At 50.8% G+C, this 517,740-nt stretch overlaps 2 protein-coding genes and 1 long non-coding RNA gene across 20 annotated transcripts; 2 read left to right on the top strand and 1 right to left on the bottom strand.

Moving 5' to 3' along the window:
- Positions 1-38,682: 38,682 nt before the first annotated feature.
- Positions 38,683-288,533, top strand: TTLL11 (tubulin tyrosine ligase like 11). Of its 5 annotated transcripts, none has more exons than XM_078061723.1 (9): positions 38,684-39,286; positions 86,765-86,861; positions 93,413-93,546; positions 131,277-131,852; positions 143,513-143,608; positions 144,593-144,708; positions 229,443-229,694; positions 237,551-237,657; positions 288,244-288,533. In XM_078061723.1, exons 1-9 carry the CDS (start codon positions 38,852-38,854, stop codon positions 288,516-288,518), a joined length of 2,088 nt encoding a protein of 695 aa, XP_077917849.1. In that variant the 5' UTR covers positions 38,684-38,851; the 3' UTR covers positions 288,519-288,533. The 5 variants fall into 5 exon arrangements, with proteins under 5 accessions (XP_035963704.2, XP_077917849.1, XP_035963703.2 ...); XM_036107810.2 differs by lacking the exon at positions 288,244-288,533 and adding an exon at positions 267,898-274,062 and having other exon boundaries at positions 38,687-39,286; XM_078061724.1 differs by lacking the exons at positions 93,413-93,546; positions 288,244-288,533 and adding an exon at positions 267,898-274,062 and having other exon boundaries at positions 39,244-39,286.
- Positions 288,534-292,731: 4,198 nt separating this feature from the next.
- DAB2IP (DAB2 interacting protein) lies at positions 292,732-480,385 on the bottom strand. 14 transcript variants are annotated; one of them, XM_036107801.2, is made up of 17 exons: positions 416,026-416,253; positions 393,369-393,472; positions 375,311-375,456; positions 319,697-319,850; positions 317,935-318,033; positions 316,582-317,136; positions 313,265-313,409; positions 313,034-313,178; positions 310,624-310,860; positions 308,772-308,973; positions 306,914-307,092; positions 304,214-305,102; positions 303,356-303,508; positions 301,017-301,210; positions 296,694-296,781; positions 295,804-295,874; positions 292,732-294,745 (listed from the first exon to the last, which is right to left on the bottom strand). In XM_036107801.2, exons 1-17 carry the CDS (start codon positions 416,147-416,149, stop codon positions 294,736-294,738), a joined length of 3,495 nt encoding a protein of 1,164 aa, XP_035963694.1. In that variant the 5' UTR covers positions 416,150-416,253; the 3' UTR covers positions 292,732-294,735. The 14 variants fall into 14 exon arrangements, with proteins under 14 accessions (XP_035963694.1, XP_035963693.1, XP_077917844.1 ...); XM_036107800.2 differs by lacking the exon at positions 416,026-416,253 and adding an exon at positions 480,183-480,385 and having other exon boundaries at positions 292,732-295,874; XM_078061718.1 differs by lacking the exon at positions 416,026-416,253 and adding an exon at positions 459,357-459,525 and having other exon boundaries at positions 292,732-295,874.
- Positions 480,386-480,433: 48 nt separating this feature from the next.
- LOC118545500 (uncharacterized) lies at positions 480,434-483,509 on the top strand. Its single transcript, XR_004922129.2, has 3 exons — positions 480,434-480,560; positions 480,847-480,912; positions 483,159-483,509. It is a non-coding gene; the product is annotated as an uncharacterized LOC118545500 (long non-coding RNA).
- The last annotated feature ends 34,231 nt before the right edge of the window (positions 483,510-517,740 follow it).

The following is a 517,740-nucleotide window of genomic DNA, read 5'->3' as shown; positions in this document are numbered from 1 at the left end:
TATCCTGCTGCAGTGTCTAGCACCAGGTCCTCCCTGATTGTTAATTCACCTTTTTAGAATCAGAGCAACAAGTCCTGAGCTGTTAATGGCTGCAAATTCAATTGTAGGATGTTTTAACTTTTGCCCAAGTTGGACAGAAGTTCTTGCCTTTCTCCCTCCCCACCTTGCTTTGAATTCCTTGAACAAAGAAACTAACGTTTGGCTTTCCTGTATTCTTGATGGAATAACACCACATCATAGCCTTCTAGGACCAAAGAGTCTTAAGTAAAGATAGAATCCCCCAGTCTCTCAGAACAAACGTGTCTCTCAATTTCAGTAGGTAAAAGGTCCCAGAACAACTTGAAAGCAGTTAGTGTGAAAGATCTCTGAGCAGGGCTTCAAATAATAAGAAAATCTTCCTGCTGGTTCGGCTAGAGAATAATGAGACTAATTCCTCCCATTTCCAAAGGAAGTTTATCTGCCTCTTTTCCTCTGCCCAGCCTGTTCCTGTCATCCCTATCTGAGTGAATGGTGTCTCCATCCTTCCAGAGTCAAACATGAGATGCACCTTTTGACTCCTGCTCACTCCTCTCCATGTTCCTGTCCAACACCCAGCCCTGTTGAGTTCCTTCCATAATCTCTTATATTTGTTACTTCCACTTCTATCTCACTGTCACTGTCCTAGCTTGTTTTTGTTCCCCTTGCCTGGATGGTCGACACTACTTCCAAATGGGTCTCCTACCCCCCCTCGCCCTCCAGTCCATCCTCTGACTTGCTGCATGTACCTCTGCTGCTCCAAAACCTTCAGTGGCTCCCGAGTGGCTGTTGACTAGAACCCGAATCCTTACTGGCATTCTGACACTCCATGATCTGGCCTTAGCCTAGCCCATCTCCCCACGATTATCTTCTCCTTATCATGTGCCCTACAGTCTCCCAAATGCCATTCCTCAGGAGTGTTCTCTGGTTTCCAAATCATCACTGATGCTGCCATCCACTTGCTGGGAAACAACCCTCCCCCCATCTCTGCCTCTTGAAAGTCTACCCATCTCTCAAGGCAAACACGGATGCTATTTTCCCCAGGAAGTGTCCCCTTCCTACACCCTGAAGTGGTCTTTCCTGCCCCTTTGTTCCCATGACACAATATAACATGCAGGTTGAGCACAAGGGATCTAGAGTTGGGCTGTCTGGATCTGAATCCAGGCTCTCTCTCCCCAGAGTCTGACCGAGATACCTCCAGCTTCCTCCCCCACCGCTGTTCCCCCCAACTCGATCCATACTGGACTCTGCTCTCTGCCATTTCAGACACCTGCGCCCTTCCTCATGTGCGCCCCCTGCTCCAAAGTTCTCCCTCACCTCTTCTTGGTGAGCCCTTCCCTCAAGATGCAACTCGAATTTGTCTCCTTTGTGAAGACATCCCTCAACTACCCCCAGAGTGAACCACACCTTCCCTTCCTCCATGTTCAAGAGCATCTTGACCATTACAGCTGTTGTACTCCTTGTGAGCAAGAATTGCATCCTATTTTCCAAGGCACATACTTCGTGTCATGGTGGCTGGTGGATAGTCAGTGCTTGGTAACTATTTGTTGGATGAATGTTATTCAGCCATTGGCCTCTCCAAAAGGGAGTAGCTTAGTAACCCATAAATGTGTATCCCTTTGTGTAGAATAAACATGAGAGTGTTTTCTGTTCAAAGAGAGGCGCTGGTTTCTACTGTAATGATTTAGCACCATTGGAGAAAGAAGGAAACCCTCAGGATTTTGGCCTTTTTTTTTTTTTTTTTTTTTTTTTTTCAAAAAGAGCACAGAAATCTCTGTCACAGTCTCAGTAAAAATGCTGTCTGTGAACTGAAGGGAGAATGCATAAAAGGTCAGATTAGGCTATGGTAATAAGAAATATAATTGCATGCTGGTATTCCTTTAATTTGAGGGTTGAATGCAAATTAAGCAGGCATGCCCTTTCTGGAAGCCTTGTTTTAATCAATTCTGCTGCTCTGGTGGAAGAGTTGAAGCTAAAATGGATGATAATAATGTTTCTTTCATTTGCCATCTGAAACTACAGTATTAGGTGATGTGACAGTAGTTTGATGTACAGGCTTTATTCATTCATCCATCCATTCATTCATTCATTCATTCTGATTGTCTGTTGACCATGCAGCACCACTGTGTTGCTGGGTTCCAAGCATCTGAGATTCCCAGTGGTGAAGTCAGCCCCATGAACTTTCAAGTAAAGTCTTTGGCATCTTTTCTTCTCTATCAGTGTGATAGGCAGAGGGCACAGTTGCGGGTGGTGAGGGGGTCCTGTTCCCAGTTCCATCTCCTACCTTGTTGTGTGGCTTTGGCAAAACACTTTTCCCTCTGAGTCAGTTTCTTTAGCTGTAAAGTGAAGTATTGGACTAAGATGGTATCCAGGCTCTTTTCCATGCCAAGAGTTATATGAAACGTTCTCTGCTAGCCAACTTGTTGGGGGAGATGGTGGAGTTTTATTGATTAGATCTAATCGCCTGAGCAGCATTCTGGAAATTTCACTAAAATGAGAAGGGCGTTTCAGGCTTTGTTTTAAATAAATCACCCACAGTGGCATTTAAATGACATGATGTGGAAGAGATTAAGGGAGTTTATCATCTATTTAGAAATTGTTTTCTTTAACTTTCTTGTTATTTGAGGCTGAGTTTGTTCAGAGGATTATTATGAAGGCTTTGCACTTAAGAGTTAAAGGAGGAACCTTTGGAGACCATCCCCTATTTGGACTGCCTTCTGATTGCCAAGTCCAGTCTGAAGCACTCTGCCCTTGTGGGTTTGGACTGGCTGACACTGGAGGCTGGGGCAGCGTGGAGGGCGGGAGTGGGGAGGGTCACCTGGGGGAGCAGGCAGCAGCACCCGGAATATGAGAGGGGACTGGACATTGGAAGCCAAAAGGCCAGCAGTGGGATAAACTGAGACAGAACCAAGGCAGTGTGGTTGGGAGGCAAACATCCTAACAGAGTCACCTACAAAAGCTATGGGCAGGCAGTATGCAGAAGAGAACATCAGAATGGCCAGTAAACTTAGGAAAAGATGATTAACCTCAGGAGTAGTCAGAACAATGCAGATTAAAGCCATAGTGAGATGCCATTTTATTAGTTCAGCCAAACCCTGAAAAGTTGGTAACATCCAGTATTGACCCAGATGCGTGTGGGTGGGGGGGGTGGCTGTTCTCCTAGCCTGGGGGCAGGAGCATAAATGGATTCATTAATACGTTATGTTGGGAGGACAATTTGCTGCATCTGCCAAAATACAAAGTATGTGTAGCATTCCACATCTGTAAAAATGTATATGACAGAAGTGCTGATTCAAGTGTTTTAAGATATGTACAGGGATGTTCATCGCAGCATTATTTGTAAAAATGGACACAGAGAGAGAGAAACAACCTAAATGTCGGGCAGTGGGGGCAAAGCAGTTGCGTGACTTGCAACAGAACCATACCGTGCAATCGTGGGCAGCCGGGCAAAGACCTCAGGTGGTTCTCTGCGTTGCCATGGGGAGATTTCTAGGAAATCCGACTCCCTTATGTGTCAGATTACATGGTGATGCTCTGCCTACTGGTCTACCTCCCTTTCTTGACTTGAGCTTCCCCAAACCAGAAACCATGTGTATTTTCTCTCTGGCAGAAGCAAAATTGAAACCCTGATTAGCTCCAAAACCTGGGGTCATTGCTCTGCATGGAGCTGTGAGTTAGGAGTTGGGGAGTGACTAGAAATGGAGGTAGGAGGAGGGAGAGGAGAGGAGAGGGGGAGGGAGGTGACTTGCCCAAGACCACAGAGCCCTAGGCTTCCTTGGCAAACAGGGTCCAAGAGGCTGCTCTGGCTGGTGACTAATGAAGTGCTTCCCGCCTCTGCGGGACTGGAGAAACACACCTCATGTCTTTGAGGTTTAGCGTCCTCCCCTGAGAAATGAGGACAACCACAGTGCTTCCCTTCCAGGCTGGTTTTGCTGATTCAGTAACAAGATGAGTGTACATCGTCTGTACCACGTAGGTGTACAATGAACGTGACCCTCTTAAGGTGACAGGTGCACCCGCAGTGGGGTTGTGAGGCAAGCTGGACCGGCAGTGGAGCCTAGGTTTTCTAAAGAAGTAGGACACGATACCCGCCTGAATGACGGCCCCCAGCACTGTGTTCCCTGTGAGTCAGCTTTGGGCTAATTGGTGGACAATGGCGCTAATGAAAAGGCCATGTTCCTCGACAAAAGTACCCACCCAGCTCCCAAGCCTGGAGACAGCTTGAACCAGTTGAGTGGCTCTCAGCTTTCGGGGAGGGTTGCAGCCTGCTGGTGGACTGGGGGTGCAGACACCCTCTCGCGCCAGGTTTGGCCTCCCTCTCCTTGCCAAGTCCAGTGCCAGGAATCGAGTTGGGAACCGGTCTATCTCATGGAGCATGAGAACTGGCAGGACCTTAGGCACCAATAAATTCCCTTTACTTTACAAATAGGGAAACTGAGGCCCACAGATGGGAAGGGCTCCGATAATCGCAAAATTAGAACCGAGTCTAGACTTCTGACTTGCCCACCCTGAGCTACTTGTGGGGCTGCAGCCAGATGGGAGAAGGTTGTGCAGAGCTGGATGTGTGGGCGGGGGGTGGGGGGGAAGGGTTTGCAGATAGGGGACTGTGTGAGCAAAGGTATGGGGGGGGCTGCGGAGGCCTGTTGTGGAAACAGCTGTCACAACAGCTAGCATTTATTGGGTGCCCGCTCTTTGTCAGGCACTGCGCCGAATATTTTACATTTATTGGCCCATTCTTCATAAGGATGCCATCAAATAGGCCTTCTTGTTTTTCCTGTTTTGCTTTATTTTAGAAGAAACTGAAGCTCAGAGAGGCCATGTCACTGTCCCAGGTCACACAGCTCCTAAATGTCAGCACTAGGATTTAAACCCGATTTTGTCTGACTCTCCAACTGTCAGTCTTTACCAGTCTTAAGCCACCATACACATTCCACGTGCGTGTGGAAATGCTCGGCACGTAGTAGGCTTGAAAAACGTGAGTTGACAATTTCCATGATTCAGAGTCCAAGTCACATTTTTCAAGTGCCTACGACGTGCTCAGCATCTCCTCCCATGCCCCCCGTGTGTGGTGTGCTGGCTACTACCGTTGTTACTACATCCTCTGGTCGATGTGTGGGTTCTGCTGGGTAAGGATACGCTCCCCAAGTTTCTGATGGGAGCCGAGGCCCAGGGAAGTCAGGTGGCCTGCCCGCAGAAACCCGGCCGGCTGGGGACAGAGTGAGACAACAGACTCAAAGAGATAAGCGTAAGGGACAGCCTGGCCAGGTCTCAGGAGGTGGGGAGGGATGGGGCAGGCCCAGGCCCAGGGCAGCAGCCCCTTCCTGGCTTCCTGACAGCACTATTGTTTGAAGCCGGTTCTTGGACATCCAGGAAATGGGCGACATCACTCCCAACCAAGGAGAGGAAGCTGCTTGAATGTTTCAGCTCCGCCTCACGCGCTGGCCCTGCGGCTGGAGACGGGATCCGGGCCAAGGCTGCCTGACCCCCCTCCCCTGCTCAGCCGGGCCACCCAACCCCCACCCTGGTGTCTGGCCTGCTCCTGCGCCTCTCTGCCAGTCCACACCAAGCCCTGGCAGTCCAGACCGGCAGACCTGCCTGCCCTCGGAGGCATCTCCAGAGCGCTCCTGAAGCCCCTCTTTCTGAGGTCCGCAGCCCCTTGCGTCCTATGGGTTGGGACTCGCCTCCCACCATGCCCCATGCAGGATGGGAAGCTGCACCTTTAATTCTCCAGCACAGGCTCTGCCTTATAGGGCCTCAGGTTCCTTACCTGTATGGAGGCAGAACTGGTGAGCTAGGGCCTGTCTGGGTCAACTCAAAGGGCACTTTCACCTCTGATGCTCTGGAATTCTCAGTCTAAGCATCCTTCTGCCTGGATGAGGGGAAGGGGTGCCGTGGGTGGCACCTGGGGCCTCAGAACGAGGAGGGAGAGGAGTTCAGGGGACAGAGCTCTCACTGAGGGTGGAACAAGGCGACCGGGCAAAGCAGAAATCAAGGATGGTTCTTTCCCTTGGGCTCTGGAATCAGCCTGGGTTCCAATACCACTTCTGCCCCTTCCTGGCTGTGTGATCTTGAGCAAGTCACTCCACCTCTCTGAGCCTTTGCTTTCACACTGTGAGATGCACCCAGGAAGACATCGTTTGCAGAGTGGTTGTGGCAGTTAAACAGGGTCACAGGCACAACACAGGGGCATCAGGCACATGGCAAGCATGTGGGGCCTCTCCCCTCACTTGGGGGACTTTTCTGGCAGCAACTGGACTGAAGTGGAGAAACAGACACTGTAGTGTCCGAGTTCAGCAATCAAAGCTCTGGGGGAGCTGGGAGAACAAAGGCGCTGTTCTGTTTCCTGACTCCCCAAGAGAGTGGGGAGCCAGGCCCAGCTGTTGGTGGCGGAGGTCTGTACCTGGCATTTGGCAAACTCGCAGGTCCCTGTTGCCCAGGGTTGTGTGTACCATGAGCTGGTCTGGACACAGAATGGAAACACAGCCTGTATGAGTGGCATGTGCCCTTGGGGTCACCTGCTGCACCTGCTAGTTCAGTGAAGCCACGAGATTCATGGCACATGATTCCTCTCCTGAGGTCACAGCACCAGTCAGGACTGGAACCCGGGCCTCCTGCCTCCCAATCCGAGGCTCTTTGTACTTGAGGAGGGCCCTGGGATCGGAGAATCCCCGCTTTACTCCTCAGCTCCAGCCCAGGAGATGAGAGTCAGACTCTTGTCAGGGAATAGAAGGGAGGCAGAGTTGCCTGTTTTTACGCCAGCAGAGAAGAGATGGACCCAAGCCCTATCCCTCCCAGAGAGCTTTTCTCCTGGGCTCCCCAGCATTCCTGACCTGCCCCAGCCAGCAGGGGCCAGAGATTTTGAGCCTTCTCTCCACCTCTTGGACCTCAGGCTCCTCTTCTGTTAAACTGACATTAAATATTCTTCTCAAGGGCTGCTGTGAAGCAACAGATAGGAAGCCCTCTGAAGCCCTGTAAAGGTGAGGGGTTGTTGTAGACCTTTCATTTTGATAATAGCATTAGTTGAGCACCTAATTTGTGCCACATCATTGCCCCAGACCCCACAGCAACCTGTAAGGAAGGCATCTCACAGGTAAGGAAACAGGTGCAGAGAAAGGAAGGATCTATCCAAGGCCACATAAGGTATCAGTGGCTTATAAGAGACCAGAACTCCAGTCCCCGGTTCCAGTCCAAGAGGGCCCTCTCCCAAATACTCTGCTGTCCCGGCCTGGCAGGCCTGCCATGCTATGCTGGGGGCAGGGAGGGGAGGACGAAGAGAGGAGGGGGAGGGTTAGGAGCCCCCCCAGCCCCCCACCATGGGGAACAAATCTCCAGGAAGCCCAGCGGGTGGCCGGGTCCCAGCGCTGATTGCAGATGGCACCAGGGCCAGGCGGTTGCCATGGCGACTTCCTGACTGCAGCGCTGTTCCCGCTGAGGCTTTGGGAAGGGAAGACATACCTGGGCAGCCCCTGCACTGGTTCGGCCTCTCTGAGGGGGAGGACACGCGGGTGTGTGGCAGGCGGGCTCACACGGAATCCACACGCACGTGAGTGAGCTATGGCAGCAGCAAGCGTGTAGCTGGAGCATACACACGGGCCTATGATGCAGAGATCCGCTTGGGACTGGGTGCAAACCTTCCTGACAGTGAGCAGATCTTCTAGGGATGGGGACCAGTGAGAGAACAGGAGTCTTGGCAGAGGGAACATCAGGGAGGCGCTTGAGAGCAGTCAGGGTGCGGCTGGGCAGGACGAAGTGGGGTGGGGTCAGATCACCTGGGGCTCTGCATGCCAGGCTGAGGAGCATGGACCTTCAGCTGGAGGCACTGGGGAGCCAGAGTGGGCTTGGAGGCAGGGAGGCAGCATGGTAGGACCTGAGATCCCACCAGCAGCCCATGCAGGATTAGTCAAAGGCAGGAGAATGAAGGCAGGGGGACCAGGGTGGAGGCCGAGCTTCCTTACTTAATGGCTCTATTTTTTAAAATTAGCATTTATACTTTCTAACACATACCACTTATTTATAATATTTATTACTTGTTATCTGTCTTCCCGACTAGGAGCAGAGGGATTTGTCTGCTTTGTTCACTGATGTATATCAAGCACCAAAATGAGTGTCTGGTACATGGTTTTCAGTAAATACTTGCCGGATGGATGGATGGATGGATGGATGAATGAATGAGTCCTGGGTAAGAGTGGCAGAAGGGATGGAGAGAGGTGTAGGGCCTGAGAGACATGTACAAGGTAAAGTGCTTGGTTGGATGAAGGTTGAGTTGGTCAGTTGGTGGACATGTGCCTGAGGCCCCCTCTCAGTTGGTGGGTGTGGCCCCATACAGGTGCTTTCTAGCCCATGAATGAGGCTGTGGGGTGATTCCAGGTGGCCTACAGGATGCTGGGACCATGAAGGACTGGAGGGTCAGATGGGGAAACTGAGGTACCCCACGAGCCGTGCAGTGGGCCTGAGTGCACTGGGGCGGGGGGGGAGGTGCCTTAGGGTCACCATAGCTGTATGTCCAGGGTCTTCCCCTGACTCCTCTGGGGCTGGGGTCTGTGGCATCTTCTAGACCACTGCTTTGCAATAGAAACATAACATAGGCCACAGATGCAAGCCACCTACATCATTTTAAACATTCTAGTAACACAAAAGTAAAAAGTAAAAAGAGGCAGGTGAAGCTAGTTTAAGAGCACAGTTTATGGGCGCCTGGGTGGCTCAGTCGTTAAGCGTCTGCCTTTGGCTCAGGTCATGATCCCGGGTCCTAGGATCAAGCCCCGCATCGGGCTCCTTGCTCAGCGGGAAACCTGCTTCTCCCTCTTCCACTCCCCCTGCTTCTGTTCCCTCTCTCGCTGTGTCTCTGTCAATAAATAAAATCTTTAAAAAAAAAAAAAAAGCAGTTTACTTCTCCCGTTGTGGTGACAATGCCATCACTTCAACAGGTTATCAATTTAAAAATGATGCCTGAGATATTTGACATTCTTTTTCTGGTCCAGAGTCTGAAAACGAGTGCGTATTCCACGCTTACAGCATACCTCAGTAGCCACGTGTCAGGGCTCAGAAGCCACATGTGGCCCGTGGCTACTGGGTTGGACGGCATAGCTATCTGGGCTGTGGAGCTCACCCCCTGCTAATGAGGTCCTGGGTGGGGCTGAGTCCGGAGAGGCACCTCAGGAATACCAGTGGGTTGGGGTGGGGGTGGGGGAAGGGAACACCTGGGTCAGCCCCAGCCCTTTTCTGCTGCTTTCTTTGGGTTCAGCCCTGTCACTTGCTAAGTCATGTGACAGCCTTTGGTTGGGCACTTACTATGTGTAAGGCACTGTGGTAGGTTCTAGGGCCAGAATAAGGCAATTATACGAATATTTCCCCCTCTCCTAGATGGGGAAGCTGATGCTCGGAGAAGCAGAGGGCCTTTCTGGAGGTCACTCAGCTGCTTACCCTCTGAGCCCTTCCCCCTGCCCCATGTTGCACGGGTCACCTAGAAGTAAGTGAAGCTCCCAGGAGGGAGGAGTGGGGTACAGGAGGCGTCTACAGAGGGCCTTCCTCAAGGAAACCCCTGCCTCTGGACTTTACACCTCCCTGGGGACAAGGTTCCTCCCCTCCTCCTCAACCTCCTTTCCCCCAGCTGCCTGAGCTATGACCCCAGGGCCTTGAAACCAGCAGTTCCTGATGCACCTGGATTTAGGGCACCTTCTTCCTGAATCACATTCAGTCCAGTGACCCTGCAGAAGGGACAGTGATTGGTGACCAGTGCGGACCTGGCAGCTCCAGAGGCTGGACTGGGGCCAGTCTGGGTGTCCCCAACCGGAAGGCAGCAGAGGGCTGGGAGCAGGGATGGCACAAGCACTGTTCTTGGTGCTCGAAGACATGGGATCAAGTCCCGACAACTTTTTTTTTTACCAGCTGGTGACCTTGGGGAAGAGACTTTGACCCTCCAGGCTTTGGGTTCTGCTTCCATAAATGAGTAGGTAGCCGACCACCCAGGCTGAGGCCACCTGGTGGCCCCAAAACACATTGTTCATAAGAAGGGTCACACAGGGCTTAGAAAGGGACCATTTTTCACGAAAGACGAACTCGTGTGACTTTGGCTTTGAAACCCTGATCCGGTTGAGCTGGGAGCCTGGCAGCATTTCCTCACGAGTGTGAGCTCCAAACGGTATCTGGGGTCTGGGCTCCAGGACTAAGTCTGGCCCAAGGGGTCTCTTCCTTTGAGCTTTCTGTCCTCCTAGACTTTACTAAGCACCAAGTGCCAAGTGGGTGCTGAGGAAGTTAAACAGCCCTTCTTTACAGATGAGGAAACTGAGGCACAGGAAGGTCTGGCCAGTTGCTTGAGGTTGCCCAGCCAGGAGGTAGCAGAGCTGGGCTTTACACCTTGGCCTCCTCGTCCAAAGCCATTACCTCTGGCCTCTGCCCAGCATGCTGAGGTGCCACGGCTGTCCTCCAGGAGTCGCTCAGGGCAGCTGCCTCATGGGCAGCCTGGGTCCCTTGTGGGCCGGGGCCAGCCATGCAGCAAGACACGCAGGAGCAGGGAGGCCTCCGGGCCAGGCACGGCCGGATTCACAGGTTGAAGACTGTTCCTCCGGCCTTCCGGACTCCGTGCCTTCCCCTGCAGCCCCTTCCCCGGCCACCTCCCTTCCTGGCCTGGTGCTGGGGGTGACCAGCGGGTGGGGTGGCATCCGGGCTGGGTCTAGAGCTGTGAAGAGGGTGTCTGGGCAGAGACTGATGGCCTGTCAGTTGGCTGCCGGCACATCCTCAAATTCTTTGTCTCTGTGCAGAGCAGGGATTGTATAGGGGGTGGGGGTGGGGCACTGCAGAAGAGGAGGAGGAGGGGGTGGGGGTGCTAAGTGGGAGGGAGTGGGACAGCTCCACTCTTGGCCAGCCCTGAGGCTTGGTCTGGGAGGTGTGGGTGTGCATGTGTGTGTAGGCACGTGTGTGTGTGTATTTGTGTTTGTGTCTGAAGAAGTCAGGACCCTGTCCCCTGCTTTGGGGTCAGACACTTCAAATCCTGGCTCTGCTCCCAACTTGCTGGGGGGCCCGAGGGAAGTCTTCTTTCCTGTTTAGTGTCCCAGACCTCTGTTTCCCCATCAATACAATGGGCCTGTCCAGCCCTAACATGGTATTTATGTAAAGCTGAGCTGATTAGAACATTTGGATCTGAAATTCTGGAGGCCTTGGGGTTCTCCTGATGGAGCAGGCAGCAGGGGCTGAGTCTCAGAACTGTCTGAGGGAAGCATTGGAGGGGGCTGGGTAGGTGACCCGCCCCCCTCCCCCCCAACTGCACAGAGCCTGCCAGTAGAGCAAAAGCTACTCCTCTCCTCAGCCTGGGCATCCTGGCTGACTCTGCAGGGAGTGGGGCTGATGGAGGGGTGGCCAGGGAGGAAGTGGGGAGAACAGAAGCTGTCATCTGTCCTGAAAGAAACAGCTCCCCAGTGCTTGGGCCACCCAAATACATGGTCTAGCCCCACATCCAGAGACAGACAGACAGAATCACCCCCCCCCCACACACACACAGTCACATAGCCCTGCTCACACAGCCTTCCCTCACTCAGTACCTGTCATCTAGCCATCACCCGGCAGCCACACTCTGCATTGTGGTCTCGTGGGGAGCCAAGAAACCGCACACACAATCACAACCCACCACACTCACACAGGCGTATCTACAGATGGACTCGTACACGCGTACACACACGGCGTCACAGGACACACACAAACACAGGCACAAAGCCCTTCTAGAGTCACACGCTGATGCAGAATCCTAGGTGCCCCGGGCAAGCCCTGCTGCCAGCAAGCACGCAAGTTCACGCATGCATGCATGTCCCTTTTTGGGTGAGCCCAGGGCTGTGCCCGCTCTTTGGAGAACCTCATAGACACACCTGGTGGTGTCACAGAGCCCATTCTGGTTGGGGTCGGGGCAACGAGGAGACTTCTGTGGGGGGCCCATGCCCCCTTTAATAAAAGAAACTAGATGGGCGCCTCCCTAGCACCCTCTCCGTGCTCCAGCACCCCCAGCTCCCCCCAGCCCCAGCATCCTAAGCACTAGGCATCCTTTCTGCTGATGCCCCTCTAGTGGTGCAGGGTGAGTGCACTTAGCGCATCTCCCAGAGGGCAAACAGAGGGTGGGGAGGAGGAGGGGGGATTGCCCAAGGACGGAGCCAGAAGACGTCAGAGGCGAGATTCGAACCTGGAGCGCTGGGCCCCCCCCAACTCGCACTCTCTCCCGCCGCGCACTCCCCATCTTCCGCGGCCCGGGGACCCCCGCAGCGTGCTCCCGCGCCCCTCCATCCCAGCACCCCACGGCCTCCGGGCACAAAGCCACTTGGCGGCGCTCGAGGGGGCGCGCGTGGGAGCGCGCGCGGGGGCCCGCGCCTCCGGCCAAGATGTTCCCTCTCGGCGTGATTGACAGGCTCGAGTGCCGAGAAACAAAATTGTTTATGCGCTAATGAATAAGGCCCTGATTGCAAGATCCTGTTTGGAAAATTATAGTGCGGCGGCGGCGGCGGCGGCCGCGGCGGCCCAATTACAGCCCGCGCTGCATATTCATTTCGTCTCTCCTTTGCATCGAGATGAACGGGCGGCCCCGCGCCCTGCAAAGGCAACGCCAAATTTAGTCCCAGGTTCCGCACTCCTCCGCGCCATTGTCTGCCCCGGACCACCTGCCTCCTGCCGGCCTGATTGCCGGCCACGGGGTCCGCCCTGCCCCCTCCTCGCGCCGCTTCCCTGCGTCCTCTACCTCCTTGCTCAGGCTCCCGGGGTCGGTCTCCCCGCCTCGGCCCCCCCGCCCGTGTCTCTCTCCCTCTTCCCTCTCTTCTTTCTCCGAGTGTCGCACACACTTTCTGACTCTCTCTAGGTCTCTTATTCCGGGTGTGAGGCTCTCCGTCCAGAGCATGAAACACACCGGACGCCCTTCCCCTCTCCCCGCTCCTGCTGTAGAAATTCTCTGGGTTCCCGGGTCCTTGGGGACAATAGGGACCGTAATGGGGACCCGTCTGTCCTGTGGAGGCCATGGAGATGTGAGGTGGATCCCACTCAGGTGTTGGCTTTGAAGATGGGGTGGCTTGACCAGTCCCCCAAACCAGCCTGCTTTGTGAGGAAGGTTCCTTGGTGTCAGTGCATCTCCGGCCTCTGGGAGCCATCACCCGCCCACATCCTAGAGTCCTGGCACCTAGCCTGGCGGAGCTGTGCTCCCTCACACGCGAGTGCCTTTGCCCGTGCTGCTCTTTGGCTGGCACCCCCTCCTGTCCTCCAAGACCCTTCCGAAGCCTGTCCTAAGATGCCTTCCGTTCTCAACACCCCAGGGAAGAGGACAGCTCCCCTCCCCTGAGCACCCTCATTCCCAGGCATGTCCTTCTGTTGTAGCAGTGAGCAGGGGTACATGCACACCCTTCTCCAGGGCCCCGAACCATGAAGCCTGGGGACTGGGGCTGAGTTATCCGGTTGCCCTGCGGTCCAGTTCATGGCTGGCCAAATTAACACACCTCCTCTGTGATACGGGGTTTTATTCACCCCATCCTGTTGTAGAGTGTTGGTGGGCAGGAACGGATGTGAGGCTGGGAAGGAGGGCCTGGGGGGCTCCCAGCCCATATGGGCCCCAAAGGTCAGGATGGCCTGTGTCTCTAGGCCCTAGTTCTCCAGCCAGCAGCAAGCACGGCTGCCCCTTCTCACTGGGGTCATTGCCCTCCCTACTCGACAGGTGCCTGAGGCCCACGTGTGGTCACTGAGGTTTGTGGTGATGGTGGTGGTGGCGGGAGCTTTTTAGAGGGTGAGGATCATGCACAGAGTGAGGCTGTGCTCCTTGTCCTTCCCTGGGACCCTTGGAGTGATGAAGACACTCCCTCCGGGGTAGGAATTGGGGGACCCAGATGTGCACAAAAATGGACAACCACATACACTGACTGGCCTAGTCAAATACCTCCACCCAAAGACACACAAAGTAATATACTCACACAGTCGTTATACACAACAACGCACACACACGGATTCAATCTGAAAGATCCACACAGTCTGAGACACAAAGACAGTGCTGTCCCAAGGGCCGTGCATGGGACAGCACTGCCCTCTGGTGGCTATTCTGGCAATCTCTCCATCTGGCCCAGACTAGCTTCCTAGAGCCCCAGCTGAGCCATAATGGGGGGCACCAGATCCAGGGAACTGGGACTCCCAGGGAGGAAAAGGCAGTTAAGTGTCCCTGAGGATGAAGGTGTCTCAAGTTCCAGCTCCCTGCTCCCATCCCCATGTACTCCAGGAGCCCAATTTGCTAACAGTAGGGCCTGACCAGGGATGGTGAGAGGGAGGGAACTCCCCATCATGGGAGGTGTACAAGTTGATCAGGAACCATCTTCAGGCTGGTGGCCTTAAGTGTCAGGTTGGACAAACTTGGAAGTCATCGCCAGCTTGGGATGATATATCTAGCCTTATCCTACCCCCATCCAGCCAGAGCACCCTCCTGTTCAGTTTATTCATCAGCCATCAAACTTTGAGACCCTCGCCGTACTTGGAGCATCAGTGTGAGATCATGGGTGGTGGGAAATGAGGTCGCAGAGGGTGGGAACTTTCAAGGCCAGTCTTCGGAGTAAGGACTGTATTTGGGGATAACAAGGATCTGGGGACAGGCTCAAACAGGGAAGCAACATGGTCAGATGGGCATGTGAGAGCCAGCAATGAGAAGAGGATGGGGACAGGAGGGCCAGCCAGGAGACACAGCAGTGGCCAGGACCAGGGTAAGGCAGGAGTGGGGTGGTGAGAAGGAGGTGGATTCCAGAGCTACTAAGGAGATTGGCTCAGCAGGTTTGGTGAAGGACTAGCTGTGGTGGGAGGGAGCCGGAGGAGGTGAGCATAATGATGAAGTTATCCAGGGGAACATCAGTGCTGGATGAGAGGGCCAGACAAGAGATGACAAGTGTGATTTTGATCTGTTGAGCCTGAGAGCCAGGGGGACACTGGTGGAAGGTTTCCAGGGGGCAGTTGAAATCAGGTCTGGTGACATGCACGTGGGAGTTGGGAGGTTATGGACAGGTAGTTAAAAGCAATGAGCAGATAAGATCACCCAGGCAGGGCCCTTAGAAGCCCTGAGCACTGAAAAGATGGTGGTGCCCGCCCTACATCTGTCGGTGTAAAGGAAGGATACTAAATTGTCAAACATAACACTTAGGTGTCTTACAAAAATTTTATCATCACCAAATGGATGGGTTCATAAAAACTAACATTTTCCTACTGGTCTCCCTTTTTTGGCATCCCTGGTCTGCTGGTGCCCTGAGGCTGCCTGTCTACCTGCTTGCCTGCTAGGTGATCCAGCCCCACATCCAGGCAAGAGCAGCGATGTCAGGCGCCCAGGGAACATCACCATTCAGGGGCAGAAGGGAGCAAGATGTCCACAAAGGAGAGGGAATAGTCAGGGAAGTAGGAGGAAAACCAGGAGTGTGTCTCTTCAGCGGGGCCAAGGAAGTCGAGAATTTCAAGAAAATTATGTAGAAAACCAGAGCTGGTAAGGAGGTGAGGACTGAAGATGTTACTCCAGATGTGTCCGTGGGGCTGCCGGGGGCGGGGGGTTGTGCCAACCACTCACTCAGCATCACGGAGCTTGTTGCCTCTCCAGGTGTCCTGCTCTGGGGTGGGGAAACTCGGGTGCCCCTTGACCTTAAGGCTCCTCCAAACTGAGCAACAGGAAGGGGATGGGACCCCTGGGCAGGGGTGGAGGGGAGCTGGGCTGGGAAGGAGAAAGGTAGACGATGGATCTGGGGATCTGCCGCGGGGGATCCGCTGGGCAGCGGGAGGCAGTCCTTCCTCCAGCCACAAGGGGGCAGCATAAGAACAGGTCATGCCTTGGCCCAGCATTCGGCATTTTAGGTCTGTAGGTCCAGATCCTTTGGTGTGTCCTTGAACTACCTGGGTCTCAGTTTCTTTTCCTGCGAAGTGGGTCAGTTGGACACCATAATTTCTTGGGACCCTGAGGAGATTCCCTTCATGTCATATTGTCCCATCCATCACCCACCTGGACCTCCGGCTTGGTCTCAGGGGACAAGTGTGGACAGCCTCCCAGCTGTCGGCACACGCGTGTGTCAAGTGGTCGGGTACAGACACGGAATGTGGGCGGGGACACAGAATGCTGGCCTGAATGAAGCCCACAGGCATATGCGAGGTGGGTAGAATGGAGACTACATGATCCCGCAGACGGGGGTTAAACCTGTCTTAACAGCAGTCTCTGAAGGTTGTGCTGCTTCCTCTTCTCTACCCCTTCTGTCTGCGCTATAGACAGAGTCCAGCTGGGAGGCCAGAGCCTGGGCTCCTTGTCATGCCCACCGCTGACCCCCTGCGCGACCTTGTCCACATGCTGCCCATTCCAGGCCTCGGGGCCCTGTGGACCGTGGTGGGAAGGAGGCACGCGACCCTCCTCCGCATCTCACCAGCCTCACCATGCCTCTGAGGCAGGCCTGCCCTATCCTTGGACACCCGGGTGCCTCCCCAGGGGGCCGTGGCAGTCTTGAGGGTCGGGACAGCCGGTTCCCGGCCCTGGTGCTGCGGTCTGATCTTCAGAGAAGCCGGCATGAGGGGTCGGGCCTGAGGCCTCGCTGCCGTATCTGAGTGTGGCCTTAGTTGACCGCTTCTGGAGGGGTGGCAGGCTGACCAGAGCTGGTCATGAGCAGGCGTGTCTGCCCAGGGAGACAGGGCCTGTCCGGAGGGGCCCCTTCCCCACAGGGGGTGAGGCGACCCAGGGCAGCCTGTGGAGAGCGGCACGGGAGAGCACCCAGGGGCCAGCTGGACGGCGCCAGCTCTCCTGCTGTGTGACCTCGAGCGAGCGGCTAATCCTCTCTGGGCTTTGGCAGGGGGACTTACGCAGGATTCTAGACAGTATCTTGTAGGCCCAGAGTAGCCCTAGGATCTGGGCCAGCCCCCTGTCCCTGGGAAGGTGGCCTCATGGAGCCCACTGGGGCTTTAGAAAAATTGGGGATCTGACTTGCTTAGACCCTGGTACCTAATTTGGCCTGGGGGATTGGGAAAGGGTAATCAAGAGACTCTGCAGTCACATGGGCTTGGCCACTGCCTGGACAGGCGACCCTGGGCAAGTCCCCTCCCATCTTGGACCTGCCATTGCCTTGTCTTTCTGAGTTCTGCTCAGAGCAGGACCTTCAGAGTTCCCAACTCCCACTGGGCGCACGGCCTCCCAGGTGGTGGGCCGAGTTGGTTCTTGAGGCCCTCTCGTCCCCAGGTGGGCCCCATGACTGTCTAGGACCGGCAGTGCCAGACGCTTGGGGGGCGCACAGGGGCTGGTGGTGGGGGCCTGGGCCTCCCTGTGGACCCCCTGGCAGCACTTAGCTGGGCCCCAGGGACCTGTGCCGAGGCAGCTAGTCAGGCCTGGGCCAGTGGGATGGGAAGCGGTGGTCTGGCCCCCACCCACCCAGCTCACCTGCCCATTAGCCACTCTCACCTGTGCCTCAGCCTCCCACATCTGCAGGAGCTGAGGATCTGGGGCCATGGCCTGGGGGCCCCCAAGGAGGGGAGAGAGGGAGGTGCTGACAGGCTCCAGCGGTGTGGTGGGGGAGGGGAAGGTGAGCTAGAGACTCTGCAGACAGGAAGTACCTCCTCATCCCTATTCTGATGGCTAGCGCAACTGTATTTGCACACCCGCAGGGTCCGTCTTGGGGACCTTGGGGAGCTGGAGCCAGCGGCTTGTCGGGGCCCTCCGGGATCTGGGGTCCCGGGAGCTCAGGCGTGGTGCTGGTGCCGCTCCTGTTGGTGATGGTGAGGCTGGAGTTGGCCGGCCGTGGCGGGTCACTGGCCCAGTCTGCCCTGTGCCGCGGGTGCTGGCGGCTGAGCTCACGGTAAACCTCGAGGCCAGGCCCCGGTCCTCACTGCTGCGCTGTGGGTTCTGCACACACAGAGCAGCCGTGTGGGCACAGATGTGGGGGTGGGGACACATAAGCACAGCCCCTCGGGATCAGGCGGGCGTGAACAGCTTGGCCACAGAAGGGCAGACACAGCCCCAGTAGAGTCATCTGCTCAGCCACGCGTGTAGACACATGTACGTGCCCGGAGAGGTGACCGCGAGTGCGTGGACACCCACCAGGAGGCCTGTGAAGGCCCGAGTGTGCACAGTCATGCGCGCGGGCACGGGGACAAGCGTGGGCCTACAGGTGTGCACAGGCCCTCTGTCCCCAGCATGCATATGCAGGTACGTACACGTACACGCACACTGGGTGCCCACGAATGCATGCTTGCGGGTGTGCTCGCGGGAACGTGCCAGTCCTCGGGGGGGTGTGCCTTACCCTGAGCACACATCCCCCTCCAGGCCCTTCCTCCAGGCCTCCCAGGTGTCCAGAGCAGGCCCTGGCTTGGAGCAGATGAGACGTATGCCCCGCTCCTCAGCAGGTGGAGAAGGGCTTGGGGAGAGAACTTCACCTTTTTCTTGGACTGGAAGACATGGCGATGGAAGGCGTCTTGGGTATCATTTTGGGTGATATAGCCAAACACCTTCAGGCCTAGGGCATCGTGGCATAGAAGATTCTGGAGGAGAAGGAGGTACAGGGCATGACCGACACCCTGCAGCCTCCAGGCCCCGAGGGAGCTGGGCCTGAGCAGGTTGGGTACCCGGGGGCTGAGGCTGAGCCGAGGAGCCTCCAGACTTGCGGACGGGTCGTGCGTACTAGGACTGAGCTCTCATCCCCTGACAGCTCTAGCCCCTGAGGAGAGACAGTGATGAGAAAGGCCAGGCCCTGCCTGGGGTAAGGGTTATGGGGTCTCAGCCTCGTAGGCAGGAAACCAATAGACACAGGCCAGGCACAGCAGGGTGGGAGCAATTAGGGGATTCCTGAGTTCTCCTGTGGGGCGGGGGTCTCCTCAGGACACCAGGGCAGCGGTAACCAGTAAGGAAGCCGCCCCTACCCCTGCAGATAGCCCTTGACCAGAGCCAGACTGGCGGGGGCCTTGGCCTCTGGATACAAGGGCTCGCTCCAGATCCTGGCCACAGAAGGCGCTGGGAGGGAAGGAACCCAGGCTGAAGGTCAGGGAGCCCCTCCAGTTCCAAGCAAGGGGCCAAGCCAGGTATGGCCGGGTGCTGGGCACGCACCTTCTCTGGGCGCCCACTGTGGACCTGGTGCTTTGGCGCCCATTTCTCAGTTGATCGTCATCAAACGCCAGGCCAGGTGGGCCCTGACACTTCCATTTCAGAATTTTAAAAATTGACATATAATTCACTTACCATAAAATTCGCGATTTTAAAGTGCACGACTCAGCGGCTTTTAGTATACTCACCAGGTTGTGCAACCCTCACGACTACCTAGTTCCAGACCATTTTCATCACTCTAAAAGCAATCCTATTAGTAGCAGTCACTTCCCATCCCCCAGCCCTTGGCAATCGCTGATCTACCTGTCTCTGCGGATTTGTCTCCTTGCGACGCTTCACACAATGGAACCCTAGAGTATGTGGCCTCCTGTGTCTGGCTCCTTTCAGGTTTTAAAGTACTGTGCTTCCATCTTATAAATGGCAACCCTGGGCCAGATGCATGGAGTGATGGTCCAAAGTCACACGGCAACCAGGACTCGGGCCCCCAGTGCTGCCCTTTTAAGGACCTCCGCTTGGGGTCTGTGCTTGGGGGTGGGCTGGGGACAACAGAAGAGCTCACAGCCCTCCAGACTGACGGCCATTCTCAGCTCCGACTGGGGTTTGCCACTGGGGGAGGGAGAATGGAGGGTCAGCGTTGCCTGATACTAATACTAGTAAATAATGATAGAAATAACAGTAGTTGATATTTTGACTGCTTCTTTTGTGTTTAGTGCTGTGCTAAAGAAGTGTTTTGTGGGCACTTTCTCATTTAATTTTCATGACAAACCTGAAGCAAGTACTATTAGTATCATCCCCATTATACAGATGACGACACCAGAGCACAGAGAGGTTGAGTAGCTCAGCCAAGGACACACAGCAAGTTAGTGGCAGAGCTGGAATTGGAACCCACGTGGTCTGACTTCGGACTTCCTGCTCTTATCCACCTATTCAAGTGTTCTACCTCTTCCAAAATTGCAGAGGGAAGCAGCAATACAGAAGCTCATAATTTTAAATGTTCCTAATGTTGGCAACTAATCACAATTGTGTGCAACACTTTACAGGCTGCAGGCCCCAATCCTGGAAAGTGTGGTCTAAACAAAGGGAGGGGACACCCACCCTGGGTTTCTTCCTCAGCATCAATGCCAGTTGGTCCACTTCCTTCCTCATAGTTCTGGCAGAGGCAGGGGGAACCTGTCACCACCTGGGTACCCACGTGAGTCCCACCGAGGGCCATGCAACAGCAGGTCACCGCCTGGCCCAGCGGTGGAGTGACAGTGGACAAGGCCCTTCCCCTTTCTGAGTCTCCATCTCCCCTCTGCAACCGGGGGAGAGAACTTTCTTTCTTTTTTTTAAAGATTTTTATTTATTTATTTAACAGAGATAGAGAGAGAGCACAAGTAGGCAGAGCGGCAGGCAGAGGGAGAAGCAGGCTCTCCACTGAGCTGGGAGCCCAATGGGGGGCTCGATCTCAGGACCTTGGGATCATGACCTGAGCCGAAGGCAGCCGCTTAACCGACTGAGCCACCCAGGCCCCACGGGAGAGAACTTTCTTGTGGGATTAAGTGCAATAACCCTGGCATAGAGTAGTGGCTCAATCACTGTTCGCTGACTCAGAATCAATAGGAGAGACAACAGACCGGCATTTGGGTTGGAGAGGCTCATCGAGGCCAATCACAGCATTTAGTGAGCACTGGGACAATTCCAGACACACTATCCACACATTGCCTCAGTCAGTTCTGACATCACCTTGTTGGTTACGGGCCTGGGGTTTCAGGCCAGGCAGCCTTGCTTGAATCTGCCGCTTCTTAGCTGTGGGACCTCGGGGAGTTACTCAGCTTCTGAATGTCTCTGTTTCCTTCCCTGTAGGATGGGGAGAATAACGCCTATCCTTAGGTCTGTGGTGAGGTTTCAGTGAATTAACCCTAAAATGTGTAAAGCACTTAGAATATTGCCTCACATTCACCAAGCATTTACTGCAAGTGAGCTTTCCCCCTTATCCCTATTAATTGTCATTTTACTGGTGGGAAAACTGAGGACAAAGAAAACTGAGTGACTTGTCTAAGGCAGTGGTTCTCAATTGGGGGGGGAATCTTACTTCCAGGGGACATTTGTCAATGTTTGGAGGCATTTGTGGTTGTCACATCTCAGGGGCTGCTCACAAACACCCTGTGATACGCAGGACAGCCACCACAACACAGAATTCTCCAGCCCGGGATGCCAGTGTGCTAAGGTCCAGAAGCCCCTAGTCCAGGCTAACACCAGTGGAAAGAGACAGAATTGGGGTCTGAGCCCAAGCCGGGGACCCCAGGTGGCCATAACTACTGTGCTGCCTGCCCCTTAGGGTGTCCTCAAGGTGAGTGTCCAGTGAGAACCTCACTGCCCAGACTGCCCACTAGCTTCTGGAAAGCCAAGAGGGGAAGGGAGTAAAGTCACGTATCTGCAAAAGCCCCTCACCCACACCTTGCTCCTCCACCTCACAGGGACTTTGGTGAAGCAGAACATGGGCATTGAGGGTTGATGTTAACCACAGCACAGATCTGGGGGGGGGGGGTCCTTATTTCACAGCCCAGCACATCTGAGCTGTGAGGGTCAGAGAGAACATTGGTCCTAGCCCTCATGGGACAATGGAGAAACAGGGCTCTGAAAGGAGGTCACACAGCCCAAGGCTGGGAGCAGAGCCAGGACTGGATGCCAGCTTTGGGGCCTCCCCACCCCAGCCTTTCCCCTCTGTGATGGCCAGCAGCCAGGCAGCCCGCCAAGGAGCAGAGGCTCACGTGATGCACGCGTGTACCCCCCTCTCAGTAAACCCAGTCATTTAGATGGATATGCTTTGCACAAGAGTTGCGCTCTTCCTCCAGGCTCATTGATCCCGGGGCTTCTGCAGGGCCCCTGGGGTGGCTCTCAAGAGGCTGGGATTGCTGCTGGCCAAGTAGCCGCCCTGGGGCCCTGGCTGGGTGGCTGGCTGCCAGGAAGGCGATGTCTTCGTCCCTCGGGGAACCGGCACGAAGCCTCCATCCGGGGCTGGCTGGCAAGAGGGGCTGCAGATAGCCCCCCACAGGGTCTGGGGCTCATCTGCTCAGGCAGCCCCAGAAACCAGTTGCTCAAGGGACATAGACCAGGAAACAAGCCAGAGGGCTGAGGGTTAGGCGGAGGGAGGGCCAGGTTTGGGGAGCTGAGAGGGACCCACGTTTTGCTGAGGGAAAGCCACTGGAGCTGGGTTTGGAGGGGCTAGAAGTGCCGGGAAGGTGGGACTGTCAGTTGGAAGGAAGAGAAGATGCCCACAAGAGCCGGGAGAGGGGAGAGCACGTGGGGGCAGGGTGGACGCCTACGTGGCCGCAGAGAGGGTGGGCAGCTGGGGAGGCAGGCCCTGCAGCAGGGGGCCGGTGCTGGTGAGCTGGGCTGGGCTTATCCTGAAGGAGATGGGGCTGCAGCAGGTCCTGGAGCAGGGACAGGCCGGTTGGAAGGCCACTGTGCCATGGAGGGAGGGAGGGGAGGTTAGGCAGGTGGGAGGCACCGAGGCCCGCAGCACAGTGAGGAGGTTAGCGGGAGGATGAGGCCTGACCCAGGGCAAGGGCAGGAAGAGGGGACCTGAATTCAAGTTCATAGGACGTCCTAGGCCAGTGCCGCTGTGAGGGAGGATGCCTCTGTCAGGCCCGTGGCAGCAGGCAGGGAATGAGCCCTTCCAGAAGGGCAGGCCCTCTGTTCTTACCAAAGCCAGGTCGGCACGGCAGAGGGTTAGTCAGAGGCACCTCGGGGCCAGGACGGGGGTGTGCAGGGGGCGGGGGGGGGGCGCTGGGCATTATGGGGAAAGGCCTGGTTTCCCCATTCTTAGACTCAGGCAGCCTCTGTTCTCAGGAAGAGAAGGTAACAGAAATAAAAGGGGAAGAATGACAGAGAAATGGAGTCTGAGGCAGAAAGCACAGCAGACAGATGCGCAGACACACGGTGTGAGTAGAAAGAAGGGCTGAAAAGCCCAGGGAGACAGACACACGGACACAGAGAGACGTGTGGGGGACACACAGCAGCAGGGAGGGACCGAGATGGAAGCGAGGAGTGAAGTGCAGCCACCACAGAGAGGGGCCCGGGGAGCTCCCCACGCAGGGACAAAGGACAAGTTCAAGAGCCTTCCTGGGGTCTGGAGGCCCGCGAGGGGGGCTGCTCGCTCCTCCCTGTGCGGTGCTGAGCCAACCCCTGCCTCTCTAGCCCTCTTCCCCTTCAGGTCTTGGCTCCAGGACAAGGAGTTCTCCAAGCCTCCTGCGTCGCACACTCACTGAGCACCTACTGAGCACTGCCTGCCTCCTAAAACCCTCCCGACAACCTTACCAGGAGGCTCAGAGAGGCTAGGCTGCTGGCCCGAGGTCACACAGTAAGTATGCCCTGAGATAAAATTCAAGCTCAGGTCTGTCTGATGAGCCAAGAATTTTTTTTTTTTTCTGTTGCCGCGCTCACCCTCCCACTCCATGGATTTAAATGCCTCTGTCTCAGAAGGTGCTTCAGTTCGTCTCAGTATTTTTAGGAATGTCCCCCCTCCCCCATCTCCCAGGTTTGGTTGGAAAAGGAGGGACCATGGAGGGGGCAGAGGTAGGTGTCAGAGGGGACTCCTCTGCCTCCCAAATCGCGTCTGGATCCTTCAACGGAAGCCTGGCAGCTTCTCTGGGCACACCTCCCTCCCTCCCTCCCTCCCTGCAATCCCCTGGTCTCTTAAGAAGCTGGAGGAACAATTGCTAATCAGCTTCTGAGAGAGTCTGGGGAATGAATGGAGAAGCCAACAACGCGCCTCAATTGCTAGCAGCTGGTCCCCTCCCCAAGCCGCAGCCCCAGCACTGGCTCCTCTCTCCCTTCTCCATTCCAGCTTTTCCTCCTTCTGCCCTATTTTTCTCGGGCCTCTTCAGGTTTCTCCCTTGACCTGATGCAGCCACAGGCTCTGAGAGACCCCCTTCCCGAACACATCCCCTTCACTCACCTCCCATGTGCCGCCCCCGGAATGCTAAGCATGCTTTCATCTCTGAGCCCTTACACACCCTAGTCCTTCTGCATGGCCAGCCCTACTCCAGCCGGCAGACTCCTATGCATCCTCTGATGGCCAGCTTCCACGCCTCCCCCTCGGTGAAGCCCGCCTAGACCTCTCCCACTCCTCCAGGGCAGACCCCCTCCCCTGGGCTCCCATAGCGGTACCCACACTGGGATATTCGTGGCACAGCCCCTCTTTCTCGTGCCTAGGACAGGGCCTGGCCATACGGGCAGTCAGTATGGCAGCACGGCGTGGTGGGAAGGTCACTGGACCTGGAGTCCCGTGGGTCCAGTCATGGCTCTGACTTGTGGTTGGGCTGACCTGCCTTTACCTGGCTGCCTCCCACCCTCCTTGTCCAGGTCTCAGCTTCTCTGTCCTTCCTTGGGTAGCCTTCTCTGACCCCTGCCCGCTTCTCCCTCCAAGGGGGCTCCATTTCTGCCCCCGGTCCCACTAGGAACGACTCACTCAGCATCCCTGGGCTCGTCCAGAGCAGCGGTCCCGACTGCATGGCCACCACTGCAACCCCAGCACTTGGGGAATGATGAATGAATGAATGAATGAATGAATGAAGAGAACCTTGAGTTTCTCATCTGTAAAATGGGGATAGTAGTAATTCTGCCCTCCCGGGGCCACTGTGAGCCTTGGCAAAGGTCCATGTTTGCTTTTTTGCCAATTCTCACTATGATTGTAAGTGTTTATTGAAGGGAACCCAATTCCCCCAGGGCTGTTCTAAGGGATTCCTGCAAGCAGAGCACCTGGAGGGCTCCTCGGAGGAGTAGCCTGCCTGCTAACGGGAGCGGGGAAGGATGTGGAGCGGCTAAAGGGTTTGTAGAGTCAGGCTGGAGGCACAGCCCCTGAGAGCCAGACTGGCCGGCCTGGGGCATCTGTCCCCCCTACACCCCAAAACTCCAGACGTGGCCCCAAATTACAGCTGCTGAGGAAACAAGATGCCAGGAGCACCTGGCCAGTGTGGGCTCTGGCCCCCTGGGCCGGGGGGAGGCTGGATTGGGGCCCATCCACACTGCAAGGGCGCCCAGTGCTTCCACGGTCATAGCCCAGCCCCCCGCCAGTGTTCTCCGGCTCCTCCACTAGCCTGGGAGCCCCACGAGTGCGGGGCTGGGGGCTCTCTGCGTGTGTCCTTGTCTTGAGGTGAGAGAGTGTGCCGGGGCGGGGGCGGGGGGGAAGCTGGGGCCTGCAGCAAGGGCTGGAGCAGAGAGCTAGGATGGCAGCGTGGGGGCGTGCGGACCTCCCCAGGGTGTTCCTGGGGGCTGGAGATATGGTCAGTTGAGCTGGGAGGCCTCAAATCCCCATCCTTGCTCAGAAGACTCAAATCGGGTGGCAGCTTCAGGGCGGGGGCAGCTGGGCATGGATGGGTGGGGCTGCAGGCTGGTCCAGCCGCCTGGGCCACCAATGGGTCCTGGATGCGACCCCCAGACCCATCCGTTGAGGGCCCCAGCTCAGAGGAAGGCCAGTTCATGCCCTGCCCCGGGGAGGGAGGCCCACAGCTGGCCAGAGCCCTTCTGAAAATGGAGCCCGAAGCTTGGAATAGCAGGTGGGGCTGAGCTGGCGTCAGTACCGAGGGCTGCGGGCAGATGGCCCTGGGCTGAGCTGGAACAGCCGGCCTCCTTATTTTTGGATGGGGAGGCGGGTGAGGTCCCTGCTTTGGTGTCACATGGGCCTGTATTCAGGTCCCAGCTGCGCCTGTGACTGACCAGGAGACGCTGTCAAGTACACAGCTTAGCTTCCCTCCGGGGGGCTCAGTGCCACCCACCTCACAGGGCCCGAGTGAAGATTCCGGGAGGGAGAGAGCACGTCCTGCTCTAAGCACAGCACCTGGCATGTGCGAGGGGCTCACAGCTCGTCACCTGTTGCTCTGACTCTCACAGGGGTCTGCTGTCTCGAGCTGGTGGCCTCTCTGGGGCAGGCTGCCCCGCCATGGAGAAGCCTGAGATCGGAGGCAGAAGACGGGAGGTGGGCGCTCAGAGCCGGGGAGCATCATTCTGACTTAGGTGGATGTGGGGAGAGAGGGGAGGTGCAGTCAGGGCAGGCTTTCTGGAGGTAGCGGCCTTTAAGCCCAGCCTTGAAGGATGGGTGGGATTCCCGTGGGCAGACACTGGTAGAGGCACCCCAGAGACCTGAACTGTGATCTTGGGGGGCCAGTGTGAGCGAGAGGATTTGTCCGGGTCCTGAGCCATCCAGCAGGCCTCCCCCACCCCCGGGGAGGAAAGAAAGGTGCAGGGGGCCACTGAGGGGCGGAGTGGGGTGACAGCACAGCCCGGGCCAGTGGATGTCGGCAAGGTAGGGTGGTGCAGAGTTGATGGGGGTGTGCTGTGGGCAGCCACTCTCTGCGGGTGGGGGGGGGGGAGAAGGGGCCTTTCTCCACCCTTCCTGGCCTTCTCCCTGACCCTGGCTCCCTCTCCCTTCCCTCCCAGCCTGGGGCTGGATAGGCTTCCCCGAAGCCTCGTTTCTTGGGCCTTAACTCTGCTTTTGGGGTCTCACAAGCTAGTGAAAGCAAATGCATAGGTCACTTAGTGAGTGCCTGTTATGGTTCTGGCCTCTTGATAAGAACTTTACCTGGATTATCTAGTTTCTCGGTCCCATTTTACAGAGAGAAAACCGAGGCACCTGTGCCCCCGCCCCTTGGCAGGCATCTCTCTGGAGGTCAGCAGACAGTATTGAAGTCCCCCCTCCTCTCTCCAGACTCCTCGGCTTCCCTTCTCCTCCCATCCTGTCTCCTCTGTACAAATTCCCATGGGTTTCCCCAGCCCCCCCCCAGCACCCTGGGACCCCCTGCCATCCCCTTTCTCACACCCACCACCGAAGGGCTCCATCGGGAGAAGAAACGCAGAGCACGAGAACCCCCAAGGGCCAGGCTTTTTGCCCCCATCGCATAAATGGAGGACTTAGGCTGGACACGTCCCTGCTAGCTCCACAGACATCTCAAACCCAATGTGTCCAACACTGACCTCACTGTTGTCCCCCAAACCTGACTCTCTTTCTGGTCCCATTTAGGGAATGACACCTCCATCCCTCAGTCGGGCAGCCTGGGGACAGCCTGGGGTCGCCTCAGACGTTCCGTCTCACTTGCCTTCCGGGGTCCTCCCCAACATCTTGAGGCCCCCACCCTTCTAACTGTGCCCGGCACGTAGTAGGTGTTCAGTGAAAGTGTCCTGAGTGATGGAAGGAATGGGTCAGGCTCTCAGCAGCTGCCTCCAGACTCCTTTCCTCCAACCCATCCTCCACTTGGTAGTCAGAGTGATGTGCTGGGAAATGTCAGTCTAACCCGGGCTGCTGTGGTTGCAAAGCCTCCGTGAGCTCAGGATGGTGTTCGCGCTCCCTCTCCTTGCAAGACCCTGAATAACTTGGCCCTGTCCGCCTCCCCAGCCTCCTCTCCCCACACTCTGCTATATATAGCGATGTTCCAGCCATAACACGGCGCTTGTAGGCGGCCAACTGCACCAGGCTGTTCACACTCTGTCTTTGTGCATGCTTGTCCCTCTGGCTGGCAGTCCTCCCCCCTCTGCCCCAATCTGCCTGGTGAACTGTCTGCTTCAGGAGTCAATTTAAAGGTCATGCTGGCAAAGAGGCCCCACCTGACTACCTTGCCTGCCCTCGGATAGCACTTAAGCTCTGCTGTTGTTTATGGATGCGACTGTCCTCTGGATGGATAGGGGGCATCCCCGGCCCAGGGGCTTTGTCATATTCATCTCTGTGTGGAAAGAAGGAGGGGTGTCACTTAAATCTGAGGCACAAAGGCAACCCTCCCCTGTACTTGAGCGATATGCATCCTGTGCATTTATTTGACCAGAAGAAGGTCACTCTGTCAGCTACTTATTGATGCATAATGAAGGGCCCTAAAATGGAATTGCTTAAAATAGTGGCAATTTATTATTTTTCCTGGTTCTGAGGGTTGACCAGGCTCTGCTGGGAAGTTCTTCTGCTCCACGCACTACAGCTGAGGTCACCCTGTGGCCGCACTCAGCTGGGAGTGCAGCTGGGGCTGGAGCCTCTCATCCCAAGGGGTCTCCCCAGGGGACGCTTATCATTCTGCCGTCCTGCCATGGCACTGGCTTCCATCAGAGAACATTCCGGGACAGCAAGACCTAGTGCCGAAGACCTTCTTAGACCTTTGCTTCTATCATACTTGCTGACGTTCCATTGGCCAGAGCAAGTCACATGGCCAAGACTGGGGCTGGGCTGTGGCGCACTGGGGTCATCGGTGTAACTGCCTGCCGTGGTTATGTTTCCTTCTTTAGAAATGGCTCTCAGTACAACTGAGAGTACTTTCCACCTATCATGTCAAGGCAAACTGAGTTAGTCAAAGGCAGTTCGAAGTCACCTCTGATCTCCTTGCTTTGAACCTAATGCACAGCCAAAGGTGGGGTCTATTCCATTCATCAAGGCTGGGTCTGCAGGTGGGGCCATCAGGGAGTCACCCAGCCCCAACTTCTGTGTCATACATCAGCCTTACCCCTGGGAGGCTGGGTCTTTGAGGACAGTCCTCTCCGTGGGACACCTGTCACTTTAGGTGGTAGGATAGGGAGTGACACTCTGCTTTCTACCACGCAGAGAACAGCAGGGGATTCTGCTGAGTGCTTGGGCTTTGTTGCTTGGAGGGGGCAGGTAAGGAGGATCATTTCCCCCATCTCCCCACTCCCCATCTGTCCCCTCCTTATTTCCCTTTCTTTTTTCCCATTTCTGATTCAGGAGCTTGGGCTAAGTGACCTTTAATATCCCAGTTTTATTCTTCTGTCATCGTCCTTTTGGGGCCAGGCAAGGCTGGATTTATTGGGTGCCTAGCATGTGACAGGCGCTTCTCCTGCCCTCACCCTAGAAGCCCCCGGAGGCCACTAAGCTCCCTGGGTGCCACGCCGCTGCCCTTTGCAGTTTGGTTCCGGGGCCTGGGGCCATGTGGGGCCCACTGCCCTGGTCCCTCTCTGAGGTGCACCATGCTTGCCAAGACAGAGTTCACTAAACATTTCTGGCTCTCCTCCTCCATCGCATGGGGGGACTGCTATCTTCTCTAACTCTGAAGTTACACTTGCTCTGGTCAATGCTATCTAACCAGAGCCGGCATGCATCACTTCTGAGTGAAGCTTTAAGAACCAGGGTGTAACTCACCACGTCCCCTTTCTTCCCACCCATGGTGGCCATAGACGCATGTGTTGTCTATCAGTCTTATGACCTTGCATGATAACTATGTGCAGGGCCCCTGTTCTGTATACATAGTGTGGGTGAGAAATAGATTTTTCTGTTAAGTTGCTGAGACTTGGGGGACATTTGTCACTGCAGCATAACATAGCCTATCCTGACTGATGCACACACTTGAGTTCAAGAGGCTACAGGGCTGTTGGAGCCCCCTGTGTGGTCCTCATGCCCGGCAAGACATCCTTCAAGCTGGCTCAAAGTCCCTTTGGTAGTGTCCAAGAGAAGCCAGTGTGGGACTCAGTGGCTAATTGGTTGTGGAGTGGTGCGGGAAATGGAGGAGTCAGAGATCCAAAAATAGAAGGAAATCCTCAGCACTGGACACGCGGAAACTTGAACTCCAGCTCTGTCACTTACTCGCTGCATGACTTTGGATAAGAGCCTCCCTCTGTCTCAGCTTCTGAACAGAATAATCATCAACATCGATAGATCCTCTATGTGTAGGCACTTTACGTATTTCAGCTCACTTAATTTTTCCAACACTCTGATATAGGTACTATTATTATCACTCTGCTTTTCAGATGAGGACGGTAGAGAACAGAGAAGTTATCAAACTTGCCTGAGGTCACAAAAAAGAGCAAAAATTCCAACCCGGTCTGACTACTCTATTTTATATCGGAAGTCAGCAAATTATGGCTGGTGGGAAGAATCCGGCCCACTATTTTTTTTTAACAGTTCTATTGCAATATGACATATACTGTATAATTCATATTTTTAAAGTGTATGATTCACTAGTTTTTGTTTTATTCCGCTTTGTGTATTCACCACCACTATCAATTTTCATCATCCTAAAAAAAACCCAAAAACCCTGCATCTCTTAGCCCTCAGCCTCCATGTCTCCTGAACCTCCCAGCCCTCAGAAATCACAATTTCTCTTAGATTTGCCTATTCTGGACATTTCATATGAACAGAAACATACAACATGCATCTGGCTTCTCTCATTTAGCATAATGTTTTCAAGGTTCATGGGTCAGTGCTTCATTCCTTTTTTTTTTTTAATTTTCATTTTTGCTACAAATCTTTGTGAATCTTATGTCTTCCTCTTTCTTGTTTTACGCCCTCATTTTGGCAGAGCACCTTCTCCGTAGTTCCTGGAGATTAATGTTATTATATACTGAGAAATTTCTTATGTTTTGTATTTCTTCGTTCTTTTTTATTGCCAAATAGTGTTCCGTTGAATGGATGATGCCACGTTTTATTTATCCATTTATCGGTTGATGGACATTTGGGTTGTTTCCACTTGGGGACTCTTCTGGATCGTGGTGCTGTCCACACTCTTGTACAGGTTTTCGTGTGGATATGCCTTCATTTCTCCCGGGGACGTACCTGGGAGTGGAATTGCTGGGTCACATGGTACCTCTGCGTTTATCACCCTTGGAGGACCTGCCCCACCAGTTTCCAAAGCAGCCAGGCTGGCTTATATTGAACTCTGTGTGTACGAAGGTTCTAGTTTCTCTACATCCTCACCAACCTTACCTGTCTTTTTTTTTTTTTTTTAAAGATTTTATTTATTTATTTGACAGAGAGAGAGGTAGAGAAATGGAACACAAGCAGGAGGAGTGGGAGAGGGAGAAGCAGGCTTCCTGCCGAGCAGGGAGCCCGATGTGGGGCTCGATCCCAGGACCTTGGGATCATGACCTGAGCCGAAGGCAGACGCTTAATGACTGAGCCACCCAGGCGCCCCCTTACCTGTCTTTTTTTTTTTTTTTTTTTTAAAGATTTTATTTATTTGACAGACCGAGATACACAGCGAGAGAGAGAACACAGCCGGGGGAGTGGGAGAGGGAGAAGCAGGCCTCCTGCAGAGCAGGAAGCCCGATGCGGGGCTCGATCCCAGGACCCTAGGATCATGACCTGAGCCGAAGGCAGACGCTTAACGACTGAGCCACCCAGGCGCCACCCTTACCTGTCTTTTTTATTATAGCCATCCTAGTGGGTCCGAAATAGTATCTAATTGTGATTTTGGTTTGCATTTCCCTGATGGCCAATGATGTTGAGCATCTTTTCTGCCTGTTTTTGTAAATAAAGTTTTATTGGCGCACAGCCCTGCTAGCCCACTCATTTGCATACTGTCTAGGGCTGTTCCCTCACCACAAGGGCAGAGTGGCAATGGAAGCCTGCAAAGCCTAGACTGTTTACCACATGGCCCTTTACAGAAGTTTGCTGACTCTTGCTCTGGACTATAGAACCCTATGATCTTTACCATGAAGGTTTGTACCAGTATTGGAACTGCTGAGCAAACATTAGTTTCCTTCCTGCCTCCGTCTCTCCCTCCTTCCTTCCTTCTTTTATTGGGGCAGACAAGACCAGGCCTCCTTCTGCAGCTTTATTTTCTCCCTGGAGCCATCTTCTTCCCTCCGGGTGGTCTGTCCACCAGGGGCAGCTGCCCACCTGGCACCTGGCAGCCTTTCCCAAGAGCTTTCCCAGGACAGGGGCTCTGTGGGAGGGCACTGCTATTCTAGAGGACTCCTAGTGGCCACTCACCCACCGAGATGAGGGGAGGCAGGTGTAGGGGTTGAAGGCAGGGGAGAGGGATGCCTGGAGGAAGAGGCCTAGAAGGGAAGGAGGCTGGAGACAGCTGGGATCAGCCCTGCCCAACCTTGGCATGATAACTAGAGGGGGCCAGGGCCCTCACAGCTCCCAGAGACCCTCCCACAGAGGATCAGGATTCCCAGTGTGGAGACCCGAGCTGTGGGGCCCTGGACTCACTGCCCTCTCCTCAGTGTCTTCCTTGGATGAGTTTAAGTATTAAGAGGATGAGTCTTTGGGGATGAGTCTTTGGAGACGCAAGATCTGCAGCTGGGGATGGTGAGGGAGGAGAAGGCTGGGGGTCTCCAGGAACCCCAGAGTGAGGCTGGTGAGAGGGAGCCCAGGCCAAATGTTGGGGCCCAGGGAAAGGGAGCCTGCTGTGGCCTGAACAGCAGGAAGATCTCCTGTCCCCTCACACCTCTTCCCAGGGTCCCCAGCTTGTCACCCCTGGCTACTTAACTGCATCGAGGGCTGGTCTCTCCACTTCCGGTCCTGCCCCCACCCCTCTCCTAAGGCAGAGTCAGGTTAAGGGTCAGGCTCTGAGCCGCAGTTGGCTCTGCCCCTTTCAGCTGTGTGAGTTTGGGCACTAGCTCCCTCTTGGGCTGACTGCTGACATGTAAATGGGGGATACTAACGCTACCTACCTCCTTGGTTGCTGTGAGCACTGGACTAGATAACCCACGTCAAGGGCTTAGAGCAGTGTCTAGCTCAGTATATGCTAGTTAATTCTGTTTCTTAATGCTCAGAGTGTTCTTTCTGAAATAGAAATCTGACCATGTCAGTCCTCCGCTCAGAAGCCTCCCAGGGATCCCCATGATTATGGGAAGAAGCTTGTTTTGACACTGACCTGCCAACCTCCCCATGTCTTTACCACCCCCACCAGCACCCCATTGCTCCCTTGCATTCTGAGGTCTCCACTCTGGGTCTTTCCTCCAGCTATGCTCTCTGCCAGGCTACCCTCCTTATGTCCTCTGGAAGCACCGCCCCCGGCCCCAACTCCTGCTCACAGCCTGTACATGAAGTGAGCTAGGGGTGGGAAGGGGTGCTCATCTGATCAACATCACATGAAGTTTTCAAAGCCCTGCCATGAAGCGGAGTCCCAGTGCCTGTAGACTTCACCCACGGTGGGCCCCACTGTCCCTTATGTTTGAAGACCATTCCGCATTCTGATCCACTCTGCACCCAGTGGATCATGTATGGCTTGAATTCATTAAAAACTTGAAGTCAGCTAAAAGTTATTATATTTTAAACAAATCTGATCTATCTCCTTAGAAGTCAGGAAAGTGGTTACCCTGGGGTGGGGGGGGGGTTGGTGATTGAAGGATACATATGGGGGCTTCCAGGGTTCTGAGGATGTTCTGGTCCTTGCTTTGGTTGTTGGTTGCATGCATGTGCTCAGTTCATGAAACTCCAAAGAACTTTCTGTATTACTGTATACATGCATAGAAAGAGAGCCAATAGGTTATGGAGAACTGGCTCAGGTGATTATGGAGACTAACAAGACGAAAGATCTGCAGCTGGCAGACCAGGGCCCCAAGAGAGCTGATGGTGGAGGTTCTAGTCCAAGAGCAGGAAAAGACTGATGTCCCTGCTCATACACGTGTGCACAGTGAACAATGACTAGTATTGTTATTCAAAAAGAAACCACTTATTTGAGAAAGTTAACCCTAAATTGCACATGAAGCCTTCTGCTCACTCATTAAGATTGGTCATACGCTATTCCGGGAACCCTGGTGCTCCTGGACACTCCACCACTTTGTCTAAGAGGAGGAGGAGATTTTGGATCTGGGCCTTAAGGATAAACAGCTCACTGACCAGACAGGGGGTCATTGGGGTGTAGAGGAGGATGCACCAGGCAGAGACAGCAACACTTGCAAAAGCCACGAGGTGCAAAAGTGCGTTTGCAAATAGAGCCAGGCAGGAGCTCTTCAGTTTTACTCAGATGCTGGTTGCTGTAGACCTTCCCTACACCTCATCTGGCTTCAGCCTCTGCAAAAAAAAAACCTGGACCTCATGCGCCACCTGGTGGTGGTCTTGGATACTAACAGGACAGAAACAACTGGAGTCCAAGCTGCTCACATCCCTCTCCCTTGAACCGTTCCTTCCTATGTCTTTCCCCAGAAATGGACTTGCTGTAAAAGTGATAGAACAATCAGAGGACATATTTTTAATTTTAAAATTCTATTTTTTCCAGTTATCAAAACAATGCATGTTAATTGCAGAAAATTTGGAAAATAAAGAAAAGAATAGGGGCACCTGGGTGGCTCAGTGGGTTAAGCAGCCAACTCTTGATCTCAGCTCAAGTCTTGATCTCAGGGTTGTGAGTTCAAGCCCTGCGTCTGGGCTCCACACCGGGCATAGAGTATACTTAAAAAAAAGAAAAGAAAATATAGAAAAGATTAAAGAAGAAAATCAGTCATCCTAATTCCACTACCCAGAATAACCACTATTAATATATTGGTATATTTGCTTCCAGTGTTCTTCTCTGCATATAATTTTCACATAGCTCAGGATTAGTGTGTATATATATTTACGTATAAATACATAGACATACATATGGGCTCAGTTATGTATAAACATATGTTGAGTATGTTTTTAGCTTTTATTTTTAAAATTTTTTTAGTTTTTGGTTTTACAATTTTTTTAAAGTTTAATTCCAGTATAATTAACATACAGTCTTATATTAGTTTCAGGTGTACAATACAGTGATTCAGCAGTTCCTTACATTACTCAGTGCTCATCATGATCAGTGTTCTCTTCATCCCCTTCACCTACTTCACCACCACCCCCCAACCTCCCCTCTGGTAACCATCTGTTTGTTCTCTATAGTTAAGACTCTGTTTTTTGGTTCATCTCTCTCTTTTTTCCCTTCTTTTCCATATGTTGAGTATTTTTGTGCACAAAGTCCTGGTGTGGGGGTGAGTGTGGGTGTTGGGAGCTGGGTGCTAATGTCACGCCATGCTGAGTTGGAACCCTTTCCTGGCCGTGTGACTTGGGCAAGTGACTTCTCGGGGTAACAATTTCTCTCTGTGTCTGTAAAATGTGATTCGTAACAGGACTTATCCCAGGGCTGTTGTGAAGATTACAGGATGCGGTGTATGTAAAATGCTTAGGTTAGAGCCTGGGGCTGAGAGGTTTGCTCCTGGTAATACATCACCGTGGAAAGCTGCCTTTCTGATTCATGGCATAAGTCTCTAGAAATGGGATGGGTTTCTGGGTCTAAGGATATGAAGAGCCCCAAGGTTAATACAGTGTACCCAAATTGCGAGGCAAATTTCAGCCAAGATCCACAGCTGTTCTCCTTTGTCTCTGTGTTCTTCCAGGCCCTGTTTATGCAGAACAGTGTCTCAGCATTGTCATTGCAATGCTTGCCCCCGTTTGCTTAATGTTACATCATCAACAGTTTCCTAAGCGGCTAGAGTTGTCATTGACAGCATTTGCCACCGTTTGCTTAATTACTTCCTTATTGTTGAATATCTGAGTTTTCTTTTCCATTCATTCATTCATTCATTCATTCAAGAAACAGTTCTGCCAGGCACCGAACTAGGCCTTGGGATCGAGTGGTCAGCAAGAACAGCACGCTCCTTACTTCTGGCACTTGGATTCTGGCCAGCAAGACAGACCACTGCAAATAAACAGACAGGCGAGACTCCCACTCTAAGCTGTGGTGAGTGCTGTGAAGGAAAAGGAGAGAACTATGGGAGGGATCCACTTTTTGACACATTTTCCTATTTTCGAGAAGTCGTCCCAGGCCCTCATTCTAACCTGCTGTTTGCTCCTCAGCCGGCTTCTCTTTGAGGAGTCCCATTTGGGGTTGGATTTTCCACTAACACAGTTCCCTGAGGAGTCAGAGCTCACGGAGGTGTTCAAAGATCTGACAATGAAATCAAATGGGCCTTCTTTTCTGTTCTCCCTCCCCTAAGGCTAGTGTTTCAACCAGTGTGGTCCCAAAGAGACTTACGATTATCCACTTCTTAAATCTACTTGCACTGTGCCTTTTCCTCACCTCTCTCTCATTGTAGGACCTCCACTAGCCCCAGGAGCCTATGAACCAATTGGCAAAGGTGCCCCCTTCCAGTGGACAAAGCCTCAATGGCTGAGGCTTGGTGGGCAGAGCACAAGTTGGATTTCAGCCCTTTTGAGGCCCCTTAGGTCACGTGCATGACTGCACATGGCAGCCCTGCCCACAGCCTCTGGAATGACCACCCCAGCTACTTTCTATCTATCTGATTGTCACTCTATCTTGAAGACTTAGTTTATATTCCATCTCTTATAGGAAGTCTTATCTAGCTTTCTAATTCACAGTAAATTCTCCATTCCTTGAACTCCTACCTAAGTAGTTTTTTTTTACTCCTTGCCTTATTTGGCACTTAATTGTACCCTGCCTTGTGATTCCTCCTGTTTTTCTCTCTTGCATCGCTATTTCATCCGAAGAGGGCTGATTTAGATTGAGAAATTGGAGATATCTCTGTAGATGTATCATCTACACTAAATGCTGAAGGAGAGGTAGGCAGAGTTCTAGAGAAAGAGTGTTCTAGGCAGAGGAAGGGCATGTGCAAAGGCCCTGAGGCAGGTTTTTGAGATACAAGGCCAAATGAATATGACTATATCTGCATGGAATGGTCTTTCCAGATTTGGCAAATGAAGTGGAAAGCAACTATTAAAGTATGCATTCACACTACTTTCTGAGGACCTCTTTGTTCTGGCCCCTGGAAATGACATATAGAGATAAATCAGACCAGACATGTTCCTTCTCAGACTACTGGAGGGGGCTAAGATGATTTCTATACAGTGTGACAGACATGGTAGAAGGTTATCACGTATGTCAGTAGAAGGGTAGAGAGAGTTAACTATTTGCTTGTGGGCACTGAGGAAAGCTTATCCAAGATGGAGACATCTGAGTGAGGTCCAATGTAGGGCAACCCATGAGGAGGCTGGTGCAATGGTCCAGGCTGACGGCTGAATTGGGACAATGATAATAAGGATGGACAAGAGAGGGAAGATGAGAGAGACATTTCAGTGAAAAATGTATACGACTTGGAGATGGACTGATTTTAGGAGGCCGGGGAGAGGAATAAGTTAAGGTGCTGCAACTTTCAAGCATGGATGACTGAATAAAGGCAGTACCCCTCGATGAGACCAGGGATGGAGGAGGAGAGACAGGATTTGGTGGGGTGAGTAGGGTGGTGTAAAGAGATTGGGGGGTGGTGAGGGCTTCTCTTTGGTACCACGGACAGCTCCACGGATCTCCAAAGGCCTTGACATAGATTAGATCAATGGTTCTTGACACTGGGTGCCTTCGAATCAGCAGAGGAGCTAATTTAACATACAGACCCCCAGTCCCACCCAAATATTCTGCATCAAAATCTCTGGGGTTGGGGTTCAGGAACCTGCATTCTAAAAAAGCACCCAGATAACTCAGGTACAGGCAGTCACATGAGTATACTTAAACCCTGAAATAAACCACGGTGGCCTCCAGAGAAAGAGATGAGAGCGCCCTCTGCTGCTAAAAGGACGTTTGGACCTCTTGAGTTTATGACTGGTGCATTTCAAGGCAGTTTATTTACGCAGGGAATCCCAGGGCCAAAACAAAGAAACAAGAGACCAGGGGAGATGAGTGAGAAAGAGGGGCCACCGGTGTGCAGTTACGGTTACTGTCTTCAGTCTGGGGTGCTGTTACACCTTCCCAACTGCATTCCCTAAAAAAAACCCCAAACAAACAAAAACAAACAAATGTGGCTCCCTAAGGTGAGAGGGGAGAACCCTCTCCTTGGATTGGCTTTAAAGATATATTGCAACCCAAAAGAAATTAAAGCAGGGACTTGAAAAGGTATCTGTGCACCCATGCTCCTCGCAGCATTATTCTCAATAGCCAACAGGTGGAAGCAATCCAAATGTCTACTGACAGATGAATGGGTACAGACAATGTGGTAGATTCATGCAGCAAAACATTATCCAGTCTTAGAAAGGAATGACATTCTGAGATATGCTACAACATGGATGAACCGTGAAGGCATTATGCTGAGTGAAATTCGCTAGACACAGAGGGACAAATATTGTATGATTCCACTTGTATGTAATGAGGTCCCTGGAGGAGTCAAATTCATAGAGAGAAAGTAGAAGCGTGGTTGCCAGGAGCTGGGGGAGGGAGGCTGGGGAGTTATGGTTTAATGAGTACAGAGTTTCACTTTGAGAAGATGGAAGTTCCAGAAATGGATGTTGGTGATGGTTTTTACAAAATAATGCGAATGCACTTAATGCCTTTGAACTGCACACCTAAAAAAAGTTACAATGGTAACTTTTATGTTTATTTTACCACAATAAAAAAAAAATGACATAATAAGAAAAGCGGTGTTAATGCCCTCAACTTGACTGGGAATGTGTAGGGCTTCTCCATCCCATGGGGCGTTCTCTGAGAGCAGGGAAAGATGTCTCCCTTCTCCGTCTGGGGCTCTCCCGGGACCAGCAGGTGTTTCTTTCAGCGGATAGCTGCTCCCCCAGGGCCTGGACTGGGCCTGTTCCTCATCAGACTGAGGTGCTTCCCGATGGTGGAGTTCCCTCCGCGGGGCGAGGTTCTGTCTCCTCCTTCCGAGGGAGTTATTCTAGCAACTGTGTATGGGAGGTGGGGGAAAGTGGGCCTCTTGTTTGAGGTTTTCGTCCGTCCTCCGCAGCCCCCGGGCTCAGGAGCCCCACCAGCGCCCAACACCTTCGTAACCTCCATCTCATCTTCTGCCTCTTCAAGTTCTGCGCCCTCAGAAGGCTAGTGCTGTCTTCCCGGGCGGGCGGGCCCAGGCGGCTTTCCGCCCTCTTCCAAGATGGCCGCCACCGCCTCTGTGACAGGCCTGATCACGTGGGCGCCGTCGCCAATGAGGTCGCCGCGGCTCCGGCGGCGATTGTCCCTTCCCGGGCCCCGTCCCGAGGAGGCGACTGCCCTTGTCAACCGAAGCCTGAGCGATCATGGCAACGGGCTCAGGCGGGGAGCGCGTGGCAGCGGCGGCAGTTTGGTCGCGGGCCGGGGCGGCGGAACGGCGGCGGCGGCGGTGGCACTGGCGCTGGCACCGGCCCTGAGCGCCATGCAGCGGGGCAGCTCCGAGAGGGAGCTGGCGGCCGGGTGGGAGGCGGAGGCGGTGGCGGTGGCCGAAGCGCCGGCGGCGGCGGCGGAGCAGGGCGGCGTGGACTCGGGCGCGGCCGGGGAGCCGGAGCGCAAGGCGCCGGAGGAGCAGCCCAGGGAGGGGGCCCCGGCGCAGCCCCGCGCGGCCGAGGAGGGGGACGCCCGCGTCGTCCCGCGGCCGCTGCCCACGCTGCCCCTGGCCAAGCCGCAGCCGGCGCGGGAGCGGGGCCTCTGTCCGCACCGGAAGCCCCGGAGCAAGGGCCGGGGCTGCCGGCGGAGCTCGGGCCGCTCGGCGGACGAGTACTGCTCCCAGCGGCCGGTCACCGTGGACAGCTCCAAGGCCAGGACCTCCCTGGACGCCCTGAAGATCAGCATCCGCCAGCTCAAGTGGAAGGAGGTGAGGCCCGGCCCGGCCGCGTGGGCACGGCGGGAGGGTGGACAGTTCGACCTCAGAGGACCCGGCGGCCCAGGCCAGGGCTGAGGGCTGAGCTCCTGCCGAGCGCCACGCTCCAGGTGCTCATCCTTCAAGGCCTAGCCCCCAGTCACTTCCTCCAGAAGGCTTTCAGCCCGCTCCTGGGCAGGTTAGCCAACTCCTTCCCCGGGCTCCCCTGCACTACGGCGCTGGCTTCTAGCCCTCAGCGCTCCCCTGCTGTAGATGCCCGCGCTCCCCTGCGTTGTAGATCTTAGCTTTTAGGTCTGTCTCCTCCCCCAGCTTTGGGTCCTCGGGGCCCGGGACCCTCTCTTTCACTTCTGCATTTAAGTTCTCTTCGTTCAGCACTTACTGTGTGGCAGTTGAACAGTTGGTACTTTGGAGGCAGACAGACTTAGGGTCTCACCACACCCTGCCACTTAGCTGTGTGACTTTGAGCAAGTTGCTTCACCTCTTCAGCCTGTTTCCTTTCTGTGAAGTGAAGCTAATAATACCCGTCTCGTATTAGTATTAGAAGACTCACTGCTTATTGTGGCACAGCACAAGTGTGCAATAAATGGTAACTCATCCTACCACCCTCACGTCTCTCTCCTCCTCCATCACTGTCACCACCACCATCATCATCATCAGGGCAGGAACTGTATTTTACATTCTAGGACTTGGCATGTGGTGCGTAAGTGGTGAATGCAAGGGCGAGTGAAGGAATGGGTTATTCATCCCCGAACCCATTTTAGACCTGGCGGGGGCAGGGATGCAGCACTGGTGACACAGAGGGGAGCCTGTTGCAGTTGGCTGACTGGATAAAGCCATTTGACTTTCTTTTCAGCTTCTAAGGCTACTTAACAGGGTTCCAGGAGTGGTGGGGTTGTGATTTAGGGGAGTCAGGTCTGGAGACTTAGACTCAGATGGTCTGCTGATGGAACAGGAGTCCACAACAGGCAACATGAAGATTCAGGTACTTAGCTCTGTCTTTGGCTATGGCAGACATTCAGGAATGGTTTTATGAAGTTGGAACGCACAGAGAGATGGCCACAGAAAGAATTGATGAGGTCAGAAGGTTGATGACCCAACAGGAAGGAGTCATGTAGTTTGGAGGGAAGTCAAGAATCAAGCAGGGCAGACTTCCAGGTAGGTAGGGGTTAGCCATTGGGGAAGTCTCACTCCCCATTCCCCACTCCCTGGGTGTCAGGGTCCCCAGGCGTGGGGCTTGGGATTCAGAGGAGGACTTCTATGCCTAGGATACCTGGAAGGAGGGCTCCCAGTTCTGGGCAGGATCCCAGGTCTGGGCCAGAGATATGAGGGCCAGAACATCATAGAATTGGAGAACTTGTCAGTGCCATGGTCCTAATGAGAATCCAGGGACTGAAACCAGGCCCAGAACCAGGCAAGGATGACTGGCCCAAGGAGGGCCTGTGCTTAGCTTAGCCCCGTGGGAGAGAGAGACACAAAACTGACTAGATCTTGAGAGATGGAGTCAGAAGGACTCAGAAACCAGCAGGCATGCATGCCGGGTTCATGCACTCAGTCTGTGAGCGTTTGCTGTGGATGCTGGACCCTGGGGATCAAAGATGCTTAAGATGTAATCTCTGCCCTCAAGGACCTTATAGTTCAGTAGGGAAAAAACACAAGTAAAAAAAAAAAATCATTGCAGTGATTATAGGATCTTTACTGCTGCTTCCTGAAATGCTCTTTTCCCAGTTATTTGCATGGCTCACTCTGTCACTTTTGCTCTTTGAGCAAATGCCACCTCCTCAGAGAAGCCTTCCCCTGTGATCCCTCCTCCAACCCTTGCTCTTCTTTATTATCTTTTTTATAGCACTAAACTCTACTCGACACTATATTATGTATTGTTTGTTTATTACCTGTTTCCCTCATTAGAATGTAAGCTCCACGAGGGCAAGGGCTTTGTTTTATTTACTGCTGTATCCTCAGGTGCTTGGCACATAGAAGGTGTTCAATAAATACTTGTTAAATGGATGAACACATTATGTGATGTGTGTCTCCCTGTCCCTATGTAAAGGTGTAAGTGCTGGGGGAGAAGAGAAAGGCCATCTCAAGAAGAGTTTCCTGGAGGAGAGAGGTATAAGCTGAGTTCTGAGTGTTGAAGAGGAGTGGGAGTTATTTAGGGGCTGTCGACTTTGGATCTCTGGTAGAGGGCGTAGTATGGGCATAGAGGTACCTTCGGGGCTTTGCATGTAGTTCAGTATGGCTGGATATGAGTGGGCAGCAGGATGGTGGTGAGGGGAGGCTGGAGAAATGAGCAGGGGTCAGATGGGGGATGTGGACTTGTTTTTGGGAGGCTGAGTGAGCCACTAAAAGAGTTTAAGGTTCTTCCATGTATCAACTCTGCTCGTTTGGCAAATGAGTTAAACTCTTTAGGCTTCTTCGTCTGCCTGTCTATCAAATGGGGCTAGATTGGGCTAGCTAGTTTAATGGTTCTCCCGTGGCAGCCACATAATGGTAATGTTAGTCTACACGAGGCCCTTGCACTGGTGAACCAAGTGTAGGGGGCAGTTTCCAGGCATTACCTGTAACTGCCCCCTCCACCCCAGTCCTGCCTTTTACTTCTCGGTAAGAAAGCATATTGGCATGCAAGTGGAGTTGCTCCTTCCGGTATATTTTAAAACAAATTCACTCACCTCATTAGGACTTTACTATTAGATGTGTGATTATTCACTTAATGTCACTCTTCCCTATGAGTCTATGAGGTCCTGGTCCTCCTGTGAGGGCGGGAGTGGTGTTTGACTTGGGGCACATATTCACCAAATGATGATACTTGCCACAGAGCTCACACTTCATCTTGATACCCTAGAATGTGGAGTTTCAAAAGTACTGGAGTGGGTAAACTTTAAGTTCCTTCCAGCTTTAAGCTATGATTATGGTATTTTTAGTACCTACTCTAAAGTTGATTGCATGACAAGTAACTTATAAAGCAGGTACCAACAAAGTGCAGACACTACCTCTGCAGGCCTCAGTTTCCCTATCTGTTACAGGGGTGACGTTGGACAAGATCATCTGTAACGTTCAGCACTGATGTTCTAGGAGCAGGCATATCTCCACTGGGAGCTGGGACACAAGGGATCGAGAGGTGTCCCTTGTACGCCATGCTGTGCTGTTGCCGCAGGATTTGGGAGTACCGGCTGGCTTTGGCAGGGGTGGGTGGGTAGCCCAGGTAGGAAATAAGGTCATGAACACCAACCAGGGTAAAAGTCTTTCCTCTGTGAGTGCATAGTGAGGGGCCACACCACAGGGTCCATTGAGCAGGGCAGCATGTAGCCAGCGTGTGAATTTAACATTTGCTCGGTTACAGGTCACGGTCTCTCTTCCTCCTTCACTTTTCTTTATTACACATACATTTAACAGCAGTGATTGTGAATGTCAGCAGCTGTGATGAACGCTTACATAACTCTTACCCCGTGTAGGTAGCTGCAGTGATTTGATTTTCCCAACAGCCCAGTAAAGTGCCTCATTGTCTCCATTTTACGGAAGAGGAAATTGAAGTACACAGAGGTTAACTTCTCCAAGGTCATGCGGCTGGGAAATGGCGGAGCTAGCATTTGAAACAGACTGTTTGAAAGCAGCCTTCAGTTCTGGGCTCTTACTGTTTCTTACTGGATCTCTGTCTGCAGACCCTGGGGTGGAGTTACAGATCTGGATGTGAATGGGATTCACTCCCTGCCCTCCAGCAGCTCCCAGTGTGAGGGACAGACGTGCACACAATGGCAGTCCAATCTGGGCGCTGAATGGGTGAAGGCCATTCCACACAGAATAGGAAGAAAGGCAAGGAGCATGGATCAGCTTTTGTATGCAGAATGGGACGATGGCAGCATAGGGAGCATGTGGGAGAGCAGGAGAGATGAAGAAGGAGCCAGATCACGGAGGATGTTGGAGGCCACGCCGAGAAGCTTGCGCTTCTGTCTGAATATGACAGGATCTTGCCATATATAGACTCTGCTTCTCTTGCCCACTCTCTCAGCCCCAGGTGAACCACGCCAACTCTCTGATGATTCTCTTTTCAGTTCTCTCCACGCTGGTCAGGTCTAATCCACTCTTGTCTACAAAGTTAAATTTGCCTCTCAAAGGAAAATTCACAAATGTTAGCTCTGTGAACTTAATAGATAAGGCGAAAGTTTATTTTAGAATAGCCAAATCAGGCTTATGGAGTCACTATTGAAGTTGCCACATGAAAGAGAGGGATGGTTCCTGGCTCCTAGTAGATACTCAGTAAATATTTGTGGACTTGTATGGTCCTCTTTCAACTGTGTAAGTCCTGTATATTCTTTTGCAGTTTTGACACCAGCAGTAAAGAAACCTTAGGGAAAAGACACCAAGGAGAATAGATGCCACTATTGTTATGAGCTGCCCTCCTTGGAGATGTAGGTTCTGTATACATGCTCAGTGGTGCTGTGGACACCAGCTAGCTGACGTGAACGAGGGCACTGAGAGATTCCATAGAAGGACCTTTGTTGATAATAGCTTGCATAAGCCCCTGCCCCAAGATCTATTACAGTGAGAGCTCTTTGTTTCAGAGACTCCAAATCATGGGTTGTTTTCTGAACTTTATCCAGCCTTCTTTAGAATATGTATACACTTATTATATTGTCCTATTTATAACTTATATAATATTAGTTACTGCTTATTACATATCTGCTTTGTGCCAGGCATTGTACTTAGTGTTTTATGCTTATTAAAAATTATATCAGACATTTACTATGGATTGTTTTATGTAATCCTCACAGCAAGCCCCCAAAGTAGATGCTATTATCATTTCCAAATTACAGATGAGGAAACTGAGGCTTAGGGAGAGGTTGGTGCAGGGCTAGCCCAAGGCCACAGGTAACAAGTGGCAAAACCATCCAGGGCCTGTGCCTGGAACCAGCGTATAGTCCTACACTGTCTTCTTTGCTAATCCTTTGCTAGAATCCACCCTGCCAGGAGTTACTCTATTATTCTTAGTCCCAGATAATGCTTGAAGACACTGAGGTGGGCACAGCAAGTAAGAGGCAGAGGCAGGGTTCACACAGTGGTCTGTCTTGTTCCAAAGCACACTTGCTGGTGTGTTTTATAATTCTCCACTCGTTAACCCTCCCGTTTGTCTGACTCATAACTCTCAAATGACAGTGGAGCCGCTCAGAACCAGGAGAGCGGTATTGCAAATAGGACTTAAAATAAAACACATTGAAATATATCCTGCCTGGCAGGGGGAGCATTTGGTGACTGTACCTTCCAAATCCTATTTTGTTGCTGCCCACAGAGAAGTAATTTGGGTGCCATTTGACTAGCTGAGTTGCCTTGCTCCTCTGTGGAATGTGGTCCTGCTCTATGAATCGCTGTATCTCATTCCTTCTGGAAGAAGGTGGGAGTATAAAATGAAAAACTGGATAGTTTAATCTTACCTCCCTTTCTCGTCCCAATGATAGTCATTGCAGTTTACGTTCCGTTTTTTGAAAACAACATTATATGTAAGAATGGTTTATATCCTACTCCATCAAATGCTCTCCTTTCAACAGACATGCTATTTTAATGCTAGTCCACCAGAATTTTTCCTTTGCCAGTTGAGCTTGTCTGGCCATAAAAATCACAATTCACTACCGCTATTGTTTGAACAATATGGTATGTGCAATAGCTTCACGAATCCACACTAATGTCTCAAACAGTCCTTTAAAGAATAAGTTCCAGGGGCTCATATTCAAGTTCAGGGGCTAGTACAAATTAAAATTTTGTTTTTTTAGCCCATAATTCCTAGAGCTGTTTCCCGTGTTATGTAAACATACCCTCTATTGTAAAGAGCCTCAATTTTGGTAGCATTCTGGATTCTGGGTTTGTATCAGCAGAAGTCGAACGCAAAAATTCAATCATACAATTTCTTTTTCTTTCAAATCTGTTCTTTGAAAAGGACGTATTATAATAGTAACTGCCCACTCCTTAAGTGCCTTCTCTAGAGGGGAAGTGTTGTGTCTGGAGCTAGCATGGGCTTTGGATTCAGGCAGTTGAGTTAAAATCCTTGCTACTAATGACTTGTGTGACCCAACCGATCGTGTACTAAATATAGCATCTGAGCCTCAATTTCTTGATCTGTAACAAGTCAATGACACCTACCTTGCAGAATTTTTGTGAGATTAAATAAGGGAATGTGTGTAAATTGCCTTAACCCCATGCTTGACCCTGTGAGTAGTTAGTAAATGTTAGCCATTTTTCTTCCTTTGAGCAATCACAGACTTTGGTTATTTATTATTTATTTATTTGGTTACTTTTTTTAAAAACTAGAAAAAAAACGATTATAGAATTTAGTCTGCATATATAGGTTACTGGTTAACCAGAACATCTATGACCAGCTCATTGGAATCATTTCATAAATATTTTGAGCCCTACTCTGTGCCAGACTATATTTGGGCTCTTGGAATACATCAGATAGCAAAACCCGCGAAGCTCTCCGTGGATAAGGGACAATTACATTTTAAATGAATGTCAACGTGATATAGTCTAGGTTTAAAATTTTTAAAATAACACGGACTTAAACTTTTTGAACCAATCATACTTTTTTTTTTTTTTTAAAGATTTTATTTATTTATTTATTTGACAGACAGAGACACAGCGAGAGAGGGAACACAAGCAGGGGGAGTGGGAGAGGGAGAAGCAGGCCTCCTGCAGAGCAGGGAGCCCAATGTGGGGCTCGATCCCAGGACCCTGAGATCACGACCTGAGCCAAAGGCAGACGCTTAACGGCTGAGCCACCCAGGCGCCCCTGAACCAATCATACTTTTAAGGTTTTGTGAGTTTAATTGAAAAATTCAAAGCCGCTATTTTGAACCTGGTGCCTTCCTCACACTTTGGTGTATTAATTATCGAATACATCACCGTGGGAAGCTTATTGTAGCTATTTGAGTTCACAGGGAGGACTGAGGTTGTGCCTGGGAACATACCCGTTAGCTGTGTGGACGAGATGTGGATTTCCTGAGCTGGTTTCTTTACTCTTTACTGTCATCCCTACAGTCCTCCCACTGACTCTGGAAACACCATTGCCAGACATGGGTTTAAATCTTGGCTCTGTGACCCTGGGCAACTGCTCTCCCTCTCTGAGCCGAAGGTGTCTCATCTCTAGGAATGAGCATCACATACTTGGTAGGGTTGATAGGAGGGTTCAATCAGAAAATCTTTAAAGTGCCTGTGTTTCCAGTAGGAATACCTGTTTGGCTTTCCCTCCAGTGAATTTCTGTGACATCTTCCTTAAGTTTTATAACAGAAACGTGGAGGTGTGAACAGGCAAATAACCTTGCTTGTCCTTTCATTAGTTTTGAACTCCTCCCTTCCTGTGGCTTCTCCCCTGCAGCCACGTTATGTCCCTGAGATTCCTCTGCAAAGGTTGGTGTTTTGCTGGAGAGAGCAGTAACCCTGGTTCTCTGTTCCACATGGACTAATATCTCTCCTTTCACGTCACGTCCAGTCGTGCCTGTAACAGCTGCCTCGGCTGCCATTTGTGTGCGTGTTTGTTTCCCTGGGTGTGTTTGAACCATTATCTAGTGATTTTTATAAATGCCTTTGTAAGTCCTAGCAGGCAGTTCTGACGACTCTTTCTGTAGCCCCATCTGCTTCTCTTGTCATCTGAATAAAACTTCCTTATCCTTCATGGAGCTGGAAGAATAGGGCAGTTTTTCTCCTGCGCCCATCATCCCAATTCGGTAGAATGTTACTTTTCCAAAAAGTCCTTCTGTCCATCTGCCTAGAACTCATGAAGGACAGTTTTCCTATTTTGTTTTTTATGCTCATAGGGAGATTTTATTTCTAGTTGTGTCTCAGAACTGTGGTTTATTGGAATCTAAAAAAGCAACAATGGTAAATTTTCTGGACATCTTAGATTATTTATAAATAAATTTGTTCAATATCCAAAAACAATATGTGCTTATAAAAAATGTATGCAGTTCCCAAGTATATAAAATAACCCCCAAGCCCACGTTCCTCATCCCATCCCCTTCCCTTCTAACTCTTCTCCTTAAGAGGCAACACCACTGTTACAGTTTGGTATGTATCCTTCCAGAATTTTTTCTTACTCCTGCATGTGTCAGGATAACTAAATTGTGCTCTAGTAACAAGCAACCACAATATATCAGTGGCTTAATAACAACAGAAATTTATTTCTTGCTCATGCTCAGGAATTCAGTGCAGGTTGATGGGGGGAGGAGGGATGGGGGCTGTCAGCATTTTGGTTATTCAGAGACCCATGCTTCCAGCTCAACACCTGCTTCACTGAGTCACTGAGGGGAAGGGAATGTGCACATTGTGCACTGACTTTTAAGACTTCTACCCAGAAGTGACTGTGCTCACATTTCATTCACCAAAGCGTTACATGGCATGGCTAACCTCACAGGGCTTGGGGATGTGCGGTCCTACCATGAAGGTATAAAGAGGATAATCAGAATATCCGGTGAACGGTGCTAATGACCACCGCAATATGAATCATATGTAGAGATGCAAGAGATACATATAGAGTATATAAATTTAAACATACATGATTTTAAATACTGCAGTTAAACAATATGTATAATGTTTGGCAACTGCTTTTTTAGTATGGACATCTTTCTCTGTTAGTAAGTATGGGTTCATATCATGTTAATAACAATCTAATAGTCCATTTTATGGATATACCATCATAAAATTTATTGATGGATATTGTTTCCACGCCTTTCCCTTGCAATGACAAAGAAAGGCACAGTGGACATCGTTGTTCAGACAATAAGTGTTTATTTTATTTTTTTTTACTTTTTAAAAAGATTTTATTTATTTATTTGACACAGAGAGACACAGAGAGGAGGGAACACAAGCAGGGGGAGTGGGAGAGGGAGAAGCAGGCTTCCCACTGAGCAGGGAGCCTGATGCGGGGCTCGATCCCGGGACCCTGGGACCATGACCAGAGCCGAAGGCAGACGTTTAACGACTAAGCCATCCAGGCACCCCAATAAGTGTTTATTTGTATAAATACTTCTGTAGGATAAATTCCTAGGAATTGTTGGGTCAGAAGGTATATGCACTTTGTGTTTTGATGGTCACCATCAAATGCCACCAGCAATGTTGAGAGTGCCTATCTTCTCATCTTCTCTGCAATCCATCTCCTATTAATCTTCTAAATCTTAGCCCAATCGATAGGTAAAAATGTGTTCTTTTGATTTACACTTCTCTGCTTGTCAGTGAGGTTGGGCTTTCAGTATGCTTACTAGTCCTTTGTACTATTTCTTCTGTGGAATGCCTAAATGTATTCTTTGTTCATTTATCTTTCAGGTTGTTTATGTTTCTATTTTGCTTATGTTGATGTTTTTCTTTTTTTTTTTTTAAGATTTATTTATTTATTTGAGAGAGCGAGAATGAGAGAGAGTACATGAGAGGGGGGAGGGTCAGAGGGAGAAGCAGGCTCCTCGCCGAGCAGGGAGCCCGATGCGGGACTCGATCCCGGGACTCCAGGATCACGACCTGAGCCGAAGGCAGTCGCTTAACCAACTGAGCCACCCAGGCGCCCCTGTTGATGTTTTTCTTATTGGTTTATAAATATTGTGGATAATTACTTTTTGTCTCATATGCATTGTAAGCCGTTCCCCTGTTGATTATTTAAACATCTAATAGATAGTCATTTGCCTTGCATAATCTATCTTATTCTAATTAAAAATTTTTTCATTCCTATTCACTAAAAGCAGTCCTTACTTATTGTTGACTTGTTGGCTCAAGAGGGTAGAAAACACACACAGTTCTATCTTCAGATGCTGTTAAACTTCTAATGGATTAACAGGCTGTGTTGAGAACCTTAGGGTCTTATATTTCTATGGAGCTAGATGGGTTTTTCTTTTTTTTAGAGAGGGAAGGGGGAAGTGGCAGAGGGAGAGAGAGACTCTTAAGCAGACTCCATGCCCAGTGCAGAGCCCGACACGGGGATCGATCTCAGGACCCTGAGATCATGACCTGAGACCAAACCAACTGAGCTTAACCAACTGAGCCACCCAGGCACCCCAGAGCTAGATGTTTTATGTGGAACTTTTACATACATTTATCTAATTGACTTGAACTTTGTGCAGTGAGTATGGTAGACTTCATTATTTCTGTTTCATAGTTGTCATTATGGTATGGAGTTAGATTTGGGTTCGGACCCCCACCACTTATTAGTTCTGACATGGGGGGCATCATACTTGTCTCATAGGGTGGTTGTCCCATTTTAATAACATATGTTTAATAACATATATAACCTGCATGCCAAAGCCACTACATAGTAAGTCTTGGTTCCATTTCAACTCTCCCACCCTTCAGAGTTGTTAGGCGACATACAGCTTAGAACTAGACGCTGGGTCTCCTGGCTCTCAGGCTGGGTCTTGTTCCAGTGACCACATTGCCCGTCTAAATTGAGTATGATTTCCTGGCCCCCTAGAAATAAATAAGACCATTGGAAATTACTTAATTACCTAAGTCATCAGTACAGGACTGGGCTTTGAGCCTGGCTGTTAGTTTCATTTAAAAAGCACATTGTTTAAAATACTAAAATTTTGGAAAAAAAATTGAAAAAATTTATAATCCTACTACAGAGATGCAATGACTCTTTTCTTTTTGAAGCATTTCGTTTCAGCATTTCTTCAGCATAAATTTCAGCTGATGTGATTAATGTCATTGTTTTACAAAGCTGATATAGTGTTATTATGTTAACACTAATGCCCACATTATAATTTAGACATTTTCCTATGCTATAAAAACTTTCAGAAATGTCATCTTAATTGTTAAAAAAGATCTCATTCAGTGAAATTTATTTATTTATTTTCATGTTAGTAAATGTTTAGATTGATTCCTCTGTGAAAAAATTTTCTGGAGTCCTTTTCCCCTACATTTTAAATTATTTTCTTAAAATAAACTTTGCAGAAATGAACTATTTGGGTGAAAGGACATGTATATTTTCAGGCTTCTGGAACGTATCACTAATTTGCTTTCCAAGAATTGTAGCAGTTTCTTTCTTTCTTTCTTTCTTTCTTTGTTCTTTCTTTCTTTCTGTCTTTTTCTTTCTTTCTTTCTTTCTTTCTTTCTTTCTTTCTTTCTTTCTTTCTTTCTTTCCTTCTTTCTTTCCTTTTTTCTTTCTCTTTCTTTCTTTCTTTCTTTCTTTCTTTCTTTCTTTCTTTTTTGAATTGTAGCAGTTTCTACTTAACAGTATATGGGAGTTCCTACAAGTACCTGCTTTTGAAAGATGTAATGACAAATATTGGAGAAGAGAGTGAACTAGGTGAATCTCTTCCCTGTCTTTGCCAAATCTAGTTCTGAGAATTATTCCTAGTTCAAAGCAGGGCATTTTGATAGGACTATTTTTGTGTAGCTATTATGTCTAAATTGAAATAGCCACATCAGAATATAAAGCCACTTTTAAATTTTCAAATAATTTACTCAGTGGACGTGCTTGATTTTCTCTCTACCCTTGACCCTTTCCCCACATCTGGCTCCTGGATCTTCTTCCCATAGGCTGAGGTTTAAGCATTTCGCATACAGTTGGGTAATGAAACTGTGGGAAGTTTCAATAGGTTATTTCTTTGTCTCTTAGGTTTTGTCAAAATATCTCTGGTGTGAAAAAAAAGGACACATTAAAGGTTGTATTAAAATGTCACATACCATCATTAGCCATTAGGGGAATGAAAATCAAAACCACGATGAAATGCTACTTTGTCCCTACTAGGATGTCTAAAAAAGCAAATCATAAGTGTTGGTGAGGATGTGGAGAAATTGGAGCCCTCATATGCTCTTGGTGGGAATGTAAAATGGTGCAGCCATTTGAAAAATGGTTTGGCAGGTCCTCAAAATGTTAAACATGGAATTTCTACATCCCAGTAGTTTACTCCTAGGTATATACCTGAGAGAAATGAACATGGATGTTCACTAAAAAACACTATGCTAATGTTCATAGTAGCATTATTCACAATAGGTGAAAAGCGGAAACAACCAAATGTCCATGAGCTGATGGGTAAACAAAACATGGTCTATCCATGTGGTGGAATATTATCTGGCCATAAAAAGGAATGCGCTGATAAATGCCACAACATGGATGAGCCTTGAAAACCTCTTACGTGAAAGAAGCCAGCCACAGGGACTGCCCATGATGTGATTCCATTTATACAAAACGCTCAGAATAGAGAAATCTGTATAGAGGAAGTAGGTCCGTGGTTGCCTAGGGGTGGGGGAGGCTTTTGGTGGGGAAGTTGGGCGCGACTGCTAGTACAGGATTTCTCTTTGGGGTGATGAAAATGTCTTAATATCGGTTGTGGTGATGGTTGCACGGCTCCATGACTGTGCTGAAAACTGTTGAGCTGTACACTCGACATGGATGACTTGTGTGGTATGTGAATTGTATTTCAATAAAGATGTCGGAAAAAGTGCCATGTGCTTATCCAGTTCTCGTCATTGCACAGTACTTGCCTCCCAGGTAGTAATTGTAAACATGCCTCAGGAACTCACGTCAGCCCCGTGCGTCCTGTTGTCATTCTGCGTTGCAATATTGCCCGTTACTGGTACGTCGACTTTTTGGACACCTGTATGAAAGGGACTCTGTCCTGGTGGCAGCTGTGACACCATTCCAGACTTTCACTGTAAGAGTGAGTTTTGGTTTTTGTGGGGTAGATTTGAATATTTGCCTCAAGGATAAAGCTCAGGCTCCTTACAAAAGGTCCACGTGAAGACTTCCATGACCTGAGATGCAGTGGAGCAGGGACTTTGGAACCACACAGATATGGGTTTGGAATAACTCACTATGTAACCGTAGGGAAGTTTTGCTCTGAACCTCAGTTTCTTTACTTATAGAATGGGTGTAATACAATTGTACCTCATGGAGTTGCTTGTTGCCAGCATTAAAAAATATAATCATGTATTTAGCCTATGATACCAGGAATACAGTAAAGACTCAGTTGAATATTTTTTATTAATATCTGGGCCCTAAGCTTCTCCATACTTCACGTATTTCAGGCCTTGAACTTCATCTACTACTAATACCGCCCTGTGAGTGGCTCTCCTGAGCCTTCACGCTGTACCAGTCCCCTTTGCCTTGGTCATATTTTCCCTCTTCCTTAGAATGTTCCCTTCCTTTCTTCGGCTAACTCTTGCACATCCTTCGAGGATCAGCTCATGCCTCCTCTTTTCCATAAGTCTTTCTGACCCCCTCCACTCCCACACACCCCAGGCTAGGCTAGGTATCCTTGCTTAGTCAGTTATGGTACTTTATATGGATCTCAATTTGATTAGTTTTTCTAAAGAAGCAACTTTTGGTTTATTGATCATCTCCATTCTGTTTTTGTTTTCTATTTCATGGCTCTCTGCTCTTTATGATTTCCTTTCTTCTACTTTTGAGGCTTATTATGTTGTTCTATTTCTGACATTAAGTTGAATGCTAAGCCTATCTCTTTTCTAATAAAACATTCAAGACTACAGACTTGGGACACCTAGCTGGCTCAGTCAGTAGAGCATCAGACTCTTGATCTTGGGGGCATGAATTCAAGCCCCATGTTGGGCATAGAGTTTACTTTAAAAAAAAAAATACAAGCTTGCCTCTAAGTACCACTTTGGCTGCACCCACAGTTTTGCTATGTGGCATTTTTAAAAATTCACCTTTTAGTTCTATGTATTTCGCATTTTCATGAAGCTTTTTTCTTTGGCCTGTGAGTTATTTAGCTTTGTGGGTTTTTTAAGGGTTTCTAAACATATGAGATTATTTCTGCTTATCTTTTTATTGTTAATTTCTATCTTAATAGCATTGTGGTTAAAAGATATTCTTTCTTTCCTCTCTTTCTCTTGCCCGCTCTCCTTGCTTTTTTCTGTTTTCCAGTTTTTGGCTTTATAGCCTAATAAATGGAGATGTTCTATTTGTTGCGGAAAGGAATGTGTATCCTCTAGTTATTGAATGCAGTATTTTACATTTGTATACCAGATTAGCTTGTGGATTGCATTATACAAATTTTATAGCCCTGATATTTTTGTCTGACGATTGAAGAGTTATATTAGTGTTTTTCCCTCTGTGATTATGGATTTCATATGTTTTTAAATTGACTTTTCCTTTTCCCATTCCCCCCTGTACTAGTCTGGAAGTTTTACATCCTATTTTTATTCTTCTAGTGGTTACCCTAGAAAATTTAATATGTGTATAACTAACTTCACAAAGTCTAAAGTTAGTATCTTTACTTTCCTCTTAACAACACCAAGGATCTTAGGATATTTTGTTTTGGTTGCATCCCTCCTGACTTATATGCTTTTGTTGTCCAATATATTAGTTCTCTCTTACTTTATCCTTTTTTTGAACTTTACAAATTAGACATTATTATTCCTTTTTACAAAGCTTTGGTGTATTTTAGATTTGCCCACATTTACCATTTGCTTTGTTTATTATTCCACTTTACAACTCAGACCTTCCTTCTGGGATCATTTTCTTTCTTCCTTCCTTCCTTCCTTTCTTTCTTTCTTTCTTTTAATTTAATTTAATTTATTTTATTTTTTTATTATTATTATTTTTATTTTATTATTTTTTAGGGGATCATTTTCTTTCTCCTGGAAGTAATCTCTTAGAAGTTCCTTTGGTGAGGGGCTATTTGTAATAAATGCTATCAGTTTCTGTTTGTCCAAAATTACCTTCCTTTCACCTTCGTTCTTAAAAGATAGTGTTGCTGCACATACAGTGCCAAGTTGCTATTATGTGATCTCAGCACTTTGAGAATATGCCACTGTTTACTCTTCTATTTTTGCTACTGAGAGGTCAGTTCTCAGTTGACTTTTTTCTTTTGCTGGTGAAGTGTCTTTTTCCTTCTGGCTGCTTTTAAAATCTTCTCTTTGTCTTTGATGTTGTCTGTGTCATTATGACTTCCTGAAGGTGAGGATTTCTTTCTATTTATTCTGCTTGAGATTTGTCGGGACTCTTGTCTCCGAGGTTTGCTATCTTTTATCAGCTCTGAAAAATTCTCATCTGTTTTCTCTTTCAATATTGCCTCTTACCCATTGTTTTGCTTCTCTTTTTCTGGGATTCTCACTTAGACATTTCTAGACCTTTCTTTTTTGACAGTGAGCTCATGTTCCTTGGAACTTTAATCTCTGTTAATTCTCTGAGACCTGAGTTTAAAGTGAGGATTTTCATCTTGTGCCAGTAGCTCAGAGGGCTCTACTAACCTAGAATACTGGAAACTAAATTTTTGGTCTTAGGCTTTTAAGATAATAGCCATAGTTCAGAGTCTGACTCCAGAATTGTATGTGTTATGGTTAGGCATTCCAAGGGGAGGCTCTTTTCCCCTTCCCTGAGCTAACACCCAAGACAAGGCAGGTTTTCTTCTGGTTTGCCCACTGAGGATGTGGCCTCACAGAGGGCCTGGCTTGATATGGGAGCTTCTAATCCGATGTTTGCCTTGCCAGGGGCACTCAGGGGCCAGACCATTCCCTGTGTGCAGGGGAAAGATGATTTACACCTGCCTTTTGAAAAATATCCCTCTGGAGAATGGATTGGAGCCCCAGAGTGGAGGCAGAAGCAAGTTAGGATGCTGTCTTATACCTCAGGAGAGATGATGCTACCTGGGACAAGATGGGGCTGGGTGGGCAAGGCTATTGATTGAGATGGTCTGTCTCTTCCCCTGGACTGTAGGATATCCAGTAGCAGGGAGCTTGTCTTACTCATCTTTGAGTTCTTCAATGCCTGGCGCAGAGAAGGCATTCAGCAAATGCTAATTGAATTGAACTGTGTAATCGGTAATGGTTCTAGTGCTGTGTTTTTGGACTACCTTCAAAGTGACTATTTTCTTTAAAGGGAAATGACATAAAGGGATTCCAGGCAGTGAACTCATCGCATCTCTGGCATTGCAAAGCTCAAGCCAGAAATAGAGAACCAGCTGTTTGTAAGCCCCTGCAAGTCTTCGGTTTTGGCTGGGTTTACTTTCCATGATAACATAGCTTTCTTTAGCCTGCGCACTTGTTCCTTTCTTAAGGAACCTCAGCTCTATTTGAAACTACTTACACAAAGCCTTGCCATCTTACTGGATTTTATGACACTTTCTCAGAAATTACTAAACTTTATGACTGTCTAGGCAGGTTGCAAAGATGTTCCTTTAATGGTATGTGATAGCTGTGAAAACTTCTTACTCTTAAGACTTCTCAGAAAAAGTACTCTGTGTCTAGGGAACAAAGGGAAAGGAGAATGGTCCCTGCTGGGTGACAGTTTAATAAGCTTCAGCTGGTCACTAAGGAGGGTTGTTCAAGAGTTTATGCAGTACTGTTCCATTAGAATGTGCAGGAGTATTTCTAGGGAGTACAGTGAAATAGAGCATACATATATGATTTTAAATCCTGAGGCCTTGAAGTTCTCCATTATTCATTCAACACATACATGTTGTACGTCCACTGTGCCCCAAGGCCTGTTCAAGGCAATGGCAGCAGAGACACAATTAGGGGCGCCTGGGTGGTTTAGTCAGTTAAGTGTCTGACTCTTGAGCTCAGCTCAGGTCTTGATCTCCGCATCGTGAGTTCAAGCCCTGTGTTGGGCTCCATGCTGGGTGTGGAGCCTACTTAAAAAATAGGGGGGCGCCTGTGGCTTAATCGGTCAAGCATCAGACTCTTGATTTCGGCTCAGGTCATGATCTCTGGGTTGTGAGATCGGGTCCGCATCGGGCTCCTAACTCGGCACGGAATCTGCTTAAGATTCTCTTTCTCTCCCTCTGCCCCTTGCCCCCCTCCCCTGCTCGCACTCTTTCACGCTCTAAAAAAAAAAAAAAAGACACAAGTAGACACCATCCCTGCCCTTGAACCAGGGCCACTACTGGTCTATACCATCCTTTTGTGTGAATGAGAACAAGGTGCCCCCTCCTCAAGGAAAAAAAATATAAAATTAGTCAATAAATTATTTACATCTCAATAATGAATTTGTTGCAGCAAATGGATTATTGATGATAAATGAATATTAGTTATTAGATAATATTTACATGGCATTATAATGAAATACTTGTTGATTTAAACTTAAAATTCAGAAATATTCTGGCACAAGCAGCAAACATCAGCTAAATTGAACTGCAATATGGTTTAACTAGTGCATTAATACTAATGAGGAATTTTTCAAAAAAATGAAAAGTACTCATCAATTATACATCAGATGTAAAAGCAGATCTGATTTAGAAACACAGTCTATTTTAGATATTATTAGATCGACAGTTTTTTGGGACACTTGGGTGGCTCAGTCAGTTAAGCGTCTGCTTTTGGCTCAGGTCATGATCCCAGGGTCCTGGAATCGAGTCCTGCATTGGGCTCCCTGCTCAGCGGAAGCCTGCTTCTTCCTCTCCCTCTGCGGCTCCCCCTGCTTATACTCTCTCTCTGTCAAATGAAAGAAAGAAAGAAAGAAAAGAAAAGAAAGAAAGAAAGGAAGGAAGGAAGGAAGGAAGGAAGGAAGGAAAGAAAGAAAGAAAGAAAGAAAGAAAGAAAGAAAGAAAGAAAGAAAGAAAGAAAAGATCAACAGTCTTTTGATAATCTGATTTGTCAAAGGGGAACAGTACATATTTTCTTGTTAAAACAAGACACTTGAGTACCATTGGTCAGAAGATTCTTGTCATCAGTATAAAATTGCCCAGCTAAAATCATCTGATGTTTGTTTACTGAACCAGAATATTTTTGAATTCCCAGTTTAAATCAACAAGTCCTTTTCCTATGATAATATATAAATATTATATAGTAACTAATATTTGTATGAATAATTCATGTTATAGAATAAAAAATATAAATATATAAATTATAAATATATGAAAGTGTTCAGAATATGAAAGGTGCCTGTGTGTGACCAGCATCATGGCACCCTTGTGCATGACCTAAAAAAAAAGCCTCACATGGTGGCCTTGGGGGCCTCAGTCTCAGGGGAGCAGGTGTAGTTGATGAGTCCAGTGTGGGATGCTAAGGGTTCTATTAGTTATGAAGTTGTGAAGTTATGAAGTTATGAAGGAAGTGTGCTGGAGGCAGAGGGAGGGGAAATGAGGTCAACCTGCAGGTTTTGGCAAAGGCTCGTGTGTGTCAGAGGCACTCAGGGAAATAAGAGTCAGTCTTTTTGACAGATTTTGGCTGTTAAGTAGCCTCTAGTCCTTCCTTCTGGGTTCCCACTACTTTCTGGATAAGAGAGATAGCGGAGTTCCAGATTGGTGAGGTGTTGCTATTTTCCATAGTCTGTGTTGATCTTCTCTCCTCCCGCCTATGTCCGTCCTCCTCTGTCTTCAGGTCTTTTCTGTCGTAGTACAGATCAGCATCATTGTCATGGCTTGTTTAATTTTCTCTTTTTCCCACCAGATTTTAAGTTCAACTAGTGCAAGGACTACATAGGTCTTGGTTATTATTGTTTATTAGCAGATCGTCACGCTCCAGTGCACAAAGCCTGGCACACTGTAGAGTAGTAGGCTCTTCATAGCTATTGGCGGAAATGAGTTTTTCATTCATTCCTCAGACATGTCCTGAGCCCTTATTTTGCACCATGGACTCCATTGAGCACTAGGCAAACAAAGAAATGACCCCCTGTGGGTCCCTCCCTGCAGGGAGCTCACTCTCTAGTTATTACAACTCTGTGCAGGAGGAAGAGCAATGGTAAAGGACTCAGATGCAGGGCTCAGTGAAGCATCCTAAGGAGGGGACCTCTGAGCTGAGTCTGAAAGGAAGAGAGGGCTGAGCAAGGGTTCCAGTGTTCAGACTCGGCTCGGCAAGCCCAGCAACAGGGTGGCAAGCTGGAACACAGGGAACTTGAGGGGACTGCCAGCCTTGTAGTGCAGCTGGGACACAGAATTTGAGGGAGGGATAGTGAGGGATGATGCTACCCACCTAAGAGGTGGGCAGAGGACAGGTCCCAACTGCAAACTGAGAGCTCTGCGGAACCCCTGGGTAGTTGTAAACAGGTGTGTGTGTATGTGTGTGTATGTGTGACAGAAATCACCTCTGTATGTTGGAAAGACCCCTCTGGCTGTGGTGTGCAAGGTGTATCGAGGGCTTGGGGGGTGAACTGGAAGTAGGGAAAGCCTCCTTGAGGGCAGGGAGAGTGGCTTCCTGGTCAGTTTCTGGCATGTGCCAAGTGCTTGGGGATGGTACTTTGTGACCGAGTCAACCTGCAGAAACCAGCAGGGCATGATCACAGGCCCTCCTTGCAGAAGGGTGGCAGAGTTACTGCTATCACTTTATGGAGCTGCCCGGCCCCCCTCTGAGGCAAGGAGGCGATATACCTTCGCTCTCCTTTACAGATGAGGTAACTGAGGCCGGGCTGGCCAAAGGACTCAAACCCAGGTCTTTGTCAATGCCAAGTCAAGTGCACTGCCCTCCATCTGTCCCGTGGTGGGGTGGGTGCCGTGCCAGGGGAGAATTGGCTCGCTGGTGTCTCTTCTCCCCAGGGACCACTGTCTTCCTTTCTGGTGAGGGAGCGGCCTCCACCTTCCAGCTACTGGAGCCCCCCAGGCAGTTGTGCCCCCTTCCCTGAGTCTCCTTCCAGGCAGAAGGAGATGGTGGCCCAGGGGGCGGCTGAAAGCTGTCTTCACTGAAGCAGTGGGGAGAGATTTGTGGGCCCCTGGCACTCTCATCACATGGGTATCACGCTGCTATTTAATAAAGGCCTCAGTGCTTGAAGGGCCATTAAGTAACCAATGATATATTTCAACCTCATTGAGGAGGAAGCCGCAGAGTTAAATCAAATTCAGACCATGTGGAAATAAAAGAATAAGGAGGCTCTTCACATGCATGGGCCTCCTCCTGAGGGGAAAAGGAAGGGAACAAACGGGCATTGGGCATCGAGGGTCCGCTCTGAGCCAGACTCTGGTTAGGAGCTTGGGCACGGGCATCACGGACCAGGAGAGACGGTGCTGTGCATTTGGGAGGAAGGAAATGGAAAGTATGGGACTGGGACACCAGCCACGGAGGGGTGGAACCAGAATCTCAACGCTGGGCCTGACCTCATGCTGCCTGCTCCTTCCCCTGCACCAAGCCCCCTCCCCTGCGCAGTGTTTGCCCTCCACCAGACACGCAGGGATTGATTTTTGTGCAAAGGACGAATGGCACGGAGGTCAGTGCCCTGTGTGAGTTCCTACCCTACACTCCCCTCGGGCAGGAGCCTGTCTGTCGGTCTGCCCCTCCACTGGGCTCCGTGCTGTCGCCTGCCTTTCTCCCACCCTCCAGCTACCTCCCCTTCCATCTATCCTGTCTTCTCTCCCCTGCCCCTCAGAGACACTTGTCTGGCTCTCCTTGAAGATGCTTTTGACTCCGTCCTGAGATCTTTGCTGGTTAGTAATGAGCAAGCTGATGGCAAATTAATTGTGATTCCTCCTCGGGTGCCACATGTAAGAGGAGAGTTTGGAAGACAGCTTCAGCTGCAAGAGCCAAAGGGATGAGGCCCCTCTGGTGGCGACAGGCTGTGGGGTGGATGTTCTCACACTCAAAATCCCTGCTCACATCCTGGCAAAGCATTTAAGGCCCTTAAAATCTCCCCCTGCTGGCCCATCAGCCTCACCCCTGCCAGGCTTCCTTCCCACTTTCCCACGCCAGCTGTCTACCCTAACAGCCCAGGTTAGGCAGGTGCCGCCAGCCTTGCTCCCACTGACCTCTTGGGCTGGAATAGCTTTCGCTCCCCCCATCCCCTGCCCACTGAACTTGGAGCCCCACTTCAATATCCAGCCAATTGTGAGCTCCGCCATGAGCCACCCCCCTCCCTGCAGGAGCAGCTGCTTCTTCCTCTGTGTCTTCTTAGCACCTGGTAGGTAACTCTCTATATATTGCTTTTCGTGGGGATAATGATTTGTTTATGGACACTAAACTCTGAGCACTTTGAGGACAGAGGTAGTGTTTGTGCGTGTGTGTGTGTGTGCGTGTGTGTGTGTGTGTGTCTAGTGTCTGGCCTATAGCGGGTGTCCAGGGAGGGCTTGTGACCTGGAAGAATGGGACAGTGTGTGCCAGCGCCAGCCTCAGCTGCAGAGGGGCAGAGAGATGCATTAGTGAGGGAGTGAGTCCAGCCCCCGCTAGCTCTCCTCTGTCTGTCCTCCTGTCTCTTGCCAGGAAAGGATGCTTTTGCCTGGGGGTTACGCTGCTGGGGCTTCTCTGGGGCCGTCCAGCAGGGGGCTCTCGCCTACCTTCACCTGGGAGAGTGACCAACCCCTCCTCTCGTCCTTCCTCCGCCCTGCTCCCCATCCCCAGCCTGACCTGTTACCTGTACTGCCGCATAGCTGGCCTTTTGTTTTGCTTTTGCTTTGCAATGTCTCTGACCTCACCTGAGGAGATAGGGCTCAAGTACTGGGGAAGTCTCCCCACTGCACAGGTAGGGACTATCTTAGTCATCACTGTATTGCCAGGCCTGAAGACAACGCCTGATTCATAGCAGGTGCTCCGTGACTCACACCTGACTCTCCTCGAAGGAAACCAGAGCTGGGCAGTAGTGGTAAAAACAGATTTTATTCAGGAACTCTTGTAATAGAGGCAAAGAGGCCTGGGCTGCCTTCTGTATACCACTAGGACAAGTGGGCATGTATAGCCAAGGAGCGGGATGGGGGTGAAGGGATGGAAAATTACTAAGAAGAAACACTGGGGGCAGGGGGGCCGCTGGCTAAACCAGTTGGACAGGATTCTTACTGAAGCAGGCGGGGGGCATCAGATACCAAAGGTGGACGATGAGGAATTTGATGAGATACTGAGGGGGATCAGATACTGGGTGGGGAATTCCTGCTAAACTGCTAGGACCGGGCCATGCAGAGACCGACACAGAAGGCCAAAGGTGGAGGCCTCGTTGGGAGGAGCGTTCAGAGGAGCCCGACTAAAGTTTGGTCACAGACAGGCTTCACGGCAAGGGACCCTGGGAATGTAGACTAGCGTTGTGTCCAGAAAGAAGAGGAAATGCATTTTGGAGAACAGCCTGCAGTCTCTGCCCCAATGCAGTATAAAGAAGGATTTGGAGTCTGTCAACACTGGGTTCCAATCCATATTTTGCTCCTTGCTAGCTGTGTGGACTAGAAGGAGTTATTGAATTTGTCCAAACTTTGAGCCTCAGTTTCCTCAGCTGAATAATAGGGATAATAACCCCCACCTCAGAGGATAGTTGAGAAAGAAGCCCCAGGGGTGCATAATCCAACACACTGTGAATATTATCACTCTAGTCATTAGTGTCTTCATTATTACCATATATCTCAATTTCATTGATTGACTTAAAACTTAATAACATGCACATGATAAAAAAATCAACCTAGTATAAAAGTGTAAACTCTGAAAAATATGTCTCTTATCCCACCTTCAGTTCCTTTCCTCAAAGGCAACTACCATGGGCAGTTTCTTGGTAGGTTTCCAGAGATATGCATGCACAAGCATCCGTGTATAAATAGTTCTTTGTCTTTACCTAATGCTTTCATATGATGTGCTCTACTCTGCACCTTTTATTTCATTAAACAATAGAACTTAGCTATTGTTTTACGTCAGCACGAATTGATTTACCGCAACCTTTTCTTTATGGCTGCATGACATCCCGCAGGGCGGGTGTCCCATCACTTCCTTAACCAGTGCCCCATCGACACACATTTGACCGTCTACAGGGTTTTGCCCCTCTATAAAGCTGCGCCCACCATCCCCTCGTATATATGTCTTTGTGTGCTTGTGTGAGACTATCTGTAGGACAAACAAAATCTAGCATTCATGAAAATGGGGAATGTTTTCATTCTGGTAACCATTGTGGGGAGAAAGGATTAGGAATTAGGGATTCGGCTTGTCATGAGAAAGTGAGAGATAAAGTACATCGTTTCTTTATTTTTAAAGCCTTTGCTAATACAGACCCTTGTTTCCTCTTCCCATGATGCCTTGGATTCCAGATTCCCCAGCAGGGATATTTGGCAGATTTATAAACCAGTGCAAATCGGCTTTTAGCTTGAGAGTTTATTTTCCCACATAAACACATTGTCAACCAACTTTCTGAATGCCCTACTCATCGAAGAAGTTGGATTGACTATAATAGAAACAAAGTCGTTTTGTTTGGTTGGTTGGTTTTGAGAGGCAGAGAAGCAAACACTGCGAGTGCTTTCTCTGTGTTAGGTATTTTTCACAGATTATCTTTTGATCCTTGTAAACCTTTGAGGTGAAAAACGTTATCCCTGATTTCCAGACAAAGAAAGGGATGGGTTCACAGAGGTTAAGTAACTTGCCGAAGGTCATGCAGAATCGAGATTTGAACTCAAGTCTTGATGACCGTATCACTCTGTGGGCCTCTTTTGTTCTTTTTTAGGGGACTCTGTAGAACTTTCCTGAATGTCCAATAAGTTTTACCTATTGCACAAACATCTGATGATTAGCAGCGCCTCTTGATGATTTTGTGGCCTTTCTGGGTTTAGTAGAGACAGAGGGCCTGTTATGGCCCCAAGCTCAGTGTCTGGTATGCTTCAGTCCTTAGGTCATTAATCCAGTCACTCTCAGGGGACTAGTCCAGTCGACACTGTCGGCTCTGCTCGTTTCTGCGTTTGGGTGGTCTCTGCTCCTCGGCTCTAAGGCAAGATTTCTCTCTCCGTGACCCTGGACTCTGGCTCCGTGTCCTTCCCTGGTGTCCTCCCCACAGCCTTTATCAAACTTCTCTGGTGTTTTCTGTCTCTTAGTAAAGGAAAGTCATGTAAAGCACCTTCTAAGTGGTATGGCCTTATTATGATGAATGACCCCCCCACCCCCACCCCACTTTTTGTTCCCCTAGTTCTCCAGCCCCTGAGCTGATGTCACTTCAGCTTCAAGTCTGCTCTCTTTTCTGAAACCTGCGTTCAGTTCTGCCCAGCTCCCAGGAAATCTGTTGCCTATGAACAAAAATTAGCACATTAAAGCTCCCTCCCACACCCACGCTTTAAAACATTATATCCCAGAGAACCACATTATAATTCAATCCGCCATATCCTGGGAAGGGCCTGTTTTTTGAGAACGCACCTTAGAATCAGTGCTTTGTGCCTGCAAATCTCTTTTTTATTAATTTAATTTATCTTTATTAACTCTTGGTTCCATATTAGCACAGTTCTCTTGTTGGGCTATAAATTCACTCTTGTTTTATTATTTATTAACAAACATTTGTTAAGGGCCTGATGATGTCAGGCTACCACCTCCATTATCTTACATATTCCTCCGAAATCACTCTGTGGAAGGGGGTATTAATAACCCCCTTTGCAGTTGGGGAAAATGAGGCTCAAAGAGGTTCATTAACTCGTCTGTGTTTCATCTAGTAGGTGGTAGGTCTGGGGTTTGAACCTTGGTGTTTGGATTCTAAATCCATAACCTCTCCCAGATGAAAGCCAAGGCTTATAGTTTCTTATTATCTTGCTGCTCCGGTTACTCTACTCAACTCCTTAATTAGTGGTGACTCCAAATCAGTAGCATGTTACTGAGCCTTCTGGTACGGGAATGGGTTTTGTTTTGACAGGAGTCGCATAATCCATACTGAGAAGACATTACTTAAGCCCGAATGAGAGACCGTCAAAATCCACAGGAAAGCTGGAAGAAAGGAAGGGGAAACATTTTTATTTGACCGGCTGGCTGATTGATCTCTAGAGAGTTTTTCTTTCTTTTTCTATCCCCATTCCTTTTCTTCTTGGAAGGCTAAAAGCCTTGAAAGGCTTCAAGGTGCTCCACCCAGTTCTTAAAAATGTCCAGGAGGTGGCGGTGAAGTAAGCTCCTAGCGTTTTGGGTTTTAGGTTTTCTGAAGCCTTAACTCAGCATATCCCAAACTTGTCTGATCTGAAAAATCACCTGCGGCATTCGTTAAAGTTTGATTTCCCAGTAGGGGTGGGACCTGGGGAATCTTTATATATATATATTTTTAACAAGCCCCCCTTAGGCAATTCTTATGATCAGACTAGCCTGGGAAACACTGAGTATCATCGCTGGGAATTGGGTCTTTTTTGTCTGCTGTCCTCTGTAGATTTGAAGCACAGCTGGTCACATTGCATTGCAGTAGAGAGGACATGAATTCTGGAGAATTCTGGAGTCAGAAAGCACAGGATTCAAAAGCCCAATGTGACCGCTTGTAAATTTTGTTATTTCGGGTATGTAACTGAACATTCTCATCTTGAGAACTCTCCTGCCATTTTCTCTGCCGGGAAACAAGAAATTGTTTTCCTTTCTCTCCCTCTTCCCATCTCCTTTGTCTTCCTCTTCTTCAGCTCTCAGGGATGCATTCCCTGATTCCACCCAGGCTGGGTCACTCATAATTATTTTTGTAAGAATTTTTTAAGTGTCTATCATTTCCACTAGACCCTAAGCCCCTTGAAAGGAAGAACCATGTGTCTTGGGTTTATTATTTATGACTCTAATGTTTATAATTTTTTTTTATTATTATGACTCTCATGTTTATTATTGCATGCCCAACACACCTAGCACAGTGCAATGTGAATGACCTTGGAGCTTTGTTTTTCTCAACTGTAAAAATGGATGAACACGATCAATCCACAGGGGTGTTGGGAGATTAAATGAAAGAGTGAGTGTTAGAACTGGCATACAGTAGGCATCTAATAAATGTTAGTTCTTCCTTTCTGTTAAAAAACAAAATCCAGCTGAATTAATTCAAAGACCTCTTTGGCTTTATTCAACAATTCGTGATTCAGGTTGCATTCCATGCAGCAAATAGAAAGTAGCTCCAAGGAGCTGTACAAAATGAGAGGTTTTTATAGGCAGAAGGGGGCAGAAAAAAGAAATTTCTAACAAAAAGTGGATTGTTTCGGGCAAGATCACCTTCCTTTAGGGAAAGGCAGGGTTTTGTCGGGCAGATTACTTTATTAGCATGGATCAGGTAATTCCAGATGGACTGGTTAGAGATTACATTCCTGGAGAGCCTGGAAATCCATTTGGAGCCTGTTGTTTCTTTTTTTAACACTTTCTTTGGAGGACCCACTTATGATTATTAGTGCTGAATGGAACAGATTAATAGGCTTTAAGGCTGTTTGCTCAACACACTATTCTAAAAGGTTTCTAATATTCTTAAAGGTTTAGTTAGAATTCAGTCTACCTTTCTCCCCACACTGCCCCCCCCCCCCCACAAGTCCAAAGATTGTCTTCTGCGGTCTTTTAATTTTATTCTGGTGACACACTTCGAAATCTCTAATAATTTGTACCTGACTGCCTGTGGATAGCATATCTTTACGTTTTCTTTATTCAGTTCGGTGCTGAGAATCAAAACGATATCACTGTAGACCGAACTTCATATTTTTAAAAGATCATGGGTGGTAAGGTGGGTTTCAAAGGTAGCTTTACAGACTCTCTTTTCCTGGAATTCTTTAGAAGGAGAATGCGAACATTGTCTTGTGAAGATTTCTTCTAATCTTTTGCGAAATCCAGGCTGGTGTTAGTAGGTGAAGCAAATTCAGAATTTTATTTTGTTTCCCTCCCAGTTGGGACCCACTTGGGGATGTGACTGCCATTCAGACTTGAAGTGTAGGAGAAGGACTTACCATTAATGGCTCTTCTTCGGACACAGTGGCAGATGGAAGGTGCCCCAGTGCCCGGGCGACCAACTATCCCAGTTTGACCAGGACGGAGGCAGTGCCCCGGGGCACTAGTCTTTCAGTTTTAAAACCAGTTAAAAACTGTGAAAACTGGGGTGAATTGGCCGGCCATCCATGGAGTAGCTTGCTGAAGGAATTAAAGTAACATCGAAGCAATCATTAGCATGCCTTCCTGTTGTTTTAAGGGACACAGGAACCAAGGAACCAAGAAGTTTTTTTTTGTTTTTTTTTTTTTTTTAAAGATTTTATTTATTTATTCATGAGAGACAGAGAGAGAGAGAGAGAGGCAGAGGGAGAAGCAGGCTCCCAAGGAGCAGGGAGCCCGATGCGGGACTCGATCCCAGGACTCTGGGATCATGACCTGAGCCGAAGGCAGACGCTTAACCATCTGAGCCACCCAGGTGCCCCCAAGGAACCAAGAAGTTAAAACTGCTTTGTAAAAAAACTTTGTGAAAGTTTTTGAAAATTAATTTTCCTTCTAAAGCACCAAACTAAATATAGGAGGTCTCATATAAATGCAATTGCTTTTGCACCATTTGGAAACTCAATGACAGTCACTTGGAAATGAATGGCATTGTGTTGCAAAACCCAATCCTGTCTTTTCTGCACCTGAATGGCTACAGCTAGCCAATTTATGTGACCCATTTTCTAGCGTTAATCATTTTCACTGATATGTTGTGAATAGTTCATCTTTGAAATATTTTTTTCTAGTTAAACAACAGTAGAACTGTTATTATCATTGATGAGTTTTGAAAATAGGTCAGTTTTGAAAGGAGGGCCTTATCTCAGCATAAATTGTGTATTATCGCTTACATCTTGCAAGGTAAAATATAAGCTTATTTTAATATGTATTTATGCCTATCTTATTCCCCAAAAGTATGTAAAGTGGCTTTCAAAAATACATAGATTATTATAAGTTTTTTTTTTTTTTTTTTTAAGTTTAAGTTAAGAAGTCAGGGCAAAGGAACAATAAAAATGGTGTAATAAGATGAAATCCGAGAAGAGTTAGTATCCAGAAATGTGAGATCTTGGGGCGCCTGGGTGGCTCTCAGTCCTTAAAAGTCTGCCTTCCGTACAGGTCATGATCCCAGGGTCCTGGGATCCAGCCCCGCGTTGGGCTCCCTGCTCAGCGGGAAGCCTGCTTCTCCCTCTCCCACTCCCCCTGCTTGTGTTCCCTCTCTCGCTGTCTCTCTCTGTCAAATAAATAAATAAAATCTTAAAAAAAAAAAAAAAAAAGAAATGTGAGATGTAAAGATTTCGCACAGTCTTTATGATGAGACACAGATTTGGTTCTGGGCTTTCTGGTTACCAAGGAAAAACAGAAACATGCCAAGCTGTGAAGTCATGGTGCCGGCAGATAAAATAAAAGATATTGCTTAAGAGAAATGCACTGAAAGCTGGGAGAAATCTCCCCCGAGGGCCTTCATAAAGGAGCCCCTGAGTGATTGGCATTGCTCTATCAACACCCCTGATTCAATGCAGTTTCAAGGTTTTGTATGAGATGGTGCCCTCAGTGCACTCTGAGAGCATAACAACCGAGTGCCAGTAAGACCCATGACTACATTTCATGCAGTGGTCCTTCCCTGGGGCTGTGCTTCAGCCTCCTGGCAAGTGTTTTAGCCTTTAGATTTCTAGCTCCCAGCCCACCTCTACTAAATCAGCATCTCTGTACTTTTGAAAAGCTCCTGGATAATCTTGATAGAGAATCACTTATTTAGAGGTTTTTTTTAAGCTATTGAAAGAGGAAAGTCAAATGTCCAATAAACATTTGAAAAAAAAAAATTCAATCTCACTAGTATTATCATGAGTATGCAAATTAAAATAACGATAAGCTACCATTTCACATTGATTCGATTGGCAAAAATATGTAGCAGTAGCCAGCAGAGTTGAAAGTGTGTATACTCTGTGACACAAACAATTCCACTTCTAGAGAACAGTTCTTATCCATGTGCACAAAGAGATACAATGAGGATGTTTATTGCAGTGTTCTTTGTAATGAGGAAGAATTGGAAAGCACCTATAGTCCATCAATGGTGGGATGCATACGTCCATTTATGATGTGGGTTGAATTGTGTCCCCCCTGAAGGATAGGTCCAAGTCTTGACCAGTATCTGTGAAAGGGACCTTATTTGGAAATACAATCTTTGCAGATGTAATTAAGTTAGGGATCTTGAGATGAGATGATCCTGGATTAAGGTTGGGACCTAAATCCAATGAGTGTCCTGACAAGAAACAGAAAAGGAGAAGACATTGAGACACACAGTGGTGAAGGCCATGTGAAGACAGAGGCAGGAGTGGTTGAAATTGGAGTGATGCATCTCAAACCAAGGAACGCCTGGGATTGCCAGCATCCACCAGAAGCAAGAGAGAGGCATGGAATGGGTTCTCTCTCAGATCGCTCAGTAGGGAACAGCCCTGTCAATGCCTTGGTTTCAGATTTCTGACTTCCAGAACTGTGAGAGAATACATTTTTGTTGTTTTAAGCCACCCAATTTGTGATAATTGGTTATGGTAGCTGTAGGAATCTAATAAAATGGAAACCTTCCCCCAAACTACAGGGATACCTGGAAGAGGGTTATGAGGTTCTCCTTCAACCGAGAGAGTGGAAGCGTGGAGCTAATAATCTTCCATAGTGCAATTGAAGCCGTTTTTTCCTCATTTGAGGCTAAAAAAAGCCCTTGGAGACCATGTGGTCCGACTGCCCCAGTTTTAAAGATGAGGATGCCCAGAGAAGGGAAGTGACTTGCCCAAGACCCTATTGCTAATAAGGGGCAAGCTTGGATTTGAACCCAGATCTGTTTGACTCCAGAGTCTGTGTTCTTTTCACTTCATTTGTGGCACTGGCACCAGAAGGTATCTGGTCCTCTCAGATCAAATGGCAGCATGGGCTGTAGGGGGGCGCTCGGGTGCTGGAATCAGAAGACTTGAGTTAAAGTCTTTGCTCTCGCAGTGTAGCAAGCCAAAGGTTATTAACTTCACTAACCCTTAGATTCTTTTTCCTGACAGTGAGGCTAACCTTCGCTCCCAGAGCACCTCAATCTCTGCATTGTAAGGTTCCAGTGAGATGATATATGTGGAAAGGCCTTTATTAAACTGTAAATCACTATATATGTGGTATTACCATCATCATCTAATCTAGCCTCAGACCAGGAATGGAAAAACTCAGAAAGTGTGGTAAGCAGAATTCTAAGATGACCCCTAGGGGCCTTCACCCATGTATAATCCTCTCCGTTTGAGTGAGGGTGGGACCTGTGGATATGATAAGCTATCATTCCCATGATTTTGTGACATCATATGGCAAAAGAAAGATTTTCCTGGGTGGGCCTGACCTAATCAGGTGAGCCCTTTCAAAGCATTTTTCTCTGGCTGGGCTGCAGGAGAAGAAGTCAGACAGATGTGTTTTAGCTAGTCTGGAAGAAAGCCAACATCCACTTTTGTGAACTGCCCTTGGGGCTCACTATGGCAAGGAACTGTGAGCAGTCTCGAGTTGCTGAGTATGGTCCCCGGTTGGCAGCTCTAAGGAAAATGAGGACCTCGGTCCTACAGCGGCAAGGAGATGAATGCTTCCATACAGTGAACTGGAAGATGACCCTGAGCCCAGACTGGAGTTGCAACCCGAGCGACACCTGCCCTTCAGCCTTGTGGTGATCTAAGCAGAGCACCCAGCCATACCATGGTGGACTTCTGACCTAAAGAACTGTGAGTCCATAAATGGGTGTCGTCTGAAGCCACTAGGTTTGTGTTCTTTTGCCGGGGGGGGGGGGCAGCAATAGAAAACGAATACAGAGAGATTAAAAGCTTTTCCTTGGGTGATAGAACCATTAAGGCACATAGCTGTATAAGCCTCCAAGAAACTGAGCTTCTCTAAGGCTGGAGCTTCGTCTTACTGATCTCTGGAGTCAGACTGGCTGGGTTTGTGCCCTGGCTTTGCCACTTAGGAAGTTAAAAATGGAGGCAACCGGGGTGCCTGGGTGTCTCAGGCGGTTAAGTGGCTGACTGTTGCTTTTGGCTCAGGTTGTGAGATCGAGCCCTGCGTCGGCTCTGTGCTGAGTGTGGAGGCTGCTTAAGATTCTCTCTCTCCCTCCGCCCCTCCCCCCACCTCCCCACCCCTGCTCTCATGTGCACGGGCTCGTGTGCTCTCTCTTTCTAAAACAAACAGACAAACAAACAAACTGGGGCAAGTTACTTTACTTCTCTGTGTGTCCATTCCTCCTCTGTAAGATGGAGATGATAATGTTGGCAGCACTGAGTGATCTTAGACATGGGAAGTGCTTACAACTGTGCCGGGCACAGAGTAAAAACTCAGCAGATTGTTCTATCTCAGCCTTTAGCCCAGAGCTAGCACATACTAGGCACTCATGAATGTTTGTTGAGTGGATGAATTAATTAATCTGGACTAGAATCTTGGTCCCCTGATTCTTAATCCTAGAGTATTTCTACTAATCATCATTTGGAATACAATACAGATTTTTTTCCAAAGCTAACTTTACTGGCCCAGTTTCTTCAGGATGCTCCAGAAAAGCACCAGATTTATAACACCACAAAAATACAGTGGTGTTTAAACTCGTCCCAGAGTGCTTCAAAACCTGGACTCGGTGGAAACCAACTGAAAGCTGTGAGTGGGCTGGCTTTGTCTTAATAGGCCATGTCAGCGGAGCAGGGTGACATACACTTAATGCAATTGCCTCATTGTCTGGTCATCAGGGAAATACCAACTGTCATTGGCAACTGAGCTAGGCCATCAATCAGTTTGTTCTGTGTTCACAAGATAAATTAAAAGGTGTTGCTTAAATACTTAGTAGAGGAATAACAGCTCTCATCGCAAGGAGCTAGTGAAGCAGTGGGTTTTGCTACCGCTCTTGGCTGTGCTGAGCTGTGAATAATGAGAAGATTTGTAACTTGACAGTATAGTTCAACATTAGAAACAAAAGGAGACCCCAACATTTGATAAGGAGGCCCATACGCTCTCACCTCCGCTCCCATCACATTTGGATTGTTTTTTGCTGATAATTCCTTTCAAAATCCGCAACAGTGAGGTGGGTTCTAGGCTGAGCACTAGACCATTGCTCTCGAACTGGCCCACGTTGAGGGGGTACATTTCCTTTCCCACAGCTGCCTTGTTCCCCTGCAAGAGTTGTTGTCGGAGCCTGGGCTGGAGAGATGGATGGCCAACGCCCGCACGCGTCTGCTGTACACCTGAGCAGTTTCACATCAGGATTTGTTTTGAGGCTTAGAGCTTCTGCTTCCACTCAGTTCCTCTTCTGTTGCAAGACCCCATCTCATGCCTTATTCCCTCCACACTGAACCGCATGCCACTCATTCCTCCAGCATCTGCAACTTGCCCCTCCCTCCCAGACACTGGGTGGAGGCACCTGGAATACAGAAATAACTGAGATGCTTTTCCTGCCCCGAAGAGACTTCTAATCATGCTCCCTCACGCGTCCGTGCCTTTGTGCATGGGGCTCCTCCAGCCTAGACAACCTTCATGCCTTCTGGGCTTGGCAAATGCCAGCTCATCTTTCAAGTTTCTGGCGAACCATGTGTCTCCTCCCAGAAGATGAACTCACACCCTGCTCCATGCTCCCATAGCCCTTTGGCTCTCATCTGCTAGAGTGTTTGCCACGTTGCATGAGTGATTTATTTACAAGTTCACATCCTAAAGACAGGCACTGTACCTTCTTCTCTGAATCCCCAGTGCTTGATGCACGTCATGTTTACTTGAATAAAGACTAACTTGGTAAAAGAGTATAATTATTCCTCTGTAAGGTGTGTAGAGGTGGGGATGGAGCCAGAGAATAGATGTGATTTTCTAATACCTCTTTTACCAGCAGGGGGAGAGATGTGTTTATAAATATCCTGTCATGGAAGCCTTTAGGTTCTATGGTCTGAAAGGCCAAAGGGAGGCTCAGGGTCTTTCTCAAGTTTATAAGGAGCCATTTTACTTGAAGTAAGAGTGAATGTGACCTTGATTAACTTGAATCATGTCACCTATGGCAGGCTAATTTCTATTTTTTTTTCCCTTGTGTACTGTCATTTCTTATTCTTTTTTGGGGGAGGTTGAGGAGTGGTGATGGTTATTTTTTCACAGGTTCAAAGCTACAGAAACTAAATTCTGTGCTCTCTGAACACCTTTCAGTGCAATATTGGAGTTGGAGAGTTTGCTTATTTGTTCCTGGTACCCACTGTCTAGGACTGCTAAGGCCCTCTGACCCTGGCCCTTTGCTTTTCTTTCTCAGTAAGCACTCCAAAAACACACTCACCCTTTCTTCAGTTCTCTCCTCCGTGACTCCCAAATTTTCACCTCTTGCTTTGACTTTTCTCCACTCCATTCCTGTATTTCTAATCGGTTGTGGGATAGTTCCAATTAGACGTCTTGTTGTCCCCTCAAGCTCAGTACTTATAAAAGTTAACTGTTTCTCTCCCAGATGTACTCCATGTAAAATTCACTCTAATCTGTTAGTGGCTCCAGTGGGCACTGAAGTCAGGAGGCGAGGGTTAGGACGGACAGAGGCACCCCAGCAGATGTCAGTGCTCTGAGTCAGAGTACTTGGGCAGAGGCAGTTCAGCACTCTGGAGAGCTCCCAGGTGGGGGCAACTCCCCTACTCTGGGCCCTCCCCTACCCCTTCCCACACACACCAGCCTTGGTATGGTGTGCGTCACTGGAATTCTATGGTTGTTAAACGAACCTCATTCATTTCTCCTAGGCTTAGTTCTCTGGGGACTGAGGACTTAATGGGCCTGGATTCTGTTCCTTGCTCTACTACTTACTGGATACACTACTAAAGACTAAGTTATCTAATTGCTCTGAACCTGTTTCTTCATCTGTGAAATGGAATGGCAATATCTCTACCTACTTGATAGTGTTGTTGTGAGGGTGAATTGAGGTAGCGTATGTAAAGTACACAGCACATAATATGGACACAATAAATTGACTCAATAAATCATAGTCACAATCTTATTATTATAGATGTTATTGGTACAATAGTATTAATTCTTCTTAACAGTATGTGGTGGACTGGCTTGAGGCTGTCATGGCAGTGGGATGTCTCTGGGAGGTTACAGGTGGTTTCAGGGGTCAGAGGAGCAAATGAATTCAGGGTGGTAGAGCTTGTCCTTCTTTATCTAGTAAATCCCTTGGTTTTATTATTAAGACAGCACTGGGTGCTTTAGGGTCAACACAAATCATAATCAGTTGTTGGGAAAGAAGAGCAGACCCTCATAGATTTGCAGAATCGGAAGTACCTTGCATGTGGCAAATGGGGAAACAGGCCCCAAAGAGATCCAATAATGCCCAAGGCAGGTCAGAGAGTTCATGGCCACAGACAGAGGAGGACTGGTCTCCAGTCTCTTGCTTGGCCTTTTTACATGCTTTTGCTTCCTCCCAGGCGACCCCTTTCCCTCTGTAGCCTTGGCAATCTCTCTCTCTTTCAAGAGTCAGCTCAAATGTCACCTACCCCTCTGAGCCTTGGTTGCCTCTTCTGCGAAATGGGAGTATGACGGCTATTCATAAGCTGTGTGGAGATTAAACGTTACCATGTGGGTAAAGGGCTCAGCTCGGGGGCAGGCATATAGTAGATGCTTGGTAGGATGGTGACTACAGGCATCCAGTGATCTGTTTGTGTGTCTAACTCGGCTGCTATGCTATGAGCTCTCTGAAGGTAAAGACTCTTTCATTCATCCTCCAGTTTTTACCTCTCCAGCTTTTGTCTCCCATCACTGACACTTTGACCCACACGTGGAACCTCTCAGCATTCCCTAAGCATACCGTCTGGCTCAAAGGCACGACGTGCTTACGTGCTGAGCTAATGCATTGATGTTCCAGCTAAACCATGGTGCCTTTAGAGCAGCTTTCTGGTGGAGTTGCCACGTGGGCAGGCCTGAAAGGGCCTGGGTATCTGGTTAACTGGGGATGAGCTGCTATAAGAGGTCTGGGCTTGACTTTGGCAAAGTCGCTTGGTAATCCTAGCTGGGACGGAAGTGCTGCTGGAATGGAAACCTGATTTGCCTTGTTTCCATTTCAGTTAATAAACACACTTCAAGTTTTGGTGTGGAAGTCTTTGAGGTAATTTGGGGACTAATGGTGAATTGATATCATTTACCCACGGTGATGGAGTAGAGAGCTGTTGATAGTATAGGGAAGAAAAAATAAATTTCTCTCTACCCTTGTGGGTCATTGGCTGAGACACCCCCCGTACAAGGGAGAGATTAACAGGGGAAAACAAATTTGCATTGATTTTGTACATACAGGGGCCCCAAAGATATGAGACCCAAAGAAGTAACCAAACAGATAACTTTTATACTTTTTTGACAATAAACAATAAATTTGTGAGGAATTGACAAGACAAAGAAATTTGAGCTTGAGGTAGTAAATTAGAGAGGAAGTAACAAGGTTTGATTACATAGTCTTCAGGGTTCCAAATTCTCTCTTGCTGGTGGTAAGAATTTCTCCTTTCCTCTTGGTATAAAGAGGGCACCTTTCACATGGGAGATTTATTTTCTGCTCTCAGGGAGACAAAGGACGGTCAGAGCATCCTTCCTGCATCGACTGTTTCTTATGTAACTTTAATTCAAAATAATATGCCAGAGTGGCATATTTTGGGGCAGCCTGCCCTAAACCCCATCAATAATTTTGCAGAACATCATAGAGTTAATTTATAATTGATACTGGAACTCTTTTCCGTAGACGAATTACAACGGAATGGAGTACGAGTCACTTAATGTGGGTATCTTGTTGTTTGTGTCACCCTTATGAATTGGAAAGTGGGAAAAAAGAACATAGTGCTAAATTGGTATCTAATCTTTTCAGAGCAATTTGCCAAATAAACTGGAATTTTAATTAAAACTGCAAGCCAAGAGGTAAATCACTTTAGAAGTTTGTGAAGTTTTTCTTTTTCTCTTGGTTGGTATAATTACTACTAATAAAGATCATTTAAGAGTGGGAAATTAGACACCAGGATAAATAACTGGAGGAGATTGCTATGGGGCTTTGAAATTATGAGAGGGGCAAGGTTCTCTTCCCCTCCTGCTAACATGGGCTTTTTTTCTATAGTTCAATTGTTTGGTAACAATTCTGATCTCATTAGAAGTGTTATGATCAGAAGCAGAAGCAAGGTGGATGCAGGCCTCGCTGCAGCTCTTCCAGCTCTAATTCATATGAGTCAATTATAATGAATGGATTTAATAAAAAAAAATACAACGTACTTTGGTGATTAACTCAGTGAACGACAATGGTGCGCTTATCCAGAATATCATATTTGCAATAACGAAGAAGTGAACAGGAAAAGGAAACTTCATAGATCACAAGAATTGCTACTTTCCAGCAAAAGGTTGTTAATTACTTATCCTTTTCCTATATTTAGTGGCTTTATTAGAGGATGAGTAATTATTGCCTTCCTGGGGAACCCATTGGAGCCAGAAGGCGACTTTATTAAATTGGAAGGCTCCTTAGAGTGCTAGTTATCCGTGTGGGATCCTCTCCATTCAGAGTCTCCAACAACTAGGAATCTGGAGGAGGTGAGAGAGGACTGTCAGCCCATGGGCATGAATGAAGGGGCTTCTTTAAAGTGCATTGGCTGTCAGAGCAGTTCTTACCCATGAAACTGGCGATGTGCTCTTCCACCTCTGTGCCTTCCCTCACCCCTACTCGCAATGCACTCTTTCTCTACTTGCCCCATGGCCACTCCACCCTGTCCCCTCTCTCCTAGCCTTGGCCAGATTCCTCATGGGTCTGGCTGCCCTCAGTCTCTCTCTACCTCCCCTCCATTCTCCATTCTAGCCAGATCTGGCATAGCCCTGCTGGAGCACTTCCCTTGGCTCTCCTCTACCTGCAGAAACAAGTTCAAGCTTGTCAGCTTGCCCTGTGAGCCCTTCATGACCTGTCTGGGTCATGGAGACCTCTCCAGCTTTATCTCCCTACTTACCCTAGGCTCTAGGTACGTGGAACTTCTCATGCTTTCCAGAATCCCTGCCTTGCATGCACTCCGCCCTCCACCTGATTTCCCTTTCTCCTCATCTCTGCCTGGCAAACACCTATTTCACACCCAGCTCAAATGGCCCCTCCTCGGTTCAACGTACCTCCTCTAGAGCAGAAACAACTGCTCCTGCTGGACTCTCACACAGATAATGCATCTGCCTCAACCCCAGGCTGGTTCCTGAATCCCTGGAGCTATGTTTGATTCACTACTGTTTTTGAAGAGGTGGATTTGTTGAGGGCCAGCCTCTGCTTTCTCTACCAGGGGAGATGTCTGGGGACTTTTCCTCTCTGCCTCTCTCACCATGGGACTTAATTAGGTGAAGAACAATCCAGGATGCTCACTGTCAATATTCTATAATAGGACTAACCTAGCTCCTTCTGTGTGCCAGGCTAGTCACAAACATTCTTTCACTTATGTAGTTGTTTTTAATCTTCCCGACACCTTCTGTGATGGAGGCTTTGCTAGTCCTCTTTTTCAGATGTTAAAACCAAAAGCCTTAGAAGTTGGCAGGGTTGAGATTTGAACCCAGGTTCTGGAAGTCAAGTCAAGGAGCTTTTGTGTGAGTACAGGCTTTCCCCAGAGGTCAGGTGCATACCCAAGAAGACTTACATGTCTTCAAATACTTTGAATATACCTTGTGCACTTTTAACCTTAGACTGGCCCTGGAAAACACCCCTGTCCACCATCTTCTTTGTGTACTGTCTTACCAGCCAATAGGTATGGGGTGAAGGGTGATGGGAAAGCATGGAGGAGAAGAAAGAAATCAGCATTTTTTGAACACCTACTGTATAATTGGCACTGTGTGCAAGGCACAGTGCTAGGTGGCTCAGATGCATTATTAATCCATCTAGTAACCCAAATCGCATTGTCATTATTGTTCTTGCTGAGGAAACAGGCTTGGAGTTGCCCCGTGTGTAGTCTTTCCCCCCAGCCCCATCCAGAGATGCTGTGGTCAGGAAGCTGGCCAGTCCCTCCCCAGCATGGGGAGGTCTCGTTAGCCGATTTTCCATAGGTAGGTGGGAGCCTGGAATCTCCCTGTGGCCCCTCAGTTGGGTGGTTGGTGCTTCTCATCTGTCTGGGAGGATAGTGATGCCATTAGCTGAGATGTGAACAAGAGAAGAGTGCGCTAGCCTCCCTCTCTCAGGCTTAAAAGGGGGCTCACCTTCTTTTGATATGCTCAGATTTGGCAGATGGAGCCATGTTCCATCTGGGTCACACCCTTCAGCATTTGATGGATCTCTGCCAGTATTTTCTTTGTCTGCTTGCTTTCCTGATTGAAGAAAAGAGTGCTAAGTTTTCAGTCTATCCTTGAAGGGCAATTGCTCAGTCCTTTCCTTGTCTTAACTTGTCTTCTCTGGACTTTTTCTGCCCTATGATCTTCCTTGAAGTATTAACGACAGCTCTTTTTTTTGCAGAGATATACGTGCTCATTTTTTTTTCATAGATTAATCCATCTATCCATCCATTCAGCTTAGTGGAGCCAAAAGAGCACAGTCTTTGGAGACAGACCAGCATGACTTCAAATTCTGGGTTTGCCACTTACCAGCAACAGAACTGTATTTTTTTTTTCAAGTGCAAAATGGGGGCATATATGTAAGACATCCAGCACACAATTAAGTGCTTAATAAATAATAATTATTAAATTTCTTTTTTTTTTTTAAAGATTTTATTTATTTATTTGACAGAGACACAGCGAGAGAGAGAACACAAGCAGGGGGAGTGGGAGAGGGAGAAGCAGGCTTCCTACAGAGCAGGGAGCCCGAAGTGGGGCTCGATCCCAGGACCCTGGGATCATGACCTGAGCCGAAGGCAGACGCTTAACGACTGAGCCACCCAGGTGCCCCATTATTAAATTTCTTATAAGGATATATTCATCTTAAATTCCTTCATTCTCAGAATGCTTTCATTCTCTAAGGCACTGTTATAAACCTGGCATAGTGTAGTCATTATCTACTACTGTGTAACAGATTTCTCCAAAGCTTAGCAGCTGAAATCATCACACATTTATTACTCACACACTTCCTGAGGATGAGGAATCGGGGAGTGGCTTAGCTGGGGTTCCGGCTCAGTGTCTCTCGCGGGGCCACAGCCTCTGAAGACTCGACTGGGGCAGAAGGACCCACTTCCAAGCTCATTCCCATGGCTGTTGGCGGGAGGCTTTGATTTCTTCCCTCTCCCTATGCTTCTCCAAAGTGATGTGATGATGATGAGAGAGAGATGGGAGCTAGCCACACACACACACACACACACACACACACACACACACACACACGGTGTGCCCAAGACAGAAGCCACAGTCTCGACATCCCATCACTTCTTCTGCCGTAGCTATTGGTTCCACAGACCAAGCCTGTGCCAGCTGTGGGAGAAGCCTATACAGGGGTCCGAATTCCAGGAGGCAGGGATAATCGGAGACTATCTTAGAGGCTGCCTACCACAGACGGTAGACCAGGGAGAGGGCAGAAAGACTAGAGTATGTCTACCCTGAAGCACTCTGTCTGATGGAGGCAGTCACGTAAGCATAAATGCCCTGCAAGTCAGTGGCTGTACCACAAGCATCGACACGAGTGCAGAGGGGGCGCTGGGGAGAATCCATTAACTCTGCCTGGGGCGTCATCGAGGGTTTCCCAAGAGCAGGTACACTGTGGCGTTCTTATTCAAGAGCTGTCCTAATGGTGCTTGATACTTGGTTGGCATCTTTTTTAATTGAAGTTACTCGTTGAGGCGATTTCCTTGGGCATTAAAAATAATAGGCTACTCTATAAAACACAATTTGCTTTTTACAAAGTGCTTTCCCAAGCACTCCCTCAGTCCGCATGACAGCCCTGGGAGGTGGGCAGGTTTTATTGCTATTGTTTTCCTCCCCTGTAGGTGAGCTGGGGAGGGGAAGGTCAACGTGTCTCAGTCTCTGGGTGGGGTGTGGTGGGTCAAGGCTGGAGCCAGGGTCTTCCTAGCCCAAGTATACTGCTCTGGCTGCTACCCCTTCCTTGGATTTCCTCACAGTGGATTGGGCCTCTCATTTTAAAGCAGTAATTTGGGTCATTTCCTCCTGTGGATGCATTACATACACGCTTGCCCATATCAAAGCTTATTTGCCACTTTTATGCCCAATCACTTGAAAGATTTTCTTTCATGAAGAAGCTTTATGAAGAAAATCATTCACAAAGTGCAGAAATGTGAATTGTGCTTTCATCAGCATTCACTGTGAAATTTCATTTTGTGAAATCCCTTGGGGGGTTTGAACTTGCTCTTTGGGCTATTTATTAGAAGAGGGACCCGAATATGAATTCCTTAAGCACAAATATGCTCAAAGGACACTTAATGGTTTCAGTTCTTGCTAGAGCTTGGTTGTTTTGCAAGTTTGTTTTAGTCCTTCTAGGTAAGAGGGAAAAGGATTTTGGGTCCACACAGGTGTATACGCTGAGGAGAATCTTCCTTTGTGGCAGACATGGTAGCATGTGTGGGGGGGTATGCTAGTGACTATAGTTCATGTGTGACTAATAAATGCCACCTCATCCGGGTGGGAGATGAGGCCTCAAAGTAAGGCATTGGCACTGGGGACTAAGGAAGGGGAGGAAATATAAATATAAATTAGGAGGTAGACTAGAAGACTTGATGACCAGGTGGATATTGGGGAGGGAAGGGAGTTATGGGTGATTCTCAGGATTATGACTTCTAATTTTCCTGTGGGCCTAGGACCAATTGGACACCTGGTTAATCATTCTCGGAGACCTGAGACAAGTATGTCAAATTGTTCCAGGTCCTAGAAATCCCTGGTGTTCTGAGGGAGATAAGGGTTACACATGAAGTACTCAACAATGCAGACCATGATAAGCATAGTAAGTGCTGAAGGGACCAAGAAGATGATCCCTGTGAGCTGATGTGCTCCTGAAGCAATCCATGTCATCATATCTAGTGGGCAGCTGATAGTTTCCATCCTACTTGACCTGTCAGCCACGTCCACACTATTCACCATTCTCTTTGTCTTGAAACACTTCCCCCCGCTGTCCTTTTATGGCTCATGCTCTCTGTCTCTCTGGTCCATCTTAGTCTGCTCTCCACATGACCTACTGTTTCTGCTATCCGGCTGGGCAGCAGCCCTACCCAATCTGCCTCTGTCTAGGTCTTCAGCTAATCTCACATTACTTTCTGCTGGTCCTCTGTACCCCAGCCACCTTGACCTGCCTTCAGGCTTTCCAGTGGGCCATGGTCAGTCTGACCTCTGGGCTTTTATATATTTGTTCGCTGCCTAGAATACTCTTCCTTCCTCATCTGCCTGTTCTTCTTTCCAATCTCAGCTCAGATAGCCTTTTCTCAGGAGTAGGGTGGCCACCAATTTGCTGTTCAAACTGGGATACATTTGGAAGTGAAAAAAAAAAACCCCTCTATTAATATTAACACCAGGACAACAGGTGTAAACTGGAACTGTCCTGGGCTAATGAACACATGGTCACCCTACTTGGAGTGGCCTTCTCTGACTTCCCAGATGTGATGGGGTCTCCCTGTGCCCTCATTGTTCTCTGGACCTCATTTCCCCACCCTTACCCTGGTTTGCAGTGATATGTTGGAGTGACTGTTTGAGTCAACTCTTTCTCCCCAATGGACTGTATGCTCCATGAAAGCAGGCATGTTCCCATGTGTCCTTGCCACCTGAGACACATTGTGCCACGCAATAGGTTCTTAACACTTAATGAGTAAATAAGGCAATGATCGACTCAGATTTGTATTGTTGTGTGGAATGTACAAAGCATTTTCATTTCCATTATCTTGTTTGGTTCCTATTGCACCTTGACATGTTTTCTCATCTCAATCGACGGAGGACACAAAGGTTTTGGTTGCTTAAGATCTCATAGTAAGCGACAGAAATAAGTCTAGAACTCTCAGGTCTTCTGACCCCAAATCCAGTCCTTTCTCCAAAAGAGTTTGAAGAAGAGAAAAGGAAAGATGACTCCCAAATTTAGAATCTAGGTAACTGGGAAGATGGTGCTGACCTTAGAAAAATGGGGAGTGGGGGAGTCTGAGAAACATTGTCAATTTTCAGCTGCCCCGTGAAAAGCCATGTAGCATTCCCGGCTACAGAGAGCTCAGAGTAGAGCCACGAATGGCCCCTTACCCTCAGGGGGCATAAGCAGACAGTTTTTTTATTGTTGTTTTATTGTGGTGAAATATATGTAACAAAATTTATCACCTTAACTGTTGTTAAGTGTACAGTTCAGTAGCAATAAATACATTTACCTTGTGAATGTTGTGCAACTATCAGCATCATCCGTCTCCAGAACATTTTTCATCTCCCCAAACTGAAATTCTGTACCCATTAAACAACACCCCATTTTCCCCTCCTCCCAGCCCCTGGAAACCATTGTTCTACTTCCTGTCTCTATGAATTTGACTACTCTAGCTGCCTCACAGAAGTGGAACCGTACAATATTCTGTGTCTGATTTCTTTCGCTTGGCATAATGTCTTCAGGGTTTCATCTATGTTGTACCAGGCTGAGTAATTTTACAGTGTATGGATATACCACATTTTGTTTGTTGTTGATGGACAGTTGATGGACACTTGGACTGCTTCCACCTTTGGCTGTTGTGAATAGTGCTGAACATTTGTATATCAGTATCTGTTCAAGTCACCGATTTCAGTTCTTTTGGGTAAATACTCAGAAGTAGAATTGCTGGATCATGTGACAATTCTATTTTCCACAGCAGCTTTTTACATTCCCAGGGCCTAAGGGTTCCAATTTCTCTACATCCTCATCAACATTTATTTCCTTTTTATTATTTTTTATGCTAGCCATCCTAATGAGTGTGACGTTGTATCTCATTGTGGTTTTGATTTGCATTTTCCTAATGATTAGTGATGTTGAGCATCTTTTCATGTGCTTATTAGCCATCTGTATGTCTTCTTTGGAGAAATGTCTATTCAAGTCCTTTCTTTGTCCATTTTTAAATTGTTTTTCTTGTTCTTGAGTTGTAAAAGCTTTAAAATATATTCTAAATATTAATCCCTTATCAGATACACGATGTTCAAATATTTTGTCCTGTTCCATGGGCTTCCCTTTCATTCTGTTGACAAGTGTCCTTTGATGCAAAAAAGTTTTAATTTCAATGAAGTTCAATTTATTTATTTTTCTTTTGTTACCTGTGCTTTGGTGTCATATCCAAGAAATCATTGCCAAATTAAATATCATAAAGCTTGTTCCCTATATTTTCTTCTAAAAGCTTTATAGTTTTAGCCCTTATGATTAGGTCTTTGACTCATTTTGAGTTAATATTTGTATATGGTGTAAGGTAAGGGTCCAACTTCATTCTTTCTGCATGTGGATATCCAGTTTTCCTAGCAGCAGTTGTTGAACGGAATGTCCTTTTCCCATCAAATAGTCTTGTCATCCTTGTCAAAAATAACTTGACCATATATGTCGGGGTTTGATTCTGGGTTCTGTATCCTATCCGCTTAGTCTGTTTGTATTTATGCCAGTACCATACTGGTTTTTATTAATTTATTATTATTTTTTTATTTAGAGCTATTTTTGGTTCACTACAAAATTGAGCAGAAGGAACAGAGATTTCACATATGCTCACTGACCCTACATATGCATAGCCTCCCCAGCTATCAGAATCGCATGCCAGAATGGTACATTTGTTGCAATCGATGAACATATATTGACACATTGTATGTTGACACCCAAAGTCCATGATTTTATATTAAAGCTTACTCTTGGTAGTGTACATTCTGTGGGCTTAGACAAATGAATAATGATATGTATCCACTGTTATGGTATTATATAGAGTAGTGTCACTACCCTAAAAATCCTCTGTGCTTCCCCTATTCATCCCTCCCCTCACTCCTAATCTATGGTAATCACTGATCTTTTTACTGGCTCTGTAGTTTTGCCTTTTCCAGAATGTCATATAGTTGGAATCACACAGTATGTAGCCTTTTCAAATGGGCTTCATTCACTTAGAAATATACATTTAAGATCTTTCCATGTCTTTTTTTGGCTTAATAGCTCATTTCTTTTTAGCACTGAGTAATATTCCATTATCTGGATGCATCACAGTTTATCCATTTACCTACTGAAAGACATCTTGGTTGCTTCCAAGTTTTGGCAATTATTAATAAAACTGCTATAAACATTCATGTGTAGATTTTTTTTCTGGGCATAAGTTTTCAACTCATTTGGGTAAATACCAAGGAGCACAATTACTGGATCATATGGTAAGAGTATGTTTCCTTTTTTAAGAACTGTCTTCCAAAATAGGTGTACCACTTTGCATTTCCATCAGCAGTGAGTAAGAGTTCCTGTTCCTCCATATCCTTGCCAGGATTTGGTGTTGTTAGTATTTTGGATTTGGGCCATTCTAACAGTTGTATAGTGGTATCTCATTGTATCTCATTGTTGTTTTCTGCACTGTTTCTATATCTTTGTTGTAAGTTTTGGCATTAGGAAGCGTGATACCTCCAACACTATTCTTCCTTCTCAAGATTGTTTTGGTTATTTGGGGTCCCTTGAGATTCCACGTGAATTTTATGATAGGTTTTTATATTTCTGTAAGGAAAAAAAAGTCATTTGGATTTTGGTAGGGATTTCATTGAATCTGTACATTGCTTTGTGTAGTATTGACATCTTAACAATATAAAGTCTCCAAATCCATGAACATGGGATGTCTTTCTACTTATGTGTGTCTTCTTTAATTTCTTTCAGCAACATTTTGTAGTTTTTGGTGTACAGTCTTTTGCCTCCTTGGTTAAGTAAATTCCTAAGTATTTTATTCTTTTTGATGCTATTATAAATGTAATTGTTTTCTTAATTTCCTTTTTGGATCATTCATGGATAGTATATAGAAAAACTGATTTTTGTGTATTGATTTTGTATCCTATTATTTTTCTGAATTCATTTATTATTTCTAACTGTGTGTGTATATGTGTGTGTAATCTTTATGGTTTTCTACATATAAGATCATGTCATCTGCAAACAGAGAATTTTACTTCTTCCTTTCCAATTTGGATGCTTCATTTCATTTTCTTGCCTTTTGCTCTGGCTAGAACTTACAATACTATGTTGAATAAAAGTGGCAAAAGTGGGCATCCTTATCTCATTCCTGATCTTAGAGGAAAAGCTTTCAGTCTTTCACCGTTGAGTATGATGTTAGCTGTTTAAGCAGTTTTTTTTTTTAAATTTTTTTATTGTTATGTTAATCCCCATACATTACATCATTAGTTTTAGATATAGTGTTCCATGATTCATTGTTTGTGCATAACACCCAGTGCTCCATGCAGAACGTGCCCTCCTCAATACCCATCACCAGGCTAACCCATCCTCCCAACCCCCTCCCCTCTAGAACCCTCAGTTTGTTTTTCAGAGTCCATCGTCTCTCATGGTTCTTCTCCCCCTCCGATTTCCCCCCCTTCATTCTTCCCCTCCTGCTACATTCTTCTTCTTCTTTTTTTCTTTCTTAACATATATTGCATTATTTGTTTCAGAGGTCCAGATCTGAGATTCAACAGTCTTGCACAATTCACAGCGCTTACCAGAACACATACCCTCCCCAGTGTCCATCACCCAGTCACCCCATCCCTCCCACCCCACCCCCCACTCCAGCAACCCTCAGTTTGTTTCCTGAGATTAAGAATTCCTCATATCAGTGAGGTCATATGATACATGTCTTTCTCTGTTTGACTTATTTCGCTCAGCATAATACCCTCCAGTTCCATCCACGTCATTGCAAATGGCAAGATCTTATTCCTTTTGATGGCTGCATAATATTCCATTGTATATATATACCACATCTTCTTTATCCATTCATCTGTTGATGGACATCTTGGCTCTTTCCACAGTTTGGCTATTGTGGACATTGCTGCTATAAACATCGGGGTGCACGTAGCCTTTCGGGTCCCTACTTTTGTATCTTTGGGGTAAATACCCAGTAGTGCAATTGCTGGATCATACGGTAGCTCTATTTTCAACTTTTTGAGGAACCTCCATACTGTTTTCCAGAGTGGCTGCACCAGCTTGTGTTTAAGCAGTTTTTAAAAGGATCTTTAAAAGAGGTGGGATTTTGAAGTCCCGGGACCTATTTAAAATTGTGTTTCTCTGTGTCCTCAGCACTAGCACAGTGTCTGGCACATAGCAGTTATTGAATGAATGGCTTAAAAAAACGACAGTTTCACAAAACTGAATGAGCTAAAGACACTGCTGAATGAAGTGTTAATTTGGGACTCATGAGGTTGGCAAGGATTGAAGGGTAACGGTAAAGGTGATAAGGAGTCATTGGTTGTCTGCTGACCTGGAGCAGGTGTTGGTCCCACACTGCAGGCAGCATGGCCACTTGGATCTTAGTAAATTTTGCTTGGATAGTCTGCTTTTAGAGAAACTTCCCTGGTTAAGTTATTTTCCCCTTCCCTCTGTTAGCACGTAGCAGCTGGAAGAAAATAACATATGTTGTATCTCTTTGTATTTATGACTACTGAATTAATAACTTCAGTCCATTGGATGCAAAGAAAACAAGTGAAATGCTATAAATTATAGATGAAAATTGTTCATGCTAATAGAGTGTGTAACATATGCCTCACTTTGGCACAGCTTTGAAATAATGTGAATGATTTAAAGGGCTTGAGTCTGTTTGCCTTCATTTTAATTTGGAATAGTTGGAAAGTATCGAGTCACCACCATTTCATTAGTAATGCTATGCTCTTCCATTGGAACTTAAGCTCTCTCAACTTGGAGCAGACAAAAATCCTGATTAGCTGTAGTCTTAGGATGGGAAAGTCAAGTGATTGCATTCAATGTGTTAGCATCTCTCTTCATCTGGACTTCTAACAAGCAAGTTCTAAATATGAACTGACACGTCCTCACTTTTTTCCTTTAACAAGGGTCCTCTGAGTTACAGATTTAAAAAATGAATTCTGTAAATGTAGAACTTGCTGATAACTTTGAGAGGCAGCAGGATGTGGTGGAAAGAGCAGGTCTTTTTGTCTCACTGAGGGATTTTTCTGGCTGCTAATAAGAAAACCCTATAGTATGTGCAAAGAGGGGATATATTCTAAGAATATAAGGCTATCTTACAGGATCCAAGGACAGGAGGGACAGCAAGGCTCAGGAGGGTATGGACCTAGGGTCTAGAAGCCCTAGGAACTAAAGTCACTCAGTCTGTCACCAGGGCCCCCTGGTCTCACCTTCACTTTCCTCTCTGCACCTATTCCTTCCCTCTCTTACCAGCCGGGCTGCCTTTGCTTCTTTGTGCTCATAGCTAAGCACATCTGCCCAGCTCTGGTTTTTTATCACTTCCAGTTCAAGGGCTAGCACAGGCTGCCTGGCATCTCAGATTTCCAAATTCCTGGAAGAGAGAATCTGGTTATCTCACCTTGAGTCAGATGACTATTCCCGGTTTGTTCATTTATTCATCCACAAAGTCTTTATCGAATGCCAGGAGGCACTGGGGGATGCATCCTCCCTTCATGGACCATGTGTGTTTGGGGGAGCGGGGAAGAGAGAACGAGAGAGCATGAGTGAGAGAGCGTAAGCTCATTTTTGGGGGGACTGACTTGAGAATTGCAATTTTCAGAGAAAGAGAAGTATGGCTTGGGATTCAGATAGACCTGGATTCAAATCCTGATTCCTCTCCTTACCAGCACTGTATTATTTTGTGTTACCTTTTTCAGCCCCAATTTTCTCCCCAGTAAAATGGGAATAATTCTTTCTAGGGTAGTTAGGGGGATTAGAATGAAGGGGTGCGTGTGAAGGCCTGAGTATAGTGCCTGCCACACAGAGTCAGAACTCCACTCCTCACTGGTTGTGACCTTGAGCAAGTTCCTTAACCTGCCTGAAACGGTTTCTTCACCTATGAAATGGGAAAGGATATCATCTACCTCGTGTGCTTATTATGAGGATTACATCACGTGACACGCACCAAATCGCGGGGACTGTGTATGTAATAGACACCCAGGATGGTAGCTCCTCCTCTAGGTCTTGTTAATAGTCACAGTTTTTTTCCCTCTGTCTTCTAGTTCCCATTCGGCCGACGCTTGCCTTGTGACATCTACTGGCATGGAGTTTCATTTCACGACAATGACATATTCTCCGGCCAAGTGAACAAGTTTCCAGGTATCTGCTGTTATTGTTGGCATCGAAAAATGTTTCTAGGCTGAGTGTCAGGGCTCTTCTGCAAGCAGCGTTTTGAGCTCGGACTCAAGGACTCTTAATTGGGACTTGCCGCCCGCAGCACCGCGGCACCCTGACCTTGGGAGGGAAGCTAACGCAGAGGTCATCAGGATTTGACCCACCAGTGGGTTAAAGACTGGAGGTTCAAAAATAAAAAGACAGGCTTTCCTGGACTAATTTCACCAGTGGAAGAACACGATCTTCACTTTCTGAGTTATAATATGAAGGTGTAATGAGGAGACGATGTTCTCAAAATGAAAAAAAAAAAAATAGGCCACTTCACATAAATTATTTGCAAGAAACAAAAGTACTAAAATTCTAGGAATATGCCACAAAAATGGGGTTAGCAGCTTCTGCTTTCTTTAAGTATCATCATTGGAAGTACCATTTTTACAACCAAATATACCAGTCTGTGTGGTGAACGACAGGCTGAGACAGTGCCTACCTTTTACCTCGGGACCTTGTCCCAGTGAGGCTTTCCTGTAAGGGGGACTAGTGCCAAGAAAGTGTCAGAGCCAACACTTTAAGACACCTCCTCACTCCATTCCCAGCCTCCCCATATGCCTTTCCATTTTATTTTTAATCTCTGCCTCCCTCTTCTGCTATGGATTGCTATTCATTATTTTTAATGGCTCAGTGAGGAGGGTGGTTAAGGTGAGTGGGTGTGCTCAGAGAGGAAGGAACATTTGGTCAAGAGGGGGGGGCGATCGCAGCCAAAGGGTCTTTCTCTTATATTCAGAAATTTTAACATAATATGTACAAACCATATTATAATACGATAGTAAATCATTTGTTTAAAAAGAGCATCACCCTGAATCCCATCCCTCGTTTAACAAAACAACAATGTGAATATTTCTAGATTTCCTCCCAAACCTTAACCACATATTTGTATCATTTTTACATGGTTGCAGTCAGAGTGTGTTTGCCTGAATACGAGGTGTTTTCTTCTAGCGTGATATCATTTATGCTTATTTTTAAAAGGCGACTGCATTTTCCCTTTTTCTGGGGTGCCTGTTGGCTGTTGATCTCAGGGTCAGGAGTTTGAGCCCCATGGTGTGTGTAGAGTTTACTTAAAAAAAAATTTACTCTTTGGCACTCTATGCCATGTCTTTAAGAAAATACGTCTCGGAAAAACCAGTAGCCATACATGATACACTGGTGAGTTATGCCATGTCCACTAGGGGGGTTCAGTTAAGCTTTCAGACTACCATGGGCCTCACCTGGCTCAGATTCACTTAAAAAGATATAGGGCAGGAAACACGGCCTGCCAGCCGGTCAATGTTGGGCATTTCTCTCCAGCGGTGTCTTTGTGAGGGTGCCGAAGGCTAGTCTAACCCCTCAAGTGAGATCAGCTCAGGTGTAAGGAGACAAGACCTACATTGGTGGACGTGGGTCTGTCTTGGCTTAGATATGCCTCAAGAGCCTTAGCTCACGTCGCTCCTCCAAAGCATAGCTTCCAGGGTCCCCAGCAGGGTCGTGCTGAGTTAGGAGAATCATTACATCAGGAAAGCCTGGGGCTATGGCTTCCTACCAGGTATTTATGCAATTTGCCAATCAGGGATCATTTCAACCATATGATTTGTCGTCTAGGAACACAGCTAACTTTCTACCTTTATTGGTTTCCGGAGGAACGGAGCTAGAAAATTAACCCACAGTTAGAGATGAGGGAGGGTTCTGTTGGAGAACAAGAAGGATTCTGGTAGCCTGGGTTCTTGCATACAGTTCAATGGGATAACTATTCTTTTCTATCTTGCTGCTCATAAAAGATGACTTTTTGATGTCACTCAAAGGACTTACTGGGATACTGGGAGAAGGTAATTTGGAAGAGAACAGTTCTTTGAATGAGGACAGAGTTCCTAAGACATGAATCCTCAAATGAGGCTTCACTTATGTTTTCCCCTGTTTGTGCCTCATCTCATGGCTGAGAGTAAGAAAGAAGTCGTAGCTATATAGCTCTCCTTTTGGAACACAGATTAGAGAAAAACACCCTCAAAGGACTAGTTTCATTAAAGGTGATATAAGAATATTCATTCCAAAGAAACAAGTTTGCTCTATCCCATATTCCATGTGCCAGTGACTGGAACATGTAATTTTCCACTTTACCAACAGCAATTAATTAGTTCTAATGACAAAGCAGGCTCTCGAATCTCTAGGCAGAGACGCAGTGTGGCTACACCCTCTCCCTATGGAAGACAGCAGCTCTTAACTATGACGTGATTCCAGAAGGGTCTGTCCTTTGGCTCTAGTTTGGGTCCAGGCTTATCTTCTGTCTCTCCGGTATCCCGTTATTCTAGCGGTGCATCTCGTATGCACTGTATATGATATAGAGTAAGTTCTACTGGATGTGGCAGGCAACTGTAAATGCATCACGTGCTGAATAAACTGAAAACTTTTGGAGATGCATATGGAAGCTATTTATTTTGTTTGTGTCAGCACATTAGATTTTAGCCACTTTTCTATGACGAGGTCCTCCAAGATGTGTTATTATGTCTTAACATGATGAATTAAGACTTTCTATAAAAATAATCTGATTTGGATATGTCTTTGCTTTAGGAAAGTCCCAAACTGTCAATTCTCAGCTCACAAGCGACAGTTTTTTGCTGACTTTCAGGGTCTGAGATGTATGACAGCACATGGCAGGGGTGGGGAGGGGATGTTCTGGCAGAGAGGGAAAGGGCCCCGGCCAGGAAGGTCCTGGGCTGCTTGCGGTCAAGCACTCGGCTGTGTCAGAGAAGATAGAGAGATAAGGAGAAAGGTGTGTAGGGAGAGAAGTCAAATACAAAATAAGTGCCAGACAGAGGAAATCTGGGGTGCCCGGGTGGTTTGGAACGAGGGCACATGACCTAATCTAGATCTGCTCGGGGGGCAGACAGGGCGAGAGACCCAGGAGAACATGTGAACTGAGGCTCCAGGGCTGGACGGGCCTGACCTCCCTGCAAAATGTGGGAATAGAGTTGGTGCAAAGACCTAGGATGTTTAGAGCAGGTTGCTCATTCAGTGAAGGGCAAGTGGCCCATGATGGTCAGAAAGGGTCAGGTGTGAGAGGGGCCGTGGATGGGTGATAAGCAGGGACCGAAGGATAGCATCCTTATAGTCTGAAGGTCATGGGAGCCACTGAGAAATTGTTAGGCCAGAGAGCGACATGGGCCAGCTTGCATTTTCAGAAGGCCCCCCAGAGGGATGCATTGGAGGTGGGTGGAAGGGCAGAAGCAGGAGACAGAGGTAGAGCTAAGAGGCCGCTGCAGGAGCCAGCAAATAATGAACTCATCAGCGGCACTGGGAACAGAGAAGAGGGTGGATCTGGAAGAAGTTATTTGTCATTGGGTGGCTGGAATGTGTTTTGCCAAGAATTATATTGTTGTCAGTGATATTTGGATTGAACAGTACTCCCGAAATAGCTCAGATTTTGTTTTGTTTTTGTTTTTGTTTTAAATTGGGTTAAATAGGTAGGTCTGTGTGGGCAAGCCTAAGGATCAGACTGTTACCCTCTTGCGTAGCTTCACGGGGGTTGAGACCTACCAGGCCTTGAGACTCCAGTGTAGCAGAGAGAAGAACCAGGCCCAGGAGTGACAGGAGGCAAGTTCCTGGTGTGGGAAGCTCCAATCTGAGTTAGAGCATTTTCCCAGTTGGGAGGGGACCTGCCACCATAGGGACATCTGGAGAAAGACCTGCTGGGAACCCCAGGTAGGCAGTGAGCCTCAAAAGAACCTCTAAGTAGGCAGCAGGAGGGCAGGCACAGGGCTCAGGTCCCAAGCAGGAGGATCCAGCCCTTGCTGGGTAGTCTTGGGTGGAACAGAGGAGGAACACTGGCAGGAACAAAGCAAAGGCATTGCTAAGGCAGCTACTCAGGCACCAGGAGCAAAAGACAGGTTACCAAAACCTAGGGACAAAGCAACCAGAAAGCCTTAGAAAGACCGTTGAAATCCTCCTTATCTAACTGGAGTACAAAGTCAGGGTCAAAGATTGCCTTATTCTCAATCTCGAGGGGCTGGGAGCTGATGGTTAGACCTAGAGCTTCCAGCTCAGGTCAGAGTGTGTCCCAGAGCCTAGGGCAAGGGTCCCAGGGAGGGTCAGGTGCTGCAGTTCCTTGGAGAAGGGAGGTAGAGTCTAGAGCCAGCAGAGCCTGGCAGTGACCTCTCTTTTCCCCTATTTGCTCGGGAACATGTGTTCTGGCTCAGCTAGAAACCCAGCTACTCCCGTGAGAGCCGATGGCACTCCCCACATCTGTCTCTGAGCCACCACCAGAAGCCCAGACGCCAGCAGCTTCCACGTGGGGTGGAGGGAGGGGTCGGAGATATGGTGGAGGAACAAAGGTTTTGGTGGTGAGTGGATTGAAGGAGGTAGACACTGGTGCCTCCTGGAGACAGGCATTTAGGCAGAGGAGGGGCGAGTCGTCCAGAGCCTGTGGGTCAGAACTGTCTGGGGAAAGTAGCTGTTGGATTGTAGGGTGCTTCCGAAGCTGGCTGTTTTCAGTAGAGAACTACCTGGAGACTGGCACAAAAGCAGACTTGGGAGCAGATCTGTCAGCTGGTGGGGGGACTTAGGATCCACATTACAGTGGGAGCAGTCGCAGGTTTCAAATGAAGATATACTCAATTTGCTGGAAATTGATTTGTGTCTTTTCTTTTTTTTTAGAGAGGGAGAGAGAGTGCAGGGGAGGGGCAGAGGGAGAGAGAAAATCTCAAGCGGGCTCCACGCCCAGTGTGGAGCCCGACGCAGGGCTGCATCTCATGACCCTGAGATCATGACCTGAGACAAAATCAAGAGTCAGACGCTTAACTGACTGAGCCCCCCAGGCACCCCTGGACATTGGTTTTCACAAGACTTCTCTGGAGCATTCAAACCACACTTCTGTACTCATAGCACTTCTGTCTGTGTTGTGTGAGTCTGTCCGACCTGCTGAGGGGTTTCTGAAAGAGAAACTTCCCCCGTCACAAGGCCATTAAAAGTGTAGAAAGTACCACAACAGTCAGGAGGTTTCATCTACTTGGTTAAGGTGCTGTATTATAGTTAGTTATGAAGGGTTTTAGTCTAGTATGATAACAAACTGTTGTCAAAGAAAAGGAAAAACCTTCAAAAACAGTTGAAGTTTTTGTTTTGTGTATTTGGTGTTCGGCTCCAGTGTTTATAACTCAAAAATTCTAATTTTGGAGGGGACTAAAAGGAAACAGCTAGAATTTTCTGGGCTCATACTTATTTCTTAGGAAGCTCAGAACAATGTCCTCAGTGAGTTTTCTTTAATATTGAAGAGTTCACATCAGAGCACAGTTTATTAGTGCTTTTCAAGCTCCTTTATTTCTTATTTAATCCTTTTCTCTATCCTAAACAAGAACCAAGAAGCTGGGCATTGACATCTTGAATCTGCGATCTTCGGATTTATTGCGCTTTTTAATATGCTGAAGGAAGCAAGAAATAGGTTATTAAAACCTTCATTCTCAAAATGTTCACCCTTCACTTCCTGAACATGGGAATTTCGAGAAATCTCATTCGTTCTGATTGTGCCCATTTGGAATGTGTGATAATTCGGACATGCCAAGCTGACACAAAACTTTGTACTTTCTGTAAAAAATAACTTCGCCGAGCCAGTTCCTAGTGTCAGGGATGGAACTGTTGCCTGTCTCAGGGTGAAGGCCATTTCTAGTCTCCATTTTCAGTGGTGATATTTGCCCTAAGAGATAAGCATGCTAAAACTTAGAAGAATTTTTACCTATTTGCTGAAAATTTGCTAAGGTATAGACAGTTTCCTCTCTTGTCAGAGTTCCTAAAGATGCTACAAGAAAAAAAAATCCACCATTCTTTTAAAATATTTTATAAGTGAGTCATTTTAATACCCTCTGGGCAAATTAATGAGGTCTGATCAATGTTAGTGTCAGTACTTATAACTGAAGAACTCCTACAGATTTCATTTTCTCCCCCTAAACTATAAATTATGCTATGATATCCTTTCTACTTTCTGTCCTTATTTCAAGGAGACAGATTTTATGCTGAAAGCTGTATATTTTTCTATTTTATACCTTGAATACTCATGGAAGATTAAAGTAAAGCAACTTAATTAAGCTTCTCGTAATGTAAGCAGAGTCCACTAGATGATATTCTCGAGGGTATAAGATGGAAGCAGTCCCAGAATTATGGATGGTGGCCCCAAATTAAGGAGGATATTAAGTTTTAAGTGCAAGATGTAAATGCTTCTCTTTATCCATTATCGAGGAGACTGACAAAGAATGGATTAATAAACTAGGTGGAAACCCATTCCTTCCAATTGATGCTTCATTTTTATAAGGGGAAAAAACTATCCATCTATTACCTCAAGTTTTTCATTAATTTGGTAGGTCTTTCCAAACCATGAGTCACTGCTGTGGGGAACAGCTACCTTTTTTTATCCTGTCTGCAAAAGCAAATATGTCGGGTGGGTGGTTTTAAAAGTCCCCGATCATGGCTGTTTTATAGCTAGCAGCCCACTGCTGTTCAAATCTCACAGCTTCTCTTCTCCCCAGGCATGACGGAGATGGTGCGTAAAATTACTCTGAGCAGAGCCGTGAGAATCATGCAGAATCTCTTTCCTGAGGAGTACAACTTCTATCCTCGCTCATGGATTCTGCCTGACGAGTTCCAGCTCTTTGTTGCTCAGGTAGATGGCACTCCGTCCCCGTGACCCTTGAATTACGTTATGGTTGCGACTGTGTCCTGGGAGCTGGGTCCTGGGTCCTGTGTGCTGGGAACTGGGGTGGGGGGATCCCCAGGAAGCTGCGGCTAGCCAAGGGAGTGTCTCAACAGTACCCAGTGAGTGTTGGCAGTGACCAAGGAGCTTGCAGTTGAATAGGCAGGGTGACAGGTAGGTGAACTAAGAAGTGCGTCTGGCCTGAGGCTGATATTGGGAGTGGGGTCACGGAGCTGATGTTTGGAAAGCGAGGGAGATAGGGCTGGAGCAGGTGGTTGAGCCCTTCAGCAGATTGGGACTGTTTGGGTGAATCTAGGATGTGGTCTCCCCAGCATCCTGTGGTATGAAATGTGGGCGGTCGGGCTCCGTTTTAAGGCTAGGGAGGAGGTCTGACACACTGTGGAGGTGGGGTGGGGGCACCTTTTAAGTGTTCTGCTTTAAATCGGTTCCAGAATCAATTTTCAAATCGCCCATTCCCTATCAAAGCAAAGTGTTTGAGCATGAAATACTTTGGAGCCTTGACCACTGATTGTGAAACAGTACCAGTAGGGAAACTGAATTGAGGATTGCCATTTTTCATTTGGGACCCCTTCAAAGCCTTTGCCAGTGGGTTCCATGGTCCATACGTACCTCTGAGGGTAACTGTACAACAAATGCCCATCTTACTGTGATGTGATAGGATTAATACCATTTATTGGTCCTACTGTGTTCCAGGCATTGTGCCAGAAGCTTAACGTTATTTCTTTCAATCCTCACAGCAATCTTGTCAAGTTGATTTTATTATTAATCCCATTTTGTGGATGAGGAAACAGACTTTGATAAGCAAGGTGACTTGCTGGAGAAGTGGAATTTAAACCTAGAGCTGATTTCAAGACCTATGGATTTTTTTTAAAGATTTTATTTATTTATTTGAGAGAGAGACACAGAGAGAGAGAGAGAGAGAGAGAGAGAAAATACGAACGGGGGGAGAGGAAAAGGGAGAAGAAGGAGACTCCCTGCTGAGCAGGGAACCCGATCCGGGGCTGGATCCCAGGACCCTGAGATCATGACCTGAGCTGAAGGCAGACACTTAACCCACTGAGCCACCCAGGCACCCCAAGGCCTATGCTTTTTATAAGCTGTCTTATTGCCTGCATGTTGTTTTGGTTTTAATATTAAATGATAAAACTTGTAATAAAATGATGATTTAGTAAGCACAAAAAAAGCTTGAAGTGGTAATTTTTAAAAGGAAGTTCTCGGGCGCCTGGGTGGCTCAGTTGGTTAAGCGACTGCCTTCGGCTCAGGTCATGATCCTCGACTCCGGGGATCGAGTCCCACATCGGGGCTCCCTGCTCAGCAGGGGGTCTGCTTCTCCCTCTGACCCTCTTCCCTCTTGTGCTTTCTGTCTCTCATTCTCTCTCTCAAATAAATTAAAAAAAAAAAAAAGGAAGCTCTCTATGGGATGGTGGTCACATGAGTTTGTACATTTCTTAAAATTCATCCAATTATTAACCTAAAATGGATGCATTTTATTCATGCAAATTATGCTTCAATAAAGTTAATTTTAAAAAATAAGCTCTCAGCGGCTCCCCATACTCACCCCTCAATTTCTCACTTCTGTGGCTCTGCTCATGTCCTTGTCCCTTTGTGGAATATCTTTATGTCCCATTTCCACAACTCTATATCTAACTATCCTGTGAATTTAAATGAGATACCTACCAACTGTGCCTTCAAAATCAGATATGTGAGAACTTTTCCATCAACCCCCAAGTTCCTCTGTCCTCCTTGCAGTCCATTCCCTCAACACCCCCAGCCCAGGCAACCGCTGGTCTGTATTCTCATTGGAGATTTGTTTTGTCTGTTCGAGGAATTCATGTAAACGGAATCATATTCATATATATGTATACATACACACACACACACACATACACACTTGAGTCTTTGTTTTTCTTTCAGAATCATATTTTTGAGATTCATCCATATTTGTTGTATATATTAGCCATTTGTATTTTTATTGGTGAGTGATATTCCATTGTATGAATTTGCTTATCCATTTCCCACTTGATGGGCATTTGGGCCATCCCCAGTTTGGGGATTTTATAAATAAAACTGCCATGACTGATCACATGCAAGTCATTATGTAGTTACATGTTTTCATTTCTCTTGGGTAGTACCTACGAGTGGAATTTTTGGATCATATGGTGTATGTATGTTTAACTTACAAGAACTTGCCGAACTTGTTTTCCAGCGTGGTTGTACGCCCTCACCAGCAGTGTGTGAGTTCTCTTTGCTCCACATCATCACCAAGCCTTGGTATTGTTAGTTTTTTGAATTTTAGACATTCTGGGAGATGTGTAGTTGTATCTCTCTGTGGTTTTAATTTACATCTCCCCTACGACCAGATGTTGAGCATCTTTTCATCTGCCTTTTGACCATTTGAATATCTTCTTTTGTTATGTGTACAGTCAAACTTTTGCTCATTTCTCTGGGCATTCTATTTTTAAGTTGTAGTTTCCTTATATATTCTGTGTACAAGTCTTTTGTATGTGTATTGTGAATATTTTCTCCCTCTTAACTTTTCATGTTTTAACTCTGCCTTTTGAGGAACAAAAGTTTTTAATTTTGGTGAAGTTGCACTTACCATTTTTTCCTTTTATAGTTTGTGCTTTTGTGTGATACCTACAGCATCTTTGCCCAATTAAAGGTGGTGAAGATTTTGTACTGTTTTTTTCTAGGGATTTGTTAGTTTTAGTGTCTACATTTAGGTTTATGATTCATTTCAACTTAGTTTCTGTGTATGGCATGAGATCAGTGTTGAAGTTTACTTTGTTCCATAGGGATATTCAGTTGTTCAGTGCCTTTTGTTGTAAGGATGATTGTTTCCCTCATTGAATTAATTACCTTGGCAACCTCGTTGAAAACCAGTTGACTGGATGTGTTTGGTCTGTTTCTGGAGTCTGTTTTGTTCCATTCATCTATATGTTTACTCTTATGCTAATACCGCATTTTATCTTGGTTACTATGAGTCAGGGTCAGTCTGGAAATCACGTAGTACAAGTCTTCCCACTTTGTTTATCATCATAATTGTTTTGGTTATTATAGGGCTATTGCATTTCCATATCAGTTTTTTAACCATTTTGCCCATTTCTACAAAGAAGCCCACTGGGACTTTGATTGGGATTGCTTTGAATCTATCTACAGATCAGTTTGGAGACAGTGGACATCTTAACGGCGTCAACTCATCTAATCCATAACTTTTATCTCCATTTATTTATATCTTCCTTAATTTATCTCAGTAATGTTTTATAGCTTTCAGAGTACAAGACATCCCTAAGAAGTTTTGTTTTTTATGCTATCGTAAATGATATTTTTTGAATTTCATTTTCCTGTTGTTTGTTGCTAGTATATAGACATCCAGCTGACTTTTTGCTTTGAACTTATATCATATGACCTTGCTCAATTCCCTTATTAGTTCTACAAGTTCTTTTTTTGTAGATTTGTTAGGATTTTCTATGTATACAATTAATTCACTTGTGAATTAATATATTTTGTTTCTTCCTTTCTAATCTTACATGCCTTTTATTTATTTTAATTTTTCTTATTAAACTGCACTGGGCTAGGATCTCCAATACGACATTGAATTAGAAGTAATTAGAGTGGATATCTTTGCCTTGTTCTCAATGTTAGGGGGAAAGCATACAGCTTATCATGTTATGTGTGATGTTCGGTTGTTCATAGATGCCCTTTATCAGGTTGAGGAAGGTGTCTTCTGTAGTTTGGAGGAGTTTTTCATCATGAATGGGTGCTCAATCTTTTTTTTTTTTTTTTTAAAGATTTTATTTATTTATTTGAGAGAGAGAATGAGAGAGAGAGAGAGAGCATGAGAGGGGGAGGGTCAGAGGGAGAAGCAGACTCCCTGCTGAGCAGGGAGCCCGATGTGGGACTCGATCCCGGGACTCCAGGATCATGACCTGAGCCGAAGGCAGTCGCTTAACCAACTGAGCCACCCAGGCGCCCCATGGGTGCTCAATCTTGTCAAATGCTTTTCAGCATCTATTTAGATGGTATGATTTTTCTCTTTATTTTGATAATATGATGAACCACCAATTCATATTTTAAATATTAAGCTAACTTTGCATTCCTGTTATAAATCTTATATGGTTATGATGTATTATCCTTTTTAAATGCTGCTAAACTGTATTTGCTGATACTTAGGAATTTTTGTGTCGTTGTTCATGAGAGATATTGGTGTGTGATGTCTTTGGTCTTTGTATCAGGCAATCCTTATTAAATGAGTTAGCAAATATTTCTTTACTGTTTTGAAAATTTTGTATAAGATTGGTATTTATTTCTTAAATGCTTGATAGAATACACTATTGAAGGTATTCGGGCATGGAGCTTTCTTTCTGGGAACATTTTAAATTACGAATTAATTTTTTAATACATATAGGTAATTTGTTTCTTTCAAGGAATTAATCCATTTTATCTGAGTTGTCCAATTTACTGATGAAAGTTTTGAAAAACAGTATTTCCTTATTTTTTAATGTCTATGAGATATGTAGTGATCTCCCCATTTCATTGCTGATATTGGTAATTTGTGTTTTCTTTTTCTTTCCTTTTTTTTTCTTTCTTTGTCTGCCTTTCTTCCTTCCTTCCTTCCTTGCTTCTTTCCTTCCTTCTCTCTCTCTCTCTCTTTCTTTTCATATCAACTTAGCTTCAGGTTTATTAGTTTTGTTGATCTTTTCAAAGAGCCAACTTGTGATTTTGTTGTTTTTCTGTATTGTTTGGGCATTTTCTATATCATTGATTTCTACTTCTTTTGGGTTTAATTTTCTCATCTTTCTCGAACTTTTTAAGGAGGAACTTAATTCAGTTGATTGATTTTTAAACATTAAAGCATCTCAGAAATTTTTGTATATTACATTTTCATTACCACCTAACTAAAAATGTTGTCTAATTTCCCTTGAGATTTCTTTGACCCATAGGTTATTTAGAAATGAGTTGTTTAGTTTATTAATAATTTTGGAACTGTCCCAAATATTCTTTGTTACTGATTTATAATTTAATTTTGTTGACATCAGAGAATATATTCAGTATTATCTTAGTCCCTTTAAATTTGTTGAAAGTCATCTTATGGCCCATATATTGTTTATATTTTTTTAAAAAAGGATTTACTTAGAGAGAGAGAGAGAGAGCGCACAAGTGGGAAAAGCAGAGGGAGAGGGAGAGAGAATCCCAAGCAGACTCTGCACTGAGCATGGAGCCCAATGCAGGGCTTGATCTCATAACCATGCAATCACGACCTGAGCCGAAACCCAAGAGATGGACACTTAACTGACTGCACCCCCCAGACGCCCCCATATATTGTTTATCTTGATGACTGTTTCATGTGTACTTGAAAATAATATGTATTCTGGAGTTGTTGGTGTGGCATCTGATAAATGTCAATTAGGTCAAGTTGGTACTTGGTACTGTTCACATATTCCTTACTAATTTACTGCCAACTTATTCAGTCAGTTACTGAGAGGGTATGTTGAAATTTCCAAATCTCGTTGTGGATTGTCTATTTCTCTTTTTAGTTATGTCTGTTTTTGCTTCATGTGTTTTTGAAGTTGTTGTTAGCTTGATGATTTGACTCCATTAGAAGGTAACTTTCCTTGTCCTGAAATCTACTCTTTTTGATATTAATACAGTGCCTCCAGCTTCTTTTGGTTTAGTATTTGTATGGTATATCTTTTTACCATTCTTTTACTTTTATCCTATTTGCATTTTTAAAGATTGCTTCTTGTGGACATCATGTAATTGGGTTATGATCTTTTATCCAGTTTGACAATCCCTGACTTTTAACTGGTATGCTCGGCCCACTTAAATTAATGCAATCATCAATATTGTTGGCTTCAAGTACACCATCTTCCTATGTCTTTACTATTTATTCTATATGTTTGGATTAATTGGGTATTTTTAGTGTTTTATTTTATCTCCTCTTTAGGCTTACCAGCTATGCCTCTTTTAAAAATGTTTTTAGTTTTTGTCTTAGCCCTAGAATCAATCTAGGGTTTACAATACATCTTTAACTTGTCACATATACCTTTAAGTATTACATACTTTAAGGAAAATATATGTGCTTCACAACAGTGTACCTCTTTTCCCATCTTCATCCTCTATGGTATTATCATATAGTTTGCTTCTGTGTGATAAACCCCACAATACAGTGTTTTTATTTTTGCACTGAAAAGTCAATTATCTTATAAAGAAACTGAAAAAATGAGTATATTTGTCTTGTATACTCACCTATATATTTACATTTCCAGTATTCTCCATTCCTTCAAGTAGCTCTTGGATTCCATCTGGGAATTATTTTCCTTCAACTTGAAGAATTTTTTTAAACATATTTTTTTTATAGTACAGATCTGCTGTTCTCCCAGCTTTTGTTTGAAAATGTCTTTATTTTACCTTCAGTTTTGAAGCTGTTTTGAAATAATTACTTACAAAAATTGCAAAAATAGTATACAGAAAGAGCTCCCATGCTCCCTTCATTTAGCTTCCCCTAATGTTAACATCTTATACAATTACTGAAGCTGGGAAATTAACATTGATATAATATTATTTAATAATCTATGCACCTTATTTGCATTTCTCTATTGTCCTGCTAATGTCTTTTTTTCCTGGTTCAGGATCCACTCCATGTTTCCTCATTGCATTTAGTTGTCATTTCTCCTTAGTCTCCTCTGAGTTGTAACTGTTCTTCAACCTATCTTTGTCTTTCATGACCTTGACTCTTTTGAAGAGTACTGGTCAGTTTATTTTTTTAGAATGTCCCTCAATTTAGTTTTGTCTGATTTTTTCATGATTAGATTCAGATTACACATTTTTCATAAGAATACTACAAAGTGATGTTGTGACCTTCTCAATGCAGCATATCAGGAGGTACATGATGTCAGGATGTCTTATTTCTGGTGACGTTAACTTTGATCACTTAGTTAAGGTAGTTTCTGTTAGGTTTCTCCATAAAAAGTTACCGTTTTCCCTTTGTAAGTATCTTGTGGGGACATATTTTGAGACTATGTGGATAGCCTATTTGTCTCATACTTTTTTTAAAAAAGCTTTAATTAAGATATAATTGAAGTACAATAAACTGCAAATATTTCAAGTGTGCAGTTTGATATGTTTTGATATATGTAAAAATCCATGAAACCGTTACCACAATCAAGATAATGAACATATCCATCACCCCAAGATGTTTCCTCATGTCCCTTTGTAATCCTTCCTTTCTCTCCCTGCCCTCTACCTCCCATCACAAGGCAACTATGGATCTGCTTTTTATCAAGACCAGTTTGTACTTTCTAAAATTTTATATAAATGAAATAATATAGCAGGTACTCTTATTTTTTCCTTCAAAAATTTTTTTTTTTGGTTCTGGCTTCTTTCACTCAATATAATTATTTTGGGATTCTTCCAGGTTATAGTATTCATCAATAATTCATGCATGTTTATTATTGAGGGGTATTCCATTGAATGTGTATACCACAGCTTGCTTATACCTTCAGCTGCTGCTGGATATTTAGATTGATTCCAGTTTTGGCCTATTACAAATAAAGATACTATGACTATCCATGTCTGAGTCTTTGTGTGGACATATGATTTCATTTCTCTTGAGTAAACACTTAAGAATGGAGTGTCTGGATCATAGAGTAGGTGTATATTTGATATTAAAGAAAGTACAAATTGTTTTCCAAAGTGGTTGTGTCATTTTATATTCCCTTCAGCCATGTATAAGCATTTTAGTTCTCCCACATCCTTGCCAACACTTGGTAGTAGTCAGTCTTTTCAATTTTAGCTATTCTAATAGGTGTGTAGCCTTTTCTTATTATTTAGTTTGTATTTCCTTAGTTATTAATGATGTTGAACATCTTTTCACATCCAAATGCATTCTTTTTTAAATTTTTTATTTAAAAAATATTTTTCAAATGCATTCTTTAATGAAATAAATTTATTTATATCTTGTGTCCATTTAAAAAAATTGAGTATTTGTATTATTGAGTTTCAAGAGTTCTTTATGTATTCTGAATATAGGTATTTATCAGATGTATCAATTACAATATTTTCTTCCAGTCTGTGCCTCGTCTTTTCATTGTCTTAACCGTATCTTTTGAAGATCAAATTTTTCATTCTGATGAAGTCCAATTTATCAATTTGTTCTTTTATGAATCTATACATAAGAACCTTGACCTAACCCAAATTCACAAAGATGTTTTATGTTTTTGTCTAAAATTTTATAGTTTTAAGTTTAGATCTATGATTCGTTTGAGTTAATTTTTGAATGTGGTATGAGGTATGGATTGAAGTTAACTTTTTTGAGACATAGATATCCACTTATTTTAGAAACATCTGATGAGCATACTAACCTTTCTCTCCCAAATTGCATTTGCATTTATGTTGAAAATAGTTGCTCAAGTATGTGTGGGTGTTTCTGAATTCTCTATTCTATTCCATTGATGTATTTGTCTATTTTTATGCTAATACCTCACTGTCTTTGTCACTGTAGCTTTGCAATAAGTCTTAAAATCAGGTAATATAAGTCCTCCAACTTTGTCATTTTTTTCAAAGTTGTCTAGGATATTATAGTCTTTTGATCTGCCATATGAATTTTAGAATCAGCTTGTCAATTTACGAGAAAGCCTGCTGGGATTTTGATTAGAATTGCATTGAATCTGCATTTCACTTTAGGTAGAATCAACTTCTTAACAGCATTGAGTTTCTGATATATAATATATATATCTCCTTTTATTTTATATGTAATGTGATGTATATCTCTCCTTTTATTTAGGTCTTCTTTAATTACATTGGGCAATGTCTTTTAGTTTTTAGTGCATAGGTTTTTCACATCTTTTGTCAAGTTTATTCCTAAGTATTTCAAATTTTTGATAAATTGGCAATGTTGTATTTTTAAACTTCAAAATCTAGTTGAGTATGTAGAAATACAATTGACTTTTATGTATTGATCTTGTATCCTGAAACCTTGCTAAACTCAGTAGTTTCAGTATCTTATTTTGTAGATTCCACTAGATTTTCTGTATAGACTATCATGTCCTCATGATTTCTTACTTTCCAATCAGCCCTTTATTTCTTTTTCTTACCTTATTGCATTGGCTAGAACCTCCATATAATGTTGAATAAAAGTGATGAGAGAAGACGTCCTAGACTTGTTCCTGATCTTTGGGGATAAGCCTTTAGTTTTTCATCATTAAGTATGGGTTACTTGTAGATTTCTTGTAGATGCTTTTTATTAGATTGATGAAGTTCCCTTCTGTTCCTTGTTTCCATGGATTTTGGTTTTTTTTTTAAATTAGAAATGGGTGCTGGATTTTGTTACATACTTTTCTTGAGTCTATTGAGATGATCATATGGATTTTCTTTTTTTAGTTTATTAATATGACAAATAATATTGATTGATTTTTAAATATCAAATAAACCTTGCATTGCATTCCTTAGATAAATCTCAATTGTCATGATATGTTATCCTCTTTATATATTGTTGGATTTGATTTTCTAAAAAAATTTTTTTTTAAGATTTTATTTATTTATTTGACAGAGAGAGAGAGAGAACAAGTAGGCAGAGAGGCAGGCAGAGGGAGAGGGAGAAGCAGGCTCCCCGCTGAGCAGGGAGCCCGATGTGGGGCTCGATCCCAGGACCCTGGGATCATGACCTGAGCCGAAGGCAGCGGCTTAACTGACTGAGCCACCCAGGTGCCCTGATTTTCTAAAAATTTTTTAAGAATGTTTGCATCTATATTCATGAGGGATATTGTTCTGTAGTTTTCTTTTTTTTACAATGTCTTTGCCTGGTTTTGCTACCAGGGTAATGCTAGTCACATAGAAGGAGTTGGAAGTATTCTCTACTCTTTAATTTTCTGAAAGAGTGTGTAGAATTGGCATTATTTCTTTCTTAAATATTTGGTAAAACTCACCAGTGAAGTCATGTGGACCCGATGGTTCTTTATGGGAAGGTTTTAACTAAAATTTCAATTTCTTTAACAGATATAGGCTATTTATGTTTTCTATTTCTTCTTGAACGAGCCTTGGTAGTTTGTCCTTCAGTGAATTTGTCCATTTTTGCATTCCTACAAATATTCTTGAACTTTGTTATGGGATCCAATTAAGTTATGTGGAAATAGATTTGGGTCTTGTTTTTAAAGTCAGGCGCCACTGGGACAGTGGTCAGTCTAACCAAATTATTTCTTAGCACTGAGGCAAGAATCTTATGTGTACTTCGCCTGATGCTCCATGAACCATGGTGTTTTCTAGTTTTGCTGGTGAGAACGGATGCTATTCCAGGCTGTGTGTGGGCACCTGGCATTGCTACCTCTAGTCCTTTTGGGTGGTTCTTTCCTTGGCCTCAGGTAGTTTCCTCACTCACTGATTTGTATTCAGATAAATACTAATGGGAGACCCTCTGTGGATCTCCAGTCCTCTTTTTGTGAAGAAATCTCCTCTCCAGTAGTCCGTCTTGAGAACACGAGCTATCTTAGTCACCCTGACTGACAACTTCATTTCCTCAGCTCAGGGGGTCTCTTGGGCTGGAATCTTTCTCTGGGCAGTAAACTGGGGCAGTCACAGGGCTCACATCTCTCAGGAATCATTGTCCTTTGCTGCCTGATGTCCAGTGCCTCCAAAACCATTCTTAATGCATTCTGTCTATTTTGTGGTTGCTTCAGATGGGCAGGTAAATCGAGTTTCTGTCAGTACATCTTGGCTGGAAATGGAAGTCCTCTGAATGAATGATTTTGTAACAATAACAATGCAACACTTACTGAGTATTTTTTACCTGGATTGACTAATTTAAAATTCTTCAGCGATCCAAATAGGGTTCTTCTATTATTCATAGGAGAGGAAAGTGAGGCACAGAGAGGTTAAGTGATTTTTGTCAAGATAACACAGCTTGGAAGACTAGCTCCAGAATCAATACTTTAACTTTCTGTGCTATACTATGGGAGGATATTTGAATAGATGTGTGGATAAGGTCCAGAACTATTCTAGAGAAAAGAGTAAAACTTTGCTGGTGATGAGAGGGTTCATCAGGGTAGAGGGCAGATGGCATAGAGGGAGAGAGAAAGCTTCCTGGTAGAGGTGACACCTGATTTGATTTTGAAATAATGAGCTTGCCTTGTAGACTAACCAAAGAAGAGCATTCCAGCCAAAATCAGTAGATTGTGCAAAGGTGCATAGATGTGAAGTGGTGTGACATATTGGAATGATAAGGAGTTTGATGTTATTAGAGTTTAAAAGAAGAGGCTTTGACAGTAGGTGAAGTTAGAGAAGTAGAGGCCAGGTCGGGAGGGGCCTTGAATGCCAGGTTAACAGGAGGAAGCCATGAGAGGGTTAGGTAGGGGATGAGGAGGAATGTGGTTACCTCTGGTGGAGTATAGACAGGATTGGGGAGGGCAGAGGAGTGAGACCTGTGGAAAGGATGCTCCGCTTGGAAAGGTGGCAGAGATGCGGAGGCTTGTTCTGAGACACTAAGACAGGAGTCTTATGCAGAGAAGGGCCAGGCGTGCGGCATATTTAGAAGGGGGAAGCTACAGGACTCCGAGAAAGATCAGAGAGGGGGGTGAGGAAGAAGGCGGAATTGACGCTTTCAGGAATCTGATGGGGGTGCCCTTTGCTAAGATGCCCGAGAGAAGGAGGAGCAGGTTTGGTGGAGAAGATGGAAGGCGGAGCTAGTGCTTGTTGTCTAACTGTTCGCTTTCTGATGGTAGCTACTCAGAGAGACTCTCATCAGTAAAATGGAAGGCGGGTCAGGTGATTGACAGGGACTCTTCCTGTTTGAGCATTGGAAGTCCTGAACTGTCAAAGACCATTTGACTGATGCCACAGGTACTTCGAACTGCGTAGTTCCCTAATACAAAGGAGGATTTCTTTGTCTCTAAGATGATATTCATCTAGAATCTGCTGACTCAGGACTTGGCACATGCAGAATGAGACTATGAAAACCCTACCCTAGTCGCTTGCTGGAAAGCCCAGCCCATCACTTATTCTTCCTGGGACCTCCAGTAAGCCCCTTCCTCCAGCCCCGGTTCTCCATCTGTTAAGTGGAAAAGTGATCCAAACCTCAGAGTGATTGTGCACATCCAGTGAGTATTTGATGATGAAATGCTTTATTAGCTGCGAACCTGATTAAACAAATGTGGCATTCTTATTTTTAATATACCCTTTGTTTTAATACAAAACAATGCACTCATATTAAGAATTCAAAGAATATAGGGGCATGTAAAGAGAAAAAAAATCCCCACTCATTAGATTATTTGAACACTAGTGTATATCCTTCCAGTTTTTTCCTACATATGAACAAATATACATTGTAACACACACAGTTCTTTTTCTTTAAAGAAATGGGATGATGCTATGTGTTCTCTTCTTCAGCCTGCCATTTTCCTCCACTACGTTTTATACATCTTTCCATGTCACTGCTGCAAAGTACTCTATTGTATGGATGCACCACGACTTTTAAAGTCATTCCCCTATTGATGAACGTATAGGTAGTTCTCATATTTCTTTGGTTCAACAAATAATGTTGTCGGGTACCGTACCTCTCCTATGTAGGCATCTTTATACACCTGCTCCAGCATTGCCTTCAGACAGATATCTCCAAGTGGAATTGCTGTATTCAAAGACATGTGCCTTTACATTTTGACAGGTGAAGCCAAACACGAGGCTTTATTAGAAATGGTGTGCTTAATTATGAGAGTAAACAGTGTCTTGTGAGTGCCTGGGAAGTGAGCTTTCAGAGGTGTGGGTGGGGGCTTTACTTTGTGACTCAACAGCGGGAGGGCGTGTGATTAGCTGTAACACATTCTAAAACCTGACACTTTGTAGGTATTTTATTTGTCACATTAATTAGGATTATATTTCTTTCTTTTTTTTTTTTTTTTTTAAAGATTTTATTTATTTATTTGACAGAGAGAGACATAGCGAGAGAGGGAACACAAGCAGGGGGAGTGGGAGAGGGAGAAGCAGGCTTCCCGCAGAGCAGGGAGCCCGACGCGGGACTCGATCCCAGGACCCCGGGATCATGACCCGAGCCGAAGGCAGTCGCTTAACCAACTGAGCCACCCAGGCGCCCCAGGATTATATTTATTTCATCAAAGAACAGGGAAGATCCACATCACTCCTGGTACTTGGCTGCAAAACTGGTACTCAAATATGACCAGCAGGTGGCGCTAGCAGGAAGCAAGTGGGATTCTCAGTGGAAATTTTTGTGAGGGGGGAGGAGGATGCAGGCCTGCTTTCCCCTGTTAGCAGATGGCCAATAAAAAAATTCCTTGGAGTTTATTTTGCATATGGTCTTCCATCTGGGTATTTGAGAAAAGTACAGTTTTGTTATCAAAACAGTATTTATTATGGTGAAGGAGTTTGTATTTCGTAGCAGAAGAATTTTTCAGTGAATAAAGCCAAAAACCTGTTCAATAATCTTTTGCGGTTTCTTGGAGGGAACCAGCGAGCGTAGAGTTCTTCCATTTTCCTCTCCAGTTACCATCCTCAGTTAGCTTTTATTGATTCAGCTCCTCGAGGCTGAATGAAGTGCATTATTTGCAAAAATCCCAGAGAACAATGTTCTCCACTGGGTTTAGGAACTAGGAAAATGTGGAGTTATAAGTGGGTCAGAATCGAAGCAGAAAGAAAACCTGCAGTGGGAAGCATATATTCCTTGTCCTGATTCCATGCTTGTCAGAGAACCTTCTGGTGACTTGATTACTCCCATGGTTTTCCTGCATAGAGATGCTATGCTGATCTGGCCGACTTCTGGGCACTGGATGGCCAGCCCAGAGGATGAAGTTTCTATGCCTTCACCTGCCTTGTAGAGCCGTGACCCCCTCTGCAGCCTCAGGTGACACCATTTTCCACCCCTTCCTCTGGGACAACACCCTTCCTTATTCAACTTTTTAGGCAGCATGGTCTCTTACCTCTGCATTTTGTATGTGCCTTTCCTTTCGCCCGGAGCACTCGTCTTCATCCTCTGTGCCCCTTTCCCACCTGCAAGGCTGCCTTCTTTCACCTGACCCATTTGGCTAATTCTTCAGACCCCTGTTTCCTTTTATTTTCTCTACAAACCTACTCTTCCCCCCAAGTCAGGGGCAAGTCCTCCACAGCACCTTGTTTTTCTCTCTTCCTGCCACTTAAGCCTATTCACTGTTTGGCAACTGCATTTTTTTTTTTTTTTAAAGATTTTAAAGAGAGAGCGAGAGAGAGAGACAGAGAGCAAGCACAGGCAGGGGGAACGGCAGGCCCGGGAAAAGCAGGCTCCCCTCTGAGCAAGGAGCCCAATGTGGGGCTCGATCCCAGGACCCTGGGATCATGACCCGAGCCGAAGGCAGACGCTTAACCGACTGAGCCACCCAGGTGCTCTAGCAACTGCATGTTTAATCATCTTTCTTTCCTACTCCAAGTCCCCCAAGGGCAGTGAGTGACCGGACGGGTCTTACTCATCACTGTGTCCCTAGTGCGTATCCCAGTGCCTGGCCCATACTAGGAACTCAGGTGTATTTGCAAATTAATATGCAGATGCTATGGTTTAAAAAAATTTTGTCTCTTGTGAGTTTAGCCATCAAAAGTTAGCTCCTCTGAGGCCCAGGGTATCGGCATGACCGAGCCTGGCACTTTATAAGTGGGTGGGCCAGACTTGGGCCCCGAGGAGCTTAGCAGAATGCCATCCGGTGAGACGGTGGTTGGTCTGCTGCCCTTTCCCTGGTGATGGCCCGACCTGCAGCCATGCACGGAGCCCTTACCCCTCCGCAGCAAGCTTGGAATGCCTTCTGTGGATGCAGCGTGGCCTCCCCCGGAGGCTGATACAGTGGCCCGGGGTTCTGGCGCGTAACTGGTAGAAGACCGAAGACGGAAGCTAGGGGACTCCAGCTGTCAGAAGAAGGCAGATGATTCAGAGCCGTTGGCAGAGACTGTGGGAGCCACGGTCCCACCTCCCCATCTGCTTCAAGTTTTGTTTTCTTTGTTGCCAAAAATAGAACTTCACCTCCTGCTTAGATATATCACGTTGCTCTTGTGTCCCTTGCTTAACAGATCAATTTGTTTACTGGAAAAATGATAGCATCTGAAGCCCAAGAGGCTGCCCCTCTCTGGGAAAGCATACTGAGGTCCTATTCATTAGGAAGTCCTTTTCAGTGGCCCAGGTAACAACTGGCATTTTTGCAGCTTCCTAAGTACATTTTATATACATAACCTCTGCTATCCTCACTCAGTTTGGGGAGGCATCATTATCTCGTTTGCAGATGAGGACATGGAGGTTCAGAGGCGGAGAGGCTCGCTCATGGTTCCATGTGACTCTGCTATGACCAGCGCACGCAGATTTCTGGCTTGGTTTAGTTCACATATTTCCTGAGACCTACGAAGTGCCAAGTGCCAGTGAAACGAAACAAGTTATATATATCCCGGCCCTCGGCAGTCCTTTAATGTGAAACGAAGGGCTGGACTGGGGTTAGGTGGTCTGGGTTCAAGTCCTGGCCCTCCCCTTTCTGTTTTCCCCAGTGCTACTGAGATCTAATTGACATGTAACGTGTAAGGCTAAGGTGTACAACGTGATGATTTGACATACGTTTTATGAAGTGATTGCCACATAAGGTATAAGGTTAGTTAATACCCCCACGACCTGACATAATTACATTTTTGGGCGTGTGGTGAGAACATTTAAGGTCTACTTTCTTAGCAACTCTCAAGCACACAATACAGTATTGTTAACTATGGTCACCGTTTCTGTACATCAGATCCCCAGAACTTAACTCGTCTTGTAACCGGAAGTTTGTACCCTTTGGCCATCACCCATTTCTCCCACCTTCCAGCTCCTGGCAACCACCATTCCACTCTCTGTTTCTAGGTGTGAGGCTTTTTTTTTTCGATTCCACATATAAATGAGATCCTACGGTATTTGTCTTTCTCTGACTTATTTTACTTAGCATAATGCCCTCAAGGTCCATCTATGTAAATTGCAGTATTGCCTTCTTTTTTGTTTTTTGGTCTTTTTTATGGCTGAATAACATTCCATAGTATATATACAGCACCTTTTCTTTATCCGTTCGTCTGTTGGTGAACACCAAGCTTGTTTCCACGTGTCGGTTATTGTGAATAATGCTGTAATAAATGTGGGGATGCAAATATCTCTTAGAGGTAGTGATTTCATTTCCTTTGGATATATACCTAGAAGCAGGATTGCTGGCAGTTCTAGTTTTAATTTTTTTGAGGCCCCTCCATACTACCTTCCACTGTGGCCGCACCAGTTTGCATTCTCACCAGCAGGTGTGACGTGACGTCTCATTGTGGTTTTGCTTTGCATTTCCCTGATGACAAGTCCTTTCATGTTCCTGTCGGCCATCTGTATGCCTTCGTCAGAAAAATGTCTGTGTGGGTCCTCTGCCCATTTTTTAATTGAAATTTTTTTCTATTGAATTGTGTGAGTTCCTCATATAATGTGGGTACTAACCCCTTATATGCTATATGGTTTGCAAATATTTTCTCCCAATCTATAGTTTGCCTCTTCATTTTGTTGATTGTTTCTTTTCTGTGCAGAAGCTTTTCAGTTTGATGTAGTCCCACTTGTTGGTCTTGGCTTTTGTTGCTTGTGTTTTTGGTGCCATATCCTGGTGCCACCTCTTCAGTGGCTATGGAACCGTGGCCAAGTCATCTCTCCTGTCCCCCGAGGCTTTAGTGCTTCCTCTGCAAATAGAGAAGATTGTATAGCATCACTAAGGACCTTCCCACCACTAATCTTTTGCGATTCTGTGAATTTGGCTTTCGTGGACATCCATAAAACTCCCCACTAGAGTTAAAATTCTGCACAGATTTCTGCTCCAGGGTTTCAGTTGGAGCACAAAGGGCCTTGTGTAATCAATCTTCTTCTTGCTAATGCCTGGTCAGTGTAGCCCGGGCACAGTGAAGTGAGGATAGCGAAGGCTACAATAGGGCAGTCTCCTCACCTCTGCTCCCCCCGCTCCCAGGAGGGTAACTGAAGCCACATCTGCACATTCCTTCCCGAGCAGTCCTGTGGGGTGGTTGGTTGGCTGGGACTAGCCCATATTGGCAGAACCAAGACATCCGTCCTGTTGGGTCTGTCTAACGCCTATTCAGAGAGATTCACATCTGTGCACCTTCTTCCATCTCTTGACTGTTTCTTTTGCCAGGGATTCTCCTCCTGTGCTTGTTCACTTGACAAACTCTTACTAGGTTTCCCTGCATCAGGGTTGATGTCACCAAATCTATGAAGCCATTTTCTGATCCCCCGCTCTCCCACTCCACCTCCCACTCCCCTGCACCCAGACCCATGGGCACTTCCTCTGGGCCCAAATTCTATGCTTTTCTTCAATTACAGGACCCCAAAGCACAGTACTTTTTTTTCAGTGTTCCCAGTTGAAAGGTAGTAAGGCAAGAGTTTGGGGTCAGTATGGGCCCCAGAGGTTAAAATCCTTCTTAAAAATTACTTTCTAAGTGCGTACGTTGGGGAAGTGATTTAATTACTCCGAGCCTCAATTTCCTCACCCATAGCACCACAGGGCTGCAATGAGAATCACACTGTGTCCCTCAGTGAGTGGACATTTACTTCTCTGTTGTCCCTACTGAACTGGGGGCCCTGGGGAGCCAGAACCTGGTCAGAGGCATCTCCGTCTCCCCACTGCCCAGCACAAAGGGGACCCTCAGGCATTTGTGTGAAACGCATGAATATTGAGAGAGGTCTTTCAGACTTCGATGGAGATTTAAGCCAGTGCTAAGAATGCTAAGACAGAGTATTCTGGGTGTTTCTGGCTTATTGGAAATGTAGAAATGGACTTATTTTAATTTTTCATAAAAACCGAATCTTGAGACTAATTATCTCACTATTTGGTGAGAGATCATTTAGGAGAGGAAAAAAGTGAAGACTTCTCCTTGACTGAATGGTATCCCAACTTGGGTTAACTTTTTTTTTTCCCTTAGATATTTTTTCCCCTCAGAGACAGTCCTGTGCAGTAATACTTTGCGAGAGTAGAAGCTCTTTTGTTTAATTTCCTAAACTTCATTTTGACCCCCAATACATTTAGTGTTTTAAGTCACAGCTGTTCTAATCTTGCTCCTTTGCAGTACGGATTTATTATGTGCAATTGTGAGATGAATGGGATCATTAGCCAGCCACTGCCTTGACGTGCTTTCCCCCCTCTAATGGCAAAGCTTTTAAAAAAGAAAAGTGAAAGAGGTAAGCATTTTTCTGGGAGACTGTTTTAAAGGTCAAGAAAGCCCTGCTTCCCAAATCGAGTAAAAGGTCATTGTTCACCCTTCAGTTTTTGTCCTTTCATTTCATTCGGCAAAAGTTCTTAGTGATGTCACCTTAGTCACTTGAGGACACGTCTAATTTTCTCCCAGAAAATAGGGGCCCCAATCTCGACTTCAGTGCCTGTTTCAAAAGGAAATTATGAAAATTGCTTTGCTGGTACCTCCTCTCCTGTCTCCAAAGAAGCGGAGTGATCCCTGTGACTGCTTCTTGCTCAGTTTCTTTTCTGTGTCGTTGCCCTTTTGCAGGAGCTGTTTCAGGGAAGCAAAGGAGAGGAGAGATTCGGGTGAGCAGGACGCAGTAATCAGATCCTCTGGCTCGTTAATGAACTCATTCTCTCGTCCTTTCCTGCCCCCCAAGCACACACCCCCTCTTCCACCTCCTTTTGAAACTCATCCCACATGTTTCTGGAAGAGTTTGAAGACCAGGATAAAAGGATTTGTTTGGCTAGAACAGATCTAGTAATAACGCTTCTCTGTCCTTTTGGACCTGACGGCCCCCTTCCATTTTCTTTTTATTTTGACGTAATTTCAGACTTACTGAAAAATGGTAAGAATAATACAAAGAATTTCTACACACCCTTCATTCAGATAACCCCAAATGTTAACGTTTTACCACATTTACTTCCTCCTGCCCTCCCTCTCCCCTTTTTGAGGGTAAGTTGCATACATGATACCCCTTTACCCGGAAACACTTCCGTATGTATTTCCTAAATAAAACATTATCCTTCATAACCACAAAATCATGAAATTAACATTGATCCAATGCTCTTGTCTAATCTAATCGTATTCAGAATGGATCCGGATTTTGACAGTTATCCCAATACCGTATAGCGAAATAACTGGATCCAGTTGTTGCGTCTCTCGAGCCTCCTGTAATCTGGAAGAATGTTCTAGTCTTTCTTGTGTTTCATGACATTGGTATTTTTGATGAGTGCAGGCTAGTTATTTAGCAGACTGCCCCTCAATTTGGGTTTGTCTGGGGTTTCCTCAGTATTAGCTTCAGGATAGGCATTTTTGGCAGGAACAGCATAGAAGCAGTGCCGTGTCTTTCTCAAGGGTATCATCCGGAGGCACATGATGTCTCTGTGTCTTCTTACTGGGGATGTTAACTTTAATCATTTGGTTAAGGTGGTGTCTGCCAGATTTCCACTGAAAAATTACTATTTTCCCTTTCCGAATTAATAAGTACCTTGTGGGAAGATACTTTAAGACTGTATAATATCCCTCTACTCCTCAGATTTTCACCCTCTCGTTTGAACCTCTGTTAGTGATCCTTGCCTGAATCAGGCATTACGATTGTGATGGTTGCCACATGGTGATTAGCTAACCCCATCGTTCCTTCTACATTTGTTAGTTGAGTTTCTACTGCAAGGAAGAAATTGTCTTCTCATGGATTTATCTGGGGAGGTATGCATGTATGTTGGTGTGGACTCGTGGATTCTTATTTTATCCAGTGGGTTATAATCCTTTACTATCATTATTTATCTTGACACTCAAATTATCCAAGGTTTGGCCAGTGGAGTCCTGTGTCCTTCTAGCAGTTCCTGTTCTTCTTTATTTTTTTAAGATGTTATTCATTTATTTGACAGAGAGAGACACAGTGAGAGAGGGAACACAAGCAGGGGGAGTGGGAGAGGGAGAAGCAGGCTTCCCAAGGAGCAGGGAGCCCGATGCGGAGCTCGATCCCAGGACCCCGGGATCATGACCTGAGCCGAAGGCAGACACTTAACGACTGAGCCACTCAGGCACCCCAGTTCCTGTTCTTCTGTGAGTGCTCTCTTCCTTTTGCCAAAACAAGATGTTCCAGGCTTTTCTCATCTTTTCCCTGCCCCAGCTTTGGAATCAGTCAACTCTCCAAGAATCCCTAATCTCTTTTGGTGGGTGTGAAGTGTGCTCATTGCTACCAGGTATTATTCCAATGCCCTCCCCTTTTATAAAAAATATTTTGTGATATTATCTTTACTATCCTGAAATGACACATAATCAACCTACACACATAGTTTAAAAACAAAATAACACCCAAAGTGTTCTCTAAAAGAGAAAATAAGGGAAAATGTATACATTTCAGTAAGTAAATGCTTTGGCACTGTTACATTGAAAGACATAATAAAGTGATCAAATGCTTGCACCTACCTATAAGGAATAGCTTTGGATATAAGAAAAGTAGGACAATTTGATTAAACATTATAGTGTCTCTCTGTCTCTTGATGGATCGATCGATAGATAGATGGCATAAACTACCACGCCATCAGTAATGTGACGCTGCTGAAATGTTGAACAACTCCTGATAAAATTCCAGGGAAAGAAAGGGCAAAGTATAATTTTCCCTCTATTTACACAATTGCTGCACTCCTGGAAAATTGTGAGGCTCAACCTAAATCACGTAGACAATTCTTTTTGTTTGCTTGTGACACAGAGTTGGGTTCTAGGCTCGCTCCATGTTCTCTATACACAGGTCTCTGACTTCACGAAGGTGCGGCAGACCGCCCAGGACACAGCTGTTGGTCTGCCATTCAGGCCCCCGCCCACTGAATGCTGGCAATGCTCTCCATTCACTGTGACAAGCAAAAACACTCCTAGAAATTTCCAAAACCCTCCCTAGGTGGCAGTACCAGCCCCATCGAGAACCGCTGATCCATCTCCATGGAGCAGAGCAGTTTCATCTCTCTTCCTTAAGAAACACAAATGCTGTTATATTGCTTGAAGGTGTTTAATTTTTAACACTTTCCAGAATTATGTCTAACATTACAGGTTTCCCGGACTCCCGTTTTACTTTTGGAATGAGGATGACCCTGATCTGTCTCTCTGCCCGGGTGGGGAAGCAGCCTCAGGTCACTGCCTAGGGTGGCCTGAGCTTGCATGCAGGGAGGGTGTCCACTCTGGGTAGGAGGGTTGTGACCTGTCACAACACACTGCCATCCTGTAGGCAGTCTTGTCATGACCCTTGTTCTCCAAAGACCGTGTGGAAAGATCCCTGGGAGCCCGAAGCAGACAAAGACCTCCACTATACAGAAGAGGAAACTGAGGCCCAGAGAGGAGATAGACTTGGCCAAGTCACACAGTGAGTCAGAGATACTAATTAGGCATAGAGCTAAAGAAGTACCAAAGATTGGAAAGGACCCGGGAGAACATCCAGGCCACTCTCTTCTGGGTGAATCCCCTTCACACCTGGACGGGTCCCCAGGCTCCAGCCTGCACTTGATCATTTTCAGAAATGGACAATTTAATATTTTTCTAGGCAGTTCATTCCACCGAGGACTGTTCTAAATTTTTAAATTATTCCCGAGTTGAGACCTTTCTACCTGTATCACATCTTCTCTTCCCCATCCCCACTGGATTTGGTTTGGCACTGTTGGTCCCACGAAACATATACGTTCCCTGTAGACCCAATGATAGCACTTCAGGAATCTTCAAGTTGTATCCCTGTCTCCTGAGCTTTCTTAGCTGCAGTCTTTGACATTGTACTTGACATTGAGATTGGTGTGATGAACAAGCCTGAGTTCTTGTCCTTATGAAGCTTTTAGTGTAGTAGGAAGGCCAGTACTACACAAGTACTGGACACAAGGCTGATGTGAAATACCCCTACTTCCTTTTCCAAAGCGGTGTAGACGAAAGAGGCTGGGTTCTGGAACCAGCCACGCTTGCGCTGATGCTGTCCGTAAGTGCGCATGTGGCCTTGTGTTAGTCTTTGCTTCCCGCTCTGAGCCTTGTTCTGTCCTCCGTAAAACCGCTGCCACATGAACACTCCGTATAGTGTTGAGTAAGAATGCTCTAAAGCGCCCAGCACTGGGACGCCTAATGCATGGTTATTTCTTCCTCTTGCTCTTTTTATTCCCCCTGTGTGACGTGTTTGAAGAAACTTCTAGATATTTGGAAAGGGCTTACAGCTCAGAATAAAACGATATATCAGAGTAAAATCACTCAGATTTATCTCTGCTGCTCTCAGACTCCACCCTTTGTTAGATAACCAGGGGCTACTTGAAAAATTAAATGGGCAAAACACCAACAAGGAGATCGTGCCTATTTAAATTCAAGGTAAAGGCAAAATAGAACTTGTCTCTCAGATTAATTGTTGTATGTTTAATGTTAGAATACATATTGCCTAGTGTCACCATTGACAAATATCACCATATCACTATGTCTTCTATATTGAAATTATAATCAGCCCACCTTATTAATCTGAGTATATGTGAGCTCCTGCTGGTGTTCTCCAAGTACATTATAGCTTAAAAAGTGTTCTCTGGTCATGCAAGTGTGGAAAATGGTGGACCAGAGAGGTTTGTTACAATGCCTATTTGATGGATGAAGATATTGACACTGTGGTGTTACCACATACCCTACAATTTCTTGTACTTAACTCTCTGTGGCTGCTCAGTTTATGGGATTCTATCCTGATATCCTGAATGCTGTCCTATTGTGGTTGTCACATAACCAGCCTGTCTTTATGGGTCATAGGTGAGGTCTTCCCTAGAGAGGGTGAACTTCCCAGGGTCAGTGTTAGGTGATCTCATAGCTGAGCCTCCAGGGAATGTAGGTGTGCTCCCAGGCATGGGGAAATGGTGCCTTCTGCCAAACAAGGACACACTGCAGAGCTCTGTGGTACTGAGATGAGAATCAACAATTCCGTAAACAGAACCGTCTAGTTGCATGCTCTTCTTTGTGTTTATTTCCCTTCTGCTCCCCTTGAGTCATTAATAACAGCCTTTTAGAGCTTGGTCCCATCTGGGCTGTGGGCAAGTAAGGAAAGAGTTGGAGCCCAGACTTGGTTCAGGGCATTAACGGGGATCAAACTCCCCTCCTGTCCTAAGTCCGTTGTGATGGAGACAGTGACTAGAGAGATATCCCCAAAAGGAAGGTGGATTGCAGGGGGACAGTCAGGGGAGCCTGTTTCCACACAGAGGGTGGCCTCCAGTGCCCCTCTCTGATTTATTAAAGAAGCAGGAAAATTTCCTTACACGTGACCAATGAGGTCAGGTAGGGGATGCTGGGCCAAAAGTGCCTGTGAGCCCATCAAGAGTAGGCAAAGGTCTTGTCCAGTGGCCACCTGCTACCACTGAACTAAAGGGAGGTGGGGGAAACAGTGTTTATTCAAGGAAAAGTGGCTTATAGAGCTGGTCTACAGCAGTGCGGTAGGAGTTCCCTTGTAGAACTCAGCCCACCTTGGCTTCCAACCAGCACACTCATTTGGAACACCACAGAGCTTCCCGGTGATCAAAGGCACATAAAAGTAATTCCTACATGTCAACACCTTCGTGCTCCTTGAAATTTAAACCAGCAGTTGAAATCCGGAGGCTTGCAGGAGATCCTGTTCTCACTCTCCTGGTGTAAATGATCAGGCTAATGACTGACGAGTTCCCAGAAGGGCACTTGGCTGCCAGGCCAGGTTTAAAAGGGATTGGTTTCTTGGTTTGTGGGTTTATATGCAGTGCTTTTCTGGTAGCGACCAGCGCAGCACTGATGTCCTGCCCGCCCGGTGACCTTGAGCCAGGCACACCCAGCAACAGGCCAGGCCATTGGTACTCAGGGCAGCAAGTGTCCAGGTTCATGGCCCTGCTTCCCAGAGTCATCTCAGACTTCCCTGTCTCGCCCCCACTCTTTACTATTCCTGCCCTCCTGACATTTGACCCGCCACGTCCTAACTGTGATTCGCAGGTATCTGACTTCTCTGAACCTCAGATCCCTTATTTGTAACGTTATTAAAAATGGTATCACACACATGCACAAAGCATACTAAAGAACAAAACAAAGGGGCGCCTGGGTGGCTCAGATGGTTAAGCATCTGCCTTCGGCTCAGGTCATGATCCCAGGGTCCTGGAATCGAGCCCCACATCGGGCTCCTGGCTCAGCGGGGAGCCTGCTTCTCCTTCTCCCTCTGCCTCTCTCCCTGCTCATGCTCTCTCTCTCTGTATCTCTGTGTCTCAAATGAATAAATAAAATCTTAAAAAAAAAAAAAGAACAAAAATAAAACATTTTGGGCAAAATTGGGGAAGGGGGTCAAAAGGTACAAGCTTCTGGTTATAAAATAAATAAGTCACAGGGATGTAATGTGTAGCATGATTGCTATAGTTAATAATACTGTGTTGTATATTTAAAAGTTGCTAAGAGAGTAAATTTTAAGTTCTCATCTCATCTCATTTTTCTTAAAAGTTGTGTATGTGTGGTGATGGATGTTAACTAGACCTATTGTGGTCATCACTTTGTAATATATGCATATATTGAATTGTTATGTTGTACATCTGGAACTAATATAATGTTATATGTCAATTACAACTCATTGAAAAAAGCATATAAATATAGAATATATATTTGACTAAGAGGTGATAGCCAATAAACTGAAAATCTGCCCCCCCAAATAATAATAGCGAATATTTATGTAGCACTTAGTACATGCCCAGCACCACTTTTAATAATTATTTATTTATTTATTTATTTATTTATTTATTCTAGCACCACTTTTTTCCTTTTTTTTTAAATTTAAATTCAAGTAGCCAACATACAGTACATCAGATGTACTACATAGTTTCAGATGTAGAGTTCAATAATTCATCAGCTGTGTATAACACCCAGTGCTCATCACATCACATGCCCTCCTTAATGCCCATCACCCAGTTACCCCATCCCCCACCCACCTCCCCTCCAGCAACCCTCAGTTTGTTTCCTAAAGTTAAGAGTCTCTCATGGGTTGTCTCCCTCTCTGATTACTCCCCATTCAGTTTTCCCTCCCTTCCCCTATGATCCTCTGTGCTGTTTCTTATATTCCACATATGAGTGAAACCATATGACAATTGTTTTTCTCCAATTGACTTATTTCGCTCAGCATAATACCCTCCAGTTCTATCCATGTTGATATAAATGGTAAGTATTCATCCTTTCTGATGGTCCGAGTAATATTCCATTGTGTATATATATATATATATATATATATATACCACATCTTTATCCATTCACCTGTCGATGGACATCTGGGCTCTTTCCACAGTTTGGCTATTGTGGACATTGCTGCTGTAAACATTGGGGTGCAGGTGTCCCTTCGGATCCCTACATTTGTATCTTTGGGGCAAATACCTAGTAGTGCAATTGCTGGGTCATACGGTAGCTCTATTTTTAACTTCCTGAAGAACCTCTATACAGTTTTCTAGAGTGGCTGCACCAGCTTGCATTCCCACCAACAGTGCAAGAGGGTTCCCCTTTCTCCACATCCTTGCCAATATTTTTTGTTTCCTGACTTGTTCATTTTAGCCATTCTGACCGGTGTGAGGTGGTATCTCATTGTGGTTTTGATTTGATCTCCCTGAGGCCGGATGTGGAGCATTTTTTCATGTGCCTGTTTGGCCATTTGTATGTCTTCTTTGGAGAAATGTCTATTCATGTCTTCCATTTCTTGACTGGATTATTTGGTTTTTTGGGTGTTGAGTTTGATAAGTTATAGATCTTGGATACTAGCCCTTTATCTGGGATGTCATTTGCAAATATGTTCTCCTGTTCCGTAGGTTCCCTTTTAGTCCTGTTGACTGTTTCCTTGCCAGCACCACTTTTTAAAAGAGCTTCACGTATATTAACTCATTCAGTCCTCAAGATATCCCTTGTGAGGTACATATATTATTCCCATTATATCCAAGAAAAAACAGAGGCAGAGAATTTAAGTGTTTTGCCCAAGAATATATATATATTTTTAATAAACAAAAAGGAAAAATCAATATCAGTAGATGAGGATTAAGTAAAATAATGACTTAATGCAAATGAATTGTAGGTGCTCATACATGGTTATTATATATTATTATTAATTATATCCTGAAATTTTAAGCTGTGAGCCTTCCTCTCGGATCTGGTATACGACAGATGATGTGATTTAGCAGACGAAGTGTAGCCTTGGAGAATTTGGACACACACTCATGTTCAGATCCTGGGTCTCTGGTGCACAACCATCTGACACTGGAGGAGTACCTGACCCTCTAAGTCCCATTTCCTCACCGCTGATGGAGGGGGCTGTAACAGTGTTACGCTGAACCATACGAAATTGCCAATATCCATATGGCTGGTTTTGACCTATAAAAATGGCGATTTCATCTGGCTCACCCTTGAACGTCTCCCTCATCGGGTTGCTCATAGGAGTGAAAATAACCTGTGGGAAAACTGAGGCTGTTGCAGCAAAAGAGGTGGAGAGTGCCGAGAGCAGTAGAGGACAGTCAGATGTGTTGGGAGGTAGAAATGTCAGAACTTGGTGACCCCATAGGGCGGGTGATGTGCAAGAAGGTGGGAGCCAGGGTGACTCCCAGATTTCTGGCTCAGGGACAGGAGTGGATGGTGGCACTCTTTACTGGTACGGGGAACACAGGAGTAGATTTGAGGAAAGAGACAATGGATTTAGTTTTGGCCAAGTCGAATATTTGATGCCTATGGAGACGTCTAATATGGGTCTGGAGCCCAAGAGAGAGGTGTGTGCCAGAGATAAGAGAATGGGGAGCCAGCTGCATTCAGGGTACTTTCACTGAAGTCCTGGGAATGATTGAAGTCACCCAGGATTCGCACCGGAAGTCGTGCTCCCTGTCACCCCGAATAAAAGAATAACATCGAACAAAGGAAGACAGGCCGGGTGGGGTTCCAACCAGCGTTTGCTGCGTCCCACTCGATGCAGGTTCCAGGCTGGATGGGGGACAGAGGAGGGCAGGGGAGCTGTTTTCCCGGCCTTCAACGAGTTGGCAGTTGAGTTAACTCAGCCCCTTTTTTGTAGTCCTGGGAGTATGGGGAAAAGCTCTAGTTACAAAGTAGAACAATGAAAATGCCCTCACTCATCCTGTAGGGTTAGATCTTATGTATGCATACAACACGTGTAGCCCAATGCCTGGCACTCATCCACACTGCAAATGGTGGTGCTGTTATAGCCAGAAGAGCAGGGGAGGGAGGACTCCTGGTTTGAATGTTGCAAAATACGACACTGATATTCTCGTTGTTGTTGTTGTTGTTTTAAGTTCAACGTGTGAAGTATGGTAAGAATGCAAGAGATATAAGGACCGTGGTGTTGGGAAGAAGGAAAAGCTAGGGCTGGTGATCTGAAGTGCTTTTGATTATAATGTGGTCATAGACATTTGGAGGTGAGCTAAAGATTATTTAGCCAGTTCATTAGCAGGAACCCCTCAGTATTGAAAAATGAGTTTAGCTGGAAGGGGAGCTTAGTAACCAGGTGTTGTGTTCCAGGTGGGATCAGCTGTGATGTCTTCTGGGGTCCCAGGAGGAGACTGTGGGGAAGGGAGGTAGGAGAGCGAGGCCTGTGGGGCCAGGGAATCCCACGAGGCTGTGGGCTGGACTCGGCTGGGGTGAATGTGAGGCCGCTGTGGGAGGGGAGCGGGGAGCAGCTGAGGGTCAGGAGACAGGCCCAGTCCCTGGGGACTGTGCACAGGACAGCGGAGTCGGTGTTCAGATTCCAGCCAAGTAGGTCAGGGAGGAGCCACAGTAGGGAATCTGGAGGATGATCAGGAGACCGGGACAGAATAATAAAAAATAAAGTAAATGAAACCAAAAGTAGTACTATAAAAAATAATCCTGTGTTAAATACAAATGCAAGATAGTATTTAATTCTCACAGCGGCCACAGGAATGAGGCAATGTTCTTCCTGTCTTCTAGGTGGGGATACTGAATACACACAGGTTAAGCAGCTTGGCCGAGGCTCAGCTTGGAAGTGGCCAAGCTGAGGTTTGAACCCGGGTCTGTCTGACTCCAAAGCCCATGCCCTCTGCTCTGCTGCTCCCCACAGACACTCAGATACACGGAGTTGTAGCCCGGGGCCCCCCTGTGCTAAGGCCCAGCAAGCCTGGTCAGAGCCTGGTCAGGGAACTTGGGAGAGACGGGGGGAGGGCGGGGAGGCCAGGCTCTGCTGAGTGGCCTGGCTGGTGAGCTAGCTGTCCTCACGTCCTCTCTTCCGGTGTTGAGGGGGAGACCTGAGAGGAAAATGGACAGTCTCACAACATGACTGGTGCCTTCCTATGAAGCAAGTTTTATAGTCCCAGGTGTGTTCGAGAGTGGCTTTTTGATTGCTCACTAATGATGGATAGATTATGGCCCACATAAAGTTGCTGCTCACTAAGAGTGGGATCCATTAAATTGCATTGACAAGAGGGGACTGGGGGGAGTTCCGTGGAGAGGCTCCTCTCAGGCTTCATGACCATCAGCACCCGCTTCCTGGAGCGTGTGTAGTGCTGTGTCCACCTCCCAAGTGCTTTGAGAACCCCTTCAGCTGGGCGGCCGCGGGCTCCATTCTCTCTGGGCCTCCCCTTCCTCTGTCTCCCTGGAATGGAGACTTGAAGACTGAATACGGCGATCGCTCTGAAAATATCCAAATGTATGATAAGACCAAACAAATGTTATGTTATTATTCAGAACGAGGAGAGAGAACTTATTTCCAGGTTCTCTTCTGAAAGACCTCTTCCGATGACTGAATCAATTAGAGTGGAAGGAACTTTGGGTTAGAAATCTGGGGATTTTGCGCTTTGGGTCTGGTTCTGCGACTAGTTGTGTGGCCTTGAGCAAGTCTGCAGTTTCTCTGTTTACAAAGTGTGTGTGTGTGTGTGTGTGAGAGAGAGAGAGAGAGAGAGAGAGAGGGAATTCCTTCCTGGGCCTGGCCGAGCTCTGTGGCTGAATGGAATCATGCTTCTCATACCGCAAGATGAGTCCTGCCCCGTGTGGCTATAACTTTGTCCTCCTCCATCTATCTCCTTCCTTACTTTGCCTGTTAAACAAAAGTCCCTGCATGTTGACTGCTTTGAGTTTTGCCAAAGAATGTAGTTGTCATGGAAAGATCACAGACTTTTTGAATCTGATTAACTTGGGTTCAAGTCACTTTACTGCTCGTTAGCTATGTGACTTTGGCCCTGGGACTCCACCTCTCTGAGCCTCTGCTTCCCTGCAGGATTGTTGTGAGGATTCAGTAGATCATGACTGCAAAGCTCATAGCACAGAATGTGTGTTTCACAAATGGTAGTTCCGAGGTAACTTTTCTTACTTGTTAAAATAATTTTGTTTCTACAGGAGAAGTCGGTTTATCTGGCAGTCTGTCAGCTACATATCTGTTAGGTAATGTTCCTGCAGTTCATAAACGCCATAGTAATCAAGCTTCTTAATAGTATTTTGTAAAATATTTATCGAGCATCCACCTCACTACGTACTGGGAATAGTGACTAAAATAAGGCATGGTCTTTATCCTCAACAAACACGTGGTCAGGTGAGAGAGACAGAACAATAAATAATAATAATAGCCCACCATATGTTTGCTCTGGCACTTTACATTCTTTACCTGATGCACTCCTCACAACAACCCTATGGCAGAGGCACTGCTATTATTCCCATTTTGCAGATGAGCAAACTGAGGCCCAGAGAGGTATGGAAATTGTTGAGGGTTACCTACCTAGTAAGTGGCAGCGGTGCTGGGCTTTGTAAGCCCCGCAGGCTGTTGGCTGTCGTGTCCACATTCTTAGCTTTCATAATGAGGAGTATTTACGTCACTACAATGCAAGATGGCTATCAACTTAAAGACACATGAGTAGTTATACCGTGCTAGAGATGTGCTGTGGCAAGGTGTAGAAAGCCGTGGCCGCTCTGCCCGGAGGGTTGTAAGCCAGGAGAGGATTCTCAGAGGGCACCTCTGAGCTGGGCCTGGGAGGCCGAGTGGTAGCTCTGTGGGCAAAGAGGGGGCAGGGGTGCGTGGGGGTGGGTGGGAAGCACTGTCAAGGGGTAGCGGCGAGAAAGCGGGGCGGAGGGGAGGCAGGGCGAGGAGCTGAGGCTGTGGCTCTGGCAGAGGCTAGGGCCCGCCTGCCAAAGAAGGAGGGCCTCTGAAGCCATGCCAGGGATTTGCACAGGAGCGGCCAGCTACCACTCCTTGGGACTAATTCCTGGTATTTCTTCTAAACTGCTCAAGTAAACCCAGGATACTCATCAGTGACAAAACGAATGGGAGTTTTTGTATTTAGCTTTTTTGGCTTTGCCGCTAACGTTTTCACGACTGGAACTCTTCAAAAGCGAGCGAGTGGCGAGCCGTGTGCCCAGGCGGTGGCAGGTGCTGCTCCGGTCGCGGGGCCCGCGGTCCCACCGCCAACCACCGGCCTGAGAGGCTTATTCGGATCCCCTTCCTCCAGTTTAAGATATTCCACGTCTGAGTTTAAAATCAGAGTCTTGAGTCTCACCCCTGCCACACAGCAGTTCTTACTTTTGCTAATACTTCAAAAGTCACTGCAAAGGTCAAAATGAGCCCTTTGTATGAGATACTGGACAGCGCGGTCTGGTTCCGATGAACGGGAAAGGGCTTGAGGAATGAGGTGATGAAGTCTTATGTTGGCTTCGTGGCTCAGTGAATATTCGGTCAATAGAGTGAGCTCCCCATCTCCCCCTTCCCACCCCAGCCCCGCTCCCCTTCCTGCACCCCCTAAGTCTGTAAGCTGTGCCCCACATTGCTGCAGTCCCTGGGTGCCCCCGAACCCACCTCAGCCTTACTTCCCCAAGCCAGCCCAGACCTTCAAGACTTTGACAGCCCCGAATCTTCCTAGGTCTGGTCTCTTTTCTTTCAAACCATCATCCCCATGAGTGCGAATGGTATGGTGGCCTGCCACCCCCTGGTTGAAAATTGACCAGTTGCCTGCGGGCCAAGTACAAATAGAAGGCATTTTGTGATCTCCTCCGCTCTTCCAGGCTCTCGTCCCCAGGTGGGCTCTTCTCTCTGCCTCTACTGTCCCTGTGGAACCAGGCCTATCGTGGAAGCTATGGCCATCGTGTGGGGGCCTGATGGCCCCAGATGTCTCTTCCGAGCTCCAGCTGCACATTTCCAGGGGCGGCCGCAGAGCCTCTCCAGTTGTGTGCCCTTTAGCCTCCTCTGTCTAGCCCACCCCCTCCCCCGTCTCCCCCTGGCCTCCCCAAGATCTCTCTCCCTCCTCTGTCCTTCCCTGTGAATATAACCACCCTCACCTGGATATCTGGAAGCTGTCCTAGTGCCCCCTCTCCCTCACCTCGTCACCCAGTTCTGTTGATTTTACCTCCCAAACATTCTCAAACCTGCCTCCTTCCCCCTCACCCCACCCTCAGCCTCAGTTTAAGCTCTTCCTCTCTGCCCCCAGCCTCTCCCCCCACCCTGGGCCATTTTCTGTGCAGCAGACAGAGGGATATTTCTAAGTACACGTCTAATTAAGCTGTTTCCTTCTAAAGCCCTGCAGTGACTCCCTGTCACTTCAGGACATTGTCCAATCTCCCTAAAATGATATTCAGGGCCCTTCCCTGTCAGGCCCCACCTCATACCCAGCCATGATCTTCTTCCATCCCCTGCCTCATGTCCTTCCCTCATTCACTATCCCCAGGGGCTCTGGAATCTGACTGTGCTTAAATCCTAGGTCCCCATCCCAGTGGCTGTGTGACCTTTGGCAAGTTAATTAACATCTCTGGGCCCCCGTTTCCTTAGCTGTAAAGTAGGGGTAGGGTTGTGGAGGATAAAATGAGATGATACATGTATGAGTGCCTAGGGGTGTGTGTGCGCGAAGCTGCTTGTTATCTGGCCCTGGCAGATCTCACTGGTGAGATTTCCAGTGCACTCGCCACTTCCCCACTCTCTGTTCTCCAGCCATTGGAGCTGTTTGAACTTGCCCCAATATATCCCGCTCTCTCCCGCTTTTATAAAAACTTCGCTGCGGCAGCACCATACGTGCCCCATTCTTCCGCTTGGTGGCTCCTGTCTCCCTCCCACTCTGCCCCTTTCCCGTCTGGCCCTCGGTAGCCTACCTGCGGACTGCCTCCTCCTCAGCTGACTCAGAGATCACCCGGAGCGCCGGGGGCAGGGATTTGCCCTGGGTGCGAGGCTCAGTCCGCGGAGGCTGGAAGGGGCTGGTCCTGCATGCACGCGCTTTGTGACATCGGCTTGTCTTCCAGAGGCTTTGTTTTACCTGTGCCTGCAACACCAAGGGTCTCGGTTGCTGAGATTGAATGCCAGTCCACCTGAGTGACAGAGGACTGCTCTAACTGGCTTTGACCTCCCAGGGATTTCAGACACCGTATTTCCTCAGAAACTGTCCTCTTAGCTGCCCCTCGTTGCTAATCATGTTTTGTGGCTTAGTATTCCAGTTGCTGAATTTCTCTCTCAAAATATTTTAGCTCGCTTCCCCCAGCTGCCCAGCCGACTTCCTCAAGTGCATCATAAATCTCCAGTCCAGATCTCCCGCTCTTGTAGACCCTCCCAATGCACTCATCTCAGCAGCCCAGTGTGAGCTCTCCGCTGATTAATGTCACTTGCGTGTTTGTAACCCAGCCTTCAACTGTGGTGATGTCAAGATAAATCACTGTTCAGACCCTGTTAGTTGGCAGAAGCCGGGGACCTTAGCATACCCTCTTTATTTTATAGGTGAGTACAACAAAGCCCAGGAGAGGATAGGGGACTTTCCCAAGGTCACACAGTCAGAAATTACCTGACTAAACTGGGGCTAGAATCCACATTCTCTGTTTTCTTTTTTTTTTTTTTTACTTCAGTTTTCTTTCTAACTCACCAAAAGCTATTTAGTTTCTTTATTCTATTGAACATTTTTAAAAACTTAAAAAAATTGTGGTGGTAAAATACGCATAACATAAAACTTGCAGTCGTCACCATTTTTAAGTGTATGGTTGAGGGGATCAAATGCATTCACACTGCGGTGCAACCACTGCCGCCGTCTTTTTCCATCTCCCCAGGCTGACGCTCTGTGCCCCTCACACGCCAGCTCTCTATTTCTCCCTCTCTCAGTCTCTGGTAACCCCTCTACTTTCTGTCTCCGTGAATTCTGACTCCTCTAGGTACTTCCTATAAGTGCGACCATTCAATTTTTTCCTTTTGTGTGACAGTTTCTTTCGCTTAGCATAATGTCCTCCAGGTTCACCCACTGTGGCAGGTGTCCTTCCTTTGTACGGCTGAATAGTCTTCTGTTGTCTGTGGATAGCACATTTTGTTTATCCACTCTTCCGGTGATGGACACTCAGGCTGCTCCCACATTTGGCTATTGTGAGGCATGCTGCTCCAAACGTGGATGTACAAGTATCTATTCACCAAGAAGTATTCCTTGCATACATTTAGAGACACTTGCTGCTGACCATTGCTACTCATCTTTTTTTTTTTTTTTTCCTAACGGAAAGCTGGGAAAATACAAAAAAGCACAGTGAAGAATAGAAAAGTCACAGATGTTTTTGGGGTATATATTTGCAGGATTTCATATTCATGCTGCCCATAATTTTAGGTTTTATACATACTAAGAGAGAATTTTAACAGATAGTCCCATCTGTGTAGTAGGGAGAACACTTGAAATGTATTTAAGGAACAGAGAGCCTGAACACTGAATGTGACCTTGGCCAACCCTGGCCTTGTCAGGAGAGGAGTTCATTCAAAGTATGATCTTACTTTACCTTAACAGTCTACAGAGGGAGCTCTTCCTAGCGGTGTTTCTTTAAGACCATCATGGTAGAGCGGATTACTGCTAAGAGTTGGAATTTGGAATGGGGCGTCTTTCCCAGTCACATTTCTTAAATATCCACTAGGGGGCAGTAAAAGACACATAAATTTTTCAAAAGGCCAGCTGCGTGCCAATCGATCAGGCCACCACATCCTCTTTGCGTATCTTTCAGCCATCCGTGCATAGTTACAAGATAATGGATTTCACGTCCAACAGCAGCTTTGGGTAAAACTGGAGATACCAGCAGCTACAGCCTACGTGCAGGTCTTCCTCCTGTTCAGGCTAGCATTAGTGCATAAAACTTATTTGATACGTTGGTCCCTGATTGTATTTTTATTCAATTCACATTAGTTCAGTGATTCTCAAGCAGAGTGAACATCAGAATCACCCCGCATGCTTTTTCCAAAGTACACATGCCCGGGTCTCCTCCCAGATCTATTAAATCAGAATTTCTGGGGCTGGGGCCTAGTTAGATAGACTATATTTTTATCCTAGCCCATGTGTTCTTGCTAAGAACTAGTGCATTAGTCCTTAACTTTAATAACTGGGGGGAAAGGGTCACTCGAGTAAAACCTCAGAGGAGAGGTGAATGTGAATTCTGGAAAATCTCTTTCCCTTTTAAAAATAGAAGCCACTGAAGGATCTGGTGGCCAAGGGAACCCAAAGCTCTGAGGCTTTCCTATAGATTGTACCTATATCATAACAAGCCAGGAGCCTGGGCAGAAGCTTCTGGAACTGGGGAGGCCCTGGCAAACTCAGCATCTGTGGTTACAGCTCCGAGAAGGCCATGCTCAGGGGCCAGACTCCTTCGTGTGCACCCAGAACTCAGACACCAACACTGTCTGCCATACTGAGAAAATCTTCCCTATAGTATTCAGGAAAAAGAGGCCTTTAGTTTTATCTTAGGAGAGGTAGATGGGCATAGAGAACCTGCAGTAAGGTCGGATGTCCTTAGTTCTCATCCGAACCATCCCACCAGCCAGCTCGGGGACCCAAGGCAAGTCATGTCACCTTTCGGAGCCTCATCTTCTCAGTTTGAATTATGGGAGGACTGGGCGGCGTTGATCTCCGAGGATCCTCCTGGTTCTAAAATTTCAATGATCCCATTAGTATTAATAATCATGATTTGTATGGTCCTACCCTGGCAAAGAGCAGAAGAAATATTCAGTAATGCAATGAATGACAGAGACTATTGACCATGTAGTTTAATTTATTTAAGGCATATACACTGAATTCAAAGGAGAAAATATTGCTCCCCATAATATATTGAACTGTTAGTATCTTCAGCATAGTAAAAGCTTTCCAGAGGGAAAAATTATCCATCAGTGCAAACTTCACATTTTTCACTTCTTGATCCATAACTGCCATTTCTCCAGCATGCTTATATTTACTGTGAAGGGCCAAATATAGGAATGCTTTGGATGCATATTAAATAACTACATAAATGTCAAGGTCACAGTTGCACGAAAGGCTCAGGGGAGGGCCCTGGGAGGCTTGCATTGATCTCTTGTGAACTTCCATTCCCGAATCCTGCTGACAAGGGGAAACAATTGATGTGGACCATTATTAAGGTTTTAAGTGTTTCTCCATTGTTAAAGATCTTTTACAAGCCCAGAGTAACCGATAGTGCCCAAGGAATTGGCAAAACCTTCACTTAGAAATATAGGCTGGCCAGAGAGATAAGTAAAACCCAGAGTGCAGATGTCATGGGCTGAGCTGCTGCAGCAAAGGTGGAGGGCCGGGGCGAGTCCGGGGGCGGGGGGGGGCAGCACGCCACCTCCTTGCCCCCCCCACCCGGGCATGGCTCTGAGTTATAGAGCCCAGAACGGAAGGCCCGCTTGCGAGTCTTGCACGGCCCGGCAGAAGCTGCAGAGAGACTGGCTCCCTCTTTCCCATCTGCCTCCAGGCTTCCTCCAGCTCCCCCGCCCCCTCCAAGTCCAAGTCTGTGCACTCTCTGTGGCCGCACAGAGGACCTGATGAGTGTCCAGGGGAATTGGGTGTGCATGAATCATGCAGCAGACCTGCAGATCCAGACTGAGTGTCTGGACTGGTCAAGTGCCCCAGATAATTATGTGAATGTGCTGCTGACCTGGAGCTGGAAAGACAGCAGATATTATGTATGGCAGAATCTACTTTCAAAAAGATCTCAACAGACCGAAGGAGGATGGGCCCGGTCTGCTAGAGGAACCGAACGGGAGATACAAATTATAACATGAACGTTTCCCCGCACTAGCTCCGCGTTTGGTCTTGCACTCGGCCCTTGGCACATTTCAGTTTATCTCCTTACAGTGATCTGGTGAGGGTAGGGTTGTAGATCCCCATTTTTATTTTTTTAAAGATTTATTTATTTATTTGAGAGATAGAGTGAGTACAAGCGGGGGTAAGAGCAGAGGGAGAGGGAGAAGCAGACGGTCCTGCCGAGCAGGGAGCCCGATGCGGGGCTCGATCCCAGGAGCCGCGTAACCGACTGAGCCCCCCGGGCGCCCCGGCCCAGCCCCATTCATGAGTGCCTGCGATGCGCCAGATAGTCTACACGGCACCATCCACCTACTCTGACCCTCACAGAGAATATGATTCTCTTTCACAACACAAGGAGCAGAGATGGTCAGAGCATGGGCACTGCAGTCCCACTGCCTGGGCCCCATCCTGGCCCTGCTGCTCCTGTGTGACCTTGGACAAGTCACTTAAGTTCTCGGTGACGTCCTCATCTGCACAACAGGAGTAAGATTGTTCTGAGGATTAAGTGAGATCAGGAATGCAAAGGCCCAAGCACGCAGAGCCTGACCGGTGAAAGGCAGCCGTGAGGCCCAGCCATTCCTATTTCTTAAGGATGAAGTAACTTGTCAGCTAGCTGAGAGGCAGAACTGGGATTGGAATCTCCATCAAGGATTGGGCGCCCCGCTCCGTGGGGAGTCTGCTTGTCCCTCTCCCCCTGCCCCGCCCCTCCCCTCTGCTCATGCTCTCTCTCTCTTTGTCAAATAAATAAATAAAATCTTCTTTAAAAATGGTGCTAGGCCGCCATCAAAAGGAATAAGATCTTGCCATTTGCAACGACGTGGATGGAACTGGAGGGTATTATGCTGAGCGAAATAAGTCAAACAGAGAAAGACATGTATCATATGACCTCACTGATATGAGGAATTCTTAATCTCAGGAAACAAACTGAGGGTTGCTGGAGTGGGGGGTGGGGTGGGAGGGGTGGGGTGACTGGGTGATGGACACTGGGGAGGGTATGTGTTCTGGTAAGCGCTGTGAATTGTGCAAGACTGTTGAATCTCAGATCTGGACCTCTGAAACAAATAATGCAATATATGTTAAGAAAGAAAAAAAGAAGAAGAAGAATGTAGCAGGAGGGGAAGAATGAAGGGGGGGAAATCGGAGGGGGAGAAGAACCATGAGAGACAATGGACTCTGAGAAACAAACTGAGGGTTCTAGAGGGGAGGGGGGTGGGAGGATGGGTTAGCCTGGTGATGGGTATTGAGGAGGGCACGTTCTGCATGGAGCACTGGGTGTTATGCACAAACAATGAATCATGGAACACTATATCTAAAACTAATGATGTAATGTATGGGGATTAACATAACAATAAAAAAAATTTAAAAAAAAATGGTGCTAGGCCATTATCCTCCTCCTTCTCTTCCTCCTCCTCCTCCTCACCATTATCATATCATCATGAGTTAAATGACTTGCCCGGTGTTAGACCTCCGACAAACACCCGGGATTTGGACCTAGCTCCTGGGACCGAAGATCCGCCGCCTTCCCGGTCCCCTTCCTGGAGGACAAGACTAAGGACAGTTCTTAGGTCACGATCCCGGTACCTAGTCCAGTGTTATCCCCCGGGTGCTTCGTGAAGACTCCCACAGGCAGGGCTCACTTTGTCACTCCTTCACCAAACATTGGCTGAGGTCCTGCTCTGTCTTGGGGGTGCAGAGAGGAAAAGAATGTAAGGCTAACCATTCTTTTTTCCCCACCAGGTTCGAATGGTGAAAGATGGCGACCCCTCCTGGAAGCCCACTTTTATTGTGAAGCCTGACAGTGGTTGTCAGGGTGATGGCATCTACCTCATTAAGGACCCCAGTGACATCCGCCGGGCAGGGAGCCTTCAGAGCCGACCAGCGGTGGTCCAGGAGTACATCTGCAAACCTCTTCTGATTGACAAGCTCAAGTTTGACATTCGTCTGTATGTCTTACTCAAGTCCTTAGACCCCTTAGAGATTTATATAGCCAAAGATGGACTCTCTAGATTTTGTACAGAGCCATATCAGGAGCCCAACCCCAAAAATCTGCACCACATCTTTATGCACTTAACCAACTATTCCCTGAACATCCACAGTGGTAACTTTGTCCATTCGGACAGCACTAGCACGGGCAGCAAAAGGACTTTCTCTAGCATCCTTTGTAGGTTGTCTTCCAAAGGTGTTGACATCAAGAAGGTCTGGTCTGATATCATCTCCCTGGTGATTAAGACTGTCATTGCCCTGACTCCAGAGCTCAAAGTTTTCTACCAGTCGGACATCCCCGCGGGGAGGCCGGGGCCCACGTGCTTCCAGGTAACCATTGCCAGTCCCAGCCTGAGTTCCCAAAACCTCACGGGGCCTGTGGAGGGCTCCCTGGCTTCCTGTGGGATGAAAGGTGGGGGTGGGGCGGCCAGAGGTGGGCAGAGGGGGTTGTGGGTGTGGCCTTGGGGGTTAAACCTGGGTCCAACTTTACATTTGCTAGCTGTGTGAATAGAGGCAAGTTGCTTCCCTTTTCTCACCTGTAAAATGAGACGAAGAGTACCTCCCTGAAAGGATTCTTGTAAGAATTAAATGAAATAACACAAGCACAGTGCTTGCCATTTATTTATTCATCCTTCCTTCCAGCATTTTGTACCACCTGCTTCGTAGGGGCCAGGCACTGTCCCAGGTACTGCGTAGACAGTCGGTCAGCTCTCCTCCGGCCGAGGCATGGAGTTTACTAATATGGGAGACAAATCGTTTAGAAAGCACCTCGTATAAAGTGTCACAAGGGCTAGAGTAGAGGAAGAAATGGACTGGGCACTGTGACATTGTGGGACTGTCTGACATTTTCTGGCTGGGAGTGAGGGTGGTCTGGGAAGGAGTGGCAATTGGACGAAGTCGGAGATTCTGGATAGGGCTGGGGAGACAGTGTTCTGGGGGGACATGTTCGCAGCCCTAGGGGGAAGGGGGAGTCATGCAGTTCGAGGAATTGAAAGAGGTTCGGTGTGGTTGGAGGGTGGAGTTTGAGGCAGAGCTTGGAGGGAGATGAGGGAAGAGGAGGCGGGAGAGGTAGGTCGCGGCCGAATCACGGAAGGCTGAGGGCTGTGGGGGCCCCTAGAGGATGTGCACAGGGGAATGGTGGGCTCAGGTTTGCACGTTACAAAGAACAAACCAGCTGCAGGGTAGAGAATGGATTGGGCAAGGCTGGGAGCAGGGAGGTGACTAGTGAACCGATGGCTTTCATACAAGCAAGAGCTGATATTCACTTGGATTGGGAAGATCTCGGTGTGGGTGGAGAGAATAGATCTGAGAGCCATTTAGGAGGTGGACGGGCTGGGCTGGTGACTGCTGGGGTTGAAGGGGTTGGTGAGGCAGTGGCGGTGAGGGACAGGGGAGAACCGAGACTGACTCTCGTGGCTTAGGCACTTGGATGGATGAATAGAAGCCACAGGAAGGGGACCAGGCTTGTGTGGGGAAGGTCAGGAGTTGGACTTGAACATGCCCTTGAAGAGCCTATGTGACCTCCAAGTGGAGAGTTTGAGTGGACAATTGGACATTTGGGCCTGGAGTTCAGGAGCGAGATGCTGGGGCCGGGCTGAGAACTCACCAGCGTTCAGACAATGACGGAAGCCGTGTGAGGCTGCAGGGGAGGCGGGGCCTCAGAAGACTCCTGTGGGCACCACTGTTTAGGCAAGGGACAGGTGGGGGTGGGGGGTGGGGGAGGGACCAGCACAGGCCAACAAGAAGGGGCTTGAGATGTAGAAGGGATATCAGGAGAGGAAGCACCTTGAGTGCCAAGGAAGACGTGCTTGGAGAAGGAGCAGGCAGGGATCAGCAGTGGCAAATGCCACTGAGCTGTCACACGAGACCAGAACTGAAATTGTCCACTGTGCTTCGTGATCGTCGAGGATGATCTTCATGGGAGTGAGGGGGCTGGGGCCACAGCGTGGTGGCCCGAGCCAGAGCGCGGGAGGAAGGGGAGGGAACGAGAGTAGAGCTGTGAAGCAGGGCGAGGCTGGAGTCTGGGCACTCAGTAGACACCCGGGCTCCTGCCACCAGATACTCAGAGTGGGGAGCAGATGGTAAGAAGGAGTACCTCTGGGACCCTCTCCATCTCATCTTGCAAATTACTTTGTGGCAGGTGAATGTATAAAAAGAACACACAGAACACGCCTGTAAGCTTTCGGGCAGAACAACAAAATGGTCATCCCAAACGCCACCTCCCTACCCAAGCTCGCTTGCTAGCTACCGTGCTTGTCCCCATCCCACTTTCCTACCCACTCCCAGGGTCACAGTGTCTGGAATTTTATGTTTATCATTCCCCCTGCCTTAAAAAATACTTTTCTTATGCACGAATGTATCCCTAACAATATATATTGTTTTGTTTTGCTTGGTTTTGAGCTTTATAAAAACGCTACTACAAAGTATATAGTCTTTTTCAACATTCTTTTCCACCACATGTTGAGGTGGGTTGTTGGGACCCGTTTCATTTGCACTGCTATCTATGCCAATATCAATACACACGATTTGTTTGGGTTGTTTCCCGTCCTCCATCCAAGACTGTGGCAGGAAAGCAACAGGCCGATGGAACAAAGAAGGGAGGGGAGAGGCAGCGGGGCAGCGACTCTGATGGATGGGTCTAGATCTAGAGATCCGTCCTTAGGCCCTTGGACCCCAGACTCTGGTTCCCAGGTAGGATGTCTGTCCAGCTCAGCCATCAGGTAGGTAGCTTACGGCATTAGAAAGGGTAAGTGGGGAGAACTTAGAGATAGGACCAGAGAAAACAAGTCCGATCCCAAGCCATCAAAAGGTTAGGGCCAAGGAGACCGTTGCAACGTGGAGGCATCCAGGGGTCATCCCAGGGGACCATGTGGCCGCATCTGTTTGACGGTGACGGCTATTCCAGGAGAGTCATGTGGGCCCGGCACGCACAGCCAAGCCACGGAGCCCTGGCACGGTGAGGGCGCAGGGGGGAGCGCCAGGGTGGCGGCTTTGCTGCTTGTCTTGCTGTGGACAGGCTGCATGGGCAGCCACTGGGGTGGAACCAGGGGCGCAAGCTGTGGGGAACTGGAGAGCAGACAGGGAGGGAGCCACTGGTTTGGACAGATGACGTCTAGCAGATGGAACCGCAGCCCCGTGTCTGTTTTCCTTTGCTTGACCACACTAACTGCTTCCAGGCCTGGGGTCAGGGGATGAGCACCGGACTGGAAGCAACGCTCCAAGGAGGAGCTCTTCCCCTTCGCAGCTGTGTGATCTTGGGCAAAGTCCTCCACTACCCTGGGCCTCTGTTTCTTTCCCTGGGAATCACCCACACTCACTTCCCCAGCTGCCTTCTTAGGAGCAGCATGAGACACTGTAGGTGAAAAACTTCGACGAGGAGTAAAGTGTTAGTTTGAAGTTGGGTTTACCATACATTTCAGATTCACGGTGATCGACAAAATACTAGGTTTTTTCCCCTTGGAGTCCTCTCTTACTTTCTTTATCCTCATCACTTGGTAAAACACTTGTTAGTTTGGGTCTCAGATACCCGAAGTAACTTGAAACCCGAAGATTGAAGGAAACGGTATGGTTCTGCTATGGAGTTGCTGTGTGACCTTACCTAAGTCACTTAACTTCTCTGTGCCTGTTTCCTCAGCCTCCTCCCAGGGCCGTTGTCCGTCACACGTGAGATAAAGAGGCAAACTATAACGTTCTGTGCACGTACAAGAAATGATTTCTTTGTCGTGGAGCCCCCTTCGCCTGTAGCCTGGGCCGGGCCCACGTTGCTGCATTCCGGGACATAAACTCCAGCCAGCGACATTACGTTTATCTCAAACATGTGATTGTGACCCCTTTCCAATCATAGCCACAATAACTGCTTGGGAAATTGTGGTGGCCTGGAGCGGCTGCTGGCGCGGCTCAGGCTGTGGGTAGCTTTCCTGTAATCTGTTGCCTAGGAACGTCCCCCTCCAACCCCATCGTGCAGCCAGCCCCCCACGACACGTCCTCACGGCCCTCAAGAAGGGCAGCGGTGTGACCCTGGCTTCGGCAGTCAGGTCCACGTGGGGGTAGATGATTCATGTGGCAGAAAAACACACGCAAAGGAAAGGTTTCCCAGCTCAGCTTTCAAGAACATTCTTTCCCAGTTCTGTTGCTCCGTCTCTATCTTCCTTTAGCGCTGTGTCTCATTCTCTCCTTGGCTCCTGATCCTTTCCCTTAGATGTCTGGAGGAGACACCTTTCCTGAAGCCTAAAGTGCTTCTCTTTCTTCTTTGTTCTTTTGATCTCCTGCTCCCCTTTAGCCCCAGACGCCCCCTGGGAAGGAGATGAAGAAGCAGCTTTGTGGCCACGCGAGGGCTTGGGTTTCGTTCTCAGAGGCCCTGGGTTTGAGCTAATACCAGCTCCTTCCAGCCACGCGAGCTGGTGAGCTTGCCAGTTAACCTTTCTTCGCCTCTGTTTCCTTATCTGTCCTGCCACACACAGCAGCTCCTGTGTCTTAGACATAGTTTGTGCTTTCCCAAGCCTGCCCATTTGTCCTCCTCTGTCTTGGCCTGGCAGGCTCACTCTCCAGTCTCACTGTTTATTGGAATTCAGTGCTTCCACCAAGGTGCTGCTTAAATCCCTCCTTCTCTGTAAAGCCTTCCTTGACCACTTCTGATACATAAGCTTTTTTTTCCTTAGGGATATTCCCTGGGCACGCACTGAGACAAGCCCCGAGCTAGCTGTGGGGCAGGTGGCCATGGGTAAGTCACGGTCCCTGCCCCAAGAGGGGCGCAGGTTATGGGGAAGACTGGCACCTGGGGATCACAACTGCTTGTCCTAAATGATGGAGAAGGGCCTCTACAGGGTGCTGCAAGAGCACAGAGAAGGGAGTAATTAACTTTGCCTGACCCAGTCAGGGAGGGCTTCCCAGAGGAGGAGCTGTTTTAGCCAGAGCTTCAGGGATGAAGCAGAATTTGCCAAGCAGAAAGGGGTGAGGGACCTCCATCATGGTCTGCTTTCCCTGCCCCCTTCCTGGCTGCCGCTTCTGTGCCCCTCCTTCTGAACCTTCAGTGCTGGAGATTCCCAGAACTCAGTGCTTGGAAAGTTCCCTTATCTACAATCACTCTCTCAGTGTTCTCACTTAGCCCTGTGGCTAGTATATCCAGCTGCCTCCTTCCATTTTCTATTCAGATATCTAGTGGGACTCTCACGCTCAACATGTCCAAAATCAAACTCTTGATTTCCCTCCCACACCTAGTTTGCCATTGTTTTCCTATTTCAGTAAATGCACAGCGTTCTATCAGTTATGCAAAGTGAAAACCTGAGCCATTCTTTCTTCTTTTTGCCTCCTTCCTGGGTCTGCTACATAAGCCAGTCTTGCAAATAGACTTTAAAATACATCCTAACCAGCTCCGCTGCTACCGTCCAAGTCTAGGCAACCATCACCTTGCACTTGTACCACCGCAATAGCCTCCTAATTGATGTCCCGTTTCCCACCCTTGCTGCTGATGGCCTATTTTTCTCACTGTAGCCAAAGTGATTCTTTTAGAACATGTCAGATCCAATTACTTCCCTTGTGCAAACTCTCCAATGGCTTTCTCATTGCACTTAAAATCCTGGCTCCTTACCATGGCCTAAAAGATGCTACATGATCGGTTCCTCGTCTTCCTATCTGACCTCATCTCCTACCATTCTCCCTCTTGCTCACCCTTTGCGGTTGTTCGAAAGTGACCTGGGTTCTTGCTGTTCCCTCTGCCTGGAATGCTCTTCCTTAGCTCTTCAAATGACTTATCAACTCACTTCAATCAGTCCCGATTCATGCATCACCTCCTGGGACTTTTGCTTCTGGTCATGATGGAATAACAAATCTGGACTAGAAGTCCTGCTGAAAACAACTAGAATACTAGACAAAATATATGAAATAAGTGGTTTCCGATTTTGGACAACAGGCAGCTCAGCACTGTGATCCCTGAGGAAGTGGGGAGTGGAACCAAGGTTGAATCCTATGGTTGCCACAACTCCAGGACATGGACACAGGGAAGGGGAACCCAAGAGCTGTGACCTCAATGAGCTGCAGAGATGGAGATCAAAGTTTGGGAAAGCTGAGGCGGCTGAAATTCTGTGTGCAGAATTCTGAAACGGAGGGAGCCGAGCTGGAAAAGAGCTCCAGAGCCTGCAGAGATCCCTGTGGCATTGCTGAGTGTTAGGCCACCCCTGTGTGAGTGTTGGTCCATACAGTTGGGCAAAGAGAGACCGGTGAACTGATGATCTGAACAACTCCCAGGCTCACACAGAGCAGGGAGAGATGTTCATGCTCTGAGTAGCCAGTGTGGATAGTCCTTGGTGGTCACTGGGAGCATTCAGTGGAGGTTCCAGAGAAGTTATGCCTTAATGGACTGAATCTTCCCTGGAATGAAAGTTACTCTAGACCCAACTGAGTGGTAAACAGTAGGCCTTGGAGGTATCAAATTAATCTGCAAATAACTTAACTGCCAGAAAAGCCTACCCCCTTTTAAAAGAAAACAAAATCCAGGCACTCAGCATTATAACATTCACAATGTCCAGCATCCAGCATCCAGACATTCCACAGAGCAGGTAAGGTAACCCATACCAAGGGGGGAGATCAATACAGACTCAGAATTATCAGAAGTGATGAAACTAGTAGGAAAAAGATGTTAAAACAGCTATTATAACTATGCACAAGATTTTAAAGGAAAATATGAGCTTAATGAAGAGAGATGGAAGCTATTAAAAGAACCAAATGGAACTTCTAGAGAAGAAAATACAAAATCTGAGATGAAAATGTCACTGAATGAGATTAGCAGATTAGACACTGCAGGAGAAATGATCAGTGAACTTGAAGACATAGCAATAGAACCTATCCAAAATGAAACAGAGAGAAGAGAAAATGACAGGAAAAATAAGTGAACAGACCCTCACTGATCTATGGTACAATATCCAGTATTTTAACATATGTGTAATTGGAGTTCCCTAAGTAGAAGAGACAAGGAAAATACAGAAAGATATTTGCAGAAATGGCTCCAAATTTCCAAATTTGATAAAAACTAGAAATCTGCAATCCAAGAAGCCTAAGAAACTCCAAGGAGGACACACACACACACACACACACCAAAGCTTATCATAATCAAATTGTGGAAAACCAGTGATGATAAAAAAAAAAATCTTAAAAGCAGCTAAAGAGAAAAGATACATTATGTTCAGAAGAGCAAAGAATAATGAAAAAGTTATTCTCATCAGAAACTGTGGAAGCCAGAAGACAATGGGATGGCAAGGCCTTCCCTGGTCATCCTTCTAAACCACCAACCCTCCCCTCCATCCACCATATCACACTCTTTGTGGCCTTAATTATTAACTTACTGTGATCTCTCTCTTCACTAGAATGTAAGCTCCAAGAAGGCAGGATATTAAAACATCATTTATCTTGTTCACTGCTTTATCCCCAGTGCCTAGAACAGTACCTAGTTATTTAGTAGGTGCTCAATAAATATTTCATCAATAAAGTTGTCTTCCAGGCAGAAGAGTATAAAGGCAGAGAGCAGTAAAGCATTCTCGAACTACTAATAGTTTAGCACAATTACAGCCCAAGATGTGCAGGGGGAGGAAATAAAGCTGGAGTGTGAGATCAATGTCAAGTCAAAGAGGAATTTGTAGGACATGTCGTGGAACTGGGGCTTCATTCTTCAGGCAGGGATGTTAGGCAGAGGAATGCTAATACTCTACATTTTAGAAAAATTACTCTGGCAGCCCCTTGTGCCAGATGAACTAGAGGGGTGAGTTGGAGAGCAAGAAACAAATAGGGAGGGGGCGCCTGGGTGGCTCAGTTGGTTAAATGACTGCCTTCGGCTCAGGTCATGATCCTGGAGTCCCTGGATCGAGTCCCGCATCGGGCTCCCTGCTCAGCAGGGAGTCTGCTTCTCCCTCTGACCCTCCCCCCTCTCATGTACTCGCTCTCTCTCATTCTCTCTCTCTCAAACAAATAAATAAAATCTTAAAAAAAAAAAAAAAGAAACAAATAAGGAGGCTATTAAATTAGTCCAGGTGAAAGCTGGTGCAGACCCAATGGAGGCCAGGAGCAGTGAGGATGGGCCAGTTCTGGAAAGCTCTTTAGGAGATAGGATGTACAAGAGATACATTGAGCAGGAGTTGGTGAGCAGCTAGATATGAAAGATGAAGGAGAGAGTTTTGACTTATGTAATTGGGTGGATAAGGAATACAGGAGACAAAGTCGATTTTAGAGAAAGATGGTGTATTAATGATCTATTGTGGTGTAACAAATTTCCCCAAAACTTAGCAGCTTAAACTTACAAACATTTATTATCTCTCAGTTTGTGTGGATCAGGAACTGAGGCTTAGGGGACTCCCTCTTGTTCAGTCTCTCACAAGGCTGCAATCAACATGATGGCCAGGACTATAGTCACCTCAAGGCCCCACTGGGGAAGGAGCCTGATAGGCCTCAGGCCCCCCTGGCTGTTGGCTGGAGACATCATCAGTTCCTTGTCGCCTGGACCTCCAGAGGGCAGTCCACAACATAGCAGCTGCCTTCCCTCAGAGTGTGTGAGCAAGAGAGCAGGAGAAGGTATTCCAGGATGGAAGCCACAGTCTTTTTATAATCTAATATTGGAAGTGACATCCCATCATTTCTGTCCTCTGCTGTTTTTACGAACAAGTCACTAGGTGCAGCTCACATGCAAGGGGGGGGATTACACAAGCACATGACTACCAGGAGGTGGGGATCCTTGAGACCATTTTAGAGGCTAGTGAGTTTGGATTGTGATAGTGTGTTTGGATATGCTAAATTTGAGGACCCAACCTCCCAGTTGGGATTACTATGGATGCAGATGGATGTGTAGTTCTAGGGCTCGAGAGAGAATCTCTTCTCATTGGAAGGTAGCTTGGAGCCTTGGCATGAGTTTACGAGTAATGGCCCAGGGCCCTTTTCTTCCCAACTTGTTTTGGAAGCTTCTAGAAGGGCCGAAGGACAGATAACTTGGAATCCCCAGAGCACCTCGAGCAGGAGGTGTGCAACACATAACTGCTGACTCAAGTACTTGTATGGGGCAGAGTATCATGTGATTGAAAAGTTCTCCCCCTCCCATCTCCCCCCCCTTTTGACAATCCCTGCTGTGCCATCAAACTGGGGAGAGGTTTTCCCCTCTCTAAGCTGCAGGTTTGTGATCTGCATAAAGGGATTGTTAGACTAGATTAATAGTTTTTCAAAAATATATAAAGCTTTTTTTCTCTGGGGAACCCAATATATGAAATAGGTAAAAGTTAATTTGATCTGGCCTCCCCAGTGCTTCCCCAGAAAAGAAACCCATTTTGAAAAACACTGGACCAAATAAATTCCTCGTTTTTTGCCAGCTCTAACATGCCAGAGTTTCATGACAAGATCAACTCTAAGCTCCTCTCAGACCTGTTATTCTGTTTGTTGAGATCCCTTGGTGCTACAAATTTCATTGAACTTTTGAAAAGAAAAAAAAATTGTATTTCCTTGAACTTGTGAAAAAATATAATAAAGCTGACCTTCATCAAATGCTTACTGTGTTTCAGGCACTGTGCAAAATATTTTACATCGCATTATCTTTATTTGTCCTGTCCCCGCCACTAGACTGTAAGCTCCAAGAGGACAGGGAGCTTGTCTAGTCCACTGCCTCATTTCTAGAAGCTAGCATAATTCCTGGGATATAGGAAAGCATTCAATAAATATTTTTTGAATGAATGAACTAAGGTCAGTACTAGTCTTATTCCCATTTTACAGATGAGGAAACTGGGGCTTAGAGCTGCTGAGTAACTTGCCTATAGTTACACAAGTTAAAGGCAGAACTAGGATTTGAAATGAGCTCCTCTGGACTCTAAAGCCATTACATGCCATTTCTCAGTGGTAGGATCAGTAGGAACCTGCAAAGGGAGCTAGCCTATATTGGGTACCTCCTATATGATGAGCATAACCCTAGGTACTCTTTGCTTCCATTAGCAGCTAACCCTGCAAGTCAGCTATTGTGACTCTCATCTTTCAGATGAGGTATATGAAGCTCAGCGAGGCTAAGCACTACACCTAGAGCGAGAGATGGAAGTAGGATTGGAGCCAAGTCTTTCTGACTCCAAACCATTTCTGTACAAGATCCTACATATTCAGTTACATGCACCAAAGTTTAGGTTCTGGAAAATACCACACCATTGGTGGGGGCAGGTCAATATGGCTGGTGAGGTTTTGCCTTCTCCGGCTTTCCTGTAGCTTTATTTTCATGAAACCACTGTGCATTGAACTGAAAGCGTCCACCAGGCTGAGAAAGAGCGAGTCCAAGCTTCTGAGATGGAGCAAAAAGCAGTTGATGACTAAGGATGACAAACATGGGCTGCATAGCCCGCTGCTCTCTGTAGCCTCATCAACACCACTTGCCTCAGCCCAGGTCTGAAGTTAGACTGATGATGTCACCAGAGTCTCTTAAAGGGCTCATCACTCACAGCCACTTGTCATATATTATTCAGCGCATCTATAATGCATGTAACATTTTCTACCAAATTTCCATTCCTTTCTTTTCGTGACCAGGGAAAGAAAAATAGAGTCAGGATGACTTTTTCCAACTCCTCATCCTTACTGCCCTTCACTGAAGAATAACCTCATCTTGAGTTACCCCCGAAAATGGTCATTCAGGCTCTGGTTTCATTAATAAGGATGAAACTACAGTTTCATAATTATCATCTAACTAATGCACATTCTATATAGACAAGTAAATGGATTTCCCGCCATCTTTTTCTTCTGGTGTCCACAGAGATGGGGACACAGCTGTCGCTTTTTCTTTCTCTCTCCGTTATTCTCCATCTTATTTTTTTGAAACTTTGGGACTGTATCAATTCTGTTAGAAGCTTTCTACCTTCTCACCTCCTATAGAGTTAATGAGAGTCCCCCCCGAGAATCTGACGTCCTCATGGTTCGAGTGTGAATCTAATTAGAACCTGGGATCTCAAGGATCAGGAGGAGTCATGTAGGGGAAGGGTTGTTTCAGGCAGAGGGAATGAGATGCCAGGGGCCCACCCCATCCTAGGGCTTGTGAGGAACTGAAAGAGGCCAGAAGACAAAGCGTCCCCTGAAGCAGCACTCTGGATGGAAGGGCAGGCGTCAAGGACAAATGGTGTTGGAGTTAGCCTGGGGTGTGAGCCGTTGCTCCACACCCAGAAGGGCTTGGTGCCGGGTTTAATGCTCTGTTGTCACCATCGTGAAATTGTCAATACCTTTTGAACAAGGGGACCCACGTTTCTGTCTTGCGCTGGATCCCACAAATGGTGAGGGGCCAGTCTTTGGGGAAATCCACTGGCCTGAGACTCAATTTCTCCTTTTGTAAAATCGAGAGCAGATCCCTCCTTCAAATACACTGTCATGAGGATTAAATGAGATTATGAATAATCGGTGCATTGTATAGTAAATGGTGCCTAATAAACATTCCCTTCTCCTTAGCTAAGAAGGTCTATCAGAATCACCGGAGAGGGAGGGGCAGGGGCCTTGGTTTTCAAAATTCACTTGCCTGTGTTCCCCTCTGACAGATTCTGACTCCCAGGTGTGGGTTGGGGGAGGGGTGGTGGTTAGGGCCCCTTCAGTGATACCGATGTACACCTGAGCTTAAGAAAAGTAGCCTTGGGTTTTCAGAGATCTAGCTAAGAAGCAGCTTAATAGAGAAGAGCAGATGGAGGGGAAGAAATTGATGGACCACAGCTGATCCTTAACATAATAAAAAACCTGTTAAGGAAGAAAGAGGTCACTGATAATGCTGAAATGCGTCATGAGAACTCGTCTCATTATCAAGGTTCCTATAAAATGTTCCGCTGTCCATTTGGCCTAAGAAGTACACCCCGAGGAAGAGGTGCCGTGGACAGGAGAAGCCAGGGTCAAGGCCCAGGGTGGGGGTCAGGTTTGGATTTATCGTCACCTTCATGACCCTAATACCATACTCGATTCCTGAAAAGAAATTGTAGCTAGAGGGAGTAATCCTGAATTATGTTTATCCCACCCAGATTTTAGGCTTTGACATTCTTCTAATGAAAAACCTGAAGCCTATCCTACTTGAAGTAAATGCGAATCCCAGCATGAGAATCGAACATGAGCAAGAAGTAAGTACTTTGAATATCTCCTTGAATAAATTGCCCAACTGCTGCATGTGGTCATTCTCATGTTGCTCACTTGGCTAAACAAGATTCAACATTCTCAAATTGGCACAGCAAACTTCTGCCCAAGTCTAAATAATTTCAGTTTGGTTGAGCTCTGAGCAGAGTCTATAAATATAAGACCTATCCGACCCATGGTAACTTCCCAGCATGCCGTTCTTCCAATTTTTAAGGTCTGTGGATATAGGAACAGCTGAGCCTTTCCATCAGTTTTGACATGAACTAATTAGTTAGCCTCAGGAGATGAGCTAATTGAAATTCTATGAATATGATTTAGCCATGTCGACATACTTGAATCACTAAGATAAATAGTACATTTAACAGTGGTTATATTTTTCCTCCCCCCTTAAAAAAAACACACACACATAAAAAAGACTGGAAGGAAATACACCAAATACTAATATTGGGTTTTTGGGGGACTATGTAGATTCTTTTAATTTTCTTAGCCCCTTCTGTATTTCCAAATTTTCTACAACAAGCATGTATGATTTTTTTTTTTTTAAAGATTTTATTTATTTATTTGAGAGAGAGAGAGAGAGCATGAGGGGGGAGGGTCAGAGGGAGAAGCAGACTCCTCGCAGAGCAAGGAGCCCGATGCGGGACTCGATCCCGGGACTCCAGGATCATGACCTGAGCCGAAGGCAGTCGCTTAACCAACTGAGCCACCCAGGCGCCCAACAAGCATGTATGATTTTGATGATTAGATTAACATAGTGCTCTTTATGTATGTATTTCCTCTTTATGTCTTTTGTCGATTTGTTAAAGGAAATTGCCATTGTACAAATAGCATGAAGGGAGCCTTTAAAAATTCTCTTCTATAGATTCATATAAGCAAAACCTAACTAACAGTACAGCCAATGAGCTGGTGCTGATAGTCGCTTGGTACCAAGTCACTCCCTCCACTGAAACACAGAATCCTACCCATTCAAGCTTTCTCCAGGGGTATTTGAAAATGTCCCCAGCCTTGTCGATGAGGAAGTGAAGGTGGCCGTGATCAGAGACACGCTGCGCCTCATGGACCCACTCAAGAACAAAAGAGAGAACCAGTAAGTATTTTTTATGTCATTCATTTCTATCAACTCTGCTCCCCATGTCCTAGCCATTCGGTTCTTAGGACATCGTAACATTGTGAGATGAACATATTAAACCAGCTAATCCATCATATTTTCATTTATGGATATCAGCCTCCGAATATAGTGACTTAAAATCAGGAGATGGATATATATATATGAATCTGACGTTTGGGATTCAGCTGATGAATTTTTAGCTGATTGTTACTTGAATCTAGGGAGTCTCTTCCACAAACCCACTCCGCCCCACCCCCCGAGATGGGATCTCCTCTCACCCACTATTGGTGACATAGTGCTTCTCTTGGAAATGCTCAAGCCTAGGGAGAGAGTAAAACAAAGCCAAGGAGAGGACCACAGGCCACTTGGATGTGATAAAGATCATTTCCTTTTTACCTTCTTCGTGATGCTTATACTCTTGCATTATAAGCTTTTTGTTTCAACGTTCGCAGAGCCAATTTAAGGAAATTCCGGAAATTCTATCATCTTTACAGCAGTATAATTCTCTCTGTCCCACCCACCCCGGGGCAGGTTACCCTGGTCGGGATGCTGGTGGGAGTGGGTGCCCCGCCCCTCCCTCCATGGAATCACCCCTGAAATGAGCGGCATCTCATTTGGGTATTTTGTTTGTTTTGTTTTTGTCAAATTCCTAGCTCTCACAAAGTATGGGTTGAGTAAATATCGTTATGCTTGTTTGAGGCAGAAAAATCAAAGATAGGCATTTGAAATAGCACTCTTTGTACCCCCGGCAAATCAGATTGACCTAAATGCTCGCAGACAAATAAAGCCCTTGTCAGCACGGTTCAAGACTGCAGGGAACACTGGCTTCCCCTTCCTGAGCAAGGGGTGTTCTGCAGGTGCCTCCACCTCAAGAACTGGGCTCACGCCAGAGATACTGTTAGAATATTCTGCAGTGGTGCTTCTCCCCTGGCTTGCACACTAGAACCATCATAAACACCAGTGTGAGGGCCCCCACTTCTAGAGACACTGATTTTAATTAGCCTGAACTGGAGGCCTGGCCACATAAGTCTTCCAGGTTCCCTAGGGGATCCTACCGAGCAGTCGAGGTTGAGTGCCGCTGCCTGGCAGGAAATGTCACTCTGTAGGGGTGTTTGTCTTATTCTGAGTCCGGCTGGACGGTGGCTGCTCGGTTGAGCGCCCCTCCGGAGTGTTCTTCACCACGTGAGGCACAGAGTGTGGCTTTTGGCAAGACTTGGCTGAGAACGTTCACCTGCAGCCCGTCGGGCCAGTCCTGCCAGGTGTGGCTCCCACCGATTAGAGCTGCAAAGTGGTGTCCCATCAGGTCCCCCGCATGCTCGGTGTGGCTCACACGCCACGGCAACTGGGAGCGCGACCACTCGTCCGGGCACGCAACGGCTTTCTTCCGCCAGCCCTAAGGGGAGGCAGCAGATGGAGGGCAGTTTGGTCAGGTTCATTGCAATAAAACTCATTCCTTGAGAATCTACTCTCCGAGGGTTATTGATCTCCCTGATAGAGATGAGGTCTCGAGAGACTGACTGTACGGCACTCTGGGGAGGTTTGGGGGGCTGTCCATGTCAGTGTGGCAAGCTAGTACAACTCTTTAAAGATGACCTTGACACATGAGCGCTCCAATTGTGTTGGTGGGAACAAATTTGAAGGCCATTGTGTGGCCACCAAAAATAGGAAGAGATATAAGAGGATCACTGTATTTTCACGTTAAATGGTACCGAAACATGATTAGCTTTCTTTTCCTTGGTTTAGGTGTCTTGCTTTACCTACACCTGGCATTCTGGATCATCTCTGTGAGCTGTAGATCTAAAACTGAATAGCGAGGGGGCACAGGACCACAGGAAGGATGGGAAAGACATTTACAACTTATCAATCATAAGTAGCAGAACCTGGTTTTAACTGAAGCATTGGCTTTTTTTTTTTTATTGATAACCAGGAACAGTTAAAACTTCTAGAACCTGACCTCGATTCTAATATAAAACCCTTCTAGCTCCCCCTTTTCTTACCTATAAGGGTGCATATTAGTAGCCAAATGTCATTTACTGATAATTTTCCTAAATTTCACCTTAAAAAACTCCCAACAATGATTGTCTACGAAAGTACTTTGTAATCTGTAAAGTGCATTTATATGTAAAGAATTATTACCATTTTGATAACTTTATCATGCAGATAAAAAGGCTAAAATTATCCTCAACTCCTCTGTGTAGAAATGTTTCAGAATCACTTGAAAAAGCAATGTATTTAGGCCCACAGAAAATACCCAGTGTTGTAGTGCTGAATCATATGTATCCAAAGCCGAGACCATGTCATTCCAGCTGCAGAAAACAACATCACATAGACTTCTGGGTTGGGAGGTAGCTTTAGAAACCAGAGTGTTTTGTGTTTAAATAGGATCTGACCTAAACCTTTAAAAACAAATGAAACCCTAGCCTTTCGCTACAGCTCTTTAGCAAAAGAGAGTCTGAAGTGTCCCTCATTAATTCCTTCTTGAGTACAGATCGTCAGCAAGACCAGTGAGGTGAGTCTTCACTATCCCCATATAGATTGAAGAAAAATGGTAGATAGATGTCCTGACCTCTTCATGCCTCTGAACTTCCTCGGGAAGGTATGGAGGGGGATTGTGTCCATGTGTGAAGCATCTTCACACACCTCGGGGGCTTATGGGCTGGGTTCAGTTTCCTGGTGGGACTGAAAGCAGTCCCCGTGCCTTCCAGGGGAACAAGAAATTGTGACTGCTGGTACCTATCTTGGCAAGCTGGAGGCTCACTCGAAGATACCAGATTCAAATTCTGACCTCAGGGATGTTGTGGAGCTGTGTGAGCCTTGGTGTCCTTTTCTATGAAATGGCATTTAAATGAAACAGGAAACCTATCGATAAATAGTAGCCACTTAAATGCTTAGTTCACTACTCAACAATAAAATTCTCTACTAGAATATGAGAAAACAAAATTAAAGCTTAGCTATCATTATCTTTTCTGGTATACTTAAAGCAGAATTTTGAGTTGAAAACCAGTGACATATCCTAAAACTGAAGCTGCTGGGTCACTGTGGACTAGAATTGACATTGGAGCTGGTTGCCAATGGAACATTCTGTTTCCAAGTAGCAAGAGGTCAGTGGCCCGGGCATATTTCTTTGTTGGATTAGGAGAAAATAGCTTTGGCCCCTGAAGGAATAAAATAGCTGTCATATGAGAACTCTTTTGAACTATGATACATTTTATAATATCTAGTGACTCTGATTTACATAGTAGGGTTTTTTTGGGGGCACTGAAGGGACATGGGAAAGGGGAGGCTAATGGGTTGGGACTCTGGAAACATCGTATATCTGTACACACACATATATGGTGTTAAAATTCACATAATATAAAATTAGCTATTTAAATTCCATGGCATTTAGTATATTCATAATGTTATGCAACCACCCTAGTTCCAAAATGTTTTGTCACCCCAGAAGGAAACCCTATACCCATGAAGCAGCCACTCCTCATTCCCACCTCCACCAACCTACTCTCTGACTCTGGATATACCTATTCTAAATGCTTCGTATAAGTAGAATCCTACAATACACAGTATTTTTGTCTGGCTTCTTTCACTTAGTGTGTTTTCGAAGTCCACCCATGTTGTAACGTGTATCGGTGCTTTATTCCTTTTTATGACCAAATAATATTCCATTATGTGGATATACCACGTTATATTATCCATCTGTCACTTGGTGGACCTTTGGGTGGAAGCAATGAACTGTTTTATATTTTGGCATTCTGTAGATTTCATTTGAGAGCAAAGAATCTTTCCTGCTACAAGAAATTTTTTAATATTCCTGGTTTACTTCAACCCCCTCATTTTATTGAGATAGAAACCATCATGCCAGTCAGCTCCCTGGTTCAAGAATCTCCCTCCGAAGCGTCCTGCAGACGAGCAGCCTATGTCCTGGTGACGCACTGGGTGCGGCATCAGCCTGGTCTGGGGGATGTTGTTGACCTCCGGTCACTGTACTGTGAGCTTGGCCAAGGCGCCCTGTTCTCTGATCTGGTCTCTAACATGGGAATCAAGGTATCTCCTTGGCTGGATTGTCGTGGTCATCATATGAAGTGACACCGAGGAGAGAGCCTCATGACATCTGAAGACATTAGACAAATGCCAGTTCTTAGGCCCACCAAGTGGTCAGTCAGGCTTTGAAGTTCTGTTGATGGTGACAGGTAAGTCACCAGCTTCTGAGGCAGTCTATCTGAAGAATGTACCTGATGGTTCTGCGCATGTGAATCATACAAGAAAAAACCTAGGGGAAGAAGTCACACAGCTAGTTAGAGGCAGCCTGGGGACCGGATTCTGGGTTCCTGACTTTGACACCAGGGTCCACTTCACTTTGCCACGTTGCTCCATTGACCTCCAGCTTCGCCTTCCATTCAAAGCTAAGCTTGTAAGATAAGGAGAAAAAAAAATCAGGAAAATCAATGGAGAGTTTTCCTTTCCTCAAGGGATTTGGGCAGCCTAATCTTTTTTAAAACTCCTATCCAGGGCAGAAGTGAACAAATTGCATTCCCTGATTATTTAAAAAACAAAGTGATTGTTCCATCAATTGATTCATTTTTGGAAGGTCGGTTTGCCCTGGGGAGCCATTTTACTGGTATTTTTCTCCTTTTTCCGGAATGTAGGTATTTCTGGTAACCAGGTTCATTTCTCAGGAAGCATAGCCCTTAGGACCCCAGAGAAGTGTAAGTGAAGCCAGAGACAGGCTTGGAGGAATCGGAGGGGACTTTTTCGATATCGTGCTGCCACGTAGTGCCCAGGAGCTGTGATCTAGACGGCCTGGCCCGTCTCTTATTCAGAAGCGCCTTTTGTATTTTGGAACACGGCTTATATAAAGCACAGAAGCGCCCTTCCCCACAGCAACACCTCACCGCCCTCTCCCAGTTTCGCTTACTTTCTATCACAGCAACAACCTGGTGGATTAAAAGGGGAGGAGTCAGGCTGGTCCGAGCCGCTTTTGCCCAGATTCAGAGAGGTTTGTCCTCTGAAGGCTTCACTGGGAGCTCAGGCTTCACTTCTCACCTTGAGTCCAAGCATATCCCTCGGATCCTGCACCATGTTTAGAGCCAATAAATTAAATGAATCCCCAAATTAAGTTGATTCTACATAGAATCTGGGATAAAGGTGGAACATTCTAAGAGAAATGAGACCAAGGAATCTCCCAGTGGCTCAGTTTCACAGCTGGGGCTTTGTACCAAGACCAAGGAATGTAACTCTGTCCTGTCCTGGAGAAGAATATCAAAAACACATGAACCAGAGGTCCTCCAAGCCCAGACCCCTGCCACTTAAACTGGCAGTATATCCTACTGAAATCTCTTCAATGGGAGGGAAGAGAGACTCCTAAAATGTCTAGACTAAACATGTCTTCAAGAATGCGGGACGCCATCTTTCTTACCAGAGAGTGCTCTTCTGCAAACAGTCCTTCAGAACAATCATCTAACCGTCCTGACCAATGGCCCATCTTGCTTGCACAGCTGACATTCTGCTGAAAGTCTGGGTTTCGCTGATTCCTAAGGATTCCTTTGTGGTAAGACCCTACAGATCAGCACACACTGACCCGAGCCCCTTTGAAGATTTCACGTAAATCAGGAGTCTGGGTCAGAAAGACACGAATATTTGCATATTTATTTGCATGTCATTGACACCATGCAAGGATTAGAGAACCAGCTATTGGCTTTTAGAGTATTTACTGACTTACTCTGTGCCAGGGAGAAGTCTTACAAAACTGAATTAGCTCACAGGCCGATGGGAGAGGCAAGACCCACACATACAAATAAATCTGTAAGGTAGAAAGTGCAAAGTGCCCTAAAGGAAAAGACAGATTGCCAAGGGAGAAAACTGTAAGGAAAGATTATTTACTGATAAGAAGAGTTAAAAAAAAATCTGGCTAGGAGGAGGTGGCATTTGAACTGAGGTTTAAAGATGAGTAATATTTGAAACATACAAATGGAAGGATGTCCTTGGTGGAGGAAACAAAGTCGCAGGGCTCTGTTGGGGGAACTTAAGGAGTTCAAATCAGCTGGAGAGGCAGGTGGATGAAGTGGATTCACAGAGAGGAGGTGTTGCTGGGGAAGCAGATGAAGACCCAGACGCCAGAGGGGGAGGGCCTTGAATGGCAGGCTAAGAAAATCAAAGCTTGTTCTCAATCCGCAGTATCTGCGAGGCCATTAACTACATAAAATTTTGTGTATCTGTATATTTTTCCTGGCGAGAAGGCCAGGAATTTCATCATGTTTTCAAGCAGTTGAGGACCCCAACAGTCCTATTATCATCAGAGGCCACAGGGAGCTGGAGCAGTTTCTCCAAGGTTGGGGTGTTGCGGCTTTAAGATACATTAAGCCCTCTGTACCTCGAAACGTCTCACATTTTGGATGGCAGTCAGCAATCTAGAAAAATGTGTGTGCATTTTCAAGTAAGAACAGACAGGAAATGGCTAATGATAAGTGCATTATGTTATGGGCAAGAAATAAAACCAGACAACTCTCTTTCATTTGAAAGTGTTTAAACATTAAGTCAGAAGTAACCAGTAAAAGCCTCTTTCGTGTGAAGTTTGTTGAGCAGGAACCATTTCCGAGACTTATGGGGAAGGTGGAATTTCCTGAGCTGAGTGAGAGTGTCATTTCAGAGACGATTAGGCAGGAGCCGAGCCCCTCTGCCAGCAGGCAGGCCCGCTGTCCCTCTTGCCCCAGCTGGGAGCAGATGGGACACTAGACAAGCATATGGCCAGTGAGGCACCATTATGGGGTGGTGCGGAATTCTGCGGGGGCCCTTCCAGAGTCATCCCAGGTAGTGGTGGGGGTAACAAATGTATTTGGAGATTTCCTTAGGAGTTGCTTCAGTGAGCCTTAAATGTTCATGTGCTTTTAAATGAGGAGTTGTTAGCTTTTTGGAAGGAGGCAGTGTGGCCTGGGTTCAGGAGACTGAGGGTTTGGGACCGGTTCTTCTTGGCCTTGGATAAGTCACTGTACTTTCCCACACCTGGTTTCCTCATCAGAAATAAAACCAAGAATGAAAGCAAGGGAATGCCAGGTCTGCTTAGCTCTTGCTTTGAAAGAGAATGGAGGTGAAACTATTTAGCACACGAAAGAGATGTGTGCACACCGGGTATTATCATATCATTACCTGGGTGGGTTCAGGCCTTTACTGTAAACTTTGGGCCAGGACTCGTCTTTTTATCTTTAAGTACTGAACAGGAGTAGGTGTGTATGAGTGATGGGTTATCTCCTGTGAGGAAGCTCTGTGGCCAGCTAGGTGGTTACTTCATTTCCAGTAATGCTCAAAACCAGAATGAATAAAATGGGAGCCAATGCGCGGAAAACATCAACATACAGCAGGATCTACACATGGCAAAGAGAGAACAAGACCAGACAGAAGCTTATTTGTGCGTGGCTGTGCGTCCCAGACTGTGAACCTGTGGACAGTTCAGAAGAAGGCAGGGTGAGCCAAGGATTAGGGGGAATCCCATGAAATGGTTGATATTAGACCTTTTTTTCTGGACCTACAAGAACGGCAGTTTCCAATAATTCAGCTAACAGCTGGCCTGGAGTGGTCAAGGCACCCTTCTTGAGGGAGGTGGGGCTTATGTTCCCTTGGATTGGATTTGGTGAGAAAAGAGAAAACAAGTTTTGGGGAGGAAGGATGGAGGCGGGCGGGGTGGGGGGCGGGGGTTAGGCAGGGCTGGAGAGGTTCATGGCAGGCCAGCACCACCAGTCATGCTTCCAAAAGGGCCCTTAGATGGAGAGGACAGAGGCTTCTTCTCTGCTACTCACTTCCTATTAATTTTTTTTCTCATTATAAAGTTAGTATGTGCTTATTATAAGAAAAATTAGAAAATACTGAAAAGTGTATAGCATGAAAGAAAAATCTCCCTCAGATTCAAGTACCCAGAGTTAACCTTTATTAACTTTTTAGTTCATAAAAATAGTATGTTCTTCTATTTTGTTTTATAGGTGAGGCCATCCGATCTATATAATTTTGGGGTGCTGTTTTTATTGTTTTCCTTTGTACGTGACAGCAATTTCCCCTTCGTGCTTGGGGGGAAAAGCATCGTTTGCATCAGCGGCTGGGTTAGAATCAGCCTCCGTGTTGGGGAATGTTTAGTTTATTTCCAGCATCTTGTGCTTAAAGCTGCGTGTGCAATTTAGGATGTTGTCTTAGCATGGAGGGAGCCCCTGAGGAAGCAGGAGAGGAGACCCACTCATGTTTTGAGCGCACAGGTAGGAGAGTGCTGTGGGTGAGAGTGGGCGCCCCGGAGTCAGGTGCTCTGGGGTGAATCCAGGCACTGCTACTGACAGCTGAGAATGGGACAGAACGTCCTCCCCTTTCTGTACTTTGCTTCCTTCATCCGTAACAAGGAGTTTGCAATAGGTTGTTTCTAAAGCTGCAAAGCAATGAGAACTTCTTAATTTGGAGGGAGAGAAAAATGCTGCTTATTCCTAAAAGACTATTTGTCTCGGGAAATGTCTAATCTGAGTGTATTTAAATAAACCAAACAATTTGTGTAACCTGGGGACTTTCTTTTTTAAGGGAAAAACAGCGCGAAGGAAGAGGTGGGCAAAGTAAGTGGGAAGGGAGCTCCAGTGGTGACAGGTTAATCTTTGGCTGCGAGGATGGATTTGATTTCCCTCTAATTATCTGCTAGGTTAAAAGAAATGAAAGATCAAAATTAAAGCCAGTTTTAGTCATCATTTGAAAGCCCTTGGATGTCACACCCAATGGTGGGCAATATTCTCCAGTTGCTTTTGGTCCTTTTTATTCAATTTCCATTGTTTGCTTCATTTTCAATAGCGAAAGAGCCCCTGGCAACCCTCCCCACAAAGGCTAATGTCAAGGGGTGGGAAGAGGTGGGACTTGAGCAACTTAGAGCCCTGGGACCCACCCCCAACCTCACCCCCCTCTGGGGGCGCTCACAGCCACAGTGAGGCTCAGCCGCTCAGTGAGTGCACTCCCAGCCAGGGGTGGGGGGGTGGATGTCTTCATTTGCTTGGAGAGGATCACTTTCTTCCTCCGGATGGTCCACGCCTCTGCAGCACCAGAGGCCAGCCCGGAGAAGCTGCAAACACATGCATGAGTGAGTGTCGAGGGATCTTTCCATGTGGTCCTGTGCTCGAGGCTGGGTCAGCAGTGCCCCTGAGCCTTTGCGCGGTGCAGGGTGCAGCGGGAGGACCGGCAGCAAGGTGAGCAGGATGGAGGCCATGAGAGGGGCCTGGGCAGAGAAAACAATCCCTACAAGGACCCCATGGGGCTCTCGGGGCACAGAAAGGAGTCCAGAACTCCAGCTGCTTGGCTCATAAGAGCTCCAAGCTGGAAACAGTCTAACTGTCCCCCAACAGAAATGCACCAATCATGGATATTCACTCACTGGAGTACTCTATGTCAATGGAAATGTGTGAACCACACCTCTGTGCATTGATATGGATGTTGAGCCAAAGAATATCTACAGTATGGTTCCAATGAAATAAAATTTAAAACAGGCAAAACTCAACTGTATTTTGTAGAGATGTAACCCTAAGTGGCAAAAACATGAAGAAAAGCAAGGACAGGATGTGAAAGCTGTGGAGAGTTACTTCTGGGGAGGGATGGGGAGACAGGGTGTGACCTGAGAGGGACACAGGTGGGCGATAGAGACCCCGGCCGCGCTCTAATTCTTCATCCAGGCGGTGGCCCAGTAAGTGCTGGAATTTCTCTGTAAGCGCACACATCTGTCTTACGCACTATCCCACATGTGTGCTAGAGCAGTTTTACAGGTGAAATAAGGAAGCCCAGCATGGCTGGATTATAGCACGTAAGCAGGGAGGGAGTCGGGAGACAGGGCCAGATGCTGCCGGACCTACTGGGTCAGGCCCCACATTTTGTTTTTGTCCCCCCAGCAATGTTTTAAACAGCAGGGCGGCATGCTGAGATTCGGCCGCAGCAGGAAAACCAAACTGGAGCGAGGCGAGCGTGGGCGCGGGGCAGCTGAGAGTTTTGAGACGGTGGTTGTGTGCATTGGGTGTCAGTGGTGGGGATGGAGGGAAATGTTGCAGCCATGAGGTATTTAGGAGGATGAGGGGATAGGACTCAGGATGAGTCTGATAAGCCGTGAGGGTGAAGGAGGACTCAAGAAAGGGGATAGGTTGGTTAGCCCCTGCAGAGACCAGGCGACTTTCCACAGGCCTGGGGTTTGGGAGTCTACGCATCGGGGAGGGGGCAATGGCCAGTGATGGGAATGTTTACCTGTGTGCGTACATCTGCCAGCCCCCGGCTCCTGACAGGTGCATTTCTGCACACCAGGACCTCTCCAAGGCTCCGTAAGGGAAAGCGACTAGAATCTATCCTCAGAGGCCTGGTTAGGAAGTGGGATTGGACATTCCCCTGCTCAGAAGAAAGGGTGGAGGAGAAGAAAAGACCCCAGGAGCCAGCATGTCCATTTTTAGCTTGCATGGTTGTGGTGGTTGTGTGGGAGAGGGATAAACCCACAGACCCCAAAGGGCAGAACAAGGAAACAGGGAGGAGATATGCAGAGAGATTTATTTAAGCTCAAGGAAAAAAAAAACCCAAAACCAAAAAAAACAACCTTACTTGGCCTGAAATGATAAAGGTTGACTCAAAGGAGTAGTGAGTTCCATGTAGCTGGAAGTATTCAAGCCGAGGCTAACTGGCCAGAAGCAGGGAAGGAGCACCAGCTCTGGGATCAAACAGACGTAGGTTCAGTTCCAGGGCTGTGATCTTGGGCAAGTTGCCTGACCTCTCCGAGTCCCGTGTCTTCCTCTGCACAATGGGACAACGGGTGGCTGCACGGATCACATAGGGACCAAAGCAGGTCTCCAGGTACACTCATTCCACAGCATCTCTTGAGTTCCTACTGTGTACATGACACCTGTCGTCAGCCTGCATGCAGGCCTGCCCTTGACGTTAGTGGGGCCTGAGAGAGAGTACACATTGAGATCTGAGCCTCCTACCAGCCCCTCCTCCTCTTCCCGCTCCTGACTCCATCCACCATTGCAAGGGGTCAGGAGATTCTCCAGGTCACACGCCTAAGCTCTGTCCGCACCAACCCCCACCCCCAGTGGGTCAACTTGGCTATCCGTCAGGTCTTGGGGGAGCACACCAGAAGCACATTGGCCCTTGAAAGGATGGACTCGGCCATTTAGGAGGGGACAACAGGGTCCTGGGTACCAGAAGGTGTGGGGCACAGACCCCATGTGGGCACGTGTGCTTGGCCTAGAGGACTCCTTGCCCCACAAGGAGGGGGGCGACCAGAGCTGTGCTGAAGCAGGACCCTCTCCAGCGGAGAGCCCAGGGCAGGGGCTGGTTGCCAGGTCGAAGTGCAGTATCTTCTGCAAGATTCTTAAGTGGGGGTGCTTAGTTATCTTGGGGATGCTTGGCCATGAGCTCTCCTGGGGTCTCAGTGGCAGGCTGAGAGGAAGGAGCAAAACCAGGAAACTGGGGGAGATGGCGAGTGGCTGGGGAGGGGCGGGACGGGGCCAGCAGCCCAAATTATAATCTGGGTCAGGGTTCTCAATTCCATGGTAGTGGAGGGAGTCTACGGCAGAGTGCTGCGGAGTCCCCGGGCGGTGGCAGGAGGAGCCTCCTGATTTCAGGCTATCCAGCCAACCTGGGAAGGACAGAGAGCATAAGTGCCTCCCCTGGGCGTGGGGTGGGGGCTGGGGGTGGGAAGAGAGTGGCAGTGACCAGGCCTCAGCCACATAGCCTGGAGTTTGAGATAGAACCACAGCCCTATTAGAATCCCAGCGTGGTAGCTGGGACGGCACAGCTGGGCATCGGACTCGGTCTGAGTCAGCAAGGCCCCCCACCCCAGGCCCCATTCTACTGGTGCTTTCTGCTGAGGCCCGTGCGGGCTATAGGGCTGGATAGAGGCAGAGTCCTCAGATGCAGGCCCTGAGAGCCCACAACTGAGTAGGGGCAGAGGGGCGAGGCTGCACGGGCTGTAGATGGGTGGTTCCCAAACTTTAGCAGCCTGTTAGGGGCCCCCACCCCGGGGGAGGGGAGGGTTGTTAAGGCCAGATGGTGGAGTCCCACCCCCAGCGTTCGGATTGTTCTGCATTTCTTACAGGGTCCTAGGTCATATAGATGCTGCTGGTCCAGGCACAACCCAACTCTTTGAGAACCACTTGCCTGCCAACCCTGGGCCTGTGTCCATCCCAGACCCTCCGCCCCTGTTGGCGTCTGGCACTGTGCTCTCAGTTGGGTAGTCAGGAGGACTCATCCTTATGCAAAAGAGATGGACGAGGCCCCTGGGGAGGGAGGCCACTGGAAACACTTTGGCCAGTGATACAACCCTACTCATGGGTGTTGCATACGACCACAGGATTGAAAAGGCAAAGCAGAAACACTGCATAAATTCACGTTTTTATTTAATGTTTCCTTTCCCTGCCTTTCTGTGCAGGCTTCTTAAGATGAGTCAATATGAAATGATTGTAAAATCTAACTTTTAAGGCACAACCCACCCCCTTTGAAATGGTTCTTCCAACGAGGGGGAAATGTTGCAGATGTTTTCCTCTCTTCTTCCTCTTCCAGCTGGTTTGCAGGCCAAGTCCTAGATGTATTCTTCCTAGATGTATTTGAGCCTTCCCCTACCACAGAGCAAGTGGTGGGGAAAATTTTTTCTCTAGGCAACAGCAACATTTCTGTCTCATTTGTTCGGTTTTGCGCTGTAACATGACAGCTCGTGGGGCCACTGATTCGAACTTAGGTCCTCCTAGGAATGCATCGTTCACGATCAGTAAATACAACAGGTTGCAGATTTTAGCCATTTCATTATCGCAAATGGAAATGAATGCTTCCTGGCCTCGTGACTAGTTTAAAATGTATTTTTAAAAAATACAATAGACAAGTTGTATTTCACTCCCAAATTTCTTTGTAGTTCTGATCCACTTCCCATTTCAGCATTATCTGATTATCCTGAGGCCGTGAGCTCTATTTGTCTTTGGGGAAATTTGGTGGCAGAGTAACTTTGTCCAAAACCGTGGAGGAGTCTAAGACATTTCTAGGGAACAGGTCATTTTAGCCCCATTTAGTTTGTCCTTGGATCTGTAAATGTCCTTCCTGGCACTGGAGCTTGGAGCAATACTTTTTTATAAATGGAGATGTAGTGTTGTACAGGTGACAAAGGGTTCTAGAATCCAGTGGGCCTGGGTTTGAATCTTGACTTTTCTTTCCTCTTGCCACTGTGAAACATGGGGTAGTTACTTAACTTCTCAAAGTCTCGGTTTCTTCATCTTTAAAGTGCAAGGAATAATAATAACTGCTTTTAACGGAATTATTGTGATTGTTAAATGAATAAAAATACATAAATCTGTAGCATAATGATGGAACATAAGTATAATAAGTGATAGTTATTTGACAATTACCCTTATTGCTGTCATTATACAAAATGCCTGTCACAGCACCGAGTGCAGAGTTCAATAAATGGTAATTATTATTACTATTATTATCATTATAATTCATACAGATGGACATATATCAAGAACGCAATTTTCCACCGTGCAAATTATATGTGTTTTATTTTTTAAGATATGTGAGCCAAGAGGAATTTACATAAGTAAATGAACATTTTAATGAAGTTTAGCAAGATTAGAGTAAATCAACGGTGCTCATATAAATAGTTTAATTAAGGTAATCCCTGATGCAAAACATTTGTCCAATTTGTGCCTCAAAATGAAAATGGGTACCATGGATTTTCCGGAACTTCTCTTTGCTGTGCGTGGGTATGGGGACCTTAATAAGAACAGTCTGGGGTGCCTGGGTGGCTCATTGGGTTAAGCATTGGCTCTTGGTTTTGCCTCAGGTTGTGATCTCAGGGTCCTGAGATCAAGCCCTGCATTGGGCTCTGCACTCAGTGTAGCATCTGCTTGAGATTCTCTCTCTCTCCCTCTGCCCTTACCCCACTTGTGCTCCCCCCCAAATAAATAAATAAAATCTCTTTAAGAAAGAAAGAAAGAAAGAAAGAAAGAAAGAAAGAAAGGAAAGAAAGAGAAAGAAAGAAAGAAAGAGGAAGAAAGAAAGAAAGAGAAAGAAAAATGAAAGAACAGTCTTCTCGTGGAAAGGCAGCTCTGTCTGTAAGGGAGATGATGTGGGTTAGGAGTCAGGATCCCGGGCCTCACCCTGAGCTGGACTTTGGGGCTCCCCACCCTTCTCTGGGCTGTGGCTTGTTCATCTCCAGAGTCTGCTGCGGCCTGTAAATGCTGTGATTTTCTAAGTGCTCGTGATTTGTTGCCTTTAAAAAAGAGAGATATAAAAACTAAAAAGGAAGATTTCATCCTTTAAAAACACTGAGACTCTGCAAATTTTGCCAGTTGCTTTTAAACCACCAGGTATTAGGTGCCAGATATTTGAGGGTGGCTTAATTGGAAGTGGTGTTTATCATCCGGAGTGTAAGCACTTGCACTAAATGTGTTTTTGACGGTCTCTTGCCACCCAGCTTCTTGCTTCCAAACAGGATGATTTGCTTCTCCGTTGCATTCAGAAGAAACACTTTAGTCCTGGTTACCAATGTTAATTAGTTTGGAGAGACGGGATTGTGTTGCTAAAAATAGTTCTGATACAGAAGGCCGTTTTTTTTTGGTGCTTTGATAATCTGGCTGCTTCATCAGGGGGGACATTAGGAGGCTTTGCATGTTCTTCTCGATCCAAGTTCATTGCTAGCATCCTTGAAGTTGGCGAACCAGCGCTTAGGATCCCTGGAATGGTGCTCCTCCCTGTGCTTAGCAACTGGGGATGTGGACAAGGCCTCCCGTGGTTTGGATCTTAGCATTCATTCTACCAGTGGTTTGTTGGTGGGAAATCTCTCCTCCGGTCTTGGAAGCCTGTTGGATTGGCCTATGACAGCCTGATAGCGTGTATGCATGATGTCAGTGAGGTGAACGGACCAACCTTGCTGTAAGAAAGGGAAGGCATGCTGGTGTGGGAGACCCGGGCCCTCATCTTGGCTCTGCCACGGAGCTGCTCTCTGCCACATACCGTATCCAGGCCTGTTCCGGGGCCTGCAGACAGGAAGCGGATTCTGTGCGGCTCCCTCGCCCGGCTCCAGCATCTGGACTTTCTTATCTCTTCACTGAGGGGCTTGGGCTTGATTGCTGAGGACCCTTTCTGTTCTAACACTCTGTTGCTCGGTTATTGGCAATAATGGTAACAAGTCTCAGGCTTGTTGTTTACATGGGCATTTTGGTACAACTTTGGGGGCAGGCAGATCTCTGGATGAGTTCCAAATTACCCCAAAATGTGTGCTTAGTTTCTGAGGTTGGTTGTACCCCACATCAAGTTTGTTGTTGGCTCTTTTCTGGGGGGCGGGCAGTCTCCATAAACTGGCTCTTGGCTCCTTTTTAGTAGTTGAGAAATGCTTTGGTTAATTTTCTGTTTTGGGCTCTTAGTGGCATCCAAATTGCTTTATGTATTACCTCAGATTAAGATCTCAGAATTGGTAGGGGCATGGCATTGTCTTGATTTATGATGTAGTCATTTGAAGTTCTCTTTTAGTTTTACATTTGAGTTATTTTGGGTGATATCACCCCATTCTCCCATTTTTCTCCTCCTTAAACTCTGTGTCCTACTCTGAATTCCAGGGATTGCATTCATATAGCGTAGTAATGTTTTGGGCAATTTGTCACATACGTGCTGACATTTGAGCTACCTCTTCTTTAGGAAAGCGCTCTGGCCCTTTCCAGGCTTTCTCTGTGAAAGGGGGATCGTAATGGTCAGAATCTTTGAAGAAGGCCCAATCCACAGCCCTCTTTTCTGCCTAAAATCTGAAGTGATCGGAATAAGACAAAGGAATAAAGGGGCTGAGGGCCAAAATATCACTGTTATTATGGAAAAGGTGACGTTGGAGAATGTGTCTTGTGTCCAGAGGCGAATGAGCCTCCCATTGCTGAGTCCAGAGAGTCCTGAGAGCCTGGTTCCCCACCCGCACCAGCAGGATGGCAGGAACCAGAGCGAGCCCTGGTGGCAGAACCTGTGCCCCCAAGAGGACAGGAGGAAGGGCTGACTGGCTTCCCCCCAGTTTCTCTCTCCACGCTCACCAATCAAAAAAGGACCTTAATTTCCTCAGGGGTAGAGTGAGGTGGGGCAGAGAGAGTCCAAAGATGTTATGCTGAGGCCCTCCTGTCACATGGAAAGAAATATCTAAGGTAGAAAAACAGTGTCTCCCCTCCCCCACCAAAACAATGATACTTACGTCATAGGAAGCAGAGTGGGGGAGGCGGTAAAAGGACAAGCTCTGGAGTCTGACAGACCCGGTTCAAAACCCTAGTCTCCACTTAGAGGCTGTGTGATCAGAGATGAATTCCTTCACCTCTCTACACCTTACCTGCAAAGCAGGAGAAAGAGGCCATCACTGGGAAAGTCAAGTGAGATAATCTGTTAGGATGCCAGGCACAAAGTAAGTGCTCGATAAATAATAGAGAGTCAAAAGAGATAACGTGTAGAAATGTCCTTTGTAAATGATACACTTTTATAGAAATATAAAGAAGTATTATTATTTGTGGTGTGGTATTAATAAAGTATTGAATCCCCTTGCTATACAATAGTGTTCGGGCCCCGGATGTAGGCCTCTTTAAATAGGCTGGGGGTACCTGGTGGCTTGTGATACATGTCTTCTCTATCCGCTCTTACAAAGAAGATCCACAACCCAGAAGGGAAGAAGAAATTAATTAACAAGAGACTTCCTTGCATCAGAATGACCATTCCTTTGATTCCAGCTATTTTTGTAGATTCTCCTGGCAACTGTCATGTAATTCGGTAGCAGCCACTAGAAGGTCTTCCCTCCCTTTAATTTATGCCGAAAAATCATTAGCAGGGCTTTGACACGGGCTGAAATGCTGCCATCAGGCTCCGAGGGCCAGCTCCATTTGCCAGAGGCAGCCCTTGAAGGGCACTCAAGAAAAAAACCGTCTGTTTCCTCTAGTCCTTCCAGTCACCACCACCACCGTCACATTCACGGAGGGTTACCGTGGCCAGCTACTTTCTTGTCTAGTCTTTCGCACAACCCTGAGAGGCTGCATCATTCCCATGTTACCATTACAGCGTTTGCCCACCTACACGGGCAAGCCCGCTCATGTGAGAAGAGCTAGTAACATCTCAAAGCCCGGAAGGAGACCCCATAAGGCCCCCTTGCAGCTGTCTTGTCATTGACATTTGGGGTTGACCAGCAGAGCGCCCCTTTTCTTGGCAACTATTATTGCTAATATCTAGCCACAGCTGCATTTTTTGTTTTGCTTTGGTTCTATTTGTTTGTTTTGTTTTTGTAATGACATTTGCTTTTCTCCCTTGACCCGCGAGCATTTGAGCATTGCCATGAGGAGTGAGGCTCTCTGGAGAAGGTCCTCATCGCACACTCTGTGCTTAGGTCATTCTCTCTTGCCTCTGTCCTGGTGGAGAAACCATACCCCTTGGCACCGGGTTTTGAGGATATGAATGGTTGGAGTTCCGTTCAATTCTAAAGAAATGTATAAGCCCCTACCCTTTTCCAGGCCCAGGGGTGGAAATTAAATAACAGTACCTATCGTGCGTGGTTGAGGTAATAAATGGGAAGTGTCTACAACAGCCCCCAGTACATGGTGAGCACTCAGTGAGAGCAACCATAGTGTGATTCTTGGTGGTGGCCTTGGGGAGCTCCCAGCAGGCTGGCAATGACACTGTAATCGACGATTCCAGTACCATTGGGTGAATAGAGCGGCACAGACTGCCCAGAGGGGAAAACACAGGGATTAGGCTGGAGAAGGGCTGGCAGCTCTGCCAGATGGAAGAACTGAAGTCTCGGGCCATGTAAGCCGGGGCAGAGCAGGTTGACTGGTAACTATTCTCACATGAAGGGAGGTTCTCTTGGGAGGAGCACATTTATTCAGTTCGGTTCCAGAGTGGAGAGCCGAGACTAAGAGAATATCCTGCAAGGCAGATTTGGGGTTAAATGTTAGCAAAAAGTTCCTAATAATCAGGGTTTTCTAAAGTGGAGCAGGGCTGCCTGGGGACCCTGCTCTCTGTCACCAAAGGGCCCAGGCAGAGCCAGGGAAGGTGAGAGGTAGAGGAGGGAGAGGCCAGGGTTTGGTACCGGAGAGCGACACTTGAGCCAAACTTGTGCACTTGCCACGTGATCCCAGGCAGGTCACTTGACTCATCAGACTCTGCTTTTCTTGCAAGGATCCACTGCCAAGTGCAAAAGCACTTTCTTAACTGGGGAACACCATGCAAAGTGTGACTTTTGCTTGTCGGCATCACTGTAATTACTGCAGAACATGTCTTTGTTATGTCTCAGTAGTAAATGCTTGTGGATTGGGTTAATTAATGAACCAATGATTTCCCTACCAAACCTGGCCCTGAAGGTTGAATTTGGGTCTTATCCTCAGAGCCTAGTACATATAGTGACTCCAACTTAAAATGTACTGCGTGAAGGAGAGAGGGAGGGATGAAACCTGTTCATCACTGCTACCTAACGTGGTAGTCATTGAGCTAAGCACTTTGCAGGCATCTCATTTCATCCTAAACATAATCTCATGAAATTGTGGCACAATCTCATGGGTGGGAGGCTGGCCCAGCTGGCCTGTGGGTCACTCTCTCCTTTCAGATTCCACATTTCTAGGGCAGCTATACTCTTGGCCCTGTGACTGGGGGAGACACGTTCCCCGAGGGAGCCAGGCTCTCAGCTTGCATTGGGCTGCGTTCTGGCTCCTGAACGGCGTCGTGTCTGCACCAACCTCAGGCAGGCAGTGGAGACTCCGAAAGCAGCGCTTCACTCACCCCTGAGTCGTCCTGCAATGCTACCCCTCCGGGAACGGTCTAACCCATGCAGAGGATCGCCATAGCCCCCGCTTGGCAGCTGGAGTCTAGGGCTGTGGATTCTGTGGTCCTGAGCGTCGCCTAACTCGGACTTTGGGCAAGTTGTTCTTCAAGGCTTGGTTTCTGTGTCTGTAAACTGAGACAATACTGGGGCGCCGGGGTGGCTCAGTCAGTTAAACGCCTGCCTTCGGCTCAGGTCGTGATCTCAGCGTCCTGGGATCGAGCCCTGCATCGGGCTCCCTGCTCAGTGGGGAGTCTGCTTCACTTCTCCTTATTCCTCTGCAGCTCCCCTTGCTTGTGCTCGCTCTCTCTCTCAAATAAATAAAATCTTAAAAAGAAAAACTGAGACAATACCAATCTCTTACACTTATTGTGAGGATTGATGTCAAATGCTTGTTTAGTCCATCGCTTGGCAACGGAAGGGCTCAGAAAGTGGCATAGAATGGTTATCATCGACTGACTTTTAGAGTTTTCAAAACATGGTAGATATCATTGGGTGAATGATTGCTACTATAGATAATTACTATAACTTACCTAATTACACAAATATATATAATATAAAAGGCTAGTATCCAAAACCTATAAAGAACTTATCAAACTCAACACCCAAAGAACAAATAATCCAATCAGGAAATGGGCAGAAGACATGAACAGACATTTCTGCAAAGCAGACATCCAAATGGCCAACAGACACATGAAAAAGTGCTCAACATCGCTCGGCATCAGGGAAATCCAAATCAAAACCTCAATGAGATACCACCTCACACCAGTCAGAATGGCTAAAATTAACAAGTCAGGAAATGACAGATGTTGGCGGGGATGCAGAGAAAGGGGAACCCTCCTACACTGTTGGTGGGAATGCAAGCTGGTGCAGCCACTCTGAAAAACAGTATGGACGTTCCTCAAAAAGTTGAAAATAGAGCTACCCTACGACCCAGCAATTGCACTACTGGGTATTTACCCCGAAGATACAAATGTAGGGATCCAAAGGGGTACGTGCACCCCAATGTTTATAGCAGCAATGTCCACAATAGCCAAACTATGGAAAGAGCCTAGATGTCCATCAACAGATGAATGGATAAAGAAGATGTGGTGTATATATATATACAATGAAATATTATGCAACCATCAAAAAAAAAAAAAGAAATCTTGCCATTTGCAACGACGTGGATGGAACTAGAGGGTATTACGCTAAGCGAAATAAGTCAATCAGAGAAAGACAAGTATCATATGATCTCACTGATATGAGGAATTTGAGAAACAAGACAGAGGGTCAAAGGGGAAGGGTGGGGAAAAATGAAATAAGAAGAAACTGGAGAGGGAGACAAACCATAAGAGACTTGTAATCTCAGGAAACAAACTGAGGGTTGCTGGAGTGGAGGGGGTGGGAGGGATGGGGTGGCTGGGTGATGGACACTGGGGAGGGTATGTGCTATGGTGAGTGCTATGAATTGTGTAAGACTGATGAATCACAGACCTGTACCCCTGAAACAAATACATTATATGTTAATTTAAAAAATTAAAAAAAAAGAAATATACATAATACCATTTTCTCCATCCGTGTAATATTGGGGTACACGGATTTGGGGCAAATATTGGATAAATGAAGACCAAAACTTCAATCAGTGACAATTTCCTTGCTGCCCCAAGTATCTCCGCTTCTCAGTACGGGGAGCTGCCCAGAATCGCGACTCTGGTTTCCATTCTGCCATGTTCCCACTGAGCTCACGTAAGGACGGGACTGCAGATATGGAAGCCTCCACTGTCTCGTCTGTCAAATGGGGGTAAGTGTAGCCACTTCGTAGGGCCGTCGGGAGGATTAAAGGAGATCCTGTATGTAGGGGCGGGGGATGGGCTTGACAGTGAGAGCTGTTCCATCGATGCCAGGTCTAGTACCAGAGATGAAAAGGACGAGCTCAGTGTCGACTTGTAAAAGGAGGCCCTCAGTAAACAGGACTTTCTTTTATTCCTTTTCAATTTACAATCTCCTTCAGTCCTCTGAAAGCACCTCGCCAGCATAACTAGGCTTTAGAGCATCGAGCCAGCTGACGGAGGAACCACGCTGTGAGGGAAAAATGCCCCCGGTCTTTGTTCAGTGGGGACCACTTGCAGCTGAGCTCAGCGCTGGCTCCGGAGATCACGGGGGCGAGCAGCTTCTGTGAGTCTCTCCTGTTATTCCTTAATAGGAGGCTCCGATCCAGCGTTCCAATATTGGAACTCCACACATCTAGCAGCTAAGGCAGGCGCAGGGCTGCTGGGCGACGTGTCTCAGAGAACAGTTTCTGTGATGCTCCCGGTGGCGGAGGCTGGGAGCAAGCACCTCGAGACACCTTGTTCAACACTTCGGTCTTCCTTTGTCACTGCCGCTGAGTGACTCCGAGTCAAGCTGCCTCCCGCAAACAGCGGCATGCAAAACGCATTGGTACCCCCTCAGCATCTTAATGGAAATTGCAGATAGGTATCTTCCACCCACTGGGGGTTTATCTCTTCAAACTCAAAAACTCATCTTTAACTATTTGGGATTGAAATTGTTCTAAAATGCATTACGCACCTGCTTCCTGCCATCAAAGGAACATTAATTTGACATTTTTTTTCCTCTTTTCTTGGGGCCCCGGAATTAAGAGGTGGGCCAATAAACTGGCTCCCCAAAAGCAAAACAAACAAGCAAACAACCCCCCGGCCAATCGTTAACATTTGCCTATTCCCGGTGGTGTAAATATTCCTACTACAAGTGATTTCATGCTCTCAGTGGTTTTTAACAACCAGCTGGGAAGACTTGTGAATATTTACGGGCAGCTTGAGCCCCCATTGCAGGAGGGAGTGGAGCGGGGTGGAGAGGACAGGGCCCCCAGACCTGGCAGACCTGGCTTTCGTCCTCATTTTTCCCACTTGAGAGCTGGGCCATCCGGGACAGGATACTTAACCTGAGTTTCTTTATATAAACTAAGATAACAAAGATACACCAACGGCGACGGTAAGGTAAGATAGGTCAGGGGTCCCAAAGTCAAGTGCTGTGGGGGCCAACCAGGTGACGTCATGATTGCAACAAGCTGGAGGGGCATTCTGACAAATATTGAAACAGAGGTTCTCAAGCTTGGCTGGCGAACTTTACCCGAGCCCGAGCCCCATCTCAGACCAATTAAACCAGGATTTCTTGGGGAGCCAGTAAGTGCAATGTTTTTGTGATTTCCAGAAATCCCATAGGGGGATCAATTGCTACGGCAAGACTCGTTCATAGTGGCTAATTGTGGACTACTTTCTTTAAAGGACGTAGACACTGGCCTTCAAAATAATTTTTCTCTCCAGTATTGTCCTAAATGGCAACAGTAAACTTTGGGTGACTTTGGGAAATTGTAAGTAGTGTGGTGTGGAGGGGGGGAGCGTAGGAAACCGAGGGGATGAGGTAGAAATGTTGGCAGCAGTCTGATTATAAAGGGCCTTGAATGCCAGGCCAAGGAGTTTTAGACCTCGCCTGCGAGCAGAGGGGAGGACCCTGTGGGCACTTTAGGAGAGGAATAACAGCAGCACGCTCCATAGTTGGCAAGTGAATCGTTCCTGCTTGGCCCGTTGCACAGATCAGATCAAATCATTCATTCTCCAGAGCACTCCCAGCTCCAGGCCTGTGTTCCTGCCCTTTGCATTTGCACAAGTTCCCTTTACTTCAGGTTCTTTCTTTCCCGACATTCACAGCCCAAACTAGCAGGAACGGTCTGATGCAGGGAGGATTAGACTGATGGGACCCCAAAGGACCTCCTTTGTTCCCATTATTAACCCGAGTATTTTTCAGAGACGATTTGATTAAAAGAGATCATCAGGGGTTTGTTTTCTGCTGTATTTTCTGGAGAGAGCATGGCCAATGATCGTCCTTGCACCTGCCTGCCCTCTCCATGTGCATTTTAAAAAGCAGGTGTCAGGCAGCGCTTAGGGGGCACCAGTTTCTAATTAGTTGCTTGTTAAACCACAGACCTCCAGATTGTGCTGCTGAAATTACTAGTTTATTCAATGAAGAAACCCTGATAGTAATTTTTTTTCACCTGAAAACAATCATATTTGGTTCTTTGCTGATACGACGTTTTCCTGAGGTTGTTGTTGTTACTGTTACTATTACTGTTTATGGCGCCTGGGGGCAGTGCTGGGTGCTTTGCAAATATTATCGTCTTGTTGAATTTTCACGGGATCTTTGCAAATACTGGTTTTTCGGAAGAAGAAATCTGGTCTCAGAGAACTGAGTCACTCCCCAAGGTCGCGTAGCTGGTAAGGGTCAAGCTCAGGCTTGGGCTGGGCCCATGTCCTTGTTCTTGGCTACAACCTCTTTGCTATGCTGTGCTCACGGCTATCTACTTGCCTGTGTTTAATTGGCCATGTTTCATGATATAGGAATTTGTATTTTGGTTAAATAGCATCTGGAAAATAAGAAAAATAATTTTTAAATATAGCTTAAGATAGTGTAGACATAGATTAAACACCACTAAGACTTCTCCTGGACTATTGTCATTCCATGGAATTCACTTAAAGGAACACATTCAGCATTTCCCTATGATAGCAGTGAAGTTCCAGATTCTGAAATTACCCCAAGGGCAAGTGTTCAGTTCTCAGTGATTATTCACGGCGTCGCCAGCCTTCCTAGGCCATATTCATCATTTCGTTAATTTGGTCATAGTTTGGTTCCTCCTTCCAGGAAAATGGGGATTGCATAGAATCACTTTTGATTAGGGATTTGTAAACATCACTGTAACTTGGTTTTTCACTCTCTTACTGTTAGCTGTTTACCTTTTTATAATATGAGGATAGGTTTGTATTCTTTGATCAGACATGAAAAAAGAATCACTCATTGTTTTATGCAGCAAACATTTTCTGGGTACCTCTTGTGTGCGCTAAGCTTTTCTACGGGAGGGGATGGAGCTGTGGAGCCTACCCATGGGGTCCGTGGCCTGGAGCGTGCATTCTGAAGGAGGGACAGACGCTAAGCACGAAGAGGAGGGAAAGTAGGAAAAGGGGGGCAGGCATGGTGCCAGTGAGCATGGTGATGGGCTGGCGATGGGGATGATGACATGGTCTCTTCTCTTTGGAAGACAGACATTTCGACAGATAGATACAAACTCCAGCTTCTAGGCATTTGTAGGTGTGACATTGCCTATCTTGACTATGCTTGAGCAACGTGAAGATATGTGAAACGTGGCAATTTGTCATTTTGCTGAAATGTAAATTATCTTCCATTGTGAAGGAGGAGGTTTTTGCCTTCTGGTAAAATAACTTGGGCATCGGGGCCCCTGGGTGGCTCAGTCGTTAAGCGTCTGCCTTCGGCTCAGGTCATGATCCCAGGGTCCTGGGATCGAGCCCCGCATCAGGCTCCCTGCTCAGCGGGAAGCCTGCTTCTCCCTCTCCCACTCTCCCTGCTTGTGTTCCCTCTCTCACTGCATCTCTATCAAATAAATAAAAAATCTTTAAAAAAAAAAAAAAACTTGGGCATCACCAAAGAGGTGAGGTAAGTGTTTAGGGAGAGTGGTGAGTCTTCCCTGTGCCCGTGGAATCAATCCACATAGATCCCATTTCATTTATTAATTCAACAAACCTTTCTCTAACTTAGTGTCTGTTATGGTCTGTGTACCTAAGAAGCAAAGCTGGGCGGCTCAATCCCTGTCTTTGACAAGGGAGAAAAAGATGCACAAATAATTGTAATACAGTCTGCTCTTAATAACCATGAGGGACCCGTCAAGAGACCTTTGTGAATCCTTAAATTGACTGCTACTTATTGTTATGCAGAACTGAACGAATTGTTCATCAGTCAGCTGGCCTCATTCACTAGTTCAGTGGCTTGTGAATTCCTACCTGCCCCTTGGAAGGGGTGATCCAAGGTCATGCAGGGTGCCTTCCAAATGTCATCTCATTTCATCTGGGCGACAGTTGTGGGATGGGGATTGCTGTCTCTATTTGCACTGTTACCTGCCACGACCTTCAGGACTGCCAGTGCCCAGGCCGACCGTGAGCTACCCTCTATTCTGTAGGTCCGGAGTGAAGGGGCATGAGACACGCCTTTGGGAACGAGGGGATGTTAGCGTGGGTCTTGCAGAATGAGAGGCGCTCGTCAGGCAGAGAAAGGGGAAGTACCAGCAGAGGGGATCACATGCGCAAAGGTGTGATATATCAAAGTACACACTTCTTCAGGCAAAAAAGAGATCGGGAACTTGGGGGGGGAGGGGCGGAGGGCGGAAACATGGCAGGAGATTAACTTGGAAAGGCAGATTGGAACTTAATAGATGAAAGGCACCAGTGTATTTGGAGGCAGGGTTGACAGGATTCCTGCTGGCCACAGAGGAGGAAGGGGACAGAGGAATCAAGGCTCCTCCCAGGATTTTGGCCAGAGTGACCGGGTGGCCCCTGGGAAGATGGAGGTGCTGATCTGTACCACACACATATCCTGTGGGGGACAGTCCCCAAGATGGGCCAGCTGACAGATGAGAAATGAGCACTTTGGACCAAGGCGTTTGACTGTGGAGCTGGAGAGAAGGACATTGACCAGAGAGAACACTCCCGGCTCCACTCAGCGGGCCGCGTCACCGGGACGTGGTGAGGGAGGCTGGAGGGCGCACTGACCATGAGGTTGTGGTGAGGGAGGCTGGAGGGCACACTGACCATGAGGTTGTGGTGAGGGAGGCTGGAGGGCACACTGACCATGAGGTCGTGCGGGAAACAATCCCCTGAGGTCAGGAATGCAGCAGGGAGGAGAGATTTCAGGGGAAGGAAAGAAGTCGGGCTTGGGACAGGTTGTCTTTCAGTTACCCGGGGAGCTTCCGGTGGAAGAAGTCTAGAGCCTGTCAAAAAGGTGAGACGAGTGACATTTTGGCATGGGCTGTGAAGCCGGACCACACAGGTGCCAACTCCAGCTCTGCCACCAGCCAGCTAAGTGACCAGGGCAAGGTACCCGACCTCACTGAGCCTCAGTCTCCCCTGTGTCTCGTGAGGGCATCAGCAGCACCCACACTGTAGGCTGAGAGAATCACATGACAGACACACATAGAGGAAGGTGGCATATTGTCGTGCTCAGCGAACCCTGGCCATCATCATCACCGTCACTACTGATTTCACAGCCTTTGGCTCATCAGCGATAGTTGAGACCATTGCCGAAGATGAGAAAAGGGTGAGGAGGAGAGCTGCCTTCACCTCCGTTTCTTTTAGAAGCCAGTGCCGAAGACATGTTCTAATACTCGGCGCTCACTTTCGTGATGGATGTGGCTTCACTTGAGAGTTTCTTAAAATTAACTGCAATTTTAGAAGGTAAGGAGCAAGCGTCTGACTGCGTCCAGCAGTCCTGAGGTTCCCCTTACACGAGAGCTCCTCGGAACACACGAGGAAGATAATGACAGGCTCCGCACACTTAAAATGTTTTAATGGGGAAAAATGGATGTGAATGGCAGAATCTTAAATGCATTAATTTTCAACATTGTGAAATTAATTGGCTCCCAAATACAGCCGGCTCCTGCAGTAATTGGAGTTCTGGGGACCTTCCAGTTTTCCTGTTACCTTTAGCCAACATTTCTTGGTTCGATGGTGAATAAAGACCTCTTTGTTTAATTAGAGTTGAATCATGTTTTGAGAAGTTAGTAATCTAATTAAAATTATATTTCCAGTTTATATGAGGTAGAAAAAGAAGAGACCAGCACATGGTCTATGGAGGCTGCTCGCTGCCATGTGCTGGCACAGGGTACCCCCAGAGGAATGAGACAGGGTCCCTGCAGACTGGAAACAGTGAAATCAGCTCGAGGTGATAAATGGTGTTAATCCGACAGGAACCAGAGGAGAAAGTGACTCCCTCTGCCAGGTGGGTCAGGAAGCGCTGCTCTCCAGAGAAGGTGACGTTAGAGGTGGGCCTTGAAGGATGCCAGTCTGACCGAAGGCCAGTTAAGGAAAGTCTCAGTGGTCCAGGGAGAGCCAAGGAGATTGAAACGAGGCCCAGATCCTGGGGACAGTGGGGAGAAGCATTTTACTTCTTCTGTGGTGGCTGATGGGTATGCGAGAGTGAAGGAGAGGGATAAATGGAGATAAAGAGGAGGTCATGGGTCACAGATGGTTAGAACTCCAAAAAAGGGAGAGATGGGGAAATAGGGAGGGAGGGCCAGGGAGGAGGCTGCACGTTTCCCACGAGTGTACCCTCTTACATAATTTAGAAATAGGATTTATGACCATCAAACACATACAGGTTCCTCCCTCCGCCCCCCTCCCCATCCAAAAGCGCAGCGTTCCTCTGAAAGCTTCGTACACCGAAATGTCATAAAGTGAAGAAGCAATTACCATTAATTCACGTGGAAAAAAACGTGAGCATTCCCAGACCCCAAAATCACCTCTCCTAGACTTTTCTGGTACTGGGGGGCACATCCTGCTGACGGATGCACAAGCCACATGGAGAAGAGAGCATGGTGCTCACAGACACAGCTCAGAGCCCTGGTGGCAGATGCTGAGTGTCTTTCTGGGAAGGAGCTGGCCCGGGCCACCCCCGGGCAGGCCACACCAACCCGGAGCGAACGCCATTCTCAATTTTCTCCTCTTTTCCTAAAATCCACTCTGGATTTTTTTCGGTTAGTGAAAACAAGTACTCATGTAGGTCTTTTGTAAAGGCGAAGTGGTGGAATGTAAACTTTTGAAAAGCGGGGTGTACCGTACTCAAAAAAAAAAAAATCCCCAAACCTAGCTATTTCAAGCCCTGTGCTGGTAAGCTGTGCTTTGAGGGATGGGATAAATGTTTGACTTGGGCCACTGTTGGAATACCCGAGAATGAGTCGGGTTGTTAGCTTCCAGAAATGAAGGAAGACGACCCCGGCTGGAGGGTGGAAGAGGGGAAAAGCATCTGACCCTTCTGGACAAATTACCTTTTCAGGAAGCACAAGAGATTCACTCACCTCTCATCCCCGCCACCCTCCCTGTCCCCCTTAGCCTGCTGTTCCTGCTGTCCTCTCCTTGCTGAGCAAAAGTAAAGCCTCGACTGATGAAATGCTTTTCAGAGCTGTCACTGCGTCTGCCAGGTGCCCGACCTGCAGCCTGCAGGCTGGGCTGAGCCTGGGAGGCTGGTGGACTGAGGGGCGGGGGCTGGGGGGGCTAAGGGGGGTGCTGAGCATGGGGGAGGGGGTGGCTGAGCCTGGGGGTGCTGGGGGACTGAGGGGCAGGGAAGGTGGGATGGCTGAGCCCGGGGAGGGGGCCTGAGCCAGGGGAGCTGGGGGCTGAGCCGGCGGGGGGGGGGGGGCCGAGCAGGGGGAGGGGGGCTGAACGGGGTGGGGGCTGAGCCTGGGGGGTGCATAGAAGAGCCTCAGTGATTTCCTCGGTGCTTAGGACTCAAACTTTGTCTTGTTCTTTCTATAACAAAAAAAATTGTTTTAAAAGCTTTTCATTATGAGACATTTTAAACATTCAGAAAGCCATATAATGGATATTTATGCACTTCCCATCAAGATTCTGCAGATGTGAACAATTTTGTTTTATCTACTTTGGATTTCTCACTCTCTTTTTTTTTTTTTTTTAAGGAAATCACTTACAGTTATGGCAACCCTTCTTTCCCCCCACCCCCTGCCCCAGGAACCACTATGTTCTTTTACTTTTACTATGTAGGTATGTATTTATAAACAAGGCATACAATTATTTTATGTATCGATTTTTATATGAATGGTACACCACTATACATGTATCCTTTTGCAGCTGGCCTTTTGGCTTAACATTATGTTTCTTTTTTTTTTTTTTTTTAAAGATTTTATTTATTTATTTGAGAGAGAGAGAATGAGAGACAGAGAGCATGAGAGGGAGGAGGGTCAGAGGGAGAAGCAGACTCCCCACCGAGCAGGGAGCCCGATGCGGGACTCAATCCTGGGACTCCAGGATCATGACCTGAGCCGAAGGCAGTGGCTTAACCAACTGAGCCACCCAGGCGCACTTTAACATTATGTTTCTGGTATTTATCCACTATGATGGATTTGGATCTATGCTGGGTCCATATCATTTCCTTTAACTGGTATATAATATTTCATTTAATAAACCACAGTTTATTTATCTATTCCTTCCTTATTAGTTTACTCTTACTAAGGAAAAGCCAGGTTGTTTCTCATCTTTGCTGTTAGAAGCAGCACTGCCGTGAACTCCCTTGCACATTGCAGGAGATTCCGTGGGGTCCGTACCTACAAGAGGAAATGGGTACTGTCTAGGTTACTGGTTATTTTTTAATATCAAACTTTATCTGTTTGGTTTGCTGCTATTTCCTTTGCGCCTCCAACAGGGCCAGCTAAATGTTCAATAAACATTTGTTAAAAGAATGACTATTGACAAATGACTCCCCAAAGTGAGAGTACTAACTTGCATTCCCACCAGTTTGTGAGTGCTTCCATTTTTAACATTCTAACCAACACTTGGTTATTAAACTTATTCATGTTTGCCAGTCTGATAGATAGTGAGCTGTGTCAGATTGTTTTAATTTGCATTCCTGTGATCATTAATGAGGATGGCCATCTGTTCACAGACTTATTGGCCATTGAATTTCTTCCTCTATCAATTCACTGTTCATATTCTTTGCCATTTCTGTTTTTTTTTTTCTTTACTGATTTGTAGAAATGCTTTATTTATCTTAGATTAAAAATCCTTAGATGGTTATATGGGTTATACCTATGGTTGCTCAGGCTGTCAGTTGCCTTTTACTTTATTTTAGTTTGCCTTTTAATAAACAGAAGTTTTCAATTTTATATAGTAGAATTTATCAGTCTTATTATTCGTTAAGAATGATAGCTTTATTTCTTCCTTTCTAACCCTCATGTGTTTTATTTCTTTTTAAATGTCTCTGCTCTCATGATTACAGGCATGCTTGCCTTGTTTTTGATCTTAAAGGGAATGCTTCTAACTTGTCACCATTGAGTATGAGGTCAGTTGTGGGTTTGGGTAGACATCTCTTATCAGGCTATTTTATAACATCCTTGCAATCTGAGGATAATCCTTGGTAATGATATATTATTTTTTCATCTTTACTGGATTTCTTTCCAGGTATTCTCTTTGGTTCTGTTCTTAAATTTATTTTGTCTTTCCAAATCATTTTTCTTCCCTTAGGGTTTGGTTTCTTTTGTTTGACATTTTGATTATTTTAAACATACTTAGCTAGGATACTGTGGTCTGCCTTGTCTTTTTTCAGGGAGAACCATCTCTTCATGCTTTTCAAACTGAGTCTATCCTTTGCTTCCATTGGCTTACATAGCCACCGAGTCACCAAACATTTACTGAGTAACTACTACGTGCAATAGAGTCTCTGGGTCCAAGAATACTTGCCACACTGTGCTTGCTGTCCACAAATCCCTTACCCAGCAAAGTGAGATGAGGTAGTGATCAAGAGCCCAGGATTTAGAATCAGATGGATCTGGATTAAAATTCTGGCTCCATTGATAATTAAGTGTGTCACCATTAGCAAGTTAGGAAGTTGGTTAACTTTTTAAAACTCCAGCTAAGGGGCTCCTGGGTGGCTTAGTCAATTGAGCGTTTGCCTTCAGCACAGGTCATAATCTTGGGGTCCTGGGATCGAGCCCTGCGTGGGGCTCCCTGCGCAGCAGGGAGTCTGCTTCCCCCTTTCTCCCTCCTCCTGCTCGTGCTCTCTCTCTCAAATAAATAAAATCTTTAAAAAAGATTAAAAAAATAGAGCTCCAGTTAACTTCTTCTATTACCATTGGATACTAATAGTATCTACTGCAGAGAGTACATCCGAATACCTGTGACATAAAATATTGAGCGCAGGATCTGACACATAGTAAGAACCAATCACAAATAGCTGTTGTTATCATTTGTGTCCATTTTCCCATTTGATCCTCACAATTGTTTTATGAGATACATTATTATTATTTGACAGATGTCATATGAGCATGTGGAAACATTTAGTAAAATATTACTAAAATGTTGGGTTTTTATTAATGTGTACAAAAAGGCTTTCTTTGATAAACACAAAACATCATGCAGATGAAAAAGAATGTGATACTCTGGGATGGTTTAAACCCAAATTCTTGCCTATATTCGGAGGTGTCATTACAGAAATTTAAAACCCTATAAAAGACCCAGAGAAACAGCCTAGTGTATTTGAAAAGGAGAGAGCAGAGAAAAGATTACAGATATCATTTAATAATGTTATTTAGGCGTTACTATCACGTTTTTAAAGTCTACAGGATGAAGTAGCAAAGTGTTTCAAAATGATTTGCACGTAGCACTAATTCATTTAAAAATATATGGTTCATATGCATAGAAGCTATTGGAAGGAAACATGCTAAAATGTTGAGTGATGCTCTCTGACCTGTAAACATTACAGATAATTTTAATTTTTTTAAGCTTTTCTGTATGTTCTAAATTTTCTACAGTTTTTTTCTGCTTTGAAAAGGGAAAGAAGGAGCCAGGGCCCACCCGCTAGACCTGTGTGAGGGCAGGCTGGCCCCAGGTCCCAGAGGACTCAGTGCCAGTGGGCCCCCCGCTGAGTACACGCTGGACCTGGGATCTTGCAGCGGCTGGGCCCTCAGAGGGCAGAACAGAAGTGGAATCTTGTCTCCTCTCTTTCCACACAGCAACTTGATACGAATGGTTTTTAATTCGCATCCTCTTGCCGGCCTGTAGTGGTCGCTTTCAGCTTGCTAACGGGTACCGGCCCAGGTTGTCTTACTCTTAAGTCCCCGTTAGAAGTTCTCTCCTGTTCTACCACTGGTGTCTTCCTTTCTCCATCCCTCTCATCTTCAGTTCTCCAAGCAGGGAGGCTCTAACTGGGCTGGCCAAGCCACCCCTATGCAGAGTTAGCTCTTTTTGATGGTAATGAGTTCTGTCTCAGCCAGTCCCTCAGAGACTGGATTAAACAACTTACTACCTGAGGCTGCTTTTCTCAGAAGCGGCCAGTAGGGGTCAGTGTACCCAGAGACCCTTTGAGACTTGGTGCCCCTCTGCGGGGTGGCTAGTTGCCCTGAGCTGTCACAGGGAGCAGGTGCTCAGCTCTGGGCCTCGCGTGCTCCATTCCTCTGCGCTCTCTTCTCAGTTCATCCTGGTACCTAAGCCAGAAACCATGGAGGATTCCGTGAACTCTCAGTGAGTTTTCTTGAGCTCACCTCCCTGATCCTGTCATCCTCGGCGTCTTACGTATACCACCCCAGTCCAGTCACCACCTTCTCCTGTGCAGGGAGCTCTAAGATCTCAGAATTTATTTTCTGCTCACCGCTTTTCTGCATCCACTTTATTCTTTCAGCAGGCAGAGTGATCTTTTCAAAACTCAAATCTAACTGGGTTAAGACTTAAAACACTACTTAAAACACTTCAATGGCTTTTCATTTCCTCATAGACTAAAAAGAAAACCATTTAAAATGCCTGCCAAGGCTGTGCATGAGCTAGTCTAGACCAGCGGTTCTCAAAGTAAGGTCCTTAGACCCCCAGGGTCCTTCAGGATCTTTTCAGGATAGCTGCAGGCTCGAAACTATTGTCATCATCATAATACGAAGACATCATTTGCCTTTCCATCGTGTTGACTTTTGCACTGATGGTGTAATAGCAGTGCTGAGAAAAACTGGCTCCTTCACCGTGCTTAACACAGCAGCACCAAACTGTGTTAGCAGTCGCTGTCTTCTTGACTCCTTCCCACTCTCTTACGGTTTATTTATTTATTTTTTAAAGATTTTATTTATTTATTTGACAGAGAGAGACACAGCGAGAGAGGGAACACAAGCAGGGGGAGCGGGAGAGGGAGAAGCAGGCTCTCCACTGAGCAGGGAGCCCGATGTGGGGCTCGATCCCAGGACCCTGGGATCATGACCTGAGCCGAAGGCAGACGCTTAACGACTGAGCCACCCAGGTGCCCCTACTCTCTTACGGTTTAACACAAACACACAAAACAATAAACAAACAGAAACCAGGTTCACTTAAAATCCTTGATGAAACAATACGAATTATTAATTTGAGTAAGTCTTAGCCCTGGGGTACACTTCTTTTTAATATTCTGCGTGGCAAAATGGCAAGTAAGTTTAAAGCGCTTCTGCCACGGAAACCACAGTGCTTGGTTGGAGGAAAGGCTCTCGTGTGGTCGTGTGGGGTGAACTAGCCCCTTTTGTCAAGGAATGATTGGAAAGTTCTTTTTCCTGGAAAGAATGATTGGTAGACAAACTATAGTTTTTCACATTTAGGCATTTGGCAGACATTTTCTTGAAACTGGAAGAAGGGGGCTTTTCATTTCAAGGAGGAAAACCAATAGCATTTGCCACCAATGATAGAATATTTAACTCAAAAATTAGAATTTTAGAAAACTTGTATCTGCCACCACGAGTTTGATGGCTTTGCAACATTTAAAGATTTTTCTGATGAGATCAGTGGTGATATTAACGAATGTCATTTTCTGGTATCATATAATGAATTACACAGCGTTTGGAAAGTCTGCACCAAACAGTATTTTCCAAATATCCAGTACATGATGTTGTAAAGGTCTGCATTGGGCGCCTGGGTGGCTCAGATGGTTAAGCGTCTGCCTTCAGCTCAGGTCATGATCCCAGGGTCCTGGGATCGAGTTCTGCATTGGGCTCCCTGCTCCTTGGGAGCCTGTTTCTCCCTCTGCTTCTCTCTCTCTCTCTCTCTGTCTCTCATGAATAAATAAATAAAATCTTAAAAAAAAAAAAATGATCCGTTCAAAGTGTAAGGTAGACCAATAGATTTTCCCAACAGGGTGCAACATTTATTGATAGATTTCAGCTTCCACATTGTGACTAACCTTTAAGAAAGTGCCACTTGGCAAGAGTTGGGGTATGCCAGATTTCCTTCACATACTTCAACCCCAAACATGTCACAGCAGACATTGTAGAAACAGATATGAGAACCCAACTATCTTTTATTATATCAGACATTGTAGAGATTTGCAAAAATGTAAAACAGTGGCTACTCTTTCCACTACTTTTTTGTTGCTGTTTTGGAAAAAAATATATTTTTCACAAGAATGTTATTTACAGTAATGTGTAATGAACCTGCTATTGTTATTTTTAAGTGAATATGTTAAAAATTTGTCTGTTTTAATTTCTATTATGGTGAATCGATGGATTGTAAGTGTATGAAGGACTCCCAAGGGCCCTCCCCACCCCCACCCACCAAATTTGGGAACCATGGATCTAGAACCAGATCTGGTCTCTACCCTCCTCTTACATCATTCCTAGTATTCCCTGAATACTAGTCCCTTTCCATGACTTCATCGGCTCCTCCAGCCTGATTCCCTGCTGCTTCAGGGCCTTTGCACATGCAGTGACTTGTGCCTAAAATGTATTTGTTCCCCGCTCACCAAGATTCCCTTATTAACCTCTACTCTCTGGCCATCCCAGCTCAGGAACGCCTGCTCTCTCCTTGCATCCGTCACATCCATTCTGATTCCCTCCCTTGCAGAGGCTCCGTGTTAATACATTTCATACCTGTTCTTCCATTCTACCTTCAGATTTAAATTCTTGTTATGTCCTTCCTTTATCATTTCCCCTTTGTGCCTTTTTCATAAGTACCACCTCCTCTGCTGTCTGTTGTGTTATATTAATCACCACCTGTCTGATACAAGAGAGAGGAAAAACTAACCGACATTTTCAATGCTAAGGGAGCCAGTTGATCAATCTTTTCCTTGAGATTTCATACATTTTTAAGAGGGTTCTCACATACCTCTTTATACACTCCGGTATAATTTACTCTGTGGGTTTTTGGGTTTTTTTTCCAGCTCAGGAAGCAAAGCATCTGCATTTTGTCATTAATGAAGCTGATTTTCCTGTCTCTTGTACTTGGAAATCTCTGAAGTGTGTGCTTATTTTTTTTTTGTATCTGCCGAACTTCCCATTTTAACGGTACATCATCTTTTTTCTGAGCTCCAGCCCCTTGAAGTGTAAACTCAGACCTCACCTATCCTCAGGATCAGTGGGAATTAGCCTTATTATTCGATTTTTCTTTGCAAAAACTGGGTTATCTAGATCTATCAGCCTGCCATACTACTATGAAAGGTTCGATGAGATTTTCTTTTTGAACTATAAAGAAAGCCTTTGTAATAGCGCAGACTATCTGCGCTGTCAACGAGGGGGTCTGGGAGTGAAGCTTCTCCTGGCTGCTAATAATCCTGGGCAAGCCTCTTTTCCTCGCAGGATCTAGTTTTCCCATTTGTGATATGAATGGGCTGGGTGTTCACTAAAGCTCATCCTGCGCTAAGACTCTGTAATCCAAAGGCGCCCTGGGAACCTGGGGTGTAGCTAGACTGTGCCCCTCACCGAGGGGAGGGCAGATGCAGGAGGAAGCAAGCCTGCGTTTCTAAAGAGTACAGGGCTCTTGGGAACCAAATATCTAAGTCTCTGAAAACATTAGGTATAATACAGAATGATATATATTTATAATATACATCTAGAATACATGTATCTGCATATTTTTTATACACTTCCCTCCCCCATTCACCAAGCCCGTGGCCACATCCTGAGGCATGGTGAGGTCGAAGAGGAGGAGAGCGTATAAAGGTCAAGTCTCAAGAACTCATAGGCTTGTAATGGAGACAAATAGAATATGCAGCACCCCCAGATCAACGTGCAGGCCTTGTGCTGTCAGCTGGGACATAACGGGGGCCCTCAGAGGTTGGTGCCGACATCACTGAGAAAAGTTGAAAAGGGGGACTGAGAAAAAGGAGCTGGGGGGGTGGGTGGCACTGAAATGTCTTTGCTGAGCATGTGGTGGGACGACTGGAACTCTCTGGAAAATGGGCAGCTAGCCTGAGGGGCGAGTGACGTGGCTGGTGTGACTAGCAGTGTCCCCTTGGAGGATCCTGGGCAGTGTGTCAAGGCCTGTGTCCAACGGTGACCAAATCGTTCACGGTCCCGGAGCATTTTTCCTTCTCTCCGCGGCGTAGGGATTGAGCATCATCGGCTGCAAAGACAGGAGTGAGATGCGGAAGGGAGGACGAAACTTGAGAACACATTCCTCCCCTTCAACAAGATCCAGTAATAGAGCCGCTAATTTTAACCTCTCAGCCACTTAGCTCGCTCAGTCCTCTGTCGGGGAGAGCTTGCATGCCTGCAAGGGGCTCAGAGAACGCGGCGTGGCCTGGGGCCATTAGCACGAGCTCTCTGCCCCCAGCGCATTGGATCATTACCGGTGGCTCAGCGTTTGACAAATGGGACAGCTGCCGCTCAGGCAATTTCCTAGTGAATGGCCGAGCCAGGTGGCGTGGGAAGATAGCCGGCCTCACCGAACGGGGAAAGCTAATGCTAAACATTAGGTCTTTGAACCTTGCCGTGTTACCAATTAATGGTCGAATAAAGTGAACCGAGTAATTAGATGGATTCCAACCCATGGCTGTGCTTCCCTGCTTGAGCGCCTCCCATTTCCTTACTATGTGAAGCAGAGCACAGATTCAATTACTAGGGAGAAGGGCAGTGCGGGATTCTACTCCTCACAGCGTTGATGGCTCCCGTCTCCTAGGAACGTTAAGTGAGCACCTACCGTGTGTCTGAGTCTGTGCTAGGAAATCTGCATTTAAACATGCATCCTCACCACTGCCCTGTGGGGTGTGGATAGTGTACCAGCTCCATTTTAGAGGGGCAAAGCGTGGAGAGGTACGGTGACCACTAGGACCACCTGACTGAGTGGCAGACCTGGGATTCAAACCCGGGGTCTGCTGACCCCAGAGTCCAAGCCCTAACTTGCTCTCTGCTGCCCACACAACACCAGACACTGGTGGCTCGCACGCCCTCGTCTCCTTTCATAACCCCGTGCTGCCCTCGAGGTGGGAGGGAGTATTCACCCTGAATTCACCCACGTGGGACCTGGGGTGAGAGAGGCTGGTTGCTTGCTGGAGCCACTCAGGGAGTCCCAGGCAGAGCCTGGTTTCTGGCTGACACAGATGTCTTCTCTACTCCCTGGTGCTTCTAGGCTTTGTCCACAATATGGTAAACGGCCCTGGGCCCTGGGGCTGGGCTGTGCACATTTTGCCGTGTCTGTAACCAATAAGGACCTTGCGACGCCAACAACCTGGAGAATTGGGAACTCTGGCCTTTCTGATCTGGGGCCCAGGACTCTGCCATTGCTGGCTGAGTGGTTGCCCCTGGGTGGGTCCTTTCCTCTCCCTCTAGCAGGTGACCTTCGAGGCCTAGCATTCTCTGGTGGCTGATTGATGTGGGATTAAGTTTAAGTCATCACCAGCCATAAACTGATCGTTGAGTGGCTGATCTTGAGATGTGGGACATGGTTTTAGTAATTGTGTAAATGAGAAAATGAACCCATTCATATCCATATTTTCCCCAGACAAATGGTTGCTTTGGGCTACTTGCTTAAGCCATCAAACTATTGGAGTAAAAGAGCTTCTAGATGCCAAGTGCCTTTCTCACCTTGAGTGTAGTCGCTGATGTTGCGTGTGTTACCCTGTAATCTACTCATCCCAGCAACATGGTATGCGTGGGAGTTCCAGCCTGGTCAGCCCAGGGGCATTGCTCACTTCTCTTCTGCCTCTTCCTGTGGTCCGAGTTCATTTCCCTGGACGTCAGTTTTCTCAGATGGTGGAATCAGACTGGGTCATCTTTTTTTTTTTTTTTTTAAAGATTTTATTTATTTATTTGAGAGAGAATGAGAGAGAGTGAGCACATGAGAGGGGGGAGGGTCAGAGGGAGAAGCAGACTCCCTGCCGAGCAGGGAGCCCGATGCGGGACTCGATCCAGGGACTCCAGGATCATGACCTGAGCCGAAGGCAGTCGCTTAACCAACTGAGCCACCCAGGCGCCCCAGACTGGGTCATCTTTAAGCAACTCTTCTAGGACTCAAGTTCTATGATTTTTCACTTACTGACCCCCCTCATTGCCTCTCATTTGGGGAATGCAATTGTCCCTATAAGTGAATTCTTTTCAAAAGATAGGTGCTGATTTCACTGATCACCAAAGTATTACAGTTTAGTCACCTTAAAATTGGAGATTCTTTTTAAAAAGCTTACACATATTTGTTTTCTTAATAAAGTAGATATTAAACTTTTTCTTGCTGAATTGGGTTCATCACTTTGAACATCAAACCATAGGCCCTTAGTGCCCAAAAGAACTGTGATCCACCCCCTTAGTCTACAAATGCCCCCAAGGAGCAAAGTGCCCTGTTAGGGGTCACACAGCTCGAGGGGGGCAAAGTGTGGGTCCTCAGAACCTGTTAATGCTTCCTGACCAGTGCACCGCCTTCTTTTCTATTGTGGTCTAATGAATTGTTGCCCTACAGACCTCGCTTGTATTCCCAGCACCCCATACGGGAACCGGCGCAGAGAGGGCTAATTACTACTTAAGGAATGAATGGATGAGCTCATACCCCCGGAAGTGGCCCTGCTTTGTAATGCTGGCATCTGATATGAACGTTTGGTCCACCCCTCCCCAGTACATTTTTCATACACACTCCTTGGCTGGAAGAGAAGCTGCAAATGCCCCTGACTCTCCTAGAATAGAATGCATGAATTTTATGGAAACTCTCTTCAGTTCTGGGGCCTTTGGGGCTCACTTCGTGTTTGCAAGCTATGTTTTGTTAGCTGAAATTGTCTGAAACTGCATGTTCTACTTAAAATCACAGAGGTTGTCCCTAATAGGCTAAAGATTATTGTTTGTCCAAACGAGAAGAAATGAGTCATTTTATACTAGTGCGGTAAATGGGTGTTTTGTGTGTACCTAAAATTGGAATAAAAGATTTGAAGATCATCTGACTTATGACTTACACTCTCTTAGTGTGGAGAAATATATATTTCTCTATACTAAAGAAATAGCATCAATTTTTCTAGAAATAGTAGCCCTTCCCAAATCAGGGCTAATGGAGAGGTCATTCTGAAACAGAATTCTTGATGTTTCTAAATCACAGACATGACCATGTGTCCCACACTCCTCTCCACCCCCTTTCCGTGGTTTTCAATCATCTCCTACAATACTTGAAGATTGTGGTGCCTGGAGCGCCCCCATGGAAATCACCCAGCTGCATTTTTAATACCAAAGTCTCTGGGCTTGAGACTAGAAGCATGCATTTGAACAAGCTCCTTGCATGATTGCTTCAGCACACCAAAATTTGAGGGTAACTGGCCTCTAGGGTAAGATCTAAACCCAATACCATGGAATATACAAGATCCTCTGTGACTAGGTCTTACCGCCTTACCAGCATGATCTCCACCTCCTCCCAGTGATCCCAACCATAATACTGTGCTCTTGTGGATCTTACCATTTTCCCCCCAAATTATCAGTCTACATATTCTTTTCACCCGCTGACTCTAAACTTTCTGGGGGCCTCATATGCCTAGATTCCTTTTCCTGGCAGCGCCTGGGCACTTGGTAGGAACACCATCAGTGTTTTTTTGAGACTTACTGATCCAAAAACCTGAATCACGGTTCAAGGAGAGGCTGACGTTTGTTGAACAAGAATAATAACCATGAAGGTCAAATTCAGAGGGGAAATGGAGAGCCTCGAGAAAACATAATGATAACAAAAATCTCTAGCTGGCTAGCTACACGGGTGTCCACACAGCATACGTGCTCTGTGTAAGACATTGTACGAAGAGCGTTATCGGCGCCACTTCAATTAATTTTGACAACAGCGCTGTAGGGTGAGGTGCTGTTATTCCCTCCGTGTGATGTTGTGGAGTCTGAGGCTGAGGGACTTGGAGAGGTGGGTCTAAATGCAGCCTCAGCAGCGGGACCCAAAGCCAAGTCTGTCGGGTACCGAAGCTCCTGCTCCAGCCCTGAGGAGGAAGACCCACTGAAGGGGGACGAGGCAGCAGGGTGACCTGGGAAGAGAAGAGACAGTCTGTTGCCGGAGGATTGGACCTCGACCCCTGCTCTACCACTGATCAGCTCTGACACCTGGTGCGAGCTGTTCCTCCCCGGTTTGCGGATTCCCAGCCTGGACCACAGGGTGATAAGAGGCCATGGGGGGCTGTGGGGGGGGGGGGGCTCCTACCTGTGACATCCGTGGCCCAGTGCTTGGCACCTGCCCAATGCACAGTAGACACTGGATGTTATTACCATCACGTGTTCACCTGAGAATGAAAGGAATCAATGAAGGTGAATAAGCCCTTCATGGGCTGTGTGGCTCTGAACAGAGGAGAGAGGAGTTATTTTGGGGTTCTCAATAAGGCAGGGGCCAGCAGAGACCAGGAGGCCCTGTGCAGAGCTGGAAGGGCTAGGGCCCTGGGTCCCAGAGCCTTGCGTTGGGAACGCGACGTGGGCAGCGCAGGGCCTGCGCGGGGCCAGCCCTGGGCCCCTCTGAAGCAGAGACTGTTCACATCTAAAAAATCGTGGCTACTTCCTGGCCGGCGTGTGTGAAGGGGAACTTCAAAGTGTGTCAGGATCCCCTTATGGCTCTAAAGATTAAAAAACCCCTCAAGAGACGAAATAACCTCAGAGCTTTCACAAGGGTAAACTGGTATCTTTTTGAGAGGAACACAGCCCTGGGAAGAGATTGATACGACAGGCTTTTCAGAGCTCCCGTGGCACAAGAAAAATGTGAAGGGAGATGAAGGCCTTACCTCCTCAAGAGCCGGCCTGTGCCTTTCATCCTGAGATTAGAGGCCCTTGGTGCCAGGCTCCCTTCTCCTAATGGGTGAGGCTCTTCAACAAGGGGGAGGTTGCCGGAGGGGAGTGGCTTACTGCCAGCTATTCAGTCATTCCACAACCATTCGGTCGTTCCACAAGCCAGCCCTGAGCAGACGCCGTTCCCGGCCCAGAAAGTGGTGAGGAGGATCATCAGGGGATGCGGCAGGTAGCGGGCCAGAAGGCTGGCAAGGGCGATGGAGCCAGGCAGTAGGAGGCCTTGTCCCCCATCCTGGGATCCTGGAGCCTGGGACTTGGCCTGTGGGCTCTGAGGAGCCAACAAACACTGAACTAACATGGCATCACTTTCTCTGGGTTTTTAATTTTGTTTTTCTAAGCTTCAGCCTTAGGAAAAAACCACACATCTTCTGTTTGTCATGTTCTTCAGCACCTTGGTCTTTCCTTCAGAAATGTCATGGTGGAAGATTGAGACTGAAATTCTGCTGGAGATATTAGAAATCTATAAAAAGAGCCTTTCTGAGGAGAAATGAAGAGTGAATTGCCTGTGTCCTGCTTCTCTCCTTCAGCTGAGCCTGTTCTCCTTGTCATGATGAGAAAATTCTTGTAATAAGACCATATAGTTGGATTAAAACAGGTTGAAAAGAAACAAAATCAATACCTTGCCATTTGTTTTATTATATAGAACCCTCAGACATGCTCACAGACATTTTGGTTAGCTTCCAGCCCCTTGTGACAAATGACTGTCTCCAGGAGAGTTAAAATGTCTCTCACGAGCTGGAGGAAATCTCCAGAACGAATTTTAGTTGATAAAAGTATCTGGGCTTGACGATTTTGCTCAGGTTAAAAAAAAAAAAAATGCTTGTTATCCCCACAGGCATTTCTGCAGGAAATTGCTTGGGCCTGTTTTTTCTCTCCTCTTTCTGGAAGTGCCCAATTTCACTCTGACCTCTGCCTTTTCATCAGGGCTCTCCCCAAAGCTATTCTCTCTCCCTGTCTTCTCCTGTTTCATTTTTAAACTTCTCATCTCCATCCACAGAACCCTCACCTGCCCCTTCCCTTGTGTCTTGCTTTCCCAGGCCTTTCTCATTTTCCTCTGAACAGCTTGTCAACATCTTCTAACTCCGAGTTTGCTTTATGATTAAAACAAACAAGCCAGCACACAACATGATGCAGTCTCGAGAACCCAGGAAATGGGGAAAAGCCGGGGCCTTGCCTCTGTCTGCCTCGTGCACCATTACCGAGCTGGGAAAGATGGAAACATTCTAGGGTCCAACTCAACAGCGTCACTACGCCCTGAGCACCGATTCTGTGCCGGGCCCTGGGTCAACTCTGGGGAGCATGAGAGAGGTGGAGCCCTGGGTAACTCTGTTAGCCCCGTGAGCAGGGAGAACCACTAACTCTCACTGAACCCCAGTTACTGCACCTGTAAAATGAGGTGCCTGACATCAAGGGCCATTGGGAGTATTGAAAGGTGAATACTGTCTTAAAGCCCCCTAGAATGATGCCTGGCCCAGAGGATGCCTCCGAAAGTGTTGATTTCACCTGTTTCCAAACGATGCCCTTTGCAGTTTTGAACAAAACTAAAGCATTAAAAAGGGCAGAGGGTGGGGGTTGCTAAAAAAACAAAATTCTGAAAAAAAGGAAAAAAGAAAAAGGAAAGACTTCCAACCCCAACATCTACCAACAAAGTTAATGCTTCTCTAGACTCTGTCTACTTGCAGACGTGCCTTTAATGTTTTCTTGTCATGTACAAGATTTGAGTGCTGCTGGTTTGTAAGTGACTCTATGGCCTAAACTCTCCCCCACATTGCTATGCAGTCCTCATGATCGTTCTTAGTGCAGAGAGAATATCTTAGGGTGCAGTTGTACTGTAACTTACCCCCAACATTGGACATTTATGTGGTGTTCAATTTTGTTCTTGTCTAAATAAAACCCCGCTCTGGAATTACCGAGGGATGCTTATCTTTATAAAGATCTTGTTGCAGAGGGCCATTTGGCTTTTCCAAAGGGTTGTAACTGCCATCTTTGTCGCCATTCATGTCTGTGTGAGCCCGTACCCTGCAAAGCCTTGCAGCCTGCCTTTATAAAACTAGTTGCCAATTTAGGGGGTTTAAGATGGTTTTAAAATGTGTGTGTCTTTGGTTATTAATGGGCTTCAACACGTTTCCAGAAAACTGTTTATGTTTACTATTTATATTTTATTTTATGGGACTGGAAAATTATCTACCTATATCCCTTGTCCATCTGACCATTGGGATTTTGAGGTTTGATACACACACACACACATACACACACACACATCCATACACGCACTCAGTACTGATGTTGACCCTTTGCCCTGGACCCCGAAAACACTAACTTGGATGTGGCCAGGCAGAGGCAAGTACAGTACCCCCTGGACAAGCACACACCCATGGTAGAGGCTGATGGGAACCTATCTAGGGCACTGATTTCAGGGGTCGTCCCCTCCCAGCCAATCCCAGGGTGGACATTCCCCCCCGTCACTGTCACAGGGGACGACAGCAATGGCCAGAGGCTGCCAGAGGGCTTCCAGGATCAGGCTCACTTCTCCTGAGAGAGAAAACAAATCCATTCTAGGCTTAGTGAACCTCAAATTCGTCAGCAGACGGGGTCTTTCTACTGACTCCAGGAGACCTGGAATGTCACTGTGGGCTTTCTGTCTCCTCTGGCCCCAGGTCAGCTTGCTCCCTGGTGGTCACCAGTTGATCGTAGCATTTGCAGACTTGAGGGCTCCTGGGCCCCAGGAATCCCTCCCGGGGCCTCTAGTGAGAAATACTGAATTAAAAATCCCACAGTGACACCTGTGATGACCCGGCTCCAGGGTCCCGGATGATAAGCGTGAATGCACGTGAAGGCGCGGGAATTGCGAGACAACAACATAACTATATCACATTTTTTAAAACAGTACCAATACCATGAAAACGGAGAAGGATAACATTCCGATGGAGTACTCAGGGATCTCAGCAGAAACGGCGAGTCTAGAGGCTGTTTCCTAAGAGTCAGCAGGAGTTGGTCCAGCACAGATACACGGTTGTTCCTACCCGGATGGTTCCCAGTCGGAGTGGCTTCGGTCCCTAAAATTTCCTTGGCGGCGGGGAGGGGGAAATGGAAGGACACCAGCAGTAGCAGCGGCTGAGGTGTAAAATGCTGTTTGCCAGGCAGCGTGCTAAGCTCCTTAAAGATGTTATTTCATAATCCTCGAAACCGATGAAAAGGGCTTAGTCTGTGATGACTATGTCAGGCTCACCAGGTTCTTCCGGGGGCTCGGAGGCAGCGCTTGTGAGCAGCCCCTCTGATAACATTTCTCAGCTCTCCTTCCTCCTAACTGAAGAGGCAGCCGTGAGCATCTAAAGTTTAGGATGCCTTCCCTCTGTCTGGCCACAGGACTCCCTACCCTTCCCGGCCATCTGCTTGGCTTCCACTCTCTCTGCTGGATCCCCCGTTCCTTCTTGGTCTGACCACCCCCAATTGGAGCGTCTCATAATTGCGACTGCTGAAGCCAAAATTCTCAAGGTGTTGAAAAAGTACACGGAAATAAATCAGCAGGTGCCAGAATTTCTCCCGCGGGGGACTCAGCCCTGGGGAGGGATTGCTGAGCCTTAATTTACACACCAGCTGTGCTTCTAAAAGGGTGTGTAAATCAGTCCAGGGGTAACTGAAAGGTACCAGGGGGGAAAAAACTGTTACTTGGAGGCATCCTACTCTTTTGTAAAACAAATCTTACTGATCCTTTGAGGTCCCACTCTGGCGTCACCTCCTCCTTGAAGTTCTCTCTGATCACAACCCTCTCGGATTAGTTATGCTTTCATCTAAACTCCCTTAGGACAGTTGGTTGTGTCTCTGCCTGGCACGTGATCCAACCTCCCTTGTAATATAAATAGATCTTGGTGCAAAAAAGTGTGAAACGAATGTTTGTTGAGTCAATGAGAGAAGGAACCAGTGAATTAGACTCAGCTCCCTGAGGGGAAGATGTATACCTGATTTAACTTTTTTTGCATTCGCCAGCAAGGGTCTTTCACAAGGACCTCACTCTTCCGTTGGTCAGCAGATACTTGGATGAGTAAACAACTGAAGACAAATTAGCCTCTCTTAATTTATCCTTTGTGGAAACCCCTGTTAACAATAAAGAGATAATATTTTATGATTGTTAGAAATTTGTTGGCAGAAGTCAAAGCAATTCAAAGCAGAAGGATGCCTTCCAGGCTGTTCACATATTAACTGGATGCCCTTTCTCTCCTTACCTTCCCTAGGCAGAGGGGTCCAGGCAAAGGGGTCCTTGGCTCTCTGTAGTGGGTAGGGGTCTTCCTCCCTCTTTGAAAACAGTTCCTCTCCTATGATGGGGCTGCTCACATTCAGATCATTCGCGAAACTGAAATGACCAGTCACATGGGGTGGCATAAACTTGGGGGGCTACAGCTTCTGCTGCTGGTCTTTGTGTTAGTGCTGACATTCAACAGTTTCCAGAGAGAAATCTCGGTCTTGGCTGCAGATCCTCCTTGGCCCACTCCTGTGGGGCTGGGGGCCATCTATTCCAGTTCAAGTCTTGTTAGGTACTGATGTAAAAGAAAAGGATTTCAACCCCACCTTTGGTTTGATTGACTACCAAAGAAAACAGCTTGGGTCTAAATCTGCAAGATAAGCTATCTACTTCTCAGGGATGTGCTGCCTGGGGACAGCCATCATAGTTTGCTGAAAGGATATGGAATCCATCTGGTCTAGATGGTTGGATCAAGCCAAACCAACAGAGAGCTTTGCTCTTGTAGACATGGTTCCAGCTACCTTTCCTGACTCTTCTTTGGTGCTCTCCCTGTGGTGGGAGACATTGTAAGAAACATTGATTTTAAATATATATATATGTAAAGAACTTAAAGCAGTGCTTGACGAAGAGTTAAATAGTATTGAAGTGTCAACATCGGCATCCCCATTAGCATCATTGTTAGGATGTTGTTGGGGTCATCATGCACTAAGCACTAGCTGTCTCACCACGGAGGAGATTGCTCTCCGGCTCCAGGAACAGCTGGGCTTCTCCTTGAGCAACTGGTATAGCTTCCGTATTGTAACAGCTTGTTGTCAAAGTAAATCTTTCAACTTTTCTGTTTCTCTTTCCTTTGGCTACCAGGAAGGCTGGAGCCAAATTTGTGACCACCTCACCCCTGCCAGCAACTATGCAGACCTTTGAAGCATGTGTTTCTTTGTGTTTAGTTCATTCTTAACCTTATCTTTTTATTCTATGCATGCTCTTACCCCTCTTTATGTGTAGATCCATTTTAAAGCATTTTATCTATCTATATCTATCATCTACCTATCATCTATCTATCTATCTATCTATCTATCTATCTATCTATCATTTATCTATCTCTGTAAACCACTTCATATACTTTTTAAAAAAGAACATGTATGTGTTTCTTTTTTTAAAAACCAGTACTTTAGGGCCCCCCTGGGTGGCTCAGTCGGTTAGGCAGCTGACTCTTATTTTGGCTCAGGTCATGATCTTGTAGTCGTGATGGAGTGTGGGGCTCCGCACCAGGCTCTATACTCAGCATGGAGTCTGATTCTTTCTCCCTTTCCCCCTGCCTCCCCTTCGGCTCCTCCCCACTCACGTTTGCATGCGCTCTCTCTCACGTGCTCTCTCTCTCTCAAATAAATAATGAATAAAATCTTTTTTTTTTAAAGTTTTTAAAAAACGGTATTTTGAAGTATTTCAAAGGGATCAAGCAACCCCAGTGTCCATCAACTGATGAATAGATTACCAAACTGTGGTATATTTCTGTAATGGAGTATTATTTGGCCTTAAGAAGGAAGGAAATTCTGCAATACGCTACCACATGGATGAAACTTGAGGTCATCATACTAAGTGAAATAAGCCAGTCACAAATGGACAAATACTGTCCTATATGATTCCACTTATATAGGGTACTTGGAGTAGTCAACATCATGAAGACAGAAAGTAGAATGGTTCTTGCCAGGGGCAGGGGAGGAGGGCGGGGCAGGGGAAGGGGGAGTTCCTGTTTAACGGGTATAGAGTTTCAGATTTATAAGAGGAAAGGGTTATGGGGATGGGTGGTGGGGATGGTTGCACAACAGGGTGAATATTTAATACCACTGAACAGTACACTTAAAAATTATTAAGATGGTAAATATTATGTTATGTGTATTTTAACACAATAAAAAACCCACAACATTTTAAAGTATTTTAAAAGTATTTTAAAGTCTTTTTAAAAGGCAATATATATAACTCTTGAAGTTATATTGCCATCTTCAAAGTTGTCTGATACTGATTTTATTAAAAATGGATACTCTTAAATTTATAATTAGACTAGCTACCATTTTCTCCATGACTCAGTCTAACTTCTGATTTTTGCAAAATATTCCGGTTTAACTGACATACACCTTTCACAGAGAAAAGTCCATGATTTGTAAGTGTACTGCTCAATGAACTGTCATGAAGGGAACACACTGGGGTAACCAAATCCAGGACAAGAAATGGAACATTACCAGAACCCGAGCACTCCCACAGACCCCTTCCAATCCCTACCCACTGCCTCCTCACCACATGTAACCACCATCCTGATTTCTAACACTATGCTTTTTTTTTTGCCTGTTTTTGAACTTCACATATAAATACAGCCAGATAATATATATTCTTTTGTAGCTGACTTCTCTCACTCACCATTACATTGGTGACATTCCTCTCTGTTTTTACATGTAGCAGGAATTCATTGATTTTCCTTGTTGTATGGGATTATATTTTGTGACTGTGCAGTGATTTATTTCTATGTTCTATAATTGATGGGTTATTTCCAGTGTGTGGCTATTATTTCACGTGTCCTTTCTGGAGAACAAGATGGGTAATAGAAGAAATTAAATGAGTGAATGAATGAGCGCATCCTATAAATTGTCACAGATGACTCTCTGCTCCCAAGTGGCCTGGCCATGGAGTCTCTAGAGCCAGGTCCCTCCCCCATCTGAGCTCCTTGGACGGCCCCAGTATTGTTGTTGATGCCATTTGCCCTAGACCCAGACCGGGGGCAGCTTTCTTTCATTCATTCATTCATTCAACAAATAAGCATTAAACATGTACCGCGTGTATGCATTATTTGGAGTCTGGGGATACATCAGGTGCGAACACAGATGACAGCCGCTGCCCTCATGGGGCGTATGTTCTAGCAGCCCAGAATCTCCCCATTCTCATTCTGCTATTTCCCATCACTCTGTGACCTCTGGTCCATGCTCTGCCCCGTGGTGGCCACATTGTTAGACCTCACAGAATCTCACCCTGCACATTCAACCCTCAACCAAGGATTGAGGCGTGCCTCCCACCAAGCCCCATCCACAGACTTGCCCCTCTCCAGTGACCTGCTCCCTACATTCTGGACGCCTCAGCTGCCTGAATGCTGGTCTGCTTCCCTAGCTCAGAGTCTGCAGCTCTCCCATCCCTGGCCCAGGGTCTGTAAAGTGCCCGGGGGGAAAGCTGGGGCTCATCTCACGTTTCCCTTTGTTCACGGCTGCACTGCCAGTTGTCTAGTTCTTAAAAACACTTTCCTCAAAAAATTCGCCAAGTTTTCTAGTTGTTCAGGGCAGGAGTAGAAGTTTGCTGTCACTCTATCACAGCCAAAAGTAGAAGTGTATGCTTGTCTTTTTAATGGCCCCATATTATTCCATTATATGGGCAGAACTTAATCCTTGTGGATTTTTTAAGTGCAATTTATTTCCTATAGGGCAATGAGAACGGTAAAACTTAGAGATTATACTCATTCTTGCCCCTGACTCATGCTCATTTCAGCGGGTGCCACGGATTACCTTTCTGTCTTTCTTTTTTTATTGTGGAAAAATAGACCAAACATAAAATTTACCATTGTAATGATTTTAAAGTATACAGTTTCCTGCCATTAAGTATATTCACAATGCTGTGCAACCATCAATTTAGTGGATTTTAAAGGTAAATATAAAATAAAATTGACATCTGGTACACAATAGGAAGTATTTTTTTGAATAAACATATGATTGAATCCTGTCACTGGAAAGAATGATTTTGAATTTGCTGAAAGGATTTTGGCTACAGGTACCAGAAAAGCCCAACTTCATTTGGCATAAGTTATAAGGAAATGTGTCATCTCCCATAAAAAAGACATGAAAAGCTAAAGTGTAGTGACTCGATGACATTGCTGAGCACCCACGTTCTTTCCATCCTTTTGTTCTTCCATCCTCAGCACAGTGGCTTTGCCCTCAGGTTCGTTCCCCTCCTGGCCCAGGGATGGCCAGAGCAGTTTCAGGTGTGGTATCTAAAAATAGCAGCCTCTTGAGGCAGGAAAAGGGTCCAACCCTCCTCGTGTATCTTTGAAGAGTGAAGAAACCTCTCTCAGAAGCCCTCAGATGTCCCAGCACATCAAATTAGCCAGAAGTGGGTCCCAGTCCCAAACCGGAACCAGTATTGTCGAGGACAACGGGCTCTCCTCAATTGGCCTAGACCCAGCAGAACTCACCCCTGCAGCCGGGCCTTGGGCTGGGGCCAGCCTCCCTGCAGCACCCAGCCTTGAGGAAGGGCATGGGTACCTCAACAGAATGGGAGTTCTGGGAGGAAGAGGGAAGAGAGGAAATGAAGCTTGGATGAGCCACCCAGTCAGGTCTGCCACAGGCTCCCAACCCGAAATCAATCTGCCCCCGTTCCAAGGAAGAGACACTTACCTGTGAAAAATTCAGTGTGTCTGAATAAATATAAAATATAAAAAATAAATAACCGGAGATCAAATTCCCTAACAGTGTTTCCAACCATCTGACGGTCGTCAGCTACAAATCAAACTCTAACCTGACTAGCCACACTCAGGGTTCACACGGGCTCACGAGTCCTTCAGCTGGGCTCCACTCCTTCCGTTCTCACTGCTCGCCACTTTTCAGGCTCAGCTCAAAAAGCACTTCCTTCGAAATCCTTCTCTGAACCTCCAAATCAAAATGAATTTTTCCTTTTTCTGTATTCTTTCATTCTGCTTGGTGTAACTGCTGTATAGTATAGCCAGGGTTTTATTATTATTATTATTATTATTATTTCTTTGTTTAAAAAATTATAAAAATATGGGGTGCCTGGCTGGCTCAGTTGGTAGAGCATGCGACTCTCGATCTTGGGATTGTGAGTTCAAGCCCCACATTGGGTGGAGAGATTTCTTAAAAATAAAATTTAAAAAAATTATACAAGTAGCAATACATCTTACTTAGAAATAATTCAAACAATATATAAAGTATATACATTGAAAAGTCAAACCTTCCCACTTTCTCCCTCAATCCCGACCCCACTTTCCAGTGATAACTGCTGTAAACAATCTGCTTTTGGGCGCCTGGGTGGCTCAGTTGGTTAAGCGACTGCCTTCGGCTCAGGTCATGATCCTGGAGTCCCTGGATCGAGTCCCGCATCGGGCTCCCTGCTCGGCAGGGAGTCTGCTTCTGCCTCTGACCCTCCCCCCTCTCATGTGTTCTCTCTCATTCTCTCTCTCTCAAATAAATAAATAAAATCTTTAAAAAAAAAAAAAAAAAAAAAAACAATCTGCTTTTATCCTTTCAAACACTTTTTTGTGTTTTTCAAACCTCCAAGGAGAAGTGAATTCATTTTGTTACTGTAATTTTTATCGAGATGGACTCATACTAGGTGCTACACTACACATGTGGTGTTCTATGACTTGCTGTTTTTACTTATCAGTACGGCAAGGACACAGCCTTCTGTATGAGTAGATCCAGATCTAGACATTGTTTCTATGGCCTGACTGTTATTCCAGTTTGGGGTCTTATCATACTTTTTATAACCAAGCCCCCGATGATGGACACTTATGTTATTTCCACTTTCCCATATTTCCAACAGTGCTGCCAGGAACCCCTGCATGTATGTGTGCGTGTGCATGTGCGTGTGCGTGTGTGTGTGTGTGTGTGTGTCTTTGTCCCCACAGACCAATAATATTTCTGCCAGGCAGATTTCTAGAAATAAAACCACTGGGTCAAAGAGTAGGTGATTTTTAAAGTTTGATAGCCAATGCCAAATTTTATGAGGGTGTTTTGGAGCCAGCAGCTGCTGCTATAAGATAAGTAATTCCCAGACTTTCAGACTTTATAAACCAATAAAATGTAAAAAAAAAAAAAAATGTGGAAATAACATAAAGAATGTCATCAACATTTTGTTTTTCCATGTAAGGGCGTTAAAAAAAAAGTCAAGTATCAATGATTAGCTTGAACCATGTGAAATTGACCTGTTTGTATGTCAAAATAGCCTAATATCTGTAGTTTCATATGGTTTAGCTTCATACCGTCAGCATGATTTCATAAAGGAATGGACGCCCATGCTCACACATTCACACACACAGCTTAGTTTCCTTTTCTCATCTCACCTGCCATATGGGTGAGCACTTAATCTCATGACCAGGAATCACTGGTGTGTAATCATTGACCAGGGGCCCCCCTCCCACCACCACCACCACCACCACCACAGTATCTGGCCATGCTGTAGCTGGGAGAGACATTCTGGTCATGTGAAGAGCAACAGGGTGGGGAGGGGATAGAGATGAAGTAGCCTATGTTCTTGTCCTGGGCCTCTGGCACTGGTTTCAAGCTCCTGTAGAAGAGCGGGTGAGAGGCAGAAGCTGATGAATCTGGGCGCGAGGATGCGTGTGACACTTGCCACAAGCAGGACCCCAGGAACCACCGGTGGCACAGGCTCTCCCCTGGCCCCCAGTCTTCTCCCCCTGTCTCCATGGAATCTAGCTCCATTCAAGGGCTGGAAGCTTAGGGAGCACGAAGAGCAAATCCTCTTGCCATAGGATGGTGCTCACATGACAGCCCAGCTCAGACTCGAGGACACTCCCGTGTGAGCGGGCCATTGGGAGTCTGTGTGGGGAGGTAGAAGTCTTCTGGAGGGCTCTGGCACCAGTCATGGGTGCCCCTGTGGTCTGCTGGCAGGGCGAGAGCAGATCGGGACTCTGGCTCTGTTACGGGGCAGGTTGAGAGCCACTGAGGTGGTAAACACTTGGACTTAACCAGTTTATTTGAAGGTCCTGCCTGTGGACTAAGTCCCTTGAAGCCATGGACTGTGTCTTCAACTTTGACTCCATGCCCCTCCCCCCAACTCGGGCCTTGCAGATAGTAGGTGCTCAGGTAATTTCCTTATGAGGGTAGAGGCCCTATTCTGGGGGTCGGCTAACTTGTCCTCTAAAGTGCCTGATAGAAAATGCTTCAAGCTCTGCTACCACGCTATCTCTCGCATCCACGCAATTCCGTCACTGCTATGTGAAATCCAGTAGGCTCGGCTGTGTCCCAATAAAGCTTTACTTACAGATGGCAAGTTGGTTTGGACCCAAGGGCCATAGATTGTCAACTCCTGCCCTATACTCTAGGAGAAAGAACAAGAGCAGACTGTCTTAAGATCAAATACTACGTTAGTTACAAGGGGCATCCCTGCGTGAGCTATTTCACCTTTTTGAGCCTTAGTTTCCCCGAACATAGAGTGGGGAGAATAGTCGCCCCCTTCAGCGTTGTGAGAGCTGAATGAGGTAGTGTGTGCAGATGTCCAGCAGAGGCCCGGCAGGTGGGTGGCTTAGGGGATCGAGAACCGCTAGTTTCAACTGAGCGCGAACGCTCCATCCACAGCCTCGCAGCCCAGCTCCTTTCCCCAGGCCTGTCCAGGGAACAACATGAAAGAGCAGGAGGCAAGATTTTTCAAGGCTGGCAGAATGAGATGCTTGGGACTTTGGTTTGATTTCAACACAAGCACTGGGCAGAGACATAATGTCCCTGGTCCTCCTTACACATAGCCTTCAGGTGTCAGTCCAGTAGTGTCCTGGCTTGATTGCATCCATCACAAGCAGCTTATGGCTTCCAAAAACACAGTCCTAGACAGATGTTGAGCCTGTCTGGGGATTAGAAATATCCTTTTCCATTAAGCATAAATTAACGTAATCACCAGGTATGAAAGATATGCAACACAAACAGCATTCCCTGAAGCTTTCATTAAAATTAAAATTCTATTTAAAATTTAGCTTGTGTTTTCTAGGACTTGAACCCCTTCAAAGAGATAATATCTGCTGTAAATTTTTACATTGACAGAGTGGCAGAGATGAATGTGCCGGGGACAGTGATGTACTATGTAATTTCACTTTGCCTCCTGGCCTTCTTTTCACCAACGGATGGATCTGTACATCTTAAAGAAATAATTAGTCTCGGTAAGATCTGGTCTTTGACCATTTTCAGAAGCAGTCAGACTGATCTAAAAAAAAAAATGAAACTCTGAGTCGAGATTACCCAGAGCAAGGTGCTTCAAGTCCGGTGTTTCAGATCCATACTGCGGAAAGTGTTTTTAGGATACACAGAAAGGGGAAGCACCAGACCTCCAGAGGGAACCCTCGGCCCGGCCTCTGTTTGTCGGGGTTGGAGCCTGTGAGTGGAGAAGGGGGGACAGCTGTTGGGGCTCACTGCGTCCCTTATCAAACTTTGCAGGAGAGCCCGCCTGGGGGACATCCACAGAGTAGAAAGAGCGTTGAAGCCAGACAAACCTGGCTTCGGATCTCATTTTTTTTTTTTTTCTGACTCTGCTCTTGGGCGAGTCTCGTAATTTCTCCAAGCTTCGGGTCTCTAAACTGTGAAGTGAGGAGAATAATGCCTGCCTCCTAGAACCCTTGGGAGGACTAAAGATAATCTTTGTGCTTAGAACTCCTCTCACATTCTGGGCTCTTCCTGAATGCTTAATATTTTTGTTTTGTTTTGTTTTGTTTTAAAGATTTTTATTTATTTATTTGAGAGAGACACAGCGAGAGAAGGAACACAAGCAGGGGGAGTGGGAGAAGGAGAAGCAGGCCTCCCGTGGAGCAGGGAGCCTGATACGGGGCTCGATCCCAGGACCCTGGGATCATGACCTGAGACGAAGGCAGATACTTAACCGACTGAGCCACCCAGGTGCCCCATGAATGCTTAATATTATTTATTCATTTCGGAAATTGTCGTTGAACATCTGCCATGTGTCAGATTCTACACTAAGTGCTGAGGACGCAGAAAGTCATAAAATACAGCCCCCACCGTCAAGATGCTCAGAGATGGGGGACTGGGGCGTATAAACAAGAAAAGCACAATATAAGGCGACCAGTCCGAAGTGGGAGCATGAACAAGGTACGGAGACGGCACAGAGAGGGGAACGGTGTGCCCTGTAGGAGGTGACATCTGCTGGGGTGTAATGACACAGGGAGGCCCGCATGATATGTGAGCAGAGAAGGGCGTTCTGAGTAGGAGGCATGGCTTATGCAAAGGTGGAGAGGTGTGGAGAGACATCTTGTATTTGGAGGATTATAAACAGAGCGGTTCTGTCAGACGGGGAGGGGGGGAGAATCATAAGGATGGAGTGTCTCTTCATGTGGGGGCACGAAGTGTTCCAGATGATTCCTCAGCTTGGCCATAGAGGCCTCGTGGGCTCCACGTGGTACCAGCCACCCCACCAAGATGTTCAGGACGTCCAGACCAGAGGGTGTCTCTTCCAAAAGGAAATCCTGCTGTTGAGTTTAAGGGGATTGCAGATTTGAGAGGAAGCAGGTCCTCGAGTGGCAAATGCCCCAGATGAGGAGGCCCAGGCAGTCAGGGGCGCATTCTCCACCCATGACCTCACGTGAGCTCTCTGGCAGCAGAAGCACCTCTGTGTTATTCCACCCTGAGTCGCCAGGGCAGGACCTGTCACAGAGTAGAAACTTGTAAATATTTGTTGAATCAATGCTCAGATGCCCCATCTGGCTGGCATTCTTGGCCATCTTTAGCCTGCTTCCCTCACAGTGCCCCTCGGAGAACCAGAGACATAACGGGGGTGAATGCCCTCGACAAAGTCTCAGGCTTTATTCCGGTATAGGTGTGTGGTGGTGTATAGTCGTGCACCAATTACAACGTGTACCAGTGTTGAAAAACCAGTTTACCTACCCACTGAAAAAAATCTCTGCATGATTCCTACTGGCTCTCTCACTTAACAAAACAGCCAGCAGATGCCCTTTAAAACTACAGAGAAATGCAAACTACACCGTTATATTTGGTGATTTGCCTTTTTAGTATTGTGAAGTTGACTTCGTAGTCAAAACAATAATTATATTTGAGACTATCAAAGATATCCTGGTTCTTTCCTGTGCAATCTAAAACATGTTAATTTATGGGGGAAAAAAAATGGAAATTGTACCTACCTACAAAGCCAGCATTATCTCAAAAAAAAAATTGTTTTCCCAAACATTTCCAACTGACTTGACAGCTCAAAACATCACTTTCTCCCAAACCCACAGCGCTTTGTTTTAGTGATAAATGTGTTCTAAAGAAAACCACTGCTGTACGGAGCTAGAATCGGTGTTTGGTTTGAAGCTGTTTTCCAAACTGTTATGCTCAGCTGACGAGGAAACTGTGAAGGGACTGGGAAGTTTCTAAAGTGCTGCACAGAAAATGGGGACTTCGACTGCAGCGGCAGAATGAGAAGGGTCTATGATGAGGATCAGCCTCTGAAATCAAGCCGTCGATTGCTCACTGCCGCTGAGTAACATGCTTTGGCCCAAGTAATGGCCAAATAATATCCGATGTGCCTCAGGAGGGAAGTGTCAGAATATGAGACTTGCCCAAGGTCGTGGGCCAAGACCAAGTCGCTCTGTTTTCCCCAGGAGGCCCGTTGCCAGGGCGGAGCCTAGGAGACCGCATGTCCAGGTCTGACGCCGCACACTCTATCCTATGGACACAGTAGTTCTCCCCTCACGGGCCTCCGTTTCCTTGTCTGCACTCTGAGAGAATCCTTTCTGCCCTGCTCACCTTACAGCCTGGCTCTGAGGGGCCAGTGAGGTAATCGGAGTGTTGAGCCCCGGGAAGGACTGTCAGAGTGTCCACAGCGGTCCTCCCAACCCCAGGACCTGACCCCCTGTCCCTCTTCTCCACTGGCCCAGAACATCTCTGTCATTTGGAACCCTCCCGGGTCCTGCTCCTGCTGAGCTGCCCCAAACCCACTCACTCCAGGGTTTCCCTAACCCCCCAGGAGGCAGGGTCAAGAGAAGCCACTTGCAGCTCAAGCTCTGCTCCTCTCCTGTGGGTGGTTCTGGGCAAATCATCTCCCCACACCGAGCCTCACTTTCTTAGGCCTAAACGGAGAGCATTTGGCCTAAGTGATTTCCGAAGTCCCTTCCAACAGAAAACTCAGAGTCTGAGAGAGCACTTAGTTTGCCTCACGCTGGCCTGGTCAGGGCTGGGCTGTGGAGACGCCTGGGGAATTGGAGTCCTTTGTTTTCTAAATGGTCTGTGTTTAACCCTTTACTCGCCAAACCCTTTCAGCTTTGCTGGGAATCTTGGCTTCTTAAATACATTTCAGTAAATTTGGCTTTTTATTTGAACGACGGTTCTGCAAACTGGGTTTAAACTGTTCTGTGGAGTATTGGCGCCCCCGAAGAGCCCTGAAGGGGTTTCCTACCTCCTTCTCTGTCTTCAGGCCGTCACCCGTATATGCGGATTGCACGGCGGGGGCACGCGTCTCGTCCCTTCTAATCTGCTGGCTGCACTGTGCCGCGGGATGGTCTGAAAGCCAGATCACCAAGTTGTGAGAAGTGTGTGTAGAGGAAGAGTATATAGGTGTGGAAGGAGGCCCCCAGAGGCCCTCCCCACTGAAACTTCAGGGAATGAACTTTAGGGTCTTGATTTGGGCTTCTCTGAGAGAGACAGCTTCTCACTTGCCTCCTAGTCTTAGCAGTGTCCACACAGAGACAGGAAGCCGTTGGGTGTCTGGGTTCTGGCAGGGGAGAGATTTCTCTACCACATGGTATTCGCACGGGAGTTACCACACAGGTCTTTACCCTAAATCTCTCCTCTCCCCTGCCAACACACACCCTAGGCTTCATCCCCACATCTAGAGTTCCAGAATTGTGCCCCTCCCACCAAGCTCCTGTTTGTTTACACATGCAGTGTCCTCTGCATGGGACCCAGGCATTCCTTTCTCTCTACCTTCCACCAGCCAAGACTTTCAGCTCGAGGCTACCTCATGGAAGCTTCCGGAAGCTGCCCTAAGCCCTCAGGGGAGCAGAGTACCTGTTTTCCCTGTGCCAACCTTGTACTTTACGCATATACCATACTCAGCGATCTGTCTGTGGGTGGTGCCTCTTTCAAATCGACATCCTCCATGCTAGGACTGCCTTTGGATCTCCAGCACCCAGCGCAATGCCTGGCACATGGTAGGGACTCGATTAGGGTTGGAAGAATGAATGAACAAATAAATGAACGAATCCGTTGGCTCCCTTTTTTGGGCTTAATAGTGTCACCCTCAAAATGTGTATATTGAAATCTTAACCTGTGGGAACTCAAAATATGATCTTATTTGGAGATAGGGTCTTTACAGAGGTAATCAAGTTAAAATGAGGTCATTAGGGTGGACCCTAATCCTACATGACTGGCGTCCTTACAAGGAGAGGAAATTTGGACACAGGCCCACACAGAGGGGAGTGAAGACCTGGGGAGAACATGGCCATCCGAAGGAGACGAGCCCCTACAAGATAAGCGACATGTCTGCATGTCCGTTCCCCATAATAGGCGCTCTGACTAGTTGAAGAAATCTGTGACCAGACGGACAAACACATGTAGAGATAAGTAGAGAAAACCACCATTGAAATGAAAAATGACTTCATTAGTTACTTCAATATTTTATGAATGTTCAGTGCGGCCCTGTCAAAATGGGAGATGGATCTCTTTTCATTGCTCATGAAACACCAGCCCGTGGTGGGATCTTTCACCAGTGCTAATGATGCTGTGTGGTGAGCGGGGCGGGCAGTCTCTAACCTGGAGACGAGGCAATCTGTAAGAGTGCGGGTTGTCATGATGTCTGCATGCACGGTGCTCTTAGCTGAGCAACCGTCCCCCACCTCACACACTTGGGAAGAGAGAGACAAAGGGTCTGCTAAAATGTCAGAACTGGGAGGGAGCTGTGAGGTCACCGTTTCCAGTCTTCTCATTTTACAGATGGGAACACTGAAGTTAGAGGGGAATGGGATTCTCTGGGTCTCGCGGCTAGGGCGGGAGAATCTGGGACTGGAATCCGAGTCAGCTGACACCTGGCCTCCTGCTCATTCTTCTACCCACCAGAACGCTTCTCCTTTCCCTGAAGCAGTCCACATGCCTTATGCTTGGGTGCGAGATGTACGCGCCTAACCTGTGCAGACAACACTCTTCTTCTCTCACTTCTTCTCCTCTGTTCTTCCGTAGGAGATAGGTATCATCATCCCTATTTTACAGATCAGAATACTGATCCCCAGAAAGCTTAAGTATTTTGTTGAGGTCATAGCATTAAGAACTGGCAGCAAGGGAATTTTATCCCTGGCTGTCTTCCTCCCAAGCTTCCCACCATTCTGGGCTTTTTCTTAATGAATCTTGATCCTTAGGCCTTAGACATTTTCCCCTAATTATGTATAACATATTTTAAAATATCCATTTGGTTGGAAGTAATACATTTTTCATGGCAAACCAGCATATATGTAAGAATCCCTAGAGAATTTTGTGGTAAGATTTAGCAGATTTCAAAGGACTTACTGATCCTTGAAGGTTTCTCCCCAATGGAAATGAGCAAGCAGATGATCTAGATGTGGCAGGGGCTGACTCGTGGTAATCGCTTGGAAGAAACTCTAATGGTTTGCAGATAACTGACTGAAGGCGGTGGCCTTTGATTAATGGAAGACCAGACTATCTCCTGTCTTATTCTGGTTTTGCAGGTGTCCTTTCCCTCATCCATGGAGAACCTTTTAGTAGAATCACTGAAACCTGTCATTTTTCTCCATGAGCTCTGGGAAGGCAGAAAGAACTTATTCCTCTCTGGATTCCATCATCTAGCACATCCTACTACCTAGAAGGGTAACCCATAAATAATCTGTGAAATAATGATGTTTTCTTTCATTTTGAAACCATGGACATTCTTTGCTATTTTTTCTCTTTTTTCTGACCATTGCTCTGTGGGCAGCCTCTGGGCTGGTGGTGGACCTCCTTCCGTTTCTCCTTTTGGATCCATCCTATACACGAGATTCCTAGCAAGGCATCATCCACATGCTTACTGGCAAATTGAAAGCCAGATCACCAAGTTGTGAGAAGTGTGTGTAGAGGAAGAGTATATAGGTGTGGAAGGAGGCCCCCAGAGGCCCTCCCCACTGCTCATCCTGTTTATGCATGCCTATTGTATTTGATCTTTCTGCTAAGTCTTGGGAATCACACTGGGTTGTTCCTTGTAGGAGCTCCCAGCCAGTGAGCAACTTGAACAAATAACTCAAATATGATGAAGACCATAGTCAGTGTTAAATGAGGCACTGGTGAGCTATGGGAGGAAGGGTGATTAATTTTTTCTGGAGAAATCAGGGGAGGGTTTGCAGAGAAGACAGCTATTTAAAAAAAATTATTACATAAATGAATTTTGAGCAGCTCATCCCAAATTCACATTCTACAGAAGAAACTCAAAAATAGAGCTCACTGTTTCCAGTTCTGGCTGTTTAGGATGCTGACTCAGATTCAGATTCATAGCTTTGAGAAGAAGAGTCTAAAAAATAATTAGAGATACAAATCTCAATGACTATTTCTTATTAGTAGGAAAGCAACTGTGGGTCACTTGAAAATATTGCTTAATCTCATTACTTCTAGTTTCACATACTGCTATGCGAAATATTTACAAACCCATATTTGTGTTGACGTTAATAGAAAAATATGTCATTCTATTTTATTGTGATCTCAATAGTTAACTTCATGGCAAACAAAAGATTATAGATAGAAAAGCTTTGAACTAGTGACTATGATTTCATTGTTTAGCAATTTACAGGGTCATGGACTAAAGCCAGATTAAAGAACAAGGGCCTTAAAAACGTTAATACCTGTTGACTCAGAAACTTCACTTCTGGGAATTTATACCAAAGATATAATCCAAAATTATGAGAAAGATTTATTGTCTAAGTATGTACATCCAAGTAGTGAAAAATCAGAAACAATTGAAATAGCCATTAGCCTGAGGAAAGTCATTTAATCAGTAAAAATTTCTATAAATAATTCTGGTGATATGGCAACGTGCTTATAACACAACATTAAATAGAAAGGAGGCTACAAAATTGTGCGTATAGTATGATTTCAACTATGCGAACAGATTATATTCATAGAAGAGGAGTAGAAGGATGTTTGTCAAAATATTGAAAGTGATCATTTCTGATAGTGAGATTATGTTTGAGAATTGTGTTGTCTTACCTATATATTTCTATATTTTTTTGTGTGTCTTCTATAAGGAGATATGATATTACAACATAAAACCAGTGATATTAGAGAGAACCCCCACAACTTAGACCGCTGGGTAGGAATCCACAGCATAGGCCAGCACATTCGGAGGTTCAAGGGTAACATGATACAAAGCAGTAGCAGAGCTTTTCAAAGCGAAAGAGCGTGACCAACCAAAGGTGGACTCGTCTGGGTCCATAGCTGTGGGCCCGTGATGGCAGGAGGAGCATGGGAAGCTAGGCCAGTCAACACGGTCAGCCGGGCACTGGTGTCCTCATGGTATCATGAGCTCAGGCCACTCACAGCCGGACCCAGACAGCACAGACGGGTATGAGGACCTGCTGCCCAGGCAGAAGAAGCAGGCAAGGACTTGGCAGGGGGCCCAGCTGAACAGGCAGAGGTAATGGTCGGGGTGTCCTCCTAGTGGGAAACTCCTAGAATACCGAACAGGCCCTGAGCCGGAAGCCCCACTGCATGGAATCGGCCGTCTCCATAAGGATGGGGCTGGTAGTAGCTACTAGAGTCTGAGTTTCCTCTTAGGCGTCAGGATTCCAGGCTGATAGCAGAAAGAGCAATGCCGGGGTGAGGACCATTGAGCTTCCACCTGCTGGGCCGGGCCGGGCTCAGGAGGTGGCCAGGGCTGAGCCGGCCGGCGGAGCATCAGGACTCTGGGACTCCAGCTGGATGGGCTGTCTGCTGTCCCTCCAGAGGAGCAGTAAATTAAATGTGTGACAATGTAGAAAAGACAAGCCGTTCTAGATGTCCCTTCGGTGATCGTCATTAAACATGGAAATATTTTTAGTTGCTAGTACTTTCTTCCGAGAGAAGATGCTATTTCCGAAGATGGCTCCATCAGGAATGTGGGCCTCCAAGCCATGTATGTTTCGTTTTTGCACTCAGTGTGTGAAGCGAAGTCGGCCTGTGTATTTAACCCACGTTATATTTGGTATCCCTGAGCTGTGCTGGAACAACCAGCAAGCCCCTAGCTGGAAAATGACAGGATAAATATTGTGCCATTCAAAGCACAGAAGAAAAATATACACCTCAGCATTTTCTTTAAATACTTTACATTTATCTAATACTTTCTATTACACCAGTGCATTTGTTCATCGTGACAGATGTAGGCAGCGTAGACACAGCCAGCCCAGAGGGGTTGGTGACTGCCCTGTGCCAGCCACTGTTTATACGTAGGGTGTGTGTGCGTGTGTGTGTAAATGGGTGTTTTGAAACAATTTATAAAAATATGCATATGTAATCTCATATTATATATATACTTATATTTATATAAAACATCACAACCTTCACAACAACTTGCGAGGGAGATTAGCCCCCTTTTAAGGATGGGAACACAGAGGATCAGAAGAGCTGAGTGACTTGCCCAAAGTCACACAGCATCTAGGGGGCAGAGTTGGGGTTTGAGCCCAACTAGGATGCCTTGTCCTGGTCCTGAAGGACAGAGGAGGGGCCTTCCCGCTCCCACAGCACTGAGGTCCGGGAGGCTGGTCCTTGCTGGTCCTCCAGGCCCCCTCCCTGAAGTTCAGGCATCTGCAGATTTCCTTCCGAATACCTTCCAGTGCAGCCACGACATTTCTGTTCCTACATCTGAGAAGTATGAGTCACTCCTGTTGGGAATAACTAGAAAAAGTAGGGTCTGTGAGTTGGGCAGTGAAAAAGGAAGGGGTGGGGGAGAAGGGCAAGGCAGCACAGAAGAGGGTGAGTGAGCTGGGGAGCTGAGGGGCGGCTCCTGGGGCTTCAGAACTGATCTCCCACCCGACGTGTGTCCAGAGGAGAGCGGGTCCCTGGGTGAGGGGAGCTGATGGGGCGCCGGGAATCAGGAAGCGGGGCTGAGGCCCCTAGCACTAGCAAGGGTGGGGGGGGGCGGGATGTGAGGAAATACCTCTGTATCTGAGCCCCTACCGGAAGGTGGAACATTCCAAGCGGTTCACATTCACAGCATCCTGTGGCTCTGGCAGGATCCAGAGGGTAGATTCAACAACTCCTGGTTATTAGGTGAGAGATGACTGCGACTTCAGATGGTGGAATACATACGCGTGTGTGCACACGCACACACACACACACACGCACACGTGCACACACGGCATGCAGAAAAAAGGCTCAAGGTGAATGTTATCTGCAGCAGAGCAAAACACATTCCAGACATCTTGTTCAAACTGCGAGGGACAAAGATCCTAAAAATATTGAGGGACAGCTTATTGTTCCTAAATTTAAGATAGATAAGATAAAGATAAGATAGATTACTTAGCCCTCTGCCTTTACGTTTTATGTCGGTGAACACAGCACTCTGGGAAAGGGCTTTAATCAGTTTGTTCCTGCCCTTCATCCCACAGCGTTTCTTCTCGGCCATGAATCCTCCCATCTTAGAGATTGTAGGGATCTGAGCTGGCGGTTTTTGAACAAAAAGGGTTTCTGTCACTGTGTCTCGGCGCTTACTGCGTGGTAATGGAACTCCCTTTTCATAGGGGTCTCCCTGCCCCAGATGTAAGCTTCTGAAGGCAGGGGCACTGTCTTCCTCACTTAGCATCCTCTGCCCAGTGCTGGGCACATAGGAGTTTCCACATGTTTATCTCGCTTGCTTATCACGCTTGGTGCCAACTTAAAGAGGTCTGGTACCTAGGGCTTTGTTCAAACCATTTGAGGAAAGGCAGAATCTGGGTCCTCACTGCTCCCTCCCCACGGGGGTGTTCGTGGTGTCCAGGCCCTTTACAGCTTTGCAGGCCAGGGTGGAGGCCTTCTGAGCCACCCTGCAGCGGCTCTATAGACGTTACTTGTATTTGTCTCATGCAAAACGGCTTGCAAACAGTAGCTCATTGTGCTTTCTGATTTCAGCTTTCCAGATATCTATATGGACAGAAAACACAGATTCCCTCCAGTTTCTGACAGAATGTCTTCATCGAAGCTTCAGCTTTCAAAGCTTTCCGTAGTCAGGTACCGGCTAGTTGAGTCGACATAGCTGGGAGATTCTGTGTCTCCTACACCCGTAGCTACATCTCTCAGTAGAGTGTGGTCCGGAGGGCACAGGCAGAGGAATGGGGTTGCAGAAGCAGAGATGTAATTAAAACTATCCCCGATTCTCCCTTAAGGCGTGGGAAGCAGCAGGGCAGAGTGGGGGAAAGACAGATTTCCACCACAGAACGACTTGATATGAATCCCAGTCCAGCCCTTTGTCTGCTGTGTGACTTTGGTCAACTGACTTACCTTCTCTGAGCCTTAGGTTCCTGATCTGTGAAGTGGAGTTGATAGTACCCAAGGATCATAGCATCATTGTGGGCGTTAGAAGTCACTTTTTGGCAAGTGTGATCACAACTATGTTAAATCTCACCTACACATGCATGCACACACATGGAAAAGGATAGAGAAACAGACAGAAGACATCCTGGGAGGAAAACTCCAGTATGTTAGCAGTGGCTATAGGTGGGTGGTGAGACAAAGAGTGAATTTCCCTCCCTTTTTCTGCTTTTAGGTATCTTTAAAGATTTTTTTCTATGAATATATATTGACTTTATAATTAGGAAAACAGAAAATAAAGAAGTGTAAAATAGGCAAAAAGAAATAATATGCATTAAGTACCAGGCATAAGTTGGCACTCAGTAAATGGTAGCTATTTTTACTAATTAGTCATTATGCCTAATAATAATAATTAGGCTTAATGATTTCCTCTGGGACCAGAGGTTGTGAATGAGTCTGTTGGTGGCGGCTGATGACTCCGTCTCAGTGAGAGGGAGTTCTGGGTTCACTTCCAACCGGGCCACCCCTCCCTTGCCTCCCTGATCCTTCTGCCAACACCCGAGCTCCAGACTCCCCAGTTCTCCCCCTGCTTCGCCCACGGAGGAGCCCGAGCAGAGCTGCCGTGCCCCTGACAGAGGGGAGCACACTTCCAGGCAAGCAGGGGTGTTCTCCATGGAAGGTCTTGTCCAAGGACAAGTGGCAGGGGCTGGGGCGGGACATCGCAATTGCTTTACTGATGACAGGCCAATTATCTAGAGGGATAGAGTGAGAGGGTCAAGAGTCTCATCTATTTCTTCTGTTTGAATTGCAGACAAGGTCCCTGGGAAAAGAGTTGCTCAGCATGTAAATCCAACTGATGCTGTTAGTTGGCAGGCCATGGAAGTGAAACCTGCCCCCTCTCTTCACTTACGGCATAGAGAGAATACTGGTCAGAAGGTAGCCCAAGGGAGGCTTTTAGATTAACCTACCAAATACCTTAGGGTCCCATAGGGTGAACCAGATAGAATTAAACTTTTGCCATAAGGAAAGAGAAAGTGAGGTCCTTAACTAGCTGTGTAACTGTTGAGCAAGTCGGTCCACCTCTCTAAACCCATGTCTTAGGTGTAAAATGAGAGATCAGCACCACTGCTCCCCGAAATCCCTGGACATTCTCAATTCGGTAACATGCTGGTGATAAACACAGTTGGTTCTGAGAAGAAACTGGACGTGGAGGTTTTCTCTGCTCAGCGGGCAAGCTGCCAAGATGTGACGGCTAAGACAGGAAAGGACAAGAATTCTCTCTGGGGCCAACGCTTAATCAGTGTGGCCCCCAGAGGTGACAGATGACGGCAGGATGGCAGCTGGTGGCTTCGAGAACAGCGGAAACAGCAGGTCCTGCACAAGTGCGTGCGAGCCCTCCATTGCGTCCGTGCTGGGTGTGCGATGCCCGCCATGTGCCAGGCACACGTACTACACGTCGTGTGTATTGTTGGGTCCCCGGCAGGAGCGGCTCTGCCTTCGCTCCACAGGACAGGCAGCTGAGACGCAGGAGGCTGGCTCACTTTTTTCCCTTGACATTTTCTGTGCTTCAACGGCAGTCTCAGTGCGTGGCCCCGAGAATCGGCGAGTGAACGAGATTATCCTGCCCTCATAGGGCTGGCTGTTTAGAAATAGCTACAGTCAAGTAAAGAGGCAATTATTGTACAGTGTGAAACAGTCTTCCAAAAGGAGGTAGAAGTAGGGTGTCGTGAAGCACAGTGAAGGGGTCCCCCACACCAGCAGGCGAGGTGGAGGCAATGACGTTCCAAGCAGAGGCAACAGCACGTTCCAAGGCCCAGGGTTACTGTCCAGGGGAGGACCTGGCGAGCCTTGTGGCCTGGCGGGGTTTACATGGGGTCAGGAGTCAGTCATTCACGTGTTCACGCACTCGGCCAGTATTCAGTGAGGGCCTACTACGTGCCAGGCCGAGGAGCCCGTAGTGGACAAAACCATCACAAATGGCTGCCTTTGTGAACCTGACCTTGTTTACTGGAGGTGGGGGCGTAAGAGGGCCGGAGATGGACATCAACAAAGTAAACGAGTAAAATCTACGCTCTGATAAATGGCAGTGGTGCCGGGGGCTCGGATGGGGCAAGGCGGGCACTCAGGGGCTGGTGAGGAGCAGGTGTCGCAGCTGCGGGCGGAGTGGCCGGGGGAGGCCTGCCGGAGAAGGGGACGTTTCCACAAACACTTGAAGGAAGTGAGGGAGAGAGCCAGGGACAGTTTCAGGGCCACGAGGTGACATGGTCAGATCTGCCATTTGGCTATGACATGGAAGGTGTGTTGGGAGGGGAAGCTGGAAGCAAGGAGACTGGTGATGAGGCTGTTGGAATTCAGGCGACCCACCATTGAAGTGACGGGTGGTGGCAGCTTGGAATCTGGGGAGCGGCGGCGGGGATGGAGAGAAGAGGGTGGACCAAGGTGACAGAGGAACAACACTACGCTACTCGTGGGGTTTGGGAGTTACCCTCCTCCCCGACCTCTGGCTCAGGCACCGTGTGGGTGTTAAATCTCTTCTCTGGGTTGGGGAACAAAGCCGAAGTTCAGGTTTGGGACAGAAATTGACGAGCTTGGAAGTATTTTGCCCACCGCACCGCTCACCTGCCAACAGGTGGCAGCAGCCTATGGGGCTGTCCACGGACGAAAGAAGGGATGCACGAGATGTGGAATATGCACCTGATGGAGTATTACTCAGCCTTTAAAAGGAAGGAGGTCCTGACACCTGCTACAACATGGATGGACTTTGAGGACACTGTGCTGGGTGAGATAAGCCGGACACAAAAGGACAAATACTGTATGGGTCCACTGACATGAGATTCCCAGAGTGGTCAGATTCTAGAGCCTGGCAGCAGAATGGTGGTTGCCAGGGGCTGGGGAGGCGGGAAATGGGGAGTTAGTGTGTAACACGCAGAGTTTCAGTCCGGGAACGTGGATGGTGGTCGTGGTTGCACAACAGCATGAAAGTACTTGATAGCACTGAACTATAGCCTTAAAAATGGTTTAAATGGTAAATTTTATGTTATGTGTATTTTATGAAACTGTTTAAACATTTCTGTTAGGAAATTTACCCAAAGTCAGGCGACTAGCCAGTCCAGCCCAGCCCTGGGGCCCCCTTGCACCCCTGCCTCTTATTCTGAGCTCTCCCTGCCTCCCGCTCTTCCTTGGGTTCTAGACTGGCCAGGATCACCTGGTAAGCGACTTGGCATCTCTGGACCTATTTTTCCTCCCCTGGAAGCTGGAGACAACACTTCATGGGGTTGCCATAAGAATTAGATGCGTTCACACACTTGCCTCGGTGAGATTGTATCTCCTTGCATAGCACTGCTCCTCTTAGGTCAGAATGCCTGACTTCGGTAAAACAGCGCAGACCTAACTAGAATCCGTGCTCCCACACTTGTGAGCTGCGTGACCTTGGGTAAGCCACTTGCCTTCCTGAGCCTCAGTTTCCACTTATAAAGAGGGCCCGATATGTTCTACCTGGTAGGGATGAGGGCAAGACTTAAATAGGACCTTTGTTCAAGGTCCCCAGGGCTGTGCCTGGATGCCCCGGCCTCTGATAAACAGCAGCTGTTCCCATATGGACACAAGGTCGTAGTTACGCAAGGAAAAAATTAACACAGTGATGTGACAAGTAAATTTACCATCCTTCTCCACTTCCACACCATTTTATAGGCAGGTACGGCCTCTCCCTTCTGGTAGTTGAGGTGTTTGTAGAATCCTGAACTGACACCTTTGTGTTGGCTTCAGGAACAGGTCCACGTCTGATTCGTTTTACCAAGGAGATCTATTCATCTGAGTCTAAATAATAGTAACTGAGCTCCTGCTTGGGCCTGGCCCCAAGCTGCTGCCCGAGAGTCAGAAATGAGTCAGACAGGGAGCTGTCTGCACAGAGCTGACTGATATTAGCCAAAGGAAGAGGCAAGGATATTGCCCCCGCAAAGTGCACTGGGAGATGGGAACCCTGTATTCTTCCCGACCCGTAAAGCCTGGGTGCCAGGAAACCTTGGACAAACCACTCCCCGTCTCCAGAGCTCAGTCCTTGTCTACATACGGAACGAGGACCACCAGTCTCTATGACCTGCAGCTCCTTCCTTTCTAAATGTGTTGACTCCTCGGCCCTGTCACTCGCTCTGGAAGCAGACTGCAGGGCATAGTGCGTTCCAGGAAGGCTGGACCAGATCACTGCCTTCTGTGCTATGCAGGCCTGGCCTTGGGGCCTTAGTGGTCAGCCAGGAGGGGCTTGACCCCATGGCATGCTGGGACTCCAGCTGCAGAAGTATGAGAAAGGGGAGGACGCTGGGGCCAGGCAGAGCCTGGAATGCAGAGACCCGGAGTCAGTTCTGGAGGCCAAGGCTACAACAAGCTAATGGGAACAGGGCACGGCTCACTCCAGGCCCCCACTTTGGGCTGGGGCTTCCTGGGTGCCCCCAAGCCCTTCCAGCCTGACTCCCCAGGAGCACACCAGCCAGGGCAGGAGGAGGTGGCCTATGAGGGCAGATGCATTCTGGCCTTCATCTGTCTGCTCAAGGGGTGGGAGCCCCTCACCTTAGACCAAATTCCAGCCCCGGGGAGAAAGGAGAAGAGGACAATCTGCCTGGAGGATCTTGAGGAGTTTGCTTCATGGGCATGCCTCGTTTCCCCATCACCTGTGGGACGACAAGGAAAGTGTTCTGGCACCTTCCTAACTGCTGGTCTGCCTTCTGGTGCTCCGTCTATCTCATGCCAAGGCACGGTCTGCTCATTTCACATGGGATGCTGCACCCGTGCTTTCTTATCTCGGGCCAGAATTGAGTCAAATCCAACAAAGCTGCGTTCGGGTCCTGGGGATCATTGGTATGTACGCTGGCATAGCGTTTCCTCGTCAAATACTCAGTAGCCAACCCAAATCGATTAATATGGGGAAGAAAAATCGCAGGTTATCATTCAGCCACTGCTGCATCCATATGCATGAAGCCGAGGGACCTGACTCCCTTGCAGAATTAAGATAGCCTTTAGAGGGACCCATTTCTGAGAGCTGGCTACCCACCACCCCCACCTACTCCCCGAGCACTTCCCTACGAGCCAGGTCTGCAGCCACCCAGGAGATGGCCCAGGCTGCCCACATGCCATCGACGTTCTTCAAGAGTTCGATGGGCTTCTGCCACTTAAGAAATTGCTCACATTTAGAAATATTCAGCTTCAGTGCACATGTCACGGCTGTATATCGGAAAAACATACTATTATCTCTAGAGCTTGCCTGAAACAACAGGCTTGTTCCCGAAACAGATGTTTTGTGAAACCCACCGTGACAGGCTCATCAGAGCTGGAGACAGGCCAGCACTTAGTTACCAGCCTCACAAGGACACAGACATCTCTGCTGGCTTCCCGTTCTTCCTCCACACCTGGGCTCAGAGGAGATCCTCCCCGTGGCTCCTCCCTCTGGCTCCTGGGTTCTGAAGTTAAACATCGTCGTACAAGCTTGGTGCTCCAGGCAGACCCAGTCAGTCAGGTGTGTCTGGGGAGAAGTTTCCAAGGTAATGACTCAGGATATTTTCATTTGGTTCAACTAACATTGATCGGGGGCCTACTGTGCCCCTGCCACTATTCTAGTTGTTTCCAGTCACTTTCTCTCACAGTAACTGGCGGGGTTCCCCGTTTCAGAAACTGAGACCTTGTGCTGGTCTCTTAGGGCTGCAGAAACATGTTCCTGCTCGGCCTCAAGCAGCAGACGTGCGTTCTCTCCCAGCTCTGAGGCCCGAAGCCTGAGGCCAGGTGGTGTCAGCCGGGCCACACTCCCTCTGAAGGCTCTGGGAGAGACTCCTCCCTGCTCCTTCCAGCTGGTGGTGGTGGAAGGCGTTGGTTGGCTCATGGTGGTCTCACTCCGGTCTCTGCCTCCTCTTCCCACGGCCCTTCTCTAAATCCAGGTAACCTCCTCTCGAGAGCCTTAATTTGATTACATCTATAAAGACCCTTTTCCAAATGAAGTCACATTGCCAGATGCCGGGACTTAGGGCCACTACTCGGCTGGCTACAGACCTCTAGTTATCTTCTGGTTGTTTCCCCAAGGTCAAACACTCAGGCCTTCAGTCAGGTCCTTACCCCTCAGAAGCCATGACATACGAACGTGGCCCGTGGGCCCTGCTCTTAAGAAAACTACACCTAAATAGGAAGGAGCTTTGCGTGTTGGTTATGCTTGAGGGCTCTTGTGTCCGGCCGATCCCGATGACCTTGAGCAAATCATGTCACCGTATTTGTGTCTCATAGAAAAATGCCTCATATGGAAAATGGGAATCATATTAAAAATAATAATAGCCTCACACAGCCGTGAGGACCAGACGACAGAAGGTGCTCAGCCCACAGGCATGGAGTGAGCAAGATCCCAGACGCCTTGACCCCACAGCCTCTGTGGTTAACCACCACGAACCCTCCTTCCACTTGCTAGGACTCCCCAGGACATTTGAATCAGAGCCTCTGAATAGAAAAGAGATAGTATACAGGTCCCCAAGCACCTGGGTGAGGACGAGGGAGAAGCCAAAGCTGACTTCAGGGTTTCGAGCTTGGCTCACTTGGGAGGATGGAGTTGCCAATAACAACACGGGTGGAAACAGCAAGAAGCAGGTGTGGGGGAGAGCTGGGGGACACATCGTGCTCAACTTGGCTGCAAGCGAGACATCTGGGTGGATTTGACTGGCAAGTGTTGGACTTGGAAGGTGACTTTTAAAAGCGGCCCTGAGCTTAAGAGTGAGGGAAAGAATTGAATGTTTGGCAAATTCAAGTGCTATCACAGATTAAGCCTCTCGGGAGACAGAGAGTAATCGAGAAAAGAGAACATGAAAGTGTCAGTACTCATTGATTCATGGTCGCAGCACTCAATTTTCTCGCCTGTAAAATGGGCACACTGCTTTTTTCTTCCCAGGCTGTTGCTCATGGATGATACATCATGGATGGGAAGTTGCTCCGTAGATTTGGGGTTGAGCCACTGTAGCTCGAGGCAGCAGGTACCAGTGTCAGCCACATATTCCTGGACGCTGAGCACCCCCCGCCCCCCTCCCCCCGAGCCGGGCAGGAGAGGCACGTGGTCCTCTCCCCATCCCTGCGTCGCAGCTGAGGAAGCAATAACTGTTCATTCACCGGGTTTGAATTGGCCTTTCTGCTGGGCTCTAGATCCATTCACGATCACCAAAGGAACTAAGTAAGAGCAACTAGAATGTCCCCGTTCCCCGGCAAGGGCTGCACTTTGGCCAGTGGTTTCTGCGTTTCAGAAAAGCAGGTGAGAGCACCTCTTGAAGCGCTTCTGCCTCGCCGCCCACGTCCCTGGACCCCAGCTCCCACGCGTGTGTGCCCCTTGCCATCTCGCATATATTCGCAGGACGGGCTAGGTCAGTGACGTTGCCATGACAACCAAGGAAGAGGCCGGCTCTGACTTCAGCTCCGCTCGGGCTTGTTAGTAGGGAAACCAAATGATTGGCTTCCTCTTGTTTTCTTTCTTGGGGCGTGGGGTGCCCCCCACATTCCCGTTGGCACAGAAACCTTTTACCCCCGCCAGGTGAGTCGGTCAAGTGAGGATATTAATTTATTTGAATGGGCGTTTGGAGAGGCCATTGCGGAAGCAGAAAGTGTCGGTATGCTGTGGTTCGGGCTGTGGTGTCACAAAAAGCGCACTCCTCACGGCTGTCCCTCGGGAAGAGGTGGCGAGTGACTGTGACGGCCTCCAGACCCCCGTCTGCACATCTCCAAATCTCTGGGATTTCTAAGGACCAACGATATGTGGGGCATTCTACAAGGTTCTCTATGTTTCGTATTCCATATAGTTCTCACCAAACCCCCGTGTGTTTGGTATCATTGTCACCATTTTGCAAATGAAGAAACTGATGCTCAGAGAGGTTAAGTGCCTTCCCCAAGGCCACTCAGCGGGTAAGTGGCAGTGCTGGAGCTCAGCCCTAGGCCTGCTTGATGTGCAATCCCCACAACTGTTGCCAGTCTGCCACCCTGCCTTAACCTTGTACTTGAACTTCCGCAGTCTCTCCAGAGCCAACAGGGAGGCATCATCTCAAAAATGTACCATGATAACTAAACATTTAGTACTTCTGTGAGAAACACCACTGCACACTGTCTGGATGTCTGCTTGGGGAATTGTGCAGTGACAAGAGAAATTAATATTTTAATGGATTTTGACAACAACTCTATGGTAGGGGAATTCAAATGGCATAGAGAAAAAAGTTAGGCTTTCTCTCTGGACCTCGTTGCAAATATGCATATGCCTAATTTATTAGCCGAATTTAAAAAAAAAAAGAATTCTGTTAGGACCAAAGCTCTTGGAGGGAAAGAGTGCTATGGGCTGGAGGAGACAGTTAAATCTTCCTGGTTGGGCTTCAGCTGACCAGAAGTCACTGATTTTTGACATTTTGTTCCCACTTACGTATGCTGAAGCCAGGATGCTAGCTTCTTGTTTAATGTCATCCTACCGAATCCCTCCACACGTCTGGGAGGGGGATTCTGCTGTCCAGCTCCATCTTACAGAAGAGGAACAGAGGGGCTGAGTGATAAGACAACTTCCCCAAGGCCCATACAGTTAGGAAGGAGTGGAGCAGGATGGCTTATTCTTATTGCCATAAATTATTATGGTTGCCCTATTACCCTAAAAAAAAAAAAAATGGCTTTCTAGAACCTGAAGCTGAAAATGACACCCAGAGGACCCTCTACCCTACAGGCAAAATTACACTAAATTCCTCTCATTATTTGTCTTACAGAATACTTTTCTTACCCAGTCATCTGTCAGCGTGCCTTTTTTTGCATTACCTATTAGATGTAGAGTACTATGAGGAGAACAAAAATGGATTCTATTTTCAGCAAACTCACAGTCTATGGGGGAGAGAAGCCACAGACTTAAACGGCCATAATATAAGTTTAGAAAATGATAGATTCCACAAGAGAGGTGCAAATGAGGTGCTGCGGGAAATCCAGAAGAGTGTTTCTGGTGGGAGTGATGAGGGGAGGCTTGTGGGCAGACTGGCATTTGAAGTGGTGGCATTTGCAGGGTGTGTAGGATTGGAGCCTGGCTGTTGGTGCCCGGGGAGCAGGGCACAGGCATCCAGGCGCGGGGGGCTGCAGAAGCTGCTGGGCAGGAGGGCATGTCAGAGTCATCTCCACGTGTAAAGGAGATGGCCCAGGGAGACTGGGTGGGCAGGAAGCAGGTCACGGACAGAGACTTAGAGGATGAACTACCACTAGGAGGGAAGAAAACAGAGAATGGAAAAACACTTGGAGAACGCATGGGCGCGGAAGCCAGGAAATGAGAGTTCCGGAAAGAGAGGTTAAGTGTCATTGGACGCTATGAAGAAGCTGAACTGGAGAAAGACCAAGAAGGTCGGTGGCGATAAGGACGGCCATGTAACCCCAGGAAGAGCATCACGTTTGAGGCAATGGAAGAAGAAAAGCAGTAGAAGTGTGCTCACACCGACGTCATCAAGCACACCTAGTGACCTTCTCTAGGCCACGCCCCGCTAGGCAGGGCTCAGATCGCAGTGTCCTAGCAGAGTGCAAGCCGAGAACCCTCTTGGCATTGCCGAAGCTCCGTGGAAGCCTAGAAAGAACAAGGTCTTGAGGGTCAGAACCAGATGACCAGATGATACCATTTGGGAGGCATGTGACCTTGAGGGTTTCATTTAACCTGAGCTTAGCTTTGTTGGATAAACAACAGCTAACACTTATTGAGTGCTTACTGCATGCCAAGTATGGTTCTCAATGCTCTACGTGTATGTATGAACCCATTTAAGTTTTCCAATGGTGCTGGAAATAGTTCTACCAATTCTACCAATAGGTAGAACTATTATCCCCATCGTACAGACAAAGACAGCAAGGCATGAGCTGGTTAAGAGACTTTTCCAAAGTCCCCAAGCTAGTGAGCGACAGGGCCAGGATTCCAACACAGGCATTCAGGTTTGGGAGTATATGTTACTATCTCCATCTCAGGTCTCGTGTGGCTTAACCACAGTAATTAATGTACGGGAGAGTTCCTGGCCCAGCGGCGGGGCTCGATAAGAGTTATCCCCCTTACCTCCTGACCAAATATGAATGCAAAGTCATGGCATCCTTGCCTGAGAAAGGTCCGTGGGATTAGCCCCATAAGGCCTCACTCACATTAGCAAAAATCCCATATAGAATGATGCACAAGAAAACCGCCCCAGAAAGTGGGATGCAAATGCCTTGAGCCCCTGGGACACTGAGTGAAGATAGTTTTGTGTTCAACACCCTCACTGCAGGTTGACCAGATGGCTGTATGGTACCCCTCGGCGGGGAGGACCCTCAAGGGCAAATCAGGGACAGGTGAAATTCACAAAGTGAGCAGATTTCATCCAAAATTTGAGGGGGAAAGAAATTTGGCCTGGGATATGCCTACTGAATCCCTGGGTTAGGGTTTACCGGGCATACGGTATACAAAAGAGAATTAGGATTACCGCAAAAAATGAACTGCATTTGGATGAAATTGAATGCCAAAAAGAATTACAGTCTAAGCAAAGGATAACTTCTCCACATGGTTTCCCCCACTTCTTGTCTGTGTTCACACAGGCCTATACTTTGGTGCAGAACTGTGTTTAAACACTAAAACGCTTTGTGTTGCAGAAAGGCGCTGAGTATGTAATTAAAAGGATCCCTTCATTAGCACAACTAGACAATGAAAGCTCAAGTTGGCCTTTTCTGCTAATTTCGGAGGTGGTAAAACAGAGGCTAATACAACCCCTGATTACAATTGTCACATAGACAGTGCCTTGCCATTGCCACTAGGAAATCTTTGTTCTCCCCGAAGACAGACAGGATCTTCCCATCACTGGGAGGGACAAAGAGAAAGGAGGGTGCATCCTGGCAACCGGAAGTGGAGGGGTGTGGCAGCGTGCCCCGGCCGGCCGTGGGGCTCCAGTCCCAGTCTCCTCACCCCAGCAGCTGACTTAACCTCTCAAAGCTTCAGTATCCTCGGATGTAAACTCGAGTGAATGATCGCACCTAATTGATTCGATTGTTGTGAGAACTCTATGAAACAATGCCCGTCTGTATTCCCTGGCAGGTATTCTGAGCACCCACTCTGTGCCAGGCCCTGTGTTAGACTAGTACCGGAGTGAGAACAGCACCTGCCCTCCCGGGACTCGCAGTCTAGGGAAAGAACCAGGCGTCAGAGAGATGGCGGCACCAACAACCATTTCCGTACGATGGTGATCACATCCGTGAGGAAGAGTAATGCAGACCGCGGGCTCAGCTTTGGGCCCGAGAGAGATGCAGCTCTCAGTACCTCTCGGGATGAGGATGATGAGGACCACGTACAAAGTCCGGGAGGTTTTAGAGAAAGGAATGGCTCATTCTAGCTCCAAAGGCCGTGGAAAGCTTTTTGGAAAAGGCGCTAAGAACGAAGTCCAAGATTTGAAGGATGAGTGTTTTTCCCATGGATAATTTGGGAAAGCACATTTACAAAGAGAGGGAGGAACGTGGAGGGTGGAAGGCGAGGCTGGCACAGCAGGCCCGAGTGCTCTGCTCACGAGGTGGGCCCTGTGCGGGGCGCCTCGGCAGCGGGTGCGGGCAAGGCGCGTAAGGAAGAACCCGTCTCCGGGCCCGTGAAAAGCTAAGCACTGGCCCAGTCTTCCAGAGAAAGACAGCAGTCAACCACCTGGTGGGGTTAAAGCAGGGACTCCTCAGCCCTTCGGGCAAAAACAATTCTCCTCCCTGTTCTCCCTGCCCCTCCCTGCCCCTCCCTGCCCGCCACAGTGGCCTCGAGAGTCTGAAGCTTTTCATGCAGAATCAGAATTTTGGCCACTCTGACATTTCAGCTTTCGTGGCCGTGTTTTTGTTTTTGGTTTTTTTTTTCTTCTTTTTTTTTAAAGGCTCTGGACGGGAAGTCAGGAGAACTGGGTCTGCCCTTGTCACCACCTCTTGCTTGATGCCTCCCCGCAAGCAAGGGTCTGCCTTGACTTCCCTGTGTATTTCAAAAGAAAAATGAGGTGAGAGGACCCCCCGTGCCCCTGCTCACTCCACGGTTTAACTTTTTCTTTATGTGGGGAGCAGCAACTATTTGGTGACATTGTTTGGCGCATTATTTCGTGACATCAGCAATCCTCAGTAGAGAACCAGGGTGTCAGATTAGGGGCGGTTATCCAATGAGGTCTGAGAAGAGGAGACTCATCTGGGGGATTTCTTTAGGGTGGGGACAAGAGGCAGGTGCAGTGTGACCCTGGGCAGCTTGCAGCGAGATTCCCCAGACAGAAGAGCAGAAGGACGGTCCAGTGTCTAGTGACGTGAGTTGCAGGGAGAGCGGAATGTCAGAAAGTGGTTACGGAAATCCCATAGTCTCTGGAGTTCCCAGAGGGGTACGCTCATCTCTCCCATCAAGCCTGGTGACTAGACAGCGAGCCTCTCGAGATGATGGCATACGGGAGATAAAGATGTTGGTGATTAGAATCACAGCAGCTAACAGGTATTGAGGCGCTGTGCCAAGCACGATGCATCCACTTTCTCTGTAATTGCATCAGCCCTATGGGTTAGGTGCCATTATTTTACCCATTTTTTGTAAGAGGAAACTGAAGCTTTGAGGCTGTATGACTCGCCTGAGGTCACCCTGCTCGAGGGTGCAGAGCTGGGATTCCAGGGGACCACCAGGCTGGTGCCCCATGGGGAGAAGCTGCCGGGCAGCCCCCTCTCCCTGGCCCATGTGACGGTGCGCTTCATTTGCTCTAACTGCCCAAGACAAAGAGAGCAAGGACACTGGCAAGACGCTGGCTCTGTGCGGAGGGGCAGAGCAGAGAGGGCCCTGTTCGAAAAGAAGCATATTACGAGGCCTTTGTAAAATGAGCTGTCAGTTCCTTCATCCGGAAAATGAGAGGGCTGAGCCCCATGACCCTTGAAGGCCCTTCCAGCTCTGAAATAGCATGAGTTCTGGGTCTGTGGGATGGGGCACCAGAGTAAGTCCTCATGTGTGTCCTTTGGTTAACTCATCGCCTTGGCGGGAAGTTGGTCCTGCAGGACCCCCGGCCTGGTGGCTCCAGGAGCTCGTCCCCAGCAGGGACCGAGACCCAGTCTGCTGCTGTTGGCCCTGGGCCCTTGTTAATTCGTACCCGTGACAAACATGGTGCATTTGTGATTCGTGGGAGCCTGTATTGGTGAAATAGGGATTGAGTGCTTTGGCAGTCAAAAGGGAACAACCCCATCCAGGTAAGTGCTGGTTGTTCCCAGGTCATTACCTTGAGGTCAGCTATAAGCCCCCCGCCCCCCAAGCAGATTCATCCGGACGCTTCATAGGCAGGCTGTGTTTTTGATCCTAAGCAATGCAATAGTTGTGTGCTAGGCTTAGGCTGGCTGTCTTCCCAGCCACTCTTCCTCATAAGCCTCACCCGATCCCATAAGTAAGAGACTTTTCTCCACTGCTGGAGGTAAAAGTGCATTTAGAGAAGGTGCCTAACTACAATGAGTTGTAGTATGATGGAGTGGAAAGCACCTGGGCTTTGAACTCAAGTAGATCCAGGGTCAAATCGTCACCCTTAGCCATGTAATAGCTGGGTGTCCTTGGGAATTTAGGTTAACCTCTCTGAAGTTAATTTTTCTCATCACTTATAGTTTGTAAGTCATAGGATCATTGCCAGACTCGAATGAGATGTTACAGGTATCCCGCCTGACTCTCGGGGGCTCAGTGCCAGCTAACTCCTCGGGCATGGAAGAAGCATCGTGCACTGGTTAGAAGCAAGGACTCTGGCACTTGCCTGCTGGGTTTCTATCCTGGGCTTCTATCCAGGATTAGTCTGTGTCTTCGTACCTCAGTTTCCTCATCTGTAAAATGGGAATAACAATAACACCTACTTGGCAGGATTTCATCAAGTTTAAATTTTTTCCAGCTGCGGTTCCTGGCACATAGTAAATGCCGCCAATAACACCATGGTGTTTGTGGCTGTCGCTGTCACACCGCACTGCGGAAGGAAGTGATCGGGGCGGGGGGGCCGTGGCCAGAGGAGCGCTCAGAGGAGCATTGCATGGAGGGGGTGGGGAGGAATAGACCCAGCATGGGTCTTACAGGGACTGGAGCATCAGACAAAGTTCCCTCACTGAGTCCTTATCCTCATATTTTGGAAACACGTGCTTCACCCATTCTATTGTCTCTCGTCTTCCCTTCTAATAGCATAGCGTCACCACCAAGCAAATGGGGCCGTATGATGGCCAAGATTCATCAAGTGACAGAGCTGGGCTACATGGTAGTTTCGTTTATTTTTAGTGACTTCATCCTCCAACTCTTTAAATTGCTGCTGGGCTAATTTAAGGCACTTCTGTGGTACACGGTTAGCAGTTTCTTCAGGAATGACAATGTGCATTTGAAATCCCAAGTGACTGCGGGGATGGGTCTCAGCCACGTGGTGGGGAAAGGACCCTGCCTACCTCCTTTTGCCAGTGCAGCACCACTGCCCACCAGGCTCTCCTGCCAAGCCCTGGATTGCCTGGATTGCCCGGGAACATGATCCAGGGTGTTCTATCGCTTTCTGTCCCCCATGGTCCAGCAGTTGCCAAATCCACCTTCTTTCACCCAGACTAGTGATTCTTAGACTGTAGCCCGCGTCAGAATCACCCATGGGGCTTGCTAAACAGAGCACCCAGCCCACTCAGTGTCTGAGTCCATGGGCCTGGGGTGGGGCCAAGAATTTGTATTCCCAACAAGTTCTCAGGTGTTGCTGATGCTGCTGGTCCAGGGCATATGCTTTCAGAACCATTGACCTAGAATATTCTAGGAGCTCCTAACATCATCCACTCCCCTGCCTTGATTAATGCTGGCAGGCTCATTCACCTTCACCATACTTCTGATTTTGCTCTTCCTCTCCCCCAGATCCACCACTTCTGATTTCCCACACTACCAAATCCAAGCAGTCTTACATCCAAGATTCTATAAGACCTAGACATCCACAAGAGCTTCCTGGTCATATTCCCACCCATTCCCCTCATGCATACTACCAGGACCCAGCAAACCGACCTCCTTCCATATGCTCTAGGTCCTTCTCTGGATGCTCACCTGGGCATTTTCTTTTTTTTTTATTTTTTTTTTATTTTTTTTATTGTTATGTTAATCCCCATACATTACATCATTAGTTTTAGATATAGTGTTCCATGATTCATTGTTTGTGCATAACACCCAGTGCTCCATGCAGAACGTGCCCTCCTCAATACCCATCACCAGGCTAACCCATCCTCCCAACCCCCTCCCCTCTAGAACCCTCAGTTTGTTTTTCAGAGTCCATCGTCTCTCATGGTTCTTCTCCCCCTCCGATTTCCCCCCCTTCATTCTTCCCCTCCTGCTACATTCTTCTTCTTCTTCTTTTCTTTCTTGACATATATTGCATTATTTGTTTCAGAGGTACAGATCTGAGATTCAACAGTCCTGCACAATTCACAGCGCTTACCAGAACACATACCCTCCCCAGTGTCCATCACCCAGTCACCCCATCCCTCCCACCCCACCCCCCACTCCAGCAACCCTCAGTTTGTTTCCTGAGATTAAGAATTCCTCATATCAGTGAGGTCATATGATACATGTCTTTCTCTGTTTGACTTATTTCGCTCAGCATAATACCCTCCAGTTCCATCCACGTCGTTGCAAATGGCAAGATCTTATTCCTTTTGATGGCTGCATAATATTCCATTGTATATATATACCACATCTTCTTTATCCATTCATCTGTTGATGGACATCTCGGCTCTTTCCACAGTTTGGCTATTGTGGACATTGCTGCTATAAACATCGGGGTGCACGTAGCCTTTCGGGTCCCTACTTTTGTATCTCTGGGGTAAATACCCAGTAGTGCAATTGCTGGATCATATGGTAGCTCTATTTTCAACTTTTTGAGGAACCTCCATACTGTTTTCCAGAGTGGCTGCACCAGCTTGCATTCCCACCAACAGTGTAGGAGGGTTCCCCTTTCTCCGCATCCCCGCCAACATCTGTCATTTCCTGACTTGTTAATTTTAGCCATTCTGACTGGTGTGAGGTGGTATCTCATTGAGGTTTTGATTTGGATTTCCCTGATGCCGAGCGATATTGAACACTTTTTCATGTGTCTGTTGGCCATTTGGATGTCTTCTTTGGAAAAATGTCTGTTCATGTCTTCTGCCCATTTCTTGATTGGATTCTTTGTTCTTTTTCACCTGGGCATTTTCACCTGACTCACTCACTGTTTACAGATGGGTCTTGTCTTCCCCTACCTGGTCACATACTTCTGGGTGGTAAGAACTGTGTCCACCTCACCCATGTATCCGAGGCCTGTGGGACAAGGAAGTGCTTGGGAAATAGTTCATGAACATATAAATTATTGAAGCCATGCTTAACTAAAAATGGAAATTATTTCTCTCAGTGAATTCACGTACTTTCCCTGAAACTGGAATCTGACATTGCTTTATCGACCTTCCTGTTTTGTTAATTTCTGGGGATATATACAGTGTACGCCTAAGGAAAAAAGGTTTTGGTTCGACTTATTAGCACAAGAACTATATAGTGAGCCTAAGTATGGAACGTGTAGTCCTAAGTATTAATTCTGATGCCACTACTGACTTATGATGTTGGGCAAGTGTTTGGGTTCTCTGGATCTTGGGTTTCTAATCTGTAAAATGGCATGAGTTTCTACCTACCTCATAGAATTGTTATGAGAAACACTGAGATAATATCAGTAAGTTGCTTGGCCCAGTGCTTGACATAGTAGGTCCCCGATAAATAGCAAGCTTTCCAGGCAAAATAGAGATAGGTGGTTTTTCACAAGAGTTTTAATAACAAAGAATTCCATTTTATTTGAAAAACGATAATAGAGAAAACATTCCAGAATTTTAATGAGTCAAGGATATACCAAATTCAATAATAATAAAAAAGATTACCCCAAAGGACTAGTAAGTTTGATTTATGTTTTCTTTACCAGCCACTTTTATTTCATAAACCCGACGTTTCCATTAAATGCTATTAAATAAAAACAAGATTTTACAGTATTTGCGATAACTTGGATCTCGATGTGATCACTGGAAGTAGCTCAAGCAAAGATACAATTTCTCATTGTTTTATTTATTTATTTATTTTTAAAGATTTTATTTATTTATTTATTTGACAGAGAGACAGACAGAAGAGCACAAGCAGAGGGAGTGGCAGAGGGAGAGGGAGAAGCAGGCTCTGCATTAAGCAGGGAGCCTGATGCGGGACTCGATCCCAGGACCCTGGGATCGTGACCTGAGCCAAAGGCAGACGTTAACCATCTGAGCCACCCAGGCGCCCTCATTGTTTTATTTCGTCTTCTAAATCAGCTACATCTTTACTGCCTTCTTCCGGTTGAGTAAAACACTCCCCGCTGAATTTGTGGTTTTGAGTTCCTGAAAATGGTCTCTGTGGCTTTGAAGGCCCTTTTCATCTTGAGCTTATTAATTGGGATTCAGGACGGAAGGGAAACGGCAGTCAGCCAGTAAACACAGCAACCCTTGAAGGAAATGTGAAGGGCTCACGTTCAAGAGAAAAAACACTCATTCTGCGTGGCTCTGGGCGTAGGGCGGGGTGCAGGCTGAGGACCCTGGTGGGAGATATCCTCTGACATGCACGTCATTAGGAAAACTTCCCCAGCTCGAGAGGTCCCCTGAAGGTGGTGGGGCCCCCATCACCCGGGCGACCCGAGCGGAGGCCACCACCACCCTGGCCCATCTGCTAATTAAATGACCCACTGGTGTTAGTGGCCTTATCTGCCTGGAATTAAAGTTTCTCCTCCAAAATGGCATTGTCATAGAAATGTTCTGGAACTAGATAGAGGTGATGGGTACACAACACCGTGAATGTACTAAATGCCACTGAAACGTATACTTTAAAGTGGTTAAAATGGTGAATTTTATGTTGTATACATTAGACCACATACGAAGAAATAGATGACATCATTGGACAGAATGACCTCCAAGGCTTCTACCTGCTGTGACAGGTTATGTTTCTGGGAGAGAGCACATCGCCTGAGACCGACCACCACACCCCATTTAGTCAAAGACAGGCCACGGAGACACTCAGCTGAGGGGGGTAGCTGATTAAATTATGGTTCGGGCTTAATACCGAATATCACACATCCATGAGAAATTCTGCTCCTGAAAACATATTTAATGCCATGGGAAGACACTTGTGATGTCACATAAAGCATAAAAAGAAGGATTTACGCTACGTGTAATGTGATCCTAACTTTACAAATATAGATAAGAAACCAAAACACAGTGGTTTTCTCCCTGAGCTGTGGATTACAAATGATTTAGATTCTTTTATACATTTCTCAAAATGTCTACAAAGAGCATGGATGACTATTATAATCTAAAAACACTATTTAAAACACAACGTAAGGGGTGCCTGAGTGGCTCACTCGTTAAGCGTCTGCCTTCAGCTCAGGTCGTGATCCCAGGGTCCTGGGATCGAGTCCCACATCCAGCTCCCTGCTCGGCAGGAAGCCTGCTTCTCCCTCTCCCACTCCCCCTGCTCGTGTTCCCTCTCTCACACGCTCTCTCTCTCTCTGTCAAATAAATAAAATCTTTAAAAAACAAACAAACAAACAAAAACACAACGTAAATAACAGTACTTTGGATTCTGTGACCCCCACCCCGTGAATCATGCCGTGCTTTCGAGCGATAGATTGGCAACGGACACGCTGGAAGGACTGGTTGGAAGGACGGATTTATAATTCTGGTTCAGCTCTGGCAAACCGCAGGGACTCTCGGTTTCTTCATCTGGAACAGGGGCATAAAAATAACAGTCACTTCACAGGGCTGTGTGAAGAGCGGATGAGACAATGAAGATGGGACGACTGATTGGGAAGAGTTCTGAGCTCTCTTCATTGGCACTGAGCACGTTCAAACTGTACATTTCCAAATCTTCCCTCTAACAAAAACTTAATGAGTGCTTATAAAGTCAGTGATTGCCACTTACCCAGTAATTTAAGAGCTAATCTCCAGTAATACTGCTACTCTTTTCTTAACTGTCTTCCTATCACCTTCATGCGAAGACATTTCATTTTGTCTGAAAAGTAACCACCTGACTTTTATTTACTGTGCTTGAATTCAAGGAGATGATGATATAACCGGCTTAGGGGGAGGGAGATGGCACCCCACCCGCCCCGGGAAAGGTGTTTCTCCCCAGGAATCAGGCCTCTCCTTGGTGGGCGAGGCTTTGTTTCCCCAGGACCATCCACACACGGCTGAACTTTACGAAGGGTTTTCCTGGGGCACCTGGATGGCTCAGTCAGTAGAGCGTCTGACTTCGATTTCTGCTCAGGTCATGATCTCAGGGTTGTGAGATTGAGCTCCACGTAGTCAGGCTCTGCACTCAGTGGGGAATCTGCTTGGGAGTCTCTCTCTCTCCCTCTCCCTCTGCCCCTCCCCTGACTCTCTCTCTCTCTCTCTCTCTCAAATAAATAAATAAATAAATCATAAAAAGTGGGGGAGGGTTTCCTTTGTGCTGCTCTGGTTCTCTCCTCTGCCTGTCCTTGCTTTGAGACCCGTGCTATGACCCACCTCGAAGGAACTGTGAACAGAATTCACAGGACTTGACTCACACAAGGGGCTTCTCTTCCTTACAGGCTGACTCCTTAATCCAGAATGAAGAGAAGACTATTAGGGCAGGGCTGTCAAGCTTGCTGTTTCTCTATCAAACCTCTTCCCCATTTATAAGACCTTATGATGTACAAAATATTATAACCTTGGTGTTTTATTTGAGGCCTGCCTTGCCATTAAAAGCAAACTCCCAATTCAACAAGTTCAATGAAACATTTCCCAAGCACCTAAACGATCCAGGTTGAAATCGAGTTGAATGAGATTTGGAGTTGAATGAGTTTGAGTTGAATGAGTTAGAGTTGAATGAGGCGTGAGGGAGGGATTGGCGTCTAGACAAACGCAGTGCCGCTTGAGCAGAGGAACCAGGGAGCAGGTCTGAGAAACAGGAGTGGGACCTGGAAGAGAGTCATCAGCATGATCAAGGAAACATCTGAGCTGGCTCTGGAAGTGGAACAGAAATGTGCCAGGCAGCCAGGGCCAGGGGAAGGCCTCAAAGGCCAAGGAAAGAGGGTACAAAGATACCAAGATGGTCCGACTTGGTGACTGATGGTGTGCTTAGAAGTGGGAGCACAGGGGATGAGGCCATTTAATAAGAAAAAAGTAGAAATTGGCCTTGGTATTGAGCTCAATACCAAGTGACATGGTTCTAATTTTCCTGGAGTTAGCTGGTTGGGCAGTATTTACTGACCAAGTACAACGTGCTCAGGGTTCTGTCTTAGGAATGGATGCAGGTTATGGATGGAAATGGTCACACCAGTTCCTAGACCAGCTGTGGGCGGCACAGCAGAGGGGAAAGTGAGATGAGCTGCAAGGGCAGAGAGAGGCACCAGCTGTGGAAGAGAGCTGGGTGTCCAGTGGGCACCAAGTCTCTGGTCCAGACCAGACCAATGGGCAGCAGGGTGGGGTGGCAGGGAGTGCCCAAGGCCTCTGAGGGTATAATGTGTCTAGGGCAGTGATAGGAAATGAGGAGGTTGGAGAAGAAATCGAGAGGGGCCTTGAGTGCCAGAGTGAAGAGTATGAACCTCATTGTAGGCACTCGGGAATCAGTGAAGAGTTGTACTAAGGGGCAGCCAAGTCAGGTTTGCTTCAGAAGAGGTGCCTCAAGGGGCGCCTGGGTGGTTCAGTCAATTGGGCATCCAACTCTTGACTTCAGCTCAGGTTGTAATATCAGGGTCGTGGGATCGAGCCCTGCATCAGGCTCCATGCTGAGTGCTAAGTGTGGAGCCTGCTTGGGATTCTCTCTCTCCCTCTCCCTCTACCCCCACCGCTTGCATTCTGTCTCTCTCTCTAAAAAAAATAAATAATAAAAAGATTTTTAAAAATAAGAAAAAAAAAAGAAGAGGTGCCTCGGTGACAGTGTCTATGGGTCTGTGGATGGGAAAGGCTGGAGGCTATTGGTAGAGTCTAGGAAAGAGTCAACAAGGCCCAGTGGGGGAGAGCAGAGCTGGTTTCAAGAAATATTGAGGAGTTAGGACTAGTGGCAGGGGCAGAGGGAGAGGAGGACTGGCATTTATCCTGACATTTCCTGCTTAGGTAGTTGGCAGGTGGGGGTGATATCCAAGGAGATGGGGAATGTAGATTTGGGGTGAGGGAAATGGGCATTTCAGTCTGGGGTGGCTGGGGGCCAACCTGAAGATGCAACAGGTGATAGTTGGATATGTGGGTCTGGAGGTGAGAAGAATATTCCAGGCCAAAGGTGGATATGTGAGAGTTACCAGCTGTGGAATTTTCTTGAATATCAGAATAATTTCAGGATAAAATATCCAGACTCAGGAATTACAACACTATAATCATATTTTTTGCATATGTTCCAAATAAGAAAATAGTTAAGCCCGAAAACGTAATTGTGCCTATTCCTAGAATTGGATAACTGATGTATCTTTGCAAATTGTTCATTGAACTGTGCTTCTGGTTTCTTGCCAGCCCTCAATGAGATTTTTATATTTCTTAATTATTCAATTACTACCCACAAGTAGGAGTTTGAAATCAAACTTAGGCTGCTCCGTAATAGAGTATTCTCTTGACTCATGAGCGCGGTAAAGGAAGATGTCCAGATTGGGGATCCAGGGTGGGAGAACAGAGCAAGTGTAAGCTTCCGGTCCTGGCTCTGTCCTGGGTTCGAGTCCTGGCCTTGCCACACACTAGCTGTGTGAGCTTGGGGAGCTGGCTTCTCTGAGGTCAAGTTTCTGGTCTGCACGATAGAAATGGTGAGAGCGCTCACAGCTCCTGAGGTTGCTGTGAATGTAGGGAAAGGAGAATAGGTGAGGGAAGGTGCTCTGCCTACCATCAAGCCCGCTCCAGAGGTTGGTTGTGTCCCTAACTGCTTGTGTTCCTCAGGTCTCAGCAGCTCAAGCAGCCACTAGCCGTGAAGGAAGATCCTTCCGACAGCGAGCCGGCCAACGCCTCCGACAGCAACCGCAATCCCGAAGCCCACCTGCCGTCCATCTGCCTCAAGCAGGTGTTCCCCAAGTACGCCAAGCAGTTCAACTACCTGCGTCTGGTGGACAGAATGGCAAATTTGTTTATCCGGTTCCTGGGAATCAAGGGGACAATGAAGCTGGGGCCAACAGGCTTCCGGACTTTCATAAGGTCAGTGAGACCAGCCCCTCTGGCCTGGGATTCGGGCAGGGTGCAGTGCGGCCCCACATCTGGCTGGTCCCCCCCCCACCCCCCGACTGCTCCTGGGAGAGCCTGTGTGCTGCTGGGTCAGCGCCCCGACTGGGGTCGGATTGCTCCGGTGGCTGGCACCGTCCACTCCCGTTTGCTGAGTGAGTTAACGAATGTGACAGACGGGACGGCATTAAACACAATGCGGTGCTGCCTTGAACGAGGTCCTTAAACCACATAGAAATTGCCGTCCCTTGGACTCAGACAGACCTCGTGTCTCTCAAGCTGGGGTGAGGTTCTCCCAGTGGTATGTGACAAAGAAACAAGGCACATCTGTCCCAAGTGTCCATTTCAGGAGAGAAAAGTTAAATAATTCAGTTGATAAGTAATTTAATGTATTTGTCCTAATATAAAAATAACATGATTATATCATCAAGTACAATACAAAATTGGCATGAATTTTGAACATAAGACATGAGATAAAGCAAGCGTGTTTTCCCCATAGCCTACAATATAACCCATGGTCGTTCGTTCACTTGCCTCTACTCCCTGGGGCACTTTGGGGCGACACAGGAATAAGTATCTGAGGCAATACTTACTAGGTGTGTAACCCCTGGGCAAGTTAGGGACCATCTCTGAGTCTCAGATATCCTAGAAAATGAGGAGGAAGCCACCTACACGCCAGGAATGGGGTCCCCCACCTCGAAGCAACTATCTGCCGGCATTCGATGTCACTGCTGTTTCGCTCATCATTGGTTTTAATATTTCAACCTTTGCACCTAAAGTCACATCCTTCATAGTTTTATTCACTAAAGCAAATAATTCGAAGCCTTGAATCAGAAACATTTTGTCATACGCTTTTCTCCAAATGAACTGTATGACTTCTAACTCTGGCTCTCTGATGTTCCTGATGGGATGGTACACAGAAGAATCGGCAGGAATCCTTGCTGTTTCAGGGAACCCGAGTTAGGACTTGCACAGTGCTTTGGAGAAGGGCTCTGCGTTTGCTTGGGGGGGGGGGGCAGGGAAGGAAGCCCAGTGGAAAGAGCAAAGGCTTTGGGTCTGGCTTCAGAGCCAGGCATGTCACTTGATAGCTATGTGGCTTTGGGCAAACCCCTCCCCTTCTCCAAGTCTCGGTTCCCTTGTCTGTAACATGGGAATAATCTCTCCTGCCTATCAGGGTTATTACGAGGTTGGGATGTAATACATCCTAAAGCACCCGGCCCAGAGCCTACTTGACAGGAGCTATTTGTTAAGTGGGGGGTCTTGTGACTATTATTTCCATTAAGCAATGGGAATTCTCAAGAAAGTCAACAGACACATGTTGTTATTTCCCTGAGAACACTACCCGATACCTTCTGACTTGTCTGGGAATTGCATCTGACTCATAGTAATAGATACACATCTGTAAGTGGTTTAAAATAGTGAGATTAATTTTCCCTCATATAATAGGAAGTTTGGCATGGGGGTCCTAGGGCTCGTTAATGACTCCACAATGTGATCACAGCCCACTTTCTTTCTGTCTTCCTGTTCATCCATCCTAAGCATGGGCTTTTCAAGCTTCGGGATTGCCTTACAGTCACAAGATAGCTGCTCAGAATCCAGCCATCATGGTCGAGTTCCAGGCAGGAAGAAGGAAGAAGGGAGATGTCAGATGCTTCCTTCTAACTCCTAATAAAATTCTACTGAAACATAAGAGAGGGGGGTAGGTGAAGATTTGAAAAAAATAACACACCATAAGAATCACAATCTCAGTTGCCTCCAGGGGTAGGCTGGAAGCAGAAGCCAGCAGGTGGGATCTGGAAGGAAGGGGGCCCAGGGTACGGCAGGCATGAGAACACATGCCCTGGTTAAAGGAAAGGCTGTGCTGGGGGAGTATCACCAGAGCTTTTGATTTTTCAAGAGAAGCTAGAAATGCTGATTTTTATGTAAAATCCCAATATATGTCTATTGATGTTGGCAATTCAGAAAATAATTTTTAAACACCATGTGGGTTCAGTCAAAGTGTGACTACCCATAGAGACCACCGATGTGTGAGCATTGGTGTGAGAGGCGAGGGACATACTAAGAGGACTGCTATGTTCATACCTGATTTTAGAAGAAACAGAATTGAGAATGGTCCTAGCAAAGGGGATTCCTAAAACACTCTCAGACTAGAACTGGATGATGTCAAAAACATCGCTACAAATCTGTCCATATGTGATAGGCTTTATGATTCTTTCCATCCTTTTTTTTCTCTATAATTAAGGGCATTTGCTGTAAAACCGATTTTTGTGAGGGTCAAGACCCTTAGGTCCTGTACCATTATTCCCAATCTGCCACCAGCACTGTCTGTGGGAGTGATGGTGACCATGGCGACCGCGAGGAAGGAGAACAATGTCTTCAGGTGGGGAGTAGGCGGCCGGAGGAGGACTCGGACAATGAGCCCCTCTCCCCTCCCTCCACACCCACCCAGCCAATGTCCTGCCTAATTAAGGATGTGGGAAGAAGTGGAGAAAATGTTGCACAACCGTTAATAGATTTTTCCTTTTGAAATATACCAAGAGATTCCCAACAGCAACTTAATCGTAAAAGATGATATTCTCTGAGCTTAGATTTATCTAAGTATGTTCAGTCTTGCCAGCTAAATTTAACAGCAAGCATTTTCTCTTGCTAACAACCATTCTCTCTCTCCTTTCCATTTCGGTTTAAATTTTGCTTCATTATGAATTAATAATATTTATGCCATATGTTAAATCGAGCCAAGTGCCCTTCTCTGGAGCACTGTGCAAGAGACATATTTGCTGGCTAGATATATACTCCTCTCAGATCTCCCACACAAACGGCAGAAGCTGAACTTGGCTTTCACCTGGACGACCCACTCTTTCTCTCCGAGTTCCTCAAAGAGAACTGGAGGGAACAAAATAAACATCCAACCGAATTTATTTTCAGTGACCATCTCTCATAATGTTCTGCATAGATCAGCAGTTTTAGGAGTGAATTATGCTAATGATAGTCTGGCCACATTCTATTTTTCTTTTCTACCAAGAAATGAGAAATAATGAACTGTCGTTCCCTTGTCTAGACTTAACTCATCGAACCAGCTTTTCGTGTTGTTTCCTCAGGAGGCACATAATAGTAGCACATATTACCATGAATTAAGCGCCTCTTTTCTCTCTCTCTCTCTCTCTCTCTATTTTTATGTCATAATAATTCCTGGGGCGTGGAGACTTCTCTTTCTCTGAGAAATAGAAATTATCTGATTCTTCAATTTGACAGCTTTCTTTGAGGGAAATGCATTTTTGCTGGTTTCCTTCCATTGGATTACTAATCTGGGGGGCATTCTATGTAATTCACTAAGAACACGTTCTGCAAATGTATCCTCCATCAGAATCAGACATCAGTTTGCACGTGCTGCATTTTCCATTTCCACAGCCTGCAGATTAAACCATTTGCCAAAACCGGGTTCATTTCGAGGAAATGGAGGCAGCTTCTCCGCACCTGGAGCATTTGCTTCCTGCTTCATGCGAGGCCAGTCCGCTCGGAGAGCCCTGCTCAGGCCCTTTGTGGTTTCTGATCCTGCTCTCCTTTTAAATTAGAGAATGGTTTTTCTCTTTTTTCCTTTTTTTCCCCTTCCACTCCCTTTTCTCATAGGGAGATATTAATATGTTTCATAATGGGTAGCTGTGGGGGGTTTTATGCTCTGAGAGGCAACATGGTGTGTTAGAATGTTCTGGAAGAGAAGTGTAAAGGGCCTTCTCTCCCCCTCTGTCATTAACTCCTCCGTGACTTTGAAAATCCCCCTGTTCTGTGATGATCTCTCTCCAGCGATAGTGTGAGAGCCTATGCCTAGGATATCAATAGCCTTTAAAAATATATATGTTATAAACCAGAGTTGTCGTTTTCCCCTCCCATTTAGTGTTGGGTTTTTTTTTTTAATTAACAAATATTGATCATTTGTTAGCTTTCACCTTATAGAAAACTCTCCAGGAAAAATAAGCTTCTTTTCTTTCACAGAGAAGGATGAACACAAAAGAAATTCTATAAATAGGATTTTATGGAGTGGAAAAGTTGGTTTCTAAACTCCCCATGAGATGTCAGTAGTTGTTGAGAGAAAATGGGGATGATAATTTCAGATCTTTCTATACTTGGGCTCCTAATAACCTTGAATGATTTGTGATTATCTCCCATCATATGTGCCCAAATTCCTTTGATTCTGGGGAAAAAACAAAGAACAAAAAACATTTCTTCAAAGTGGTTCTACATCATGGAGGAAGGCTGGGAGCTGTCATTTGCTACTTCCCTGTATGTACCAGGCACTGAACTAGTCCTTAAAATGGCTTTGAATGGTGAGTAGCCTTATCCTCATTGTACAAATAAGGAAAGAACCTCAGTGACTTGTTCAAGGTCACATAGCAAAGTCAAGATTCAAATTCATGTGCATTTGACTCAGAGCTCTTTTTTCCCATACACCTTTCCAGCCTATCCTTTCTTAAGAATTGTCCTGGCTTCTCTTGTTACCGTATTTCTTGGACTTCTCCTCCACTGAAGAATTTATCCCTCCACTCCTTAGTCATTTGAGGAATTTCATCCCAGGGCATAAGGGGAAATGGTTCAAATGATTAAGAGCTACCAAGAATTCACATTTTTATCCCAGACTCTGAGATCACTTCCACCCTCTGAGAGTGGCATCCAAGATGGATTCAGCCCTGCGTCACTCACTGGGCTCAGAGTACCATCTACACATAGTGAACACAAAATACATTCTGTATCAAGTGGATGGATAGATGAAAAATTCATTCTAAAGTCTTGACCCTCCAAACAAGGAGGCCCTCCCTGTTTGGGTCAATTGAGAATGTCTGGTGACTATAGGGACAAACCTGGGAGACTTTCCCCAAGTGACCCTGGTTGACTTCCCCCAGCCCTATATCCTAAAGCTTCCCAACAGGTCTCTCTAGAGGCTCTGGCCTTACTCAGGCCCCACCTGAGACTAGGCCTTGAGTCCTGGGTTCTTCCTATGGTCCTGGGTTCTTCCTACGGCCCTGGGCTGGGTCATCTCCCAACTTCTCCCCAGAGCTCCAGGGGAGGACTGGATGTGAATCCCTGCTGCGTGATCTTGGGCAAGTCAAGTTCCTTCTCTTGAGTCTCAGCTTACCTGTCATTGAAATGGGATTAAGAATACTTCCATCACAGGGTGGTTATAAAGATCCAGAGAGCCAACGGACAGGAAAGGGCCTGGCCTATGGATGGGTGCCCAAGAAATACCTACAGAATCAAAATTCTTTTAAAGCGTTTCCTGTCTCCTGCAGCCAGCACGGATCCCCCCTTCCCCTGTCCGGGCACCAGATGTAGCAACCAACTGTGGTTTGCAGGCATCACTAGGGAGGATAAGTTACCTTGGAACAGGGATAAACGGAGAATTCTCTTTGGTAAATTACGGCTCCTGCTAAAGGTTTGACACTTCTATTTTCTACCTGTCAGAAAAAAAAAACTATATACCAGTGGTCAGTTTCGTGTCCCTTTTTATACTCCATCACCCCACAGAGCAAGCCGGGCAGAACTCCTGTCCTGTGGGGGAGCAGGTAGTCCAGAGCACACCGATATGATAATTAGGGGAACGCGGTGGCCCTTCTTAATGAAGCTTTGAAAATGAGCAGTGCAGGTTGTCGGCACACCTTGGGAGAAGCTGGAGCATTGTCTGCAGTGGAACCCAATAGAGATAGCCATCTGGGTGACACGCAACGTGAAAAGCTCTCCGTCCGTTGACATGTTGTTACCGGGGCTCAATAACTGTGCGCTGATGTGTTTGAAGTCTGCCACCGGTGACTTGTGATTGACATATGGAGCAGGAGCCCAGGAGGGAGCAGGATGTGAATTGATGGCCTGAGAAATACTAGTGGGGAAGACAGGAAGGAAGAGGGAGGGAGGGAGCGAGCAGGTGCGCTGGCACGTAAAGAACACCAGTCTCGTCTGGGCACCACACCGGGCACACTCCCAACCACCACCGGCAGGGGTGTGCATGGGTTTGGAGAGGGGTTTCGGGGTGCCCGAATCTTGCGTGCCAATCAACCCCTCTTCTGTCGGGTTCCTAAGGGAGCTATTCACACAAGGGCTGATGACAAATGGGAAATCAAAGAACCACTTTATCATTAGCTGGGGCAGTGGATGAGGGCACATTCGGAGAGTTGAAAGCAGCATTGAATGTAGTTCAGCCAAACAGACAGCGGGCCCAGAGGTCTAGCTTCAGGATTCCTGGGGCAAATCGAGTCTGTGTTGGGACTCGCTTCCCAGCACGACCCTGTTCAGGAAGGTGGTGCATCTGGACAAGCCAAGGGCTACCTTTAGTCTGGACAGAGAGCCCGGGCTCTCGTACCCAGACAGTCTGACTGGCGAGCACCATTTCTCCAGAATGGACAGGGCCACTTGCTGAAAGGTCAGCCCCAAGCAGCCTCTGAAGTTCCCGCTTTCTAGCTCTGGAAGAGGAAATGGGAAAGGGGTGAGAGATCGGGAGGAGAACCAACAATTGTGGGCCACCTGGGTGCCAGGCACCATGCTGGGTCCTTGGCATGCGCTGCCTCATCTCATCTTCACCCCCGCCACGTGGGCGGATATTCTTCTCTTCTTTTTAGGTATCAGCAAATAAAGGCACTGAAGGTTTGAGTAAATGCTCACAGCCGCACAGCTAGAAAAAGCAGCAGAGCCAGCATTTCAATCCTGGTCTGTCTGATGCCCAAATCACGTTCTTTTCAGTGTGCCAGACTGCCTCCCCACATCTCCAGACCCAAAAAACACAAAAAACAAGAAACAAAATGAAACAAAACCAAGAGGGGAGGAGGAGGAGGATTGCAAACATGCCTCTATGCTCAAACAGGGAGCTGATGTGGGACTGAAAACCTGGTTATCTTGGCCTCTCTGCACTGGAGGAAATAAACTAGGGGAACCTCTGAAACTCTGAGGCCAGCCTGTCCCCGCCCCTGCCACTTCCAGATGACTCCCCAAAGTCAGGAATGAGCGTGGAGGGGTCCCGCAGCGATGTGCCTCAGCCCATGCAAAGGGGTGTGGGCCAGTGGCGCTCATCTGCGCTGGAAGTCTCAGGCTCGCCGTGGCTGTTCGGGTCCCATGTGAAATCTCGGGGGACAGATTTAGATGGGAGAAGTGCAGAAGCCTCAAGCCCCTGTCTGTAGGTTTGGGCCCAGGGACTCATCTGGTGAGCATTCCAGCGGGGAATCACTTCTGGATAGCAGCAATATCTTCTGTCTCAATCAGTGACATCGGTTGGGTCCGTTGGGACCCATCATTGGGTCCCATGAGTGTGCCATTGTCAGCCGATGGACACTGGTAAGAGAGCAGAGCACCCAGGTCCGGCTTTTCTTTCTCCTCCTAGAGACTAATGGATGTGGAGGTGAGGACATGCATAGGGTGTATTTCTGAAACATGGGATTCTCATTTCCCCCTCGGAGCAGGCAGAGACCTCCATTGGTAGGTGTTAGAACAGGCCAAAACACAGTGACTGCTTTATAAGGGAGGAGCCTGAGACTCAGGAAGGGGACATGGATTCACCAGGGCCATGAGCTTCGAAGTGGCAGCACCAGATTCAACGCAAGACGTGCCATGCTCAAGTCCTTGCTCTTTCCAGCCCTTTAGAATTGACCAAATGACAGAAACCCACCATGATCTAACCTTAACTTACATTTTCAGCCTTCTCTCCCACCACCCCTGCCGTATGCCCACCACTAGTTCCAGCTGTGGGAAGGGAGGGCCTTCCAGGCAGGGGACCCAACCCCGGCAAAGACATGGAGGCAAACCGGAAGAGGGCGCGCTCCATCTAGCAGTAATATGTCCCCTCCCGTCTTTGGCAGGAACTGCAAGCTCAGCAGCAGCAGCTTGTCCATGGCGGCTGTGGACATCCTCTATATTGACATCACAAGGAGGTGGAACTCCATGACCCTGGACCAGCGGGACTCGGGTAGGTACCTGATTCCTGGCCTCCACCACATCTAGTGGGAGTCCAGATGGGTGGGCGGTACCCTTTTGGTTCCTTCTTGTTCAGGGTCAAGGTTGGGGAAAGAGGAGGTTATCCTGTCAGTTCTAGACATTGCTGGAAGGATTGAGCTGAATTTGAATCCAGGAGCACTATCCTGAATTCCGATACCAAGGCTGTGCCCACTCAAATTCGAGTTCCACCATTAGAATCTCTTGTTTCTGCTTAAGGCCATTCACATGTTTATCCCTCAGCACACATGTACTACTGTGTGCTGGGCCAGGCCCTGGACAGCACTTGGCTCTCACTCGCTGTAGAGCAGGGAGGCAGAGGAGAGCCCAGCGCTGGCTTGGGGAGGGGTGCCGAGGGGTTATTGGGAGCCCAGTGGAGGAGCTCCTGTCGCGGGAGACCCAAGGAAGACTTCTTGGAGAAGGGTGAGTGGGGTCAGCCAGTGAACAGGGCAGCACGGACCCCTCCGGCAGGTGTGATCTGGCCGAGACACGGACACATGTGGAAGGCTCAGATAACCCCAAGAAGCTTGGAGGGGCTGGAAGGGAAGGGAGAAGGGGCAGAGATGGGGTTGCAAGAGCCATCGAGGCCTTGAATCCACATAAAAGAGTTTGCTCTTGATCCTCTAGATCAAGGGAGGGTGAAGGATTCCGTTAGAAGGATCCACCTTGGGGTGACTGTGTTTCTGATCTTCTTCCTCACACAGTGTGTTTTTCCAAAAAGGCATAATAACCATACCTGACATTTGTATAGCTCATCGTAAAATTACACCGTGGTTCCATGCATAGTCCTTCATTAAATGTCCCCATGAACCAGTGCACTAGGTATCAGCGTTTGCATTTCACAGGTGGTAAGGTGTAGCTCGGGTGACCGGGCACCCAGGCTTCCCTCCCCTGGGCTGCCTCCATGCAAAAGGGACGCCGGGCAGAGGGGGCACCTCAGAGAGAGCTTTCTCCTGTGGTTTGGTGGAAAGGACGAGAAATCAGATTTTGGGAGAGCCAGATTACAATTGACTGTGCCGTTTTCTCCCCGCGTAAGCTTGGAAAACCATTCTGCCTCCTGTCTCCACTGCCTCTTCTGTAAATGGGGCCAACAGTCCCTGCCTGCCAGGGGTGCCCGGAGGTCTCGGTGTCCGTGGATAGGAATGTGGAGCCCTTGCTGACGGTACAAAGCGGCTCATCTTATTAGTGGGTGCTGCTTGGGGAGAATCCCGGGGGTGGGTCTGTGTGAGCGTGGGTTGCTCCCTGCCACATCCTGCCCCACACCCATGGGCTACAGCTTTTGACCGCAGAGATCATCACCTTTTAATAATGATGCTACCGGCTGCCAGTGGTTGGGCGAGTCCTACGCATAAGCACTCTGCCGGGTGCTTCATGTGCACAGCCCTGGCTGGAATTCTGGAAGGAGGTAGAATCACCTCCATTGCAGAGAGGAGGCTGAGGCTCAACAGCATAGGTGGTGGGCACGGCCCACCCCCACCGTTTCCCTTCTGGGCTGCTTGATCCTACCAGTTGATCCCGGGGTAGGATGACCACCAAGCTCCCTACTGCTCTCCTTTCTTGAATTCAAAAGCAAAACTCAGGGAATACCAGTAGGCACTGAATCAACAAGGTGAGTTCCACCGCATCTCGGTGGGTGGAGAGCCCTCACAGCCTTCCCTGGCAACCAGGAGAGGCTTGAGATGGAGCGTCTTCAGAATCAGGCAGATTAATGATCATCCCGAGGACGGAGAGCGCTCACGTGACAGTTGAGTGGGGCGCTTTTCGCTGACGCCTTCAGAAAGTGAAGAAGTGTTTGCTCTGTGAGTTGAACGCAGGGAGTCACCGCAGGATCCTGTGGAGGGGGCCAGAAGAGGGGGTGGGGGTGGCAGTGGAATTATTAAATATTGAAATTGATCAGGAGTAGCAGCAGGAAGCTATTTATCATGTTTTATTGCTTCAAACTAGCATTACCATCTGGCCCATTGTTAATTCTGAATAGCTCTTCATGTTTTGTTTGCCTCTTAAATTGCTCTCTGTAAGCGGAATCCACAGGGGCTGTCCACAGCACAGGCTCGGGTGAGGTTTTCTGGGGTCTGCCAGGATCTCTCCGTTCTGCTGACCAAGCTAAAGAGATGAGAATAATATTTATTTTTAGCACCTACTGACGGGCGCATCCGGGGCTGGGATCTCCCAGGCCTGTTGCCATGCCTCGGTAACCAATCCTTAGCAGTGACTGTGATTTCGAGATTCCCTCCCATGTGCATTATCTCCTTGCAGTTCCCACACCAAGACCTTCAAGGTGGGTAATTGTATCCCATTTTACAGATGAGCATCCTGAGGTTCCAAGAACAAGTGACTTGTCTAAAATCCCATAGCCAGTAAGTAGCAGAGCCCCCATTTGAAATCAAGCCTCCTGCCCCCTGGCCCAGGATGCTGTCCCCCATCCAGGGCCCCCCCAAGCAGTGGTGTTCATTTGAGTGACTGGGGAGGGGGCGGGGCTTGTAAGGCAGGGAGGTGAAAGGTCAACTCATAGAGCGCAGGGCCTCTGGGAAGATGGAACTGGAGTGGGAGGTTAGTTGCCGGCGTGAGCTCCTGTCTCCCCTGACATCATCCTCAGAGCTTTCACTGCTGTTTCCATGGCTCCTGAAAGGAAATCACAGACTCGGGGGCGGGGGGGGGGGGGGTATAGATAGTGGGGGCTGGGCATTACAGCCAAGGATGAGAAGCCTGTCTGTGCCCACGGTCTCAGGGGTCACTGCTGTCTGGCTGCTGGCAAAGCTGGGGCCCAGTCCTTGCTTCCGGAGAAGGCTGGTCTGACACCCCGATTCTTGAGGAGAAGGAGCTTCTGAAGTCAGCCGCGTTCTTAGGAGCATTCAGGAAGCTCCGGAATAGCACAAGAAGACATTTGTTCTTGAGTGGTGGTTCTACCTTTGGGCAAGTGTCAGCAGAAAGACCAGAGAGTCCTCCTTCCTTCCCTCCATGGTGCTGAGCCAAAGGATTCTCCTGTCCTCCGTTACAACTAAGTCCTGGCCAGAGGTGTGGAAGCCAGGTCAGAGGGGGCAGCTTTACCTGTCCTGGAGCTGCCGCGGGGCTGACAAGAAAGTAGTCAGAAGAGTGGTATAACTGGGCTCTCATTCTCAAAGGGCACTCATTCACTCATTCACCAAACAGGTAATGAACATGTTAGCAGGTATTGGGCTGCTGGGAATATAAATTATTTACAGATCCCACTCTTGAGAAAAAAAGTAATAGAGACCATTTACTGAACATTTACTATGTGACAGAAATACAAAATGCTTGTTATGAATTATCCCACACAGCCCTGTGAGATAAGAGTTTTTCTCCCATTTGACAGATGAGAAGCCTGAGGCTTCAAGAGGTGAATTTAAACAGCTGTGCCAAGTATGTCAGTGGGGACCCTGGGATTTGAACCTAAAGCAGTCTGCATTCAGAGCCCTTTGCCTTTTCATTACACCCAGTGTCTCCCGCCACACAAATGAAAAGGACACGCAGTTGACCGTTGTCATAGGGTACGGCCAGAGCCCCAGTCAGGGAAGCAACAAAGTGGGGGTGCTGTGAGGATAAGAAAAAGAACATATACAAAGCCCTCAGCATGGCGTGCAACCCAGGAAAGGTACTCTCTACGAGTTCTGTACCCCTGAAGGCTAGCACAGGGCCCAGAGCATGCAACAGCATCATGCTCAGTGCCCAGTGAATGTTTGATGAGCAGACAAATAGCAATAAAAAAATGTCCTGCATCCCCAAAATAGGGTGTTCTGAGTGTGAGAGCCATGACTTATTGTAGAGCTGGTCTCACCAACAGTCTCCCTTCCCTCTCCGTAACATCCAGCAGAAAACATCAGCCTGTTTGGCTAAGAGCATCACCCCACCCCCACCACCAGCTGTGTCCAACTGCTTGGGCAAGGTCTCCTTTCTGGAAGCAAGCCCAGCCCTCCCTTCTGCCCTCGTGAGACTTCGGCACCCACCAGAGGGGTTAACCCGATTCCTGATATCTGAGACCTTAATGAACGCTTTATGTAACCTGCATGGGGAGACCCTACTATTGAAATGGAAGAAGAAAAATGGTGTTTGAAAGATTAGTGAGAAAAAAAAATCAAAACTAGTATTAAAAAAAAAGGATGCACATCATGAAATCTAAATCTCAGACCATCCTTTTATTTATTTATTTATTTAAGATTTTATTTATTTGACAGAGAGAGACACAGCGAGAGAGGGAACACAAGCAGGGGGAGTGGGAGAGGGAGAAGCAGGCTTCCCGCTGAGCAGAGAGCCCAATGCGGGGCTCGATCTCAGGACCCTGAGATCATGACCTGAGCCGAAGGCAGACGCTTAACGACTGAGCCACCCAGGCACCCCTCAGACCATCCTTTTAAACAGCCTTGTTTTCGATGTTTGTTTGTTTTTTTTCCGGAGCTCAAGTGCATAGAATTGGATTAACCATAATCCTTGGTTCATGAGAGCCTTCCATCCTGGTCCATGCATAACCTGCTTTTATTTAGTCAGCTTTTTAAATTAGTAATTTTAAATAATGTAATAAGCATCCACGACTCACCACCCAAAACAAAAGCTAGGACTTGACAATAACCCACATCCAGCACGTGGCTCTCCCCCAACACCAGCCCATTCCCCGCCTCTTTCCACCCACAGAACCCTCATCTGGATCCTGTGCTCATCAGTCCCTAGATAGTCTTGCTGCTTCCTCTCTGTTAGAATGTCAACAACTACTTAGGAGCTTGATGGAATTTAGTAAAATGCAATCTCACTCCCCCGGGCCGGCCAGTGTAATCGGCACTAAAATAAATACATACATACATACATACATAAAGATTCAATTTGCAATTCCAGAATTTCTAGCAGAACAGAAATCTAAATGTGGGTCTTCTCAGCAAAACTGAGGTCTGGTAGCCCTGGTGTTGCCTAGAATCAAATGAAGGAACAAATTTGTCAGTGAAGATGCAGTCATTTCATGTAAATTGCACTCATGAGCGCCTTCTTATCATTGAGACTTTGCTCTCAACTCTTCCCAGAGTGGAAATTTCACTTCTCTGTGCTAGAGACGAGGACAGCATCAAGATTAGGCAATAAAAGGTAGTATTACTGCGTCATCTATGAGAGGCAAACATTTCGCTGGCAAAGGGAACATTTGAGCCCAGCACCTGGACGTCTTGTCCATCTAACACACAACAGACATCTGGAGTCCCTCCCAGTAATCAATGGAAACATGATTGCAAAGCAAGAAAACATGGATTGAAGAGTCTTTCCCACCCCCCCTTCTCCACCCATTCAAGCAGGCAGGCACACACACCTTGCTTGCAGAGGGAAATCTACGAGTGGCATCGTTTAATGCCTGATACATCCTGCATTTCTTCCACTGCCTGACAAATGCCTGAGCTACGTGGGCCCCTCTCCTGGGGCTGCCTTAGTTTGACTGGCAGTATAACCAAAGCCACAGGCTCTGGGATCCAGCAAACCTGGCCTCGAACCCGAATCCGGGCTCCGTAACTTGCTAGCAGTGTCACCTCTGCAAGTTACATAACTCCCTCGGAGCCTCATGTCCATCCTCTGCAAAGTGGAGATAATAATGGTGCCCAGCTCATAAAAACAGTGCCCTGGACGAAGTGAGACAGAGCACACGAGGTGCTCAGAGCCGGGGCTGCCGTAGACAGGGCTCTGGAAGGGGCTGCCGCTGCTGCGACCGCATGCGGGGCTCTTGCTGCACCCCTCTCTCAGGAAATGCTTCCCTGCACCTGCTCATGCCCGGCGCTCCGGGACCAGCCAATTAAACGCTGTGGAGTGAGGGTGGCATCTGCCCCTTAAGCTACACTCACCTCTGTGAAGCCGAGTGCTGTGCCCGGCACAGAGTAGGTGCTCTGCAAACGTGTCAGATGAGCTAGGATCAGACCCTGACAATCCGCGGCGCCTGTGGGTGTCTGAGTCTTATGACTGTCTCTCACCAAATTTCCTCAGTCGACTTATGCAAATCATCTGCCTCCTATACTTTCATCAGCTGGAATGAGCCCCAACTAAGATGTATTTGGTTAACGATGTACTGAAATATTTAAAAGTATTTTTACTTGGAATGTTTAGCAAAGCCTCACATACATATACATGGACGGCCCCTCCCTCTGAGATATGGGAGGCCGCCCATAACTCGGCAGGTCTCACGCAGCGTCTCTTGCAACACGTCTGGCACGAGCAACATTCTTCAGCCTTGAAATTATCTCGAAGTCAGATGGGCTTCTCTGGACGTGTGCCCTACACGCTTACAAAATAGTCGGCCTCAGGATTATCCTTAATAAAGGCAAGTGAGCCGACAGAAATACCAGCTCGCCCTTGCCCTCCGACAGACGCTCAAGGGCCTGCCACCTCGTGGGCTGCGTGTTCTGGAATCACTTCTCCCCTTCGTGAGGGCCGCCAGGAGCCGCTGTGTCGCGGGCACCTGTTCGTCATCCTCTCCATTGTCACCTCCAGGGTGAAGGGAACAGGATCTCTGTCCATTGAGCTGGCCTGACCCCCCTACACCCAAAAGTCACAAAAAGGGAAAAGCGGACTGACATCGTATGCAGCCCCCCCCCCTTACTTGTGCCTGGTGCTTACCACTGTGGATCTTACAGGCACAGCCGAGCAGGACGGAGCTTGTCGGGAAAGAGGGAGCGGCCAAGTCACGTGGGCTGCGGTCCAATCCCGGCACCCCTCCCCCACCCCCGCCCAGCTGGCAGCTCTTTGAGGGGGCACTTCAGCTCTGGGAGCCTCAGTTTCCTTTAAAACGGGGCTGATGACATCACCTTGGGTTGTTGTAAGGACTTAGTGAGGAAGTACATGCCTGATTCAAACAGAGCCCTTGTTGGTTGGTTGGTGGGTGGGTGGGTGGGTTGGCTGGTTGGTTGGTTGGTTTGAAGCACTGTGGTGGTTCCTGATGTTTGTGTGCACTTCACAGATTACAAAGGACTCTCCCAGTCCACTTGTTCACTGAACGCTCAGACTCCTGGTAGGCTGGGTCTTAGTCCCATGAACCCATTTTCGGAGGAGGAAACTGAAGCTTGGGTAAAGAGGGATTTGGGGACCAGAGCAGGAACCCTGTCCTGAGCCTCCGCCTTGTGCTGCCTGGGAAGTGACAACAGTCACAACCACGTGAAGATGGAAGGACCCTGCCAATCCCCAAATGTCCCCAGGCCCAAGAACCTGATTCAGGGACCAAGGCATCCCTAAGGGTTGGCTGAGCTGTGTTTGGTCCCCAGTCTTAGCTCAGGGAGACGTTGGCCATGACAGACACATCTAGGGGACTCCTCCCCCAGGCATCCCCCATCTGCTCCCCCTCCTGCCAGGGGAGTCCTATAAATGTTCATATATACTTTACTGTCACAAATATGGCACAGAAGCTCCCCACAGCCCTGCTGCTTAGAGTTGAGGAAATGAAGACTAGCCGGGTTAGGGGCCACCTCCAGTGGTGCCCAGCTAGTACGAAAAATTTACGGAAAAATTGAGCAGCTAGTACTGAGAATTCCCATATATTCCCCCACATTGTCCACTATAATATCTTGTATGACTGTATATTTGTTAGCGAATAAATACTAATACATTATTAAAGTCCATAGTTTACATTAAAGTTGTTGCTATGTTGTGCGTTCTATGTGTTTTGACAAGTGCATGATGTAATTTCCCCAACATTATAGGACCATACAGAATATTCTCACTGCCCTAAAAATCCCCGGTGCCCCATCTATTCATCCTCCCTCACCCTGAATCCCTGGCAACCTTTTTACTGTCTCTACAGCTTTGCCTTTTCCCGAATATCACATGGTTGGAATTGTACCATGGCTGCCTTTTCAGACTGTCTTCTTTCACTTAACAATATGCATTTAAGGGTCTTCCGTGTCTTTTTGTGACCCGATCGCTCAGTTCTTTATATTTCTGAGTAATAGTCCACTGAATGGTTATACCACAGCTTGTCAATCCATTCACCTATTGAAGAATATCTTGGTTGCTTCCAAATTTTGGCAATTATGGATAAAGCTATTATAAACATTTGTGTGTAGGCTTTGTGCGGACATAAGTTTTCAACACAGTTGGGCAAATACCTAGGAATGTGATTGCTCAATCATATAGTAAGACCATGTTTAGCTTTGTAAGAAACTGCCAAACTGTCTTTCAAAGTGGCTGTACCCTTTCACGTTTCCACCAGCAATGAATGAGACTTCCTTGTCAGCATTTAGTATTGTCAGGTTTTGGATTTAGCCATTGTAAGAGGAGGGTAGTGGTATTTCATTGTTTTCATTTGCATTTCCCTAAAGACATAAGATGTTGAATATCTTTCCATTTGCTTATTTGCTATCTGTATATCTTCTTTGGTGAGATGTCCATTCAGATCTTTTGCCTGTATTTTATTTTTTTTAATTTTATTTTATTATGTTATGTTAATCACCATACATTACATCATTAGTTTTTGATGTAGTGTTCCATGATTCATTGTTTGCGTATAACACCCAGTGCTCCATTCAATACATGCCCTCTTTAATACCCATCACCAGGCTAACCCATCCCCCCATCCCTCTCTCCTCTAGAAACCTCAGTTTGTTTCTCAGAGTCCATAGTCTCTCATGGTTCATCTCCCCCTCCGATTCCCCCCCCCTCATTTTTCCCTTCCTACTATCTTTTTTTTTTTTTTAACATATAATGTAATATTTGTTTCAGAGGTACAGGTCTGTGATTCATCAGTCTTACACAATTCACAGCGCGCACCATAGCATATACCCTCCCCAATGTCTATCACCCAGCTACCCCATCCCTCCCACCCCCCACCACTCCAGCAACCCTCAGTTTGTTTCCTGAGATTAAGAATTCCTCATATCAGTGAGATCATATGATACATGTCTTTCTCTGATTGACTTATTTCGCTTAGTATAATACCCTCTAGTTCCATCCACGTCGTTGCAAATGGCAAGATTTCGGGGTTTTTGATGGCTGCATAATATTCCATTGTATATATATACCACATCTTCTTTATCCATTCATCTGTTGATGGACGTCTTGGCTCTTTCCATAGTTTGGCTACTGTGGACGTTGCTGCTATAAACATTGGGGTGCACGTACCCCTTCGGATCACTACATTTGTATCTTTGGGGTAAATACCCAGTAGTGCAATTGCTGGGTTGTAGGGTAGCTCTATTTTCAACTTTTTGAGGAACTTCCATACTGTTTTCCAGGTGGCTTCACCAGCTTGCATTCCCACCAACAGTGTAGGAGGGTTCCCCTTTCTCCGCATCCTTGCCAATATCTGCCGTTTCCTGACTTGTTAATTTTAGCCATTTTGACTGGTGTGAGGTGGTATCTCACTGAGGTTTTGATTTGGATTTCCCTGATGCCGAGTGATGTTGAGCACTTTTTCATGTGTCTGTTGGCCATTTGGATATCTTCTTTGGAAAAATATCTGTTCATGTCTTCTGCCCATTTCTTGACCGGATTATTTGCCTGTATTTTAATTGGGCCATTGGGTTGCTTTCTTCCATATTGTTGAGTTTTAAGAGTTCTTTGTATATTTTAGATACAAGTCCTTTATCAAATATGTCTTTTGGAAGGGTTTTCTCCCAGCATGTGGCTTATCTTTTCATTTTTATAAGAGTGTCTTTCACAGAGCAGTTCTTAATTTTATTAAAGCTTAACATAGTTGTTTTTTGTTTTTTTTTTTTTTTTGCTTTCATGGATCTTGCTTTTGGTGTTGTATCTCAAAATGCATAACCAAATCCAAGACCCCCTAGATTTTCTCCTATGTTATCTTCTAGAAGTTTTATAGTTTTGCATTTTACATTTAGGTCTATGATTTATTTTGAGTTAATTTTTGTGAAAGGTATAAAGTCTGTGTCTAGATTTTTGGCGGGGGGGGGGGGTGGATATGGATGTCCAAATATTCCAGCACCATTTGTTGAAATGACTAGTTTTTTTTCCATTGAATGGCCATTGTTCCTTTGTCAAAGATTAGTTGATTACATTTGTGTGAGTCTATTTCTGGACTCTCTATTCTGTTCCATTGATCTATTTGTATGTTCTTTTGCTAATACCATGTTGTTGTGTTTTTTTAAGATTTTATTTATTTATTTGAGAGAGAGAGAAAGCATGAGCGGGGGAGGGGGGGGGAGAGGAAGGGCTAAGGAGAAGAAGACTCTCCGCTGAGCAAGGAGCCTAACTCGACTTGATCCCAGGACACTGAGATATGACCTGAGCTGAAATCAAGAGTGGGACACTTAACCAAATGAGCCACCCAGGTGCCCCCCCATATAAATTTTAGATTCACTTAGATATCCACAAAATAACTTGTTGGGATTTTAATTTGAAATGTGTTGACTTTATATACCTTTTCTTTTCTTGTCTTACTGTATTAACCAAGACTCCCAGTACAATGCTGAAAGGGAGTGGTGAGAGGGAACATCCTTGCCTTGTTCTCAATCTTAGGGGAAAAGCATCTAGTTTCTCTCCATTAAGTATGATGTTAGCTGTGGGGTTTTTTTTAAATAGATATTCTTTATCAAGTGAACAAAATTTGTTTAGAGTGTATTTTTTTTTTAACATGAATGGGTATTTGATTTTGTCAAATGTTTTCCCTGCATCTATCAATATGATCATATGATTTTTCTTCTTTAGTTTATTGATGTAATAGATTATATTAATTGATTATTGAGTATTGAAGCAGCCTTGCATACCTGGAATAAATCCCATTGGTAATGGTGTGTAATTCTTTTTATATATTATTAAATTTTGTTGAGGATTTTTGCATCCATGTTCATGAGAACTATTGTTCTATAGTTTTCCTTTCTAATAATGCCATTATCTGTTATCAGGGTAATGCTGGTCTCATAAAATGAGTTAGGACATGTTCCCTCTGCTTTTATGTTCTGGAAGAGATTGTAGAGAATTGGTATAATTTCTTTCTTAAATGTTTGGTAGAATTCGCCAGTGAAACCATTAGGACCTACTGCTTTCTTTTTTGAAAGGTTATTAATTATTGATTCAATTTCTTTAATAGATTTAATCCTGTTTAGATTATCTGTTTCTCTTTGTGTGAGTTATGGTAAATTGTGTCTCTCAAGGAATTGGTGAACTGGTCCACTTGGACACTTAACTGACTGAGCTACCTGGGTGCCCCTCCTTTATTATCCTTTTAATGTCCATTGGATCAGTAGTGATTATCCCTCTTTTATTTCTGATATTAGTAATTGTTAATTACCAATTAGTAGTCTAGTAATCTATTCCTTTTTGTCTTGGTTAGCCTGGCTAGAGGTTTATCAATTTCATTGATCTTTTCACAGAACTAAATTTTGGTTTAATCGATTTTCTTTATTAATTTCCTGTTTTAATTTCATTGATTTGTGCTCTAATTTTTATTATTCCTTCTCGTCTGCTTACTCTGGGTTTAATTTGCTCTTCTTTTTCTGGTTTCCTAAGGTGGAAGCTTAGATGATTGATTCTAGATCTTTCATCTTCTCTAATATATGCATTCAACACTACAAATTTCAATCTAAACACTGCTTTCACTGCATCCTACAGAATTCAGTAAGTTCTATTTTCATTTTCATTTAGTTCAAAATATTTTAAAATTTCTCTTGATACTTCCTTTTTGAACCATATGTTGTTTAGACATGTGCTATTTTATCTTCAAATATTTAGGGACTTTCCAGCTATCTTTCTGTTACTAATCTTCAGTTTAATGCCATTGTGGTCTGAGAGCATACTTTGCATGATTTCTATTCTTTTATATTTGTCAAGGTGTGTTATGGGCTGGTCTACTTTGGTGAATGTTCCATGTGAACTGAAAAGAATGTGTATTCTACTCTTGTAAAATGAAGTATTTTTTACATGTCAATTAGATCCAGTTGATTGATGGTGCTGTTCAATCCAACTATATCCTTACCAATTTTCTGCCTGCTGAATCTGTCAATTACTGAGAGAGGGGTGTTAAAATCTCCAACTTATTAGTAGATTTGTCTATTTTCCTTTGCAATTCTATCTGTTTTACCTCACATATTTTGACAGTCTGTTTTTAGCTACATACATTTTAAGGATCATTATGACTTCTTGGAGAATTGACCCCTTTATCATCATGTAATGCCCACCTTTATCCCTGATAATTTCCTTTGTTCTGCAGCCTGCTATATCTGAAATTAATTTACCTACTCCAACTTTCTTTGGTTAGTGACATATCTTTTTCTATCCCTTCACTTTTTATCTATGTCTTTATGTTCAAAGGGGGTTTCTTGTAAACAACATAGAGTTGGGTTTTGTTTTTTATCTACTCTAACAATCTCTGTCTTTTAATTGACATATTTAAACCATTCACATTTAAAACAATTATTGGTACAAATTCTTTACATGTTTGGTAGAATTCACCAGTGAAGCCATCTGGCCCTAGAGTTTTGTTTGTTGGGAGGATTTTGATGACTGATTCAATCTCCTTACTAGTACTCCGTCTGCTCAGAAATTCCGTTTCATCATGATTTAGTCCTGGTAGGTTGTATGTTTCAAGAAACATATCCATTTCTTCTCTGTCATCAAAGACACCGTTCCTGGACATTGTCCTTTTCTTCATTCTCTCTCTTTGCAATTTAGTTTGTGACATTTCGATTGACATGTCTTCAGGCTCATTGATTCTTTCCTTGGCTATGTCTGGTCTACAGATGTGTCCATTGGGGGCATTCTTCATTTCTGTTATAGTGTTTTTTATTTCTAACATTTTTAAAATTCTTTCTTAGGGTTTCCATCTCTCTCCTTACATTACCCATCCGTTCTAGAGTGTTCTCTTCTTCCTCCATTAGAGCCCTTAACATTTTAACCATCATTATTTTTAATTCTCCATTGCATGATTCTAACATTGTGTCATAGCTGGGTCTACTTGTGATGCTTGCTTTGTCTCTACAGACACATTTTTTTTTCTTGTCTTTTAGCAGGTCTCATAATTATTTGTTGAAAGCCAGACGTGGTAGATCAGGTAGTAGGAACTGAGGTAATCAGGCTTTCAGTGTGAAGCTTTATATTAACCCAACTAGGAGCTGGACTCTATTTAATGTTTGCTGTGGCTGTAGGTGCCAGAGGCTTCAGTTTCCTTTGTCTTATTTTCTCCCCCTGTGGTCCTTGGGCTTTCCTAAAAGCTCCTTCTTGACCAGAGGAGCTGTCGATTGTTATCTACTGTTGTTACATTGGAGCCCTTTTGATGTGGTGGTAAGGTGCTGGGGAGAGACAGCATTTGCTAATCTTGTGATTAAATCTCACTTTCTTAGTGGGCTTGAGTCCCTGGACTATGACATTCAGAAGTGTTTCTTAGGCCTCTTTTTCCTACCCTTATGTGAGAGAGGAAGGCCAAATGGGCTAGAGTTGTCTAACTGCCCTTCCCTCAGGTCAGATAAGCCTCTGGTAAACTAGTCTCCTTTGAGGGAAGTCTTGTGTTATGAAGAACACTTAGAGTATGTTTCAAAAAGGTTACTTCCCCACACACACCCTGTGCCTGAAGCATGTGGGCTTTTTCTCCAATCACCACCTTGAGAACCCAGTGGGGCTCTGAGGGTAAAACCCACAGAAGTGTGGAGGACCCCTAAGACAGGGCCCCATACTCAGCCTCCAGCAATTCCTCAATCACCAATGAAGCATTCCTACCGGTTACTGACTCCAGCAGCGACTGCTCCTAGTAAGCTGACCTTGACTATCATTCTCTGTTTTCATGTGTCTGTCCAGTGTTCAGGATGGCACTTTGCCCTGTGACCTCAATTCTCTAATGGATGTAAGGAAAGTCATTGGTTTTCAGTTTGCTCATCTGTTTTCTTGTTGTGAGGATGGGAGTGATGACTTCCAAGCTCTTTATATGTCAGTGCTGAAGCTGGAAGTCCTTTATATGCATGTTACACTTTCACATCAATCTGGAGAGTTAATCTTTTTACTCCAGGTTACAGAGAAGAAACCTGAGGCTCAGAGAGGTTAAGTAATGTGCCCAGGGTCACCCAGCTAATGGGTGGCAGAGCCAAAATTCTTTGTCTTCTAATTCTAATGGTTTTTGAGAAACTACCAATCCCAAGCATTCCAGAAATGTTTGCTATATAGGCCTTTTCAGAGATTTTCCATGGAATTCTTGGTGAAATCTGGACGTGGTCATTTAACCTGAGAGTGAAATGAGTCTCATGATCCACCTGACCAGTCTCTGTCTCTAGCCAAGAAAATGGCCAAGTTAGCCAAGATAGAGCCTTATCCAGCCCAGAGTCCACCATCTCTCACATGGGGCCAACTTCAGTATTCACTGGTAGCATCCTCCAATGTGTGTTTATTGCCATAGAATCATAGTGTTTAAAACTAGAAACCCCTATTCCAACGCCTTTGCTTCACAGGTGAGACCCTGAATCCTAGGGACTCTGAGACCCTGGTAAGTTAATGGGAGAACCACCTGCCATCCATTGGCTTTCTACCTCACTACCTTGCTCTTTTTCCTAGATCTTTCTAGGAATTAATTTACACATTTATTTTTGAGATAGCCAATACACGGCACGTGATGAAACCTACACTCTACCCCATCCTTTGCCACATGGGGGAGGGGAAAAGGCAGACATCATGCCCGTGGGCTGCCCTGCATCTCACTGGAGATTTGGGACTTCTGGTGGTCAGATGTGTCAGCCTTCAGTAAGTCTACCCTGAGGTTTAGGTAGACCAGTGGTTCTCAATGGGGGGATTGACTTTGTACCTCCCCCCATGCCCCTGAGGGCATTTGGTCATGTCTGGAGACGTTTTTGGTTATCACAACTAGGGAAGGAGGGAAGGCGCTATTGGCATCTAGTGGGTAGAGGCCAAGGATTCTTCTTAACATTCTGCAATACATAGAACAGATTCCCTCACAACGAAGAATTTTTTAGCACCAAATCTGGAAAGTATCAAGGTCGAGAAAGCCCGAGATAGAGCATGCCCATTCAGAATCTCCACGGTTGCTCTCTGCTTACTTGAAATAGCCACATCTTCCCTTCAGCTTCCCTAAAAGACAGCTCCTGGGCCAGGGGGAGCAGTTCCTCGTGCTGCCCCCCCACCTCCCCCCACCCCAGCCAACGCAGGGTGGGAAAGGGTGTGCACCTGAACTGTTCTGCGAGACCTTACATGACTGAGGTGCCTTCTTCTTGGTAGCGTGTGGGTGTCTCTGCCCACACTTCCCCACTGATCACGTCTGTGAAGGGAGGAGGAAGCCTTATGTAAGCACAGCCTCATACAACCTTCTGTCATTCTGGCACTCCAGGCCTTGGGAAGCCCCCTTGCTCCCGAAGTCTCAGGGGAATGTGGTTCTGTTCTGAACCTGCCCTTCGGGGTCTGCTGGCCACCTGAGGACAAAATCTGAGCCCTTCAGCCTTTGAGATGGGCCTGGCCAGCCTCCTCCCCTGCAACCCCAGTCCCTCATCCCAGCTCCACTCCTCTCCCACAACACCCCAGGCAGGAACTGCACAGGCTACTCTGAGACAGACCAACATGCTTCCATTCGTGCCTCTGCTCCTGCTTGTCTCCCCACCTGCAATACCCTTCCCTTCCTTGACTGTCTGGATGATGCCTACATGTGAGACGCTCCTTTGCGGAGCCTCCAGGCCCCTCTCCCTGCCTGCCCCCCAGCCAGTCCTGCTCAGTCCTGTGCTCTGACCGTTCTTGGCACAGTCCTCTAGAAGGCCTCCCCTTGCTTGATGGTGTTTGCAGATGTCTGTATCCCTCTCCACCTGCCCCAGTGGATGCCGAACCCATGCCTGACTCACATCTAGGGCCCAGGGCTTAGCACAGTGAAAGCTAATTGAAAGGATGAGTACGTGAGTGAATAAATGAAAGAACGAATAGATGGATGGCATGTCATTGCTCCTTATTCTCAGAGCGGCCACTTCCTGGACCCTCATGATTCCCTGTCGCTCACCCGGTTACCTAGACACGGGACACGTGACCTCAGCTCTGCCTCTTCTGCCACTCACGCTGAATGATCTCGAACAAGTCACTTGCCGTCTACACTGGGTGCACCCACGGTAACCAGCTATAACGCTGTAGGTGTGATCCCAAGTGTAGCAGGTAGTAGAACCCCAACCAAGTTCAGGACTCCCCCTAATCCTCCATTTGTGGTGGCCCCGACCGGCCCCCAGACAGCAGTGCTCCTGAGCGTGAGTACAGTGAAGGAAACGTTTCGTGCACTAATAAAATTACCTTCTCTAAAGAAGGCAATTTGCATGTTAATGTTTTGGGTAATTCTGTGCAGCTCCAGTGCCCTCGGGGCTGTAATTTCTCTCTGACAAAGTGATAAAAATAAACTCCTGCATAAAAGAGCATTTCTCTTCTCTCTCGTTTGTGCTCTAAAGTGACATTCTTAATGTGAGTCAAGCTGAAACCCACTTCTCGATCTTGTTGTTGACACTGATCTGCCTCCCATCCCCTTTCCCAGTGACAGGCTGGCTCCTCAGAACTCCTCAGAGGGGTCTCTCCTTGAGGATCAGGCTCCATCCTCTTGGTGAGTGGGCACCCCCACTCCCAAGGCTGCAGACTCTGGTCGTCTGTAAATTCCCGAAGGTGCAGCCAGTTAACTGGAGGGCAAACATGGGGCATAAGGGAAGGGGGCTGCCTTCAGTGGGTGAGTTAGGGTGGCCTGACTCCCCCCAAATTGCCCAGTTTTTGGAAACAACTACAATGCATGGAGAGTCTGAGACTGACCTCCTGGGCATCAGACGGTTCACCTGCCAGGCTTGGCCCCTCTGATCACCTAGAGACAAGAAACAAAGAAGCTCAGATGTTGAGGTGTCCTCATGTGCCCGGCACAGCCCCGGCCCCTTACACCTGTATTGGCTCATTGAAACCCCACAAGAGCTGGGCAGGGTAGGTAGAAGCTGAGGCTCCCAGAAGTGAAGGGAATGAGCCCAGGTCACCTGGCAGCACATAAACGACAGACCCTGAATTTGAACATAGGCCTGTGTGGCATGCTGTTGGTGACCCAAGCAGTGGGCGAGCAAGAGAGAACCAACGTTCACCAAACACCTACTTTGTGCCATGCGTTATGTCTATATATTTCATTCAGTTAGTCTACTAATGTTAGTGACCGCGTGTGCAGTGGCCCGTGGGACACCCGGGTCTCATGCCCCTGCCAGGCTGGTAGCAGAGGCAGACTGAGCTTAAACATAGAAACACAGAAATAAACCCGTATTTACATGTGATGCGCTCTATGAGATGAAATAACTAAGTTTCAAGGAGACTAGCAGAGGAGACCTAATTTATATTAAGGAGGTGGTTTGGGGAGATCCGTCCGTAAGAGCATTATACCTGAGGTTTAAGTGCTAAGGGGGGGTGAAGACTGAGGGAAAGAATGTTCCAGCAGAGGGAATGGGTAGTGACAAAAACCCTGAGGTGGGAGAGTGTGCAGCAGGTTCTAGGGAACGAAAGCTGGCAGTGGGGGGCAGGGGGGCACACAGGCAGAGAGAGGGCTCTGGCCCAAGGGGGTGGGACAGCTGCAGAAGTGGACGGGGCTGGATCTTGCAGGTTAAGGAAGCGGATGTTGCTCCAAATGCTGTTGGGGAGGCGACTGCAGAACATGTGTTTCTGAAAGGTCATTCTGGAGGCTGTGTTGGAAGGGGCAGGCTGGAGACAGGCAGACCAGTGAGGAGGTCGCTGGGAGTCCAGGGGAGCCATGGCCTTGGTGGGGGTGGTTGGCGATGGGGTGGGGGCTGTGGGAGAGGAGTTTCAAAAATGGCTCTCCGACTTCTGGCTTGAGCAGTGAGGTGGGTGGAGATAGTATTTATTGAAATGGGTACAATTTAAGGCAAAGCAGGATGGAGAGGGAAGGCCACCAGATCCATTTCTAACGGGTTCTTTGAGATGCTGATGAGATACCCCGCTGGCAGAAAAGCTGGAGCTAGCGATAGGAGCTAGCGATAGGAGCATTGATTCCTGGCAGATATTTAAAGCCTAGGGAATGAATGACGGCAAGAGAGAGCCCTGGGCCCAGGCAGAGAGCCCTGCAGGACCCCACACCCCGTGAACCAGAGAAGAGCCAGCAGAACACTGGAGCCCCTGAGCCGGGAGTTGCCAGGAAGATACAGAGCAAAGCCAGAAAGTGGGGGCATCAGAGAAGTAGGGAGAACGCACTTTAAGGAGGGAGGCTTCCCCGCTGACAGATGCCGCAGAGGGAGCTGGGAAGGGGAAGGGAAGGGGCCCAGTCTCTTGGCAGGAGCAGTTCCGGTAGAGGGGGAGGGGATGGAAGCCCACCCTGAGGGGCGGACGCAGCATTGCTGTGAGCAGTTCGGCTGATCTGGGAGCAGAGCTAGAAAGGTGAGAGGAAATGTTAAGGCAGCCTTTAAACAGTGCCAGAGCCCAGTGAGTTTGATGGCCGATGGGCACACTTCCTGAGAGGGGAAGAGACTGCTGAGCTGGGGGCACCAGGCATGGACTCCAGACCACCCACCTCTCCTCCTGCAGGCGCTCTGCAGGCTTTCCTGCCTCTCCCGCAATTCTCTGCGGCTTCCTCTGCATTCTGACCCTACCCACTGCCCAGCGCACACACACACACACACACACACACACGCACACATGCACACGCATGCACACACTTTCCCCTCCGCTCCGACAGAGGAGGGCTTGCATACCTCCGTATCCACCTGCTGGGTGTCAGCCAGGGTCTGTGGACTTGAATCGCCCTCGCTGGCGGCAAACACACCCTCTAGAGCCAGACTGCCATGGGGGACGAAGAGTTAGATTTGCTCTCTGAGAGGGGAGACCGGTGGGGGCTTGGCACATTTCAGCTGGGAGGCAGAGAGCAGAGAGCACAGGGTGAGAAGGGTCTCCTGGGGAGGTGATGCGCACCCCACCTCCGGAGAAGGCCAAGTGGGGGGCAGATGCCCACTGTTAGCCACGCCAGGGAGGGCAACCATGGCTTGGACTCTCACAGGGGAGCTCCAGGCAGACAGAAAGTACTAGCAATAGTTGGGCTTCTGTGTAACTTGCGCCCCGCCCCCACCCCGCCTCTCAGAGTGAGGCTGATGCGGCCAGATTCACAGAGCGGGGGTCTGAGTCCCCACCACCTCCAGGCTGTGGGACTCTGCCTGAATGTCCTACTTCTGTGCACCCCAGCAGCCCGCGGCGCCCAGCTAACAAACAGAACCCAAGACAAAAGCAGTTTTGCTCTGTCATTAAACACTGGTGAGCGGCCCAAGGGTTATAAATGCATCTACCACCCAGATTTTGTTTTGAGGATGAAACCAGAGGTGCCCCTAAAGAGCTCGCCGCAGCGCCCACTACACACCAAGCACTACTCATACTACTTCTGACTATTTTGAGTGTTACCGTCGTCCCGTAAGGGCCTGGATTGCGTGATCTCTGAAATCCTTCCCAAGCCAGAGGTTTTGACCACTTGCTGAGGAATGAGTGTTGGGCCTCAGAAGGTTCTGCTGGAGCCATTCATCCCACGAGAAGTGTCTGGGATCGCTCGAAGGAGCTGCAGGAAGCGGTGACGGGTCCCGCAGCCCATCTGCCCTGCCAGTGACTCAGGAGCTTGTGCCGGTTGCGGTGGGGTCGGGGGACGCTGGCTGGGACTGGAACGGGACCCTGGGCCACTCTGCGCTGCCCAGCAGTGTGACCTGTACCTAACGAAATGATGAAGGCGCTGCTTTCGACTTTGGTTATTGTTATTTGGGTGTCACGGGCTCTTGGTGATAACGATTTTCCTGCAGGGTCTATTTATGGTCCATTCCTGACACTTACTAATTTTTCCCTCCAGACAAAGAGAAAGGTGATGGTGACTTGTCGCCACTGTAATGCGTAAATACAACGACCGGCATGTGCCATTCTGTACTCGAGCTGTGTGTGGGGGCGGGGGGGAGGCTGTGGGAGTGAGGCGGCTCTCTCTTTCTTCCCTGAAAGGACGGGCCTTCTGGAGGTTTCCATCCGGTTTGGGGAGAGGCAGTGCGGAGCAGTGGTGGGAACCCCAACATGGCCACTGACCAACAGCGTGACCTTGGGCAGGTGGCGGGACGGCTCAGGGTTGCCGTGAGATTATAGGAGCGCGCGGGGAGAACGCATGGTGTGAATCCCAGTGGGCAGGGTGCCCCTGATAAGTGACTCTTGTCACTACCAGTTTTTAAACATTCAGAAGCCACCATCCCTCCCAATGCTTCTGGAGTCCCAAGAAATCACCCAGTTTGCAGAAGGGGAAACTGAGGCCTAAAGAGGGGAGGTGACCGTTTCAAAGTCCCACAGGGACAGAGACCATTTTGAGAACCCCGGTCTCCTGACCCCCCGCATGGCTTTTCCTCCCTGTCATCCCGGCCAATCTGCCCGTTTACTCCACGAACAACCGCTGAGCACCTGCTCTGGGGCCGCTAGAGATGGGGGCGAAGACACCCGGGGCCCCCGGCAGTCTAGTGTGGACACAAGCGGTCAGCTGTCTGCCATAAAAGAAGCAAATGAAACCACTGTCCTGACAGCGTGGCAGGACACGTGCTGAGGGCACAGAGATCCAGTGGGGAGGTCGCCCGAGGCTTCGGGACAGCTGTTACTGAGCGCCACGATGGGCTTTCCCTGGGCGGTGCCTTGTAAAAGCCACTTGGGAAAGGTGTGATGTCCCCACTTCACAGACGCAGAAACGGAGGTCTGCAGAGGTGAAGCCACTTGCTGAAGACGAGGCCACGAGTACACAGCATAGCTGGACCCAGACCAGCACATCTGAGCCCCAGGCACTGTCCCATGAGCCTGATGGGCAACCATGGCTTGGACTCTCACAGGGGAGCTCCAGGCGACATCCACCAACCCAAATAAAATTGCAAAAAAATACTCAATAGCTTATCTTCAGGCATGGGAGGCAGGTGGGCGGAGCCCGTTTGCAGGGACCGGGGGACCCGCACCTCCTTGCTGACATCCGGCAGAGATGCATGGGGCCTGCTGCAAGGTGGATGCTGTCTCGTGGGAAATGTCCGGGTTCCATCTCCCGAAGCGGAGTCCTTGGAGACCCCAGCCCTGGCCTGCAGAGACCACACTCACGTCCGGGGGCATTGTGCGGGAGCAGACAGGGAGCCAGGCTGCAAGGTGCCCTAAGAATGCAGGGGAGGTTCTGTTGATTCACCACCTTGGAGTCGAGGCAGGCTTCACAGACAGCCCTTGCGGGGAATATTCCACCGCCCAGAGAGGAACCACTAAGCTCATTCCAGTCCAGATCATTCGGCTTTATTTCCTACCGACGATTCCAAACAGAAAGCCTGTATACTTACACATTTAGAATTTCACTATCATACAGAAACATCTATTCTAGGTGGGTCATAAGAAAGATTTAAAGGCAGGTGAGAGAGAAGGAACTAGCAAGTGGCTGGCCGCGCCCCAATGCACCAATACCTTGAAATGGAATTAGAGCAAGGAAGCTCTGGTATTTTTGAGAGGAAAACAATATCTCCTATTCAGTCTGGGATAATATCCCTGGATGTCCATAACAATTTGGATTTAGTTATATCATCTGTGCAAATGTGTTCCAGAAACTGTAAAAGAATACATGAGTGTGAGATGTTAAGAGGAGCGTGATGCAGGACAAACAACGGGGGTCTGAGCCTCAGGTAGGCATGGGTTTAATGCTGCCCTGTCCACCTTCACAGGCCACTTGGCCTCTCTGGGTCTGCGCTCCTCGTCCTTGTCATAGCGTCCTCTTCTGAACATCACCTGGAGAACCAGACGAGCAAACGGAGATGCTTTTCAAATTTGCAAGGTGTTATTGCTGCTTCTGTCCTTGAGCTCCAGAATGGAGGATGGGATCATTGGAGAGCGGCCACTAGCCCTGTCATTAAGTCCTGTGCTTGAGGACCCCTCCCAGGGGGTGGGGACCAGAGGACTTTTGAAGCCAGAAGGAGCCCGAGGGCCCACCCTCACCCGCTGGCTGACAGAATGAGGCCATGGTCTCTCAGGGGCTGCATCCCCGTGTGCAAGTGACAGTCTTGGGTGAGAGATGTGCATATGGCCACATCCAGAATGCTTCAAAGGCTGCTTTCTCCAGCGACATCCACCAACCCAAATAAAATTGCAAAAAAATACTCAACAGCTTATCTTCAGGCATGGGAGGCAGGTGGGCGGAGCCCGTTTGCAGGGACCGGGGGACCCGCACCTCCTTGCTGACATCCGGCAGAGATGCATGGGGCCTGCTGCAAGGCGGGTGTTGTATCCGCCTTCGTCTCTTTCTTCCCAACGACCCGAAGGACCATTCCGACGTGGCCATCTCTTTGAAGGCTCTCGAAGCAGCCACGGAGTCAAGAAGTTTCGGGAATGATTCCTATGGTCTGCCACCCTCCACCTGTGTGACTGGCAAGTCTCTTGAGCGTTAAATGGGATTGATGTTGACGCCTGCTGTCTGGGGCTTCTGTGGGATTCAATAATGCACTTGAAGCCTTTAGTTCAGGGCCTGGCCCATCATGAGGGCTCCATAATTATTAACTAGTGTTGTTTATTGTCATTACATTTACGGTGACCGGCCTCTACAGCAGTGTTACCAAAGAGATGCCTCCAACTTTGAGAGAGAACTGTAAGGGCTTTCTCCGGGAACTGGCAGAGGAGCAGGGAAGACGGGGAAGATTTCTTCTATTTCTCCTCAATGGCTCGGGTGATCCCAAAGGCTCAGGTGGTGGTAGGAGAGTGTCTCCATGGACTGGGTGGGCCACAGCAGAACCGAGAAGTTGGGATGCTACAGAATTGTTAAAACCCTAATCCCCGGTGTGACTGTATTTGGAGATGGGGCCTCTGAGGAAGTAGCTGAGTTTAAATGAGGTCATAAGGACGGGGCCCTGATCCAAACAGACTGGTGTCCTTATGAGAAGAGACAGCAGAGAGCTGGCTCGCTCTCTCTCTATGCCATCCGAGGACACGCAAGAAGGCAGCCGTCTGCACGCCGGGAAGAGAGCTCTCACCAGAACTCAAACCTGCTGGCAGCTTGATCTTGGACTTCCGGCCTCCAAACTGAAAAATCAGTCTCTGGTTTAAGCCGCCCAGCTCTGACGTATATGGTTTATGGTAGTCCAAGCAGACAAAGATGGTGAGGAGGGGTGGGCAGTGGGATTTCAGAGGAGGAAGTTTGTTCTGGGCGTTCCCCATGGTTCCTGATGGCCCACAGCAGGGCTAGCCCAGCACTCGGCTTCTCAGAGACCATGCTCTTCACTTCGTTACTCCACTGCCTCCTTGAGAGCCTTTACGGGGATGGCCAAGACGGAGTCTTCATCCCAAAGTTTCCTGCTCACCCACGGCTGCAGAATCACCAACGCTGCAGTTACAAGTGCAATTTTAGGGGCCTCGTGGCCCACACACAGAATCTCCAGGAGCTGGGAACGGGAGCCTGCATTTCTGGCAAGGTCCCCAGGTTATTTTATGTACAAAACGTTTGAAAACCACAGGCCTTGAGGGAAGTCCAGTCCTCCTCTGCTGTTAGAGGCCCTCCTTCCTAAGGGCTCCTGACTTCCCTCACATCCACATGCGACCCACCAGCAGATCGCAGATCTGCTGACACTGCCCTCACGCTCTGTGCAGAATCTCATCATCCTTACCACCTCCGCCACTCCCACCCTGGTGTAAGCCGTCAGCAACCCTCGCTTGGACCAGTGCAGTAGCCCCTAAGGCATCTCCTTCTGTCTCTTCACTTGTGCCCCTTCCTCCTGGTCTCAACACAGCAACCACACTGACCACGTGACTTCCCGTCTCTCCAGTGGCCTCCCATCTTCCTCAGCATGGAACCCAGAGTCTGACCATGGTCTACAGGGCCCTCTGTGGCCTGGCCTGTGAACCCTTCCGGTCTCATGTCCCTCAGTACAGCTAGAGAAGGGCAGGGCCTCGCAGAGGGCAACGGAGCTCTGCCCCACTTAGCGGTCAGCAATGATGCTGGGAGAAACCGGGGATATCCGGTTTCTCAGAAACCAAGAGAGGACGAAATGCAAAGCTGGAACAATTTCATGGTTTTTCAGCTCCATCATTCGATTTTAAAAATAACTCAATCAGATTGTCTTAAAATGCAGACATTTTTAGTCCAAAGTCAAGCTTCTCAAAGTTCGGGGGCAGGTCCTTTTGCAGATAGGCCACTTTTTCCAGATGGGTTTTCAGAGCAGAGCATGGACAGACTGAATTCGCAGTGGGGAGGAAGATGAGGAGGAAGGGGTGAATTCTCAAAGTGGGGTCCCTGGACCAGCAGCCTCAACGTGGTCGAAGTGCAAATTTGCAAAACTTAAGAATTAGGAGCTCCAAGGGTGGGGCTCGAAGCTGGGTTTTCACATGTCCTTCTAGAGCCTCTGGTCTGGACCATCTTGGGTTCATAATTCTGCACGTTGTCTAAGAGAAGAGTTTTCATAGGTGGTCTTTCCCTTTGCCGCTTGGCTTGCCCTGCTGTCCTCAGCTGGAAGATGGGAACAGTAACACCTGCCTCACAAGATTGCTGAAAAGTTCCCAGTCCATTCAAGTGGATCAAATGGATTTTTATTAGCGCCTGCTGCGTGCCGGGCTGTACTGGGCACTGGGAATACAGAGAAGGCTGGGGCAACGTCCCTGCCTCCAGGAGTGCACAATCCCATTGGGGAAACAGCCTCGTCCCCATGGATTTGTCCCAATATATAGCCCGGAACAAAGGGAAGCCCCAAGAAAGGACAACTGACTCCACCTGGGGATGAGCCAAGGCGAACATCACAGACCTCCAGAACTTGGAGGCTGGGTTGGGGGTATTTTTTTTTTTTTAATATTTTTTTTTTCCTAATTATTTTCAACAATGAGCATGCATTACCTTATTTGGGAAAATACAGAAAAGTAGAAAGAAGAATATAAAAAGACCCTAGAAGTCTAGTACCACTCCCCTCCCCACACACACACTGTAGTGTGAGTTGATGATGAATACCACTGTGTACATTTCATTTTCCTTTGGAAGGAATATTTTGAAATACTTGAATGGCTCTTAAAACTTTTGCCAAATTGCTTTTCAAACGTCCATAGCGATTTCACCCCAACTCCCTATTATCGTTATTTTGCATTTTGGTTAATGGGTGAGCAATAGCGCCCTGTGGCTTTGGTGGGGACTGGATGTTTTCTCTCTTACTTGCTAATGTAAGTGAACTACCCATTCATGTGCTTGGTCCACTGGAGGACTCTATAAGGTTTAAGTATTTTCAACATGAAATTAATTACCAAAACCAGACTTAACATTAAAAAAACCCAGATTCCTAGGGTTTTATTGCAAAAGAAAAAATGAATCAGAAATAAAAACAGTGGCGTACCATGTGCTTATGATCGTCTTCTCAATAATAGTGAAGAAAATATAACCGGTCTCAGCATCCAGTGGTGGGGGGTATGGCGAAATGGTATGCAAAGCAAGAGTTGATGGAATATTATGCAACTATTAAAATAATGTTATGAAGCTGCGAGGCAACATACAAAAATGTTTATGGTATCATTTTAAGCCATAATAAGTATAAAATTTTGTGCACGTGCATTACAATTAAGTGAAAGCACATCTTCTGTGGACAAAGAGAGAGGATAGAAGGTCAGTCTTCAAGGACACTTAGGTTCTAGCGGGGGGACATTCATGAGCTTTCCTATGCTTTTTGCTGGCATTGTCACTATATTTTATAATAAATAGTAAGAAGGAAGGAGAAAGACCCAGAGAGAACATGGGGACTGTCTGTGGAGGATCTGGAAAAGGCAGGAGAGTCCTGCCCCCCTGGAAGGCAACTTGGATTATCTTGAGTGCATTTTCTCCTCCCGCTCTCCTCCTCCTCCCACCCCCAGCCCCTCAGAGACTTAAACACTTTCCATTATCTCAAGCACAGTGAATACTGACCCGGGTCCGGCCACCATTTCCTGGGCCACTTGATGAAATGAGATGCAAGAACCATGTCTTGTCAAACTCAAACATACAGCCCCTCAACATGGCCGTGGTGGGAGCCGGCGACCCATGTACTCGTGGTGTATAGTGTGGGGCGTCCCTCTTCCCAACCCTCACGGGCCTTCAGACTCTCAGACACGCTCAGTAGGGTTGAGCAGACAATGCGGGGCTCTCAGCCCTTTTCCCCAGTCCCTGGCCTGAGAAGTCTCTGGTTTTCTTGCTTATTTTGGTGGTGGTGGTGGTGGTGGTGCTGTTTGAGGTCAGGAGACCCGAGTTCTAGTCCCGCTCCTGCCAGTCACTGGCTCTGTGACTTGGGCCTCATCTACTGCTCCCCTCTCCTGTAAAATGAAGATGCTAGACCAGGCTTTTGGAGCAGCAGGAGGGCTGGTGCTTGGCCGGGTGTGAAGAGCCAAGAGTCCCTTAGATGAGTCGCTTCTGGTGAGGAAGGTCTGTGAAGGCAGGGCTCTGAGCTACCACCCCCCGTCACAAGATTTCATTTGAGGAATAAAACAAGCAAACCCCACGACGTTTCTATCGCTCTAACAAAATAAGACCCCCCCCCCCCCATGACTGGAGAATGTGCTCAGGCTGTGCTGGGCGTGGAATTGCACAACTGGCTCTCGGCCCCTTTTGCCCGGGCACCTGCAGTCGCTCCCGGCTCTCACGTCCCCTGGCCTTCCAGCCCTTTCCAGTCTCGTCCAGCTGCGCCCTTCTCCACCTGTCCTGCTACAGGCGTCCTGGGTTATTCCTGGGCCACATGCCCCACCTCCTGCTCCCTCCTCCCTGTTCCCGGCCCAGCCCACTGCTCCCAGCTCATCTCTGCGCATCAAAGCCCTACCCGCTTTGCCCATTCCTTATTGCAGGAATCAGATGCAGAATCAGCAGCACATGAGGCCTGGGTTCAAATCCGAGCCCTGCCACTTACCAGCATGTGACCGGAGGGCAACTTATTTTGTCTCGGGGCCTCTGTTTTCTCATCTGCACGATGAGATTCGTAGTGGGGATCCGAGCGCCTGGCACAGCATGCCTGGCTCCTGCAAGGGTCAATACTGCCCTTCCCTCCCGCTTCTCTTTCCCCTGCGTGCATATAACCTTTATCAAAGTAGAACATGTATGCAGGAAGTTTGCACAGCCTTTTCTTCAAAGTAATGCATGCACCTAACTTCAAATTCAAATAGTAGCAAAGGGTTCACGATTACAAGTGGCTGCCCCTGCATCACCACCTCTTTCCGTCCTCCAGAATTTCCCACTGCATATTTTAAAACTGGGTACATGAGCTATTGATTCCATAATGGGAAGCCTGTATTTCTCCGTCCCCTTCACCCATTTCGCCCCCCACCCCCAGGCCCCGGCAATCATCAGTTTGTTCTCTGTATTTATAGATCTGATTCTGCTTTTTGTTTGCTCGTTCATTTGTTTGGTTGGTTTTGTTTTTTTTTAGATTCCACATAAAAAATAAAATAAGGTATGTGTTTACTATAGAAAATCAGGAAATGTAGACAAGCAAAAAGAAAAACAAGTATAACACCTGAAATCTCATTTCTCATTTTAGAACGTTTCTTCCAGATGGCTTAGCCATAATACTTTTTCCCCAGTAAAGTTCCTTGTATTTTTTTTTTCTGTGCCTTACAGAAAATCACAGCCTTATTAGTTTAATTAAGGGAAGGAAGCGAATATTTATTGAGTAAAAGGTGCTCAGTGCTTGCTACCCCAGAGTGGGCATCACCAGGAAGCTTGTTAGGAATGCAGAGTCTCAGGCGCCACCCCAGAATCGGCATTTTGACAAGATCATGCACGTTAAGGCTGAGAACGGCCTTAGACCAGAGCTGCTCAGAGCCTCAGTGCAATCTGGGAACTGTTCCTTCTAGTCCTGGACAAGAGGCTTGAGCCAGAATGTAAACGCCTGCTACTTCCTTTGTAGAGAAAGACTTGCTACAAAATACTGCAGCTGAACGAAACAATGCAACTGATGAGGAGGGTGATTTCTATTCTGGCCCAGGCTCCTTATCTTGTCAGAAACCAGGGACACCCAGTTCCTGGACTTGGCACCCGCCTGCCCACCACACTTGGAGTAGCGCTGTTGAGATCACACACTTGTGAAGTTGGGGGCTGGGACTGCACTGGGTTTCTCTGGCTTTGGATCCTGGCCTCTTCCACCCTGCTGGGATCTGCCTCCCCCACTGGCAGTGACAAATGCACGTGCCTGCACAAATGCACACGCATGCACGCGCATGCGTCCATGCACACACTCTAGGAGAGCCCTGGCCCATCGTCGGTGATTAGGAAACATCCATCTCTCTCTCTCTCTCTCGTTTTTAAAGATTTATTTATTTGAGAGAGAGGGAGCGCGCATGCACATACATGCGCTCATATTGGGGGGGAGGGGCACTGGGGGAGGGACAGGAGGGAGAGACCCTCGAGCAGACTCCCTGCTGAGTGCAGAGCCCAACGCAGGGCTCAATCTCATCACCCTGAGATCATGACCCAAGCCGAAATTGAGAGTCAGACGCCCGACCAACTGAGCCACCCAGGCTCCCCAGAAATATGCGGCTCTTGATGAAGACAGAGCCCCCCTTGGCCCCGTGTCTCTGTCTGCACCAGGCCTCTGTTTACGTTAGAAGGGTTTTACACCAGGGTTACTGTTCCCTTTATCAGCTCCCCCATCAGGGCCAAACAGAGCAGGGGACTTGCAGAGCATCTGGAGTCAAGAAAAGCTGAGCAAAAAAAGCTTTGATGGACTTGGAAGGAGACAAAGAAACAACTTCTTTGCTCAGCACCAGTTCCTAACAGGAAAAGAGCTCTCAGATCCCAGGGTCCATATAGAATCCAGGATTTACAAACTCCAGGCCAGGCTTCTCCCTGAGAACAGCAGTAGGGGAATAATGCTCCTGAGCTGGGAGGCAAGGCCACTGGGAAGGTATGGATCAGCAGGGGCGAAGTTGGCCTCCTTTAAAATACGGAGTGTCACCTTCCCTGAGGAGCTCCGGAATCCCATGACTTTGAATCACGGGGTTCGTTTTTACTTGGACACTGGGGAGACTCACAACTTTTCACACAGCACGAATTATTTAAAAGAATTGAGAGTCCAGGGGCGCCTGGCTGGCTCCGTTGGTGAAGTGTCTGCCTTCAGCTCAGGTCCTGATCTCCTCGGGGTCCTAGGATCGAGTCCGCATCGGGCTCCCTGCTCAGCGGGGAGTCTGCTTCTCCTTCTCCCTCTGCTCCTCCCTGCTCTTTGCACTCTCTATCTCAAATAAATAAATAAAATCTTTAAAAAAAAAAAATTGAGAGTCAAAGTTTGAATTTGCAGGCCACTATTTTTCTGGCTGTGTGACCTTAGGGAAGTTACTCAGCCTCTCTGAATGTTGGTTTCCTCATCTGTAAAGTGGGACGTAATAACACTGAGGATTAGTGGCAAGGTCTGTAAAGTACCTAGCGCTAACTCATCTGTTCATCCATTCACTCCCTCATGTATTCAGCATTCTATCTTGAGCACAGGGTGTCTGGCCCTGGGGGAAGAGTGGCGAGCTGGAGCTCACAGCCCAGCAGGGAAGATAGAGATTGTTGAAGAACCAACCGCACAAACACTGAAGAAGCCGCAGTCAGTGCTACGAAGGAAAATGGAAGGCTGTGCCAGGGGAAAGGAAGCCTGTGCCAGGGGCCACGTCTAATGTGGGGATCAGGGAAGGTTTTACTGAGCAGGAGATTTTGAGCTGGGATCCCAGGGACGAGTAGGAACTTCTGAGGCAAAGTAAGGGAAAACGTTTCAGGGACATAATGGGGACTACTATTACCTTCTAGAATATCATTTCAGGTAGAGAGAAGGGGTCAGGTTTATTTTACTCTTTGAAGTAAAATCTACATAGAGCAAAATGCACAAATCTCCAGGTACAATTTGCTAAGTTTTGACAAATGCACACACCCATGTAACCAACACGTCTATCAAGATCTAAAACCTTCAGATTTCTCTCAGTAGCTTCTTCCGGTGTTACAAGAGTTAGGGGCTGGGTTTTAATGCAAACATTTGAGGGTGGTGCAAAGGAATAAGGCTTCGGGCTGGGTTGAAATCCCAGCTCCGCCACTCTCCACCCACAGGATTTGGCCCGGCTAGCTCCCCTTCTCTGAGACTCAGTTTCCTTGTCTGTCAAACCGTGTGAATTAAGCCTGCCTCATAGGATTGATTAGGGGATTGAATCTGCAAATGGTTGTGAATGCCCAGCTGGTGCCTGCACAGGGTAGGCACTCTGGGCGTTTAACCCAGAAGCTGAAGTTTCCAGAACAGAAGCAGTGGGTGAGGAAGCAGCCTGGCGGCTGGAGTCGGGCCATCCCAGGGCAGCGTGCTCACCCCCCTAACGCCGCTCTCTTCGTCCACAGGCATGTGCTTGCAGGCCTTCGTGGAGGCTTTCTTCTACCTGGCTCAGAGGAAGTTCAAGATGCTGCCTCTCCACGAGCAGGTGGCCTCACTGATCGACCTGTGTGAGTACCACCTGTCCCTCCTGGACGAAAAGCGCCTGGTGTGCGGCCGGAGCGGCGTGTCGGGGGGCCGGCCCCCAGACAGCAGCACCCCCCAGGAGGCCGCCCCCTCGGCTCAGCTGGCAGAGGGCAACCCCCCGTCCTGCACAAACAGCGCCCACAAGTTCTCCCATTCCAGACACGTGCTGTCCTGAGGGCCACTCGATGCTGCCGGTGAAGAGCGAGCCCTTCAGGGCCGAAGAGAACCCTCTGGGCTTCCCGCCTGCGGAGCGGGGGCAGGCTGCGGAGAGGTCCTGCTGGAGAGCCCCCTACTTGTCTCCACGTCCTGCTCGGCTGTGCTTTGAAAGGCTGATGATTCCCCGCCCGCTTTCCTCTTGGTGGTCCAGCTATTCATGAGTCATCGGTGGACATACGACATCCAAAACGTGACAGATGGCATCTTCTATTCTGGGCTCACAGGAAGCAACAACCGGAGTAAAACTGTTGTACTGGGGGCATGGGGCGCCTGCGGTGCCCGGCCTGAGCTGTGGCGAGGAAAGAACTCGAGGAAGCCGCGTCCCGGGTCTGCCGGGGCCTCCGAGAGAACACTGTTCAGTCCCAGGGACATCATGTTTACTTCCTACTAGCAAGCTGTGAAAATCAAGCGGCACTAGCAAGTGGGCAGACGCAACTCTCCCGTGCCAATCGTGTGCTACATGGGTGCAGTTAACAGATTGGCCTCGTTTATTTCTTTAGCTTGCCTGTTGCTGCAATGATCGCTTTGTTATTAATTAAGAAATAATTAACCAAGAAGTAACTAAGGAAGGATCCGAGAGTCTTAGAGCGGACAGGAGCCTCAGAGGTCATTTTGCTTGATTTTGTTTGACCTTGACCCCAGAGCCGGTGTCCCACCGTCACGTGGCTTCTGATTGCCCACCCTCCCTCCCCTCCACAGATAGGGCGCCACTTCGTGGCCAGCAGGGGGGTGGCAGGCGCCGCCAGGGGCCCCTGGGTGGGCGGAGGGGCTTCAGCGGGGAGGACAGAAGACCCTGGGGAGGGCCATTGTGAGCAGGAGCATGGTGTCTGAAGCTCAAGTGGCAGGCGTGGCGTGAGGGAAAGGAGGGCCCACGCTCTCCCTTCCCCAAGACCCTTTCCTTGTCTCCATCTGTGTCCCCAGGCCAAGCTCTTCTCAGAGGGGGAGACTCAGAGGCCACCAAAGGTGGCATTTTGGAAAACCAAGCCCTGCAGAGCTCACTCTGGGCTGTTTGGTGACAAGAGCCACCTGTAATGACTTTGTTTTGCCAAACAGCAGGACAGGCGGCCAAAGATAGGAGGGGCAGGAGGAGGCTGCACAGGGACAATCATCAGCTTGATTACCAGTCACCCCGGGTCGTTTCCTAATGCTATTCCCATTTTCAGATGGGAAAGGAAACATCCGGGGGTCGGGGGGTGACCTGGTAGCGTCAGACTTGGTCCAGTTCTGTTGGTCGACCCCAGAGCCCCATTTCCTTTATGTGCCCCGGTGAGTGTGACTCTAGCTCCAACCGCCCCCGCCCCGGGGTCCCCCAGGGCCTGCCCCTCTCCTGCAGTCTGGTGGCCTGGGCCAGGACAATCAGTGTTCCTAAGCGGTCTGCTGCGAGAGAAACCATCTTGGACGATCCCAGGCCCATTCCTCAGTCCCTGTTGTTGCCGGAGCAAATGGGCTTCATGATGAAAGACCCAAGTAAACGTGTCTCTCACACTTGTTAGCAACTGGCAGCAGCACAGGGTCTTTTTAACAAAGCTCTGATTTTGTTTTCAGAAAGCGTTCGCTTGCCAACATGGAGTGCAGTTTTCAGCTCCAAAATCAACCAAGCACATTGGATTTTGGGGGGGGAATGTCAATAAGTTGAATTCGAGCCACGTGGTTTGGGGTGATTTGAAACTGTCCGTTCTCACGGTGAGGAATGTCCTGTCCCCCCACCTTTGCACGTCATCTGAGGGCAGGTGGCTCTGCCCAGCCCTCCAGGTCACTGTCTCGAAGGAGCCCCTGCTCTGTGCCAGGGCCCGAATGAGCCCTGCACCCCATGGTGAGTGTCGGAAATGAGGCCAGTAAGTGACAGACGGGCCCTTTTTTCTCAATGCTGCTGAGCAGGAAGAATTAGCGGCTGCTTCCTTATCAGGGTGAGTGATAGACTCCCCCCCTCCTTGGGGCCCAGGGGAAGCCCCCCTTGGGTAGCTGGCCGCTCGTGCTGCAGGGCGCAGCTGAAGTGAGAGCAAAGACAGACGTTCCTAGAAGAGAGGAACCGGGAGCCAGGGAGCCGGGCTCCGGAGATGCCCCGCGAGAAGCTGAGCCCCCTGTGCTTTGCCCTGTGTCACCCCATTTCTGGGATACGGCCCTCAGGATCTACCCCTGGCCTCTTCTCCCCTCGTCCCCCTTCCTCCCCCTCCTGCCGACACACACACACACACACACACACACACACACACACACACACACACACACGCAGTCCAGCCGAAGTCCCTGAAGGGCCGGCCCTCCAGAGTGGGTTGAGTTCAGTGAATGGAGACGATCAGGTCCCGCCTGTCTCAGCTTGGGGACACCACGGGGCCATGCCTGCCTTGCTGCTGCGGGCGCCCCGGTCAGCCTCCTCCCTCTTCCATGCTGGCCGTCCTGCTCCCCTCCCTCCAGCCTCCTAGGAGATGTGCTTCTCTGCTGTCCCAGCGGGAGCGCCGTCCCCACAGCCTGGCCAGTCCGGAGCCGCTGGAGGGGCTTACAAAGGCACGTTGGATCCCGCGCAGCTGTTCCAAGCACCGCCTGACGGGCCCTCCCCATGTGCGGAGGCAGAGCGTCCTGGAGACAGAAGCCTCCATCCCCAAACAAGTGCCCTCTTGTTTCTCCCGTGGGTCCCTGTCCACTCTCCCTAGCTCGGACTTCATCACCTCCTGCCGCTCCTCCCCCTCAACTCGTCCTCCATCCTCCATCCCCAGTGGCCCAGAAAGAATTCAGAGAATCACAGAGCTGCCCACACGATCCCCTAATTCAATCAGCCGTCAGCTCTGTCCAGATAAAGCCCACGCTCCTTAACCCAACGTTCAAGGCCGCTCATAATCCAGCCCCTTCTTCCTTTCCATCCTGGCCCACACACATCAGGGGGGCAGCCTCGGCCCCTGTCCCCTGCCACCACGCTCCCAGGGCACTCGCTGTCTGTTGCGCCCCTCAGGAAGAGAGTGTGCTGGTCTCCTGCCACTGTGGCGGGTCCCAGGACGAGGACCTGCTCCGGGCTCTCCCACCTTCGTGCATACTGTTCCCTACGCCTGGAGGGCCTCCCTCCGTCCAATGGACACTCATCTTCAAGGTCCAGCTCAAATGTCCCACTGCAATCCCCCCAGCAGAATGAACTGTTCCCTCCATCTACTCGGGAGAATCTGGAAAGTTCTGTCATCATGCTTGCCCTGTGGCATCACAGTGCTCCCTCCCACCAAGCTGCGAGTTCTTCCAGGTCAGGCAGGTGCTGGATTCATGCCGGCCCCTCGAGCATGGAGTAGGGGGTCCAGCAGGTGCTGGTTGAAGTAAATGTTCAGCGAGTCCCGGGGAGGAGTGGCGTTACACTGCTTCCCCCCACCCCGAGCCTGTGCGTACCCTTAAGATTCATGGACTTTTATACCCTGCCAAGGGACTCGCTGAACCCCTCCGTGCCCCCAGCTGGCTCATTGGCTCCCCGGGGCACCGCAGCTGCCCCATGACGCCAAGCAGACAATGGATCCTCTGACCCTGGGCCGTCTTTCCTTTGTCCTTTGTCCTTCGTCCTGAGCTCAGGTCTGGGCTATGCCCCCCCCTGTCGGCATCCCCTCTTGTTCAGCCTCAGAGACTAAGGCCTGCCGGGCTGGATGATGCTCGCCATGGCTCCTGTCTGAGGTGTGGGGCCTTCTCTTCAGCTCTGTAGCCGCCTGCGTCCACGTGGAGTGGGTGAGCTCGGAGTAGGTAATCCCCACGTGAATGTAGATGCTTGGGGGGCTGGTGCTAGGACTGGTTTAGGGTGGAGCCCAGACATTTGGAATGGTGTTCCTGCCTTTCTAGAACCAACTCCCTTTCCCATGTGACTTTAACAACACCTGTTCAACACTTCACAGTTTACAAAGTATGGATACATCCACCTGCCCCCTGATACATCCATCCTGCCCTGTGGGGATGGGGGTTCTCACAGACAGGGGGCGGAGGCCCAAGCTCGTGGCTGGAGAAAGGCAGAGCCGGACCCACAGTGAAGCCCCAGGCTCCTTTCTCGGCACCGTGACCACTCTGCACAGAGACTCAACACTCCCAAAACCCAGAGGGGAGAGGCTTTGGAGCCCCTTTCAGAGACGCGGGAGGCTGGGGGGTGGCCCAGCTTGTGCCCGGGCTTCTGGGGGGCTAACAGGGGCCTGCCCACCTGCCCCTCTCGTGCCCACCTGCTCCCCACCCCAGCAGGGCTCCAGGGGCCAAGCGGCAGGTCCCTCAGCCACACAAGGCGGTGACTCACTCACTTGGTCCCTGGGAGCTAAGACAAGGAACAGCAAGCACAAAGCCACACAAAAGTATGGCTCAAATACCATGCTATCTTCAGACTGCTTCTGGTTTCCATCAAAGTGTGAAGGGATGAAGGAAAAACTTTCCTTCTTGAATGTTGTAATCCATCAAGACGAATGAAGCCCAAACAGTCAGCTCCTCTCCCTCTCCACCTGCCCTTCATCCTCACACGACACTCGCAGGCTGAAAAATGGCCCCGGCTGTTGCTCTAGCACCTGGAGTTGGCCTTGTGGTTGGCAGAGTATTACGCCAAAATGGCTTCCTTCTTCTTCTTCTTCTTCTTTTTTTTTTTTTCCCACTTCTTGATTAATGTCCTAAATTCCTTGGCCCTATAATTGAAAATGGGCTTGAAATGGCCGGCATTTGAGCACCTTCCCTTGAAGCTCAGAAATGATGACACCTCTTGCCGGCGGAAGCTGGTGTTCCCAGCAGCTGAGGGAGCTGTTCTCTCTCCGCGAGGTCAATTAACCTAAAACCCACTTCGCCTTGACTGACATTTTTTTGCCAGTCTCCTACTTGGTGTGATGAACGGGAGAGGGATTTTCCCAGATGGCATACGGATTTCTCCCTCATGAAAAAAATCCCAAATGTGTTTCCGTTCCCAGGGACAAAAAAGGCTTTGCAGAACACTCAACCTCCATTACCTCCATCTCTAGTAACCAAAAGTCCGGACGTTTATATAACTAGGAAAGCCATGCAGCACAATGCTTACGTGTGCACGCGTGTGCACACCTACACACACACACACAGCACCATCGAGCTTTTGTATAAAATAGCAACATTACTGATTTTCTCATTTCTGGCAGTTTCCTTCTGAGTCTTATTTAGAGAGCCGAGGAAAAAGGGCTCTGTGCGGCCCTAGGGTAACATAACGTGCTCCCCAAGAGGCTCCTGGGAAACCTTTCCTCTGACGTGAAGGTGCTTGTGAGGATTCTGACCAGGACTGTCGGCCCGGGCCTCGGGGACCCCGGGGCGCTCCCCGGCTGCAGGAGCGAGGCCACAGTGATGGGGGAAGCCAGCCGGGATATTTTCCCGGCAGAACCTCTTGCATCACAACGGGGAAGCAAAGACCTGCTTTTGCAGCGCCTGTCGCTCTTGCTGGGTGACCGCGCCCCAGCGACCTCACCTCTCTGCCCTATTTCTCGGGCCCTTACGGTGGCAGTCGTGTCATCATGGACATGAGGAGCCTGTCACGGGACTTGGCGCCCAGGAACTACCTTAACAAATGTCTGCTGAGATCTGCTAGGACGGGACAGATGCCAGGGAACCCTCGGGCCCACCTGGACGTCCCCGACAGAGGGGCCCTCGAGGTCCGGCGGATTCCCCACCCCCTGCAAGGCGCTCCAGCCCTCCTCCCTCTGAGCAGGGCTCTGTGCTAGGCTGCAGCTCCTGCCTCTTAAAAGCCTTTAAACATTCGTTATTAAATTTTCATGGCACATAAAGTCAAGGTTCTGTTACTTGGCCTCAGTTGTCTTGGTAACTTCGTAAAATGCAATAATAAAACAAAGCTGAGTGTTGCTAAACACAGGCTCATTGTAAAAACGGCTGCAAAGTATTGACCGTTTCTTCCGCGTGATACTTTTTCACAGCAAATCCACCAGGGTGGACAACGCTCGTTCATTTTGGGTCAACTGGTGAGAAAAGGGCTCCTTTTAATTTGTTCCTCCCCGAATGGTTCCTGTGTGCCTGGGAAGCTAAATATTGCCTCAAGGAAACTGTGCGATCCTAGCGCGGACGGAGGGAGGTGTTTGGAAGATCCCCACCCGCCGCCTTGGTCTGCGGAGGGCAGCCTCCCCTAGGGAGGGAGGGATGTGCCCCCAGAGTGTGGCCACCTGTCGGAGGCCAGGTGGCAAGGACAGCTGCCCTGGGAGGGAGGGTGGCCCTTCCCGCCTCGCGCGTCCAGCAGCACCGCGGGCAGCTCCGGGCCGAGCAGGTGTGCGTGCAAGCTCGGCCTGGCGGGGAGGCTCAAGGCGGGGCACCTCCCTGGAGAACTGAGCCCCCGAAGCTGCGTGGGAAAGGTGATTCCTGGGGCTGCGGGCTCACCTGGTGGCTCCTTCCCTGGGAGCAAATGTCCCCCCTGCTTCTTGGCCTTCCCTGGACTCTAGGGGGCACAGCCTACGTCTGCTCCGAACATTTCCCAGACGGCACCCCCCTCCGTGGGAAGTGAAAAGCAGATAGCCTGAGGTTAGGCTGGGATCCCTGCCCCCTGGAAGTCCCCCCACTCAGTGGCATCAGGGGATTATTCATTTCACAGAGCGCCCCCACAGTGAGGGGCCATGCAGGCCGGCTCTGACCCCAGGGTCCGCCGTGCCTCTCGGCTGTGAGCTGCTTTATGGACGAAGCTCGCAGGTAAGGAAAAAGCTTCACATGCCACCATCGTCTCTTCCAATTTTTTACCCGCGACAAAGCTGGGGACCTTGGAGAAATAACTTGTTCAAAGTTACAACCACAGCAGCGTCTCCCCCCGCCCGCCCCCGTCACCTGACCAGCCGTGACCCTACCACTGCCCCAGCCACTTGGACACGTGGAACATATGTGTGTCATGCTGGGCAGTGGTGCTCGGTCTCTGGGCTGGTTCACACCAGGGCCCCAGGGAGGTTCTGGGCTTCCCTGGATAGACCGGCTTCTCCCACCCACCACAGAATGGTTTGGGGGTGGGGGGGCCCTTGGAGGCCAGTGCTGGGCTCGTTTCTCACTTGACTCTAATCACGAGACACTTGAGATGTGATCTGAAAGGCTCCACCTCAGTAGCTCCTTGCTGGTAGTTTAAATCTGCTGTGCACTCTTTCCAGAGCCCCAAAATACTCCGTGGCATCGGTGGGTCACCGGGCCTCTGGCTAGCTGTGCTGGCGTAAAATGCAGCCCAGACTTTGGCAGGTCAGAGGCCCGCGGGTGTGGCCCACAGAGGCCCCCACAAGCAGACACTTCATTTGAAGCCTCATGTTTTAGTTTTCAAAGTCCTGCAAGTACTGCCTTCTGCTCCATATTATATCCTTATTTTAGTCAGGGTAGGCTAGGTGATGCTGATCCCCAATCCCCCAAATCATAGTGGTTGAACCCAGCGGAGGGTAATTTTTCTGCATGTGCAAATCTGACACGAGTCAGGTGGCTCTCCAGGAGGACTCTCCTCCAGGCAGGATCCAGGCTGCTTTCAGCCTGGGCTCTTTCCTCTCGGTGACAGCTTCCCACGTGTCTCCGGAAAGAGGAGAAGACGGGAGGATCGCAGGGGTGGCTGTTCAGGGGGCTCTGACTTCACCTCTGTGCATAAGCCCTTGGCTGGCACCTGATCTCAGGGCCCCAAGCTGAGCTCACAGGACGCTGGGAGATGTGTTCTTGCTGCCCACCCAGGTGGAAGAAATAAAACGGGACTTGGCGAGCACATAGTATCTTCTTTGCTACAACTCAGACATGGTTTTCTTCCTCTAAATCTTCAAATAAAGGCACCTGGGTGGCTCAGTCGTTAAGCGTCTGCCTTCGGCTCAGGTCATGACCCCGGGGTCCTGGGATCGAGCCCTGCATCGGGCTCCCTGCTCCGCGGGAAACCTGCTTCTCCCTCTCCCACTCCCCCTGCTTGTGTTCCCTCTCTCGCTGTGTCTCTCTCTGTCAAATAAATAAAATTTTTAAAATAAATAAATAAATAAATCTTCAAATAAAATTGCTGCTCCAAGAAAACAGCCATTTCACGTTAGAGCCGTCCCAAGTGCCCCCGCCACCTTCGCTTACTGTCCCTTTGAGAAGCTCAGCACCGTGGCGGGTGCGGATTTGCCAGACTCCAGAGCTGCGGAGAGTACGAAGGATCTCGTGTCTTCCCACCGAGAAACCCAGTCCCAAGCTCTGTCGCTTAGCTGCAGCTTGCCTCCAAGCTCCTTGGGTAGCTCTCCATCACCTGGAACACCCAGTCCAAAGCGGGTCAGCCCTGAGGTTTCCCCTTGAGGGGGATGGGGACCGGGCCCGGCTGCAAGCATGGCTGAGGATCTCAGACAGGGGCCCCCTGGCCTGGAGGCAGGTGGTCCGGCCAAGCCGGCTCTGGCTGGCCCGCACACAGGCCTGTGAGGGGAGTAGGCCCCGCTCAGAGCCGCCTCGGTGCAGCGAGTGGAATGTCTGCAGGGCCCCTCCCGTAGCCAGCAGCAGCTGTGCTCCGTGAGCACGGGGCAGGGGGACTGGGGCGGGGGTGTCACCCGCATCCTCAATTCACCGAGCACACACAGGCCAGACCACACCGGGCACACGCTATGCGTCCGTTCCTTCATCTGAGAAACAAGTTCAGGAAACGGATCCTCCTATCATCACCCCATTTTACAGTTGAGGAAACCGAGGTTCAAAACCCAGATGGAGTGGCTTTCCCGAGGCGGCACGGTTTGTAAACGCCAGAGCCAGTTTGGGATCCTGGCCTCGTGGAGCCGGGCCTCCAGATGGTTCTCGGCGCTGCCGCCGGGAGTGGGGGGCTGCCCCTCCCCACGGTGCTGAGTCCTGCCAAGGAAGGTGTCCTAGAACGTGTGGAAGGGGGAGGCTCTGGGGGAGGCCCCGAGCAGCGCCGTGTCAGCAAACGTTTCTCTGAAAAGCCCTCGCGTGTAGGAAAATCCTGGAGGGAAGGCCTTGCCCGCGGGCCGTGCTTCCTGGGGGCCGCCACAGCCCGGCCAAGTTCACGGAGCAGGGAGGCCTTGGGAACTGCCCAGCTTGGCCGCAGAGCCACAGCAGGGGGACAGCGGGACAGAGGCCGGTGGCACACGGTGCCACGTGCGGAGGACCGGCGTGGCCCCAGGCGCCAGAATCACGGCAGCTACGGCGGGGAGGCGGGCGGCCACACTTTCCTTCTATCGCCAAGGGAACGGACGTCCGGAGAAGCTTCACGCCTTGCCTGAGGCCACGGAAGGCAGCCTTTTCCGGGCCCACGAGGCCAGACAGCCGGGGCAGGGAAGCCGCTGCCCACACTCCTGCAGACCAGAATGTTCCAGGCCCCCTGCCCCCCGGGGCCCCCCGGCATGCGCGCGCACCCAGCATCGCGGCATCCAGAACGTCTGCCCCTGAGTCCCGGTTCCACGGCCCGGAAAGAGGCCACTCCGGCTGGCTGTGGCAATGACGCTCCCCCCCAGCATGCTCACACGCTGCGGGCGAAGTGGCATTTGGGGAAAAGGGGAAGGGACAAGGGCCTCGGCAGAGAGGGGACCTTCAGGGCGGGGGCCAAGAGCCCTTGGCTTCGGGGCCAGCCAGGAAGTGTTTGCCCACATTCCACGTTCTTTGCCTGAAAAAATATGGAAGAACGTTGTACAGTCTACGTAGATTTCCTTTAAAAACGGTTTTTAAAGAGTTTCGATTCCTGTAAGTTAGCTGGAAAATTTACTTTCAGGAAAATCCATTCCCCAAGGACACTAGGTAAAATGCAAACCCCACTGCATGAGAAAGACACTCAACCCATCTGGGCTTCATGTTGTTATCGGTTTAAAAAAAATACACAACGGAGATGTATATGTTATATATATATACACACACTCACGCGTTAAGTGCACATATGGCAGGAATGCACATATACGGCTAAAACAATAAAAACAGCACAAGGATACACAGTCATACGCGATCTCCCTCCACCCCGGTCCCTCGATCCTCCAGTCTGTCCCCAGAAACAACTATTGTTCCTGGGTTTTGTATGTTCTTTCAAAGACAGTGTGTGAAGACACAAGAATTCTTAGGTATGTGTGCATACCCCTTTCCCTCTCTTTTATACACTGACCTGCACTCTGCTTCTACCCCTGGACGTTGTTTCTTGGACATTGTTGTATGACCCCGACATGGAGGCGGGCCTCAGTTTCTTAACAGCCTTTATACGACGCACTATAATTACTTATAATACCGTAGTTTGCTTAACTGGTCCCCAGGTGAGGCATTTAGACTGTTTCCGGTTTTCTGTTACCACATAACAGACAGTTCTTGTCTCTGCATCTTTATGTACCTGTCCGACTATACCCAAGAGGATGAATTACCAGGTCAAAGGAGACATGCATTTTAAATTGCAATCGATAAATTGTCCAAGTGCCCTCCCAAGAGACTGGACCAATTTTCGGTCTCTCCCACCAACAATGTGCGAGAGGGCCAGATCCCCTCAGCCTCCCCAACAGAGCATAGTATCAAAATGCCGACCTTTGCCAATGGATGGGCGAAAAACGTGGCCTTGTCTGATTGTCTGATTATAGATTTCGTTTTCGTTTCTCTCATTATGAATGAGGTTGAGACTCTTCTTTACCTGTTTAAAAGCCTTCAGTATTTCCTTTCTATGAACTGGTTGCTCATGTTCTTTGCCCATTTCTCTACTGGTCTTTTTCTTGTTGATTTGTAGCATCTCGTTGCAGATGAAAAGAATTAGCCTTTTGTCATATCCTTGCAAAATATGTGTTCTATATGGGCCATTTTTCGGCAGCCAACTCTCTCTCTGCCTCCAACACATTCTCCACAGGCCGCCAGAGTGGCCTTTCTGAAATGCCAGTCTGATCATGTCACCCTCCTACCTCAAGATAGAAGACAGCTTCCCCCCACCGGGGTCCAGTTCAAAACCCTCACCTGGTTTGGGGGGGCCTCCGTGTGGGGTCCAGCTTTCCCCAGCCCTGGCCACCAGGGCCACCAGGGCCACCAGGTGTAGCGGTCAAGGCTGTCCCCTGCACAGGGGCCAAGGACACACGAAGGGGAACCCAGGGCGCCCCTACAGGCAAACAAGGGGGCCGCCTGAGAGCCGCTATCTCTGGGTCCCATACACCTGACCTCAGCATTCAGATTTTTACCATTCCCCATACATCCCAGGCACTTCTGTGCCTCTCCGGCTTCATCCATGCTCTTCCTTCTGCCCCTAATGCCCTTCCTCCCCTGTGGGCCTCGGGAGCTTCCTCCTCCAGGTGTTGATGGTCGCCTCGGGTGGGCTCACCCTTCTCTGGGGCCCCACAGCCCTCCTGTCACCCCTTTAACACAGGTCAAGGCGAATCTCTCTCTAGGGCAGCTCTGTGCTCGTTGATGCCTGAGTCCCACAGCCAGCCCACACCCAGCACAGAGGAGGAAATGTGTGTGGAATGAACGCGTGAGGGAATGGATGAATGAATACATGAGTGAAAGAATGAATGAAGGCAGCCTCTGATTGCCAGACTCGGTGGGCGTGAAGCGGGGTGCAGACCCAGAACCTCCTCAGCCTTTCAGCCTACTGTAAAGTCGTGCGTCTACCCAACAGGTTGTTCTTTTGCATAAATATCCGTTAAACACTTTGCAAGATACAAATTTTAAAAAAATGCAGCAGACCGGTTCTTCCCAGGTAATTATAGTCTGCCCTGTGAGTCCGCAGTGAAGGCCTTTCATTTAGTAGGTCTAGTGCTCTTTTCAGATAATAAATTAAGGCCCATTCAGGAAGCAGGTTCTCCTTCCTCCCCTAATTCCCCCACAGGGGCATCGGAGGAAGACGCGGTAGGCACGGGCTGACACAGCAGCTTCTGCCGTGGGAGCACCCAGGGGACGGAGCGGGGCGCCAGGGACCCTTCTGGTCTGTAGGGGCCGGTGGGCTGCAGGTGCTGGAGCAGCCCCTTCTTCCCAAACCCCAAACACCTGCTTGAGGCCCTCGTCTGGGCCAGCCCTCCTGCCAATCCTTCCTCAGATGGGGGATGTGCCCCCAGCTCTGCCCCCGTCACCCCCCGGGCACCTGCAGGGCTCCCTGCTGCTTTGCCCACCTCCTCAGTCTGCCATCAGTCCTCCCCCTGCGTCCTGGGGGGTCCTTCAAAAATAGAAGTCGGATAAGGGTCCTCCCAGCCGCACTTTCCTCCGTGATCCCTGCCTGGCCCCTGGGACCCCTCTGGCGCCCAGCGTCCGGCACCCCGTGGCATCTGTGCCTCTGGCAGCCCCCCCAGCTCCCTACTTGGTGGCCGCTGAGCACTTTCTGTGTGCTGACACCATGCCAGGCCCTGGGGAGGCAGGGGCCACGGGAGCGAAACCAGACGCAGCAGCCTGCCTGCCGCGGAGGCCCGGCCAGGACGGAACTAAGTGCAGACGGCTGCGTGGGTGGTGGGGGGAGGGGGCCTCCCGCTGTTGGGGGGGAGCAGGGGTGAGGAGGAGGCAGGGCGAGGCTGGCAGCGGGGAGGCCAGGCCCCGCAGCCCCTGCTGGCCCGTTGAAGGTTTCTTCTTTGCCACCGAAGAGTGTTCAGAGGGGCTTGTGTTTTAAAATAAGCAAGCTTCGGATCTGGAGGGTGGGCTAGGCCATGTGGGTGGTGCGTGAGTTCGAGGGGCTGGCCGGGAGCGAGGCCGGCGTCCAGTCGCAGGGGATGGCGGCTGTAAGCTGGCTGTGGCTCTGGGGACACCTCCCATGGCCGGGGCTTAATCGCTGCCTCACCCCCCTCTGAGAGGGCAAGGCCTGGGCCATCCTGTCAGCAGCCCGGGGCGGACGAACCAGCACACAGCTCAGTGCTCAGCAGGTGGAATGTTCTGGGAATGAATGAATGAACGACAGGTGGGAGAGGAAATGCTGAACGAATGAAGGATTTGGCACACGGAGAAACTGACGTTCTACGTCGTGGGGTGATATGTCACCTGGGGGAGCCGGTGACCTCCCTGGGGCTGGGCCAGACCCAGCTGCAGGGCCAGGAGGGAGGCCACAGGCTGCCTGTCCAGGCCGGGGGGCCGCGTGGAAAGCCCAGCTGCTCTCACCTGCTCACAAGAACTGGTCATCTCCCTGCTCACCCACAGGCAGGAACGCGCACTGTCCCAGTAAATAAACCTGGGCCACTTTTCAGCATCGTTTAACGTCCCCGGGAAGGCTGGGTCACGTGGCACCCAGCAGCCGCCCATTAGCTGACGGGCTGAAGCATATCATATTGAATTCCACGGCCCGCAGAGCCCGCACTGCTCTGAAATCTGCGCTGATTTATTAGGATGCAATTCTGCTGCTTATTTCCCGTAATGAACACGAGCCTCCCCCCTTCTTTTTTTTTTTTTAAGATTTTATTTATTTATTTAACAGAGAGAGAGAGCACAAGTAGGCAGAGAGGCAGGCAGAGGGAGAGGGAGAAGCAGGCTCTCCACTGAGCAGGGAGCCCGACGCGGGGCTCGATCCCAGGACCCCGGGATCATGACCCGAGCCGAAGGCAGCCGCTCAACCGACTGAGCCACCCAGGCGCCCCCTTCCCCCCCTTCTTGCCAGGACCGGTTTTCCAAACCTCCCCCCACCCCCCCGAAGCAGGTGGGGGAGGGTCCTGAACTCACTCCTTGTCTATAGGTTGAAAACAAGAGGGTATGGCATGCAAGGGGGCATGGGGGGCAGGTACTGGGTGCTGGGGGCTGAACTTGGGTGCTGCTCGCAGAGAGATGATCTCCAGGCGTTGTGCTGTCCTCTTGTCTTGCCCTCTGCCCGCTGCCCTGGGTCTGTCTGCTGGTCGCCCCGTTCCTGGCTTCCCTGGTCCTTGCCCACGACCACAGCAGGACCTAGAGCCAGGCCGGCCAGGGGCTCACAACCTGGACGTGGCCCAGTGCTTGTGCCTCTGCTGCCCCTCTGGGGCCGGGGGCGGGGTGTGCAGGGTGCAGGCCTGGGCTTCTGCCTTCAGCATGGGCCACGCACCCCGGCCACAGCTCGGCGCCAGCTAAGATGGGGCACACACCCACGCAGGTATGCAAGCCACACCTGGACAGAGCCACACACAGAGACCCGCCCACAGATACCGCTCCCATCCCAGTGTGTACGAACCCACACCGACACACAGCACAGCCCTCATAGCTGATACACCCGGGACTCGCACACTCACACACACACACACACACACACACACAGTCACATACACACTTCTACACACATTTTTGATTTCTAAGCAGCAGATAAACTTTGTTTTTTATTGAAGGATAATTGACATACAAATCCTATTAGTCTCGGGTGTACATCATAGTGATTCGATATTTTTATACAGTATGAAATGATCCCCTGGATAAGGCTAGTTACCATCTGTCACCATACAAAGTTCTTACAATACTATTGACTATATTCCCCATGTTGTACATTACATCCCCATAAACCTTTGTTATTAATTCCTACTTTAATTGCTCTGTGGTCAAGAAATAGGACTCTTCTTTTTTGAACCTACTCTGTGCCAAGCACTATGTCAGGTGCTAATTAGACAAAGTTGAATTAATTTGGACTCCAGAGCCTAATAATGGAGAAGACAAATCCACATGGACAATTTGATATATGTACGGCAGAGGGAATGTCAGAACGTGTATTTTCTTTAATGTATCAAGTATTTTTTTTCTACTTGGGTTGATTCCTTTTTTTTGTTAATTACCTAACCACTTCTAGGCACACACACAAAAAAGATATTTCAGTATCACACCCATTCGCTTTTCTTGAATCATTAGCATCAATGCCCCTCTTCTCATTTATTGCCATTTGTATTCCTTCTTTGCAGCTTGCTATTTCATATCTTTGCCTGTTTCTCTGCTGGGATAATTGTTTAATTCTTCAAATTTCCAGTTATTTGTCTTTTGCAATATTCGTGGATAACACTCCAAGCCGATATTCTGGGATGAAGCATGACTTTGACTTTCAAGAACGTGCGTTCTGGATTTTGCTCTTGGCGATGATATTCTTTACCCTCAAGTTGTTGTTTTCAAGCTGCACCGACCCCTTAGCTGCACACTCCGTGGATTGATGAAGCATTATCTGAATCATCTGAGCATTCATTCAGGATGGCTGAGGCGCTTGCCCAAACCTGACACGTTAAGGCTTGGGGCACTGTGGGGGGCAATGCAGGACTCGCCCTTATCCTGTGGAGAGGACCGTCTTCGAGGGAATCTCCCTGAGGATCTGCGTTCCACGTGGGCAAGCTCAGCCATTCCCTCTATTCAGTCCGAGCCTGTGCCCCACTCCCACTGGGGGCTGGGATGAGGAGCAGCCCCACCTCCCTCCTGCAGGTGTTTTTCTCTTCTGCTCGGCCTACCCGGACCCCTACTAAACTTCAGATTCCATGGAATCAGACACATGCATGCCAACTCCTGATATCTGAAAGGCGAATATGTATGTTTGTGTGCACATGTATGTGTGTATGGATATATATTTGTACTGTATGTATATGTGTATACATAGACACATATTTATACACACACACACAGAATCACATTTATTCATTTGTTTGTTTCCTGATTCTGCCCGCTGAAAAGGTAAAAAAGAAAGGGCGTTCTAGTAGCTCTCAGATTACAGGTCTGTAATTCCAATCCCCAGAGTTGCTCAGGGAGATGACTAATCCATAGCTGGAGTAGAGTAGGTACAAGGTAAGCCTGCACCTCTTATGATGCTAGAAATAAGGAAATGGTCAGAAAAGACATTGAAGGTGCCACCAGGATGTGGGCACCAGCGCGAAGGGGCTCCCTGTGGCCAAATCTGGGACTGTTTGAGCACCAAAATAATTAAGCAATGAATTATAAGCCCTTACAAATAGGACTTTATGTGTCCATATACTGATAATAAATAAATACCCGAGGAGAAGGGCGCTCCTTTGTTGTCAGCAAAATTCTGAGAGTCAACTGATAAGAGAAAGGGGGTGTTAGAATTGAAAACCATCTTTTGCAGCCATCCTAGTAAAGGCTGAATCAATCAAGAATCGTTAATGGTTGCTAAATCTCGGGGGACAGTTTGATGAATAGCAAGATGGTTGCATGGTCTCAAAATGTCTCCCCATAGACTGCTTATTAGTTGCAACCAAGACAGAAAAAGAAAAACCCAGTAATTATATGATGGAGAAATAGGACCACACCTTGATCAGATGATCAAAATTGACATCACCAGCGAGGGACAGATGGGTAATGTGTGCCTTCAGATGGGTTACTATGAGAGGGACACAATATGCTCCCTGGAGTATTTTGGCCAAGAATGAATAACCAGAGACTAGTCACAAGGAAACATCAGACAAATTGCAACATCATATTTCTATTAAAGAAAGAGGGGCGCAATAGTTGGCTGCAGTCTTCCAAAACTCAATGCCATAAGATAGAGAAAAGCCATAGAAATATTCTAGATTAACAGAGGTTAAAGAGACCCAACATCGAAATGCAATCTCTGACCCTAAACTGGATCTTGTGCTAGAGGGAAAAATATTATAAAAGAACATTACTGGTTCAACGGAGAAGGTTGGAATGTGATGTCAGATTACAGTATGGACCAATGTGAAATTGACTGGGGTTGATAACTATCCTGTGATTATGCAACAGAGGATCTCTAATCTTAGCGAATGCACGCTGAAGTACTTAGGGGTAAAGGACCATGACGTATGTCACTTATCTTCAAAGAGTTCGGAAAAAAAATTGTGGGGGCGTGGGGGGGGAGGAGAGACCAAATGATAAGGCAAATGGGGTAATAGCATTAATAGGAGAATCTGGATGTTCTTTGTACTGTTGGTTTTAGCAAATTCACTATAAGTGTGAATTCTTTCCAAATCAGAAGTTTTTTTGTTTTTTAAAGATTTTATTTATTTATTTGACACAGAGAGAGAGAGAGCACAAGTGGGGGGAGCGGCAGGCAGAGGGAGAGGGGGAAGCAGGCTCCCCACTGAGCAGAGAGCCTGACGTGGGGCTCAATCCCAGGACTCTGAGATCATGACCTGAGCCGAAGGCAGCCGCTTAACCGACTGAGCCACCCAGGCGCCCCCGGAAGGGTTTTGTTTTTGTTTTTGTTTTTTTAAAAAAAAACTTCAGATCCCAGGGCTTGAAATTTTAGACTATGTGCAAGTATAATCATTAAAAAGCAAAAAGAAAGAAAGAAAGAGGGGCACCTGGGTGGTTCAGTCGTTGTGTCTGCCTTCGGCTCAGGTCATGATCCCAGGGTCCTAAGATCGAGCCCCGCATTGGGCTCCCTACTGGATGGGGAGTCTGCTTCTCCCTCTCTCGCTCTGTCTCTCTCTGTCAAATAAATAAATAAAATCTTTAAAAGAAAGAAAGAGAGAGAGAGAGAGAGAGAAATAAAGAAGAAAGAAAAGAGAAAGAAAGAAAGAAAAAGAAAGAAAGAAAGAAAGAAAGAAGAAAGAAAAAAAGAAAGAAGAAAGAAAGAAAGGGGAAAGAGAAAGAAGGAAGGCAGGCAGACAGACAGGGACAGCTTAAAAAAAGAATTACATCTGTCATGACTTGGTGTCCATGATATACTACCAAGTGAAAAAAGCAAACTGTCCATTGGTGGGTAGTGTGATTGCATTTTTGTCTTAAAAATATTAGTTTGTATGCCCAGGAGTCAAGTCTGTCAGAGACCTCGATCAACCGTTAAGAAAAGATTTCCATTGAGAAGGGGATTTGTGAAGGAGGGAATCCCTTGTAACTTTATATGTTTCTGTTTGTTGTTGTTTTTCACAGGTGTCAGGAAAATTTGTGAAAGATTTCAAAATAGGAAACAAGGATTACCGGGGCTCCTGGACCCAGAAACTGCTTTTCATTGTCCTTGAGCTACTTTACAGCTCCCTCGATCACAAAAACCCTGATTAAAATGCATGTGATTTGGGCACCTGGGTGGCTCAGTTGGCTCCGTCTGCTTTCAGCTCGGGTCGTGATCCTGGGGTCCTGGGATCGAGCCCCACATCGGGCTCCCTGCTCTTCGGGGAGCCTGCTTCTCCTTCTGCCTCTTCTTCTCTCTCTCTCTCTCATGAATAAATAAATAAAATCTTTAAAAAAAGATTTTATATATTTTATATATTTGTGTGAGAGTTTTGGTTTCATCATTTTAATAAAATGTATCTTTTAAAACAACCATCTGTTACTTTCATAACTAAAGGTAAAATCTAGAAACATTTTAAAAGAAAAGCAGTCCAGAGATTCTCCAGAGAGCTAAATCAGAATTGCGGGGGGAGGGGGAGCCCCCCTTCCGATCGAAATGCTGGATTCCTGATGGGCAGGAAGCCCAAATTCATGCACCAGCAAAGTGTGAACACCACTAAGTGTGGGCCCCCCGGGACCCCACCCAGCCTTCCCCAGGGATCCTGTGCCCCCAGTGAGTGGGGATCCTGGTCCCCTCATTGTCACTGACCCAGAGTCACTGGCGGGGGGAGAAGGCTTGGCCAAAGTCAGACCACCATCCTCTGGGAAAGGGATTCTTCCTGTTTCCGACTAGCTGGGCCTCTCAGAGAGCAAGACATCCTCGGTTAATTTGTTTTCTGGATGTTTCAAGGATATATAAAAACAAAGAAATGCCAAAAGAGAGTCACAAAAATAGCAGTAAATTTTAAACATTTATGTTGCATACATGAATGTTTTAATGCAAATCCAATAAACAGTGCCACATGATTGTACTGTTCATCAGAAAATAAGACCAGGATCTGGTGCACTGTGGGGTGTGCTCTGGAGACAGGCTCTTCCCCTTGCCAGGGGTCTGGGCACCACCCACACTGTGTGGACAAGCTCGCTGGGTGGTCTGGGTGTGAGCTTCCCTGTCACCTGCCTCTCCCGGAAGCCACGGGCCCCCTCTGTTAACACACACTGACTGGTGTCTGAAGAAGCAGTTTCAATTTTGTATAATTATTGCGTATGTAGACACTCGACTGAACTGTGACCATTTTTTGGTTGATTTCTAGTGAATTTCTAAGACAACCCCGTCTTTTGTCTTCTCTTGCCCTGTGGTTACAGTTACTGATGACATTTGTCACTGACATGTGGGGGTCCTACATCTGAGTCTTGCTCCTCACCTCATCGGGAAGGTCTCTGCTGGTTTACTCTTTAGGGTGATGTTGGCTATTGGCTTGAGGTAGTCTTTTTTTTACGTGTTTTTATTACAAAAGCAAAAATATGTTCAGAAAATACTAGAAAATACCGATAAGCACAGACAGAGGGGGAGAAATACAAGTCCTTGCCACCTCTTGGTCCGTGTTTTGTGAACAGCTCGGTGTATGTCCTTAATAGTAATTTTTATCTTAAGATATTATGATTGTTATTGCTCCCAGAGCAGGTAACGTTTATTTCTGCGTCAGTACGTGTGGAAGGACAGGGGTGACAAATAGCATCTCTGCAGTTATAGAGACGGTCAGTCCCACCCTAGAGTCGGGGCCATCGAGACGGAGCAGACTTGCCCGGTTCCCCTAAGCTCACGTGGCTCATCTGCAGACAGTAAGGGTCCCTTATGCCAAGGCTCAAGCTCTTACTTACCCTCCACTGCCTCTTAATCCAGATTTGCTTTTGCAAATAGATTTTAAAAACCAAATTCCAATCCTCCTGGACGTACAGTCCTGTTATCAGCTTTTACACCTAATACAGTATTAACAGCTCTCATCGTCCCTTGTTATTCTATAGATTTAATAGCTGTACAGCCTTTAAACATACATGGATATGTTTTACTTGCTTTTAAATGGCTCCATATAGGGGTGCTTCGGTGGCTCAGTCGTTAAGCGTCTGCCTTTGGCTCAGGTCATGATCCCAGGGTCCTGGGATCGAGCCCCGCATCAGGCTCCCTGCTCAGCGGGAAGCCTGCTTCTCCCTCTCCCACTCCCCCTGCTTGCGTTCCCTCTCTCGCTGTGTCTCTCTCTGTTAAATAAATAAGTAAAATCTTTTTAAAAAATGGCTCCATATCAAAACGAGCAATGAAGACCGGTTGCAAAATATTGACACAATAATAGGAGTATGAAGTAGAAAGTGCCCGCCGTCCTCTCCCATCCTGCTGAGCCCCACTCGTCGGAGGAAGTCATCACTAGTTGCATGTTTGCTTCTACGCCTCGTCTGTGTCACTCACCGTAATTTGTTTTCCTTTAAAGGCTTGGGGGCGTGCGGATCTGCTTCCTGCTATTCACACCCGGTATCTCGTGACCGCCGTTCCAGATCCATCCGTCCTCTTTCATGCGCGAGCATCAAGAGGTCACATCTGGCTCCTGGCGTCAGCAACACAGAGGATGGCAGAGCCGTTTGGGGGGGGGTCAGAAAAGTCCAGGGCTCCGTTTCGGACACATGGAACCTGACGCCAAGTGGCGAGGTTATGTGGGCCCGTGGCCCCGTGAACGTGGGGCTCAGAGAGAGGTGGAGCTGGGTATAAAAGCATGGGGGTCAGTGAGAAAACCACGGGTATGTAAATCCGTGGCTGTGGTCCCTGCTGGGGGGGAGCCAAGCCTGCAGAAAGGGCGTGTGCTCGTCAAGTTCACCCCGGGCCCCACCTGATGCCCGGCCTGACAGTCATCCCAGGTGGCCCTGCTTCCGTCACTCACATCGCCTGCCCGCTCACGGAGGCTTTGTGCTTCGCATTGTCAGGGATTATTCAGAAAAATCATCTGACTTTGGAATTAAGGCAGAAGAGGCCAGCTTGTCATTCCAGTGTCCCCTAGAGTATTAGAGTTTGTTTCTTTTTTTAAGTTTTCTCTTTTTTTTTTTAAGAGAGACAGAGCCAGCATGCATGCGTGAGCGGGGGAAGGGCAGAGGGAGGAGGAGAGAGACTCTTAAGCAGGCTCCACGCTCAACGCCAGCCCACCACGGGGCTCAACCCCTCAGCCCTGAGATCACAACCTGAGCAGAAATCGAATGGGACTTCCAAGCCTCGGGGCCGCCCAGGCGCCCTGGGGTACCGTCTAAGAGGCCTGCCCCAGGACTCTTCCATCTCCAGGGGGTAGACATTGAATCTGCCTTGCCATCTGCTCTTTATTTATGCATGCCGCCTGGGAAGTTACACGCGAACTGGTCGATTCGGGGCAGGGAAAGACGCAACCCCACTGCCTATGATTTGATAGCCCTGTAGGGCATCTGCTAGTCTTGACTGTGGCCGGACGGTGCTAACGCGTCTCCCTGTAACGTCACCATTTCTCACGGGGACCTCTCACCGACGCCCCGCACCCGGACGGCTCAGGAGTGGCCGTCCCTCCCGGCTGTCTCGGGCCGCGGCCCCCAGCAGCCCCTCATGTCGGCCCGGGGACTCAGCCGCCCCAGGGACTCAGCCGCCCCGTCCTGCCTCTGGGCACCTGGCTGCGGCCAGCGCCGATCGGCCAGGCTCAGGCCACGTTTGGGAGCCTCGCGCTGCCTGCAAGGGGTCGACCTCGTCTGTTGTGCCACCTTCTTTTAGCCCGGACATGGGCACCTTCCTTTGTGCCGGAGAACTTGCTTTCTTACTCCTTCGATCATTTTCATCCTTCCTTTTACTCTTTTCCCTCCTTCAGGAATTCCTAGTAGTTGGATGTTGGGACAGGCTGGATTGAGCTTCTAGATTTTTTTTTTTTCCCTCTCTCCGTACCATTCTCTGCTTGTGTATTTTGTTGTACTTTCTGGAAGAATACCTCAACTTTGTCTTCTGTCTCTTCTACTGCATATTCTGCTTTTGCAAAGAATCTAATAGTTCTTTCTTGATCCTGGTTTCTTCTTCATGACACCCTGTTCTTGTTTTAGCTCCATGATGATATTATAGTTTGGGGTTATTATTATTATTATTTTTAATGATCTTCTCTTTCCTGCATTGTCTCTATTTCCTGTTTCCTTTCTTGGGCTGATTTAGTCTCTCTTTCACATTAGAAGCTTTGTTTCTTTCTTTTCTTCTCCTCCCTCCCTTCCCTTCTCCCTTCCTCCCTCCCTCCCTCCCTCTCTCCCTTCTTTCCTTCCTTTTTTCTTGAGCTGTTGTATTTGCAAATAGGGGGCTTTATTACCATATTGAAGCAAAGGCCCAGAGAAATTCCTATCTAGTTCCTTTTATTTACTGGAAGCTTTCCTGTCTGGGGGGGGGTGTGGGGGGGTCGGGGTTCCCGGATGTCCATGCTCCTCCCACGCACGTGCACGCACACAGGACATGTTGATTGCTGGGTGTCATTATGGGATGCTGGGACAGGGATGCAGTCCTTGCATTGGGGAGGCATCTGGAAGTCTTTTCTCCAAAGCCAGTTTTCCAAAGAATGTTCCAGTCGCCTCCCTGGGGGGTTGGGCTCCGGGCATTCTGGGAGCAGTGCAGGCACCTGTGGGGCAAGCACTACTGGGGACAGAAGCTCACTTTACCCCCTGCCACCTGCTCACAGACCTACACCTCACAGAGCCCTCTGCTCTGCCTGGTGTCCCCAAGTCTGGAGCATAGCTGGTTTGACTCCTCCAGAGAATAAATGTCCAGTTCCTTCCAAAGACATGAGACGATAAAGAGAAACTTCCTGGCTGTGCAGAGCAGGGGAGGAGGCTGGGGCCTGGTCCTCCTGTTTCCCGCCTGGCACAGGGGCTCAGCCCCCATCACACTGGGACCTCCCACTCCTGAGCCTCTCGGGCGGGGCTGCTCAGCGCATCCCCAGTTTGTCTGTCCCGCTCCTCAGCTTCCATCTGCCAAGGCTTTTCAAATTCTGTTTACTGATGTCTCCTCCCACATTCACTGCTGATAACCTTTCCAGTCCTTTCCCCATCAGGGTGGTGGTGTTTGGGGAGTTAGATAAATGCATGTGGTCGATATGCTTTGTTTAATGAGAAGACGTTTCTTTCAAAAATCTCATTCTATTGATTCAGTATTTTTTTAAACTTCCTGATGGTAGCTTTTTTTTTTCCTGATTAAACATTTATTATTGATTTCTAGTTTTATTGTTTCAAGGCACAGAATGTGGCCCCCGCTGTGCCTTCGGGCAACTGAGGATTTCATGTCTCGATATATAGTCGACTTTGGGTAACGTTCCAGGCATACTCAGAAAGAAGGTATGCTCTCTAGGGCAAGAGCAAGGTACCCCTGCTCATTAAACATTATAAATTATTAAAAGCCTCGGGGTTCTTAGTGTCTCCTTGATCTGTAATAAACTAATAGCAGTGGTGTGTTAGCCTCAAAGGTAATTGTCTTTCTGTTGATTTTTTCCTTTGCATTTCCAGTTTTTGCTTTTTTTTTTAAGATTTTATTTATTTGACAGAGAGAGAGCACAAGTAGGCAGAGCAGGCAGGCAGAGGGAGAGGGAGAAGCAGGCTCCCCGCGGAGCAGGGAGCCTGATGCGGGGCTCGATCCCAGGACCCCGAGACCATGACCTGAGCCGAAGGCAGACGCTTAACCAACTGAGCCACCCGGGCGCCCCCACTTTTTGCTTTCTATTTGATGCTACTTAATGCACACATGGAGGTTCACGGCTTTCGCACATTTGTTACCGATGCTCTCTGTCAACATGATCTGTGCCTCATCCATAGCCACTTCCTGGCATCCTATGGTGTTTACGTGGTGCTGCCCAGCAGAGGAATGGTGGTCCTTGATCTTGAGGACCAAGGACAGAGGTACAGAAGCTCTAAGGGGGCCCATGGGTCTGGCAACGAGGTGGTAGAGGTGTGGGAGAAGGAGACGGGCGATACTGGCCTGGAGGAAGAACAGAGCGAGGAGGTGGAGACGGGGTCCCCTAGGCAGCACACCTTAAGAAGGCTGGCTGAAGGGGAGAACAGAAAACCCAGCCCGGAGCAGGTGAGCAGCCCCGGTGCCGTGGGAAAGCGCAGCGGGGCTGCAGTTTTAGGAATGATGAAGGCAGCAAGGGTGAGGCTAGGGCGCCGGCCATTCTCTCTGGGAATGCTGGACAGCCAGGGACCTGTGCCGGTGACAGACCGAGGTCTCCACCGGGGACCTGCTGAGACACATCACTGCCCCTGTCATAGCTGGGCCCCTGTACTTGTGCCCCCTCTGAGGGGCTGGACTGAGGCCTGCACATGCCCCCTCTCAGCCTTGTGTAAATAGGATGGCGCTGACCCCTGCCTGGCTCCCGCTGAGTCGGCCCCCGGGCATGGGTGCAGCCGAAGGGGTTTGGGGGCTGCTTTGTTTCAGAGGCCCTGGGTGGGGCCTTGCAAACGGGTCTGGCTCATGAGAGTCCCATGAATTGTGGCCTTCCAGGCATTCGAAGCTTCGTTTAGCCAGCTCAGCCTTGACCTGCTGGTGACATAGACCAAACTCTCGCCCCTACCCTAGAGAAGGCATCTGACACAGAGCCTGGCAGGAGATGGTGTCTCCTGCAGGAAGTGCAGGGGCCACGCCATCCCCCTGGGACTGGGGAACCAGCAAAGAACTCCCTTCGGAGCTTATCGGAGCCCAGGAAGGGCCCTGAAGAAGGCACTGCTCCACTCCCTAAGCGGAGAGACCCCAACCTGCTGGAGGAGACAGTCTCAGGTCCCTCGGTAAGCCGAGACCACCACTACCCCCGTTCTAGGGGTCTCCCCTGTCCACAAGTACCACCAGGGTGAACCCCCGTGCTGCAGCCCCTTGGTAAAGGACAATATAGGCCCACAACTCAAGAGTCGCCCCTGGAAAATCTCCTGAGACACAGCTGAATGGAGGCGAGTCAGGCTTAAAATAGCTAAATAAATCTTTAATATTTCTAATTGCAAATGTACAGAAATTGCACAGCCACACAGTCTTAGAACACCAACAACTTTCTCTGTACATTATTACATATGAAAAGTCACAGCCGGAAGGAGGAGCTCCAGCCAAGACTCCAACGTTTGCATTTTTTCTTTTTCACATACTTACAAAAGGGGGAGCAAGGAGGTGGTGTGGGGCTGGGGGCGGCTTTGGGGCCAAAGGTGTAGAAAAGAGGGGCTGTTTCCCTGGACAGCCTGCCTTCCACGGATGGGCGGGCGGCAGGGAGAGAGGCGTACCCCGGGGCAGATGCTCCATGGGTGGGGGGCGGTGTGTGGAGCTCTGGCCTTGGTTCCCCCCACCCCCCTTTCTGGGCAGTCGGAAAAAAGTCTTCACTTATAGGAAGTTTGGCAGTTTCCTTCACCCTAAACATACAAGTTAAGCAAAAAAGTCAGGCCTCTCTGTGTTGGCAGAGGGGAGAGCGGTCTCCGGCAGACTCTGGGCCTGGGGCCCCGGGGACCTGGGGCCTTATCTTCCCAGAGCAGGGCCTGCCTTCCCTCACTCCCCCTCCCTCTGGCCCTGCGGCAAACTGGTCCAACACTGGGACGCAGCGTCTGCGTGGCCGGGACAAGAGCCCCTTTGCTGGTCCAGTCAGGGTGCAGGCCCCCAGCACCCCACCCAGACCGCACGCTGCATGCCATGGGTATGGAAAAGCCCCAACACCCAAATCCCAAACCTCTTCCTCCTGCCCAATACTGTTCTCTAGATTAAAAAATAAAATACACACCATTGGAGAGCAGCGGTCCCGGGCAGCCCTCGGCAGCACCAGGACTAAAGGACTATGTACAACCCTTAGGTGAAATAGTTACATTACAGTCGAACACCAAGAACATTTACAAAAATTGTCAGACTTGCAATTCAGATAAAAATCTGTGAAGAGTCTGTACACTTTTACAGTTTTTGCACTAAATAAGTAAGGCTCTCGGCCTGAGAGCTCACAACCCACGCCAAGGGCCGCCAGCACCAGACCTGCGCTGGCCTCCTGCACCCTGCTGTCCGGGCCCCGGGGCCCCGGGAACCTCCCCCGTATTGCTAAGAGGCGCTCAGTCCGAGGTTGCTCTACGAGGCATCGAGGCATCGGTGGGAGAGGGGTAGGAGGGAGGAGGGGAGGAGACCGAACCAGAGTACATCACTGGGGGCCGGGCCCTGCCTGTGTGGCCACGAGTAGGGGCAGGGCCACAGCCCCCGCGGCCTTCCTTCCTGAGGTCTGTGACCCCCCGGGGGCCTGCCCTCTCCTCACCGGCCAATCTCTGGCCTAACTGAACTACAGGCTGCATCTAAGAGCCCCCTCCCAGGACACAGGCCAGGCCAGGGTGCTGTGTGGTCTGGGCCACCCTTCCCGCACTGCCCGACCCGGTGGGCTCTGTGGTGACCTCGGCCCCTGGCAGCGGCAGGCCTCCGGCCCCAGGGGCGGGAAGGGCTCAGTGCTCTTTCCAAGGGTCTCCTCAGCTTCCTGAGGCTGAGGTGGAGGCTGAGGTGGAGGCAGAGGGGGCGGCTCCCGCGTATCGCCCAGCCCCGGCTCCGCGGCCCTGGTTCTGCTGCGGGGCAAACGCCCAGCTCCCGCCTGAGATTACCGGGGCTGGGGGCGGGAACAGGGAGGGACCGAGACAGACCCAAGCTCCTGCCCACCTATGTCCCACAAGGGGCGGGGGGGGGGAGCAGGGAGGGCTGAGAAGCCACAGAACAGCCTAGAGCTGGGGAAAACCGGCCCCAGCCGTGCCCCTCTCCTGTCTGCAGCGCCTGGGTCCTCGGCCGGGGGCCCGGGAAGGGTGAGGAGGAGGCCGGCCGCACACACGGGGCCTGGTGCAGGCCGCTGCTGTCTTGGAGAGGGAGCAAGTCTAACATCCTCCAGGGCCGCTATTTCCCATGCAGTGCGCACGCTCAATTTAAAAGGCCCCTGTGTTCCAGCAAGCGAGCAAGCGGGCTTTTGTTTCTAATGCATACTGTGAAAGGAAAAGAAATCACAGTTATCCACCTTCTCAGGGCCTGCTGGCATCAGACTTTCTTTTCACCATCCATCAGGGAAGATCAGCCGTTCTCTCAGGGTGAGAACCGGCTGGCCACTCCCCGAAGGGCCACTGCGTCCTGGTGCGCCGGCCCCGGGAGAAGGGCGGGTACCAGGCACAGGGGCATCTGGGCCCACTCTGCCCAGATCTTTGGCTTTGGGGAGCCCTGGAGTGTCAGCCTGGGCCCAGGTGGCAAGTAAGGGAGGCTCTGGATCCTCCCCACAGAGACAAGGGCCCAGAAGAGAGCCAGGATCCTCACTGGGTCTATTTGGCAACACAAATAAGGAAGGGGGGGCGGGGAGTCTGGGGACAGGTACAGGGGGGAATCCTCGGTTCCTCACAGCCAGGAAGGGTCCCCGGACAGGCTGCATGCAGTGGCAGGTGCTCAGGGTGGAGCCCTGTGGGGGACAGGAACTCCAACGGCTCCATCCTTCCCACCCTCTCCCTGCCTGCCAACCAGCCGATCAGCCCCTGGAACCAAGGGGCAAGTCCCCCAGGGCAGGCACCTGGGCCCCCACCGCTTCAATCCTCCACCTCTGCGGGTGCTCCCTCCCTAGGGAGGGTGTAGGGGGTACATGCACTTGCCAGGTCAAGAAAGAAAGGTGACACACACCAAATTCAATAACCAACAGAGACATATTTTGGCAGGCCCCCTGCTCGCCCCAGGCCGTCCCACCCCCCAGCCTGCAGTCTCTTTGGCCTGCACCGAACTCGCTTCTCGGGCCAGAAGAGAGGGGAGCGGGCCCACGCTGTGTCAGTCTGTCGAGGCTCCCTCCGTGGCACCTCCTGGACTGCAGGTGGAGGGAAGGGGGGGGGGCCTGGGCCTCCCGCCCCCGTGCTGGGGCTCCCCAGGCTGAGGCTGGCCCCGGGCCACCACGGTCCTCCCTCCTCGGGCAGGTTAACAATGGCTGCTGTTTCGGAACTCGCCGTTCTCAGTAATCTGCAATTTGGTGGGGTTGGTGGGGGAGACGCCGTTACGGGCTTGCATGCTGTACCTCTCTTTCAGCTGCGTCAGGGCGCTCATGAGGCGGGCGTTGGCGGCGTCCAGTGAGGCGATGCGCTTCTCCTGGGGGCAAAGAGGGCATTAGCTGGGGCCACAGGGGGACCGTACCGGGACAGGGGTCTCCCCGGGGCTGTGTGCGCCCATCAGGGGTGCTGGGAGGACACGTGGGGAGGACCGGGAGTCCACGGTGTGCGAGGGGCCGGAAAGGTGCCGAGGTTACGGGGCCATGGGGCAGGTGGCCTCAGTGCCATGGTCCGAGACCCTGCGCCTGCCTTCCTGTGTCTCTCCCATCACTGCTTCTCCCCAGAGCAGCCCTAGCGGTGTCATCCATCAGCCGCCGAGCCCCGAGGGTGCGTCCCCTCGCGCACGAGATCACGGCTCCTGGCTGGTCCATGCTGTTTTTACGTTTATAATCTGAACAAGGCCTGGCCCTATTGCCGGGTGAGTGAGAGGAAAGGAGTGTAGGGAAGGAGAGTGGAGGCCAGAGTCTCTTATGTGCTTCCTCTCTCAATGCAGCTGGGAAGCCACAGCTCTGAACAAGAGCCCCCCTGCTCCGCCTGCCCAGCCTGCTGTCACCCCAAGCCATCCCCATTCCCCTCCCAAAAGCTTCCACACTTTGGTCAGTACCCTTGGTGAAAGGCAGTACTCACCAAGCTGCCCCAGTAGGGAAGGTGCTGTCCCACCCCTTTCATAGCCTGTCCCAGTGAGCTTGTGGTCCATTGAGACCTCCAAGCCTGACTTCTTGGATCCAAGATCCTGGCCTCCTATTCCTTCTCAGTTTTTATAGTGGGGTTATGACTGAGGATGTAGAGTTGTCAAAGTCACCCCCTCCTTACCCTAGGTCCTTTAACACCTATGGCTGACCAAAGGGCCAGAACCCACCTGGGCATCAATGATCTTCTGTTTGGAGTCTACAGCTGCTTGCATCTCAGCGTGGTCCTTCTTCAGCTCCTCCTCCACTGACATCAACCTGTGACCAGACACAAGGACAGTCAAGCTGGCACTTGAGGGAGCAGCTAAGGAGGTGGGGTGGGGCCGTGCGGGAAGAAGCCATCACACCTACACGGAGGACACATACTAGGAAAGCCCCTCCAGCTGGCCTCCAACCACTGACATGAGATGGGTCTGCTCCTTCCTTATACTTCACCTGCCCCAGACTCTGCTCCCAAATCCCCCAGAAGCCCTTGGAGCTGCCCATTTCCCGATGTTCTTCCAGGAGCCAAGGTGGACGGGGGTGGGGGTTAGATCTTCACTGCCTCCCAGAGCAACGCAGGGGGTGTAATGTCAAAAGATCTGTGGCATGGGTAGGAGGATGAAAACCCTGCAGGGCTCTAGGGCTTTCTCCACCCACTCGGAATTCACCAAGGCTATGCCAAGACGTGCCTAGAACCTGACGCAGCGAGATGAATAAAGTAGAGATCTCCATCTCTCAAAAAGTTACAAGGCAGCAGGGATACAGACAGGTAGACCATGCCCTGCATGGGAGGCCTGGAGGCCATGGGAACAGAGAACAGGAAGTAGGTAACTGTCCTGGAGGGTGGGGTGGGGTACCAGCAAGGTCTGAAGGTGCAGTAATGAGTAGGGAAGACGGGAAGAACACCGTCTGCAGAAGCTCAGAGCTAAGGCATGTGTGTGTCTGTCCCCAGCTGCTCCTTCCCTGAAACCCCTCCTGGCCTCACCTCGCGGGTCCCTCATGCACCTGTCAATCACAGTGGCTCACACCCACTTTCTGATGCTCTTCCATTAGTTTCTGGACCCCACACTCTCTGGGTTTGCCTCCTAGCTGGCAGGCCACCGCTCTGCAGACACCTGTCCTGCCTGCCCCCAGCATGTCAGGGCTCTGCAGGGGTCTGTCCCAGCCCCTGTTGTTCTTGCCCCCCACACTCTTCTCAAGACAAGCTCACCTGCTCCCAAGGCTTCATGCCCATCGCTACCTGCACAACTCCTCCAGGCCAGCAGAGCAGTCCCCTACCCCCTGGGTGGGCACCGCGCACCTGACACAGAAGGTGCCCAGGGAGGTCACCAGTGCTAGGGCAGGTACCCACAGGGCCCTTGTGAAAAGTCAATGAGATCAGCAGTCAGGGAGCACTGATCAGGAGGAAGGGTGAGGGGCCACGCCAAGAGGGGGGTTCCTTGTCACAGGAAGATCAGACATTGAGTAAAGCCTATAAGAAGCAGAGAAGGAGGACCAGGGAGCAAAGGGCACTGGATGGTGTCAATCCGAAGGGAAATTACACTAGGGGAGAGAGACTTGTGCTTCTGGTTGGTGGGAAAACAGAGACCAGATTTACCCTCCTGCCATCAAACAGCGACAGTAAGAAACTAGAAAACCAAATGAAATATATGAAAAAAACGGTTTCCTGACACTGAACAACAGGCAGTGTGTCCTAAGAAAAGGGAACACATGAGCTGAGCTCCACTCACTGCCTGGAGTGTCCAGGCCAAACAGAAGAAGGAAAGTAATGTCACGGAGTTGAGGAGACCCAGGGAAGCGGTGCCCGAGAAGAGGAAGACACAGGGAGAACGCCACGTATTTCCTGAGAGTTCCCTTTGAGTCTTTGGCTGGGGACGGGTCTGCAGGCCTGTGAGAACACAGCCAGGCTGGGGTAGGAACCACTGAAACATTAGAACAAAACCACCCCAGGGAGAGTTCATACTCCTACCTGGCAGAGTGGAAAGACATACTATACACAGGGACATAAAGTAGAATCCCCAGAAGGAAATTGCCTCAGCAGTGGGGCCAGATCAGGCTAGATTAAAGGCAGTCCAGACCCACCCCAACAAAGCTTAAATGTAAGCCTCCAAAGAATCAAACTAATTCCAAATAACCTCATTGTGTCCCAGAACAAAGCCTCAAAAATATTTAAAAGAACACAAAGCATCCCACACGTACATAAAAGTCACAATGTCTGGCATCCAACCAAAAATCACCAAACGTAAGAGAAGTAGAAAAATAGAACCAATAACCAGGAAGAAAATTAATAAAAACAGACTCAGAAATGTCACAGATGACAGAATTCGTAGACACTGAAACAACTATTGTAAATGTATTTCCACATGTTTGAGAAAATAGAGAGGAAAGCATAAGCATGATGAGAAGAGAAATGGACAGAATTTAAACCAAGCTGAAAGTCTGAAGGTGAAAAATACGGTATCTGAAATGAAATGAAAAAATACTGCGTAGGATTAATAGCAGATTAGACACTGAAGAAGAAATGATTATTAATCTTGCAGACATAGGAACAGAAATTATCTAAGATACAACAAGGGAAAAGAAGTAAAAAAAAGGACAACAGAGCATCAGTGCAATGTGGGACAATATAAAGCAGCCTAACATATGTGGGATGGGATTCCCAGAAAAGAGACTGCGTAGGCAGGACAGGATACCTATAGATCCGAGAGCTTAAACCCAAGAAACATGAAGAAAACCATGCCAAGGATCATCATAATCAAATTATCAAATCAATGATAAAAAAAAATCTTAAAAATAGCCAGAGAACAAAGACCAGAAGAACAAAAGCAATGACAGAATCCCTACTATTACAGCCTGACGGTGAGGGCCCCACTGGCCCACTTCCTGTTTTTGTAAATAGCCACAGTTCTGCTAAAACAGCAAAGTTGAACACTTAACAGAGGCCATATGGTCTGCAAAGCCTAAAATAGTTATTATCTGCCCCTTTACGGGAAGTTCCCAACTCTTGCCCTAAAGTGACAACAGAAATATTAGCTAATAAGCCAAAAAGAAAGATAAAATGCAATCATAAAAATGCTCAATCCAAGAGTGCAGGAAAAAAGGGAACAGAACAGATGGTACGAATAGAAAACAGTGGCAACAGAAGAGATTTAAACATAATTATATTGATAATTACATTAAATGTAAATGGCCTAAATACTCCAGAAACTACCAGATTAGATAAAAAGCAAGAACAGACAATAAGGTGTCTATAAAAGAAACTCATTTATATAGAAAAACACAGACAGGTTAAAAGTTTAAGGATAAGAAAGGATATACCTGGCTAATACTAATCAAAATAAAGTTGGGATACCTATAATCAACATCAAACAAAGTAGATTCCAGACCAAAGAATATTATGAGGGATAAAGAAGGTGACTTTATAACAATAAAGATGTTAGTTCATCACCAGCACATAACTCCTAGATGTGGATGCATAGTTTCAGTGTACATAAAGCAAAAACAATAGAAAATAGAAATACACAAATCCATAATTACGATTAAAAACTTCAATACCCTTTTCTCAATAACTAATAGAACAGTAAACAAGTAGACAGAAAAACTAGTAATAATATAGAAGGATTCAAATAATGCTATCAACCAAATTGAAAATTGACGTTTCCATTAAGGAGGAAATACAGCGGGATGGGTTAGTAGAAATAAATGTGTTAAGTAAGCCACTGAATTCAGAGACCACGCACACTTCAGAGAAGAGGCACAGTGAGAAGGTGGTGGTTGGTTTGAGAAGCATTAGTGAGCCAAGAACAGAGCCGGCAGTCAAGTGAACAGTGGATTTCCAGTCACCCCAGTTATAGGCCCTCTGCTCATGCTAACCATTTTGCAATGAACAAACCCACAGGTAAGCGAAGCAAACAATAATTAGGACAGAGAAACAGGTAGCCTAAAGAGGAACAACCTGGAAAGGCTGGGACACCTAAACTCCCCAAGATCCTCCTCTCAGCAACTGGTACCAAGATACCCAGATGCTCCTGGTAGAAATCTGGGGGTTATTCTGCCTCCTTCTCCTTCACCCACTGAATGTAACTGACTTATCCCTACTTTTCCTGTCCTGAATTGGGTCCTGTGTTGCCTGGCACCTCCAATCCTACCTCCCCTGAGAGCGCTTACCAAGAAAACAGGACTGCTTATAGGGGTCACAGGCCCTGTGTGAGCTGGCCTTCGCTAACCTCGCTTCTGCCGGGCCCAACTTTGCATTCTACCATCAATACACACCACACCGGGTAGGGCTCCCCACGCTCCAGGCTGCCTCCCACCTCCAGGCCTGGGCCACACTGTCTCCGCTGCCTGGGACACTCTCCTCCTTCCACTCCTGGCTCCCCTGCAGCTGACCAGCCCTTCCTTGGTGGCCAAGTCACTCAGGAGGGTGGTCTGCCCGCTGTGTGTATGTATGTGGGGTGGGTGGGTGGAGGGGGGGCCAGAACTGGCCCAGAGCAGGAAAAGGCTGCCCTCACCTGCTGATGATGCCCTTCATCTGGATGTCCTTGTCCTCCTGCTGCCGCCGCAGCCGCTCCTCACCCTCTTCCAGCCGTGCCTGGTACTCCAGCACCAGCTTCTGTGTCGTTTCCTCCTGGCACTTGAACAGGGTCTCATACTCCTCCAGCTTCTTGGTAGAGATTCGCAACTTGTCCTGCAGCACTGCCAGGTCCTGCCAGGAGGGCAGCGTGCCACGGGCACAGCACCCAGGACAGAGAGCACAGCCTCGTGAGCCCAAGCAGGAGCACAGGATGGGGAGCGAGCCCAGCTCGGAATGTACCAGGGGTCTTCACCACCCTCACCTTCACACAGTGAGGAGACGCCTTCGGAGCCCAGCCAGAAGGGTCAGGGTGAGACTCCAAGCCTGTCTCCGTCCAGGGCTCTCTCCCCTCCAACCTCCCACCCCTGCAGCCTGACCTTACAACTATGAGGGGATGAAGACTCAAACCCAAATCTCCGAAGTAAGGGTTTAACTGAGGGCACTGAGTTTTTTTTTTATCATAAACAAATGTTAAAAACACTCTCGGATATATTAAGATCTGATAGTACCCTGAGAGGTAGGGACTCTATAGGAGGGGAAACTGAGGCCCAGAAGGCAAGGTGACCTGGTCCCATGGAGAGTGACTGACCAGTGGAGTGAGATCCTAGCCTCCCAGCCTCTATTTGACCCTAAAGCAAGGGCGGTGGCATAGGGAAGTGGGGGCGGGGGGGGAGGTTAAAGGTAAGGTGGGGTTGACACTAGAATCAAGGGGGTGGGGGCCAGGGTGCCGTGACAACTGGGGAGGCAGGAAGAGCCTCTCCTGGAGTCCTAGGCAATGGAGACCTAATTCACTTCAGCAAAGGTTAGGAGGCAGCAAATCCAGATGACTGGGGAGAGGCCCAGCCTTAGCCCCAAGCTAAGCTCCTAAAGCAAAACTGGACCCATAGGAGAGCTCGGCTCTGGGAGAGATGACCCTGGCCCATCCCAAGTCTTGCTCAGCTAGCCAGAGTGGGGTAGAGAGGCTCCTCCCTGACAGAGGCAGTACCAGATTTCCAGGGAGCTCGAGAGAACAAGGCCTCCCCCAGATTTGCCTTGTGAGGGTTAGTAGCAGAGAAGATGAGAGAAGCGGTAGCTCATTCAGCCACAGACTGGCAAGGAAAGAGGGCCCTCCAGCTGCAGCCTGACCCCTGCAGTCATTCAGGTGGTCCTTACAAGTCACAAATGGGACTCTGGGTCCCCGAGAGGTGCAGAGCCCAGCCCCAGGCTCACAAAGGAAGCCTGGGCTACGGCTGGCCCAACTTTTGGCCCAACCAAACTCTGGCTCTTGGAGGACTGTGCCCCATGTCCCCTTGACATAATTATGGTGAAAGCAGGTGGATGCAGTGAACTAAGGGGATGGTGGAAGGTGGCGGAATGCAGCATGGACATGAACCTCGCCCTAGGCCAGGACGAGGGAGAGCTGCCACCCTGACTTCCGTGCCCTTGCCTAAGAGGCTGCTAAGGCTTTCCTAGGGCCGAGGCGAGGGCATCAGGGAAGTGGAAGAAGTGCCATTCTGAGGGGCCTTGCACTGGGCCCTGCATCTTCCTGGGCTTTGGCCCGCAGGAAGACATGAGAACGAGCCATGGATCCAGGGCAGTTGCCATAACAACAGGGAGAATTTGGGAGGACAGAAGCCCCCACCACCCCCCCCGGCCCCACTAAATGCTAGATGTGTGTGGTGGGTGGAATCTGTATATTTTAGAACCATTCCCCCCCCAGGGGGAAGAAAACCTCTCAGTAGCAGTAGGACCCTTCACCTAGCTCTTTCTCTCTCATGTCCTGGTGGAGACAGGAACTGGGCAAGAGCCAGGCTCTGGATAGGCGCAAACCCAGATGGGGGACCTGGTTGGGGGCGGCCCTCCCAGCTGTCTCGGGGACCCACACCTCTCTGCCTCCTCATGCATGAAGCTCCCCGTGACGGTCTCCATGTGCCTCTTTGGCACCCTCAGTCCTCAAGTCCCGGCCTCGCAGAAGCTCGGTGGCCAAGTCACTCAGGGAAGGGGCCTCCCGGAGGTCTGAGGACCAGGTCCCAGGAGTCTGGATTCAGTACAATTTCCAGGTGAGTCTCATAGAGAGCCTGTATAGGAATTCTGAGCTCTAAGCTAAATCCCTCTTGCTGCTCTTCTTCCAGAGGCCACTGGCTGATGTCCTCATGGGGGACCAGGGGTTGAGGGGGGACTGGCCATACGCAGGGAACAAGCAGCATCCCTCATTCAGGGCTCAAAGGGAGAGAACATTGCCAGCGGCCACAGGCAGGCAGCCCCGCCCTGCCCCAAACTGCCAGGGTCCAGCTTTACCTTTTCTGCTTGGCTGAGCTCCTCCTTACTCCTTAGCCTATCCCTGTGGGGGGGGTCTGGGCCCAGGCCCTCGTCTTCTAATAACTGCGCGTTCATGGTCAAGAGCCAAGCGGCCGTGCGGTCCAGGGCATTGGGGCTCACAGGTGAAGGGCCCTACAATGAAACACAGCTGTGAGGGGCTGGAGGGAGGCAGGGGGGGTGGCACCAGGTGAGTCACAGGGACAAGTGGCTCAGGGACATGGCAAGGGTAGGGGACCTCCAACTGGCCAGGCAACTACCGATACAGTCCCCAACTCAGGAATTCCCACTCCCAGATGGCAGCCTGGGCAGAGTCAAGAGCCCAGGTGGCCTGAGTGCCCCTCTCTGCCACCCAGGTGAGAGCAAATGAGCTTGGCCAGGCAGGCGGGCATTCAACCCAGAGCACATCTGTCCCACACACTGTGTGCGGCCCCAGAGTGACACGAAAGCCCTGGAGGCCAGCTCAGAGCATGAAGGTGGGGGTGCTGGGGGTCTGGCCGACTCCTACCCTGGGTGGGGCTTTAACAGGCCTGGAATCGGAGATGGATAGACCCCTCCCTCTTTCTCCCTGGCCCCAGCTGCCCCTGGGGGAACTGGCAGAGAGACCCTAAGGCCACACTGTCCCTGGTTCAAAGGATCCAGGCAGGGGCCGGTGGGCCTCGGAGGGGAGAGGGGAGGTGGTGTGTGGGGCAGGCTGGTGGGATGGGGCCAAGTGCGGCCGTGTTCAGCATGGGATGGCAGCTGAAGACAGGCGAAATGACCAGGAGCAGCACGCCATGGGTGGGGTATGATGTCCCGGCGGCCCGAGAGCGCGGCCTGCCCTGGGACAGCAGCACTGACCTGCTTGTGCACCGCACGAGGCTTCAGCTCCGGGCTGTCACCCTTGGACGAAGACGAGGGCTGCCGAAGCCGGGCTCCGGGGCCAGCCCAATCAGGCGAGGCCGATGCCAGGGTTCCACTTGAGGGCCGCGGGTACTGCAGGGTGCTCAGCAGGGTGGGTGGCGTCCGGCCACGGGGCGCAGGAGGGGGCGGTGGGGGTGGTGGTGGCGGCTGGTCGATCCTCCGCTGGGGGCCGGCACTGTTCTGCCGCGGCACCGTGGGCTGCCCGCCCTTCTCAGTCAGTGACATCTGCCGCCGCGCCAGCTCCCCGGGCCGCCGCGCCAGCTCCTCGGCGGTGCTGCTGAAACTTCCCAGCTTGGCGGCAGCTGCCAGCTCCTCACTGTTGCTGTGGGAGCTCAAGGAGCTGTGGCCCTCGGAGCCCGAGTCGCCAAGGCCACGAGGCGAAAGTGGCAGGCCAGCCGCCATCTGGTACACGGGGTTCTGGAAGGAGAGCGGCGCCAATAGCTGGGGCCGGCCGGGGGCGCCCTCGGAGGTGCCCGGCGTGGTCGGGGTCTGGCCCGCCCGCCGCACCGTGGCCAGCCCTGCCAGGCTCGCTGGGGCCGCCCGGGCCGGCCACCCGGCCACCAGCTGAGATGCCGGCGCCTGCCCGTCGGTGGTGAGGGCGTCGGGGCCCGCCGGGGAGCCCGCCTCCCCGTCCAGCGTGCGGGCATCTTGGAGGTCCACCATAGACAGGCTCTTGCCACCATTGGCCATCTGAAGATCAGGCTCGTTGGCTTCCGAGTAACTCGAGCTGCGGGCAGGTGAGGGCTGGACCCCGGAGGACCTTGTGACAAAAAACAAGTCCTTGTTTTCGGGGGTTGGAGACGGTAACCGGGTGAAATCTATCAGACTGCAGGGAGACAAGCACACACAGGGAAAGAAGGGGGAAGAGAAGAGCTGTGAATGCGGCCAAGGCGGGTCCAAACCGAGAGCCCCGCCAACCTGCCGGGGCCTGGCAGCCTGAGCCTGAGCTGGGGCTGCAGGGGGGGAGGGGGAAGGCAGGGCAGGGGAGAGGAGGTGCGAGGGCTGCAGCACCAAACCACAGCCCTGGCAGCACCGCCCCCCCCCCGGCAGAAGCCACCGCAGGGACCGAGCGGCCAGGACAGCACCTCCTACACTGCACCTCCCTTCTAGGGGCCGGTGTTGCTAGTCCCAGGCCAGGCTGTCCGGCACGCTCGTCCCCAGCTCAGCTGCACTTGGGACATTGGGTGCTGCGGCCTGGAGTGTTCTGGAAAATTCCCCTTGGCTAAACCCAAACCCACAACGCAGTGGCTCTCTGCTATCCAAAGGTCCGACTTCAAAGCCACAGGGGCTCCCGCAGCCTCTTCCCTCTTGTTCCTCATCAGACTGACAACCAGAGTGGGGACCTAGTGAAGCCTCCCCAACCCCCCCACCCCCCGCTCCCCGCCCAGCCTCCTGCTGACACCTTTGTCTGACTGGCAGGCGGGGGCTGCTGTTCCTGGCAAAAACAAGGAATCAGAGGAGCATCCAAAGGTGTGACTCAGGCAGGGAGGGTCTGCACCTGCAGAGGCAGGCCGTGCCCTCCCCCAGTCTTGCAGCCTCTCCCGGCCCCTCCCCGGAAGCTGGCTCCTTAGAAAGCACAGTGTGGTGGTAGGTCAGGTGGGCTTTGGAGGGAAGGTTGTGGGGGGTGGGGGTAAACAGGGCTCTGAGCAGGTGAGGGTTCAACAATGGGGAGCTGGAGCTGGCGTAGCCTGGGACGGAGAGGATGCCTGGCTACCTCTTAACCGAGGTGTGTCTTCCACCTGAACTGCTTTGCTTCACTTGGCAGGCTGTACGAATGGACCCCCAAGACTCAGAGGGAGCTGGGAAGTGGCACCTAGGCCTCTGCATCTCTGGCCTCCTCCTCGGCCTCCAGTCCTGCGTACCACACACCCTAGCTTCTTGATCTCAATGCCCTTGCCTGCTTACATGCCTCAGAGCAAGACTCAACTCCCGACTCTGCGGCCCCAGCCTCATCCTTACTAGCTGGCCCCTGGGAGGGAGTGCATGAGCGGGGCAGAAATGGTTCACTATAAACCCAAGTCTTTCAAAGGAATATCCTCACTTTGACATTAACATGGAGAACATTCTGCCTCCCTGTCCACCATGTGCTTATTTACAGCTCACTGTGCCTTGGGGCTGAGGTCTCAGACTGTGGTCTGAACCTCAATACCTCTCCTAGTTTCTGGAGCTCCCAGACTCCGAGCCTTGCAGTCAGTCACTGAGGCTCCTGCTGAAAACACACATGCTTTAGTGCTACTTCTCGAGATTCTGATTCAAACCAGGAAATACCATGAAAGTATTTTTAACACACACCCGGGTAATCCAGAGGTATTTGGGACCAAATGGTTCTTTAACAAAGCGTATTTCTCCAAGTCTTTGTTTGTGCTAGATCCTCTATATAGAAGACCTTTTCCACCAATGGAAATGTTACTTTTCCTAAAAAGCCCAAACTATGGCACTACCTCCTCCAAGAAGCCTTCTCTGATTTTCCCAAATGAAGTTTCACTGCCTATAGTCTGCATAACACATTTCAAGTCTCATCTAGCTTATCTTCTAAACATTTGTGTAGACATCCTCCTCCCCAGCTGAGGCTGCAGACAGGCTGAGCCTTGCCTGCACGTGTACCCCACGACAGCCGGTACGCCTAGCAGGTCTTACCCAGAGAGATCATTCTCTATCACCATCTTCTGCAGCCCGGCCGAGATGCTGCTACTGCCAGAGCCAGGAGTGGAGGCCAAGTCGTTGGTCCCTGGGAGCTGCCCACTGCCTGGGGTGCTCAGTGCTGTGTGGACATCCCTCAGGATTCGAGGCAGGGGCCCCAGTTTGGATACAATGCTCTGCAAATACACAGCAAGAGGCAGGCGTGATCCGTGGGGGCCACTTGGGAAGGCCAAGTGCACTGCAGCTGCTGTGGTTCAAAATCGCCAAAGAGCCCCTTGGAAAGGCAGGCCCTGCCCTCCCCCACCTGTCAGATGAAGCAGGTCTGGGAAGTGGCTGGGAAGGCCAGGAATCTGCAACTGAACGTTTTCCCCAAGCCTCTCAGTTAGCTCTGGGAGTGGGGGAGGGGTGCAAGGCCCACAGGGAGAAATGGGGACCTAACCCAAGCCTTTGACCTGAGTTTGTCCTCGCTCCGTGCTCCAGAGAAGGGAGCCCAGGTGGAACCCCAGATTTGCCACAGTGACACCTCCCTATCCGAGAGGCTTCTGGGATGGCCCTCTGCTTATGCACTGGCTTCCAGGACTGTGTGCAGAAAGGAAGTAGGAAAACTCATGTAGTCAACAGAGCACAGACTCGAGAGGCAAACAGCTCAATGTCAAGTCCTTGCTGCAGCGGCATCAGCTGCGACGGCGGCTGCCACCTCCCGTGGAGCGGGTGCAGCGGTTGGAGGCCGGCACAGGGACTCCGCGGGCAGCGGCCACTTGAGCAACTGGTGCTGGCAGCCGTGGAGGAAGACAGCACCTCGGCCTCGCTGCCATGACCCCTCCGGCACCTGTCGCAGCCAAAGGGCAGTGGATACTGTGAGCAGAAGGGAGTGCAGCAGCAAAGCGCTGGGCCGAACCCGAGTGTCCAGCGACAGTGCCGGGGCCCGTGCGCTCCCGTGCGGGACAGCGTGCGGCTGGCAGAAGGTCCCAGCGGCGGTGCAGTATGACCGACTACAGCAAGCAGGCCCACCGAAGTCCTCACTTCCCCGCGAACAAGAGGAAAAGCACTCTGTGCCTGCGTGGGTACTTCACACACGAGCAGAGCTATCTAGAAAGCCTCACAACCAGAGTGCCCTGAGCAGTCACCTCTAGGGAATAGGACAGGAGCAGGGAGGTCTTCCAGCCCTGTTTAGGCAGTAACTACTTTTGTCAGGTGGTCTCTTGAGGCCCTGGAAAGCAACAGATATTCTGGAAGTGGATCCTGGCAGGACTGGCCCTTGCTGCCAAGAACCTGTTCACTGTGTGGGCTGGGGCTGCAGGGGCGACAGTGGAACCCCAGGTCACAGAGGGCGCATGCCGGGTGGCTGCAGCAGGGTCAGAGGTGGCTAGGGAATAAGATTTTCAACTGATGGTCAAGGGCAATTCTGGAAAGGTCTGCACCTTCCTGCCTAACATGGGGAGGTGCAGCATCTTCAGAGTATACATTTTTCACACCAGTGGCCTTAAAACCTAAAGCAAGGATATTTTTGGAGACGCAGCTCAAGATGATCACATTTCTCCCAGGCAGGGAGCACACCTTCCCGCAGGAGTCCGTCCACTCAATTCTGAGTGTGCAGAGGCCTAGCTAAAGCCCCAGTGGGCAGAGTGGGCTCCCGTGGCAGGTGCTGGGAAGTGAATGGGACACTCCCCACCCAGGAAATGGGGCCCTGAGACCCCGCCAGTGCATGCTGACAGGGCCTGGGTTGGAACCTCGGGCTCCAGCACCTGGGTGGGTGAACACGCTTACCCCCTGTTAGTCTGGAGGAGCAGCCTCCAGCTCTGTGGCAGCATCTGGCCCAGCCCCTGACCCCCCGCAGACCCATGGGGCCAGGCACCTGCTCCAGCTGGCTGACGGCCTCCCAGAGCAGCGAGTGCAGACTAGAGAGCTCACGGCCCAGATCGATGTAGCCCTCGAAGCCGGCCGTGTTGGAGATGGTCTCAGGGTTGGAGATCTCCAACAGGAAGCGTTGCATGTTGGTCCACTCGTGCTCCAGGAACTGGTTCATGAATGACATGTACTCCTCCTTGCTGCCAAACCTGGACAGAAAGTGGACAGGGTAAGTGCCCCGGGGCCCCGCCCAGGAGCCCCCCTTCTCTGAGGCACCCTGCCTCAACTCCCACCCCTCCTGGCCCACTGCGGCTGCCTCCCATGCCACTCACTGCCCCCGCCAACCAGTCCATTCCGACTTGGGGCCCTCATTCCTGGCTAAGCCCAGAGACCCTTTTCGGGACCTTTCCTCACAGGACCTAGAATGCTCTGTGGCCCTCACTCCTCATGCACTGCCAGTCAATCTCCTTCCTCTTTTCCTCCAAGTTTCAAAGGCTTGGTGCACAGATGCCTTTCAATGCACGTTTGGCAGGTCTCTCTGCTGAGCTTTCAGACGTGCGCATCCATGGGCACCTCCTCTGTACTCGGCCTGGCCAAGTCTGGCGTCAGGTCTGTCGCCCCAGACCCGTGCCCCACCACCAGGCTTCCTATCCTAAGTGGGGACACCGCCGTCCCCAAGACAGCTGAGCCAGAAGCCTGGTGGCTGCCAGCTTCTCCCTTTCTCACCGGTGAGACCTGCTGACTTTATCTTCTAATAATGCCCCGCCTCACAGCCACGGCCTCCTATATTGCCACCCCTTGCCCCCCAACACTTCCCCTGCAGTTCCTTTTGTGGGAGGGAACCATGGCTACCCTCTCGGCCCTGTCTCTCAGCTGCCCGCTGTGCTCCCTCCAGCCCCCGTGCCCCTGGCTTTCAGGCTGACCAGTTCAGGACCCAGAACAGATGAGAGCCAGCCTCCCTCTTGCTTCAAGCCCTCCAGTGGCTCCCCCTGCCCCACCTGCACTTCAAGTCCCCGCTGACCTCCCGTATCTCGCCTCCCACTCCTCCTGGCCTGGTGATGAGTCAGGAATGCCAGGGTGCCTCATGCTGCCAGCACACGGCCCTCCCGGGGCCTGCCGCACCTCTGCTTCTGCTCGCCTCGTCCTGACACGCAGCAGGGGGCACATGTCCCAGAACGACAAGCCCGGGGCCCTCCTAAGAGGCCTGCGTGCTCCCTCACCGCTCTGCTGCTTATCCCACATCTCCCTCTCTGCGGAAATGTGGGTCCGGGAGGCTGGGGCCAGATGTGACTCAGAGCCCAGCGCAGAGAGGCCTGCAGCAGGGCTCCGTCCACACTGTGAACGAGCCCTTCCGTTTCCACCCACTCGCTCCAAGGTACAGCTGAGAACGCTGAAGTGCTTTATGAGCAAAGACATCCTTCACGGCATCAAACAAGGACAGTCTGAAACAACCTGAGAGCCCAACCACGCGAGACGGGTTAAGGAAATATGGGCCATTCTCCCTTGAAGGCATATTAATCATTCACTGCAAAATGAGGCTTATGAATGTTAAGTACACGGGATAATCCTTATGATAAAATGTTAATTCAAAAAAGCAGAAGGAAAAAATATCTCTTCTCACCTTTGAAAATGAAGGAAACGTACCCAAATGCCATGTACTTTTTGTAGGAGGAGGATGAGGTGTGGAGATTTTATTTTGAACAACAGGGAAGGGAAGAACTGAGGATGACAGGGCCAGAAGCGGGGCCTGCGTGCCACCCAACTCTGGGGCAGAAAGCCCCCCACCCCCCTGCCCCCGGCCCGGCCCCGCCGCTCCAGCCGGCGCCCGGACTCTGCCCTGAGGGGTGCCCGGCACTCACTTGGCGAAGTTGGCCAGGTTCTGGGTGACCTTGGCGATGAGGGTGAGGGTGCGGGCTGTGCGGTCGTCGGGGTACTCCTGCAGAAGGTTGAAGAGCGAGGGCGACATGATGGCCGGGCAGAGGAAGCGCAGGAACAGGGAGGCACTGATGAGCCGCTCGCTGATGTCGGGCCGGCCTCGGCTGCTGCACTCCTGCCGCCACGAGGCAAACACCTCTTTCAGCTCCCGGGGGAAGACACTGGGGGGGGACAGAGGGGGCGTCGGTCATCGGGCGGGGGAGCTAGCCCGCTGCAGGGAGCGCGGTGCGGCGAAGGCAAATGGAGGGCTTGGTGCAAGGAGCAGGGACAGCCGAGCTCCAGGCAGGGCAGTGGGCTCTCCACAAGGGGCTGAGGCGGAGGGGCACAGGTCCAGAGAGGCCAGGTCTCTGTCCCAAGCAGAATCAATGGCAACAGCCAGCCTGCCCCGGGGCTTCAGCCTCGACCTCCAACACCAGGCACGAGGTTCTAGGGGAGAGCGAGGCGAACACAAGTGGAATCGACCACTGCTCCCTGGACGCCATCACTGCTGCTGACACTCACTCCCTTTGCTTGCATCATATTCAGGAACTGGACAACTTCAGCAGAGCTCAGAATGACCAAGATGGGAATAGCCTAATCACAGGATGAGAACCCAGCTCTCCACTTTCTCGGCGGGAAGGGAAACAGAGGGAGTGACCCGCCCCCCACCAGCCAGTGGGGGCCAGTGGGGGTAGGCAGGGTTTCTAGCACCCAGCTGGGGGCTCTCTCTGCTGGGCATCCACAGCCTGCCTTAGTCAGGCCCCACTGGCCAATCTTTAAGTGGTTTTCCTATCTTTTCACCCTGAAAAGACATGCCTCCCGCCTTGGGACAGACCAGGCCCCAGCACTCCAGGGACCCTATGCCTGGTTCTGTCACTAGCTCAGAGTGTTCTGAGCAAGTGCCTGGCCCTCCCTGACCTTCAGTTCCCTCACCCTTACAATGAGAATAGGGCCTACCCTGCCAGGTTCACATGACCATCTCAAGGCCGTAGGAAGGAAGCCTTGATCAACTCACAAGGCTTTTGCCCAACAAGCCCAGCACCTGCCCAGCAGGCTCTCTACAGTGAATGCGGCTGAAGCAGCAAGAGCATGCTAGAGAGACGGTGACAGGGGAGCAGAGGGAGGACCTTTAGCCCTGGCTCTCAAAATGCCTGACCCAAAATGCCAGGCAGGGGGGAGCTGTGGAGCAACGACATCTGTGGATGGCCTTGTTCAGAACAGAAAGGTGCCTCTGGGCCTCTGACAAATATCAGAAAGAGGAAATGGAAAATCATCCACGGATATGTTTCCCTGTGTCCCACACCCAGTCTGCCCTGGGAACGGGGGGCAGAGGGTGAAAGCACAGTCCAGCCCAAGGGTGGGAGGTATGTTCCCAAAGAGTTCAGGACTGTGCCTCCACCCCCAGGTCGAGGGGTCATTTCTGGCCCAGCTCGAGGGGCCAGGCTGACCCTAGGTGAGTACCTTGTGCAGCCCAGGGGCAGAGGGACGTGGTAGGAGGACATCCATTCTCCTGGCTCTGGCTATTCCCTCTGCTCCCTGCCCAAGGCTATCAGTCACCTAGCAGGCCTATCCCTGCCTGTCTTTCAGGAGCTGCAAGCCATTCCTGGGCCTTCCTAGGTCCAGCCCTGAGCTGGTGGATCCATCTGCCCCGGGGTTCCAAGGATATGCAGGAAACAGATTTGAGCACAAGCACAATCCCACTCTGACGGGATCAGGGCTGTGACAGAGGTGCCCAGGAGGGGGGAGACAACCACGTCTGATACCATGGAGGGGGGCCACTGAGGGGAGGCAGGCGTAAGGCCTTCAAGCAGGAAGGGAGGCAGCATGAGGCGGTGGGCTGTGGGGTGAGTGAGGAATGGCGCGGGCAGCAGGTGGTGGGGTGGGGCGGCACCCCTGTGGACAGCTGAGAGGTCTCGCACGAAGCCATCCACCTGCTCCAGGAGGGTGCCTGAACAGGGCCCCGTCCGCCTCACTCCCTGATGCTGCAGCCCAGCACCCACAACAGCGGCCGGCACACCGACGGGCCTGCGAAGAGATTCGCAGATGCACTGCCACGTCCAGATTCTCCACACCACGGCCTACACAGATTCTGGGCCACTCCTTTACATCGGAGAGCCCACAAAGGACCAGACGGGGGCCAGGTCGGCGGGGGGGGGGGGGGGGGGGATTCCAATCCCAGAGCCACCACTTGGAAGCTACGTGAGGCTGCAGCTCGGCCACTGGCGCCGTCGTTAAACCTCTGCTCTGTCGTTTCGAAGTCAGGGAGAACGGAGCCGAAGGGCCTTGCCCAGCACCCTGCGGGCCCCCTGACACAAGACAGGCAAGACGCGGGACAGGGGCCCAGGTGGCACTGACCAGTAGGAGTTGATGATCTTGCAGAAGGCTAGCTCGCAACACATCTTGAGGTTGCCCTGGTGCTCAGGGAGGTCGGCGGCCGAGCACTTGCTAGGGTCTACTTCGCAGTTCTCATCCGACTCATATAGCGCTTTGATGAACTCACCTGGGGCCAGGAGGGCAGGGAGAGGGAGTAAGGACTGGCGGGCGCGGGCCACCCTCTGCCCACCTGCTAGCCTGCAACCTCCCTACCTAGCGCATCCTGCAGGTACTTCTGGCCCACCAGCTTGAGGTACTCCTCGATGGCCTTAGTGGCCAGCGTGTTCTCCCGGAAGATAAGGTGCTCGTTGTCCCCACAGCGGTCCACCTCTGACATCATCAGGTCCGTCAGGAAGTCCTGGGAAGGTGGGAGATAAGAGTGGCTGTGAGCAGGTCCGGAAGGCAGGACCCTGGGATCCCAGCCCCGCCCCCAGCCAGAAGCGCCTGCTTCTTGAGGATGCTCTGCTGCCACGCTGCTGGTGCCCACCCTTGGGGGCTACTGGGGGGTGAGCCTGGGCAGCCCGTGAAGGGGAGACACCTAGAGGTGATGACGTGACAGCTGGGTCAGGGATGGGGAGGCGGCCTCAGCAAGTGCATGCCACGTAGAGCCATGAGCTAACTGCACCGTGGTCAGACCCGCCGGACTCAAACCCTGTTCCACCCTGACCAGGCCTGGCCAGAAGACCAGAGCAGAACTCCCCTCCCATTGCCAACAGCGCTATTCTGTGCCTGTTCCCCTCGTTGGGTTTTAGCTCTAAAGAGAGCTCCTCCTCATCCCAGCCTGGGCCTAGCACCCACCCCAGGAGCTGTGGAAGACCTGTGACCTCCCTCCCCCAGCCTTTGGACCGGACTAGGCCAGACAGGCTCTGGTCAGTGTTGGCAGGCTGCTGGGAAACTGAGTGAACTGAGGGAGCCCCTGGCCCCCAGAGAGGGAGCGAGGGAGACCACCCTCCCTCCACTGTACAAGCAGCTGTCACCATCCACCCGCCCGTGACTCTGACGGGGTCTCCCATACCAGACAGACTTGTTCTGGGCCGCCCCCCAGGGGGAAACTGGCCAGATGCCCTGGAAGGCAGTGGGCCAGGGCTCAGATGGCGAGAACACAGTCCTCGGCTTGGGTGGGACCTCACTGCTGTGGGTCCCAGACTTCTGGAAGGCAACTGTGAAGCTGATGAGTCTACAGGTCCCTTACACAGCGTCATGGGAAGACCCTGAGAGGAGCCTGAGCCCACGCCCTCCCTCCTGACTGCAAAGATGCGGTAAGGTGAGCCTGCCTTCCTCAGGAGCCCCTGCCTCCTCATGCCCTCAGCCAACCCTGTGACCTGGGCGAGGGGAAGACAGGGAATCAGAGACGCAGGGGAGGGTGATGGAGGTGGCAAGGTGGCTAGCATGGGCCAGGGTTTCTGGTGCTCTGGAAATCCCTCCCTCCAATATGCATGACTTTGGGCCCTTTGAAATCACAAGTGGCCCCTGAAAGACAGAAGTGAGTTCTAGGTGCAGGAAACCTACTGGCCAAAGGAGGAACAGTAGGGACCGCAGGAGGAGAGGGAAGGGGCCAGTGCTTCTCTGGGTACCACCCAACCTGAGGACCCCTTCCTGCGCTACACATGACCTGTAGGGCCCCCTCCTCTGAACACACAGGAGCAGAGCCAAGTACTGCATGGGCCTTGCAGCTCCACTAGGCTCCTGTTCACGGTCACAGGTCTTCCACAGCTCCTGGGGTGGGTGCTAGGCCCAGGCTGGGATGAGGAGGAACTCTCTTTAGAGCTAAAACCCAACGAGGGGAACAGGCACAGAATAGTAAAGTGACCTGTCCAAGTCCACACAACTACCTGGGCCAGATCTGGAGTGGGGATGGCAGGAAGAAGCCTTGGAGTCCAAGGACAGGAACTCTGCAAAGCCACGGCCCTGGAGGGCAGAGCCCGGAGAGAGGGTAGGAAGGTGCTGAGATGCCCACTGATACAACCTTTACCTTGGGATTATATTATATAATTATAAATAATAAATATAAATATATATATTATCAGAGAGTGAGCTCATATGTACATCACCCCAGCACGAGTTACTTTCTATCCTTTCGCCTAATGATCCCCCAGGCCCACTGAGGGCGGGTGGAGCCTGGCTTCCAACTCCCTCCACGGTGAGCACCATGGGCCCTAAGAACAAAGGTCACTGCGGATGGGAGGTGGCTTTCCAGGCCAGCCCAGCTCTTGGGGGTCGGGTATTGAAAGAACAGACACAGCAGCAGAAGAGGTCTCCCTCGCTCCCTCTCTGGGGGCCAGGGGCTCCCTCAGTTCACTCAGTTTCCCAGCAGCCTGCCAACACTGACCAGAGCCTGTCTGGCCTAGTCCGGTCCAAAGGCTGGGGGAGGGAGGAGGAAACTCAGTGCCCCTCCCTCCATGGAGACCACACTGAGAAAGTCCCTCTCCTTGAGGGCGGCCACCAGGCAGGGGGGCTCTGGAGGGCCCAAAGACTTCTGGGAACAGGTAAGAGAATAAGGGGCCCTGATGGGAGTCGAGCCTGGGCCCCCAACCTGTGTCTCCCACCGCCCCAGACTGTGAGGGCTCAGGACCTTGACACATGGCAGTCCCTCACCTCCATCACAGGCCACTTGGCTCTCAAACCATACCATGTCCAGAGGGCAGAGGCCCAGCTCCTTCTTTTTTTCTCTTAAACACATGTAAGAGATTTGTGTTTTATTCTCCTATGACACAGGCCAGCACCCGAGGCCTTCTGCAATGCCCAGTCCCTCTCCACTGCACCCCCTTCAGGTAGCTCCCCACCAACGGAAGGGGCAGGGTGAAGGGGTGGGGGGTCCACTTTTGAGGCCCAGAACCACGCTCCACTGTTCTGGGCAGGTGAGCCGTGGAGAGCCTTCCTGAAGGAGACTACTTGTCTCCAGAAGAAGGTGGGAGGGGCTGACGCGTGGCCTGGAAGATGAAAGGAGGTGGGGGGGGCAGAGAGGTGGGGCCTTCCAAACCTACGGGGGGCCTGCCGGATGGCTCTGGGACAATCCCCGTTCCGCGGGCCGTGCGGCTGGGGCAGCTGTCGCCATAGCTGGCTGACTGCCGACCAGCCCTGTGCGCACCGTGTGTGAGCCTACGTGTCTGATGTGGGAGGGCTGAGGCTGGGGGCTAGGACAGGCTATCACACGGCAGGGATGTCACCTGAATGCTGCCTCACTGGGCGTGTGTCTGGGAGAGGCTGGCTCCCCCTGAGCTTCAGAGGTCAGCCCTCAGGTGCAGCGGGGAGGCTCCTCAAACCACCCCTTCGCTGTAAGCCACAACCCCACCCCTCGGCTCCCTGTGTGCATCAGCGATCAGCTCCAACCATGGAGGAGGGACAAAAAGCCCCCCACTCTGTGGCGCAACTCTTGGGTTTAGGGAGCCCACCTGGCTGTGACAGGTGTCCCTGTGAGAGCTGAAATCTGTGACTCGAACACGGGGAACAGCGGGTAATCTAGTGCCCATCACCAGGCCTCCGCGTGGGGCCACACAACGTGGAGGACCCCCCTGTGCCCACACACGCACCTTCACTTTGCCCGTGCTCTGCAGAATGTGCACCAGGGCCGATGCCATCTCTTCCTTGGTCTTGGCGCTGAGGATGGGCTCGAGGGCCGCACAGAGCCCCAGGTAGTGGTTGGTGATGTGCTCGGCAAACTCCTTGTACATCTCCATGGGCAGGATGGTGATGGTCTGGTAGCGCGCCTTGATGCGGATCATGGGCCCAGGGCCCTTGCCGCCCTTGGGGTTGGGTGTCACCACCGGGTACCACTTCTCCACAAACTGCCGCCCGGCCACGGAGGCAGCCGGCAGGCTCACCAGGCCCAGGTAACTGTTGCGCTCCTTCTTCTTCTTCTTGTCCGTCTCCCGGTACAGGTGGACGGTGACGGTGCGCAGGGGCGGCAGGTTGTGGAACTCAAAGTGCTCCCCCCAGAAGACATTGTCGGTCTTGAGCTTGCCCGTGGTGCGGGCGTACAGCACGTCATCCAGGCACAGCTCACACAGGTACTTCTTCTTGGCCGGCAGGTCCTTGGCCTCGATCACCCACAGCTTTAGGATGTGCTCCACACGCCGGCTGTTGTCCTGCACACGTACAAGGGGGCCGCGCTCAGACCCAGGAGGGGCCCGGCCCCAACACGGGATCGGGAGGAGGCAGGGACAGCTCTGGAGCCTGGCGGACAAGGGGCCAGGTCTCTGCTCTGCCTTGTACTAGCCCACTGACCTTAAGCCTGTGACTTAACCCAAGCCTCGGTCCCTTTTCTGTGAAATGGGAACAAAACAGAGTGACAGACCAAGTAAGAGGTTGGCACAAGGCCTGGCACACAGCAGGCGACTGTGCCATTTACCAGCTCGTCTGCAAAGTCACTTAGAGGTGACCGCTGCTAAGGCCCCTCCCTTAGTGAGGTCACGGCGACCAGGACTCAGCCCGGGCCCTGAAGGCAGCCATGGAGGCAGGCACGGAAGCAGCCAATTACAGGAGGGGATCCATGAACTCGATGGGAGAAGCTGGGGGCCCACCAGCCTAGGCCAGTGGTGCTCCTCTGAAGGAGACGGCTGTCCAAGCTAGAATTGGGTGCATACGGAACCAGCCTGGGGGCGGGGGGAGGGACGGGGACATGAATTCCAGGCAGCAGGGCACCACACCCAAGTCCGGAACAGCCCCGTACTCCATCCTCTGGCCCAGCCTCGTCCGTGCGCAGCTTTGAGGACGGAGGCCCATGGCCTGAGTCAGCCTGGCCACCTAGAGCTCCTCCTTCAGGGCCCAGCACCACTGCCCACTGGGGCGCTGCTTCCACCACCCCCCCCATCGCAGCCTTCACCAGAGATCCCTACTTCTATCCCTCTTGCCAGAGTCTGCGTCTGCTCTGGGTCCAGGCTTACCTTGTTGGGGTGTACCGCTCGCCGGAGGTTCTCCATCCACTTATCCCGCTCGGCTGCCGATCGGCAGGAGAAGCACTTGCTTCCTGACGACGTCGTCACCTGGGGGGATGGGCAGGATAGTCACAGAGGAGGGGGACACAGCAAGGCTGCTATGACGGAAGACCTCTGGGCCTTGGGGGACTTCAGCTGCCAAGTCTGCGCCACAGCCACAGGGAGGGGGCAGAACAAGGCTCACAATGACAGCGTTTGCAGGTGACACACTGAGACCCGAGGTCCCCAAGCAAGTCAACAACAGTAGGACGCCCATGCCTGTACCAGTCGGTGCCTGGTCCCGGCTCCCTACCCTTGCCTCGGCAGCCCTGTCCACAGGAAAGCACCTTTCTGGCTCCAATCTCACTCTCCCAGAGATGGGAGGAGAGAAGGGGAGGCCCCCTGCCCAGGTCAGAAGGCAGTGCTTACCCAGACCCGCCCTCTACAGGTAAGACCACAGGCACCAAGGGGACAGCCACAGGTAAGCACAGAGCATCAGCTCAGTCCTCAGCTGACACCTTCGGACGGGCCTTTGGCTAAGTGGCAGTGACAACAGTGATGGTCACAGAAACCTAACATTTTGGGGGCCACACTGGAGAAATGAGAATTGGGCTATCTAGGCCTGCTGGGCCCTGGGGTCCTCCTGTCTGACTGTTGCTCATCCTTCGTCTTCTCCAGGTGAGGGAACCTGACCCAAGCAGCTCCTACTCTGTTCCTGCTGTGCCCGACACGAGGCCAAGGGCTCTCCAGGGGGAAAGCAGACTCCTTATCCAGCCACTCAAGGGCATGCACAAAACAGCATCCCCGGCTGTGGACAAGTGGACAGGCATCGTCTTCAGCCCGTCCCAGGCAAAGAAGTCAGAGCCTGGCTGGACCAGGAGTCTTGAACCAGAAAGGGCACCCAGTGGGCACAGGGTATGGGGCAGGTGCCAGGCCCCATTCCATTCTTTCCTCAGGGCAGGGGTGCCTGGAGGTTGTCCCTGAGTAGCTGATTTTCATTACCAGGCTCATTCCTCTATCAGAGAGCTCCCCTAATCATCCAAGATTGTTGGGGGTGGGAAGCTTCCCAGAAACAAAGGTGGGAAGAGAATATGAATAATTGGAGAAGCGATTAGGAACGCCCAGGAACACCTGCAACATTAGCTACCCTGGTCCTGGTTTGGCCTCGGGCTTGATGTGTGGCTGCTGACATCTTGAAAACTCTGGGCCTCGGCTTCCCCATCTACAGTGAGGGACTGGGCAGGTCACAGCCTTGCACACCCCATACAGGTTGGGTGGCTGTCCCTCTGCTTTCAAACCTCGGGTCACAGAAAGCTAGGGCAGGAAAGGTTCTGGCTCTCATCATGCAGAAAGGGAGGCAGGCCTAAAAAGGGGGGTACATTCCACTACCCCACAATGTATTTGAAGAGTTTCTGAGGAGTGAGTAGGCTCTGGGGCTTAAGCAATTCTATACAGGCTTTCACTCCCTTCACCCACTGGGGCCTTGTGCCCCTGCACATGGAAGACTGTGCTGGTCCATTTTCAAGGAGCTCACGGAGCAGGAACAAAGTCCGCCATCTCCCACCTCTGCCTGGTTTCTTAGGAGCCAAAAGCTATGAGCAGATTCCAGCCTTGCCCCAAAGAACCTGGCCCCCACTGAGGCCACAGAGCACTCCAGAGGGGTGTCTGGATGCGACCTGGCCTCACCAGGAGATGACACGGTGCCCCAACCCACCCCTGCAGTGGAACTCACCTCGAAGCAGTAGTCCTGGCCCAAGATGCTGCTGTGCACGGGCTTGATGACCACCTCCTCCTCCATGCTGAGGTCCAGCGCTTCTACCGCGCTGCTGGGGCTGAGCAGGGACTCGTGGGAGCGAGACTCCTTCAGCCTGGGCATCAGATGGGACCTGGGGGTGGGCGGTTCTTGTGTCAGGCCCAGCCTGCCACTCCCCTCCCTTCCCCCTTCTCCAGGAGGCCTGTCCAGACCTCCCAGCTAGAGGCAATCATTCCTCCCAAGAAGGGGGCATTACAGTACTGGAGTTACAGGGACCCGCCAGGCGCTCTTCCCCACTGAGGGACTCTGGGAAAGTGGCTCAGCCTCTAAGGAAGCAAACGGCTGAGGATGAGGCCACCACTCAGGAACTGAACATCAGCAATGAGTGCAGGGTAGGGTCCTGGCCTTGGAGACCCACAGGACCCAAGCAACCTTCCCCACCTCCTTTCCTTGGCCCTGGTCTTCCTCCAAGACCAAAGTAGTCACCCATTTGTCCAGAACGTCACTGTCAACAGAGCCCTTTCTCATACAGCATCACAGTCCACCCGCCAGCCCCGCTCAGGGCAGGAGAACCACAGGGACTTCTGCTGCTCCCCTCCCATACATGAGGACCTGAGGCTCAAACCGAAGAGGATGCAGCAGTCTCTGCACGGTACCTAAGACAGAGACTCAGGGCCCATGTGCTGGAGCTTGGGGGCCAAGGCCAGGGTCAGTGGGCCCGATGCAGGTACAAAGAGCAGAGGTAGTGGGCCACCTGGTGCCCAATGGAGCCCAGACCAGGCCGGGCTCTGACAGACCTGGCCTTGGACTGGGCCCACCGCTCACTTTCTGTGTGGCCCTGAGCAAGTCACTTCCCCTCTCTGAGCCTCGGTCTCCTCAGCGTATCACGTGGAAAGCACCTCAGCTTGGTGGGGTCCTTCTCAGAGAGGTGAATGTCCCTTCCAGAGCCAACAGCACATAGCAGTGCCCCACGGAGCTCCCTCCCACAGCCGGGACCTGGGGACTAGCAGGACTGCTAAGCCCTCCCCTGGCATGGAAGCTGGGCAGGCCGTGCCCCTCCTCTTGCCCACAGCCCAAACCCCTGGAGCTGGCACAGAACCCAACTTGGCCTTAGCCCACCTAGACCTCCTTCCCCCAACACCTTCTGCCTTTCAGCTCCTGGCCTCTAATGGCCCAAGGTTCAAGCTATCACTCTCCCTGTCTCAGTAAAGACTTCAGGCAGGAAGATCTGGCAGGGTCACCAAACGCTTCCTGCAGGGCACAACCCTGTAGCTCCTATCTCCATGACCACTGGAGGTAATGGGGAGCTGAGGCCCACTACGTGGGGGCTCAGGAATCCAGAGATGAGCCAACAGGCCCTGCCCAGAGGCCCTCACAGGCTGGAGGCCACCCTCCACACCTCCGACCCTACACGTCCATGGCAACAGCCCTCTCTAACGTGGAGTCCTGTGCCAGGCACTCCATGGCAGTCAGAGCTGGAAGGAGGACCCCAGCCCTCGGGAACCCCACAGCCTGACCCAAGAGACCCAGTGAGCCTCCCCGCAACTGCTCCCCCATGCCCAGTATGCAGCTGGCCCAGGGCGAGGCTCCGATCACTCAAGCTGAATGGGTGCGTTCAGGTAGGACTCCTGGGAGCTCAAGGGGAATACACAGACCAGAGGGAAGCTGTGAGGCAGGCTGAGGTCAGCTCAGGGCCAAGCCAAACCCCCAAACTGCCATGTAGAGCTTAGTGAGGCTCAAGCCCACTGGCACGCACAGGAACACCGCCTCTGCTCCTCCAGCACCCCGCCCCCGGGAGGCAGCTCTCACAAACATGCACTGTGGCCTACCGCACCACTCAGCCCTGGGTGCCAACAGGCACCTTCCCTTAACGGGCTCCCCGCCCTGCTCCAGTGGCCCATTCTCCATCCCCATCACAGCATTGGCCTAGGCTGTGGGGAGGTTTGTAATCCCCTCAGCTGCAATATGCCACTCCAGGCAGCACACCACATGGGGCAAATTCCAGGCTTCCCTCCCAGGATGGGGCTTCATTCCTCAATGCAAGAGAGGCCCTGCCCCAGCTGCTAGAAAAGTCACCCCGCCTAGGAAGGGCTGGGACCCACAGGCCCCTACTCTTGCTGTCCAGGACTGAAAACCCAGCCGGCAGGCCAGATCAGGCTGCTTTCTGGCCCAGCCTGGAAACCCCTGCCAGGTAAGGATGCTGGGAGGGCAGGGTAGGGACCCAGGAAGTGCAAAGGGAGGAGCTGATGTGCTGGGGCTGCCCCCTGCCTGGAGCACCTGGATGAGGTGGCTGGGAGAGGAAAGGGAGGCATGGTTCAGCAGACTGGTCCTGCACGGGGAGACGAGGGGGCTCTGGTTTTACAGCCCGCGAGCCCCGCAGGTCCAGGTCAGACCTGAAAGCAGCAAGAGCCTGGAACCTATGGCTGCAGAACCCTCCTCTTCCTTCCTCACCATCCTGCTCCATAAACATGCCCCAGCTGGCCCAGGACTCCCCAGGAAGGTTCCTGGCTAAACAGAGGGCTGTGGGGAAACTCACAGCTAAGGCATCCTGGCTGCAGCTGGGCACCTGTGACCCTCCCAACCCCTCGTGGGCTTCTCCAGGCTGGGGGACCCGGGGCAGAGGCTGCACCCCCATGCAGCTAAGCTCACTGGGAGGAGTCGGAGGCGGCACCCGGGCCAGCCATTAGCTACTCCAAGGTCTGTCAGGCTGTTTCTGCACAGTAGAGGGCCCGGCTTGAAGCGCTGCGCCGTCGGGTGGGGGCAGGGCTAGAGGGCCTGGGCTCCGATTCTCATGCAGACACATATCCTTCCCACTCAGCCTGGAGTCCACCTGTTCCCCTCCTCCCCAAAAGGCTCCTGGCCAGACAGAAAAGGTGCACAAGAGGCCCCAAGGGAGCTGTTCTGCTGTCACCCTGCCAGGGTGAAAGCTCCTGGCAGAGGCTGAATGTGCCCCTGGTGGTGGCTGATAAAATGACTAGGGCTCAGGAAGGAAAAATGGTCATTTGGTCACTAAGTGGCCTAAGAACCACCTCCTCCAGGAAGCCAGCCCTGTCCCGAGCCTGCAGGACCCCCTAATACTCCACACCAGCCCGCCCCATCAATTAGTTAAAAGTAGGCCTTCACCCAGCCCTGCCTTTGCCTCAGGGCAGCATTTTGCCCACCTATAGGCTGGGCGAAAAGCCCAACAAGGCAGGGAGGGAGGGTGGAGGGCACCGCAGACTGGCCAGGCTCCAAGGGGGCAGCAAGTGGGCTCAGTCTCCCTACCTAGGAAGCTCAGTAAAAGGAGGTGACCAGGTGCCGGCTGCCACCTCGCTCCCACCCCACTCCCAGGAGGTGCTCCACTCATAAGCACCCCCTCCATTTGGTGCAGGACACCCAGCTGCTCGCTTTCATGTCCCTTTTACCAGGAATATGCATCTACCCATTTTACAGAAAGGTAAGGGGCTCAGAGGCCTGATGCCATTGTACACAGGGTCTCTGTGACCCCTGACCCCTGCATCAGGTCCCTCCCTGCCACTCCATGGCTGGGGTAAGAAGAGAAGGTGGCCCAACACTCCCACTGCAGGGCCTCCTGCAGTGCCCGGATTGGCTCATGATGGCTCACCCCGATGACCTCCTGTGGCCCCTGGAGATCAGAGCCACCACACCAAGGGGGGCAAAGGCCTTCACACTGCTGCAGCCCAGTCCGAGCTCATTCTCACGGCAACCCCACCAGGGACGCCATGGGACTACGCCAGGCTCAGACCTCAAACAGGACTGTGGGCTCCGTGCCCCTGGCTCCTCACCAGAGCAGAGCTGGTGGCCGTGCCCACAGGAAATGTCACATATATCCCTTCGCTGAATCCTCACAAGGCCAAGAGGCAGATACTGAGCTCACCCCCACTTCACAGGGGAAAGACAAGTCTGCTCCAATAGGGCAGGCCCAGGGGCTGGTCTTCCTCCTAGTGTCACCTCCATACCTCAACTCCCTGGGGGCCACTTCCTTATCTGAAAAAGAAGGGTCTTGCTTCAAACAAAATTCGACAGTAATGAGCACACACTGAAGAAGTACTGTAACGAGGATTTTCAGAGAGAGGCATTTCTCAGGCCCTGGAGTCCGGAAGAGGGGTTTCTGGTCAGGAATGCATGGGATTCAGTACCAGCCCCACCTGCTGGGGTCCATCTGTCTGTTCTACCTCACCCTGGACTGCTCTTCCCCAGGGCTCACAGCTCCCTCAGGCAGGCCTCCAGGCAAATGCCATCCCCTCATCCTATCCAACCTTCAACACTCAGCATCAGCACACCCTCCTCCACGAAGCCTTCCGGGACTCCCTGGAGACAGCAACCCTGCAAGTGGTCCCAGCAGCCTGACAGTCATCAGGCTATGCTGGGAAGGTCAGTCACAGACCATCTTCCTGCCTGGCTGGGGGCTCCTGGTGGGTAGGGCGGGGTCTGGCTCAGAACCAAGATTCAGGGGCCCCGGGGTTCCTAGCCCAAAGCCCCAGTATCCCAGCAGCCAAGGTCAGCTAAGCTCTGGGAGAGGGAGGAGTTCAGCTGGGATGGGGGCAATCCTCCCTGAGCCCTCAACCCTGGTGACTGGGAAAAGGGACAAAGACAACCCAAGCGTTGGTCATCACGGCAGCTGTCTGCTCAAGGTCAGGTCCCAAGAGCAGCACCCCAGTGCTCACCCAGAATCTGAGAAATGCCCCTGCTCTTTGTCCAGTTATGGGGAGCTCCCTTCATGTCTCCCAAGGCCAGGTGGCTCACTGTACCCTCCATGGCTGTACCCCCCACCACTGTCCCATCCCTCTGACACATCCCTGAGTCCTAGACACAACTGACTGTCTAGACCCTCAACAGATCCCAAGGACTAGAAGCCCTGTGTCCCCTCCCCAAGTGAGGCCATCTGCTCATGCCTTTACCTCCATGGCATGGAATCCTCATACTTCCTGGGAAGCGGATGGTGCCATGGTTCCCAGGTCACAGATGGAAGTGCCAAGGCCACAGCGTAGGGAGACCTGCCCTGGACTCCTCTGCTCCAAAGAGCAGTCTTGGCCAGGGCCTGGGGGGCAGTGCAGTAGAGCCTCTTCACCAGCCTTCTCTATCTGACCACAGTACCATCCTGCTAGATGGGCCCCTCTACCCAACATGGTGTTACTCCCACCCCTCTGCCGTCCCCTCACAGCCTAAAGAGAAACAAGTCACTGTGCTTCAACCTGGTGCTGAAGCCCTCCCTGAAAAGGCCCCTTCTCTACCTCCCCTCACACCACACCCTGACAAGTGACCTAGACTCTCCTCCCCAGTTGGTCCCCCTTTGGGGCCCTTTGCGCATGCTGTTTCCTGAAGCCCTACCACCTCTCCCCGCACCTCTCTGCCTAAGGAATTCTTTCTTTCCTGGTTATCCAAGCCCAGCCCAAGTACTGTGGCCACCAGCATGCTGCCCTGGTACCCCTGGGCAGACAAGAGCTCACACCCAAGCCACACGGCCAAGCCCCACGCCACACCGCTGTCCCACCTGTCTCCTCAGGACAGCCCACCAGAACTGAGGTGCTGCAGCCCAGAAGGGCCAGGTGGCTCACCTGAGACTGCATGGGTGGCACGCAGCCGAGGGAGATGTGAACCCCGTTCAGCAGAGTCTAAGGCCAGCTCCATCCGTGCCTCCATCAGCTTTCCACCACCCCACAGGCGGCTGAGCTGCCAAAGGCCACGGCCAGCTGCCCTGCTCACCATGACCCACTCATTCCAGGTCCAGAAGAGCCAGGGGGGCTGGCGAGGGTGGGACGGCCCCTGCCCAGGAAACGTGGGCCCGGCACGGGCACGGGTGGGGCCGCCGCTGGAGATATAGCCCAGCCCCAACAGCAGCTCATTGTGAGGGCCGGGGAGCAGGAACAAGAGGACATTGTCCCGGCTCCTGGGCCACAGCCTTATCTGATAGCCTTCCAGCCAACCCACGAGCTGTTTTTCAACTCCAGCCTTTTTTCTCTTGAAAGGTTACTAACACAGAAGTTTAGCAAATTCCCCATTATTCCAAGAAGGGAGGAGGCCCAAAAACAAAACTTGCGATAATTAAGAAGCCCTATCTGACATGGAGAGGATGTTCCCAGCTACGGGCGGGGTGAGTTGAGAGGCTGTAGAGCCTGGAAAATGAGAGGCTCAAAGTCTCCTTCCAAGTCTTAAAGGAGCAGAGGGAGCTGCCCTGCACGCCCCCAGAGGGCAGACCCGGGACCAAGAGAGGCCAGTCACTACTTGGGCACAGCTGTCCCCATAGAGGCCAGGCTGGTTTGGTTTTAGAGGAGTAAGCACCCTGTCTGCGGGAATGTGCAAGCAGGAGCTGGGAGCCCCCTTAGATACGCTGCAGAGGGGACACCTGCCCTGCTGGAGGATGGCTGGGGAACAGGCCGTGCACGCAGGGAGGCCGTGGAGGAAGGCCCGAGAGCAAAGGCACGCACACGCTCCCCACCCACAGCTGGGAACAGGGAGGAGGGGAGGAGAGCCTAGTGCCAACAGTGCGCAGCCATGGGGCAAAGCTGGTCTCCGTTCTTTAAAAACCAATCAACCATGATCACTTGTAAGTTAGTCAACTCTCCGGGCCTCAGTTTCTGCATCCGTAAATGAGGAGAATGACCTACCTCCCTTATAGGGCTGTTACAAGGACTCAGTGAGATAGTGCAGGTGAGTGCCAGATACCACTGTCCGTGCAGCTGTGAGCACGGCCAACGCAGGACCTACATGTCTGCAGGCTGATGTTTCCACGGTGGGTGACGCTCCTGACATTTGGGGTGATGAGGTAAGGGCTTCCCAGGCCATTTTCTGTTCCTTTCCTCTGACCACTCCGGTCTCTCACTTTCTCCATGCCTCAGTTTTCCCCATCTATAAAATGGGGACAAACTACATCTACCCAAATGCTCTGGGATGCCTCAAAAAAAAAGGTCCTTAATTTCCTGAATGAAAGGAAGGGGTGGTCAGCAGACCCCTCGAGGGGCCACTTTAACCCCTCTGCCTGTGACTCCTGAGCACAGCGTCCCCTGACCCAACCTCCCACTCATGCTTGTGTGGTCCACTGCCCCTGCCCACGGCCACAACCAGGCCTGGAAGGGGCAGAAATCCTGGACAAGGTTGGTCTCAATGGAGGAGGTGCCCACCTGAGGGTTGGCAGGACCGGCGGACTCTGGAGTCAGGTCAGAACATGCCAAGCTCACTTCTGTCTGTCACAGCCAGGCGGTCCAGACAGCTGTGCTGGAAACCTCTGCCCTCCAGAACTGGGGCACAGTCAGGGTGAGGGCGCCAATGTCCTGGGAAGCGAGTGGCAGGACACAAACAGGGCAGCGCCCCACCCAGAACATCCAGCAGAGCCATCTCTCCCCAGGCCCAGCCTTGCCCTGCCGGCCTGGGAACCCACTGCCGAGAAGGCCAGTGCTCGCTCCTGGCCCAGCTGCGGTCCCAGGGGAGGGGAAAAGAATGAGCTGCCTAGCGGCTCCCAGGGCCCAGGGGAGTCAGAGCCTGTCCTTAAAAGGCAGGGAGGCTGGCTGCCCTGCCTGGGAAGGCTTCCTGGGATGACAGGGCCTGGAGGCACCATCCCTCTCGGCCCAGGGTTCTCTCATCCAAGGCAAGGGGGCAGGTCCTAGCAGCCACTGGAACAGTGTGACCCCATCTCCATACACATACTGAGCCCTGGGCTGGGCGGTACCCGGTCTCCAGCCTTCACCCTACCCCTGGGAGTCTGTGCTACCCCTCCACACTGCAGGGCCGAGTTGGCAAAGGAGGGTCCACACCCTGGCAACTACAACAGGAGGGCGGGATGGCTTATCACGTGCCATGGCTACAGCGCAAGCCGAGGCCAGGCTCCTAGGAAGTGCCCCATAAGCCAGGCCTCGGCTTACCGGCATGGGTTTGGTCTGTGTCAGCCATGCTGCTTAGACATATATGTGTCCTGTTTTTAAAAATATAAATATATTCTTGAAAATAAATTAATGTATACTTACGTTTCAAAAAGATAAAAAAAAAAAAAAGGAAGTGCCCCATATATGCTGATTTAATGACCGACACTGTGGCCACCTGGACTTAACAGCCACTTACTAAGGACCTACTGTGTGCCCAGCTGCGTGACAGGTATTCCTACCAAGGTGCACACATCATAGCACGGCCTTCTCCCAAAGGCCCCACACAAAAGGCAGCATCACCCCAGCAGAAAGGGGGAGCACGAACTCAAATAGGTCTGGAGAGCCCCATCTCATGGGGCAACCTTTCCCCTACACACCCTAGTTAATCTGAAGGATCTGATGAAGGAAGCTTTAAGACACCAGAGGAAACAGGCTGGGAGAACGGAGTGGCTGGCCCTCATCACCCTCAGCTCACACTGGGCCAGGCCTGGGGGCCCTCACCGAGAGGGAGACAAGAAACCTGGCCAGGAGGGCTCCTGTCCTGGGCAACCCTTGATCTGCCTGTGACCCTGCCCCCCCCTTCCCTCGGACCCACAGACTTGCTGCAGAGCAGCCCCAAACAAGCTCCCTCCTCCCTCTAGGATGCAGCTCCTCACCTGCTGGGCTACTTCCAAGAGTGCCACAGAAGCCCAACATGTCAACAACCCAAGAACATAAGGGACCAGACACGAAACAGCACAAGGCCTCCCAGCGCCGCCACACCTCCAGGGCCTTCACAGGGACACCTCATTGCTGCCTGTCGGTGATGGGCCTCGGGGCCGGGGCCGAGACCAGGGATGTGAGGGGTGCTGCTTGTGGTGCCCTCAGCATCCTGACCATCCCCCATCCCAAGTCATCCTGCAGCCTGAATAATCTCGGGTTTTTAATCAATAGCTGTCAGACTTGTCAAATTACTTTGGGGACCGCAAAGCAGTTTTTAAACATTCATAAACCTCAGTAGAACAGCAAAGTGCCCTGAATTTTAAAAGAAGAGAATCTGAGGAACACTCACTGAATAGGATGAGATCTGGGCAAATCGAAAGTGAGCTGAGGGCCAAGTGCCCCTCCTGCTTCTGAGTGGGGACAGCTCTCCGGCCCCCTCCCTGCTCCCCAGGAGAAACAGCCAAGAGCCTGGCCAGGGCACTCAGAAAGATTAAGGAGGGTGACACCCCCAAACTTAAGCCCCCCTCAACCTCCCCCAGTAAAGCCCCCCACTCCCAGCCCCAGGAGCACTGCCCCCAACCCTGACACTAGAGGTCCCCCAGGACCCAGAGGGCACCCCACCGCACACATGCTGCTCTCTGCCGAAAGCCCTTCCTACCTTCTCCACTTGGACAACTCTAGAGAATGGTTCAAGGCCCTGACCGAGGTGTGCCCTCCCTGCAAGCTCAGTCTGTGCCCCTCTCCTTCTCACATATGTGAACGCACCCATCCATCCCCTTGGTCCCACAGATCACACCACCGCGTGTGGGACTGGTTTCTGACTGGTTCCCCAGCAACCCCGCCACCCCCTGGGGGCAGCAACCATAAATACCTCCAACAGCTGCCTCAGGCCCTGGGGACTCATGACCCAAGCAGGGTGAAAGATGATGAAATAAAAAAACAAACGAACCAAAAACCAAGGACTTCCATCCCCCAAGGAAGCCACTTTCCCCTCTGGCTAATCTAATTCCTCCCAGCTCTTCACCTCCAGGAAGCCCTCCTAGGCTCAGGTGGCCTCTGCAAGAAACGTGAGGGTGGGGGCAGAAGCAGCACCTTCTCCCCTCCTAATACCCGAAGGCCATGCCATGTAGCCTTCTGTTCTGTGCAGGTTGTTCACGTTAGGGTGACAAAGCGATGTGTGGACTCTCCTTCCCCATCCCTGGGCACCAAGCTTCCTGCCTCAGCGGAGGACCAGCCACTTGTCAACACAGCCCCAGCTCCTGGCACCACGCTGGTTGATGACTGGTCAATGTGGAGAGGTCTCCTTCCTTAAAAACAAACACACGTGAAAATAAAACTCTGGGACTTTGCTCACATTAATTAACCCACATGTCTCCGTTTTTTCATCTGTAAAATGGGGATGACACCAGCCCTGACATGCAGTGAGCCCTATGATCCGCCCTGGTTCTGCCTTTGCCCAGACACTCTGCCCCTTCCCGCCCCAGCAGCACTTCTCTGGATGTTCCTGGCTTCTCCCTGGGCACACAGATATTTCCAAGATGCCTCTCGCTCTGCCCAGCACGCAGGGCCTGCCCGGCCCTCCCTGTACATGGGCTCTTGAAGAGCCTCTCTGCCATCTGACCCCAGAGAATCTTAGCCACTCCACCTACCACCCCCAACAGCAGGATCGAGAGTGCTGCCATTTTAAGTAGACACCTCAAGCCCCCATTTGAGGAGAGATGGGCAGACACATCTGGGAACAAACACGGGCACCCTAGGTTTCCAGCCCCAATGCTCATATCCAGCCCTAATGCTCATCTCCAGCCCTGCTGTCTTTTTAATTCCAGCCACTATTTGGGACAGAGGGGCTTTGTGGTCTTAGGGAGACAAGAGTCAAAGATGGGAATAGGCACTGGGCTAAGAGAGCAGAAATCTCAAGTCGGCCTCCCCTGTACCTTGGCTTCTTCACCTGACAAATGGGCTGCCCTTACCTCCTGCCTGAGCCTGCTGGAGGTTCCTTATGCTTAGGAACCTCATTATGCCCCCCTCCTGGTTTGAGTTAATCCAGCGCCCCAGTATAGAACTACTAAGTACCTCCAATATGCCGACACTGAGCCCGGGGGCCTTGGAACCCGGGCTCCCTATTCCTCCCCATGTCTGGTGTCTGGGGGTCTCAGTGGGACATCAGAGCTCTGCTTCCCAGACTGTAACTAGCGGGAGTCGGCCTGGGTCATTCAACAGCAGCAAAAGAGCAGAAGAGGTAGCCGCCAGTGAGCCACAGGTGCCCAGGCCACCAACAAAGGCAGGAATTCAAGATGTCCAAGAAAAGTGGGGTGTAGCTGCTGAGTTTCTCCTGCTCCTAGTGACCACGCACCAGGGCCATCTGTGGCTCTACAGTGCCTGCCTCAGCCACGACACCTCACACCTGGGAAGTGCAATGGGTCCACGAAATGTGGGCTTCTGACGCTCATAAAGCCCAGCCACCTGACTACAGTTGAGGAAACTGAGGCTCGAGACCTCAAGGGGCTTCCCAAGGCCAGACAGTGTGCCAGACCCCGAGAGCTCACCATGTTTCCCCCTCACCCCCCACACTGGCTGACTCTAGGATAAGCTAGCCCAATCTGTCATTTGCCCCCTGGCCCATGGGAGTCCAACCAGTAACGCCACATACGCCATACAGAGCATCCAAGGTGTGTCCCAACCCCGCAGCACTGGGCTGCCCACCAAAGCTTGAACACTCCCAGCCGCTAAGTCCGCTTTATCCATGAATCCTGGCTCAAAGACCCCCACCTCCATGACATGTGCCCCAGCAAAACTGACAACTCCCTCCAGGGCTTGACCCATGCACCCCACCCCCTCAGACACTGGGGAGTGGAGGCGAGGAGAGGTCCAGCAGCTTGCCCAAGGTCACCGTTCCCAGGTACCAGGGCGGGGCTAGAGGCCTGGCATTTGGGCTCCAGCTCCAAACTATCTTCACTGCTTGTCAAAGCCTCAGGCTTTCACCAAAACTACAGAAATCACGTGATCACATGCACCAACTTTCAAAGAGCTTACAGAAATTCTGGGTCACCAGAACTGTACACCGAACCCTGCCTTTGTCCCCTCCGGTGTGACCCTGGGTAGATTTGTTTCCCGTCTGGGAAATGGTGAGAAGGACATCTTGCTGGTAGGAGTGAGATCCACCACCAGCCCCCCCTGGAAACAGTAGTGAGGATGGCTGGGACCAACGCTGGAACAAGCCTGGCACGGTGCTTGGCGCTTCACAGCACTGGCTCATTTATTCCTCACAAGCCTCCACCAGACAGTGTGTTAACAAGCCGGATCCCTGCCTTCTCCGGAGACAGAAGTACTTCCCCAGGGAAGACTGCCACATCACAGTGACCCGGCTCCTAACACGGTTTCAGATACGTACGCTGGAGCAGAACACACTCCAGGTCCGGGGCAGCCTTCCTGGTCTTCCACTGCCCCCAGCCTGCAGGCCCACAGACACAGGCAGGGAGGGGCGGGGGGGAGTATAAAAGAGGACTGCTGGGAGGTTGGGGAGCTGGGGTGAAGATGACATGGCCCCCAAACCCCAGCGCGGCCCCACCCAGTCCAGCCCAGGGTTGGGCGACTCCGAGCAAAGGCCAAGATCCTCCGTTCAGAAAACTTTTCGGCCATTCCTAGCATTTCCCGGTTCTCAAAGGCGTAGGCCATGGAGGCTTGGCTGTGGAAAGGAGCACCGGACGCTGAATTTCCTCTCTTTAAAAACTAAAACCAGGAGCAACACTTCTCAGTTTTTCGCTTTTTGGCGGGGCTAATCTGTTTCCACATTCTGGGCGGGCGGTAGATGTCTGCAGAGACACCATCTCTGGAGAACAACGGAGTCCCTCCCAAGACTGAGTACCTGTGACAACCCCTCTCTACCAGCCTGCTCCCACCCATCTCACGTGGGTCTCCCTGGGCCCAGGAGGCTGGTCAGGGGCCCTGGGGCCGGCAGCTGCCCACACTCCAGTCTCTGCTCAGGCAGATCAGAACAATCAGGCCACTTACCATCCCTCAGCACGGCCACCAGGATCCCCAGGCCACCAGGATCACCAGGCCAGGGAAACCGAGGGGCCAGGCCAGCCACCGGTCTGCCCGCCGTCCCCCACTGGGCCCAGCCAGTCCGACTGCACTCCGGTCCTAGACATAGCACTCCAGCCCTGTCCGCTGGGACTAATCACTGCTAGTTAAACAAAGGCTAAGTTCCAACTCTCTGTAATGTGCTTTTAAAGGGCCAGTGTCCCACTCAGGGCTGCCGGGAACTTAAAGGCACAGATCCCTTTTTCAGTACAAGAGACAAAACAGCAAAACCCAAAAAAACTCCCCCAAAGTCATGATCAGAATGGAGGGCTTGGGCTTCTCAGGAAGATCTAGACAAAATGCACAATGCTAAAATCCAAATTTCACCTAAAGAACCCCCAAAACCTCCAAAAGCAGCTACATCTGGAGAATCAAAAGCAGGAACCACAGCCACTTTTAGGCGCTCACCATGTGCCAGACACAGCGCTCAGCACTTCCTAGCACTGCCCAGGATCGCTCACAACCCTCCACAGACGCGCGTCCCTAGACCCCCTCTCACAGGTAAGGAAGCCAGGCTTCTGGCTCCCACCTGCTCCCTCCGGAGGTCTGCTTGCCCCACCCTGACCCTCAGGCCCCGCCTGTTCCATACCCACTAGCTTCTTTCCTTCACGGGGAAAATGTAGAGGGTAGATGGGGACTCACTTGTTGCAGATGCCCAACCACTGGGCTTTCAGTTTGGGCCTCAAAACCCTGTGAGGTCCCTTCTATTGTTTCCCCCTTCTTATAGATGAAAACACTGGAAATCAGGCCTGGAAATAACACAGCAGAAGATAGACAAACGCTAAGTAAGGGTGAGATATAGGAAAAGGAGAGAGGAGGAGGTGAAGGAGGGAGAAGAGGCAGGTCTGCAGCCCTGCAGGAGTGGGGTACTTGACACTCAGGCCCTCATCCCTTTCTGGAAAGGCTGTATGGCCAGGGGAAGGGACAGGTAAGGAGAGCCGTCCTTCCAAGCCCAGGGCTCAGGCAAGCTGGCTGAGGCCCTTCCACTGTCCACGAGAAAGGACGAGGCAGGGCTGCAGGGCTGGGGGCTCTCCTGAGGCCCGTAGGCTCCAAGGGTGGGCAGGGTCTGCCCAGCTGCTAGAAGAGGAGTGGGCAGGGGTGAGGAAAGGAGAGACTTAACGGCCTGGACCTCGGTACCCGGTCTCACAAGCCCTCCAAGAGAGGCGGACCATTTCCTGGCATACGGAGCTGGGTCCGCTGAAGGTGCTGTCTGGCCATTCTCCACGAGAACGGCCAAGGCCAGGCAGAGCCCTCAGGCCTAACTCTGCGAGGGCCAGGTCCTTCAGGGACTGACCATTTTGTTTCTGTTTCTGAGTCTAGGGAGCCCGGCAATCAAATAAGTTTGAAGCTGGGTAGGCTGCTGGTTAAGAACAGACTGAGTTCAAATCTGGGCTGTGTCACTTGCAACCTAGGTGTTTGTGGACAAGCCACCTCTCTGTAAAATGGGCAATAACAGTACTTAATAACTTCACAACAGGGTTGCTATGAGAAATTGATGAGTTACAGCACAAGGCCTGGCTCAGAGTGAGCACTTATTAAAGAGCAGCCAGATGAGCTAGGTTGAAGGAGGCTGCCCCCATGATATGATGGGAGACACAAAGTGGGAAACCAGCTCCTGAGTAGTGATCCTGAGCAAGCCACTTCTTTCTCTGGTAGTGAGTCCCCATCTACCCTCTACATTTTCCCCGTGAAGGAAAGAAGCTAGTGGGTATGGAACAGGCGGGGCCTGAGGGTCAGGGTGGGGCAAGCAGGCCTCCGGAGGGAGCAGGTGGGAGCCAGAAGCCTGGCTTCCTTACCTGTGAGAGGGGGTCTAGGGACGTGCGTCTGTGGAGGGTTGTGAGCGATCCTGGGCAGTGCTAGGAAGTGCTGAGCGCTGTGTCTGGCACATGGTGAGCGCCTCAAGTGTCAAGTTCGTTCTTGACACTCAGGGCCTGAGTGTCAAGCACCCCACTCCTGCAGGGCTGCAGACCCGCAGGTCCTCAGAGTCCTCCTGTGAAGAGGGGGGATCCAATTAGAATCCGCAGGGGCTACCACATAAGACCACTCTGTAGCTCTTCCCAGGTGCCTGCCCTCCCCAAGAAGCCCTCCAGGCCAGAAAGCTGTGGAGATGGATGGGGGGTGGGGACGGGCTGGGCTGTGGCCCAAATCCCAGCCTACCTCTGCCCTGCACCGCCCCCAGGCTAACTGGGGTCTGCTGGGTAGGAGGAGGGAAGCAAGAGTGCAAAGCCACCTGGCCTACTGGGAGGAAGCACAAGACCTCATGGTCACCCCTCTAGGGGCAACCCGGCCCCACCCCTGCCGTCTCTGAGTCTCCTCAGTCTCCCTACTCCTCAGTGAGGGGGCAGGCCCTCTCCTGCTCAGGTGTCTCTCATGGGATGTTGTGCAGCCAAGCTGGCTTTCCTGTGGGGAGTTCGGCAACAGCCACACAAACCACCCCATACCTGCTACACAAACAGCCTCCCAGAAGCTGGGGGCCCCCCAAGGCTTGACCAGGTTCAAGGCGTGCCTCATTCTATCTTCCTGGAGCCTACAGCCACTGGTATGTGTGTGCTCAGGGAAGAGGGTATGGAGTGCCAGAGGAAACAGGTGGTCGGGAGGAATCCCTATAGCTCTGGCAGAGCAAATGACCACGGCTCCTAAGGGGCGGGGGGAGCCTGGACGCCCTGCACCCTACCACCACCTCCTCACCCCCAGGTTTAGTCAGTAAGGGTGGCCTCACTGAGGGGTCTGCAGGCCTGGTATGTGATCCTGGTGGGGTTACTTAGCAACTGGAACCTCTGGGCAAGACCTTTCACTTTCCCAGGCCTTGTTTTCTTTAGGTATAAAATGAGGAAATACCCTACCCCTGCAGATAACAGATGTGAATACACTGGTTAACCAGCTGCAGAGGAAGCATTTAACCAAACAACCTGGGAGCCCAAAGACGCAAATATCTGAGTGTCATTCATTTGACAGACACTGAGAACCCACTTGAGGACCATTAGAATTTAGGTTGTCCCCAACCCTACACTGTCCATCCCCGAAGCAAAACACATTCTAAGCTCCCCGCACAGCCAGCCAAGCCTTGGGGGAGGTCAAGGTTCTGGCCACCAAAATACCCTGAAAAAGACCTCAAACTTCTCTGGATACCAAACACACAAAGGGCCTTCCAGAGCAAAAATCAGTGAAAATGAAGTCTAGCCACGCTCTGGGAAAGACGGAAAGACCCTCCAAGTAAACCCAGCTCCACAGTGCTCTTCTCTAGGGGCCTTGGACCCAGAGAGAGACCAAGTAGGGAGATGGGGAAGAACAGGGTCAGGTGGTCCCATGAACTGGAAAAAGTGCACCACTACAGGGCAGTTAGCAAGTTCTGCTGAGAAAGGGAGAAAGAAGAGCCCAGAGAGCTGTTCAAGAGCATGTTAGGGGGCCCCTCCAGCCCTCTGCATCAGCCTCCAAGGATTCTGCTTAGAGGATTCGGATGGGTGCGCAGGGTTGAGACCAATGGGCAAGCCACTGATAAACCCAACAAAGAGAGAGGGTCTGAGCTCTCACCTGATCCTCCCCTGCTTCCCGGATTGGCTGGTTCTTCCTGCCCTTCCCTGACACGACTGCCTCCTCCTCTTCTATCCAACACACCCGTCCTGACCCCAGCGGTTCTCCCCATGGCCCCCAAGGGCCTTCATGGGGCCAAGGCCAACCACAGTTTCTTCTCTCTTTACTGACAGAGGACAGCCCATGCCCTCCCTGAAACCCAGGCCACCAGACCCTTTCCTCCCCCATCCCTGTCACCACCTGAGGTTCTCCCATCTCCTTTCCTGCTACCTCATCCCCTTCCCTTGGGGGGGGGGTGGAGTTGCTCAGGCTCTAACTTGGGGGCACTCCCCTTCAGTAGAACACCTTGCTTTGGTGATCTCATCTGCTCCTTTGCTTTCATCCACTCCAGTGTGCTCAAGGGCCCCTCAGCCCTCCCCTCCTCTGACCTCCAGACTCACACATGACACGCGGGGCTGACATCTTCTCTTGAACTCCTCATAGAACCTCAAGCGCGAAATGTCCAAAGTGAAGACTCAGGAGCCAGGAACCCCCCCTTTCCCTGGCCTTCAGAATCCAATCCATCAGCAAATCCTGCTGTTACTACCTCTAAAGTCTCCCTTCCCTGACCCAGCCTGCAGCCTCACCCCCACCCCTACCAGGGAGCCAGAGGGACGATTTAGAAATGCAAATCGGATTATTTAATGCTTGGGTGAGAAACTCTTCCAGTACTCCCTACACACTCTGAATAAATCCACACTCCTCCCCAAGTGGAAGAAGTAGGCAGGTGCCTACCCTCTGACCTCATCCACCAAACCCAACCCCCCCACTTTCAGCCTCTGTTTTCCCACCTTGAGGACTTTGTACTGGCTGCTGCCTCGGTGGGAGTTCTCCTTCCACTGCCGTAGGGGAAGACCTCAGGGACAGGCCAGCTTCTGGAGCTCAGTTATTCCGGATGGATGGCCCCGTCTGTCACAGGTCCTGCCCCACCCCATTACTCCCCACTGAGACACTTGTTTCCTTCATAGCGTTTGGCTCATTCAGCCAGCAAATATTTATTTAGTGCAAACTATGTGCCAGGCACTATTTTAGGCACTGGGAAACAAGGTGCCGAACATCCCTGACTTACACTTCAGTAGGGCAACTTCACAATCTGGAATTACTTTGTTTTTCCGCTTATTTATGATCATCTGTCTCTCCTGACAGAAGGTAAGCTCTGCAAGGGCACGGCCGAGTCTTCTATTTCTGCATCCTAAGGGAGGCTCTGGCAGGGTGTTTGAGCTCAGGAAGTATTTATGAAATGAAGAACAAGGCAGCAAAAGAACCAAACCCAGAAAGCCCAAGAAGTCAAGAGGCAAGCCTTCACTATCTCCTAGGGCAGATGCCCTTCACTGCCCTCAGGGTCTCAGGCTTCTGTAACCCCTACCCTTGACCCTTCTGGGGAACAGACCAGATGCGCAAGTGGCAGCTTCGGTGAACTGCTGGAAAACAAAGGATGATTACAGGCCTGCGGAGTCAGGGAAGAGTTCTTGAAGAGGTAAAATCTGAACAAGGCCAAACCCCACCCCCAGCCCCAAATCTAGGGAGAGGAAGGAAAAGATTTGTGTTTTAGGGCTCTGATGTTCTTTGCTCCAGTAGGAAAAAAGAAAAAAAAAACTTGCTCCAAAAAACCCTTTACTTTTTATTAGTGTCTGGATCAATAAAAGTTTTAGGAGTAAAGCTTCTCTCCTGCAACACTCACTGCCAGAGAGACAGGCTAGGATTATTTAAATGTCTCCAAGAGGCTATGCTCTGCCCTTTTCCTCACCTGTGCTGGGAGCCCAGGGCCCTCACTGGGCAGCTTGGGGTCAAAGCCCCCTTCTCACAGTCTTGCCAACCCTGCCAGTTCCCTGGGCCTAGATTACCTTCCAGGCACTTTAGTCTTGCCTGCTTTGGCCTCCTTGGTCCTGTGCTTCTGGGCCTCTCTCCACCCTGCCACCCAGACTTTATGTTCCCTCAGAAGAGTGCCTGATTCCCAGGAGAAAGGAGCCAGGCTAGCAACCCCAGCCCCATCTTCACTCTTCCCAAGCCCCTGAGGAGGCCTCCCATTCAGTCCCCGTGGGCCAGTAACAGATAAGAGAAAGGGCTGCTGTTGTAGACCTCCTCAGCACACCAAGGGGGCCTTGGACCGAGGAGGGGGAGAAGGGGTAAGTGGGGGGGGGGGGGTGGGGATGTCTCAGGGCTGGGCCTCCTTGGAGACATAGCCCCACACCCTCCAGCTGGATCCATGCCCACCCACCAGGGAGGGAGTTTCCTGTGCCCCTTTCCTCCCATGGAGCCCCCCACAGACCTTGGCAGTGGAATCGCAGGCCTCTCAAATGACCCGGGTCTGGGCACTAGGTGCCTGGGAGGCAGATCTGGTTTGCGAGGATGGCCGTGTCTCCACAGAGTGGGTGCTCTGGCCCGGCCCAGAATCTTGCCAAGGTTGTCACCAAGGAGTCCGAGGCCACAGAGGCCCATTCCTGAGAATGGCGTGCAGCCAAGTGCCTCTCCCAGCCAGATCAGGGGGCCTCTCAGCTCGGCCCGCATCTAAGAGGTGTCTTCCGGCACGCTTCCCCTTCCCGCAAAGCACATGCTGAATCTGTCTTCCAAGTTGAAATTTCAAAAATGACTTAAAAAAACACAGCGGTGACAACATCTAGAGATTTCCGGGTCCTCCAGGGAACAAGTGGAAAATTACAGTCTTCCATACAGGTAACCACACGGCACAACCTCCAAGAAGTCTAGAAAGACTCCAGAAAACCAACAGTTGCTTCCAGCCACAGGCAAGTCTTCCTCCCAGAGCACCTGGGCAGGGTGCAGACCTGGCGCCAAGCTCTGGGTCCAGGAAGCTGGAGGAACCTCAGCCAGAGAGGCCTGTTGCAGGCTCCTCCCATAAAGCGCTGATTCCGCCCAGGGTCACATCTTGCCCCAGTCCCGCCTCTGGGCCTTTGCACTTGCTATTCCCTCTGTGCGGCCCTGGCTCGAGGCAAGGCTGGTTGTGCCTCATTCCGGTCTCATATCAAGTCTCGTATCAAGTGTCCTGGGAGAGGCCGTCCCTGGCCACTCCAGCTAAAGGAGTAACTTCCACCCCAACCCCCAAGTTATCCCCCGGCTTCATTTTCCTCATAGCCCTGGTCTGAAATCATCTTGTTCGGCCCCCCTCTTCCTCCCACAGTAAGAAAGTCAGGTCTGTGAGAAGAGAGACAACAGTTCACCCCGGTAAGCCCGAAACACCTCGGACCAGTGTCTAGCACGTGCTGAATGAGTATCTGTTGGTACCTTTCTGGCTGGTCTGTGACAGCCCAGCCACAGCTCTGTACGCCGAGCGGGGTGACTTGCAGGGCGCGCCAAAGCGCCCCTGGGCCAGCCGCTCTCCGCGCATTCCTTCGGGCGGCGCCACGCCCCACTCCCCCAGGCCGGAAGCGGCCGGCCCCGCCCCCAGCCGCCGGCCCGGGAGCCCGCCCACTGGGAGCCGCACGTCCCGCCCTTCCCAGGCCCCGCGGCGGGGCCGGTCCGCGCGCCCAGCTGTCCGCAGCTGCAACCGCTTTCCGCTCCCGCCGGGCCGCTGCGCTCCGGCCAACGCCGGCCAGCCCCGCCGCCCGGAGGCCACACCCGGGTTCCTCGGATCGGAGCAGCAGCCCGGAGCTTGCCCACTCCCCTGCCACCCCGCACTTCCAAACATTTTTAAAGTGTGAACAGAGGCGGAGGTACAGGCACAGCCGGGGATTTGCTTACCCAAGGCACCCGCGCAGAAGGGCTCAGCGCCCCGGGAAGCAGGGCTCCCGGCAGCTGCAAGTTCCCTCTCCCACCCGGTTCCTCTGCGGCCAGCAGGACAGGAGTAGGATTAACTGCCACAACGGAGGAGACGCTTGGGTGCGCAAGGTCAACTGCCCAGGTCTGGGAAGACTATGGGGGCAGACAGACCCAGTCTGACCCATGGGCCCAAGTGCCACCCCAGCCTCTGGCGTAGAGATTCATCTTCAGGTCATACTCACTGGAACGCAAATCCCTCTGGGAAGGGCACACCCAATCAACCCAACATTTTTGCCTGGAGTCACCCCTTTTCCGTTCCACTCGAGATGGCTACACATTGAGCCTCTACCGCAGGCAGGGAATACCTCCTCTTACAGCCACCACCCTAAGGGTCAATCAAGCTAAGGCCCAGCACCCACAAGCCTGCACTGGGTTGGCTGCTGCACAGCGTTCTGATACAATGAATAATGGCATGCAATCCCACCATGTAAATATGGACAGAGAGGCGGGCGGGAGAATAGAGCCTTTGCCTGGTGGTCCTGCCTACTCCATGGCTTCTATATCCAGAGACATCACAAGCCCCAGTTCAGTTCATGGTGGTTTCAGCCTGCTCCAGTCCCTCAGCAAACAACAGAGCTCCTATCAAGTGCCAGACTGTCTGGCACCTACTGTGTGCAGGCAGGCAGGACTCTGGCTGAGGCACACTAAAGGCTGGTGAAGAGGTCTGACTGTGGCCCCAGAGCAACCCCCAAACTGGGAAGTCTGTAATTCATTCCATCCCCTGCTGTGTCCTCACTTGGGCTCAGCTCCATTTAGGCATGGGTGATCCTGATCACGGGCCAACAAGGCCTGCAGGCACACCCCCTCCATCGCCCCCTACATCTGCAGCTGCCCACACCCACAGCCCAGAGGGCTCCTAGTCCAAGATTTCATCTGAGTCTACCCAACGTCTTGGTGAAAATTTCAAAACAAGGGAGAGGTGAGGCTGTAGGCAGAGAGAGAGAGACCTTAGGGCAGAAGCAGCCCCTTTGGCTCCCAGAGCAGCCAAGGCTACGGGAAGGAGGGACAGAGAACATTTCCCAAGCACCTCCACGAGGGTGCAGGCCCCGCACAGACCTCCTACTTGAGCTTAGTCTGGCAACGAACAGGCAAGGCCAATACTGTGACCACTTTACAGATGAAGAAATCAAGTCCAGAGAACCTCAGTCGCTTGCACAAGTTGACCCAGCTTCATCTGAAAGTAGCTATGCCTCACCCCAGACAACCGTCTGCACCCATCTCGTCCTCTCAGTCTCCCTCTCTAATTCTAACAACCCCTTTCTCCTGGAGGCCTTCCCAGATTTACCCCAGACAGGAAGCCACCCCACTGGTGGGTCCACCCAGTTCTAAGATTTTGTTATAACAAAACAGGCCCCTATGACAGGGACTTCTCAGTATGACAGCTGCCACAGGAGGGGGTCAAAAGCTAAAAAGAAACAAGCTTTTTCATAATGTATATAACTGTCAAATCATTATGTTGTACACCTAAAACCAATATAATATTGTACATCAACTATACTTCAATTAAAAAATAAAATAGGGGCGCCTGAGGGGCTCAGTCGTTAAGGGTCTGCCTTTGGCTCAGGTCATGATCCCAGGATCCTGGGATCTAGCCCCACAACAGGCTCCCTGCTCCTTGGGAAGCCTGCTTCTCCCTCACCCACTCCCCCGGCTTGTGGTCCGGTTCTCGCTCTCTCTCTCCCCGTCAAATAAATAAAATCTTTAAAAAATATATATATATGTATGTATATATAGACATATATACATACATATATATATCTATAATAAAATGAAAATAGAAACAAGAAATAGGCCTGTATTTGGGGTCAGAACATGTACATCCCAAGTCAGCTCCCACACTCACCAGCTGCCGGACCTTGAATAAGCTGCCTCCTCCATACCCTTCCAGCCTTAGCTCAGAGGACTGTATAACCTGTAAGCTCCTTTCAGAGTCAACTTGAACAATATGTAGAAGTACAGAGCACACAGTGACTTGGCCACAGATAGCTGGGGGAATTCCGGAGGCTGCCCGGATCCAGTCACTCCTGCCTGGTTCCAGCACCTCCGGTGACCCAGGCCTCCTTGATCATTAGGCCCCACCGACCCACTGCACACTCCTTCACAGTTACACAAGCAACCAGCCGCAGGTTCTCCTTTTCCACTCTGCCCCAGGCCTGCCCTGCCCTTCCTCCTGGCCACACGTTCGCTCCCACTGATCTACCCCGCCCCACTTCCAATTCTCATTCAACTTTTCAGACCCAACTTAATTGCCCCCACCTCAGGGAAGCCTTTCCCAGTTTCCCAGTGTCCCCAGGCACAGGAAGTACAAAATCACCCCCTCCCTCTTCCTGAATTCCTGGCATGCCTCCTGCCCCCTCCCCTGGGGATCCTGCTGACCGCCCTCGTCAGGCCCTCCTCAGGATCTAGTCATCTCAGGTTCTTCAGGTCCTGGGACTCAAATAAATGTGTGATGAACAAGTATACCCTGGTCAGTCTTCTCCCAAAAGCTGAGAGCCCAGATGTGACATCATCTTTCAGATCTGAAGATGTCTCACCAACTGGCCCAGGCTCTCTGGAGAACTCTAGAACCGTCCTCCCTCAAACACCTTCCCATTTCCTGATGTGCAAGAGCCAGCCCCAAGATTGTCAAGGAACATCCCCTTGGGAGGGGGGAACTTTCCTGTGCCCAAGGCTCTCTTCTTCCTAGAGGCTCTGCAGAGGTTGGAGGCCCTTTCTGACCTGCCCAAGAGCTGTCTCAGCTAGAGGACAGAGGTGGGCACAGGACTGGAGACAGATGCCCTGTGGGAGAGTCAGCCTCAGGGACTGGCTGTTCATGGACAAGAGCTTCTGAAGAGACAAGCTGCTGTATTTTGCTGAAGGTGAAAATCAAACTTGATACTCAACTGAGGGCCAACTCTGGATAGCAGTTTCAATGCACTCCAGCTGTTAATTTATGTGAGCACATCTATGCTTATGTAGTTTTACCATCACCAACAAACAACAAATGTGTCCTGGCTCCTGCTAACGTGCCAGGCCCAGTGCTAGGCACTCTACATACGTTATCTCCATGAATCCTCCAGAGAGTCGTAAGCTGTGGCTATCCACAGCTACATTTTACTAAAATGAAGCTGAAGCACAGAGACATTGGAAAAGCTGCCCAAGGTCACACAGCTTGTTAGTGGTGGGAGCTGGGATTCCAGGCCCCTCAACAATCTGGCCCCAGCCTGTCTTTCTGGTCTAAGCTGCCAGTGCTCACCATTCTAGAGCCTCTGTCCTCTGTCCCTGTCTGTCCGTCTCTGTGCTCCCTACTCACCTGGTTTTGTGATTGGGGGACGGGGAGGAGGGTTAATATACACTGTCAGCCTGCAACCTCCCAACTCCCTCCCTCCTCTTCACCTGCTCAGACATCCCCTCCAGCTCACAAGCCCTCCCACCTCCTATTAGGCCAGCCAGGCTCCCCACGTGGCCACTTCCTCCCCCACCACCAGCCTGTTTGTATCACCCCCATCTGCCAGGCCCTCCCCCCCCCCCCCCCCCGCAGCGCCTTGTGGTAATGACTTCAGCTGGCAGAGAATCCTGGAACCTTTTCCCCCCACAGTGATGTTGACACATGTTCACTCAAAAAATGCAATGTTTCCATCAAAGCATTGTGTGTATATGGTGGGGGCGGGGGGGGGTAAATTCCCAGCCACGTGATGCCTTCTCAGAAAAATAGTAAATTTATTCTTGAACTTGCAATGAGACCTGGTCAGCATTTCTTTCTTGGTTGTCACGGTGCCAAGTGCTGGGCAACACTCAGCATGGTGTTCCAGGGACTGAATGCTGCCAAGGGGCGGGGTGGGGGGGGGAATGGCTAGTTTATGAGACTGTGGCTGCTAGACCCCTCTCACAGTATGCTGGGGTCGGCTGGTGGTCAGGCCCCCTCATCCCTAAGTCCTGCCCCCAAAGGCTCAAGTTCCATTCACTGTGCTCCCACCAGAGTCTAGCTTCTGTGTCTCTGACTCAGTCACCTGCTGCCCAGTCCGCAAGTCCTGTCCCCACCCCCACAAGAGTGGGGCTCTGCTCTCAGAGCCATCACCATCGCATGTCTACCCCAGGCCCGATGCCCCAGTTTGCAGACACGCCCTCTGATTTCACCAAGTCCCTAAAAGGTCAAGGAATTCAAACCTCCCTGAATTGTCCCCTTACCCACCCCCATACCCCTGGGACCAGCAACAATATCGTGGGAGTGGACTGGAGGGATCCTGCTCCACCTCCGGACCCAACACTGCCAAAAGAAGAGTCCCAATGCCAGGACTGGGACCTGGGTGCCTTCCTGAAGATCAGCGGTGGCTGGCTGGGTCCTAATTCATCCCAGCCCCACCACCGGACACCTGAAGGTAGTGGTCAGTGAGGACAGAGCAGCCAAAACAGGCGAACTTGGGAAAGACCCAGCCCCCACAGCAGAGAAGGTGGGAGATGAGGGGAGGCCCATAGACCACGCCCTGTCCACACTTCTCCACATAAGGAAGCAACTCTGCAACAAGATGGCACTCACAGCCCCTCTCAGGATTCCCCAGAGCCCTGATCTTAGATGTTCCCAGCTTCAAGAGGGTGGAACAGAAGCGTCTGGTTTGATTTTCTCCAAATATTTTCCAAGAGTCTGTCGCAGGTGTCTATGCACAAAGCTGCCAGGAGCCTCTTTCTGGACGGGTGTCACAGGAAAGACACTGTCCCATTTTACAGACAAGAAAATAGGCCCACCAGTCCAAGGTCACCCAGCTAGAAAGGGTGTGACATCAGCGTACAAGCAAGTGAACAAGACACGTGATCTCCCCCCTCAGGAAGCTGGCAGTCCAGCGCTGGGCGGGGGGAGGACACATGCAGACCTCAGTGCCAAACAAAAGCACACCTAGCTACAGGCCCCAGAGAAGCTGAGAGAGTATCCAATGCAGGGCCTGGCCTAACGGGGGACCTGTAATGACCGCAGAAACATTTCCAGTTCAGGTACAGGGAATCAGGAACGGTTTCACAGAGAAGAGGGTAGCCCAGCCCGTGTGCCTTCTGAGACCTGGGTCCCCTGCCACGCTCTGTGCCTTGCACACAGTACAAGGGAATGAGTGTGGATGGGTGGGTTAACTGTCCACATAGCACATCACGTTTCCAATACAAGAGCCCCCGGAGGTTCATCAAGTACTCGTGCCTCGTTTACAGATGAGGAGATGGAGTGCCCGACAGTCAGGCTCTCTGCTCCAAGTCACACACCTAGTAAGGTCCCAGCGACATCTGATTCCAAGGCCTGCCTCTCCAACAAGCACCTGATTTCTCTGGACCTTAGGTTCCTTGTCAGAAGCACGTCTACTGCAGACGGGGGTTGGACGTTAAATGCCCCACACCTGCAGCCTGAGTCCAGGAGGTGGTGACCACACACTGCAGACCCTGCTCCCGTAGCCTGCTGGGTGAGTGAGCACAGGGTGTTCCTCTGTTCCCGAGCCAAGCATGCTAAGGAATGGCCACCGACACGGAGTTATAATTGGTGAGCCTGGCGGCACGGAGCCCGGCAACACGCTCGGTGGGCGATGCTGTTACAGGGGAAATAGCTGAGCACAGCAAATATAGCCGTTGACCCAATTCAGTTCCGTTCTGTCTTCGAGAAAATAATTGAGTTTAAATGAATAGGTTTCCCATGTCCCCTCCGGCCTCGGGAGGGTGGAAAGGGAGAAGGGGAGACAGGAACAGTTCCCCAGGCTCACTGTTGGTTATTTTTGAGTCATTAGGCCCATGAAAGGTTTCTTTCTTTCCATGGCGGCCAGTGGGGCTCAGACACATCTGGGGGGCAGTGAGGATAAAGTGTAAGTCCCAGCCTCACCAACACCAGCTTTGTGGCAGGGTCCAGTGGTCCCCTTGGGCCCCAAGCTCATAGTCTACAGAACGGGAACATTACCCCCTTCCCCCTCCCCCCCAACACACACACAGGGCCACTGGGAAGAGCTAAGGCAGGCTAAGCAAACTCGAAGGCCTTCCAGGGAGTAAAGGATGAGATGCCCTACAGGAATACAGGCCCGATGCTGCCACATCTGTCTGTTCGGGAAGAGCCAGAGAAACCCAGATTTTTCAGGCATATGTTTTATGGGTGTTGAAGTGTTGGTAACCGATTTTTTAAAAAACATCAAGAAACACCTCTGCACTTTCTCCGATCCAGTGAAACCTGCCTGTGGGCTCTATGTGGCCACGAGCCACCTGGGTGCAACCTCTGATTTAATGACAACAAATGCACGGCAATTTATGATGTGCTTGGTGTCCTCCCACCTGTTTACTGCCTTATAATTTTCTTGGGCTGTGAGGCCAAGCCCAGCACTGGTTGAGTGGGAGAGGCAAGAGACACCGTCCCCTTAAGGCGGGACTCAAGACCCCAGGGAAGGACAAGGAGGGGCTCGCCCCCGTCCGCTGTGGGAAGGTGGCTGGGTGAGCTGGGACTGATTTCATCCTAGAAATGAGGGGCCCTGGTCACACCTCCTGCACTGCCCTCAATTCCCTTCAGGGTCTCAGTTTCCTCTGCAGTCAAAAGGGAGTTTCTGTGAGGATCAAACAAGAACTGGAAAGCTTCGAGAGAAAAAGTGAGCAGGTGTGTCAAGTCTCCCCAGAGAGGCAGAGCTGCACCCAGAGTGGAAAGCGTGTGAGTTAGCAAGACCTTGGGTCATGTCCCCAGCTACCAGCTCTTGGCTGTGTGCTCCCAGGGAAGTTACCTAACCTCTCTGTACCTCAGCCTCATCCTGTGTACACAGGGGTTAGGAATCTTCGGGACACAGAGCTGTTGTGAAGATGAGATGAGATGATGGTTATCAAATGGCCGGTAAGATGCCCAGCACACAGCAAGGGATCAAACATGAGAGGAGTTATTACTATTATCTTTAGTGAAAAGCATGCCAGAAATTTTGACTGAGTGATTACAATAATGTAGCACAACCACGCAAACTTGTTGTTAACAGATGAGGCCACCTATAATTAGCACAATCATTACGTATGCAAATGGAGCGGCTTAGATGCTGGAAAAGGGTGTTCTTTGAAGTGTATTTAAATAACCCCTCTCCTCTGGCTGCCCGCCCTCCCCAAATCTCGTTTACACTATTAATTTCATTAGCAAACATTTTCTTCATAAAGCAAGTCAGAATTCCAAACCAGTATTATGTTCAAATCAAGGAGGTTTTAAACCATTTGAACCCCTGCCCACCCGACCCAGGGCTCTCCCTGGAGGGAGAATTGTTTGTGGGGGCCCATCCTAGGTCTCCTCAGTCAGCTGTAGGCCTCAGATGTGGGGAGGGGGAGCTGCCAGTTACTGCCTCCCCAGCCTCTTCCCTGCGGAGAGCCCCACTAATGAACACGTGGAGCTGGGAAGAGGAGTGGGGGTGTTGGAGGCGTGTTCCCGGTGTGGAGCAGGTCCCGTGTTTGAGGAGGAGAGGTACTCAGCAGCTTTAATATGACCAGTGAGTGAGTTCCTCTGAGCCAGGGCGTATGGTAGCAGGTATACCATAATACCCATTTACATCCGAAAAAACCAAGTCTCAAAGAAATTCAAGGAAGGATTTTGTCCCAAGACATATAAATAGTAAGTTATAGAACTAGATTCAACTTGGTTCGGTCTACTACCTCTGGAGTCTGCTCTTCTGGCTTTGCGCTTCAAGTGCACTTAGCATAGGCTTCTACCTGGAGAGGACAGAGTAAGTTAATAATCCAAAATTGATCCCAGACCCTTTGAACCCGGAGGGATCATCAGGGACTGACCTGGGTTTTGAGTTGAAGATACTGAGGCTCAGAGAGGTCTTGTAATTTGCCGAGGGTCCCACAGGCAGAAAGCATTAGAACCTAGGGCCCAGGGCCTCTTGGCCCAGCCTTGCTGCTTTTGCATTCAGATGTTTACACACAAGACAATTCAACAATCTTCCTCCCCTTAATAGCTGGGCCAGTATCTTAACCATCCCTGTATCCCCTAGGCCCAACATAGACCTAGGCAGACAGAAGATGCTCAGGAAATGTTCGCTGGTTTGCTGAACAGTTTTCTTACCAAAAAAGACAATGCCGAACAGCTGGAACAGTGAAGGCAAGCAAAGGAAGATGGGTGGTGGCTCAGTGACAAGGGCAAGAGCAGACCATCCTCTGTGGGAAAATGACACAGAAGCAGGAGAACTTGGCCCCCTTGGCTTGGAAAAGGCCCCTTTCAGAGCATTTCCTGCTCATGCCTGTTTCAGGGGCAGGAAGTTAGCTGACTTTCAGTATTGGGAGAAATGAAGAGAAGTCTTAACCGGTATGTCAGCCCCTCACCTGCCCCCTGCTGGCTCCAACCACCATCAATCCTTTCCTCACTCCTTCCTTGGCCCCAGAAACTGAGGCTGGGAGAGACCTGCCTGAGGTCAGTAGGGGTGGAAACTGGGACCCAGACTTCTTTGCTCCTTCAACCAGGCTCTCTCATCACCCCTCCCCACTTCTGGCCCTGGGAAACCTAAGGGAGCCTTGATAAGGGTGGTGAAGATAACTGCCCTCACCCTTGCCCCTACCCCCATGGCCACCTCTGCCACAGCTAAGGCAAACTGGGCCCCTCCCACCTTTACTTTTTTTTAAGATTTTATTTATTTGAGAGAGAGACCATAAGTGGGGGCGGGGGGGAGAATCAGAGGGAGAGGGAGAAGCAGACTCCCCGCTGAGCAGGGAGAGAAGGCAGACGCTTAACCAACTGAGCCACCCAGGTGCCCCCCCCTTTAAAAACAAATAATCCTCACAAATATCCTGGGAAGCAGGTACAGTTATTGTCCCCATTAACAGACACGGACACTGAAGCTCAGACAGGGCAAGAAACCTGCTCAAGGCCATAGAGCAGGGAAGTGGGGCAGATGAGATTGGATGCCAGGCAGTCTGACCTCCAGCAGGGGCCTGTACTATTAATGGCTCTGCTCCAAGATGTGGCCCAGGGAACCCCAGATGGGGAGCTGGAGGGGGCATGAGTGTTCTGGCACCATGTCCGGCCAGGGATCCTTCAGGCCCTCCCCCTGCCTCCAGGCAAAACTGTAAATAAACTTGGGCTAAAGATGTGCTTTCTGGGCCTGAGGTTCTGGGGCCTTCCAGGTCTGCCCAAGTCCACCCGAAAGATTTCTTGGGGGTCACCCTAAATCCCAACTTCCCATCATCTCCGGGTCCCAGTCCACCAGCATTCCAGGGGTGGGGACTGGAGTTCCAGGCAGTGTGGGGGAGGGACAGGGGAGGAGATCCCCACTCTCTAGGATGAAGGGGGGACAACTGACAGCCTCCCACACCCACCCTCACACAGAGCCAGGGAGCTGCTTCTAAAATCACAGATCTGACCAGGCCCCATCCCCTCTGAAAATCCTTCCAGCTACGGGATCAAGTCCAAACCCTGCCTGCCCTCCCACCATCTTCCACTCTATCCCCTCCCACTGCCCAGCCCAACACACTGCTACGGTGGCCCACAACACCCAGATGCCAGGCCCATCAGCCAGCCCTTCCCTTACCCTCCACAGGGAGGTCTTCCACCAGCCTTCATCTTTCCCCTGTGGCCCAAACAACTCTGTGACGCCTTCCCTGAGCCCTAGTGGGGTCCCCACTCCCTTCCCTGTCCCACACAGCCCCTCCAGTGCAGGCAGGGTCTGCCTACTCCAACCAGTAGGAGCCCTTGAGGGCGGAGACTGGGTTTGACTGCCCCTGCCCACAACACTGGGTGTGTGCTGGCTGGCTGGCTGGAATTTGCTGCACTGGGCTCCCCAGGGCCAATGAGGCCAGATCTGAGGGTGACCACTGGAAGGGGTCCTGCCATAAGCCCCCAACCCAGGTCAGGTTAGGGCCTGCCAACTGGCTCTCCTAACTTGGCTCATCAGGGGAATATGGATGGTGCCAGGCCCAATCTTTCCATGGATGCCTGACAATGGTTGTGTCGAGAATCACAGGAGATGAAGTCATTGCTCCCAGAAATAGGCTGATTGAGAAGACGTGACAACAACGCGAACAGCAAGGCTGGAGACTCTCTCTCTCACCATGTGTTTCTCTGCCCTGGGAAGCTGGGCCAGGCGTCCTCTGGGAAACAAATCGTGCCAGGAACCAGAGCCAGCGCAAGGAGCCTCTGGGAGCCGTGGTGCCCCGGGGCTGCTCCCTTCAGGGACTACGCTGCAGAGGCTCCCTGTCCTGAGCCTCAGTGAAGTGCCCGACCTGCCCCCTGGCCCTCTCAGGCCTCCTCCCACCAGTTTTCCTCACTCCCTCCTGTGCCCCACCCCTCATCTCTTCTCAGGATACAATACCCACAGTTCTCAGCCCCTCACACTCTCGTCCTCTCCTGGAGGGCAGGCCTGCCTAGATTCTGGGGAGGTGGGAGCTTCTACTGGCTAAGACAAGACTCTGGGCTACAGACATCTGGTTCAAATCTTGCTTTTGTCATGTTGCAACTGTGGACCATGAGCCAGTCAGTCCCCCACTCTGAGCTTACCTTCCTCATCTGTAAAAGCACACAGCAATGTGCCTACCTCACAGGGTAAGGGTAAATGAAATACATTGATTTGTTCATTCACCAACCTTGTGGCGGGCCCTATTCTAGGGGCTGGAGACACATCAGGGAACAAGACATCAACTGCGAGCTCCCCTGGGGCTTATAATCTAGTTAGTGTGGGGGAGGTACACAAATATCTGCATGATACTATCAGGTGAACTCAAGTGCTAGGGTCTAGGCTAGAGGGAGAGGAGGCTGCTTGACACATGGCTGAATGAAGTGAGGGAGCAGGTCACAGATGTCTGGGCAGAGTGGTCAAGGACAAGAGAACAACAGAGGCAGAGATCCTGGGCTGGGGTACTCGAGGTGCAGGGGAGAGGGATGGGTCGGGGAAGTAAACTCGACAAGGCAGGCAGGAGGGAGCCTGGAGTCCAGTTGGAAGGGGTGGGCCATAGAGGGGTGGGGGGCAGCACTGAAGGGGAGCAAAGCCGGAGGTGGAGACCAGCCTAGTGGTAGGCTGCAGGGTCCTGGCACAAAGTGAGCCCTCACTTCACTCTTCTTGTCCCTATTCTTATCACCATCAACACCCCATCACCCCGACACTGGTGCCAAAGCCAAAAAGGCCATCAGGCAGACCTCTGCATCCCATCTTAACAGATGACCCAGTACCCAGCGCCCTGCTCAACATCCCCAGAGCAGTGACAGGCAGGGCCAACACTTGGCCCAGACCGGGCTCTCCAGCCTGAGCAGACGGGTCTTCTCCATGTGACCTGCCCTTCCCCGACCCAGGGCCCGGTCCTCAACCAGCTCTGCGCCCCAATCCACACAGGGCCCCCAATCCACACAGGGGGAGGGAAACAGGAAACCCCAACCAAACAACAGCATCAGCGTTTGCACCGCACAGATTTTCCCAGTTCTATCCGGTTTCTCACTTGTTGAGAGGGAGGTACTTCAAGCCCCATCAGATGATGGACCAGAGTTGAGAAAAGCTCTTTCGAATCCTAGGTTATTCCATCTCCTCCAGAAGCTTCCCTGAGCCCAGGCAAACACTCCTCCCGGGGCTCACCTGCCCCCCAGCCCCAAACAGTCCCTTAGGGCCAGGCTCCAGGGTCTCTGCCTGGTGGCCCAGCTGGGCCCAGAGGGAGCTGCCAAGTGACAGCCCCCAGCTAGAGAGTCTCACTGAGGCTGCACACGTCTCTCCCACCCCAGGCTGGGAGCTCCTCCAGAGCAGGCAGGGACTGTAGCTGACTCCTGTCCCTGTCCCCAAGGCTGGGCACAGGGGAGCAAAACCAGAAATGACTCAACCCAAGGGCCCCCTGGAGAGTCCTGTCTGCATGAGAAGCCCGGTGACAGCCATGCAGCCTGAGTTTGGAGCCCCCACCATGGCACCACCTGGAGAGCTGCCCAGGCCCAGAGCTGTGCGGCTGGAGGGCGTGACGGGGGTGGGGGGGGGGGTTCTGTGTTCTGGGCCAGAACAGCCAGCTTCCCCCGCCTCCCCTCTCTACAGGCTAAGGAGGAAGGACTACGCTGGCCGACATGCTCTCAAGCACATAGACACAGACAGTACTTTTTTACCTGCCACGAAAAGTCTGCAGAAAAAGCCGCAGCCAGCAGTAGGCAGTGGGCTTTGCGGGGTGGGGAGGTTCTATGGTGACAGTGGCGTAGAAGGGAAAATGTCTCTTTTTGCTTGACACGCCCCTGTATGGCTGGAATTTGGTACTCTGTGCTTGTATTTTTAATTACCTTTACGCTAAAAGACTTAAAAGTAAAGTAAAACGAAGTGGACGAGAGGGCGTCTGGGAAGGAATCTGGAAAGCTCTGGTACCCGTTCCGCCCAGAAGGCCGGGCACCTCCTTCCGTTTTGTTTCTCCTGCCTGCGCCGCACCCGGGCCAGCTGCTGTGGGCTGCCCCACATGCTGAGGACAGAGCACGAGAGGGAGGAGGCGAGGCTGGGAGAGCGGCCAGGAGTGCCCGGCCTCCTCCGACATAGGCACTTGGGGATCACAGAGTCACCTCACCTCTTCCCTGACTGCCCCTTCCCGCTTTGCTGCCTCGCTGCCCTTCACTCAGAGCCTGGGGCTGGACCCCGCCCCGCTTTGGGGGTTGGGTCTGTCTACCCCCTCCATTCCTGGCACATCAAGTCCCTGGGCTTCAGTCACCTATGTTTCTCTGGCCCAGGGCCCTGCACACAGCAGGTGCTCAATGAAAGCTTGCTAGACAAATTGCCAGGACAATCTGAAGGATCCTTGCAGCAGGTGATCATTTAGAAAGAAATGAAAATATGGATTACGGAGGGAGTGGCAGACAGGGTGGAGAAACAAAGAAAAGTTAGGCCTGCAGGCCTGAACAGGAAGACACCCAGACAGGCTTTGGCCAGAGCAGTTCAGACCCTTTGAAGAAGGCAGGACCCCTGCAGAGGTGGGGAGAAGTGAGCCCCCTTCTGAGGGTTTAGAACTTCCTGTGCCTGAAGGAACTACAGGGCCAGCAGGAGAGCAAATGCAAAGGCGGGGGGGAGTCCTATACACACACAGACCCGCAGACAGATGGATAGTCCCGTCAGAGCTGTGTAGTTATACCTTTGCTAAAGATCTGGATACCATGTGTCCCAGGGCTTTCTCTTAAATACCTCTGACCTTTCCTCCCTGAGCTCTTCCCTGACCAAAGACTCTTATTCACCGTGACAATGCTGGGCAGAAACACCTGGCTAGAGGGACAGGGGACATAGGCTGAGCAGGCTCAGGGTAGCCTGGGTCAGCCTGCCACTTCTCCGCTCTTCCAGGGCAGCATTTCACACCAACTAGGGTTAGTCCCTCTCAAGGCATGCACAGCTTCCAGGCTTCCATAATCGGCGTGACTCTACCCCTACCCAGACTGCCACTCCAGTCCCCTTTGCTCCGGTCCCCAGACCGTCCTGAAACACTGGTGCAGATTTACCCAGCCACACCTCTGCCCATATGGCCCCTCCTCCAGAAGGCCTTGCCTACTCCCCCCTCTGCCCACCTGGGTTCTATCCAACACTTAGATAAAGGTCTCTAAACTAAAGAGTATGGGCTGTATTTGGTCAACATTCAGGTTTTGTTAAGCCCACATAGCGTTTGACATTTTTAAGTTTTGAATCAATTGGCAACATTTAAAGATGTGAAATTTTAAAATGTCACCCAAAACGCTCTAGATTTCTGGCTTCTCTTATACATCCAAAGACCTGGTGACACATAGTACAGAGGCTGCCCACCCCCCCAGCAGTGCACACACTCTCCAGGTTACAAAGTGCCCCCCACACCTGTGGCTGCTTCAGCCAGGGGTTCCTATCGCAGCTGGCAGGACAGGGGCAGGACCCACCCCCACACATCTCTCCAGGGACACACTCAGCACCTGGCACACAGTAGGGACTTGCCTATCGTTTGTGGAATAATGAACAAAGACACAATGTCTCACCGTGCCCGGGATCTCCTGACTGCTCTCCACTTCCCTGCAAGACCCCAAGCATTCCTGGGGTCCCCCCTCCCACAGCTAGGCACACACGCAATGGGGGCACTGGGGTAAGCCATGGGGGCTGTATCCAGATTCCCACGTCAGTAAGTTATGTCTTCTAGAGCCCACGCAAAACAGAGCAGTGGTCCTAGCATGCCCCCGCCTTCCGCACAAGTGGCAGGATTCCAGGCCAGCCCACAGACACTGATCCCCAGGACTTCTGTTAACCTGAAAAGGAGAAATTCGGCAGCAAGAACTGACAAAGCCAAGGCTTCCTCAATGCCCGCCTGCAGGAGGCCTGCCCCCCTTTGAAGCCTGCAGCCAACTCTTCCCTTTTTCTGGGTTTCCAAGGTCAGAGTCACATTGGCAGGAAGGGTTCTCTTTGTTCTCCTGCCTCTGACTTACCCCAAACAGTCACTGTCCCAGACAGCCAGCTCCTCAGCAGTGGCACAGGGGGCCCCTGCTCCTGCTGGGGCAGAGCAATAAGAAGGAGCCAGGTGCTGGCTGTGGCCCCAGGGGCCCTGCTCCTGGGATCCGGAGTCTCTGCGGGCCCGGCTTCCCTGCTGGCCTGGGAGCACCATCTCTGGTCCACAGTGCCAGTGCTCAGTGAAGCTGGTGGCAGAAAGAGCTGATAGCCCCCGGGATGCACTCACAGTCCAGGGGGCGGGAACCCGCTCAGGATGGGCTCAGCCTGGCTCTGCCCCTCACTGGCGGATGATGTGACCTCAGGCTACTTGCCTCCTCTGTGCTTCGGTTTCCTCGTTTGGAAAATGGGGAAATGAATACCTGATCCGAGACAACCGACCTAAAAGGACCCAAAGGAGCTTTGTGAATCAGGAAGTGCCACGCCAAAGTCAATTATTCCAGCACCTGGTGGAGCACCCGGCATGCAGTTGGTGCTCGATGTATCGTTCACGGTGTAAGCATTTATCGGTCCCTTGTGCTAGGCCAGAGGCCCAGAATGGAGGCCTTCCCCTCAGTGGGGCCCACAGACAACTGTCATACCCTGAGAACTGTCAGGAAGTAAGATCAGAATGCTGTGAGACCTACAGGGGGTCGTGGGCTCCCCAAGGAGCGGGTGAGGGACGCAGGTCTTCTAAGAGCCCTCCCTCTCAGCTGCCAGGCAGCAGAAGCCAGAGTTGGGGCTGCCCAGCTGTAGGCTGCCTGGTACTCGACTCATTTCCCAACAGGCCTAGCTCAAAGAGAGCAGCCAGGCCCGCGTGGCGGCGACCCCATTCTCTGAAGGTGCCCACTGTGCCGCGTGCACCCGGACACATGTGCCGGGCGACTCACAGGGACGCGGCATCTCTGTGGACCAGACCCTGTGCCACACCTTTCAGGTACACTCTCCTAGTGGCGCCCACACCTGGCGGCGGAGTAGCTAAAATACTGGGCTCCGGGGCGCCGCCCCTAGAGAGGTGGTGCTGCGCCATCCCCAGCAGGCAGTGGTCGGCAGAGCCTGGAGGGTCACGGGCCGAGGTTCCCGTGCTGGCTGCGCCCCTCACTAGCCCATGAAGCCTAGCTCATGGGCACTTGGTTTCCCCACCTCTCAGGTCACCTGATTCAACCCAACACACAGGGGACCGCCCAGCTCACCTCTCTGTATCCACATCTCCTTACCTCCCACTCCCTAAGCTCCCAGCCCTTCCTCACCTCCCACAGCAGCCTCACATCCCAAGAGGACAGGAAGATTCTAACCTCTGAGCACTGGGCATTTGTTCATGGGGTCCCCTCTGCCTAACCACCCTTCTCCCCCTCTCCCTCTGATGAGCTGCTCCTCTTTTAAACCTCACCTCCTGTCACTTCTGTGAAGTCCTCCCTGATTCCTTCCAAGAAGGCCCAACTCCTACCAGCCCCCGAGGAGAGAAGTGTGGAGAGAAGGAGGCAGGGCCTCCAGCTGCTTGTGTGCCTGGGGATGTTCCTTCCCCACTCTCGGCTTCAGCTTCCCCATCTGTGACAGGATCTCTGACTTCTTCTCATTCTAGAGCCTTAGGGATTAGTTTGGTTACGTGCTCTGTTGCGGGGTGAGGAGTGGTGGGGAGGGTCTCCCAGTTCACCCCAAGGTTCTGGGGGATTGTGAAGGAGCTAGACTCTACCTTGTTCTACCCAAAAGGGCAGGACAAGGACAGTTCAAGAGACCCTAGCCAGTACCCTCAGGAGACCCCACTTGCAGAGCTGACCCAATAATAACAAAGCAGAGAAAGCAAGCACGGGAAGTGCGGAGCCAAGTGAAATCTGCCTGAGACTGGAGCAAGGGGCCGAGGGCAGGCTCCAAGCAGAAGGAGCCAGGACTAGACAGATGGGCAGGCTCCAAGCAGGAAGAGCAGGGAAAGAGAAGGAAGGAGGCACTCTAGAGAGGGCAGCAGCCTGAGACAGGGAAACCCGCTGCAGGGCAGGGCTCAGGCGTCTCAAGTGTTGCTGCGCATATCTCAAGGTGCTCTGCTAAGCATTTAGCCACAACTCTCATTTATTCCTCTTGGTATCCCTGTGAGATAGGAATTGCCCTTATCCCCATTTTACAGAGTTAAGCAAGTCCCCTGAAGTCAGAGTTGATGAGAGGCCAGCTGAGATTTGAACCCAGGCATCCACTTGCAGAGTGAGTCTGAGTAACACGAATAAACAGGGACGACCGGGGCAGAGAGGCTCAGGGGAGCGGGGGTGCTGCGAGAATGACAGTCTGGGGACTCTCGAGAGACTTGTTAAGACCTAGAAGTCAGGCTTTGTTTCCTTGCAGCCGGGTCTTAAATGGCACCCAACCGAGGCCGATGTTGTTGCTGAAATCTCTCCAGGGTGACCCCACCCATGCTCGGGAGAGTCCAAGGACCCCAGCCCCGTACTTCCCTTGCACCATCCGCCTAACGGATGCAGGAGAGCGCGGGGCTGCTAATGAGTGCAGGAGCGCGAGGAGCAGGGGAGGGCTCGAGGCGCAGGGGAGGGCACGGGCGAGCGCAGCCAGTCAGGAGCCTGGGCTGTCAGCGGCCACACGACAGGCTGGCGCGGAGCTGTTGCCAGGGCAGCCCGGAGATTCTGCCTTAGCAGGCAGAGTGATTTAGAGCCCGGAGGTCTCTTCTGGGCCACCAGCTTGGCCGGCCAGGGGCTCCCCATCGAGTGCCTGGCCTTCCGAAACCTCAACACAGAATGTCAGGGGCCCCACCATAGGGGGGCTACCAGCATGAAAGGCCATCAAGACAGAGAGAATGGGCAGACATCCCATGGTGGAAACAAGTCCCTTGTCACAACACAACCCAAACAGAGACCCCGGCTGGGGGCTTGAGGGTCCGGAGCCAGCAATTCCAACAACCCAAGTTCATCTTGCAAGACGCCCAGCACGACAAGTGGTGGCGCCTGCCCGTCGTCTGAGGGCCTGGACCGGCAGCACAGGCAGCCCACGGGACTGGGGGCAGGCAGGACCAGGAAAGGCGGTGGAGGAGGGGGGGCTGAGAGGGGACGGCCACGAGGAAGGGGAAGGCGGGATCCTGACTGCAGTCCACCCCCACCCCACCCCGCCCGGGCCTCCCTCTGGGGCCAGTAATATAGCTGCCATCCAGCAGGATGGGACACCGCAGCCAGGACAGCTCCGGGGAGGGAGCGGCGACCATGCCTGGAGAGGCAACGTGATGTTCAATTACGAATGTGCACACGTCCTGCGAAGTAGAACGGGGTCCATACGGAAACATATTAAGGCAAACGGCTGACAGTGGGATAAAAATGTGTGTGAAACTTAGGTGAATCTACCCAAAGGCAAGTTTGCAGACCCCTCATCAGGACCCCAGCGTACTAGGGGTGGCCGCAGGAAGCGTGTTAACTAGTTTTCTGTGCGCCTGCGCCAGAAAGGACGCCATGTTTCCTCGTTTAGAAATGTGTTTCCACCAGTGTAATGAGCGGCTTTGAGTGACTGGATAAAAAGAGCATCAGGCATCACCATCCTGTCTGTACCTGCCCTAAAATTCAGGCGAGCTTAGCAAGCCAACCCTTCGCATGCGGCCCCTTGGGGTCCAGAATTCTTTTGATCCTGAATCCCACCACTCAATGGAAAACCCTGGCCCGAGCCGATAAGGAGGTCCCTGCCATGGTGCCGGCACGAGAACACGCTGGGCCATGAGAACACTGTGGCACCACCTGGGAGTGAATCTGTGGCGCAAGGTGCTTTTCCAGGGCAGAAGGACAAAGTTGGCGGCTGCCAGGCTTACCAGACGCTATGGGGCTGTCTTTCTGAGAGTGTGCTAAAATGTGTGTGCACAGGGCAAGGTGCTGTATGAGACTTGCCTTCACTGAAACTCTCTTCCCGGTAGTAGCAGGGGGCAAAGAAGATAGAGTCCCACCACCACTAACGATTATAGGCTACAGAGATTTACGGAAGGAACCCAACAACAGCTACGCGGCCACCTTGACTTAGGAGGGAGAGGAGCAGGGATGACCGATCGGAAATGTGTGGTGACAAATCACCAGGCTTACTGTTGAGCAGCCCGGGTTCCCCAGGTTGGTCAAAGAACCAAACTCAGGGGACAGTCCATTGTCCACCTGCAAACAACAGAGCACCATGAAAACACAAGCCCGAGAACAGAGTGCCCAAGCTGGGGCAGAATTTGAGGGATATAAGACTCTGGAATCCATCCATCGCCCGGTGGAAGAAAAAGTGTGTGGAACAAGACTTGATCTGGCTACTTCTGCTTCGCATCTGCCTGGGCTCAGTTTGCCACCATGGAAGAACAGGGACTGACTATGAGGAGACTCCAGATTTGGTACCCAGCGTCAGAGGTGTTGCAGGGACCCTGAAATACCACCATGAGTAGGTCTGGCCTGCTTGGTTTTCTGAGAGAGGGACTGGCTCTCCGAGAAGAAGGAACAAGACCAGAAGGCAGACCTCAGGGCACCAACTCCAGGGGGTTACTGATAACTCCCTCTGGCAGCACACTAGGAGCTGGGACAGGACTAGATCCCCTCTGTACCCTCAGGGCCAGCCACAGACCTGCCCGGAACCCCACAGGAGATGGCCTGCCGTATATCTGAAGAACTAAGCAGAATTCTTTTGGAAGTGGAATCTGAGCAGGACAAAGGGCCCTCAGCTGGGGCTCTTCAACCAGACCAAATAAACACTCAGCCTCTGCCAGGGGGGCTGTGGTTTATATTTGGAGAGGGGTAGGAAGAGTCAATCCAATCTGAGCTTCAGCTGAAAGTGGGCTTTCAGCCAAGAGCAGTAGCAAAGCACCATAGGCCGAGTTCCTGTCTCCTCTGGGGCTCAGCTCCCCACATTGCTTTGTCCTACCGGTGTCCCTGGGGGCAGTGAGGCTTGGCTCCCCAAGCTGGAGCAGGCAGTGCTACAAGGTTACTCTGCAGTCTGATAACCTGCCACCGCCACCACCAACATCCCTCAGAGGCCTGGGACTCTTCCAGAGAGGGGAGAATCCACAGCTACTCGCTGGAGATCTCAATACTTCAGTGGGTCTCCGAATCATGCCAGAGCTTGTCAAGAATACAGCCTGGAGCCAACTCTAGACCTGTGATTCTGACCCTCTCAGGTAGGGCTCTGGAATCTCACCAGACTCCTTGGTATGATGATGCTCTGCTGTCTCCAGGGACCAAGAAAAGGTGGGATGACCTCTGATGGCCCCATCCCAGTGCTCAAAATGAATACTTGGTTACGCCCCCATCTGCAGCTGCCACTTCCTAAAACCCTAGGAAGTCCATAGGTCCCCAAACACCTTGAACTGACCACACCTCCATCCCACTTCTACAGGCAGCCCATAGGCCCCACCAGATGACAGGCCAGCAGGGATTAATGGCAGGGAATAAACCAACCCACTTCATGGGGAGAGAAGTGCGTTAGAGAATTTTTTCAAAAAGGAGTCATTAGTTGACTTGGCATTTTGATCAACAGAAAATCACCCAAGTCATGTTGCCATTAGGAGGAAGCAAAGCCCCCCAAAAGCAGAGGTCTGGCTTTGGGGCTGATGGGGCTCCCTCTCTCTGGAATCTGGGATCTCCCCAGCTCAGGAACTTCTTAGGCCCCCAGCCCTACAGGAGTGCGGTCCTGGAGCTGGCTGTGGAGACTCCTGCAAGGGCAGCAGGTGCCAAGAGCAGCTCCCAGGCCAGGCACACAATTAGTTACAGAGGCCTGGGTTCAAATCTCTGCCATGGAAGGCTACATGATCTCTGGCGAGTGTCTTAAGCATCTTCAGTCTTAGTTTTCTCACTTGTAAAGTGAGCAAGTATCCACTTCCTAGGACTGCTGTGAGGGTTAAGGCCACACAAGCCCTCTTTTAGCTCCTTGCTCCCAGACACGCTGGGTCTGCACAAGTTCTTCCCTCTGCCCAGAAGGCTCTTCCCTAAGAGCTCAGCCCACTCCTCCCTTCCTTGGGGAGGCTGTCCCCACCACCCCAGCCAGATCAAACCCACTAGTTCTAGGCTCTCCCAGCCCTCAGGGCACATACCTCAACCGTAATGACACCTTTACCTGTGGGACAGTTTCGCTGCAGCCTGTCTCCTCCACCCCGGGAGGGGCCAGGGCTGGCTGTGTTCACTCCTGCATCCCCGGAGCACCGCCTAGAATGTAGGGTAACTGAACAGTATCCCCCCGCCTTGGGGCCAGGCCATCGGAGCTCCCTGTCCCACCAAAGACTCCAGATTTGATCCCCCAGTAACTCTGATTCCAACCCCTGTGATACTCAAATCGGTGCCCTGCCCTAAAAGGACCTCCTCGGACCATCCACTACCTCTGGAGACTCACAATGCTACTAGCTGCTTCCTGAGGCTCAGCCTCGCATGGCTCTCCAGATTTCTCATAGTAACACCTTCTCAGAGTTTCGGAAGCAAACCAAAGTTATTTGCCAACTATTTTCTCCCATTAATCTCACAATGCACTTGCTATTCTCCCTCCATAATGACTCATTTAGCAGCAACAGAACAATTAGGCAGACCACAGAATATTGATTTTCTAAGTGGGAGAAATGTCCACACAAACATCTTTTCATGTCTGTCTTGGGCTGTCTCCTGCTACGTGATGGGGTGGGACCCTGGGAAAGCTTGGCCGCATCCGCTGGCAGGGCATTGGGGTCTCACACAGAAGCGCAAAAGCATGGCGTGTACAGGGGCGCCTGGGTGGCTCAGTCAGTTAAGCGTCCGACTCTTGATTTCAGCTCAAGTCATGATCTCGGGGTCATGGGATCGAGTCCCCTGTCAGGCTCCACACTCAGCAGGAAGTCTGCTCTCTCTCTCTCTCACCCCCTCTCCCTCTGCCCCTCCCCCCACCCGTGCTCACTCGAGCTCTAATAAATCCAAAAAAAAAAAGCATGGCGTATGCAAATGTGAGAGTGTGTGTGTGCACAAGAGAGATCATAAAATTATCATGTGAAAACCATGATGATCCCATATGACCTAAGAACATTAGGAGGCAGGCACCATTATCACACCCATTTTAAAGATGAGGAGATCAAGGTTCAGAGATTCGGTGACTTGGCCCAGATCACACAGGAAGTTAGGAAGCCTGATCCACACCGAGGTCCGTGTGTCAGCAGAGCAAAATTCAGTTCATCAGGGTGTCCTTGTAGTGGCTTGCTCTCCAAGAGAACAAGGTGGCCGTGCCACTTGGGGGCAATGCAGTCCCTTTCACGGTGTGACCCAAGGAGACTCCTGAGACATAAAACAGTTGGCCTAGGTCTGGAGTCACACCTCAGCCTCAGTGCAGGCCCTAAGCCTAGCCGCCGTAAACAGGTTCACCCCAGGCCGCCCCCGGCCATCCACCAGGCCTGGGCAATAGCTCTCAGAACCACCTAGAGCAAAAGATGGTAGCTGGACCCACCTGCCCTCCGCCGCCCCCTGACCATCACCACCCGCCTGAGACAAGTGCCTACCTAGCTCCTGGGGCACTTCTAACATCCCCACCCTATAAAAAAGAGAAGGCAGAAGAAAAGAGAGTCAGGAATGGCTTGGTGAGTGGGACACCTAGTAGTTTTATGTCCATATCTGCATATGGCTCCAAAAGCGGGCCCCGCAGCTGGGATACTATTAAACAGGGTTTTAGCTTACCTCCTACTTCCCACTCCCGGAAACTTAGAACCAAGCTGGGATGGGGGCTGTGGGAGGAACAGGTCCCTAATGTCCCAAGGACCAATGCCAGCCAACATACTGACCTTCATTTGGAACAAACGGTTTCTTTGTGGCCAAGGGAAAAAAAAACTAAAGGTCCAGCTAGCAGACATGGGTTTAAATGCCAACTCTACCACCATCTATGGACCTTGGGGTGAGATAATTATCCACTGAGTCTCAGTTTCCTTAACTGTAAAATGGGATAATCCCTGCCACCTCCCTAGCTGGTATGAGGGCCAAATGGTAATGATGAAATGCCACATACATGTTGGCTAGGGAAACTCAACAAAGGGGAAGGTTTCCAAGAGTTGGCACTGCCCAGCAGTGGCATGGACATCTCCCCATGACTGGAGATGAGCAAGCAGGCCCTGGAATAGTCCACGTGGATGGATGGGAAGCAGAGCGTCCTATACACCCTCTAGGACACCCAGATGCACATTAGCACATTCAAGGCTCCCAGGACTCAAGCACTGAAGAAACTTACTTGCGTTGGTTCACTGGATGTTTCCCTGACCTGTTTGAACTATGGAATTCCCTCATCTCTTAATGGTCAAGCACTCATTAACATCTACAAGAATGTGGTGTTCTGTGGAAACCAGTTTGAGAAACACTCCTACAGAAGCTTTAGACGATGAGAGGAGGCAGGGTGGCCTTTCAAGGACACCACAGGCTTGGAGAGACTATAGGAACTTCCCTAATGTCAACAGGTCAGGAGCAGACCGAGCCCTCAACCTCCCTTTCTAGCATGGCAGGGAGGCAAGACCACATCTACAGAGGAAAAATTCACTTCCATAAAACAACATAAAAAAGGGACTTAGAAACCTCAGATACAAGTCACTCTCGAGCCACTCCTGACCTCAAGAAACCCAGAAACTTGGAGGGACTGAAAAAGAAGAAAGGCCTCGAGCAGAAATGCCCCTTTGTCCCCTGCTCCTGCCTGCAAACTCACCACCACTGCCCTTACCCTCTGAGTCAACAGTGGTTCCTCCAGGCTACCAGAAAAGGAAGGTAAGTCTCTACAACAGTTGATCACACTTCAAAGAAGAGTTAGTTTGTGGGACCACAGAAAGCAGGAGAATAGAGAATCCCAAATCGTTTGTGTGCCCGAGACCCCATTTGTGGGTCCTGGAAGAAAGTAGCAAATGTATTACCAGCCCCGCCCATTATGATGTTACAGGCATCACGCGGACCCCCCCCCACACACATAACCCAGTGCCCTCTCCTCTCTCTGGGGTGGACTCCATGCCAGGAAAAGCCAAGGAGTCCGGGAACCATTGGCTCCCTGGAAGAGCTCCGGCAAACCCACCCATGGCAAACCCATCCATAATGGTGCAGTCTTTGCTCCCAGCAAGGACAGAGCTTTATTAATTATTCAGGGGACGGTGCAATTATGCAAATCAGTGGGCAGCCTCTGCCCGGCTGTTGCCTTCTGTAGGAGTCCAGAGGGGGATGGGGACGCCCAGAGCAAGCAGGGAGCCCAAGCTGCTGGGAACAAGAAGGGAGCCATCCAGGCCGCAAAAGGGGAAATAAATCCCTCATGCGCCAGGCCCACAGAAAACTGACCAGAACCAGCCCCACCCCACAGAGGAGAGCCGGCAACTGCCCTGAGGAATGATTCTGAAGATGTGGGGATGCCTTTTTCCAAAACAACATACCCCCATACCACCTGCTGGGCTAGCAACGCCATCATTCAAAGCTTACTCCTGTAGGTCCTGAAGGCGTGGAATACTTCCAAAGATCCTTCTTAAAAGCATGCTTCTAAGCAGAGGTAAGATCTCAAATTAGTGTTTACTAAAGAATGTTTGGCGGAGCACTGCGGCTCAGCAGATGCTCCTGGAGTGGGGCACGGGGACAGGAAGCCCTGGATTAATCAAGATGAAACTGGTTTCTTTACTTCAGGGCCTCTCAGGGCCTTCAATGTCCTGGATCAAAGAATGAGTCGCCTAGAGTGAGGATGCCCACAACCCCTGAGGAGGAAAATACCTAGCCTCACCTCCAGGAACCTCAGGAACCGAGTTTGAGAAACTCTGGCCACATTGCTCACTAAGCCCCCTACCAGCTCCATCATCCCTGGACTCCGAAATCCCTCAGACTGGGTTTTCACCGTTCTCATAAACAGCAGTCAAAAGTGTGGCCTCCACATCCCAGGGCAACTGGGTAAGACCAGCTCAGGCAGCTTGCATGGGCCGCGGGCAGAGCACCCGACCCTGTCCTGCCACTGCCCTGCGCCGACTTCCAGCCCCCTCGCAGGCCTAGCAGCTGTGCCGAGCACCATCTCAGGTCCGCACCGGCCTCACAGGCCTCATCAGTCAGGAGTGCGGCCCCAGCCACGATCAGCGGCCCCGTGGGCGCCAGGCTCCCCATCTCCCCAGAGGTCCACAACAAAGGCTGGTCTGGGGAGTCCCTGCCCGCCATCACCACTCTGCTTTCCCTTCGCCCACCTGGGCAATGATGAAAGTCGACTCTATGTGCTGACCCTGGGAAGAAAGGGAGGTGCAGCACGAGGCCAGTTGGCCGGCCCATGACCTCTCCACCTGCCCGCTCACCCAGCACTACAAATTAATAGATCTAAATGCAGCCACAGCTCATCAGCTCTGCCAAGAGAAAAAGAAATATGGGAGCCCAGAACCCTGAGGGGCCCATGGAACTAGACACGTATAATCACTGATTAAGTACAAATGCAGGGAACAGTCACCAAGTGGGCCCTACCCTCACATCCTGGAGAACCCCCCCCCCTCCAAACAATGAGGCCAGGAGGAAGGCCCGCCTCCATGTCACCATGGCCGCAGGACCTGAGCACCCATAACAGCCCCCGGGAGCTCTCGTGTTCTCTCAGCAGGAAGACAGTAAACCACTCCAGAAAGATCTAGGTGCAAATCCCACCTCTGCAACGCACATGCCGTCTGACGCAGGGCAAGTGGCTTTTACCTGACGGAGCCTGGGTTTCCTCATCTGTAGAGAAAGGAGAAGGGCAATGCTGGGCGGCGGTTAAGAGCACAAACTTGGGAGCCGGACTACTTGGGTTCAAATCCCGGCTCTGTCATTCTGGCCGTGCGACTGCTGTGTCCCGGCTGTAAACCTGGGATGACAAGAGCGCGCGGCACACGGGTTGGTGGGAGGGAGGCGCCCACGGGACGTGCCCGTTGTGTCAGCTGTCGCACTAGAGAGGGCCCAGGCTTTGAGTCTAAAGAGACCTAGATTCTAAATCCATCATGAGGGTAATCCCCGAGAAGTGATTTTACCCCTCCAAGGCCAGTTTCGTCACCCGTAAGATGGGGGGAGGATGACATGAGGGTAGTGGAGAGGATCAGATGACGCACACACAGCGCACAATGCCTGGCGCGAGGCAGGACGCCTCGTAAGCGGTGGGTAGTTGACTGGCCGTGCGTCTGTAAAATGAGCGTGTGAACAGACACCACGCAGATAGTGATTGACAGCGGGACTTTATATCATGAAGCCAGACAGCCGGGGTTTGAATCCCAGGTCGGCCGCTTATGAGCCACAGGACTTTGGCAAGCTGCTCAGTCTCTCTGTGCCTCAGTTTTCTTCTCTGCAAAATGAGGACAGTAATAGCACCCATCCTTCACAGTGCTGTTGTACGGATGGAATGAGAGAATGCAGGCAAAGGCGTCGGGCGAGGAGGCTGGCCCCTCTGGAGCGGCCCCTCGGGGCAGCACAGCACCAAGAGAAGCTTGCCGTGAAGGGCGCCAAGACGAAAGGCACCTCATCCGCCTGGCTTCCACGGCTCCGTTCCACGACATCTCCGGGGGCCTCAGGCCCTTAAGGCAGCGCAGCAAAGCCTGGGAAAGACAACCCGCCACCCTGTACCAGCTGCTTTCCTTCCAGGAATCCTAGAATCCTCAGCACCGAGACATTAGTTTTTGGTTCTGCTTTGTTGAGATGGGGAAAGTGAGGCTCAGAGAGAAGCAGTGCGTGGAGTTGGGCCTTGGGCCGACTCTGGGTGACTGCCTCAGGCGCACGTACTATTGACCTCCTCAGCTACTGATGGCCCAGACTCCCCCTGCCCCCCATCCTTCTCCCACAACTTCCAGAGGGCACCTGGCCTCACTGGTGAGGAGTCCAGCCCACCCCACCAGGCCTGGCCTCTGCACAGACAGCCATCGCATCCCTGAGCAGAAACCCTCCAGGCTGTGCTCAAAGACCTCCACTCCCAGGTGGGGACCAAAGGTACCTGGTCCGGCCCTGAAATGCTGGCTAGTCCTGTTCTATGGGCTTTGACTCAGTGGACTTGGCCTTGAATTGCATGACTGCCACCTGCTTGATCCTGGTAAGTGACACCACCTCTGTGAACCTCCGTTTCCCCTCCTGTAACTGGAGAGCTGGCAAGACAAGTAGGCCTTGGTGGCACGGGTAGGCCGGGCACTGGGCCTGGCGTGAGAAGACACGTTCTAACTCCAGCTCTGCCTCTTCACCTCTCTGGGCCTCACCCGCCTCACCCGTAAAATGCAGATCACAGTCATGCATGCCCTAACTGCTCTATGCACCGCTGGGAGACCAGGGGCACTGATGTGAGAGCGTTTTACAGAGGGGAGCCCTGTGCAAGCCCAAGAGGGAGCTACTGGCACTTCTCTAGGACGGGAAGGTTCACTTCAAAAACATTAAGCTTAAAAAGAAGGGGCATAGCATGATAATGGGGGGATTTTAGGCATCAATCAGGGAATGGGTTGCCAGGGCAGGAGGTCCCCCAATGTGTGACTCTGGGCTAGTTAAGCTACACTCTTGGAGTTTCGGTTTCTACATCTAGGAAATGGGAAACAAAAAACCCTCTTACTACGAGGCATCAACAAGAATACAGCACAGGCCGTGGCTGGGCAAGTCGCTGGCACACCCCTGGGGCACAATTCCTGCCCCTGTGCGAAAGAAACAAACTTTGGGCAGTGGTTCTCAAACTCTGTGAAACACGACCACTCCACCAGTGTCTAATTCTGGAAGGTCTAGGCTAGGGCCCAAGAATCTGCATTTTATCAGGGGCCCCAGGCAATTCCTCTTCATACAGGTCCTCCCTGCGGTGGGCTGGTCTGTGCTGCTCATGAGCCAGGCCCTCGGCTTCTAAGGCACAAGGGAAGCTTCAATCAGAGCCAATTCTGGGGCCCAGTTTCCTGATGAAACGTGGGGAAGTTGGAAAAGGAGGAAGAAGACAGGAAGGGGAATAAGGAGTAGGGAGTGGGACTGTGAGCAATCCATTAATCAATCCCCTCCCTAGCCAGAAACGATAATTGAGGCTCATACATCCTTCACGTGCTAACAGTCTGCAGCTGCAATACAAAGCTTTGATTACAAATGTCAAAAAGACAGGGCATGAAATTAACTTCCCCTTAGTCAGTGGGCACAGGGAGACACGGCACTAATTCACTGCCCTCAGTATGCAAACTCCCCACGACAACGTCGCATCAAATTAGGGCCTGCGCTGCCGGGTGGCATCTGTATCCTTGCCCAGTGTGCTCTTTTACAAGTAGGCCGGGCCTGCAAACAAGGGCCCTGAGGGTGTGAGAAAGGTCAGGCCAACAGACAGGTGACAGGTGCAGGGTTAACTGGGAGGTGGCCAGAGCCAGCTGGGAGAGGGGGCCAGAGAAGGGCTCCTCAGCTCCCCTAAGGGGGCTGCCCACCAGAAAAGGGAGGGGAGGGAAATCATCCTGACAAGGAGTTAACTCACCCACAGAGCATGTGATGCAGAGAAATGTAAGGCCCACTCGCTAGCTGGGCCAATTCCTGCCCCGCTAGTCCCTGGAGGGACAGGAGGACAGACTGAGAGCCCCAGTGGTTTTCTGAGGTTGATCACACTGAGTTAGCAACCGAGCCAGGCCCAGGAGCCAAGTCCCCATAAGTCCTGCACTCTGTCTGCTCTAGCTTGGTCTGTGGCAGTCAAGATACAAGGGGCAGCAGGAGGCTGGAGGTGGCAAAGCCCTGCTCAGGCTGCCTTCGGGAGAACCTTTAAGGAATAGGGCTTCGGGGCTGCTCACGCAGTTATTCACTGGGCAAACCCAGAGCACCTCCTCTGTGCCTGGCACAAAGTGCTCTGTTAGAGCTTCCAACCAGCCCACCCCATGCTGCCATCATCAGCTGAGGTCTTCGAGATAACAACTCCAGGAGTCAGCACGCAGGCTTCCTGAGCGGGTGCAATTGCGGGTAGGAGGGGAAGACCTATTCTTGGCATGCCCCCAGGAAGAGGCTTGACCTCTAGCCTTGGGGTCCCTTCCTACCCTTCCCCAAGAATACCCAAGGTATTCCCAGGCAGGCTGCCATGGACCTTGCAGCTGGGGATCCTGTCTCCCTCTTTCCCCTGGTCCTCATCCCACCACCCACCTGGCTCAGAGGGGACCTCTGGCACACAAGTGGTGGCTTCCACAAGGTTTGCCTTCCAAACGCCAGGGACGGTTCTTCTGTGTGCATGCCCAGGTGTGGCATGTGGTGTGAGCTACAGACACGACATGGCAGGCAGCCAAGGCTGTGTCCCGTGCTATGTGCGAAACACTGTGCGTCCACCCACAAGCTCCCGCCCACACATTCCCACAAAGAACAGAGATTCCCTCTATCTCAGGAGGGGATGGTAACACAGGCCATCCTTCTGGCACTCCCAGCTGGCGGGGAGTGGGGGGGTGAAACTGAGTTTTCAGTCTGTCCTTTGAGGTTGGTGGACAGGCTGGATCACAGGTGACTCCACCAGAGCAGAGGGGGAGCACAGAGAGGAGGGAGCTGGCCCCTGGTAGAGATTTGGTCCTGCAGGAAGCTGCCCCACGCTCCTAGGCTCTTGGAAGGGGTAGGGGTGGGGGGACTGCAGGAAGCAGCCCAAAGGCACTGGAGAAGTAGGGAAGGGGTTACTCTTTAAGGCAGAGTGGCCAGTGACTGTCCCACAGCTCAGGCTGGGAATGAGGCCCGGGCCATTCCTCACAGATGGACAGACTGATGGCCAGAAGACCAGAGTATCTTCATACAAGTGGGGGGGGGGGGGTCTCTTTCACGCAGCCATGGTTGATCTCCACGGGGCAGTAAGCGGGCAGGTCAGAGTAAGGAAAGAGCTAAGTGTGCCTTGCCACCTGGGACAGAGTCGCCAAGCCAGCCAGGGGTGCTGAATGTTTTCCTTCTTGCCTTTTTGGTCCCCCTATGATCTCCAGCTCTCTTCTGTGGCCTTCTAAAATAGCCATTAATTAAAACCTGGTAATTAACTTTCTGGTTCAAGTAATATTTTGCAAAGGAATTCCATTAAAGAGTCGATTTGCATATCCTCAGACATAGGGGCCTGGAAATAAGTGGGTTACTTGTGGAGAATGCGATAGGCCCCTTGGCACCCCAGGCGTGGGCTCTGCTGGCCCCTGAAGGCACAAGGGGATGAAGAAGGCAGCTGTCCTCATGGCCAGGTATATGCCGAGCCCTGAGGTTCTCCCCAAGCAGGTGGGCAGTTTGTTCACAAAACTGGCCAGCTCAGTGGCCACACACCCAGACTGAAACTGCACACAGATGTGCACATGTGACAGCTCAAACACAGAACACACTATACACACAGTATGACCTGGTATATGCAAACACACACACACACACAGCAGTAGACGTGTACACATAAGAAAACAGACAACAATAATGATAGCAGTCAACACTTAGTGAGCACTTATTAGATTGAACCATATGTCTATATCCGACCTACAAAAATAGCCACTTCATATGGTCCAACCCAGTATGAAGTGCCAGGCACTGTTCCAAATGCTTTACATGTGATTAGTCATTTCAAACACACAGACGTGTGCAAGGACATTTGCATATAACGCACACACACCTTCATAAGGGCAGGTACATACTTGCAAGACATACAAAAACATGCATGCACAGATGTACAAATGCTTACGAGCTTGTACAAAGAAAGGCTTCTCCAACCTTTGAAACCCCCAGCCTGGGGCTGATCGCATTCCCACTAGCTAATTTCCACCGTTCCTAAAAATAATGCCCAGCTCGGATCTCTGGAAGATACACGAGGGAGCCACAGATCTAAAAGGAGGGCGATAAAAATGAGAAAGCAAAAAATAAATTGGTTCTTCCCTACGTCCAGGTTGTGTTCTGTGGCTTTCCCCTCCCTCTCTGGAGATGAGGCTCAGAATCATGTGCTCACGTGCGGGGCCTTGGTCAGCCCTGCCCCGCAAAAGTGCCCATGGGGCTCCAAGTACAATGTTGCAGACAGGGTAGGACCTGCTCACCAGGCCTGGCTTCTGTGATGGTCCCACCTCCGTGCCTTTGACTGCATGCCTCAGTTTCCATGAATCTAACAACCCTTTCATTGCTTACCTACCTTGCAGGGCAGACCTCTCAAAATGCTGTGTAAATGCCAGGCCTCCTTAGAATAATTATCGGATTAAGAATTAAACCTGATTCTCTTATGGAGGGGAAGGGAGGAGAAGGGAGAGGAGAGCTGGGTGAGCCTTCCTTGCAGGTAATTAATGAATTCCCTGCCATACCTCTTGGAAGGCAGGAGCCCATTTAACCAAGATCCACCTACATGGGCCTCTCAGAGCTGAGGGAGGCCGCACAGAGCAACGAAGAATCCTGCAAGGGGCTTGTCTAAGAACGTTCAGAAGGCAAAGGACAGAATTAGACAAGACTCAAAAGAAGAAGCACTACTGGCCATTAAACGCCAGAAAATAATATTCAATCCCTAACAAGCAATGAAATGCAAATAACAAAGAAATGCCATTTTTCTGCCTATTTGAACGACAAAGATCATTTTAATGACACCCAGTGTTTTTAAGGGTGTGAGGAAACAGGTGAGCACTCTCAAAAATCATTGGGGGAGTATAAATTACTACAAGCTTTTTAGTGGGGCGCATTTTTATCAAAAACCTGAAATTGTTTATATTCTTTGACCTAGTAATTCAATTTCTAAGACTTTATCCTATGGAAACAGAGACGTGAACAAAGATAAATATTCAAGTATTTAATTACCAGCATCATTTTTAATAAAAAAACACTGGACATAACCTAAACATTTAAATGATTAAAAACAAGTATGGCCCAAACATAGCTGGAACAATGGACTTTTAAAATACACATAGAAGTTTGTCATCATCCCATCCCGCCCCCCCGCACCCCCTGATGTAGACAGGAACAAGGGTCACTCTGCCCCACTAGTTACTGTATTCAGGTTAATAATGATTCTCTGTACAACCCTTTTTACTTTTCCAGGGACAGCAACATCCAGTATCTCTCAGAACCTCACAGAAGAACATAGCATGATTGCCTGATATTAGTCCGACGTTGTAGATGAGAAAACAGAGGCTTATCAAAATGAAGTGACTTTTTCCCACCTATGGTAACTCTCACTTACTGAAAACCTACAACATACTAGTCTAGCCTCTTTCACGTGTTATTATGCATTTAATAACATTTTAGAAACATTTAAGAAATGTGCAAGACCTGGTGTTGGTTGCCTAGGAAACAGCACTGAATGGGACACTCTCTATTAAACACATACTGAATATATTAACATTAACGTTTCCAAAGACATTAGCATCATGAGACCCATTTTGCAGATGTGCAAACTGAGGCTCAGAAAGCTTATGCGACTTGCCCCAAGAATGCCTGGCTTCAAAGCCACACACTTCCCATTATTCCCAGAGACTATCTAAATTGCACAATCATCTCGACGTCACCCAGGGGAAGGCAGAGGACCAGACACTCCCTGTCTATGGCAGGGGAGGGAGAGAGGCAAGAAAGGCCAAGCCCTTATGCCCAGCTCCTCCGGCACCTACTGTCAACAACCAGAGCAGGAAAACGGATCCCACCTTCTATTTTCCGTTTCCCATTAAGCTTCTTCCCCTCCGCTCCCCAGGGACTGCCTCACCCAAAGGGGCTGAACTGATTCCTGCCTACTCAGGGCCACTTGGGGGTTCTTGAAGGCCCCCACCCCCACTTCCAAGTATCTCCCTCCCTAGCTTTACTCTGCCTGGAATCCCACCGTTAGTAACTTTCAGGTGTGGGAACTCCAGGCAACACACATATTCCTGAGAAGGGGTCATCAATCTCTAACTCCACACACAGCAGCCCTGCATGCCTGCACCTGGCTTGCCCACGTTTACAGGATCAGCTCTGCACCAGGCCAACTGGGAAGAATGCGAAGGGGGTATGGCCACTTCAGAATAACTACAGGGGTAAAGGAACAGGTTGAGAGCCAGAGGGGGCATACTCTCAGCACCCGCGGAGGGCCAGAGTCACCCAGAAACAGCAGCACCGGGGCAGTATAATATTGCCGGCTGACCCTCCTAGCTACTCAGGACCATTAATAAATGAGTGACTTGGAAATCATCTTCTGGGAAGACAGAACCACCACATTCTAGATGGCTTTTACCAACATTAAGACAGCCTTGTAAATGAAGCAGCAACACTTCCAGCCTGCAAAACAAAAAATGCTTCTGCCAGCACACCTTTCACCTGGAAAATCCCTGAGCAGCATTCATTTCCCTTATCCAGGAGGCATGATTACCTGTCCTTGGTGCTTACTTCCAAAACCTCCAAAGAAGAAATGAGTGTCTAAGGGGGCCAGGGATTTTGGAGACCAGCTGGAAACCTCCCATAAGCCATTTCAGGAGAATAAGTACAAAGGCTCAAACCTGTCCTGTGGCCCTCGAGCCCCCCCGGAGCCCAGCTGTGCCCACCAAGCCCTGGCTGGCCTGACCCTGGCCTCACAACCAAGACATCGGCCCTCTCCCCCAACCAGCAGTGCTCCGCGGCCCCACACCTGGCTAGACTCCTTTCCCAGGGAGCCAAAAGATTCCAACACAGAACCAACTGGTTTCCAGGCTCCAGATGAGAGAATTCCAGCGCAAAAAATAACCTCCACAACACAGCAGTTTGCAGACCACAGTAGACAGCATGCAACAAAGCCGCTTCAGCGGCCCTAAAGCAGACAGCGTTATCCAAAGTCTGAACCCAACTGGCCGCCCCAGAGTGCCCCATGCTCTTTACTGACAGGGAGAAGCCACGAGGACCAGGGCTCACACTTGCTACCCTAGAAGCTTCCGCCCTCCTTCCCATGCCTATCCCTTCACTGAGGCTGCACTTACCCCCCCTCCCTGGCCAGGAACATGGCAGCCCAGTGGGGGTCCCCTGGAACCAGGACCCAATCCCCTCCTCACTGCTAAGCCAAGCCAAAGGCAGCCCATTCTGTCCTCCCAGCCTTCAACAGTACAACCACACCACGTCGGAGTAGAGGGAGGCTCCTCTCCACTCACCCAGGTTTGACCATGAGGGTTTGGGGAGGGGGGTTCCACCATAGTTGGTTTTACTCAGCCAAGTCCACACAGGACGACTCCAGGGACTGCCCCAGAGAAGTAGCTACCCAAGAGAAATATCTGCCCATCCATCCCCGAAGCAGCTGATAAATCTATTATTTCTAAGCCAAGCAGCAAAGCAGGAGATCCCAGTCTCCTGACAAAGCCTATTTCAGCTCCAAGGCTGGGTCCAGGGATTTCAAACTCAGTCTCTCTGCCTGTCCGTGAGAAATCTGGGCTCCCTTCCGGTGCCAGAGAAGCCACCAAGCCAGATTTTGTTTATAGAAAATTAATAAGACAATTCCACACCACTGCCAGTGACATTCTGCTCCAACTGCTACTGTTAGCACCGTTTCTAGAAATGAGCTTATAGTTTCCCTCCCGAACCCCAACCCTCCCCGCCCCCACCTCTCGCCCCTTAGGCATTGTAGCAAGGCTGACCTGACCCGAGACCAAGCTGGGCAGGACCTGCTCGAGGTCATCTGGGCCATGCCCCGACCTCCAGCCAGGAGGCTGGGGTGCCAGCCAGCACTTGCCGGCTTCTGGTGCAGGCCTCCCGCTGGAGGGAGGTAAACATGGCATGCACGCTGTCTGCTCCCGGGAGGGCAGACACACTCAGAGGCCGGACCGCCTGCTGTCTCTCCTGCTCCCCGGACAACCGACACATGCACACAAAACGGGGTACGTACACAAGCCCCCTCATGCGGGTGCAGAGGGTCCTGACCCCCGCCAAGGAAAGCGCAGAGAAAGGCATATTCCTGGGGGAGAAAGCCGGAGGCAGGGGCCGGGCGGAGGGAGGAAAGCAGCAAACCGGGTGGCCTGCCGCCCAGACAATAACAAAGATGGGAAGCGAGATTTTCAAAGACGCAGTGGCTGCACCCAGCGCTGAGCTCTGGCCTGGCTGCATGCTCCTGCCAGGGCACGCCTGGTCCCCCGGGGCACCACGGCCATCAGAGAAAGGCTGAGGGTCCTGCCTCAGGCTGGGCTTGGCAGCTGGGGCAGGAAACCAGCTGCAGGCAGCGGTGGGGATGCACTGGAGAGAGCAGCTCTGGGCTGATGGAAATTAAAGGTCTAGTAATTCTCCCCGGGGATGGGAGGGGTGCTCTCCAGGAAGATGCTAGGGGTCAGTTAAACAGCCACTCAACCTTGGGCAGGAGTTGGGCTATAACTTGTACTCCTCTGCCTGATGGAACCAACGGGGAGGAGAGAGACGTTTTTATTCTACCTGTGCCTCCCCTACAGGGAGTGCCAACTTGCCAATCATACTCAGGGGCACAGCCCTATGGAGGCAGATGCCAGGGGCCTGAGATGTCAGGGCTGAATGCTGAAAAGGCTCCTTGGTGCCTGCCTGTTCTTTCACCTCCACTAGCTGAGCACGGACACGTTCTAACTGGCACCGGAATCTATCACGGTGCCTGTGCCCAAGTGGAAAGGTGCCGTGGCAGGTACGGCTCAGGGAGGGGGACCCGGCCCAGAGACTGTATCCGCCCAGTGCCCCCGCACCCGGACAGGATGGCTTGCCCTTGCGAGCTGAAGCCTGCTCTGTTGCTGGTGACTGGGAGCAGGCTGAACCACCTCCTCCCTCTCCTCCTCTGCCCCACAAGCCACCTCCCCCTGGAATTTCCACACCTGCTCCTGGCTTGCCCAGGAACAGGGAACAGGGAACAGGAGACACCCCTGGGAGTGGAGAGGTGAGGGAGGGAAGCAGCTGCCCAGGCTGGAGAGGATGAGGCCCTTCTTCCCTAGCCTCAGGCAATGCCCCTTGAGCTCAGAGCCCCGGCACTGCCCCCTCTGCTCGCCCCAGCCCCCAGCGGAGCACGCGCCCTACTTAGAGCAGATGTGCCCCCTAAGCGGCCCAGCCCCCTGCTCCTCCCCTCCAGATGTTCACCCTTTTCCTCACCACTGGGTCTCGGCAAAACCCAGCCGAAAATGCCTTTTGTATCGGACAGCCGGAGGCTCCAGAGGCAGGGGGATGGGTCCTGGGGGTGGAGGCGCCACTTCGGTCCCCAGCTCCGGGCACTGCACCGCCCGGGAAACAATGCCCACCTCGGCGAGGCGAGGCGAGGCAGGACTTCTCGGCGAGGGCACTTCGCGCCCGGCCTCGCCCCGGGCCGCGGGCACCCCCTCCTCACCCCGCGGGAAGAGAGAAAGGTCCTCTCGCCGTGCCCCCCCCGTCCGAGGCGGCCCCACAAGTTGCCGGAGGGCGGCGTGCGGTGCCCTCCGGCTTCCAGCGCGCCCCAGCCCCGGCTCTCGCTTTGTCCCCGCGCCCTCCGGGGCGCATCCCGGGGCGGGGGCGCGCGGAGGCCGGGCCGGGCGCTGGCGGCGGTGGGCTCACCTCTCATTGTCCGCGGCGGCGGCGGCGGTGGCGGCGGCGGCGCTCCGGAACCCCGGCAGGATGTGGCGGAAGCTGTGGTTGCGGTCCAGCTTGGGCTGGCTCTTGGTGCGCTTGATGGAGCCCTTGAGGCGGCGGCTGAGGAAGCCCTGCGCGCGGGGCGACAAGAGGGGGAAGGGGAGGCGGGGTTAGCGCGGCGGCGGCGGCGGCGGGCCCGGGACCCGCGCGGAACCCGCGCCCTGGCTCGGGCGGCCGCGCGGCCGAGGGCGGGCGCGGGCTCGGGCTCGGCCCCAGCTGCTCGCGGCCCGCGCCGCCCGCCCGCCGACCGAGCGCCGACGGCCCGGCCCGCGCAGCGCGGCCCAGCCCACCCCGCGCCGCCCCCCGCCCGGCCCAGCCCGCCACGTCGCCCCCGCCCCCTAAGCCGCTGTTGCCATGGCGACGCCGAGGCGAGCCGCGCCGGCCGCGGCCGAGGCCGCCCGAGCCCCCCGGGCGCGGGGGCGGGGCTGCGAAGAGGCGGCCCCCTCACCTCTTCCCTGAACGAGGGCACGCCCCCACCCACCTAGAGGAATCCACGCCCGGCACCCCGTCCCGGCTTGACTCTGTGCGGTCCTCCACTCACACGGTCGGTGTTCCCAGCCCCAGGTACAGGTGAGGGAAACTAAGGCTCTGAGAGAAGGCGTGTGATCTGTCCTCTGGGGCCAGCGCCTGATAGTATCCTGGCCACCCGGCCCCCTAGGCTGGGTGCCATTCCTTCAGCAGGCGACCGTCACTGACCCTCAGGGTGAAGCCCCTTGCCTGGAACCTTGGTACTTCAGCAGGGACAACCACCTCAAGGACAGGGTCCCTAGCACCTAGCTCAGGCAGGGGGCGGAGGCTGAAGGGTTTGCTGAGTATCCCTATTGCCTGCTTCAAGATTTGCAGCCACATCTGCGAGAAGACTGGGCCTTCGCTTGACCTGCTGCCGCAGGGCCCCATTATGACCCATGGTGGGCAGGGGTCCGTTCCTAGGACGAGTATGGCAAACCTCGGCCAGGGCCCCCATTCAGGCCATTTCATTTGTCCATCTACCAGGCTGCACTCGCAGGACAGAGCTTAATCCACCCCCAACCCCAGGAGTTCCTGGTCCCATGGAAGAGACAGGGAAGAGAGCAGGCAGGTTGAACCAGTGCTCCCTTGTTAGGTGAGGGAAGATTTAGGGGCTCAAGGGGCCACAGGCTGGGGTGTCCAGGACTTGCAACTACAGAAGGCTATAGAGGGAGAGGAAAACTCATGGGAGGTGAGAATTCCCTGAGGGAGGAATTTGCGAGGGGTTCTGGGGTCTCATCCCCCACCCCAGCCTCAATTCCAGGTGGTATAAGGACAGAAGCGAAGGGGATAGTAACTCATTTTGAAGTGACTGTTGTACACGATCTGATCACCACCTTTCATCCATCATACAATAAAGAATCCAGAGGTGGACACTTGCTATAGGCCATGCCCTGTGCTGATCTGTCCATCTCTATGGCCCCAGCACCCTAGTCATGATGAGGTGAACCATTAGCTGTACACATCATCTCATGTCATCCACACAAGAAAATGACAGAGAAACATTACCCCTTTCAGCAAATGAAGAAACCTCACTCAGAGAGATAAGATGACTTACCCAAGGACACACAGTTTCCAGGCCTGCCTAATGCCAGACCTTTTACCACAGGATGCCCCTCCTCTGCCCACCCTCTGCAGGCTTTCCCTTTTCCTATCTTTCCCCCCTTACTCTTTCCTCTCCCTTGGTCTCTCTGATCCAAAACTCTGCACATCCTCTAGGGCCTACGCGAAACACCACCTCGTCCAGGCCTTCCCAGGCAGCAGGGTCCAAATGCCTCTCACTTGGCAGCTCGGTGTCACCCAAGCTACTCTAATCAGCTGTAGTTCAGCAAATACCTCTTCGGTGTTAGGGGCCACAGGAGGGACCCTCCTCCAGAGAGCAATCCCTAATGGAGAGGGACCACAAATGGTGGCAGGCCAAGGAACAGTAGGCTCTCTGGGAGACTCGGCATGAAGGCCGGAATCTGCACTTGTGTGTAGGCTCTGGGTGCCCCAACCTTGGTCTCGTGCCCGTTCGGCGGGGAGGGGAGATGCACCTGGTGAACTTGGACGGGTTCATCTCTCACAGGTGTTGTCAAGCAAGTTCCCCAATGGGCTTGTACTTTGTCTTGGTTTTTATTTTCTACACCGAGGAAAATTTCACGATTTTTACATTCTTGTGGTACAAAGAACCACGAGGCATTTTTCACAATTTCTGTAGTCATTATGTAGCTATACTGACAGCTCTATCCTATTTCTGAGTTCTTTTTTTTTAAAAAGCGTTCTCCTTCTAGGAGGTTGAGTGGGACCGTGCCACTTCCTCTTCCCCGTCCCTCCCCCTAGGGCTAGACTTCAGGCTCCTCTGACAAGCTGCCCCCTCCCTGAAGCTTACCATCCCTCACCAAACCAACAATGACCTTGGGGTCTCAGACTCTCTGTAACATTCGTTCATTCATTCATTCACATTTATCGAGAGCCTACTATGTGCTAGACAGCCAGCCGTTAACACTATGAGGGAAGCAGAGTGCAGATTAATTAGAGGACAGGCGGCTCAGATTCTTCAGGGGAATGGGGAAGGTCCCTGTTAACCCCCCCCATCACACCCTGAAGGACTTTGTGTCCGCCAGAGGACCCAGCTCAAGGCTCTGGATATAGCGGGCTTAGCAAATGCTCATCCTCCCAGAAAGCCACAGTTGGAGGGGGACTCAGATCCAGAAGTCTGGATATAAGGGTGAATGAGACCCGGAGAGGGGAAGGGACTTTCCCAAAATCACATAGCAAGGTTAATCAAAGACCCCAGACTCCAGTTCCCTACTCTGCCCAGGCTCACAGCTTGCTTACTGACCTCTTTCATGGGGTGGAGGGCCGAGGTTGGCTTTTCACCCAGCCCTGGCCTGGCTGAAGGGAGAGGGGCCTTTTCTCCTTTCCCTTCATGAGCAGGTCCAGGGACACGATTTCTGGAGGAGGCTACATCTCCAAACTCAAGAAGCATCTTCAAGTCAGAAAATCTCATTCTAAACCCGAGTCAACCTTAGTGAGAGGCAGTGGGCAAATCATGTCCCTTCTTTCAGGAAAGCAGGGTCCTTGAGGCCCACTTTCTAGGACTGCTGTGGAGTGGAGCTGGTTCTGAGCCCTGGTTTGCCTGTCCCCTGCTCCCTGTTCTCAGCCACTGGCCCGCTCCGAGCCTCAGTGTCCCTATCTCTAAAATAGACTAGTGATGGTACCTACTTTATAGGGTTGTGGGAAGGATCAAATGAGGCAGGCTATCACCGGTAAAATAGTAAGGATTCAGCCACTACACTCCATAGTTGCAGCTTTATTATTATGACTACTGATGTTGGCGGGAGAGCAACCACCGATTTTTGCCCTGAGAAGGGACATGACCACCACGGGCGGGAGTCTATCTGGGCTCTCCCAGGAGCCTGAAGGCTGTCTCGCAGCAGGGACAGGCTGGTGTCATGCCTAGTGGATGAATGAACACGCTTGCAAAATGATCCCGGAGCCATGGAATGTCATCCCGTTTGGTAGTTTCGAACGCTTTTAAACAAGCACTTTTTTCTAAACCAACCTCACAGAGACTCCCAATGTACAAAGTGTGTGAGCTGGGGGCGGCCAGGGCTGCTCAGGGGGAGGCCTCAGCTTTCATTCACTAGAGCAGGGACTGAAAGCTCAGCGAGCAGCCAGTGCACTCCGTGAGGACAGAGCCCGCCAGATGGGGTGTGCGGCCTCTACGGTCCCCTGTGCCCAAGGCTGCTGCCTGCGGGACTGGGTGGGAACAGCTGTGTCACCTCTGCCCCTCTCTGTGACGGCCGGCTGCCCATTCCAGCTGATCCACACGGCTCCCCTGGGCTTCCATCCATGCCACCGACCAAAGTGCAGGGCAGTCCCCAGTGGAGGAGAGAGAGGCCTGTGGGTCTCTGGAGGGAAGGACCCAAGTTCTCAGCAGCTCCCTTACCCCTTTCCAGCCACTATGCCACCATCCTGACATCTGGCCCTAACCCTACTCACCCCTTCCTCAGGATGTTCTGAGAAACTTTCTCAAGGGCCATAGAGAATTCCAGAACATGATTTGTTCATTCACCCATTTCAGTCAATTCCAAGTGATGTCAATGAGGAGAGATGACCAGTTGTGGAGCCCCTGCTCTATGGGGTCACTGCCCATGGCACTCACCGGGCCCCTCCCAAGCCCTAGGAGGGAGGCCCAGGAGGGTCCAATGCCTGTTATTGGGAATGCAGGGAGGATGTGTGCTGCAGAATACAGAATGTTTGGGGTTTTCAGAGGCTCAGAGAAGTTAAGCCACTTGCTGAAAGTGGCAGAGCTCTTAGGTGGCCAAGCTGGGGGGGTTCTAGCCCCTGGGGTGGGCAGGGTGGGGGCCCTCTCCCTATGTGCCCGCATATAGGCCCCAAAGGCCAGACTGGGAACCAAGAGCTCAGCCCCAACCTCCCGGGACCACAGGCCAGACCAGAGGAGAGAAGGGGAGTGCCCTCTCTCCCTGACCACAGGTCAGGGCCTGGCCGCTCCGGGTGGGGACACCTTGCCCAGGCCCAGCCTCCCACATGCCTCATGCATGAGTCACCTAGGCAGCACCTAGGGGACGACAGGTTTGCATTCCAGCGCCACTACTTGGGCACCCAGAAGCAGCATGTCACCACTGGTCTCGGAGCCATGTTCAAACCTGAGTGTGAAGCATGGGACACTGTGCCTGGCACATAGTAGGTGCTCTGTCCCCAAGGGTGACTCCCTTCCCCCAACTCCATCATCTGTTTGGCGCTGCATCCGCCATCCTGTCTCCATCGCCTTCTCCCCTTCCAACACCCAGACCAGTGAGCAGGCCTGACCTGCCTTTGACTCCCACTGAGACCTTGCTCAGGATGGAGGCAGAACCCAGTGGGCTCTCCCCCAGCCCAGGCCCCGCTCCTCCTCCAGCGGCCGTCTCTAAGGCCTGCACCCAAACAGCCTTCAAGGAAGGAAGCTGTTTTAACAGGTGCGTCTCTCAGGACCTTTCTGCAGCTTTGCACGAATGCCAAAATCACACCTAAAAACACAAGAAAGGGAGGGGAAGACCCCATCTAGATGGTTCCACCTCCCTCAGCCCCAGGAGAGGAGATTGGCTGGGCACACTGGCTGGCAGGCAGTCCCAACAGCTCAGCAGGCTCAGGCTCCGGCTCCGGGAAGAGGTCCTGCTTCCAGAGTCACAGGGAGAGCTGAGAGGGCCCAGATCGGGCAGCCAGGCCAGAGCCCACATGGTACAGACAATGCCCCCGAGGCCCAGGGGGGCAGGGCGCTTGCCCAGAGTCACTGAGTGAAGCAGTGGCAGAAGCACGGCAGAACCTAGGTGCCCTGTCTCCTCACCCAGTGCTCTCTGCAGCACCCCAGACTTCAAGAACCTCTCAGGCTCCCCACATTTCCTCTTTCCAGGCCTCGGTCTTCCCTTCTGTATCATAAGGGCTGGGTTGGGTGATCACCAAGCTCCATTCCAGCACTGACACCTGGTGATTCTAAAGAGCTGAAGCTATGGGGCGCCTGGGTGGCTCAGTCGGTTAAGCGTCTGCCTTCAGCTCAGGTCATGATCCCGGGGTCCTAAAATGCAGCCCCACATTGGGCTCCCTCCCTGCTCAGTGGGGAGGCTGCTTCTCCCTCTCTCCCGCCCCTGCTCATGTTCTCTCTCTCTCTTTTTCAAATAAATAAATAAAATAAAAATAAAATAATAATTAATTAATTAAAAAGCTGAAGCTAGAGCAGCTGCCTTCCACAGCTGGGCTCTCCAGTGCCAGCAATTTCTCTGGCTTTGCCCAAGTCCTTCAGATGCACGGTTCCTCCTGCCCTCCCTTCCCTGTTCCTGGGGCTCTGCCCTCAGCAAGCTGCCGGGCTTCTCTGACCTCCTGCCCTGGGAGGTATGGACCCCTCAAAGAGGGTCCCAGCTGGAGAATGACTCACTAATGGTGGAAGGTCAGACATCGTGACAGGGGTGAGAGGGGAGGCATTTTAAGCCAGGATTAAGTCAGTGCCTTCCTGGCAGCCACCTATTTGAAGGCCACTCTATGCCCACATAACCCTCCGCAATTGCCTGCTCTTTTGAACGTAAGACCTCCACACTCCAGCATACCGGGAGAAGGCAGCCAGACTACTTGGGCCACACAAAAAAGAACCAATTCACGAGCCATGAGAACCAGCAGGGGGCCGGACCTTGGCACACAAGGGTCACTCTTGCATTAAACACTCATTGGTTAACCATACTTAAACACATTCCCATGGAGAAATGCACACAGCCAGAAACACACACAAATTCAAGGACATGCATGCATACAAAGACACCGAAGGGGGGGTGTGCCCACAAAGGAATGCATGGGTAAACATACAAGTCTCCTCACCACCACCACACACAGATACACACACATAAACATACGAGCACATTGACTAGCACACATACAGATACACACATACAGGCGTGAAACATGCAAATAAAGATATGCTGAAAAAAGCTCACAAATACACATACATGCTCAGCTGTCACCAGGTACACACAGAATGACACACAGGCCAAACACCAGCCCGTGTGTGTTCATGTTCACAACCACAGCAGGAAGGGAAAGTGGCCCAGAGAGCCCCGTTCAAAGAGCTAGGAGCCCAAATCTCGGATCCAAGGGAAGAAAATGCTGTTGCTACCATAGTTCCCCTGATCTGTGTGCAGGACCTTACTTTGTACCAGAATCTCAGGACATCCTATTTGCTTCTCTCACACCCTGAAAATTGGCCTTCCCAGCTCCCTGAACATGTGGTTTTTTGGGAGTCTTGCAGCCTGGCAATTGTTCTTCAGGGCCCCACCCCTATCCAGAGCTAGAGACCCCTGCCCCAAACATTTCTCCTTCTGCCATCATCATACCTAAAACTCTACCTAGGTCCCAGGATTACCTCAATCTCTAGGAATGCGCAGGTAAAATGCAAATACTTTTCATCCCCCCTCCCCCAAGACGCATGGTAGAAAAGGGTTCCACCACTTAGTGGCTATGGGCCCAAGGCCGGTGACCTAACCATCCGAGTCTGTTTCAATTTCTGTAGGAGGAAGACAACAGCAGCCACCTCAAGGTTGTTGTAACAAGTCAATGAGATCATGCATGTAAAGAACTTAGCCCATTTCCCGGCACGCGGTAAACGTTAGCTACTATCATCATCATGGTCATTGTCATGGTTTTTATTGCTTGGACTTTGACCACCAGGGGCCAGCCCTGCCCTTAGCCAGAAGGAAACAGAGGGCAGGAGTTTACCAAAGCAAACTGTGTAACCCAAATCCCCTTTGATGGGGAAGACAGCTGGTCAAGGCTCATTCAGGGTGTATTCCTTGAGCCTTGCCATGTACTGAGTCCTGGAAGGGACTTTCTGCCCTCAAGGATCCCATAGTCCAGCTGGAGAGGTGGTGCTGGCCCTTCCTAGACACTCCCAGGAGTCTCTTTGCTGCTTTGCTATCTCCAGTCTTGCCTCCCTTTCCTTGTCCACTCTCCACGGGCATCCAGAAGGGTCCTTGATAAAGCAGATCAGATCCTGCCCTAACCAGCTCCACCCCCTTCCACAGCTCCTGGGGCTTAGGGATAGATGCCTAGATCCTTGGTAAGGCCCCTAAGGCCTCTCATGATCCATCCCCTGAGCTCCAACCCCCTTGTCTTCAGTGGGACTTTCGGAATTACCAGCCCCTCCTGCCATAGGGCCTTGGCACAGGCTGTTCCCACAGCCTGGAAAAGAGGCCTCCTTTGCCCAGGGGATCCTGCACACCCTTCAGTCTCTCCTCATAGTCTCTCCTCAGGGGCCTACCAGATGCCCTGGGATTAGGCCAAGTCACTCTGCAGACTTATCACAGTTGTAATTATACATGTGTTTATTTCATGCCTCCCTCCCTCACAGGATTGTGGGGGCCATAGTGGCCTGGGTTCCCAGTGCAGGACGCCTGGCAGGTATTCCTAAATACTTCCTGAATTAATTAACAAATATTTATGATACGAAAGAAAAAGGAGAAAGTTGAGAATATGCTCTGGGAGGTTTTTTAAGGGATTCTACTTGTAGTCAATCTGGGTGGGCTTGCTGGAGGAGGCAGCTTTTGAGAGTCTAACAGAAACATTGAAAGTGAGGCAGTGGGGGATCTTGCTAAGATTATCTGGGGTAGGGAAGCCACATATGAGAATTCCAGGCAGAATCACAGCACAGGCAATGGTGCAGAGGTAGGAAAGCCGTAAGTCTGGCTGCCTCAGAGGCCCATGGAGTGATCACAGGTCCCTCTGACCTCCAGTTACACACCACCACCTGAGCCCAGGCTGATAACATGGGGCATAACCCCCCCCCCCACACACACACACACACAGTGCAGAGGACACCCAGGTCAAGAGGTCCCCTAAGGAAGTCTAAGAGGAAGGAGGAAGGGGGCATCCAGTTGGGAAGAGGATAAGCACGTGCAGGTATGAGGAGGGAATGAGGACAAGAGAGGACCTCCTGACACGTAACAGTGCCCAGGACTGAGTGGCATCAGTGAACAGAAATCAGACACACATTTCTGAGGTCTCAGGAAGGGATGTGATAACCCAGAGCAGCCTGGGAGTGACTCACTGCCCCATAAATCCTCCGGCTAGCCGACACTTGCCTTAGCATAATCAGCCTGTCCCAGAGGTCTGGACAGCTACACACCCTTCATCAGCTCTTTAAGCCCTTGGCCAGCTCTGACCTCGGGGTGGGGAGTCCAGCACCGAGGGCCGCCTGGCTGCAGGGAGGCTGACTCCATCAGGGAGCCTCACCCCTGCAGCAGGATCTCCACTTTCTCCCTCTGCCTCCCTCCAGGCCCTGCCTGAGGTCCCAGCACCAGGCCAGTCTTCCTAGGGTGACTCACTGACGTCGGTGCTTAGGCCCTGGGTCCTATGCTCCGTACGCTCGCTCTGCAGGAGTGAACACTCTCAGCAGAGGCCGCCTGGCAGAGTGGTGAGAAAACCATGTTCAGAGTCAAGAAATGTGAGTCCAAAACCCAGCTCTGCTATTAATAATAATGAGGACTGTTCCAGTATGCTAATAAGAGTAAACCAGATGTACTTATTCAGCCCTGTCTAAGCTTCAGGCGCTGTGTTAGAGATTTACAGGACTTACCTCGTTTAATTCTCACAATCCGACGTGCAGATGAGAGAATGGAGGCTCAGAGAGGTCAAGCAACTTTCACAGGGTCACACAGCTAGGAAGTGGCAGAGCTGGGGTCAATCCAGATAGTCTGTGCCAGAGCCGAAGCTCTTCCATAATCCCATTACCACACTGTAAGGCTCTAAGCAGGCATCTTAGCCTCTCTGTGACTCACTTTCCCCATCTGTACAACGAGGGGATTGGTCTAGTTGAGGTCTAAATCCTTCCCAGTGTGGGCATGCTATCTTTCCCCTCCCTGGTGACCCACGTGCAGGTGACAACAAATGGGAGGGATCTTCTGGACAGCACAGCCTTCAGGAAGGAAGGGTGTTAGTGGTGGGGACTCCAGCTCTGTGCTGGAAAGTGAGATCCTCCCCGCCCAGCCCCCAAGCACCCAGCTGGCCTGGAGTAGCCCCTGAGCAGCAAGGCAGGGAAGAGGTGCTATCCTGTTTCTCCCTGCACCAAGAGCCACCAAGGAGCACCAGGACCCCAGGGTGCCCCAGCCCCAGGGACAAGTAAATGTTATACTGGGAGGGAGAGGTGAGAGGCGGGTGGCAGCCCCATAAATCCACCTGAGTGAGCAATGCTTTTTAAAGCCCTTTTCACTACAGGATACAAAACGCACCGTTTTGGGAGAGGATTTTATAGGCTATTTCTCCTCCTGGGTGATTTACCATCTGCAGGCCTGGCTCACCTGGGAGTCCTGCCCCTGAGGGATCATGGGAACCCATGGGGTAGAGTCAAGGTCAATTTTACAACAAGGGCCGGTGTCCTTGCCAGGGCTCTGTGGTGGTCTGGGTGACTTGTCCTGAGCTCTCTTCCCAAGATGGTTGGCCACTTGGCCCCAGAGACACCAAGTGGGGCTCTCAGAAGCCAGAAGATCTCTGCTCCCCTCCCCTCCCCACCCAGCACTCACTCATGGAATTCATTCCGTGCCTCTGTCTCTCTCATCCACATTCACTGCACAAGCCCATCCAGGTGCCCACCATAAATGAGGCCCCGTCTCAATGCCCAGGGTTCAGATAAATCAGAAACAGTCACTGCCCTTGAGAAAGTCACCGTCTGGTAGATGGTTAAATCACAGTCTGTGGCCTAGGGGAGGGGATGCCTGCTGGAGTGAGGGGAGCGCGGAGGAGGGAAGGAGCTCTCAAGGCAGGGAAATGGGGAGGATAGGACCAGCCTGTAGGAAGGAGGACCCTGAGGCTGGGACAGGCCTGGGGGCACCGGTGGCAGGGGCTGGATAACCCACCCCCCCGCCCCACCCCCCCGCAACCATCTAAGATGCTGGAGCAGGGCAGGGTAACAATCATGGCTTGTTTTAGGCATTCTTTAAGCAACTCCACAGGAAAAGTAACTCATCCCAATGCAGGGCCTTGTATCAGAAACAGATGTCATGCTGCCACCTCCAAAGAGGGCCTCCTGGCTTTGGAAACAATTCCCACCCGAAGACTCAGAGATAATTATGTCTATAATCCAACCCAAATGCCACTTGATGTGACAGACGCAATTGCTTCATTTTCCTACCATGAGGGGGTGGGGAAGTGAAGGCATCTGAGCCCTGCCCCCCACATCCAGTCTCCTGCCCCCCCACCCAGAAGAGAGCCTGCAGGGACCACGGGATGGGGTGGGACGAGGGGAGCAGTTCCCTTCCAAGCCAGGAGTGTCTGCCCTGCACAAACACCTCTTGACCCTCGGGGGCCACGCGGGCTGGATGCAGGGCCAAGACCAGATGAGGCAGGGAGATGGGGAGGCCCAGGTTCCAATGCCAGCTCTATCCCCAGTTGGCTCTGTGACCTGGGACAATGCACCTCCCCTCTCTGGGCCTCAGTGTTCTCTTCTACAAAATGGAGAGAATAGCAGCATGGTGGGCAGAGCCCGGGCTGGTGCTGTGGGCCGGGCTCTGCAAGAATTTCAACACTGTACAAATGGCCAGGGGCTGGCAGAGCCGGGATGTGAACCCACGTCAGTGGGACTTGCAGCCCAGGCTCTGACCACCACCCCATCTCTACCAGAAGACCAGCCTTGCTCTCTTCCAAATTCCTGGCAAGGATGGAACAAGACACCTGCAAACCGTCAGAGAATGGCCATGATGGAGTGTCTACTGGTCAGCCCGGCGGCCCTCGGGGTGGCCGGCCTCAGCCTGTGCCTCTCCTCCTGCTGGAAAGCTGCGTTGGCCCCAGGCCTTGCCCCACTCCAATGTCCCTAATTAGGGTCCTCTTTCCTGGGTCCCCCAGCTCTCTGGCCAACCCGGGTCCAGTCAGCTCAGCCACCAGTGGCAGGCCCAGCTGTCCATAGGCGCTCCTTGATTTGAGTTCTCCCCTCCACCCAGTGGTGAGCTTTGCGGCTAGTAGTTTAGCTCAGCTGGGGCCCTGTGGCCCTGGGGGGCACACAAACCCCTGGGACTTCCAACTCTCCTCTGGGAGTGGCTGTCCAGGCGGCCACTCGCTGCCCTCTGCTGCCCCCAACTGGTGGGAGACAGCCCTGTGCAGACACCTGCCGCTCCCTCCATCTGTACTCACCACCTGGGAACTTGGTCTCTCGCCCCTTAGGAATCACTTTACCCACCTCCACCTCCTGCTGCCAGGGCTGAGCCCTAGAAGCTCTGTCAAAGGCAATGTCGCATTGGGGCAGCAGATGATGGGTGAGGAGGGAGGTGTCTGTCTGATTACCTGAGGGTTTGGGGGAAGGTGTCGGGTAGGAGTGAGCCCCACCCACCAGAATGGGGGACAGGCGGTGAACATTGGCTGAATGCTTCCCCTGTGCCAGGCACTGGGCCCTCACAGCCACTCCGTGAGTAAGGGGCTCCTGTGCTCATTTACAGATGGGGAAAGAGAGGCTCAGAGTCAGGCAATGATTGCATCCATTTATTAATGGGGCCGGCAGCCTCTGAGCCCTACCAAATACCACAGCCTGTCCGCAGTCCCAGGCCTGACCTCAGGTTCAGGAGGTTCCAAAGAGCCCCCTGTCCCACCCACATCCCTGACCCGAAGAGCATCCTGGTCCACCCTGGCTGCCCTGGTCAGCTCCTGCACCTGGGTTGTCTGTGACAATGTCCCCATCTCTTGCATTCCCGCTGCAGGAAAGGAGCCTCTCCCTGCAGAAGGTGAGCACACACACCAAAATGATAGTAATTTTCCTTTTGGGTTTGAACAGTTTAATAACAATTAGGCTCCATGAATGGCAGGGGCGGAGGAAGGCTCTCTCCACCACCCTCTCTTCTGGGGAACATTGTCAGACACCGGGCTGGGAGACTCCAGCTCACAGGGCTCGACTGAGCCAGGTATTGTGAGGAGGGGCTTGGGGCGCCCATCTGTGGGACCCCGATCCAGGGTCCAGCACCACTGCCTTGTCACAGTCAACCATGGCTGCATGGCTTGACCTCCCCACGTCGGCTTGGGGGCCACAGACCTAGACGTGTCCCACGTGAATGCACATCCGAGGTGGGCCAAGGGCAGCCCGGAGCGGGGGAGTGCACCCCGACAGGAATTCCAGGCAAGCCTCCCCTCTCTGGGCCTTCGCTGTACCACGTGTGCAGTGACAGCATCGGCTCATCTGATCTGTGAGCCTGACCAGCTTTTCTGTCCACCACCCCAGTGCCTAACTGGAGCGGCCCGAGCTGAGAAGGGGCACTAGTGCAACAGGCAGCCCAGGAGAGGGCAGCGTGCTGACGAGTGGGCAGGAGCCACGGATGCCCTTTCCCTTCAGCCTCTCCTCCCAGGAAACCGACCAGATGGAGGCGGGGAGAAGGTCTCGACTGCAGGGAAGAGAGAGGGCCGGAGCAAGCCAAGCGTGAGGAGCCCTGAATCGGGGGAATGGAGAGACCTGGGCTCAATCCCAGGCTCTGTCCCAGACGTGCTGTGTGACGTGGGGAAAGGACCCTACCCTCTCTGAGCTTCAGTCCTTCCCGTGTCCAGGGAAGACTTCATGATCATTTCCAACAGCCCTCAAGGGTGGTGTGGAGGGGGACCCTCACAGGCCTGCATATAGGCAGGACAGGTAGACAGCTGAAATCTGGGGAAGGTGCAGAGAGAGAAGCTGCAGGAGCGGGAAGAGGGGCAAGTAGCTGGGAAATCCTGAAGTCCACATCCCAGAGATCTGCTGGCTCCACTCTCACCCAGCATCCCCGGCGGCTCCTGGGTCCCACAGGGGAAAATCCAGAGCCTTCACCCACTCACTTTCCTCTGCAGCCACCCCCCACTTCATGCCTCCAACTCACCAACACTCTAACCCCATGGGGCCATTGGCTTGTTCCGATTGGCTTCTGTCGCCCCCAACTGGAATACTCTTTTCCCATTGTTCCCAACAAACTCCTACACATCCCTCAAAACTCAGCCCCTCTGAGCCTCTTCTAGGAATTCTTCCCTGCCCTTCCTAGCCAACGGGGACTGCCCCTTGTTCTGGGTGCCCACTGCACCCCAGCCACGCCTCCAGCACAGCTCCAGGACCAGCGAGGGTGCGCACAAATAAGCATCCAGTAAAAGCGGGTAATTGAAAGGAACTAAGACCCCCTTCTAGAAGCATCGGCAATCAACCCGGTACTGAGTTTATCTGCAGCTTCCACCAACCCCCTGGGCCTTCCCCTCCCTGACACTTCTCCTTCTCCATCTTGCAAAAAATAGCCCTGAGACCTAATTTCAGCTAAACCTTCAAACACGATTCTCCACTTTCAACTTCCCGAGGAGGAATCAATTGGCTGTCAAGTTTCCCAGAGCCTCTGCCACCTCCCACACCCCAGGCCTGCCAGCTCTCCTCAAGGTCGATGGGAGGGGGTGGGGGCAGAGGAGGGAGAGGGGAAGGACCCAGCCTACACCAGGGGCGGTTGGGTCTGGGGAAGGTGGTAGGCTGAGGGGACCTGTGGGGAGGGCAGGATTGTCATCACTACCTTCCCCCCAAATCAAACCATGAATTCCCAACATGGAGTGGCAGGTGACAGGGGGCAGCATGCTGCTGTGCTAAGGGTTCCTTGGCTTTGGGAAGGGAGATGGGCCCATGCAGCGCCTCTGGACCCAGCCTGACAGTCTGTGCAGACACAGGGCCCCTAGCTTGCTGCCTGCCTGCCCTCTCTGTCCCTCTCTCCCTTCCAGGATTCCCTATTGATACAGAGAAGACAGATCTGGGTTTGAGTCTTGGCCTCATCATCTCTTTAAAGCCTGACAGCTGAAGGCCAGAGATGGGCAGGAGGTCCATCTGGTCACCTGCTTCCAGTTTCCTTCCCCATCCTACCCTCATCCAGGGTCCTCCACAACTTTCAGGGCACACACCAGCCTGCTAGCACCGTGTGGTCCTAGTGGCCCACTCCCAGCTGGATGGTGAGCTTGCACAAGTCCAGCCCCTCCCAGGCTCTAGTCTTCATGGAGGAGGTAAAGAGGTAAGTCCTAGACAATACAACATGTTGCTTCTTCACTAAACTACACGGTTGCAAAGGGGCACTTCCGTAAGAGGTGGTGACATCCTGTCACCCGAGTTTCAGGTGGCAGTGAAGACACCAGTTATTCAAGTATATCCTGTGCTGTCTCCCCTGTCTCCCCCAGGCAAAACCATGTTCCTGAGTTCCCTCGGGGGGATGCACAGAAGAGTAGTCAGCCACGTGCGTGAGGATGTGGCTTATGCGAGTGCATGTGAGCAAGCATAAGCGGGGCCGGGGGAGAGGGTGTGCTTTTTGTCCTTCACAGGGTCTGGGTGCAAGTGTGTCCCCAACACCCAAGACCCACCCTCCCCCAAACACCCTGTCCTCTGCTCTCCACCCTGACCCTCCCTAGATCTGTACTGTTCTAAAGCCAAAAAGGGAAACACAATTCCAAGGACAGCGGTGGATTTTCTATATCAAGTGTCTACCCTGGGTCAGACCTGGGCCTATATGCGCCAGGACTCCCGAACATCCACTATAGTCCTTCAAGGAAGGGTGGACATTCCCTACTTTACTGATAAGGACACAAAGCTCACCGAGTGACTAATGAGGTCACACAGGTCATGGAAGAGCCAGGATTTGAACCCAGATCCCTACCTCTGAGCTCTCCAGCACTTCCGAACTCTGAGCACCAGCCCAGGAAACAAACTCACACCCCTTGGGGCGCCTGGGTGGCTCAGTCAGTTAAGCGTCCGACTCTTGATTTTGGCTCAGGTCATGATCTCAGGGTCGTGGGACTGAGCCCCACGTCAGGCTCTGCACTCAGCGTGAAGTCTGCCTGAAATTCTCTCTCCCTCTGCCCCTCCCCCTGCTCACGTGCATGCTCTCTCTAAATAAATAAATAAATCTTAAAAAAAAAGAAAAGAAAAGAAATTCACATCCCTTTCCTTAACCACTGCACACAGAAAAGGACCAAGGTGCCCCGAGAAGGACACAATACGCGAGTGTCTAACAGTCCTGGCATCCAGGCCTGGCTCCATCACTCCGGAGCCATGTGACACCGGGCGAATGACTTCATGACCTCACGTCCCTCAGCCTCAGTTCCCTCATCTGTGCAATGGAGCAACTCGTGGTACCTCCCCTCGGGGTCGCTGTGAGAAGTGGGGAAAATGACAAGGGAACACGCCTTCCAGCCTGCAGAGCCCGGCCATGCAGTGGGGGCCCCTGAGTCCTGGCGCCTGAGGGCCCAGAAGGCTGGGGCTGGCTCTGCCCCACGCATGGTTTCCGCACCAGGACACGGGAAGGGAAGACGCCAAGCCTAGCCAGCAAGTGACAGCCACAACAAGGTGTGCTGATACCTTTAACGAGCAGCAAAAGAAGGGGGAACAGGGAAAAAGCCACACTGAGAGGCTCCGGGAGGGCAACGGGGGGCAACAGCTCTCCTCCTCACAGCCAGGAGCGCACGCTCACACTCTGACGTCAGACGGGCTGGGTCTCAATCTTGGCTCCACCATTTATTGGCCCTTGGATCTTGGCTGAGTGACTTCCCCTCTCTGAGCCTCCATTTTCTTGACTGTGAAATGGGGTGATCAAAGCTTCAGGGCTGTCTTGAGGATTAAAAAAGATCACCAATGTGAGACCGGAAGCACAGGCAGGTGGCTACCTTATTATGAGTCATTGTTCCCTAAGGCCCCTGAAGGCTCAGCCCCAGTGGCAGGTCTCAGCCTCAGCTGCAGTTGACTGGAGTCGGGGTCACCCAGGGGTCAGTGCCTTGGCTCTCCCTGCAGGCTGAGACCCTCTCCCAGGGGCCCCCGCCACACCCGGGGGAGGGACCCTGAACCCACTCTCAGCCTGGGCTTCCCTTTCCTCCTCGCTGCCCAAGGCTGATTCAGAGCCTGAAGCTCCCAACCACCACTTGGGGGAGCCTGTTAAAATGCAGATATCCAGGTTCTGCCCCTGGCCCCCTGCTCTGAGATCTTGAGGGGGCCTAAGAATGTCTTTTGCAAGCATTTTTATGACACACAGACAGGTGGGAGAATCAGTTGCCCTGGGGAAAGACCAATCCCTTAGCCTGGCACCTGAGGCTCCCCCTGACCCAGACTCAGCCCAGCTTCCCAGCTTCACCCCCTACCCTGTCCTCCATACCCCTCAACTCCAGTCCCACCGAGCATTTTGCTGTTCCACAAACACACCAATTTCTCGCGTGCCTCTGTGCCTTTGCAGCTGTTCTTCCCCCTACCTGGAACTCCCTCTCTCACTGTCCCTGGAACTCCCTCTCTCACTGTCCCTGACTACCCAATTTCTACTGACCCTTCAAGACCCAGCTCAAAAGTCAGCCTCTGGGGGGAAGAGCTGGTCACTCCTAGCTCACCCAGAGCCCTGATATCGCACTCATGGGGACAGCCAGGCCTGTGCCCTCTCTGTTCCCTCTACCCAAAACCCTCTTCCCCCTGCTCCCCATAGGGCTGGCTCCTCATCCGTTGGGCCTCAGCACAAATATCACCTCTCGACCACACCACCTCCAGGAAGCCCTCCTGGTTTTCTCTATCACAGCAGCCTGCTTTTCTTCACAGCACATAATCTGAACATCAGAATGTGAGCCCATAAGTTCAGGGGCTTTGTCTAGCTGGTGCTCTGGTGGCCAGCTTCTCCCACTCAGCCCCAGTCCCAAGAAAGAATGGGACACAGCTGGCCATAAAAACTACTGAATGGATGGATGCAAACGTCCATCTCCGCTATAGACCATGAGCTCCCAGGGGAAGAGACCGTGGCTACTACTTCTCCCTGTCTACTAATTCTCCATGCCTCCAGTGGCTCACAGAGCTCCGGACCGAGAAGCACATGGTAACATGCTGGATGGGGAAGAAAAGGGATGCCAAACTGTGCGTGCTTGGCAAGGACACAGAGAGTCAGATGTTAAGGGTCACCGCATTCTGTCTCCGTAAAGTTGTTTAGGTTTGTAAGAAAAAGGTGTATGCCAGTGGGACCACGAAAATCAACAGCTAAAGTATATATGCCGTGTTTTGTCAATTCCAAGACATCATCAATTTTAAGATACAGCAATTCTTTTATGTGTCTCCAAGAGAGAAAAAAAAAAAAACATAGCAATTAAATCATGACACACCACAGGCTGTAACATGAGAGATATTAACGTGTAAAAATAAAAACGGTGCCATCCTAAGAGTTGAGGAAGCGCGGTGTGCGTGTGCGCACGTGGGCTGTGTTTATCTGGCCTCGCACTAGACTCTCTCTCCCCCAGCCAGCTTGCTCCAGGCCCCATGGCTGCAGGGCTGGCTGTCCTGTTTCTGCCCCCTCCCTCACAGGATGGGACCCCCACGTGGCCCCCAGGCTGAGCCACCGAGAGGGGAGCAGCTGAGCGATTGGATACCTAGAACGAGGGAGGCTGGATGCTCTCCCGGTCCGTGAGGCTCCAGGAAGGGGGCCCGCGGGGTCACAGAGCAGCACCCCTGGCCAGGTAGCGATGGTGACGCAGAGATAGTTACCGTGACCCGGAACGGAGTAGCGGCTGAGGGCTCCATGCTGGGGCTCTTCTCTGACAGGCTGCCGGGCAGACTGCGCCGGGAGCCTGGCCTTTCCTGGGGCGACTCTGTCAACAGAGGGAGAGAGAGCTCGGTGAGGACGGGCAATCGAGGCCACTCAGTCCGGCCCTCCTGTCATGCCCATCCTGGCCAGGACAGCAGACAACTGGTCCCCATAAAATAGTACAGTCCCCATGGAAAACAGTTTGGCGGTTCCCCCAGAAAGTGAAAGACAGAATTACCGCATGACCCAGCAATTCCACTCCTGGGTATATACCCCAAAACCTTGAAAACAGGGACACAGACACATACACAGACTTGTATGCAAATGTGTAAGGCAGCATTATTCCTAACAGCCAGAAGGTGGAAGCAAGCCAAGTGTCCATCCACAGATGAAAGGATGCATGCAGTGTGGGAGAGCCATACAACGGAATGTGGTTCCATCACAAAAAGGAACAAAAGTTCCGATACACGCTGCAATGTGGACGAACCTGGAAAACACGCTGAGCAACAAAAGCCAGACACAAATATTGTATGAATCCACTTACATGAAACACCTAGAATCGGCGAATTCACAGAGATGGAAAGCAGACTGGAGGTAACCAGGGGCTGAGGGCGGGCGGGATGGAGAGGGTATGGCTTAATGATAGGAGTTTCTGTTTGGAGTGATGGGAAAGAGTGGGAAACAGTGGTGATGGTCAGACAACACATAACATACAGCACATAAATATACTCAATGCCATTAAATTATACGCTTAAAAATGATGCAAATGGCAAATTTTATGTAATATGTATATATACACCCCAATTTTTAAAAAGATTTTATTTATTTATTTGAGAGGGAGCGAGAGCACCGAGGGAGAGTGAGAGGGAGAAGTAGACTCCCCACTGAGCAGAGAGCCGGACGCAGGGCGCAATCCCAGGACCCCGAGATCAGGACCGGAGCTGAAGGCAGATGCCCAACTGACTGAGCCACCCAGGCATCCCACCCCAATTAAAAAAAAAAAGGGTGTCCTAAAACCTGTACTTCAAGTCATATATCTTGTGACATAATGAGCTCCCTGTTACTGGAGGTATACAAGTAGTCCCTTCAAACATGAGAATCTGTGATCTCCGGGTTCTAATTCGGACCTTCTTTTCCAGAGGCCTTAAACTTGATGGAAGTGCAAGGACTGGCTGTTTCCAGGATCAAGCGTAGCAGCCCGCTGGTTATTCTGTGTAGCCATGGGGGGCCCAGTGCACCACAGCGTCCCACAGTTCAAGAGAAGCTGGAAATCTGAGTTTTTTAAAATATGAAATATTCTGATTTTTAAATGGTGACAGCTCATTTAAAACTCATGGCCATGATCTGAGCATGTCTGTTCAGAACCTCCCAGGTCAGTGCAAGCTGGTCGCTTTCCCAGCTGTTCCCTCACACCATGCTCGCCATGTTCAGCACCGGGTGCCTCTTTTCCAGGGCTCTGGCTGGGACCCCCCACAGAGGTCTCTGGGCCCAATGCCATCCTGCAGGCCCTGGAGGAGACGCTTGGCGACCCCTCTGTCCCCCGCTGTTGGCCCCCTTCTGGCTCCTACAGCGACAGCCTGGCCAAGCCTCCTATCAAAGTTCTCACGTGGGGGGTGCTCAGGAAAGGCCTGTTGGTTCGCAAGGAAGAAAAAGGATAGGGCAGAGATTTCCCTGGTATGCGTGCACACACAGGCGTAGTCAGGCGCATGCCCAGCAAACACACGTACACTTCCACATCTGTGCGTGTACGCACACAGACTCATCCCCAGGGACACGTCCGTGTGAGGACAGGTGGATGTGTGCACGTGCACAGGACAGATGACCAGGAGCAGGCTTTCCCAGAAGGCAGAAGGGGCTACTGGGGACAATGTCTACCCCTTCCAGTCCATTCCTTCATTGCAGCCAGATTGAACAGGGGTCTTCAGACGCGTGGAAGGCCAGAGCTGAGCCTGTCACCCCCCCAGGACGGGCTCCAGTACAGCAGGAAAGCCACGGGGGTGGGCCTGGGCATGGCTGACCACCAGGCAGACCTAAGGCAGGGGTTGATACCAGGTCTGGATGTGCACTAGCCAGCCCTGGGCCACCTCCTCCAGAAAAGTTTCCTCCACTCGGCTCCTCCTCAGCCCAGTGACCGCGATCTCTGAGGGTCTCAGTGCCTTGCTTGTGGTGCTTCCTGCTGAGAACCTTCCACCCTCCTCCTCCACGGTCCCTGCTAGTCACACTCTAGGAGACACCCGCTCTTTCTGGAGGTTTCCCTAGGAAATCTCTTCTTGTGCTCCCCAGTCTACTTTCACCTCTCTCCCCAACCCCCGGCACCCCACCCCCATCACCTCCACCTGGGTGTCCACCATAACCACTGTGTCCTACCCACGTGTGAGGCACTGTGCTCAGCCTCCAGAAGCCCTTCAAGAACTTCCCTCCCTCCCCCAGCACACACACACACACACACACACACACACACACACACACACAGAGCTCCATCAGCCCTTCCTGGGCAGGTGGGCCATCATGGCTTCAAGCAAGACACATGGAGTCACCTGTAGGGCATGGGGAGCCCAGCAAGGCTGCCTCTCTTCTGAGACCAAGACTGATACTCCCCCCAACCTGTGCAGAATACCTCCTCTTGCCTCCTAGGTCTGAGCCAGGAGGCTCTCGGGGGTTGCTTGATCCAACCACCCATTTTACAGATGAGGAAACTGAGAGGAGAGGAAAGGAACTTGTCCATCAGCCGCTAACCCAATAGGTCTAGAGCAAAGACACTCTCAGGTGCTCCCAAAATAGCCTTAAACTTCAATCCAGAAGCCCTGGCCATGCCCCATCCCTGTAGAAGGCAGAAAGGCAGCAAGGGGGCTACAGGGCAGGAAAGGATAGGAGTCGGCTCTCCCTCCTGCATAGAGTGGCCAGTTCTTCTCCCTGACCTCTGGAGCCTCCCGGCCAATGCCCAGCACAGGGCCCTGCCCTCCAGAGGAAACTGAACGGGAACCTTTGGACTTTTCCAGGTAGCTTCTACTGGCCCCGGCTCTATTCTCCACTCTTCTCCACCCTGCCTTCTGTTCCAGTGGGCTGACCTGTGTGGCCCCCACCAACCGAGCTTCTGGGCGCCCCAGCTTCCATGGGGTTAGGCCAGCGCAGGGGTGGCGGGGGGAACTGGTGCAGAGATCAGGGGAGGGAGAGTCGCCCAGGCTGGCTGCCTCCCTCCCTCCTTCCACTGACAGTCCCAGCTACTATCAAGATGAGCCTGTCTCCTGAGCCCTGGCCCACCTCCCCTCCCTAAGCCTCAGTAGATCATCCCTGGTTGTCACTAGCTCTGGGGTCCTGCACTCCTCCTCATGATTCCCCACACCCGCCCACACCTCAAATCATCCTAGCCTAAGTCCCATCTGCTTCCTGTGGGACCCTGACTGATCCACCAGGCAGGATCCCAGCTGCCCAAGACCCAGCCCCTCCTCCACGGAGGGGGAGGGACGGGGGCGGGGTGGGGGCAGGCCAGGAAAGAAGCCGTGTGGTGCTCATGGTCCTCAGGGCAGGGTCCGGGCCGGATCGGGCTCTCTCCCCATCCGACACCCCAAATGGCTTTCCCAAGCCTGCCACAGGCTCAAAACACAAAGTTAACAACAACCTCGTGAATCACTGAGTTCTGAGCCAGCATCTCTCTACCTTCTCTTCATTACCATTTCCCCTGGAGAGGGGTCTTTTTAGACATTTTTTCCCTAGTTCCCCCCCATAAAACTTTAATACCACGTACCCAGTAGCTTATCTTTATGACCTGTACATATATTGGGCTTCATACAAAGAAAGAGTGAGGATTTTTTTTGCACCCTCCCTTCCAAGAACCAATTTTTTTCGCCCACTTGGAGCACTATCACGCCCACTGAGAAGGAAAGTTCTGGACCCATTCATATAGAATCCCCACATGACAACTTGGACAGCTGTGGTGAGCTCCATTTTCCAGATGAGGAGACTGAGTTCTCAGAGGCAAAAATGACTTCCTCTAAAGTTCCGCCCGGTAGGAAGTAAGAGTGCATGCCGAAGCTCCTTAAACTGCCCCCCCCAAACCCCCACTGAGGACCTCACAGAAGGCTGAGGGTGCCTGGAGCCTGGGGCAGGGGGAGGAACGCAAGGCGGGCACTAGGAGACGGATTCAACCTGGCCTCTGCTGCGTGACTCCAGGCCAGCTCCTGATTTATCAGCAAGCCAAGGAGTCAGGGGGTTAGAGCAGTGACTGTCTCAATCCTCAACTACCAAAACAAAAGCAAAGACAAAAAAACAAACCCTCTTTATTTTACAGAGGCAAAGAATATGGAAAGTTGACCGCCTCCCCCCCATCCTCATTCTGCCTGCAGGGATTTAGCCTGAGTCCTTGACAAAAACCCAGATGCCTATGCCCTTTGATTTAGCAGTGCTTTTTTTCTAATTTGGGGAAGCAGACACTGGGAGGCTCAGGCCCTGTGCTCCCCAAAGGTCTAAGCAACACAGCTGGGTAAGTGACCTAACACTGTGCAGCATGAAGCTGGCATCCCTAGCCTTGGAGCACTGATCCAGGAGTCTCCCCTCAGCTCAGACTCCTTCTGTGACCTCCACATGACCTCGGGGCTCCCAACCTGCAAAACTAGGCCACAGGACGAGCCGATCCTGGATCCCCTTTCCACCACGAGGTCAAAAGAGTCTCCATTTTCCCAGGAACGCCAGGCTGTCTTCCCACTCCTGGAAGCCACAGCCAGAGAAATGCATTTTAACCTTGATGTGTTTGCAAAAAAATAAATAAAATAAAATCGGTTTCATTCAAATGCTGCTGGCTTGGTTGCCATGGATACCACCTAATCATGAAGGATGACTGTTACTTGTTCCCATGGAAACACGGAGGCCTGAGGAACATCCTGTAATTTCAGACAAGACACCAAATTTCAGTTGTCAGGTTGCACTGCCCAGATCTTAATGCTTAAAAACAGGGAAAGGCAGCAACCTCTAATATTGGTGTCAGGAGAAAAGAAGTCAGCACGAGTATAGAAAAAGGAGACAGGAGACAGGGGTGTATGTGTGTGCTGGACCTCAACGGTGACCAGGAAAATGCAAATTAAAACTACCAGATACCATCTCACACCGTTCAGATAGGCAAAAATAAAGAAGAACAGTGACCCCGAATGTTGACAGGGATGTAGGGGACTCTTTCATCACTGCTGGTGGAGTAGAAGGGTCTGAAGAACAATTAGATCAGAGCTAGTGGAAACCGATACACACGCACGCGCTCTGGGACCAGAACGCCCTCCCCCCCCACGTCCAGTCTAGAACACTGCTTCATCCTTGCACATGGAGATCTGCACAAAGATGTCTCCTGCCACACTGTTTGTAGTAGCAAAATGTTGGGAGCAGCCTGGATGTCCCCCAGTAGGGGAATGGGTGACCCCACCCCGGCACCCCGGGGCAGTCATTTGGCAGAATACAATACAGCAAGGAAGAGGGTATGATTTCGGGGACTCTGTTCACATGGCACACAATGACGCTAAGAAGGACCCGATTCTATAAGATCCACATGAAGCATACACAGAAACAAGACGTTGAGTGAAAAAAGTACGTTGCCCAAGGAAATGGGGTGCGATCCCCTTACACACATTTTTGTACCAATGTTCGTAACATGCGTAATAGCCAAAAACCAGAAATAATCAAAACGTCCTTCAATAGGTGAATGGTGAAACTGTGGTCCATCCACCACAGTGTGTGAGGCTGAATAACGCCCCCCAAAGAAGTCCACACTTCTTCCTAATTCCCAGCACCTGTGAATTGTTACATTACACAGAGACTCTGTGGACAGGATCAAGGTTAAGGAGATGGAAGTTTATCCTGCATTATCTGGGGGAAAACAGTCTTAAATGCAGAAGAGGAAGCAGAAGGATGCAATGACGGAAGAGGCAGGAGACATTCTAAGCATGAAAGGAATGATAGAAGAAGAGATCACAAACCAAGAAATGTGGGTGACTTCTATCTTGAAACTGGGAACACCCTTCCGCTGACAGCCAGCAAGAAAACGGGACCTCAGCTCTACAACCACATGGAACTGAGTTCAGCCAATGAAATGGATTTTTCCCTAGAGCCTTCCGAGAAAAGAACTCAACCCGCTAACACCTCAATTTTAGTCCTGCAAGCCCATGACCCATGGCAGACTTCCGACCTACAGAACTGTAAGATGGCAGATCTGTGTTGTTTGAGCTGCTATGTTTTTTTTGTTTATTTATTTATTTTTTTAAGTACACTCTACACTCAACGTGGGGCTTGAACTCACGACCCTGAGATCAAGAGTCATATGCTCTTCTGACTGAGCCAATCAGGTAGCCCTAAGCTGCTAAATTTTCATTTGTTGTGGCAATAAAAGGAAACAACATACATACCATGAAATGCTACACAACAATAAAAAAAAGAATGCACTATTGATAGATTTCCACAAATTTCCACAACTGGGGTGGATCTCAAGGGCATTATGTGGGGGAGGGGGGGTAGCCAATATCAAAGGGCCACATAGAGTATGATTCCATTCATACGGCATTCTTAAAGTAGCAAAGTCCTAGAGATGGAAAAGAGATTAGCAGTTGCCAGGGCTTGGGGATGGTGGGGGGCAGGCAGGTGGGTACAGCTATAAAGGGGCAGTACGAGAGCTCTTCGTGGTGATACAATAGTCTTGTGTCTTGATTGTGGTGGTGGTTACACAAATGTACACATGTGATTAAAATGGCACAGAACTGGGGCGCCTGGGTGGCTCAGTCAGTTAAGTGTCTGACGCTTGGTTTCGGCTCAGGTCATGATCTCAGGGTCATGGGATCGATCCCCACCTGGGCTCCATGCTCAGCACAGAGTCGGCTTGTCCCTCTCTCTCTCCATATACATAAAATAAATAAATAACATCTTTTTAAAAACGGCACACAATTATACATATACATGGTACCAGTTTGCAGAAAAGAGTGGATGAAAGCAGCCCCTGGCATCCAGAATCCAACCTGGCATTCACAGCCGTGCCATGTTATTCCCCTTTTGGACATAAAGAATCTTCTAGGGTACCAGCCTCAGACAAGTTTACCAAGATAAAGTGAGACAAAACAAGGCCATTTCATAATTTTGTCTAAGCAACAGACAAAAGCCAAGTCACTGAGCCACCCACAAAATACCAAACACCCTCCTACCTTGGCTACAATGACTGACTGCTTCTTCCTTACAACGACCGCTTTATCTTCATGCTTGTCTCCCCTCCCTGAAGATACATTTGGAGATACCCCATCATAAAATTGCCCCGCTTTCTGACAGCAGCCAAGCTAGAGTGAACCCCACTTCCTTAGACATCCCCCAAAGCACTCCATCAAAGCCCAAATCCTATAGCAGGTTTTTTTCTACCATATTCGGACTGAGATGTCCTGTGGTTCCCAGTGGTGTATGTTCTCCCTCGCTGGCGTAACAAAAAATAAATCCAACTTGTCTAACTAGGCACGCTCCCAGGGGGTTTCTGGCTGGAGGGCATCGATGCTGGAGGATACTGTGCTATAGTCACGTGAGACATAACTATCAGGGAAACCAGTGAAGGGTACACGGAAGCCTCCCTGTACTCTTTTTGCAACTGCTTATATATCTGTGATGATTTCAAAATGGAAAGTCAATAAATTGCCTATTTGAAATACATGGAATCATATCTGTGTGTAAATAATTGAGATTTTCCATCCCAAGAAACTAACTGCAGAAATGTATTGGTATCCAGTGTTACCTAATAGAGAGAGGAGCTAGCGATCCAGAGGTAAGAGGCACAGAAATATGAACCTCACCGCACAGGCTTACCCTAGACTCTTCAGGCTGAAGTACATTTGTTGTCTGTGTGATTAATCTGATACGAGGTTTTACCTTCTGTTTGTGTGTGTGTGTGCACAAACTCATATAGAAAAAAGGCATAAACCGTTCTCGAAACATTATCATCAGAGGTTCTCTCTGAAGAAGGGGATGGGCTATGGGTGGAAACAGATGACTGCATCATTAGCTGAATGAAGAATAATTCAGACTTCCAAAAACTAACAGTAAAATTAAAACATAAAAAGTGGTATGATGATTCAGTACGAACTGTGAATGAAGAATAATTCAGACTTCCAAAAACTAACAGTAAAATTAAAACATAAAAAGTGGTATGATGATTCAGTACGAACTGCCCCCCTGAACACATAGGAAAGGAAGAGAAAAACACAATCAGAAAACAAAACCAATAAATCAGAAACAGCGGTCCAAATGACCAGACAGCTACAGAGAGTGGCTCAGGAAGAGTCCAAAAAGTGGACCTAGGAACAAACCAGTGGGTGAGGGAATACGGCTCCCCATCCTGGAGTGCCAAAAGACTGGTGCCCACCCCCCCACCCCCCTCCACGGGAGTGGCCAGGTAAACAGCAGGAAGAGCCAAAGGTAAAATCACCATGGCAACAGGCCATGGAATCTTCACATTGTTAGAACTTTCCAGACGCAGCAGTCCAACTATGATGGCTCTGTGTCTATCTTTGTGTGCGTTAATGAAGCACATCCGTACTGTTATTATCTGCTTGTAACAGTGAGCTAAATAAAGAGTGAGTTTGCCAAAATATTGCACTGATAAGTTGGTAGGTCTCCCGCCTCCCATTGCGCACTTTTTCCAGTTCAGTTTTTGGTCACCTGTCTTTGGGAGAAGGAGGACAGGTGTTCCTCAGAGATTACTAAGCCTTACCCACCTGCAGTAGGCAGAAAAATGGGCCCCAGAGAGCCCACATCTCGATCCCTAGAACCTCTGAATATGTCACCTGTGTGGTAAAAAGGGACTCTGCAGACGAGATTAAGTCAAGAATCCTGAGATGGGGAGTTTACCTTGGATTACCTGGTGGGCCTGATGTAATCCCAAGCAGAAGGAGACAGGAGGAGGGTCAGAGAAGGCAGAGCTGGTGCCGTGGTGAAGGGAGCAAGGGGGGGCGGGGGGCGGGGGGCATGGGTCAAAGACTTCTAGAACCTGGCAAAGGCCAGGAGACTGACTCTCCCCTAGAGCCTCTAAGAGGAATACTGTCCTGCCGACACCTTGATTCTAGCGCCCAGGGACACTGCTTTCAGACTTCCGACCTCCAGAACTGTAAGATAATAAATCTGTGTTGTGTTAAGACACTGAATTTATGGTCATTTGTTACAGTAGCAACAGGAAACCAATACAGCCACTGATAAAAGCACAACTTACTCTAATTACATTAAAGTGAAGATAGAGGGATAGCGCCGTCAGATCGTTGGCCGATTTAGGACAGCGGACACTCAAGGTCTCCCATCTCTCGCTTACAGCTGCTTTAAAAAAGGAGACGACCTTCCTTCTAGAGAGACAATATTCTTCACCATATATAATGTAAGCCTCTTTCTTTCTCCACAATGCACTTGTTATCAAATGACACACGTGATAACCACAAGAGTATAGGGTACGTTTGCTGGTTATTTTGCAATATAACTTAGAGATGTTTTCACATCTGTGCCTGGAGAACATTTCATCTTTTCGTACTCAGCACTCTGTGTATTTATCCTCAGTATAGATACTATTTACATCAATCATACGTCTCTAGGGTATATAAGTTCTAATGATAGCACTCCAGAGGGAACCATGATTATCCAAACCTAAATATTCTGATGTATTATTAGATTCATCCTATTTTTTCATTTCATTCAGAAAATATAAGCTATTTCTTTTTTCTCCAAAATTCAACCTCAGAACCTAATGTTCTACACTTTTGTTTAAAAACTGTATTATTAAATTAGTACATGGCTATATAACAGCCTTCATTTTTTTCCTCAACAAATTAAAATGGGCATAAAGCTTTAAGTGTGTATATATTGATTTTTACATATAACTTGAAAACTCCCTTTACCTTTCTGTACTCGACAACTTGGAATTCAAATTCTAAATGATCTCCCAGCTTCTAACTTAATGGTTTAATGATAAAGCAAACTGAATTTCAGTTCTTTGTGTAATTTTTAGCCTGTGAAACAGCTGACCCCCTAGATTGTATATCATACCCTATAAGGGACATGAAGCTGTAATTTGGAAAAACAACAGAGCGATCATTTATGTTCTAGAACAGACCATCTGTGACCGCTCTAGGAACTTGGGGGGAAAGGGGACCAATGGAGACATGAAGCTCCTGCTACCTGTTGTGCAGAATCCTTTGTCTCTGACCCTGGGGTCTCCTATATTCTGCCCATGAAACTACCAGGCTAGGCTCTTAATTTGCAAGTAGGGTAACATTGCCACCCTGCATGGTAATTAACAAAGAGCATCAGAACTACTTAGGAATACATTTAATAAAAGAGGTACAAGACTGGGGCACCTGGGTGGCTCAGTAGGTTAAGCGGCTGTCTTTGGCTCAGGTCATGATTCCGGCGTCCTGGGATTGAGCCCCGCTTTGGGCTCTCTGCTCAGCGAGAGCCTGCTTCTCCCTCTCCCTCTGCCTGCCGCTCTGCCTACTTGTGCTCTCTCTCTGTGTCTCTCTGTCAAATAAATAAATAAAATCTTAAAAAAAAAAAAAAAGAGGTACAAGACTAATAACTAAAAATATATCACTGAGAGACTTTGTAAAAAATCTAAATAAATGAAGAGATACACCATGTTCAAGGATTGGGAAGACTCGGTGTTGTTAAGATGGATTTCTCCCAAACCCACCTACAGATTCAATGTGATCCCAATCAAAATCCTAGCAGGCTTTCTGAAGACAATGACAAGCTCAATTGTAAATTTAGGTGGCAAAGCAAAGGACCGAGAAGAGCCAAACAACCCAGAGTAAGAAGAAACAGGTTGGGAGACTTACATTACTTGGTTTCAAGGCATAGTTTATAGTCTCGAAACAGAGCTAAAGTAATCAAGACAGCATGGTATTAGCATTAGGACACAGATCAATGGAAGAGAAGAGCATGCAGAAACAGACCACACATAGATGGTCAATTGATTTTTGGAAAAAAAGTGCAAAGGTAAATTGATGGTGTGAAAGATAGTTTTTTCAACAAATAGCACTAGAACTGGATATCTGTATGTAATAAAAACGGACCGTCAGGAAATGTAGAGAAACAGATCTGGGGATGGTGACTGTGGGGGTGTGGGGAAGGGAAGGAGTCCTAAAGCCATGGAACTGTGATAACCCGTTGTCTCTCAAATGGAATTGGGATCAGAATTCAAGTTGTCGTTAAGTTCAGGACATGGTTCAGAGTCAGGGGAGGGTGCCCACGGTTCCTGGGGGTGGCCACATCTGCTGAGAGAGGGGCACGTCCAGGGCACCCATCCCCACCCACCCAGAGCATTTGGTGGGGGGCACAGCAACTCTCCAGAGGGGCCACGGAGGGATCAGGCTGCTGGCACTCAGGAGGTGGAGGGAAGAGCCAAGGAGATGCGTTGTTCTCACTTAGATCCCGGGAGGGGCCTCTCCGAAAGCAAAGTGCGGGGGTCCGCTCCCTGGCCCCTGGCTGGCCTCAGCAGCCGTCCAAGTGAAGTCCTGCAAACTTCCCAGCATTTGTAGACACTGTAACCAGCTCTTCCTGAGGCCCTGTCCTCGAGCCCCTTCACAATTGCCTTGACAATTCATGCTTCCTATTCCTCACCCTGACGTGCACCTAACTTTCAAAGAATTCCCAGCCTTCCAGAAAACTCTGGATTCCTTGGTCACTCCAAGGACTCATGAACTGGCCTGAAGACTCCTCTTGTCCCCAAGTCTCTTTCCTCCTTTGCTTTTCTGAGGATTTCTAGGAACTTGGGTCTGCGGCATTTCTATTCCCGAGTTTCCCCCTGCGGCCCTTTGCTCCTACCCCAGGGCCCACAGAGGGCTGCCATTTTTTCTGGGCTGCCGGAGTTCGGGAAAGGGAGGGGGTCCCAGGTATGGGCATGTGTGCAGTTTCTCCACATCCATCTCGTCTTTGAAACAATGCCATAGTACACATTTTGAAGCCTTTGCAAATGTAGGAAAAACATAAAAGCACAGGTGCGCAGAACGCACCCTGTCTTCAGGAGGCTGGCTCTCCCTGGGAAGAGGACAGGGCTCTTTAGCCATACCCCATGGGTAGGCAAATTTTTCCCATAAAGGGCCAGAAAGCAAATATTTTAGGCTTCTCTCGACTACTCAACTGCTGCCAAAGTGGCCCGAAAACAGCCACAGACAATATGTACGTGAAAAAGCATGGCTATGTTCCAGCGAACTTTACTTATGGACATGGAGATGTGAATTTCATGGAATGTTCGCATTATAAAACATCATTCCTCTTTTGACTTTCGTCTCAACCACTGAAAAAAGCTATTCCTCGCACCCAGGTCACACAGAAACAGGTGGCCGGCTGGGTTTGGCCGATGGCCTGTACTTTGTTGGCCCCTGCTGTACCCGAATCATTTTATTTCTAGGAAAAAAAAGAGAAAAAAAAGGAGAAGGAAGGAGAAGCAATAGGACCATGTTACCGTTTGTTAATCTGAGCAGTGAGTACAAGGGTGTCTGCAATTTTTTTCCCCATACTTCCTATATTTTCAAATATTTTAATTTTTTTATTTTTTTAAAAGATTTTATTTATTTATTTGACAGAGAGAGACACAGCGAGAGAGGGAACACAAGCAGGGGGAGTGGGAGAGGGAGAAGCAGGCTCGCCGCTGAGCAGGGAGCCCAAAGCGGGGCTCGATCCCAGGACCCTGGGACCATGACCTGAGCCGAAGGCAGACGCTTAACCGACTGAGCCACCCAGGGGCCCCTCAAATATTTTAGAATTTTTTTAAAAATTCAAGAATGGGGGGGCCCCTGGGTGGCTCAGTCGGTTAAGCGTCTGCCTTCGACTCAGGTCATGATCCCAGTATCCTGGGATCGAGCCCCGCTTTGGGCTCCCTGCTCCACCGGGAGTCTGCTTCTCCCTCTGCCTCTCCCCCCACCTCTGGCTTGTGCTCTCTCTCTCTCTTGCTCACTCTCTTTCTCTCAAACAAATGAGTAAAAATCTTTAAAAAAAAAATTCAAGAACAGGAAAAAACCTGGAAGTAACCCCCAAATGCTCCCCCCCAGATGCTTATCACTGGGTGCTGGGATTAAAGATGATTTTTTACTTTCTTCTCTTCTAATATGGATATTTATTGCTTTTGTAATCCTGGGAGTTGGGTGAGGAGGAGAAATACCACTATAAACATTATTTTTTTTTTAAGGAGGAGATAGAGGGGGTCAGCCCATAACTGGTGGTCTCCCCTGGGGACCATTGATAACTCAGGAACTGCTTCCATAACATCTCTAGGAGGGGCTTCCCAGGCCCCCAGCCCCAGCGCTGTCTGTCGGGGCAGGACAGGGAGCTATAGCCTGGGTCCTCTGAAGCTCAGGGCGCCATCCCAGGACAACTCAGAGGCTGCTACTGCTGGGGGAGGGTGGTTGGAGCAGGTCCCTAGACACTAGTGGATCTGTGACTGCAGAGACAGTTCACGGGAAACCCAAGCTTCTCTCGGACCTCCACCCCCACCGAACTTCTCCAGCGGTCCGGTTCTGCACACCACACTCCATCCCCCAACCTCCACCCCCACCCCGTCTACAGCATTAAGAGCCAGAGCAGGCTTGTCAGCCATGTCCACAGCTCTGCTGGCTTCCAACCCACTCTAAGGGCTCCCACTCGCCTAGATCTTTCCAAAGGCTGCATGCCCACCTCCCTCTTGCTGGACCTCTCTCTCCTGAGTGCCAGGCTCCCATCAATTTGGAATTTCAGGAACCCATTCCATTTTCATACATAAAAACAACACGGTAGCATAATATGGAAATGGGCAACGATAGGACCTCTGACCTCTTGTCTTGCCAAATACAACATTAAAACAATTACCACCATCCTGCATCTCATCAAAGGAATGTTCTAACCCCCAAAAGAGTCCAAAAACCATCATCTCAGAATAAAGAAAAGCGACAAAAATGGATTACACTGAAATGGATGTCATGGGCAACTCACTGCATTGGCCTTACTTTTCGTATTTTGCTGTCGGTCAGGGAGTAAATGTGGGCAGTCTGTCCAGCACTGGTCCTCAGATGGGGATGGCATCCCCCATACCACCCCCTCCAACCTTGTCAGCTTCTCTCAACTTGCCCTCTGCTTCCCCGGACCCCACACCTATTGGCCTCCCCCAGGATTCTCCAGGAAGCAGGAATGACCTCCTTGCTGGGCCTCCAAAACTTGCATCACATCTGAGTCTTTTGGGGTACCGCCTCCCCCATTCCCCCAAACTGGTCCAGTCCTTCTCCACTTCTCCCAGCTCAGACCCATTGCCTCCTCCTTCTGGACAGCCAACACCATCACCTCTGTTTGCGGACACCCACTCTACCCCCACCCCCTCCCTGTACCGCACCAATCTAGCCTGCCGGCTGCTAAAAATCATATTCCCAAATCACAGCTCTGGTAAGCAAAGTGAGGGTTAAACATCCTGGACTCTGCCCCTCAGTAGCTGGGTAAAGCTGAGCAAGTACTTAACCCGTCCGCAGACTCAGTTTTTCTCATCTGCAAAATGAAGCAGATCAGAGTAACTGAGAGAATGAGGATTTAATAAAATGATGCATTTAAAGGGCTTAGCAGAGCCCCTGGCATGCTGGAAGTCATTGTTATAATTACCATTATTTTCAGAATCTTTCCTTTGACTCCCTGTGGCTAGCTAGGGGGAGTGCCAACCTCTTGGCTCACCGTTCAAGGCCCTAACTAACCTCCCGGTCATGTCATCTGCTAACCCGATTCCAGCAGACCTTCCCCCAGGCTCAGCTCCCTGAGGGTGGAGACTGGCTCTCTCCTCCAGGGCAGCCCCTGGCACAGGGTTTGCAAACAGGAGGCGGCTCATTAAAGCTCTGCTGCTCTGAACAAGTACAAGTGACACTTGCAGCAGCCTCTGGGGGAAGAGATGCCAAGGAACCATCTGGGATGGTTCCGATCCCCATAGGCATCACATTTTATTTCTAGATCAGCCCTAATAAAGGTGCAATTAACCCCTCAGGCTTTGGATGAACAGATAATGACAATTCACCCAGCTTATAATAATACTCTATGCTGTGTCACACCTCTTTGCTAGAAGGGCTTCTGAGCCCAGAGACATTTAGTCACTTGTCTGAGATCACACAGCATTTATGATGCAGTCAGGACTCCGGCCTTGGCCACACTCCTGAGCCAAACCCAGTCCCCAGAACAGAAGTATAAATGGATAGGAAACTATTTTTTCCTAAGCTTCTCCCTAACCAATGTATTGGTTTCCAATCTCTACAAACCCCCCACCCCAAGAGGGACAGCAAGAAGGAGCACCAAATCTCCGGCTGCCCGGCTCCTCTGGCCCCTCTCCTTCCCCTCCCCTCTGCTCCCTCATCGACAGGGGCTAAGGGGAGGGGACAGAGCCTCACAGCCCCACAGTTTCCTCCCCATCCTCCCTGCACTCTGCCTTTTTCATCTCATAGCCCTGTCAACTCTTCACCTCTAAGGGCCAAGAAAAAAGAAAGAACATGGCCCAGATGCAGGAAGTGCTCTCCTGCCTGTCAGGGAGACAAGAAGAGGGAAAGAAAAGCTAACAAAGCTTCTAAAAGCAAAATCCCCAAACCACCTCTCGGGCACCCAGCAGCTGTCAAAGTCAACACAGGAACCCGGCAAAGGAGGGGAAACCCATCCCAAATGCACCCCAGGCAGCTGTGGAGCGGGGGATTCATAGGCCAAGCGCGGCTGCCTTTCCAAGGGCGTCACGGGGCGTCCTCGGCAGGCTCGCCTTTTCCACTAATGTACAGGTGGGCCTGTCTAGACTGCAGAAGCAAGCCGGTCTTTTCTGAGTACCGAGGCTCCTGGGCTGCTTTTTTTTTTTTTTCTTTTCATTCTCATTATTTGGAGGGCTATTGAGATTCCCCTCGCTTCCTTATTTATGCAGTCAGTGGAAATCACAGCACAGAGAGCCGCTTCCAAACTCAAGGCCACGTGGACCAATTTCAGATGGATAATTAAATATTGAACAAACGCTGAAATGCCTCTGCTGGATCGGGATGGCTAAAAATAACCACCCTGCCACTCCATGCCATAACCACCCTGCCACTCGGCGTGGCATCTCGCCTGCTCATTCTCAAATCCCTCCTCCCAGCAACTGTCAAACACAGCCTTGGGGGGGGGGGTGCGCTGGGGGAACGGTGGGGGGTTGGGGGACTGGGGGGCTGTGGGGGCTGGGGACTGACTGCCCAAATTCCCACTCAACACAAAACAAAACTTCAGCTCCCGGCGAGCTCCGAATGTTCCTGACCAGGAAATACTCTCCCTTTCCTGACATTTAAACCAAGCGGCCTCAAGAGGAAGGTGCTGGAGAAGTTATCACAGCTGTTGCTTTTCCTTTTAAAAACAGTCAAAAGGCTTCATGTCATTTCTAAGCAAAACGCGTATGGGATGTGAGCGCGTCGGCGACGGGTTACACAAGAGCTCAACCCCATCCCCTCCCCCAGGAAGACCCAACGAGGAGTCCAGCTGCCTCAGTTTCCCTCTCTGCGCTACCCTTGGGAAAAGCAACAAACACAACCAACGTGGAAATAGAATGCCAGAGTCAGAATTCCGGACCTGGATCTCTCATTAACTCCTTTCCATAACCTTGAGCAAGTGGCCTTGGCTCTGCAGGTCTCGGTTTCCCCCGCTGTCCAGGGGAACAGTCAGCCCGGGTGCTGGAGGTGCAAGAGGCCCCGCCAACCCGGGGCCCAGCAGCGGCTGAGCAAGGCAGCCTCCGGCCCCTCATCCCACCAGGTTTCCGTAAGCACAGACTGCAGCGGGGCAGAGACTGGGCAGCAGACCTGACCCGCTGAGCTCAAGAGGGCATTCCCGTGTCCTCCGCATCCCACCAACTCCAGAAAAGAGGAAGCGCTGGGCTCCTGGGCCCGGTTCTGAGTGTAAGTGGGCTTTGGAGTCTAGTGGCCTCGTTTTGGACCTTGCCTCGTTTGGCCAATTACTTTACCAAGCTCAGTTTCCTAATCCGGCAAAGGGAAGTGATAATAAGGACCCCTACCTCCTTAGGAGGGTTGAGGGGTCGAAATAAGATATGACATGATCAGGCAAAGCTCTTGGCACCAGACCTGACACACATTCAGCCATTATCTTCCTTGTTATTGAAGGTGAAGCCAGGAACACAAAGGCTAAGAGACTGACATTCTGGTAGATTAACTGGGACCTCTGGCCTCCCTCAAGGACCTAGATAGCTCTGGGGAGTGGGCCTCAAGCTGTCTGCCTGTCTTCAGGGACCTCATACAAGGGGACCCTGAACCCTTAGCACAAAGAGCCTTGGTGAAGAGACAGGGCTGAGGCTGTTTGACCTGTGACCATCCCAGGGAAAGCACATGGTTGGCAGAACACAAATGAGAGCAGGATACAGGGGTGGGGGTGGGGGGTGATACTGGACCTAGGGGATCACCTGAATGGTCCCAGGCAGGCAGACGAGCCAACCGGGAAGACTGACCCCCCACAGATGCCAACAGAATCATTCCCCTGCCTCCCTCCCAAGTTATGGCCAGGATTTGGGGAGATGATGGCCAAGAACACTTGGTAGAGTCATTGACTGTGCAAATCAGATAGGAGGAGGAGGCCTTATCAAAGCCAAGGCCTGACCTCAGAAAGATCTGCCTGCCCACAGAATAGCGAGGTGGTGCATTTATCAGCTCAGGATCTGGAGTCTTGCAGAGCTGGGCTCCAGCATTTCTGAGCTGTGTGATGCTGGACGAGGCTCCCACTCTTTGGGCTGCAGCTTCCTCCCCCATAAAATGAGGACAACACTAGTATCCATCTCCCAAGGTTGTAATGAGCATTAAATGAGATAGGGCAAGTACAAAATTAAGTTCACTGTTGGGCACTGAGAAAGCACTCAACAAACAAAAGCCATTTTAACTTTATTACAGGCCATGAAAGGGAGTGAGCCTCCTAGCTCCTGAGGTATGTAAGGACCAGGAGGGCCTGCAGAAGCTGGGGTTAAGCCCCAAAGGAGGATTGTGTCTCAGCAGGAACAAATGAAGAGATGAGGCAGGAAAGGATAAATGTACAATTTCAGAGGTTGCAACCAAGTTGGGGGCAGAGAGTTGGGCCTTGGGCTCTTGGGGGTACATTTGAAGATGGGGGGCAAGGGGACAAAAGATACAACCATCCCCCACCCTCAGGGGCTTGCCAGCCCACAGGGCATCTCGGCAAGTCTCAGTGAAGCCAGGGTCCGTATGGAGTGGTCCCAGCCCCTGTCCTTCCCTGTGGGGGCACACAGGCCCTTCCCTGGCCATCACTCCCAACTGGGAAGCAGCTGTGACAAACCAGCACCCTCCCGAACCATGTCACCATCTTCCTGGGGGCCAGCAGCCCTGGGTTCCACACCTAGTTCTAGGAAGGTCCTTCTGCGCCTCAGTGTCCTCATCTTGACCAGGGATTGGATCACTCAGCTGCCACGTCTAAGCACCGGGAGGGGACCATCCCCTCAGGAGGTCAGCCCCAGCCTTCCTGGGTACCACCACCACTCTTGTCTGCATTCCTCCAAGTGTGCTGGGGTGTTCCTGGGAAACCCTTCCAGAGGGCTCCTCAGACAGACTCCAGCACACCCTGAAAGGAAAGGGGCCTGGGGATAGGGGAGAGGGATCACACAGCCACCAAAATATAGGGCCATACAATGGGGCTATGTATGGATGTGGAGGAGGAACCGACCATCTCAGGAGAATACATCCACCAAGTCCCCAGCGTGCAGGCGGGTTAGGGTTAGCACCTGAAAAAACTCGGGTGAAAACAGAACGAAAAGAATCAGAGCCTCTGATGAGTATGCGTATGGGCATTCCAGGTCTCCTGACCTGTCAGGCAGCAGGGCATAAGTCCTGCTCGACAGAGGGGGAAACTGAGACCCTGGGAGGGGCCCAGAGTCACACAACCAGTCACACAACCAGCTCATTGCTGAGCTGGGAGTAGAACCTGTCTCCCACTAACTATGGCTCTGTACTCCCAAAAGGGCTCTGTGCCCCCGTGAACCTCAACAAGTCAGCCTCCTCAACCATCTGGGGGCTTGGGGAGGGCTGGGAGCATGTGCCATTAATCTCCATGTGCCCCCAGTGCCCAGGCTGGAGCCCAGCACATAGTAGGTGCTCAAGACATGTTTGCTAGTTGGGTAGATGGGCCAGACCTTATCTGGAGTGAGGGGAAAACCTGCATTTCCTCCCAGCAGCCCTGGGGGGACAGATAAGTCAGACAGACAGATAAAACTTTTCTTGACCTGGGGTAGGGGGAAGTGGGAAGGCACCTTGGCTGGTGACACTCTACTGGGGACAGGCCCCCCTCATATCCATGGACCATACCTAGCCTTCAAGTGGACTTAGGGTCACAAAGCCCAATGTGAAATGGCCAGATGACCCTTGCCATCTAAAGGTCACTGTCTCCACCCTGCTTCTGGTCATTGTCAATGGCAGATCTCACTCTGCCTATTCCTCGGATGGGGAGATCAGGGCCCCGAGAAGGAAGAGCCCTGCTTAGTGCCCCCCTTTGCTCAAAGCCCGGGGCGGTGGGGCGGGACTGTGGACACTGTCCGTCACTTGCAGCCCTGGGCAAGGACCAAGTCCTGCTCTCAAGTCCACAGGGAGCCGCCTGCCACCACTCCAGGGGGCTGTGGGGGCAGTGGACAGGGGGCTTCCTCAGAGGTGGCAGCCTGGCCACAACCCTCTCCAAGGCCCGGCCGGCTGTGCACCTGCCTCCAGCCAACTCTTCCCTGCACTTTTCTGTCTCTGGACAAACACACTCCCCCGGAGTTCTCAGTCACTGTCCTTCCTCGCTAGTGACAGAGGCCAGAATGGGTGTGGAGCAAGGGGCGTGGGTGATCGGGGCTGGGGTGCTAGATACCACCCCCTCTTCTGGGGTCTGATGTCAGCACTATGGGACCAAGCCCCCACGCAGATGGGGAGACTGTGCCGCCTGAGGTCAGCAGGGACCCGCCCAAGGCCACAGGGTGGTTCCCCCCACGTGAGTTGCCACCTAGGTTGGGGCACTGGCCTCAGGAAGAGGGGTGGCCCTGGGGGCAGAGGCCAGGATCTGGGGGTTTAGTGGAGGGGGAGATCAGTGGCTGCTCTAGGTGGGCAAGGGGCCCCCAGCCTCCACCTTTCACCCTGCCAGGCAGCTCTCATCCCCATGCATGACTCCCCATCACTCAAGGCCCTCTCTCCAGCCCAAACTACTGCTCCCCACTATCCCCCCTCCCAAGCCCTTCCCCTCCTCCACCCCAGGATGAGCTCTCCCTACAATGCCCAAGACATTTTCCTTCTCCCTGTTTTTCCAGACTGTTCCTCTGCCCAGAGTAAGAACACCAACAGCTCCTGCTCAACTCTGGCCCAAGTGCCAGACAGCACGGGCTTCTAGCTTTCTGTGCACTTGCTCTCACCCGTAAAGGACCCTGCCGTCACTACACCCATTTACCAGACTAGGCCAAAGCGAGGTAACTGGCCCAAGGACAGTTCTGTGCAGAGCTGGGGCTTGAACACACATCTGACTCAACCACTCCCTCTGCTGTCCAAATGTCACTTCCTCTGCGAAGCTCTCCCTGATTTCCCCAGATGGAACTTCAGTGACAGTCTCCTCCCCACTCCCTGCAGGCTTTGAGCTCCTTCAAGGCTGCAACACAAAGCAGGGGCTCCTGCACAGGAGGGGCCTGGAAGCTGGGGCTCAGGTGACCGCTGGACACATTGTCTCCTGCCCAGTCAGCTGAGCAGGAGGGGGACTTCCGTTTCTCTCTGAGCATCTGCAGTCAGGAACAGAAGGGCACGGAGGTGCAGAGGAGGTCACGCAGGCCATCTGCAAGGAGAGGGGAGGGGTGGAGGCCTCAGGGTGCCCTGAGCATTACTGGGCATTTGTACAACTCCCATTTCTCAAAGCATGAACCCATTTCCTCACTGAGTCCTACCAGTCCTGCTAGCCCCCTTTACAGCTCAAGAAACTGAGGCTCAGAAAAGAGAAGTGGCGGGGCGCCTGGGTGGCTCAGTCGTTAAGCGTCTGCCTTCGGCTCAGGTCATGATCCCAGGGTCCTGGGATCGAGCCCCACATCGGGCTCCCTGCTCAGCGGGAAGCCTGCTTCTCTCTCTCCCACTCCCCCTGATTGTGTTCCCTCTCTCGCTGTGTCTCTATCAAATAAATAAATAAAATCAAAAAAAAAAAAAAAAGAAAGAAAAGAGAAGTGGCTTGCCCAAAGTCTCAGTGCTCAAACCCAGATCTCTAGTCTCTCAGGCTAAGCATGGAATGGGGCGGGGGCGGGGGGGGGGGGTAGACAGAGGCCACTTCAAGGAAGACAAGGGGAGGTGGACCCCAGGCCTCGAGAGACTCTTGAGGACTGAACTTGCAGCACACACCTGTGCACACTTCCAGTCTCAGCTTGAACCCATCCAGGCATGGGGAACTCACTACTTCAGGAACCCACTACTTCCTGAGGAAGCCTTGTACATTGTTATTCAGCCCTGACTGTGGGAAAAATCTTCCCCATTCTGGGGAAAAGCAAATGAACGCGTACTGTCTGATTTACCCTCAAGCTGACGATGAAACTGAGGTTCAGCAGGAACACCACAGGGCCCGAGCCACACAGCCAGCACCCGGGAGGGTGGGGATTTGACCTCAGGTCTGCCGGATCCCAAGCACGGATCTGCTCAAACCGCTGCCCGATCAAGCTCAGCACCGGACCAGCCTTCCCGTTTCCCAAGAGAACCAACTCGGCCCCGGTCCCGCTGGGCGCTACCAACCACCCTCCTCCCTCTCACCCACCACCCACCACCCACCGGCACTTCAGCGGTCCTGAGCCCCTTGACAGGGACCCTGGCCTCCCCAGGACCCCTTCTGGCTTCCTCCTTCCAGGAGCCCCCTCCCCAAACTCCATCCCACCCAACCTCGGAAGGAAGGCCTGGCCCCCACCGGGCCCAAAAGGCAGCCTCCTGGATCACATGCGCTTCCAACTGAGGATCCTGTTACTGGAAAAAAGAAAATGCTGCTCCCATTTCCCCTCCTCCCTGCCTTGCCTCCGGGCTTGAAAGAGAGAAATTTTTCAAAGGAGGTGGGCCCATCATCCACTCGGAGGGGTCCCAGGCAGATCTTGGCTTTGGAGCCAAGGACTCCTGGGACAGGACCCTCTGAAGTCCAGCCACCTGTCCCTCCACCCAAGAGGTGGGGAAGCCTGTTAAGTCCCTGGGGAGAGAAGGTATGTAGGGGCGCTGAGACGGGCCCCCCACCCTAAGCTGGGAGGCCAGGGCCCTGAAGGCAAAGTGAGGAAAAGCCAAGATCCACTCAGGATTACTTCATTGCCAGGCTGCTGAGTAAACTGAGGCACAGGGGAATAGGAGGTGGCATCTGAGAAGCGAAGAAAGACAACCCCGAATCGCAATCTCCCCTTTCCCTGCACAAGGCACAAGGGGAGACTAGAGCTTCGGATTCCCCAGGACGCCGGCGGATGAGGGAGAAGCTGCGGGGATGGGGATCAAGCCGACACAGTAACGGGCAGCCAGAAAGGGCGATGGGGGGCGCGGGGTGGGGGGGGAGACCCGGCTAAACAGACCGAAAGATCCAGGGTCCCTGGCATTTCCTGGCATCAGGTGGCGAGGTGGCAGCAGGGGGAGCCCAGGGGTCAGGGGTCGGGGTGGCGCCTACCCCTGGCGGGCCGGGTCCGGCTGCGGGAGCGGCTCCTCTGTCGCTGCAGCCGGGGCCGCCGCAGCAGCCGGTAGTAGTAGGAGGGCCTCCCGGTGCTCTTCCTGGCGCTGCCGCCCGCGGACATGCTGCCGCCCGCCGGGCACCGGGCAGGGCCTGGGCGCGCTCACACGGGCCCCATCGCCCGCTCCGGCGCGCCCGGCGGGCGTCCCTGCCTTCTCCCGCGCGCTGGAGCGGGCGCCGCCGAGGCCGCGGCTGCCCCACAAAGTCGCTCAAACTCCTCCTCCCGCCCCCGCCCTCCCCGAGCAGCCGGCCCCGCCGCGGGGGCCTGGGACCGGGAGGCCGGGCTGGCACCGGCCCGGAAAGTCAGTGCGGGAGAAATCCCGGCCTGGAGTCGGCGGGGCGAGGCGGCCCGGAGTGCCCCGGGACCCCAGGCAGGTCCCCAGGAGGGTCACCGTCCGCACCCTTCGCGCCCCAGAGCCGTGGCCCGACCTCGGGACGCACGGGGCGCTCCAGCCGGCCCGCGGGTGTAGACGGTGCACACCCGCGTGCGCGCGATCGCGGGCGCCAGACAGGGTGCACGACAGGCGGCCAGGCGGCCAGGCGGGGACCGCGCTGCGAAACCGGTCACCTTTTCAGGGTCCGAACGAGATTGACAGCGCAGGGCGCGTTTCTGCCCCAAGCTCACTGGACTGAGTATGGATCCGCAAACACACCGCGTGGCGAGCTCCCGGCCCTAGCCGCCTAACGGGGCTGAAAAGACTTCCCTTTCACGCAGAAAACTTGCCTGTTCTCTACATTTTTAAAAATTGTTCCGTTTGATACACATATTATTTGTATATAATTACGATTGCAGTGTATATCTCAAGCGCACAAACAGGAGAGCGAGGTAATGAGCACCTGCGTATCTCGCAGGCTTTGCCATATCTGAACATTTTGCCGGGCATGATCTAGACCACTCCCCAAATCGAACATCACAGATGCGGTGGGGTCTTCCTCCCCCGGGCGTTCACAGCAGCTCTGGCAAGCCTGGAGAAGAATCCCAACCCTCGAGGAGATGGAGGCGAGAGGTGCCAACTCTCTCTATTGCCTCCTGCTGAAAGACTTCTCTGAGTCACTCCCCAGCTCAAGAACTCTTCATGGCTCCCCAAGCCCAGACACCCTTCCTTGGTATTTGGGGTTCCAATCATCTGGCCCCAACCATTCTCCAGCCTCACCTACTATTCCCTTCCTTCTTACTCTTCCTTGTGCTACTCCCAGAAGGGTCTGCCCTGCCAAAGGCCATCCTTCTAAGGCCCAAATTCTACAGCCTTCCCCGACCATCCTGGCCCTTGCTTGTCTCTCTCTCTCTCTCTCTGTCTCTCTCTCTCCTCCTACTTGCCCCCGGAGCAGCATTTATCTTATAAATTATGCAGACAACCACCTGCCTGAGCTTCATTCTCTCAAGTATAGAAGGGTAAACTGAGGCCCTGACAGGGAGGGCTGACTGGCCTCAGTCACACAGAAAAACGGCAGAGGCAAGTGGTCTTAGCCTGGGGCTCCCAACACACAGTTTTAGGGGTGTGCTTGAGGGAGAGTCATCCGTGGGTGATGGAGACAAGTCTGGAAGTTCTCCGGACCAGAAAGGTGGGGCCCTGAAGGGGGCGGGGCAGTCTCGGCAGAAATCCAGGCCACGTTTTGCACCTCACAAAGAGCGCCCCCTCCCTGGCTCCCTCAGCCAGGGGGGAGGGCCCCCAGGTCAGGAGAGCCTGGATCACAGCTGGAAGCCAGGCGCCTTCCCAGGACCAGGGGGGAGGGGCAGGAGGGGTATGCTCCTCCAAACCCAATCTAGGTTGTCCAAAGACCCCCGCTGGCCCCTCTCTCCAGAATGCCGGCCAGTCCCTGGGGCAGATGGTAAACCACGGTGCCTCGAAGGACACCGTTAACCTCCTTTGGGTTAAGCAGTGCTCTAGCTCATTCTCAATAGCAAACACTGCGCAGGAGCGTCCCTTGCCAGAGCAGAGGCCCCAGAGAAAAGCTGTATGCATCCTCCTCTGGCCTCCCCACTCAGGTGGGGCTCTTGCAGCCACCTACCCACACCTTGGCACTTCCAGAAAGAATGACCTCTGCAGCCAGGTCCACCAGTTTTGGTGGGTGGAAGGCTCCCAGGAAGTCCAGCTCAGGGTGGGGCCATCAGTCCTGTACCCAGAGCCTGGAGTTCATCAGGCCCAGTTTCCTTCCCAAAGCAGGAATGCCCTGATCAACCAGGGTCTGGCCTCCCCTTGAGGGGATGAGAGGTTCCCTGCCAACAGACTATCAGTGGCTGAGACAAGTGGTCTTGACCTGGCATCCCCAACTAGCAGATTTAGTTGTCTGGTGTAGAGGGAGGGGGGAAGTAGCCAGGAGCTCCGGACCTCGTCAGTAAGCACAGCTGGGCTCCAAAGATCAGGCAGAGTCTCTCTGCTTATGCTTGGGCTTCTCAAGTTCTCTGTGCCTCAGTTTCCCCGCCTACAAGGAGAAGCTATGGGCCCCCAACTTATCTACCTTGTGGAGGGAAGAGGGTCTGCTATTGAAGAGGAAGAAGCTTCTGCATTCCTGGCCTTGGGATGGGGTGGACATTGCCAACCACGCAAGCTGAACATCTCCACGGGCCTCGGGAGGGTCGGGAGTAGGGACCAGTTGAGTACTGTGTAGGCAGGGGGCAGGGCAGGACCTAGGAGACAAGGGGCCTGGGCTCCCTGCCCCTCCTCCTGTCCCAGGACCCCCAGGGCGGCAGGCAGGCAGACAAAGGCTGCTCCCTGCACACCCCAGCAGAGCATCTGGAATCAATCCCGCTGTGGAGCAAGCCACCCACCCCCTTTCACTGCCCCTGCGGCCTCCTCCCTTTAAACAGGACCAGTCCCCTTTCTGGAGGCCACCCAGCCTAGAGGAGGGGCATTTGAAAACACCCTCCCCACCACCATTTCCTGCAATATTCCCCCTCCAAGGGGAAGCCCTCTGTGATTGCCCTGGCCAGCATGGGCTTCCCAGGCCCTGCTGATCTGTGAGCTGGGGCCCCACAGGGCTGGCCGTCTGTCGGTGGTCTGTTCTCCACTGCTCTCTGGACTCCAGAGGGGCTCCTGAATAGGCCCAGCTCCCACCTCTCAACCTGCTGCTTTGGGTCCGGGTCAAGCCTGCCGCCTCCACACCCCTGAGCCTCCAAATCACCCTAGTACATTAAACACGGATATTTCTGGGTTCCCCCAAGACACTTGATTCCGTGGTTCCAGATGGGGCCTGGGAATCTACATGTTTAGTAAGTGCAGACACAGGGACAGGGGCCAGCTAAATCAGATCTGAGCCCCCACGTGCCCTTAAAGCCTCCAAAAGTGAGCTCACAGAGTAATGAAAAGGACCAAGCTTTGTCACAAAGCAGCCACCTCCCCTTGCACCCCTGCCCACTCCAGACCCTTACCTATCTGCTCCCCAAAGTCTCCCCGCTCATTCCCACTCTGCCTTTGCCCTGCTGGTCAGATGGCTGCCATGAAGCTCTTCCTTCTGCATCTGGTGAACTCCTCCTTACCCCTCAGGACCCAGCTGAAACGTCACCTCATTAAAGCAGTCTGAGCCCAATGAGAGACCCTCCCCACCCCCGCCACACCCCACCAGCTGGGTTGTATAATGAGGACACAGGAGAAGACCAAGGAGAGATGGACCCAAAGAATCTGCATCTGGGTGTCAGGAGAAGAATAACACCCTGCTGGGAAGAGGGGGTTGGCGGCCTTAAAGCTGGGCTGTAAGTCCAGGTAAACCACCGGCTGGGGTGGGGGTAGGGGGGTTGTTAGGTCAGGAGGGACACCAGCTGCAGAGTGAGGGGGCCAGCCAAGCGCATTCTCCCATTCTCCTGAGGTATTAGGTTTAAGGTCAGTGAGAGAGGAACAAAAATGCATATTGTCAGAATTACCCCTGAAAAGCCCTCAATTGCCCACAAAGGACCCTGGACAGAGGTGAGCGCACGAGGCAGAAGGGCATGGCCTTTACTGAGGGGCCATTTGGCCCAGGAGGAAAGAGCAAGAAGAACCCGTCACCTAACATTAGATTCCATCCAGGGAGGAGAGGGGCTCACACCGGGAGGGGACCCCAGAAGTCCAAGACTTTCCACAGAGGAGGTCTAGAAGTTTGGCCTGGAGAGGTCTGTCTGAAGATGAAGCTTGGATTTAATACTGATAAACCGTATTCGGCATTTACTGCGTGCCAGACCCTATCTGGGGCATTCAACACACAGGATCCCATTAAATCTCACAACAATCTTAAGAGGCGGGTGGTTACCACCTTCAGCTTACAGGAAATATTGGTGGCCCAGAGAGGGTAAGTTCCCCAAGGTTACACAGCTGGCACTAGGAGTCAGGATTTGAACCCAGGCAAGTGGAAAAAGCAAAGTTCTTAAGGCTGAGCAGGACTTCAATGCAGAGAGGGAGGAGGGGCAACAGCCTGGAACTTTCCATAAAAGCCAGCTTTGACAAGGAACAGGAGGAGGTGAAGAGGGTTAGGAGCCCTGACAGGGGAAACATTGGAGCCCACGCCAGGCCCCACACAATGGGTGTCTGGAGGGCTCAGACCTGTCAGGTTTCCTGTCGGGACGGGGGTAGGCAGCAGTGACCAGGGGAAGTCCCTAGCCAGGCAGCCTAGCACACATCCGCCTCCCGGGCCAGCCTCAACCTTTGCGTGGCTGATGTCCCGGGCAGGGGTGTGGATGGGGGTGCCGTGGTGGGGGGCGCTAGTGGTCAGGGTCATGAGCCTCAGCCTGGAGAGGTGGCCTGTCTGGCGAGCAATGACAGCTTCCAGCGTCTAGTATGCGTCCAGGAGCAAGGCTGGACCAGGAGCAGGACCTTCATCAGGATGTGGGGGAGCAGGGGCTCTCCCCACACAGTGGAAGGTGCAAACAGGCCCTGCAAGATCACACTCGAGGCCCAGCCAGCTGTCCAACACCTCCACTGCTCCCCAGACTTCCTCCCGAAAGCCACCAACAACTTTATTGACATCCTTCCCAGAAAATGGCCCCGTCAGGGCCATGCCGACTCCAGACTTGGATGACTCTGCCCCTCTCAACACAGGGGGAATGGGGGGCCTGGTCAAGGGTGGGTATTTGCACACACACACACACACACACACACACACACACACGCAGCCCTTGGGGAGTGTATTTTCTAAATAAAGTCACTCAAAGCAGGACTGAGGGTGAGCCTTGGGAGACGCCAGGGCCCTAACAGGGGCACAAGGCCAGTCGGCAGGGTCATTGTGTTTCTTTGGGTGCTGTGTGACTTAAAGGAAGCCTCTTGACATCTCTGAGCCTCAGATTCCCATGTGCTAAATAGAGATGAGACATCTCCATCTCCGCCCAGCCCACCTCCACAGGATTCCATCAGGATCTAGAAATTTCCCCCAGTCTCAAACCAGCACCTATATGTTCCCTCCTGTCCTCCAGAAGCCCAGAGAAGATGTAGTTCCTTCGTACACGTCAACAACCTGTCCTAAAATCCTGGCATGTCAGAGCTAGCAGGAACCTGCAGAGTGGGTGATGGAGCTGGAGAAGCCGAGGCCTCACAGAACAGCCACCTGCCCCAGGGACCCTGCCCAGATCCGGCATCAATTCCCCAGCCGTCAGGGGTCTGATTGCCCCTCACACCCCAGCACAGAGCAGTCAGGGTACGGCAGCGTCACTCGCTGCAGATGGAAAAGGGAGGCTGAGACACGTTGTGACTCGCCCAGTGTCACACGTGAGTGTTGGGGGCAAGGCCACCTTGGGACTTAAACAGAACTGCCAAGACCCCCTTTCCCCCTTGACTCCTTGGACCGCCCCCTTTCCCCCAGAATGCCTGCTGCCTCCTGCCCACAGGTGCCCTGGGCTTCTGCTCCAGACCGGCTGCCTCCGAAGCTCAGGGCTCCAGTCCCAGGGCTGGGGGAGGCTGGGATCCACTCTCCAGGCCCCAGCCCCAGCCCTCCTTCCTCACCCCCACCCAAGCAGCCAGCATTTCAACCCAGATGGCCAGGCCTGAAGCAGCTCTCTCCCTGGACTTCCTCCCCCTGCCCTGACCCAGAAATGCTGCCAAGCTCCAGGTGGGCCCCCAACCCCTCCTTCTCTGGGCCCAGGCCTGGGGCTGAGGCTCCAGGTCTCCGGGCTTCGTCCTCCCCTTCCAGTTGATGGGCCCAGACAGCTCTACACCCACTGGGTGACCAGCGGGGGTGGCATATGGTCCCAGTGTGAGGTCAGAAAGCCCCCTCCCTTCCCAGGCAGGCCTGCCTGGTCATCTGTGAACCACTTCATGGCCGGCACTGGCCTGGGTTCCAGGCAGGAGGGGCCTCGCTCAACCCTTGCAGGATCCCACTGAGGAGGACAGATGAACTGGCCCAGGAGCCAGCTCCTAGGAAGCTCCCGTCTAAGCAGGGTGCTGAAAGAGTATGGGATTTGGGGTGAGCCCAGATTAGTGCCTTCACCTGCCTGTGCCTTCAGTTCAACTACGGAATGGGTTCAATGATACTTACACTTTGTGAGGTTGTAGAAGGTCAAATAGCATAGCGAATCCAAACCCTGTATGTAAACTGACTAACATCTGCCCCTCTGGGCTATTTCTTTTCTGACTCCTCTGGGCTCCTCGAGAGCAGGATAGTCAGAACTGGTCAGCAGAGTTACCAGCCCAGAATAGGCTCTCAGTAAGACTGACTATGAGAGATGGTAGCAGCATTTGGGAAAAGTGGCTGACCCCTTCTGATCTGGACTCAGCCCTAAGGAATTCAGAGGAGGGAAAAGTCCCAGAAGACTGCCTGGAAGAAGAGTCATTGGCACTGAGCCAGAAGGCTGAGTAGGAGTTGACTGGGTAGAGAACAGAAGACTGTATTCTTGGAGGGGGGACAGCATGAGCAAAGACCCTGAGGTAGAAACCAGCAAGGCATATGCTGGGGCAATGTGTAGAACCATGAGGCTGGAGCAGAGGATGAGGTGGGTCTCAGGAGCAGGCTGTATGAGGTGTAGACGCAAGTGGCAGTGAGACCCAGGCAGCCCTTCCATAGGGGAGAAATGAAGTGGTAAAGAAAGAACCCTGACCAGGGAGGCAGAGGATCAGGCTCTAGGCCTAGCTCTGCGGCTTTGGGCCCGTCTGACTTTGACAAGTCATAGATCTCTCTGATCCCCACTCTGCAACTCTAAGGGAAGGCCCGGCTTTAGAAGGCAGGACTGCAGGTGGGGGGCAAGGCTAGATGCCCACAAACTACACTGAAGCATTCAGACACGGATTCTAGGGCGCCACTCTCAACATCACTGAATCCAAATTTTGGTGGGTAGGGCCAAAGAATCCATATTCTTAAAGTTTTCTAGCAGCTTTCTTGGGGAGCCACTGGCTAAGATAGTTGTAGACTCGGCTGGATAGCTTTCCAATTCCTGAGCATGCCAAACATGGTCCCGCCTCAGGGCCTTTGCATGTGCTCTTCCTTCTGCCTCACCCACTAACCCCAGATCTTCAGATGGCCAGCTCCTCCTTGTCATTCAGGCCTCGGCTCAAATTCACACCCTCAGAGGCCTGCCCTGGCCACCTTATCTCAAGCGCCTCTGCCCCAATCCCCACACGCTGTCCCATCGCCCTGTTTTATTTTCTTCAACCTCCTGCTTCCTAAAACTATCTTTTTTTTTTTTTTAAGATTTTATTTATTTATTTGACAGAGAGAGACACAGCCAGAGAGGGAATACAAGCAGGGGGAGTGGGAGAGGGATGAAGCAGGCTTCCCGCTGAGCAGGGAGCCCGATGCGGGGCTCGATCCCAGGACCTGGAATCATGACCTGAGCCGAAGGCAGACGCTTAACGACTGAGCCACCCAGGCGCCCCTTCCTAAAACTATCTTATCTGTGTATTCGGTTGTTCACTGTCTTCCCCTAAACTGTAATGAGGGCAGGGGCCTTGTTAGTTCTGTCACAGCCATGTCCCCCGTGCACAGACCAGCACTCAGTCACCACTCGGGGAATGAGGTGAATAGAGGGAGCTGGGCTCAAAGCCCCCCTTCTTTTCTCAAGAAGGGCAGCTGTGGGACCAGGGGCAAGTCACTCCCCCTGTCGGGGCCTGGCTGTCCTCCATGGGACACACAGACAGCAGGCTGCAAAGTTGACTTTCAGGCAGCAACCTGGAGCCGATCAGGAGGCCAGGCTGTAAGTCCTGACTAACCTGGGGCTGGCACAGAAGAAAGGAACGGATGAATAAGTGCCTTTGCTCTGCCATGTGCCTCTGAGCAAGTCCCCTCTCATTCGCAGACCCCCACCCTGTCCCCCTCCTGTAAAATGGAGTTGGCCTGGGGGGGTGGCCCTTGGGCACTTACACGTAGAGCTTCTGTGCCCAGTCTGGAACATAAATGGGAACCACAGCAGGTGTTAGAGGAGGGGCAGGCTGGGCCAGAACCATGGTTCTCACACTTACTTGCCTTTCCTGGGGATCCCACCCAGCCCAAAGCTGGTGTCCCAGGACCACATAGGTGAGAATTAAGTGTGGCTTCTGTAACCTGTCACCCCTCAACTCTTAAGAGCAAGAACAATGCCGGCCCTGCCCCCATCCTGGGAACAGCATTTTGTCTGGAAATTCCACCAAGGGGAGGAGGAAGGGCTGGGGCCCTAGAATTTCTGTGCCTGCTCAAACAGGAAGTAGCTAAAAGTTTGGGGCCAAGGAAAACAAGTTCAGGGTCATCCTGGAAATCAGCAGTCCCCTTGGCTGGGACTCGCCCCTCTCACAGGTGGGGCTCTCCTCCTGATTAATGATTAACATAGACAGAAGGTGTGTGAAAGGGGGATGGTCCAGGACCACAGGCAAAGGCCTAAAAGGAAGCAAAATTCAGTCAGTCTCATCTGGCATACCTTTGATGATGGGGAGCTCACTATCAAACCATCCCCGCCCCCCCCCCCACCCCCACCCCTGCCGCGTCCTCAGAAAGTCTACAAGTGCCGGTGCCTTCCCATAACTAGGAATTGCAGAAGGCCTTCAGGGATCTAGTGGTCAGTCCACCCTTGACCCAGGGCTCAGAGGGCTTGGGACTTGCCCAGGGTCCTCCCTCGGTTCCCAGGAGCAGAGGAAGCTATTACAGGCACAGTAAGGAGGAGCCAGTAGGAGGGCTGGGGCTGGAGTTTGAGCTTCAGCCCCGCCCCCACATCCCTCCTGGCTAAAATGCCTAGGTTGGGGGGGGGGGCTGACCTCTGGCTGACCTTTATTAGAAAGCCCAGAGGATGCTGGGAAGAGGCGGACTGGGCGGGGGGGGGGGGGGGGGGGGGGGAGCGCATGTTGGCGACCTGGGTTACAAAGGCCCCGATGCAGCCTGTCTGACCCACAGCCCCTCTCCTCTTCCCTGTAGCCTCTGCCTCAGGAAGCTGCAAGAAGCCTTCAGAAATTTCTAGACCTGCTTTCTCTGCCCTTGTGTTTCTTATGTCCTCTCTCTCCCAGCCAGCCCCCTCACACGGGCTCCCATGCACACACAGACCCGTCTTCCCACTGAGGCCCACATCTCCCCCTCCCCAAAGGGCTCCTTCCAGGCCCTGCCAGCCCCAGGGCCCACAGAGCAGCCTGGAGCCCTCTGGAGTAGCCCGTGGTGCTGCCCCCTACTGGGCTGTAGAGCCCTAGGACAAAGTCCTTGGCCCTGGTGCCACCACAGGGAGGGCTGTGCCCCTTGAGATCCCCAGGGTGGCATGGCACAGGGTTCCAATCTGCTGAGTGACGTGGACTGGCCCTCCCCACCCTCTCTGGGCCCCTATGCCCACCGGAGCAAAGGGGATGGCGCAGAACCTGGGTTCTCAGGTTGGAGATGCTTCACTGCCGCGGAGAACAGGTTAAAATGCAGATGCCCAGGCCTGCCAGGGAGAGTCTGGTTTAGCCAGCCTGGGAAGAGCCCAGGAGTCTGCATTCTTAACCAGCCGGGAGTGAGCTCACCCTGGCCACACTGGCCCCCTTCTCTCTCTCTCAGATCTCCAGCTCTGTATGGGTTCTGGGACTCCAGCCCCCAACAATGGTGTCATAAGCCTTTTCCCAACCGCCACCTGTCTCCTGTCCCTTTGTCAGCACTCCGCGTGCAGTAGGCAGGCAGGGATCCCAAGCCTTACAGTACAGATGGGGAAACTGAGGCTCCGAATGGAGAACAACAAAGTTTGCCCATGGTACTCGTCCCTCAGAGAAGCCCCTGGCTTCTACCGTCCTCCCCAGCTCCCCAAAGACGATCTAGATTCTGGGGCCCAGCAGGTCCCTTCAGGTCGGGCAGCAGCCCTGACTGGCCCCCTTTGTCCTGCTCTGTGTGCCCTGCGACCTCACCAGGTCCTGGGCTGATTAAAATATCCCCTTACAGCTCCAGTAGGCCTGGTGTCCCCTTACAGGGCTGGGAGGGACACGGTCCCATTCCCAGCTTGGTGCCGCACTCTGGCTACCCTCAGGAGCTGGACACTTGCTGGCACCACAGAGATCAGAGAGAGCCTTCCCCTGACGTGTTTGCAGAGACCAGCCAGGAGAAACCAAGGCCCAGAGGGGGGACCTTGCCCAAGGTCACAGGACCCAGTTAATCACCCCAACACAGAGCTTCCTCTCTGGCAGGCAGTATTAAGTCAGTGAGTCCATATAACACCCTTAAGAGGTGGACACTATTATTCACCCATTACACAGGCACAGGAAGGCGATTGTGGCAGACCTGGGACTCGACCTCACGTAGCCTGGCTCCTAATGGTGACCCCTTGCTGCCACAGATGGTCTCCCCTCTCCTGTCCTTGGGTCATTTTGTTTGTAAAAAGGCATGCTATAGCAATGAGGAGGGCCCTTAGCTTCTACTCCCAGCCCGGGGGGTGGTCACTGGGTGCTGGCCCAGTCCCCGACCTCAGATCTCGCCGCGGCCTCAGCCGCGCTGGTCCCCAGTCCTCCAGCCCCCAGTTCTCTGTGTCTTTGCCCCCACTGTTCCCACTCGGAGGACACAGGCTTCCTAGGCTCTGAGCTCCTCTGTGAAGCAGGCTGTCGCTAGCTCCAAAGACTAACTTGAGTCTGTCCACCTCTCTCCACTATCGTGACTCAAATCCAGATCGCCACCATCTCTGGCTTTGGGAACACCCACAGCCCCTCCTCAAGCTGCTTTTCCACAAAGCAGCCCTCTGTCCCAGCCACCCTGGCCTTGCTCGCCTGTGGACACCCATCCCAGCTCATCCCCCCACCCCGGCTCTCGTGAGTGGCCTGGCCCATTCCCACTCCCTCTTCGTTTCCGGAGAAACCATTCCCTTGCCACCCCAACCTCACTGCTTCTCCCCCAAGGCCTGCCCACCCCATTTTCTCCGGGCCCCCCGCCCATACCTTTCCTCCAGGGAGCCCTCCGCATCGTGCAATAATATCTGTGGTTTGGTGATTCGTGTCACATTTGCCTCTCCTGGCACGCCGCCCTCCCCAAGGAGCAGGGCCTGCCCGCCTGGCTCACATCATAACCCCGGTGCCCGGCCCGGGGCCGGCACGTGGCGGCTGCCAATCAAGAGGGGAAGCGTGTCACGGTCCTGAATGCGGGAAAGCACCATACACATGAACGTGCACTGGAGTCCCCAGACCTCTGGGCCTCTGAGCCCCATGAAGCCAAAGGGGGCCAAATGCCCTCCGCCCCCCCACAAACAAGTCACAGCTCAGGACTTACTAATTTTCTTCCGCACAAGTTTCAGTGCTTTCGTTCTGTGATTTATAGCCCACCCGATAAATTTCCCCCATTACCTTTCACACCGAGCATGCTGCCTTTCTGCCGGTTCAGGATACATTTGGCTCACTGGCCTCTCCCCGGAGAAATCTAAGGCTTGGCTCCAACTCGGGAGCAGGCCCACGAGGCCACGTGGGATTCCAAGGGCTCGTTTCAGACCCAAACCTCGAGCAGGTTGAGCCTCGCACTCCGGACTAACTGGGCAGGTCCCCAACTCCCCTCCCGCCCTCCCTAATGGCGAGACTCCTGGCAGAGACAACATAGGCTGCGTTGTCCAGTGCCCACGGGGGCCCTGGTGGCCAGGTTGAAGAATGGGCTGCAGACTCTAGTGCTTCTCCCACCCAGCCTCGAGGGTTTCCATAGACTCCACAGACGGGATCTTCCTCTACCTCTCTAACTGCCCGAGGAAGGCAGGAACTCATCAGACCCATCTCACAGTTAAAGAAACTTCTCTGAAATACAGCACATCGCATGCCAGCCCTGCTTACCCCACTGGGTACTTGCCAGCTTCGGGTGCAGCCCGCAGAGATTTCCGAGGGTAGCCTCTGTGCCAGGCATTGTGCCAAGTGCTTGACTGGAGTAGTCTCACTCACAGCCACCTTTAAAGGCCGAAGGTACTATAAGCCCATTTTACAGATGGGGAAATCAAGCCTCAGAGAGAAGCAACTTCCCTAGGTTTGTACAGGAAGCAACTGGCAATGACCCAGAGGAAGTACTACTAACGTGAGGGATGAGAAAGGTCTAGAGGCTACAGGGAGCACATAGCTCGAGGCGGAGCTACCCACTCAAAAAAAAAAAAAAAAGTGACAGGGATACAGGGAGAGCTGAGCACGTTAGGGGTCGGAATCCCATCCCTGGGAGTGCCCGGCTGTGTGACCAGGAGCAAATCCCTTCCCCTCTCTGGGCCTCATCCTCCCACCCTGTAGAATATGAACACTGTCCTGCCCAGGACTATCACAGGGCTTGCATGAGGCAACATGCAGAAAGCTGCCTTGTAAACGGTCCGGTCCGGGGCCAAGTCATTTCTGCATGTTCTGACAGTGAAGGAAGACATCATGCAAAGACCTGCAGGGAACCTCGGTGCTCCTCCGGGCTAAGTTTGACTGGTGCCTCTGAACCGTGCGGGGATCTGGACAGAAAGCCCAGGCTCCTCCTCGGATCACAAGCTGCTTACCTCACCCGGAGGCGCGGAGCCACCAGGCGGCCCTCCTGCCCCCCGGGCGCCCAGATCCCTGCACTGCCCAGCCGGTGTGGGGCACGGAGCAGAGGACGTTGCAGGCTGGCCTGGTGTCCCGTTCCCCCCCACCAATGCCCGCGGCCCTCGGGGCCACTAAGTCTGCTGTCCTCCCTGGTCCAGCTCCTGAAAGTTTCTGCTTCTGCTTTACAGTTTCCGTGGCAACCACCTCTCTCCCTCCGATTGTCTTCCTCTCCTCAGTCACTTTGCCATCTGAAGAGGCAAGTTTCTCTCTTCTTTATGCAACCAGGAGAATAAAAGTGGGTGGGGGCAGGAGATCGGGCCAGGAGAATGGGGACAGAGAGGGGACCTCTGGGGTGCAGCCAGGGGCTGGTGCGGTCACGGTGTGTCCCCCCCAGAGACCTCTGCGCCTGGGACTGCCCACAGGGTCCTCGACAGCAGGCTTCTCCAAATGTGACTGTCCTGCTCCGAGGGCCTGCCGGGCCCTGCAGGAGCGGCTCTGGCTTTTGGGGGGCAGGGGGGTGTCAAGGCTTCACAAGCTGGCTGGGCCCAAATATGCCTGCCACTGTCCGTCTTCACCCACGAGTGCCCTGGGTTTGGACCGCGTCCACCCCCCTGCCACACGCCCTCTGCTTGTGGGAACCCTTCCTCCCCCAAGGCCTGGCTGCAAAGTAGCCCCACAGGAAGTCCCCACCCCTTCAGAACTCCCCACTACCCCACTGTACCCATTCCTCTGCCACCCAACCTTCCCCCCAGCCGACGGCCTTCTGCCCTGCAAGCAGAGCCGATGTCCCCCTCACTCCATGTCCCAGCAGGGCTGCAGGAGGCCACGTGGAACCTGGGGCCACAGAGACCCGGGCTCCAGCCTGCGTTCAACCACCAGCTAGCGGCCGGCTCTCCACAAATTTGCTCTAGAACTCTGTCTTCCCCGTGGTCGAATAAGAATGGCACTCACTTCCTCCCGGGCTGTGGGAGACTGAAATGAGTTTGCAGGTCTGAAAGAGCTTGGAAAATTCTGAAGTGCTGTGGGGAGTCCGGGATTATTTTTAGGCACTGAATTAGTGCCATCCAATGAACAGCCCGAAGGCCTCCTTGACCCCACGGGTCTCACGGCTCTCTTTCTCCACCTGCTGACCTCCCGAGGCATTGACTGGGCCACCTGCTTCCCTGACACACGCGCGTGCGTGCACACACACACACAGCCCCTGACACACGTGGGGCCCCGCAGCTCAGCCAGAGCCAGATGTTGGCTGAGGGGCTGAGGATACCTCGGAGGCCCGAGTCAGTAAGGAGCGGCCCGGGCCATGTGCCGGGGACAAGGGTGGAGGAATAGCTTCTTCCTAGCCCATGGGGACTAGGGACTGGGGCTGGGGCCAGAGGCAGCCCCAGAAAGGGCTCCCCCACCCTCGGGGCTGTCCACTGCCTTCTCCTGTTCCACTGGGACCCACCCCCTCCCCTTATGGTCTGCTGGGCTACCCAGGAACACCTCCCAAATGTGCTCTCCCCGGAGAAAGGTCTCTCCCTCCCCCCATCAGGGCCTCCCTCCTTTCTCTGATGCTGACAGTGAACATCCCCCCCCACACACACACTGCCCGCCCAGCCTCAGACCTACACGTCACCCCTTCCAAAATGCTCACAGAGGCTGCACCTGCCCAGGCTTGTGCTAGGATAGGGCTGGTTTCCATGTGCAAGGGGACGCCTGAGGCTGAGGCAGCTCATGTGTACACTTGAGGCCCATTTCACTTTCCTCCAAAGACCTGCAGAATCAGAGGGCTTTAAGCAGGCTCAGAGAAAAATGAATAAAGACTTGTGAAATGTCAGAACCAAGTGAATGAAGACAGGGTCAGCCACGGCCTGCCGGGGACTCCCTCCTGTGCCGGCCCTTCTGTGCCCCCCTACTCCTGGTTCAAGAGCCCAGGATTCCCACAGCTGGCATGGGGTGTTCAGGATCTGGCATGTGAAAACCCATGCAAATACTAGCACCGTCCTGTGAGGGACACTGTCTGAGCCCAAGGGGGCTCAGACACAGTCCCTGTTCTCAGGAAGCCGACCGTCTGGTAGGACACATGAACTCCCGCAGGATCCCACCAACAAGGACCCAAGGCAAAGGAAGCATAAGGAAGGCAGGAACTGATTCTGACTGGTAGGGCAGGTGGAGATCAAGGAAGGCTTCAAAGAGGAGGTAGCATCTGGGCCAGGACTTTGAGTAGGATTCCAATAGGCAAAGGACATTAGGGAAGGGAGGGGACCCACTGAGATTTCACAGCAGCCTAGGAACCACAAAGAGACTTGACTTCCCTTTTCCAAATGCCATGTGGTTAGACCATGGTGAGGGTTTGGGTCTAGAGGATGTTGGCCCCGTGTCTAATCAGCTGGGCCTCTTAGGCCAGGTGGGTGATAAATGCCGCAAGATGGCCCAGAGGGAGGCACTCTGCAGCCTGGCTCCTGCCACCAGACCCTGGGGCAATGTCTGTTCTGGTCACTGCTGTCATGGGGCAGTGGCCCCAGAGTGCCAATGGGAGACAGAGCCTGCCAGGTCTTAAAAGCCCTAAAGAAAAGAGTCTCCTTGAGTTCCCTGAGCAGCCCATTCCGGGACTTCACACCACCCCACGGTCAGCCAGGATGTTCTTCCCCCTATCTAACCTACATCTCTCTTGCTGAAATGTACACCCACCTTGCTTTGGAGACACAGGAATAACAAAGCACAGAAGCTAAAAGGCCTCACCGGGAGCTCTGTTTGCAGCTGAGGTGGGAGTGGGGCTGGGTCAGTGGACAAGAGAGGACAAGGTCCCCTTTGTGTGCATGATTAATTTATAGGCCTGGGGAGGGCCAAGCGAGCGGGAATGTCCTCTCTCTAGGCCTTGGAGGCTTCCCTGACCCAATTTAGAAGCTGCGTTTATTGGGTTGTTCATGTCAAACCTTCCCGATGAGGTCTCTATTCCCAGCGTGCTCATGAATTTTCCAGGGGTTTAATAGTGTACAATCTGAGAACGATTTATTAAGAAGATTAAACCCCCCAAATATGCTGCCGCATGCTCTACAAAACATGGCAAATTTATTCTCCAGCGTCAGTGGGCTCCCACTGCCCTGTGCAGCACACGAACACTGGAACCCCTCGCCCTTGGGGAGACAGGGAGGCCACGTGGGGTATGGGAGTGCCCAGTGAGGGTCCAGGGGAGTGTGGGAAGGTGTAGGTTTGAAGACACTGCTCTGGTCCCCTGCCCACCTTGTCCCCCGCTTCCCTGCTAAGCGAGGGCTCCTGGATGCTAGATGCAGGATGCTGGTCTAGATGCTTCCTGCTCTGGGACTTGGAATCAAAGTCCTACGGTCATCTCTCTGGGCACCCCTCTCACTCTCCACATCTCCCATCACTGGGAACTCCTGGAGGGGAAGACCTGGGTCAGATGTGGCCAGAGGTGTTAGAAAGAGATGCACCTTTTGCTTGACCCTTCCTGGGCGGGGAGGGAGGGGCTGCACTTGAGGGGCCAGAGGAGGCCTTGCTGAGAGAAAGCTGGGTGGAGGATGTGAGGTCAGGGAGGAGGCAGCCCTGGCCCAGCCCTTGGGACAAGGGGAAGACAGCAGCGCCCAGGGCCCACGCCAGGCAGATCTGGTCTCAGATGCGGGTGCAGAGGCCCGGGCCTCAGTGCTGATCTGAGACTACCAACTGGCCTCTCTTCTCCCTGCTGGCTCTCCGGTCTAATGGGTCCCCAGAACCATCTCTTTTATCACTGGTGATAAAAACTGTCATGGTGGAGCGCCTGGGTGGCTCAGTCGGTGAAGCGTCTGCCTTTGGCTCAAGTCATGATCCCAGGGTCCTAGGATTGAGTCCCGCATCGGGCTCCCTGTTCAGCAGGGAGTTTGTTTCTCCTCGGCCTGCTGCTCCCCCCGCTTGTGCTCTCCCTCTCTCTCTCTCTCTCTTTGGCAAATAAATAAATAAATAAAATCTTAAAAAAAACAACCTGTCACGGCTGGGGCATGTCCACCACTTACTCTGTGCCAGGCACTGTGCTGAGCTTTAAACACATTGTCCCTTGTCACACCCACGCCACCCTGCCAGTGGATGCTGTTATCATCATGTGCCTTGGACGAGGGAGTGAACCTTTGAGAATGTAATCCACACGCCTAGGCCAGGCAGCCAACAACCGACAGAACCAGGCTTCAAACGCTGCTGGTCAGACTCCAGTGTCTGAGGTCTCCAGGTCCTCCCACCCCACCTAACTCCACAGCTGGGACAACTCCCGCTCCTACCTCCCTGAGGCCCCTCCGTTTGGGCTCACTTTAGACCTCCGCGCCCCCCACCGGTGGACCACCCAGTCTCCTCGATGGCCACCCAGCCTCCAGCCCCACCTTCTCCAGCTTTCCCTCCATCCAGCAGCCAGAGGGACTGTCCCAGATCCCAAACCTGATGACGTCACTCGGCTGCTGAAACCCTCACCGTGGTCGGTCCCCTGGCTGACAGCGCAGGGTGCAAGCCCCCACTCCCCTCCTCCCACTCCCACTCCCCTCCTCCCCTCTGCCCTCCCTCCTACCACCACTGCCACATTCACCACCTGTGCCCCAGGCTTCCTGTCTCCACGCCTTTGCTCCCGCTGCTCCCTTGGCCTGACATGCTTTCCCCATGCCTCTTACTTCAAGACTCTCAAGGCCCAAATCCAAAGCCATTTTCTGCAAGAAGCTGTCCCAGGATCAGGACTCTACAGGAGAAATGGCTGCTCCCTCCTTGGAGGGAAGTCTTTCTCCCCTTGCCCCAACCCCCAACAAGCCCAGGAGCTCCTGGGGGGCAGGGTCTCCTCCCTCTAGAAGTTCCTTCCCCTGAGCCCTGCATACAGCTGGGCATGAGGATTAGGCGGGTTCAGTGCAGATGTGGTCACCTTGACAACATGACACCTTGACCTTGTGAGGGAGAGGAGGCAAGAGTGGCCTGAGTGCCCGGTGCATGAGTCCTTTATCTTTTGGGGGGGCCATGGACCCCTGTGGCCTCTAGAAAGGTCTAAGACTCCCTTCTTGGAAAAATGTTGCTTTTTTTAAAGATTTTATTTATTTATTCGAGAGAGAGAGAGAGGGCACAAGAGGGGGGAGGGTCAGAGGGAGGATCAGGGAGCCTGATACGGGGCTCCATCCCAGGACTCTGGGATCATGACCTGAGCTGAAGACAGGTTGCTTAACCAACTGAGCCAACCAGGCACCCCTTGAAGTATGAACAAATGTGTTATTTCAAGACCCCCACTAAACTATACTATGACGTGATAGTGTCTGTGATTTCTATGATTTCTACAAAATCACAGAATGGCTAATGCCACCGTGGTTTATCGCCTACATTTGCAATTGGAAGAATTAGAATTTGTAACTGTGGTCAGAGGTCAGAGAAAATAAAGGTGGGATTTTTTTTTTCCTGTCCACATTCTTGGATTCCACCCAGAGACTCCTGGGGTCCTTGGTTGAGGACCCCTGGTGTAGAGGTGGGTGTAAGGGCGAACAGTAGGGCTTGTCCTGGAGACCAGATTCTGGCTATGTGCTGCCTGGCACGTCGCTGACCATCTCAGAGCCCCATCTCCATCCACCTGCCTCGGAGTGATCATGGAGGAACCAGGGCCAGTGCCCTCAGCCTTGTTGCTCGGGCTTATCCCAAAGCCCTTCAGTGGGGTAGGCTTCGCAGAGGCCCCTTGGAGCTGCTATGCCCCAGACAGCCCAGCTCAGGGCCTCAAGGCCCCTGGCTGCCTCCCAGGAAACTTGTTTTATGTCCCGAAAGAGCAGGGCTGACAGGAGATAAATCGCCAAGGAAGGCTGGAGTGGGCTCACACTGTCTGCCTGGCGCCTGCCCAGCCACCCCGCTACCCACCACCACCCTCTCAGAAAGGATAAAAGCACCATTAATTACCGGGGAAGAAAGGGCGCCATGAGGACGCGCCCAAAGGCTGCTCAGAAATCATCTCGGGCCACATTTTCTGAGTGTAGCGCCAAGCCTAGGAGCCGACTATCAACCCTTCCTGGCCTCTGTCCCCAGCAGGCCGGGCTGTCCTCCTCCTGGGATCCCCCCCAGGGCCACCTTTTAACCTGGGTCTTGCTCCCAGAGACCCCTGACCTATCCACTGTCCGTGAATGGATTGCTTTTTGCAGACAGGAGCCCCAAATAGTGCTCCCCAGCTAGGGGTGGGACCCGAGGGGGAAAGGGAGTCAGCCTGTCATCTCTGCTGTCTTCACCGGCACAAGTCCATCAGCGAGTCCTATGGACTCCACTAGGGAAGTGTCTCTGGCCTCACCCAGACCCCACTGCCAACTCTAGTGATCACCCCCCGCCCAGGAGATTGAGTCACCTGCATGGTAGCCCCTACCAGTTACTTTGTGCGGGTCTGTGCCAACAACTGTCCAAGCAAGAGGTCAGCCCTGTTATTATCCCATTTTATAGACATGGTAACTGAGGCTCAGAGAAGTTAAGTGACTGACCCAAGGAGGCACAGCTGGAAACTGACAGAGCCAGGGCTTGAGACCAGTCTGTCTGGTTCCAAATCTCCCCTTTGGCAGCTTTTCAGCCCCCGTGTGGTCCCTCCTGCAACCACAGGTGGCCAGAAAATCTCTCTAAAGGAGGTGTTTGAGGCCCCTCCTTCCCTTTCCTGTCCCTGCCCGGGGGCTCCATCAGAGACTTGCCTCCAAACCCAACTGGTCCCAGTCTCACCTCCACCAGAAAGCCTTCCCTGACTACCCACCCTCCGTGGAGCCAGAAGTCTTCCAGTGCTTAGCAGAAGCTGCCAGAGATGGCCACTAGCACTGCCTGTGGGGCTAAGCGAGGCTTTTCCTTCGTCACCCCTAGCACCATACCCTCAGCCAGACCCAGACACCCCACAGGGGCTCTTCCAAGAGGTAAATGAGGAAGATCATGCCAGCAACGAATGAGCGAGCCATGGCTCATGCCAACCTTCCACCAGAGACAGATCCGTTCACAGGCAGACGGGGGCAGCTGCCCAGGATCATCGGAATGGGACCCACCAGACCAGTCAACCAGGATGGCTAAGCGGGGCTAGGAGTTGACTTCGTAGCCACTCTGAACAGAGAAGAGCCCTGGGCTGGAGAAACAAAGTCAGCAGATGCCCTGGACCCACACATCACTCGCGAAGAGCCCACAGAAGGGCCAGACCCGTTTTCAAAGCCGAGGCAAAACCATGACTTCGGCTCCAAGCTCACAGCAGGAATAACAGCAGTGCTGTTCCCAGCACAAGCACTTTCCTAGGAAATGTGCTTCCCCCAGACAGAGGGACACTGGGACCCGAGCCTGATAGGCTGCAGAAAGCTCGATGCAGCTGCTAGAAACGGGGAGGTAGAGGTCCATGTCCTGACTAGGGACATGTTCTGAAAATCTCTTCGTGAAAAAAGCAAGTTGCAAAATGACTAATGATTTTTTAAGAACTGTTAAACAGAATCATAGATGTGCTATGGATACATCTGTGTGGACGAGAGCATGAAAGAACCCTGAGAAAAGCATACTCCGAAGGCCCCCACCCCAGCTCCTGGCTGGGTCCTGCCCCAAAGATCACACCCGAACTCTACACCGGCTCTTGATGCCCCAGAAGATCATGAGCAAAGCAACATTCACCCACAGGAGGCAGGAGCCTTCACCACCCAACCTCTGTGGAGGGCAACTCAGCAACACGGATCAAAAGTTAAGATCCATAAAATGTCCACTTTAAATTCATATATTCTCCTTCTACAATCGTGTCCCTCAGATAAACTCTCACAAGTGTGCAAGAACAGATGTACAAGGATGTTTACACACTCGTTTGCAGCAGGAAAAAAAAAAAAAAACCCGTAAACAGCATCCGTGTCCAGCACAGAGGACCTGGCTGAATTAATTCTGGTCCCTTCTGAGCGCGGAATCCCGTTTGGCTGCTCGGCCTCATGGGGCGGAGACGTGTATACCAACATGGTGTGCTCCAGCTGAGGAGGCAGGAGATGTGGGACAACCCCCTGGGCAGACAGGCTCGTGGAAGCATGCAGGGAAACAGGTTCTCGAATGTTCTTCAAAAACAAAATAAACAGTGGTTACTCCAGGGAGTGGTGTGTGTGTATGTGTGTGTGTGTGTGTGTGTGTGTGTGTGTGTGTGTGTGTTGAGTGGGGCGGGGGCAAGAAAGGGGAGAGGTTTAGTCTTCGCTCTATACCCCCCTATACCGCTTCCATTTTAAGTCACGGAGTACGCCGATTTTATGTGTTATAACACAGATCCTGGTGCGGACGGATGTTGATGGCGGAGGAGGCTGTGCGGGGCCGGGAGCAGGGGGTCTACGGAAAGCTCTGCACATCCCACTCAGTTTTGCTGTAAACTTAAAATTGCTCTCAGAAATAATGTCTGTCTAAAAAAAGAGAGAAAAATGGAGTGAAAGCCCTTGGAAATGAAAAACACACAGAACTCCCCCCCACCGCCAAGTCCACACTGCTCCTGGCTGAGGCTCCCTGTGCCTTCATCACTCTTGGGCGAGTCCTAAGTCCCGGCCTATTCTCACGTCGTCCTGGTGAGGCGCAGAAAGGGGGTGAAGCTCATGGCAGGGGAGCCCCGCTGAGGTCCCAGAGCTACAGCTCTGCTCACAACCTCTCCTCTGACCAGTATGTCCCTTCACCTTCACTGTTCAAACATCCTCCTCCCTGGAAGCACGTTCCAGGTACCCTCACCCCCTGAAATGCAGACTCTCTGAGGACAGTCCGTGTCCTAAATATCTCTCTGTAGCCGCCAGGGCTGCCCAGTCCCTGGCATAGAGCAAGAGCTCGAGAAACACATGCCAAGTCCATGGATGCCCTACTGAACATGTTAACATTTCTAGCAGCCCCAAGCTCCACCTGAACATCTCTCTGTGGCCACTCATTTTGCCTTGAATTACGCATCTGCCTACCCTCAGCAGCACTGAGCTCCTCAGAGGGGCTCCTGGGCCCACACCCCGATGCGTGCCCCAGCCGGCAGCTCACCTAGCTCAGGAATCTCGAACACAAATGTCGGCGTCAGCCAGGAAGGGAAGAGGACGAGCCAAGCAGGCCGGGCCAGGCTAAATGGAGCGGGCACAGGCCAGCCCACAGTGGTGATACTGGAAAGCAGGCCCAGGATGGCCAGATGATCCAGTTTCAAGAGCAGCTACCGGATTTTAAATGTAAGAACCTTCTGACTGGGGTGCCTGACTGGCTCACTCGGTTAAGCGTCTGCCTTCGGCTCAGGTTGTGATCTCGGGGTCCTGGGATCAAGTCCTACATCGGGCTCCCTGCTCAGCGGGGAGCCTGCTTCTCCCTTTCCCTCTGCCCCTTCCCCTGCTCATGCTTGCTCTCTCTCTCTCTTTCTCTCTCAAATAAGTAAATAAAATCAAAAGAAAAAAGAAAAAAACCCTCCTGACTTAAGGGCACCTGGCTGGCTCAGTTGGAAGAGCGTGTGGTTCTTGATCTCGGGGCTGTGAGTCAAGCCCCACGTTGGATGCAGAGATTACTTAAATAAATAAAACTTTAAAAACAAAACCAAAAAAAAAAAAAAAAAACCCTCCTGACTTAAATGTAAGCAACTAATTCACATTTAAAAACTAACAAACACCCTACAGTTCATAAGAAATAGGGCTACAGGTCAGAATCCATCTAGCCCCCCTGCCTTTGGTAGCCTCAGGGAGCAACAGTTCAGAATTCAGAACAGCCATAATTTAAAAAGAAGAAAAAAGGCAAGAAACTCTCCTTGATCCCACTGTCCCCTTGACCCAAACAGCTACAGGGCCCACATCCCAACCTCAGCACTACCTGGGACTCAGAGACCAGCCATTCTGGAGACAGGCTGTGTGACCTGGGGCAAATAACTTCACCTCTCTGTTTTCTCCCTTGCAAAATGGAGGCAGAGAAGAATAACAGTACCGGTCTCCCAGGGGTGTTGTATGGATGCTGGCGGTTATGAGGGAGAAGACCTAGGACCTAGGAAAGGACCCCGGCCTGTAAGGGTTCTTTCTTCCTTACCATGACAAACATGATCAGCTAGCCTAGAGGAGGTGAGGGACTTAGCCACACCACAGAGGGGCCGGGTGGCAAAGCAAGGGAGCACCCTCTCCTTTGGCCCCCTGACCATGCCCCCGATGAGGCAGGGAATGATTAGCCTCAGAGTGACCCAGGGAAACTTTCACAGATGCATGCTCTTCTCCAAAACCACTACATCCCCCAAATAACAGAACTTAGCACTTACGGAGCATTTAGTACCTACCGGGCACCGTTAAATGCTTCGAGGAAGTTCCTGTCATTTCACCTTCTCAACAATCCCAGAAGGTAGTTATTATTACCTCCCCATTTTCCAGATGAGTAAACTGAGACTCAGAGAAATGACCTGACTTGTTCGAGGCACCTAGTCAGTGGTACAGTCTGGATTTGGCTGTTGACAGTCTATTCCAGCTCTCTCAGCAAGCACCCCTTCCTGCCTCCTTCCCACAGATCTTTGTGGTTCCCAGTGTGCCAGCACTGACCGAGTCTGGGGACTACCAGGAGCAAGACCAGCTCCTGATCCGGGCAGCCTGGGGCACAGAGGCAGGGAACCGTGGACTCTGCCGGGAAGAGCTGCATCAGGGATGATGGAGCCGCTGAGCCAGGGCCAAGAGGTAAGGAGAAGCAAGGCCAGAGGTGTGCAGGTGAGCCCTGGGCTGGTTGCACCAGGAGCAAACCCAAGGCACCTCAAGCTTTGAGGCCGGAGGCTGGGAACCTCAGTCTAGACAAAACCAACCGGGCTCGACTCGAGCCAGGTGAGAGAACAGAGGGCTAGCTTCTCTCTTGAAGGAATATGCATGTGTGCAAGAAAAATGAAAGAGCCAAACATTATGGAGGTGAAGAAAACTCAAAACCTTAAAGCTTAAACCTATTCTTGGGGACCCCCCCAGCCCCTGAGAAGAGGAGGCCTCTTGGCTGGGGAAAGTTCCATTGTTCTGGCACCATCACTCCCCAGCTGCCACCTTTGGGGGGGAGGGCAGTGTCACTCAGGCCTAGGGCTGAAATGCGTTCCCTTAAAATTCACATGTTGACTTTCCAATCCTGAGAATCTCAGAATGAAACCATATTTGGAAATAAGGGCTCTAAAGAGGCGATTAAGGTAAAATAAAGCCATTAGGGTGGGGCTTCGTCTAATCTGACTGGTGTCCTTATAAGAAGAGGAAATTGGACACACAACAAGGACACTGGGTCCTATGTGCCCAGAGGACAACCACGTGAAGAGGACGCAAGAGGGCGACCGTCGACAAGTCAAGGAGAGAGGCCTCATGGGAACCATCCCTGCCGACACCATGATCTTGGGCCTCCAGCCTCCAGAACTGTAAGAAAATAAATTTCCATAGTTTAAGTCACCCAGTCTGTGCTAATTTGTATGGCAGCCCTAGCAAACTAATATATGCAGGGACCAGCCATGCTGTGTAGAGCAAGGACCCTGGCTTGGTCATCTGCAGCCGACCTTGGGCATATCAAGCCAATCCCACCTGCCAACTGGGGGTCGGGAGAGCTGGCCACTCACTTAACAGGGATGGCACAAGGCTCAGATTCAGCACATAGCAGCCAGGTGGGGAGTGGCAGCCCGCCTGCCCCGTGCCCCCATGTGCGCACCCCTGGGCACCCCCATCTAACATCAAAAAGCATCTGAACCTTGAAAAACCCAGTCCCTCAGGGATGGACACTGGGGTCGGGGGCAGCGTGGTCAGCTCATCTCAGTTTCCCTGCAACTGTCCTGGTTTTAAAACTGAAAGTCCCAAATCCTGGGACCGCCCCCCCCACCTCAGTCCTGAGCAAACCGAGACGGTTGGTCACCCTAGCCGAGGGTTGGACCTCTCCTGAGGCCTTCATGTACTCATTCCCGCATGCATCTGACAAATGCTCACGAAGGCCTACTACAAACCAGAAACTGTGTCAGGGGCTAATGGTGAAAAGCCAGACAGGGAGCCTCTCTGCCCTCATGGGCTTTTGGTCCACTGGAAAGACACAGAAAACAAGCATTAAGAAACTATAAATACACAACCACGTACATGTACCTGTAAGACTGTGAGCTGGGCAGGCCCAGTGGGACCTCGGGGCCAAGGCCCGGCTAGCTGCGTCTCAAGGGCAGTGGGAATCGGGAGCAACACGAAAAAGCCTCCAGGAAATTTAAACAGCACACGCACATTGGCTACTGAGTAAAGAGCAGAAGGGAGGCGAGCAAACAGGAGTGAGCCCAGTTAGCAGCATCCTGCAGTCAAGCAGGAGATGGGTCGGCAGCCTGGATCCGGTGAAACCAGCGAGCCTGCACAACGGACAGATTCGTATGCTCCCCAAGTACCCCTCTGATCTTGCCCTCTAACTCAGCAGACCCTGCCCTCACCCCAAGAAAACCCCCAGGAATCAAAGTAAGTCAAAACCCTGCAGCCTTGCCGATGGCACTGACCCCCGCCCCCTGCCCCCCACACGGCGTGGTACCTGTCACTCTCTCGGCCAAACCTGTCCCAAGCTGGCTGTGAATCAATCCCTTCCAAGGGGCCAAGTGACCGTGTGCTTTCCTCCCCCCGGGGGTGGGGGTGGAGCGCTGGTGGTATTTTTAAGCTATTAACAATTGACATCTGTTAATTATTACTTTGTCCACCTCTGTTTTTCTTTCACCCACACCATTGCTCAATCCTCCGGCTGCCGTGGCCCTGAGAAGGAGAAATATTACCTCCCAACAGAGAGCTGGGGAAGCAGAGGCCCCTTGCACAGGTAGGGGTAGGGCTCACAGTCACTAGGTCCTATGCATCTAACAAACCCACATGAACTTCTAGATCCTGAATCGTAGGAAGTACGACTAGGTCTGTGCCCGGTACTGGGGGTCACCATCTGGCCCCCTTCAAGCCCTCTACATTCATAGGCACCCATTGCCTCTGGAGAGGTGGTCTTCCTAGCCAGGCCAGACCCTTCTCTTATAGACCCCAGAGATTTCCAGGCTGAGCCCCAATCAGTCAAGCTACAAATACTAGAGACTCCATAGAAGGAACATTCCCCAGGAGCCAAGGGAAGGGTAAGAAGGACAAATAGCCATGCTCTTCTGGTTGGAGGCGGGGGGCTGGACTGCATGGAGACCTGTACCCTTTCCGGCTTTGTGAATTGGATCAGACAAGGGTAGGGTCTGAACAGGTAGGCACAAGGCTGAGGGACAGCATTGCAGGCAGGGGGACCCTGAGAACAAAGTCACGGCAACAGGACAGGTGGGAGGTCACGGAGTGTTCAGCTGGCTGAGCTCCTGGGTGCAGAGAAAGGCGCTGTGGGCACGGAGGCTCCTACCAGAGCTTGGAGGTCCCTGAAAATCAACCTCAGAAGTGTGGGTAGGCTTCAGAGAAAATAGGGAGCCCCTGAAGGCCCCTGAGCAGAGGAGTGACTGGTCCGAACAAGGTTTAGAAAGCTCCCCTGGAAGCTGAGTCGAGGGAGATCAGGGATGGAGAGGCAGGCCATGTGACAGGAGCCTGCAGCCTGCTTATCCCCAGGGGACAGTGGCGCAGGGATGGAGGCAGGAGCCAGTGCCACGGGGAGCTACTAGTCTGGCATGAAGCAGGAAGGAGGGAATGGAGGGAAACTGCCAGGCTGGGATTCCCTGGCCCCGGGCTGGCCAGCGCAAACTCACCTGAGGAAGAGGGATGTCAGGGAGGGGGAGGGGTGATGAGGATGGGAGGACGTGGTTTTAGCAGAAAGAAAAGGACTTCCCTGTTGGACCTTTGATGTGACTTTAGAGCATCTGGTGACAATCACTTCTCCATCTGGAACTCAGGAAAGAGGATCAGGGTAAGAGATTTCCAATCGGGAAGGGGAGTGGTGCTCAGGAGTCACTGACCCCCCGGGATGAACGGGGCTCCCAGGTGAGAGCTAGCAGGTGAAAAGAGGAGCACTCCCAGGCGGGATCAGGGGGCAACAGTGAGGGGCGCGGAGGGTGTGGTGTCTGGGAAGGCCAGAGTCAGGCAGCTGGAGACCCAGGGCCGACCCCAGGAAGGCTGGCCAAAGCCCTGAGCAATGGTGATAGTGTAATCATCAAAGAGCCCAGGTACAGAGTCCCTTTTACATGCTAGGCCTTGAACTTGAGACCTGACATGCAGCATCTCTCTCACTGACACCTGCCAAACCCCTAGTTTGGAGCTGGTACTGTTATCCCATTTTAAAGATGAGAAAGTCAGCAGAGTGGCTTAGTCCCCCAGCTGGTCAAGCCTAGTCCTGAACCCAGCTGGACTCCAGAGCCCACACACCCTTCTAACCACTCTAAGGCATAGGGGGAGGTCAGTGTCAGATATTTTCATGGGGGGAGGGGCTCCTAGAGGCCAGAAGCTGACCAGGTAGAAGCAGACAACTGTTCCTCGGGCTGGGAAGGGTGGGAGGGTGGCTCTAGCAACTTCCTCCAGCAGCTGGCCCAGACCACGGCAGTAGGAGCCGCCCATCGGAGCGGAAGGATCCGGAAGACTGCAGCAGGGAGCCAGAGCCGGGAAGGACCTTTAGTTCTTGTTCTGCCTTTAGGATCCAAACTTGGAAAACAATGACCGCTAAAAGTGATCTGATGACTAAAATTTTTGACTGTTGCTAAGTTTAGCGCTCAGGGTGGGGTAGGCACGATGATGTACAATGCGCAAACCTTGACTTCCGCCCCCAAGCCTATGTTGTATCCTGGTCCCCTATTTAACTCCTCTATTTCCACATTTCCAAATAATAACTTCTAACCCAAGGAAGGCTTACAGATGAATGAGATCCCCATTCAGCATCTCCTCAGGACCTAACACCTAAGCTAAAAATTACAGTGCTTAACTCAAAGGAATCAATCACTAATGGTGGAATTTCAGGCACCAGAGGTGGTTTACAGGAGTTGCTGAAATCATACCAGTTCTCAGCCTGCCCTGAAACAGTGCCTGGCACATGGCAGACCCTCAATAAACATGTGCCCCTCCAGGCAAGAGCTATGTAGCTCACTGTTGTTACAGTCCAGGGACAAGAAGGCCTCCCTGGAGCCTCAGAGAGCCAGAAGTCACACCCTCCAGCAATCACCCCTTCATCATGGCCCATCACATTATAATTTACCCATCAGTTCTATAGGATAGTATTATATCTGGCCAGAAAGGGCTTTTAAGCACATATATTTGACCTTTTAAAGTTTGGGGGAGTTTTTCCAAAAGTATTTAGGTTCAACCCAATTGTTTTCAATCCTTGAAAGTCCTTCTGTAACACCAAAACTCAGGCCAGACTAGGGACAGCAAACATGCCAACATCGCGCACGCAGCCCCCTCCCCCCACCTCCACCCCCAGGGCGTGGGCACGTATCGCTGAGTGATGATGGCACTCTTTTCTGCTGGGCCAAGATGTGGCTTCAGATCCTCTCAATGCCTGGAGTTTGCTTTGTTTCGCTTATAGGAGATGATGTGCCTACCACATGGATATTGTGTCTCCTGTAAATTCCTTCTCTGGGAAAAAAAAAAAAAGTGTCTACAAAAATCCAATGAATTTACTGACTACTCATGACATGTGCATTGTATTGATGGGTCTTTGGTTATTTTTTGCCTATGTTTGGTCCCCCTTCCGCCAGGGCCAGCATCCCAATTTTCCTTGGGGATCCCCCCTCTCTCCACTCCCAATTCAGTGGAGAAGCAGAGCTTAGCACTGGGGGAAGGGGGAAGAGAGAGACAGATAAGACAGCCTAACTAATTCATTTACTTAGGATTCCCTGGGCCTCCTTAGGTTCTTTATATACATGAGTTCATAAAATGGTCTAACTTTGGCCAGTTTGAGGGGGAGGGGGCTTTGTTTCTTGTACCTGAAAGAGCCCTGGCTGGCCCCCGTGTCAGCCCGGCGCCGGGCCCCGAGGGGTGATCTCAAGACGACAAAGAGTCCTTCCCAGTGTAGCAGGTGGTTGGACAGACTCAAGTAACCCATCCCAGTAGGAACTCCCACTGAGAGCCATAAGGGAACCAGAGAAACTGCCGCCCCCTCCTCCACTGGGCCGCTGATGAGCTCCCACCCCCCACTACAGCCCACGGAGGTCCCGGACTGGGAGTCAGGAAAATGCTGTGAGGCCCAGCCCTGCTATTAACTCACTGTGGGAACTTGGACAGATCACCCTGGGCCTTGATTTTCTCGTCAGCAAAATGGGGGTGGAAATGCCACGTGCCCCCCCAGGCTGCAGGCCAGGGAAGGGAGCTGCATTGTCCAGGCCTCCCAGGGGAGGGTGGTGGTTATGACTACAGACTCTGGGTCTGCAGGTTCCTTTCTCTTGGGTGAGGGCGGGACAGGGGAGGGGGAGCGGGAGGAGAGAGACTCCCCTGAAGCCCCCCCGCACTGGGCTGCCTCCTCCATACAAGCCCCAGAGGAGAGGGACCCGAGGAACCTTCCAGGCCCAGCTTTTCCTCCCCCATCCAGAGCACTCACTCATTGGAAATCGGGCCTTCTCTGGGCATTTGTGGAGGGACCACACTGCCTTCTATCCACTGAGCAGATAAATCTCCCGGTCTCATCCGAGCTCCCTACACTGAGGCCCTCCCTTCCTTCCTGCTGCCCCTCAGGCGCCCCGAGCCAGGGTCCAGAGCCAGCACCTCTGTCTGCCCAGGAGAAAGGTCAGGCCAATTCGCAGCAGTTGCCCTCCCTAAAGGCTCTCCGTCACCCTCCAGGAGGCCAGAGGGTGAGAGCCAGGGTCAGGGTCGGGTCAGGGCCAATGCCCAGGACTGAACTGCCGGTGGTGAGGAGTGACCAAACCCATTAGAGCTGACCCCAGCCTTTCTGCTCCTCGTCTTCCTACAATAAGCCTGCCCCAGTTCCACAGTCAGGTGAGCTCCCGTGCAACGCACGCGTCTTCAGTGTGAGAGGGGACAAATTCAAAGGTACAAGACACCAGATACATTGTCTACAACCCCCACCCCCACCATCACCAGGAGCTGCTGGCCACCGAGGCCTCTGAAGATGCTTTTGTGGGCATCCCCCTGCCTCTGCACCAGCACCGTCCCTTAAAACAACATTCAACAGCTCAGAATTACCAAAATCAATTACTCCAAGATGGAACTCGGGCAGACAGGCATTAGAATAAAGACAGCAGATAATTCCCACCGTCAGGTAATTGCTCCCCAGAGAATTTCAGATAATAAAAGAGGAATCAAAAAAGAGAGCATTTTTTCCCCCAGAAAGGAAGGGGAGACTGTGCACTGATAAACAGAAAGCTCTTCTCTTCCCTCCTGCTTTCTCTCCCCTTCCTTGGCTGTGCCCCGCAGGACCAAACCACAATGTCTCAGAAATCCACGGGGATGGGGATGAGAGGGGGGTGGGCAAGTTCCAGGGTCCTGGGCCCTGGGGACAGTGCTGTGTTCTCAGAGGACATTTGACTCTTGTGTCCTTCCTTGAGCAGGGACACAGACAGGGACAGGGTTCCCGTTACACACGAGCCCAATGATACATGACTGGGCAGTTAATCTCTCTCTCTTCCACGTGTCCAGCTCACCCCCTCAACAAGGACAGAAGCGTTTTGACAGCAGGTCCTTGGCTGGCCAGCCAGCCTCTCCTTGCCACCCGGCCCCAGATGCCCATTGATCCAGGAGGTGATGGAGGGGCACACAGGTTTTCCTGAGGCCAATTACTTGGTTGCCTTGACTGTAAAATGGGGAAATAGCACCAAACTATCATATAGATGTCTACAACGCCACAGCCCCAAGAATATCACAAAGCCCTGTCAATAGGTATTCCAAAAAGAAAAGTGTCCTATGGTTAGAGGTTTGGGAGTCCAGGGGGAAACAAAGTTCAGCCGGTTCCTTCCCTGCAGAACTTCTCAGAGCCTTCAAAATTGCTAATGTGGACTGGTCCTGTAGGAATGGGCATAAAGTATGCAGCCTTTTCCAAAACTCTTTTTCTACTAAGTATCTCCCCAGACTGCTGTTCCGTAGAACACACTAGGGCCAGCAGTGGGTGCAGACAGAAGGTATAATGAGGCTGTAATAAGGCATTTAAAGGGGACTGGTTAGGGAGCTATTAGAAAAATTCATGGAGGGCATAAGCTTGAGATACAGTCTAAAGGAGAAAGGAGGGGCAAAGACAGGGAAGGGACATCCCCCTTAGAAAAGACTGTCCAAGCAGGAACCCTAGGGGTGGGAGAGCCCTGGGCATGCTGGGTCCAACTGTTTGCCTTAACTGTTACCAGGAGAGAAGGACGGAAGGCTGGAAAGGCGGGGCAGGGAGGTTCTTGGGGTAAGGAACACAGTGAGGGTTTCTTGAAGGTCCTGGAGTCAATAATGGCTTACTCATGAGTGGCTACCATGTGCAGCGCAGTGCAAAGTACAATTCTGACAACACTCCTATGAGGCAGGTTCTAGTGTATCTGTCACTTTGGAGCCAAGGACAAGTTAAATGGCTATCTCAGTTCATGCAGCTACTGAGTGGTGGGCAGAGATCTGAAGCCCCCAGCATATTAACCAGAGAACCCGTGCCCTTAACCACTGAGCTTCCCCACCCCAGAGCTGCAAGGGGCAGGGCTGAACCCAATGCCACCAACACCATCAAGGTGTGGAGAAGGGTCAATCATTCCCTGCCACGGGATGCCCTGTCCCTATGCCTTGGTTTCTGACTTATATTGCATCGGCCAGTGCTCCCCAAATATGTACATAGGTCATTGGCTCTGAATAGTTAAAGGGAGTCTTTCCAACCTTCCCTCTGGGAATGGGCAAGAAGGTGCCAAAGCACAACTTGGCACCAACAGAAACATGTGACGGAACCCATCGACATCCTCAACAAGATTTATGTTTCCCAAGCACGTGGCTGCCGCTTGATTTATGGGGCCTGTGGAGCCATCCTAAGGGGGAGCAGACCTCTCAAGGGAGGGAGGCATCATCATCATCAAATATTTCGATAATCATCTCCATCACAGTAAAGAAGGCACCAGGCCCCTTCCTGCCCTTGCGCGGGAAAGGAAGTGAAATTGTTTGCCTTAATTCAATTAGGTAATTAACTAGACAATGCAAAGAGAAATTCCAGCAAGGATATAAATACTTAAAATCCCTGCACTAGCTGGTGAGGAGGATGTCAACAACAGGAACTCTGGCGGAGGGGAGAGGTGAGGGCGGGCGGGGAGAGGTGTGTCCCGAGCTAAAAACAACAGTGGGCAGGCAGCAGTTTATAATGACAGACACTTAGCCCGTGCCAGCTCTGTGATAAGCACTTTGCATGCATTACCTCACTTGCGCCTCAAAACAACTCAGTGACGTAGGTGTCACTATTATCCTCATTTGACAGATGAGGAGACTGGGGTGTAGGCAGCGAAGGGACTCGTCTGAGGGCACAAAGCGGAAGTGACAAACTCGGGTCTGATTTCAAACCCACCTCTTCATCCACAGCCCTCCGCTCCCTCTCCAAAGGCATGCCCAAAATAAAGGGCCTATAGGGATGGTTCCGGTCTAAATGGGGAAACTGAGGCAGGATTGGACACCTCCCTCCTCCCCAACGGTCTTCACTGCCTGGCCCGGGGCCTCCCAGCTGGCCAGGCTGCCAGGCTGCCCCCAGAGAAGCAGGCAAACTTGGGAGAAGTGATTTTGCAATCCTGTTTGCAGAAACCCAGACAGCTGCCCTCCTGGGGGCCCCCTCCAGCCTCACTTCCTCCAGGAAGCTTCCCTGACTTCTCGCCCTCCCCACACACCAGCCTGTGGGCTCTCCAAAGACTGGGCATGCTTTCTCTCTAGGACTGGACCCCAGAGGCTCTCGAGAGGGAAAGAGAAGCAGAACGTCACGCTGGTTTAGTCCCCTCCACCTTCACCGGGCAGGTCTGTTCCAACAAACACTCACCCCAGTGGTTTCAACGGCAGAAACAAGCTCTAGTGGAATGTGAATGCCGTGCAAAAGGTAAACTTCAAGCGCCTTAAAGAAATCTTTTCCTCTATCATCCTGTCTCTATTCATCACTGCAGCTCACTTAAAAACCCCTATTCGAAAACCTTTTTGTTTGGGCAATTTGAGGCGCTGTGTATCTTTACAAGATAAATAAATAAGCAATTCATATAGTCTCTTTAATTCAGACTTCTCCATACCCAGAACTGCCTTCACCAGAGGCAGCAAGTTCTAGAAAGGGGCACTAGCCAGAGCATCCCAAGACCAATGTGAAGGGGATGGAGAAGGCCCGCAGTAATCATAGTGCAAATAATGGTGAGTAATAACGAAACGCTAGGATTTACAGAGGACTCACAATGTGCAAACACCGGACTGGGCTTTCAGCTCCACCCCTAATTTTAACCTAACGACAACCCTAGGAGGCAGGTATTGTTGTTATGCCCATTTTACAGATGGAAATACCGAGGATCTGAGAAGTGAGGTAGCTTTGTCCAAGTCACACAGCTGGCAGGTGAGCCAGCCAGGACTCCAGTTTCATGGGCCCCAGACCACTCCCCACCCTTGGCCCCTCTGCAAGACCAGGCCCTTCTGGGGTGGGATCAAGCTGCTTGGCTCTGCCCCCACCTCCCACCCCAAGCCCAGGACTCAGTAGCCAACACAGACTCCTGTTCCAAATCTGAATCAACACCTCGTTGGCCACTCCACTCAAAGGGAAATGGCCCCCGCAACTGCCCAAAGGCACCTTCTGGGGACAGAGGGGAATGGAATTAACACCAACATCAAAAAGGCCAAGAGCTACAGGGGGTGGAGAGAAACAGGCCCAGGACTGGCTGTCTGTGAGAGCATGGCTTCTAATGCACCCTTCCCTCACGGAGCCTGGATACAGCCGTACCTGCTCTCCTCTGCTCCCCCACCGACTGCTCAAGCCCAGTGTTAGAGGGGGAACATGGGGGATGATGTCAAACTAGAAAAGGACTCCTCATTCACCCCCTTTCTGCTCCTCACCAGCTTAATCACACCTAATTTCTCCGTGTTTGTACTTCCACGGCAGCTGGAGGGCAGAGAAGCACAGTGCCTGACACCTTGGGCCGTGGGGTGGAGAAGACTTTCATTCAAATTCTAGTTCTGCCCCTTCCTGGCTAGGTGACCTTAAGCAAGTCGCTCCCCCTCTCTGGGCCTCAGTTTCCAACACGGAAATGATGACAGGACCTCATGGGACTGCCGTGAGAACCAGATGCGCTAATATTGGAAAGTCCTGAGCCCAGCACCTGGCCCAGGGTAGTACTCAGTAAGTGTGGGCTGCTAGGAATTATTATTACAGCCCAGACAGGTCCTGCACCTTGCACAGAGCCAGTGTGAGGCCTGGCAAATACTAACTCTGGGTTCTGGCTCCTGGATCAAGCTCTTTCTCGACACAGAGCCACTCAGGAATGTGAGAGGGCCCAGTCCAGGAGCTCTCATGGCCCAGTGGCCTCCCCACGTCTGCAATTCCCAGGCCAAGTACAAAGTCCCAACCAACAGGTTTGTTTTCCTTACACACACACACACACACACAAAATCGACAAGTGGCTCAGAGTGAAAGTTCCCAAACCTTGGCATCCTCCCCCGTCCAGAGGTGAGTAGTGATCTCATCCCTGTGACTAAGCCAACACGGACGCCAAGAGCCCTCTCTGGGAACCCGCGGGCTTGGCACTGCTGGTTCCCAGCCCCAGGAGGAGCCAAGGCTGCAAAACTGGGATTCACGCAGAGCTGGGGATCCCTGCTCTCGGAGCTGAGAATCAGAGTGGCTTGAAAAGCAGGGCGGTGTTGCAGCCAAAGACCAGCTCTGCGTGAATCCCAGTTTTGCAGCCTTGGCTCCTCCTGGGGCTGGGAACTTTGATCTGCGTTCGAGTCACAGCTTTGCCATGAACTTCCCATGAGGTTTTAATATGCAAACCCAGGCCTCTGTCTGCCCAACCCTAACATGGGTAGATTACAGGTTTCCAATGGTCCATCCAGCTGAGATCTGGGTTCACTCCCTTCCTGCCCACCAGGGGCCCCTGGCCTAGAGCTAATAAAGATACAGGTTAGAGAAGTGGGCACTACAGTGCGTGAAAGGAGAAGCCACTGTTGCTGGAGTGGATGGTGTAGGCCGCCAGGAGAAGCTGGGCCTGATAAGGGGGTGGGGCGGGGAGGAAGAGAAAACCAATCCTGGTGGTCTGCAGGCTCGTCAGGGGCAAGGAGCAAAGTTCCAGAGGCACCAGGGCAGCCTGTCAAACATTCCAGTGAATCCGGCCAGGAGGGGAGAAGAGCCTTCCCCCAGAACTTCAGCCACCGCCCCCTCCTTCTCACTTAATTCCTCCCACCATGGCCAACACAGACAATCAGGAGAACGTAGATGAAAACTGGGAAAAAGCCAAGAAACCAATACAGACTTTGCCCCTGAGCTGGCTCCTCCCAGAACCCCGAGGTAGCAGGAAGTGAGGTCCTCCCTCTCCCACGGCGCCAGGTTCCAGGAGAGGTGGGGACAGACAGGGTGTCTTTCGAGGGTTTCTGTGACATCCACTCTACCACATACCATAAAAGGCCACCTGCAGCCAAGCCAGGGGAGCCCACCATTGCACTGCACTGTTGACGAAGCCCATAGCTGCTGTGTTCTAGAAGACTCAAAGCCTCCCCTTTGCCCGCAGCATCCTGTTCACACTCATGGCGTTCGAGGTGTTCAGTTTGGGGTCCCAAGGGCACTTTTTCGCTCCCATCACTGCCCCACCTCCCCGCACACCCCTGCTCCAGCCGCTTCCACTCTCCAGTTCTAGATCCCCATCATGAGCCTTTGCCCCCTGGGCTTTGATCTGTCCTCAGGCTTCCCGCTGCCCTTGCTGTTTTGCTTAATAATCTGTCCCTGGACAAACCATACAAGACTCTTAACTCTAGGGAACACATGGAGGGTGGCTGGAGGGGAGCGGGGTGGGGGGCTGGGGTCACTGGGGGATGGGCCCCAGGTGTTATACACAACTGATGAATCACTAAACTCTACCCTTGACGCTAATAATACACTAGATATTAATTAATTGAATTTAAATTAAATAATAATAATAATAATAATAACGATCTGCCCCTGTTGTTTTGACCAACCCCCCTTTCCTCTTGTAGTCTGTTGACTTTTAGACTTTAACTGGGCTCCTTGGGAGAATAAAGAACGCAGACAGAGAGAACAGAGCGAGGTTCTGCCACCAGATTTCAGGTACAGGCTCAAGCGCGGAATTGGGGCCGTGCCACCACGTGCCCACTTACGAGGCGGGCGGGGTGACCTCTGCCTACGTCAACGGCGGCCGAGCCACGCCGGCGAGCTCGTGGAGCCAAAGGGCTCTGCACAGCCTCGAGTGTGACACGAACTCAAGGGATTAGGATGTCTATTTTTAACTCCCCACATCCTGGCCGAAAAACAAATCCCTCACACACCCTGCAGATCCCTATCAGGGGGGCTGGCAGAGCCTTTTGGGAATTGCCTCCTCCCGGAAGCAGAGCCAGCTTTCATGGCTTTGCCTCTGCCGGGAAAGGCTGGGAGAGCCCCGCTCCGGCCGGGGCCAGCTTCCATTAGGTCTGCCTGGGTCCTCATTGCCCCTGTCAAACAGCCATTTCCTGGTGGACTCAGTTGTCACCGATTCTCCAGCCACCAGACAGGGTCACCAGCAAGGCTGAGGAGGGTTATTCATTCGTTTACTGATTCGTCTACCCCCACATTCCCTCCTGGCCCTCTGAGGAGCCGGGCTGGGCCATTACCAGTCTTGCTCCTCTCCCCTCCTCCGGCACCCCTGGCATCCCTCGGGCCTCACTCCAAGGTGGGTGTTTAATAGGTGATCAGTCACTGTGACCTGCAGGGAGATGGGGGCTTCCTACTTCGGGACAGAGAACTCCTCCCCAGTCCCTGGCCTACCTGTGTGGGCTTTGATCAAGTTTGTAAGGACATTTGCTCATTCTCCTTGGTCCCACCTCGCCCACTTCACCAAGCCCCGCTGACCCCAGGACCAGAGAAATGAACCTGCCACTGCCTAAGTTCACTCTCATCAAATGATACCAGCAGAGAAAATGACCCCAACACATGAGTTTCAAAGAAAAAAAAGCCTCATTCCGAATGGGGAGCCTTCAAGATGGTCAGCCTTCTCCTGGCTGGACAACCCCCGCTGACCCCAGGGACAGACAGTTTCCCTGAAGGTTCTGACCGCAAATAACAGTACAACCCTAGAGAAGTCATGTGATCCCTAGGGGCCTCTGGGGCCACATCCGTGAGCCCCAGCACAATCCCAATGACCCCACAGACCCTCCCATAAATACATTACACACTCTCTTAGGAATTCTAAAGAATCTTGGCAATGCTCATTTGAGACCTGAAGTTCAGCCTGCGGGGGGCGGAGGGGGGGGGGCAGGAAATGATGTGCCCTTTTCAGACCTTCCTCCAGGCTTCTCTGTCTTTGATGCCACAAAGCAGAATAGACTTCTTTAAAAGGCAGATCAAGAACAATCCAAAGGAGTCAGGGAAGTCTTTCCGCAAACCAAAGGCATCTCTGGGTCCATCCCTCAGCTGCAGGCAGCCTGGCACAGAGCTCACAGAGGACCCAGGCTCTTTGCACGGGGAAGCAGGGTTCTGGAAAAATGCTCTGAGCCAGGAACAGAAAAACCAAGTGCAATGACAAGCCAGTCCAACCCTACAAGGCTTTATGAGCATTTACTAGACCCAGGAAGGCCTGGGCCGGGCCCCACACGCTCCATGGGCACTAAGATGAGAAGTAAGGCCCCAGGCCTGGCCCTCAAGAAGCTCAGAGCCCGTCTTGGGAGACAGGCAAGCCGACGACCAAGTGTAAAGCAAGGCGGCTGATAGGAGCTACAAGCCAGGACCGCACAGGGGGGGCGGCTCACCCTTAGTGGAGTGATGAGACCAAGTGGAGGTGACATTTGGGCCAGACCCAGAGGGGCAGGAAGAATTTGTGCAGTGAAGCCACGGCCACGAGAGAAGGGCATCCAGGAGTCAGGCGGAGACCGGGACACAGGCAGCCTGAAGAGCAGAGGGAGAACAGGCAGAGAGGAGAGTTGCAGTGGGCCCAGAGTGCGGGTCTGATCCTGCAGGCGGGAAACAGGGAGCCCTCCCTCCCCTCCCCGCCCCAGGGAGGGAGGAGGAGGCAGGATGGAGGGAAGCTGAGAACAGGAGGCTGGTGGAGGCTTCGGTTGACAAGAGCCCGCTTTAGGAAGCCGGGCTGCCAGGGGCTCCCCCTGGGCATGGAGAACAGGCACCTGGACCCCCTCACCCAGCTGCTCTGCTCCAGGGACAGCCTCTTAGCCATGCTGGCACAGACCCCAGCTGGGAGGGGCCGGCCTCAAAGAATGCTGGGGACGCCCAGGGGAGAGGCATGCGGTGGCTTGGCAGGGAGACAAGAGACAACCGCACACCGTCCTGGCCTCTCGGCCAAGGCTATGAAGGGCTGAGGGGGTGCTCCGCTGGGCTGGAGCCCCGTCCTGCTCCTCAGCTCCCTCTCACAGGCCCGGCCATCATCACCCCCTGCAGTGTTCAGAGTGCTGATTACTGTCTAATTCCAGGGGTGAGCACCCTGACCGCACCCGGGGCTCCCTCCTGTGGCCCGCGCCCCCACCCCTCAGCTCCCTGAGCCCCCTGGACACCGAGCCCACAGAGCCCAGCTGACTGGTTTCACAACAAGCCAGTGTAGCACGTTGCCCTGCAACCCAACCCAACAACTCACCCGTGCCCCAAGCCCCTCACAGGACCCCCCTCCCCAGAAAGGCAGAAAAAGAAGAGTAACGCATGAATATCAAGATTGGAAGGAATCTCAGAGATATAACTGAACACCGCCCCCCCCGCCCTCCCCCCCCCCCCCGCCTTAACAGACAAGGAAACTACAATTTTAAGAGATGACCAGCTCTGCCGGGGATCACACAGCCCAATGGCGGCCCAGCCAGAACACAGATCTTCCTTCAAGCCTCTGGGAGGGCTCCAGCACCGAAGCCAGGACCAGGCGGGGCAGTAAAACAAGGACATAGCGCGGATATGGTGCAAGAAAGGCCTGTGCTTATTGTCTAGGGGCCTGGGTTCAAGTTCTGACTTCACCACCTTCCCTTATGCACACAGACATTAGAGCTTTGGACATGTCACTGCAGCTTCCTGGACTCCAGAGACCTCTTCCATAAAATGGGTGCTTAATAATTCCGTGCTCTCAGCAGGATCAAAGAGAATCAAGGGGGAACAAGAGCACTGTGTACAACAGAGCCAGGTGGTCAGGACGGGGACATTGCCGAGGCCCGTGCAGAAGACTCCTTCACCTTCACCCCTCCTGGAAGGGCGCCCAGCCCAGCCAGCCCTAAGTCAGACATTTCCCCAGAGCTGCCCCCGGGCCAGCAGAGCATCCCTCCAGGGGAAGGGGTGGGTTGCCCCTGGATTTACAACACAGATGCATGCATGGCAGGCCCACCCCCTCCCCTCCCTCAGGGGTCCCCCAGCACCTCCTGATAGAGGTCATCACGGGGCCATGGAGGAGGAAGGGTATGTGTGTGGCGGCGGGAGAAGGGAGGGTCCTGCCCACCTCTCCTAAGTCCCCTCCACCCTAGCTGAGAAATCTGAGCACAAGGTCCTCATCCAAGATGCACTAATCCTTCTAGAAAGCAGAGGTCACAGGTCTTGAGGGGAGGGAGGTGGGGTGAGCAGGGCCTCCTGGGAGCCGCCGGTTTGCTGCCATGCCCATCCACTTGTGGCAGGAGAGGTCTCAGTCCTCCACGGGCCTCTCCATAATGCCTGACATCCACCCAGGAGACTTCCACAGGCAGGGATCACCCCACCAGTGGGCATAACATCCTGTCCATTTACAATCGGGAGAAAGCTCCAGAAAGGAAAACTAACCAGCTGAAGAGAATAGAGCCAAGGCTGGAATTTAGATCACCTGGAACCCATATCCCACATTCTCTTCCTAAGCACACCTTACAGCCATGGTTCCCAGGCTGTGGTGTGCATGAGAATGGCCCCGCGAGTTTTTCAAAGTGCAGATGCCCAGGTCTGGAGTGGAGATGAGGAATCTGCATTTTAACAGGTGCCCCAGGGGGTTGTGATAAAGCGCCGTCAGCACACACCACAGGCCCGGGGGCACACACACACGTGCACACACTCATGGGCACACATGACTCGGGCCAGCATGGAGCCAAAAAGGACCATTAGAAGCATGGGCTCTAGGGCGCCTGGGTGGCTCAGTTGTTAAGCAACTGCCTTCGGCTCAGGTCATGGTCCCAGGGTCCTGGGATCGAGTCCCACATCGGGCTCCCTGCTCCGCGGGAAGCCTGCTTCTCCCTCTCCCACTCCCCCTGCTTGTGTTCCCTCTCTCACTGTGTCTCTCTCTGTCAAATAAATGAATAAAATCTTTAAAAAAAAAAAAAAAAAAAGAAGCATGGGCTCTAAAGGCAGATGCCGGGTTTGGGATGCAGCTCAGCTCCTTATGGGTTGTATGACCTTGGGTAAATCTCATGACCTCTCTAAACCGAAATGAGGGTAAGAAAAGAATCAGCCTCAAGGTGTTGTCTTAAGGATGCAAGGAAATAATATGTATAAAGCACTCCGCACAGGACCTAGCACAACATAAATACTCAAAAAATGGTGTTACCCTCATGGCCAAACTCAGTTCAGTGTATTGAATGTCGAAGGGAGGGAACTGAGCGCCAGGCGCCACGGGACCGCAGGGCATCGTTGAGCCGGTAAGAGATGCCTGAAGGGTCGTACCAGAACCAGTGGGTAGAAGTAACAGATTTCTGCTCGAAACACGAAGAACTTTTTTATCAGCCTGGAGTTGCTCCATCATGAAACCAGCTGCCTAGTGGGCTGTCACTAGAGGATGGAGGCTAAAAAGACTAGAGGTTCACCAGGTAGAGATGCGGCACCAGGGAAGGAAGAAGGGAGGGGGTGGCCTGGCGCTCTTGAAGGTGACTTTCAGTTAGGTTCTACAGGTCAGTCCCTCTCCCTATAATTGGTGCATTTGCACTGTCCTGATCTTTACAACCTTTACCTCCACAAATCCAAAAGGGATGGGGAGAGGCCAGTGGTTGATAGAAAGTCTTATTTTGCCTTCTGAGTAGTTCCTGGTAAGGAGGGGGATGGATGGGACTGTCTTAAATCCGAGGCCTACAAACACACTGAAATCGTATGCCTCAGAGGATATGTGCATCTGTGCACGTTTCTCAAAAGGGCTGGTTCATACCAACTTTTGAGCAGAGGGGAAACTGAGGCACAAAGGGGGTTGTGTGGCTCAGGCTGCAAGAGGGCCCAAGCTCCAGGATACAGACTGGAGCCCAAGGCTGTTGTCCTATGAGCCAGGTGCTTTCCATGCCTTATCTTTCAAAATCCTCACTACATCCCCCTGGGGTGAGACCTTTGAGCTCAGAGAGCTCAAACTCCCCAAGAACACAGAGCTAGTGAGTGGCAGGGCTGGGGTTTGCACCCAAGTTCTCTGGGCCTCAGAGCTGGTGTTTGGCTTGGTTTTAACTCTTGGCTATCCTGTCTTAAGTCAAGAAAACACAGAGAGATGTTTGGCTTTGACACGAGGGGAAATCATGTTAGAGATGATGATCCTCATAGGTGACAAGCTACCTACTCATCCACCCTCAATTAAAATTAAATTCAAATCAAAATTAATTTCACCCCTAAATAGCAGAATGGGGGGAGGGAGGGGCGCTCAGTTTCCATATGACTCAAGCCAGACAGCTCAAAAGAATGGAGCATCTGGAAACCAGAAAACCCAATCGTTTCCACCAGGCTGGGAACTGAAACCTAGATGGCTTTGGTCCCTATTCCTACCCTGCTTAGCCCACGGGTCAGGGCAGCCCAGGAAACCAAAAACAGACCTCTCTTCAATGACCCCGCCCCCTCAACACTGAGGAGTGGCTACCGGTTGAACAAAACAACACCTCAAACTTGGGTGCCCCAGGGTGCCTGGCTCTGGGATGAGAGGAGTGGCTGTTCAACTACCAACCCCTAGGGTGAGCTGAGGAGGGTCTTAAGTCTGGGGAGACCACTGGAAGAGCTGGGGTTGGGAGGCTGGAGAAACGCCCCCCCACCCTAACCCCTGTGGGCTGCAGGCTCCAGCTGGGGTGACTTCCATATTAGATCCCGCGCGGTTCTCCGCCAAGGACCCAATGATCTAAGCAGGGCGCACTGGCAAGTTTAAAGGGTCAACGTACCTCGCAAAGACCGTTTGGCGGCACAGTGGGACTGTAGGGTAGAAGAGGGATCAGTAAAGCAAAGTCGCAGCCCACTCCTCGGTCTGGTACCCCCATACCTCCCATTAGAGCCCCCAGATCCTCTCGAACCTCAGGTCCCTCTGGGACCCCTGCAAGCCCCGGGGACCCCCTCATACCAGCTCGGGGGCCCTAGCTCTTACCACTATGCGCCGGCCGGGCCACTGGGCGCTGCCATCCCAAAGGCGCCGGAGCCCGAGCTGCACCGGACCAGGGTCACGGGGTGGCTGGGTCGCGGGGCCGCAGGAAAGTTTCCGTAACGCCAGCCAGGCGGAGCGGGCCGAGCAGGCGGCGGGCCGGGCAGGAGCGCGCTCCGGCCGGCTCCGTGCCTCCGCCCGTGCGGCGGTGCTCTGGCTCCAGGGCTCCCCCGGCCACCCGGCCGGCCCGGCCCGGCCCAGCCCCGCCAATCGCAGGCCCGGCCACCAGCAGCTCCGCCCGCCCGGCCGGGACCGAGCGGAGGCGGGGAGGGGAGGGGCGGGGGCGCACCTGTTTGGCCAATCGACCCCACTACTAACCACCTCGCCCCGGCCAGACCGCGGGACTGAGCAGGGCGATCCCCTCGGCTCTCGGCACACGCCCCCTATCCGCGCTTGGGCCCGGGATCTAGGCCGGGCCACGTGCCCCCCTCCTCCTCCCCCTCCCGGACCCAGCCGGGTCGAGCGCGCCGCTGTCTCCGCCGGCCTGCCCCTCGGTGCGGCCGAACTGCGCTCCTTCCCCAGCCCCTGGGATGTCAAACACAAAATCCCGGCTTTAGCCTGGGGGCTATGGGGGTACAGGTCTGAGGAGTGGGCTGCGACGCTGCTTGGCTCACCCCTCTTCTACTCTACACCCTCTTCTCCCGCAAGGATTTTCGCGCGTCCTCTGGCCCATTAAATTTCGCGGCGAGCTTGCCTCGATCTCCGACGGCGGGGGCCGCGGGCTGATGCTAGGTGCAGAGCTCTGGGACAGGACGGCAGGGGGAGGGAAAGTCACGGGGAAGGCACTTCCAGCACCCCACCACCACCACCATCATAAACCCTCGAGAACCCCGTCTGGATTCGGGGAAACTTCTCCAGGACGCTTGCGATCGGCTGCAGCGGGTTCCCCAACTTCTCTTGGGGTCACAACAAATATTAAAGCTTGACGATTTTAGTGTTCCATTTTCCAGATGGGAAGACTGAGAGGCCAAAGAGAGGCGAACGCTTCTCGGTCGTGGTGGCGAGACTGAGACTTTTTCAAACGAAGGGTGAGTTTGCAGAGAGCGCCTGGCTCCACTCCCAGAGCCCGGTGCGGACGCCTGGGTTCTCCCCTCGCTCGCCCCCCGCCGCGGACCTGGGGTGGGTAAGGAGAAAGAGGCGCCAGCAAGTGCCCGGGAAGAGCGGGGGCGCGCAGGCAGCCGGCCCTGCCTTACCTCGGCAGCAAAGCGTGTCCTCGCAGAGCGCGCCGGCCGGAGGCCCCAGCAGGGGCAGGGAGGCCCAGGCGAGCGCGCGGGAGGCCGCCCCGCCGGCTCCCATCCCGGACGGCCGCGGCCGCTCCTCCGCCCGCTGGCCTTCCACCCTCCGCGGCACCTGAGCGGACAGCGCTGTGCCGGCGGCCTCCGCCGCGGCCTCGGGGGTGGGACTGGGCCAGGCCCCGGGGTGGGGCGTCCGGGGCTCCACGGGCTCCTTGGACTGTCGCGGCCCGGACTCCCACGGTCGCGGCCCCGGATCCCGGCGACCAGCGCAGGGCAGGGCGCTATTTTTAGCTGGAGCTGTTCTCCCAGTTGGACAGACAGAACCAGTTAATTCGGCCGCTCGGGAAGGGCCTGCACCGGGAGCTCCCCGGAAAGGCAGCCGCAGCTCTGCTGAAAGCTGATCCTTCGCATTCCTGCCTCTCGAGGCGGGAGGGCGGGAGGACGCCTCTAATTCCCCCGGGAAGCCGGCGTCCTCTCTGAAGGCAGCCCTGGGCCCCAAGTGCACGCCCAGCATGGGGCTCTTTAAATTGACTCTGAAACTCCACCTGCCTTCCTCCTGCTGACCCGAGGCTTCCCGACTTCCCATAAAATGCCCACCCTTCCTACTGGTCTCCAGCACTGGGAAGAGCCCCCCAGCAGTGGGATCTGGGCCCCAGCACCGACTGAGCTGGCACACTCCCATGACTCAGGAGCTGCTTGTTGAAAGAAGGAAGCGTGAAAATCCTGTATCAGATGAGCCAGAGGGTCAAGTAAAGGTCTTCAGAGCCTGGGCAATATGGGATGGATGGGTGGGGTGGCTTCCAAATCCTACAGAACCCCTAACCCAACACCTTCTGACTGTGTGACCTTGGCAAGTCTTCTCACCTCTGTGCCTCAGTTTCCTTTCTGCATAAAGAAGTCTGAGAAGCCCAAGAGATAGCATGTGAGAAAGCCTTTGCAAAAAAAAAGCCTGAGGGGCTTGTTCGTGTAATGAGGGATGAAGAAATGCAAAGAGGAAGAAGAGGTAGATCTGCTTTCAGGAAGTCACTAGCTCTTCTAATTCAAGGGAGAGGGTGCTAAGGGCATAAAAAGGTACAGTTAGACTGTAAGATACTAGCCCAAGGATAGAGGAATAGGCCAGTGGGCTAGAACAGAGTCTGCAAAAATAGACCCACACATGTATGGAAACTTGATATGTGGCAAGAGTGGTGCTACCAGTCACTGGGAAAAGGGTGGACTTTTTTTTTCTTTTTAAGATTTTATTTATTTATTTGACAGAGAGAGGCACAGGGAGAGAGGGAACACAAGCAGGGGGAGTGGGAGAGGGAGAAGCAGGCTTCCCGCTGAGCAGGGAGCCCAATGTGGGGTTCGATCCCAGGACCCTGGGATCATGACCTGAGCCGAAGGCAGACGCTTAACGACTGAGCCACCCAGGTGCCCCGAGGGTGGACTTTTCTATAAATGGTGCTTTTTTAGAGTGATTGGATATCCACGTTGGGAAAAATGAGATGGAATCCCTACCTCACACCTTGCATTAAAAAAATCAATTCCAGGTGGATTAAAGACTTAAACACAAAGAACCTGTGTAATAGGGAGAGATTTCTTAAAGCCCCCAAAAGCACAAACCATCAAGGAAAAGATTGACACATTTAATTAAAGTATAAAACTCAGGGCAGGGCACCTGGGTGGCTCAGTCCTTAAGCGTATTCCCTCTCTTGCTGTCTCTCTCTCTCTCTCAAATAAATAAATAAAATCTTTAAAAAATAAAAAAATAAAAATAAAACTCAGGGCACCTGGGTGGCTCAGTTGGTTGGGCTTCTGACTCTTGGTTTTGGCTTGGGTCATGATCTCAGGGTTCTGAGATCGAGCCCCATGATGGGCTCCACACTCAGCGCTGAGTCTGCTTGGGATTCTCTCCTTCTCCCTCTGCTCCTCCCCCTGCTCATGCTCTCTCTCTCTCTCAAGTAAATGAATAAACAAAATCTTTTTCAAAAGTGTAAACTTCCCCCCCCCAAAAAAGTGTAAACTTCCTGTCTGTCAAAATCAGGTATTTGGAACACAATATCCAAAACATACAAAGATCTTCTACAAATCAATTTTCAAAAGAAACAAGAGAAAATTGAGTAAAACATATGAACAGGCAATTTGAGAAAGGGAAACCATGAATGGCTAATAAACATATGAAAAGACATTCAGCCTCACTCCTAATCAGGGAAATGGAAAGTTAAACCCCAGAGAAGTGCCATTGCACACCTGTGTGATTGACAAAAAGCAGAGAGGCAGGAGGGCAGAGTGTTGATGAAAATATAGGGCACAGGGAACTCTCTCATACACCGCAGGGGAAAGGGGCAGTGGGTGCCACCACTCTGGAAAACAATCTGACAGTGTTTAGAAATGTTGAAGATGCATTCCATACCCCAGTGACCCAGAGAACTTGGCTTCTGGGATAAACCTAGGGGTTGCTCATTGCCACAGTGTTTACCCTTGTAAAGAATCTGAAGTAGCCTCAATGTCCATCAGCAGAAGGCATAAAGGAATGGTGGATCAGTCCGTGAAATTCTATATGGTAGTGAAAATGAATGGAGGTACCTTACGAATCGTAAGTTGGGGGATGGGAAGCAAGTTGCAGAAGATCACATTGGATGACAGCATTCTTGGAGATTTTTAAAACATGCGAAACAAAATGATACCACTTATTGCTGGGAATGCACATGTTTAGTAACAATCTGAAGAAACTCAGAGGAATGACAAATACACCGTTTAGTGAAGTGTTTGCCTCTGGGTGGGGCGGGGGGGGGGAGGTGCGGAGAGGAAGACATGAAGGATGGCGGGAAAGGGCTTCATCGATATTGGTAAGGTTTTATTTCTTGACCTCGGTCAGGGTACCCGGGTGTTTGTTTTAGTCTTCAGAACCTTTTTTAAAGATACAGAGCAAGCAGGGGGCTATAAAATATAAAATCCCCGTAAAATGCAGTCCTGCTCTGAACTTCAGTTTCCTAATTTAAATAATCCGACCATCATGTCTGTGAAGTGCTTAGCACAAAGCGTGACTCACGGCCAAGTGCTCAGTAAAACTTGAGAACATGAATAGCCTGCTCCTCAGACTCCCCCAGGATCCTTCATACCCTAGTCCCAGCCAGCTGAGACTCCCTCACTCCATGCAACCGGATCTCCCAAGCCCCCCAACCTCTGTCCTGCCTTCATGCCTTTGCACAAAACTGTTCACTTTTCCTAGAGTGTCCATCCTCCCCCTCTCTTCTGTTGTCATCCAGCACTGGCGTTTCAGCCCATGGAGAGACCCTGGGAGGTCCTCGTCCACTCTCCCGGCAGAGGGGCTCTCGAAGCATCCGCTCCCCCCACTGTCCGCATCTATCACATTGTGCACTCTTGCACCTGCTTATGGCTCTCTCTCCTCCCTGAGCTGCAGGCTGGGAGCTCCTCCGGGTCACGAACCTTGTCTGAGCAACCCCTGCAGCCTTACTACCTACATAAGGCCTGGCCTCAGGAAGGTTGGACGAATGAATAAAGGGGGTGAGTGGATCCAAATACTCAGACACAAGAAAGGGTCATGCCAAGCTCTCAAAAGGAAAGCAGTCCCACCATGCGGATTGACTGTGTATCCGCACAACCAGGATGTGACGAGGGCGTATTGCGAGGGTTTCTCAAGAAGAGTCAATGAGGTAATAGAAGCAAAATGCATGACCCCATTTTGGGGAACAGGTAGCAATTATGTGAATATTGGTCAAGAGGAAGATATTCGCGGGGGGAGGTGGAAGGGACCCAATTGGGTTACCACGAAAGAAGGAGGCTGGGAAAAAAACGCCGGGGAGTGTTCTCCGACTCTGCACAAAAGCAAGCACCAGGGAGTTGGCCCAGGAGGTGGGAGGGTCAGAAGTGTGCCCCAAGTTAGTGCTTCTCGTGCTCCTCCCTCCTGCCCTTTGCACTACCCCGGGGTGAGGGGCTGCACGGCATCTCGGAACCGGCGGCCCTCCTCCCTGTCTCTCCACGTCCACTCTGGCCCCCTCCAATCTGTTTCTCGCACATAGCCCAGGGATCTCAATCTGGACCTGTCTTTTCCTTGCCAGCTTCCATCTGTAGGGGCGACAGAGCCTGAGGCACCTTCCCCAGGGACGCGTCTGAGGCGCTTTACCAAATGCATCGTCTGCACTGTATATGCAAAATGCACATATGTCCACTTGTCGGGAGCTTCCATCAAGGCGACATACAGGATGGCAAGTTGCTTATGGTCCATACTCTAGAAGATGAATTGGCCAGTGTTACATGTTGTAGGAGCAAACAAATACATAAAGTCGGCAGGGCTATATGGTCCCTGGAAATGAACAGCACTGTGTGCTTCATGGGCTCGGATGAGATTTTCTGAACTAATGAGCCGATCCTCTTTGATCCAGATCACACTGGACAATGTCATATTACCCTGGTGACACGACATGAGCTACTGCTGGCACTTTGTCCCATGCAAATGGCCCCACGAGGTGGGAATCCTGCCCAGCTTACGGTCTGCCATCTCAATGCTTCTCAGGGGGTCGCCAGTGGCCTCCTCGTGGCTAACACAGAAGGACACCGGGCTGGTGGGCCAGAGCGGTGGCTCCAGGAAAGCCTTAGTCTAAGGAGATGACCTCGGAGCGTGTCTTAAAGGAGCAGAGAGAGACGTTAGCCAGACAAAGAGGGATTGCAGGGCAATGTGAAGCCGCCCGGCCTGCTCTGGAATCCCGGCAAGCAGCTGTGAGACAGGCCATAGGAAAAGGAGGCGGGGCTGGGGCAGGAGGGGCCCTGAATGCCATGCCCAGGGGCTTGGAATGTTTGGGGGCTGGGGGAGTGGTGGATGCTGTGACATGCAGCCCAGATCCCCACTTCCAGAATGAAGGACTCACTCCCCCAGGCGTTCGGAGGCTGTTGCAAAATGGCCCTCAGCTGTCAGTTCTGTTTGGGGGTGGCCTCTGCCGAAGGAAACCACTGCACCTGAGGTGACACCCCTTTCCTAGGGTGTCCTACATCCAGTGACGGATCACCCCAGGGCTGAGCCCCTTGACACTACTCAGGACAAGTGTGAAGGGCCAGCCCTGCCCCAGGCCCTCCCCAGACCCCACGCAGGGTGGGCAGAGGCCTGCACTGTGGCCGCATGGCAGCTCAGCTTTCCTTCTGCCTGGTCTCGCTGCCCGCCCTTCCCATCCACAGGTGCCGAGCCTTCTAGAACAGTCCCTGACAAACCTCCTGCGCACTCACACGTCTCCGAGCCTGCTCGCCAGGAAACCCAACTGTGACAGGGAGCGCGGGAAGCCCTTGTTGTGTGTCTCGCTGGTGGGAGGGACTCAGGAGAGCTTGTGACTTTGCAGGAGCCAGTGAGAGAGGTGACTGCTACTCACGGAAGCAGGCAAGGTCTCAGGAGGGGCAGAGAGGCTGGCTTATCCTGAGACAGAAGCAGAAATTGGAGGCAGGTGGGGGTGGGGATGGGGTCAGGAAATGGAGTGAGTCATGACCTTAACTTTTTTTTTTTTTCTTATGCAGCTGGAAGTGAGGTTGGCTGCTCAGAGGAGAAGAGATAGATATTATAATTACATAAGAAATTGACGACCAGAGTGCGTGATAAATGTTGCCACAGCAGTGGTATGGAGTACAGGGCTTCAAAAGGTGGATAGGAGTTTGCCAGGAGGTGTGCCCATAAGGGAAAGTCATACCACGCAGAGGAAACAGCTGGTGCCCAGAACCCGGCTGAGCTAGGATTCCCAGAACATATCCAAGATGCCCAGTGAAATGTGAATTTCACATAAATGATGAATAATTTTTTAGTGTAAGTCTGTCTTATGCAATATTTGGGATCAAAGAATTATCCGTTGTTTACTTCATCACCTTCTGACCCTGTTCCTGCCAGTAGTCCACTAGGCCCCCCCCCCCAAACTGCAGCCCAGGTACTGCTCACATTCCGTGGTATCCCTCCCATTATCCAAACCCTCAGCTGTCATGGGAAGTCCTCTATTGTGTGATCCTTGGCCACTCTTCCCACCCCACCTCCCATCTTTGAAAACCCCCTTTAATCTCCTGCCGCTGAGCATTTGCCCCACTATGTCCTCTGTCTCCCTACTATGCCCTCCCCATGTCCACTCCTCCAGGAGGCCTCCCAGATTTCTCTGGGAGGGTAGAAGTAATCATGTCCACCGATGATTTGCAGTAGAACCTTGGGCAAGTCATTTCACATTTCTGAGCATCCATTTCCTTGTCTCTGCAATGGGGACCATACCACCTCTGCCAGGTTGCTGAGAGGACGATAGACCATGTTCAGAAAGCACCAGATACACTCTCAAACGTTGGCATGTCCCCCCCGTGCATGCCTAGATCAGTGCCTGGCACCCAGCGGCACAAATACACGTTAGCCAAATGGAAGCGACTCAAAGGTCCTGAGCTTTTATAGTTTAATTTGCTTCTTGGAATTGCCATGCCCAACAGTGGAACTTAGACAAATTCAATTTCCTATATTAAGATGATCCGAAAAGAGATGAATAATGAAGCCACTGCAATTCTGATTGCGTAAGCGGTTTCTCCCCCGGTTGAGAGGGGACCAAACCAGCTCCCCAGAAATGGCCCGTTTTGGCACCAAACATGACACCCGGCCTCTCCAGCTCGAAGCCGGTAATATCCGCCACACACGTTTCTGTCTCAAGCCTCCCAATCCCAGACCACAAAAGGTGATTTCTTATAACCATTAGCATAATTACCTGACTGCAATGCTGTAGAGAAGCGATTAGATGAGCCTGTGATTTTTGCAGTTATTTGTCTCAAGTAAGTCACCTGAAGTTCATCTGCCATCAGGATTCATGGCTGCATTCTGTAATTGTAGGGAATTATTTTGCTAATAACGGAGGTACCTTGATCTAATTTGGTTTTAATGCCAGGAGGTGCCCTCCCAGGATAATCAGTTCCAGGGCAATTCCAATTTCCAGGTTTGTTACACGTTCTGGAGAGAAGATTCAATTCAAAGAGGCTGAAGTTACTTCTTTATCACCCAAAGTCATCTAGGGGCGAAATGGAATCCTACCTCTACGTGTTTGCAGAAAAATGCAGGGCAAGGTCGAGCCACAGTGAGTGGGTGGCAGGGCGGTCCCAGCCAAGATCAATGACTGGAAGACACCACTCATGGGTGAGGACCATGAGGCATTCCCTGGGAGAACCCTACTTTTTCTTGCATTCATTCATTATCTCATTCATTCTTTTATTCTGTTTCTGGGCTCTCTCCTCTGCAAGACCTGGTCTCCACTGTTATTTGAATACAAATATTGATAGCAAACACGTTCCTGGCCCAGTTCTGGGTACTTCGTGCATATTAACTCATTACTTCCCGTGACGCAGGTGGGTGCGACTACTATCCCCATTTTACAGATGGGAAAGCCGAGGCAGAGAGGTTAAGAAACTTGCCCCAAGTCACACAGTTAGTAAGGGGCATAGCTGGGATTTGAACCTTAAACTGTGAACTCCCTCAAATTCTCAAGGGAGAATACTGAGCCCACCAGGAATTGTTCAACCCCTTCTCTGTGTTCTCGTGCACCCCTCCCAACAACTCTGGTATGGGAGTGTTGTCCTATTTTATTGAGGAAGACACTGAGTCTCGAGAAGGGGTTAATTTGGCCAAGGTCAAGTGAGTAAATGGAGGAGTTTAAGGCTTCACCTCTGAGACTCCGATTCTCTACTCCCACTGCTCTGGCTGAAGCCAGGAAGTCTGAGCAGCGTCTCTGAACAGCTTTGGAAACGGGCTGGGTAAAGTATAATTAAACTAAGTGCACAGTGACCGGCCACCCAGCTCTGCTCTTCCCTTTCCATTCTCGAGCGGTTCCTCTTTCCTACCCCCACCCCTCACCCCAGAAACGAAGTGTCATTTACTGTCCTTCGGTGTTACCAAACAAAACCTACTTTCAGATTCCAATCATTTGCTCACATTTAGGCTTTCAGCGGAGGGCCGTGCGCTCCAGCAGGAAGGACCAGGAGGTCGACGCCGCTCTGCCCGTCCACTCCTCGCTAGGCCTTGGCCTTCCCGTCTCTTCGAGGAGGTGGATTCTTTAAAAACTGATGGAGCTACAGAACACTCGTTTTGAGTGAAAAATCTCAGGCAAGCCCAATATTTAGATGAAAGCGAGCTGCTCTGGGCAGAGCTGTGTTAGAACAAGGGCGTGGAGTCTCTCTTATTCGACAAACTTGTGGCATCTCTGTGGGACCCTGGGACTCTTCTGACAATTGGGAAACCACTGGCCTGGACAGAGTCTGTTGACTCTTGGGGTTCGTAGGGCCAAGGAATCTGAGCTCCACTGATGGCTGGCAATAGCCGACATGCAGGGCGGGCCACTCCCCCTGAACACCTGTCCTGCCTTGTTAGGAGCATCAAGGGCCGAACCCGGGAGGGGCATGTCAGCAAGGCCAGGTCGTGCCCAAGGCCCTGCCTTGCGGGGGACGAGCCGTCCAGGAGTGTGAGCACAGAGAAATGATATCTGCCTCTCTGCACCAGCCTGCGGGGCCAGCCCATCCCGGCACACTCCCTGGTGGCTGTGAGGACAGGCCAGTCCCCTCCCACTGCTGCCTATTTGTTTTCTCTCTCCTGTCTTCTCCCTTCTCTCTCTTCTTCCTTCTAAAATGCTCGACTTTCTGTTCTAGGCCTAAGGCTGCACGGGTGCCGCCCCAGGACTGAGACTTCACCCACAGGGACACCTGCGTCCCGGAGTAATCAGTGCATGGCAGGTGGAGTGGGAAAAGCATCCTTGAAAGGCTGTCCTAAGGACGGTGGGCTGGATCCTGCAAGTCGTGCAGAGCCTCACGAGCGATAGAGGAACCAGATGCACATTTTAGAAGCTCATCTGGCTGTACACACGGTTGGGGAGGGGGGCGACTGTGAAAATGGGGCTTTCCTCCCCCTCATCACCCCCCAAACCCCACCTTCCCTCAACACCCTCCAGGTAGCCCTGTTTCCTGCTGAGACACAGCATGTGCAAGAAGGGAAGAGGGGCTTCAGGCTGCAGACTATTCCCACCTTGGCCTGGCCCCCAGCCTGGTAATGCAGCCCTTGACCCCTTCACCCCTGGGACCACGGGGTCAGGATGAATTAGAAAGTTGGAAACTCCATCCCAGTTGGCTGGGATGCTTTGATTCTAGGGTTTCTGTCTGTGAACAGGAACTCAGGCAGAAAGTTAGCTTCCCCACCCCCTTCTAGCCCCTTCTGTCCAACTCTCGGCTCTGACAAGCCCCTGCCCAGCCTTGCAGCCCCTCTTGGGATCACTGCCTCCCCGTCCCCCATGCTGCGGTGGCGGGGGGGGGTTCCATCCCCAAACACAAGCCCTTTGGTTCCACCACGTAGCCAGGCATCTGCTTTGGCACCCACACTCACTTAGCCTCAGGTCAGCTGCAGGATGAGGCAGGGACTAGTGGGCATCGAGGATCCGGGACCAGGGGCAGGAATGCAGGCGATTGCTGGCGGCAGCTTAGACCCTGTCCCTCCCCTGCTCAGATCTTTTCCAGGGCTCCTGCTTACTCTGGGACACTGGTTCTTAACCAGGAGGGATTTTATACCCCAGGGAACAGTTTTCAATGTCTGGAGACATTCTTGGTTGTCACAACTTGGGCTGGGGTGAGGGGCAGGTATGCTGCTGGTGACTAGTGGGTGGAGGCCAGGGAGGCTACTGAGCATCCTCCAGTGCACAGAACAGCCTGCTCAATAGTTCTCCAGCCCCACATGCCAAAAGTGCCAAGGTTGGAGGCCCTGCCTGAGGGTAAAGCCCCCCCCATCCCATGCTTCAGGCTGGGATGCTCTGGATGCTCACTCCCACCTCAGTCCCTTTGCTTCTGCTGTTTCTCCTGCTGGGGTGCCCTCCCTGCTGCCCTCCATTTACCTTAATCTCAGTTCTCTCCAGCCCCTCTACCAGTGGGGGCTCTCCCCTGCTGCCCACACCAGCCCCAGCTGCCCCTCCCAGAAGCCGCCTCTGACTACATGGTACCCTGATTTCTCTCTTCATCTGATCAGCTCCGGGCGTCTTTGGCCCTCCTGAGTGTCAGGTGGCACATCTACGTAACGGGTGGGCAAGGTGAGTGGAGACCCCGGGCCCCCCGTAGCGCGGACACAGCCCCTCCTGCCTCTCCCTGGGATGCTAAGCACATGGGGCACTCAGTGTTGGCATACAGCGGGACCCGTGTGGCTTCGGAGCCAGTGGGCCAGGGTTTGAACCCTGACTCCGCCACTTCCTAGTAGTTGGACCAGAAGTTAATCACCAAACATGTCTGCGCCTCAGTTTCCTCCTTTATAAAATGGGTTTTCCAACGAGAGTTCACGTGCTGTGAGGTGTCCCATCCCCGTCCTTGTTCCCTGTCTGACGGGTCTATCTCGTCAAGGTGTGTCAGGACAGCCATCTATTCCTCGGGCCCAGAGGAGGAGGATTAGTCGCCCTCCTACTTCTCCCTAGAAGCTGAGCTTGCACTGGGCTGCCAAGGACTTTGGGGAATGGAGACCTCTGAAGCCACAGCACCGGAAACCGGAGGCTGAGCAGGCCCGGCTGAGTGGCCAGCCCAGGAGCGTGACCGCCCTCTTGGCTCCCGGCCTTTTCGGCCTCTGCTCTTATCTTCCCAGTCCCTGCCTGGGCTCAGCTGCTCCTGCTGGGACCGTGACCTCCCACAGCTAGCTGAGCTGGCTCAGGGCAGGGGGCGCTCTGTTGAGCAGAGGGGTGGCTTGGGGTCCTAGGAATTCTGGGGCGATAGCACAGAGACAGACTCATAAACACAGAGAACAAATGGGTGGTTGGCGGGGGGCGGGGGGGCAAAAGAGATGAAAGGGATTCAGAGGGGCAAACTTCCAGTTATCAAATGAATAAGTCACAGGGATGAAAAGTATAGAGCGTGGGGAATTTAGGCAAGAATGTTGTGATTATTCTGTTCAGTGACAGATGGTAAGTACACTTCTCATGGTGAGCGTTTTGCAATGTCTGTAATTGTTGAATCACTACGTTCTACACCTGAAACCCATATAACATTGTGTGTCAACTTCAGTGATAGAAAGAGCAAAGACAGAATAAACATGAGCCCCCAGGCTCCATCACCCTCCAATTCCAGTGGTTGCCCCTTAGAATCACTAGGAGGCAGAGAGACAGAAAGAGACAGTAAGAGACAGAGATAAGAGACAAAGAGAAACAGAGATACAGCAAGAGAGAGAGAGAGAAAGAAAGACTGAGGGGGGCCCTGTCTAACCTCTCCAAGCTATGGGAGGCCCAGACTGGGGAAAGAGCCCCAGAAGAAGGAGAACGGCGCCCCTCCTCACCCACCATGGAGCTGGTGAGAGGAAAGACTAAAGGCTTTCCGAGCAGACACCTTCCCAAGCACCCTGGCTTCTGGGCCATGGAGTTGGCATGGCCATTCGGTCAAAGACAGGCCTCGCCTCTATCCCCCCCCCCCCCGCCAACTCTGTGAGGACACCTGGAGGGAAAGCAGGGACAGACCTGGGCCAGCCCCCAGAGGGCTCCTGAGTGAGGCCCTGAATGCAGCCCCTCCCCTGTTTCAGCTTCGGTCTGGAGGCCAGAGCCACCCACCCTCCCGACCTCTCTGGTACCTTCTGGGTCAGCCTCGTCTCCCCTCCCCCCACTGCTACTAGCAGCCACCCTCCACTCCATCATTAGCAATGGCAAGTGAGGCCCTTTGTCTGAGATTTGGGTCAAGGGAGAAAAAGTCCAGGGCAGAGGTGGGGGTGGGGGCCGGGGCGACAAGCACCCCCAGCTGCCATTTCAGGAACTGTGCAAGCTTGAGCTGGCTTTTCTGGAGCACAGACCCACTCGTTCTGGTGCAGAGTCAGTGGGAGCTTGGGGTGAGCATGTAGGACCCCCACAGCCAGCCAAGACAGAGACCCCCTCGCAGGCATTCTGTCCTACTCACACGTGCTCACGCCCTCCGCGTGCATTCATGTGTGCGTGCACACACACACACACACACACACACACGCACACACACAGGCATGCTGGGATGTAGGTCACTGGCTGGAGGGCCTCAGGGCCCGGGCTTCTGAGGATCCAGCCATCCGGCACACGCTTCGGGATTGGACAGAAATGCACCCCTCCCTCCTCGGCTCGCCTGTGTCGGTCAGACCCAAAGCCTCGCTAGGCTTCTGTTTGGTTTTCCCTAGAATCCCACTGGCTGAGACTGCTGGGAACCAACTCTGTCCGGGGAGGGCCACATGGCTTTTTTTCTGTGTGTGTGTTGGGGGGGGGGGGTTCCCTGTGCAGGACAATGTGGAGGCTACAAGAGACAGAGGGATGTGACCCCACCGTGAAGACTTTCAAGGCATAAGTCGTGGGATGCCTTAGGACTAGATGAGGTAATGGCCAGAGGGTACAGTCAGGGAGAAAACCGAGCAGCTTCGGCCAGGCTGATCAGGGCTGGCTTCCTGTGGGAGGTGGCAGGACCTTGGCTGGGCAGTCGAGTAAGGTTTCAAAAAGCCTAGGAATAGGAGTGGTACTTACACAGCTGGGAAGACCCCAGCCGCTCCTCCACCCTGGAGCTGGGGCCTCTCCAGAGGTCACATCAGGAAGGACCATCACAGACTCTTCTATAGAAAACCCCCGGATGGCCCCACAGGCTTTTCAGACACAGCAAGCCCAGGACATCCCTCCCACTCAGAAGCTGCTCTTCCACTCATGTCCCCCACTCGGTGTGGACACCAACATTCCTGCCACACAGGCCAGAGGCCAAGTCGTCCTGACCTCTTTCTCCACCCCATCCGCCTCAGCCTCCAAGTTTGCAGTCTGGCTCCTGAAACAGCTCATAGCCCAGAGGTGGAGAAAAGCAGGAAAGCAAATGGATTGCACTCATCCGTGTGTGGCAGGATAGCAGGAAGCTCAGGGTGCCCATGAGCTCAAACAAGGTAGTCAGGGAAGGCTTCCTGAGGAGATGACACCTGAGTTGAGACCGCAGAGATTAATTCATGGAGGTGGGGGTGGCGAGAAAGAAGAGGTGTGGCTGGAGACAAAGGCAAATCCCATCCTGGGGTCAGATGGTGGACTGTCTGGAGGCCGTGTGAAGGACTTCACTTTATCCTGCTGCAGTGAGTGGGTGCCCTGTGGGACTTTAAGATGCCTGTGAGTGGTCCCCTTGGCTGCACATTAAGGATGCGTTTGTTGAGATGGGGAGACCCAGAGGGGGTGAGGCAGCCCTCTAGGAGTCTAAGGAGGTGCCTGGCCTGGGGTGGGGGCTGGGAGTTGGAGCTAGGGTACATCTCAGGATCTACTTAGGAGGGAGAATGGACCCTGAATGGTTCCTGGTTCCTCCTCTCTCAGTGCCCCCATCTTCCCATTGGTAATGGGGGATGGACAGAGCCCCCCCACCCCCACCCAAGACCCTCTCCCTTGGCCTCCTCACAGCTGGGGCCATTTCCTGCTTGCTCCAGCCTCCCTGGGCTTCCAGAAGTAACCTCCTAGGAGGAATCCCAGCTGGGAGGGAGGCACAGCTCTAGCTTCAGAAGGCCTGGGCTGGTCTCAGCAACCCAGGGCATATCCATCCAGCAGAAGGAAACGCCACACCAGCTCCAAGCAGGAGGACCAGCCGGAGGCAGTAGCCATCTAGGACAACATGAGAAGGAATGATCTATTGGCATGGTCCTCTCAAGAGTGGGAGCCGTGGGAAGTGGCTATTACTGTCTCCACCCCTCTGAGGAGGAGGTCAAGGCTCAGAGAGCCAAGTGGCCCAGGACAGAAGCCTAGGCCTGGGCTGTGCATGCCCAGAGCAGCTCAGGAGGGAACCCACCAGAAGCCAGTGGACAAGAAGGGGGGAGGAATGTCTTTGCTTTCTAAACAATAGGAGCTTCTGAATGAGCTCCTCCCTCCTCCCACCAGGATCCTCTCTCCCTGGGGGACACCAGCTCCTTTCTCCTGAGCTTTCTCCTGGCTCTGCCTGGCCCAGCTCCAGACACAGGGCTGCCCTCTGCGTCCCCCTCCCTGGGCCCCACTTCCTAGCCTTCTTGTGCAGCCAGCTGCTCAGGCTTGGGTACATAAATGATTTAAGCCCCTCCCGTCCATCCTCATTGTTCTTTATTGACTATTTTTCCTGATTTAGCCTCTTCCCAGAGTCCCATGGGGCAATGGGGCAAGAAGGGGGGGGCTCCACCCCTCGTCCACCTGCCCAACTAGGGAGGGTCAGAGGCCCAGGCATGGCTGGCCAGCAGGACCGAGGTTTTCCTGGGCATGGGTAGGACTTAGGATTGGGGGCCAGAGCACCCAGGGAACAGCCCAGAATGGTGGACAAAAGCACAGGAGTCTTGGAGTCCTGGGTTTGAATTATGAGTGCCCCCACTAGAGCTTGTGGCTGTGGACCCTTCTAAGCCTTGACTGTCTCGTGTGAGCAGTGGGGATGTTTCTTCCTCTGCAAGGAGCCGGTGACTCTGTGTGGAACACATCACAGAGCAGGCATGTACTAAGTGCTCAGTAAATGCCGTCCCCACTCTGCCTCGCTGGCCTCGTTCGTCCACCTGTGAAAGGGCCCCAGCTAGGAGTGTGGCTTCTGTTCCTTCGGTTGCCTGCAGGCCCAGGACAGAGCCCCAGGGCAAGATGGAAGGAATCTGGGTTTGGCATTCTTTTCCCAGCCCGGGCAGGCCAGCCTGGCATCATTACCCAGTTCCACAGACAGGGAAGCGAAAGCTTGCCGAGGGCCCAGGTCTTTGTCCAGGACCTGTTGGGTTAGCTGAGTAGCAGAGCCAGGAGGAAGAGCCCCCAGGCTCTCGTCCTGAGAGGCAGGCCAGGCCTGAACGCCCTTCCCCAGTGATCCACCCACACAGACACGGCCTCAGAGAAGGACCTAGTGGGCACCAGTTCAGAGCATGTGCTCTGGGGTGGGACAAACCTACATGACTCTCAGCGCAGCCATTCACTAGCTGTGTGATTTGGGTGAGTCACTCAGCCTCTCTGAACTTTTCCCCATCTCTAACGTGAGAATGCCAACACCCACCCCACAGGGTGCTGGGAAGGGGAAGCCAGATGATGAATGAGAGGCGCACGGCCAGGCACACAGCTGTCTTATGGTTCTTGTCTGTCTGTCACCAGCTGAAGCAAACCCGCTTATGACATCTTCAGTTCCTCCTCTCACGGGAAGGGCCAGCGAGTGGTGACATCAGACCCCTGACAGCTTCTAGCCCAAAATAGCCTTCTCTTTAGACTGACCCTGTCCTATCACAGCTGCTTCTGCTCGCTGTTCCCAGCTGAGCTGGTATTGCCTTCGGTTCCCATTCCTGCCGTATCAGCCTCGTCCCCAGCGCCGCGCCAACAAAGCCTCCCAGGAGGCAGGATTCTCCGCGGGCAAATGAAGGGGCCTCCAGGCAGCAGTGATACAGCTCTCAGACAGTGCCCCCAAATCAAGGTCCTGGGCTCTGGAGCAACCTGGGTTCAAATCACCTTCCTCCCTGTATGATCTTGGCCATCACCTAACTTCCCAGAGCCTCAGTTGCCTCATCTGGAAAATGGAACTAATGGCAACCTACCGGGTGTGTGGTGGTGAGGAGTCGAGCAGACGAAGTCCATGAAGGACCTTGCATGGGGTCTCACCCGGAAAACGTACTCAATAAATAAGACTGGTTGTTGTACCTGCAGCACTGGGAAGTTTATAAAATCACTCCCACCTGCCCGCCTACTGGGGTCCCCCAGTGGGGGCAGATGTCCTCATCACCAGGAAGAAACTGAAGTTTCTGAGCTGCTTGTTCTGCCCCCCAGATTTCCAAAGCAACCAGCCCCTTCCAGAGCACTGATTCCCGCTGTCTGTCTGAGCCCAACTCCCTCTGGGAATCACAGGACCCCCCGCCACCCCCGACAGGTGTCGGGTCTCATGGGATTTTACCTTGTCACTCCTCTGGAGCCCCAAGACAGCCAGGGAGGTGGGCAGGGCACAGCTGAGTCTGCCCATTTGTCAGACAAAGAAGCCAAGCCTGAGTGAGGAGCAGGGACTTGGTCCAGGCCACCCGATGGCAAAGGGAACCAGGATGAGGCTCAGGCCGCAGGGAGGGAAGTGGGTGCCAAGTGCTGAGTCGGATTTAGAATCTTAGATGGTCATATGATCCAGCAATTGCACTACTGGGTATTTACCCCAAAGATACAAAAGTAGGGACCCGAAAGGCTACGTGCACCCCGATGTTTATAGCAGCAATGTCCACAATAGCCAAACTGTGGAAAGAGCCACGATGTCCATCAACAGATGAATGGATAAAGAAGATGTGGTATATATATACAATGGAATATTATGCAGCCATCAAAAGGAATAAGATCTTGCCATTTGCAACGACGTGGATGGAACTGGAGGGTATTATGCTGAGCGAAATAAGTCAAACAGAGAAAGACATGTATCATATGACCTCACTGATATGAGGAATTCTTAATCTCAGGAAACAAACTGAGGGTTGCTGGAGTGGGGGGTGGGGTGGGAGGGATGGGGTGACTGGGTGATGGACACTGGGGAGGGTATGTGTTCTGGTAAGCGCTGTGAATTGTGCAGGACTGTTGAATCTCAGATCTGTACCTCTGAAACAAATAATGCAATATATGTTAAGAAAGAAAAAAAGAAGAAGAATGTAGCAGGAGGGGAAGAATGAAGGGGGGGAAATCGGAGGGGGAGAAGAACCATGAGAGACGATGGACTCTGAAAAACAAACTGAGGGTTCTAGAGGGGAGGGGGTTGGGAGGATGGGTTAGCCTGGTGATGGGTATTGAGGAGGGCACGTTCTGCATGGAGCACTGGGTGTTATGCACAAACAATGAATCATGGAACACTATATCTAAAACTAATGATGTAATGTATGGGGATTAACATAACAATAAAAAAAATTAAAAAAAAAAAAAAAAAAAAAAAAAAAAAAAGAATCTTAGATGGTCAGAGCTGGAACATTCAGGGGTGTGGGGCATAAATGACCGCAAAAGAAACAAACCCAGAGAGGGGGAGGACGCCTGAGGGCACAGAGCAAGTCCAGGGCAGGATCCAGCTGGTGCCATTCACTCATTCACTTGTTCATTCGTTCATTCATTCATTCATACAGCAAATACAGTAGCAACCAAGACACAGCTCTTGCCCTCAAGGATCTCAAGGTCTTAAGTGGGAGTCAGATTAACGACCAGGCAATCCAAACCTGTCCTCTTCGGGGAAGCACCAAGGTGTGCCGCAGGGCAGGGGTGGGAGGCCACATCTCAAAGTGGAGGAGGGGCAGGACTGCGTGAGAACCCGAAGAGAGAATGTTCTATGGGGTGAGGTCTGCTTCCTGGTCGGCCCACGGTCAGGTCTCCCTCCTGTTTTCTTCCTCAGCGATTGGAAAGATGGGAAGGAAGTGCTTCTCTGAGCTGGACTTTCCATGCAGCTGAGGGGCCCACGCCAGAGAGGGTCAGTCAGATCTTGGCTGACCCTTGGCCCGATTTACACACGGGGAAACTGAGGCCCACCCACGAAGGGCTTCTGCTCCCTGCCTTCCTGCTTCTGCTTGTTGTGTGAAGAAACGCCTGCAGCTGTGTTTGCCACTCCCCCAGCCGCGTCAGCCCTCATTGGCCTTGCTCAAAGGGTCTCTCACCTCAGGACGACCCGATAGGGCACCGCTCAGCCCTGTCTGCTGAGACACCCTCAGAATGGCTCGGGCCCCCAGAACATTTGTGTCAGTGGTTGGGATGTGGCCAAACTCCTTTCAGCCCTTGAGCACCAGGTGAATGGAATCAAAGCTCAAGCTATCCACCAGACAGAAGAGTCTGACTTGGCTTGAAGCATGGAGGGGGGCCCAGAACCCCACTCCCAGCTGTGCCTCTCCCAACCCTGTATCCCCTGAAGTTCCCAAGTTCCCCAAAGAGCTCAGCTTGTCAACCCTGACCCAAAGCACTACCCTCCTTGGAAGTGTTGGAGAACCCTCAGAAGTTTCTCCAGCCTTTGCACCTGCTGTCCTATCTGCCTGGAATGTCTTTCCTCACCTCTTTGCCTGGGCCGACGGAATTCGTTCACTCACTCATTCAACAAATATGTGCTGGATGCTTACTCTGTGCCAGACAGAGAGCTATACTCTGGGGATAACAGCTGTCTGAGAGCTTAGAGACTTGGGGACATATAGAGTTTAAGCACAGGCGCATACACACACAATAATGTCCAGTACAAATAGGAGCAGACCCTATAAAGGAAAGGAGAAACTAAGAGTGAGATCTCATTTGATGGACTGAGGGAACATGGTCTAGGGAAGGCTTCCCTGAGGAGCTGACTTTTTACTTGAGTTTGGGAACAGGAGGAGGACGAGGAGTTAGTTTACTGAAGAATGAGAGAAAGAGTGTGCCCCGCAAAGGAAACAGCATGTGCAAAGGCCCTGGGCTGATAACTGGTTTGGTGAGTGTGAGCAAGTTCAGATCAGTAGGACTGGAGCCTATGGAGTGGGTGGGTGAGGGAGAAAGAGTCAGATCATGCAGGGAGGCAGAAGCAGCAGACTTTGGTCAAGGGACCATGTGGGTAGCAGGAAAACGGAAGGATCCAAGAGAAGGAGCCAGAAGAAGAGACTGAGAAATAGGTGGGAGAAAATCGGGACAGTGGCCTATCCCAGCCGCCAGGTGAAGAAAGGCTTTTGTGAAGGAGAGAGTCATCAACTTCTTCAGTGGAGGAGTCATCTCCTCCAGGAAGCCTTCCTGGACTCCACGTGTGGGGTTAGGGGTTCCACAGTGCCTTGGCCTCCCCCATCAGAGCGCTTTCCTCTCCCCCAGGTTAGCCTGGAAATGTCATGAAGGCAGAGACAAGGTCTGACTTGCCTTTCCAACCCCAAAACTTAGCACAGGACCTGAAAGTAGCTTTTGTTAAATGAATGAACATAGAGAGGACGTGCCTCTGAGCCCACGGTTTTCCTTCACTGGCGTGATCCAGGAGGCTCCTTCTGCTCTGGACCTCCCAGGCATGCTGGAGCCAGACCCCTCTCGGCTGGACCTGGGACCACTCGCAAGGAGAGCCTGGGCTCTCCTCCATTCCTGCCTGACCCCTTCCTGAGGCTCCCTCTGTCCCTTCGCCTCTTCCTATTGGCTCCTAGGCATCGAGCTGCCTGACCAGCTTCCAGAAGACCAACAACAGGCTCCCACGACAGGTGAAGAAAAGGTGCCTCCTGTGCATGGGACCCTTCAGTTAGGGTGCATACCATTCCTGGGGTACCAGCCTCGCCCTGCCCTGAGGCTGCTGTTAGCAAACCAGGAAACAGCAGGTCAGGGCTCTGAGGTCCAGGTGGGGAGATGGAGCCCTGGGAGATTTAGAACCTCGCTTGACCATGGGTTGGTCCCCCAGAGAAGGGTCCGTGCCCTCTCTGGAGTCGCATTCAGGCATGGCTATACCAAGTTTCAGGTGAGCACTTCCGGGGACATGTCTCAGATTGTCTGTCTGCCCCCCGCCTCCCTGGGGAACTCATCACTCAATCCAGCCTCATATCACTCGTCTGTCTCCCATTTGAAGCTGGGAGCTCTTCCAGGTCAGGAGCCTCTCTTTGTCTCTCCCTCCTTCCCCCCTCCCTCCCTCCCTCTTTCTCTTTTCTCCTTCCATTCACTAAGCACAACCATTTCTCCAGCTTGAGCTGTTCATTTCTGAACCCGTGCCCCTGACACACAGCTTGGCACTTGGGGGTCACTCAGCATGTGTCCACTGGCCACCTGGCTGCCCAACGGTGCCAGGTCCATGGGCTGGGCCTTGCCAAGCTCCCTGGAGGATTGCAGCTCCAAACATGGCAAAGGGACCCTCTCCCTGGAAAGAGCTGAGCTCCTGCAGGAGGAAGGAAATTTGGCCTTGAATCTGTATGGAGGCCAGGTCTGGCTGGGGTGGGGGGAAGGTGGGAGTGGGGTCCAGAGGGAGAAGTCAGTTTTCTTTGCAGGAACTGTGGTCCCAGGAGGACCTGGGCCCCCAAAAGGTGGCTCCAAGCTGGAGTGAGGCCGCCTCTCAACTGCCCCCCTTTTGGCCAACAGGGCCTTCTCCCTGCTGAACCCTAAAATCTGCTGCCCCCCCACCCTGCCTCAGCCCCTCAGGCACCCTGGCCCTCCTGCTTTTCTCACGTGCACGTTGCCCAGAGACAGCCAGTGCGCCCTGGTGTGCCAGCCAATGGGCAGCTCCCTGGCCAGGCTGAGCAGTGGGGGTTTCGGTTACCTGCACCCCTGAAGCTCCAAGCCTGCAGAACCTGCCCCAGCCAAGCCATTCCGAGTCCTACAAGTCCCGTCCCAGGCTCTCAGCAAGAGCTCCGTCCTGGCAACTGTCCCCCAACAATCTTCCCTGGGGTTTCCAGCCAGCCCGGAAGCTGCAGCAGGGGCGGCGGGGGCAGCTCCCGGTGGTCGCCCCCGGGGCCCTGCAAAGTGGGCCGTGCTTGCAGCCAGGCGTTAATTACAGGGTGGTTCCTGATGCCTGGTCCACCTATATTTATCTGCAGGATCTCACTAATTAAATTCCCCGCAGCACCCGGCGGGCTTGGGGACCGGAGCGGGGCAGACAGGCAAGGGGGCTGCAAACTTCCTTCCTTTCCTTCTTGGCCAACAGCAAAACAGAAGCAGCCCAAACTCCCTCTCCCTCCCCTGACCCTACTCATGTCCAGAGTCCAAGGGGCTGCCCCCAGCTCTGCCCAGGGGATGGGGGGACCCTTCGGCCTTGTATCCCCTCTCCCCGGGCCCCCCCCTTGCCCATCCATAGGCCCCAGGATCAGACAGTGCCCAGCCTCCTGATGGCCTCCCCCCATCAACTCGGATTCCTGCAGCAAGCAGAGAAAAGTCTGCTGAGCAGCGAGGCCGGATCCCCAACTCTGCCACTTTGCAGGGGCCGGGGCCCTCTTACCGTAGGAGTCGTCTTGGTCCAGGAGGGAATCGGGCTCCATGGCGAATGGGCCCCCAGCCCCTGGCCCCACCTGATTTATGAACCAAGGCTGTCTCCATGAGCGTCTGGGTTTCTCCTTTTGTATTCCATCTGGCGGCTTTTCCAACTAGATGACTGGGTATTCCTGCAAGCAGGCCCCTCTCCAGCCCTCGCCTTCATACAGTACATTTAAAGTAGCAGTAACCTCTTTTTCCTCCCCCCGCAGCCGGGCTGGAAACATTAGAAGGGACCGAGGCAGCGAGATGTCTAAAATAGGAAGACGCCGGGACGCTTGGCCTGGCTGCCGGCGACGCTGGCTGTGGGGTCTGGCCGGGGCTGTGAAAATGGAAAAGCTAAGAGGTAAGGCTGCGCTGGGGCTTAGCATCTGGAAGCTGGCTCTGGGGCCCCAGGGTCTGTTGGGGGAGGGGAGCAGGCTGACCCACCCGTGGGAGGCGTTGGGGGAGGGGGGGCTCGGCTCTGTTCACCACCCAGCGCCCGAACCCCAGGGGCTTCTCCCGGGCCCTGCTGGAACCTCCCACTCAAATCTGTTCTACAGACATTTCCTGCAGTGTGGGGGATGCAGAACTGACTCATCCCTCCATTCAGTTAGTCATTAACTTTTTTCTGAGCATCTACTCCACGCCAGACACTGTCAGGTGCTGGGGTAACAGCGGGGAGCAAGGCGCGGCGTCTGGGCTCATGGAGCTCACAGGTAAGCAGGTCATGGCCAGGCGGTGGGGGGGTGGGGGAGAAGTGCTGCAGAAACAGAGAGCAGGGATGTCTCCCCCGGTCCGGGAAGGCTTCCTGGAGACACGGGCCCCTAAGGATGAGTAGGAATCAGTCAGGGAAGGAGGGAGTGAGGGGGAAAGGCGTGCCAAGTAAACGGAGTGACCTGTGCCAGAGCGTGGAGCTGACGGGGTACCTGGGGCATTCGGCGCCCCCAAATGAGTTCCCGGTGGTGGGAACAGTGGCTGGAGGGGGGGTGGTGCGGAGAGATGGAGCCAGGTAGGGAAGCAGGAGAGGGCCGGGCAGGGCCTCTCGGGGATGATCTCAGGCCTGACCCCGAGGATGGTCTGTGGGGCTGACACATTCCAAGTTGTCGTTCGAAAGGCCTCTCTGGTTCCTGGAGCGGCTGCGACGCTGGGTACCACTCCGTGAGCGGCCCCGGAGCCGGGTACCGTTCCGAGCATTTATCCGCATGGTCTCGTGCGCGGCTCGGTGGCCCCTCGCAGAAACTCTGGCTCTCCTGTTTTACAGATGAGGACAGCACAGCCTAGACGGGGGGAGCCACTTGTCCACGGCGGTGGGTGGCCTCCAGGGCAGGCCTGGGCCCCAGAGAAGTTACAGCCTTGGTGCTGGGCGGGGGGAGGGGGGGGCAGTGGGGAGGACAAAGATGCAGTAATTCATTCAATCTGCGTGCAACCCAGAATACAGACCAAGGCCATAGGCTTGTGGGAGAAGTGCGTCATTTTGGCCCAATCAGGGAAGGCTGCCCGGGTGAGGAGGCATGTGAACTGGACAGCGGGAGGAGAGCAGATTTGGATGGGCTGAGCAGGGGACAGTGAGGGCATCCCAGGCAGAGGGAATGGCACAGGCAGAGGCATGGAAGGTAGCATGCAGTGAGAATGAGAAGTCACTGGGAGAAGGTCAGGGAGATGGGTTGGTCGGGGCTGGAGTGAGGAGGACCTGGAATGACAGTCTTGAAGTTGGCGTCAGGCAGCCTCGGAAGGCAGTCTAGAGAATGGCCTCCTTTCTAAGGAATGCCTGGGCATTCCCGCTAGCAGCCCCTTCCCAGTCTTTGTAATGCTCTGCACTAAAAGCAGGGGAAAGCTCTCATACATAAAACAAACAAACAAAGCAGGAGAGAGCTTCCTGCCCCACAGCACTGTGAGAACATTAGAAGCTGCTCCTTTGTGACCAGCTTTTTGGAGACATGCCGTGGTTCTGGTGCCCAGGCAGAGGGGAAGTCAAGAGGAGGGAGCTGGGGGACCGGGGGACAAGCTGGAGGGCTGGCAGGAGAGCCCAGGCCCGGGAGTGGCAGGAAGTAAAGACCCACCCGGGCCCCTCCCGGCCACCTTGTGCTGCCCAGCTGCTCCCAGAACACCAGTGTCGGTGGGGGGGGTCACCCTTTACCCCTCCCTCCAACCTCAGCTGCCAGGGCTCCCAGCTTCCAACCTCCCACTGCCTTAATTACAGGGAGGCCAGGCCCTACCCAGCCAGCTGCAGGCATCCAGCTCGCGGGCTCTCCGACTCAGCGGGTGTGGGGGGCAGGCTGCCGTGTGGGGAGAGATCTAGGAGTGAAGGGTCGGGCCTGGGGACCACCAGCCAACAAGTGAGCTCAGGCCCAGCTCTCCTGTCGGCTCTCTGGGGCCCTGAAGCTTTTGGGGGTTCTGGGGTCACATTCTAGACAGAGTGGGGGGTTGCTGAAGTAGACCCTCGGACTTATATCCAGACTCTGCCGCTTACTAACTGGGTGACACAAGCTAGCACCCTTGGGAGTCTCACTGGTAGAATGGGGCTCCTCATAGTGCTTCCTCATGCAGTGGTCTGAGCCTTAGGGCAGGACCAGGCCAGGCGTGTGTGATGGTTAAAATTAAAGGGTCCCAATGCTCCATCTTCTCCAAACTTCGATCATCCTGACTGCCTAGATGAGGGGTAAGGCAGGTGGGGGAGAATATGAGCCCATTGTACAGTCAAGGAAGTTGAGGCTTTGAAAGAACGGACTGGACTTGAGGGTCTTGGGCGGGCTCAGCCTACACCCCCACTAGGCTGTGCCCCAGGGCCCACTGAGAGCAGGAGGTGGGGCTCAGGGGGGGAGGGGACCTGGGCTCCAGGCCTGGCTGGGCCCCCAGGCCCTTCCTTCCCTGGCCAGCTCTTTCTGACAGGTCAAGGTCAGAGTTGGATTAGCCTGGCGTCTCCCACACGGTCCCAATTCATTTCTCTGTTTTTATGAATTAGATATGTTTCCGTGCAACCAGAGCTCCGAGCTCGGGGATTCATTTACAGTAAATGTGTCTTGAGCACTGGTCTCCATGGCCTTCCCTTGGTGACACAACAGTGCAAAACAGACCTGTCTCTTCCCGCTTAATAGCTGCGCCTGCTTTGAGCCACCGCCCCACTGATGGACGCCTAAGTTGTTGCCAGTCATCCAGGATGAGAAACAATACTGTGACGGGTCTCTCGAACATTCTCTGTGCACATCTGTCTCATGACCTCCCTAGGGTAAAACCCTAGATGTGAACTTTTGGGGTCAAAAAATGTCAGCCTTTGTACATTCCTGGAGTAGCAACAAAAGGCATTCAAGTCCCATCTGGTTCTTTGACTCATTCCCGCATGTTCGGGGAAAGCAACCAGCAGTGGGCAAAGCTACTGAAAAGGCCCTGAGGTGGGAGTGAGCTCGGTGAGCGGGGGGGACAGAAGAACGACCAGTGTGGCTGGGCGTGGGCGGACAGTCAGAGGGACGGTCCCAGAGAAGAGAAAGGGCACAGAGGCCACCTCGCAGAGAGCCTTGTGGCCGGGGGAGGGTGGGAGCCACTGCAGGCTGAAGCAGGAGAGGGACATGAAAGGCTGCTGTGAGCAAGGTGGCCCGAGGAGAGCCAGAGTAGACGGAGAAAGGCAGCGGCATTCAGGATACCTGTAGGGCCCTGCGTGCTGCTGGCCGATCAGACGTGGAGGAAGGGACAAGTCCAGGAGGACTGCAAGGCTTTCAGAGTGGTTTACGGAGCTGGGGGAGGAGGGGGCGGAGAGGGTTTGAGGATGGAGATGTCAAGCTGTGTGGTGGGAAATTCACACAGACCCCTGGGGACGTCCAGGAGGCCGTGGCTGCAGGCTGGGGCTGGGTGGAGCAGGGGGCCAGTGGGTCTAGCCGGGGGTCGCTAAAGTTCCGGACACAGCCCAGCGCGCCCGCCCACTGCGCCACCCTGCTCCGGCGACGGGAATCCCCTGGTTCCAGACATGACTTGTCACTCTGTGTAAAGAAGGGGAACTAAGAGTCACTGATGGCAGCTGGCCCCAAGTTGTGGCTCCGCAGAGAGAAGTGGGCAGGAAGGAGCAGGAAGGGGAGCCCGGCAGTGGACTCGCGGTGGTCAGCTAGTCCATTGCCTCGCCTGCTGGGGACCATACGCGATCTGCACCGCTCACTCTCTCTGCCCCTGCCGCGCCCTAGGCTGCCCTGAGCCGGGGAGCCAGAGACTAAAGGGAGAACTGAAACCTAGGGATGTGGAAGCTGGAAGAGTGTACGTCCAGGGAGCCATCTGGTCAGCAGAATCAGGAAAGCCTTTGCAGAGGAGGGGCCAGCCAAACGGGACTGGGAGGGATGAAGAGGAGTTCGCCAGGCAGATGCAAGGCGTAAGGGCAGGCGACGCTACCGTACGGAACAGCCCACATTTGGGGCCACGAGAGCTTTCAAGTCCTTCTCGGCCCTGAGTTCTGGTTTTCTAGCTAAATCCTGCTGTTCAAGCCCAAATGGAGCCCGTGGGGAGCCCACAGTGTCTGGCTCCTCCTGGGTCTCTGAGCTGACGCTGCATCGCCCCTTTCCGGAACACAAACCAATGTGGCCAGCGTCTACTCAGGAGCATCCCAGCTGGGTTTCTAGGGCGAGGACAGGTAAGCCAGCCTGGTCCAAATCCCAGCTCCCTATTTACCAGCTGGGCTTCCCTGGGCAAGTGATTCCATTTCTCAGAGCTTCAGTTTCCTTGTCTGTGTTGTAGGGTAAGGGCAGTCCCGGGAGGGCTGGCTGGAGAGTGAGTTAATGCAGATAGAACTTAAAAAGGGGCCAGAGGAAGCACTCCTCCTTCCTCACCTCTTCTCTTCCTCCCCTCTCTTCCCTCTTGCCCCCTCGCCCTCTCCCAGCCCTCCTCCTGGGCCCCTCCCTCCCTCTCTCCTTCCCTTACAGCCCCACCAGCCTGGCTTTTCTTTTTTTTTTCCTTTTTTAGATTTTTTTAAATTTTATTTATTTAATTGACAGAGAGAGACACAGCGAGAGAGGCAACACAAGCTGGGGGAGTGGGAGAGGGAGAAGCAGGCTTCCCACTGAGCAGGGAGCCCGATGTGGGGCTCGATCCCAGGACCCTGGGATCATGACCTGAGCCAAAGGCAGTCGCTTAACCAACTGAGCCACGCAGGCGCCCCCAGCCTGGCTTTTCTTACTGCCCTTCCACTCTCCCCCGAGGCCTGGTCATTTCCTCTGCTTGGACCGAGATTCCCCCAGAGCCTCACCCCATCTACTATAAGGTCTCTGGTCAAACGCCACCTCCCTGACCATCCTCTCTAAGATATCATGCCCTACCCCTGCCCCTCTCATCACTCTCTATCCACCCCTGCCCCCCAACCTTTGAGTTTTCTTCCTGGCACTTAGCATCCCCTGTGACACTATATTATATATTTGTGTAGTGTCTGTTAGCCCCAGCTTACTTGTAAGCTCCGTGTTGTACCCCCAGCAGTTGGAACAGTGCCCAGGGGAGCAGACCCCCCAATAAATATGCGTGGGACAAAATCTTTGTGGAAGAACCAAGCATCCGCTGTAATGGTTATCTTTCCCCCACTGCCTCCTGCCTTGATTTACAAGCACACAATCTGGGAGCTCCCACTGAGCGCCCGGGCACCTCACGTCTAGACTCCTGTGTGCCTCCCTGTCTCTTAATGCGTATCTGGCTGGACTGGTCCTCCCTTCTCATTAAAAGGCTGGGCCCCAGCAGGGAGACCAGAGGGTCTTCTCCTGGGGGCGGTGCGCCTACTGTGAATCTGGCGTTCTCGGCATCCCACTCACCAACTTTCCAAGGAAGGTTTTCTGAGTTCCATTTCACAGATGGGAACACTGAGAGGCTACACCAAGTCTCAGAGCTGGGGCTTGTGGCCGTGTTGGCCTGGTGGGGCCTCCTAGGGCGTGTCTGGGTGGGGGTGGCAAGGGAGGCTCAGAGATGGGACAGACCAGCCTTTGGTGGTTCTACTTTCCCTCCTGGGCACCCCCCGACCCCGAGCAACTGTCCTTCACCATCTCCTGGGTTTAAGGAGAGGGGTGGTTCTGCCTCCTACACTGTTGGTGGGAATGCAAGCTGGTGCAGCCACTCTGGAAAACAGTATGGAGGTTCCTCAAAAAGTTGAAAATAGAGCTACCACATGATCCAGCAATTGCACTACTGGGTATTTACCCCAGAGATACAAAAGTAGGGACCCGAAAGGCTACGTGCACCCCAATGTTTATAGCAGCAATGTCCACAATAGCCAAACTGTGGAAAGAGCCGAGATGTCCATCAACAGATGAATGGATAAAGAAGATGTGGTATATATATACAATGGAATATTATGCAGCCATCAAAAGGAATAAGATCTTGCCATTTGCAACGACGTGGATGGAACTGGAGGGTATTATGCTGAGCGAAATAAGTCAAACAGAGAAAGACATGTATCATATGACCTCACTGATATGAGGAATTCTTAATCTCAGGAAACAAACTGAGGGTTGCTGGAGTGGGGGGTGGGGTGGGAGGGATGGGGTGACTGGGTGATGGACACTGGGGAGGGTATGTGTTCTGGTAAGCGCTGTGAATTGTGCAGGACTGTTGAATCTCAGATCTGTACCTCTGAAACAAATAATGCAATATATGTTAAGAAAGAAAAGAAGAAGAAGAAGAATGTAGCAGGAGGGGAAGAATGAAGGGGGGGAAATCGGAGGGGGAGAAGAACCATGAGAGACAATGGACTCTGAAAAACAAACTGAGGGTTCTAGAGGGGAGGGGGTTGGGAGGATGGGTTAGCCTGGTGATGGGTATTGAGGAGGGCACGTTCTGCATGGAGCACTGGGTGTTATGCACAAACAATGAATCATGGAACACTATATCTAAAACTAATGATGTAATGTATGGGGATTAACATAACAATAAAAAAATTAAAAAAAAAAAAAAAAAAAGGAGAGGGGTGGTTCTGCTTTTGTGGCTCATTGAAAGACCTCAGAATTGAGGGTTGGCAACTTTTGACAAGTCGTGAGCCAGCCAGTGGGGCATGAGGGCACGTCACCGGCTGGCCCTGTCGTCCGCTCCACCGGGGGAGGAGGGGCTGGGCTCCTTCCAATGACGGCAGCCCCGGGGGTGCACGGGGCCCTGGTGTGCTCCCATGTGCTCTCCGAGAATCCTAACCACTGTCCTGAAGACAGCAGGACTCAGGGGCCAGAAATGCTCATCGACCTCACACAGCCAAGAAGTGGCCGGAGTGGGACCCAAAAATCTGGGGCCAGATGAGAAATTCGAGTCGTCCGTGGCCCTGTGGGGAAGGTTGGTAACTTGCCGCTGGTGGCCACCGCAGGCTACAAGGCCAGGACTCACCCACAACGGGCCGTGGCTTCCTCCGGCTGCACAAACTTGAGGCCGAATTCTCATCAAAGAGCCTCAGATCTTTCCCGGAAGGAGGTGAGCTCTCAGTCAATGCCGGGAGTTCGGGGATTTCCGGGGCTGAGAGGATGGGGATGGTCACGGTCCCCAGGGTTCTGTGAAACCATCCATTTCGGGATGGACCATGGGGCTCCATCGAGAAATCCCGGCTGCCGCGGCCCAGGGCCTGCCTCGCCCTCCGTCCGGGAAGGCTGCCGACGTCGGCACGCCCTGCATGTGGGCAACAGGGTTGAGACACGTCTGGCATGAGGTGAGGGGGATCTTCAGCAGCTGGCAAGGATAGTGCTGTCCGTCTTCTCCCCAAACCCCCAGATCTCAGCCCTGTGCCTGGTACCAAAGTGCCTGGTCATCGTCCTGAGAGAACCCCAGGCTTCCAAGAGCCGTAGGTTGGAGGCTCATCCAACTGCAGCCCCCTGAGAGGGCAGGAATCTCCTCCATAACATTCTTGATCCAAACTCTGCTTGCTTACCTCCCAGGATGGGGAACTCACTCTCTGTCAGGCCGTCAATTCCCTCTGACTCCAAAGTAAGATCCCCACTCAATGGAGTCATGCTGTGCCGTCCGTCCTGCTGCTACTCCAGATTGGCCTTACTTTGCTCACCATGGTCACCCCGTGTGATGGTGCCTTAGGAGAAGCCCCTGTATCATCAGAACCCCCCCACATGAGCTCAGCTCGCTGCACTCCCCCTGAACCTCACCCCCCACTCCCACCCCATGCTTCCAGGCTAGTTTTCAGGTTTTGTGGTGAGTCAGGGGAAAAATCATGAAGCCTGGAAGCTCTTTACCCACAAAGCCATGACAGCAATTCGTGCCATTCAGCCGACTTGAGCCAGAGACCGTGTCTAGTGCCAGAGACCCAGAAATGAATCAGTCCATGCCCCTGAGGATCCCCACCGGGATAGGGGTGGGAGGGTGCAGAGGTAGGCGTACCTGGGCATCAGCCAGAAGCAGGGGGTCAGCAGAGGGAGCTCTCCCCACTGGTCACAGGCGGGTTTGCAAGGCTCTTTCAGGATGGCTAGTTTTCCAGCAGGTAGACAAGGGGAGGTGGCGGAGAGAGAGAGAGCATGGAGGGTGCACAGACCGGAGAGCAAAGGCCAAGTAGTGGGGCCACCTAGCTGACTGATTTGCTTGGGACAGAAGATATCAGGATCAGCACGCTTTATCTGTAAAGGCCCGGACGGTAAATCCTTGGGGTTCTGCAGGCCATTTGGCCTCCGTTCCATTTTCTCAGCTCTACTGTTGGAGCTCAGAAGCAGCCAGAGAGGATGAAGACATGAATGAGCGTGGCTCTATTCCAATAAAACTTTATTTGTTGACACTGAAATTTGATTGTCACATAATTTTCTTGTGTCATGAAATGGTATTCTTCTCTTGATTACTTTCCAGCCATTTACAAATGTAAAAAGCATTCTTAGCCCACGGGCTATACAAAAACAGCTGATGGTTTGGATCTGGCCCCTAATTTGCTGATCCAGGCACCCCTCCCCCCCCCCAGCTATATGTGTTTGGGAATACTGGGAGATTGTGCTCAAAAGTTGGGTACAAGTGAGCCTTGGAAGCCAAGGGGAGGCTTTCTAGGTTGGTTTGGTCAGCGCTTGGTTACAGATCCCACACCCACCGCCCTGGGGGAACTCACCCACTCACCCATCTACCCACCTTCCCACCCAACCCAACTGCCATCAAATCAAGTGCTGAAATGTACAGTGGGACAATTTCTTTAAAAATGTGTGTCCGATGACATAGGAATACAAGCTTATTGTTAAAAGGAAAGTTGGTAAAGTATAGAGACTAATAAGGAAATTTTCCTTCCAATCCCACTGTGTACCCAGGGGTGACCATAGTTAGAAGGTGGGTGAGTGTGAGCCCAACATCTTTCCTGTGCACATGGACACGTACACAGATACGCGCGCGCACACACACACACACACACACACACACACAGGAGTATGTGTTTACTCACACCACACATAGCACATCCTATATAATTATTCTTCTGTCACTTAGCAACTCAACCCCGAATCTTCCCTCCTCAGCACACGGATGCACCCTCCTGGACTCTCATACTTTGCCAGCAGTGGTCCACTGAGGGACAACCCTGTGTCGGTCCCTGTCTCCTGGTCCCTGTGTCGCAGGATTACAAGCAGACCTTCTCGGCACACATACCTATTTCTGTGTACCCGTGCGAGCATTCCTGATGGAGAGATTCTCAGAAGCAGAAATGCTGTGTCAAAAGGCATGAGAACTTAAAATTTGGATCAGTGTGGCATTCTGGGGTACTTTCTCCTCGATGCTGAGAATAGGCATTGCAAATCCTTTGGGGCCTGGAGAGTCCTACAGGGGCCAGTCAGGATCTGGGACCTCAGCATCCCAAGGGCTCCTAAATGACTCTGGGTTCCAGATGCACAGACTTGCCTCCTCTTGCAGAGCCAGGCCCAGGACAACACCTGCCCGTCAACGCCTTGACCCATCCCTCCATCTACCTGTCCACATATCCACCCATCCCCCCACCCATCCCCCTATTCATCCATCCATCCATTCCTCCCTCCCTCCATCCACCCATCCCCCTACTCACCCATCCTTCCCTCCCTCCCTCTCTCCCTCCATCCATCCACCCACGCATCCGCTCATTCAGTGCTTGTCGAACAGTAATGGCGGCTTGAGTACTCTGGTGGTGGTGGTGGTGAATACAACCATATCCCTGCCTTTTTAGTCTCCACCAGCCAGCGAAGGAGCATGTCTACGTGCCAGATACTGACAAGAGAGCAGGGAACACAAGACAGAAAACCCCTGCCCTCTCGGATTTACATTCCAGTGGAGGAGACATCATAAACACATACGGTATGTGGGGGAGGTGATAAGGCAGAATGAAGGGGCTGGGGAGTACTGGGAGTCAGGTTCTGCTCTCTGAGCAGAGATCCGCCCACAGTGAGGGAGGAGCTGTGCAGATACGGTGGGTGTGAGTGTCAAAGGCAGAGGGAACAGCCAGTGCAAAGGCCAAGAGGCAGGGATGTTCAGGGAACAGCACTGAGGTGGTAGAAGAGCAGGTCATCTCCCGAAGATCTCCTTGGCAGGGAAAGACTTGGCTCTTACTCCGAGTAAGGGGGGCGCCTGTGGAAGTTCTGGGAAGTGGGGGTGACCTGACTTACAGTTGGCTGCTGGGTTGGGAATAGACCAAAGGGGGCCAGGGCTGAAGTGGGGAGATGGGTCAGGAGGTCATTGAACTTGACCCAACAAGAGATACTGGGCCAGGTGGTTGGGTGGAGGGGGCAAAAGGGTGGGACTTGGGTGTGTTTGGAAGGTAGCCACGAGCCTTCCTGATGGATTAGATGTGGGGTGATAAAAAGGGAGAAGGATGACAGCAAGGCTTAGGGCTCCACGAACCAGGAGAATGGGGCTCTAGAAGAGGAGTGGGTTGGAGGAAGGGAGTTTGAACTGAGAGCTTGACTGAACTTGCTAAGGTGGGCACTAGCCATCAAGTGCAGAGGCGAGGAACAGGTGAAAGGGTGGAGACAGACACCTGGAGCTGTCTGCATGCAGATAGGATTTAAAGCCCTGCCCCTGGATGGCAGCATCAAAGGAGAGGAGGTGGAGGAGAGAGGAGTCCTGGGGCATGCCAACACCAGGGGGCAGGGAGATGAGGAAGAGCTTGTCCAGAGAACTGAGAAGGAGCAGCCCGTGAGCAGGAGGAGGGCCCAGAGAGCGGGGACCTGGGAGCCAAGGGGAGAAAGGGTTTCGGCAAGGAGGACAGGACCACTGGGTCAGGTGGCGCTGAGCAGCCTAGCAAGCTGGGGACACAACACTGACCACCGGGTTTGGCAACACAGTGCGATCCGGGCAGAGATGAGAAAGGCCAGGTAACCTCAGGAGCCCTAAGGAAGAGCACCTGACCTGGGAGGGCTTCCTGGAGGAAGGGGTGTCTAAGCAGGAACTGGAGGGACACAGACATGTTTGCCACATAGAAAGGGGGTGTCCAGGCTGAGGGGTCAGCACAAAGTCAAGAGGAGAAAGTAGTCAGCTTGTTTGAGGAACTGAAAGTAAGAAAGTCTGGCTGTAATGTGCAGTGTGGGAAGGGTGAGGGGCAGATGCGGAGGGAGGGCTGTCCTCACAGGACCCTGGAGAGACTGACAAAGCAGATAGTGGGGTCCTTGATTAGAGACTAGGCTCTGGGGACGGGTGAGTGGTGGGGGCGGCGTGTGGGGAGTCAGGAACCAGAAGGAGAAGCAATTTGGAGAAGGTGATGAATTCAATGAGTTTAGGGTGCTGAGGGTGTTCTGGGGGAAATGTCTAATGTCAGTGTGGCATGTGGGTTGGACATCAGGGTCTGGGAGGAACCGCATGTGCAGGGAGGATGCTGAGCAGAGCTGGGTGGAGCTGAGCCACTCACCCACCTCTTTCTTTGGTGCTACTTGAGGCCAGCCTGTGTCCAGCCGCACACTGCGTGCTGGGGAGGGGCCCCGGCAGCTTCCAGCCATTGTGGTTTTTCTTGCCTGGCACCAGGAGCCCAAGGGGAGCCCAGCAGGTCCTCTGAATGAGTTGTTGCAACTAGGCCTGGTCCCTCCCATCTGCAGCCCACAGAATGCCTTTGCCATACTCCTCAGGCACCGCAAAAGGAGGGGGCCCCCACCATTCCATCCACGTCCTTGAACATTCCATGAACAGTGATTTACGGAGCACCTAGTAGATACCATCCTAGCCGTGGGAGAGCAGTGATGACCCAGGTAGACTGGCTTCTGTCCTCAAGGGTCCCACCATCCACGAGGGGAGGCAAACAATAAATGTACAATCAGAGTCCAGTGTGGTATTTGGAGAGAGAAGGGGGGGGAGGTGGGCAGCAGGAATCCGAGGGGCTTCTAGGGGAGGCAACATTTAAACTATAGGTCTGAAGGATGATGAATCAGAGTCAGACAAGAAAAAATGGGGGGTGGAAAAGTATTTGAGTGAATGGGAACAGCCTGCTGAAGGCTCAGAGATGAGAGAGCATGCCAGGTGGGAGGGAATGGAAGGATTCAGTGTACTGGAGCATGGGGTGTCTCCAGGTGGCGGTGGTTTGGGGGGGGGTGTGGTGATGGTAAACAACCTCAGGAGTCAGGCTTAGGAGCTTGGACTTTCTCGTGAGGGCAATGGGGAGCCATGGAATGTCTTAAGCAGGCAGTGATATGCTCAGATTTACATGTGGGAGAATTCAGAGACAGAAATCGGAAACACCCAATCTTAGCCCAGAGAGACCCAGGATCATCTCATCCAAGGCAAGATCCCCTCCACCCTCGTGGAGCTCCCTCGACAGGTGAGGTGGGTCAGTATGGCTTGCACACCTCCAGAGACCTAGACCTCACTACCTCTGGAGCTGGGCCCCAACGATGATCTGACAAGCCCTGTGAGAGCCCCACAGGCATGCTCTGGGAATCCAGTCTTGTCACTGGGATACACCAGGGCATTTAACACCGCGCCGCGAGATGGGCTGGGTGGCACCACGGCGTGGAAAATGGCCTGGCAGCTGGCGCCGGAATGCTCCGCAGCCACCTACGGGGGCGATTGACTTGTTGCGTGCGAGCGCTCCGGATGCCACCTGGTAAAGCTGTCGGCAGGATGCTGAAGAAATAAATCTGTTCATGATGATGCGCCGCCCCCTCCCCGCCGCGACATCACCCCACTCCCTCCCCCCACCGCTCCCACCCCTGCCGGGAGCTGCTGAGCCTGCCCCGCAGCGCCACCGTGTGGACGAGGCGGGTCACGACAGAAGGTCTGTCGCTCAACTCCCAAGTCCTAAGCGCAGGGCCAGGGAAGGCACCAGATTGGTCGCTGGCCTGCCAGGCTGCAAGGTACACCAGGTCCTATTCTCATTACATATTTAAAATTTATTTTTCAGAATGGACGTATATTTGCAGACTGTTTATAATTATTTAAGTAACATATGCTTACTGAAAAAGATATGCAAACTCGATAGACCATATAAGGCAGCAATTGACAGTTTCCTCCCAGCATTCAGGCCCTCCACCCCCACAGACGTCCACTGATTGCATTTTGGCAAATAGGCTTTGAAATTTTCCTCTACAGGAAAAAATACATGTATATATTTCTCTTTGTCCCACCTATTTTCTGTTTCCTTTTCTTTATTTTTTCCCTATGTGTATATATATACAAATGAGATCTTATTATATGTGCCTAGGGTTCTGCCAGTTGCTTTGCTTTTTAAATTTATTTTTACTGGGACGCCTGGATGGCTCAGTCAGTTAAGCGTCTGCCTTCGGCTCAGGTCGTGATCCCAGCGGACTGAGATCAAGTTCCGCATCAGGCTGCTTGCTCGGCAGGAAGCCTGCTTCTCCCTCTCCCTCTCCCTGCTTGTGCTCTCTCTCTCTGACAAACAAATATATAAAATCTTTATAAATAAATAAGTTTATTTTTATTAACTGTAGTGTAGAGACAAAAGCAATATTTATCTAATATATGTAAAGGATGTGAATCATGTTGAAGTGAATGCTATGAGCTCCCCACGCAATTTAAGAAGATTTTTATTACCTCTGAAGTTTCTTCTATGTGTTATTTTATTTTTCAGTTAAAAAACACATTTATTTTCTCTCCTTTCTCACCTAACTCTGGATTGATTTTGTATTTTTTGTTAATACATGTTATTTCTTTATTAACTCACCAGTTTTCTATTCTTTTAGTGCTTCCCCTAGCGATGACAATATGTATCCTTGACTTATTAAAGGATAGTATAAATTAGTACTCTTACCACTTGCAGGAAAATGCAGGAACCTTAGGCCACTTAAAATTCCATTTACCCCCTCCTGACTTAATGCTATTGTCATCTGGTGCCATCTGGTATTTTAATTCTTTATATATTTCAAATTCCACAAGAGGATATTATTATTGTTTTATACAGACAATATTGGTTTAGATTAACCACATATTTTCTCTCTCCATTGGCCTTCATTTCTTCCTGCATCTCCAAGTTACTGTCTGGGATCCATTTTCTCCTGCCTGAAAACCATCTTTTCCTAATTCCTGTGATGGGGGTGAGCTGGTGAGGAATTATTATGGTTTTTATTTGCCTGGAATACCTCTGCTTCATTTTCGTTTTCAAAGGGTATTTTTTTGCTGGGTATGTACTTTCAGGTTGGCAAGAGAGAGCAAGAAAGGAGACAAAAGTAACAGAGAAGACGTGGGACAAACAGAAAACAAACAGGAAGGTGGGAGAATAAAGCCAAATATGTCAGCAATTATATTAAATGTAAGCAGATTAAATACTCCAATTGAAAGGTAAGCATGAACACATTGGATGAAAAAATGAATAAAACCCAATCATATGCTGCTTACAAAATAGACATGTCCAATACAAGGATACGGAAATGAAGAGAGGAAAAGGATAGAAAAAATTATACCATAAAATGCTAACCCAGGGCGCCTGGGTGGCTCAGTTGGTTGGGCGACTGCCTTCGGCTCAGGTCATGATCCTGGAGTCCCGGGATCGAGTCCTGCATCGGGCTCCCTGCTCGGCGGGGAGTCTGCTTCTCCCTCTGACCCTCCCCCCTCTCATGTGCTCTCTCTCATTCTCTCTCTCAAATAAATAAATAAAATCTTTAAAAAAAAAAAAAAAGTGCTAACCCAAAGTAAACTGGTATAGTTACATTAATATCAGCCAAAGTAGAGTTTATAGTGAAAAAAAGCAATGCTAAAGATAAGGAGAGCTATTCACAGTGGGAAAAAAAATACGTTCAATTTATCAAGCAGATACAAAAATTCTAAACTTGCATGAAACTAATAAGGTAGCTTCAAAATATATAAAGCAGAATTCAAAAGAATGAAAAGGAGAAATGGATAAATCCACAATCCTTCTTCCAGTAATCAATAGCACAAGCAGATAAAAACTTAGGAAAAGCTTCGTATATCTATAGGAACATCACATTTATTGCATCTTATCAGGTGATTCAGGATTGCCACTTGTCTCATTTCTGATAGCTTGATTAAGATGCTGTCTGCTAGGCTTCCTCACTATAAAATTACTCTTTTCCTGTTTGTAATTCATGAGCATTTTGTGGGGGAGTTACTTTGAAATATATAAATATCTGACTCTTTAACAAACTTTCAAAGTATTCATTTATTTATTGCTATCAGTATAGACTCGTGGACTCCTGTTTCATTCAGTGGGTTATATCAGTATGACCAATACCAGTTTATTACTGTCAATACTTTGACACTCAGATATTTTCAGATAGGGCCAGGGGGCACTCCTTTTGATTTGTCCCCCTATTCTTTGTACACTTGCTTACTTTTGGGCGCAATAGGACATTTCAGACTCATTTTGTATTTTCTCTGCCCTGAAATCAGTCATTACCCTAAGGAGTCTTGATTCTTTTTAATGGAGAATGATATTTTTGAAATTTACTTTTTAGTTAATTGGTTTATTTATTAGAGAGAGAGAGAGCATGAGGTGGGGGAGGGCAGAGGGAGAGGAAGAAGCAGGCTCCCTGCTCAATCCCAGGATCCTGGGATCATTACTTGAGCCTAAGGCAGATGCTTAACCAACTGAGCCACCCAGCCACTGGCTGTCCTTCTCCTACCCCCCCGCCATCATGCCCTACATGTGTATCTACACATCCCCCCTCCACACACACTCACATCTATAGCCATTCAACATCTACATACAGATATGGACAGCCAAGGGCTTTAATTTCTATCGGACACCATGAGGTCGTTCTAATTTTCTCCCTTTCCATATTTGAAATTCTTTTCTCCAATGGTGAGAAACCTGGCTTCCATTATTTTGTAGTATCTATACTTCTCTTTATATATTGGCTCAATCCCTGGATATTAGCTATCTGTTGCTCTATAACAAATTCTCCCAAAACTTTGTGACTTAAAACAACAAAAACCACTTATTCCACTGTTCCTGTGGGTCAGGAGTTTGGGAGCAGCTCAGCTGGGGATTCTGGCTTGGGGTCTTGCATGAGTTTGCAATCAAGCGTCAGCCAGGCTGTAGCCTGGAGAATTCGTTTCTGAGATGGCTCACTCACCCCGCAACCCTTCTTTCAGTAACTGATAGGGCAAGCAGATAAAAAGTTAGTAAAAACATCAAGTTGGTGCAGGCTGTTGGCAGGAGGGCTCGGTTTGGTATCACGCAGACTTCTCCGTAGGGAGAATGAGCATGGCACCTGGCTTTCCCAGAATGAGTGATCCAAGAGGGAGCAAGGGGACACAGCATTTATTCCAGAACAGTGGGGTTTTAGGTCCCTCCCAGGCCTAGAGTCTCAGATCCCCACCCGCAGGACTCCCATCCTTCTCTGGCTTCCCTAATGGAGCCCAAAGTGGACAGAGCCCACATGCCCATGATACCCAAAGGGTCTTGATGTTCATTTGCTTTTTTGTTCCAAGTTGTTCTTCCCACTAGATTATGAGCTCCTGGGCCTGGCTCTGCATCCCGGGGACCTGGTAGGGGGCCAGGCACATAGTAGATGCTCAGTAGGTATGAGTGGATGGGATGGATGACTGAATGCTCTGACCTTGGGGTGGAGGTCAGGTGAGGGATATCCGAGACCCTGACCTTTGGTAGACTGCACCTTCCCTCCCCACTCCCACGCCAGGTGGAAAGAGTTCAAACCCCAGTAAATGTCTGCCTCTCTCTCAGCTTCAGTCACCCTTTAAGGGGGTACCCAGAACTGCCTCCCAAAGTTCTGGTGACGGGTAGCAGGCAGGGACTGGAGCAGAAAAGGGTGGAGTAAATGTGAGCCCTGTGCGTGACAGCACACTCAGGGGGGTCAGGTTCTCCAGGGCTTGGGGACTCAGAGCCGGGGGTGGAGGCTGGGAGTGGACTCCATCTCCAGCTGAGGGAGCCTTGGCCATGGAGTCAGAGAAGCCCTTGGAAACACCCTTGCAGAGTCTTTGGGGACAGGAAAGCAGAGAGTTGCTATGGAAACCCTCCCACAACAACCCACTCTACTTGGAGCTCCCGGAGGTTCCTGGAATAGGAATTGTCATCTCGGGCGCCTGGCTGGCTCATACACTAGAGCATGCAACTCTTGATCTCGGGGTTGTAGGGCCAAGCCCCACATTGGGTGTAGAGCTGACTTAAAAACAAGAAGAGAAGAGAGGAGAATTGTCACCTCTTTTAGGATGCTGCACCCACAACTGGTGTGTGTGCCGGCGTGTGGGCGTGTTGGCTTTGTGCATCTGCGTGTGGCCCCTCACCGCACACGTTACCCCAGGAAGCCTGGCTCTCTCTTCTCTGGGCCTTTGCACGTGCATTTCCTCTGCCTGGAACACGCTCTCCCTTTCCCAGCATCACCTTTGTCAGGCGCTCTCTTGCCCACTCATTAAGAGTAGGGGAAGGAACCTTCCCCTTTGGGAAGCCTTCACTGATCCCCTCACTGTCTGGCCAGGGGCCCCTCCGGTGTTCCCACAACCCCCACCCCAGCACTGGTCACGCGGGGCTGCAATCTCTGGATCTTGTGTCCATGAGTTCCTCAAGTGCCGGGCTGGGCCCAGAAAGTGCTCGCGGAAGGAAGGAAGGAAGGAAGGAAGGAAGGAAGGAAGGAAGGAAGGAAGGAAGTGAATGAATGCGTAAACAGCCACTTCTGCAGAAGGGTTTGGAACACTGGCACATCTTCCCTGCTCAACTCAAAAGACCAAACTGTTGGGGCACCTGGCTGGCTCCGTTGGTTGAGCATGCAACACTTGATCTTGGGGTTGTGAGTTTGAGCCCCACGGTCGGTGCGGAGATTACTTAAAAATAAAATCTTAAAAAAAAAAAAACTGTCAGGGCACCTGACTGGCTCAGTTCATGGAGCGTGCGACTCGATCTCAGGGTCATGAGTTGGAGCCCCACGTTGGGCGTGGAGCCTACTTAAAATTAAAGCAAACAAACAAAACCTGTCATCAAAGCTGACAGGTCTCTCAGAGATAAATCCAAGAGCCAGCAGTATAGGCATCCCCCCTGCAAACTTGTTAGAAATGCAGCTTCCCAGGCCCCCCAGACACATTGGTTCAGAATCTGCCATTTAAAAAGATTCTCAGGCGATTAAAAGTTGCGAAGCGCGCTCTGGGGATCCCCACCTCCCATTTTATAGACCAGGAAAACAGAAGGTTGTAATAGGAAAACTGAGGCTTGCAGAGGGGAGTGGTGGCGCTGGGACTTCAAGCCAGGTGGCCTTGTCCCAGGTGTCGGGCTCCTGCCCCCACCTCCTGCACTTCAGTCCACCCATCTTGCAAACACCCCCTTTCTGGCTGGCCCGACCTCAGAGTCTAGACCCTTCCCTTTTGGCCTCCTGAGGCCTTTGCAAGGAGCGCGCGCGCCCCCTGGTGGGAGCCGGCCAGAGTGGCCAAGGAGGCTTGGTTCCGGTCTAACAGTAAGGAGTGGAGACGGAGGAGGAGGGCCTACGCTAGATGCCAGGCTCTGTGCTAAGTAGTCTTCTTTTCTTTTAAGATAATATATTTTTTTACCTAAAAATTGTTTCAGCCATTTTTAAATGTACCATTCAGGGGCATTAAGTATATTCACAGTGTTGTGCAACCATCACCACTACCCACCCCCAGAACTTCTCACCATCTCAAACAAAAACTCTGTACCCATTCAAAGGGAACTCCCCATTGCTCTCTCCCCTCTGCCCCTGTAACCTCTGCTCTCCTTTCGGTCTCAATCAACTTGCCTGTTCTAGGGACCTCACCTACGTGGACGCATACAGTATTTGTCCTTTTGTGTCTGGTTTATTTCACTTAGCACAATGGTTCCAAGGTTCTTCGTGTTGTCAAGGGTCAAAATTTTATTCCACTTTAATTAAGGCCGAATACTATCCCCTTGCATAGATACTCCACATTTTGCCTCTGCACTCATCTGCTGGGGGATGCTTGGGTTATTTCCACCTTCTGATGATTGTGAATAATGCTACAAAGACCATTGGTGTACAGGTAACTGTCTCTGCTTGCAATTCTCTGGGGTACATCCCTGGGAGTGGAATTGCTGGGTCCTATGGTGATTCTGACTGGTTTTCACGGCAGCTTGTGCTAAGTGCTCTCCGTGCCTTATCTCAGGAAGCTCTGGCAGCACCACCCGGGATGCTGGTCTTGCCACTGAGATCCAGACAGAGGACGTAAAGGGTCCCATGTCCCTCAGCTAACAAGTGCGGGGCCATGATTAAAACCCAGACTGTATTGGGCACAATGCTCCATGAAGTGGCTCACAGGGAGGCTGTCACAGAGAACATCACTCATCTTCACTCTGTCTTCTTCCCCTGGGACCCCTCACCCAACCTGGCACCCCTCACCTAGCCCCAGAGTGACTCATTCCCGTTTAGTACCAAAGTCGTGCTTTTCCTGAGTGATTGGTTTGTCTTCATTCGTAGACTTTGGGATTGTGTAAGCAGCTATGATTGACCCCGTTTTGTGTCACCTGCTAGCAGCTTAGAGCCAAGGTGTGGCCCCCACAGCAAGAAATGGAGATGGGGGGCCCAACCCCTCGTAGCAAAAGAACCTCACGCCCTGTAGCCCAAAAGTTAAGCACTGACCTAACAGAAATATCTTTAACACTTATTCCTTTAAAACTATACTCTCGGGGAGGGGGTTGGGAGGATGGGTTAGCCTGGTGATGGGTATTGAGGAGGGCACGTTCTGCATGGAGCACTGGGTGTTATGCACAAACAATGAATCATGGAACACTATATCTAAAACTAATGATGTAATGTATGGGATTAACATAACAATAAAAAATAATAAAAAATAAAAATAAATAAATAAATAAAACTATACTCTCTTTGTTATTTTTTCAAGAATACTGACTTTTCTTCTTTTTTTTTTTTTTTAAAGATTTTATTTATTTATTTGACAGAGAGAGACACAGCGAGAGAGGGAACACAAGCAGGGGGAGTGGGAGAGGGAGAAGCAGGCTTCCCACTGAGCAGGGAGCCCTATGCGGGGGCTCGATCCCAGGACCCTGGGATCATGACCTGAGCTGAAGGCAGATGCTTAACGACTGAGCCACCCAGGCGCCCCAAGAATACTGTCTTTTCAAATGTATATCTGGATCTTTTTCATGTGAATACCTTATTTTGTTTACTGTAACTCCTTGTTTTCAAAATGTATCGTTTTTCAAATCTACATTATGAGGGCCTCTCTCCCTTGTGCATCCCAGCAGGATTCCAGGAAAGATGTGGTGAGTGTGTGTGTGTGTGTGTGTGTGTGTGTGTGTGTGCACTCTATACCTTGGTGTAGAGAACCTATAACCTGATGGGATAGAACAAAGATGAATTATCACTTCGCCGTGCTGCTGGATGCTTCCTACATTTCTCTGTTTCTTTAGTAGATGACAGAAGCCACCTTCCAATTTTCTGAGCCTGTGGTCTTATTTCCAGAACAGTCAGTCCTTACGGTCTGTATTTTAACTTCATTCCCGCCTCCTCCGTGTTCCCATTCTTGTGTTTCTTTCTCCTTTTCGCACTCCCTTATTCTCTGCCTTGGTGGTGCATTATGCATCCTTGGAAGTTGCCTGAGATCTTTTCTGCAGCAAGGCACGGAGCGAATCAACCAGCCGGCCTACCTGCTGTGGGGCAGCCAGCCTCCTGGGCCTGGCTCCTTGTCCTTCCAGCACCAGCCAGAAGGTGGCACCAGAATGCTCCCAAATTTCCTACCAGGGTCGCGGCCAGGGGAACTCGGGGATTGGGTGGACCGTGGAGGCCCTGGGACTGCAGGGGGAAGGGGGGGTGGGCAGAAGATAGCTAAGACACAGTGGCAGCAATCAGCATCCCACAGGCTGGGGTGATCTTGGGGCCTGCCGGGCTAATGACTGTCAGGTCAGTATTACAAGTCAATGTCAGGAGTGAATGAGAGAAAGATCGAATGTGCTCAGTGCCTGGTGCTCAGGACATGTCCATGATGTCCTAGAGGAATGGGTAGCTCTGCTCCTTATAGGACCGGCGTCTGGGGCCCAACCCAGGACCATGCTGCCTCCCTGTATTTGTCCCTGGCATTGTGAGCCCCTCTCTCCTGGGGACAGGCCCTTCCTCCTTCCATGGTGAAATTCAGGGGGTGGAGAGAGATGGTAAGAACAACGACAGCTTGTCCCACTTCCCCTTGTCTTTCTGGTTCTTCTCCCAGAAGAGGAAGCCAGCTGAAGGGGCATTTTGCCCGCAGCCTGTGGGTCCCCAGCAATGAGCCTCAGGGGAAAGAACAACAGAAAGAATGTGAAAACTGGAGTTTACCACTGCTGCTCTGGTTAAAAGCCTGGACTTTGGTGTCAGTCAGAGCTCAGACGGGAATTGGCATCCGATGGTGCTGCTTTGCACACTTTCTGAATCCCCAAGCCTCAGGTTCCTCATCTTTAAAATGGAGAGAAGAGGGGCACCTGGGTGGCTCAGATGGTTGAGCATCTGCCTTTGGCTCAGGTCATGATCCCAGGGTCCTGGGATCGAGTCCCACATCGGGCTCCCTGCTCAGTGGGGAGCCTGCTTCTCCCTCTCCCACTGCCATTCTGTCCACTTGTGCTCTCTGGCTCTATTTCTCTGTTAAATAAATAAATTAATTAATTAATTAAAATAAAATAAAATGAAGAGAAGAATTGTTTTGTTGATTCCGTGAATTAATGTTAGTAAGGTGCTCGGCCTGACACCTGGGCTCCTGTCCCAATCAACGCTAGCACTGTGGCCACCTTTCAAGGAGTGACCTGGGGCAAGGACCTTGGTCCTGCAGAGCCTCCGTTTCCTCATTTGAAAAATGGGGGCTACAGATAACTCCCTCTCTGGTCGTTGGGAGAATGAAGGGAGCCAGAATGGGTCGGCCCCTTGGACAGTGGCCAGCACCCAGAAGATGCCCTGTCACCATGGGCTGGATTGGAATCCTAAGAATCCAGAAATAGAAGGAAGTACTCTTTCTAGTCCTTAGTAAATGTCCCCTCTAAGTGTGTGCCCCTGTGTCTGCTTGAATGCTTCCAATTATGGAAAGCTCACCACCTCTGAGGAAGCTCTGCCTCTTCTGTCTGTTAAGCTCTGGGCCATGACAATGCCCTTCTTTTTGTAGGGCTGGGCTTCATCTCCCAGTAGTTTTCCACCCAGGAGTTCAAGGTATTCCAAACCTTGATTTCCAGGGGCCATCACTAACCCCTCACTTCCCTTCCCCATGACTTCTGCTAAATGGATTAGTCCTCCAGCCTGTGCAAAATTAGATTCTGGATCTGGCAAGCCAGAGTGGGGTGGGGTACAGCTTAAGTCGTCCTGTGGTTCAGGAGGGCAATTAACCGCTTCCATGCCAGGCCTGGGATTGTCCTCCAGAGCTGGTGACCAACGTGAGAGGCTGCTTCTGCCGGGACCAGGGACGTCCACAGTCAGAGTTCATGTTCATGGAGCCATTGGACACATCACCATGGCTGCCTGACGCCCAGGGTAGCGCCCACTGCAGATGGGGAAACTGAGGCTCAGAGGGTAAGGGGCCAAACTGGGGGCTCTGTCTGTAGATGAGTTCATTTGTTAATTCAAAGGTTCTCCGAGTCCTTACTCTGTGCCAGGCCCTGTGCTGGGTGCTAGGGGTACGGCAGAGCACAAGACAAAGGAGATTTTGTGCTTGGCTAGTGTAAGGGTAAGTGAAGAGGGAGATACAGAGGGGGAAATCATTTATCCTCCCTGGGAGCTGGAAAGATGCCTTCATCCAGCCAGCTGTCTGTCTGTCCATTCATCCATCCATTCATCACACAAACATGTACTGAGTGCCTAGAATCAGGGGTTCCCCAGAATTCAGGGGTTCCCCAGAATTAGGTCCCAGTGACAGATAGAGACATCAGTTACGTTTGCTGCTCAGCATCCTCTTTCTTCTTGGGACAATAGTTCCCTGATTTGCCTTTGGGGGACCTCGTGCCCCAGCCCACGTGTTTCATAGTAGCAAAATCCATTTCCCATCCTGAGGGTGAAACACATGATCTGGGCTAAACCCATCAGTGAGGTCCATGATTCTGGACGTGATGATCAGTTCAGGGATGGGCCCTTGACCTAGGTCAGGCCAATCAGGACCAACAGGGCTCTTCCCCAGGACCCTGGTTTGAGAGAAGGAGGAAGAGCACTGTCCCTTCCCCCGGACTTGGTGTTGAGGTCATGGGAGCTGCTGGGGGGTCACCTCACGGAGCTGGAGAATGGAGCCAACCCTGATAAAGGAGGTCAGGGTCAGCCACTCGGGAGATATTGTTTGAGTCCTGAATCCACACTTATGCTGAGGCCAGATGCGTACAAGATGCGTGCCATTTTGTGTGTAAGCCAGTCTGGGTTTTGTGTCATTTACAACAGAAGAGGCTGCCTGATTCAGGCACCGTCCTTCTCTGTGCTGACCCTGGGAGGGCATCATGATCCTCAATTTCTGTTGCCACGTCACCACCTCTTGCCTCCCCTGCAGCTCCTGGCTCCGACCCCCTGCTCCCCAAGATGAAGGACACTCTCTTCAGCCAGCCTCGGGGAGCAGGGCTTCTCAGCCAAGCTCAGTTCTCCTTGGGGTCCCTCACGGCAGCCTAGCTCCATCCTCTGCTCTCACCTCTGCCTGCAAACTTGGAACAAACCCCTTGTCACTGAAGAATTCTTTCTTGGGCTGTCCCCCGAGGATCTTGCCTGTGACGACGTTTTCTGTGCTGGGAAATGGCCCCTCACAAGTCTCTCTCTCTCTCTCTAGAAGTCATCCCGCCACCACATCCCCTCACAAAGTTTGTCTCCTAAATATCTCCAGGCTCCCCCCACTCCTGCCGCTGCAGCTACCCAGGTTCAGCCTGGACCTCGCATCAGCCTTCTCCCCCTGGCGTCCTGGCCTCCAACCACTGTCACCAACAGAGGTGCATCCTTTGGGACTTGGTCACTTAAGGGATAATTCTTCCAACCTCTTGCTTGGGGGAGAGCATGGTGGGCATACTTCTGGGTGTAGGGCAGGGGAAGAGGGCTAGAAGTCCCATTGTTCAGGATGCGGTCTTGTTCTCTGCCATGCCTGAGATCTGCAAGTCTTTGTGGTTCAAATCCTCCAAGGAGACACAGATGCCCTTATGTCCGTGCGTATAGCCATCTACAAACCCTGGAACAACAGCTCTGTGTCCAGACTTCCAACCACACATGGTCCCTCCAGGACCCGGGCTTCTTGGATTCTTCAGGACAGACTGGCTTGGTCTCTCTCAGCATCTCCTCTGCATGCCCTGGAGGCTGTAATCCCGAATGTACTCGCCACTTCTCCCTCAGCCTCCCATCTTCCAAAGTGCTGTTGAAATCTTTTTTCTTCCCGTGCCTCCTGTCCTGGCTTCTTCGCCATTACAGGTGAGTTATACCTGCTTTCTTCCTTCACGGTCGGTTTGGTGCGGGCGGAGTGGGGACAGGGCATCCACGGCAGTGGCCAATCCACCGTGTCCAAGTGGCTCACAGCCAAAGTTCTGGAAAGGGTTGCCTCTGCCTCCCACTTTCTTGAGGCACCTGCCTTCTGCCCCCACCACTCCACTAAAACGTTCCCCGTCAGGTCACTGGTAGCCAAACCCACCTGACTGGATGCGCGGGTAGGGTTTCACACTTCCCAACTGGCTCTCCCTCTGACTCTCTCCTGCCCTAGCACTGGGGGCCACACAGCTCCGGAAGACCCATCCTGTGTTTCCCCAACCCCCGGCCTTGGCCTCTGGGTCTCATTCTCCAGCTTCCCTTCCTTCCATGTCCTCGGAACTGTTACATTTCCCAGGGTTCCTGCCTCGGTCTCCCTCTCTCCCCACCTTGTATGGTTCCCCTGAGTGTGTTCCTCTCAGCGGTGTCACTCCAAAAGCTGGTCTATGCCGACCTCCTGCCCTGGCCCCTCCCCTGAATTCCAGACCTCCGACTCCAGTGGTCTCCTGGATGCCTCTTCTAGAAGGGCCCCTCAGGCCGCCCAGGCTCCCCGTGTCCAAAGCTGGACTTGGCCTCTGCGTCCTCCCAAACCTGCCCCTCCTCCTTTGCTCCTAGCTCGGGAGAGGCCACCACCATCTGTCTAGTTGCCCTGAAATGTGGATGCCAACCTTGACTGCCCCATTTTCTCAATTTCCACACTCAGTTGGTCACCAAGGCCCATTGGCTTGACCTCTGTGATAAATCCCTGTCTGCCTACCCCCTCTTCATCTCCCCGCTTCTCTCTTGGCCGGCCTCCCTGCCTTCAGTCCAGCCCTCTTCATTCCACATGCTTCATTCCTGTTAAAATGCAAATCTCATCCTGTCCTCCCCTCCAGAAAAGCCTCTGATGGCTCCCCATTGCCTAGGAATTAAGTCCAAATTGCCCCAAGGCTAGAGTTGCCAGATTTAGCAAAAAAAAAAAAAAAAACAAAAACAAAAACAAAACAAAACAGGATGTCCAGTTAAATTTGAATTTCAGATAAACAATGACTCTGTGTGTGTATGTCCCCGTCCTGTGCAATATTTCACATCTGGACCCTTTCCATACACCTAACTTCATTTCTTGCTATGCTGTATCTCACATCTGACCCTCAGGAGAGACTGAACTGCTTGAAAATGAACTTCCCCAAATGGGTCAGGCATGTTCTTATCAATAGGCTCCTCTTACCTGCTGTTCCTTCCACCAGAAGGGCCATGTCCCCTTCTTGTCCTGGCCAACCTGTGCTCATCTCTTGGGTCTCGGCACACTGGGGAGCTCCTTCGTCATGGATTGGGCTCCCTTCCTGGGTGACCAGAGGCCCCTATGTTTCCCTGGTTGACAGCACTTTACCCTCTGGATTGTCATTCAGCTTGCTGTTTGTCTTTCTCCCCTGCAGACAAGGAGTCGCCAGGAACCTTCCCCAGCCCGCATGGCCCCCATCCCCTGGATGCTCCCCAGGGCCCAGCCAAGCCTCAGCTCTCTCTCTCTCCCTTGGCCTGGGTCCCGGCCTGATGGTTCCCACTCCCTGCTTGCCTGAGTTCCCATGAAAAGTGGCCTCCACCCCTAGCCCCCTGCCCGGGGCCAGATTACAACATGCTGAGACAATGGAGGCTCCAAGCCAAACTTCCAACAGCCTGCTGTTAAATCCCCCACAGCATCTGCCTATAGATCTGGGGACAGAAGCTAGCAGCCGAGGCCATGGCCTGGGCCATGGGAATGTCTGGGCCTTTGCAAGGGTGTGGGGGAGGGAGCTTGGGCCTTAAGTCAGGACACCTGGGTTTGAATCCCAGCCCTGCCCCTTTCTAGCTGCCTGGAGATGGGGCATGAGCACCCCGTGAGCCTCAGTTTTCTTGTCTGTAAAATGGGTATAATAATGCTTATCTCACAGGCTATGCTGTCAAAGAAGAGTGCCTAACACATACAAGGACATACAGCAACAAACAGGATGCTGGCTCTGACCTTCACTTGCCTTTCTCGAAGCTGGTGGTAACAGAACTGGAGACCAGAACTCTCCCGGTAGGTTTCTTCTCCCAGAATCACTAACTTCTCCTGCCCTCCCCGCACAGCTTTATTCAGAGAAGAGGGGAGGAGCGTTATCAGACCCCCAGAGCAGCTCCACTGGGAAAACCACCTCCCAGCCAACAGCCCAGGTGAACGCCGTAGAGCTGACGCAGGAGGCTGAAGGCCAGGTGAGTGAGGAGGGAGGCAACGGAGGGCAGAAGACAAGGCACTGGGCCGGAGGCAGAAACGCTGGGCCTGCTCCCTCTTCAAGGCTGTGCCCTCCCGCCTCTCTCCGCCCAGCACCCTTCAGACCCCGGCTGGACCAACCCCAGCCTCGACCGCAGTGGGTCAGGTTCCTTCGTAGACATTCCTAGGGCGCTACTCAGACGCCCTCACCATTTAGATCCTTTACTTACTGACGCCATTATTTACGTCCTAAACTGAAATGCAGGGGCGCCTGGGTGGCTCAGTTGGTTAAGTGACTGCCTTAGGCTCAGGTCATGATCCTGGAGTCCCTGGATCGAGTCCCGCATCAGGGAGCCCGCTTCTCCCTCTGACCCTCCCCCCTCTCATGTGCTCTCTGTCTCTCTCTCATTCTGTCTCAAATAAATAAATAAAATCTTTAAAAAAATAAAAATAAAAATAAACTGAAATGCAGAGAGAAAAAAGAATGAAAAAAAAAAGGAACAACATATCAAAAACAGTGGGACAATTTACAGGTGCAACATATGTGTCCTGGGAATACCAGAAGGAGGAGAAAGAGAGAAAGGAGCAGAAGACAATGGCTGAGAGTTTTCCAAAATTAATGACAGCCTGTCCCTCCCTGCCTCCCCGTCCAAATGCTAAGTGCCTCAAGGGCAGGAGCCTGTCAGCTTGCACGTAACAATAACCAAAAACATTAGGATGACATTTACTAAATGTTTAAAAAAAGATTGATACACACACACACACACACACACACAGACTTCCAGTTCCAGTTCTAACACACAAAGAGCTCAGAAGTCATCCCTTCCCTCCTCAATAAGAAAAAGCCGGAACAAACTGCAAATCTCAGATCCATCAGAGAGTTGAGGTCACAGGGCAAACTCCGAAAACTGGCGAGACAAGGAATACAGAGAATCACACAACGCTCGGTGTAGACTAAGTGGAGAGTTAAAAACTCCTAGGGGCCCAGCCTTCAGGCCCCCAACGTGTTTGAGGGTTTCATCTCCAGGACCCCACCAGGGGCTCAAGTTGAAGACTAGAGAGAAATCCCACCATGCTTCCAGTGGGGGCAGCAAAAGAGTAACCATTTTGAGAAACCTGTCCAGATGGTTGTCTGTAACAAAGGCCTGCCCCCAAGGAAAACTGCTTTACCAGAGCCGTCTTCTCTGATCTGGGCAAAGGGCAATTAGACAGCTTCAGCCTCTTCCAGCCTTCCGGTCTCACAGGGGGAGAGGGTGGGGGGAGCTAAGAAATGCTTCTGAAGGTCATAGTCGCTCAGCAGGGACTCAGGCCCGCTAAAACAAAACAAAGCAAAACAAAACACAATTGAGATTTAATCATAAGATTATAGAACACTTCCCCTCCCCAAAACCATACCAACACAGCAACAGGTATAATAACAGTAGATTACAGTGTAGAAAGCTGGAAGACGCATGCATTTAAGAAAGACTTCTTAGGGAAAACCAAAGACAACTAGAGAGAAAATAGCAAGGAACTAGAAAAAAAAAAAAAAAGCCTCTGGCACCTACAGTTATAACAAATATGAAAGACAATCCTGCACCTAGCCAGGTTAATACAGAACCACACACCGGAAGCCTGATTTGGCTCAGTGGGTTAAGCGTCTCCCTTCGGCTCAGGTCATGATCCCAAGGTCCTGGGATCAAGTCCCGCATCGGGCTCCCTGCTCTGCGAGGAGCCTGCTTCTCCCTCTCCCTCTGCCGCTCCCCCTGCTTGTGCTTGCTCTCTCTCTGTCAAATAAATAAAATCTTTAAAAAAAAAAAAAATATGTCAGGCCCTAATGGAAAAAGTGTACAACATGCAAGAACAGGTGGGTAATAGCACAGAGACAGAATCTCTAAGGATCAGAAGTGCTAGACATCAGACACACTGTGACAAAAGGGAAGAATGCCTTTGATGGGCTCATTAGTAGACTAGACATAGCCAAGGAAAGAATCAGTGAGCTCAAAGATATGTCAATAGAAACATCCCAACCTGAAATGCAAAGAGAAAAGAGAACAAAAAAAAAAAAAAAAAAAGAAGAAGAAGAAGAAGAAGAGAAGGAACAGAAAGTCAAAGACTGTGAGACGATTACAACAGGTGTAACATGTGTGTCCTGGGAACACCAGAAGGAGAAGGAAGAGAGGAAGGAGCAGAAGAAATTTTGGAAGTAATAATGACTGAGAATTTTCCAAAATTAACGATAGGCCCCAAACCCCAGATCCAAGAAGCTCAGAGAACATCAAGCAGATCAATGTCAAAACAAAACAAAAACCCCAAACAAACAAACAAAACAAACGACAGCAAGGCATATTATATTCAAACTACAGAAACCCAGAGACAAAAAGAAAAATCTTGAAAGAGGCCAGAAATGAAAAGCACCTTATCTATAGAGGAACAAGGATGAGAATTACACTGGACTTCTTATCAGAAACCATGCAAGCCTCAAGAGAATAGAATGGAATAGTTACAATGTTGAAAGAAAAAAGACAGCCCACCTAGAGTTCTGTATATGGTGAAATTACCCTTTAGAAGCAAAAGAGAAATAAAGACTTTCAGGGCGCCTGGGTGGCTCAGTTGGGTGAGCGTCCAACTCTTGATTTCAGCTCAGGTCATGATCTCAGGGTCATGGGATTGAGCCCCCGAAGGTGGCTCCTTGCTCAGTGTAGAGTCTGCTTGAGATTCTTTCTCTTCTTCTCCCTCTGCTTCTCCCCTGTTCACTCATGCATGCGCGCTCTCTCTCTCTAAAATAAATAAATCTTAAAAAAAAAAAAAAAAAGGAATAAAGGCTTCTCAGTTTAACAAAAACAGGGGATTTGTGGCCAGAAGACCTGCTTGCAAGAAATGGTCACAAAAATTCTTCAGAAAGAAGGGAAATGATGCAAGTGGCAAACTCGAATCTGCATGAAGAAAGAACGTCAGAGAAGGTGTTCTGTCATCTTTTATGGGGTCGGTCAGGTGTGGCCACAAGAGGAGACAGGAAAACAAAGTTTATGGCACTCCCAGGTCCTAGGGATGGGAGGCGCAGAGCACAGGGCAGGCAGTGTCCCTTGGGAAGGGCTCCCCGGGTGGTCAGGAGGGAGACTAGTGAGGGCATGCTTAGGCCACAGCCTTCATTGGGGGTCCCATGGGGCAGAAAGAACAGCTTATGATTGGCTAGTTTGAATAACTGGAGGGGGGGGGCTACACGGGTAGCCTCTAGTTGCCTGCCACCTGGCCCTGGGATGATTAAAGCAGAGGGATATTGTCTCCTGGGGTGTACGGATCAGACGGGGTGGGGGGGAGCGGGAGCTCTGAATTACAGTATTGTAGGGTGACTTCGCTGCCCTGTGTTATTTGAAAGCTGATTTAGATTAGTTGTGAATGTATGTTGCAAGCTCTAGGGTAACCACCAAAGAAAAAAATTTTAGAGCATAATTGATATGCTAAGAGAAGACTGACAATGGAAGCATATTAAGTGTTCAGTTAAAACCAGAGAAGTCCAGGGCGCCTGGGTGGCTCAGTCAGTTAAGCGTCTGCCTTTGGCTCAGGTCATGATCTCAGGGCCCTGGGATCAAGCTCCACATCAGGCTCCCTGCTCGGTGGGGAGCCTGCTTCTCCCTCTCCCTCTCCCTCTGCCCCTCCTCCCTGCTTGTGCTCTCTCTCTCTCTTAAGTGAATAAATAAAATCTTAAAAAAAATAAAAAAAAACTTTAAAACCAGAGAAGTCAGATAAAGAGGGGAAGATTTTAAATATATATATATTTGTGTGTGTGTGTGTGTATTACGCACAAAGAAATATAAAGAAAATTTAAATGGCCCATAATCCTATCTTCAGACAATCAATGTTGAAATCATATTTAAAAAATCAGATCAGAGGGGCGCCTGGGTGGCTCATTGTCAAGCGTCTGCCTTCGGCTCAGGTCATGATCTCAGGGTCCTGGGATCGAGCTCCCAGCTCCGTGGGAAGCCTGCTTCTCCCTCTCCCACTCCCCCTGCTTGTGTTCCCTCTCTCTCGCTGTGTCTCTCTCTGTCAAAAAAATAAATAAAATCTTTAAAAAAAAATCAGATCAGAAAATGCAAACTGTAGAGACAGCAGCGGAATGAAATTCGACGCTCTCTCCCCAACAATCTTTCTTCCACCGTTAGTTTCTTGTGATTCTTTCTGTGGTTAAAAAAAAAAAAATTATGCACATAAATAAATATTGCTTACCGGTGACCTCTCTTCTTGTTTATGGTTTATTCACTCCTGCAAATGATGCTGCAAAGAACATTCTTCTTTATCTTTTCAAAAACTTTTTCTTTCGAAATAAGTGTAGACTTAGAAGTTGCCAAAAAATAGTCCAGTCCTCATGGAGCTTCCCCTAATGTTGACATCTTATGTGATTGAGGTCCAGTTACCAACACTAGGAAATTAACCTCAGACACGTGATAGCAGGTCACGGTTTCCCCATCATTGCCCTTCTCCAGTACGATCCAACCCAGGATCCCACGTGACATTCAGTCATCAGGCCTCCTTGGCCTCCTCTGATCCATGACAACTTCTCGGTCTTTGTCTTTCTTGACCTTGACACCTTGGCAGAGTTTTAGCCAGTGATTTCGTAGAATGTACCTCCACGTGTGTGTTTATCCGATGTGTTGTCATGGTATAATTGTGTACTGGGGGCAAGAACACCATGGAGTGATATTGTGTCTGTTCTTAGTGCCTCCAGTCAGAAAGTTCGTGATGTCTGGTGATGGTAATTTTGCTCACTTGGCTTAGGAGGTGTCTACCATAGTAAATGATACTATTTATCATTTGTGAGTAGTAAGTGTCTCGTGGGGAGATACTTTAATATGATGCAGATATATATATTTATACATACACACACACACACACACACACACACACTGATGTCTCTGATCCCCACCCAACACCACAGAATTCATTCCAACCTTTCTCCTTTGCTTTTTTCTGACTCTTTCCTCCAACAGCGCAAAGCCCGGCCCCGCAGTGCGTCACCTTACTTGCTCACTCCCAGGATATGCAGGAAGCAGTTTCAGAATGGCTACCCCATATTGCTGTGAGAAAATAGATTTACTCACTGGAACACAGTCTTGATGTACAGTTAGTTGCCCTTCGCCTCACAGACGTTTTGTCTCTATCCAGTCAAAATAACTGTTTGCCAAAGTTGCTCGAGTTCGATCCTTTCTTCCCTGTGGCTTTCAGCGTGGCAATGTTATTCATTTGTCACACTGTCACGTTCATCCGTTACTGTTTGTACAACATTCGGGGCTCCCCCTACATCCTGGTTGCTTTTTTTTTTTTTAATTTTATTTATTTATTTGACAGAGAGACACAGCGAGAGAGGGAACACAAGCAGGGGGAGCGGCAGAGGGAGAGGGAGAAGCAGGCCTCCCGCGGAGCAGGGAGCCCAATGCGGGGCTCGGTCCCAGGACCCTGGGATCATGACCTGAGCCGAAGACAGACGCTTAACGACTGAGCCACCCAGGCGCCCCAATCCTGGTTGCTTTTATTGAGCCAGTTCAGGAGAGGGGGATTATGGAACATTACCATGGCTCCAAGAGGCAGAGCTGTACAAAAGTAGATGCAGAGAAATGTCACTCGTCCTTCTTGCTCCCATCCTGTTTCCGCTCCCCTCCTTTTTTCCACCCTGCCCTCACCTACCTACACCCTGCAGATAACCAATCCCATTAGCCCTGGTTGATCCTTCCTGTGTCTCTTCTGCTCAAATGAGTAGATGCGTGTGTATTTTCTTATGCTCCTTTAAAAAATACATTTATCTTGAAAACATTTGGCAAAAGTTTCTTCCAGGGAAATTCCAAGCATGAGATTTCTGGTGTGTGCTGCATTCATTTCTTAGATCATGCGCTGCATTCATTTCTTAGATCATGCAAATCGCTTCCACACAGTAGAGTAGGTGCTCAGTAAATCGCTGAAGAATGAATAAATTCTTGGCTTGAGACTAACTCAAGGTGTAATCTGGGGGAAAAGCTCTTTGTCTCTCTGGACTTCAGCTAGCTGTCTTAAGTTTATGAGCGAGGGAGGGCTCTTCCAGCTCTGACCTTGGAGGACACACAACGAAGGCAGCAAGCTTTTGTGTTTGACCTCTTCTCTGCTCACCTCTCATGATTCCTCCCACCTCTTGCTGTCTGCCTCTCCATTCCCTCTCCACAAACAATAATAAACACACAGCAAGGACAGTAATGGCCAGGACTTTTTTTTTTTTTTTAAGATTTTATATATTTATTTGAGAGAGAAAGCATGAGCGGGGGGCAGAGGGAGAAGCAGACTCCCCGCTGAGCAGGGAGCCCGATGTGGGGCTCGACACCAGGACCCGGGGATCATGACCTGAGCCGAAGGCAGATGCTTCACCAACTGAGCCACCCAGGCGCCTCTTGCCAAGACTATGTACCAATCGCTTGCCATGTGCATTACCTCATTTCATCCTCACAAAAACCACCGGCCGTGGAGACTTTTATCATTCCTACTTTGCAGATGAAGAACTGAGTCTGGGAGGTTCGGGTGGTGGCCCAAGGCTGCGTGGTTCTAAATTGTGGAGCAAGATTAGAACTCAGATCTGCCCGACTTCTGAGTCCACGTGGTTACACACTTGGCAGAACTTTCTGCCTGCTCCCCTGGCACGTTTCTGTGAGCCTGGTTGTTAATGGATTGTTGACCACATCTCCTATGTCCAGCATTTCCCATCCCTGCTGAATATAGTGTTTTGTGCTCAAATTAGCCAAGGCCGTTCTCCCTCAGGACTTCAGCACTGCCGAGCACTCCATGACTTTCCACAGAGCGTCTGCAGGATGCCCAGTTGCCCAAACTTATGCAAGCACGAAACTGTTTTCCCTTGCATCATCTGCCAACGCCCCATGTATTAGTTCTTTGGGTCATACCTTAATATCGCCCTTGAGTTATCAGAGGCAATGTGACCCAGAGGGTCTTTCTTTTCGGGGGTAATTGCGTGTTCCTAGGAGGCTTGTAGCCTGGAAACCAGCCATGGGCCAGAAGGGTGACTCTGGCAGTGGGGACATCAGACGCTGGAATTCCTGCCAGTGGAGCAGGTGAGGGCATTAGGACCTGCCTGGCCCCCAGCATGTCAAAGGCAGTCAGCGCTGCTTCTTTGTTCCCTTGGCTGGTTCTGGTTTGAGATGCAAGATGATGCTCCTTCCCCTTTAACACGGTGGGGGTGCGGGGGAGTTTGGCCTCGGCTGCATTTGCGCTTGTTTGCCTGCAATCAGAAAATGTCCCCTGCGTGGCATTATGGAAACCACACCAAAGGCCCCAGAGATAAGGAGGCTCTGTGAGAACACCTCTTTTTGATGAGAAATGCTGCCCAGGGCTGCTACCTCCCACAGTTCCAAGGGGCACTGCTCAGAGAATATGTGAAATACTACAAATGCTCCTTCTCTGGAGTCTGTGCCCGCAGAGTCCCCTGAAACTGATCACTGCAGTGACCCCGATGCTACCTCTTTCCATTTCCTGAGCCAGAAATTAAGGCTTCGTTCTGCTGAAAATAAGGCAAAGGGCAAATTTCAAGCAGTATTATGCCTCCAAATTCTTGAAATTCCAACATTTCCCCAAATGTCTTCATACGAGCTATGAACCCCCAAACATTATTTGTAAAAATGAGAAAGAAATGTCCCAATCAGATATTTTCAGGAAATTCCAGGTGAAGTAAAACGTAGCAACTCCCTCTGCAATAGGACTTGTCAGAGCCTTTAATATACTGAAGACCCTGTAAATCTAAGAGGCAGAAATGAGCTGTGAATGTTTCTCAAACTTAGTTCACTATGGAATTTCCTTTTTCCCTTTTTTTTTTTTGAAACTAATGTTTCAGGAAAACACACTTCGGGAAACTCTGGCACCAAAGGGTGTGTTTTCCCCAAAAAAGCCAAACTTACCCTAACCACGTGTAGAAAACATCTTTTTTTCCCTCCTGTCTCTCCCAGCTTAAATCACATTCCATCCCTGAGACTGCTGGGACCCTGGCGCAGCCCAGCCCACCAGCCTGTGGGCCCTGGAATGAACTGTGGTATTTGTTGAAGTCCTAAGATGTGTGGTTGCCCAGCCCTGGAATGCTGTTCTCTGCCACCCCTCGTCCCCTCCCCGTCCCCTGCAGCCTCCCACTACTTTTGCTCAGGCTTTAGCATTAAACAGAAGTAGGTTCTCCTTTTGAATCTGCCACTCCCCCTCTATGTGAATCTGGGTGAGTGATAAGACCCCTTTCTGAATTAACTATGCCTACATCCTAAGGAAGCTACAAGACCTATGCTAGATAAAGTATGCAACGAGCTTAGCTCAGTGCCAGGCACATAGTAGGTCTTCCTGCTTTCTGGCTGAGTGATCCCAGCTGTGCTACTTCCTGGCTGTGTGAACTTGGGCAATGTATTTATTGACCCCGAACTTCAGTTTTCTAGTTCCTTAAGTAAGAATAATCATGTGCATTTCAGCGAATCATTGGGAAATTGAATAAGATAATGTGTGAAAATGCTTTCTGGAAGCTGCAAAGCCCTATGTAGCTACAGTAACCATGGTAACGACAATGAGTTAGTGAAATGTAAAGCGGATGCACCAACCACCAGGAACCCATTCTAAATCCCTGAGGAATTCTGTGTACTTGGCAGCGATCGCTACAGGATTGATGGCCATTCATCCCGAAGATATTTTGGGCTGCTAACTCTATGCCAGGTTCCAAGCTTAGGCTGGGGATACCTATCAAGAACTGGGAAGGGGCCTGACATTTTGCCCTACTTGCTAACTAATTTGGATGCTGGCAGAAAACACAGGACTCTAGGGTCAGAGAAAGGACTTTACTACTCACAGCACAAGCATCAGCATATTTGGACCGGTTCCTCTTTCCCCCAAGTCCTTTGGGGGTAGAGTTGCCAGGCTTCGAAAATAAACACATAGGGCACCCAGTTAAAGTTGAATTTCAGATGAACAATGAATGAGACTTTTTTTTGTGTAAGTCTCAAATATTGCATGGGACATACTTATATTACAAAAGTATTCATTGTTCATCTGAAATTCAAACTTAACTGGGTGTCCTATATTTTAACAGGCGATTCTACTCAGGGATGGACTAGATGGGTCCAGCTGGATGCCTCGCATGCAGCGGTTGTAATACAAGAGGCGATCCCTGAGCTTCGAGAAACCAAATTTTTATAACGGGCCCTTTGATTCAGAGAAAGTTCCCTCTTCCAAGGTTGTTCGTTATACAGACATCCTTGGAAAAACCGTCTAGAACAAGGGGCAGTCAGGGGCTCTGCTTGCAACACTTGAAAGGCCCATGGAGAGCTGTCTCCCGGCAGTATCCTAGCGAACAGGTGTGGGGAAGAGAAGAGGGCCATGGTCTCCGTCCCCTGGAGTCTGTATCTAGAGGTGGAGTTCTATCCGTGTCCCTCCCCTAACCTCCCTCCCCCCACCCATCCACGACAGTCCACCTCCTTTGCTGGGGGAGAGCGGACTGTATGGCAATCCAGGTGCAGTTCTGCCAAAAATAAGAGATGGACGAGAATACATACCCTCCCCCTTCCAGTTCATTCAGAGATGTTCGTCTGGTGCCTACCATGCTCGGGCCAGGCACCAGGCCGGGCAATGGAATTGCCCTCGTCTTGCCCTCATGAAGCTTGCACTCTGCTGGATTTGTAAAGGGGTCCCCGAGAAAAATGGCTGCTCCCTTCTGTAAGGAAAAGCCTCCAGTTGTGACCCCCCACCAGGTTTTCTGCCTGGAGGCCTCCACTGCGGCCACATGATCTACCTGTCGCTCTCCCTCTGCCCCTTGTCTCTACTTCCCTGCCTTGGCTCCAGCCGCAGTAGACTGGCGGTGCCCTCCCCTTCTCCCCTTTCCTCCTGCTCATACCCCGCTTTTCCTTGGAAAAGCTCAAATCCTGCCCCCTCCGAAAACCTTTCTCAGAACGGTGCTTCCTTTCTTCCCACTCCTGCTGTAGATTTAGCCTCACTCTGAGCACCAGTGACCACCGGCTCTATATCCCAAGTATGGGAACAGACCACCCGGAGCCTGGACGTGGGGGTCAGACTACCTGGGCTTCAGACCAGGTTTGGCCACTTTAAAGCTGAGCAATGCTGGGAAAACCACTCTGCCTCTCTGGGCTCTGGCTGTCTCATCAGCCAAGAGGGGTCACGGAGAGGACTGAATGAGATAATTCAGGGAAAGGGCCTGGTCCAGAGCAAGTGCTCACTCTGTAAGTCACAGTGAGAATGATTATGGCAGATCGCGTTCGTATTCTCTTTCTGCTGATTCCCCACGACAGCCGTACTGGGCAAGTGTCATAATCCCCAATTTACAGATGCGGAACTGAGACCCAGAGATGCGAAGTGACTTGCCCAACCCATGCTAGTAAGTGAAGGAGCTGGGCCTCCAACCTTGGCTGGCCTGTGTTCTTCTAACGACGGAATACCTTACGGGGCCTGGGAGCCAAGTGCCCCAGGAATGCCGGCTATGCCTTCCAGAAGGCCAGGAACCGTGAACCCAAGAGGTGCCCATTTTCCATCCCAGGCTTCTCTGCACAGAGCTGGGGTTGTCTCCCCCTGCATCTTTTTGCGCTGCTCCTCATCTCCAATTCAGGGAGAAATGGGCTGCCATTTCTCGAACATTGGTGGACGTTTGAGCCTCAGGT

This window comes from Halichoerus grypus, chromosome 14 (assembly GCF_964656455.1).
Source record: "Halichoerus grypus chromosome 14, mHalGry1.hap1.1, whole genome shotgun sequence".
In the NCBI taxonomy this organism is placed as follows: Eukaryota; Metazoa; Chordata; class Mammalia; order Carnivora; family Phocidae; genus Halichoerus; species Halichoerus grypus.
This window is presented reverse-complemented; position numbering and strand designations above follow the sequence as displayed.

Coding starts and splice junctions, on each gene's coding strand:
- TTLL11 (XM_036107810.2), top strand. CDS start 38,852: ATGCAGCGGGGCAGCTCCGAGAGGGAGCTGGCGGCCGGGTGGGAGGCG. Junction 39,287..86,764: donor GCCAGCTCAAGTGGAAGGAG/GTGAGGCCCGGC, acceptor TCTGTCTTCTAG/TTCCCATTCGGCCGACGCTT. Junction 86,862..93,412: donor CCAAGTGAACAAGTTTCCAG/GTATCTGCTGTT, acceptor TCTTCTCCCCAG/GCATGACGGAGATGGTGCGT.
- DAB2IP (XM_036107798.2), bottom strand. CDS start 416,149: ATGTCCGCGGGCGGCAGCGCCAGGAAGAGCACCGGGAGGCCCTCCTAC. Junction 301,211..303,355: donor AGCTCAGCCAAGCAGAAAAG/GTAAAGCTGGAC, acceptor CCCTCCTGGCAG/GACCTGGCAGTGCTGCAGGA. Junction 295,875..296,693: donor AGAAGATCATTGATGCCCAG/GTGGGTTCTGGC, acceptor CTTTGCCCCCAG/GAGAAGCGCATCGCCTCACT.